Source organism: Microplitis mediator, chromosome 5, assembly GCF_029852145.1.
Source record: "Microplitis mediator isolate UGA2020A chromosome 5, iyMicMedi2.1, whole genome shotgun sequence".
NCBI classification, from domain to species: domain Eukaryota; kingdom Metazoa; phylum Arthropoda; class Insecta; order Hymenoptera; family Braconidae; genus Microplitis; species Microplitis mediator.
Window position 1 is genome coordinate 6,064,401 of NC_079973.1, and position 563,734 is coordinate 6,628,134.

Below are 563,734 nucleotides of genomic sequence, written 5' to 3' on the forward strand. Positions count from 1 at the left end.
TCCACTAGAGTTACAAGAACATCGTTATTATAACGAAACGTTCGTTTTGTGGTAAGGCAGAAGTCTGTTGCCGTAAGTTCTCTTATTTTCTGGTTGCAAAAAGTTTTTTTTTCAGTGTATGTCACAGTACTAATGTCAAGAGGACGTATCAGTTTTTTTTTTATTTTAACCTATCAATAAATGGAATTATACTAGATAAAAAACTATAACTATTCAATAATTTAATATTTTTACTGCGAATATATATATGAAATTACAGTTTAGTGAGTTACTAAAACATTTTATAGATTAAAAACATAAAATTTTAAGTTTAATTATTAATATATGAATCAATTATTTATTGAAATAATTATGTTTCTAATTAACAGTTGTTTCTATTGAATATAAATTTATTCAAGTATGACAACTCCGCACCAGAGTAAATGCGGATTGAAATAAAATCCGTATTCACTCCCGATTTTTTAAATTGTACCATTTCCTAAATTTCCAAAAAGTTCAACTCAAATATTAACCTGTGACAAATTTAGAAGTTTTACAGATCGACTTTTATAGGAACGAATTTTTTTACACAGGAGGTTTCTATAGAATACAAACTTGAAATAATAAATGTTTATAAAAAATAATCAAACTATGAATTGAGTTTGAATTATTATTGTATTTGAAATCTCATTTCCTTAACTTTCCCAGAACTTTATTCAAACATAAGTAACAGTAATGATAGTGGTGATAATAATAATAACGTACGTTAGACTAACCAATCACAAAATCTATCAACATTCTCCGTACATTGCTGAGCATCAAAAACATCTGAACTCTATATCTATATATGTAGATTGCCTCGCATATTGAACTCGGTTTTGTGTTTCTAACTCAACTCATTCTCATTTGCTCGATTGGCCTGGTAGTACGCAAGAGAAACCAATTCACAAGTTCTAACAACGGCGATTGTAAATACACGAATTACAAACTTGACTGAATAAACATAAAACAAGGATCCGTAAAAAAATAAACCTCATGAGGTTAAATTTTAACAAGAAAATTAATTAAACTACACTTGAGTTAATCCAACAAAAAAATTAATTAATTAGGTAATTGAATACAGTCTTGAAAATTTTATGTTCAAGTGTGATTGCATACAAACTGTATAAAAATAAATAACAGAAAAAATAAAATAAAATTTACAACTCAAGCTTGAAATGATTTTCAATTGAATATCACACGGATTTCGACAGCAATCGTAACTTTTATATTTTTTTTTTCACGCGTGCTCGAGTGACGATAACCGTCACAGTCCAATGCGCATTTTTGTTAAATCCTCTCTCTGGTACTCCCATATCGATTTCGAATCACACGAGGCTTGCAACACAAGCCTACTAGTAAAATTTAATTCGTTTCATTTTTTTTTCTTCCATTCATTTACTATTATTATTATTTTTTTTTGTCTTTTTTCTAATTCCAATTCACTGCACGTTAAAGTTTCAAACTCTCTGATAACATTTTCATCCGTCAAGTAATTTTCTACATTTAACTGACTTCTCAACGATCAAAAATTATTCATACTAGTAATTTTAAATAACTTGTTTTAAAATTGTGATAAAAAAGTACCGCAGTAATTAATTATTTAACTGAAAATATTTAAATAGTTAACATACTTTGATAAAAATTGCATTGCAATATTATTCAATTAACTCTCACTATAAATATTTTCGACATACTTTCCTTCGTTATTGCAGCGATGTTAAATTATTATTTATTGAATAATTCAAGAAATGTACATTGTATTAAAGTTATATTAATTATCATAAAATGCAGTAACATAGTTGTGAGTACTCTGTACTATGTGTGAGTCTTTTTTGATTTAAAATAAATACGGAGATTAACTTTATGAATTGTTGTTCTATAAACTGTAATGTGATATGTGTGAATGATTCATGTGTCTGAAAATCGGAACGTTTTTCACGGTACGAAAAAAAAAAATGAAAAGAAAATTAAATAGTCTACTGGATTGAAGTTTCTGAAATGTTTCGCAGGTCAGCCGATAATTGCAGGCCACCTCAAACTATCCTTTAAGTAAACTATAGAGTCAAATTACATAAATTATTTTTATTGTCGTTGCGCAAAAACGTTTCGATATTCAGGTACATAATGTTTCAATAAAACCGACGAAGGTCAAGCTTAGACAAATGCAATTAACGTACTTACTAAATTGCGTCTAAAATTCCTGACATTACCTACATAGTAATTGGAACTTGTACAGTCAAACTTTAATTGATTGGAAATTGTTCGCGTATAACCCAAGATTAATTATAGTTATAATTATTTACTTTTAATTTATAAATATAATTACAAGCAATTACGATTTGAAATAAATATTATAAAAAATCAACTGGCTAAGATCATTTTCAAATCATTTATTTTAATTAATTAAACTCTTTAGAATGTCACAAAATGCACTGATAGAAGGATTTCTTAGCATTTAAGAAGATTTCTTTGTATTTAAGAAATCATTTCTTAAACATCATTTCTTAGCATTTAAAAAATATTTCTTAGTATTTAAGAAATATTTCTTTGTATTTAAGAAATATTTCTTAAATACTAAGAAATATTTTTTAAATACTAAGAAATGATTTCTTTAATACAAAGAAATATTTTTTAAATACTAAGAAATCCTTCTATCAGTGTGTGAGCAATAATTTTTGAATAAATTATAATGTACTGATTTTATTGACAATACACTGTAAAAAATCCGGAGTGAATTCGGATTGAAATTAAATCCGAATTCACTCCGCCACTCGGAGTCCCAGAGTTTTAAAAAAAATCACTCCGCATGCGGAGTGAATTGGGAGTTTTTTTTAGCGGAGTGATTGCGTAGTGACGCGGATTTTATTTCACTCCCAATTCACTTCGGTCCGGAGTTTTAATACTTAAATAAATTTATATTAATTTACATTAAACTACTAAACAATGTGTGTGAGTGTGCGAGTGTGTGTTTGCGTGCATGTGTGTGTTTGGATGTGTGCAGGTGTTTGTGTGCGTGTGTGCGAATGTGTGCTTGTGTGTGTTCGGATGTGTGCCTATATCTGCGTGTGTCCGCGTGTGTGCAAATGTGTGTGTGTGTGTGTGTGCAAATGTGTGCATGTGTGCAAATGTTTGAAACAGGAATAATATAATAATAATAATAATAATAACAATAACGGGAAGGGCCAGTGAATTGAATCGAGACATATCCCTGGGAAGCGATATACGAATACATGTGATACGAATTAATTATTTGCCACAACAGTCGCTTGATTAATGTAGTACAGTGGACTTGGACATTTTCACAGAATCCATTCAAGTATTCAGCTGTTATCGAACCATTGCTCTGTATCCTCTTAACAAACGTACAATTCTATTTATGTACGATTAATCAGCATCAGACAATTATCGATAAGCTCATGGATATTATACATATATTTATATTTATCATACTTTGATAAATACAAATATCCATATATTCATACGGATAAAATCCATAGATGGATTGTAAGATTACTGTTAATAAATTAAAATAATTATTTTCATTTATAATTCATTAATTGGTTTAATTTTATTGTTGTTATAGATTTCCAATGAGAATAAATTGGAAATTTGATATGATTCTGAGATAATTAATTTCGAAGCTTATAAACCTTCAGTTCATCCCTTGATCTTAAATTTCAGTCCTTATTTTTTTAAAAGTTCCATCAAGGTTTGTTCGATTTAATTTCAGTTTAACCTGATAAGATATTTGAAGAAAGATTAAGAGTTCGTAAAAATGAATAGGAAACTTGAAGATAATAAAAAGAAATCTGAAGAATTTATCTGATTTTTTCACCATGTTGTCGACTATTTATTATATTTTTTTCGAGTTTTTTAAATTTATTAATTTCTTTCTCAGTACGTTCGATTTGATTTCCAATAGAATGAAGAATTGATCAAATATTTCAAATACGAGAAAGACTATTAATTTTGTTTGATAAAGTTGATAATAAATATTTAAATAATTATTGCCTTTATCAAGTCAACTAAATAAATGATTCTGTCACAAAATTTTTTTAAGTGAATTTTTTTTTTTTTTGTAAAACGGAATGCTTAAAAAAATGTATTTGAAAATTTTTTTGATCTTATCTTAAACTCTAAATACTTCTATTGTACTTAAATTTAACGAATTTATAATAATTCATCAACATTTATAGTGAGAAAATCCTTTTTTCGAATGAAAACAATAAATTTTTTAATTTGCCCTGATTATTTAACTGTCCCGCTTAACCCCGAGTACTTCATTGCTTTAAAGTTAACAGTAATCACGAAATAAATCAAAACTGCTAGATAAAAGCTAAGTTTATTTTTTCTGAAACTTTGAAGGTACCCCAGATACTTCGTATCGTTCTGAAACTTGGAGTAAACTAAATTTCATAAAAATGACAGAAGTAAAAAATTTTTCTTTTACCAAATTTCTAAAGTATCCTATCATTTTCTGAACTTCCCCACTCGCTGAGTTACTTTTGCTCAATGTATTGTGATACTAAATATCTCATGATAAAATTTCCAACGCAAAACACGAAACTCGAGTGATCAATTTTTAAATAAATAATCTTTTGAAACAGATCTATCGAGTATAATATAAGAAAGTTATAACATAGAACGAACTACTTATTTGTCTTTAAAAAACTACAATTTTTTCATAACCAAAAAAAAAAATTGAAAATTAAAAAGTTTAAGACGATATTGAGCTGCATAAAGCTGGTAATAATCTTCTACAGGAGTCTTAGGTTACAAACATAAACGACCAAACACGTTATTCACAAAAACTATTTACTTCATATATACTAAATGTATACTTCTTATCATGAAACACAGCGTTTATGTCAGACGTTTATAGTATTTTAAAGAAATTATTTTATACACGTACATATCGACTCGTAAAATCTAAAAAGAGTTTATGGCTGTTAAATTGCAAGCAAAACAATAAATAATTTTATTATGTAATTTGAAACATTTTAAACTGAGTAATTTAGATTATTCAAAAAAAATACACATAAAAAAAAACTTTAAAAATCGGTCTTTGAAATTATAACCCGAGACCTGAGTGTTTATAGGGGAGAGTGGGGCAAAATGGGCCCCTTAAGTAAACAGGACTTATATGTAATATTAATTTAAGCCCATTTTACCCCACTCTCCCTCATAAGAATTTCAACATTCCAAACAATAAATTTTATAATACGTTTCATAAGTTGTTAAAGTTCAAATACTTATTTTTCCTGCATAGGCGATGAAGTTTAATATTTATTATATAATTATTTATATTTTAATTTAATATTTAGAATGACATAATTATCATGATATTACTTGTCGTTTCTCAATTTATACACTGTAAGAAGAGCGGTGTTAAAAATGGACTCACATTAACACCACGCGGTGTTAAAATGAAATAACACCGGTGTTGGCAGTGTTAAAATACCAGTGTTAAATCGGTCTAAAAAAAATCTACGTATAGGAATTAGAAAAAAAATGTACTACACATAAAACAATATAAAAATTTAATGAATGTTATCTGGAGGAAATTTCAATTTTTTAATGAAAAATCACGATGTTGGTTGATAAAATAACTCATTTTACCCTGTTACTCTATGTACTTATTTAATAGTAGATTGTATAGCGCGTGTGCAAGGAGCGAGATATCTTGATGAGCGTGATCATGAGCTGATAGCTTATGGAGCAGTCACACGAGTACTCATGTGACTGTAGCATAAACAGAAGCGAATGCAGCAATCACGCTCATCAGGTGTCTCTCTCGTTGCACACATGACATACACTGTACTTTTTATAATCCTCGTTGCAAAAGTTCGATTTGAGAGAAATTATGTAATCAAAAGATTTAAAGTCAGAGATTGCGCGGTTTCTGTGAGATAAGGTGGTGTAAGTGTCTTAACTAGCTCTTGACTCATTATAAAAATGTATTAATTAATTAGTCAAATAACTTCTGGCAATGGTAACAATATCAACGGTGTAAGTATAACCTGAACGTTTGCATTGGTGGATAGTGGCGTCTTTATAATTATTACTACTGCTACTGTCGCTCCACTTGATGGCTTTTAATACAATTACAATAAACTCTCAAATATAATATAGTATTATTACTGTCAAATAGGTACAACGTGAAACGTTGGTAGCGAAAGTATTGACGAAATTATACTAAATTCTGAAATGTGGGAATCAGCCGCTTTGCTACCGTCAGACGACGCTCGAAAATCGAACCTTCGCAGCGGGTATCCCAAAAATAATTTTTCATGTTAAACGTAATTTATTTAAAAATTACATAATTGTACGCCCACCACTTCAATTACCAATAATTTAGTTAATTAATAAGAACACTGATTAACTGTTGTGATCGAATAAGTAAAAATATTCTCCAAGTTAAATATTTTCACCTCCGAAAAATATTTTAACACCGGAAAAGTATTTTGCACCAGCGGTGGTGTATTTTAACACCGCTTTCGGTGTTGAAATTTAACACCGAAAATTTACACACCTACACCGCCTAGACTTACCCTGTTTTTTTTTTTACAGTGTATAGTTCATTTTTTTCCGTATAATGACTTTGTACTCATAAATCAGACGGTTAAATTTTCCTTCTTTAATTTTCAGAATTTTTTATGATTGATTAACTATTTTACGAAGCATAACAACTTATTATAAATGTACTTTTATATACAAGAAAAATAGTTTGCTTGGCGAATAATAAAAGAATAATTAGCCAATTAACAAACGAAAGAGACAGAATTATTTACTACATATTTTACAAAGTCGAGAAATAAAATATATCCCGGGGGAACAACCAAATAAAATAAAATAAAAAACAAGTTTAAAGCATAAGACGAAGAAAAGAAGAGAACATGAGATACCTAGTGTAGTACAGGAACCAAGACACTATTTGCTTTGGCAAATAGGACTCATGAGAATAGTCACAAGTAAAATTCTATTTTCAGAATAAAACAAGTGACAACAAATATCTCATGGGAATTTTTTTACATCGTGTGTACTCAAAATTATTCATTTATATCATTAGACCTATATGTTGTCTTATTGAACGGTTTTATTTTTCATCATAAACTCAAAAAATGAGTCTAATCTTTTATAAACTCAATATTGGACATGAAAAATAAAGTCAGATGAAAAAGTTAGATGTTATTTCAAAATATATAACATTTGAAAATGTAAAAACAGTAGGAAAAATAAATAAAATCTGTTTGCTGAAGCTTCAAGTTATGTTGACCACAGTCACACTGTACATCCGGAAAATCTATATCACAGTACTTGAGATTTTTCAAATTTTTTTTTTATGATTTAAGATATCTTGAAAAATATTATTCAAGATGAAAAATCGTTATTATTAGTATCGAAATAAATTTATTAAAATATTCTTGTTAATTATGGTAAGAATAGAAAAATTTTACGATAAAAAATGTACCTGAAGATCGAAACGTTCCTCGCGCAACGAAAATGAAAAAATGTATGTAATTCTACTGCTTAAGGAGTAAGTAGTTCCGAAGATTGGGGGTGGCCTGCAATTTTCAGCTGACATACCAGCACCAATGCGAAACATTTTAAAAATCTAGATTCAATTTTACCTTTCATTTTGTTTTTTTATTTTCGTTCCGTGAAAAACGTTCTGATCTTCAGGTGTATGACAGAACATTTTTTGAGTTAAATCATGTTTCATTAACAAATTTTAATGATACATATTTTTTATGAGATGATCTCTTTGCTAGACTCTTAGTCACCGTTTAAGTTTTACCTCTGTTACGATTCTAATGTGGTAGTGATCGGCTCACACAGTTGCATTTGGGTGATCTGATTAGAATTTCCTTTGCCAGCCTTCTGTGCAGCTGTCCAAGATAAGAAACAACAAAAAAACAGACCTACCGAACGAGAGTTGCTTCGCGCGAGAAATAAAATTTTATTCCGTATAAAATAAATTTGTATAAAACTTTTAATTCGAGTTATTGAATATTTTCCGGCTCGATCTCGACGTAACACCCTATTACAAGATGGTGATAGTTAGCATTTTTTTTCAGCGTGTACAGTAGTTTCTATAAAAGGTGCGCGAATACTAGACTATTTCAAGCGTACATACACAGAAAAAAAGGAAATCTTGAAACAAGAAATAAAATGTCTTCGAAATTTTTTTCTTAAACCAAGCAAAATTTCTTACTTTATTGAAGTAAAAAAATTATTTGGATCAAGAAATCATTTCCTTCGCGGAAGACATAATTTTCTTAGTCTAAAACATAAATTCTTTAAACCAAGAAAAAAATTTCTTGGTCCCAAAAATTTTTTTTTTGGTTCGAGAAGATTTTTTTTTCAATTCAACAAATTTTTTTTTTGGCTGAAAATTGTTACGTTTTTAAGTCAAGAAAAAATATTTTGAGCTGAAACGAAAAAGTTTTTGAACCATGAAAAATAATGTTTTAAACCAAGAACAAACTTTCTTGGCCCAAGAAAGTTTGTTCTTGGTTTAAAGCATTATTTTCTCGGGCCAAGAAAGTTTGTTTTTAACTCGAGAAATTTGTTTCTTGTCTAAAGACTGTTACCTTATCGAGTCAAGAAGCAATGTCTTGAGCTAAAAAAAAAAGTTTTTGGACTAAGAAAAAAAATTTTTTAAACCAAGAAGAAACTTTCTTGGGCCAAGAATTTTTTCATTTGTCGCAAACAAAAAAAAAATTTTCAGCCAAGAAATTAATTTCTTTACTTAAGCAAATAAATCTATCGAGCTAAAAAAATTTATTTTTTTTTTGTTTCATTTTTTTAATGAACAATTTTTTTTTTTGTTTAAATATTACAAACAATGCTGTGAAGCAAATAAATACTGTATCAGAAAGCATTTATAAGGGATGGGGGCAAGTTTCGCAATAAGCTAAATATTTAAACAAATTGAGAAAAAACAATTATCGCTTAATCGAGGAATCGAACCCAGATCGATTCGGCGTCACGCGAGAGCTTTACCAACTAAGCCATCCCAGCCTTTGCTAGGCTACGTTTACTTTGCCCACATATACTGAACCACACTGGCTTATGGTCAGTCACATTTTTAAATTCTAAACCCAGAATTAATATTACAAATGTTATCGCCAATAATTTAGAAAAATGTTAGTTTTGACATTTTACCAAAATACTGAACGGATTGTATGAATCATTCATAAATGAATTTCGACATAAATATAAAAAAGTTAAAAAAAAAAAAAAAAAATTTAATTACAAAAAAAATTGAGAAATTATTCAATATTATATAATTACATTAATCAATTAATTTATTATAATAATATAATTTGGTTATTTAATTTTTAATTTATTTAAAATAAAAAGGTGAACTCAAAATCCATTTGCTGCGCTAGTGTGAGAAAGAGAGAGAGTGGGGAGTATTCATTCCTTCGGTTGCGAAGGAGGGAGCACCTATGAGTGAGAATCCAAGAGAATACTTTCTTGGCTTGAGACTCTAGTAATCTTCGTTTGAGATTTTTCGTGTGATTGGTCAGAGAAAGTACACTATGCTCAAACCAAGAGTTTAAATTTCTTGAATCAACTCCCTTTATTTTTAGTTCGAGTTCGTACCGTTTATTGTTTCAAAACATCATAGTTCTTTAATTAAGTGTATAACTTTCTCGAACTAAATATTTTTATTTCTTGGTTTAAGTAAGTAACATACTCAGATTAAGAAAAATTATTATTAAACTAAAAACTGCAAGTTTTTAAAACAAGTAATTCTATTATTGGACCAAGTATGAAATATGTATTGGCTTAAGAATTTTTTTTCTTAATTGAAGATTTAAAATTCAAGAAATTATTTCACTTCTTTCAAGAAATTTTCGGTTTTCATTCCACTCGCTGAAAAAGTTCTTGGTCGAAGAAAAATCTTGAGTCAAGATTTTTTTTTTTCTGTGTAGAGTTATTAGAATGTATATCATGTAAAACAAAAGTGAACAAACAATTCATAGAATTGTTAATGAGTATAAAAGCAAACTGCGCATATATCAAACTTCGGATTAGTGGACTAGAAATATTAGTTCGGTTGACATGACATTATTAGACTGAAATTAAATATATAGTCCAGTTCAATTTACATTTAGTAAACTTGTGCGCCTAATATACTACACATTCGGACATGTTCAATATCAATAGCTATAGACGATCGTGACTACTATAATAATACTACTCAGTTCCAGCTAAAAATCGAATATTCGAACAAAAAAATTGATCCCGAGTCCCTGTAAAATTTTTTTTACACGGATTTATATACCGCAAAAACGTTTTAAATTTAACCGCTAAACAGACACTTAAATTTATACTTTCAATGCAGGTGATATGAGAATTTATGAATAATATAAATAAAATTCCCCCACGGAGTAAAGTTTGCTCCGAAGGGATTTAATAAAATAAAAAATCACCCGCTCCGTTTTCATTCTACATTTAATCCATGTTTACTCCGCAAATTTTTTACAGCGCATTATTATAATAAAACAATAAATCATGGTGAAATTTTAATATCGAGTGACGTTCACTTGATCACACATAATCTCAATAACCAGCACTATTTATTGAGCCGAATAACCACAGGATTTTCGGGTTGCATGTATAGCATTTACCGCAAGATATTGTGATCCTGATAAATGAGTTAATTCATGTCCACAGCTTCACTATTATTTTTAATATAAATTAACATACTTTATTTTTATTTTTATGTCAGATTACATTAATCTTTACTTTGGCACTCAATAGAAAATAATCATTAGTCGAAAAATTCAATGGAGGTATCAAAAAGACAATTAAATTACCGTAACTAAAATTGTAAATATTCAATTTCTAGTTTTTTTATCTGTGCCTGTAATTGAACACTTTCCAAGTATTTCAAATAAAAAAGGGTTATTTATAATCATTTAAGAAATTATTCATTTTTTTAAAATCAATCTTTCATATATAAGTAGTTCATTTGTAAGTAGCGGAGACCGAAGTGCAATCGGAGACATTCATTATAGGGATGAATTCAGTACTGAAATAGGAAAATTCATGAAGCCAAGGGCAACACGACCCGGTACAAATTAATATCGCTGACTATACAACCCCCCCCCCTCCCCTTGTCAAGTCGCTAATTATTTGTTGTGGCTTTTGAGCATCGGGTACAAGTTCATTTGATCTATCGAACAATTTCATCAGTTTTGCCAAAATTAAAAAAAAAATTTTTCTTTCGAAACACAACAGACCCCCTTCCAAAAAATAATAACAAAAAATTTATTTTTTTAATAATTAAATCGCTTTTCTCCAAAATATTATTTATTCATTTGTTAAAAATTCTGTTTTATCCTATGACTTGAATTTCAAATTCAGTGAAAATGTCCTATTATCGATTATCAAGAGTTTTTTTTTAATTTTTTGGGAGGTCGATCATGCCCCAAGTATCTTGCATTGCTCTAAAACTTAATAAATATATCAAATATAAAAATATGATGTCAAAAAGAAATTTTTTTTTTATTCATTTTGGAAGGGGTTTGTCTCGTTTGTGTCCTCTATCTAATTTAAAAAGTAATAAATTTTGAAATTATTACAAAAAACTTATTGTGAGAGCTAACTCATATTTGCTGCTTTTTTATTAATAAGTTTTTCAATAATTTGACTGCGGAAGAGAAAATTAAATTATTAAATAAGTGAATTTTAATATACAAATAAATTTGTACAAAGAAGTAATAAAAATGTGATTAGATAAATTAAATTTTTTCAAATAATATAATTACTATTATTGGAATATATTTTACAATTTTTTGTTTTACACGAAGCATAAAAATAAAAATATATAATGTACACTCAAATTTCTGTACGGCTTGATCACTCACTCGTTTCAATAGACTCCGAAATTAGAACTAGGTCAGACTATATCGGTAGTTAGATACAAAGAGAGCGAAAAAGGAAAATATAAAGAAAGAAGAGAGATAGAGTAATATAGTAGTGTGTACAGTACAATGCCAAAGTATCAACCAGAACAGCGTAGAGCTTTTGACATAAAATACAGATGTCTACAATAGATATGATTTCTTTGATGCACCCATTCTATGAATGTGATTCGTTTCTCTTAAAAAACTGTAGAGTGAAACCGCATCAAAATAACTATTCTACTATTGGACAAAAAAACAATACATTAGCTATTCAGAATCATGTAAAAAAAAAAATTCCAATCCAGTATAAATTACTCAAGGTAGCTGTCGGGTGGTTAGCATAGTGTCAGAAAATTCTAAAATTTTGTATACTTATTAAGGGTGTTCAGATATAATTACCATCAAACTTTGAAGTCGATTGACCATCTCTAATTCGAGATATTTATAATCAAAATTGGGGTCATTGACATTGCGAGCAATGAGGAGTATGCGTTTCAAGTCGCGTTCGTGATTCTTATAAAAAAAACTAACAGTCAGAAACTTTTGAAAAACTAACAGAAAATTAATGAATTTGTCCTGAATTAAAAACAAAGTATTTGCCATCTCAGTGTTGAGATATAGCAACGCAAAGTTCAACAATAAATGAAACAATCTACATGTCGGTGAATTGGACAGAAACAATCCGGCAACGCAATACGCGAGTATGGATACTACTATTTGAGCGGTAAATTTAAACAGATGCTCAGTACACTATACAGCAACTGGTAGAGCAAATGCGAAGTTGTCAGATTATAATTTAAGAAAATGTTTAACAGTATTTGTATATACGTATATATGAGTAGTGCGTAGGTAAACTTCTCGCGGGTACAGTATCAGACAAAAACAATGTCTCATTTTAACAACCACCTAACCTACTCTTACTGCGCATATGGTTCATAACTTTTTGACAGTATTGTAGCAGAACAACTACCTTAAAAACTCTCTCATTTTTATTTTGAACTTGTTAATGAAAAATTTAAATTTTTATTGCGGTTACATAGTATGGACAAAGGAAAAAACCTGTGTAAGCTTTGAAAAGTTGAAGTTATTGAAAAAAAAAATAAAAGCTTTATTTATAATTCAAGCTTGAATAAAAAAAACTGAGTTTAAAGTAAAGAGAGCAGGTATTAAAAAAAAAAAAAAAAAATAAAATGGTAATAAAATAACATAACTTTCAACGCATTGGATTCTGGTGGAAATTGGACTGCATCTTTTACGATCGACTCATGAATATCTTAACCTCTTAGGTTGCACCAGCTGCATTGCATCTAGTTGGGAAATGCAACCGATGTCGGCGGACATGTGAATAGATGAGGATCAAGATAATAGTAAAGAATATATAAAAAGATCTCGAGTATGCATCTCCCCCGAGAAATTTACTCGGAATTCTAATATTCGAATACTAATTTCGCTATTCAAAATCACAAGTCGATTTTATCAACTATATTATCTAGATAAATTTATCATTTATAGAATTTAATTTAATTATAATCCCATAAAAAAGTTTTTGAGATTTATATAGATCACGGTTCCGAGGTTTCTTGATTATCAATTTCTGAAATTAAATAACTTATGAAGATCTTTGCATTCAAACGTTGCGGAGTACACCAATAGCTAGAAATTAAACCCGGAGGGCTCGGGATAGCTTCAGAAGCTAAATCATGAGTTCTCGAAAGTACGAAGAAGTCGTAACCCCAAAATTTCATGGCTTCAAATCGTTCGAATAATTAATTTTTGAAATCAAAACTATTTCTGGGAACGCCTGATCATATTCCTGACAGAATACACTGCGGACTACAAAATAAACCCTGAGGGCTCAAAATAGTCCTTGCGGAGCTAAGTTTCAATTTAAGTTCTAAAGGGTAAATAGACGTGATCACTTCAGAATGTCACGATATCGATTCTTTCGAATGATGAATTTACAAAATAAAATAATATTTTGAAAATTTCTGATCATATTTCTTTTAGAATCCACCGAGAACGACAAAATTAATCCTGAGGGCTTGAGATAGTTTTTTTTAGAGCAAAATTATGAGTCCCTAAAGGTACGTAGGTGTCATTACACTAGAATTTAATGGCTTTGTGTCTTTTAGATTATTAATTTCTAGAATAAAATTATTTCTGAAGTACTTCTGCTCATATATTTATTGGATTGTTCAACACGGACATGGTAAAAAAAAATATATAAATTTTTTAATGACCGTAAATACGGCCTCTCATAAAATATTTTCAAAATTTGTTTAATATCGAAAAGTATTTATGCAAACTTAAAAATTGGTATCAATATTTCTTTATGAACCGATTTTACTTCATTATATTCAAAGCACATAATTAGTAAAAATTTCTAGTCTGTTAGTTTTTAATTACAAATAATCTTGTAAAAATATTTAATCGTTTATTATTAAAAAAAAAGTAATTAAATTTTCAATTCATACATTTTTCAATTCGTTTAATATAAATTAAAAAAAAAATTTAATTGATTACACTACTAGAAAATTAATTAAACTTATTCAATCGTAAGCATTACGAGATTAATCCTGAGCTTAATTTCATCAAATTTATTTTTTTTTGCACTCATTTATTTATTTTTAATGCAAAATAAACAAATAGAATAAACTCTCGTCAATTCAGTGAACACACATCCGGCTGAAATACGCGAGTACCCATCAACATGGTAACCAAAAAACCGAACATTTAAATAAGCTCATCGTTGAATAAAAAGCTAAAATGCGAATAAATTTAGTCCACTTATATTTTATTCATGATATTATGAATCATCATAATTATTCAACAAAAATAAACTATTAAATAATATACTTTAACAAATATCTGCACAAATAATAATAATAATAATTATTATTATTATTATTATTATTATTATTCTTATTATTATTATTATTATTATTATAAAAATAATAAATAAAATATAATATTTATGTACAACAAATTAATAAGTGGCGCTGAAATATTTTTTAATTCAATAAAATAATAAATTATATATTTAATGGACATGATACGCGACACACTAAAATTTCCAATAATTACTAACGACACTCGACAAGTCACCCAATCAATTACAAATTGTTTAGAGACTAAAAATCAATGGCCCGTCAATATAGACAGATAAAATGAGCATCCCCTAATAGTGTTCATCCAAATGACTAATTATTCACTTCAACTATATAACCGTTACTCTAAACAGTGTAGTTCAATATTAGTTATATAAACTACACTTGATCGTATTTATTATTAAATTTAATAAAGTTAACCTGTCAATATTGCCGAATTAAAGTGAGCATACAGATAAATAGCAACGCAATAAGTGTTTGCTTCAAACACACCTACACTTCATTGATACTTAAAAGTATTGATGATAATTGTGTATACACGTCTATTTACTGAAAGAGAACCAATAAAAATAAAAATACAAATAAAATTAAAAAAAAAAAAATAGAAATGGGAAAATAAAAAAAATGCTATATATATATATATATATATATATATATATGAGAATAGGATTCTTATCGCGTTGCTTACGCGTCTGCAAAAATAGGTATTTCTCATCAGAGTCAATATATAGTCTACTGAAGCTCAAGTTGGTTCTGTCTGTGAGGATTGATTTAATTACCGTGAGAAAAAGTGGAAACTCTTACGAAGGTGATGGTAGTTGATAGTATACTCATTCACTCTTTCTTTATCTTTATTTTTTTTTTAATTCTTACTATTTTATTATTTTACTCTTTTACTTTTTCGTTGTTATATCCATTACCTTTCGTTTCGTTTCGCTGATCCAAGTGTGCACTTCCGAGAAAACTACCAAGAAATAGAAGTCGTAAAGAAAATCGTTAGCCATTTTCGCAAGTCCGTTAACAATATATATATAGTGTTTTCTTTTATTACCAAAATTATTTTTTTTTCAACACTTACTACATCTAATGCAACAAAAACAAAAAATTATTTTCGCGTGTTAAATAATTTACTCGTTAAATCTCTCCACGTGAACCATTTTTTTGTTTTCAGTTTTCATTTTTTTTGTTTTATGTTTTCTTTGTATAAAAATACCCTCATCACTGTGAAAAAAAAAAAAAAAAACCCAAACAAACAAAATGAGTTTTTTCTTCAAGTTCTACACGAATACTGAAATAAAATAAAAAAGTTTTGTCTTTATCGTAATTAGAGCTTCTCAGGCGGAAAAATGTTCAAAAAGAACAAGAATAAGTATAAAAAAAGAAAAAACGAGGACGATTTAATAAAGGAAATTCTAAAATTACTGACTATTTCTATAGATAGTAAAGAAAATCAATGTGTTAATGTACAGGAAAAAATATCCTAATAAACAATTTAATAAACTTTAATAACTCCTTTCATAAATATGAACCTAAGAATAAAGTACTGAGCAAGTGAACTTCTAAGACGTAATTCTCTATGCAAAAGAGGTTTAAACTGTTCATTTAATTTTTTATTGTTCATTGACTTTAGAAAATAATTATGCTATTTGATGATTCAAAAAGACGATACTTTTTTCAAAAGTTTCTTCCATCTTTTTTGTATCAAAAAATAAGACTGCGAAATAAAACAATCTACTTATTTTTTTATCTGAATATCACATTTATATTTAAATATATACATCAAAGACAGCGAGTTTAATATAAAATGATAAATAGCTCGAGATAATAATTTTAATAGAACAGCAAAGTTAGAAAACAAACAACGATTCGAATCATTAACTATTCTGTTTCAAAGTTAACTTGTTTACGGTGACAATTGATGGATATATATAAATACCCGGGAAAAACGGATTAGATCTGACCAGATATAATTATATCTGGTCAGATCTAATTATATCTGATCAGATCTATTTATATCTGGTTAGATATGGGATTTGAGATATAATCAGATCTAGTTATATCTGATCAGATCTAAACAGATATAACTATATCTGAGTTGAAAAATACATCAGACATGATCAGATCTAGTCATATCTGATCAGATCTAAACAGATATAACTATATCTGAGTTAAAAAATTCATCAGACATGATCAGATCTAGTCATATCTGATCAGATCTAAACAGTTATAACTATATCTGGATTGCAAAATACATTAGTCATGAAAAGGTCTTATCATATCTGGCCAGATCTAAACAGATATAACTATATCTGAATTGCAAAATGCATTAGACATGAAAAGGTCTTATCATATCTGACCAGATCTAAACAGATATAACTATATCTGGATTGCAAAATACATTAGACATGAAAAGGTCTTATCATATCTGGCCAGATATAACTATATCGAAGTTGTCAACAGCATCAGATTCGATCAGATCTGATTAAGTAGTTACCCGGAGAAAATGATTTAGATCTGACCAGATAAAATTATATCTGATCAGATAAAATTATATCTTTGCAAATCATTTATGTCTGATCAGAACTAATAATTACACATGATCAGATCTTATTATATCTGGCCAACCACCGTTCATATCCGGTCAGATCTAATGAGATATAATTAGATCTAGGCTAGATAAACTGTCAGACATGATTATATCTAGTCAGATCGGCGTATATGTCGTAAGATCTGACCAGATATAACTATATCTGAACTAAATACAACAATTAACATAATCAGATCTTGTTATATCTGCTCAGATATAATCATGAAAATTGTTCATATCTGATTATTTACATTCACGCGATCACATACGTGGAGCAGCGCAGTGGATAGCGTCAAAGACTTTGGATCTGAAGGATGCAGGTTCGAGCCCAGCAGTCATCGGGATTTTTTCATCAATCAAATTCATGTATAACTCTTCTAAGTAACGTTTCTAATACGTTAGATTACATTTCGGATCGAATGAAAATTAATTTAATTTTTTTTTGCAATTTAATTTTGTTTTTTTAAGAGGGATCCCGGGAAAAAAGGTTTAGATCTGGCCACATATAATTATATCTGATCAGATCTGTCCAGATCTCGTCAGATAGAGACAATTTAAAGATCTGGCCAGATCTGACAAATCAGATCTGATCAGATATAATTATATATGGTCAGATCTAAATCGTTTTCCCCGGGTATATATAATGAGAAAGATAAAAGGAGAAATGGAAGCGACAGAAATGATTATTGTAAAGGAAATATAATTGGAGAAGAGTGTCAAAGAAACTGAAGAATTATTTATACAAATATACAAACGTATTTCTATATATATGTATAAAAGTTGTGTCATTAGAGAAATTTAATCGAGCTAAATAACTCAGCATGAGAGACAAAGATTAAAATTCACTCAACTGTTATATAAATTTATCCAATTCTATATTCTGACTGATTTAATTATTTGATTAAAAAACTATCAGATTTATTAAAATATCTCCAAAAATTGAACTGAAGATAATAAATTATTAGAGAAATTCAGGTTAATTTTAACAAAATTATTTTTTAGATTTTATTTTATTCATTTTCTTAAGTTTTTTTATTCTTTTTATTCTTTCCGAGTACACTCTCATCATTAGAGACAAATGAAAAAGCGACGGAGGCGAAAGACTAGTAAGAAATAATAGAAAAAAAAATAAACGTCACGAGAATAAAGAGTGGAAAAATAAAAAAATGAAAACAAAAATAAATAAATAAAAAATAAAAAAAATATTGGCTTCACATAGATTGTAGGGCCACGTTCACGACAATTTGCAGTCGCCGCCACTAATTGCACGTCAGCCTCGATGTTTCGCATTTCATTCACACTGACCACGATGAAAAATCCTGAATTTTATTTTTCCTATGCATTTTTTTTTGCTTTTTTTATTAACAACCCTTTCATATCACTCACAGTTGTTGCAATTAATATTTTTAAAAGTCATCAAAATATCACATTACCTCTAAAACAAACTTTTTTCCTCTATTGTTAATATTTTATCAATAAATTACGTACCTGAAGATCAAACATTTTTCGCGTGACGGAAGTAAAAAAAATTTACGTAATTCGACTGCTTAGGAGATAGTTCCGAAGATTGGGGGTGGCCTAAGATTTTCGGCTGACACACCAGCATCTATATGCGAAACATTTTAGAAATCTAGTCATCTAGTAGAAATTTACTTCTCAATTTTTAACTTCCCGCTAAGAAAATCGATGATTTTCGAAAAATTCGGGAAGTTGCAGTTTTCACTCCGGTTTTCGAAAATCGAGTTTTTATCAGACGTCGACGTTTTGAGATCCTAGGAAGCTATCCTGACTATTTTCGGATTGATGTCCGAGTATCTGTATGTATGTAAACTCTGTGTAACTTTTTAACTAATGAACCGATTTGGATGGTTAAGGCGGCAAACAAAAGAGCTTGTTGGTCATCAATTTTCCTGAAAATTTCGGATCATTTGATCAAGTAGACTCGAAAATATTTGCGAATTACGAAAAAAATAATTTTTTTTTTGGTTTTTTCGAAATTTTTCAAAAACGACTCGATAAATCAATTACAAAATCTAATCAGCTCTAGAACTCAATAAAACGCGTCGATTGCCGCCTTAGCCATCTCAATCGGTTAATTCGTTCAAAAGATATCGCGGGAGAAAGAAATGGTAAAAAACGGTTTTCTCGAAAACAATGGCATACAAACGTATTTTCGAGCTTGAAGAGCTCGAAAATGCATCCACAACAATGTTGTCGAGCTCAAGGAGCTCGAGAACAGTGGGAAGTTTTGGGGCTGGCCCGCAGGGTCAACCGATAGACAGATTTTTTTTTTCGTTGCGCGAAAAAAGTTCCAATTTTAAGATCCATAATAAATAAATTTTTTAAAATATTTATTTAATGTTGAACTAAAAGCGTAGCGTCTTATATAGAATAAATAAAAATTTTCGCATAAACGTTTATTAAAAAAACAGATGATACTGTTGACAGACATAAATTTACATAGAAAACCTTTTGAATTTAAATAATTTAATTTAATTTATAATAAAAATATCGCTGTCACAATATCTTTACTCTTTAAATAAAATATTAGATTATTACGGACATGAAAGTAAAGAAAAAAATTACCAGTCTAATGTATGTTCATAAAGCTATGAATAATTGATCGATATATATGTATATATATTGAATAAATAAAGTTTAAAAGAAACGCGGAATTGAAAAGTAAGAAAATATTAGTGAGAGGCGGTACCAACTGTGTTTTCCTTATTTCCCATTCAGTTTGATGGAAAAAATTAAAGCTAACTTGGTGAATAAATAATTCGCGATAGACCCCACCTTTCTGTGATAGTTGTTTTGTCATTCGTATACGCGGTAGGTAAATTGCCTCAGTCTATTGCAACCAACGATTTTACTTTTCTTTTATTTTATTTTTATTTTTATTATCTTTTTCTTCCTCTTTTACCAGACAAATGCCGACCTTTTGGCTTTATTCACACAGGGTAACTACAAGTTCCTACGACTGTGCTTATCATCAATTGATTTACATCTCAAGTTGTTGCTGCAAGACACCGCCTACGTTCTTTCCTCGCTTTACCAACCACTTCTCTACACTTCCGCCCTAGTTTTATTATTTTTTTAAAAACACACCAAAGAGATCAATTCTTTATTCGTATTCTTCTCAACAATCTCTCAATCCAATTATTTAATTATTGCACTGAAAATAAATATTCAATATTCTCTACCTATTTCTCTTTTCATAATTTAATAATTTTACTTTTTACAATTACAGAGGCTTATATTTTTCACTCATAGAGGTTCTGGAGGCTAAAAATGACGGGACCAGGGAATTACTCTCATTTATAGAATTTTCTTGCTAACCCAGTTCCCACTTATTCAGGCTTGACTGTACTTTCAATCAAACTAATGAATATTACATCCAGAAAATGCTGAATTAAATTTTTCAATGAATTTATTCATTCTAGAAATAGAATATTACACACCTTGGTAAAAAAGTAGGACATTCCAACCCGCGTGTGTGATTTCCTACTCAAACCGAAAGCGAGGGTAGCAAACACGCGGGTTGGGACACCCTACCTTCCTCTGGGGGAAAGTTGAAATTTTTGCCTCTATTTGTGGGAAGACTGGCGCATGCGCTACTTTTTATCATTACGTTTCTCATAAAAGGAAATAACGACATTCTTCCCTCTATAGATAAACAGGGCAGAACTTTCGGCACAGGTATAATGAAAAGTTTATTAATTAAATTACTATTCTATTTGCTAAGATAAATTTTCTCTTTGGTCAAAATAGTACTTCTTGTGTCAAAAGTGACACTTTTATCACAAATGAAACAAAAAGTAATTTTTTCAACCCAAGAATTGCTAATTTAAAAAAAAAATCGTTTTTTTTTTATCCCGTGTAAAAATAGTCGTTTCTACAATGTTCAAAAAAAGTTCAGGATGTAGAACTTCTTAATTTGGGACACATTAGAACTTCAAGTTGAACTTTTCTTGAACATTTAAGATTTTAACAGTAAAAAATATCGTCGATTATAATTTCATGTGGACGAGTTTCAAGTCAAGTGGAAACATTTTTGAAACAATACTCAAAACGTACTGTTACTACATTATTCCATCGTTCAAAAACAGCTCAAAAATGATTCTTTTGAAAACTTTATATTCGACGGGAAAAATGTAGCAAATATAGGTTTTCAAAGTCATGTTTTGTAATCATTTTCATTTGGCTCTAAATTCGCTTACATAAAGCTTTAAATCAACGATATTTTTTCTAATTAAAATCTTGAAAGTTTGAAAAAAGTTCAACTTAAAATTCTAATCAGTCTCAGTTTTAGAAACTCTATACGTCGAACTTTTTTGAAATCCTTATGTAACGAATTTTTTTTTTACACGGGGTAGTATAAATACAAATGATTAACATCATGTCTATGACAATAATTGTGTCAGTAATTTTTAATGTACAAACCTTGTGAATTTCATCAATATCTGATTGTAATTATAATCATTTAATTTTCCGCGTGTTAATAAAAATGAGTATTTGTTATTTTAATTAAGTTAATTAGTATATTAATGAATGAACGAATGATTGAATGCATGAATGAATAAACAATTATTTTATAATACGAATTATTTTTTAATTAAAAACTTATTAGCTAATATAAAAAAATGTGTTAAAACATGTCTTTGATAATATTTAACATAGTAATAATATAAAAGAGACCCGAATGAACTGGAATAACGCAAGCTCGGGTTATTTCGCTAATAGATTTTTCAGCAGAATGAAAAGATCATTTCTGATACAGAATAAATGGAGTGGAAATATATACGAAGAAAAATGAGTGGGTGAAAACGAGTGAGAACCCCGTATACGATAATAATGGGCGCGAGAAAAAGAGAAAGAGAAATAAAAAAAAAAAAAGAAATAACACGAGTAATAAACCGGTAAAATATAGTCAGCTTTAACTATTATACTATTCCCATACTTTCTTTCACTCCCTTTTACTTTTTTCGTCCCCCGTCTATCCATTTGTAATCTCAGAATTATATTCGACAATTATTTGACTAAAACTTTAACCAAAGAACTTGACTACAAACGACTGTTTTCAAAGAAAACTTTATTGAAATTACTATTAGATATATTAATATTCTCTTTTATATTTATAATACCCGTTGATTTATTTAAAAAAAAATTTAATATTTAATAAGTTGTAAAAGCCAGAGATCGAATTTAAAATCAAGTTTGATAAAATAAAATTATAAATAATTGATCTACAGACAAACTAACAAATCGTCTTACAATTTTTTTTCTTTAAATTTAATTTCATCAAAGTACGGATGCATTGAAAGTTTATTCGAATATGTAAAGCTTCTTTTATCTTGTTGTTTACTATAGAAGAAACCTGAGACTTTGAACGAAGCGGCATTGACGAGAAAAAAGGAAAAGAAGAAGAAAAAAGGATAAATTTACTTGTAATATATTCATCACATCCGTATCTACTCCAACTTGAACTAGTACAAGGACAACGACAATCCTGATTCATTATACTTTCCTACATGGTTTTCCTTTTCTTTTTTTATTTTCTTATCCTTACTCTTATCCCTATCCTATTGGATGTATCAAACTTACATAAAAAAATACGTATTTTATTTATAAATAAATTATTTAATTCCAATAGAGTGTGTTGAATTCTCACGAAATACACTTACATTAAACTTGGACATCAATTGACAAAACGTAGGGCATGACAAAAGTTTGTTTGTTCAGAAACTATATAGCATTATCCCTTTATACGTAAGTAGAGTAGAACCATACCAGTCCAGCCAGCATTGAAACAGTGTAAAATGGAGATAGAGTTTGGAACAGCGAGTAAAAGGTACGCGTCTTGCTGTCCTTGGACGTTGTTCCACCAATTTACTAACTTAAAGTTTGTTCCTTGAATCTATCAGGCAATTATCGAAGGTCCATTCTAGTCACTTGAATTCGAAAATATCGTCTAAAGTTTTCACAACTAAAACCTACTCAGAGCTTTTAAAGTTATTGATTTACGAAAATTCGCCATTGGAACTCGCATCTACTTTCTGCGATAATAAAATTACGGAGCAAACATTAAGAAAACAAAATAAATTGCAGCAAAAAAACAAAACCGATCTAATAAAATTTTCTTGAGTGCACACGAAAGTTAAAGTTCATATTAAAAGTTAATTGCAATCAATTTCAATATAAAGAAATTGCTATTTAAAAAATTTTAATTGCTATTTAGTTCAAAATCCGAACAAAATTATGTGCATTACTTGTTTTAAAATTATTTATGTCATTGAATTTTAAATACAGAGTAAATGAGGAATATTACATTTTTAAATTACATACACTGTTAAAAATTGTTGGTGTGAAAATGGCCACCGATCACTATATAGTCTAGTCGGTTTAAATTGGCGGTGTGAAATATCAAACGGTGTACTTTTTACACGATATGAGTGTTTTCTCTCACACCGTTCGGTGTTATTACCTCAAATATTGTCCGAAAATATAATGTCATAAAAAGTTATCAAATAAAATATAGGTTGCAGCACTAGTATACCATTATTTGTAGTGATGTAAATTATTTCAAAATAACAATTAAATACCTACACTGTAAAAAATTTTGAGTCCGCAGTGCGCTTATTAAAAGAAGCGATTTAAAAATTCACCTGAAAATCGAAACGTTATTCGTGCAACAAAAATAAAAAAATTTATATAATTTGAATTTTGACTGCTTAAAGTGACTTAAGGGGTAGTTGGGGGTGGCCTACAATTTTTGGCTGATATACTAGCACCTATGTGAAATATTTCAAAAATTAAGATCCAGTAGATTGTTTACTTTTCATTTCATTGTTTTATTTTCGTTCCGCGAAAAACGTTCCGATTTTCAGGTACATATTTAAAACGATTTGCAATGTTAAATGCCCATAAGAAGGGTGATTCAAAAGTATTTAAAGTATTCAAAAGTATTTAAAATTTTTTTTTCTAATCCTTTCACTCTCTAAAAATGAATCAGTGAAATTCACTTCAAAATAGTGAATATTCACTGGGAAACAGCTATAAGTATACTCCTGGTTGAATTAGTGGTGTACTTATAGCTGTAGAAATAGTGACTATCCACTGATTCGCAGTGAATTTCACTAATTTATTTTTATAGGGCAAATCTTTTCTTTTAATAAGGGTGTGGTGTGAATGATTTGGTGTTAAAATTTTCAACACTGCCGGTGTTTAAGTTAAACGACGCACGGTGTTAAATTTTGGACCGTGTAAATTCTAACGTTCACACCCTCAACGGTGTATATGTATAAGTTATATATTTAAAACTCTCGATTACTTCGACACTAGGCATTTAATTTTTGCTTTATATTAATCTACGCCAATAATGATAATCATATACTAGTGCTGCAATCTATATATTATTTGAAAATTTTCAACTACAGATATTATCGGACAATATTTGAGCTAATAACGCCGCATGGTGTGAAAAAAAACACTCATACCGTGTTAAAAAGTACACCACTTGATATTTCACACCAAGAAAATTTCACACCGAGCAAACCGTGTAAAGTTTTCGGGAACCACTTTTACACCAAAAATTTTTTTCAGTGTAGTGTCGAAGTAATCGAGAGTTTTAAATAAATAACTTATAGGGGAGGGTGGGGCAGAGCGGCCCCCTTAAGCCAATTATTATTTTTTGTGGCTTTTAACCATAAGATCACTTTACTTTTGTCCTATTTCGAACAAATTTATGGACATTTTGCCAAAATTCTGAAAAAAAAAATTTTTTTTTTTTGTGGGGCAGAGCGGCCCCCCTCCAAAAAGTGATAAAAAAATTTTTTTTTTCGTTTTTTTTTTTTTAAGTTGTTTTCATCATTAAGAATGTATTTCTTTCTCTTGACAACTATTTTTGGTTTTATATTACTCGAAAAAAATTTTTTAAAGTGTAATAAATCGTTCACTCTCGATTACCTTAATTACTAATTGTTATTTAATAAAAAAAAAATCAATTCTATAGTTTTACTTTATTTCAAAAATTTATCGACTAAAAAAAAAAATTTAATTTTTAAAAATTTTTAGTGACCAAATTTGCCTCTAACATAGAGAAACGGCCGAAAAATATGAAAAAATAATTTTTTCGGAAGTTTCGGCTGGTCCATTTTGCCCCAGGTGTTATGCGTAGGGCTAGAAATGTGGAATTATACTAATTTTTTTTTAATTTGACGATAAAAATATGAAAAAATCACTTTTTCAAAATTTTGGGCTTGTCTATTTTGCCCCAAATGTCATGCGTAGGGGTAAAAATGCGCAAACATATCGGATTTCTAGTAATTAGTCGAAAAAAAAAAAATTTTTTTTTTGATAAAAATTTCAGGGGGGCCGCTCTGCCCCACCCTCCCCTACATTTACACCATTGGTATACTGTGGAAGTTCTAATTCACACGTTCCAATATTTAACACCGTGCATCGTTTAACTTTCACTCGTGTGTGATAAAATATTTAAACGATTCTACAATTATTCGAAATTTTCGAACGATTTGCAGTTTACGAATAATTTAAAAATTTACTAATAACTCGAAAACTTACAAACATAATTCATAAGCACAAATTATTCGCTCTACTCTAATAAATAACATTTATTCATGAAATAATATTTATTAACGAGGGAGTTAAATTTCATTGATTAAAAGTAAAAGTAAAGAGAATAATAATAAAAGGTGTACTTAAAACATTGAGAATCCAAGTGTAGAAGTGAGGACGGTTACCCGGCCATTAGACAGGCGATTTGCATATTCTATCAGGGTTCGAGCGTCTGCAGTTCTGTTATTGGTGTAACTTTACCCTTTAAAGTACCCCCTAATATTACATCCGAGCTATTCATGAAACTTGCTCGATGCTCCTGGACTTGCAAGTGTTATTATCCTAACAGGTAACACTTTTTTTACTTAATATGCATATATACACTACTTATACTCCCATTTACCTAAGACCAAGATCTTGTTCGAGTTTAAACTCATTCCTCTTGACTTACTACCCTCAATACTTGAATCTATTTCCACATCTACTACTTCTATGATAGATTACCTCTATTGATAATCTCATATGGATTTTATCTTTTGATTTATATATCAAGATATGTCACCCATATCTTACCATTAAATCTCATTAAGAACTTATAATCCTTTCGTCGTCTTCCATAGTTTCATTTTAATATATATATCTTTATATATTATGTATCTATACATATAGATACAATTGAATGGTCTTAAATAAAAAGTTTAACGATAAATTAAACGAAATCACGACTCTCGGTTCATTAAATTGTCAATGTAAGTTATTGAAAATAAAAATGTATTAAACGTGACGCGAATAGTTAAATTATATGTCATACACATATATGTGTGTATACATATATATGTATTAAACAAAATGTAGTGAAAATGAAAAAGTGAAAAAAAATTCTTTTATGATTTTGACGTGAGACACGTAACTGCGAGCATTAAATTTTTTTTTAACTACTGCAGGCAATAAAGTTAAATTTTTTTCCATACATATTAAAAATATAATGTTCTATTAAATAAAATAAAAAGAAAAAGTTTACGAACCAGTTGAAGATCTTGAGGTAATGATTGAATCGAGATGTAGGTACTATCGATGAAATTTTATGACGACACAGTTGAATGGTAGAAAAAATGTTGTCATCAATTATCGGTGATTAAAAATATTCAGTTGAACCCTATTGATATGCTGGTCGTAAAAGATTTCTCGACGGTTTCTGCATCTATAATATGTAAAGAGAAATAACAAAAAAAAAAACAAGAGCAATAAAAAAGTTCAATAGTATTTTTTTATGATTATAGCCCATTACTGCAATCCTTAAAGGATTTATATTATGTGATATTGTAAGCTGGGTACTTTCAGAGCCTTTTTTTCCATAATAAGCATTTCAACAATGGTAACTACCATTCCAGTGTAATAAAAAAAATAACTATTTTAATAATGCTAAAATAGCAATTCATATTTAATTAACTAACAATAATAATTAAAGAAAGCAAAGGGACACAAACGAGATATGAAATAGGAGATCATTGAATCGTTCTAGATGTTCGTAAAAAATTCGAATAGTACCAGAATTTCCAATTTCAGTATTTTTTCATGGCACCGGCTTGTTTGCTGCTGGTGAGAGTTTTAACTTACGGTTAGGCCATTAGATCCAGGATATCTGGGTCATTTCACAATTTGTATGAGTATCAAGTGTTAAAAACAAGATCAGAGGTTCATGGTGGACCTACTCAAAAAAGATGAGATTTCCAAAATTTACTGTGATTCAAGTTTTGAATGAATCTATAGATTCTAATGACAAAAAGGCAACAAAAGATCTTTGACTAAATTTAATAGCTACTACTATTGAGTGGACTGTATTCTTAAGATGGGACATGGGGAATTACTGGATAGATCTACGTGTTCTGAAATAATTCAAATAGTAAGTCCAAATTCAGTATTTTCCGATGGCACCCGGAGCTAGGCTCTCTGGGTTATTTCGCAATTTGAATGATTACAAAGTGTCAAAAACGAGGTCAAAAGTTCATGGTGGACCGACTCGTGTAAAAAAGATAGGAAAACCAAAAATTATTCTGGTTTAAGTTTTTAATGAATCGATCCATAGATTTTAGCGACAAAAACTGATCAGTTTCTACCATGGTCTGAAATTGTCTTGTTTCGACTGGCAAAACAGGTATTGAAACTCGAAGTTTCAAAGCAGAAGATATAAAAATAGTAATTAAATTATTAGAGAATAGAGATTCATTAATGATTTTGAATAAAAACATTGGCACCTGATCAGTTTATTTTATCAATAAAATTTGGAGGTGATGGCTGTGAGACTATAGCATCTGACTAATTTTTTTAAAGGCAACCGCTATTTTTCTCAATTGCCTATACATAGCCATCTATTATTTAAAATCTAAACTTTTTTACGATTCTCTGGTAATGGTAAGTTTCATTTTGGAATTTGGTATTCGAGACAATACCCTGATAGTTAGACTTTCTGATCAGCAAGTTGGTGTATGCACATTAGTTGCAACCAACTTGACAACAAGTTGTCGGCAACTTTTAACTTTTGTAACTGTTGACAACAAGTTGTTACCAACTTTCCGATAATTCTACTGCCACAGCAATCTACTACCACAACTTGTCGCCAACTTTCTGAGAAAATTGAAGGCAACTTTTCGTCAATTAATGTAATGCCAACTTTTGCAGAAATTTGGTGATAGGTTGCTATCAACTTATAGAAATGCCAATTTTTGCGGCCAATTTAGCGACAAGTTGCTGCAGTAGATTGTCGCTATTTTGCTACCAACTGGGATATCCGGAAAGCTCGATACCCGTCAACGGTAACATTCGACTATCCAACTATCGACTACAAGGTGGTATTAAAAATTGGGTAATCCACCCTGATAGCCAAGTTGGAAAGAAACTGACGTGAAACTACAGCCACATCTGGACACCACGTTGCCCGCAAAGTTGATACTTCCAAAGTTGTTCGACACTTTCTGAGAAAGTTGGTGGTAAAAGTTAGAAATTCAATAAGTTGACGGTAAATTGCCTCGCATTTTCTCAAGAAACCTGCATTCCAGTTGCGGCTCCATACTGACGTCAAATTTCTCAGAAAGTGGTGGTAACTTGTAGCCAAAAGTTGCAAATGCTAAAGTTGTCGACAGCTTGTCGTCAAGTTGATCGCAAACTAATGAATACCAACTTTTGTACGAGAAACCCTGGTTATCAGGGCATGTCTCGAAAACACAGATCCGATTTCTTGATTACCGACAGTAAATTTAAAAAAATGTATTTTAATACTTAAGCTGACGGCACCGAAATATCAATCAATGTTTGTAAATGTATAATTACAAATATCTATATGTAAATATATATAGTAAAATATTTGTAAATAAATAGATGGGTATGAGGTCATATAAATGTTTTCTGTAAAAACTAACATCATGATTAGGACTTGCCATGTGTGAATGCATGGTTACCAAAAAATTTCCACCAGGGTTTATTTTATTTTGTCATATGAAGCCTTGATTTTATCGAAAGTACAAAAAAAATGACTGATTTTGGGCTAGTTCAATCTTGAAGCATTTTTTAAAAATGTAGAATCGTCAAAATAGGATACAGTAGATGCATCAAGTTAAGAACCCACCACGTAATGCCTGTTCTATCCTATTTCATCCTTCATTATTGACGTATTGTATCTTTCTTTACGAAACCGGATCCATCCTGTACCTTTTGGAAATACTTCTTACATTATCATGCTTTCTTGGTTTAAAATGAATATTTGATGACACTTTTTTGACAATAGTAATGATCGTGCCAACACTTGGAGATCAATAAATTAAGCAATTTGATTCTTTCGAAAATTATAATTTTCTTGTCAACGTTATTGTCAACGGAAGACTAAAAAACGTATTTTGACCTAAATAAAAGTAACAACATCCACTCGAAAATCAGTTAAACTGAAAATTTCATTAGAAAAATATAACTAATCAGAAAGTTATTCGTTTTTATTCTCGAGGAAACTCTTGTCCATAGTCAACATTTGAGATTTTCGTATTAAGAAACCATAAGAACCGAGAAGATAGCAGGCTATTTAAATTTTTGGAAGAATAACAACACATACAGTGAACTGGGTCGGATTTTCATAATGTTGTATCTACCTGTACTAGAAAGTTCTATACAACATAAACCCGCTACTACACTAATGCGAAAAATTAAAGGAACAGAAAAATTTTATAAATTTTCTAGTGATTTTTCGAAGGCTGTAACTTTGTGAGAAATAATCGTATCGAGACTTTGAAAAAAGCATTTTATAGCTTAAAATCTCCAGTTTCGGGGCATTTTTATCAAAATTTTTCAAAATCTCCGGCTATTGCGCAAACGTGAGAAATACCGCGAGAAAAAAAATTTCTAAATTTATTTTTTTTTCCGAAGAGCCCGCGGACCGTGGAAAAATTTTTTTAACTAAACCAATCCATTAGTGGTTTAGCAAATTTATTCAGCTTCAATGTAGCCTTCTTTTTTAACCTCGTAGGACGATTTGTCGCAAAGACAACAGCCTTCAAACAAAAAATGATCGTTTTGGTTTTGATCATCGATATTTCAGGTACCAATGATCACACAGTAAATTTTTAGGTGCCGTTCAAAACTTGAAAAAACTCTCTACAAGGCTTTTTCATCATTGTAAAAAAAAAAAATTTTTTATTTTCAACATCCATTACAAGTACAAAAAATAATTTTTTTTGGTTTTCTAGTAAATAAACCGCTACTCTGTAAATATCGATGAAATGACTAATGTTGCCAGGTAACTTTTTAGCTTATCGTGCTCTCAATAACCCGGTAAATTTTCAGATTGATCAATTGAACCGTTTTTTGGGAATAATCGATCAAAGTTTTGCTAAACAATAAAAGGAACAAGTTTTGTTTTTTTAATTGTGTAATCATAATCAAAATGGAAAAATAATTTTTTTTTTATACTTTTCTTAAATTTTTGCGATAGTTACTCAGCAAATGCAAGGAAAGGACAAAAAAAAAAAATTTCCAAAAAATGTCAAAAAAAAATCAAAGAAAAAAAAAATTGAAACTTGTTTTCTAGTGTTCGAAATTTTTTTTTTTTTTGATAATTTGCTTAACGACTTATGGATTGGTTGAGTTTAAAAAAATTTTCTACGGTCCGTGGACCGTGGGCTCTTCGGAAAAAAAATTAAATTTAGAATTTTTTTTTCTTGGGTGTTTCTAATGTTTGCGCAATAGCCGGAGCTCTTAAAAAATTTTGATAAATATGCACCGAAACTAGAGATTTTAAGCTGTAAAATGCTTTGTTTGAAATCTCGATACGATTATTTTTTTCAAAGTTACAGCCTTCGAGAAATCACTAAAAAATTTATAAAATTTTTCTGTTCCTTTAATTTTTTGCGTGAGGGTATTTTAGCTAATTCATTTTGTCATAATTAAAGTTATGCTATGTTTCTAATTGAAAAGTCAACTTTGAGTTACATTTAATATAAAATTACGAAAGATTTTAACAATCAACAATTAAATCTATACTTACAAAGCTATTGCATGCCTTGAACGCGAAGCGCTGAGGCTATGCTCTATACTCGCCTTAAAATGAAAAACTCGATTTCGTCATATTTTTCAAATTTAACATTCCTTGGATTCTATACTCTCTTGTTGAAAAGCGTTACTATCTCACGAACGTTTCTACTAATACACGGAGAATAATGGGCTTAGGAAATTTACAAACTTTTATTATGCTGTCGACCAAACTTAAAACGGGAAGTCGAGTCGCCAAAAAATTATTATTTTTTGTCTACATTTTTCTCCGCGTAAAATTTCAAAAATAATTCGGATCATAGCTTCATACAGATCAAATCTTCAGTTCGATATAAAAAAAGTGATACCAGAGATAGTATAAGATATAACTGAGTATATCAAGAGAATTTATGTTTCCCAAAAAGAACAAATTTGTAGGCCTCTGCCTGAAAATATAATTTATATAACAGACACTTCAAAATGGTTCTTATCTTATTATGCGTTCCTGGTTCAAATTTCATCACTTTTTTTTCATCATTATTTATAATACAAGAAAAATTATAATTATTAAATATATAATTCTCGTCATTCGAAAATTTTTGTCAAAATACTTTATTTTAGTAGGCTTAGAAAAAATTAGTGATACGAATATTCATTACTGTAAAATCATTGAAGAATCAGATAGATTGAAAATGTCATTAGGATAGTATAATGATCAAAGAGATAGCAAGTTTAACTTTGAAAAATTCAGATCGCAATCTTGAATTCTCAATGTTTGTTTCAAGAAAAAATATAATATAATACAATAAATAATAATAAATATAATTCAAAGCCAAAAATTAATATTATTTGAATAATTCCGGATTTCAAATTATGAGAAAAGTAATTTCTTTTGTATCTTAGGTTAAGAATTGAGGTGCATATATTTTTTCGAGAATTTTATAATTTAATACTCAAAATGTTCGCATCAAAGTAAAACTTATTCCATGGGTTGATAAAGAAAATTTTCTTAAAATTTTTACCTCAAAGAAAAAAAACAAGTCTATAAACGGTTGACCCTGCAGGCCAGCCCCAAAACTTTTCGCTCTTCTCGAGCTCGAGGAGCTTAAGAGGCTATGTCATCTATTTTCTTTCTCACACACATGTGAACGAACGGGATTGTCCTTGTTGCACTTACATTAGCAAATGGAAATTTCAAATCAGCCGTTCTCAGATAGAAACGGCAATTTCCGAACTTGAAACATTTCGTTCGATAAATAATAAGTTTAGGCATCGAATGACATATTTTGTTTAATAATTTGGGTCTTTACCTGTGAAAACGGTTCATTTGAAAATCGACTGGTACACTCTCTTAAAACGAATAATTTCAAGTTATGATGGAACATTAATACGGAATTGAAAAAAAAAGTAATAATATGCAGATGAAAGATCTAAGTTATATTTAATTGAACATTAAAATGGTTTCAAGATAAAATAAATTTAAATTCCGCCAGAAAAGATTTTATTTACGGATTATCCTCTTTACCTTCAAAAGTACTTCTAATGTTAATTTTTTTCCCCAGCTGACCTTTTTCTACAATTTATCAGGCTTAGGCTTAATTACTTCGTCGATGGTCATAATAAGTTATATATCTTTCACTTCCATATTATACGTGTATGTACTAATATCTTTCGGGATAGTTGAGGATCTGTCCTCTGTTTTATTGTTTTCCTCGTATAATAATAGTTTGGAAACTACACTTTCACCGAAATATTACAAAATTAAATATTTGTGTATGCAGCTGTTCGAAAATATTTATCTACTTATCCAACATAATTTTATCTTGTGAGCAGAATAATTTAGTGAGAACTGCAGAATGTTAGTACATTACTCTGGGAAATCCCCATACCATCTTCTTATTTATTATTATTCCCTACTACAAAAAACCCTCGAAAAAGTTTCACAAAAATATCATCTATTCCATATTTATGCTTGACAGGTTGATTTTCTACCATTGAAAAATATAACCATGTAACACCAAGAATTAATTCCAGTTAGGCCGAAATATAATTTCTATGATCTACTTATGTACATCCCTTCATAACTTAAAATTAATTTTGATCTTTTCCTCCAACTTGTCTTTGTAAATTTCTTAAAATCAATCAACAATAAGACGTTTTCCTACACTGTAAAAAATCACCGGGGTATGTCCAAGCGGTGTAGGTGTTAAAATTATCGGTGTTAAATTGACCCCCGAAAGCGGTGTGAAAATAACGCCGCCACCGGTGTAAATATTCTAGACCGGTGTTGAAATATTTTATTTTGTGAATATTTTTACTTACTCGATCACTATACTTGTTAATAAATGATATTTTTTATTAATTTTCATAAAGAACTGACATTTTTTGTGTTTTATAATCTTGAAAGTTAATACTCCAAGCGGATGCAATTTACCCCGCTTTTACACCGGCATTATTCCGCTTTTACACCGGTATTTTTGCTCCGGTTACCCTGCTTTGACACCGGCATTTTTAACACCGGTGTATTACTCCTCCTACACCAGTGTAATTTCATTTTTACACCGGGCGGAGTTAAAACGACTCCATTTTTAACACCGCTCTTTTTACAGTGTAGATACATCTTATAATATCATGTTTTCCTGGCTCAAAAGGTCATCTACAACCATCGCACTCACATGTAGCACTACTGAGAATAATGGTGGAACTCAGCTACAGATAAATCTATAGTGAAATCTATACCAAAAAAAAAATTACCTCTTTGGTTCTCATACTTCCTTATTAAAATGCTCGACTTTTGGCAATACAAGTGGCAAAGGGTTAAATGAGAAGGCTTCAATATTGTCTGAAGAGCAAAAAATCACTCAAACTATAGTACATTTCTTAATATTTATGAACATTTAAACCAAAAATAAATATCTTAGACCTTCTCGTATCAGGTAAAAATAACAGACAAGAAGGTGACAAATATAACTTTGAAAAATACTAGAATAGATGCCCGCATGGATCCTTATAATGAGTGTCTGTGTATAAATGAATTCTATAATCATTGCTAAGCGGCTTTTCCTATTATAGTTAATGACAATATTTCTCTTCCGAAATTCATTTAAGTCATTGTTTTCTATTGATCCTTTGGATAAGAGGCTTGAAAAATACTAGTATACTTAGATAATTCTGGAACAATACAATTGTCATTACGGAAAAAGAAGTAGGGAGTGGACAAAAATGTATACCTAAGTGATCGAAATATTCCAAAACCTCATTACACTTAGACTTCATCAGAACTTATTCGACTGTCGTCTTGTGCAGTGTTCACATCTCGGAGTTTACTAGAAAACCACCTCAATAAGTTTATTTTAAAATTTTCGCTAGCGAATTACAGTGTCGAGTGCTGAAAACTAACAACGATTCTTTTTAATTCGGCAATTTCATTAGTAAATTGTGATATTAATTAAATATAGAAATTGACTTTAAAATTTACAATACTGTAAAAGTTAAAACAATTTTGACAATTTTAGTGTGTAGTGAAAATCAGTGTCAAAAATTGTGATTTAATTTGTTTAAATTTTAGTCAATTTACTGCAATAATTTCATAAATTGGTATCAATACCCATTTACCAAAAACATTCAGAATAAAAATTGTAACGTGGTGATATCTACAAATTCAGTGAAGTTTTAAACAAATTATAAGAAAATTAATAATGTCGGTGGTTTATAAACGAAGTCATTTTATTGCTGCAGTTCATGCCGGTGATACGAAGAAATTAAAAAGTCTTTTGAGATCATCGAAACTCTCTAGCATGCCTAGGCTTTCTATAAGTAAACTAGTGATGCTTGCTCTTCAACGTAAACAACAAAAAGTTGTAGACTTACTTTTACAAAGAAATTTCAAGTTAAGAAACGAAAGGAATTACTCGAATAATACAACTCTACACTACGCAGTGAAATTGGGAGACTTAAAATTGGTGAAACTTTTGATTAAAAGCGGCGTGGACATCAACGTCAGAGGACAGTTCGGCTTGACTCCTTTGCATGTCACAGCAATTCATGGCAACCATAAGCTTATGGAATACTTAATTCAAAACGGTGCGAATATTTCTCTAGAGGGCACAGAGAATATTCTTAAAGGCTATACACCCTTGCACGTTGCCACCGAGTTAAATTTTCCAAAATGTGTACGTCTGCTCATCAAACATGACAGTTCATTAGTAAATCCAAAAAACCAAGATGTCATCCATCCAATACATATTGCAGTAATGTTAAGAAACTTCAAAATAACTAAAATACTACTGCCACACATCAACAACATCAACGTTACTTTCAAAGATAAATTTTTCCCGCGGTTCTATTATAATTCTGACCACTGTGAAAGATTTTACGATAACTACACTTTGCTACTCTGTGCAATAACTTTTACGTCATTTAAAATTACTAATTTATTAGTAAACCACGGCGCAGATCTCCAGATAAAGAGTGCACTGGGCAAAACTGCTCTGATAATGGCCGCAGAAACGAGTAATCCTAAAATAGTTAAGCTATTGTTAACTAAGAGCAAAGTAGTAGTAGATTCTGTCAATGACTTTGACGGATTAGGACGCAATGCTTTGCACTCCATATTCTATAATTATGATAGCATAAGATGTTGGTATTCAAAAAGCGAGTATTATAGCTCGGCAAAGAAATTGGAAATCATCAGAATGCTAATAGAAGCGGGAATCGATATTAATGCTTCGATGCAGGCCCCTTACAACTTTCGAGGAGCTACTGCATTGTCTTTGGCAGTTGTATACGGATTTAAGGATATTGTTCGTTATTTGGTTTATTTAACTGATACTGACTTAAAGCAAATTAACCGCAGCATGTTAGAAAGTGCCCAGATGTTTGACAATTTAATTTCGCTAGAAATACTGCATGACACTTATTATGTTCAAAACTATAAACGGGATTTCCTAACAATTAATTTCGATTTGCTCACTGCCATCGTTAGAATCTATTTAATGGGTATACCGGTTGATCAAGAAACTTGGAATTCGATTATGATAGAACCGGCGCATGATATGGATGTTGGCACAAGTGAGCATGTTCGCGCTATTGAGTTACTCAAAAAACCGATTGAAGAGGTGATTAATAAGATGAAGCAGGAGAAAGTTTTTCATGACAGTAAAATATCTTTTTGGCACATGGTGACCTGTGACATGAAGAGCTTAGTTAATCTTGCACGAGTTCAAGAAGTAAGGGATGTGTTGATGAGAATTGAGAGCTACGGAAAAGAATATTTTTATTTTTATCAAATACTGAAAAGCCGCTTGGCATACGCGGTGAAGAAAAGTAAATTAATCGACCAAAGCTCACATATAATTTGTAATTCATTTGAAAATGTTTTAGGGTACGATAATTGTGAAATGATTGTTAGTTTTTTAAATGATGATGAAATGAATTACCTTGTTAATTAGTTTTAATATTACTTAGACACAGAAAAATTGAGAGCTACGAAGAAGAATATTTTTATTTTAGAAGCTTAGATATAATTTGTAATTTATTTGAAAATGTTTTAGGGTACGATAATTGTAAAATGATTGTTAGTTTTTAAAATAATGATAATGAAATGAATTACCTTGTTAATTAGTTTTAATAATACTTAGACACAGAAAAATATATTCATTTAGAATGAATATATCTTTGTTCGAGGTTAATACATATATATATATATATATATATATATATATATATATATATATATTTGAACCTAATGAGTATTAATTTAAAAAATAAGAAATTAATTTAATTTAAATAAATAACAGAGTGCTATTGTCATTAATTAGTAATGAATAATGTAAATTAAATAAATTTTTAGTTGTAAATAGATATCGATTACAAATAAAAAGGATTTGAATCATTTTAAATTAAATCGAATGAAAAAATAATGTATATATAAGAATAAAGTAAAAAAAAATGTATTTAAGACAACATTAATGTCTTAACGTGATACAAGATATATTACCATAAAAAAAAGACTGCAGTCACTCTGTTGAATATTAGTAAATAAATATTACATAAGTATGTATATAATGTTAAATAAAAAAACTTGGATAACATGTAAATAAATAATAAATAAATATGTATATAATGTTGAATAAAAAAAACTTGAAAATAATTCGTAAAATTTGATGATTTATACGTATAATATATGTTTAAGTTATAATTAATATCAAAAAATAATTTTTTTTTTTGGGTAAGGTAAAAGCTTCTAACCCGCTCACTTTTTCTTGAAGTGAGATTTAATTACTCAATATAAATGATTAAATAAAATGAAAAACCATATTTTTTTTTATAGTTATTTTTTGTAGTTTTAAGTATTAGAATAAAATTTAAGTTTGAAGAATAATGTTGATAATTAATTATTATTAATTTTTTAAACAAGGTCCTTGAGTGTACCCATAGTCGCTCGCTAAAAGTTGTGATGTACCATTACTCGATCAGCACATGGCCCTAGAGCCGCTCAAAGACAATACCAATTAAACTATGATAAGTTTATTGATTTGGAAAATAATTTATAAATTATACTACTTTATTCTTTCACAATATAAAATTTCATGAATTTTAAAACTATATTTAGTAAGATATAGTTATCATAATGCTTAAAAAATTTGACGTAACCTAAATTTAATCTAACGAATCAACGTCAAAGTAAAAAATGCCCGGCTGAGCGCGATTTTGAAAACAGTCACTTAGTTCCAATTTATAATCTATTATCAAATTATTTGATACATTATATTTTAATATATTTAGATTCACAAATAATTATTTATCGATACTAATATTTTTCGTTGTAATTTGCCTTTATAAAAATTACAAAAAACTTATAAACAGTTAAAGTGAGCGACTAATAGTACTGAGCGGGTATAGGGGCTTTTATATTACCTAATTTAAATTTTAACCCAGTTTTGATCAATTACTTTTTTACTTTATTATTAGGAAAACTTTATTTATAAATTGTAGTTATATAACTTTCCGTTTTAGAACTAAAGCAACTTTCCGTCAACTAATGAAATATCAACTTTTGCCACCAATTTTCTCAGAAAGTTGCCGTCAACTTATGGAAATGCCAATTTCCGCGGCCAACATGGTGACAACCCAAGCGGCACAAAAATAAATTGTTGACTGTATGTTAAATTTAAAACGACAATTTGTTATCATGAATTTAAGTTAACCAATTGTTAACTTAAATTCAACAAAAACTCAACAAATTTTTTTTGTGCCGCTTGGGAAGCTGCTACAATAGCCCAGGAAACTACTAGAAGGGAAAGTTGATGTCAACTTATAGTCACCCTGATAGCTAAGTTGGCGGCAACCTGGCGACAATCCACTGCCGCAACCTGTCGTCAAGTTGGTCGCAACTCATGTACACCAACTTTTTGATCAGAAACTCTGGCTATTAGGGCAACAACAGTTACAAAAACTGAAAGTTATCGACAACTTGTTGACAACTGGTCACAACTGATCAGAAACTCTGGCTATCAAGAGCTGGTCACTGAACATTCCAAATAAACAATTCCTACTTTAGCATCCGTAGTATCAGTTCTTTACAACGTCAAAACTCAGATGCCGCTCTATACTCATTCTGACATTCCCTGTACCTTAACATTCTTTTACTTACCCTAACACGCTGCATAACCCTAAAAAAACACGTTCTCAATCACTGTCTCCATCAGTTACACTTGGCACTGCACCAGTGATTAGTGAAAGTAATTAAATAGCACCAGGTGTGTCTCCATCATCACCTTTTACAACTCCAGTGCTAGTCTACATCCTCCAATATGTCAACAAAATCGAAAAAAGACATGGAAGAAGTAACGGATAAAATCTCTGACATGTCAGTCGAGGATCCAGGTAAAAAATTATCTCACAAAGAAAAGAAAAAATTAAAAAAGCAGCAGGAATATGAGAAAAATCTGGAGATGATGACTAAAGTCGGCGGTCAGGGTCACAGTGAACTAGATTCAAATTTCACCGTATCTCAAAGCGAAACACAAAACCGTGGTGCGCAATTATTAGAGCATGCTGTTGATATCAAAGTTGAAAACTTCAGTATTGCTGCTAAGGGTAAGCAATTGTTCACCGATGCTACTCTATTGATAGCACAAGGTAGACGTTATGGTCTCGTCGGTCCTAATGGGTAATTATTAAATTCACTAGCTCTATAATTATTTTATTCATTTATTTAAGGGCATTCTTAGACTGCCCTCCACTTTTTAAAAATTTTCAATGCCTCTACTGTCATAAATATATTCAAATTTTATTAATTAATTAAAAAAAAAAAATTGAAACTTTAATTGAAAAACGGATAACGTAGTAGTAATTTTGCCGAGATATAGAATTTAAAAAAAAATGCTTACAGTTTTTATCAATTAGAATTAAATGAAATTTGTTGAATACATTTTCGCCTAAAAAATTTGAAAATTCGAATTATAAAATTCAAGTGAAGATTCTACTGAAATTTATTTTCCAAATTTCGTATGATGCTGAAATTAGCCGTCTAAAAATTTTGGATTTTTTTAAAACTATAAATTAAAAAAAAAAAATATTTCAAAAAATTGCACTTGTAGTTTTTTTAGTTTTTTAAATTAAATTGTTGAAAAAAAAATTCGAAAATTATCAAGTGTCTGCTAACTTCAGGATCGTAATTTCGTTTAATTCTCAATTGATATCAATTGTAAGTAATTTTTGTTAAATCTTTGCCTCGACATAATTACTACGACATTGTCCTTTTTTCAATTAAGATTTCAATTTTTTTTTAATCAATTGATAAAAATTTTGACACGTTTATGATAATTGATGAGTGTGAATCCAGCAGACATCAGACAAATTTACAATTATATATAAATAGACTTAATAATTAATAAAATTAAATTTTAAAAAATGCGCATTTAAAAATTTTTCAAATTAACAAGTGCATTTTTTATAAATATTATTTTTTTAATTATTTACCCTATTTATTTATAATTTTAAATTTATCTGTTGTCTGCTACATTCACACTCATAATAATTGAAAATTTTTAAAAAGTGGGAGGCACTGTCTGAGAATGGCCTTAACTATTTCTATAAATATATTTTTATTTAAAATATCTAGACATGGAAAGACAACACTACTGCGTCATATAGCAAGTAGAGCATTCAATATACCACCAAATATTGATGTACTTTATTGTGAACAAGAAGTCGTCGCTGATGACACACCAGCTGTTCAAGTTGTACTTAATGCTGATGTTAAATGCAAAGAACTACAAAATGAGTGTCAAAAATTAGAGCTACAAGCTGAATCTAATAGCGACGAAGCCATCCAAGCACGATTACAAGAGGTGATTTATTTATTTATAAATTATTTGAAATAAATTCAATTATTTAAATGCTGATATGTATGAATTGAACAGGTTTATGAAGAACTCAAAGCGATAGGAGCTGATTCAGCAGAACCACGAGCTCGTAGAATCCTTGCAGGTCTTGGGTTCAGTCGTTCAATGCAAGACAGACCGACTAAAAATTTCTCCGGAGGATGGAGAATGCGTGTTTCTTTAGCACGAGCTCTATTTGTTGAGCCTACACTTCTACTACTTGATGAACCTACGAACCATTTAGATCTCAATGCCGTTATTTGGTTGGATAACTATCTACAAGCATGGAAAAAAACTCTGCTGATTGTATCTCACGACCAAAGTTTTCTGGACAACGTTTGCACGGACATAATTCACTTGGATCAGGAAAAATTATTTTATTACAAGGGTAACTACACGTTATTCAAAAAAATGTACGAGACCAAGTGGAAGGAGTCGTTGAAGTTGTACGAGAAGCAGGAGAAACGTATCAAGGATTTGAAAGCTTCAGGACAGAGTAAGAAACAAGCTGAGAAAAAACAGAAAGAAGCTCTGACTAGGAAACAAGAAAAGAATAGAACTAAAATGCAGAAACAGGAAGAAGATACCGGCCCGCAGGAACTTTTACAAAAACCGCGGGAGTATATTGTGAAGTTTAGTTTCCCTGATCCACCCCCACTTCAACCGCCTATTTTGGGTCTTCACAGTAAGTTTCTTATTTTTCTACAGTAAAATATGATCCTGAAATTACCAGACAATTAGATATTTTAAGATTTGTTTTTTTTTTTTCTGCAAGTCAATTACAAAAAAAAAAAAAACTAAAAATATGCACGTATAGAAAATTCAAAAAACTGTAGGTGCAATTTTTTTAAATGTTTTTTTTTTTATAATTTGTCGCTTTTAGAAAAATCCAAAAATCATAAAACGTCGTCTAACTTAAATGATACTGAAGTTAGCGGAGGTCTAATAATTTTTGGATTTTTATAAAAGCGACAAATTATAAAAAAAAAAAAAAATATTTAAAAAAATGCACCTACAATTTTTTTAATTTTCTACATGTGGATATTTCAAGTTTTTTTTTTTTTTAAATCTATTTTTCGAAAAAAAAAAATACGAAAATTATCGGTTGTGTCAACATCAGAATCATAAAAATATGATACTGAATTTAACCGCCATCTAATAATTTTTGGATTTTTTTCAAAACAATGAATTGTAAAAAAAAGTATTTTAAAAAATTGCACCTGCAATTTTTTGAATTTTCTACATGTGCATATTTTTAGTTTTTTTTTTTTTTTTTTATAACTGTCCTGTTGAAAAAAAAAATACAAAAATTCTTGATCGTGTCAATTTCAAGATCAAAAATATTTCTGTTATTTTTATTAATTAATTGATTTATTATTTTTTTTTATTTAGATGTATCGTTTGGTTACGACAAAGATAAACTATTATTCAAAGACGTTGATTTTGGAATAGATTTAAATTCACGTGTTGCTATTGTTGGTCCCAATGGTGTAGGAAAGTCAACATTTTTGAAATTATTACTTGGCGAATTAACGCCACTACAAGGCGATCTTATTCGTAATCATCGACTGGTATGTTATAGATTTATTTCAATATATAAAAAAAAAAAAATAATTGAGTACTTGAATAATAAATAATAATTTTCTGTAGAGAATTGGACGATTCGATCAACATTCAGGAGAGCATTTAACTGCGGAAGAAACACCATCAGAATATTTAATGCGTCTGTTCAATTTGCCTTATGAGAAGGCTAGAAAACAACTGGGAACATTTGGATTGAGCTCTCACGCGCATACGATTAAAATGAAAGATCTTTCGGGTGGACAAAAAGCGCGTGTTGCATTGGCTGAGTTGTGTCTTAACGCTCCGGACGTTGTTATTCTTGATGAACCGACCAACAATCTTGATATTGAATCAATTGATGCCTTGGCACACGCGATAAACGGTTACAAAGGGGGTGTAATTATTGTGTCGCACGACGAACGACTGATCCGTGACACCGAGTGTTGTCTTTATGTTATTGAGAACCAGAATATCTTTGAAGTCGACGGCGACTTTGATGACTACAGAAAAGAATTGCTCGAGAGTTTGGGTGAAATTATTAATAATCCTAGTATAGCAGCCAATGCTGCTGTTGCTCAATGACCCGACGTACATCTTCCGACCTAGTCGTTTTCTAATTATTCCCGTGCATTTTTTTATTCAAGAAAGTAATTACAGCTTTGTTGGATTTTTTATATTTAAAAATTGACTAATCCAATTTTGTACCATTAAATATCCATTTAGAAAAATTTACAGTTTATTATATTTAATTACATTTGTAAAAATGTTTTGTGTCAATAAATTTAATAAAAGATGGCTTAATAAATGATTGTTTATATATTTGAATTTGTTTTTTTAAATACTTTTTAGAAGATGTCAATTATATCCCGGTGTCTTTGTTATTAATCATTGATTTTAATTAATTACTAAACAAATATCGCATAGAATATGATACTGACGTTAAAAAAAAAATATTTTAAAAAATTGCACCTGTAGCTTTTTTGAGTTTCTACATGTGCATTTTTTCAGTTTATTTTTTTCTTATAATTGACTTGTTGACAAAAAATCAAAAAACTGTTAATTGTCTTTTAACTACAGGATCATCTCAGAATAGATTTCTTTGACTCGATAATTATTTTTTCAAGTTAATTTTATATTTTGTATAATTAATGTTCCTTAAAAATTATAAAAAAAAATAATATTCATTTTCACGGCTTTGGATAAGTCAGCAAATGATTCAACTCAAATTGAGCAATAATTGTTTCATGATTGAGTAATTTTTGAGGCAGGTAAATATACTGATAATTATAAGAAACAAACTCTACAATCAATAAATATTTTTTTCTGGGACAAGTATTCAGACATGATCAGATATGAGTTAATAAATGTATGGACATTTTCGTTTTTAATCAGAACAGTATTTCTACAAGATCATATTTGAATTTCTTCTGGGGATTATATAGAAAATTAATTACTTTCAGTAGGGAATACATTTTTGGATGCTGATAGTAAATTCGAAGTTTTGATACTTCAGTCAGGCATCGATATTAAAATCAACAATAAATTTGATTCAAATTTTCATATAATTTCAGTATTCGTTTAATTTTAAAAGATACTAAAAAAAATTTGATTAGCAAAAAAAAAAAACTTACCAGCGTTGACACAAATTTGTCTGCTCGGAAACTTTTGAATTACTTTTAAAAGCTTTATTTAATATAACGGACTGACTTGATTTTTGACTTCTATACTAATTATATTTTGATTCAAAGAGAACAAAATAAATCACAATTAAAATTTAAACTATCAAAGAATGAGTGTGAATGTAGCAGACATGAGACAATTTATAAATTTGAATTAAATAAATAAATTAATTTAAACAATGAAATTTAAAAAATGCGCGTACGGATTTTATGATACTGAAGTTAGCCGACGTTTAATAATTTTTGGATTTTTTTTAAACAATAAATTATTTAAAAAAAAATATTTGAAAAAATTGCACCTATAGTTTATTAAATTTTCTACATGTGCATATTTTTATTTTCATTTTTTTTTTAAATTAAGTCTTTGAAACAAAAATTTGAAAATTTTTAACTGTCTGCTAACTTCAATGATCCTGAAGATAGCAGACATTTAAAAATTTTTGAACTTTTATTTTTCAACAAATCAATTGCAAAAAAATAAACTAAAAATATGCACATGTAGAAAATTTTAAAAACTACAGGTGCAATTTTTTAAAATATTTAATTTAATGGTTTATCGTCTAAAAAAAAATCAAAAAATTATTAGACGTCTGCTAACTTCAGTATCATTAACTTCAGGATCATCGGATTTTGCATTTATCTATAAATACATTTTTAATTTTTACTTTGCTTACATTTTATCCATTTATTCTAAAATTTATAAATTGTCTGATGTCTGCTACATCCATACTCAGAACAAAGAATATGAGTGCGAATGTAGCAGACATAAGACAATTTATAAATTTTAAATAATTAAACAGAAAAAAATGCGCGTACTGATTTTTAAATTATAAAAATACGTATTTTTTAATTTTTATTATACATGCATTATATTTATTTATTCCTAAATGAAAAAAATTACCTCTTGTCAGTTACATTCACTCTAATTCTAAGAATCACTACCATAAAATCAAAATGTCCGCAATTCTATTGTTCTATAATAAATTTTCATATTTATCACATCTAATTTATTATTAATTTATTTTTCATCACCACTACTAATTATATCACAACTGACTAATGGAAAAGAAAAACTAATTAAAATATATAAACTTATTAGAATTTTATCTCGTGATCCCTTTCCGCGGGAAGTGTCGTTAAAAAACTCTTTGTTCCATCAAAATGGCGTCGCATTTGTGTTCTCGTTTAAAATTTAACGTATAAAAAATCAATATCTCGATTACTGGTCAACAATCAACAATCGATACTCTACTGGCAGCCAATAATAAAGATAGTTTGAAAAATTCAAAATGAAAGCCCGCAGCGCCACATTCAAACCAACAATTTGTCGCTACTGTCTTGTTATTTAATTTATTTCAGCTCTCCATCCTCTATCTTTATTACACTGGGGGTTTTCACTTGGTGCAGTTCAATGCTGCCAAAAAGGGCAGACTGGTACACCAGAAACATATTTTATTAATACTAAAATGTGTGTAATTTGTTAAATAATAATTATCAACAGACACTAATTATTTAAAAATTTTTATCTATAAACAGTGATCGTGTTTTTAAATTTAAAAAATATTTGAAATATCCACCAATTAAACAAAGAAAAAAACGTATTATTATAATGTCTAGTACATTAGAAAATAAAATATTAAATTTACAAGAACGTTTGCGAGCTGAAACCGAGTCTAGGGATCGTGATCGACGAGTCAGTAGCGATGTGCCACCAGGTTCAGGAATCCAACCCTCGTCCTCGGCACCAACGTCTTCATCAGTTGTCCGAAGACCACGACAACGTATATATTATCTATATACTTTATTACTATTTTTATTTTCTCATACATATATACATATTACATATTACATTTATATCTATACATATATGTATACATATTATTTATTTTATGTTAATCTATTTATTGATACTATATACAGTAATAGTTGATAAATATTTTGATTAATACTGGGAACAGGTTATGTTGATTATCCTTGTCTTGTTATTTATATGACAACTTATTGCATACATTCTACGCGGAAATTTTTCACGTAATACTTTAATACCTTATTTTATACTTAATCTTTTATTTAAACGTTTTTTTTATTATCGACATTCTGTTGACTTTCTATTTAAATTTCTTACCTTATTTATTCTTCAGGAATTTTATCCCTTTTCTGTAGAATAGGCATAGACTTTTATCTAATTATTTATCCAGTCAGTAAATTTCTACTTAAATATGATCCTGAAATTGACAGACAATTTTTTGATTTTTTTTTTTGATATCAATTACAGAAAAAAACGAAAACTAAAAATATGCACATGTAGAAAATTTAAAAAATTACAGGTGCAATTTTTCAAATATTTTTTTTTGTAATTTATCGTTTTGAAGAAAATTCAAAAAATTGTTAGACGTTGGTTAATTTCACTATCATTTAAATATCAGGCTGAAATTGACAATAAAAAATTTTTGGATTTTTTTTTCAATGTCAATTGCAAAAAAAAAAAAAAAACTAAAAATATACACATGTAGAAAATTAAAAAAATTACAGGTGCAATTTTTTCAAATATTTTTTTTTTTGTAATTTATCGTTTTGAAAAAAATTCAAAAATTATTCGTCGGCTAACTTCACTATCATAATTAAATGAATAAGAATGTAGCAGACGTCAGACGAATTCGAAATTATAAATAGAGTAAATAATTTAAAAAATAATAATTAAAAAAAATGCACTTATTAATTTTTAAATTTTTTAAATGCGCACTTTTTTAGAATTTCATTTTTTAAATTATTTACTCAATTTATTTATAATTTTAAATTTGTCTGATCTGCTACATTCACACTCATTATTAAATATGATCCTGAAATTGACAGATAATAAAAAATTTTTGGATTTTTTGGATTTTCTATTTTCAATATCACTTACAAAAAAAAACTAAAAATATGCACATGTAGGAAATTGAAAAAAACTAGAGGTGCAATTTTTCCAAATATTTTTTTTTACAATTTATCGTTTTGAAAAACAATCAAAAAATTATTAGACCTCGGCTGACTTCAGTATCATATTTAAATTTTATTTTCTTGTATTTATTACATTTATTGGCAATTGATAAAACATATTTTTTAAATCAAAATATAGTTGGAGACATGGGAACACCAACAAGGTCAAGAAAACAATTGGATTTGCCGATACAAATGGTGCCACCAAAGACATGTGACAGCGAAGTTGACTCAAAATTACAGGAGATAATGAAAATGAATGGCATACTTACGATAAATGGACTTAAATATCAAACAGAAATGAAAGATTTGGAGCATTTGGGTGAACTGGGTAATGGTACGTGTGGGCATGTTGTTAAAATGAAACATAAACCCAGTGGTGTTGTTATTGCGGTTAAACAAATGCGGCGATCTGGTAATACTGAGGAAAATAAACGTATTATTATGGATCTTGATGTTGTACTCAAGTCCCACGACTGTCCTTACATTGTACAGTGTCTAGGATGTTTTATTACTGAATCAGATGTATGGATATGTATGGAGTTGATGGCAACTTGTCTTGATAAATTGTTAAAAAAATGTAGACAGCCGATACCAGAAGACTTTTTAGGCAAAGTTACTGTTGCAGTAAGTTTATTATTTTTTATTTAAAAAACAAAATTTATATGTATAAATATATGTAGATACATATAGGGCAGAGGTACCGGTTTTGGGCACTTCAGGGCCAGTTTTGGACACTCGAAAAATTTTAATAAAATAATTTATAAAAGAGACAATGACATAATTTATTTTAAAAATGTGTTCAGAGATACTTTTATCCCACTATTAAAGTGAAAATTTTATTTAATACTTTTTCATTAATTAAAATACAGTATTAAATGTCCGAAAATGGAGCAGTGGCCACAAATAGTACTCTACCCTATATCTTTTTGATCGATTATAATTATTGTTTTTTAATTAACTGGCACACTTACGATCTCTTTCAAATATTTTTATTTGTTTGGTGATATTTTTTGGGTCCATTACTCATATTTTCAGACCATAACTACAATATAATTATAAACATTTAAAAAATTAACTAAAAAATTAAGAATCGTTCTCATAATTTTGATACTTGATACTGTTTTGTACCCACATTTATTAGATAGAGAAAACACTTTTATTGAGTTTTATATTTTGTTATTTTTGTCATTGTAATTAAGAAATTTTGATCATTATTTACATTGTTTTTTGTTTTGATCAAATTTTGTTGTGTTTAAACATATATTTGAAAATTTATGTACCCGAAGATCGGAATGTTTTTCGCGGATCGAAAATAAAAAAACAAAATGAAAAGTAAAAAATCTACTGGATCTAAATTTCTGAAATATTTCGCATAGGTGCTAGTATGTCAGCCGAAAGTCGCAGTCATCTCTAATTACCCCTCAAGTCACCTTTAAGTAGTCAAATTACATAAATTTTTTTCATTTTCTTTGCGCGAAAAACGTTCCGATCTTCAGGTGCATGAAAATTTTGGATTTATTATTGTTATTATTAATTTTTAAAAAATTCAAAAAATTTTCCGTATAAAAAGATGTTTTTAAAAAATACACTTTTTAATTTTTTATTTCATTACAAGTTCAAGAGAAAAAAAATTTTTAAGCTTTTTCACAAACTGTCATTCTAATAATTTCCGCTGTTTTTTATTTTGATTTTTCAGAATTTTTTATAAAAAAAGAAATAAATGATGAAATAAATTTTTTGAAAACATCAACTAAAAAAAAATATAAATAAAAATTTTTCAAAAGTTCACGGGATGTTTAAGTTTTGATTTAATCAAGTCATTAATTAAGTTGTATATTATTTTATTATTTTTTTTTTACTTTTTAAACAGACTGTTAAAGCATTGTCGTACCTGAAAGAATCACATGGAGTTATTCATAGAGATGTTAAACCTAGTAATATTCTACTTGATGAAACGGGTGGTGTTAAATTATGCGATTTTGGTATATCTGGACGTTTAGTTGACAGCAAAGCTAAAACTAGAAGTGCAGGATGTGCTGCATATATGGCGGTAACTATTTTATCATATCATTAATAAATTATAATTATTTTATAAAATTTATGTGACGTCAATTGACGTTTAATGACGTCAATCAAACGTTAAATCAATTAAAAATAGATTATTGATAAGTTAATGATACTGTTTTATTAATTTCCATTAACTTGAACTAATAATCTATAAATAATTAATAAATACTAGTTTAGATTAGATAAGAAAAATATATTAATTTCAATTAAAGAGTTTAGTTGATAAATTATTCATTAGTATAGAGATAACGATATATTTAATTTAATAAATTGATAATACAATTTTTAGCCGGAAAGAATAGACCCACCGGATCCAACAAAACCGGACTATGATATAAGAGCAGATGTTTGGAGTCTGGGTATAACACTAGTGGAATTAGCTACTGGAGTTTTTCCGTATCGAGATTGCAAGACTGATTTTGAGGTAATTTATTTTATATTTATTAGTTATCTATATTGACCTTTTTTTTTATACATATTGCATTCAATAGTATATTGTGTGACAAGAGATGAAACAAGACGATTTCAGACCAGGGTGAAGTTGGCTGTCCGAGCCGTAGGCAATGCCGACATCACCCGCAGTCTGAAATCGTGTTTCATCCTAAATCACACACCATATTTTTCATGATTACCTGCATCGGAATTTGAAGTTCTAGTGTCAGCAGCCAGTAGGAAACAAGTTAATTTCAAGCCGATGATAAGGAGAAATGTTAGAGAATAAGAAATCTGTGATTTACAGTCACTTATTAAGTAGTTAATTAGACAATAATATTGTTTTCACTCATTTTTTAGTAATTTTATTTGGTTAAGGGCATTCTCCGACAGAGCCCCCCACTTTTTAAAATATTCAATGACCTTGAACTGTCATAAAAGTATTAAAATTTTATTTATTAATTTAAAAAAAATTGAAGCATTAATTGAAAATAGAACAACGCAGTTACAATTTCGTCGAAATATAAATTTTTATATTTTTTAAAAAATTACTCACAGTTAAAATCAATAAGGAGTTAAACGAAATTTATTACATAAATTTTAGCCTAAAAGATTTGACATTCCAAATTATAATATTGACATGAAGACTTTACTGATATTTATTTTTCAAATTTTGTTTAACTCCTAATTGATGTCAACTGTAAATAATTTTTTTTTTAATTTATGTCGGCGAAATTGTAACTGCGTTGCCCTTTTTTCAATTAATGCTTAAAATTTTTTTTAATTAAAACTGTCACTTAAAAAATAAAATGAGTAAATTGAAGTGACAAGCAAACAAATGAGTAATAAGGCTGCAAATGAACATAAAAATAACTAACACGGGCAGAAACAATTGTGTTTCTTCCCAAGGGAAGAAATACGCATGTTTCTACCCGGTGTATGAAGGTCTTTGCGAATTAAAAATTCGCTAGTAGTTTGCAGCATCGGCTTGAAATTAGCTTGTATCGACTGGCTGTAGAGATAATGAAACTTTAAGTTTCGATGCTGGTATCTTGAAAAATTTTTAATTCCTGGGTCTTTTGAATAATGATTTGTTGCTGTCAGGGTTGTAAATAATGCATGACTTTTTTTCATGCGTTAGCAATTTCATTGTCTTTTAAATTTAATTTTTTAATGGGAACGATTCACATTGAAGAAAAAATTAACAATGGTTAATGTAATATTTTTCCATTAGTAATTTTTCAACCCTGGTTGCTGTGCGATAATTAGATTAAATTTTATCATCATTTTGAATTAAATATTTAATATTCATTGCTCGTACTTATTTACAGTAAACTTTTCTCGTAAATTTAAATACTTGTAAACTTAGTTTGAGTTTACAAATATTTTAAGTTTTTCAACCATAAATTTGTAATGATAACTTTTTTTTTCGTTTTAATTTAAAAAAATAGCCCTTTTATTTTAATTTACACTGAGCGAAAAAAAATTTTTAACAAGAAGACAAAGTTTTTGAATTGAAAAATTTACTTTATTGATTATCGATAGATCATATTTTTAAATCAAAATTTTTAAATTTTCTTTAGATTCAAAATTATCGTTATCAAAATAAAAATGAACTTTTGATTGATAATAATAATATATTTTTTTTTTTTCAATAAAACATAGAATTAATTTGAAAAATAAATTATGAAGTCAAAAGACTGTTTATTTTTTTGCTTAAGGGACTAAACTAAAATAAATTAATTTTTTGTAAATTTAAAAATCGCAATTTCTTGAAATAATGATTAAATTATAATTAAAAAATTTAATGTAACAGGTTTTGAGTAGGGTGGTACAAGAAGATCCACCAGCTCTTCCTTCAGGCACTCATTTTTCAAAAGAATTTCGTTCTTTTGTCACATGCTGCCTAACTAAAAATTACAAACAACGGCCTAAATATAATAAACTTATAGAACATTCATTTATTAAAAAATACGACAGTCAAGAAAATAACGCTGATCCATCGTTGCCTACGTCCGGATGCCAATGGCTTGGTAGAGTTATGAAACAACTCGAACCTAGGTGAGTTTCCTTGAACAAAAAAATTATGTATTTAATATTTAATTTTTAATCTTCATTAATTTATATATATTTCTCTGAACGATCTAGAATTTTATTTTTTACATCATTGTATAGAATGATCTTTAAATATTTTTATTACGATGTAGATACGAGAATGTTTTTTATAATTATTTATTTATTATTTTTTTTTTTTCGACTTTTTTCTAGTGAGGAATCGAATATAGTTAGAAATTTAAAACGGCATGAGATTCCCGACTAATAAAATAATGTTTGGTTTGGTATTTTATTTTTTACAATAACCAGGTATCCTGATTTATTTTAAATACATCCACGAGTAATTAAATATTTGTCATTTATATATATATTTTTTTGATATTGTTTATTCATACATTGTTTTATATTTTATTTAAATTAATTCTTTATTGCTGTAAAAAAAAAAAATGTTCCGTTATCTTTACGATTAAAAAAAAAAAAAAATTTCATAATTCAGTGTTTAAAATAAGTCATTTTATTTAAATAATTTGATCGTAAAAATTTTTATCTAGAAAATTATTTAAATTTAAATTATATTTAGTATCAAGATTGAATTTTTTTTTCCATCCGTACGTCTCTTGTAGTCTTATTTATTATAATTAATATTTGGTTTTAAAAAATTTATAATTACTCTGATGGTACTGATTGTTAATAAACGTAATATTTAATAATTATTTAAATAAAACGACTTATTTAAATAATATCAGACAAAATTTTTGTATATCACATTGCAAAGATTGCTGTATCAAGAATTTAAAATTAAAAATTATAAAAAGAAACATGAAAACCGGGTGTTAAATAAAATAACATAAATATTAAATATAAAATTGTCTTTTTTTTTTAAGAATAAAATAAAAACCGTTTGAAATCGTTTAAATAAAGTCGTTTAATTCAATTTAAACGTTTGCGTGCGTGTTAAATTGTGTTACAGCGTTGAGCTTGAGGGAGGCAGCGCAGCGTAGCATCTTCGCTTCCTCACCTCCACTCTCACCACATAAATACACTCTCCAACACATTACATCCTTACTGATTAAAAAAATATATGATAATACAGGGTGGCCACAAACCGAGAAACCCGGAAAATATTATGGGAATGTCAGGGAGTATGATCTTGAAGTCAGCAGACAATTAATAATTTTCGGAATTTTTTCAACAATTTACTTGAAAAAAAATTAAAAACTAAAAATATGCACATGTGGAAATTTTTAAAAACTACATGTGCAATTTTTTCAAATACTTTTTTTTTATAATTTACTGTTTAAAAAAAAATCCAAAAATGAGGAAAAGTCGGCTAACTTCAGTATCATTCAGGGAATTTCGAAAAGTAACCGGGAATTTAATTACGACAGTTCAAAATTTTAAAATTTTTTAATAGTACACTAGTCACAAAAATTAAGGGATGTTAAAAAAAATTCAAATTTTCAAGTGATTTTCCACAGATTGTAACTCGAAGTACAATGGTCGTACAACAAAAACGATAAAGACAAATTGTAGCTTTAAGTGACTAGTTTTCAGATCTGATTTTGAAATTTTTTTTTTCGAACGGTTCTGGAGTAATTTTAAAAAAACCATCGAAAAAAAAACTTTTGGTTTTCTTAAAAACAGTCAATGGGCTTCAAAAAATTTTTTCCGATAGTTATGATAGATTTTTGATTACTCCGGAGTTATGCATAATAAAAAAATTTCACGAGCAGATCAGAAAACTAAACACTTGTAGCTACAATTTGCCTTTATTGTTTTTGTTGTACGACCATTTCCCTTCGAGTTACAACCTGTTGAAAGTCACTTAGAAATTTGAAATTTTTTTAATACCCCTTAATTTTTGTGACTAGTGTATTTTGAATTTATTTTAATCAAAATTTCTTATTAAATATTTTAACTTACATATTTTTAACATCGAGTAATCAAAAGTAGGCCATATTAATTTAATTTATTGACTTTTTTTTGGTTTCTCTCATGACTTAATCGTCAGGTTCAATTATTGACAATGAAAATATAATAAAAACTTTGAATATCTTCATGATACAAATAAAATTTCTGAATCAGGGAAAAGTGCGAAAAATTTTACTGGAAAATCGGGAAATATCAGGGAATTTTGAAATCACTTTGTGGCCACCCTGTAATAATAATAAAATTAAACCCAAAAACCACAAAAAAATATCCGCAACCTCTGAACAAATCCACAAAAGAAATATTTAAAAAAAAGTTTAAAATACCAGAAAAAATATGCAATCTGTCCAATTTTCATTTCGAGTTGTTTGGTTTGTGCACGTGCCTGTTACACATCCCACCCTTCAACCCCCACTCATGGTAAGCAATCTTTTTTTATTTATTACAAAGTATTCGTTGTTTATTTATTTACATATTTTTTTTAATGTGTTGTCTTACTGCGTGTTCGTGATGTGATATTTTTTGCTTGTCTATTATTTTTTTTTATCAATCGCTGTCAACTTTCCCTTTATCTTCCTGTCTCTTTCTCTTTCATTATCTTTACTTTTATCAAAACTTAAATTATTTTTGAATTTTACAAAATTTCAAATTAAAATTTTAGTACAGAAATATTCAAAAATAATTTTGCTTTATGTTCTTATACTTGAAGACTATCAAAAATTTCTTGATGATTATATTTATGTACTTTATGCATTTATATTAATATAAATTTCTTTATATGCATGGAATTCATTATTAACATCGTAACTTATCCATTAATTCTAAAGAAAAAAAAGCACAGGATTTCTGCAGGATTTCACACTGGCGTTCACGTGGATTCTTCTTATCTATAATTATTTTATTCGTTCATTGTCAATCATTTTTTTTTCTCAAGTCGAAATTGATTTTTAAAATTAAATATTTATTTGCAACTACAAAATTAAAAATCAATTTGCCGCCTTTTATCATACAGGAAGTTTATTTAAAATTATAAAACAAATTATTTATAATCAATAAACTTTCTTGAAAAATGGTACTAAAGTTAGCCGACGTCTAATAATTTTTGAATTTTTTTAAAAAATGATAAATTATAAAAAAAAAAATATTTGAAAAAATTGCACCTATAGTTTTTTAAATTTTCTACATGTGCATTTTTTTATTTTGTATTTTTTTGTAATTTATTTGTTGGAAAAAAAATCCGAAAATTTTTAATTGTCTACTAACTCAGAATCATCTTGAAAATACGAGTGTAAATGTAGCAGACATACGACAATTTTTAAATTACATATAAAAAAATTAAATAACTAAAATAATAAAATTCCAAAAAAATGCATATACTGAATTTCAAATTGTCTAAACATGCATTTTTTTATTTTTACTTTATAAAGATTTCAATTTATTATTTCATAAGTTTTTAAAATTGTCAGATGTCCGCTAACTTTACTATCATAAATACTTGATATAAAAAATAAATATTAAAATATTTATAATAGAGTAATTTAATTTCAGATTGGGGGAAAATGATACCCAGCAGCGAGTAACAGGACACATTTCTCTTAAGCAAACGGCAAATTTGCGTAACAATCAGTCCGAGAAACAAAATCATTTAAAAAATAATCCAACAACAGGAACAGTAACCAAAGAGCCGCTAAATCCAAATAGTACATTTTCATCATTTTATCATCGGCTAACGAGTGCTGAAAATGGAATATCAACATATGTACCATACAGTCCATACACATGGAGACGTAAAGAAATAACGAGGCCTTTTTCACCACCAACGAATAAAACTAATGAACAAGATTCTGTTACAACAAGTACATTAACAACGACAACAATTGGAGTTACAACGGCAACAAGATCATATTCGCCTTATCGTCAATACATTGAACAAAATCGTAGATCGACAAATGGCTCGAGTGTGTGTAAAGTAGATATTAATTCATTGGACAAGTCTTCTTATCATAATAACAGATTCGAGGAACGTGACAGCAGTACAGATCGATGGCAAAGTGTCTCGCGGTCTCTCAGTCCCTTTGCACGTGACTACTCACCATGGAGACGGGAGAATGTCGATCCCCCGGGTGTCATTCAGCCTATTACTGAACCTAATAAATATTCGCCTTTCGTACAGCAAAGGCTGGGACAATATTCTACACCCACACAAACGCCGCCATCCTCGTTGCAAACTCATCCGCCTTCTTATGAAATTTACGGCAGCCCTATGATAAGTCGTAAAAGGTAATTTATTTATTAATATATGGATATTTATACATAATAGGGTGTACAGAAAAACATCTACTATTTTCTTTGCTGTTGAAAGACTTGTAGTACACTAAAAAAAAAATTTTGAGCTCTGAAAATTTATATTTTAATGGCAGTCATCACATTTTTTAATTTAACATTTTTTTAACATTAAAAGTAATTATCCATTGGACGTTTTTTATACATTTCCGTGTCAAAATAATTTTTTAAGAAATAACGTATAACAATTTTGTAGAAAATTTAATGATACTGAGGTCAGCCGACGTCTAATAATTTTTGGATTTTTTTTAAACGGTAAATTATAAAAAAATAAAAATTTGAAAAAATTGTACCTACAGTTTTTTAAATTTTCTACATGTGGATATTTTAATTTTTAATTTTTTGTAATTTATTTGTTGGAAAAAAAATCCGAAAATTGTTAATTGTCTGTTAACTTCAGGATCATAAAATTTAACGATATAAAAAAAACAGTCGGAGGTTCAAAGCTGTTCCGACATGATAATGAATCAAAACGATTTTCTGTTGAATAAGTGAAGAATTTAAAAATACCATGAATACTAATATAACAAAATATCAATGCAAAATGTTCAGATTTTAAAGAAATTATTTTTTCAACCCGCTTCAAATATTTCAACAGTAAACAAATAAATTAAGGTACACGACCTAGTACCTGATCAGGGAACTAGTACCCCGACCAAGGAACTAGAGCCTGATCAGGGAACTAGTACTCGATCAGAGAACTCGTACCTCAACAAGGAACTAGTACCTCGACCAGAGGACAAGTGCCCGATTAGGGAACTAGCACTCGATCAGGAAACTAGGACCTGATCCGGGAGCTAGTAACTCGATCAGAGAACTAGTACCCGATCAGGGTATTAGTACTCGATCACTCCATGTCTTTGTATACCTATACTTAGTAAAATTTAGTAACTATAGATATACAAATACATGAATGATCGGGTACTAGTTCTCTTCTCTCCGGTACTGGGTCTCTTACCTTAATTGATTTCTTTCTGCACTCTAATATATATTTTCTCGCCTCCGGGCGGAAAGCGTCAACGTTCGTCCCGCTGTGCAAAACGAAGTTGCCGCTTTCCGCTTCCGTCGAGAAGAAAAATAGTATACACTCCTCGGGAAATAGATAAGAAACCCTTAGATCACCTCGGCTTCGTCTCGGCCAACAATTACATGTGATCTGAGACATTTCTTACTTTACTTCCCTAGGTGTGTAATATACTATTTATATTATTGAATAATAAATGAGTGAATAAATAAAACAATCATTTCAGATTTCCTTCAGAACCACCAGTATCAGGTTCACACGGTTCAACAAGCCCTCAGTTATTAATTTCACGATTTGCTCACCAATTAAAGCAAGAACCTCTACCCAAAATAGCTCCAGTTGAGGTGACAAATCCTAAAGAGTCTGCTAAGAAACGTTTCGCTTCTTATGTCAGATTAAGACTAGGTGGTGAACGTGCTCCTTCACCCGAACCACCACCACGATTTAGTCGCGGCGAATCACCTCTCGCTATACGAAGAAATTTAATTGACCAGCCTTCGCCATCATTTTCTCGAAGGTACCAAATAAATTTTTTTAAAATTACTACTGACCTATTTTGTTACTTTGAATAAAAAAAAAATGTTATTTCAGATATATATCACCGTCACCACCTCAGCCACCACCAAGACGACTATCTGAAAGTAATTCAGTACCTGGCAGCCCTCAGCACGTACGTGCACGACTTCATTACACCCCAGAACCACAAAGAAGGCCTCAGCTTCCATAACCCACCGTTATTTTTGCCTCATAATAAATTTAAATCCACACTAGTGCCATACAATTATCTTACACTCAAGACTATTCTGATAAATTGCTTAATTTATTATTGAATATTTATATTTTATTAAATAGTCTCGGGTAAAATAATTTTTCTATGCGGTACAAAATCAAATAAAACACGCGATCCCTAGCTCGTCACATTATTAAATAATAATAATTAATATTTAATTAATTAAAGCACTAAGTGCAAAACGTTTGTGTGATTAGAAAATTTTTACACACGTTTATAATTAATCAGTGACGTTGATTAGTTAATGAGTTTTAATAATTGCAATTTCGTAGTCGCGAGTCACGAAATTTATGTTTGTTCGTGTATATTAATTTATTTATAATAATATGGGATATTCCATATCAAATCAAATGATTTTGTGCCTTTAGGTTTTTTATTTGTCTGAAAATTAATTGAAAAAAAAGGCTTGCAGGCAAAATCCCCACATCACATTCTGACCAGTGTATATTTCGTCCAAATACGTTTCCACGAAGCAACAAAATGCCCAAATCATAAATAGCCAAAGTGATAAAATGTTCAAATCACAAAATGCAAATGTTTCAATACGTTGGAATAAAAACGCGCCCAAGTAACAATTCGACCAATTGAAAAAATGTTAAAGTTAAAAAATCCTGAAATCATACTTCGCAGAATTCACGATTTGTCCAAGTGACAATTCGTCAAAGTTATAAAATGCCCAAAAAAAAGGGAGAGATAACTTCAGTCAATAAATTAGAATTCTATAGTAAAATTAGGATTATCATAACAGTGACCAGATGATAGACAAAAAAAATTAGCGGTAAATTAAAAAAAAAAGAAAATTGTATATCATAATAATGAATAGTACTTTTTGGAATTGAACAAGAAGTAAATTTATCATCTTTTATATTTAATAAAAAATAAATTAATTACAGTAATTTAAGTAAAAATAATTATTAAAAAAACAAAAAAAAATTTTCTTTGAAATTTGAAACGAAGTACTGAAAGTAATTACCAAGTGCAAATAAGACATAAATATAAAATATACATATAATTACAACTTGACTAATTTCTATACATTATTTTTACGTACCTTTAAATTTTCAAGTCATAAATATATCGTTAAATTTTTTTTTTATTGTCCGTGAATCAAACAATTTTTTAAAATATTAATTTTGAAGATAACAATTATTTGAAAAACTTTATTTTGAACTAAAAATTTTTTTATTTTATATATGATTAATTTCCAAATAGTTGAAACTTCACAAATCAAAAAGTAAGTGAGATTGTTACAAAAAAATTTGAACTTTAAACTTCAAATCTATATTAATCACATGAGTAAATTTATAACAATTATTTTAGAAAATCAGAAAAATGGTAAACAGTGAATTTGTCAATAAAGATTTGAAGTTTGACTCTAATTTATAAAATGTGTAGAATACACTTCAAATTTTTTTGTAACAATCTCAATTACTTTTTGATTTGTGAAATTTCAACTATTTGGAAATCAATCATATATAAAATAAAATAATTTTTAGTTCAAAATAAAGTTTTTCAAATAATTGTTATCTTCAAAATTAATATTTTAAAAAATTGTTTGATTCACGGACAATAAAAAAAAAATTTAACGATATATTTATGACTTGAAAATTTAAAGGTACGTAAAAATAATGTATAGAAATTAGTCAAGTTGTAATTATATGTATATTTTATATTTATGTCTTATTTGCACTTGGTAATTACTTTCAGTACTTCGTTTCAAATTTCAAAGAAAATTTTTTTTTTGTTTTTTTAATAATTATTTTTACTTAAATTACTGTAATTAATTTATTTTTTATTAAATATAAAAGATAATAAATTTACTTCTTGTTCAATTCCAAAAAGTACTATTCATTATTATGATATACAATTTTCTTTTTTTTTTAATTTACCGCTAATTTTTTTTGTCTATCATCTGGTCACTGTTATGATAATCCTAATTTTACTATAGAATTCTAATTTATTGACTGAAGTTATCTCTCCCTTTTTTTTGGGCATTTTATAACTTTGACGAATTGTCACTTGGACAAATCGTGAATTCTGCGAAGTATGATTTCAGGATTTTTTAACTTTGACATTTTTTCAATTGGTCGAATTGTTACTTGGGCGCGTTTTTATTCCAACGTATTGAAACATTTGCATTTTGTGACTTGAACATTTTATCACTTTGGCTATGTATGATTTGGGCATTTTGTTGCTTCGTAGAAACGTATTTGGACGAAATATACACTGGTCAGAATGTGATGTGGGGATTTTGCCTGCAAGCCAAAAAAAAGAGCTTCCGAAGTCACCGCAATCCCCGAGGGTGTAAAATCGACGTTTAGGAAATTTTTAGGTGCGGCCTAGCCTTAACCCTATACTGTATCTGTGTAGTGTGATTGTAAATCTGTTACACCAGTGATTTATTACTCTAATTTTTCATAATAGTAATTTATTTTTAAACTTTAAATGACACGATTTAAGATACAGTATTATTGTTTATGATTATTTATTTATATTTTCGGCCGATAAATACCATAAGATGTATATCGAATTCTTTACCGAACTTATACAGTTCCTGTTGTTCGCGTACGGAATGGCCATAATTTCGCAAATACTCGGTTTCTTTGTATCATATTTTCTTGGGATTCTACGTAAGTATTGGAAGGGCAAAGTAAAATATTGTGGTGAGGAGAATCAAAAAAAATTGATTGTGAAGGAAGATGATAAAGACGACAAGGATGATAAACAGAAGCATGTACAATTTGAGAGCACTTTTCAAATTTCATCAGACATAAACGTTCAGAAGGAAAATCTCCAGCAAGCGACTAAGTCCAATGCGGTTGGCGCCATTATTCATAAAAAGCAGGAAGATCAAGGTTGGATGCAAGGACATCATCAGCAAAAATTGTTAGCTCAGTGTAAGCAGCGAGACATGATCATTGCTGAGATTGACAGTATTAAAAGCTTGTTGAAGTCGCGATTGACACAAAAACAAATGAAATTTGATCAACTCCAGGGTAATCACATAACTGTTACTCAGGATCAAACGGCTACGTGTGATTCCAGCTCAAATGAGATTGAAATGCTGAAACAGCAGTTTGGCATGATGCAGGAACAGTTTATGCACTTGGAAAGACGATTGCAGAGCCTATGCGAGTTCGAAGTGCATTCAGTAAGACAATTCAAAGAGTTGCATCGTGCATTCACTAATCTTGACCATCTTTCTAAAAACCCTCATCGCCATGAACAGGAATTGCAGAATGGCGATAAAAAATCAAGTGCCGTTCATCTGGAAATGATACAAATCCAGGAAGAGAACGAACGACTTGAAGACATGCAGCGAACGCAAAAAAATGGCCAGATTGATGATTTGCAGAGCGATTTGATCAAAGCTAAAGTCGAATCTCTACAACGGGATGCAAGTAACCACTCAAGTTTTACTGAACGGCTTCAGGATGACTTGGAGGCTCTGCGATTAAAGAACAACAATGAAGCTATCGGAGCTTGTAGTAGTCTCGATCAGTCTGTGAACGGACCTTCATCGGAGTGCACAAAGCCAGAGTAGGTGAGAACCACCACCCTGTTACCTGGAATGGATGAAACCCTTATCACGAACCTGGAACCCGAAATATGTTCCATAACCAGCATCAAACCGGCTATCGAGTCACAGCAAGATTTAAACTAACTCATTTATCTTCGGATTAAATTCCGATAATCTTCATACGTCAACTTACGCCAGAGATGTTAATTACGATCCACAACAAAAAAGACGCAAGAAAAATAGGAAAATAAATAAAAGCAATACAAAATAAAAAATACGGCTAAACTTTTTATTGATCCAAGTGTTGCGGAAAGTATTACTGGCTCGATTAAATTTTAAAATGACAGTTGGTGCATCTTTGCTTTTGGTAAATGGATTGAGGATTTTTTTCTTTTTCTTTTCCTTCATTTTTGTCTTATGTTTATCCTACAATTAGAGCCTCTAAATTAATTAAACATAGCAGGATCTATAAATGGAAGTATAAATCAATTAATTGAAAAAAAAAAATTTGAATTTATTTTACTGAGTAGAAAATTAAAATAAATTTTAAGACAAATCAAAAACTTAATGGTACAAAATCGAAATTTTTTATGGGATATCTCATATATATATTATATATTTATATATATGTAAACAAAAGAGAGAAATTATATATATTAAAATTTTTCAATGCCTCTTGTATCGCCTATTTGTATTTAAATCAGTAACGATGTGCTCAACTTTTTATATCGCTTGTCAAAAAAAAAAAAAAAAAAAAAAAAAAATTGTAATTCGAATATATATTAATGAAATTTAAATTTAATAAATAAGCGAATAATTAAAGTTTATAAAAAGAGTTTTCGGATTCTGGTAAAAATAATCATTTACCAAATGACGGTATTATTTTATTCATTTTTTTATAAAATTAAAAATTTGAAATCGATTAAATAAAAAAGATTCTGAAGGTAACAGACAATTAAGAATTTTTTGATTTTTTGTTTTCAATAGATCAGTTGCAAAAAAAAAAAACTAAAAATATGCATGTGTAGAAAATTTTAAAAACTACAAGTGTAATTTTTTTAAATGTTTTTTTTTTTTTATGATTTATCTAAAAAAAAAAAATCAAAAAATTATTAGACGTCGGTTAATTTCATTGTCATGAAGTTAACAAACAATTAACAATTTTCGGATTTTTTTCAACAGATTAATTGCAAAGAAAAAAAACTAAAGGTGCAATTTTTTAAAATACTTTTTTTTGTGAATTATCGTTTGAAGAAAAAAATTAAAAAATTATTAGACGTCGGCTAACTTCAGTATCAAATAAAAAGTGTAATTATGCTGTTCTATTTATTTTTTGTTAATTATAAGTATGTACTTTTTTTATAGATTATATTTATTGTAGAAGTTAAAAAAAATTTGTTTAATTTTTTATTCTTTACTTGCTAAATTATAGAACTAATAATATTTTTTTATTTGCAGATCAGTTGATAAGATAAAAAAAATTTCGAAAAAATTTAAATCATTTTTATGACTTGAAATAAATAGAGTAGCAGAATTGCATAATCAAAAAATTAAATATAAAGTGGAAACAAAGTAATTATACCACGGCCTAGATAAAAAAGTATTGAATTAAAATTTAAAAAAAAATCAATCATTTTTTATGCTAAAGAAAATGCACACAATGTACGAGTGTGAATATAGCAGACATCAGACAAATTTAAAATTATAAATAAATAGAGTAAATAATAAAAAAAAAATACTTATAAAAAATGCACTTATGAATTTTTAAATTTTCCAAACGCGCATTTTAAAAAATTTTATTTTTTTAATTATTTAGGGCCAGTTTTTCAAACCAAGTTTATTTTTATCCGGGTTTTAATTAATTTTGCTAGTATATCTACATATTAATAATATATATATATACCAGCAATGATAATTAAAACCCGGATAAAAATAAACTCGGTTTGAAAAACTGGCCCTTACTCTATTTATTAATAATTTTAAATTTTTCTGATGTCTGCTACATTCACACTCATACACAATCTATTGATATTTTTTTTTCTACAAAAATTTTTAAAAAACAGGCGTTTATAATTTTCCACTCGTAAGTTATTTCTATAATGTAAGTTACTATAATTATTGTAATTAAAAATTCACCACTAAATTAAAATTTAAAAAAATACGTATTTAAAAAACGAGCTTGATGTTTTAAACTTCCGGTATTATTCATTAATAAAAAAATATTTATAATCACTCTGATTTAATATTTACAAAAAGTTAATAAATAATTTTAAAAAAAAGGGATTGTGTAACAATACGTAAATTTTTTAACAGAATTACAAAAAAATATTTGAATAATAATAATATATTTTTAATCGTTAAAATAACTTACGATTTAAAATGCACAAGCCTTATGGCATTGGTTATTATTAATGTAATAAATATATAAATTTACAACAGAGATATAAAGTAAAAAATTGTATATTATTTAAATTATAAATGCATTGCAGATGGAGATAAAAATTGTAATTATTAATTTGTAATTCATATTCATTTATTACTATTAAATAGTACTCTATATTATTAATAAATATACACATACATATATATACAGATATATGTAGGTACACATAGACAATTACCTTTGTCATACAAGTAATGTAAATAAACTTATATTTATACGAAATGTTTTTTATTTCCTTTTCCTAAATATTATTTGATACTGGGATTACCTGACGTCTAATTTTTGGATTTTTTTTAAAACGATAAATTAAAAAAAAAATAGTTTTTTTAAAAATTACACCTATAGTTTTTCAAATTTTTTACATGTGCAAATTTTTAGTTTTTTTTTTTTTTTATTTTAATTAAACTGGTGAAAAAAAAATTCGAAAATTCATAATTGTCTGCTAACTTCAGGATCACTTATTTGTCATCCTGAAGTTAACCGACAATTAAAAATTTCCGGATTTTTTTTTCAATAATTCAATTACAGAAAAAAATAAAACTGAAAAATGCACAAATAGAAAATCTAAAAAACTATAAGTGCAATTTTGTTTCATATTTTTTTTTTATAATTTATTGTTTTAAAAAAAATCCAAAAATTATTAAACGTTAGCTAACTTTAGAATCACTTATTTATGATACTGAAATTAGTCGACTTCTAATAATTTTTGGATTTTTTTAAAAACGGCAAATTTAAAAAAATTACACTTATAGTTTTTCAAATTTTCTATATGTGCATTTTTTTATTTTATTTTTTTTTTTAATTAAATTGTTTAAAAAAAAAATCAGAAAATTCTTAATTATCTGCCAACTCCAGGATCATATATAATTTTTATTAATTATAAACGTTCATTTATATAATTGTATATATTCCTATATATATACATATATAACATACATCTTTATATATCTATATTTATATCTTTTGCATACGTGGTATGTCCTCAATAGCTACAATAAAATAATTCACGCATGCCAAGTAATTTATGATCGATTTTTTAAGGATTTTAATTATTTTCTGTTACGATAATTTGAATTTTGAATTTTTAAATTCATTTTTGAATTTATTATTTTTTGAAATCTTATTATTTTAACTTACATTCATTTTTATCTTAATTATTTTTATGCAGATGTATAGTCTGGTTCAAAAGTAAACTTAGATTACGATAAAAGTAAGAAATATATTTATTTATGTTATATAATTATGTCTATTGATAATTAGATAATAATAATTACTATATATTTTAATTAATTTCAAAATTTTTATGTAATTCATTAATAATAAAAAAGAACGAAAACGATTTATTTTAAAAAAAGGGGCAAAAAATCATAATTGTTAATTTTTTTTTATACAAAAAAATTTGTAATTAATTAAATAATACTAATTACAGTAAATAAATAATTAGTTTATACATTTGAATATTAATTTTAATTATTAATCAAAATAAAATAAAAACTTTAAATAAAATAATTAACAAAATAAAAAAATAAAGTTTACAGTTTTTTAAAAATTTGTAATTATTTAAAAATTTATTTTGAAATTTTGTATAAAAATATTAACAAATTATATATATTTAAATATATATGCGCAAAGAAACTCGATTCTCTTGCAGAAATAGAATAAAATAAAATTTTAAGACCCATATGTTTTAAAAGTTAAACGTGTAAACAAATATATCAAAATATATATAAAAAAAAACCATAACCTATGGAAAAAATTTTCGATTGTCCCAATAAGTAAATAATGACAAAAAAAAATAATTGTGAGTAATTGATAATACATAAATATGTACATGTATATAAAAAGTATAAAAAAAATAAATAAAAAAAAAATAATTCGGTTTCGGATCGGCCCGTCCCTGAGAAATCAATATGGCCTCCGGCCGTGGTCGGGGCACGCGAGTTCGTAATATTTTTGTAAAATAATTAACAAAAACATACATTTTATTTAAAAAAAAATAGCCTATTATTTAAAATAAATTTTTTTGCCGCCGACTGGATTTTCAAATAATTTGTCAGGCTGCAGTTAATTTTAAAATTTTAAAAATAGTGGATTTTATTTAACTCACTGCCGAAGAGTGATGACCGGAGCCGATTTATATTTTTTATATTATAAATAAATTAATAAAATATATAAATTATATATTTATGTGATAGATAATGTGTGGGGTATATTAATTTAGCCGATGAAGATGTTGGTTTGCTGATAATAAGTCACAGAAAATAAAAAATGTCCGAAGATAAAAATATCAGTGTCGAGGGTTGTCCGGAAGAAGAGGCTGAGGATGATGATATGGCGACGATATCTGCTGTCGAGGATAAAGTTAGTATTCAAAAAATTTTAGAAGGTATGACAAATGAATTTAATCGCAGTATTCATAATAATTCTGTTGGTAAAAGTGCTGAGGATCAGCAACAAGACGATAGTAATTTTAAAATCGGTGCTGAATATTTAGAGGAAGAGGATACTGATACTAATAATGATAATGATAATGATAATGACAATGACAATGACAATGACAATGACAATGACAACGACAATGATAATGATAAAGAATGTGAATTGATGGAAGTCAATGATATTGATGATGCTGAAGAACAGCAGGTTGATGAAGAACAAGACGAAGAAGAAGAGCAAGAAGAGGAGGAAGAAGAAGAAGTAGAGGAAGAACTGGGACAAGTTGAGAGTCTTGATGACGCGGAAGTTATCGAGTTACCCAAAGCTGAGAGTAAAAAAGACAACATTCCAAGAATTGTTCTGACTTTTCGTACGATTGATGAGACAACGAATGATGGCAGGAAAACTAAAATATCAAGTTGCGCTTCTAATTTGAGCCTAGTACCCGACGAACTGGGAAATTGTGATCAGATCGGAGGTGTTTCGGTTAAAATCGAACACTCGGATGATCATTCAGATGCTGCTGAAAAGTCGGACAATGAGGACAATAATGAGGGAAATGATAAAGAGAAACTGGATTCTGATAATAAAGATCTGGATAATCAGCAGCAGGTTGAAATCGCAGCTACTGAAGTTGAGGAGAATTTGGTTGAAGCTGATGCTGATGTTGATGCTGCTGCTGATGCTGATGCTGAAGTTGAGATACCAACTGAACCTACTGCTGTTGACGCTGTCGCTGATGATGTGGATCCTGGAGTTTCTAATGAACCAGCAGCAGAAGTTAATGATGAAAAGAAAGAAGAAGTGGAACCCAGTGTCGTTAATAACCCAGTACCTTTAACGAGAAAACGAAGAAGAAGAACGAGACTAAGAGCTTTCAGTGATTCGACTGAAGAAACTCCTAGTTTGAAACGTTCTGCTCGTAGACTGTGCAAAGAATCTGGTAAGAGTACGGTACTAGAAAGTGCAATGGCGATAAAAGAAAAGTCAAACTCAACTGAAGAAAATAAAAAGAGAAAATACACAAAACCTGGACGGCCTAGACGAACCAACAACAATAAAGAATTAAAAGAATCTAAAGTTACGAATTCTTACAATGACTATAATAATTATTCTGACAATTCCGTTCATGACAGTTCTAAAGTATCTAGTCCGGGTGATAGTAATGCCAATGATACGTCATTAGCTGAAGAGACACAAAATTCTATTGTTGATTATGAGGGTATGCCAAAATTATCGCCTATGATTAAAGATTCTCCAGCAAAGTCGGATCCTGTAGACGACAGCTCGGCTTCGGATGTTGATAAGCCCTTTCTCAAACCCGCTGCTGGTAGAAAAAAAGACCGCGGGAGACCTAGAAATAATAGTTACGCTGCGAGAAAAATTGTTAAGCATGACTCTTTTGAAGGTAAACTATTTTATTTAAAAAATATTTATGAGTGTGAATGGAGCAGGCATCAGAGAAATTAAAAATTATTCATAAATAGAGTAAAAAATTGATAAAATGAAATTTCAAAAACATGCGCATTTCGAAAATTAAAAAATTAATAAGTGCATTTTTTATAAATATTATGTTTTTTTTATTATTTACTCTATTTATTTATAGTTTTAAATTTGTCTGGTGTCTGCTATACTCACACTCATTATTTAAAATATATTTTTATTATTTTTTTAATTAATTTATTTATCTTTTAGATGGACCATCTGCTGCAGAAGCTGGAAAAAATAATGACTACCCTGAAGGTATTAAATTTTATTTTAATTCTCACACAAAATTTTATACCAGATTTTCATAATCCTGAAGTTAACATGAAACGAAAGTTGGCCGACATCTGATAATTTTTGGATTTTTTTTAAGCAATAAATCTTAAAAAAGAAAGTATTTGGAAAAATTGCACCTATAGTTTTTCAAATTTGCTACATGTGCATTTTTTTAGTTTTTTTTTTTTTTTAATTGTCCGGTAAAAAAAGAGTCCGAAAATTCCCGATTGTCTGTTGAATTTTGGATCATAAGTTAACATGGTACTGAAAATGTCACGATTCTGAAGGTAGCAGACAATTAGTAATTTTCGGATTTTTTTTTCAACAAATCAATTACAAAAAAAACAAAAACTAAAAATATGCACATGTAGAAAATTAAAAAAAATACAGGTGCAATTTTTTAAAATATTTTTTTTTCATGGTCTGTCGTCTAAAAAAAAATCCAAAAATTATTAAACGTCTGCTAACTTTAGTATTATAAAATATCCGACGTCTAATAATTTTTGGATTATTTTTCAGAGCGATAAATTATAAAAAAAAAATATTTAAAAAAATTACACCTACAGTTTTTTGAATTTTCTACATGTGCATATTTTTAGTTTTTTTTCTTTCCAATTGATTCATCGAAAAAAAATCTGAAAATTGTTGATTGTCTGTCAATGTCAAGATCATATATGAACAGACAATTAGCAATTTTTGGATTTTTTTTTTTCAACAAGTCAATTACAAAAAAAAGAAACTAAAAATATACACATGTAGAAAATTAAAAAAACTACAAGTGCAATTTTTTTAAATATTTTTTTTTATAATTTAACGTTTTTAAAAAAATCCAAAAATTATGAGACGTCGGCTAGCTTCAGTATCATAATTTTTTGTATATTTTCTTATAAGTATATTTATTAAATACTAATTAAGTAATAATTAAAACCAGAATATCATGTGCCAACAAAAAGAACCCGTAGGAGTATGGTACCAAGTCCAAGTCCCGCTGAAGGACAAGCATCAAAACCAGAATCATCAGCAGTATTTAGTGAGGTAAAATTTTAAAAAATTAATAATGATACTGATGACAGAGTCTAATACAATAATTAATAATGGTTTTATATCTGTTATATATTTGATAGACTTATGAGCAATCGATGATATGTTTATGTCAAATGCGGTCGCAGTTATACGTCACAATAACAGGATCAGGAACACCATTATTTTGTACAGCGATAGACTCAATAGACAACAGATTAATTGGATGTTGCAATGAAGTAGACGGCAATGACGTAGCGATGAGACGTCCAAGTACACGTGTACCATACATTATTTTATGCCGCGCTCATAAAGAACGTTTATTACGTCACAACTGTTGTCCCTCATGTGGTTTATTTTGTACTCAGGGTAAATTTGTCCAGTGCAATAATGGGCACCAATTTCATCGTGATTGTGAGATTTACGTTAATAAGAAGCCCGTATGCCCTCATTGTGCCAATGAAACTTCTAATTATGACGTTTTGGTAACAATGACTGGATCACGTAAGCCTGTTTTCATTCCAACGCGTAGAAAATTTTCAAAATTACCTTCTGCTAAAATGACATTGCCTGGAAAAGGTGACAATACTAAACTCGCAGAAAGACCACCCAGTCCTCTGGTTAAACCTGAAGATATTAAAATACCTCAAGTTACTATAAATACAAATGAACGTCCAGAACGATTTACAATAATGAGTCTTTACACTTCTGTTAAAAATGGCGATCTAGATAAATTAGTCAATGTTTTAGGTAAATTACCATCAACAATTTTATTAATAATGTATTTTTTATGATACCAGCATCGAAACTTAGTTTCAGTTTTCCACAGCCAGTCGAAAGAAGCGAATTTCAGTCCAATGCCGCGAATAAATATCAGCAAACGCGTAAATTGTCAATGCCATCAGCCAGTGGGCAGAAACAATCTTGAAAAAATGACAACGTAGTAGTAAATTCGCCTGGATATAGAATTTAAAAAAAAATTATTTACAGTTGTTATCAATTAGGAGTTACACAAAATTTGTTGAATAAATTTTCACCGACAAAATTTGAAAATTCGAATTATGAAATTGAAGTGGAGATTTTACTGAATTTTATTCAACAAATTTCGTTTAACTCCCAATTGATATCAATTGGGAGTAATTATTTTTTTAAACTATATCTCGGAAAAATTACTACTACGCTGTCCTTTTTTCAATTAAAGTTTCAATTTTTTTTTTAAATTAATTAATAAAATTTTAATACAGTTATGATAATTGAAAGTCATTGAAAATTTTTAAAAAGTAGAGGACACTGTCTGAGAATGGCCTTAAATTCTGATTCATTCTTTCAGATTATTAATTTTATTTACGTGAATGACAGTTCTGACTGTCATTAAGTTTTTTAAAAATTAGTATGAATCATAAATAGTACAGTCGGACGTCGTTATAAGACTATCATTCTGTCGTTTTTATAAACCAGGTATCGCGATAGTTTGAGAGAGAAACTAATAGTCTTATAACGAGGTCCTACTGTATTTATAGTTTCTGCTTAATTTTAAATTACAAATGATAATTTACGCTTACGCTAATCATTGGTCTTAAAATAATTTGTTTCTGACTGGCTGCTGACACTGAAACTTTAAGTTCCAATGCAGATAATCAAGAAAAATCTAGTGTGTAACTCAGGATGAAACGATTTTAGACTGCGGTTGATGTCAGCCAACTTCACTTTGGTCTGAAATCCTTTTGTTTCATCTCTCGTCACACAATATACTATTATTTAATTAATTAATTAATTAATTATTTTAGCTTGTGGTTATAATGCGAACCACACATTTCGTGAATATTCACATCGTACAGGGCTTCATATAGCTGCTGATCGTGGTAATTTGGGATGTGTTCATGCGCTGGTACAAGCTGGTGCTCAATTAGATGTTATGGATAAAAATCAGTTGACACCTTTGATGCTAGCGGCAATTGGAGGAAAGACTGAAGTTGTACGTTACTTAGTACGTGTTGGTGCTGATGTTACACTGAAAGGCGAAGACGGTATGACTGCATTGCATATGGCTGCTAAATCGGGTCACCTCGAATCCTGTAGAATTATTTTGTCTGAATGTAAAGTACCTAGGACTTTAGTAGGTAAGTTTTATTATCATTTTCTGTTGATAAATTATTATTGTTAATTAAACTAAATTTTATAATTATTATTACTATTATTTTTTATAAAGATTCTGTTGATGATGGCGGTTGGACTAGTCTAATTTGGGCATGTGAATTTTGTCATGTTGATGTGGCCCGATTTTTAATTGAAAAAAAATGTGATCCTTTGATAAGAGACGCTGAGCAAAATATCGCATTGCATTGGAGTGCTTATAGCGGGAGTTCAGATATTACAGAGATGTTGTTGAATGAAGGGTGTGATGTCAATGCTGTAAATGTTCACGGTGACACGCCGCTGCATATTGCAGCTAGACAGGATCAGTATGCTGTCAGCGTATTGTTGTTAGCACGTGGTGCCAAAGTATCGGAAGTAAATGTTGCTGGTGAGACAGCTTTAAATTGTTGTACGACTGACGGCGATACGATGGCGGCTTTGAGATTGAATGCCAAAGTCATTGAATTGTCGGAGAGTATGTGGGAAAAAACAACGAGGATTCTGACAAATGATATCTCACGTGGTAAAGAATCGAATCCTATACAGTGTGTTAATGGATTTGACTCAGAAGACAAGCCAACAGATTTTTTGTATGTCGTTGAAAATTGTTTTACGAGTAATATTAACGTTGATAGGACAATAACTTCGTTACAGTCGTGTCACTGTGAAGATAATTGCAGCTCGGAAAAGTGTCTTTGTGGTAATATTAGTTTAAGATGTTGGTATGATGAAGAGGGTAAATTAATACCGGAATTTAATTACGCTGGTGAGTTTAGAATTATTTTTTTTAATTCATTTTAGAATAAAAATTTATATTTTCCATTGGAGAAATATTTTCATAATTTTTCTATATATTAAAATAATTAAGATAAAAGCTCCTAAACCTGATCAGTATCATTAGTCGCTCAATTTAACTGATTAAGGGGTAAAGGTAACCGATTTTAAATTCAATTTAATTCACGGGCAAACACTGGAAACCTAAAATAGAGAGTCTTTAGCGTTTTTTAAAACCTTAACAGAGGGCTAGAAATTTCGTATTTTCAAAAATTCTAATTTGTCTCCGAAAAAAATTGTTTTAAAATTCTCATTTACTCTACGAGTGCAACAAAGATAGTCCCGTTTATTTTTCTGAGTGTGAGGAAGAAGTTCGGTAGCGTGTCCCCTTAACGCGTTTTTATAATTTTTATAGAAAAAATTCATGTACCTGAAGACCGGAATATTTTCCGCGCAACAAAAAAAAAAAAAAATGGACAGTAAAAAATCTACCGGATGACTAAATTTCCGAAATGTTTCGCTCATAGATGCTGGTATGTCAGCCGAAAATCTTAGGCAACTTTCAACCTCGAGAACTTCCTTTAAGCAGTCGAATTACATAAATTTTTTTCATTTTCGTTGCGCGAAAAACGTCCCATCTTCAGGTCGATAAAAATTTAAAGTAAACAAATTATCATTGATAAATAATTATTTGTGAATCTAAATATATGAGAATATGATGTATCAAAGTACTTTATAATTTATAATAAATATAAATCAAGTGACTATTTTCAAAATTGTGCTCAGCCTGCTAGTTTTTTCTTTAACGTTCGTTCGTTGATTAAATTTAAGCCACGTTAAATTCTTTAATAATTAGCAATAAAACAATAAAGTAATACATTTTATAAATTATTCTCCAAATCAATAAACTTATCGTAGTTCAATTGATATTGTCCGTGAGCAATTATAGGGCCATGTGTTGATCGAGTAATGGTACACCCCAACTTTCACTGATGTTAATCTAAGTTTTAACAAAAAAAAAATTAGTGACTGAAATACTGAGAACGGTTATTTTTAAAATTAATTACTATTATATTTGATCTGAAACGTGATACGATTTATTTGATAGTAATCGTATTGAGTGTTCGAATCTCTGGAAAATGACTATGAATTTTCAGAGGCAAAAAAAAGTATTTTTCAGTATGTAATTGATTAGTTTTATTTTATTTTATTTGTTATTTTTTTTTACAGATCCACCGATGTTATTTGAGTGCAATCAAGCGTGTGCTTGCAATAGAATAACGTGCAATAATCGTGTAGTCCAACATGGATTGACTCAACGATTTCAATTGTTCAGAACAATAGGCAAAGGATGGGGTTTGAGAACTTTACGGCATATATCTAAGGGTAGTTATGTTTGTGAATATGTCGGCGAAATAATATCCGATTCAGAAGCTGATCATCGTGAGGATGATTCTTATCTATTTGATTTAGACAATCGAGTAAGTATTTATTTTAATATCAAGTAACATCCAATACCCGATCAAGATCTGATAGCCAATAAGTTTTGATATATAATATAATAATATATATTACGGTTAATAAAAAAATTATTTCTGAATAAAATCTTTGAATCTTGATAAATATTTCCGAAGAAGCAAAATCACTTATATTTTAAAAATTAATTTTTTCTAGCCAATCTTTTATCTCTCTGACAAAAAATAATCGAGTATTGGTCCTCTTATTTTAAATAATAATTACCCATGTGAAAAAAATTCGTTCCAAAAACATTTCTGACAGTGAACTTTTAAAATTGAGACAAATCTGAACTTTAAGTTAAACGTGTTTGAATTTTTTAAATAATTACAAGTGTGAAAATTTTTAACTAGTGTGGACTTCTTTTGAAGGTTTCTATTTTTTTTTGAAATTTTTTAAGCAAAAATTCAAATTGACAATTTTGTAAGTTCATAAAAAGTTCAGAATTAGTTCCAATTACTCAATTTTTGAACTAATACAAAAAGTGAAAAGAAAAAACTGACCTCAAAAAGTTCTGATAAAAGTCAAAAAATGTTCACAAATATTTTCAAATCATTTTCATTTCTTTTCCTCATACTTTAATAATTCTAGTTGGAGTAAAAAATACTCCTAATTTCTAATCAATTCCTTTTCTCTTCAAACCCAAAAAATTTTCAAATCAAATTATTTTTGTTCGAAAAATTAAAAAACGCGCAGGAAAAACCTACAGCAGTTAAAAATTTCTCACTTTCAAATTTTTCAAAGTTCCAAAAATGTTCAACTTAAATTCCAGAATTGTCTCAACTTTGAACGAATTTTTTTGCACAGGTGAAAAAAATTAAAGCGGGAAAACAAGGGCGTATTTTATGTGTAGTTTTTTTTATTTTATTATCAACATTTTGTCAAAATACGTCTTTGTTTTCCCGCTGTAATTTATTTCAATTACACATCGAGATGCACGTAAAGAATATCAATAATTAAATTATAATTATAAATTAAATAATTAAAAATAAATAATTTTTTTTTAAGGATGGAGAAACTTATTGTATTGATGCTCGACGTTATGGTAATTTAGCACGTTTTATAAATCACTCTTGTGCTCCAAATTTACTTCCTGTACGTGTTTTTGTCGAGCATCAAGATCTACATTTTCCTAGGATTGCATTTTTTGCAAATCGTGATATTGAAGCTGACGAAGAACTTGGGTAAGTTTTTAATTAATTAACAAATTAGTAATTAAATAATTAATTGTGTAATTTTTTTTAAACTTTAATTACTTAGATTCGATTACGGAGAAAAGTTTTGGATAATAAAATATAAGTCATTTACTTGTACATGTGGTGCATTAAATTGTCGATACTCGGAAAAAACGATCCAAGTAACATTAGATAATTACAGAAAAAAAATCCAACAGGAAGAGATACTAGCTGGACAATTAAATTAATTAAATTATGAGTTTTATTTTATTTAAATTATATATTTGATCGTGTCGATCACAACGAATAGTTTTTTTAATTAATTACTGATTATAATTATAATTATTAGAGGAACAAATAATATTTGACGGTAAGTGGGAAAGTTATTGAGTACAAACGACTAAACAATTTACAATTGTTTAATTTTATTATATTTATTAATGATAAAATGCCATTGATGCAGCTCATTATTATTAATTACAATAATGAAAACTTGTTTTTTTAATTTATTAACTGATTTACTTGCCACTTTTTTGCCGTTGAGATAAATTACAAGAATTTGTTTAAATTTTTTAAGGTGAATTACCTAGTACCCGATCAGGGAACTAGTACCCGATCACTCCATGTATTTCTATTTGTATATCCATATTTAGTAAAATTAAGTAAATATAAATATACAAATACATGAGTGATCGGGTACTAGTTCTTTGAATGTGAATGTAGCAGATGTCAAACGAATTTAAAATTATAAAAAAATAGAGTAAATAATTAATAAAATTAAATTTAAAAAAAAAAGGCGCATTTAAAAAATTTTGAAATCAATAAGTGCATTTTTTAAATTATTTACTCTATTAATTTATAATTTTAAATAGGATTCCGAAGTTAGCAGACATTTAAAAATTGCACGACTCATGATGCAAAGCAGAGTGTGTTTTACGATCGAAATTTTTGAATTTTTTTTCTAACAATTTAATTAAGAAAAAAAAAAAAACTAAAAATATGCACATGTAGAAAATTTAAAAAACTATTTATGCAATTTTTCAAATTTACTGTCTAAAAGAAAATCCAAAAATTATTAGACGTCTGCTAACTTCAGTATCATATTTTAAATTTGTCTGAATGAGTGTGAACGTAGCAGACATCAGAAAAATTCAAAATTATCAATAAATAGACTAAATAATTAAAAAAATAAAATTGATAAAAAACGCACTTATTAATTTCAAAATTTTTTAAATGCGCATTTTTCAAAAATTTTATTTTATTAATTATTTATTCTATTAATAATTTTAAATTCCTCTGATGTCTGCTACAGTCACACTCATGTTCCCTGATCGGGTACTGGGCCATTTATCTTAACAAAATTAATTATTATCAATTTTAATGACTAAAATAATGAGTAACGCATTTTAATTTTTTTTATTTATAAAATATTAATGAAGTAGAGAAAAAAATGTATTAATTAAATTAATTCATACATTAATCTAATTGACTGACTGATAAAATAGATAAGAGTCAAATAAGTTTATTTAAAGTTATATTTAATTTCTTTTTTTTTATTTCAAATAATTAAATTTATTATGTTTTATTTTCCTTTAAAATATATAAAAAATATGCAATTTAATTAGAAATATTTTTATTTGTGAAAGATATCGAGACTAATTATTTTTTCTTTTTTAATTAAAAATAATTTGAAAAGTTTTATAAAAATCAAATGACATAGAATAGGCCTCGAAATAAATCAGACTTCTCGTCCTTTGTAATTAAATTTAAAATTAAATTGTTAACAATTCGTTTGCTCATCTAATGCTATTGTTAATTATGTAATAATTGTAATAACAATTAAAATAACAATAATAATTGTCTAGTAAAAAATACTTTGCTATAAATTCACTTTTGTACAAAATAAATAATTAAAAATAAATTTTTTTGTATAATAAATAAAAAAAGTTATTCGTAAATGTTTGTAATTTTTAAGTAATTTTTCTTTATTTATTTATTTTTATTTTTTTTTGTAAATTAGATCAGTTGAAGCGACTAACATAATTACCAAGAATTTCAAGAACTTACAAGTTCTTAGAGTTTGTCAACAATCTTAATGGGGTTTTAGTTGTGAAATGGAATATATATTAAGTTATTTCAAGTACTAAGAGCTTTTGGTACTTGTGCTGGACTTAACTTGACCATAAATCGACTGCATTAATTATTTTGGTTTGGAGGATAGTACAGGTCTTTCAACTTCAATATACTACCAGTTTATTTATTTATTGTCTGTGCAATTAGTAATTAAATTTTTTTAAAGTCCTTTTCTTTTTATGATACTGAAGTTAGCCATGATCTGGAAATTGACAGACAATCAATAATTTTCTGATTTTTTTTCCACAAATCAATTGGACAAAAAAAAAAATCTAAAAAATGCACATTTAGAAAATTCAAAAATCTTTGAGTGCAATTTTTTAAAATATTTTTTTTTATAATTTATCGTTCTGAAAAGTAATCAAAAAATTATTAGACGTCTACTGTTTTCAGTATCATCGTTAGTCGAGGTTTAATAATTTTTGGATTTATTTAAAAACGATAAATTATTAAAAAAATATATATTTAAAAAATTGCACCTGCAGCTTTTTCAATTTTCTACATGCGAATTTTTTTTTTTTTTTTTTTTATGATCGATTTGTTACTAAAAAATTCGAAAATTTTTGTCCGAAAACGAAAAATTATTTTTTTCAAAAATTGTACACACAGTTTTCTTTATTTTCTACAGGTGCATATTTTTACTTATGGTTTTTTCGTAATCAGTTTGTTAGAATAGAAATCCGAAAATTATTAATTGTCTACAAACTTCAGAATCATGATCATTTCCTTTTCATTATTCAAATTTTATTTAAATATTAAGTATCAATGACAAGTAAGTATTTATTTCAATAAAATTATACAGTTTTTAAATGAGTGTGAATGCAGCAGACATAAGACAATTTATAAATTTTAAATGAATAGATAAATAAATTAAAATAATGAAATTTTTAAAAAATGCGCGTATGGATTTTGCATTTATCAAAATATGCATTTTTTAATTTTTACTCTACTTACATTTTGTTCATTTATTCAAAAATTAAAAAAATTTACAATTGTCTGCTACATTCACACTCATAATTTTTAAAGAAATTAATAAATGTAATAAATAAATTTTCAAATTTTCCCGGGCCTTGGTTCAAAAATAAACAGCTGTCTCATTGGTTAAAATTTGAATTTTCAAATTTCGAGTGATTAAGCCAATGAGATTAGTCGTTAAGAATATTTTGACGATCTAAAAGAAAGGAGGCTTGTGATTGGTTCTTGTACGCCAATTAAAAAACAGTGGTCATACTTACGATACAGTGCGACTTTATCCTCGGAACGTAACGGACGCGTCTAGTGCCTCGGATTATATTTTTTAATTTAATCCTTTGTTTAAATTGTTATTAACTAAAATTATATTAAAAATAACTTCATTTAATTGACATCTAATTAATAATTAATAAATTATTATTTAAATCAGACATTAAATCATTTTGTAAATGTTTAAAATAATTAGTAGCGTCATTAGCGTCATAAATGACTGAGTTGTGCTTACAGTTAATATTTAATTAAATGATTTAATATTTTGGTTTAGTGTTTTTTTGTTGATGGTAAATGTGTTCGTGAGTGTGAATGTAACTGACGAGTGTCAATTTTTTAAATTTTAGAATAAACAAATGACATGTAAGTAGAATAAAAATTAATATTTAGAACAATGGAAAATCAGTACGCGTATTTTTATGATCCTGAAGTTCATAGACAATTGAAAGTTTTATGATACTGAATTTGGCCGACGTCTAACAATCTTTGGATTTTTTTAAAAACTATAAACAAAAAAAAAACAATATTTCAAATAATTGCACTTATAGATTTTTTAATTTTCTACATGTGCATTTTTTTAGATTTTTTTTTTTTATAATTAATTAGTAGAAAAAAAAATTCAAAAGTTGTCAATTGTCTGCCAACTTCAGGATCATAACTTTAAGATCATCATTTGTTTCTAATACTGAAATTATCCGACGTTTAATAATTTTTGTATTTTCGAAAAACGATTAATTATAAAAAAAAAAATATTTATAAAAATTGCACCTGTAGTTTTTTAAATTTTCTACATGTACATATTTTTAGTTTTGTTTTTCGTATTTAAATTCATTGAAAAACAAATCCAAAAATTATGATCCTGAAGTATGAGTGTGAACGCAGCAGACATCAGACAAATTTAAAATTCATAATAAGTAGAGTGAATAATTATGATCCTGTTTACAGACAATCAGCAATTGAATTTTTATCTTTAATAAGTCGATCACAAAAACAAAAAATCAAAAATATGCACATGTAGAAAATTTTAAAAACTATAAGCGCAATTTTTTTAAATAATTTTTTTTTTTTATGATTCACCGATTTTAAAAAAATTTAAAAATTGTCAGACGTCGGCTTTTTTTCTTCAACAAATCAATTACAAAAAAAAAAAAAAACTAAAAATATGCACATGCAGAAAATTAAAAAATCTGTAAGTGCAACTTTGTAAAATTATTTTTTTTCTATAATTTGTCATTCTGAAAAAAATAAAAAATTTATTAGACGTCAGCTAACTTCAGTTTCATCGAAAATTTCGAACAGTCGGCTAACTTCATGATCATGTATTTAAAAAATTTTTTTTCATTTAAAATTTCTAAACTGTCTCATGTTTGCTACATTCGCACTCATAAAGTGTTCAAGTGTTTTAAAAATATAATACTAATAATAAATAAAAATAATAACAACAATAATAATGAGGATTAGATTTGATGGAAAAATGGCGGTTAGGTGAATTTTGAATCATGCGTAGTGACAGAGTTCCCGCGAACGAGGATTGGCCGGTAGTGAATTTGTATTATGTTCAAAATTGAATGAGCCGGCAGTTAGTGTAGCGACCGTGGTGAGTTTGCAGTGTTCGTGCGTAGCTGCGTAGAGTACCGTAGTTATTTTTATTTAATCGGGAATATTTATTATAAATCACTAGTTATTTTTATAATATTATTATTAATAATAATAATTATTATAATAATAGTAATAATAATAATTATTAAAAAATAAATAAATAAAATAGTGAGTCTTATGACTGAGTGAATTAATTGGTTTATTATTGTAGGTTTTAATAAAAAATATTTTAATTGGATCGAGTCGCGATGACAGGGCTGTCAAGTTCGGGGAAAATATTTTTTAGTGATTGTGAAAAAAATAAATAGTTTGTTTTTTTATTTAGTTTTTAATTAAGTGGTGATTATTGAAGGGAGATTGTTAAAATGCATATGATGACTAGCTGACGGATACATCAAGTTATAATCAGTAGATTGTTTGGAGTGACGGCGAAGCTTCAGCACGAGGAAGCAGTGGAAGGTAAGTTTTTTTTTATTTATAACAAATCATTTTAAAATAAACTGTTACTCCAAGAATTGTGATCCTGACGTTAACAGACATTTAAAAATTTTTTGACTATTTTTTTTAAACGAATCAATTGCAAAAAAAAAAAACTAAAAAAAGCGCTTATAGAAAAATGAAAAAACTATCAGTGCAATTTTTAAAAATATTTTTTATTTATAATTTATCGTTCTAAAAATCGTGCTAACTTCAGTATCATCAAGATTTTTGTACGATACTGGAATCAGTAGACATCTAATAATTTTTGGATTTTTTTAAGAATGATAAATTATAAAAAAAAAATTATTTAAAAAAATTACACTTACAGTTTTTTTAATTATTTACATGTGCATATTTTTAGTTTTTTTTTTTTTTAAATTATTGTTGGAAAAAAATTCAAAAATTGTTATGTCTGCTAACTTTAGGATCATGATTTTTGTTTTGAAATTATTATTATTTTCTTTTAAAAACTTAGTGACCAAAAAAAAAATAAAAATTGAGAACTGTAAAATTTTATTTTCTTGTAAAAAGATTACTCAGTACCGCTATTTTTATTTTATTTTATCTTGTGAAATTCGTATACTAAAATAGGATTGAAATCTTTCAATTTAAGGAAATCCACTAAATCCAATTTAAAAAATAAAAAAAAAGCCGTGAATAAATCCCAAGTAACAAATAAGATATCAGATAGTATGAAAGATAGTCAAAAAAATTTATATAAATACAAAAAAAGTAGTTTGATAAAAAATATGTTTTTTTTTTATGATTCTGAAATTAATGATATCGAAATTAGCCGATATCTAATCATTTTTTGAATTTTTTCAAAACGATAAATTATAACGAAAAAAATATTTTAAAAAATTGCACTTATAGCTTTTTTTATTTTCCACATGTGCATATTATTAGTTTTTTTTTTGGAATCGATTTTTTGAAAAAAAATCCGGAAACTTTCAATTTTCTGTCAACTTCAAAATCATTGAAAATAGCAGACAATTAACAATATTCGAATTTTTTTTCCAACAATTTAATTTAAAAAAAAAAAAATATGCACATGTAGAAAATTTAAAAAACTATAGGTGCAATTTTTTGAAATACTTTCTTCTTTAAATTGATCATTTTTTAAAAAATTCAAAAATTATTAGACGTCGGCTAACTCTACAGTATCATTTTTTTTCATGCATCAGAAAGATGTAAATTGTGAATATAAAAAAAAATCCCTACCTATTTGCAAACAATTAATAACTTTATGAAAGTTAAATATTTATATTGAATATATTATATTTGCTTTAGGCTTTGATTGAAAATTTATGAAACAGCACACAGAAAACTTTATGTTTGGGTAATTATGACGAGACAACTTTGTAGTTTTCTCGAGATGAGTTTTATTTTTTATTTTCATACTAAAGGAAACCTGTAAAAATATTATTTTCCATCAAATATTATATACCAAAGTCGTAGTATATCAGAGTAGAACTTGCTGGTATACAAAACTCGATACGAAAGCTCGTAGGGTACTTAGTTTTATAATCGAAAAAAATAGTTCTTTGATGTATATATTTATATATTTTTTGTTTATTTTATTATTTATTATGTTCATTTTCAACGCCATTTCACAGTCGATTCAATGTTTTCATTTTTTCTTCTTTTCCAATTTCTTTCCTTCTGTTTTTTACTTATATATTTAAACATAGTCGGCAAAATGTATCATTAAGTTGTCGTTTCTCGATCGTTCCCAATCAGGAGACAAATAACATACAATTTTTTATTATATATTTTGTATTAAACTGAAGCAACGAGACGTTTCCCTGCAGATGATTGGTCTGAAAATTTTTATATCGAAATTTTGGATATCACTAATTTTTGTGACTATGGCAGATGGAATAAAAAAAAAAAGACGCGTAATTCAAAATGATCATAAGTCGCATTTTGATGTTACAAATTTTTTACACCAAAGTGTCAAAAGTAAAAATATTTCCTCAAATAAATAGAAAATAGAAAAATTTTGATGAGCGTTCAAATTTTCTGAAAATTTTTTTTTCAATCGATGTATATATAGTTCGATTACATGATTTGCTATTCGATTGTTTGGTAAATAAATAAACTCCTGGCGCTAGACGACAGTAATTGTAGTGGGTTATCAACCCGTGGTTCGCGACGTAGAAAAAAAAAGCTAGGCGCATGTCTACGACCTCGGAACGTCGAATTAAGATTATATATATATTTTAACAATTTGAATTCAAACTTTCGGTTCTATACTGAGAAAAACAAAATCGTTTCGAATCATTATATATTCATACCACGAGAAATTATGCTATTGAAAATTTTAAATCTAATATATTTTTGGTGCAAAAACCTGAATATTTCATTTAAAATAATTTTCTTATTCGCAGAAACCCAAGTTTATTTCAAGACATTTTGATCTTTGACATGAAATAAATGATGCAATAATTCATATCGATTCATTACTCAAAAATTTTTCTCAGTGTACTTAAAATAGTAACATCCATCTATAAATATTGGAACTAAATTTTTACTTTGCTGTAAGTAGAAATTGCATTTCATTTACATGCTATCGAGTACTATATTTTACAATGCACATGGGAAAAATTTAGATATTTACTACATGTCCTCTCAGTATCAAACTTTTTGGGTAATTTTTACTAAAAATTTCTCTGCGTGCACTGATTCAGATTGTCAACCGTACTATTTTTCGGGATTAGTGAAAGATTTGCACTCTGAATTAGTGAAGATTCTTCACTTATCTTCACTAATTCACTTTTATAGAGTAGTAATTTTTGAAATATTTGATTAATTCTAAATAGGGGAGGGAGAGGCAAAACGGGGTACTCAAGGAAATACCAAGTTTTCGAGGACTCAAATACACTAAATCTTTTTTTTTTTAATGATATTCAAAGTAAATCGAAAAAATTTTCAGTTACCGTTAAAAAAAAAAATTTCATTTTTGCGGGCAAAATGGGGTACCCCCTAAAAAATGTAAAAAAAAAAATTTCTGGATTTTAAACGAATTTGATTAAGTTAAATTTTTTTGTAAGTAATTTGCATGAAGAAGAATTATATTTTACATGATTGCTGGATACAAAAGAAGATTTTTAATAGTTTTTATCATAAAACAAAAGTCATTAATATTTTTCAACTGACAATTGATTTTTAAAAAAGTTTAACAAAAAAAATTCAAAATAACGCTCAATTATATTTACAAAAGTGATTTTGGAATGTTTAAAAACCATTTAAAATATACAATTTTTTTTTTATAAAATTTTGGGGGCACCTCGTTTTGTCTATCCTACTCCCTTTTGCCCCCCATCCCCTATATGAAATTATAATTTAACAACCACTATCAATGTATAAGTATTCCTTATATATAATTAAAATATGAAATTATAATTTCTACTTCTCCTTTAAAAATTACAATTAAAAATAATTAAATACAAAAATAGGAGATTTAGCAAATTTTTACAATAAATGTGCAATTTAAATTTAAACTTTCGATATAATTTTTTCTCGATCGAAAGAATCGTTACAAAGGTTCATATTTTATTTAATAATTCTTTACAACAAATTTATTGCAATATAAAATTACAGAAGTAAATAATTTAATAATAATGTCGTAGACTTTTAGAAAATTTTTTCAATAAATATATAATCAAATTACTGAAGAAAAAATTTTATCTTGATGGAAGAAGTCGTTATAGAAAGCTTCAGCTTTAATTTAATAATTCTTTATTGAAAATTTATTGTTATAAATGCGATCGAGACTTGATAATTCAAGCGATAGAATCACTCGAGTAGAATTTATTTATTGATAAATTTTTTCATATATCTGGTATTATATTAAATATAGATATCATTGTTCAGTACTGATATTAAAAGTATTCTGTACACAAATATTGTTAATATTGATACTCGAATATTTAAATTAATTTATACTTTTTTTTTTTAAATCCATTTATTATTTTGTACTTTGGAATTATTTATTAAAAATTATAAATATAACAAAAGTTGAAGCCGAATAACAAAAGCTTCTGGGGTAAAATAAACTGATAAAATTTTGTTGACAAATTTTTATAAAAAACGTTTTAAAAATAATAACAATAAAAAAAATCTGAAAAACGGTTGACCCAGTGGGCTAACCCCTGAAACTTGTCATTGTTTTTGAGCTCAGAGAGTTTATTATTAGTGAACATTTGAGCTCTGTGAGGTCAGAAAACGATTGGACCGAAAAAACATGCATTTTATTGAAAAAAAGTAATTTTTGTCCAACGATATCTTTGGAAAAAATCGACCGATTTGCGCGTGCTCTGCGGCAATCAAAAGAGTTTGCTGATACTTAGATTTGATCAAAGTTTAAAACAAATCGGTCGAGCAATTTACGAGTTTTGCAACAAAAACTTCAAACAATTTTTTTTTAATTTTCATTTTTCGTATAATTTGTAAACTACTCGACCAATCGACTTCAAAATCTAATCAGTTTTAGATCTCAGTAAGGAATTTCGATTGCCGCAAAGTTCCAATCGTTCAAATCGGTTGATTCGTTTCAAAAACATCGTCGGACCAAAAAAGTTTACACACACACTTATACACACGCACGTCCGGACGTCCACCCGGAAATAGTCAAAATAACTTCCTAGGGCTTCAAAACATCAAGATCTGATGAAAACTCGATTTTCTAAAATCATACCAAAATCAATCACTTCCCTTTTTTTGAATCTTCTGAATTTCTAAACAAATTCAACTTATGATTTCTAAACTTTCTTGAATATCAGTCGTAGATAACGAACGTTTGTAAACGATCTTTTTTTTTTACACGAGTAGCCACTACAAATCTATAAAAACCGCTAAATTGTTGCTTTTACTTTCAATTAATACTTTTTATTATTTTTATTTATATTTTGTACTAAAGCTAACTCGATACGACGTTAGCTTGCATAAAAAATGTTAAATTTAATTAAAACTTGTCGAGATTTAAAAGTTATTAATCTAATTGGACTGCAAAGTTTTGAGTAGGTAAATAAAAATAAAAAAAAAGATGCTGTGCAATTAACTTCGAATTTACTTTAGATTCATGAAATATTATTTTTAAAATCTTGGTTTCGTTAGAATGTTATCTCAATAATTTTATTTTTTAACATTTATTACATTGACCATTGCAGGTATTTTTTTTTATAGTTTTCACTTCAATTAGTTTATGCATTACCGTTTAATTAAATTCGCTTAAATCTCATAAAAATTTAATTTATCTAAGAGTAATTCTATTAGTCGCTTTACGTAATTTTATTGAAGAAATCATAAAAAGGGGTGTAAGTAATAAAATTCGAATGATTAAATTTTTACATTTTTTTTTATGAGCCCATTTTACTTCGTTTTGAAATACTTTACAAAAATCACAGCCTCTTTTTTTTTTAATTAAAATTTATCTACATATACTTTGAATATTATATATTTTTTTTTAACGGAATACCTGTGGCTTTTTAAAATATAAATATTAAAATTTTTTATAAATAATTTCATCAATTTGAATCAAATTACATTTATCTTCACGTTTATACATTTAATTGCGTATAAAAAAAAAATCTTATTAAAAGTAATTTTTCCGCTTGATGATCGTGGAATCAACAGTTTCAGTATTTAGTATTAAAATGTTTATTCGTGATAGAGTTTCAAATTAGAGGAATGTTAAATCAACAAATACACACAGTGCAACCTCATTGACCAGTTAATTTACAAATTATTCCAATAATACTTGATTTAAATTTAAAGTAAATTGTATTTAATTCCATTTACTGAAATTAATATTTTTTTTTTTTTCGTAATTTTTAAATGAATAAATTTAATAATTAAAAGATTGTTTTATTTCCATACTTAATATTCGTTATCATTTGACTAGTAGATTTATCTATATCGTGATACCATTTATGTTTCTTCTCTCTTTCCCTCGCGATTAAAGCCACGCGATCTTTCGAACGTACATATATACGAGGCTTACAGTATGTTACTAACATTCTATCGATCCGGCTAAATTTTCGTTCGTCAGAAAGTCTGTAGCAAGGAAGGATAATATAAGATGTTTTAGTTAATACAAGTTTTAAGTTTAATAAACCTTTTAAGTAAAAAGTAAAGTTATGAGTAGGGGAGGACAGGCAAAGGGGACCACTAAAAAGTAATGAATTTTCGTTGATTGAAAGACACGGGATCTTCTTCTTTTGATATCCGTTTGAAGTAATTAAATCAAATTTCTAGTTACTATGAATGCGGACTCAGTGCCAAAGATGTATTAAGTGGACCCATGATTATTTGATTTTGATTGTTAATTTTTAAAGCTTAGCATTCCTTTCAGCTTATTCTATAAATAATAGGTTTCAATGATAAAAAATCGGCCGTAAAATAAATGGGTTTCAATTTAAAAGCTTAAATTCTCAGAAAAAAATTTTGAAAAAAAATTTTAGGACACTTTAAATTTTACAAAAATTATGAAAAGAGTCATAAATGATGACTATGACCAATTTTGGGAAGTAGTGTATAACATACCAAGGGAGAAAAGTAGGACATTCCATCTCACGCCTAAAATTGCCTACCTGATCCGAAGACGAGGGTGGTAAACATGCGGATTGGGACGTCCTTCCTTCTTCCGTGGTGTTTATACAATTTTTCACCAGATCTGCATTTGAAAGTTTAAATTTTGGCCTCTGTTTATGGGAAAAATGGCGCATGCGCTAATTTTTAGCCTTTGTTTTCTCCTAGGGAAATAGTATATTACATACCTAAGCCAGTAAAATAAGAAAAGTCTCAGATGACATGAAATTTTTGACCGAGGTCGGCAAACATCCGATCTGAGGCTTTCTTTTTTACTGGCCAAGGTGCGTATACTATTTTTCTGCTCGACGGAGCCGGAAAGTTGCAACTTTGTTCAGGGCAGCGGCTCAAAAGTTGCCACTTTCCGGCCGGAGGACAGAAAAATAGTATATTACACACCTAGGGCAATAAAGTAAGAAATGTCTCAGACCACATGTTTGTCAGCTTCGGCCGACAATTACATGTGATTTGAGACTTTTTTTATTTTACTAGCCTAAGTATATAATATACTATTTTTCGAAAATTTTTGTGGTCCATTTTACCCCTCTTACCCCATAGATAATCTCTGTTAATTTCATGTCATAAAATTTTATTTTGGCGACATTGCACAACTTTAATATCATCTTAAATTTTATTATAAATTATAATCACATCGTTCTCTTTTATCATTCATACCGACACTTTTTTTAAATGTCTCATAAAAGCATTTATTTTTGCCAACTTTTATGTACACTTAGACGTCTAGCAGACTGTTATTACGACATTTATTGTTCTTATAAAGTATTAAAGATTATTTATTTATTTCTATTAAAATATTTCTTTAGTTAAATAACGAATACGGTGGTTTGAATATATGAATTATTATTCAAAAACTTATAGGAAATAGATATTTTTATTTTTTTATTTAAGTAAAAAATCCATAGAAATATTTTATCATATTTTTATTCCAAGGATTATCATGATACTTTTAAAGACATCTTATATACAGATGTAAGCTCGTATTTAATAATTTTCTAGGTCAGTTATCATCATCCAAGCTTAGAGATGAAATTTATATTTTACTGACAGGAAGTTAACAAATGATTTTTTAAATCTTATAACGAGAAGCTTTGTTCATTATTATGCATCAAGGAATTCGGGGTATAATGAGACACTATTTTTCAGAAAAAAAAAAATTTACTTCCAGAATGTAAAAGATAACGGGATAAGTTGGTCACCCCAGAATGTGCGGCTACTCCAAAATTTTTTGAATCTTTTATTTTATCCTGAAATTACTTTTTGTTTTAATTTTCTTTAATTAAAAAAAAAATTACCCGAGAAACAAAATATATAATAAAATAAATTTTTTTTACTAAAAAATTTGACTGCATTGTCTGGTGGGCAAATTACCTCACTTTCTCTTAAAAACCCTAAAAAAATATATTGAAAAAAAATGTTTTTTCCTCTTAAATGGTGTCTCATATTGCCCCATGTTGATCAAGATTTTTATCAGAATTATTGAGTGAAACAGATTGATTTAATTTACGTTCGACAATCGAATTTACTATTCAAAATAAATGGAATTAAATATCAGTTGAAAGTCATATGATTGAATTTAAATTCAAATTTAATTTATATGCAATTTTAAAGTGTTTGTACGCGTCACCAAATATTTAACATAAATAACATTAACATTGGGTTGATTAAATTTGATATGTGAATAAGAGAAATTGAGCTCACTCACTCGCGCAATCAATTAACCATATATTATCATCATAGGATATTGTTACTTCGTGATTGTAATGTTATAGATAATATATGTATACATAAACATACTTAATTTCACAAATGATTGACTAAATTAACTTCTATTATTCTATTTCGAGAAAAAGTTGATTCAATTCTAGAAAAATTTTTCGAAATTCGATAAATGTGAGTTCATACTGTAAATGTGAGTTAAATTCAGCTGTAGTAGAAAATTAGAGGATTTTTATATCGAATTCATTATCAAAGTCATATATGTTTCAAAATCTGAATTTGATTATCAAATTCATAATGAAGCAAATTTTTTTTTGCACGGGATGTGAACCACTCGAAAAAAACATTGTAACGAAAAAATTATTTTTATTTTCCGTCAAGTTAATTTTTTCGTTACAACTTTTTTTTTGAGTGGTCCATTTTGCCCTACATATCATATATTGGCTTAAAATATTATAAATATATTGTAGAGATCATATACTTGACGGAAAATAAAAAATATTTTTTTTTTATAATTTTTTGGGGAGGGGGCCTTGGTGCAGAAAAAATTTTTTTTTTCGATTTTTTTGCAAAATTTCGACTGAATCTTCCGAAATAGACGGAAAATAAACGAATTTGATAGTTAAAAGCCACAAAAAGAAAAAATCGGCTTAAAGGGGCCTTCGTGCCCAGGCTCCCCTACCACTAATTCAACATGTATAGTTTACTTATAGCTGGTTCCCAGTAAATATTCACTAATCCGAAGTGAATTTCACTGATTCATTTTTTGAGAGTAATTTAATTAATTAATAAAAACACTGTGTTAACTGCAGTGATCGATTAAGTAAAAATATTCACATAGTAAAATATTTTTAACACCGAAAAATATTACGGTAAAGATTATTTACATTCGTGACGGTGTTATTTTAACACCGAAAATTTTAACGCCTACACTGCCTGGATTTACCCCGGTTTTTTTACAGTGTAAGTTTGAGAGGGAAATTTGAGTAAATTATAAATTTTCGATGACGGCTCGATTGAAAATAAATCGATGGTGACTAAATGCTTTTTTATGATAATAAAGAAAACAAAAAGTTGATGTAGTACTCTCGATATTGACTAGCGAAGAAGTGAAGCGTGTATTATTCAAGCGTGTACATACTTTTGATGTGGTGAAAACTTTTAGTAGTATCAGCTTCGATCAACTGAACAGAACCGTCAAGTAACATCAGTAGTATAGTGCAGATGTTGTGGCAGACGCAACGGGGAATGTAAAGGGTGTCCTACGGGAATTTACTTCATATCCTGTCACGTTAAACACACGTTCGTGTCTCTCTTGTTTCTCTGGTTGTCTATCTCCCTGGTGTCAGTGTATGATCCGCGTGTAAACTCTTGGCTTGTATACTGAGTAAAGTATCTATCGAACATTCTTGGGAATAGTATGTTATGACACTGCTAAATTTATATACCTCATTTCTATTATAATTATCATCATTATTACTATTACACGAGTCATCAGTTTTAAATTTATTTACTCTACACTTCAAATTGAAATTTATAGTATTTAATGTTATTTTAGAGTTTCAGTCGCCCATTTAAGTACTTGCTATTATTTTGAATTAAACAGCAGTTTTGATGAATAATATTTAATTCAATAATTTTTTTAAATTAAATTTGAAAATTTTCGGTAAAAAAAAATTTTGATTTAAAGTTTTCTTGCTCGTATCCTTTAATTGCTGATTCTTGTTAATTCCTTTGGCTCTAATTAGTGAGGAAAAAATTAATATCATATATCGAACGATAGTTTTTGACTTATTAAAGAGTGATGGTCATTTTAGCCGTTTAATGGGGATCGGTGACCTCTAGAGCTGCGGTACAACTGGTGTCTTATTTTGCTTTACTCTCTAGAAATGATTAGTAAAATTCACTGCGAATTAGTGAATATGCACTGGGTAACAGCTATAGATATGCCACTGCTTGAATTAGTAGTAGGGGAGGGAGGGGCAAAAGGGGGTACTTAAGGAAATACCAAGTTTTCGAGGACTCAAATACGCTAAATCTTTTTTTTTTTAATGATATTCAAAGTAAATAAAAGAAATTTTCAGTTACCGTTGAAAATAAAAAATTTTGGATTTTAAACGAATTTGATTAAGTTGAATTTTTTTTTGAGTAATTTACATGAAGAAAAATTATATTTTACATGTTTATTGGATATAAAAGAAGAAAAAACAATTTTTAATAGTTTTTATCATAAAACAAACGTCATTAATATTTTTCAACTGACAATTGATTTTTGAAAAAGTTTACCAAAAAAAATTCAAAGTGACACTTAATTATATTTACAGAAGTGATTATGGAATGTTTAAAAACCATTTAAAATATAAAATTTTTTTTTATAAAATTTTGGGAGTACCCCGTTTTGCCTACCCTACCCCCTTTTGCCCCCCTTCCCCTATAATAGCTGAAGAAGTATAATGAAATTTCAAAATTTGAAAAAAATTTCAATTTTGAAAAAAAAAATTAACTTCGAAAAAAAATTTTTATTTTTTCCAAACTTTGAATTTTTTTTTCAAATTTTAAAATTTCATTATACGGACAGAAAAATTAGTACATAAAACTTGTTCCTTATCCTATTTATTCCACAGGAAAAATCCTGTTGCTGCAACAGGATTTTGTCCTGTTGCTCTCACAGGATTTATCCTGTTACTCCCACAGGACTGCATCTTGTTGCAGCACCTATTTTTTTTTTCCGTATACAGTAAAAATTTAGTTACTGGATAGATATCCTTACAGTACCAAATTTTATGGGTAATTTTTACTCTAAAATTCTCTGTGTGCAGACATAGTTCGTCAGACTATAACGATAAAGTTCAGATTGCATAAGCCCACTTTTCACGACTTGTTGGTACTACATATACTTTTATATATATATATATATATATATATATATATATATATATATATATATACAAACCGTTGCTTGTATAGAAATGTCGTTTCCGAAACGTAAAACGCTAACTTGCAACAAACAACTTTCCTCAGTATACTCTGGTAGTATTTATAGTAACTATGGTATTTTTATCATGTGTGTGTGTGAGTTTCTATATGTATGAAAGGTGACAAAGGGCAACATTATTTTACTGTGATCAAGGCAAAGGTGTTCGAGCAAAGGCTTGTACGGCAGTACACTTCATAAAGACGTTTTAACCACAAAAACATGAATATTTATGCGTATATACATATATATTCTTTGCTCAACATTCTAACTATTTTGTTTTAATGTCTGACAACTTTTAATTTCTTTCACTAGACTGAATTCATTTCTCTAATACTATTTTTTTTTTTGACGTTAATGATTATTTTTTTTTTACTTTATTAATTTTAAAAATCAATTCATAATTAAAAAAAAACAGATAATTATAATGGATATTTATCCATAATTATTAAAAAATTTTATACTCTCAGTAAAATAAAAAATTTCAATGCAATTTAATTCAGTAATGCAATAATAATTGAATTTCGGGGCAAATCCAAATTGGTCGTCGTTAATACTAAATATAATCTATGTCCACGTAATATATATTGAGTGAATAGTGTACCTGAGGTCTATCAAGTTCAATATATCGCCTCTGTTGTACAAGCCTTGAACATTGTCATCAAGTCTTTGATGTGCAGACACTTACGCGCATATGAAATTAGGTGGTATATACTCAAAGGTTAATAGAGAGTAACATTGATAAATAGACATCGAGATTTTAATTAAATGGATATTTATAACTTAATTATTTATCTATTGATTGACAAACATTTATATTTTCATTTAACATTATTCTATAACTCATTAATTTTTTATTTAAAAAAATAATTTTGTTGTTTCGTTATTGTTGATAAATCAAATTTAAGTACATTCAATTTTTTTTAATTATTTTCTTTTCAAGTTTTCATGAAAAAGTTTGTTGGATGTCAATTTTCCATAAATCGCGTTTGAAAATAATTATTAGCTCATTAGTATTTATTTATGATAATTTTAAATTATCATAAATAAACATGGCGGCCATAAACTGAGAAAACCGGGAATATCGGGAATTATCAGGGAATTTAATGCAACCGGGAAATATTGTTCAAATGTCGGAATTTCGAAATTATCCGGGAATTCAATTGCGACAATTCAAAATTAAAAATTTTTCAATAATACACTAGTCACAAAAATTAAGGGATATTAAAAAAATTTCAAATTTTCAAGTGATTTTCCACAGATTGTAACTCAAAGGAAATGTCCGTACAACAAAAACAAAAAAGGCAGACTGTAGATTCAAGTATCTAGTTTTCAGATCTGATGTTGAAATTTTTTAATATGAACGGTTTCGGAGTAATCCAAAGAAAACCGTCGAAAAAAAAATTTTCAAAATTTTTGGTCGTCGAACAAACAGTCTATGGGCTTCAATAAATTTTTTCCGATAGTTATGATAGATTTTTGATTACTCCGGAGTCATGCATAATAAAAAAATTTCACGCGCAGATCAGAAAACTAAACACTTGGAGCTACAATTTGCCTTTAATGTTTTTGTTGTACGACCATTTCCCTTCGAGTTCCAACCTGTTGAAAGTCACTTAAAAATTCGAAATTTTTTTAATACCCCTTAATTTTTGTGACTAGTGTATTTTGAATTTATTTCAATCATAATATTTCTTATTAAATATTTTAACTTACATATTTTTAACATCGAGTAATCAAAAGTAGGCCATATTAATTTATTTTATTGACTTGTTTTTGGTTTCTCGCATGACTTAATCATCAGGTTCAATTATTGACAATGAAAATATAATAAAAACTTTGAATATCTTCATGACACAAATAAAATTTCTGAATCAGGGAAAAGTGCGAAAAATTTTACTGGAAAATCGTGAAATGTCAGGGAATTTTGAAATAATTTCTTTGTGGCCACCCTGATTTATAATTTATAAAATAATTTCTTAAAAGTTATTAAAAAACTTTATCGTTTATCTTTGATAAATTTTTTTTTTTTTTTGCCACATTTTTAAATTACTTGAGAATATCAAAAAGTATTGGACGGCAAATAGTGAAAGCTCGTGTTCAAGTGAAAAGATTCTAAGTAGGTATGATTTATTCAGATACGATTTATTTGACAAACGAATGATATTCCCGTCGTAGTGGGAAAAAGATTGACATCTCTTTTAGTTTACACTGCGTTTACTTTTATTGAAAATATACTTTTCAATATTTGCTATCACTTTTCACGACTTTATTTACTACACAAACAATATCATAAAATATTTAGTTTTTTTTTATCAACTTTAATATTAAACAATTTTTTTTTTTTTATTGATTTTGTTGAATTTTTAGTAACTATTTAAAACTCAAATTAAAAATATTAATGAAAAGCTTGTTGCTTTATTTATTTATGTAAGTGACAAGTTGAGATTAAATGAGACAGGAGAAAATTAAAGTAAAATGGGAAATAAGATTGTTAACTTTCGTTTGCATTATTGCAGTTTTGTAATTGCAAGACAAGAAAGTACAGAATAAAAAAAAACTTAATTATGGTCTTTTTTTTTTCATCAAGTCTTAACAGCAGTCGCGAGATCATATTTTTTTTTAAACGGAAAACTAAAAATAAATTGTTTGATTATTTTTAAAAATTTTGATTTAATCAAAACTTTTTTTTTTTTATAAAAGAATTATTAGTTTGTTTTTGATTTAATAATTCAATAAAAAAATGTTGATATTATTTATTTTGAATATTGATATATATGTACTATATATATTTCAATTTAAATTTTACTTGTGTCAATATTTGAACAATTTTGCATTAATTATTACAAGAGTTAATAAAAATTTTAATTTGATAATTAAAATATATTCATAAAGTAGAGATTGTAATTAATAACGTGGAAGTATGATACAAAATATATATTAAAAAAAATAAAAAAAAAAAGTAAAAGTAACAAGAGCGAGTACGTGAGAAAGTTTGATGTGTAAGAGGGTTAACAGGCTGAGGGAATAAAAAACAACGGCAGGAGTTGCCCCTGAGATTCGACGGCGCTTACCAGGAGAACTAGGGGGTGAACAGGGCATTCGCTATATATAGACAGCCGCCCGGGGCATCGATCGAACCCCTGTGCCTGGGAGAGAGTTCCGGACTCACTATTTTCCCTCTCTTCTTTAGTCATTCACTTCGTCCAGGGGTTCGTACATATTAAGCCCCCGAATCCGAGAAGGCACAATTTTATACGTCCACGTTTCTGACCATCCACGTTGCCTCTGATATCTACTTTTCATACTCATTACAGTCGATGCTTTTTCCTTCCTCTCTTTTTCATTTAATTTCTATTCAAATAATTTTTATTCGAGGTAATAAATTAAATGAGATGTTTATTTTTTATTCCCATCGTCTTCTAGCTTTGATGAATTTAAAATTTGTCGAAGGTCTAATAATCGTAAGGTTGCGAGTTCGATTCCCAGTTAATGCTCCTTTAAAAAAAAATATAAATGAGAATTTTTTTTTTATTCAAATTTTGAATTCCGTTCTTTGGAAAATATTTTCAATTTTCTAAAAATTGAATAAAAAAATTTTACAATTGACTTAGTGTACTTGAACTTTTATTTTCTTCAACAAAAGTCATTTCTACTTAGAGTAAACTTTGAGAAAAAGCTTAAATAAGTGACTTTATAAATACACACGTACAATTTTCTATGATTTGTGGTTATAAATAAATCACAAAACGTACAGACCATTGCATACCTGAAGAAAATACTTAAATCTAGTCTCTGCCCATGGGAATAAATTGTACGGATTACCAAGCACTTCTCCATCGAATCATGCAACCTCAGCTTTTTTATTTTAAGAACTCTCAACTCTGCTAGCAATTTTCTATATGGCTCATCACGCACAATTCAATCCTGTACATTTTATTTATTCAGTTTTTTATTTTTTACAACTACTAAAGGAGACAGTGATCGATGGCAAATAAAATTCAGATATTTTTTTATCGAATTTAATTGAGGATTAAATCATAACAACCATTGGACTTTTTTTTCCCTTTTGGAGCGAGCATTCCCATGAATATTTTTATATTTCTTTGAAACAAAAAATAACCTAAAAATGAATAACTGTTTTATATTCTTTTTTCTTTTATCAGCTTTCATTTTTAGTGAGACACGAAAAAGCTCTTTCTATTTCCTATTATACTCAAAATAAATATATATAATAAGAATTTATAGAGTAATAAAATGTAATATTTAGTATTCGAAGTTTACAATTTTTTTTTTTAAATATTTTCGGTCTTTTTAGTATCAAAAAATAAATCTCAACTTTTGTACACTGTAAAAAATTTGCGAAGTGAACGCAGAGTAAACGCGGAGTGGATGACTTTATATTTATCTAATTCCCTCGGAGTGAATTTCACTCCGGAAGGGAGTTTCGGAAAATATTTATTATAAAAAAAATTACTAATACATAGTGAGCTTAGGTCTTTGATATTTTGACATTTATATATTGAGTACGGAAATAATTACGAGCTCCTATTCCAAATATTCACGCGAAATGATTTTTAAAAATTATAAGCAGCTGATAATAAAACTTTTATAAATATAATTCCACTGAGTCTTAAACTGTCGAATGACACATCAACCATACCACGAGATAACATTTCATATTCTACCGAAATATCAAATATTCCCATAAAAACTATGCCACTACAGGGAAAAAAAAAATTGGCGCTGCAACAGGATTTCGTCCTGTTGCAGCAACAGGATTTTTCGTGGCATCAATAAAATAAGGAACAAGTTTGATGTACCAATTTTTTTTTTTTTAGTAAAGTAAAATTTCAAAATTTGAAAAAACAATTAAGTTCGGAAAAAAATTCCACTTTTGAAATTAAAAAATTTTTTTTTAAATTTGAATTTTTTCTAAACTGAATTTTTTTTCAAATTTTGAAATTTTACTTTACTAAAAAAAAAAAATTGGTACATGAAACTTGTTCCTTAATTTATCGATTCCACAGGAAAAATCCTGTTGCTGCAACAGGATTTTACCCCGTTACTCTCACAGGATTCGTCCCGACGCTGTAACATGACAATCTTGTTGCAGCATCGTTTTTTTTTCCGTGTCTAGCTATTAAATAATTTAATATTTTCACTATGTATTATATATATGAAATTATAATTTAGTGAGTTACTAAAACATTTTATAAATTAAAAACATAATATTTTAAGTTTAATTATTAGTATCTGAATGAATTATTTATTGAAATAATTATGTTTCTAATTAATAGCTGTATCTATTGAATATAAATTTATTTAGATATTAAAACTCCGGACTGGAGTAAATGCGGATTGAAATAAAATCCGCGTCACTCCGCCCATAAAAAAATCCCTATTCACTCCGCATGTGAAGTAATTTTTTTTAAACTCCGGAACTCTGAGTGACGGATCGAATTCAGATTGAAATAAAATCCGTATTCGCTCCCGATTTTTCAGTGTAAAAGTGACACTAATTGATAAAAAAAATTTCAATTTTTTAAAAGCGTGAACAATAGAAGTCGTAAAAATGTCAAAATATCTCTAGATACAACAACTGATACGATGGAACTAAATAAGGCCATTGACCTAACAAAGCTCGTGAAAGAAACTTATTTATATAATATTTTCTTTTGTATATTTTTTTCGTTGTCATCGAAGCTTCACAGAATATGAGCTTTGGACAGCTGATGAAAGACCGTAAGATGTGAAGTGCAAAAGCGTAAGTGATGAAAAATCGAGACGCGCATGTATATGTATATAATAAAGTGTGAAAGCTGTTACGTTTTATACTGAATTATAGAATGTACCTTAAGCTTTTTCAATTTCTCCGAGCATACTATCACAATATATATTTTTATCTCTGCAAATAACTAGTGAAAGTTTCATTTAAAATAGATTGAAAATCGTGACAAAATTTAAAAATGGATATTTGAAATTTAAAAAATAACGAAACAGAATAACAAAGTTATTATTATACTATTTAAAATATGAAAGATAAAAGAAAGCCCGAGGCTATTGTGGTTTTAAGCGTGATTTTGAAAGCTATTGTAGCGAAAAATTTGACGACATTGCTTGGAGCTCTTTCCTTTTTTAAAATTATTTTTTAGTTGCTGTACACTAGATCATTTCATTCTGACATAACAATAAGAGTTCAAGTATGTTGGATATGAACAAGCTTATACATCATCTCTTGTATCAAATATAAACATTCTTTATGTTAGATTCTTTGTTGTTGATCTATTGAAACGCAGCTTTCACAGTAATGTCATGAGTGTTTCATTCGTTTGTCATGCTCTGTACTGCCTCTTGTGTATTTTCTCTTCTCTAACCATTCTATGCGATGAAATTTATACTATTCATTGGATTTTATTTAAAAAATATCGTTCCACTTTCACTTAAACATTATCAGTGTTAACACTATAAATTTATGTATTTAAATACACAGTAAAAAATTGAGAAGTGAAAGCGGATTGAACCCAGAGCCGATGACTGTTCATTTATTTAATACTCTCGGAGTGAAATTCACTTTCTAAGGGAAATTATCTCAATATTAAGACTCTGAATCGAAGTCAATGCGGGTTGAAATAAAATCCAAATCACTCCCTAATTACTACGTATGCGGAGTAATTTTTTTTTAAGCTCCGTAACTCCGAGTGATGAAGTGAATCCGGATTGAAATAATATCTGCGATCATTTCGAATTCACTCGCGATTTTTTACAGTGTATTTATTACATTTAATTTCTATTTAACTAAACAAAATTATTGGTTTAAAAAAAACATATGAATTTCGATATTTATATATGGCCTTTAGTAATGCTATCGTTCAAGGTCATCTGATTTGTTGATTGACAATTAAAAATCATAATAATTATGTAAAATCAATATGAATAAATTTATTTTTAGTCGTAAGATGGACGGTTGAGTATGGGGTCTGTCAAAGGTCACAAGAGTACACAGAGCGTTACTCTTGTGTATCTTCAAAGCGTTCAGCGTTGAGAACGTAGGTTCGAATCCTAATATCAAATAATTAATGCATGATGTGTATTTAAATTTAGAATTCAATTTTCTACACAGTAATTAATACAAAATTAATATTCAAAATTTGTGTTCAAAATTGGAGACAATTTTTATTTTTTATTGATAAATTACTAAGACAAGAGACTCAGTACCCGATCACTCATGTACACGGAAAAAAAAAAAAATAGGTGCTGCAACAGGATGCAGTCCTGTGGGAGCAACAGGATTATCATGTTACAGCAACAGGACACATCCTTTGGGAGCAACAGGACAAAATCCTGTAAGAGCAACAGGATTTTTCCTGTGGAATAAATAGGATAAGGAACAAGTTTTATGTACTAATTTTTTTGTCCGTATAATGAAATTTCCAAATTTGAAAAAAAATTCAAATTTTGGAAAAAATAAAAATTTGTTTTCAAAGTTGATTTTTTTTTTAAATTGAAGGATTTTGTCCTGTTACTCCCACAGGCTGCGTCTTGTTGCAGCGCCTATTTTTTTTTCCGTGTATTTATCTATAGGGGAGGGTGGGGCAGAGCGGCCCCCATGGGGCAGAGCGGCCCCCCTGAAATTTTGACCAAAAAAAAAATTTTTTTTTTTTCGACTAATTACTATAAATCCGATATGTTTGCGCATTTTTACCCCTACGCATGACATTTGGGGCAAAATGGACAAGCCCAAAATTTTGAAAAAGTGATTTTTTCATATTTTTATCGTTAAATTAAAAAAAAATTATCATAATTCCACATTTCTAGCCCTACGCATAACACCTGGGGCAAAATGGACCAGCCGAAACTTCCGAAAAAATTATTTTTTTATATTTTTCGGCCGTTTCTCTATGTAAGAGGCAAATTTGGTCACTAAAAATTTATAAAAGTTACATTTTTTTTTTTAGTTGATAAATTTTTGAAATAAAGTAAAGTTATAGAATTGATTTTTTTTTTATTAAATAACAATTAGTAATTAAGGTAATCGAGAGTGAACGATTTTTTACGCTTTAAAAAATTTTTGTCGAGTAATATAAAACCAAAAATAGTTGTCAAGAGAAAGAAATACATTCTTAATGATGAAAACAATTTAAAAAAAAAAAAAAACGAAAAAAAAAATTTTTTTATCACTTTTTGAAGGGGGGCCGCTCTGCCCCACAAAAAAAAAAAAATTTTTTTCAGAATTTTGGCAAAATGTCCATAAATTTGTTCGAAATAGGACAAAAGTAAAGTGATCATATGGTTGAAAGCCACAAAAAATAATAATTGGCTTAGGGGGGCCGCTCTGCCCCACCCTCCCCTATCTATATTTACTAAATTTTACAAAATATAAATATACAAATACGTGTAGTGATCGAGTACTAGTTCCCTGATCGGATACTAGGTCTTTCACTTTCTATGTTTTTCTTCTGATTTTGACGGAAGTTTTTCGCGGAACGAAAATAAAAAAACGAGACGACAAGTAAAAAATCTATGGATTTACATTTTTGAAATGTTTCGCATAGGTGCTAGTTTGACAGGCTAACCCCACTATCCCTTAAGCAGTCAAATTATAGATCAATTTTTTTTATTTTCGTGGTGCCAAAAAATTTCCGATCGTCAGATACATAAAAAAACTGTGATTATTACAAAGTTAAAAATTGATGAATTAAAAAAAAAATTACCCTCTGTTCGTAGTTATGATGAATGTTATGAATAATAAACTATTGATTTAAAATTCATGAAATGTGTATGAGATGTTGATGTTTTCATAATCAATATTAAAGATAGATTACCATACGTATCAATTTTATATTTTTTTGTTTTTCCATTAATCATTTTTACGTTGAAAGATTGAATATATTTAATATAAATCATATATTATTCAACCTCAACATCAATAAATGTCAAATATATAAAATTTATAGTCTCAAGTTATGTCTTTCTCTGTGATAAAATTACACGTGTAAACGTTGCACTCGCTCTCTCGCGTAGAAACAAGGCATGCAAGTACTCACCGAGTGTCGAGTACAACGCGAGTCCCACCTGTTGCAAAACTCGGGGATAAAACGATTCAACCTTTTCTCCCTCAAGGCTTCTAACTTCATTTTAAAATCTACTATTTTCTTTACAACACTGTATTCATGTTTTCACTGGTTATACGATAAAAGTAAACTTTTTTTTTCTACACTACTATTACACTCTAATTTTTATACATTCATCATTTTCGTTGTGCATTAAAATTTTTATATTACTTAGAAATGATTAATTTATATTATTTTAATTGAGTCAATTTTAAGATTTCGTTTAATGGGATATTACGTATAATTTAAGCGTCAGAGCGCCCTGATTTACATTAAAATTGTTAGACATACCCTCTCTACATAATTGAGGTAAAAAGTTTTTTTTTTATTCTTATTAAGAATAAGGCTTAAATTTCCTTTAAAACTTTTGTAATAAGAAAAAAAAAGACAAAAGAAAATAAAACAGTTTTACTTCGAAATTAGGGGCACATGTAAGATGTAATAACTCTGATGAGAAAGTCACGCAATGTTGATAAACTTTTTACTAACTTTTGTTTTTTTTTTTTTTTTTCGTTAATTTATTTCTTAAATTTGTTTTATTTTTTATAGACAAAAATAGAACGTAAACTTTAAAAAATTAACGGAGTGAATGCAGAGTCGATGACTGTTTGTTTATTGATTCCCTTTGGAGTGAAATTCACTCCTTAAAAGAGTTAATTTGAATGTTCAAACTCTGAATCAGAATGAATGCGGATTCAAGTGAAATCCAGATCACTCCGAAATCACTCCGCTGATAAAACAAACCCTTATTTACTCTGTATGCGGAGAAATTTTTATCAAAACTCCGGAACTTCAAATGACGGCGTAAATTCGGATTGAATTAAAATCCAATCACTCCGAATTCACCCCAATTTTTTACAGTATAGAAATATTCTTAAAGTTTCAAATAAAAATTTATTTTTAAGGGTCTGTTTTTCAACCCGAGATCTAGTTTAATCACAGATTGATTGATCGACGTGGGTATAGAAGGGGCGGAGGCACACCCCTTCTTTATGCAAAACATGCCACCTACAAATTTTCATAAATTAAAAACTATAAGGGGCACAATATAGATTGTAGCAGCTCCAATGTGAAAATTTTTTTCACAGCAGATGGGGCTCAGTACAATCTGACATTGTACCCACTCGAATCTCGTTCTTTCTGTGTAGGCTGCTAGAATTTTTTTATAGAATTTACTGAGGGCCAACTTAGACATGAGGCTTTCGACCGCATTTTCAATTTTTTTATGACTAAGTCCTATTATTATTAAATACTTATTTGACACTAAAAATAAAATAAAATTATTGAAAAATAATTCATCTTTTCAATTTTTAGGAGTAGGGGGGGGGGGGGTTTCCCCTCATGTTTAATTTTTTTTTGTAGCTGGGTTATACTGATACTGCATACTTATTAGGGGTCTAAAAAACGTACCTGTCTTTCTCATATTATATATTTGAAACATACTTTAGTATGTGGATCTTGGGTTCAAAGACTGGCCCTAAAATATCAACATTAAATTTTTTTTTTATACTAGTACTCTTTCATTTTGTTACTCTGGTTGTTTTTATTTTCCGTTGATTGTAACTTAGATGAAGAAGTTAAGAAAAAAGTAGAATAGATGGCAGGTCGTAAAAATCGATTAGAACTGATAGTTTCTTTACAGAAATTTATCTTTTTTTTTCTATTTAGTAGGTTTCACATCAATTTCCACGGCCACGAGAAAATATATCTTGAAAAAAAGTAATGAGATATGTTCAGCTTTTTGTCCTTATTTTTGTACTCAAACAAAACCAAGAGTATTGACTTTTATTTATTTTATTCTTGTACCTCGAAGTAATATCATTCGTTCGAAACTTGGTGCTAATTATAATTAAGTGTACAAATGCTACACAAGTATTTTAAGATACCATCAATTATTGTCAGTATTAGTGCTGTTGGAGTAATTTATTTTTTAATTAATTGTTGTATGAATTATTGAGATGATTGATACTTTTCTGAGCCTTTGTTTCTATTGTTCTTCATCAATGAAAATCATTTTATTAATTAAATATTCAAATGAATTTAAGCGCTGGATATAACAGTCGTTTGAGAATTTGCGCTACTGTTTGATGAAAATAATTTATTTAAAATAGTTAAGTCTGGAATTTTGTTGCATATTTAAAATTTATGATTTACGTAGAATTCACAAGTATTCTCTTCATTTTAAGTTTGAATTTTAATTACTACTGTTCAACATGATTTTTTTTTTTGTTTTTTTGTAAAGTAAAGAAATAATGAAATAAATGCATTTAGGGAAATAATAATTTAGACTTACGGAGATTTAATTTTTATATTATTTAGATCTATACTCTCTAAAAATAAATCAGTGAAATTCACTTCGAATTAGTGAATATGCACTGGAAACCAGCTATAAGTTAAATTAGTGGTATACTTATAGCTGTAGAAATAGTGACTATCCACTGATTCGCAGTGAATTTCACTAATTCATTTTTAGATAGTATATAGATCCGCCATCTACATAGATTACACCTTAAAAAAAACGCAAATTATAAAATTCTAAGAATATAAAATTTCAAAAGAGATCTAAAGAATCTGAGTAGATCTAAATCCAAAATCACTACATTTGCATCTTTTGTAGAAAAAAGACTTTCTAGAAACATGCCAAAATAGTTCGAAAATCGCTACTCTAGAATGTTTATAGAACTAAAAAAGACGTCCAAAAAAAACCTCCAAAAAAGTTCCCAGAATGTTTTTTTATGACTCCAAATTTTCTCAAAAATCTTTTTTTTTATCATCAAAATTACAAAAGTTCCAAAAAACAGTTCCGCTTAAAGTTCTAATTTGTTTCATATTTAGAAGTTCCACATGCTTAACTTTTTTGGAATCTTTTTGGATCGAATTTTTTTTACAGGGGTAATCCGATTGATATCAATGCAGATCTAATTAGATCTTGTTAGATCTCCATTATTCCCGGGCATTGTAGTAAAATATTTTTCATATTTTATTTGCAAGGAATAATTCCAAAGTTGATTTTCATTCAATTTCTAAGAGAAATTTCAATTTTTGTTAAATTAATGAGCAAAATTATATGCGTCTCAAGATCGGAACGTTTTTCGCTGAACGAAAATAAACAACAAAATGAAAAGTAAAAAATCTAGTGTATCTAGATTTTTGAAATGTTTCGCACGTCAGCCGAAAATTTCAGGTCACCCCCAACTACCCCTTAAACAGTCAAATAAATTTTTTTCATTTTCGTTGCGTGAAAAACGTTCTGATCCTCAAGTACATAAAATAATTTCAATTAATCTTTTAATAAGTGCATGAGATGAAAGACCCCACTATTGACACGAATATAAGTAGACATCATAATTTATTTATTATATATGAAATATATAGGAGGAAATAATAGATCAAATTTTCAGTATCTCTTGATACCTCCAATAATTAAATAAATCATTATAGTTATTTATGGTTTATAATAAAGTGTAATAAATCAAAGGCATTAGATATTATTACTCTAATGAACAGATTATTGACCCACGTAACCTTCACATAGTTTTAGTTTGCGTGCAGTTTTCAGAGACGTAATAAAATTTCATTTTTTATTTGTTTACTAAGCTCGTGATACATTTTTTCATATTTTATAAAAGAGGGCTGGGCGAATTAGGGACTGAAGAAATCACGCACTGCTTAGAAATATAAAATGCTCTATTGTATTTTTCACGTTTATTTGAAAAAAATAAGGTCAGTCATGTCAATCAATTTAAAAACTGCTACCTGTATGAAAAAAAATCGGTTTTAAAAGTGTCCCGTATAAGGAAATTTCAAATTTTAGATAATTCGTAGCTCTGAGTTTTACTTTTTGTTTCTAAAAAAAAAAAAAAATAAAAAATAAAGAATAATTATTTAACTTGCCGGGTAAACTATTAACTATTAACAAAGCTTATTTTGAGCACAGTATAAATGAGCAATTAGTAAAGATAATAATTTACGTAACAGACCAAAAGTTTACAAATTCCCGGTCGTAAACATCAATAACTCAGAATTCTCATTGTGAACACAAGTTTGATGTAATTTAAAACCACTGAGAGATAGTTGGTTACTTGTTTTTGCTTCACCAGTAAGCCAAGAGTGCAGACAACAGACTTTCTGCATTGAGTAATTTCCATCTAACTTTTCCTTCAGTTCAACTAACAGTTGAATTAAATTGAGCTTCGTAGGGTTGACTTGAGTCCTTTTATTTTTTTTTTTTATTTTTTTCCTGTAAATTCACTGCAACACTTTTATTTATTTTTAAAGATTTAATTTCCTTCATTAGACAGAATCTCATCAAACTTTTTTTGTCCTTAAATAAAAAAATTTAATCATGTTAATGACTGAATTTATTCCATGTCATTAAATTTTAAATTTTGAATAGATGTTTGATGAGTTGTTTGCCGTAATAGATTTATTTAATTGATATAAATTAATATGTTGATGTTTATTGTAGCGAAATCGTCTATTGAATTTCTACAAGTTATTATTAAAATATTTAAATTCATTATTATCGGGAGCATTAATGAATTATAGTGAAAATGTATGAGGAGGATTATGATCAAGTGATTGATGTCAAGGATGAGTTAATAATTAAGTTAGTAAGTTACTAACTAAGCTCAGCAAATTATATGAAGTTTAATTGCTCATGTTCTCATGAATATAAAATTATTTTGTATACACTGTAAAAAATTTTCGGAGTGAATACGGAGCAGATGACTGTTTATTTATTTAATCTCATCGGAGTAAAATTTACTCCGAAGGGTAGCTTATTTTAATGTTAAAACTCCGAATCAGAGTAAATAAAATCCAGACTACTTCGAAATCACTCCGATAAAAAGACAAATTCCTTATTTACTCCGTAAGCAGAGTGATTTTTTTGTAAGCTTGAAAACTCCGAGTGACGGAATGAATTCGGATTTAAATACAATCTGGGATCACTTCGAATTAACTCCCGACTTTTTATAGTGAACATGTTTCAGATCATTGTTTTTCATTGCAATTGGCTTGACATCTACAAATAATCAATACCATTTCTTCCCTCACAGTCTATTTTACAGAAAAATAAAACATCTATTCTATTGGATTGTCTTTTGACTTCATTTGTACATTGTACCATTTATATCATATTGCTTTGCTACAAATGAAAGAATAATAAAAACAAATAACAGACTTTTTTAATTATATTGGATGCCCATTCAAGGCAATAGTACACAGAAAAAAAGGATTTCTCGGCGCAAAAAATTTTCACTCGCCCAATGAAAATTTTTACTTGGCCCAAGAAATTTTTAGCTTTATGAATTGAAGACAAAAATTTTATTGAAGCGAAAAAAATTTTTTTGAGGCAAAACAAAATTTTTTTGGAGCGAGAAAATATTTTCTAGTCCCAATAAAATTTTGGTTTTCATTTCATAATGCAAAATATTTTTGCGCCAGGAAATATTTTTTTTCTGTGTACAAAAAATTTTATTTATCAAAAATTTTTAATTATAATAATTACACAGAAAAAAAGGATTTCTTAGTGCAAAAAATTTTTACTCGTCCCAAAAAAATTTTTACTTGTCTCAAGAAATTTTTTGCATTACAAATTGAATACAAAAATCTTGTTGAAATAAGAATAAAATTCTTGCCCCGAGAAATTTTTTCAGTCCTAAGAAAATTTTTGACTTCAGTTCATAGAGCAAAATATTCTTTGTGTCAAGAAATCCTTTATTTTCTGTGTACAATTCATAGAAAAAAAGACAAGTTTTTATTCTCGAAAAAGTATACGCTTTTAAAAACCAATTAAAAGTAAAAAAAAAATTATTCTATTAAATATTTTTGTTTCTTTTAAAAAAATAAGAATATATACATACATTTAAATATATCGAGTTGAACCGAATGTTTCCTGCCAAAATGTCTATTATTGGCAATATTTCAAGTTCCCTCGTCTAACTTTTTTTTTTACTTTTATAAATTGTCGGTTTTAACACAACCATCGGGGAGTTTTGATTTAGTATATGAAAAAAAAAAATTTGAATAGAAAATAAAAAAAAAATTTTATTTGTGCTACAGTGGAAACATTTTTGTAGCCAAATCAATAGTGTAAAAAGACAAGGGAAAATAATGTTTGAGGGTGGAATATAATTTAAAAGATTTCTATCTATCCCTCCGGAAAATAAGTTTTAAAAAATTTAGCTTAATAAATATTAATATAAAAAATATAGATTTAAAAATTATAATAAAAATTTTCAACATCTTATTAAATAAAAAAATATTCAAACTTTTTTTACTGAAATCAGAAATAGAAAAAAATAAATTTAATTGCTTGGATTAAAAAAATGTGAATTAAATTATATATCGTTCAGTTTTCAAAGTGAATAATAAATCCCTTGAGATCACTAAATCTAGTATAAAACACGAGTAATCATTGAGTTCTACCACACAGTATTTAACTTCAATCACAAACCGTTTCAACTCAACTTTCAATCCGAGAGTAAACGTTCGTAGGTTAATGACTCGTAGATATCAAAAGAGTCGCGAAACGTGAAGTTGTTTTAAAAAATGAATGAAATAAAAATCAACTATGGATCAAACGAAAAGAAAGCGGGTAAAAATAGTGACGATGCGTAAAATGAAGGGTAAAGGCTTTTAAAGCTCCGCATTATACCTCTGGAGAATAGATTTAAATGTGAGGGAAGAAAAGTTGGTCAATCTTCTATTCAATCATTTGGTTATCTTAAGTGCTAACATTAATCTCAATGCAAGATTATATTTAGTATACATTAAAATTTGTATCCCTCCGTCGACCTATTTTTCAAATGTTATTTTTTTTTTTTTTTTCAAAGGGAGGATTTCGCTTCATATCTAACATCTCTGATGGAAATTTTCCATCTATTAGGATAAAACGTATTTATTTTTACGAGGGTATAGAGGATATAATTTAATGTAATTTATAAATTAACATTTTTATGGCACGTCGTTAAAATATTATTCAGTGATTGAAAATGATGATATGGTATATAATGGATTAGGGGTATGGATTTGTAGTATTGGAGTTACGGGAATCGATAGCCGATAAACTTGTTGCTTCAACACGTTTTCAGTAGCTATATTTATAAAGTAGTAGGTATGAGAGTGTAGATACTTGAGTATATAGATACACGAAGCTGTAGCTTCAATTTACTTGCTCACCCGTTTCCCGTCTTATGCAATCTCTTTACTTTAGTCAGTGAGATTCGAATTGTCGGATTGTTATATTAGATCAATATTCATGCTCGTCTATATATTCGCTCTATTTATTCTGCTACAATAGTTCTGCTTGCAATGAATATTTTAATTTTAATTATTTATTTCAAATACGATTAAGTATCGGACAATATTTATTTTGAATGATTAAACAAATTTTAATATTTATGATAGATTAAAGCAATTAAACGTATTTTGACTGAAATTTATGCTGTTTCACATAATTTTTAAATTTTTTAAATAAATTCATTTTCACAGCTCAAGTGGAAAAGAACTTGGCGCGAAATCGACATGGTCTGGGTTCGATTCCCAGTTCGGACAATTTGTATTTTTCTCATTTTTTATTTATAAACTTTTCATGGGGAAGATTCTTTCCTTATGCTGTTCAGTCCCCTCCTACTGTAAAAAATTAGCGGAGTGAACACAGAGTAAATCCGGAGTCAATGCGGATTGGATGACTAATTATTTATTTAATCCCCTCGGAGTGAAATTCACTCCTAAAGGGAGTTTATTTTAATATCGGAGTGGCTGCAGATTGAAATAAAATCCGGATTAGTCTGAAATCATTCAGCTGAAAAAATAAACTCCCTATTTAGTTCGCATGCAAATTAATTTTTTTTTTAAACTCCGGAATTTCGAGTGAAGTCGGATTGGAACGAAATCTGTGATCACTCCGAATTCACTTCCAATTTTTTACAGTCTATCCAAATTGTCCTTCCTCATAATACGAAGGGTGGAACGCTTCTCATTATATTCCTGTTTAACAGCATTATTTAATTAATTAAATAATTTATTCATTAAAAAATAAATTCATTATTTATTGTCATTTTTTTTCAAATCTTTACCATAAAAAATTTGCGGAGTGAGCGCGGATAAAATCTGTAGTGAATGCGGAGTGAATGATTTCTAACTTATTTAATTGTCTTGAAATTTACTCCGAAGGAAAGTTTAGTATAATTTTAACCTCCAAATCATAGTGAATGAGGATTGAAATAAAATCCACGTCACTCCGAAATCGTGCCACTAAAAGAAAATTCTCAATTCATTACGTAAGTGGAATTTTTTTTTTAACTCTGGAACTCTGAGTGACGAAGTGAATTCGGATTGAAATAAAATCCGAATTAACTCTCGATTTTTTACAGAGTACGGATATTTCAGTGTATCGATTAAAATTAATTTTCGTTATTGTCCATGTATGAAAAATTTGTCTAATTAATAGTGAATAATTACTATAATCACAGTTATAATAGTGATGTCTACTTATCAATTCCATTAGTGCAATAATTACTATATTCGTCACTAATCAGATTACTAACAAAAGCTATTGATTTAATTAATTGACGCTAATAATAATTCATCATTAGTGTGTTAGAATTTTCCCATACGAAAAATTAGCAGCTATATTCTCTTCAAATTTTCTACTCATTTTCTGTTCCCTAAACACTCATCTAAATTTTATTTATGTCAATATTAAATATAATAAATATTTTCAATAGCCAAATTTAGAAAATTCCTTTTTTTATAATTGAATTTTAAAAGGAATGTAAATACAGTAAGAAGAAAAATGATTTATTTATTGCTTATAAATTTAATAGATCGGCCTTTTCTATTGACAATGATTTATATTGTCTTATTAAATATTAGGAATTCCGTATAATACACCTCGAAGTTCAGTGTATCACTGAACTGGAACATAATTTTAATATTGACGTATAGTAATTTATATAATATTGAAATTTTTATTATAGTATGAAAGAATGCTGGGACAATGATAAAATTCCGGTGTCAACATCGGAAGCATTCCAATCACATATTTAAAATACTTTGAATACTCATACAGAATAGATTTCCTCTTTCTCTGATACATTTCATATCAAATGTTATAAATTTTGATTTCAGTTGAATTGAATATCATACTGAACAATTCATGTATTTTTTGTTTTTATTATTATTGTTATAAATTTGAATATGGCTATTAACCTACGTCTTGAAATATTAAGAGAGATAAAGAGATAAAATTTTTCATTGCTTTATTTTACGTAAACTAATAAATCTCGTTGTGTATAAGAGTTTTTGTTCTTGGTACATCATCATCATTGCTCTACACTAATCTTTCACTTATTTTTACAAGCCCGATTAAACTCTGAATTTATAATTCCTCCATTTCTGCCCCTGACAGGCAATTTGCTCTTCCGCATCATAAAAACAGTCGCTAGTAACAATAATTATTAAAATAATGCTGGTATAGATTATCATGAATTTACTTTTTATTTGGTGTAAGTGAACACGGGGTTAAATGAGACTGCATTTTGGAAAAAAAAAATTTTTTTTATGCCGATCTAGTGGAGAATGAGAAAAGTTGATCAATATTTCGATCGTAAAATTTTTACATTATACTGGTCATTTTACCCCAGTCTTGTTTTCTTCTGGCATTACTTGTTAACACACAGTAAAAAGAGCGGTGTTAAAAATGGACTCATTTTAACTCCGCCCGGTGTTAAAATAAAATTACACCGGTGTAGGAGGAGTAATTCACCGGTGTTAAAAATACCGGTGTTAAATCAGGGTAACCGGTGTAAAAGCGGAGTAAAATCGGTGTAAAAGCGGGGTAACCGGTGTAAAAACGGAGTAATATCGGTGTAAAAGTGGGGTAACCGGTGTAAAAGCGGAGTAATACCGGTGTAAAAGCGGGGTAAATTGCGTCCGCTTGGAGTATTGACTTTAAAGATTATAAAACACAAAAAATGTCAGTTCTTTATGAAAATTAATAAAAAATATCATTTATTAACAAGTATAGTGATCGAGTAAGTAAAAAAATATTCACAAAGTAAAATATTTCAACACCGGTAAAGAATATCTACACCGGTGGCGGCGTTATTTTAACACCGGTACAGAATATTTACACCGGTGGCGGCGTTATTTTCATACCGCTTTCGGGGGTAAATTTAACACCGATAATTTTAACACCTACACCGATTGGACTTACCCCGGTGATTTTTTACAGTGCAATAAAAAACGAATAGTCATTAAATGACTGGGAACTTAGACTCTTACAAACTTTTATGTGGAATTTAATTCATGAAAAATTTACAACTTATAACTGCATATTTTTCATGAATTAAATTCCTGAATTAAAAAATTATTCGAGTCCGTAAATAACTCTCAGGTAATTGGTGGACTCAATATTGTAATTATTATTAAATGTTTATTAACAATTATAATAAAGTTCTGAAAAAGACGAAACGTTGTACAATAATTTCATATAGATTTCATTTAAATCCAAATTCACTCCGTCACTCATAGTTTTAAAATTAAAAAAAAAATCATTCTACATATGAAGTAAATAAGGAGTTCGTTTTTCAACGGAGTGATTTCACAGTGATCTGGATTTTATTTAAATCCGCATTCACTCCGATTCGAAGTTTTAATATTAAAATTAACTCCTCGAGTGAATTTTACTCCAAGGGATTAAATAAATAAACAGTAATCCGCTCCGGAATTAATCCGCGTACACTCCGCGAATTTTTTGCAGTGTAGCTAACGCCTTATTCTCTTAAAAATTTTTTTTTAATTATTCGCTGCAATCATCTGATGTTTTTAATATATAAATGAAAAAAACATGTATATAAATAAATTGAAAAGTTAATTACGCATTGTACTCAAGGACAATGAGTATGTACTTTAAATAGATTACCCTCATAAAAAAAAAATCGATCAATTGTCGCCTTGGAATAATAAAACAGTGCGTTAATGAATTAATTTGAATATTATTATTTAATTTATTTGTCGATAAATTTTTAACGTCTAGTAATGAAAATAAATTTAATTTGCTAATTTTTAATTTTATTAAATAAAAAGTTCGCTTACAAATCTTTAAAATACTCTTATCAGATTGAATATATTTTAAATTGTGAGAATTGAAATCAACCAGGGTTATAACATATCAATTTTAATTACTGCGTGACAGTTTTAATATTAACGTTTATAACGAGCGAAAAAATAAAATAAAATAAAGCTTCTCGGAAAAAGTGATAAAAAATGAAATAATAAAATTTGTTTGTACAAAAACAAATTCATTTTTTTGTGGCTTAATTAAAAAAAATTGTCTATACCTGTGTTCAGTTCAATATAGATTGAAATAATTAAAAAATTTTTTTAAAACAATTAAAACTTTTTTTTTTACAGTTAATAAATTATTTTTTTTTAGTTCAGCAGTTGACTTTTCGAAATTATTTGAATCCGTGTTTTACATCGATCCATAAAGTAGGTCGATCAAAAAAAAAAAATAATTATAAATAAAGTCAGTAATAGATGATCCTTAAGTTAGTAGACAATTAACAATTTCCGGATTTTTTTTAACAAATCAATTACAAATAAAAATTATTAGACGTCGGCTGACTTCCCACTGAGAGAACAATTTATTGGAGCCAAATAAATAGATTTATTTGAAACTATTGAGAATTATTTATTTAATTGAAATAAATATTTAATTGAATCAAACCCTTTCGTGAATTTGATTGAACAAAATCATTAATTTCATTTTTTGAGACATGATTTCTTAACTATTAAGAAACCATTTCTTAAATAGTAAGAAATATTTGTTAAATACAAAGAAATGATGTTTAAGAAATGATTTCTTAAAATCTAAGAAATATTTTTCAATGCTAAGAAATTCTTCCATCAGTGTGGATAGTAGTAGTATTTCGGGAATAGTAACATTGGCAATAGTTGTCGCGGACGCCGCAATGTCAGTATGGCCGTCAGGCCCATACTGCGTTACCGTATTCACATTGCTTCTGGCCGATAAACCTAGTCTAACGACATCTATATAGTTTTGGTGGTAATACGATAGTATACATTGATTGACGCGCCAAAAATTATGGTGGGAAAAACAAGTAGCATTGTGCCCTCGGCATTGAAGTATGGGTCTCAGGGCCATGCTGTTTCGCCGTGCCTGCTATGCATACGTGTGAGCAATACAATAGCTACAGTACTAACAGTATAGTAAATAACGCCATACTTCTGGGACTCGTTACAATACTGTCTTTGAATATTTCATATACTATTTTAGTATCTGTCTTGAAACCATACTAGCATGGTGTCGAATGCCGTGCATTTCTTACCGTGTACTATCCCAGACAGTAGTGGATATAGTCTACATAGTAGAGGATACAGTTTAGATAGCATACAGTACAGTCGGAAATTTTTTTTTCTCACCTTCAGGCGGAAAGTGCAACTTTCGTCCCGCTGTGCAAAACGAAGTTGCCGCTTTCCGCCTCCGTCGGGGAGAAAAATAGTATACACTCCTCGGGAAGTAAATAAGAAAGCCTCAGATCATATGTTTGTTGACATTACATGTGATCTGAGGCATTTCTTACTTTACTTCTCTGGGTGTGTAAAATACTATTTTTTTCAGAAAGTACTCAGTACTATCCCAGAGAGTTGCCATTATTATATTGTTTTTTCCGGGTAATTCATATCTTTGTTTAAAAAAAAAGGATTTATTTGTCTCAAATGAATATTGATTCCGTCCAATAAATTGTTCTCTCAGTGTGCAGTATCATAATAATACATAAATATGGAAATTCGAAAAACAAAAAAATAAATATAAACATATTTATTATTTACTGTACTCTGTAATGATGTCCATCAAAAAGTAATCATAGTATGGTATTGATCACAGATGAATCACACGTACGATTGAATGTGACAGTTGTAACGAATGGTATGGTGACGATTTGATAGGAAATCTACCCACCCCGAATTCTCGCATATTTTATTCTTTTTTTACCTTTTTATTGACGGAATTTTTCGTCCATTTCACACGCCCACTATTCACCCACGCGTCCATTGAACAGAAAATAAAACGAACCGTATACTCAAATGTGTTTGAGTTCCGTGTGCTGGAATTCCAGCAAAAATTCACCAATGCAACAGGCCGCTCATAAATTGAATTTTGTTGTTTTATAAATCTAACAAGTCTCAAGCTTCCAAATTTTTTATCTTCATATTTACGTCAATAACTATCAAGTAAATTTATCTAATCAGTAGGTTCATAGTATCTAGACAATCAATATCATTATGATTATTATCATTATTATTTATAATGCTATTGTGATGCATGTAAACATCAGACTTGTGGAATATACACTTGTACAGGATAGATTAGCGTTAGATGAAGATACTATGGCTTAGAGAATTTATATATAAATATATATATACTAAGTAAGAGGAGGATGAGTAAAGCTTTTACACCGTACGTACACATCAAAGTACATGGATCTAAATACATACGCGTATAAGCTCGGCGTCACTATGGTAATAATGCTAGGCAGGCAGGCATTTCCGATCAGAACTCGTTCTCAGCATGGAGTAAATTAATCTAGATAGCTTTACAAAAGCGTTTGTTGATTTAATTTCAAACAGCGATTAACAACAAACTATTTTGTGGTTTAAATTTTTTAAATTGTTTATCTAAATATGACTACACTGTAAAAAGAGCGGTGTTAAAAATGGATTCAATTTGACACCACGCGGTGTTTAAATAAAATAACACAGGTGTAGGCGGTGTAATTTGGCGGTGATAAAATACCGGTGTTGAAAAAAATTCCACGTAGGGTAAGGGACCCAGTACCTGATCAGGAAACTAGCACCTGATCATTTCGTGTATTTGTATATCTGTATTTAGTCAAATTTGGTAGATATAGATATACAGATACACGGAGTGATCGAGTCCTAGTTCCCTGATCAGATACTGGTTCTCTTACCTTATAGAAATTAGAAAAAAAATGTATTACATATAAAAAAAATCGGTCTGTCAGTTGACCCTGCGGGCTAGCCCCAAAACTTCCCGCTGTTTTCGAGCTCGTTGAGCTCGAAAACATTATTGTGATTACATTTTCGAGCTCTTCGAGCTCGCAAATACTTTTGTATGCCATTGTTTCGTAAAAAACCATTTTTTAGCATTTCCTTCTCCCACGATATCTCGCGAACGAATCAACCGATTTTGATGGTTGAGGTGGCAATCGACGCGTTTTATCAAGTTCTGAAGCTGATCAAATTTTGAAATTGATTTATTTAGCCGTTTTTGAGAAATTTCAAAAAAACCAAGGAAAAAATTTTTTTTGAATTCTTTCGTCAACGGTTTCTCTTGAACGAATGAACCGATTTTGATGGTTGAGGTGGCATTCGACGCGGCTTATAGAGTTTTAGAGCTGATTAGATTTTGGAATCGATCCATCGAGCAAATTAAAAGTTATCCAAATAAAACATTTTCGAAAAAATTTTATTTTTGAAATATCTCTGAACGCACCCTACCGATTAAGTTCAAATTTTTACAGTTTCAAGACATTAACAAGCCGCGTCGAATGACACCTCAACGATCAAAATCGGTTCACCCGTTCAAGAGTTATGAATATTTACATACATACGTACGTACGTACGTACACACATACATACACTCGGACATCATCGTGAAATTAGTCAGGATAGCTTCCTAGGACCTCGAAACGTCGACATCTGATGGAAATTCGATTTTCGTAAATCGGACCGAAACCAATAACTTCCCGAATTTTTGACAATTTACAATTTTCTTAGCGGGAAGTTAAAAAATATAAAAATTAGATGAATATTATCTGGAGGAAATTTCAAATTTGCTATGTATTTATTTAAATAATTATTTATGTTACACAATTGTATGTCCCCACCATTTCAATCACCAATAATTAAATTAATTAATAAAATAAATTAAAGTATCAAATTTTTTTTTGAATTTTAAGAATTTCATCAGTGGAATTAAAAATGGTGAATTTGATTTTTATGCTATAAACTGAATAATTTTGAAAAATTATAAATTATTTCCATTAATCATATTTTTGACTGAAGCTAATTTGCAACGATTAACGTCAGCGACAAACATTTGCTTGAAGACAAAGACAAATGCCGGATATTAAAAAAATAGCTTTGAAAAGTGGGGTGAAAAATTTAACGAATTTACCGACATGCTTTTAAGATATCATACTATCCATCAGAAAGTTTTTTTTCTGTAGGTGGTTTGCCAATTTTTAAAAAGTCAATTTCCGGTGAAATTTAATGGCACTTATCAGAGCTCAGATGTTTTCCTTACCTTGAATTAATTAATTTTCTTTAATAACGGAGTGAATTATTATTATTATTTTTTTTTTTGAAGCATAAAAAATTTTGATCTCTTGAAATAAAAAAAAATCAGAGTAATCGTTTATTTTCGGTGTTTATGAAAATAATTATCTCATTTAATTTGACATCATTTCGTTAAAAGCTAAATCGATTTCATACATTTTATAACAACTGACGAGCTCTTGAAGTCATTCAATTCGAAGAGAAAATTTATTCAAAATTCGTTACAAACTCCATTTTATGGCGAGAGTCGAGAAGAGGATTTGCATACGAACACGCCCAATTTTCAACTGGATTTACCATAGACGAAAGTAATATTACAATATCACCACGAAATATATACTATACTATTAAATATATACGTATATATTTATGACCATTATTTTTATACTTATACATAGAGAAATTTGAGCCCCTAGAGCTACACATGTAAAATAACCCGATCGATAATCCATGAAGAAACATTTATTTTCTTGTTATCTTTTCGTCGTTGTGGAAGATTCCCAACAACGTTTACTTTTCTTGTTATCACTATAATCAGTTAAGCCATGGGCTTTACTTAAAGTCTCTTCTTTACCCTACTTTCATTTTATTTTACATACATCAATTTTTTTTCATCCTGGTTTTTTTTACTTGACTTTTTTTCCTCTTACAAATTTGACTTGAATATCAATTACCTCTAAATACAATTTATTTCTAATCATTTCTTACTTTTTTTCTTATTGAAAATAAAGTAGAAAAGAGGGAGGAAGTAAAGCGCACTTTAAGAATAAATTTTATTTTGTAATTTTTCCGCTATTTATAATTTTTTTCCATTGCCGAACGATCATTTGATTCGATAAAACTCAGTTATTATTAGAAAAATGGAAACTGGGGTAGAATGAGCTCCATAGAAAATTCTTTTTTTTAGATTTTTCAGTTCCCACGAGCAAAAATACGAAAAATGATTTCAAAAATTTTTTTTACTCTCACTACACGGTAAGAAATATTTTGCGGATATCACTATGCCAGTATGGTAGTCAACGCCATACTGTATGGTATCGAAGATTTTTATAAGTTATAAAATTGTATGCATAGATGATTCGACCATTGCGGGAATAGTAACATTGGCGATAGTTGTCGTGGACGCCGCAATGTCAGTTTGGCCGTCAGGCCCATACTACGTTGCCGTATTCACAATGCTTCTGGCCGATAAACCTAGTCTAACGACATCTATGTAGTTTTGATAGTAATACGATAGTATACATTGATTGACGCGCCAAAAATTATGGCGGGAAAAACTAGTGGCATTGTGCCCGCGGCATTGTAGTATGGCTCTCAGGGCCATGCTGTTTCGCCGTCGTGCTATGCATACGTGTGAGCAATACAATAGCTTCAGTACTATACAGTATAGTAAATAACGCCATACGTCTGGGACTCGTTCCAATACTGTCTTGGAAAATTTCACATACTATTTTAGTATCTGCCTTGAGACCATACCAGCATGGTGTTGAACGCCATGCATTTCTTAATGTATATATTATATACTTTATATATTTAAAATATGAGTAAGTTGATTATCTACACTGTAAAAAATCGGAAGTAAATCCAGAGTTCTGGAGTTTATAAAAAAATTACGTTTTTAAACGGGCGGAATGATTTCGGAGTGACGCGGATTTTATTTCAATCCGCATTCACTCCGGTCTGGAGTTTTCATATTTAAATAAATTTGTATTTAATAAAAACAGCTGTTCATTAGAAACATAATTATTTCAATAAATAATTCATTCAGATTAATAATTAAGCTTAAAATATTATGGTTTTAGTTTCTAAAATGTTTTAGTAACTCACTAAATTATAATTTCATATATACAATGCATAGTGAAAATATTAAATTATTGAATAGCTATAGTGAGATAGTTTTTATGGGAATATTTGATATTTCGGTACAATATGAAATGTTATCTCGTGGTATGGTTGATGTAAGTCATATGACAGTTTGTGACTAGTGGGATTATATTTGTTCAAATTCAAAAATCATTTCGGAAAATATTAATTATAAAAGAAATTGCTACTCTCTAAACATGAATAAGTGAAATAAAAGAATGTTCACTAATTCAGAGTGCCAATCGAACTACTTTTTGGAATTAGTGGTTCGATTTGCACTTTGAATTAGTGAATATTCACTTATTTTCACTAATTCATGTTTAGAGAGTAGCAATTTCTTTTATAATTAATATTTTCCGAAACTTCCTGTCGGAGTAAAATTTACTCCGAAGGGGAGTGAATAATTAAAAAGTCTTCCACTGCGCGTTCACTCTCCAAATTTTTAACAATACTGAAGATTTTAATCAATTAATAAAAAAATTATTGTCAGTTTCGTTAAATAAAGTTTTTAAAAATTTTGAATGACTCAAATTACACAATTACTGTTTTTCTTTTTCGTGCAGTTTTCGAAAAAAATTCTCAGAGGTTCATTGTACCCCATTGAGATTTATTTTATAAAAATTTATACGGGGTTCAGTTTCTGTTTCAAGTTTCTTTAAATTTTATAAATAAACTTTGTCTGAGTGTAATTGCAGTTAATAAATTAATAAACTAACGTTAAACAGTCGTGTACTGAGTTAAAATGAGCAAAAGTTCAGAAGGTCATTTAATTGCGTTTTAATGTGAGCTTGAAATTGACAAGTGGCCTCGCGTGTTGGCAAAAGGGCGCGATAGGAAGTTTAAGTCTGAAGTTTTTTTTTAAACTTTTTTTCTCACTTTTTCTTTCTAGCTCATTGGTCATTATTAAAGTAGTGCATAAAAAAAATATATATACAATAAAAAATAAAAGTTTAATCGGGCGGTATAAAAAACCAACATTCGTATAAGTAAACCATAAATTATAATAAAACAAACATTAATCATGATATATGTGAGTGACTCTAGTATATAAGTTTCGTAGATAAGATGCACGTGAATTTTATGGACGTTGTTGGTATCGATAAGAGACCAGTGGTCATTTTTTGAGGATGTCAGATCTATATATATATATTTTATTGGTAAAACAACGTCATACATATATAGGAATTTATGAATACAATATGGAGATATTTGACTTGTACGTTATATATAGTAAATCTATGCTATATATACCATATTTCCATGAACGGAACTGACATAATATTGAGCGGGGTGTATGACCTGGTTGGTTAGGGAAGCGAACCAGTCAACCATAACCAGCTTCAGGCGTTGTTAACGTGATGATCTCACCCTTAGTGTTATATATTATAATTATTTGAGCATGGTGATTATTAGATATGGTAACTTGCGTGATATTTCAACGATAACTTCTGAATATTGTGATAAATTTGCATAAAATAGTTAAACTCTATTTATTTTATTTAATGTTATGTATTTATTTATAAGTTTTAATTATTATGATATTTTATATCATTTTGGCACCATACACTGTAAAAATTTGGTGGAGTAATGACTGTTTATTGACTCTTTGATGACTGATGCGGAGATGATGACTGTTTATTTAACCCCTGAAGGGGATCTTATTTTAATACACTGTAAAAAGAGCGGTGTTAAAAATGGGCTCATTTTAACTCCACGCGGTGTTAAAATTAAATAACACCGGTGTAGGAGGCACATGTATTGAAACTCTGTCGGAATGAGTGCAGATTAAAATAAAATCCAGATCACTCCCAATTTTTGACAGTGTAATAGTTATATTTAAATTTATACAAATTTCCCGCCAAAATTATTGTGTCAGTAGATTTAAATTTATGATTTGTAATTTACGAAAATTATAATGATTTTTCAATCATTTAAATTTAAAAGTTATGTTAATTGTTAAACTGAAAAATTTATGAAATATTCAAATCCAATTTTTGAAGAAATCACCCGGGACTGCGAAATTTAATAACAAGCTTAGGAAACATGTTATTCTTTTTTACAATAGGAATTTTTTATAAGAAATATTATCATAATTGATTTGACTAAATTTTCTAACAAAACGCGCGTAAAATTTATTGGAATAAAAATTCAAAATTTTTTTATAAACTATAAGAGAATTATCAGTTTGTATTTATTGCATATTAAGATCGGTTACAAGGTATGAAAAAAAAATAAAATTTAAAAATTTCCTTCAATCCGTTATATTTTATCATAATGATTAATTAACATTATTATCAAATTGTACAACTATGAAGTGCAATCCATGGATTGTAAACTTGGGTTTGCGATATTCAGGATTTTACAAAATCGTAAGCTTTCGAAAATACCTTCCAAATAACGGAATTATTGTTATTGTACATTTTGAAGCCCTCTTGACTGTTTGAATTGCTATGATCAATTTTTCGAAGGTCGGTGAACTCGTATGATTATAACTAATAGCTATGGAACTTAAGCCACGCTTACATTGCAAACATTTGTAGATTAAATCCGGTGTACGAGGAGTGAATTTTTTGAAAATTTCAAAATTCCGAGTCAGAATCCACTTCAGACGTTTTGAAGTATAGTCAGCTCAGGGATTTCTAAAAATACATTCGATATAGCTTAGGATTTTTTTTTAGTGCACCCTCAGAGCTTCTGAATTGCCGGAACCGGCATAACCTGATTTCTAACTATCAGGTGATAAGTCCGCACATAAAGTGCGGTCTGAGAAATTCACATTATTCGAAATTAAATCTTGCCAAGTATTCTGTATAGAACATATATATGTGGAATTTGAAAAATACAAAATAATATATTTATGACATAAAAAAAAATTTTTCTAATAACAAAAAAAAATCATTAATCTAACGCGGGAGATAGTTTTTCAAATTCATCTTATCTTCGAATTTAGTTACTGTTTTTCGCTCGTTTGTTATTAGAACTCTATTTATTTTATATGAACGAAATATATGAAAAAAAAATATTTATATATTAAAGTAAAAATGTATCAATAATGTATGTAATCTACATTCATATCATAATATATTAAATCCATATATATTCCCAATAGCTAACAGTTATATGTTTATAACATATTTTTCTATTATTTATGAAATATATATAAATATATATGGGGTGCAGTAAGTAATTATCTTTAGTCAAGATTTTATAAGGTCAATATAAATATTAAATAATAATTTTAATCGCAAAATATATTGATATTGATAAATATCTTATAAGACAGTCTCTTAAGTTCCTCAGGCTACTCAGTATATAAAAAAAAAATAGAAATTCTGAACTTTCATTTGTCTTTCAACTAAACGTCTGACTATAATTTGCTTGAGCTACTTCATGAAATATTACGTCATGTTATCAGATAAATAAAATTTACCATTTGTGTTTTCTTGTGTCAACATTGGCAATGAGAGTAATGATGATACGCCAGAAGGAAATACGGAAAAAAGTGTATAAAAAAAAAAAAACACACAGGTAAAAATCGATACTTTATACGCGCCACCTTATCGCGATTGTCCTGGTTGATGTATGACTGATCGAACGGTGTGTAGTTCAAGTATTAAATAACGAGTCGTAGCATTGAACCGCGTTTCACTAATAGGCAGCCTTATTTGCACGTAAAATGGGTGTCGAACAACTGGAAAACATTAACTGGAGTGTTAATGTCTGATCCGTACGAATTCTATTTTTTTTTTTTTTATAAGGACTCAAGTACTACAACTATTACCGTGACTTGCGGTGCGAATAATTTTCACTCGTTAAAAATAATTGTAGACTTCCATGTTTTTTTTTTTTTCTATTTTTCTCTTATTATTGACAAATGAAAATATTTATCAGGCTCAAGAATTTTTCATATCGGGGTCCGGGTCACAACCGTTCATTGCTAAAAAAAAAATTTTCTTTCAAACGAAAACTTATTTGTCTATTTATTTATTTACGGACAGAACAGAGTATTTGGGGTAAAATAGTACACCCAATAAATTTAATCTGTTGCTTTGTCGAAATTACAATGCACCTTGTAAATTCTGTTCGATGTATTTCAAAAATTTCTACAGTATCGGCAATTTGTACAATAATTCAATACTGTCCTCATGTTACTATGACTATAGTAATTTTTATATAAATTTTTGATGCAAAAAATACCGTAAAATTCTCTGCGTGTAGGGAAATTATCTGTTTTTTTTCCGTGCGGAATCAATCCGCAAATTTTTTACCGTGTAGAAAGCCACGAGCAATAATTTTATCTTAAGCGGGCTGTCCCGAGTCGAAATTTAAGTCGTAGATTCAACGTTTTGAACGTTCAAATCGTAAATTCAACGTATTGGACGTTGAAATCGTAATTTGAACGTATTGAACGTTGAAATCGTAGTTTGAACGTATTGAACGTTAAAAACGTTAGTTGAACGTATTCAAAGTATTGTGAGCGTAAATCAAACCGATAAGGAGTGTAAATAAGTAACATCAAAACTATTCAGATAACCACATGCTTTCAAATGGAAGTACGATAAAAATTATTTTTATAATTCTGTTAGGAGAATTTCAGTTTTTTGGTTGAAATTCTACTATCTGTTCAATGAAAATACTTAGTCCGAATTTTTTATTTGTGGAATTTTCTGTTGGGATTTTCTATAAGTGATGGAAAAATAATTTATGAACGAATTTCACGATATTTTACCCCTCAGCGGGTTGCGGGGGTGGGTATTAACAATGAAAATTTTAAAATTCAAAGATCTCAAAATATCAAGATTGAATAAGAATTTGACTCTCAAAAATCAATCTCAATTTAATAACTTCCTTAATTCCAATCATCTGTGATTTTATTAGTTGATTGAATAAGCAAGTATCTAAAAATTAACTCAATCAAATCTTTAGGAAAAGCTTTTAGCTAAAGTTAGCCCATAGGTTATTTTTTACGCATTGGTATATGTCATTTTTTCGTAACTTTTAATTTTTACTATGGATCATATATTTTCTTTAAACAGTTGAATCTATATTTTTTACGTTCAATACGTTCAAATTACGATTTCAACGTCCAATACGTTGAATTTACGATTTGAACGTTCAAAACGTTGAATCTACGACTTAAATTTCGACTCGGGATACCTTTAGTCTGTCTTGAAATGAATTTGAAGAAGAAAAGAAAAAAAAATTTTTTAGTTGAAAAATAAAGAATTTTATTTATTGGTCAATTATATTCGTTACAATAATTAAATGAACCGGGGTAAAATAAAGTAATTACGATCCATTTAGTTTGGCATTAAAATTTTTCAACGTTACTGGATATCATCCCACTAGTCTTCAAATCTAGGTGGCGTCCCGACGCCTAGGATAAACGGATTTACTGTCAGAGTCAAGCCCGTTAGAGAACGTCGACGTGCTTGGGTTTAGGGTTCAACAGTGTAATTTAGTTTTATCCTCGTGACTGCGCCACAGATGGTTTAGTTAACTTCGTGCAACGATAACTCTCTCGTTTCGTTGCTTTATTTCTTTTTCATTCTTATTTTTTTCTTGCTACCGACCACTCAATTTATTTTACATTTACACCTCATTCGTGACATCATCTCTGTAATAACCATTTAAGGATGAATTTTCTTTTTAAAATCATGGGATTCATATAATTTATTACTCGTTTGATAGATGAGAATAATTTAAATTTTTTATTAAAAAGTTTTTGATACGAAAATTATTTTTTTTTTATACTTATAGATTTTATGTATGAAATGTAATATATTAGTGTTAAAAAATAGAGTTGACATTTTTATTGATGCACATGAGTCAAAAGTTCACAGTTGAGTTCCGAGTCTGATAGAGGAAAAAATACGTAATTTTATTTCCTCATTTTAACTTTTTGATTCCCTGTAGATTTACTTGAAAACCAATCTAAAATATTTTATTTTAGATAGCTCTAGGATACAAAAGTTAGTTATAGGCAAAAAAAAAAAAAAAATAAATAATATCATTTTGAATATTTAAGTTTACATACAATTAAAAAATCAATATTTCAAATTTGAATGTTTATTAATACAAAAGTATTTTGCTGCACGAATACTGCATAATTTATTTTACTAAAAGGTCATAAACAAAATCGGTATATCTATAGATCAAAAGTAAAATAAAGGCAAAATATCAAATGGTTAGAAATTAAAATCTCAATTTTTCTAAAGATTTCGGGGTGTTGTACTAAAAAGGAATTCAAGAAAAATTTTCGATCTAAAGAGATATAATCATATCAATATAGATCGATAATTTAAAAAAATTATATACCTGAAGATCGTAACGTTTTTCTCGCAACGAAAAAAGAAAATTGGAAAGTCAAAAATTTACTGGATGACGATTTCTGAAACGTTTCGCATATAGATGCTGGTATGTCAGCCGAAAATTTCAGGCCTTCCCAACTACATCTGAAGCTGCTAAACTACATCAAGTTTTTTCATTTTCGTTGCGCGAAAAACGTTCCGATCTTCAGGTACATAAAAATTGGATCTTTGTTGATCCAAACAGATCTTGTTTGATTTCATACGTTTATTATGAATAGGGACAAGATTTTTGCTTTAATTTTTAAATGAATTATTCAAATGTTTAATATTGCCGGGAAAATATTTGTTTTACCATAAAAATTTTCAAACAAAAGTTGTAGGAAATTTAATTTGATAAAATAAATCTCTCGTATGATTTTTTTAAACGACCAATATTTTCACCGTAATTCCAAAATTAAGTTTGATAATGAGTGATTCAAATTTTCGATAATTACAAACATCTTGATTTTGAAATTTCGGCTTTTTTATTGGTGCTATGAAAAAATTATAAGGAACATTTTTTTTATAAAATTAAATTTTGAACAACTTTTATTTGAAAAATTTTTTGATACGACCAATATTTTCACCGTAATTTTGGAATTAAGGTTCATAATACGTGATTAAAGTTATTGATAATCACAAAAATCTTGATTTTGAAATTACCGCTTTTTTATTAGTCCTAAGAAAAAATTATAGAAGACCTTTTTTTTTTTTTTTAAATTTCCTACAACTTTTATTCAAAAAATTTTTTTATACGACCAATATTTTTGCCGTAATATCAAAAATTTCACACTATTAATTATTGATTATTATTTTTAAATTAAAGCAAAAATCCGGGCCCTAATCATGAAGAAAATATTTTGTCATTATTTATTTCGAGACGCTGGTTTTAATGAAATGAATGAAAAGTCGAAGTACTGTAATAAATAAAAAGAGTAATTTTAAAAAACAATTAATTAATTCAGGATGCTAATGCGTTATCGTTATATCGTTTAAGAAAAATTAATAGATTAGATATTTGGCAAGTTTAATTACATTTTTTCTTAAATTTCTAGATCTGTTATCGAGCAAACAAATAAGATAATTAAAGTTTTGGAATAAAACTTTAAGCAAAGGGTTTCGGAAAAACTGTCATATAATTTTATATAATTAATCTCTATGACAAATTTATTACTTCAATAAACATTGTCTTTAAGTTAAAAAGATTTATGAATTACATTTAAAATTAGTCCCAAATAATGTTTGAATTTGTTATTTATAATTAAATTGAGCTGAATATGAATTAATTCAAAAGGTTCTTTGTCATGTTAAATATTGAACTCAGCCGACGATTGAAAACTAAAATACAAGTGTCAATAACAGCGATCGGCTATAAAAATAAATATATATATATATTATATATACAACAGAATATTGACGCACGATATGAAAATAAAACTGCAATCATGAATGTTGTGTTTGTTTAAATAAATGTTTGTTAATTATTTTGAATTTATGAAAAAAAATTTATTTTTGAAAAAAATAACTTGTACTCTCTAAAAACGAATCAGTGAAATTCACTGCAAATCAGTGGACAGTCACTATTTTTCCAGCTATAAGTATACGACTAATTCAACCAGTGGTATACTCTTCAGTGCATATTCACTAATTCGCAGTTAGCTTCACTAATTATGTACAGTCGGACCTCGTTATAAGACTAGTTTAGGACTTAAGGGGAAAAAGTTTTTAGAATTGAGGTTCCCCCACTATTGTGCTTAACAGTGTTTGCGCCCAAGCCTCGCTATAAGACTATCGCGGATTTGCGTTTTATTAATGTATTCGGTTCAACACTACTCTATTATACAGTGATTCTATTTTATGTATAATTATAAATGAACAAAATTTTGTCGTTCATTTCCTTTAATTAATTATCTGAAACCACAATATTTTAAGTATTTTTTATGAAAATAAATTACTTAGGGGAAGGTGGCCCAAAGCGGGAACCCCGCCTAAAGTGAGTAAGCGCTTGTGCGCCGACGCATGAAACGCGAGAGTCAAGGTGTATATGTCGAGGTTACCCGAGTACTTCCGGGTTTCGCTCAGTCCCAAACGGGCATTAATGAAGCGATATGGCGTAATTACACGCAATTAAAAAAAAATTAATAATTTCTTTAAAAAATTAAAGGTATTTATTTTCTGATTATTCAAAAACGAATACACTTATTATATCGTTGATAATTTTCTATTAATTTGAGCCTATTGAAGTTAAAATCGAGAGAAAAATATTAGCGTTTTGTTTTGAATTATTTGAGGTTAGCATCACTTTGATAAAAAACGTGTTCTCGGGCAAAGCGGGTAGGGCAAAAACTGCTAAAGACTAATTAAAATCGTCTATAATTATTTTTTATATGATTATCTGAAATCTTTAATATTTATATAAGACTATACTTTTTTATATAAGACTTTTAATCTGCGAAAGACTGAATAATTAGTCGAATATTATTATTTATATATTTTATATCGAATTTGTTGAATATTAAAGTATTGCTATATTTAATAAGTTAGTCTTTCACGTTGTTGAAGACTGATTAAATGAAACTAAAATTATTATTTAAATATCTAAAATAAGCATATTTCCCTTAATTGTTGTGCCAACGCGCTTTGCCGGAACGGATTACCCGCTTTAGCCCCCCCTTCCCCCTAGGGGAAAGCGGTTTTTGGGAGTGTTTTTTAATTTTAATAATAAATCATAAATTAATACAAATTAATACAATATTGCTTATTGATTTTAAAGTTCGATAAATCCTCTAACAAAAAAAAAAATCATTATTGTTATCATACAAATACTAAATTTTCTCGGCTCTTAACGTTAACATACCCGTTTTAGGCCACCTTCCCCAATCTACAATTTATTATGTACATTTCATCTTGACTTTAGCCGTATTGTTCGTTAGTCTTATAGCAAAGTTTCGACGGAAAATTTTCATTGAGTTGTTGGTGGGGGAAGTGTTTCGAGCGAGTTTTAACAAATGGAGGAGAAGAGTTTTATAACGCGTAGTCTTATAACTAGCTCCTACTGTAATATTTAAATATGACTCATGCGCAGCGTATTTGAAAGAAATAACAAAATAAAAAAAAAGCTGAATTTTAGTAAGGTAGCTTTGATATCGAGACTGCTTGTTACAATTTGTTCTTTCATGTGAATATAAATTGACGACAAATCATTATTGTTCTTCAAAGAGATAATTCTTACTTGTAATTTCGTTACTGTATTAATATTCGATTGTTTATAATTGAATGCCAAAAGCTTTGATTGTAGTATATTCAATAGTCTAATATTGAATACTATAATATATATAGGTAACATTCTCTAACCGTCTTCGGAACAGTACAGATAACCAGTTTACCTAGTTTATTGCAGAATAATTGTCGAATGTTCTTTAAAAAAATTCTTTTGTCCATTGTTATAATAATCGAAAATTGTAAAGATGAATTTACTTGGAAATAATTAAAATTTATATCACAGTTTTGCAATTGCGCGATTAAAAATTTTTAATTTATTTTATAATTAAAAGATTAATTCATTCGTTATAAAGAGACGTCGTTTAAATAAAAATTAACTATGGCTCTAAATGAATATATTTCCGTACTTGAATAAGAAAAAAAAAATATATATATATATATATATATATTTATATAATATTTAGTAGAATAACAATTCTCTGGATTTTTGAAACGTTATCTCTTTAATACAGTATTCGTGAATTTTATTACGTTAAGGTCATTGTAATGCATATGAATACACAAATACCATAAATATAAAATAAACCGAATAATAAAATAGCATAATCGAAAAATTTAATTAAAGTAATTTTTTATTACTTAATAATTCGTCGCATATAATAAAAATTTTTGTATTAAAAATAATTTCGAATATGTTACATTAATAATACTTTATTCAAAAAATAGACATAAACGCATGATTAAGCAGAATAAAAAACTTTAAATTCTTTTTAATTAGTACTAAGGATTCGGAGATTTAATCTATACTCTGCTTTTTAGCGAATAAGTAGTAAAGCAATTATGGAAATCTTCCAACGGTATAAAAAGAAAAATTTAAGTCAGTTTCTATGTCACAATGAAAGCTTGCCAGAGTAAAGCGTTGGTTTTACTTCAGCTCGCATATATTACGCATTTAAGGAGGAAAGTAAAATATTGCAACTCGTGTCATACACACTGAAAAAAAAATTGGTAATAGTTCTTAACGAAGTAACTATTTCCATCCTTACATTTTAATGATTCTCATTCTTTTATGTTAGCTTTTCCCACCGGAGATGGTAAGTCTTCTTATCTTGATGGTAACTATTACTATCGAAGATAGTAATCATTCTAATCCTTGATGATAATCATTACTATTTTAGAATGCAAAATTAACAAATTTTTCAGGCATAAGAAATATTACTATCGAGATAGTAACTATTACTATTGGCAATAGTAATTATTACTATACAAGAAACGAATAGTTAACATAAAAGCAGAATAACGATTATCACATTCAGATGGTAATCATTCCCTATTACAAAATGGTGATAGTTATCATTTTTTTCAGAGTGAATATCTCGATACACGCAGAGAATTTTACGGTAATTTTTGCATCAAAAATTTATATAAAAATTACTATATTCATAGTAACATGAGGACAGTATGGAATTATTGTTCAAATTACCGATACCGTAGAAATTTTTAAAAAATTTTAGAGCGATCATAGAGCACACCGGCGCTTTCGCGCTTGAGGTGTGCAATACATCGAACAGTATTTACAAGGTGCATTGTAATTTTGACAAAGCAACAGATGAAATTTATACCAACTGCATAGTAAAATTTATTAGGTTAAATCAGAATATTTAGTATGCAGTTGGTATAAATTTCATCTGTTGCTTTGTCAAAATTACAATGCACCTTGTAAATTCTGTTCGATGTATCTTTAAAATTTTTACAGTATCGGTAATTTGTACAATAATTCCATACTGTCCTCATGTTACTATGACTAAAGTAATTTTTATGTAAATTTTTGATGCAAAAAATACCGTAAAATTCTCTGCGTATATTAAAATTAAAATTTTTTTCACTAGTCGAATTATATCCGAATAAGTTAGTCTACTATTGTCATATTTTGATTTTTTACGTAGAAAAAACGCTAAAATAATATAATTTCAACAATTGATATAAATTTGGCTTCCACTATATTTAAATGGTGTATTACCGTACGATGGACGGTGTGGCTCAATAAGTTATAGATCAAATTGAACGGAATATAGTACAGTGCCGGATAGCTCAACTGGTAGAGCCTTCGGCGCGATACCGAATTGGTCTGGGTTCGATTCCCAGTTCGGGCTATCTACATTTTTCTCAATTTATCTATAAATTGTCTTATTGAGAAGGTTTGCATGTTTAGGTTTCCACTATATTTAAATGGTCACACACAAATAGATACACCGTAAAAAATCGGCAGCAATTACGGATTTTATTTAAATCCGAATTCACTCTGTCACTCAGAGTTTCGGAGTTTTTAAAAAAAATCACTCCCCATACGGAGTAAATAGGGAGTTTGTCTTTTTAGCGGAGTGATTTTGATTTTAAATAAATCCGCATTCACTCTGATCGAAGTTTTAATATCATAATAAACTCCTCTTTGGAGGGAATTTAACTCCGAGGGGATAATATAAACAAACATCTTCGTTTGAATTGGATTACATGAGTATCAATTAGCCGTTGACAATTTTGAAAAATAATTATTAATTATTATGAGACATAAATATGTATTTATGTATGGTTATATATATGTGTTTAGTTGAAATTTCAATATCCTTATGGAACAGGTCATAACCTTTTCTAATTGTAATTGAAGAGTATGGACAGAGAAATCGATTTCCCTATCTCAGTTTAAATTCTCCCATCTTTATCTTTTTCATTTAACCAGATGTATGTTCCTATCACTTTATCTAGCGTTCTATCCGCTGGCACTTAATTTCACTTGTGAACACGACGATCGGTGAAGTGGCTCTGTCATTCCCATTTTCCACGTCTATCTCTGACTTTCATCCAATCGTCGAGACCTATTCCAGCCTTTTATCCATCGATTGTGTATTTTACGAGCAAGAGCTTGTCTTCTCTCGCCTCAACTCAATACAAACACAGATGCTTTATTTTAGCGCACTTGACCGCGTTGATCAAATATCCACCGCTAAAACCTGATAAAAAATAATTAACTATAAAAAATATGATAATAGTAAAAAAGAAAAAAAGAAAAATAGATAACAGAAAAATATTACTGTTGCGTGTTGATTATTTTAAATGATTAAAAAAGTCTTTGAATAAAAAGCTATATTTTTTTTTTCATCTTTTACAATATTTTATTGCTCAGAGCAATTTCTTTTCTCATATCAATGATACTTATCGATAGTTGTACTGTAATTCACAATAATGTCAAGTAAGGTTTCTTTACGACTTTTCTTTTGTTATCTTTCTTTTTCTCCAATCATAAACTTACTCTTTGATCCTACAGGATTATTTTTTCAAACTTATTTTTATTTATTTCTTTTATTTTATTTACTTTATTATTAGGTTTTTTTTTTTTTTTATTTCTTTACTCAATTGTTGCTTTAACTTTTATGTGGAATTTTTAATCTTCAATTTCTGAAACTAATTTTAAATTTTACTTTTTAATTTGATTCAAATTAATAACGCGTAATTTTGTTCTGTGTCACTTGATTTATATACCTGCATGGAAAAAAAAGAACTGGTGCTGCAACAGGATATGGCTGTATAGCAGCTACAGGACTAAGTTCTGTTATGGCTACAGAACTTACCCTGTAGCTGCAACAGTAAAGCCCCGTAGTATTCACAAAACCACTCCAGTAATTCATATTATTATACTAATTACGAATTCCAAACTATTTCTGTAACTGTAACAGAAATGGACCTGTAGCTGCAACAGGATTATTCTTGTGGCTGCAACAGAATCGATCTTGTAGCTGCAACAAGGTGGGTCCTGTAGCTGCTACAAATCCTGTTGTTCTCACAGGACTGCGTCCAGAATTTGAATCCTGTTTCAAATTTTCAAATTTCATATACTGACAAAAATAATTGGTATATGAAACTTGTTCCTTATCTTATTGATTCCACAGGAAAAATCCTGTGCTGCAACCGAATTTTGTCCTGTTGCTCCTACAGGAATGCGTCCTATTGCAGCATCTATTTTTTCCCCGTGTGTATATAACTAAATTAATTAAATAGACCAGAGTAATAAAAGAGCAGCCCGCGAATTTTGAATTAATGAATAGGATTTTTTTATTTCAAAATTTTAAAAAAATATTGAGAAATAACGATCCTAGAATCTAAATAAGTTTTTATTTAAAAAATTCTATAAAAAATTTTATTTTTTTTTTATTGACCAGCTAAAAACTCCATATATTTGTCTGGTACACGATAAGGCTTGAAAAAAATTTCAACACTAAAATATCATAAAAATTAAACACTAAGTCACAAATAGGAAGAATAAGTTCAAAATCAGCCTTCTGTAAGCAAAAAAACAAAATTAACAAGTGGCGCCCTAAAAACTAATTCAAAAAACGTTCAGAGAAAATTTGAAATTGGTTTTTTCTGAATATTTTATGCGAAAAAAAAAGTTCAAGAGTTAAGTCCTTTCAAAAAGAGACTAACAAAGTTCACAAGAGTCAAAAACTTTCAAAAAAAGTCTCGTCAATCATCTTTACTTTTCTTTTATTTTCAGAAGTGGAAAAAAATTGGTCATTGTTTCACGTTTTGAAGTTCAGTAAAACGAAAAAAACTTTTTGAACTTTTTTTACACGACTAATAAAAAAGCAATTTTTAAATCTTTCTATATACCATAATAAAATTAATTACATTACACAGTAATATGATAAATTAATAAAACGAGTGGTACATATATATTTTTATATAAACAGCGATACGCTATTGTTACAAAGTCTTCATTATTCGGCTCCTGTTCACAGCAGGCATTGTCATGAGATAAATGGACGGCCAGATTAACCCGCGGAGAAGCTTGCTTAGACCCTGTTGTGCTGAAGGGTCACAAAGGGGCTTTTCTGGGCTAGAATATTAATATCTTGTGTTCAATCGATCACACCAACTCAAGTTATTTAATTCTTTTTCGTTGTAAATAACCAACAAGATTGATTTGTTTCCTTTATTAAAAAAATTACTCTTTTCATTAACTTTTATTGTTTTTTGAATCCTTTTTTTGATACCTGACTCAAGTAGTAGAAAATTATTAAAAAATTTTCCGAGTTGAAAACACTCGTCTCATATTCAATTTGCATTTTAAAATACAGGCGAGTACTCAACAGAACAATAAAATCAGTTTTAATTTACAAATAGATTGGCTCAAGGTATTTACGGCACGTCCATAGCTTCCGGTACTATTAACGTACGTGCTGTGAAATCGTTATCTTTTAAGAGCAATGGGAATTTGTGAATCGTCGTTTGTTAAAGAAAAGATAAATAAAATTTATTTGAAAGCAAAAGCAACAGTGTTTGGCTTGTGTACTCATCCTTTATTTTTATTTATCTTTTTTCTTTACTCTGTTCTATTTGTTTCTGTTGTTTTTTCCGATAGTTTAATTTTTCATTTGTTAATTCTAACGAGCAAACAAGTTTATTTTGTTTACCGCAATTTTATTTCAAACTAAAACTTGTTTATTTAATTATATTATTATTTTAACGACACCCCTTCCCTTTATAGGAAAAAACAATAGGCCCAAGATTGGCCGAGGCTTGGCGCAAGACTTATTGACTCTGGGGGAAGCTTGAAATCCAAGCTTGGCCCAAATCTGTCTAAGCATCGAAATGATAACATCGAGCCAAGCTTGAGTAACAGTGTTGTGCCAAGACTGTTGTAAAATAAGCACCTATACTTATTAAAAATAAATTTAAAAAAAAAAATATTAGTAGACATGTGCGTGATGGTAATATATGGAAATAAATTTGTACACGGAGAAATCAAGTACATCGATTAAACTAATTTTTTTTGCATTTGCTGGGTCTCGAACCTGGTCCTTCATGGCTGCTAGGCAAGTGTCTTATCCACTAGGCTGTTATACTATACAAAGAAGATTTAATGCCGTGAGGTTTTTAGGTACAATTTGTTATTTAGACTGGTAAACCAAGGCTTGTTATTTGAGTATTGGCTGAACCTTGCCCAAAGACTGGCAAACCCAGATTTGTCAATTAAATGTCTGTTGAAGCTTGGCCCAAGACTGGCAAGCCAACGCTCGTCAATTGAGTGTTGGCTGAATCTTGTCCCAAGACTGGTGAACCGAGGCTCGTCACTTGAACGTTGGTTGGATCTCGGACCAACCTTTGGAGGCCGAGCCTAGGTAGCCCAGTATTGTGCCAAGACTGACCCCGTTGTCAATATCATTTCCTACAAGGGTTGTAGGAAATGACGACGGGTCCAAGCTTGGCGGAGGCTTGGTCCAACATTTACTAACTCTGGGCCAAAATAGAAATCGAGGCCCGAGTTTATTCATGTATCAGGATGATAACTTCATGCCAGACTTGACAAGTCTTGGCCCAATATTAAGAGCCAGTATTGTACCAAGCCTTTAATTTAGTATTGGCCCAAAATCAAAAGTCAGTATTGTACCAAGAGTACTCTCGTTATAATTTTTTCGTCCACTTTATCAATAATAATTTACTGTTGATGTTTTAAAACCCAAAAATTGAGCTCATAAATTTTAAATTAACTTAAATTTTAAAGAAGAAATTTATCTGTCATCTCACGAACTTGAAAATAAAATTTTTTCATTCGGTTCTAAAATTAAAATAAAAAAATTCGGGTTCTCTGTTTTGCCTGACTCTTTTCGATGAACTTTTAAGTCAATTAAATTTTTCAAATTTAGTCACTGAAATTTGAGACTATGACGTAATTTTTAGCAACTCACGTCATGGGATTTCCAGAAATAATAAAAATAAAATTATTGGATTGTTTTCATTTAAAGTTATGAAATAATAGTTATATTTAACGGATGATACATGTGTTGATATTTTTTATTCATACTCAACATTGGCTACTATTAACTTTTCTTATCTCTTCAAACATGATAACCTATTTATAATTTTATCAGATTAAAATTAAATATGCTAATCGATTTAGTCACGAATTTAAATTCATCCATAAAAATCGTAATCATTTCTTTTATATTAATGTTCATTTTTATTTTATTATCATCATTAACTCAAATTTTATTTATCAAAATTATGAATCTTACTTGTTTAATAAATTTAAAAAATGAAAATACTCAGTATAGTTCATAAATATATAATTCCTCAATAAAAGCTATAATATAATTTCACTCAAACTTTTATCACGTCTTAAAATCTAATTCTCTATATTTAGCATATTATATAAATTATTATAATGACTCACTGTGCGTGAGCATTTAGTTTTTTTGTCCAGTGAGAAATAAAATATAAAATTGTATTTAATACATTCTAAAAATAAACACCGTTATATGCCTAGCATCGGCTTCATACCCTTTTTCATCAAACCCGGGTTAAAAAATAACTTGATTTCGACTTTTTTGATTTAGTTAACTTGATTTTGGCTACACTCACTTTTTTTAACTACAATACAACTTTTTTAACTTAAAAAATTTAAAATTCAAGTCAACTAAGTCAAATTCGACTTAACAATTTTAGTTAACTAAGTCAAGTTAAAGTCAAGTTGACTTGGATTTGACTTAAATTTAAATCAACTAAGTCAAATCCAAGACAATGTGCGTTTAATTTGGTTTAGTTGGCGTAAATCGGTACTAAGTAAGACAACTTATTTAAAAGCAAGTTGAAACTGAATGTGTTTTTCATTTATTAGAATTAGTATATTACACACCTAGGGCAGTAAAGTAAGAAATGTCTCAGATCACATGTAATCTGCACAAACATGTGATCTGAGGCTTTTTTATTTACTGCCCAAGGAGTGTATACTATTTTTCTTCTCGACGGAGGCAGAAAGCGGCAACTTCGTTTTGCACAGTGGGACGAAAGTTGACGCTTTCCGCCCGGAGGTGAGAAAAAGAACTTGAACTTGATTTGCTTTATTTTCAGTTTTTTAAATTACACCAAAATCAAGTCCTTTTTTTAACCCGGGAACACTGATCATTTCTAATTGGCCGGATGCAGTGTTTAATTTTTCTGTAAACACTAATGCATGCATCCCTCCTACCACAAAATTCAACATAAATTGGCGTCGTATATCCCTACTCTAATCCAAGTTATCGAAATGTTGAAGAAAGGTTACCGAAGTGAACCCACCTTTACTCAAAGCTACATCACTGGCAAAAATAAATTGTTTAGACTGAACATGCACTTTAAATTTAACGGTAAACGATTGTAGTATAGATCATCATCATGCATCACCTTAAGCTTATAATTTTATTTTTAAATGACACAAAATGTGAATTAGACTTTTTATTAAGTTATTGTTCATTTTTGCTAATGATTGAATATTTTTAAAAAGTCAGGGTCTGTCTGAGAATGCCCTTAATAGAACAATAAAGTACAGACATGACTGTAACTCCGATTCAATAAAGAAACAGTTAATTCAGTTTTTAATAATTAAATAAATGAACAGTTAAGTCACTTTTTTTCGTAACTGGACAAATAAATTTATCAAAATAAATAAAAAATTGATTTTTATGAAGAGCAATTGTCATAATAATTGTGACTTCCTGACGGCGAATTGAAGGATGTAATCGCGTGTTAATTGTGAGCATTAACTACATAAAATATCGCAGACGACTAGTGACATAGTGATTGGTTTTTCTGGATAGGATGAGTGGTTGCCGGGTTACCGGGTTAGTCATATGGATAAGACTTCCCCGGGGTGCTTAGCAACAGGTTGCTATCCGAAAATTTAAGCTATATGTTCACACCGCTACTCTCTGTACATGCGGTGACTCTGACCTTTCTCTTACACTATTTATTATATATATGTACCCATAAATTCAATATATAATATATATATATATATATATGATAAAGAAAGATAACATAAAGACACATCTATATAAATCGTTATATATTTCACAAGCTCTTCAATGCACTCTATTGAAAAAAAAGTCTATGCTTTTTTTCTTCACTAAAATGTATGAAGCTTTAAAAAGAATTTTTCAATTCTTTGTCGTTTTTATATTTACTTTATTTTTTGTTTTTATATTCTTTCTTGTTCTTCCACGTCAGTCTATAAGATTCTTCATATCAGAAACTTTTAGACTGAGTGTATTAACTTTCAAGATATCTGATATTATTAAATTTTTTATCAACAAATAATATTTTTTTTTAAATAATGAAAGCTTGAAATGAAATTTTTACTTGATGCTTTAGAGGGGTATTGAGATTGCTATTTTTAATTTATTATCATTGATCATAATGGCTGATAATGGTAATAAGTAATGGTGATGATGTTCGATGTTTGATGGCTGATGTATATCCCAACTCGTGTACAATAATTATACCGTGACAATGAGTAATATGCCATCGACGTATTTCATATAACTAAATTAACGTTACGTCGAGTAGTAATAGTTTTGATTAAACATTCTCGCACTGACAATTCGTTAGGCATTATGCAATTATCATAGTCCTTTATGCTCGATATGTCATTCGCTCGAGCATCATAAAATTCTACATATGGAAATTGTTATTATTATTTATGAATATTCAATGTTTTTGCCTTCACTTGAAATTTAATCGGACTCGCTTAAGTATTTTATTATTTTTATACGGTTAAAATTTTAATTAATTTTTCTAACAATACACAGAAAAAACAGATATCTTGAGTCAAGAAAATATTTTTGAAGACAAACGTTTTCGGGAACCAAGTCAAGATTTTCTTGAGCCAAGAGAATTCGTCTTGGTTGGAGAAGATTTCTACTTTATCTGAGAAAATTTAGGTCTCCAAAAAAATTTTCTTGAATCAAGAATATTTACCTTCAGTCGAGAATTTTTTTTTTTTGTGTGTATTATTTAAAAAAATTTTTTTTTTTTTACGAGTTCTAATGATTGAAGAACACAATATTAAACATCTAAAGACACTACTTGCTCGGCGTGAGTGTTAGACATCTTATTGGTATCATAAAGTTATTTAAAAAATTATGTCATCTTTCTGATATCGAAAAGATATCTTTCTGACATTTATGCCAAGCGGGTAGGGTCGTGCAAATTGTGTTCGGATAGAATATAACTATTCGATTCGAATTTGAAAATTTCTATCGGCTTTCAAAAAATACATTTTTATTTAACGGTGAACTTATATGTACCCGAAGATCGAAACGTTTTTCGCGCAACGAAAATCAAAAATATTTATGTAATTTGACTGCTTAAAGTTGACTTAAGGGGTAATTGGTGTTGGCTGCAATTTTTTGGCTGACATACTAGCACTTATGCGAAACATTTCTGAAATCTAGATTCAGTAGATTATTTACTTTTCATTTTGTTTTTTTTATTTTTGCTCCACGAAAGACGTTCCGATCTTCAGGTACATGAGCTTATAAGTTTTTTAAAATGATCAAAAGTAATTATGTCGTAGATTTTTTTTCGAGTTCTATTTATTTCTGACAAAAATTTTAATTATTGGAAAAAATATCACAATTGTAGGTTGTTTGAAAGAAAAGTTTTGAATTACTTGAAAATCTACGAATAATCCAAATACTTAGGGGAAGGGGGTAGGGTAGGCAAAATGGGGTACCCCCAAAAGGTGCCACGACCATTCAACCGCGGACAGTTCAACCGCGACAGTTCAACCGCGACAGTTCAACCGTAGACAATTCAACCTTAGACTCAACACACACAAAACCCATGAAAAAAGGGCACAACACGATAACAAGCTTATGTATCGGCTTATTTTTGAGTAAATAATTTTTTCCGTTACTGTGCAATCATTTATACACTGTATTTGGTAAGGTTGAATTGTCTACGGTTGAACTGTCGCGGTTGAACTGTCCGCGGTTGAACTGTTACAGAATTCCCCAAAATTTGATAAAAAAAAATTTTATATTTTAAATGGTTTTTAAACATTCCAAAATCACTTCTGTAAATAGAATTAAGTGTCATTTTGAATTTTTTCGGTAAACTTTTTCAAAAATCAATTGTCAGTTGAAAAATATTAATGACGTTTGTTTTATGATAAAAACTATTAAAAATTTTTTTCTTCTTTTGTATTCAATAAACATGTAAAATATAATTTTTCTTCATGTAAATTACTTACAAAAAAATTCAACTTAATCAAATTCGTTTAAAATCCAGAAATTTTTTTTTTTATTACCTTTTTTAGAGGGTACCCCACTTTGCCCGCAGAAATGAAAAATTTTTTTTTTCAACGGTAACTGAAAATTTTTTCTATTTACTTTGAATATCATTAAAAAAAAAAGATTTAGCGTATTTGAGTCCTCGAAAACTTGGTATTTCCTTAAGTACCCCCTTTTGCCCCTCCCTCCCCTATAAGTATTCAAAAAATTCGAATTATTTGACTCGATCACCCCGAAAAGATACTTCGGAAAAATTTCAATACTTTTTTATAAATATTGCGTACACAGAAAAAAAGACATTCTTGGTGCAAAAAATTTTTACTCATCCGAAGAAAATTTTTACTTATCCCAAAAATTTTTTGCATTATGAATTGAAAACAAAAATTTTCTTGAGACAAGAAATCTTTCCTCGGGGCAAGAAAAATTTTTTTAAAGTGGAAACAAATTTCTTCTACCAAGAAATTCTTTTTCCTGTGTACCATTTTCATTTATCAAAATAATTAATTTTTAACTGTCATGTAAATTAAAATATTTTGAGTTGTTTTTATTAACAATTATTTTCTGTCAAAATTTAATATGCGTAATAAAAAGTTTAAGCAAAATATTAACGTCAGTGTTTATGTAGTTTATTAATATTAAATACAACGAGATAACATATCTCTGAAATGAAAACACAAATGAAAATAATTTAATAACTAGTTATGAGCTTAATTAAAATGTATCTTCTGTTTTCATTGTCTACTCATTTTTCAAACTTCTGAAAAAACAATCACGCTTTTATTAACGTTCAAACAATAATTACAATAATGTGCCTGTATTTATTTACGTTGTTTGTTTATTTTAAATTAAATTTTAAAAATATTGAAGGTACAACAAAATATTATATTTAGTAACTGTTAATTAAAAAATATTTTCATTTTTAATTAATGAAATTTTTAATCAACTCAAAACTTTAGTTAACTAATTAAAAGTTTTAATAAAAAAAAAACATTTTTATTTAAATCAATGAATTGAAAAAAACTTTACAAATAAACATTGAAAATTTCGGCTTCATTAAAATAACAAATTATTTTATCACAATTAATTTATCAGCATCTATTATATATATAAACTTTTGAACGAATCGGATTTTTGGAACCTACTTGACGAGTTATAATGAACTCGCAAAACTTTTTGAAAAATTGACCATGAAGACAAATACAAAAGTTAGATTTCTATGAAATATAAAATCTATTAAAAAAAAAAAAAATTGGTTGAAATTATATTCAGATGAATTATATATATATTTTTTTATTATAAAGTATTTTTGTCGCAGTAATTTAGCAAATTTAGTTAATGAGTATAAACATAACTTGACTCAAAGGCTCGGCCAAGTATTCTCAATCATATCATAGTGCATAATTTCTAAGTTTCCCTCTGCTATCTATAATATCAAGAGCATAATTACGTACTGTACTATAAGTATACACTAAGAACTTTATTAAAGTTTCAATGACATTTGAAACTTAAATTTTGACATCACACATTTCTCTAATCATACTAATTACTTATTTCAATTTTTTTGTTAAGTAATGTTAAGTTCTCAGAATAGATCAGAAGACTATTATTTTTACCAGCTTGGCATTAAAATGAAAATAACTAGAAAACAATGCGGAATTCGAATAAACTTTATACAAATAATTTGTAGGAAATAAAATTGTCTACAAGAAAGGTGCTATAACATTTTGTGATAAGTCTGATAGTTTTGCTGGAAAAGTAAAAAGATCTGGAAATTTATTATAGATTTGACTTCCAGCTTCAATAACTCTCGAATAGATGGATTTATCAATAAATAATAAGAGACCTTTTTTGTAGAGCGTTAAATTTTCTACGAGAATATTCTATGGACTTATTTATATGAGGTGCGGATGCCGAGCTAGAAAAATAAAAAAATTAAATATTTTTTTTTCATGTTATTTAAATGGGAAATGGAAAATTAGAAATAGGCACCTCTAAATATTAATATTAGTCCGGTCAATTTAGACCAAAAAATGAGAGTGAAGTTACATAAAGTCCCAACAAGCTGAATTTCAGTGAAATTGTTCAAAATATAATTATAAACAATGTCTAGAAGTTCCCCATCATTCCCCTGTAAGGAAAAAATTTTATTCAAGGTCAAAGGTCAAAAAAATGAGTTTTTCGCGATTTTCAGCAAAACGGTAAGTTTTATCATAAAAGTACCTCAGACAAAAATTGTAGATCATAAAATTATCTATAAAAAATGTATCGATACTTTTTTTCTTACGAGCCACCGTTTCTGAGATATAACGATTCAAAAAGTTATAATTTGTCTGAGGTACTTTTATGATAAAATTTACCGTTTTGCTGAAAATCGCGAAAAACTCATTTTTTTGACTTTTGACCTTGAATAAAATTTTTTCCTTACCGGGGAATGATGGGGAACTTCTAGACATTGTTTATAATTATGTTTTGAACAATTTCACAGAAATTCAGCTTGTTGGGACTTTATGTAACTTTGAATGTCTAAATTGACCGGACTATATTAAGAGCTTCGCTTTGAACAGGCTTCTTTTCTCACCTTCCTGCAAGTTTTGCAGCCTGTTTTTTTGTTGAAAAAACAAGTCGCCTCAAAATTGCACACCCTACTAACTACATACTAAAAGTTTTTTGATAAGTATTATACTAAAAGTCTCTAGTGAAGAATAAATTCACATTCGTTCAATACATATTTTAATTATATTTTTTATCTCTTATTTTTGTTGTTTATTTCCATTGAAGAAATTCTATATCCTCAAGTCTATAATTTTTTCTACTCCCTATAGTGTTGTATTAAAAAAAAAAAAAAAAATACATGTATACATCAACTTCTCCGCACCTCATTTGCACTAGCTTATCGAAGTCGGTGTTGTGCATAATGGGACACGGCGAGTGGATGAACATGGATAGAAGAGCTCTGGGATAAGAACGTAGACTAAAAAATATTTCCAGTGGCTTAAGAAGATGCAAAAAAGAGAAAAAGTAAAAAAGTAGACCATTAAAATTTTTAATGAAAAGTAAAAAAAAAAAATAATAATAAAACCGTCAAAAGAAGTTTTAAGTAAAAAATAAAAAATTACAATAATTGATATTTTTTGTTGCTTTGATACGAAAAATAATAACGACTACAGACAAAATAAAAAAAAATTGACTTAAGAAATTAAAGAGTAGGCTAATGGTTACGTTTTAAATTACCATCGTATTTTAATGTTGTTGTAAATTATAATTAGTAAGTGAGTTAGATTTACGAGTGTTGGTTAGCAAGGCGAGAGTTGATAAATTATTCTTATATTTAATACCATTTAAATAAGAATATATGTTTTCTTATTTATTTGCCTATAATATTTCAATTTGTAAATTAAACCGTGGCCTTTATAAATTTTATTTAGCAATAAAAGTTAAATCGTTTATTTTTAATATTGTTATCATTTTAATCAACATAATTATGAAAGCACATGATATTTAATTGTTGGCGTGTCATATTTTCCGTGAATTTATCGTAAAGTTGCGATTATTTTATACGAGTACTTGCTTGGTAAACATTTTAATGCATGCAGAAATAACATTAAAATTATAATTATAAATGAATTAAGGTTATATATTTATAGATATATTTTTATTTTTAAATGAAATAAAAATATTTATCGATTATAGTTATTGACTTGATATGATATGTCTAGGAAGTAATTTATTTGTGACCTGCCTGACCACAAATAGAGATCACTACTGATGCAATTTGACCTATCAAAGCAAGTAAATGAAGGCACTGAAACCCTTCCTTGGGTCAATTACTTCGCTATAAAAAAAATGGTGTAAGTCCATACTATCCCATGTTAAGGTTATCGGTGTTAAATTTAATTCCGAAAATGGTGTTGTATTTTTACCGGTGTAAAAAAAAAGCCGGTTTATTTTTGAAGTATCAGAAGTCGAATTGTATTTCAAATACAAAGAAAAATTTCCAGATGTCGAACAATGGTCTAAATTAGATCAGAGTTAATTCACTTCACATGTAGCACCACTACACCAGTGTGAGTTCATTTTAACACCGCTTTTTGTACAGTGGCTTTATCTTAAAAGATTCAACTCTATCTCTATTATTTCTACAAAAGCTCATTTGATACTTTCTTATTTGTTATTTACTCGGGTTAAAAAAATAACTTGACTATGACTTTTTTTGATTTGCTTTTGACTTGATTAACTTTATCTTGACTACGCTATAACTTTTTTGACTTAGTTCAAAAAAGGATTTCATGACGCAAAGAATGTTTACGCGTCCAAAGAAAATTTTTACTTGACCCGAGAAATTTCCTGCAGTGAAATTGAAAAAAAAATTTTCTTGGTGGAGGAAAAAATTTTTAGTGCCAAGAAATTGTTTGTAGTCCTAAAAAAATTTTTGTCTTCAATTCATAATGCAAAATATTTCTTGCGCCAAGAAATCCTTTTTTTCGGTCTAGAGAAAATTTTTTTATAAAGAAATTTTATGACAATAAAACAAAAGGAAAATAAATTGATGAAGATAAAGTTCTTTTCTATTTTAAATACACAACAAAGCAATTTGCTGTGAAATGTAGGAAAAGATTCGATAGATTTTACTTCGGAAGAGCCACAGGCAAAATACAACGTGGAAAAATAAAAAACTTGAAAATTTGTCACGTCCGGCGTAAAATAAGACAGTTCTGAAGAAAAAAATTTTTCTTTCCAATACTTTTAGTTCTTTGGAACATTATCCATTCAATTCGTCACGAACACCCTTTTAAAAAATTTTAAGTAAGTTGAAATAATGTAAAAATTACATAAGAAAAATAAGTGAATTTGCCACAAATTACCAGAGTTCAATCCTCCTGAATTTATTATTGAAACAATCCTTTACTGGATTAGAAATATCTTTCTTGAGAGAATTTAATTGATCAAATAAATAAGGAAGAAAGACACTCGCGGTAAGAGCTGCCTATCGGGTCTTTAATAGAAATAATGATTTTTAAAGTAAGAAAACTTCATTCATCAAAAATCAATAATACACAATTTTATTGTGTTTGATTTACATTTTGAATATGTAAAATATACTGCTCAAACTGCAAAAAGTTTTTGACTCTATAAAATGTAAAAATTCAAGTATGCATTTTTATAGTTTTGAGATCGATGAGCATGTTTTTACATTTTATAACTGTAATTATTCCTGTTTTCTTTTTTCCGTGTACAGTTGGACCTCGTTATAAGACTCTTCCCTTTAATTTGTTGAAACTCACTCGGAACGCTTCCCCCACCACCAAAATGAAAATTTTCCGCCGAAACCTCGCTATAAGACTAACGAACAATACGACTAAAATCAAGATAAAATGTACATAATATAGATTGTAGGTCAAGTAATTTATTTTCATAAAGAATACTTAAAATTTTGTGGTTTCAGATAATGAATTTTGGGAAAAGAACGACAAAATTCTGTTTATTTATGATTATACACGGAGAAAAATTTATGGTAACAATTACAATATATTATGGGAATGGTTCTCATAATGTATGGTAACCGGTTTTTTTGAAATGTCGATTATAGGAACGGCACCTATATATATTATAGTTATTATTACTATAATATTATAGTAACCGTTACCATAACATTATGGTAATAGTTACTATAATATTATGGTAATCAATACCATATATTATGGTAATGGTTACTATAATATTATGATAATGGTTACCATATATTATGATAATGGTTACTGTAATATTATAGGAACCATTACTATAACATTATCGCAACCATTACCATAATACATGGTAACTGTTACCATAATAGATGGTAACCATTACCATAACATATGGTAACCATTACCATAATATTATAGTAACCATTACCATAATATTATGGTAACCATTACTATAATATTATGGTAACGTTTACCATAGTATAGTGGGAACGATTACCATAATATTATGGTAATCATAACCATAATTCTTTTACATGCGATATGGCAACTGTTACCATAATTATGGGAATTTTTCCCATACTTATGGTAATGATTACTTGGAAGTATGGGCCTATATCCCATACTTCCAAGTAATCATTACCATAACAGTATGGGATGATATTTCATAAACGTACTAGGAACGGTTACCATAAATTTCTCTCCGTGTATATAAAATAGATTCACTGTATAATAGAGTAGATTTAATTAAGTAGATTTAATTAAACCGAATTCGTAAATAAAACGCAAAACAGCGATAGTCTTATTACGAGACTTGCGCGCAAACACTGTTAAGCACAACAGTAGGGGAACCTCAATTCTAAAAACTTTTTCCCCTTAAGCCCCGAACTAGTCTTATAACGAGGTCCGACGGTATATAAAATAAATTTTGAACAAAAACATTCAGAATGTTTTTTCAAAAATATGTTAATGTCAGACTCATTTGGTGAAAAGATTGTATAAAATGTCCTCTTTGTCGTTATCCTTAAAACGTGGCAATACCCCGAATAAATGGACTATTAATTTCCAAATTAGAATTTCTGATTAGTGATTACATTTAGTAGTTTGCAGAACGTACGTTATATTAAAGCTTTTAAAAGATCCTAACAATTCAAACACTAAAAAACTCACGGATAAAAATTATATTATGATAATTTGGTTTTTATTTTTCTTACGGTAAAAAATGAAACGTGTGATTTTTTAAAAAATTATTAACGACCAGACAATTTAAAATAAAAATATTTTCTGGTAAAAAAGATGTTTTGAAAAAGTGAGGAGTGAGCAAAAAAATATAAGGTGTATATTATTAAGGAGTACACGAATAGATCGCGTGACTTCTCGTACTTTCTTGATGATCCAAGATGATAAGGCCAGTCAACCTAACCTAATTAACCAAGTGACCGTTTCACTGAATTTCTTACCCTCAGGTTCATAGGCCGTGCCGATAGTGTCGGTAGTAATGTTCGCTCAACCGTCAAATAATGTCAGAAAGGAAGGAGGAGGTAATGGTGGAGTCGGGGGTGGAGGTCGATCAGAATACGCAGCAGTTCTAGTTTTCCTCTAATATCTCTTCCCTTTACATTATTATATACACTATCATCAGACTGTAACAAATTCACTGATCCCTATCACCTCGTAACTTCCAGTCGATCACACTTAGATTTAACTCTATATTCCTACAGTACTCTAGAAAAAAAAATAAATAAACCGAAGAAAAACAAATTGTCTAAGCAATTTATTTTATTATTATTGCGGAATAGCAAAAAATATTCGAAATAAAATCTATTTTTACAGTCCAATTATTCGTGTTTCTTTGTACACAGAAAAAAAGAATTTTAGGCTCAAAAAATTTTTTCTCGTCCCAGGAAAATCTTTATTTGCCCCAAGAAATTTTTTGAATTGTAAATTGAAAACAAAAATTTTTTTGAAGTTAGAAAAAATTTTTCGAGGTGAGAAAAAAATTCTTGAGCAAAGAAATTTTTTCGAGTTCGAAGAAAATTTTTGTCCTCAATTTATAATGAAAAATATTTCTTGCGTCAAAAAAATCTTTTTTTTTTTGTATACGAAATTATCTCTTATAAATTTGAATCGTTTATTTGAGAAACTCCATAAGTCATGTTTTTTACGAAATTCGGTTTTTTGCATTTTTGGGTTCTTTGGATGTCCCTCCATAGAAATCAACCAAAATATGCATCAAATCAGCGTTTAAAAAAAAATTAACGGGGTGACAGCAATTTCATTTAATTGAGAAATCCCATAAGTCAATGACCCAAATGAACATATGCAGTTTTAGTTTTACAGAAATAATTTTTTTTATTTTTTATTTAAAATTCGCGCTTTTTTGGGAACTTAATTTCAAATGTTCTTTTATTGTTGACTGATATTTGATTCATTAAAATGTTTAAATTAATTATAATTTTTTGTAATTTTTGAGTTTCAAAGTTCAAATACATATTTAACACTTCATTTTATCAGTGTAATAAATGATTTGAGTGGAAACATTTAAAAAAACAATGATTTTATAACTTTTTTTCCGTTCCGTTGAGAAACCCCATAAGTCAATCAACTTTAAATAATTTTTTTAAGTAGTTTCAGATAAAAAGTTAGATTTTTTTTTGTTAAAATCTTTTTCAGAAACGCTAACATTATTGTATTCAATTATTTATTTATTATTTTAATGTCAAGCTTTTCCAAAAAAATAATTTTTGTGTTTCCTGAAAAATTTTGTTTTCTTGACTTATGGGGTTTCTCAAATAAACGATTAATTTACTGTCAAAAATTTTTTAATAAAAATAATGACTTTTTGTAAATTAATTTAAAAATTGAATTTTCAGGATGCTGGGAGGTGTGGGAGGCCGGCATGTGTCTACACGTCGGCGAGGCAGTAGCCCGCTGGTGCGTGCGGGTGCAGGCCTCAATCCACATGGCCCACCTGGGGCCTCAGGGGATAATAATGTTCTATTCCTACCTGATGGAGCACCGAGATACACGCGGAGACGACGAGCAGTTACGACCAGTGACCACAAAAGCTGCGCACTCATACAGACTCGTCTTAAGCTCGGTGATATTATGTGAGTAACAAAAATTTTCATTCAAAATTACTCATCAGTCATTAACGTATTCTATAATATCGGGGTCGAAAAAGCAGAATTTTATTGAGCTTGCAAGCTTTTGTCGGTAATGGAGGTCATACTTATGTTACCATGTGCCGATAACTTACTGTCCAGAGCTTTAATCGGTAAAGTAAATTTTCCAAAGCTCGCAATGGCCGATAACTGCAGCCGGCAATACAGTTCTCATTATTTATTGTCGATAATTTACTAGAGCTTTCGATTACTCTCAGCTGAGAATAGTGACGTAATCGGCAATTATGCGTATACTTGGAGAAAAATAAAAATAATACAATCGATAAAATAAAAATACTGTAGGCAATTAAGTTAAAAAGAAAAAAAGAGGTTAATAGTAAAGAACGTTATGAATAAATTATTAACGGCAACTAGGATAAAAATAATAACAAAGCTTACACTACATATATGGTAACATTTAACATATCGATTGGTCTTCGATTACTCGGCCATTAGCTTTTATTTTTAGACAGACTGTTGTTGCTCGATATCCGAACCGAAGCCTAATTGGAGTCTCTCCTCATTAACGTATCAACTACTACAACTATTCCCTTTGAGAATCGTATCTAGATCCGTGTTTGTCCATACACGTTTAATTCACCTCGGGTTTAATTACCTTCGTAATTTTATTTTATTATTTTCTCATAAGTAATTGCGCAGCTTCCAAGTTTTTTCATATATTCCGCACCTTCATTGCAGCATCAGCTTCGTATTTTCTACTTTACTCCTCTCGTCTTTTATAATTTTTTTTTGTTTTCCATCCCTATCGCTAACAATCTCACTCACCCTCTCTCTGTTCAGTTTCTCAGCTTCCTATATATTTTAGTTTGACCTTTGATCTTCGCCATGGCTTGCGACAAAGACATGGTAGAAAATAAATTTTATTTTTCCTCTCGCAAGCGTTAATATTTTCTACTGTATGTTTTTTACATTACCATATTTTCTTATGAAACAAAATTATTTATTACTTTATTTAGTCATAAATATTTTCGTTCATATTACCTTCACCAATTAAGATTGTATAAATATTTATGTCAAACTGTTTTAGTTACTGAAAATCTACAAATTACAATTTTTATTTTCGTACATCAAATCATCATTTTTTTTTCTGTACTAAAGTCAATTTAAAAAAAAAATTAAATGATCCTGAAGTCAGTAGACAATGAAAAATTTTCGGATTTTCTTTTTTCCCAAAAATCAATCAGAAAAAAAAAACTAAAAATATGCACATATAGAAAATTGAAAAAACTGCAGGTGCATTTTTTTGAAATTTTTTTTTTTTCAAATTTATGGTTGTTAAATAAATCCAAAAATTATTAGAGGTCAGCTAACTTTAGTATCATAAAAAAAAGATATTTTATGCTTTCATAATTAAAAATTACTAATTATTTGAATCCATAAAAATATTGATAGCATCAAAATAATTTTTTATTAATTTAAGTAAATTAAAAAATTTTTAATTAGTACACGGACAGTAAAAACCGTCTGGTAAATAATTATAACCTTTAAACAAGAGAATAAAATAAAATAAAAAATCAAAAAAGATGAAGATAAAGAAAGAGAGGAGACAATTTGTAGATTTTGGCGAGAAACAAGTCGACAGACTCAACTGGAGTCGACTCAGGGGCGCCTGGGTGCCTCTGCCACCGCCGTGAATCAATACCCGCATTGCGCGTGCCACCTCTCTTTCTCTCCAACAATCTCTATCTCTTTTGCTCACCCGACTAGAGTCCGTCAGTATCCCCTCTATTTTAACATTCACCCTTATGCCCCCTTCATTTTCATCCCCTTCGCCCTTTCCCTCCTCAGTCTCTTCAGTTTCCTCTGTCTCCTCCTTTACTGCTTCCATCTCTTGCTCCGCCGTCGCTACTCTACACCAGCGAACCCTCCGGCCCTCCAGAATACACTTGGTGTCTGCCTGCCATCCCTCTTCCGTCCTCGTTCCGTCATGCTCCTACAAGCTACAGACAGCCTGAGAGAAAGTGATACGAGTAAAGGAATCAGGAGTCCACTGGGTATTTTAGCTACAGACTAAACAACCTGCGTTAACTATTTTATTTATCTTATAATCATTTGTCTCGGAAATCTCGATGACTCTACATTACCAATGACAATTACGACAATTACGATCATTAATTTATAATACACTGTAAAAAGAGCGGTGTTAAAAATGGACTCAATTCAACCCCGCGTGGTGTTAAAATGAAATAACATCGGTGAAGGCGGTGTAATTTGGCGGTGTTAAATCGGTGTTAAAACGGTTAGCATTCTTATTTAGATGGTAACCATTTTTATCTGTGATGATAATCAATACTATCTTAGAAGGCAAAATTAAAAAATTTTTCAGACATAAGAAATATTACTATCGAGATGGTAACTACACGGAAACAAAATTATGGGAACGGTTCCCATAATTCTATAAAATTTTTCCCTATACCAACATAGGAATTATGACCTTAAATTATGGGAGCAGTTTCTATAATTATGGGAATGCTACACAGAAAAAAATAAACTTTAAAAATTAGTGTTTGAAATTATAACCCGGAACCCGGGTGTCAATATGGGGAATTTTAACATTCCAAATAATAAATTCTATAATACGTGTCGTCAATTTTCTAAGTATCAGTTACGATTTTTAAAGTTCAAATAGTAATTTTTTTTACATAGACAATAAATTTTCATACTTATCCTGTAATTATTCACGTTTTAATCATAAATGAAAATATTACTATTTAGAATGATAGTTTTTACTGATCACTTTATCATTATATTGCTTGTCGTTCTCAATTTATATAGTTCATTTCTTTCCGTGTACCCATAACATTATAGGAATGTTTCCTATAATTATAGGAATGGTTTCTACACGGAAAAAAATTTACTGTTGCTGCAACAGGAGGCATTCATGTTCAATTTAACAGTGAAAATTTTAACACCTACACCGCCTGGACTTCCCCTTTTCTGTAGTGAAAATTTTTTTAATAAGAGAGTTAATTATTTTGATTGCAATATCTGTCTTACTTGGCGAATTTAATTTCCATAATAATAATTACGGTAATGAGTTACGGTAATAATACCTATTTACTCTATAGCTATTTAACTATTTCATTTTAATTTTAAAATCGTCTAAGTAATTAATATGATGTTGGCAAACAAGGTTATCCACTTTGTTATTTTCATTGTAATTAATGTATAAAATCATAATTAACAATGAACTGGGTCGGCAAAATATACACAGTAGATCATTGATTTTGGTAAAATGGGGCCCTTAATTTGATTGTCATTTTTATTCAAATATATGACTCGGAATATTGACCATGACAGGATCTAAGGTCTTCTGAGCAACTCCGAAGCTTAGAGAGTGACCCAATCTAAGGCTTGGCGATTTTTCCAGTTGTACTCTACTGGAGAAGCCACTTGCCGTACATTGACGTCGTAGCATTAGTAGATTTTTATGATCATGCATGGAATAGAGTGTGGGACGATTTCCCGTGGGCGAAACTGCTATTGTAATACTCAATGACCACCTGCTACCAAATTCATTAATTTATTAAAACTGATTCAAAGAAAACAACATTACCAGTAGTAACTCTTACACTGTAAAAAAAAAAACAAATCTGAGTGATTACGGATTTTATTTGAATCCAAAATAACTCTGTCACTCGGAGATTCGGAGTTTTTACAAAAAATCACTCCACTTACGGAGTAAATATGGAGTTTGTCTTTTCAGCAGAGTGATCTGATGGATTTTATTTCAATTTGCATTCACTCTGATTCGGAGTTTTAGTATTAAAATAAACTCCCCTTTGGAGTAAATTTCACTCTGAAGCGAATAAGTAAATAAGTAGTCATCTGTACCTCATTCACTCCGAATTTAATCGCATTCACTCCGCAAATTTTTTATAGTGTACACAGTTCACCTAAATGACAACTATAATCTTAATTAGATTTTTAATTACTATCCAGAAAATAATAATTTATATCTCGTACATTGCGAAAAATTAGCGGAGTAAACACAATAAATCCGGAGTGAATATGGAGTGAATGCAGTGCAAATGACTGTCTATTTATTCACTCTGGAAGAAGTTCAATTTAATATTGAAATTCTGGTTCAGAGTTAAATTTACTCCTAAAAGAAGTTTATTTTAATATTGATATTCCGAATCGGAGTAGAGTGATTTTTTTTTAAACACCGGGAATCCGAGTGATGGAATGAATTTGGATTTAAATAAAATCCGTGATCACTCCGATTCACTCCCAATATTTCAGTGTAAAAAAATTTTCAAAATATGTTTAAAATCTCAGGAGATCTATCGATATCAAGGGATCTAAAATTTTGAATTATAAGATCCATGTCGATGATCTAGTCAGACTTTGTTAGGTCTCAATTATTTTTTTCCAGGTGTTGGTAGAAAAAAAAATTAAGTCCGCCAGCTTCTTAGTGTCTTTTAGTATTGCTGAAGACAAAATAATAAGACTAGTGTAGATTATTAAATTAACCTTGTTTAACAATTGTAATAATATAGACTAGAATTGTTACGAAATCTTCTCGACCTCCTACGAAGAGACGGATTATTATGTCAACTGACTTATTCCCGTCATTTTATTTTCCATTCATTGATTGGATTGTTTCGTGCTTTATGTACATGATCAATTGGATTTATCAAATCCGGGGTGTATTGAAATGTTCATAAGTATTGAGTTAGATAACGGTATACTATTATAATTTTATTTAATCCTGACACTAAAATATGAATTTTAATTATTACGCCTATCCAGTTATTAGTTGTCTCAAACAGTTACTTTAAAAATTATATTTTTAAATTTATTCGAGTATTAAATTTTATTCTGTACTGAAGAATTTGTGCATTAGAATTTTATCTCTGTAGGAAGTCGAGATCAAATAATAGTCTGGATTATTTTTTCTTTTTTTATGTGAAGAGGCAGCCTCTTTGTCGACACGTGTCGTCTGGCAAAAAATATCACACCCTTCGGTGTAATTTTTAAAAACCCCGATCTCTCATACCCTTTTATAAATTTTTTTTTTAACCTAAAATAACTATAGAGCTTTTGAAATAAGTCCTTTGTGTTAAAGCTTAATAAAAATAAAGGGAAAAAAGTAACAACTAAACATGGACTGAACCGGAAGATCGGCTCGAATCGATTACACGTTGACGCGCACGAGAATTGAGAAGATAAATCGATTATCTTCGCTTCTATCCATTACGTAATTAGATTGCGTCGAGCAGGTACGTCAGTTCGACGCTCTTCTGTCCTTCTCATTATTATGTGCAGCACTCTCAGCATCATTATCATCAGCAACATACATTCTGCATAGTTTAATTGAGAAGGTGTTATATATCAAAAGCTTCAGATTTTATAGACTCAATTTAATTAAGCGACAATTAATTTTTTTACACATTAATTTTAATTATAAATTTAATGAAACCTAAAAAATCATTGGCGGTAAATTTAAATTCTATAAAATAGTGATAACTATATTTATAGTATTCAAATATATATTGAAATCGAAGCTTTGGGTATTATTTTGATTCGTGCTTAAACACGTTCGTTGACTCGCATATTAACTTAAATTGTTACGTCATACTATTGGTACAGTAGACTCTTTGATCGATCAGCTGAATGATCGGATTAAAATATCAATGAGCGAATTATCCCTCTGGATATAGTTATCTCAGCTTCGTAGCTACGGCGATGTAACACAACCACCCAGGTGGTGATGGTGGTAAAGCAACGACGTTATTGTCGACACAATGTCGGGTGTAATCAAAATTTAGAGATGGGAAACTTTGGGCTTACAAGCAGTACATGAATTTGCTACCATCATCATTTTAATCTCTGCGAGGATGTTTATTACTTTAGAGGGAAAAGAAAACACACAAACAGTTGATTTTTTTTAATATAAAATGGTAATAAACTGTTTTTTTGAGGACATTAAATAAATTTACATATATTGCAGGATAATTTTTGCACACCATTGAATTGATGAGGCTTTAATTGCTTTTTTTAACGGACATATTGTCGATTATTATTTATCGATTAATGCACACCGTTCTAAATTTTGTTTTTTGTTTAATGTTAAATTTTAATTCATGCACACCATCTTCTATTTTTTTGTCTATAACTTGAACATTAATGTGAAGTTGTTTTTATTCATATTAATATAAATTTGAATATACTATAGTAAACAGAATATATAATAGTATCGATCTTTTGCACACCATCTCGTGATTGTATTGATAATGAAAAGATCAACGTGAAGTTTTTTCGCTAAATTCATTTGAAAATTTATGGAAACTGTAGATAATTGAATTTATGCACACCATCATATTTTTTTGCTGAGAGTTTACCAATTATAGAACAATTGATTTTACGTAAATTCAAATCGTTATAAATTTAAACAAACTTTTCTGGATAAATTTGTGAATCGAATTAAATTTAGGCACACCATGAAGGTGAGGGGGGAGGGAAACGAAGTCCCCCAAAATTTTACAAAAAACTTTGTTTTTTGAATATTGAAAAATCACTTGTGTAAATATAATTGAACATTATTTTGAATTATTTTGTTAAACTTTTTCAAAAATCGAGTGTCAGCCAAAAAATATGAACGATTTTTCTTTCATGATAAAAACTATCAAAAATTTTTTTTTCTTCGTTGTATCCAATAATTATGTAAAATGTGATTTTTTTTTATGTAAATTACTTTCATCAAATTTATTTGATATCCGGAAATTTTTTATTTTCACCTTTTTTAGGGGGTACCCCACTTTGCCCTCAAAAATGATTTTTTTTTAAACGGCAATTGAAAATTTTTCTATTTACTTTGAAATCATTAAAAAAAAAATATTTTGCGTATTTGAGTCCTCGAAAACTCAATATTTCTTTGAGCACTCCCCCTCCCCCATATATTTTTTTACTTTTGATTTACCATCGACACATCTAGTGAGTATCGAAATTTTCAACTTCTCCTGAAAAAAAATCATAAATAATAATAAACAAAAAATCTAAACATTAATATATATGAGTCGTGTTTTAAAATAATGTCATAAATTCGCGTTATAATTCCAGTTGTCAGAATACCTGTATTTATTAAATATTTAATCATACCAAAACTAAAGCACCTGAGTATCTTATCATACAAAGAACACGATTTCAAAATATTTTTTATTTTATCTGTCACATACCTTTTGGCCATTGCTCAAGACAATACGATAAAAACAATAGCGTTTTGTAGTATACACATCCACATATACATACATCTGCATATATATACACGCACACAATTTCATGATGATTGGTAATGTCTTGACGTTGCGTGGTGTGCGCACTAGAAAAAACTTTTATTCAAACAGTGAATACACGTGAATGTATCTAGGACACAGGTGGTTTAGACTAGTATATCATCGAAATGTCTATATGCATATGAATGTATAAATATATAAAGAAGTATGCATAGATGTATAAACCTAGAGTGTGTATGTTGATAAAGAAACGACGTGAGGTTGTGCAAAGGAAGGAAATAAAGAGTCGAAAAGAGTCAGCGCCCAGCATCCGGTTGAGTTTCAGACAGTCCTGAGGGCAGTTCGATGTCCCACATTCTTCCAACCCCTGGCTAAACTAACCCTCACTATCATTCTTTCCATCTCTTTTATTCTCATTCTCTTCTCTCCTTTTCTTTTCTATTCTTTTATTCTTTTCTTTTTTACCATTCTGATTCCTATCCTCACTCACTCCCCGATTCCATCAGCGAATGAGTCTCATCTCTTTTCCTTTTCTTTTATACTTTTACGTACTTTGCTTTACTTTCTTTATTTCTTTTAATTTTTTTTTTTTTTTTTTTTTCGTTCTGTCTGTCTCTCTCTCTCTCTCTATTTTCTTTTATATCCAGATCATAGCATTTATACTAACAGTGGCGCACCTCATTGCACTTATTGTCTTCTTATGAGCTAGACGACTCACTAAAATCCTAAGGCATAAATTTATGTGTGAAATTTAAGGAAGTAGTTAAATTTCGACGGAAAAGCTTTTTTCTCACGTAAATAAATTTAGTAAAGACAAATGAGTTGAGAAATTAAATTCAGTCTCTGAAAAAAAAAGAAAAAAAAATGCACACCCCGAATTTTTTTTTTTGAGATGCAATATTTTTAAAAATTATCGTTGATTTGGGTAAAACGAATACCTTTATATTTCTATAGACTTCCGCTCTAATTACTTCGTTGATCCACCACAATGACCTTTTTGACAATAGCGTCACAATTAAAGCAAAAGCCCCGGAAAAAAAAAAACAATGAATAATTTTTTTCTCACAGTTGTATTTTGTTTTCGAATTTATTCCTTTGATAAGATTGTTTTAAAATATATTGATGATGGATTTAGGAGCGCAGTAGTTCATCATCAAATGAAGTGCACTCGCGTCTAATTTCCGGTAGAAGTAACACGGGTATCTAGCTCGCTGGTGTATATCAGTCCTCGATGGGTCCACTAGTCTTCCTACTAGATTTCGATCCTCGAATCCGATTATTCGGATGATACTACGACCTAACACACGAACGGAATAGATCCGTTTCGTAATTTCCCACGGAAATAGTATTCCATTTAACGGATATTCTCTTTCGCTTCGTTCCACTTCATATTCTTATTCTTATATAATTAGTTTTTTATTTTTTTTTTTTAAAGGACAACCGAAATAGGGAACTGAGAATACAATAGGGCATCCCAAAATATTTTTATTTAGGGGAAGGGGGGAGTGGAAAACCGGGGTAGGGTAGGCAAAATGGGGTACTTCAAAATTTTATATTTCAAACGAATTTTAAACATTCCAAAATCACTTTTGTAAAAATAATTGAGCTTTATTTTGAATTTCTATTGTTAAACTTTTTCAAAAATCAATTGTCAGTTGAAAAATATTAATGACTTTTGTTTTATAAAAACTATTAAAAATTTGTTTTTCTTCTTTTGTATCCCATAATCATGTAAAATACAATTTTTCTTCATGTAAATTACTTACAAAAAAATTTAACCTAATCAAATTCATTTCAAATCCAGAAATTTTTTTTTTGACCTTTTTTAGGGAGCACCCCATTCTGCCCGCAAAATGAAAATTTTTTTTTTTAACGGTAACTGAAAATTTTTTCTATTGACTTTAAATATCATTAAAAAAAAAAAATTAGTATATTTGAGTCCTCGAAAACTTGGTATTTCCTTAGGTACCCCGTTTTGCCCCTCCCTCCCCTATTTATTTTTTTCAAATTTTCCTTCAATCGGAGGTATCCGGGATTTATTTATTGATTGAAGAAAAAAAAAAAAAAGAAAAAAAAAATTTTTAATTCTGTAAGGTATAAAAATTCAGTGAATTCAGGATTTAAAAATTAAATTTTTATTTTACTTGACTCATAATTTAATACTCCACCAAAAAAAAAAATTGTGTTTTAATAATTTTAATTATTTACTCCCAATTCAATTTTAATTTTAAAATATTAAAGTAATAAAAAATAATGAGCTCTATGCAATAAAATTTTTTTACACAATTATGTGTATTAAAAATAAACTATTAACTAATGTATGCTCTTTTAAAGTCACGCAAACAAAAATGCCCCAAATTACTTTAACAAAATTATTATATAGTATATATAACATCATAACTAGGAAACAGTACAGTAGTGCCTTACAGTAGTCAGACATCCTTCCGGTAAATTTATAACACACTGACGAAATTATACTGTGTCACGATATTTAACATGATGGCTCCATACATCAAGTCTTAATGCGTAAAACGTAGTGCGTATAATCAATAGTCGTTCTCAGTTCTCAACGATCTTAAAAAAAAAAACAATAGTTTGCTTAGCAAGTATTAGTCGTATCACGGACATAAGTAGCGTGTATTATAGTGGATAGACATAATTTTCCCGTCGTTTTACTGTGTGTACTTGTCAGAAACATATGGTGGGGAAAATACAATCTACAGGGGTTGAACTTAAATCTGGGTCACCCTGCGCCTGGATCCAGAACTCGGTCAAGTTTTCTGCACCTGCGGAGTGAACGACTTTATTATTTTTTTACTAACTTCATACATACTTACTTTTTCGTTACTAAATTTTTTATTGTTTATACATACACTGTAAAATAAAACCGGGCTAAGTCCAGGCGGTGTGTGTTAAAATTTTCGGTGTTAAATTCCAACGCAGAAAGCGGTGTTAAAATAACACCGCCTCCGGTGTTAAAAATTTATACCGGTGTTAAAAAAATTTCCCGATGTTAAAATATTTTTCGGTGTTTAAAACATTTTACTTTGTGAATAATTTTACTCACTCAATCACTACAGTTAAACAGTGTTTTTATTAATTAATTAAATTATTGGCGATTGAAATGTCAAGCGTAAAATTGTAAAATTTTTAAATAAATTACGTGTAACATAAAAATAATTATTCAAATAAATACATAGCAAAATTGAAATTTCCTCCAGATAATATTCATTAAATTCTTATATTTTTTTATATGCAATACATTTTTTTTCTAATTTCTATAAGTGGAATTTTTTTTTACACCGATTTAACACCGGTATTTTAACACCACCAAATTACACCGCCAACACCAGTGTTATTTCATTTTAACACCACGTAATGTTAAAATGATTCCATTTTTAACACCGCTCTTTTTACACCAGGAAAAAACGAATCATATATGGTCATGTATGGCCATATATGTATCATATGAAGCCATATATGGCTATATACGGCCATATATAGTTTCCACATGATTTCATAGATGGCTATTTATGGTCATATATGATTAATAATCGTATATGACCATACAAATGGACAGATTTTTGCCATAACGTCTTAACTTATAAGGTTAGTTGAGACGTTATTGCAGAAATCCGTCCAAATAATCAATTATTGATTATATATGGCTATGTATACCCATATATAGTTATATATCAGAGTGCACCATTTGATCCATCTCATTTCGGAAATTATATATGGCCATATATAACTTGACCTACACATATATAGCCGTATATGGGCATATATAATTTTACAGTAATTCTATACATGGCCATATATGACTATATATAACTATATATGAGCATATGTATTTATTGAGTTATTCCATATAAGCTATCTATGATTATATGTGGGCATAATTGTCATATATCAGAGTGCTTCATTTAATTTTTCTCATCTCGGAAATTATATATGGCCATATATGACTTGACCAAAATATATATAGCCGTTTATGGGCATATATAGTTTTACAGTAATTCTATACATAACCGTATATGACTATAGATAATGATATATCAGCATATATATGGTCATATATAAAAGTACTAATCTATTATTTACTCATCTTAGATATTATATATGACCATATATGACGTGGTCAGGGCATACAAAACCATATAGGGCTGTAGTGTATAACAAAAAAAAATTTTTATCAATAGAAAAAAAAAAATACCGATTGATAAGTTATCTAATTTTAATGAAAATGAGTTTTTTTTTATTCGTAAATGATAAATAAAAAGTATCGATATTCTGGATGTTAATTATTTTTAATGGACCAACGAATACGTGGAGCTCGAGTCATTAGCAAGAGTAAAAATTGTTTCTGAGAAAATGTAAATAAAATACTGTAGCATAAAATATAAAACAGGAAATGATGTAAAAAAATGTGGCAGAAAAATAGTGGCGGTAAATAAGTAAAAAAAAAAAAAATAAATAAAATATAAATGCAAAGATAAAAGAGTAAAAGAAAATAGAGTAGAGTTAGGGTGTGAGGAAATGTATAAGAGTAAGAAGAAAAGAAAAATGATCGCATGCGGCAAAGTCTTCGTAGTCGATATTTTCTTCTTGGCGACAAACTTTTCTAAAGTCGCCTAAGGGTTACCGTCTGTGTTGCAAAACTGAACGGTCACAGGGAGAATCAATTTATTTCATCCGCCCAAAGATTTCGAATTGGATGTGAAAAAAAAGTTAAAATACTTAATAAAAGATGAAAAAAACTTTATATATTGAAACAACAACTAGAAATAGAAAATAAACAGAAAATAAAATATAGGAAAGCATGCTTTTAACTTTATTTTCTTAAAACTTAAATTTTAACTGAAATTACTCCCATAAATAAACTTTACAATTTATAAATAAATTATTTTTAAATCTCTCATTTAAAGTAATTACTTTTATACAAATTAATATCAATTATTACACTACTCTACAGGAGTTTAATTCAATTATTTTTAAAAACTCAATTTATTTTTCAATAAAATAATTAATGCTTATAAATGAATTATTTTATTGTGAAAAATTAATTTAATAAATGAATATCATTTAATAGAAAAAAAAAAAAAAAAAATGGATGAATACATTGTCTTGCAATGATTGATTTATTGACATATCTATACATATACGGGTGTCTTTATTGAGAGGTTAATAACAAGCATCAACTCGTACTCTACTTTGTATGTTATGGTATATAACGTTCGTCGGAAAATGTATCTCAATACTCAGGTAATAACATTTCATACTCCAGTTAACGACTGGGTAATAGAGCGACATTTACTACAGCTCTAACGTTCAATTAGTTCTTAAAAATTAACCATAATTACCTCCACTTATTTATTTAAATTTTTTCCTATCGATAAAAATATCATTTTCCGAGGAAATAAATATTTACTGTATTTATATAAAAAAAATTAAGCCGACAAAATTTATGGCTCGGACATTTCCGGTGGTCATTTAATTCAAAAATATTTTTTGACTATTGTAAGGCATTTATTTATGCGGGATTCTGGATGTAAAAAAGTGTGGAAAGCTGAAAATCATGCAGCGAGTTGCATCCGGTGATATCGAAACGTATCATAACGTAACGTAACGCAATCGCAATAGCAATCAGTTATAAGGATGGGTGGAAGCTAAATGTACACACACATGCACATACATGTGTATGTATATGTATATATATATATATATATATATACGAAGTGCGACAGAACGAGAGATAGTTTGAGGGTGAAATGATGAAGAGGGGAATGGTTGTGAGGGTGAAAAGCTTGTCTAGGTGGGGATAGGCCACAAGGGTCACGGAGTGCGCTGACCTACTGTTCCACATTCGCCCGTTCCAGCCTTTTCAAAGTTCACTTTGCATCGGATTCACTACCCAGAAACCCAGAGCCCGAACAAAAATATTAAATCTTTTAAATTCATACACCATATTCAATCATTTTTTAATTTTCATCCATTATTTTATATCTGTAAATATTACGACCATTTTTACTTATATTTAACTGTGAATATTTTTTAAATATTTTTTTTATTTTACTCAATAAAAAATAAATAAAATTTTTTATAAATTTCAATATATTTATTATATTTGTTAAAAAAAAATTTCTAATTTAAAATTGAAATTTAAATTTTCAATACCTCGGAAAAATTTTTCAAATTTCACAAGATCTGAATAAATCAACTAGGATTCGTCTGGGATCTTAGATCTAAAAATTATGTTGAACTTTTTTTCCAGCCCTCGAAATTTCTTTCAAAATCAAAATTTTGTACAATTGCAGTTCAATAATTTTTCTCATTTTTTTTATCTAAACATTGAAAAAATTAGATCTGAGTCGAATGCATAATTTCGATTTTAGAAGATCATAAATTTTTTTCCCTCATGAAATTAAAAAAATTTTTGATTTATTATTTTATTGCTCCAATTACAAACAATTATACGTATGTATATTATTTCATTTTAAAAAGTAACATTTGTCTTTTCACCTTTAATCTTTTACCCCATTCTCTTTTATTTGAATTTTCATTTTACATTTTTTTTCTTCATCTTCAAAAGCTTCAGAGCTTTTTCCTCACTCCAGCTAATTTGAATTTCTAGTTTTCGACGATTGAATTTTCAACTCTTTTTGAGCTGGCATTTTGACCTCTGCCTTTGCCAATATCTGTATCTATATATATCTATATATATAAAATGAAAAAAAAAACAATATTAGGTTTTTATATCAAAGTATTTTTAAAATTAAAAGAAAAAAAAAATAAAATAAAATATCAAAAACAAATAGAATATTGTTTGTAGGTCATAGTACGGTTTAAATTAACACGAACGAAGCGATGACGTGGAATAAGGCATTTAATGGCGGATGGACACGGGATAATGCAGAGAAATTTTTTTTATTCAACTCTCATCAGCAACTATTGGATGGTCTTATTTAGCTTAGGGTTCTTAATATTATTTATCCGTCCCTATGTTTCGCAGCCGGACTTGCATTTCTATAAAAGCGCATGCTTGACTACCCCCGCAATATCGGTTACACACTAACACTAATTTCATCGAGCTTCATGCACTTTGCTTTACATACTACTAACACACTTATCACCCAGCTTACTCATGACATCTAGTGATTTTTATTTACACCACTTATTTTCTCGCAAGCTCAGCTTTAAATGGGCGGGAAATATTTGAAATATTATTTCCCACCCTTGCAATTATTTATTTAAATTTACATCTGGCGGTCAAAATTTTGTGCCTCATCAGATTTTTCCAGCTGTACTTTAATATAATTGGAGTATTAAATCCATTAAAATTTTTTTTAACAATTAAATTTCATACGAAACAAAAAAAATTATTTTATTCACACAAAATTAATGAATTAATTTTTTATTTATAGAAATTCAATGAAATTTGAATTTTTGAATAATTTTTTTTTCCTTGGATAGCTGGGAGATATTAACAGATCTGCAAGTAGATAAAACCCATTTAAGTAAGACACGAGTACGTCGAAAAATATTTTTACGGCCCTGGAATCTGTAGGTTTTGGTGGGTTTAATTCTCAGTAGTGCAAGAGAGAGCTCGCCCGGGGTGCGATGATTTCTTGGTAGCAAGGGAGAGATGCCGAAAAAGTATATATATATTATCGTATAAGCCCAAGTGAGACAGCAGAAGGGTTGTATATACATATATATGTAGTGTGGATGATAGAGGGTAGAGAAGTCGAGGGTTGGTAGATTATGGTGGGGGATTGAACGAGAGTACGTAGTCGAGCGACCGTCCCGCTGTGGCCACGAGCTCGATGCTCGCGTAGGTAGTGAGTGACTTCTTGCGAGCGGACAAACGGCTCTTTACCCCCGGGTAGGAGGTAAAGAAAGTGTGGGTTGGACGTCGAATTGGATAAGGTGTTTGTTATATATTTATTGCTCTGGTGGACACACTACAGGAGAGGATTATTTAAACATTATTCATTTATTTCGTGTAACAGATCGCGGTACTCATACCTTAGGATACCTTGGAATATATACATCTATAATAATAATAATAATAATAGGAATAATTATTATTATTTTTTTAAAATACGTCACGCAGGGCTGGAAAGTAGTACAGTGCTTAGAAAATTTATTAAATTTTAATTTCGATTATATATTTTTAGTTCTATAAATTTGATGACAAATATGGCTGGTGGATTGACATAAGAGTTCGGTCATCAATTTTTTTTATTTTTATTTTTTTATTTAAATGTGGATGCATTATAATTTATTGTGAGTGAATAGTGGCGGTGACAAAGTGGATAAAAATAACGGATAAGGGTGGATTTGTGGTTTTGCCAGTGCCTAAACGGGATCGGATGTTATGCGCCGGTGGTACACTGGTGGTTGAAGTGTTACGAGGTGTGTACGAGAAGCCGGATAAAAAAAAAAAAATATTTGTGCTGGTGGTTAACGAAGTGTTGGTACGAGTGCTGGCTAAAGAGAACGAGAACGAGAACGACGACGAGGACGAAGACGACGACGCAAACGAAAACGATAAATCCGATGCAAGACCAAAATCAAGACCAATATCGGGTTAATTATTGCAATCGCTGCTAGTACTACTACTTATATTAATACTAATACTAATACTACTACTACTACTACTACTACTACTAGTACTACTACTACTACTGCTACTATTATTATTACTACTACTACTACTGCGACTACATAAATTATAAGGATAAGGATAAGGACAAATAAGTCCTTGAGTGGATGAGGTGTTGACACGATTGTGGTATTTGTGTGTTTAATTTTAAGTGCTGTGTGTGTGTGTGTGCAGATTGGTTGGGTGTATTTGTGAGTAGCTGTTCGGGGGTGGGTGTTTCTGTGAGATCATCGCCAGCAGGGCATAGGCTCGAACGCATGTAGGAACATGGCCGCATCTAGCCCCTGCCTCCCTCTAGAGGTGAGTGCCACCTGACTGTCTCAATTTTTATTTTCTCAATGTTATGTTTTTGTTAATTGTTTTATTAGATTTTTTTTATTTTCATTTTTGGAAATTAGTTTATTTTTTTAATGGAGTGACAGCGATTTTTTAGGCGGAAAATTTATTTTTTATAAAATAATTTTCAAAAAAAATACTCTAGGATATGATGCAATCAAATTTGGTTTTTTAGAAAATTTCTGTTTTATTTAGAAACTCCTTTTTTATTGTTTTCAATTTTGTGAGACATAACCTAAAATTTGTTATCGTTTTCGTTCAATAGAATTTATTTAGTAATTGAAATTATTTTCAAAAATTTACAATTCAAAAAAATTTGATCTATTCGAAAAATTTATAATAAAATAAAAAATAAATTTTTTAATGGTCCTGAAGTTAAAATACAATTAGCAATTTTCTGATTTTTTTTTTTCAGCAAATCAATTACAAAAAAAAAAAAAAAAATATCCACATGTACAAAATTGAAAAAACTACAAGTGTAATTTTTTTTAAATATTTTTTTTTTTATAATTTATCGTTTCTAAAAAAGTCAAAAATTATTAGACCTCGGCTAAATATGAGTATAAATGTAGCAGACATCAGACAAAGTTAAAATTATTAATAAACAGAGTAAATAATTGAATGAAAATTTAAAAAAAATGCGCATTTAAAAATTTTCAAAACTAATATGTGCATTTTTTGTATAATTATTTTTTTTTATATTTACTCTATTTATTTATAATTTTAAATTCGCCTGACGTCTGCTACATTCACACTCATGGCTAAATTGAGTATCATAATTTTTCATCATAAATTATTTTGAATACTTTTGAAAAAATATTGAAAAATAATTTTTTATTAAAAACATTTCAAGTAATAAAAATAAATTTTCCAACCTATCAAATCAAACGATCCTGAAGTTAGCAGACAATTAAAAATTGTTGGATTATTTTTTGAACAATTAAATTTGAAGAAAACAAAAAACTAAAAATATGCACATGTAGAAAATTTAAAAGACTACAAGTGAAATTTTATTAAATATTTTTTTTTCATAATTTATCTTTTTTTAAAAAATCCAAAAATTATCAGACGTCGGCTAATTTTGGTATCATTCAAATCAATAATTATTTCAATAACGAAATTTTTGATAAATTATTTTATATTAAATTTATCACTTACCCACGTATTTCTTAAATAAAATAACGTCACAAATAATAAAAAATAAACCGTAATTAAAATAAAAATGATGAAAGTTGTAAGAACATCTTTGCAACAAAGCTACCCGACTTCTGTCATAAGAATTGACTACTGACTTATTTAAAGTTGTCAATTAAATTATACTTATAGGATGACAACTAAAGAAATAAGTCTCAAGTAGTGGGGACAATAAGAAATAATAAATAATATTATTGAAAACATAGAAATAATATTTACTCAAGTCATAACTTTATAACCAGTGTCTTTAAATCTTTAAACAACACATTTCTGTATAAACTGTGTCAGTTAATTCTTATCGCGAATTTAAATATTTAAACTTGAATATATATAAATTTTTTATCATGTCGGAAGTTATGAAAAATAATAGTGCACATAATGGTAAATGCTCAACAGTTAAGTGGAAAGATGTTACAGAGAATGTTGAAAATTCACATCATAAAACTTGTGATAAGAGAATTAATGAAAATAAAAAAAATCCACGTAAAAATGAACAGCGCCGTCCTTCAGTCATGATATCGCTGCTTATCAAAACGTCTGTATTATTATTATTTATATTAATAATCATTTTTTGATTTTACTCTATACACTGTAGAAAATTTTAGGAGTGAACGTGGATTAAATCCGGAGTAAATTTGGAATGAATGCAATGCGGATGACTGTTTATTTATTTATTCACCTCAGAGTGTAATCTACTCCGAAGAGGAGTTTATTTTAATATTTAAACTCCGAATTGGAGTGAATACGGATTGAAATAAAATCCAGACCGATCCGAAATCACTCCGCTGAAAAGATCAACTCTCTATTTACTTCGTATGGGGACTGATTTTTTGTAAAAACTCCGAATCTCCGAGAGACGGATTCCCGATTTTTTACAGTGTATTAGGTTACATAAACTGTAAAAAGAGCAGTATTAAAAATGGACTCAATTTAACACCGCATGATGTGAAAAACCGCACTATTCCTATGAATTATAGGAACCATTCCCATAACATTATAGGAATGGTTTCTATAATAGTATGAGAACTATTCCCATAATATTATAGGAACGGTTCCCATAATGGTAAAGGAATAGTTCCTATACCATTATGGGAATCATTCCCTTAATATTATGGGAATAGTTTCCATACCATTATAGGAACCATTCCATATAATATTATGGGAATGGTTCCCATACTATCATGAAAAAAATAATTTAAAGAAAAGTGTGGTAATCACTTTTACAAGATACAGAAATATTATTAAATATAAAAACAAAAATTCAAACATTGAAAAAAAAATTTGTATTCGGCAAAAACATTAAAATTCTAAACAAAATTTTATTTTTTTTTAACAAATTTAGCGTCGAAAAAGCTTCAGTTGAATTTCTCCATATCATAAGGGAAATTTCTACACTATTTTGCAAAATAAATTTTTATGATATTATGGGAATGGTTCCCATAACATTATGGGAATGGTTACCATAATGGTATAGGAATTGTACCCATACTATTATAGGGATGGTTCCCATAATATATGGGAACCATCCCCATAGTAGTATGGATACAATTCCCATATCATTATGGGAACTATTCCCATAATGCATAGCAAAACTTCCCATAATTTTCTTTCCGTGTAGTGATCGAGTAAGTAAAAATATTCACAAAGTTAAATATTTCCAACACCGAAAATTTAAACACTTATACCGCCTACACTTAGCTCGGTTTTTTTTTACATTGTAAAAATTAATGATTACATCGTAGTATAAATGTTACATTTTTAAAGTAAAAAATTTCATGAGTAGAGTAGATATATGCAACGAAACGACTAAAATCTCAGATAACGAGAGTTACTTTGCACAAGTTGTTCAAACAAAAATGACCTCCTAAATTAAACTTTTCAAGACACTTGCCCTCGTTTATTACTCACATTTTAAAATAATATATAGTATTTTTAAATTTAATTTAAGTACTGAGATATAAAGTTAACGAGATTAGTTTACTTGTTGTCAGAGTTTTTTTTTTTGTTCATTTTTTTTTCTTACTCGGAATGAAAAATGTTGAGGAGGTAAAGAAAAAGTTGAGTCACCAATGATGACATTAATCGGCCGTTACTCTGCTTATGTATACCGGCTCATTTTGTATTGACACGACGCACTCGATAATTCGTCCACGTACTATACATAGTAAATCACCACGTTTATAATTAGGCTTGATTTTTACTAAATATATATTCTTTTTAATTTAATTTATATCATTTATATTTAAATGTGAATCATTTAAATTTAAATGTAAAAAATTCGGAGTGATTAGGAATTTTATTTAAATCCGATTTTACTCCGTCATCCAAAATTTCGGAGATTTAAAAAAAATCCCTCCACACAGGGGTAAATAGGGAGTTTGTTTTTTCAGCGGAGTAATTTCAGAGTGGTCTGAATTTTATTTGAATCCGCGTTTACTCCGATTCGGAGTTTTGATATCAAAATAAACTTCCCTTCGGAATAAATTTCACTCCGGGGGAATTAAATAAATAAACAGTCACCCGCTTTGCATTCACTCCGGATTTAATTCGCGTGTATAAAAACCTGGGGTCAAATGAGACACTATTTCAGAAGAAAAATTTTTTTTTTATTCACAAATGTTTATTTACATTTCAAAAGCAGGTGGGGTAAGTTGATCACTCCAACTAGTAAAAAAAAAAATTAAATCAACGACTTTGTCACTTAATTTATTTTTGTAAATCAGTGAGAGCTTAAAAAATAAGAATCTGGGCTAAAATGAGCCACTAAAAAATTTTTTTCTTTCTCAAAATTTGAGTATTTTTATGACAATTAAAGCGCGATGATAAACTTACCCCTTATCAAACAAAAAAAATTTTATTCCACACATTTTCCCCGGATTTTTTATAATCAGTTTGTGAATTTCGTTGATAATTTAATGAAAAAAAATAATCCTGTGATTTCTATTACAATATTTGTGCAGAATTATTTTATTCATATTCTACATTTGTATAATTTTTTAATTTTCCTCGAAATTTTATTTCAATATGAATATTTAATAAAACATATTCATAACTTTAGAAACATTTGAATAAAAACTCATAAATATTAAAAGAAAAAAAAACACATTTTTGTTTGCAACAAAAGAATTCGATAATTGTGAAAAAATTTTTTATTGGAAAACTTTAATAAATATATTTTTGTTATATTATTAAAAAACATATAAACTGTATCGAGTAATTAAAAAGCTATTGGATAGAATGCGGTTTATTGTTATATCGATAAATATATGGAGTTATTTATTTTTTAAATTACTTTCTCTAACAAAGATTATAATAAATAATAGACAACTCAGTTAATTAAAGCCTCGGCTAAACAATAGACTAAAATACATAATACCAAAAAAAAAAAAAATATCCAAACATAAAACATCAGCTTTACGTGTGTCCATTACCATAAATATTGTGCCTAGTCAGCGTTTAATTTAGCGCGATGTGTTAGTGCATGGTGACCGCGGTGTTGTAACCAACGCAACGATATGACCAACAATTTATATATCTTGAGGATAATTTATTGTTTTAATTTAATTTGCCAACTTATTTGTGATTCCAGGCCGGGTTAATGCTCCAAACAAACCGTTTCTTTCAAAACTTCATTTACTAACTTCATTTATTATTACAGTTTATGTGCACCGACCAAAACTTTTCACATTTTTTTAAATCCATTATTTATTTATAAGCTTGCAATTACTTTTAAAGTATGTCAATAACATTTTGTAATAATTGTGTTTATTTTTAAATTTCCAATTTATTCATAAATTATAAATTTAGAAAATTTTTTTTTATAATTGAAAAAAATCTCCAGCATTTTGATACAAAAAAAAATTAATTTGAAATATAGGAGCGGGGGAAGAAAGGATTCGGGGTAAAATGGGTCTTTCAAAATTTTTTTATAAATTAAAATTTACCAAAAACTAGAAACTTGGTAATTTGGGACGTTATCCTGAAATTGACAGACGATCAACAACTTTCTGATTTTTTTTTCAACAAATCAATTACAAAAAAAAAAAAATAAAAAAATGCACATTTAGAAAATTAAAAAAAGTGCAAGTGCAATTTTTCCAAATATTTTTTTTTTTATAATTTAACCTTTGAAAAATCATTCAAAAATTATTAGACGTCGGCTGACTTCAGTATCATATTTGGGAATTATACTGAAGTTAGCAGACGTCTGACAGTTTTTGAATTTTTTTAAAAACGATTGACTATAAAAAAAAAATATTTTGAAAAATTGCACCTATAGTTTATTAAATTTTCTAGATGTGTATAGTTTTAGTTTTTTTTTTTTTTGTAATTATTTGTTAAAAAAAAAAATCCGAAAATTTGTAACTGTCTGCTAACTTCAGGATCGTTATTTGGGACATCCAAATATTTTGCAAACAATTTTTAAATTTATATAGGGTGGATTTTTTCTTGGCTGGGTCATATATCGATAGCGACTACTTAGTAGAGAACAAAAAAAAAAAAAAAAAAAGTAAAATTAATGAAAAAAATTCAGGCTACTGACATTTTTTTCGCGGAATGTCGATTTCAGTCGTCTCTTTTTTTCTTCCCCTGTTTATTTTGTCGGAAGTATAAAATTTCATCATAAATCGTGAATCGTATAAACATGATTATCTTTATAAATTACGAATTAAAAGACAAAAGTTGGTATGGATGAATAATGTAGCGCCACGTGTGACGAGTTGTCAGTGGGGTTTAAAATGAGGTTGGTAGAACTGCCTGAGTTTTGTATGGAGGTTAGAATGTAGTAGAGTAAGTAAGCCGAAGCATAGCAAAGCAAACGAGGCTAGAGGTAGAAGAAATAGAAGTGGAGGGGATAGAGGCAGAGGAGAGCCAGAGGTATTAGATATATATAATATGAGGGTGTAAGTTGAGGGGATGATAAGAGAAAGAGAAAGAAATAAAAGGGCGGCATGAATGAACGATCGATAGATATATAGGTACTTCCTGTTAGATATGTGGATTTCTTCAACACATTATTCTTTTATCTCGTACTATAATTTTCGCTTCGCATCGTCTTAAGTATTAATGCTCTCGAGAGCTTTTTTTCCAATACTCATATTTCATTATTTAAATATATGTTCTTTATATCATTAATTTATTTATTTTCCTCTGATATATTTTATCTGAAATTTAAATAATTTATCATTTGAAATTTTTTTATTTTTTAATAATTTAGTTGTCAAATTATTTACTTGGATTGTCTGTAAATATAAAACCATTGATTCCTTTCATTTTTTATGAACTGAACTTTACACCAGCTATACTATTAATTAAATAGTTTATTTTTATTTTTATTCTTGTCTACAACAAAATAACAAACATATTTTTTAAATGTCAGATTAAACTTTTAAACTCCAAAGCAATAAAGTTTAATTAAATTTATATTTTTTTCAGTGAATTAAATTTGTCTTAATTTTTTATATTTAATAATTATAATTCATTAAACTTTTAGATTTATAAATATTTTATATTTCAAATGTCAGTTTATATTTTTTTATTTTTTACTAAATTATGTTCACATTATTAATTATATTGTTTTGAATGTTTAATTAAAACGTCAGTAAAAAGTATATGAAGTTATGATTCAGAAAAATAAAGATAAAACTGAATTTTTTTTTCATGTCAGAAAAATTATAAATATTTAAATTTCACCCGCCAGTTTTCATACTTTTTTGTTATCATATCAAATTTTGTTACATCGCAAATTTGATCGTTTTTGATGTTTAATCAAGAAATTATCAAGTACACGGAAAAAAATAAATAGTACTGGTTACTATTCTGTGCAGTAATCGATGAAAAATAGAGGGAAAAATACATTTTAATATGACTGATTCATATTAGAACAGGAGTAAGTCATTGCTTAACACGTACTCTTACTTTTTAAACAGTAACCAGTACTGTGCTACGCCGTACATGAAACATATGACTGGTTACTGTTAAAATAGTCGTCGTTCATAGCTCAAGAGTATACAAAACTCTCAGCACAGCTCTTGTTGCTGTATAGAATGCGAGAGCTTACTATTTAGTGACAGGAATGATTACTTAGATCTCGTACACGCAGAGAATTTTACGGTATTTGTTGCATCAAAATTTATATAAAAATTACTATACACTGATGGAAGTATTTATTTGAGCCAAATAAGCCATTTCTTAATAGTTAATAAATGGCTTATTTGAATAGAAAGAAATGACACATGAAGTTAAGGTTATAACCGTGAATGGAATGAGTGTGATTGTTAGTAAAAATTTATTATAATATTTCATTTTTTTTATATCTTTTGTATAGTAATTTTTATCCTCAATTAACATTATTTGTGTGTATTATTCTCTTTAAAAAAATAAAATTAAACAGTCCTATAAATTATTTGTCATAACCTTACTTAATTAACTTCATGTGTCATTTCTTTCTATTCAAATAAGCCATTTATTTACTATTAAGAAATGGCTTATTTGGCTCAAATAAATCTCATTTAATAAATCATTTATTAACTACTAATAAATATTTATTTGGCTCAAATAAATACTTCTATCCGTGTAGTCATAGTAACATGAGGGCAGTATGGAATTATTGTACAAATTACCGATACTGTAGAAATTTTTAAAATACATCGAACAGAATTTACAAGGTGCATTGTAATTTTGACAAAGCAACAGATTAAATTTATACCAACTGCATAGTAAAATTTATTAGGGTAAATCAGAATATTTAGTATGCAGTTGGTATAAATTTAATCTGTTGCTTTGTCAAAATTACAATGCACCTTGTAAATTCTGTTCGATGTATTTTAAAAATTTCTACAGTATCGGTAATTTGTACAATAATTCCATACTGTCCTCATGTTACTATGACTATAATAATTTTTATATAAATTTTTGCTGCAAAAAATACTGTAAAATTTTCTGCGTGTAGTTCTCATTAACATCAGGACAGTACTCAGTCCTGTTTTAACATAAACGGTTACTAACTTCATATATGTCCTTAGTATCAAGAATAGTAAAAACACATGAAGGTAGTAACCGTTTATGTCAGAACAGGACTGAATACTGTTTTGGAGGTTAATGATATCTTCGCATTCTTATATCTCTTGCATTCTATACAGCAGCAAGAGCTGTGCTGAGAGTTTTGTATACTCTTGAGCTATGAACAACGACTATTTTAACAGTAACCAGTCATATGCTTCATGTGCTGTGTAGTACATCACTGGTTACTGTTTAAAAAGTAATAGTACGTGTTAAGCAATGACTTAATTCTATTCTAATATGAATCAGTCATATTAAAATGTTATTTTCCCTTTACTTTTTTTCATCGATTACTGCGCAGAACAGTAACCAGTACTGTCTATTTTTTTCCGTGTTCACTGTAAAAAATTGGGAGTGAACTCGGAGTGATTACGAATTTTATTTAAATCCGAATTCACTCCGTAACTCGGAGTTTCGGAGTTTAAAAAAAAATTACTTCGCATGTGGAGTAAATATGAAATTGGTTTTTCCAGCTGAGTGATTTTGATTTTATTTCAATCTGCATTCCCTCAGATTCAGAGTTTTAATATTAAAATAAATTCCCCTTCGGAGTAAATTTCACTCCAAGAAGATTCAATAAATAAGCAATCATGTGCTCCGCATTTACTCCCCTAATTTTTTGCAGTGTACTAAATAAGTCTATATTTCGATTTGAAAAAAAAAAATAAATAAAAATGAAGTTTCTGTTTATTTTTTAGTATCACAGAAAAATATAAGCAATAAAACAATAAAAATGTATTTTTATTTCATATAGTTGAAAGATAAAAATAAAATGAGTAAGCATATTTTATTATTGCGCATTTGTGACATACATTTCGGGAACCACTGAGCGTCGTAATGTGTAAAGACTGGAAGCGATACGGCGCCTATTCATGGTCGCAAGTTCATGCAAGATGGGATGGCAAGAAAAAACACTCCCCTACTATTAAATAAATATATATATACATATATATGTAGTTCAGAGAATCCTAACATTAATGCGTACATATATGTACATATATATGTATATGTATAATATATAGCATCGGACATAACGTCGCGTGTGATGAAGACTCTGGGGAAGAGCATGCGTGTGGTTGTATATGTCCTTCGCCAGTTATAAAACATGATTCCTCAGGGGAGAAACATGAGAGAGAGAGAGAGAGAGAGAGAGAGAAAGGAGAGGGATGAAAAGAAATAAAAAAATACAGAATAGAAAAAAAAATTAAATAAAGCATTGTAGAAAAAGATAGAAAATAGACAACTCTGGCACGTCAGTGAGACTGAACAAGATATCGCGTTCTACAGCCGGCTTGAGCCATCTCTTTATATATATTTTCCTTTTCTTTTATTCCTTTATCCTTTATTTTTTTATTTTATTTAACTTTATTCTACCATCCCCTGCAACACGCGTCTGTAACTCGCCTTGGCTACTGTGCTCGGTTTTGTGAAATCTCAAAAAATCGATCTTTCTGGAATCCATATCTGAAATAAAGCCAAGGATTTTATTTTATTTTATGTTTCTCTTTATATATTAACCACGGCTAAGAAATCATACTTATTATATTTATGACTGTGACTTAATTTTATACTTATACAAGGACGTGCTGTTAAAAAATGTAATGGATAAGCAAAAAAAATTTAATGGGCTTTGTATGTTTTATTCGGTAGCATCAAGTGGATCAAATAAATTTTTTAATGCATTAATATTTTATTTGAATTACTTCCCTGGGGAAATTATTGTATTTTGTTATTATTATAAAGTGAAACAGAGCGAGGTATTGAAAATTCAGAAAATAATTATTATATTTTAATTTGCATATTATGCAAAGTGAGGTCAATCAACTTTGATCCTAAAGACATAGATGATTATCAAGTTAGAACTAGGGTTCATTTTATTAAATTAAAATTTCTATTTTTTAATTTAGGGGCCGCTCATACGATACGTTACGCGAAATTTCACCTTTTTAGACCCCTCCCCCTTCGTCACATTTTCTGCGATCCCCCTATCGATATTGCGTCACAAATGATCGCCCCCCCCCCCCCCGTTATGACGGAAATATATACATATAAATATCTATATATTTACAAATATGTAATGAATGACTTTCTATCTCAACCAAGAAATAATTTTTACACAGAAAAAAATTTGGAGACCTAAATTTTCTCAGATAAAGAAAAAATCTTCTCCGACCAAGACGAATTTTTTTTAACCAAGACAAATTCTCTTGGCTCAAGAAAATATTGACTTGGTTTCCGAAAACGTTTGTCTTCAAAAATATTTTCTTGACTCAAGATAACTTTTTTTTCTGTGTAAAAAAACCGAGAGATAAATTTTCAAAATTGTTTGATGAGCTGCGAATGTCACGTTTCTTTAGACCCTCTGACCCCCCATGTCACATCTTGTCATAGTCGCCGACACCCCCTTCTTCCCCATAAGTGCAACGTATTTTATGAAAGTAAATAAAAACACTAGGCTCACAAACGAACACTTGAAAAAAAAATCTAGTGATCTAAAATGAATTTTTCAAAAAATTTATCGCCTAAAAATAGTTTTTAAATTTCAGGATAATTTATATACTTCAAAAATTATTGAAGTGATTTCTTGTAAGCTTTAGAAATTTCGCAATTTAATTAGAACATTAAATAATTTTTTCGTACTAGGAAAGTATCAGATTAAATGAAAACCCTGAAGAAAATTTTTGAATCCTGGATTTACTAAATCTGTTATTTCCCGCTCATATTTAAATAAAAGTAAACAAATTTTCCGTTGCCATAAAATTTGTCTTGTGTATTTTCGAGCAAAATTTATAAGTAATCGTTGAAAATAAAAAATTTTCATAAAAATTATTTCCGGTAACTTAAAAATAATTAAAAAAACCAAAAGAAATTTTTTTTTTAATTTTCAAAATTTATCCCATTATACCCACAGCTCTATTTTACACGGCCTCCCTTTAAATATTTGATATATAAATTCACCCCTTAGATTAATTTGATTATAAGAAAAAAAAAAAAAAATGAAAGAATAATAAAATTTTCTACGCAATTGTGTCGACTTAATGAATATTAGTTTTAATGATTAATTTAGTTAACGTGAAATATGTAGGTCAAGCGTTTCCTGCAGTTGATTAGTCATCAATAATTTAGATATCGACGTATAAATAGACTCGTGCTACTATTACTGATGATTATTACACGAATATATATTATATATTATATAAATACAAAAATAATAAATAAATAAAATTGACAGTTGAATTTCTAAAAAATTAATTTTACTCTGAGTTACTAATGAAGTAGTCCAAAATATTTTAATCAGACGCGAGTAGAAAATATGCGTGGAAAGAAAAACTTTGAGTTTTAGTCTTGCCAAAAGCTTTTAAATATCTAATGGATTGTTTCTTTTTTTTCTCGGAAATTAGGTTAGTCTTTAAGTTGGCTCGAGTCGCGCGGGTTTGAGGGAACGCGGACGAAGGAACGCCTTCGAGATACGTTGTAGCGCGGGTAAAAATACTTTGACGGCTTATCGATCTTTGTCCCTTATATTTTCCCCGTTTCTTCTCGATTTAGTCCGTCCATATTATCTTCATTGATTGTTTTTTAGATAATTATTTACTTAATCAAGTAACTTCATACATATTACAATTTATTATTAAATAAATAAAAATAAAATTACTATTTAATAATTTAATTTTGAAAAAAAAAATTTTATTATTATTTTTTTTTTTTTCTAATGCACTAAGAAAAAAATCACGAGCTAATCACAAAACGGGCTTACGTCAGAATTATCAAAATAATCTACTTCAATTTTTTAGCAGTCCTAATATAAGCAAACTCGGGGCAAAATATCAGAAACTATTTTTGAAAAAAAAACAATTTTTGTTTAAAATGAATGAAAAAAAGTGAAGCGAGTCACTAAAATTTTACACAAAAAAAAATTTTTTGTGTTAATTATTTCTCAAAATTACGAAGGACCAAAACGAACTGAACTGAAGTAGAATAGTTTATTTGATTATTTCCATTCGATTCTTAATAATAATAATTTTAATAGTGATCTGTTCATTAATTTATTTAATTATATAAATGAGCTTTCATTGTCGTAGACTAGTACAAAAATTTTAAATAACAATTAGTAAGCAACAATAAATTTTGCATGGTTCATTTTAATCTGAAGTGCCATTTTTTTTAATTTCAGAAAACAGCTTAAGAACCGTTTTCAGATAATTTTGTCCAAGCTTTTCTCTGAGATAAAAACCCTAAACGCTAAATAAAGACACAGACCCGATGCTTTACTCTATGAACTAGCGAAGTGCACTTCAATTTTTTGACAACTTCCATTTGCTTGGACAAAGTTTCCATTTACTGTACAAGTGCAACAAAGATAGTACCGTTTATCCACTTGAGTCCGAATAGAGAAACAAATGAAAACGCGTCTTAAAAAATTTTGAAAAAAAATTTTTTTCTTCAAAATTTTGTGATGGCCATGCTACTGGTCAAACTGCCCCATCGTTCTCTAGATACACAAAAATTTTAAAGCAAAAAAAATTTTTTTTTCCAAAATAGTGTTTCATTTTGCCTCGGATTTTCTTACCGAATAGAATCATCATATTATGTTAGAGGAAATTAAATTTCCCTTAACGATTTTAAAGTAAAATTTAATAAAACCAATCGAAACGCTAAAATCTTAAGTTTTAAACAAACGATAAGTAATTTTAACCATCGTTCTACTTTAAAACTTAGTGACCTGTAGCAATTGAAGTGGCTGTGAAGTAAAATGCTATAGTTCAAGGATTTATTCTTTGCTAGGTAATAAGTTACTATTTGATGACATTGTCTTAAACTAGGTGTGGTTAGTCCCCGGAGATACGTATATATTTATATATAGCTCATATGAAAGATGTAATTCTCAACCTGTGACTTTTCATGTCATTTTTATCTCGTCCTTCTCTGATATCAGTTTTATGTGGTATATATATGTATGTATGAATATCCTTTTTTTATATATATATTTTTATCCAGTGTGAACATATCTTTCAACTGTGGGAAAAGACCTTTAGCCAGTTTTTTCATCATTAATTGATATACCAACCAGGGCAGTACACTCGGCACGCGGACGCCAATCGATTTTATTTACTATATATTCTTTATTATCTCATGTTTTCATTTATTATTTTATTTTATATTCGCCCTGTTTATTTTCATTCCATTATATCTGTACAATATCTATTTTCATATTTTTACAAAAATAAATTTTCTGTTGTTGAATACGTCATTCAAAATTTTCAAACTGAAAATATATATTGTCTAAGTTTTTTTTTAACTTCCCGCCATGAAAATTAAAAATTTTCAAAAACAGGGAAGTTATTGGTTTCGGGTCGATTTTTGAAAATTAAGTTTGCATCAGATTTCGACGTTTTGAGGTCCTAGGATGCTATTCTGACTATTTCCAGATGTGTGCATGTGTATGTGTGTGTGTGTGCGTTGTATAACTTGTAAATCATGCGACCGATTTATTTCTAAGCTGATTTATACCGAAGATATCGTCGAACAAAAATTATTTTTTTTCAGCAAAATGAATATATTTTTGGTCTAGGTTTTTTAAGATCGAAGAGCTCATATTTAAACATCACATGTTTAACTAACATTCAATCATACACGGAGAGAAATTTATGGTAACAATTACAATATATTATGGGAATGATTCCCATAATGCATGGTAACCGGTTTTTTTGAAATGTCTATTATAAGAACGGCACTCATATCTATTATAGTTATCGTTACTATAATATTATAGTAATCGTTACCATTATATATGATCACCATTACCATAATATATGGCAACCATTACATAAATATACGGTAACCATTACTATAACATTATGGTAACCATTTCCATAACATTATGGTAACCGTTACCATAATATATGGTCACCATTACCGTAGTAATGGCAACCATTACAATAATATACGGTAACCATTACTGTAACATTATGGTAACCATTACCACAATATATGGTAACCATTACCATATACATGGTAATCGTTACCATATACATGGTAATCGTTATCATATACATGGTAATCGTTATCATAATATATGGTAACCATTACCATAATATTATAGTAACGTTTACCATAGTATAATGGGAACGACTACCATAATATTATGATAATCATAACCATAATTCTTTCACATGCGATATGGGAACTGTTACCATAATGATGGGAATTGTTCCCATACTTATGAGAACTTTTCCCAGAAAGTATGGGCCTATATCCCATACTTCCAAGTAATCATTACCATAACGGTATGGGCTGATATTTCATAAACGTACTAGAAACGGTTACCATAAATTGCTCCGTGTAATTGAATAAATCCAATTGTGTTCAATTTGAACTTCATAAAATTAAAAAATTTTTTGAAGATAAAGTTAATTGCATACAAAAAAAAAAAATTCCAATCAGAGAAAATTATTTTTCGAAATTCGAGTTAAAATAAAATATTCTACCCTATTTATATCAAAATATAAACTTAAGCCTCAAAATAATACTCGCTATGTAATTTCATATCACGATCAAGTTCACTTTCCACTCGATCAATAATTAAAAATAAATAACTAATTATAACGATTTGTAAGGTTACATATTTATATATAAATCTTTGCAAATAACTTTCCTTTTTTTTCTCACGATAAAAATTTTTAAATTTTAATAAACAATAAAATAAAAAAAAAAAATGTTTGTAAATTGTAAAGTAAAATAAAATGGTCTTAGGTCAAAAGCTTGAGCTTGTCATCTTGTATGCGGAAGTTGTGTTGTTCGTTATGTAGTATAGTAAACTTGGAGCCTATTGTATGACACAAGGCTTGTCCCGCAGTGCTTAATCTGCATTCCAATAGACAATTGTAAGACCTTTTGTCAAGGTGTTTAACTATAAGTCGTTGATTTTGTTAGTTTGCTATATTGTCATTTTAATCATGTGAAATATCAGTTGCTGTCGACACATATTTTTTATATTACTTATAAACTTTTATTTGTATTAATTGTCACATATACACAGTTAGAAATTTTGTGTATTAGTGTTAAAAAATTATTTGGTTAAATTTTTCGTGTTGATTTTCAACACAAAAATCTGTTAATTCAACACAAATCGTTTGTGTTATTTTTCTTTGACAGATTTTTTATGTTAAATGATTAGAAAATCTGTAATGTAACACATTTTTTGTGTTATTCGAAAATTAACGCAAAATTTGTGTTGTTTAGTTAAACACTCCAGCACGTTTCTTCATTACTATAACCAAGCGAAGAATTTTAGCCGCATCGTCTGCAAGGAAACTTGGATTATAATCGATTTACAATTAAATGTAATCATAGATAACTTTCATATTTCTATGATCAGGTTCAATGATTTTTAATTCTACACGGAAAAAAAGAGTTTCGTTCTCATAACAAAAGACGGGATAACAAAAAATTTTGTTATAATGACAAACATGATTAGCTTACGGTAACAAATCAATTTGTTATAATAACAAATGAAATTTTGTCGTAATTAAGAAGCCTATTTGTTATGAGAACAAACGATATCAATATCATCGTATTTCAAAGCAAGCATTTGTTACTCCAAGTAATCTTAGCTTGTGGGGACAAAAATTTTGTCAGTGCTACAAATTCATTTTGTTATTTTAACAAATCACTTTTTTTACTGCAACACAACAGTTTTGCTGCAGTTACAAACCATTGCTAGGCGCAACAAACGATTTGCTAGCGTTACAAAAACATTGTAGTCATAACGAATGCTTCGTTATCCGTATATTAAGGCAGAAATTTGTTACTGTAAGTTATCTTATCTTGCTGTTACAAAAAATTTTTATCCGTGCTCATTTTACGGAAGAATAATTCATAGTTCCGTATTTTAGAAAAATCACAGAAAATCGAACGAATTGTTTGCTAAATTGGCATCAGTTGTACTAAGGGTAGATCAGTATATTTGAGTTGGTCAGGTTATGTGCTCATATTTATTAGTTAATTTTAACACGAAAAGTCTGTTAAATTTACACAAATTTTCTGTCAAAATAATGCACCTGAAAATTGGAACGTTTTTCGTGGAACGAAAATAAAAATACGAAATGAAAAATAAAAAATCTACTAGATCTAGATTTCGGAAATCTTTCGCATAAGTGCTAGTATGTCAGCCGAAAATTGCAGTCGACCCCAATTACCCCTTAAGTCACCTTTAAGCAGTGAAATTACAAAAAATTTTTCATTTTCGTTGTGCAAAACGTTCGGATCTTCAGGTACATTAAAAATAACAGATTTTATGTGTTCAATTATTTAACATAAAATTTGTGTTAAAGATCAACACAAACGTAATGTGTTGAATTAACACAAAAAATTGTGTAGACCGTTTGCAACACACGATTTGTGTTGAATTTAATACAAATTTACTGACTGTGTATTTTTTATTAATTAAATTAAATCATTATTTCCTATTTTTAATGAAGAGAATTTTATTCATACACAAACGTGACATATTTAAATAATATGAGTACATACGTCACGCAATATTCTTGGCAAAGAAAATGATTCACGGTTCTTAAAATCTTGGAATTGCAGTGTGAATCGTAGAATCAAGGGCTATCATTTCACGCCCACTCATCTCGTTCTCAGAAATAGTATAATATATTTTCTCTGTACTGTATTTACTAGTGCTTCTCAATTACTTTATCATCTTTTTTACACACATTTAATTGCATTATTAAAACACACGTGGATTTTACTTTTTTTTTTTCTGTACAAACAGATTTTATAATTACAAATTCACTAATAATTGAAAAAAAAATTATGTTATTTTTTTCATAAGTCACTAAATTGCAATAAACATCGTACTTTTTTTATTGCACAAAAAAGTGAAGAAAAAATGAGACAATTATTTTTAATTAAATCTTTCATTTATTCAGTTTTTTTTTTTTACAATTTATTAATTTTTATTCTGTTTATGATTTGAATAAAATAATGATAACCAGATATTCATATCAACAATTTAGTCGAATAACATACATTTTGTAATTTACCAATTACACCAATTACTCATGTACGATTTATGAAGAGTTACTCAAAAATTTTTTTATTTAAATGCTTTTAAATTCTTATTTATTGTATGAGACGTTTGTTGGACTTTTTTTTCAACGCTGTTGCTCTTAATTTATATTTTTATTTGAATTTATAAATCGGTCTATAATCTACACTTAATCGAACTTGAAAAAAAATGTTTTTAATTTTGTTCGAGATCCTCATTCTGTTCCAACTTTTTTTTTAATGCCCATGAGAAAGTAAATTAAAAATCTTGAATATTTAAATATATACTTAATTGCTTATAAAAATTATTTCTCAATCACAAAAAAAAATAAATATATTAATTAAAATTGATTATTCGAATACACGTTAACTTTTTTTTTATTACTTGACATAAAATACACGATATCGAAAAAAAAATTAAACAATTCAAGTAGGGGAGAGGGTGCAAAATAGGCTCCCAAAAATTTGTGTTCACTTTAAATCATTCATAAATAAGAAACCCTTGCAGTGTTTGAGATTGTGGTTTACTTTTGACTCGCCTAAATAAAAAAAAATTTTCTGAATTCAAATTTGAAATTAATTTTTTTTCAAAGCTTGAAAATAATCTGAAAGTTGAACCGAGACCATGTCGTCTATCCACCGATTGCCCTTTCAGTTGAGCTATCCGTTATGCCCTTTTTCCTTAAGGTACCCATTTTGCCCGACCCTTGCTCTATTTAAAGGATTGTTTTTTTTTTTTAAGGGTAAGAAAATTTTCCGATATTACATTTCACTTGATCTCTATAATAAAACACAACAATTAATAGTGTAAATAAAATGATAATACTAAACAATAACAATAATTTAGCTTATAATCAAGTGTTCGCAAGGTGCAAGCGAGTGTAATTGAGTGTAATATATCGAGTATGTGGCTTTGTCAATAACCCACATGAGATTTAGTCGAGTTGATACAGTAGTATGTGGCTAAAATACGTCAGACACACTCTGAAATTGGTGCAATGTCGATGACTCATCATTTCTGATTCAATAGCTTTTCAATCGCTTCATATAACTTTATCCTACTTATATATATATGTATATATATGCATCAATTTATCAACGTATTATATTAACGTCATTCTTTAATATAAATACCGCTGTGCCTTTTCGTCTCTCCCTACTTTTTCCTTCTTATCAATTTATATGAAATAAAATAATCTATATATATATATATGTATATATTTACATATACATAAACCGTGAAGCCAAATAAAAGTTAAAGGATGACTTTAAACTTTGCGGTTCATGGAAAGTGTGACGGCGCAAGTCGTGACACTTGGAGTAGCTGTTTCGGTATTCCATGTATCTTTATCTCTATCCCTCTCTTTCACAACATTGTATCCACTATCTCACTTGCTCTTACGTATGAGCTAATACTCGTTCTTTCGCAGCGCGCATCGATCCAGATTCCAAAATTCCAACATTACCATCGAGTACTCTCACGCTCTGCAAGCACCCGTTCGAATGACGTCAGCCGCTCGTGGCCAACACTACATACTTCTATATTTATTTCTCTAACTTATAATAAATGTGCTTTATCTCTTCACCCATGTCACACTCGTCATCTTTCACATTTAAATCTAAAAAGTTACGTTTGCTAAAAAAAATTTTATTCAAAAAAAAATAAAACAACAAAAAAACCTTAGGCTGTTTTTATTGATTGAAATTTATTTCCTTGCGCAAAATTATTTATATTTATATCCAATAATAATAAAAATAATAATGCTGATGACATCAATTAAATTGCAGTAAATATTTTTTATTTTTAAATTATTAAAGCTCATAAATAACTTTTAAAAATCCAATATTTCAATTTTATTTATTATTTCGTTTATTGATAAACTAAAAAAAAAATTCATATAAAATAGTTATGAGTCATTTTATGGAAATAAATATTTACAACGTGTCTTTATCAGTCCGGAATATGCTGACGTAATAGAAGATTTTATTGAACAAATAGATTTAAAACTAGTGAGGTAATATTTCAAAGGTACGTAGGTGGATTATTTAACTCAGCCTCGCCTTCGTCATCTTTTCCTCTGTATTTATTGATACTCTTAGTTTTTTTTATCCTTCTTGTCCTTATTAAATGTTACACTATCAGATCATCGCCCTGAGACAATTCCGTAGGTGGTACCTATTAGTCTTATCAATAAACTATCCCACAAATTGTTTGTCTTTGTAAACTATTAAAAGCTTAAGTCTCGATCTGCATACCACATTATACTTATACATATCTTTAGCCCGCGTATATTGAATCTTTTAATTGGTAAATATTTATCTTGTCATTCTATATAACGATTTTATTAATTTTTGTTTGATGTACAGAAAAAGGGGAGGGGAAGTAGAGCTCTGTAGAAAAATAATAAAAAGAAAAAAATTTTTTTTTTAATTATTTGAGACTTTTCTGAAAACAAAGTCAGAGATTTCTTAAATCACTTCAAATTTTTGTGATAATCAGTCCATAAAATATCGATTATAAAACTTTTTTTACTCCGTAGAATTTTTGAAGTTTAACTAAAAATGTTCAAATTTTTAATTTTTCTACAATTACAAGTCAAACAAATTTTTAGTCGAAATCTATAGATTCCGAAAAAATTTTTTGTCTCAATTTTTATAACTAGTGTTGATTTAAAATGTGAATAAAAAAATTATAAAATAAAGTCATCCTGAGTCGAAATCTAAGCCATACTTTGAACCTAAATAAGCATTGAAAACCTACATTTGAAAAAGCTTGAAATGGACCTACTTAGACTTACAAAGGCTTGAATTTAACCTACTTGGGCTTATGGAGGCGTGAATTAGACCTGCGTAGACATAAATCGTCAAACGAACGTACCAAGATTTACGGGAAGGAAGGACTTGCAAGGAATACTATAACAAAGTAAAATTGTTAAATTCGCGGAATCCTGGAGAATTGATGCTAGTGATCCAGTCATTTCTGCCGTAGGCTAATTATGCCTAAGCGTGGATTGGGTATCACAGGCAGGCTGGGACTAACAGAGGGTCGATTTAAAAAATTCTGAGTTCGTTCGTTTTATGATACCTGTCTTTGTAGGTCTAATTCATGCCTTTGTAAGTCTAAGTTGGTTCATTTCTAGCTTTTACAGTGATTATGTCCTAAAAAGTTTATTGTAGGTTTTCAGTGCTCATTTTAAAGTATGCCTTAGATATCGACTCGGGATATGAAATTGGTTGTTGAGTATAGGGGAAGGGGGGCAAAAGGGGGTAGGGTAGGCAAAACGGGGTACCCCCAAAATTTTATAAAAAAAAGGTTTCTATTTTAAATGGTTTTTAAACATTCCAAAATCACTTCTGTAAATATAATTAAGCGTTACTTTCAATTTTTTTTGATAAACTTTTTCAAAAATCAATTGTCAGTTGAAAAATATTAATGACGTTTGTCTTATGATAAAAACTATTAAAAAATTTTTTTCTTCTTTTGTATCTAATAAACAAGTAAAATATAATTTTTCTTCATGTAAATTACTTACAAAAAAATTCAACTTAATCAAATTCGTTTAAAATCCAGAAATTTTTTTTTTTTACCTTTTTTAGGGGGTACCCCACTTTGCACGCAGAAATGAAAAATTTTTTTTTTCAACGGTAACTGAAAATTTCTTCTATTTACTTTGAATATCATTAAAAAAAAAAAAAGATTTAGCGTATTTGAGTCCTCGAAAACTTGGTATTTCCTTAAGTACCCCCTTTTGCCCCTCCCTCCTCTATAAATTAAATTTTTTAAGATTGAAAATTCTTTAATTTTTCGTACAAAAAATTGTGGCCCAAATTTCTCTATAACGACCATTTTTCTACAGTTTTAAAAAAAAAATTCTTGAGAACCCATTTTACCCCTTTTACATTTTATTTTAACAATCATTTTAAAAAGTTAATTTCACCCCCTCTTCCTCAATTTGTTGCATTATTTTTTAGGAAAAAATTATAAGCTATTTAATATAAAATTATTATTTGTAGTAATTTCTAATTTAATTAACTGAAAAAATTAAATAAAATGAACAATAGCAAAGCGCAATAATGTTACGCATAAATCTGATAAATTGGTATTTTAAATGTTTAGTTACCACAACGGCAGGTAATTGAATAAAAAAAAAATAAAATAAATTAGCAAAATCTTTTAACTCTGATTCAGCTGAGTTTTAAAGCTTTCCGTGATGCTGACGCTGTCGTGACCGGGTAAATTTCTCACGGTAAAATTGATATCGAATTGTCGACAATAGAAAGGAGAACAATGCGCATCTTGGGGCTACACTAGAAGGAGTATGTAGTATACAGAGTACAGAGTACAGAGTTGGTAGTGAAGTAGAATAGGATGGGTCAGACCTAGAGAGATTGAGCGAGAGAAGGGACATTACAAGAGATTGGTTGGTCAGGAGTTTAGAGCTCTTGTACAACATTCAACGTCTCTGGTTAAACTGATAATGATAGCCAATCGATCAATGTTAAACGTAACGCACCAGTTTTAATTAACTGTATTGCTGTGTAATGAAGCTAAGAGTAAAGATAAATTGGGTGTTTTAATTTTAATTTTTTAAATACTTTTTATCGTAAATTAATTACAAAACATTATTTTATTTGCGAGTTATTTTATTATAAACGAAAAAAAATTCGGATAATTAAAAAAATGTTTCAAAAAAAAATAAATTCCCATCGTTAAGGAGGTTCGAGACCGATTTTCAAAATAATACCAAAATTCTGAAATTTTTTTCACTGAAAGAGTTATAAAAAAAAAGATCTGTTAAAATTTCAAATCGATTCACTACACCGTTTTCGAGAAATAAATTTTCAAAATTCGTCCTTATACACGAGCGTAAATGGGAGTCATTTTTCAAAGTGCTATAGTTTTTGGTACAATAATACCATCGCTATAAATTATTCAGTATCAAATAATTAAACATTTCTGAACACATTAATATTTTTTTTAAGTTTAATCATGGGTTTGTTATTAAACTATTAATGAAATAAGAGGCGAATTTTAGTTAATGACGTCACATGTGTTGTGAAGCAAAGAAACGACGGCAACAGTGTAAAATGACACAAGCGCGGGAAATTTGAAAAACTCCGAATCACTTATAAGCCTTAAATTTTTTTTTTAAATATTATTAAAATTTTAGCTACTAATTTATTTTGTTTCACAAACTAAAATTTTTTCTAAATAATTGGCTGGACATAAAAAAAATAACCGTTTTAAAATTCGTCACAAAACAATAAAAATGAAGCGAATAATCGTAACTAGGGAAGGGCTGAGTAAAAAAGAGTACCCGAATTTTTTTTTTGCGAAATGGTCCACAATCGCTATTTATCGATTTTTAAATTATTTTCAAGTAATTTGATGTACAGAATTTAATTTTCAAAATTTTTTTTTTTTAATTACAGTACAGATGATATTCAAAATTTAAATTTATTTGCGATTCACTTCACTTTTTATATTTTATTAAAAATCTCATTTTCATTTTTTTTACACTTTGAGATTTTTTTTTTATTCAATTGGACGAATCATTAATTAAGTTAACTCGGAAACCGTGAGGCTCTTATCAAACGCGTACAGATTTTCAATATAAAATAGAATAATAGAGCTGACCTTCCTGACCTCTTTCGTACACTTGATAGAGTCTATTAAGATGGCCTTGAGAATTAACCGAGTATTCCTGACTATTCAGTCTCTTATTTTCAATCTCAACCTCTTTATTTTATTTTATTTTTTTTTAATTAACCATTTTTACTTTTTATTCTGCAGACATTCGATCTTTTTAAAAATATTTTTTTTTTTTATCAATTCAAATCTTCTTAACCACTTGAGATTTATTTCATTCTATAATTAACTTCTGAAAAATACCCAAGCAATTAAAATTACCAGGACCACAAAAGTATTAGGCATTAAAATAATAAAGAATTTTAATTGTCATAATTGACTATTGTATTTCTTAATCATATTTCAACTGTAAAAAATCGGGAGTGAATTCAGAGTGATCTAGATTTTAATTGAATCTGCATTCACTCCGATTCGGAGTTCTAATATTTAAAAAAACCCTAATTCTGAATGAATTTCACTCGAAGGGGATTAAATAAAATACACAGACATCCGCTTCGCATTCACTCCGGATTTAAAGTGCGTTCACTCCACAAATTTTTTACAGTGTATAAGACATGCTTTTGATAATTAATACTATCATTTTTTTTATCATAATTAACTCTTACCAAATAATTAAAATTTTCCGAATGAAAATTTTTGTTGCACATACATTTAATAAATAATTAATTATAATAATTCGTAAAAAAAGTTTGCTATGCATAATTTGATGAAATACTAATTATCTGAGACGGTGACAAGTCCGAACTTTCTTTTAAATTTCCATGGATTTTCTATGGATTTATGCGCCTAATTAAATTTACAAAAAAAAAATCGCCTTTATTATAATTTTTTAAATTGAAAAATTTTTTACCGCCATTTTATTTTATTTTTTATCAAAATATTCTGAGATGAGACATAAATTTAAAAATCCCAGAAAATATTTGCTACTCTATAGACATAGAAATATTTTAATTAATTTAATTGCGAAAAAACATGATGTAATGATAACATTATATGTATAACTGCGTAAAATGTAGCATTTCCTTCAGTAAATATTGAAATAACTGAGTAAATAATTCTGGTAACAGTAATAAGATGTATAGTCAAGATGTATAACTACAATACACGCAATCCCCGCTAGCATGTAACTTTATATACACACAATATATTATATTATAGAGTAAGTAAGGTAAAAGCCCCTATACCCGCTCAGTACCATTAGTCGCTCACTTTAACTGTTTAAAGCGTTTTTTTATAATTTTTATAAAAAAAATCGGTCTATCGGTTGACCCTGCTGTCCAGCCCCAAAACTTCCCGCTGTTTTCGAACTCTTCGAGCTCGAAAATATTTTTCTATGCCGTTGTTTTCGAAAAAAATCGTTTTTTACCATTTTTTCTCTAACGATATCTCTCGAACGAATAAACCGATTGAGATGGTTGAGGCGGCAATCGACGCGTTTTATTGAATTCTAGAGTTGATTAGATTTAGGAATCGATCGATCGAGCCATTTCTGAAAAATTTTTAAAAAACTGGAAAAAAAATTTTTTTTTTTTGTATTTCTTCTATATCTTAGAGTCCATGTGATCGATCGATTTGAAATTTTCAGAAAAGTTGACGGCCAACAAACTCTTTCGATTGCCACCCCAACCATCTCAATCGGTCAATTCATTAAAAAGATATGAAGAGTTTACATCCATACACACACACACACATATATACATACAGACACTCGGACATCCTTCTGAAAATAGTCAGAATAGCTTCCTAGGACCTCAAAACGTCGACATCTGATGAAAACTCGATTTTCGAAAATCGGGGTGAAACCAATAACTTCCCGAATTTTTGAAAATTAACAATTTTCTTAGCGGGAAATTAAAAATTACAACTAAAAATATTTTTATTGATAAATAATTACTTGTGAATCTAAATATATTAAAATACGATGTATCAAATTATTTTATAATAGATTATAAATTTAAATTAAAAGACTGTTTTCAAAATCGCGCTCAGCCGGGTATTTTTTACTTTAACGTTCATTCGTTAGATTAAATTTTAGGTTACGTCTAATTTTAAGGATTGTTATAACTATATCTTATTAAATACATTTTTAAAATTTATGAAATTTTATATTATGAATAAATAAAGTAGTATAATTTATAAATTATATGTCCAAATCAATAAACTTGTCATAGTTTAATTGATATTGTCTTTGAGCGACTATAGGGCCATGTGTTGATCGAGTAATGGTACATCACAACTTTTAGTGAGCGACTATGGGTAAACTTAAGGACCTTATATAAAAAATTAATAACAATTAATTATCAACATTATTCTTCAAACTAAAATTTTATTCTACTACTCAAAACTTAAAAAAATAACTATAAAAAAAAATATGGTCTTTCATTTTATTTATTAATTTATATTGAGTGATTTAATCTCACTCCAGTTAAAAGTAAGCGGGTATAGGGGCTTTTACCTCACGTAGCTAAGGATAATATACTCGGCAATGTTTATATTTCATCAATATTTATCTTTAAAATAAATGTCTCGCAGCATGCGTATTACTGTAGATACACAAAACAGACAACACTATTCAATTTAAAACTCCTACACGTGTGTCATTGACGTAACATTTTACTAATCTACATCAGCGACTAAAAAGGTCACGCGGGGGCGTATATTCATTTTCTTTAATATTAATTCATTAATTTTATTTAAATCCTCATAAAAATTTGTATCTATTTTTTTTTATACTAAAAAAATTTATAAAAATAATTATTTAAGCAGAAAAAAATTTTTTAAATTTATATCGTAAAATTATATATTGGGTGGATGCAGAAAGACAATGAGAGCTGCGCAAGCTCAATTCGAGTCCCCGACCTGCGGGAAAACACGGTCTCAGTATACACGTGCGCACTTACTGCAAGGTGAGACCGGTGGTCCGGTTTAGCTCTTTACTTTATATATATATTATATATATATATATATATATGTATACATGTTAATAAAAGGTAGTTACAGTGATAGTTATAGTTATAGCTTAACTTGAAGTCAAAGCCGGCACCGGCACCGTCGCTGTCGTACTGTCGCGTACTTCCTCTTGCTTCTCATCCGCTACTTCCTCCCCTTTCCTCTTTCCTCAGTACATTTCATAGTCCTCATACTCGACCGATGCCCGTTCGTTGTCGTCGTAGTTGTCGTGATACTTACTGACGTCATACTGCAAAATGGCGTCGGTCGCGTCGTTATGACGTCATGTGGTAGCCGGGTGAGTGGTTTATTTTATCGATGATACATACGCGTGTGACGGCAAAAGGATCGCTATGAATTGTCTTTACCACGGTAATAAAAAAATATTTTTTTTTAATTTTTAATATCGACAAATTAATTAATTTTGTCAACTTTTTTTTTACAAAATTGTATTTTTTGAAAATTAAAGAAATTTTTTTTTATTTACAATCACGCAATTTATTGTTTTTTAAATTAATTTTTGAATACTTCTATACAATTGAATTAGAAAAAATTTGAATTATTTTTTTTTAAATCAAACTTGTTATTTAATAATTTCAATTAAAAACAATTACAAGGTGTAAATGATCACTGAGTGAAATATTAAATAAAGAAAAAGAAAAATGATGTCGAATAAAATATAAATAAAAATAAAATAAACTGAGAGATAAAACTGATACTTTGGTCTCGAAGGAGTTCGTTACTGCGGCGACCCCCATCTTATTTCATTCAACTGGCTCGTTAAGCCTCACCCAAGAGATTCCGCATGAGATGCGAGAGATATATAAGTCGATAATATCAAGTGGATGTATATTTGAACAAGGGCGAGTCGTTGAATTAATACCTAGCTTTATTTAATCATTTTTTTTACACCACTGTCAAATCCAGATCAACTACGTAAGTCTGGAGCTTTAAATATTTACAATTTATGCAATAAAGTAAACAAGAATACCCGGAATGGAAAGGTATATTTCTTATTTATGAAATTTTATACAAACTTTTTGGGTAGTTACTTCAATCGGATTCAAGGATGAGCCAAATCGATCATTTAAAAATTTTTTGAATGTGGAAAATTTACCTAATTTCGAAAAAAATTTTATTTTATTCATTTGATTTCAAATAGTTGAGATTATCAATTTTTACATGTAAAAAATTTATGGAGTGAACGCGGAGTGAACCTGAAGTGGATTACTTTATATTTCTTCACTCCCTTTCGGAGTGAAATTCACTCCGAATGAGAGTTATCGCGGAGTGGATGATTTTTTGTTTATTTAATTCCCACGGAGTAAATTTCACTTCGAAGGGAAGTTTCAGAAAATATTAATTATAAAAAAAATTACTGATACATAGTGAGCTTAGGTCTTCGATATTTTGACATTTATTTTGAGTACGGACATAACTACGAGCCTCCTTTCCATATACTCATGCGAAATGATTTTTAAAAATTATAAGCAGCTGATAGGGTAGAGGTACCATTTGTGGCCACTGCTCCATTTTTGGACATTTAATCCTTTATTTTAATAAATGAAAAAGTGTAAAACAATTTTCATTTTAATAGTGGGATAGAAGTATTTTTAAACATATTTTAAAAATTGATTATGTTATTGGGTCTTTTACAAATTACTTTATTTTAATTTTTCAAGTGTCCGAAACTGGCCCTAAAGTGGTCAAAAACGGTATCTCTACCCTAATGAAAATTGAACAAATATAATTCCACTGAGTAACAAACTGTCATATGACTTACATCAATCATAGCACGAGATAACATTTCGTATTGCACCAAATATAAAATATTCCCATAAAAACTATGTTACTATAGCTATTCAATAATTTAATATTTACACTATGTATTACATATATATGAAATTATAATTTAGTGAGTTACTAAAACATTTTATAAATTAAACACATAATATTTTAAGTTTAATTATTAATATCTGAATGAATTATTTATTGAAATAATTATGCTGCTAATTAACAGCTTTTTCTATTAAATATAAATTTATTTAAGTATCAAAACTCCGGGCAAAATTTTGACTCAGCTTTTAGGGTCAAATTTAACACCGATAATCTTAATCCTGGTATTTTTATTATAGTATATATTAAATGAGTTAACACATGAGTGCAAGCGATAGATAATTAATAAGTCGGTATGAATAATTTTGAAAAAAGTTGAAAAGCAATTTTCAATAAATTAAATTTTATCTAACATGACCATTTGGCAACTGTTAACTCAGAATGTCTGTTATACTTGTCCACACGACGCCACTGACTAAAAACCTTTTTGGCTTGGACACTACATAAATTGCCATAAATCAACTGCCATTTATAATATCTATAACTCATTCATATATTTTAAACCTTTTTACAAATTTATTTTTATCTATTTTTTTTAATTTAAAAAAAAACTACCCCGATAAAACAATCTATCCTCTCATTAATTATTCATTATTGTTCATCAAAGTTCATTACTAACTTTACAAATTTTATATGTAAGTAATAGTAATTTACATTAATTATTTTTATTTCTATTGTAAATTAAATTTTTTAAAGAAATTACACTGAAAAAAATTTGGAGTGACTACGGAATCTTTTTCAATCTGAATTCGCTCCGTCACTCAGAATTCCGGAGTTTCAAAAAAAAGTTCACTTTGTATTCGGAGTAAAAAAGGAGTTTTGTTCTTAGCGGAGTGATTTCGAATGTGGATTTTATTTCAATCTGCATCAACTTCGATCCGAAATTTTGATGTTAAAATAAACTCTCCTCCGGAGTGAATTTTACTCCGAGGGATTGAATAAATAAAAAATTATCCACTCTGAATTTAAACTGCGTTCACTCTGCAATTTTTTTATTATGCATAAATGTCTAGAGTTAACGCTACAAATTAGATTTCTAAATATAGAATTCATAATTTCTCCTTGTGTGCATAAAAAAAAGTTACACGTGCCGGCAAAATAAATGCAATTATTATTGTTTACTTGACATGAACAATCGATTGGAACTCAACCATGCCCAAGCTCTGGTATTTGTATTTGTCATACATATTATTGTAATCCATTGTGATTACTAGATCACTTAGTTAAATTATTGAGCTTTCAAAAAAATTATTTTTTACATGCTTTCTGATATGAACGTACAGTATTTTATTTTAAATTTTTTGGTTTATTTGAATTTAAAATTTACTTTGATTAAATTTCAAATAGTAATATAAAAAAATAAAAAATCCTTCATCTTATTTTGAGAAAACGGGCAAAGATTCTATATTTTATGAGCCCGAATTCGTAAATTCATGATACAAATAATTAAATATCTTCTTGACCGACAAACTTTTTTTTTTTAAACAAAGAGAAAATGTTTTTCTGAGCGAGTAAGCTTGATAAAAATTTTATTTTTAGTTCTGAAGATCGATTGTTTCAAGAATTTAATCCTCTTTAAAAGTATATTTATTTTGAAATAAAAATTTACGGTCCGGTTTCTTTTATAAGTGAGATAAACACATCATTTATTTTTTTGCAGGTTATAAATTCAAAAAAAATTTAATATCAATATACTTATCTAAGAATTTCAACAAAAATAGATTCAATTAGAGTTATAATTTTTAATCACGTGGACTAATGTAACATAACCTATGACGAGTGTCGACAATACAAGATTACCGAATTTCTCATCTTAATTGTACGCGTCGAATAATATTTTTGACAACAACTGTGTTCAAAGTTCAATTGAGTATAATGAGAATAATGAATTTGAGTAATAGTGGAGGGGGGGGGGGGGGCACAGTGGGCCCCTTAAGAAAAATAATTATAATATAAATAATTTTTTTTACGCGTTTACTTCTATTTAGACCCTTGATACTTATTTTCACTTCATTATGCTGCGTCCATTAAAATTGAAAAATCGAAAATTAGGGGCAAAGTGGGCCCTCCAAAAAATTTCGGATTTGATATTAGAACGACGGAGAAGACAACAATCAAAGGAAAAGGAAAAGGAAAAAGCAAATCAAAACAATCGGTGGATGATACGGCTTGTATATTTTGTGGCAAATTATCCCATGTAGTAAGAAAGTTATTTACAACGGGACCTATCTTGGCACAGTATTGGGCTGCCCAGTCTCGTCCTATCAACTTTGGCCCAAGATCTAGCCAATGTTAATATTCAACTACCAAGTTCTGGTTTGTAAGCCTTATTAAATGTTGGACCAAACCTCCGCCAAGCTTGGGCCCGTCGTCATTTCCTACATGGGATACTCAGAATCTTTAGAGCCATGGATTCAATGTGGCTATACCACATGACAACAACTATAAAACAATTTTATTTTTAATAATATTAAATAGTATATTACACACCTAGGGAAGTAAAGTAAGAAATTATCGGAATACTTTAATTACAGGAATTAGAATTCATAATAAATTCCCACAAATATTGATAAATTTTGTTGATATTTCGTTTATTAAATAAAATAATCAGATAATTGATAGAACGAAATAAAAAAAAACTAGCCTGCAATGAATCAAGCAAATAGGTGATTATATTTAGTAATTTGATGGACAAAACGTCAGCAGAAGAACGATAGGAGTAAAGAGACAATAACTCATTCTGAATTTCATGCTCAGAGAATACGTTGAAATCGAGTGGCCGCTGTACCACGAGTCCTCGTGACTCGATTCCGGTCTGTTGGACCTTGACCGATGCCGACGATGAATTAATTAATTACGCCGGAACAGCTCGACTATTAATTACGCAAACGCGTATTCCAATATATTCCCTATTTCTCGCTTACACCTATATTATGACTTTTATATCCACAACACACCAAATCATCCCTCACCTCCATACATCAAACATACATACCCACATACGTATACCATCCATACATATACTTATATATATATATATATAACATAATTAGATATAATACTATACTCTACTCTCTGATCTTTCTGTTATGATACGTACAACTCTAATGCGAGGCCTTGACTATCTGAACCTGATTCGTCGTTACTAAAAGTTAACTTTCGTAACGTTTTATTAAAACATAAACTCATTTATATCAATTATCATATCATTATCATGTTTATTTGTTTTCAACGTCATTATTTAATTAACGTAGGGGAGGGTGGGGCAGAGCGGCCCCCATGGGGCAGAGCGGCCCCCCTGAAATTTTGACCAAAAAAAAAATTTTTTTTTTTTCGACTAATTACTATAAATCCGATATGTTTGCGCATTTTTACCCCTACGCATCACATTTGGGGTAAAACGGACAAGCCCAAAATTTTGAAAAAGTGATTTTTTCATATTTTTATCGTCAAATTAAAAAAAAATTATTATAATTCCACATTTCTAGCCCTACGCATAACACCTGGGGCAAAATGGACCAGCCGAAACTTCCGAAAAAATTATTTTTCATATTTTTCGGCCGTTTCTTTATGTAAGAGGCAAATTTGGTCACTAAAAATTTATAAAAATTAAATTTTTTTTTTTAGTTGATAAATGTTTGAAATAAAGTAAAATTATAGAATTGATTTTTTTTTTTATTAAATAACAATTAGTAATTAAGGTAATCGAGAGTGAACGATTTTTTACGCTTTAAAAAATTTTTTTCGAGTAATATAAAACCAAAAATAGTTGTCAAGAGTAAGAAATACATTCTTAATGATGAAAACAATTTAAAAAAAAAAAAAACGAAAAAAAAAATTTTTTTTATCACTTTTTGAAGGGGGGCCGCTCTGCCCCACAAAAAAAAAATTTTTTTTTCAGAATTTTGGCAAAATGTCCATAAATTTGTTCGAAATAGGACAAAAGTTAAGTGATCATATGGTTGAAAGCCACAAAAAATAATAATTGGCTTAGGGGGGCCGCTCTGCCCCACCCTCCCCTACATCATAAATCAAATATTACTTATTTTATTTCATCTAACCCACAATATTTCATTTTAAACTTTTTCACTCAAAAATTTGTGAGTTAAAAAAAAAAATTTCTAATTTCGACTTCTTCATATTTTACAAAAAGTTTTGAATGAACACTGATCTTCTTTCTCAATCCCAATGATCGGTCAATTTTAGAGTTGAGTAATCAGTGGCTTCTACTACTGCCCTGAAAATTTATTGAAGTTAAAAAAAATTAAAAGTTTATTCGCTCTACAATGAGTGAGAAATTTTTTTTTTTCAATAATTTCGTAAAATTAATTAGCTCACAAATTATGTAAAAATTAAATTTACAATTTAGTCTCAAAATTTTTAACTCTTAATAAACTGATTCGGTTGCTTGACCAATTTAAATTCATTAATTCGTTAAAAGTCCATTGTAGATTTACGTAGATTCAACTTGTTCCATTTCGTGGATCTACGTAGATACACTTCGTTATACAGCGTTTGATCTATGTAGATCTACATAGATCCAATGATGCATAAAGAAGTGTGTCCACGTGGACTTGGGTAGATCTACTTACATCTACATGATCTACGTAAATCTGTAGAGATCTATGTAATTCTATATACGCGAAGAGAAATTTATGGTAACCGATCCTAGTACGTTTATGAAATATCATCCCATATCGTTATGGTAATGATTACTTGGAATTATGGGATATAGGCCCATACTTTCTGGTAAAAGTTCCCATAAGTATGGGAACAGTTTCCATTATTATGGTAACAGTTCCCATATGGCATGTGAAAAAATTATGGTAATGATTACCATAATATGATCGCGATTCCCATTATACTATGGTAAACGTTACTATAATATTATGGTAATGGTTACTATATGTTATGATAATAGTTACCATATATTATGGTAATGGTTACCATAATGTTACAGTAATGGTTCCTATAGTTTTATGGCAATGGTTACAATACATTATGGTAATGGTTACCATAATATATGGTAATTGTTACCATAATATTATGGTAACGATTACTATAATAATATGGTAACGGTTTCTATGATATATATGGGTGCCGTTCCTATAATCAACATTTCAAAAAAATCGGTTGCAATGCATAATGGGAACCATTCCCATAATATATTGTAATTGTTACCATAAATTTCTCTCCGTGTAGATGTATACAGAAAAAAAGGATTTGTTAGTGCAAAATATTTTTACTCACCCCAAGAAAATTTTTGCATTATAAATTGAACATAAAAATTTTCTTAGGTTTCAATTCGCATATTGCAAAACTTTTCTTGCGCCAAGAAATTCTTTTTTTCTGTGTATATAGACCTTTTTTTCTGCGTGGACCTGGGGAAATCTACTCGGATCTATATAGATATACACAGTAAAAAAGATTTCTTGGCGCAAAAATTTTTTGCTCGTCTCAAGAAAATTTTTGCATTATAAATTGGAAAATAAAAATTTTTTGAGACGAGAAAAAAAATCGTGGGCCAGTCCTAAGAAAATTTTAGTCTTAAGTTCATAGTGCAAAATATTTCTTGCGCTAAGAAATTTTTTTTTCTGTGTACGTATAGATCTCCAAAATAGAACAAAGTAGACTTACGCAGATCTAATCCATTATTTCGTGGGTTAATTTATGTTAATAATTAAAATAAAATGAAAATAATGGTTTCATACATAGCTATAAATTTATTATCATATTTTGAATTACAACTGTCCATATCTAACCAGACATTAAACCACATAACATTTAACAATTTTACATTAAATCCAACATTGTTAAAATGACGTTAATATATCGGATATATTACAAATATTTTATAGCATTATCATTACAATAATAATGTAAATAATAATAATCACAATTATCACGTGTATAACTCGTATGTTGACAGGATGTTAAAGTACTCAGTTTGCACATATGACTAAATATGTACTGAATATGTAGCATCCAAGTATTCTAGGTGTGAATTAAATATTTATGACAATTTAACATATTCTGCTTATTATGTCAAAGCTATATAATTTGATATATTTAATTACTTGGTAAGTTAATGAAGTTCTAAAAACAAAATTATGGAAGAAGTCGCTCAATAGGAATTTTGTTCTAAAAAAAATTAACTTTGTTATGTATTAAATTCTTAGGTCCTGTTACCTAATTAATTATTTTAAAACATAAATTTATGTTGTTAATTTTTATTCGCTATTTTGGCTTTAAGGAGCTTCTTAAAGTCAAAAGGGCGTATGATTTTTTTTTTATTGCCAATCGTTTGGTAGACTTATTTTAAAATTAAAAACTAAACATCAACGAGTTTGAAAGGCTGAAGGGCGCATGACTTGAAATTATATGCCCTGCTGACTTTCAAAATTTTTATTTTAATTCTGGGCTTTAACATAAGTCTTCAAAAAGACACAGTTAAAAATTTTGTGTTAAATTTAGCACAAATCGTGTGTTGCAAACGGTCTACACAAATTTTTGTGTTAATTCAGCACCTTGCGTTTGTGTTGATCTTTCACACAAATTTTATGTTAAATAATTGAATACGTAAAATCTGTTATTTTGACAGAAAATTTGTGTAAATTTAACAGACTCTTCGTGTAAAAATTAACTAATAAATGTAAGCACACAATCTAACCAACTCAAGTATACTGATCTACCCTTAGTACAACTTATGTCAATTTAGCAAACAATTAGTTCAATTTTCTGTGATTTTTCTAAAAAACGGAGCTATGAATTATCCTCCCGTAAAATGAGAATAAACAAATCATTGAACCTGATCATAAAAATATGAAAGTTATCTATGATTATAGATAATTGTAAATCGATTATAATCCAAGTTTCCTTGCAGACAATGCTTCTAAAATTCTTTGCTTGGTTATAGTAATGAAGAAACGAGCAGGAGTGTTTAGCGAAACGACACAAATTTTGTAGGGGTGTGCGATTATCATTCGAATCGAATCGAACCGAATAGTAACATTCGATTCGAAATTCGAATAGTTCAAATAATTGTCTTGTGCTCTTAAATTAATCAATTTCGATGGAAAAGTTGTCTTGTTCGGGTGTATTTGACTCAATTTTAATATTTTTTTCATAGAACTCATTACTCAAATAATCAAAATTTTATTGTTAAAAAAAGTGTCATCCGGTCATATCTGGAATGAAAAGGTAAATTTCGTATGTTGTTTCGAAAATCCTACATAAATCAAATAAAACATGCTACACGGCAAAATTTTCTATGTCAGTCAGTCTGCAAGATCTCTTTGAAATTCGATTTTCGAAAATCGGACCGAAACCAATAACTTCCCAAATTTTAGAAAATTTACAATTTTCTTAGCGAGAAGTTAAAAATGGTGATAATTTCGACGAATACGAATTCTTCTTTAATTTAATAATTAGTTTATTATTTGGTTTGAATTCAGATTATTCCAAAAATTTGAACTATTCGAATGATTCGAACGATTCGAACTATTCGAATATTTCGAATAATTCGTAAATTCGAATATTAGCACACCCCTAAAATTTTGTGTTAATTTTCGAATAATTCAAGAAATGTGTTACATTCTAGATTTTCTAATCATTTAACATAAAAAATCTGGTAAAGTAAAATAACACAAACGGTTTGCGTTAAATTAACAGATTCCTGTGTTGAAAATCAACAGAAAAAATTCAACCAAATAATTTTTTAACACAAATACACAAAATTACTAACTGCGCGAGGAATAAAAACTTCTTTTGGAATTTCTAACGTAATATAATCTAGCTTTATCTTCCTTTGAACTCAAAATAGAATGAAAACCATCCGGTACCAATAAAAATACTATTTTTATACATCATATTTTTCATCATCTTCTTGATCTCATGATTTAGAGTCAGACTCAAAGTAATTTAATATGAATAGAAATATTTACAAAGCAAGTAATTGGTATTAGGACATAAAAACAATAATTATAATGATAATAATTTAAAGATTAATGACAGAACAGTAAAAAAATCTTTCGTTGTTAGTCACGTCGTAATGCAGTATAATAATATACCAACTTTTTTATGTCTTTTGAGACGCTCTGTTAGAAAAAATAAAAAAAAGATCCGTAGACTATAATTATTATTATCCTTTGAAAATCTCATAACGACTGAGCTGGGAGGTAAGAAAAAGAGAGTTAGTCACTGAGAAACTCGAGATAATATGCCCAAGAGACTGAAGTAGTTTAAAAAAAATAATATAAAAATTAAATTATTAAACTTTATTTCTTTTTAATCTGATAAATTTAGTAAAATCACTTGTTCTTATTTATTAAAACGCTAAATTTAATAATGAATTTTTTTTCTTTGTTTCTGTAAAAATAGTATATTTTAAAAAATTCGATCAAGTAGAAAAATCAACCAATTGTCAATCCCGCGATGTAGAGAAAAAAAAAAGTTCGTTCGATCGATTAGTACCCAGTGACCTGGAAACCTTTCCTTATGGGTCATCGAACGTCTCTTACCTTCGTTTAAAATAAATCTAAAAAAATCGCCAAATAAAATTCTTTTGTTATTTCAGTTAATTTTCCGCTTTAGTACGATTTAAGAATGGCCTATTTTATTTAGCGATACAATACCAGATTTTAAATATTTTACTATAGTGAATAAGTATAAATATATGAGGAATATATTTAACATGTTATGTAGCGGGCTTTAGGAATGGTCAATAATATAAAAGGGTTAAATCTTGTCAACGGAAACATTCCCGCGGCAAGTATGAAACCGGTTGCGGATACTGCGGAGAAAACCACAGGATTTCCGACAGACTTGCCACAATCCCCTTTAAATCTTTTTAAATTTTAAACGAGCTAAGACGATGGTAATAAGCGACATTCTGTAGATTTATATTATATTTATGGCTTTATCTTAATCGCTCGAGGGTGGAAACTGTTAATTGAAATTTATGTTCTTTTTTTATCCCGTAATTATATCTTAATAATAATAACCCGACTAGAATTTTTCATAAGGATCTGAAAAGGTTCACTTTATTTTGAATAAGGTCTAGATCGGGATTTCCTGACGAGAAATTGATATCAATGTAACGTTAATGACCCATGAGGTCCTTATCAGGTCCTTACCAGGATTTCCTCATCAAATCTTTATCAAAGTTCTCTTCTTAGTAATTATTTTTGAAAAAATATTAAATTGCGAAGAAAAAAATAAGAAAATTTTAATTAGATCCGGAATGTGATCTATTGTATTAAGAGCATTACTTAGAGGATGTAAACATATTTTTTATTAATGAAAAAATCCCGGTGACTGCTGGGCTCGAACCCGCATTCTTTCAATTCAAAGTTCTTGATGTTATCCACTGCGCTGACTCATATATATGATCGTGTTCAGTGTAAATAGTATATTTATTATGATTAGAAAGAATAGCTGATGAAGTAGTGATGCAATGATTGACGTAATCTTTGCATAAATATTTTATTGGTCTGTTCTTTGTTTAATTTTTAACCGGTAAATAAAATATTGAAAAGGATTGGAAATTTTTACGGTCAAATGGGTTACTAAATTATAACCCCATGATACTTGAGGCAAATCAAGAAAAAATTCCTTTCGGGACTTTAACAATAACATTTGGAATAACGTTTAGCTCGATGAGCAAGCGAGAATGCTTTCCTATTAAGGCAAACCTTACATTAACCTGAGAAGATTCTCATGGATGACAGTATTTACTATTCATTCGTACGCAATCTCGTACGTGGCTCGGCGCAGTAGATAGCAGCAAGGACTTAGGTCGAGAGGACGTAGGTTCGAGCCCAGTAGTCCCAGGATTTTTTCATCAATAAAAAATATAATTAGTCGATCTCAGTAATTTCATCCATTAGATCAATGATTAAGAACTTATTGCAATTTTTTTTTTCGTGATCTAATATTTTTTTCAAAAAATAAATGCTGACTGTTTCATTTCATAAATTTTTCATAAAATTTTATCAGGCCATTTTCAACATAAAGTTTTATAAATCTTCATACGTTTTGGTGAAATTTTATCAGGCCATTTTCAGCATAAAATTTTATAAATTTCATGAAAAAATTTTTCCCGGGTGGTACTTCAGGCAAATCAGGAAACAAATCTAGCCAGGAATAATCCATTATTATTGTTAATTATTACATAATAAATCCATACTCATATTCTAATGAAAGCTATAAAACTTAAATTTTTTGTTTTCTTATAAGAATTAAATTTTTTCGTCTTTTGATTAAAAAAAATTTTCATATTTTAAAATTATTATGATACAAAAATTCTCAAGAAAATTTTGTTTTACTATCGCTCAAAAATTTTTCTTCTTATACTTACTGGAGACCTCATTACAAGTCTCTAAATTGCACCTTAAGATATTATGTTTTGTACAGATGGTAAAAAAAATGTCTAATAGCCCGAGTATATTGACGTTGCATCGCATGGACATAAAATGTATTTTATGTCATACGCAAAAGTATAATGTGGGTATAAAATAAATCAATTGTTAAATAGCAATTTATCATCTGATTAAACTGTACGTCAAACTGTCAAAATTAGCTTCTACCCTCCATTAATTTTAATAAAAAGACGGATTAGTAATTTATATAAAACTTTTTTTGATAAATTTTTCCTGCTTTAATTCTTTTCATATTAAAATGTCTTCAAGTTCATTGAACTTTGGGTCATCAGAAAGTTCTAGTCTCGTAATAATGAATATTTAAAATTCATAAAAAAAAATAAAATAATATTTTAAAAGCAACAATAAATTACTTAAATATTAATTCATATATTTTTTTTTTTTACTAAGAATATTGAATTACTGCTTAATTTAATATTTACGAAAACTTACACGAGTACATAAAAAATTTAGTACAATTAAAAAAATGCATCGTACTCCGTTTAGTAAATACTGGTCGGTAGTTTAATTTCATGAAAATTTATTTACAAAATTAAATGTAATATAAATGCACGTAAGCTGATAGCAGAGAAAAAAAACGCAAAATACACAAAAGCATTGTGTCCATAGCTACTATATTTTAACAATAATAATGGCACAATAATATATGAGTTTCATTGTCGACATATCAAAATCCAGCTTGCAAGCTATAGGTTACATATCAACATTTGTGAAGTAACTCAGACATAAAAGGCAAAGTGTATCAGTAATTTAAGTTTTAAAAGTCGGTTGATAATTTTAAATAAAAGTTTAATTGTATTCACGCGTTTTATACTCTCACTTTATTTTAATTATGCATACTTGTGTATGGGAATTGAAGTTCACTCTGAAAAACCGCCAATAAATATTTTTTAGAGAAATATCCACGTGTATATTCTACTTTAACTGAATATATATATAGATATATATAGGGTGCACGAGCCACGAGCGCAATAACATTGCCAATTACGAGATAACTAGAACAAACCAAGTACTTCACTGCCCACTATATATATACATATATATACTGAAACAATATTCCAGTATCACCAAAATGTCTACATGTCACATAAAAAAAAATGATTATAATAACTTGCTGACAATCATTTGCGTTTATTTATTTCCAAAGAGATTTAATTAAAGATTTTTTTTTTTTACGTCTGTTTTATCCAAATTGTTTTTTCAAATTAATTTCACAGGTCAATTAAAAGCAATTTTCTGATAAGGTTGTTTTCTGATAACTATTTTTTTTTAATTTAATTGTACTAATTAAATGTGGAAACCACGGAGAGACAAAATAGGGTATCTCGAAATTTTGGTAACTTCTTTTTTTTTTCCCTTGATTTTAAATTGTAATTTTTTTTTTATAAAAATTCGAGATTCTTAGTATACATTTGGGCATTTTTCCACTCTTACATTGTATCAACATTCATATTTTTTGATTAGCTTTATAGGTGAATCAGCATAAGTATTATATTTCAATACCGTTCTGAAAAAATTGATTTTTCTGTCACTTTATTTGGAAGAAACTTTTGCTCGAAAATTAGAAAATAGTATATTAACGCATTGAGTGGAAGGTGCTTTCGACAATGAGTGTGATTGGTTCATGAGCCGTTAGGCGAGTATTGCCAACACACGAGTGTCAAAAGCCCTTCCTACTTAATCCGTTACAATAGTTTTTGCATCGAATGGTAAGAAAGAATGTCTTTTATTGGTAAAAAAGGACACTACATTAAATTTAATCTTTCAATTAACCTAAAATATTATAATATTCAATCTTATTAATATAAAATTAATTCCTGTATTATTTCTGATGCAAAAGATTGTTAAATAATAATAGTAACAATTAAACATGATTTAATTGATTTTTATAATAATTTAAAATTATTTTCATTGTTTTCAAAATATTGATACTCAGCAAAAAATAACTAGAGTTTCGAGTCAAAGTTTATGTAGTGAATTGTACATTATAATTAAATACAGTAAGATGATTTTCTATAGTCTGAGACTTTCTGTTGTCCTAAATCGAGACGGCTGTTGATTGGGTTTTCTGGTGGATCGTTTAATGACTAATAAATAATATATCTATATATATGTAAAAAGTGTACGTTTGTCATATTTTTCACGAACAATGTGGACATTCTTTGCGATATTTATTCTTTGTAGTGCCATTTTTAACCAATCAGAGATGTGCTTTCTTACCATGAGTTGCAAAAAAAAAATTGTTGTGACGACTGGAATTTTTTCCTATTCCCGTTCAATTTTATAGTAATAAAGAAAAAGTCTAATGTAGTATTACTTAAAAAAATGAATTTTTCTTCAGCGTTCCGCTTTTGACCGACTGTGCCATAATGCATTAATATTATTAAGATTATTTATGTAATGTCAAAAGTTGTTTTAATATAATCAACTAATGGCAGTTGATATTGCTATTAAGTAAATAACAGTGAACGATTTCAAGTATTAGAGGAAGTATATAAGATTGTTGGCAAGTAATTGGACGCGTGGCACAATCCATCTACATGGGATTGTAAAATTTCCGTGGTCGGAATCACGCAAGAGCATTTTACGCCAGAATGTAATTTGCATTCCCCCGAGGCTATGCGGCGTTATTTCATAATAGAAGGCTATCGAGCAAGATTTTAAATTTTTTCGACCAAAGGACAAATTATCGAGGGCGAATTTTTTTTTTTACTGCATATATGGTATACCATGAAACGAAGTGATTAATTAAGTTAAAAAGTCGAAAAGTAACCCTACGCCGGGACTTTAATCTCTCCTATATATATATATGTATATATCAACTCGTTGTATTTTTTTGAAGTGTCTCGTTCACTCGCATTCGTCCACTTTACTTGCCTTTCTAGCTGCAGAAAACTACCGTAATATATTAATTTGTGGTAGACCGCGTTGTCGAGTTCACGGTACTCTTTAAGGTCTTTTTATTGCTATCACTAATTTAAAGCTTATTATATTTTTTATTTTGTTTACAATTTCTACTCACAAATTGACTCTTTTAATTCTCTTATAATTTTTCAACGCAGACTAAAAGTATGGTAACAATTCCCATCATTATGGTAACAATTTCCATCATTATGGTAACAGTTCCCATATCGCATGTGAAAGAATTATGGTAATGGTAACCATATATTATGGTAATGATTACCACAATATTATCGCAATGGTTACCATATTTTTATGGCAATGGTTACCATAATATTATGGTAATGGTTATTTTAATGTTATGGCAATGGTTACCATAATGTTATGGCAATGGTTACCATAATATTATGGTAATGTTACCATATATTATGGTAATGGTTACCATATATTATGGTAATGGTTACCATATATTATGATAATGGTTACCATATATTATGGTAATGGTTACCATATATTATGATAATGGTTACCATATATTATGGTAATGGTTACCATATATTATGGTAATGGTTACCATAACATTATGGTAACGATTACTATAATATTATAGAAATAATAACTCTAATATATGTGGATACCGTTCCTATAATCAACATTTCAAAAAAATTGGTTACCATGCATAATGGGAACCATTCCTATAATACATTGTAATTGTTACCCTAAATTTCTCTCCGTGTAGTTGTCATGACAAAATGTATTGTTTAATTGGCAATATTAGATTGCTGCAATTACTATCTTCAATTTTGAATAAAAGTCATTTTACCCACGCTATTTGGTCATATTCGCTATACTTGGTATTGCTGTTTCAGCGATTCATATAAATTGCTATTATAGCACTTCATACTGTTAATATAACATCCCAAATGGTAAATATAGTAGTCTGTAATGCCATACACTGTAACGAGCCGGGTCTAAATCCGGAGTGAATGTAGATTTTATTTGGATTCGAATTCACTCCATTACATTAAAAAAAAATTCATTTTGCATGCAGAGTGAATAGGAATTTTTTTGAGCGGAGTGATTTCGGAGTGACGCGGATTTTATTTCAACCTGCATTCACTCTGGTCCGGAGTTTTATTGTAATTATTTATGTACTCAATATAAATATAAAAATATTTAAAAAATGCCATCTGGCAGCCAGAATGGAAGGTAAATTTTTCTAAAAATTTTGAGTTCTCATAAAAGCAGCACAGTTATCAGTCATTTAAACCATATTTAGTAATTCTTTTGATCTTATTCAAATTTTCAAGGGTATCAAATAATTGGAAGAAATTTCCAAAACGTTTAGTTTAGTAAAAGATCTAATCTCACTATCTATTAGTTATTTTTTTCATAATTAATATTTTCTGAAATTCCCCTTTGGAGTGAAATTAACTCCAAGGGAATTAAATTAATAAAAAATCAACTACCGTGCATTTACTCCGCGTTCACTCCGAAATTTTTTTTACAATGTATATAGATAGTTAATTGAACAACATTGTTTGGGTGATATAGCAATCTAAACTTTACGTTAATACAGTACTGCTATATCAGCAATCTACGATATTTTGAACTTTAGATGGTCACTGTAACCTACGGTACTGCTCTCATTGCAATATTTTTTTTCAGTATTTTATAAAAATTTATTATTTCTTTATGAAAACTGAAGGAAGGGTGAAGTACTACAGACTACTTCAGAAGTCAAGTGAAGAAATTGCTTTTTTCATTGTCCAATTTTCATCACTTTACATGTGCTCCAGATTTTGGAGCGATACGAAGTGATTGAAGTTCAACGGGTTCCTGGTAACTTGAGTGAAATTTTTTTTTTTCTCGAGAAGTATATTGTTGGGGTACAATGGGGCCCATAAAAAATTTGATCAATGTTTTTTTTTATAAAACGTATTGAAAACTCACTAGAGATTCGTTTAAGTAAAATGAACTCATGTAAAAAAAGAAATTATAAAACACTAAATGTTTTTTTTAATACTCATGCCGTAAAAACATTTTTCAAAATCGAAATTATTAAAAAAAATTTAATTAGATTCCATTAAAATTTCTTACGATTTACAAAATTTGTTTCCAAAATTTTATTTGCTAATTTTGTTCAGTCTAATGTGTCTAGAAATAAACGAGCAACTATTAATAATTTGTACACAAAAAAATTTTAACATATTCATGAAAACTCGATTAATTTATTTAGAAAAAAATAATCATATTAATTTTTAAAACATTTCATTTAATCAATAATTGAAATAATTTTCCCCCTATTTTTAGAAAAAAAAAAATAATTACTTTAATTTTTGGAACAGTTTTTTGCTCTCCATGTAATAAATCATTCAACGCAACCAGGAAAAAAAAAATTATCGTGAATACTTAAAAGAGGTCACTCAGATCAATGTCCCAGTGGTACAATTTAGTTTTCTGAAAGCCGGAGAAATTAAAATAATTGTCTAGTAACAAACCATATTAAAAGTTAGACAGAAATAATATTTCCATACCTGAAATATTTTACTGGTTTATGAAAAAATTTGTCTGATAAGCCATTAATCATAAAAACAATTAGAAATCCTCGAAAAAAGTAAATTTATAAAAGACAGTTGGATGAAACAAATAATAAAAATGACAAGTCTATTATATTTAATAGCTTATGTACTAGATAGTAATAGTTAAAAGATTTCTCTTACAAATGAATTTATTTAAAAAGTTGACTCATCGCTAGCAGAGAACGAAAAGCACTTAGAATATTAAACGTCGTGCCTGGTCGCGTAATCGTCGCGGCTGTACAACCAATTTATATAACAAAGGACCGTTGCGCTCACGCTAGCGCACTGTGAGTGAAACAAAGGGGTGCTCTATCGGTTAAAAATAACCCAAATTACCGGGTATGAATTACTCGAGGCCACTACCGAGTGTGCGACGAGCGATGAATAATAAAAAAAAAAGAAAATAATGAAAACTAAAAAAAGTGGTAGAGAAAAGTCGAGCTTGGGGATATAGATATAAAAATTCATGGGTAATAAGTTAAATTCAAGTAGGAATGATAGCTATTTAGGAGAGCAAGTCAAGAAATGAATGAGCGGATAATTAATTTTCCGTTGGGTCGTCGACTAAAATATGACCAATAGAGTCCAGTTTTACTTTTACGTATAACTTTAAAATTTAAGCACTCGGAATTTCATACACGAGACACTTGATCGCACCCTGGTGTCTTGTTGTCTTATTTAGAGGGCAAAAGAAAAATAATAAAATAGGTAAAATGAGTGAAATGACTATTTTTTCTCAAAAATTATTTAAAATCGTGATTCTGGTTTTATATAAACTGATCTCTCAATGGCGATTGTTCAGAAAAAAAATCTGAAAACCGCCTGACCCTGCGAGCCAGCCCCAAAACTTCGCGCTGTTTTTGAGCTCAGAGAGCTCGAAAACATTATAACGTGAATTTTTGAGCTCTCCGAACTCAAAAAACTGTTAGATCGACAAAACACACATTTCACTGAAAAAGAACAATTTTTGTCCGACGATATTTTTGGAACGAATCAACCGATTTGAACGTTCGTAATGGCAATCGAAAAAGCTCACTAAGACTTAGAACTGATTACATTCAGAGGCGAATCGGGCAAGTGGTTTATGAGTTATACGCAAAGAACCTAAAAAAAAAAATACTTTAATTTTTATTTTTCGTATAACTTGTAAACTACATGACTGATCGACACCAAAATGTAATCAATATTAAGTCTTGGTGAGCCCTTTCGATTGTCACCAAGAACGTTCAAATCGGTTAATTGGTTTCACAGATATCATCGGACAAAAAAAGTTTACACACACACACACATACGGACGTCCATCTGAAATTAGTCAGAATAGCTTCCTAGAACCTCAAAACGTCAAGATTGAATAGAAATTCGATTTTCGAAAATCGGACCGAAACCAATAACTTCCCTTTTTTTGAAAATTTGCAATTTTCGTAGCGGGAAGTTAAAAAATTCAAGTAGGAGATGAGAGACAAAACCATTTTCATTGAAACGGCAGTTTAAATGTTCAAATATCGTGTTAGTTATGTTCATGAATTAAATATATAAGATTGTCGTTGACAATGAGATTTTAAAATATTTCATTGATTATAATAAATCAAATTTATTATTAATAATTGCATGTAAATCATCATCAATATTAAATTTTATTAAGGAGGGTCTATAGTAATTTTTGTCCGTTTTTCTCTTACCTCTAAATGCAAAATTAAGAATGAAGCTCGATGCATTACTTTATAATATAGCAATCAACGTTTTCATTTTTAAAACATGTTCATTTGTTGAAGAGAAAAACGTGGACAAGGTTTCTATTTACTGCGCAAGTGCAGGAGAATAGTACCGTTTGTTGACTTGAGTGTGATAGAGAAAAGAGTTCAGACCCCTGTTAAAAAAAACAAACAAACCAAATTCTAATAATTTTGCTTAAGGTAACCTATTTTACCCGAAAACGAGAAGATTTCATTTGCATAGAAATTCAAAATTAGTCTAATTTTCTTCACTATATAAGTAAAACATAGGAAATATAGTGTACTCAGGTTAAACAAAGTACATCTTTTCTTAGTGTTTCTATTTTGTTCAATTCTTTCTATGATTATTTGTTATTCTATTTGTGTCCCACTGAACAGTGAACAAACAGTCACTACGAATAAAATAATATTTTATAAAGAGCAAACAATGTCTTTTTCAGAATTTCAATGTATTCAATTCATTAATTTGTTTATTCAACGTATGCCTGATTATCGCATCTTATCATAGATGCAAGCTCGAGATGGCTGTTTACCGATCAGTGGCTAATAATTTGTCAAGAATCAAATGACATCCTGTGTTCCTCTATAGTGTTTGATTGTGGGGGTTCATTACTTTTGATGAAAAAAAAAACTATTTTACTTTCAAAACTAATTTCGTTGTCTTCACAACTAATTATATATTTGTTCTCTATTTTTTTTCCGTATATAATAATTAACTTCTCCCTACAACAAAATCGACGTATTGATAAAGGCTTCAAGTAATCGCCATACACAGATATACTATATCTTGATATCATCTCAGTGTATCTGAGCCGAGTTACTCTTTCACCAGTTCTAGGTCGTCGCACTGAGCCTACCAACAATGTCTTCATGTCCTCGATTTTTTTTTCTCATGTTTTTTTACCCAGTTGAGTTTTTTTATGCCATACCAGTCTCTGTGTGTACGATGGCATTATAGCTATTTTTTTGTTAATGCTTCAGGTTGGCAGCAGCGCAAGAGGCGGCACAAAGGGACCCTGGATACGCGAGTCAGTACAGGAGAAGGCAGAGGTCGGCCGGACTGAGTGGTCTCGGTGACTGGGCTAACTTTGGAGGGGAGGTAAGATTTATTTATATATATATATATATATATATATATATATATATATATATATATATATATATATTTTCTTTCTTTATAATATCATATTACTTATATGTTTACTTTGATTAGCCAATGGTCATATTTGTCAAAAAAAAATTTTTAAATTAAGTTGAAACCTTTTTTTAAAAATTATTAAAAAAATCAAACGACTTGATAATTTTTTGATATAATTATTTTTGTAAATGTTAATCTACAATTTCCAGAGAAAATATTGGGTAAATTGGTGATCCCGAACAGTATGACCATTTCGAAATTTTGACAAAAAAAAATTTTGTTGCAGCAAGGATTTTTCCTGTTGTTCCTACAGGACTGCATCCTGTTTTTATAGGCAGCGCCTATTTTTTTTTCCATGTTGTAAAAAATTGGGAGTTGAGTCGAAGTGATTACGGATTTTAGTTAAATCCGAATTCACTCCGTCACTCGGAGTTACGGAGTTTAAAAAAAATCACTTAGCATACGGAGTAAATAGGGAGATTTTTTTTTAGCGGAGTAATTTCGGAGTGATCTGGATTTTATTTAAGTCCGCATCACTCCGATTTGGAATTTTCATATTAACATAAACATCTTTTAGAAGTGAATTTTACTCAAAAGGGATTGAACAAAGAAACAGACTTCTGCTCCATATTCACTTTGGATTTAACTCGCGTTAACTCTGCAAATTTTTCAGTGTATTTTTGTTAGAACTAATGAAATTATAATTATTGATTACTGATTAATTATAATTTGATTACTAAGTAAAATTTTTATCTATTCAAGAGTATTTAATTATAAATATACTTGATCTATAAATATATAGTCATTGGTGCAATTGGATTTATGGCGCATTAAAAATAGTATGAGTAGCAATATTGATCTGTACACTAATATAATATTAATTAGTATATCTCAAAATAACTGAATAGATGAGTGATGATCTCTTGATAATGAATGAGAATCTTCTATAAAAATAATTTGTATATTCGAATAAAATTCACATATTTATTAGAAGAGTAATTATTATTAACAAATTTAATTCAAAAGTTTCAAATACTGAACGGCTTTTCTATAAATTGAAAAAAAAACAAAGCATTTAATTTAAAACAATATTTTGATAATTAGAATCAGGTAATAAATAACCGAATGCTTTTTTGGGGGTAAAAAATGATAAATTATTTTTTTTTGTACGAATAAAATATATGTTTTATAAATCAATCGAATAGAGTAGTTTGTATCATTTTTATAAGCATTCAAAGCCAATCAAAGTGTCTTCACAAAGTCAAAGTGAATCAATATGTAACGAAATGCATATTCAAATATCCGCTTAACATGTAACTTTATAAGATAGAAATTTTTGTTCCTTTTAGATTTATGTGATTTATAGTATTGATTTAGTTCTATGTTGATAATAATTCAGTCAAAATTTTTGTTTTTTGAATTTATAAATTTATAAATGTGTATTGCTCACACGTATTCCCCCATTGGGTGACACAATTGGGTCCCAAGTAGGTGCACTCAAAAATTTCTAGCCGCGTTTTGTTTCGAAAATAATTATATATATCTAAACACAATTAGCTTGCACCGAATCCAATTTTTCTACATTTAGTCCCTGACAAAAAATACGATTCAAAACGACTAGAAATGTTTCAAAACAAACGAAATTAACTCAATATATGTATTAATATAATGCATATTAATAAAGGAGTACTAAGATTGACTACTTATACTTACGAATTTCATTGACTTATAAATAAACCAATCATCAGATTGGATGTAATTATGCGTTTATATATATATATAAAAATTTGGTTCTCTTTATTGTTTAGGAAAATATCAATTACTTACTAAAAATAACTTGACGAACTCTTCAATCTTAACCACAATTATTTCTGGGGTGAATCAAACCATGCTCTTACTGTGTATAAAGACTCAGAAAAAATTACAACTTGTTTAGTATCATTTAATGACGATAAGTGAATGGATCTACGTAGAGTATTTGAAGATTATTTACTATTTTCAGTCACATAATTTTTTTTGTTTTGAAATTTGTTTATTATTGTGTTATTTATTTCACTCCAGTGTTACTTATACAATACATATGTTACTGAAAATCAAGTTGAACTCTGCTCAAAAGGATAATCCTACATTTTAAAATCGTGCACACATCAGTTTTCGGTATTTTGACCTTTAAAAAGTATAAATTATTTCAATTAAGATTGTTTTTTTACAATTGAAAAAAAATATTGTTATTTTCTAAACAAGTAAATGCAGCAAATATTCAAATAAAATTTTGAACGTGTTACAGCCTCAAATCGCGTGATCGGTTTGGGTTCGAATCTTAGGTATTGTAAAACTATTTACTTGAAAAAAAATTATTTGATAAGATACAAAACTAATTTGAACAACATTAGATAAAAAACAAGAATGTCAAATAACTTTTTTTTTGACACAATCAAATTTTTTTCTTGAAAAAATATATTTTTTTCTCTCAGTGTACAAAAACATTCAATAAGATATTCTTGTAAAAAGAAAAATATACTTCGAATACATCAATCGACCAATGATTACGATTTTAAATTCTACAACTATATAGAATTGATAAATAAACTCTGTTTTTCCAATTCCTTTCAAAGCGTGTTATTCAACATATTTAATTTCTTTGTTTTTGAATGAAATTACAAAAATACTAAAAACTGCTCGTGTAAAAAAAAATCGTTGGAAAAGTGTTGACTAATCTAAACTTCAAAAAGTGAAACAGTGACAAACTTTTTTTAAACTTCTTAAAATCCGAAGAAAAAAAAACGATTGACTTAATACTACAAATTAACGTTTTTGACTCATTAGTATCCTTTTTTTTACGCTCCATTAAAAGTGCTAGGTTTCATAATTTTTTTCAGTGCAAAATACATTTTAAAAAAACTGATTTTGAACTATTTCTGAACGTTTTTTGTTTTAGCATATCTTTATAATAGAATATTTATTAATTTTTCTCTTGAATTTTCAAAAGTTTAAAAAAAATTCGTCATTGTGTGAAGTTTTGAAGTTTAAAGTAGTCAACACTTTTCAATTTTTTTTCAATAATTTTTTTTACACGGGTGGCTTCGTACCTTTTGGAATTGAGCTCAAAAATTTTAACTTCAGAAAAAATATTTTTTCATCAATTACATTTTTTTTTAATTTACTGATAAAAAAGCCGGGTTTTTAAATCGTTCAAATATACATGTACATAATATATAAATATATTGTATTTCATTCTATACAAATTCTCTACTTTTCCCGTCATAAAATAATATTACTTGAATAAATTTGAATTTTTTTGTATACACATAATGGCAATCAATAAAAACTTTATCTATAGATAGTATACTATATAATTTTATTTCATAACATTGTGGTTGTTTTTATTTTTATTTTTTTTTATCCGTTAAATCGGCAATATGAGCTTACATTTTTATAGTCTTTACATATATTTCATATGGAATAATTTATTATGTTTTATTAGTTTATAAAAGGAAAAAAAAGTTTACTAGTTTAAAAGTTAAAAATCTCTGTTATCCAACAAAGCTAAAAAGTTTTCCACGAGCTTTATAGAGAAAGATAGAAAAAAAAACATTATACCTATAGAGTGAGGTTAAAGTCCATCGAATGAGTTAACTGAAAAGCCAATGCGGAAATTTAACATCCGCGAATTTATCTGCAGAAAAAATTGCTAGTTTACATAACTTTGATCAGCGTAACCGCTAAATAAATTATAATTTCCAGTCATAATACATCGCAACCTGTATTTAATTATTTTTAAACGCAACTTCAAAACTTTGTGGGAATTAAAATTTTTATTAGATCAGTTTAAATAAATTTATGTTAAAACATTTGAATATTTAATTAATTCAAAGTTTAGTTGGAATAAAATACGTCAAAAAGTTAATCACAGACAAAAACTTTATAATTTTGAATATATAAATGCATTAATTCTAGACATTTATTATAATTTTAATACAATATCGAAGTTAATATCCTAGCGATTCCTTAAATCTATAGTTCCTTTAATTTCTCACTTTAGTAAAATGCTTTTGAAATGCTCTTGTCTCATAGTGAAAACTTTTACTGAATGCGATCTCGTTCCAAGGTAACTTGAGCCAACTACCAGGTCATTATTGCACTAAATCTATTGTCGCTTTTACCCAAAGTTTGTTGTGTATCATGTAAACTTTACCTTGCAAATATGTATTCTATAATAGAATAATAATAATATTAGTATTAGTAATAATAATAATAGTGTACATTCAAATATAAATTAATAATTATTTAATTACACAACCGCGTTCAAAACTTGTTACTTCAATTTTAATCGCTGTAATTATAAACACGAATACAAAAAAATAAATTTAAGTTTCACTAAAATTTAATAAGTTCATAGGGAAATTTCATTTTATTTAAGACTCAATATAAAAAAATTTGAGATATAATCAGACACCAATTTGAAAAAAAAATTTTTGTGCCAGTTCATTTTATCCGTTTCGTTTTATTGCAGGTTCCCTTAAGTAAAAAAACAAAAAAAAAATTTCTTTACTCAAAATTGAGGTCGTACCAGTAAGGATGACCAAGTTAACCCCTATTTTTTTTAGACATTGTGAATAATTTTCTTTTTTAATGAATTAACAGTCTCTCAATTGAATTTTAAACACAGCCGTTGTAAAATAGTACATTACATAGTAAGTGGGCTGGATGAGTCTTTATACGAGAAGCACAATGTTTTTAACACGAGTCGTAGGTGCACACGCACGACCGCCAGCGAGTGCTTAGTGTGTAACGGACACGAACGATAAGAATGTGGATAGCTAACGTTACGATCCGTTCTACTCCCATTCACGATGCGATCGTTGCACCACTATACGTAACGCTAACCTAACTAAAGTGGTCCCAGTAAAAGAATACACCTCGGAAATTGCCCCCACCACCGAACATTTATGAACTGCGCATGCGCACAGAAAAGTTGGAGAACATTTAACACATAAAACATCCAGAGTGGGAATAAAAACCGACGACTCGAGGTGCATTCTCTTGTTGGGATGACAATAACCTCCAAATGGGTGCATGAGTATTGTGACAATCAGAAAATCGTATCGTGCTGGTCACAAGAATTTTTTTTCTGTGTAGCCCACGTGCTTTATTTGACAAATGCCTGATTTTTGCGAGTTATTGTATCAGCAAAGTAAACCTTAAATCAGCGGAATGTGATTATGGATTCAAATGCGTTTGTTTATGACTTCTGTAATCAAACGCTATTGAAGAACACAGAATGACATTTGCTTTTTGACAAATTATTAACCATCGATCGGTAAACGACCATTTAGGGTTTGCTTTGCAGATATGATAAGTCGCGATAATCAGGCATGCGTTGAATAATAGTATATTGCATAGTTAGGATACTAAGATAGTCTTCATGTGGCGAGGGCAATGTTTTCAACACGAGTCGTAGGGTCACATACACGGGCCGAAGCGGAGTCTGTGGCTGTTTAGCGACACGGTACATCCAGGAAATCACATCAAACCATTGACTTTAAAATTTAGAATTCAGATTTAATTGATTTAAAAGTCTCTCGCATGTTTTAATTAATGACTTAAATTCTTATTAATAAAATAAATACAACAACAACCACGCAGTACAGCACTATACATATGATGAATTAAAGTAACCATATTTAATGTACTAACCGTTCAACATAGATTTTGACAAAAAATTTTAAGTTGCTCAACGAGTTCTTATGCTCTCTAAAAATGAATTAGTGAAATTCACTGCGAATTAGTGAATATGCACTTGGAAGCAGCTATAAGTATACCACTGGTCGAATTAGTGATATACTTATCCTGATAGCACGAGTTGCTCGTGAAAAAGTTGGTATTCATTAGTTGGCGACCAACTTGACGACAACTCTAGTTTTTGCAACTTTTGGCTACAAGTTACCGCCAACGTTCTCAGAAAGTTGTCGCCAAGGAAGAGCCGCAATTCGAACGCAGGTTTCTGAGAAAATTGAGAGCAACTTTCCGTCAACTTATGAATTTCCAACTTTTGGCACCTACTTTCTAAGAAAGTGTCTTTGAACTTTGGAAATACCAACTTTTGCGGCCGATTTGGCGTCTAGTCGCGGCTGTTAGTTTGTCGCCAGTTTTTTGCCAACTTGGCTACCAGGGTATAGCTGCAGAAATCGTGACTATTCACTGATTCGGAGTTAATTTCACTAATTCATTTTTAGAGAGTAATATTTAATAGATGGAGCTCACTTTTCACAACACTGGTGGAAAACGAGGTAATCTACTTTAACTTTACTTAATTTCTTTGCGCCGGTCGATAAACAGGCGTTTAGGGTTCGCACCGCAGATCTCATAATGCGCGCAAATCAGGCCTGCGTTGAATAAAATATTGTTTGATCCGTATGATTAAAATGAAAAATCCGGTATACTTGTGTCAACACTCGTCTTAGGTTATGTTACATTATCAATGAGAACTCGTACCTACATCGATATAATTGAACATGCGTTATAACCCGAGACTTGGGTCGCCAAGACAAGCATACCACAAACCCTCGTTTTATTCCCATGTATCGAAATTAGCTATTATTTAATCGATTCATTACTTTGAATTGTTCTAAGTGATAATAGTAATGACTAATGTGTAATTGTTTGTTCTAGTCACCTGGTCTGGTGGACATGCCGGCAGGCCGGGATCAAGGAGGAGGGGCGGGTGCCGGCGGGGGCACAAAAGGACCCTCGTCGTTGTTTATCCTGTCGGAGGACAACTGTATACGTAAGCACACCCGTTTTATAATCGAGTGGCCGCCCTTCGAGTACGCCGTCCTACTAACCATCATCGCCAACTGCGTGGTGCTCGCCCTCGAGGAACATCTGCCGAAGCACGACAAGACCATCCTAGCCCAGAAGCTCGAATCAACGGAGATATATTTTCTCGGAATTTTCTGTGTCGAGGCAAGTCTTAAGATCCTGGCGCTTGGTTTTGTTTTACATCGTGGGTCTTATCTTCGCAACATCTGGAACATCATGGATTTTTTTGTCGTCGTCACTGGGTGAGTCAATCTCCTTTTTTTTTACTCTTGTCACAATCGGAGAAAAATTATTTAATTTTCATTTATGTATAGACTGAATAATAGATCATTTTAATCCTTATCAGTATTTAATATACAGGAAATTTGTTAAAAATTTTATTTAAAAAAATCACTTTTTTTTCCACAATAACATTTGAAATTTTCCGCGTTACAAATGCTATATAACATAAATATTTATGTCCTTTATATCACTCAGAAAAATGTAAGGGCGTTAAATTTTTTCTTTCTTTCTTTTGTTTTCTAAAAGTACAAAGAATTTACATTAATAAAAAAATCATTTTTCTGCCCTCCGGCCGGAAAGTGGCAACTTTCGGGCCGCTGCCCCAAACGAAGTTGCGACTTTCCGGCTTCGTCGAGCAGAAAAATAGTATACGCACCTTGGCCAGTAAAAAAGAAAGCCTCAGACCACATGTTTGTCAGCCTCGGCTTCGCCTCGGCCAACAATTACATGTGCTCTGAGACTTTTCTTATTTTACTGGCCTAGGTATGTAATATACTATTTTATTGTACGAGAGAAAAATGATATAAATCAGTGATAAATTTTTTTCTGCGCTCTTATAGTTTCCAGAAAAAATTTCATAATTTTAATCAATCGGTTCAAAGTCCGAGCAAAAATGAATTTTTTGCATATGCCCTTATACTTTTTGACCGTTACTTTTTACTACAACATTCTTTTTACGATACCAGCATCGAACCTTGAAGTTTCAGTGACTCTACAGCCAATCGAAACAAACTAATTTCAAACCGTTGTTGCAAACAACTGCTAGCGAATTCGTAATTCAAAAATATCTGCATACAGCGGGCAGAAACATGCGTGTTTCTTCTCTTGGGAAGAAACACGCATGTTTCTGCCTGGTGTCAGTTATATTTAATTTTCATTTGCAGCCTTATTACTCTCATTTTTTTACTTGTCACTTCAGTTCATTCATTTCATTTTTTAAGTGAAAGTTTTAATTAACCAAATAAAATCAATAAAAAATGAGTGAAAACAATATTTTTGTCTAATTAACTATTTAATGAGTGACTGTAAATCACAGATTTCTCATTCTCTAACAATTTTACGCATCATCGGTTTGAAATTAACTTGTTTCTTAATGGCTGCTGACACTGGGACTTGAAGTTCTAATGCAGGTAATCATGAAAAATATGGCGTGTGACTCAGGATGAAACACGATTTCCGACTGCGAGTGTTGTCAGCACTGCCTACGGCTCGGGCAGCTAACTTCACCCTAGTCTGAAATCGTCTTGTTTCATCCCGTGTCACACAATATACTATATAGCATTTGTAACATAATTTATTAATTTTTTAGCTCCATAAATAATTTTTCTCTGTTTCTCTAACAAAAAAAAAAAAAAAATTTTACTCCACACAGTATAAGGAGTATAAGGAAGTGGTAAAAGTAAATAAATTTGTCCATTCCAAAAACCTTGAAACCCTACTAAATATTAAACAGAAAAAATAATTTCCCAACTAAAGGAAAACAAAAAATTGTAAACATACCGTCTATATATTTGAAATTTTTTCTAAAAATTCATGAAATGTTTACAGTTAAAAATGATTCGTTTATCTAAAATAACCTCTTTATCCCTCTTGTCACAAAAAAAGTACTAAAAAATGACGGGACGACTAAAATAAGTAGCAGTAAGATTTCCCGAAACCGTTCAATCAAAACGTCCTACATTATCCAAAGAGGGTTCCTGTCATTCCTTCGTCTCCTCGTTGATTATAAAAAAATGAAAGTAAAAATAAAAACAAATAAATATATCATACGGCTATTACGTGAGGGAATAGAATTTTAGAATGATGCTTGGATTAGGTCGATGACCGTGTTCGCTGAAACAAATGTGGACGTCGACCTGCGTATGCTACGTTCCTTCAGGGTTCTTAGACCACTAAAGCTGGTATCAAAAATTCCAAGTGAGTCGAGCTATAAAATAAACACTAAATTCTTATAAAAACACTTACTTTTGAGCTTAACTCTGTTGATAATAATTACATTACTTAATATAATGATATAATAAAATAAATTAAAGTGTTTAAGTGTGTTAAATAACAAAAATAGGTTCTTAAATAATAAATAGTTATTTATTAATTTAACCGTCACACTGTAAAAAATCGGGAGCGAATCCGGATTTTATTGCAATCCGAATTCACTCCGTTACTCGGAGTTTGAAAAAAAATCGCTCCGCATAAGGAGTGAATAGGGATTTTTTCATGAGCGGAGTGATTTCGGAGTGACGCGGATTTTATTTCAATCCGCATTCACTCCAGTCTGGAGTTTTAATACTTGAATTTATATTTAATAGAAACAGCTGTTGATCAGAAACATAATTATTTCAATAAATAATTCATTCAGATATTAATAATTAAACTTAAAATATTATGGTTTTAGTTTGAAAAATGTTTCAGTAACTCACTAAATTACAATTTCATATATATAATACATAGAGAAAATATTAAATTATTTAATAGCTATAGTGACATAGTTTTTATGGGAGTATTTGATATTTCGGTACAATATGAAATGTTATCTCGTGGTATGGTTGATGGAAGTCATAAAACAGTTTGTTACTCACAGTAGAATTATTTTTGTTTAAGTTTTATTATCAGCTGCTTATAATTTTTAAAAATCATTTCGCGTTAATACACGGTTAGAAATTTTGTGTGTTTGTGTTAAAAAATGATTTAGTTAGATTTTTTGTGTTGATTTTCAACACAGATATTTGTTAATTCAACTCAAACCGTTTGTGTTACTTTACTTTAATAGATTTTTCATGTTGAATGATTAGAAAACCTGGAATGTAACACATTTCTTGTGTTATTCAAAAATTAACGCAAATTTTGTGTTGTTTAGCTGAGCACTCCAAGCAAAGCATTTAAGCAGCATTGTCTGCAAGGAAACTTGAATCATAATCGATTTACAATTAAATATAATCATCGATAACTTTCAAATTTTTATGATCAGGTTCAATGATTTTTTTATTCTCATTTTACGGGAGGATAATTCATAGCTCCGTTTTTTAGAAAAATCACAGAAAATCGAACTAATTGTTTGCTCAATTGGCATCAGTTGTACTAAGGGTAGATCAGTATACTTAAGTTGGTTAGATTATATGCTTATATTTATTAGTTAATTTTAACACGAAAAGTCTGTTAATTTTTGAAAAATTTTCTGTCTAAATAACAGATTTTGTGTTCAATTATTCAACATTAAATTTGTGTGAAAGATCAACACAAACGCAAGGTGCTGAATTAACAGAAAAATTTGTGTATACCGTTTGCAACACACGATTTGTCTTGAATTTAATACAAAATTTGTAACTGTACATATGGAAAGGGAGCTCGTAATAATTTCCGTAATTATAAATGTAAAAATATCAAAGATCTAAGCTCACTATGTATTAGTAATTTTTTTTTAAATTAATATTTTCCAAAACTCCTCTTCGAAGGGAAATTCACTCCGAGGGAATTGAATAAGTAAAAAATCATCCAGTCTGCGTCAACTCCGGATTCACTCCGCGTTTACTCCGCAAATTTTTTACAGTGCAATAGAAGAGCTACTTTATTATTATTTTTATTTAAAATAACTTTTAATATTTGTTGTACAAACTAGTTAAAACTAACAGTCTTATGTATCTTTAGTTTTGTTTGCTTTAGTAATAAATAAATTTTATATAAATTACCAACAGGGTAAACTTTGTTTCATTAACTTTTTTTTTATTTTTTCAGTAATAATGGCACAAGTGTGTCCATTTTTGATTAGTTTAAATGAACATAGTTTAAATTATAAAATTAAAATGAACATAGGAATAATAATAATAAAATTTCTAATAATAGTTAACTAAGCTGCTAATAAATATAAATATATATGTAGATTTTATAATACTATTTTGGTTAAAACATAGACGACTCAGTAGTCGTATAATTATGTGTGTCTATCTTGTAATTTTCTTATTAGTACTGTCAGCTAGTTAGATCACTGCCATTGACTTTTTTTTTTCATATAATGGGATAACGATTTCGGTTGCATAAAATTACCATTTTTTTCTTTCATTGATCCTCAGTTAATTTTATAAAAATTGTCAAATTTTATTTATTTTAAAATCGAAACCGATAATTTGATATCTGGAGGTCACATGCTTCAGTGCACAACTTTCACGGGGTTATAATTCAAATAATTAAACTTTACGCGGGAAATAATTATTTGAAATTGCAATCATTGAAATTTTTTTTGTTTGTTGTGGAAAAATTTTCGTAAGTACGGGGGGTCATTTTCACAAGAATGGGAACGGACGTCATATAAAAATTTTTCACAAGTATAAGGAAATTTTTTTAATTTTCATACACAAGTTTGAAGAAATTTCTGAAAAAAAAACTGTTTGAAATTTTTATTTTATCAATTATCTGAAATATTTATGAAGAAATTGAAAAGGATTTAGAGACAGATACTTATTATACTTATTTTATAGCATAACCTCATTTTGATATATAAATAGAACAAAAAATTCATTTAGAGTAAAAATAAAAATCAATAATACATGAAACAAACCATTAAAAATGGATTAAGTAGAAGCAAAAAGTATAACAAAAATTCTCGAGTTCAAATAGTCAGGGGTGAAAAAAATGTTGGTCATCTTTAGTCGATATTTATAAATTATTGTTTGTCACGCATATATTTCCCACGCAAAAAAATATAGTATGAGCAAAACTTACCATTACTTAAATCATAAGTACTGTCTGAATATTATTTTTATCTTATATTTATTTTATTTTTCGAGCCAATCAATAGTTTATATATTTGAATTTAGCAAAAAAAAATATAATCAATAGTCAACATAATATCCCATAGTAACCATATACACGGAGAGAAAATTACGGTAACAATTACAATGTATTTTAGAAATAGTTCCCATATCGTATGGTAACAGGTTTCTTTTTGGAGTATCGATTATGAAAATGGCACCCATACAAATGATGGTAACCATTCCCTGGCAGTTTATAATCACGGTGGGTTTGTTTCATTTTACCACTGTGATTACGCGGTGTATCCACCGTGGAACCACGGTGGTGAAATGGCACAAAGCCACGGTGGATACACCGCGTAATCACAGTGGAAACACTGTGTATACACGGTGGTAAAATAAAACAAACCCGCCGTGTAACCACGTCGGATCCATGGTGTTTACACTTCCACGGTGTTTCCACCGTGATTCAAATCTGCGAGGGTTCTTATTTATATGAGTTCCATTCCTATACGATATCAGAATAGTTCCTATGAAAGTATGGTAATAATTCCTATGTCATAATCATAATAATTTCCATACTATTATGATAAACGTAATCATATATAACGGTAATATTTCCCATAATGTATGAAAATCATTATTATAATATTATGGTAACGATTACTATCACATCTAGAAATTCTTCATAGTATGGGAACCATTACCATTATATTATGGTAACGGTTATCATACTATCATAATAATCGTTACCATATTATTATGGTAACCATTTCTACCCATATGGGTTCCAGTCCTATATGATATCAGAATAGTTCCTATAAAATTATGTTAATAATTACCATAGTAGTAATCATTACCATACTACTATGGTAAACGTTACCATAATGTATGAAGATCATTATTATATTATAGTGGTAACCATCACCATAATATTTTGGTAATGACTACCATAATATTATTGTAACGGTTACCATTCTATCATAGTAATCGTTAACATATTGTTATGGTAACCATTCCCATATATAAGGGTTCTATTCCTACATAACACAAGAATATTTCCTAATATATAAAATTATGGTGATGATTCCTATGTCATTATTTATTATGTCAATCGTTACTATATTCAACGGTAAGAATTCCCATAATGTATAAGGATCATTTTTATAATATAATGATAACCATCACAGTAATATTTTGGTAATAGTTACTATAATAATATGGTAACAATTACCATACCATTCAGACATTCTTTATAGTATAAGAATTATTTCCACAATACTATAATACTATATGGTAACTTTTACCATAGTAGTATGGCAACGATTACCATAATAGTATGGGAATATTTTACATATATTATGGAAACAGTTACCATGAAGTACAGGGTTTATTCCCATACGCATCTAGAAACCATTTCAATATGAGTATAATATTTATTCCTATATAATTAAGGAAACTATTCCCATAATTATGGTAATCATTATCATAATTAAATTGCCATACGATACAGGAACTTTAACCATGACTACAGAAATTTCCCTAAAGTTCGTAAACTTTTCCTAGAAATTGTGAGTGCATTTTCCATAATTCCAAGTAATTATTACCATAACGTTCTGGATCGATGTATCATCAACGTACTAGAATCAGTTACCATAATTTCCTTTCCGTGTACACTTCAGATAATTCAAATAAGTGTTGAAAAATATTATTGTGCAGCGATTGATTTTCAGCGACACTATTTTTTTTTTTATCTAAATATACTATATCTATTTATATTAAGAAGAAATAATAACTTGACACGAAAGCAGCGCTGACGTATTAGAGCACAAGAAATACGGTGAGACAACACGCAGCTCTACTCGGTATATTGGCCTGTAAGGTGTCTCTACCTATCTTTAGCGAGGACTATCTTTAGCCGGCAATACTGAATAATAGATTCAATCTGGCTATACATTGATAAATACGTGCTCTAGAGCTGCACCAATGTATACTTTGTCGCTCTCTCGCTCCATATGTTCGTATATATATATATATATATATATATATATATATATATATATATATATATATATATATATATATATATATATATATATATATATATATATATATATATATATATATATATATATATAGGTATACATATATAGGTATACATATGCATACATTTGCTACAATGGGTATGTAGGACCTGTTTATATCAAAACCTTTCATCGTCCCTTCAACCTTAGCTCATAATAAAACTATTGTAGTATATAAATTAAAAATTATCTATATCTAATCACCAATTGATTTTTCAATAAACTACATTCTCGATTAATGAGGTCTCCTTCGTTTCCTATAGCATTTTTATTATTCATTGACGTAAACATTATTTTCGACTGTTCAGTTATTTTATAGACTCAACTAAAATAGCCCAGTCTGGCGGGAAAAAAAATATCGTACTATTTTTTTTTTAGCTAAAAATATTATTCAATAAAATAATTTTAACATCATAAGTATTTATTTTCGTTGTGATGGATATGAAATTTTTTTTATAGAAAATTCAATTTAAAACAAAAAATTTGGGGTAAGGAAAGAGACCCAGTACCCGATTAGGGAACTCGTTTCGATCACTCATGTATTTGTATATTTATAATTACTAAATTTGACTAAATATAGATATACCAATACATGGAGTGATCAGGTACTAGTTCCCTAGTCTGATACTAGTTCTCTGATTGGGTACTAGTTCCCTGGTCGATTACTAGGTCCCTGATTAGGTACTAGTTCCCTGGTCGAATACTAGTTCCCTGGTCGGGTGCTAGTTCTCTGATTGGATACTAGTTCTCTGATTGGGTACTAGTTCCCTGGTCGAATACTAGTTCCCTGATTAGGTACTAGTTCCCTGGTTGGGTACTAGTTCTCTGATTGGATACTAGTTCTTTGATTGGATACCACACGGAAAAAAATTAATCGTGAATGCAACATGATGCAGTCTTGGTAAATAAACATGATGAAATCATGTTGCATTCACATGATTTGTCATGTTTCGGCTACATGAAAATCATGTTGCTGCCACATATTGTCATGTAGCCGAAACATGACAAATCATGTTGCTGCCACATGATTATCTCATGTTACCGCAACATGATTATCATGTGAATGCAACATGATTTTTCTCATGTTACCGCAATATGATTATCATGTAGCCGAAACATGACAAATCATGTGAATGCAACATGATTTCATCATGTTTATTTACCAAGACTGCATCATGTTGCATTCACGATTAATTTTTTTCCGTGCAGTTCTCCGGTCAAATACTAGTTCCCTGATTAGGTACTAGTTTTCTGATTGGGTACTAGGTCATTTGTCTTATAATTTTATCATATTTGAATCAAGATTACGATTAAACTAAAAGAGTTATGATAAAATTGTACTGAACATTTTCTGTAGGAAATAAAAATTTTTTTAAAACAGGTATTGAAAATATTTTGCGTAATATCAGTAATTGACATGTTCGATGCAAAATAAATATGACAGCCGTAAACGAAAATAAAGGGTGTGTGAATAATTTCAACTTACGCATTATTCATATAAAATCGAATATTAATATTTGATTCAAAACTAAAGCAAAATAATTCGTTATTTGTAAATTATTGTAAAAAATTTTATAACATATATACACATGTAAGATTTAATACACTGTAAAAAATCGGAAGTGAGTATGAATTTTATTTCAATCCGAATTCACTCGGTCACTTGAAGTTTCGGAGTGATGTGGATTTTATTCAAATCCGCATCTACTCCGATCCGTAGTTTTAATATTTAAATAAATTCTTCACTCTAAGGGAATTAAATAAAAAAAATATCATTCGCTCCGCATTTACTTCTGATTTAATCCACGTTCGTTCCGCTAATTTTTCACAGTGAATTCAAATTTTCAGTAGCTTGGTATTCAAAAATTAGGATCAAATATTAATATTCGATTCGTACACTCCCGATAATTTTTTTTTTTCATACCGATACTTGATACTATTAGTAATAAAAAAAAAAAAAACTAAATTACAAAATGATTAATGGGATTATAGACAAATGATATTTATATATGACAGATATTATTGTATTATTGATGATGAAATAACTTCCTTAATCCTTATCCTCTCACTAAACAAACTAGATTAATTAATAAGTTTAGTATACATAGTAACATATAGTGACGCTAGAGATAATAGATGTAGTTTAAGTAATTAATTAGTAAAATTAGTGTAATAGAGTAGTAGGTAGTAAAGTACGATGGGGTGTGTGTATGTTTGGGGCAGGTTCATCACGGTGTTCTCGCAAGGTGTGAGTATGGAGATGGATCTGCGTACGTTGCGTGCAATACGTGTGTTGCGACCGCTCAAACTAGTCTCCGGCATCCCAAGTGAGTAGTGTTGCCAATTTAAAATAGCCAACTGTCCTAATGTGTAAAGTAGAATCACCTTTTTTGTTATTTACAAAATAAAAGTTACATTTATTTTTAAAATATACAGAATAATAATAACACACATGTACTGTTATGTGCAAAATAGCTTATTTATTTTTACACTCTTTGGTTTATGGTCAATTAAAATAACTATTTTTTTTTCTTTTTTTTTTATTATAAGCTATTTGTTAGCTGATTTATTCCCATGGGTAATTGTTTTTCACAGGTCTCCAAGTGGTGCTCAAGTCTATCATCAAAGCTATGGCACCGTTGCTACAGATTGGTTTGCTGGTACTTTTCGCTATCGTGATATTTGCCATCATCGGGCTCGAGTTTTATTCGGGTACTTTACACAAAACATGCTACAGTATAGAAGATCCTAGTAAGTCTACTTATTATGTCATTTTTAATTTAATTTACCGTCAAATAATTATAATTTCTTGTGACAGACACTTTAAATGTACGACATTTAGCGCCAATAGCCGGCAGCTAAAAATATTAGATAAGATACAGCTGGTAAAAAAGATACCTAATCGTTCTAATAGTGACGTCATCAACGGATTGAAAAATATTTTTTGGTTACATGTGCGATAGCAAACAACCGAAAAATATCGAAGTAACTTAACAAGCCATCTTGTGACAAAATTTATTATCATTTTAATTCATACACTTACCGACTTCTCTCTCATTTTCAACAAATACTCAAAACAATCTTACCAAATAAATTAACGCGGGTTTATAACCTGCCATTTATAGGCACTAAATGTAGTAAATTTCAAATATCTGTCACTAAAACGAATATATTTATTTAGTACAATTGAGTCCAAAACGCTCGTGTGTTGGACTCACCTTCTGCTCGGGCACCAATCTCCACACCTCGTCTTAAACACGATCGCACTTGATTGATAAACTACTATTCTATTTTGTCAATTCGAGATTGAACCTTTTATTAATTTATTTATTCAATGTACACCACAAGCATTTCAATAATAATTTCTAATAGAGCTTCTTTGCTTAATAGTATTTCAAAGCTAGCTTTGTCAGCTGACATAAAAGTTCAGTCAATTCATTATATATTTAATCAATGGACGTTGTTAGATGCAAAACTGATTTTATATTTAGAATAGTTAATAAGGAATTTTTTTTATCAAAGTGGAACTATTACCCGAGTCAAAATTTAAATCGTAGATTGATCATACTAGACGTGGAAAACATAAATTCAACCTTTTAAGACGTAAATAGTCATAAAACGTATTTTAGACGTAGTTGACGTACGAAAACGTAAATAAGACTCGTAATCGAAGACACAACTTTTCAAAACTTGCAATTCAAAAATTAAACTATATTGGAAGCATTTCATTGCTAAAAAAATCTATCTAGCAGCCTATAGGTTTGCGAAGAATGTATTCAGTACTTTTTTAAAAAAAATAAATTAAAATTATTGTAGTTCACTGAAACTCAGTTTTCAAATTTGGTGACAAAAAAGCACTATCTCTCCGCTTCGCGTTTGAGGTGTACAATTTAAAAAATTATTGAAGTATCAAATTTTGATATAATTTATAAACCGTTTTTTTTTCAAATTAATATTCTGACTAAACTACACGGAGAGAAATTTATGGTAACGATTACAATAAATTATGGGAATGGTTCCCATGTCGATTATAGTAACCGTTACCATAATATTATGGTAACCATTACCATAATACTATAGGAACCATTACTGTAACATTATGGTAACCATTACCATAAATATGGTAACCATCACCATGAAAATGGTAACGATTACCATAATATATGGGAACCATTACCATAATATATAGTAACCATTACCATAATACTATAGGAACCATTACTGTAACATTATGGTAACCATTACCATAAATATGGTAACCATCATCATAATATATGGGAACCATTACCATAATATATAGTAACCATTACCATAATACTATAGGAACCATTACTGTAACATTATGGTAACCATCACCATAAATATGGTAACGATTACCATAATATATGGGAACCATTACCATACTATAATAGTAACGATAACTATAATATTATGGGAACCGTTACCATAATGTTATGGTAATCATTACCATAATTATTTCACATGCGATATGGGAACTGTTACCATAATTATGGGAATTATTCCCATACTTATGGGAACTTTTCCCAGAAAGTATGGGCCTATATTCCATAATTCCAAGTAATCATTACCATAACGGTATGGGATGATATTTCATCAACGTACTAGGAACGGTTACCATAAATTTCTCTCAGTGTATCAAGTTAAGGTTAAAAAGCTTTATAAATTAATGCATTTTTAAAAGTATTAGCTATTTGTTTAATTTAAATCTGTATATCGAATCCTATGATCGTCTATTGATAATTTTCATAATTTTTCATTTTATTATGTTTCCTTTCATACATAGAGATCGATCAATCCCTAAACTCAACAGAAACTGAATTTACTTGAACGATAAAAATGTCCACTTTGTAATAGTTATTTTTAAAAATACCATTTTATTACATTGAATAAATTACTGTATAAATCGCAAATACAATTTAGTGTCGATAAAAATTTTTAAGTGACTGTCACTTAGCTAGATAAAAAATTTAAATCAATTTTATGCTTCAAATTAAATTATTTGACCACTTAAAAAAATGAACTTATTTTGTAAATATATTTTAATGAAAATTGGAATATACTCTGATAGAAGGATTTTATTATTACTAAAACACATATAAATTTGAAATTCATTTTATCAATTATTCAATAAAAAAAAATGTTTTGTAAAGTTTATCGATTCAATTTTACACGTAATAAATATTCATTAACAACAAAAAAGTTTTTACTATGATGGATTTCAAAATGTGAGAAAATGACCAAATTTTCATAAACTGTTTTTGAGCTTTTGAAAATACAAGAAAAGAAACGTGTCGACTAACATTTTTTTTGTAACACATACTAGAAATAGTAGATAGTCTGCAGTTAAATAGTATATTGCATAGTTAGGATACTAAGATAGTCTTTATGTGGCGAGGGCAATGTTTTTAGCACGAGTCGTAGGGTTACATACACGGGCCGATGGCCGTATACGTGGCCTGGAGACGTGTGCTGAAATCACTGCGCTTGTCGGATAAAGACTATCTGAGTGTCCTACCATGCACTATATTTTATTCAACAACTGTTTGATTTACGCGATTAATGACAATCTGCGAACCGAATTCTGTGGCTGTTTAGCGACACGGTACACCCACAACATTACAACAAACCATCGGCTTTAAAATTCAGAATTCATATTTAATTGATTTAAAATTTACTCGGATGTTTTAATTATTAACTTAAATATTTATTAACAGAATAAATACAACACAACTATACGGTATAACCTACTCCCCATATGATGAATTGAAGTAACCATATTTAGTGTACTAGCCGTTCAACATGGATTTTGACAAAAAACTTTAAGTCGTTCAACGAGTTCTTACGATGTTTAATAGATGGAGCTCAGTTAAAAATCTTGAGACGCGTGGTGAAACGTCATTTCACCACTCACTTTTCACAACGCCGGTAAAAGTCGAGGACATCTATTTTGATTTTACTCAACTTCTTTGCACCGGTCGATAAACAGCCGTTTAGGATTCGCAACTCAGACGTCATTAAGCGCGCAAATTAGGCCTGCGTTGAATAAAATATTATATGTGACACCGGGTAATAAAGATACTTATAACGTTAGAATTGCGACGTTCAGTCATGAAAAAATAGTTACTTTCGATGTATAGGATTAAAACGAGGGCCTCCGGCCCGTGCATGTGACCCTACGACTTGTACTGAAAACATTGCCCGCACCACATAAAAACTGTCTCAGTATCCTCACTATGCAATATACTATTTTCATTGCATGTACTGTAATATCTGGTAACTAATAAATTAATATCACTTACATTACAATAACAACACACTTAAATTAGAAGTAATAACACTACTATTACAGCGATAAAAGAAAAGCAAAGAAAGATAACTTATTAAGATACGGAATGCTCGCTGTTTAGTTGTCATTAAGTGACTGACTGACTCTAGTCGCGTTTCTATAAACCAAGAGAAGAAGGCATCTATTTTCTAGATATTCAATTATTCAAAAAGATCAGTTTCACATTCGTTACAGTCCTCTAGCTAGCGTGCAAAAATATCGAAGTAACTCATTGAGTTATCTTGTAACACAATTTTTCATCATGTTTTTGTAAGTGGTCTTTATTACCTGCCGTCTATGGGCACTCATTGAGGTACTTCTCAAGTATTTCTTACAAAAACTAATTTATATGTCTAGTACGATTCCGTGTATGACCTCGCACCCGACATGTAAACTATTATTGTGACTCTTATGTGAACTTCTTTTGAGTCAATTTTTGAAGGGCTCTATTCTAAAATGAAACAATAAGATAAAACTGCTTTGATTTTTTTCCGAACGTTTTTAGACTCTTTGGACAAAATGTTTGTTTCGGTATTTTTGCCTATTCATAAAACGTTAAAAAAAAAGTTTTTATTAGATTATCGTTTACTTTTCCTGTATTTTCAGATGTTCAAAATTAGTTTATAGAATATTCCTCATTATTTGAAGTTCAACAAAGTGAACCCTTTTTAAATCATTTTTTATTGTATGGAAAACAAATCCTTCTATTTGTGTGAATAATTTAATGATAATAATAATAATAATAAATAAATTATTTATAGGTAAAATAGTAAAGGAAGGTGATCTAGCAAGTCCTTGTAATACAGATTATAAGCCAGACGCACCTGTGGGTGCACACGTATGTAATCCGGATGTGTCAGTGTGCAGAGAAAATTGGGAGGGACCAAACGAGGGCATCACAAGCTTCGATAACATCGGCTTCGCCATGCTCACCGTCTTCCAGTGTATCACTATGGAGGGCTGGACTGCCATATTGTACTGGGTAACGATAAGAGATATGTTCCTCAGTGTTAATCACTTTTAATCCCCTCATGTGTTATTCTCAACTATACTTATTAATTATAATAATAATTATAATTAATATAAAGATAATAATGAGTTTCGATAAATTGTAACTCATTTTATCTGAATGCTTTTTTCAAAATTTGTTGTGTGATAAGTGTTTTTTTTTTTACTTTTTCTCTAAATGTTTTCTAAATTTTATAAATGTTCACAATATTCTATACTAATCGGCTGCTATTTTATGATTTTTATATAATTAATATATTATATAAAAATTAAAGCTTTACTTGTGGAAATCTGTGTTATTATTAATGTCGTAACCAATTGGCTTAAAATGAATCTATGCTCGAAAAATATCTATCTCACTCACCTAAATTTCATAAATATATTTTTGTCTATAAATGTAATTACCTGTACATTATTAATACGACAAACTCGGATCGAAAAGGATTATTATTATTTTTATTGGTACTTGGGGATACTAACACTGATGTATATATTGACATTGCTCAGTATGACACTGTCAGTTTCAACCCTCATTTTAAAAAAAAAAAATCTATATATATGTATTGATTGGTATTAACTTATTGTGACAACTTGACAGCTGGTCAAATTCAATCAAAGAACATGGATTTTTTTTTACATTAGATTGTATATAAATATCACTTATAAAAATATATACAAAATTTTTTTATATATTTAGTTCTCAAGTATTCATATTTATGTACAGATTTAAATTTCAGTTAAAACTTGTGACTTTTTTACAAAATTAAGATCAATATTCATCAAATTTTTTTGTATTTCGTATGACACTTAAGGAGGTTCGACCGAAACTAGTGAGTCAAAGTAGTGTTTGAATTTTTTCGTTTGCCAAATTCTTCTAATAGTTATAAAAATTCATTATTTTAATTTATAATAACATAACGAATTCATAAATCAATATTTATTACTTATTTAATTAAAGAAAGTAATGAAATTACTTGGTTATTTTTGACTCATATGATTTAATAAAAAGATTGGCAACAGCGCGTTCTAACTTCTTACACATCGATATTCAAATGAAAGCGGGAAAAATTTATTCCTAATCTCGTCTCTCTTATTAATGTATTTCTATCTTTGTTTTTTCTCTCAGCTGCTTCCGCGACGTTGCCAAACCCTCAATAATATGTATCTCTGTCGATGAACGAGATTAAATAATAAAGTTTAACTTGAATTATTTAAATAATTACAACGGTAACACTATATTGTTAAAATCTTATCATATTCTAAAAATATTCAAGTTTATGGCATGTGGTTCTTTATTTCTTAAATTTGGGAGGTTAATAATGAAAAAAATCGAATAAGTCATGACGGAAGCTTGTCCGCCATAAGAGCCTATGTATAAGAACTTTAAAACGTCATTTTTAAATCTTTTTTCTAAAAAACTAGACGGTGGATCATATTCAAATTTTGAGAATACATAGATGAAGTACTTCTTTACGTGTATACTAAGTTTCAAATCTTACACTGTAAAAATAGCGGTGTTAAAAATGGACTCGTTTTAACTCCGCCAGGTGTAAAAATGAAATTACACCGGTGTAGGAGGAGTAATACACCGGTGTTAAAAATACCGGTGTTAAAGCGGGGTAACCGGTGTAAAAGCGGAGTAAAACCGGAGTAAAAGCGGGGTAACAGGTGTAAAAGTGGAGTAATGCTGGTGTTAAAGCGGGGTCAATTGCGTCTGCTTGGAGTATTAACTTTAAAGATTATAAAACACAAAAAATGTCAGTTCTTTATGAAAATTAATAAAAAATATCATTTATTAACAAGTATAGTGATCGAGTAAGTAAAAATATTCACAAAGTAAAATATTTTAACACCGGTAAAGAATATCTACACCGGCGGCCACGTTATTTTAACACCGGTCTAGAATATTTACACCGCTGGTGGCGTTATTTTAACACCGGTACAGAATATTTACACCGGTGGCGGCGTTATTTTCACACCGCTTTCGGGGGTAAATTTAACACCGATAATTTTAACACCTACACCGCTTGGACTTACCCCGGTGATTTTTTACAGTGTAAAGTTGGAAAATCATTTTTACATTAGATTCGGTCGAACCTCCTTAAGGTAGTTGTCCTGCTACAATATTGTCAAAAAGTTATGAGCCTTATGCGCGGTAAGAGTAGATTAGCTGATAGTTAAAATCAGACATTGTTTTTGTCTGATACTGTACCCGCGAAAAGTTTATCTACGCACTACTCATATATACGTATACACAAATACTGTTGAACGTTTTCTTAAATTATAATCTGACAACTTTGCATTTGCTCTACCAGTTACTGTATAGTGTACTGAGTATCTGTTTAAATTTACCGCTCAAATAGTAGTATCCATACTCGCGTACTGCGTTGTCAGATTGTATTTGTCCACGGACATGTAGATGTTTTCATTTATTGTTGAATTTTGCGTTGCTATATCTCAACAATGAGATGGTGAATAATTTTTTATTTTTTAAATTCAGCACAAATTCATTAATTTTCTGTTAGTTTTTCAAAAGTTTCTGACTGTTAGTTTTTTTATTAGAATCACGAACGCGACTGAAACGCATACTCATCATTACTCGCAGTGTTAATGATCCAAACTTTGATGATAAATATCTCGAATTAGAAATGGACAATCGACTTCTAATTTTAATGTAATTGTATCTTAATAGCCTTAATAAGTATACGAAATTTCTAAATTTTCTGACATAATGCTAATCACTCGAGAACTATTTTAGAGAAACTATCATTCGAAATCATAAAAAAATAATTTTTTTTTTTATATACTCGGAAAAAACTCATAGAAGACTTAACTCCGTTAGCAATCTTTCGAGCCCTATTCAAAATATATCGAACCTACTTAAATTTTCGGTCAATAAAATCTTGGCAATTTGTTTAAACCTAATAGATATTCAGCGATAAGTGCACTAAAAATTTTCAAGTATTTATTAAATAAATTTACACTGTAAAAAATTCGCAGAGTGAACGCGGATTTAAATAAAATCCATAATTACTCCGAACTTACTCCCGAGTTCTTACAGTGTAAATACTAATTTTTACTTCAAATTATTATTACCATTGAAAATTATTTTTATTTTTATTTCCTTTGACTTTTTTTCGTTTACCTGAAATTTTTTGCACAAAATCATATTTTTTAGTATCCATGTTCTTTGAAATTCATCTTAATGTTTTTCTATCGCAATTACGATGATCAATTTTTTTTTCGTACCTGCCTACTAATTGTGTTTTTTTTTTTTTTATAAAATTTTCTGTTTAATTTCAACAGGAAACTATTAAAAAAAAAAACTAATTAACATATTTCATAAATTGATGACAGTGCATAATTAAGATTATTCCTTACCCCCAAAAAACTCCTTAACTTCAATATTTAAAAAAAAAAATTCATAACGAACTATAAAGATCCTGTTGAAATTAAAATAAAAAAAATGTTTTTCATTCAAACAATAACTAAATGTACAAATAATAGTGATGCGAGTCTGACCGGTCAGGTCATTTTTTACCGTCACGTCATGGTCACAAGACCGTCAACGAACCGTTCATAAAATGACAGACCGTCACAATTGTGACATCTTACAACCGTCTTTATAACTTTTAAATAAATTAAAATTTTTAAGCCGCCATTTTTTTAAAAATACCACAAGATAAAAATACGGAGGGAAAAATAACTTTTAATCATTCAAAGAAAATTTAAAAAATGATTGCGTTCAATTATCTAACCGGTTATGACTGACAAAATTCTTGACTAAACGTTAATTTGTGACCAAAAATTTAATGACGGCCACAAATCATCTAGATGTTACTGACCAAATTTATGACAAAAAATTTTTTGACCGTCCGAAATGACTGACTCTGACCGAAAAATTTGTGACGGTCCTTTCGCATTTCGAGCCTCGTCATTTCGGACCGTCGGTCACAAAACCGCCTTGTGACCGAAACTCAAAATGACGGTCAATCCGCATCACTAATAAACAAGCTTTCTTCTTCTTACTCATAATTGATGTTTCCACATAAAAATCTGGTGTTTTGTGTTTAAATTTAACAGAATCCAAGTAAACTAAGAAAGTAAACAATAATAAATTTTTACGATTATTTATAAATAATTTTCCAGACGAATGATGCTCTCGGTAGCTATTTCAATTGGATATATTTTATACCATTGATCGTCCTCGGGTCTTTCTTTATGCTGAATCTAGTTCTCGGAGTGTTAAGCGGGTAAGTAACAGACTATTTATTATTTAAATATCTCAAACAGTCAATTTATTCATCATTTTTCGAATCGTCTCTCCGTAGACTCCATCATTGTTTTTTTTTATTCATTTAATTTAATCTCTCGTATCATAAGGATCAAAGAAAAAATATCAAGTGAATCCTCATGGACTTGAAAAAAAAATAAAAAAAAATTTTATAAACAAGGACACCGTACACTTATCACTCTATATCACTTTATTCTTCTTTATTCTTCTTCTTTCTGCTGTCAGAGAGTTTTCTAATGAAAGAACCCGAGTCGAAAGACGAACGGCGTATCGGAAAGCGAGGACAAAGAAACTATTCACAACTGATTTCAATTCATACTTAAAGTGGATCACACAAGCAGGTTTTTTTTTATTATTTATTATTTTATTATTTTATTTATTTATTCTTCATCAAATTTATTTATTTATTTGTTCATTTAGTTAATTAATTACTTATATTTTTTTTTGTTATCAAATCTGCTCATATTGTTGTTTTTATCATTAATTCGCCTCAATACCATGCCACCAAAGTACGCCAGTATTTTGATATTAATTAACCCTATAAAAGCTTCGCCAGAATGATATTGACGTATTGAGTTATTAAATATTATTGTAGTTTATATTATTAAATATTGATTAATATTTATCTAGGTGAAACTCCCCGACAATAATACTCTGCTATATTTTTTTTTATTTTATAGGCATAATAATTTTAATTTAAAATTTTTTATTCACTATTAGTTAAATATTTTTTTTGTCGATTGAATTTTAAATTAATTAATCAGTAATTACGATCGGTGCCGTTCTTAATTACCTCAACCGCGACAGAATAGCCGGAACAAAAGTAAATGATACAAGAACGACTGGGAACATAAATTAAATATTGAGTATCAGTAAAAACTTATCTTACATAAATTATAATTATAAGACATCCCTATCAAGAAAATCTATGTGATATTGCATGGGGACTCATAGAAATCTATGTAGGAAAGTATGGATTTATGGAAGATTCCATAGGAATTAATGTAAGAGTGTATAGATTTATATAAAATCCATGTAAAAAACCCCCATGGATATCTGGATTCCCATATGGGAAATCGACAAAGGACACTATGGTTACCTGGATTTTTATGTACGACCTTCATAGAGGAAACTGGATACCTGGATTCCTATGTAGTAAACCCATATAGAAAGCTGTGGATATCGAGGTTCCCACATAGGAACGACATAGGAACTAGGATACATGGATTTCTTTGGGGGAAATTCTAATAGAAATCTGGGATTTTATATAAGTAACTTCTATAGAATCCGAGGTATCTGGATTTCTATGTCTATCGTCTATTGGTACAAGTATACAAATAAAAGAACAGATTAATATTCTATGGGCAGGATACTCAATCAAAAAAATTTATATGGAAATCCAGCCTAGATTCCTATGTGGGTTCTTACATGGCGTTTTCGGATGGATGGATAATCCAGCATCGATCCCGATATAGATTCTCACATGGGTTCCTATGGGAATTTACACCATACCAAATCCATATGGGAATCTAGAAATTACTTATATAAAAACCTCGATTCCTATATGAATTTCCCACAAAGAGATCCATATATTCAACTTCCTATGTGGGTTTTCTACATGGGAATCCAGGTACCGAGTTTCCTATATATATTTCCCACATGGGAATCTAGATGCACATGGTTTTCTACATGGATTCTTACGGGAATCCGTACACGGAGAAAAATAAATGATTGGAGTTATCATACTAAATTTGTAGCTGCAATCATCTAGGATGATTAAAAAATTTTTCAGTGTAAAGATGGTTAGTGCTACAATTTTTTATAATTGCAGTTACCATTTTTTATAGTTACAGTTACCATCAGGATGATAACAGTAACCATTAAGATGATTACAGCTACTATCAGGATGGTAATATTTACCATCAGGATAATAATGTTTCCTATCAAGGATAGTGATAATTTATCACTGATAAATATTATTAAATGCTATAAAAAAAATTGATCAAAAATTCAATAATTTTCAAGTACTGGTGCAAAATTATAAATTTTTGATTACAAATATGATGACAAACATACTTAAATTTTATTTATAAAATTTTTACAAAAAAATGACAATTATTTATTTTTTACAATTATTTAAATCCATAATTTAGTTATGTACACTTGATTGTCTAAAATATTGAAATAAGTTACTGTACAGTCTTCAATATCAGCATAAAATAAAAATTTCCAAGCGAGAGAGCTTCTGTTAATAACTTTGAATGATTGAGTGTGTTCATCGAAATAACAATCATCCAAGTACTGGGTAATGAATAAAATTTGGCCATTGTTGACATTTAGCATTTTTTTAACTTGGTAAAATGATGGTTCGTCAGACGGTTTCATTATAATTGAATTAATTGTTATTCTATCATTCTGAAAACTTGTCCATTGAATGTCTTGAACAAGGTCGTCTATTTTGTATGGTAAGCGTTCATGACATCCAATGCTGACAAGAACATCATTAATGGTAACATCATTAATTGTCTTAGATGGTAACTTTAATCATCTTTAATGGTAACTACTACAATTTCTGATGGTAACTGTAACCATCTAGATCGTAAATACAACTATTTAAAATGATAACTGTAACTATCTCTAATTAACATACATGATTGTAACAGTTACCATAAATATGATTTATACAATCATCCAGATAGTTGTCACTACCATCGGGTTGATGGTAAAAAATTTTACCATAAATAGATAGTAACTGCAATCATTTAATTTTCTCCGTGTACTTTCCTATATGGGTTCCTATGGGTTCTCATGTAATCCGATATGGATTTTTATTGATAGGGTATTGTTTATTTTTATCAATTTGTTCGTACCAATAACGTGACGTTTTTTGTTGATTTTCATAATTCCTAATCCATACAAGATTTCCATATGGATTTGGTATTATATGGGTTCCCATAGAAGTCCATGTGAGAATCTATATCGGAATCTATGGTGGATTCCTATAGGAAATCATATGTAAATCTATCCGAAAACGCTATGTGGGAATCCATATAATAGGAATCTAGGCTGGATTCCTACTTGAATTTTTTTGATAGGGATATGAATTCATCAAAACCTTATAATTAACGATTCTAATAAATTCTAATAAAAAAAGAGAAAGAGAACAGGCCAATCACAAAAAATAAATTTGCTCTCGAGGCATTGAGGTGTTAGTTTACAAATCTTGGAGGTTTAGTTTTAAAATAGTCAGCCATTTTATCTTAGGCTAACAACTTGCGGCAGTTCATTGACTTTTTACATCAAAATATATACTGATAATATCAATAATTATTATTTTTTTTTGTTTTATTCAAATAGTTGTAACTATTTACAAATGATTTTTTTATTACAGTCCATCGATTTAAAAAACAATTTGAATATATGTTGATTTTGTTAAGTATTCGATTAAAGTGATGGAATAATTATTTATTAACTAATTACTTAAGTTAATCAGGGATTTAAATATTCCTGAAGAGATTAATTTATTTTTTCATTAAATCGGATCATAATAAAAGTAACTTTGCTAAGGCTGAGATTACGAGTTGTAACTTTAGCGAACTTGAATTAATTGAAAATAAATAGGAATTATTTAAAAATAAAAAAAAAATTTTTTTTTTACAATGAAATTTATAGTGAATAAAAAAAAATTAAAGTTAATTATGCTTAAGAAATAAAAGAAAAGTATACCCATTATTTAAATAAAGCTAAAAATCATCTAAAAATTGAATCCCATAAAATTTCCTGTAATTTTGTACGGCTTTGTAGAGAGTTTGCAAAGGAAAGAGAAAAAGTGGAAAATCGTCAGTCATTTCTAAAAATGCGTAGACACCAACAACTAGAGAGAGAACTTAATGGCTACGTCGAGTGGATCTGCAAAGCAGGTAGAAAAATATAATTGCAAGCTCACTTATTACACTGTCAAAAATTGGGAGTAAATTCGAAGTGATTATAGATTTTATTTAAATCCGAATTCACTCGCATAAGGAAGAAATAGGGAGTTTATTATTTCAGTTGATTGATTTCGGAGTGATCTGGATTTTATTTAAATTCGCATTCACTCCGATTCGGAGTTTTAATGTTAAAATAAACTTCTCTTCGGAGTGAATTTCTCTTCGACCCGTACGAAAAAAGTAAATATCCGTGATATATCCGGGCAAAATTGAATATATATCTCATGTATGCTACATATATTCAAAATTGCCCGGATACATACAGATATATATTTTTTTCGTACGGAGAGGGGATTAAATAAATAAACAATCATCCGCTTCGCATTTACTCCACTAATTTTTTACAGTATATTACACTTAAAATAATAAAAGTGCTCACTCACTACTTGCTAGTTACTCACTAATATCTAATTTGTCAACTTTTATTTTTTTTACTTCTCACTTTTTTGTTATTCTCTTCATCTACAATTAATCACTAACACAATTATGATTTACAGAGGAAGTCATACTTGCTGAAGAACGGACTACAGAAGAAGAAAAAATGCATATTATAGAAGGTATTTGTATAACTAATTCATATTTTATTTCTCATTACTGTCTTTGTTAGTTTTCAAATATTAACAGAAGATTCTAGTCTGAGTAAAAACTATTCGATCGCTTGAAAAATTTTGCAGAATTATTATAACGTTATAATGATCGTGAATATGAAATAAAATTTTACTAATAGTCATTTTAATAATTTATATATTAAAATCAAAAAGTGTAATGCTTATTTTCAATGTCATATATTTACTGAGCATAAAGTGACTTGATTAAATTTTTTTTTATTCACGTTAAAAAGGTTCCAATTACAGAAAAATATTTTTTTTTTACACTCGGTCCTGTGATTTTGCGCGGGGATTTAATTACTTTACATTGCGTTTTACAACTTAATGATTTGGTTGTAGAATTTAATAAAAAAAACAAAAAATGTTAGAAAATCCAAAATTGCACACTTCAATCGCTCATTTTATTTTTAATCATTACTTTTTTTTTTTTTTTTTATTATGAATTTTTATTCAACTTTTAAATTATTAACTTAATGTTTTTATTTCTTAATTCCAGTTTAATTTTTTTTTTTTATTAACATTTTTTTCAAATATCCCGCATTTTTGTTGTAGATGTCGCTCTTTTTTTTTTCAACCCTACTGTTTTACGCTAGTGCTGCTGCCAGTAGTTGATGGGGAGAAAAAAAGAAAAAAAAAATTTACTTTTGTAATAATAACAATAGTAAAAATAAAAATGGCCGCTAAATTTTTCGTGAAAAATCAGTTTTATTATTTTAATTAACTACAAGTAAAGTAGGCGGATTTAGATACTGATTTTCAATAGGGTTTTTGTGATCAATAATAGAGAGATAATAAAAAAAGGTTAGGCCGATTAATTGTGTCTATCGAGAGTTATATGGTTTACTAAGTTTCATACAGGATAATTGACAACTCGTGTCACTGGGATTAAAATAATTTATATTTTATAAATGGAATAATTAATTGACTTAACATTGGGTCGAAATTATTCTTTAATAAATTGTCTTTGTGTTGGTATAAAATTTGACCCATTGTAGTGTAATCGAAAAAATCTAGAGATAATTTAATGTAAGTGAATGAATGAAAAAAATTAGAGCGATCATAAAACACCCTCAGCGCTTTCACGCTTGAGGTGTGCAAAAATCGTTGCATAAAAAAGTTTATATTTTTTTGACGATATTCAGGCATTAAATTACATATAATTGTAAAAAAATTCTCTAATTATTTAGTTAAAAATTTTCTCTCTATTGAAAACAAAAATTGCACACCTCGATCGCGAAGTGAAGAGATGAACTGTTTGACGAAATGACTTAATTGCACACCTGAAGCGCGAAAGCACTGAGGGTGCTTTATAATCGCTCTATTTTTTTTACACTATCATTGAAATTATGCAGAGAAGTTTCTTTTCGAAAATCACTACTGTAGACCTTTTTATAATAAATCACTTCTGTTAAAACCGGAATTTTTACATGTAAACAAACACACACTGCAGTCATTTTTATTGGGAATGTTTTCCTTTCTTCTCTTCCTTTTTTTTTATTGACTGTTAATTTACTATATATTTATGATGGCAATTTCTATGGAAAAAACGCGGGTAATTCAAATGTTTTTTTTTTATTTTTGCCATTAGTTATTTAATATCTTTCTCCGCAGGGGAATAAGAACTGCCAGTATCGTTTTGTCAAGAAATAATTCGTGTTAATTAAACAGATAAATTTTTTTATAGCTTAAAAAAAATACGTGGCTCAGTAATCAATAAAAATAAATTGCGTTTGAGGTGTGCACTTGTGGATTTTCCAAATTTCAGTCAGTTGATAAATTTTTTGTCATTTAATTTTAAACTTTTATTTAAAAATAAAAATTCAAACCAATTCTCATTTCCTTTTCCTAAAGTTATATTTGAATACAAAAAAAAACAATATTTATATATTTTATATTCATTATCTGTGTAGCAAGAAGAAGAGCCATAAAAGCACAAAGAAAAAAGTTAAAAAATCTTGGAAAAAGTAAAAGTACAGACACTGAAGAAGAAGATAATGAGGACGATCAAGGCGATGGTGAGTTGTATTTTTCTACGTCTTTTATTTACCAATACCTTTCCTTCATTATCTATTTTTCTGTTTCTACTTTCTTTCTCATAAAAAAAAAAAAAATTCTCTATATCTAATCAAGTAATAAATAAGATAACCGTACGCGTCACCATCATACGAAAAACTTTTTAATTCACTTTTCCATATTTTCTCTGCTCACATCTAAAGACCTAAAAACATTTTTTTTTAATGTACAAAAAATAAAAAATAAAAAATAAAAAATAATACAGATAAGAATACAGCGCAGGATAAAATAACTAACAAGTTTATAAATTTTCAGTTGCATTAAAACTTATTAATTTTTTAAGCAGACGTTTTATTTTTTAAATCGAAAATCGGTAACTGAAAAAATAAATAAAATAAAAATTACGAACCCCTCCACTATTATCAATGAACATTCTAAACACACGCTATCAGATGCTCCTCTTGTTTCAGAGCCTAAGAAAAAACTGAAAGGTAACTACACTATTCATGCCTACGTAAAACAGTAACGGCTAATATTAATTGTCTAAATGTATTATTTATTTGGGTTTGATAAAAATTATTATCATTACGGTCGACTACCCGTCAAAAGCCTGGTCTAGGAGACGTAGGAGAAATTTTTCTAGGAATTTCAGCCTTTCCACTACCGTGCGCTTAGTTTTGATCTCGTCTATTCGTTATAAGCCTGTTTTATTTTATATGATCCTGAAGTTAGCAGACAGTTAATAATTTTCGAATTTTTTTTTCACCAAATGAATTACAAAAAAAAAAAAAACCTGAAATATGCACGTGTAGAAAATTCAAAAAACTATAGGTGAAATTATTTCAAAATTTTTTTTTTATAAGTTATGGTTTAAAAACAAAACCAAAAGCTATTGTATACCGAAAAAGGAGAAGTAAGCAGTTGCAATATAAAGGCATAAGTGTAAAAGGCCAAAAAGGCTATACACTAACAATTAATAATTAATTAAATTATTATATTTTACTACATAATGATTAAATTATTCTCCGCGAAACGTAGATGGTAAATTTTCATCATTAATTTGTCTATTTTTTCCTATTCTTAGTTTATAATTTTGACAATTTTACTGGAGGCTTATAACGGGTTCTCTAGTATACGAAACTCTTTGAGTGGTTAAGTGGGGGAAGCTGTTTGGGCTCAGTAACTCCCGATTGAAGGGCAGAGGCCTATGAAGGGCAGGCTTATGACGGGTAGTTGACTGTATTTGTTGTATAAAAAGTAAGAGTAATACAAAGTAATGCGTATAGTAACTATACAAATACATCTACATACTTTTTTTTAAATTTATTTTAAACATTAAACTGTAATTAACTTGTTATTATTGTGATTATTGCTGCAAATTATGTAAACGTATGAAAATTAATCGCAGCATACAATTGATTGCCATTTACGATACAGCTACGAATATAGAGTTTAACGTGTCGAGTAGTTAGATATCATTTTATTTTATATATACATATATGGTATACATATATATATATATATATATTAATTTATGTGTATAAAATGGTGGTGAGCACATGAATGCTGATTATATACAAATAATATTTAACCTAATACGTAGTGAGACGTGAAATGAAAATATAATGCAATTTAAATTGACATTGTTGCTCGTTTTGCAAAAATTTTTAAATATTTAAATAATGATATTATTATTTTTATATATTTTTATTATTATTATTTATTTACAGGGTAATTAATAATATGCTGTATTATTGATTACTGTTTTATTGAAGCTCATGATTTTTTTACGCTACGAATCATATCAATATATATATATACATATACACGGAGAGGAAGTTATAGTAACCGTTTCTAGAACCTTTATGAAATATACCCATAAAGTTATGGTAGATACTAGAAATTATGGGCTATACGCCCATAACTTCTGGGAAAAGTTTCCATAACTATGAGAACAACTCCCATAATTATGGTAATAGTTCCTATATCGTATGGTAATGATTACTATGCTCATGAGAATAGTTCCCATAATCACATAGGAATAGATTCCATATTTACGTGGTAATGGTTACTAGGTGCGTTTCGGAATAAACCCTAAACATCATGATAAGCGTTCTCATAATATTATGGTAATCGTTCCTATACTTCTATGGCAGTCGTTCCTACAGTTTTATGGTGAACGTTACCATATATTATGGTAATGATTCCCATAATTTATAGGAATCATTACATGATAAAACAATGTAGCTCACCCGAGTCGAAATATTAGACGTAAATTAAACGTTTTTAACGTATATCAAACGTTTTCAACATAAATTTGAGGTTTTTAACGTTTTGAACATTTACTACTATAACATATAGTTACTATAATATTATGGTAATGGTTACTAGGTGCGTATGGGAATAAACCCTATACATCACGATAAGCGTTCTCATAATATTATGGTAATCGTTCCTATACTTCTATGGCAGTCGTTCCTACAGTTTTATGGTGAACGTTACCATATAGTATGGTAATAATTCCCATAATTTATAGAAATCATTACATAGAAAAACAAAATAGCTCGCTCGAGTCGAAACATTAGACGTAAATTAAACGTTTTCAACATAAATTAAAGATTTTTAACGTTTTGAACGTATTGAACATTTACTACTATAATACTATGGTTACTATAACATTATGGTAATGGTCACTATAATATTACGATAATCATTACTATAATATATGATAACGATTACCATGATAGTATGGGAACGATTATTATAATGTCAGAAACTGTTACCATAATTTTATAGGAACTATTCCCATAATATATTGTAATTGTTACCATAAGTTTCGCTCCGTATATATATATTTTTTTTTTCATTAATTAATTTTTTAATTATAGGGTAATGCTTCTACTTGCCTGTTCAAGCATTCATGATTTGTGAATTAAATGCTCATGGCATCAATATTTATTTATTTTTACTTCATTTTTAAATTCAATGCATAAATTTTTTTATTAATCTGAGGTATCGTTGGTTTATAAAATTTTATGATAGAGTAGAATAATTTTCAAATTTTTTCTTGGTGGGATAAATAATAAAATTAAAAAATAAAGTTGCGTACATTTTAATTGGTCCTTTAAATATATTTGAATTTATTTAACTTCTTAGAAAATAGTAATAGTGTTTTTTTTTACTTCATTAATCTAAAAAATTACTTTTTAATAATTATGTTGTTACGGCGCAGTTTTTTTTTTACAATTAAAATTTTTGATGTAATTTAGTTAATTATTACAGAAGAGTAGTGAATTTTTATTGGCACGCAGAAAAAAAGGCTCAAGAAATATTTTGCATTTTGAAATGAAAACAAAAAAATAATTGGAGCAAGAAATTTTTTTTTTGGCTCAAAAAATTCTTTTATGCCTCAGGAAAATTATTTTGTAAAGAAATCCTTTTTTTCTGTGTCGTATTAGTGATAACGTTTATTTATTTATTTAATTATTAGTAATTTCTATTACAAAATATTTCTAAAATTTTAAAATAAGTATTTAAGATAATTACCGGAAATTCTTTTATACAAAAAATCATAATTTTAATAACCGAAGGTTATTTTAAAAAATTAAATATCTGGTTTATTTGAATATTCAAGGGAAAGTGTGTCATGACAGAGTACCTAGTAATTAATCTTTTCACGATTTTTTAATTATTGTATACGATTCGTTTTCATTTATTTGCAAAAATATTCACGATTATTTTTTAAATAAGTTTTTATCGATCGAGTCTATAAGCTTTCAACATATACACTGCAAAAATTTTTGAAAAAATCGCGGATTAAATCCGGAGTGAACTCGGAGTAAATGCGGAGCGGATAATTTCTTATTCATTTAATCCCCTTACAGTAAAATTCCGGGTCAAAGTGGATACAAATTAAAGTAAAATTCAGATCACTTCAAAACCACTCCGCTGAAAAAAAGACTTCCATTTTAGTCCGAACGCGGAGTGATTTTTTTAAAGCTCCGGAACTTCGAATGACCGAGTGAATACGGATTGACATAAAATTCATAATTACTGTCGATTTTTCACAATTTAAGAAAAAATAAATACAGAGCTCAATTAAAATTTTTTTATTTTTTTTTTTACAAAATTTTACAAGTATCCTTTATACCCCATCTACTTTATGACTCAGGAATTTTGAGAGCAGATTGAAAACTTTTCCTGATAAAAAAAAAACTATTTTTTTATAATATTTTCAAGGTACTCATGCTCTACTCTCCCTTAATTTATTTCTAAAAAAAAAAGTTTTTAAACACAATGACCTTAAATATATTATCTTAAATATTGTAATTAATACAATTAATTTTAAAATTATCATTATTACATACTATAGTAATTAAAAAATTCTTATAGTGATTATTTTTAAATAAATTAGTTTTTAATAATTTTCTGACGATACCTCAAATTAATAATCAAATGAATAATAAATATGACAATTTAAAAAATTAACTTTTTTTTTTATTTAATGAAAAATAATAAAAATTGAGGCCACGTGTATTTTAATCATGTACTTAATTTAAATGGTTTAGATACGATGGCAGACATTTATGGGGCAACACTGAAAAATGACTTAGTTATTAATTTAAAAAAATAAATAAAAATAGGCGATGTTTAGCTAGCGAAATTAGTTTAATTATCAGTAGTAAATTAGCGTTGTCAATATTTATTGATTAACTATTAATTAAATACTTAATATAAGTAGCGAGCAAGTTTTTTTTACTAAATAAATAAATAATAACCCGTAAAAAGCTTGATTATTAAATTAAAATCTTAGTCTTAAACGCGTTCAGCATTTTTATTACTATTTTAAATGAATTTGTCTAGAGCAATAGTAGATCCCGCTTTGTAGAATTTATTTATAAAAAATAGTTTAGTCGTGCTTAAGTTAATTAGTAATGTACGTTTTAATAAATAATTAAATTTTTAATCCAAAACTAGAATTTTAAAAAATTTTAAATCTAATGAATTTACCAAATTTTAACCCTCCGTCCGTTACGCGGTCTCGCCACCCCTCGTTTGTCGCGCCGCGGCGTTTCGCCGCCATGTATTTAATATTGCGGTGTTGCCAAGTATCATAACTGTGATTTTTCGAAATTAAAACCACACAAGCTTATACGACTAGACAATTGTCTTTTTTTTAGAATTGTTTTTACTAAAATAAAAATTTTGTATTAAATAAAAATATTAAGGAAAGAGATAAATTAAATGAACTGAAAATTAGTCGCTGGTGGTAACTGGCAACACTGCGCGGAAAATCTGAACAAATTCAACGCCCGTTTACTCGCGTCAGCGGAAAATCGCCGCGTGTCTCAGGTTTTCTAACAAAAACAATTATTTTTTTAATATTTAAAATGCCAGAAAAATATTTATCATCCATTTGTTCGATACTGAAAATTAATCAGTTAGACATTTTGTGTATTTGTGATAAAAAATTATTTGGTTAAAATTTTCGTGTTGATTTTTAACACAGAAATCTGTTAATTCAACACAAACCGTTTGTGTTACTTTACTTTAATAGATTTTTTATGTTAAATGATTAGGAAATCTGTAATGTAATACATTTCTTGTGTTATTCGAAAATTAACGCAAATTTTGTGTTGTTTAGCTGAGCACTCCCGCGCGTTTCTTCATTTCTATAACCAAGCAAAGAATTTTAGCAGCATTGTCTGCAAGGAAACTTGGATTATAATTGATTTACAATTAAATATAATCATCGATAACTTTCAAACTTTTATGATCAGGTTCAATGATTTTTTTATTCTCATTTTACGGGAGGATAATTCATAGCTCCGTTTTTTAGAAAAATCACAGAAAATCGAACTAATTGTTTGCTCAATTGACATAAGTTGTACTAAGGGTAGATCAGTATATTTGAGTTGGTTAGATTATGTGCTTATATTTATTAGTTAATTTTAACACAAAGAGTCTGTTAAATTCACACAAATTTTCTGTCAAAATAACAGATTTTGTGTTCAATTATTTAACATAAAATTTGAGTTAAAGATCAACACATACGCAATGTGTTGAATTAACACAAAAATTTGTGTAGGCCGTTTGTAACACACGATTTGTGTTGAATTTAACACAAAATTTCTAACTGTCTATAGTAGAAGAATTCATAAAATTTTAAAAGATTAGGAAATTTATTTCCTTTTTAAATAATCTTTTAATAAAAATTTCGGCACTGCGCTCATAGCGCGACGGACGAAGGGTTAATTTAATGTTGATTAAATATAGCTAAACAATTAACAATTAATACTTTTTTTATATAGTTAGTATATCTTATTTCTTATAATATATAATTCCATAAAGTCTGCCCGCAAAAGCTCTTTGGCGGCTTTACGGGGCGTCAGTTTCAGCAGTTACACTTGCCTAGCTTTATTATATCTAAGCCAAGTGGCATAATTACGCCAAGTAAAGCCAGTAAAGTCTTGACTAAACCTATATTTACTATTTCATCCATTTATTACTATCAACATTGCTACGAAATTTGAAAAAAAGAAGTCATTTATAAAATAAAAAACGCAAATTGTATTGGCGGCAAAAGTTTTGCGAGCTAAAAAAATTTGATTTATTTAAAAATCTAGCAACGTGGCACGTTCGATGAGATGAGCGACTAAATATCAAGTGTATGCTTTTGTAGGGTTCTCGAGAGCTTCGTATCTCAGGTCGAGGGTCAAGAACCAGGGCGCTTGCCTTCAATTCTGGCGAGCTGAGAAGAGATTTAGGTTTTGGATACGGCACACTGTCAAAACGCAGTCATTCTACTGGTTTGTCATTGTCCTTGTGTTTTTCAACACGGTCTGCGTTGCTGTTGAGCACTACGATCAACCACAGTGGCTTAGTGATTTTCTTTGTAAGTTTTTTTCATTTATTTACCAAAAAAATTATTTTTGACATCAAAGGTTTTTGGATTCAATTTGTAATGCCCCGTGTAAAAAAAATTCGTGCAGAAAAGATTCCAAAAAAGTTCGACATTTGGAACTTGTAAATTTGAGACGGATTAGAACTTCAAGTGGTGGAACTTTTTTTGAACTTGAGTAATTTTTACAGTAAAAAAAAAGAAGTTTAATTAGTACTTTATACAGCCGAATTTTGGATCAAAGAAAGACGTTTTTAAAACTCATTTCTCATAACGAATTTTTACTACATTGAATAAAAAATATTTATTAATTCATTTTTTAAAAATTTGTTATCAAAGCCAAGTAAATAAAAAATTTCTTTAAGTGGATTCGAACCCATGACTTTTTATTAATCAGGCGATTGTGCTGTTCAAGTTACTACGCTTTTATTTCTTGATAATAAATGTTTAAAATTTAAAAAAATATAGATCTACAGGATTTGAATCTTATATTCTTATATGATATAAGCTATACTAATTGTTTAGATCAAAGCTATAAAAGGGAAAATTATCAAACTGCTCAGAAAAAAGATAATTTAAATGTGAAAAATCTTATTTTCTAGAAGTTTAAATCTAGTTAAATTTACACAGGTTTGTGTAAATCTTAGATTAAAATAAAAATTGACATTTTTACAGTTCGATAATTTTATTTTAGTCGAATAATTTACTCTGTAAAAACGGATTAGTGAAACAGTAGTCACTTACTGCCATTGGAAAGTATATCACTATTTAAACTAGTGACGTACTTTTCACTATTAGTAAACGATGGATAGTCACTATTTTCACTATTTCAAATTTAAGTGAGTAGATCTATAAAGATTTAAGTTACTTTCTCCCGAGTGTAAAAAACTCCAAAATCCTTTAAAAAAATTGAATCGATTTTAGATCTAAAACGATCTACATGAACTTAAGAAGATATAATTATCTAGAGTAGAGGTACCGTATTTTGGCCATTTGAAAAAATAAAATGTAATTATTTGTAAAAGACGCAATAAAATAATTGCTTTTTACAATATGGTTAAAGACTTTTATCCCACTATTAAAACGGCAAATTTATTGTACACTTTTTCATTAATTGAAATTAAGTATCAAATGTCAAAAAATAAAGCAGTGTCCGCAAACGGTATCTCTACCCTATAAATAATGTTTTCAGTAACCGTCAATTGACCCACTTATTAAGACTTAAAAAGTAAATGAACTGATGAATTTTTGTAGATTACACCGAATTCGTATTTCTCGGACTCTTCATGTGTGAAATGTTCATAAAGATGTACGCCCTGGGACCACGCATATACTTCGAATCAAGTTTCAATAGATTTGACTGCGTGGTAATATGTGGGTCGATATTTGAAGTGATATGGTCGGCGGTTAAATCCGGCTCATTTGGTCTCTCCGTCCTGCGTGCCCTGCGACTCCTTAGGATATTCAAAGTGACAAAATACTGGGCGAGTCTGAGGAATCTCGTAATATCGCTGCTCAACTCGATGCGCAGCATCATTTCCCTTCTATTCCTTCTCTTCCTCTTCATTCTCATATTCGCCTTACTCGGCATGCAACTATTTGGCGGTCAATTTAACTTTGAGACAGGCACACCGCCGACAAACTTCAATACTTTTCCTATCGCGTTGCTAACTGTCTTCCAAGTGAGTACTCACTTACATTTGTCGTTAACTAAATGAAATAATTGTTAACTTATTTATTCGTAATTATTAACTGCGTTATCTAAGATCCTGACCGGTGAGGACTGGAACGAGGTAATGTATCAAGGCATTGAATCTCAAGGCGGACATAAAAAAGGAGGGATGGTTTACTCGTTGTATTTCATCGTCCTTGTACTCTTCGGTAACTACACTCTGCTTAACGTATTCTTGGCTATCGCTGTCGATAATTTGGCGAACGCACAAGAGCTAACAGCAGCCGAAGAGGGTCAAGAGGAAGAGGACAAGGAGAAGCAGATGCAAGAACTCGAAAAGGAAATGGAAGCTCTGCAAATGCCTGACGGTACTGGGCCAAAAGTTGAAATATCACCCAATAGTTCGTCGCAAAATTTGTAAGTATATTTCTTTAATAATAACAGTGGTAATAAATGTAATAAAATAAAATACAATTTATCACCCGAGGGTAAATCAAATACCGTAATATATTTTTCGATTTATTTCAATTAGTTTTTTTTTATTTTTACCAATAAAAATTTATTACTTAAGTTTTTATATTTTTTATTTATATATGTATATGTACTGTATTAACTGTGTAATTTTTTTATGATATAAAATACATCATTGAAGAGGTGGTAAGGGAGAAAAACAGGCGTCCGAAGAGAAAAAACAGGAGGACGACGAAGACACGGGACCAAAACCAATGCTGCCATATTCCTCCATGTTTATATTATCTCCGACAAACCCGTAAATATATATCACTATATTTATTATTAAAATTTAATCCTTCGTATACGCGAGATTACGAGAGTTTAGGTTTTTAAAGATTTAAATCTTCTTAAAGATTTTAAATTTTTAAAAAGACCGCTGCCTTTTAATAATTAAAAAAATCGATGAAATTTTTTTTTTGGGGGCAAGATGGGATACCACGAATTTTTTTTTTTTAATTCTACTTTTATTTTACTCAAGTCTATAAGCTCAAAAAAAAAAATAACAAAATTCTCTATAAAACATTTTTTTTTATCACCAAATTTTTGAGGTGCCCGAGGTACCTCATAGTGCCTGGGAAATTTCCGTCATTTAAAAAGTAGCGGTTCCTTTAAATTATAGTACAGAATACAATAAATATTTATTTATAAATGTATACATTGTAAAAAATTTGCGGAGTGAACGCGGATTAAATTCGGAGTGAATGCGACACGGAACTGTGTGTTCATTTAATCCTATTGGAATAAAATTCATTTCGAAGAGGAGTTTATATTAATATTGAAACTCCAGTTCGCAGTGCAATTAACTCCTTAAGGAAGTTTATTTTGATATTAAGATTTCAAATCAGAGTGAATCCGGATTTAAATAAAATCTACGTCACTCCGGAATCACTCCGCTGGACAAACAAACTCTATTTACTCCGTATTCGGACTGATTTTTTCTAAAACTCTGGAACTCCGAGTGACGGAGTGAATCCGGACTTAAATAAAATCCGTACCCGGGTCAAAAATAAAACTTGATTTACCAAGCCGAAATTTGGAGCCGTTTTTCACAAAACAAACTCGACTTTTTTTTAAGAAGATATGAAATACATTGAGTTTTCGTCTTGGTTTAGACTTATTCGACTTGAATAAAAGACAAATAAGTCAAAACTAAGGAGAAACGTAAAAAACACATTTTCCTAGAAATACTGTTTGCTTTTGACTTGGTCGAACAAATCTAAAGTAAGGCGAATAATTATCTTGCTCGAAGTGAAGACGAATAAGATCAAACTATAATGAAAGAAAATTATGGGAAGTTTTGCTATGCATTATGGGAATGGTTCCCATAATGGTATGGGAATAGTACCTATACTACTATAAGGATGATTCCCATATTGGTAAAGGAACTATTCCTATAATATTATGGGAACTATTCCCATAATGTTATGGGAACCATCCCTATAATATCATAAAATTTTTTTTTGCACATTAGTGTAGAAATTTCCCAAAATTTGAATTTTCTTGAATGTTTTGTGCTGACAAAAAATTCTTGTTAAAAATTTTAATGTTTTTTTGCCAAATACGATTTTTTTTTTCAATGTTTGAATTTTTGTTTTTATGTTTAATAATATTTCTGTGTATTGTAGAAGTGATTACCACACTTCTTTAAAATAATTTTTTCATGATAATATGGGAACCATTCCCATAATATTATAGGTACCATTCCCATAATATTATGGGAATAGTTCCCATACTATTATAGGAACCATTCCCATAATATTATGGGAATGGTTCCTATAATTTATGGGAATGGTTCCTATAAATTATAGGAACCAATCCCATAAATTATAGGAATGATTCCCATAATATTATAGAAAGTATTCCTATAAATTATAGGAATGATTCCCATAATATTATAGAAAGTATTCCTATAAATTATAGGAACCATTCCTATAATTATAGGAATCATTCCTATAGTGTTATGGGCATCATTCCCATAATTATAGGAACTATTCCTATAATTATGGGAAACATTCCTATAATTATAGGAATCGCTCCCATAATTTATGGTCGTAATTCCTATGATGGTATAGGAAAAAATTTCACAAAATTATGGGAACCGCTGCCATATTTTTCTTTCCATGTATAATGAAAAAAAGCTCTAAAAATAAAAAAAAATTGAAATCAACTCGAAAAAGTCGAGATCTTATTGGAAAATCGTCGGCAAATCGATAACTTGAAAAGAAAATAAGGTGAAGCGAGCCTGAATCAAGTTTTATTTTTGACCCGAGTAATCACTCCCAATTCTCTCCCGTTTTTTTACGTAATAATTAATGCATTATTTTTGTTTTGTTTTAGTGTAAGGAGAGGTGCCCATTGGGTCGTTAATCTTCGGTACTTCGATTTTTTCATAATGACTGTAATATGTTTGTCAAGTATAGCACTTGCAACAGAGGATCCAGTTGAGGAAGACTCGTTAAGAAATGTTGTGTTGGATCACTTCGATTATGCTTTCACGGGCGTCTTTACGATAGAGATGATACTCAAGGTCATTGATCTGGGTATCATACTCCATCCCGGCTCGTATTTACGCGAGTTCTGGAATGTGATGGACGCAGTGGTTGTAATATGTGCCGTTGTATCAATGGGTTTTAATAAAGCGGGTCACTCAGCGGGTCAAAATTTATCAACAATTAAATCATTACGTGTTTTACGTGTGTTAAGACCATTAAAAACAATAAAACGTGTGCCGAAACTAAAAGCAGTGTTTGATTGTGTCGTTAACAGTTTAAAAAACGTCATTAACATTCTCATCGTGTATATATTGTTTCAATTCATCTTTGCTGTAATAGCGGTACAATTGTTCAATGGTAAATTTTTCTACTGTAACGACGAGAGCAAACGTACCAAAGAAGAATGCCAGTCAGTATTTTAAAATAACTTTCTCTAACTCTGTTGCAAATTATTTTTGTTTTGTCTGCTGTTAATTACAAAAAATTTTATTTCACTTTTATTTATAGGGGTTCGTATTTTGTTTTCGAGGAAGACTCATCACTGCCGCAATCGAGAAACCGAACATGGCAGCCACAAAGTTTTCATTACGACAATGTAATGGCCGCTATGTTGACCCTATTTGCTGTGCAAACTGGTGAAGGTTGGCCGCAAATTCTTCAACATTCTATGGCTGCAACTCACGAGGACGAGGGTCCGATTCACAATTTTCGTATCGAAATGTCCATATTTTACATTGTATACTTCATTGTATTTCCATTCTTCTTCGTTAACATATTCGTCGCTTTGATTATTATTACATTTCAAGAGCAGGGTGAGGCTGAGTTACAAGATGGTGAAATTGATAAAAATCAGGTAATTTACTTTTTCTTTTATTTTTATCTCTTGCTGACCTAATCATCCTTTAAAATTTTTTTTTCAATACAGTCGACTACCCGCCATAAGCCTGCCCTTCATAAGCCTCTTCCAGTATGACGTTTAAAATCATATAAAATAAAACAGGCTTATAACGGGTAGTCGAGAACAAAACTAAACGCATGGTAATGGGAGAACTGAAATTACAAGAAAAATTTCCCCTACATCCCCTAGACCAGGTTATTTACTCCAACTTGTATTAAGGGGGTTCGATACCTATTATCTCTTTAGGAAATCTCGTGGATTTTCTATTGTATTTTTGTAAGGTTACAACTTCCATACACCAAAATTTCATTCATAAAATTTGTTATAAATTGACTTACTTTTAGGAATTAATACAACACATTTTCATTATAATTGCATTGAATCATAAAACAAATTTTTTTTTAATGAAATAAGTGATTAAAAAATAAACGCGGAAGTACGGCAACAACGCGCTAGTGTTTAGTAATTTTTTTGTGTACTATTGTTGGTCACAAGGTTTATTACTAGCTGGAGCTCAGGCCCGACACCAATGATTATTAGTAATTCAAATTTTCCGCGGTTGTATCATTTTACGCTGTTGCCGTCGTTTCATAGCTTCACGACACATGTGACGTCAATAACTAAAATTCGCCTCTTATTTCATTAATAATTTAATAACAAACCCATGATTAAACTTAAAAAAATATTCATGTGTTCAGAAGTGTTTAATTATTTGATACTGAATAATTTATAGCAATGGTATTATTGTATCAAAAACTATAGCACTTTGAAAAATGACTCCCATTTATGCCTGTGTATAAGAACAAATTTTGAAAACTCATTTCTCGAAAACGGTGTAGTGAATCGATTTGAAATTTTGACAGTAATCCTCTTTTTATAACTTTTTTGATGAAAAAAATTTCAGAATTTTTGTGTTATTTCGAAAATTGGTATCGTACCTCCTTAACCTCAACTACAGCTGCTATTGAAGCAACTACAATTATTTTCTGTAATAAAATATATTTTTTTTTATCGGTCAAAATGAAACAGCTTAAGGTACTTCACTCGCAAACCGAATTTTCATAAGAATTTCATGTGATTGAAATATGATATCAAGGTAGATGTCCTGCATGTATTTTTAAAAAATCGGAATTTTTGATCGTTTGTGAGGCGAGATATTGATAATCAAACTGCACACAATTAACATGTAGAAGCTCGAACTAACCTAAAAAAAAGTCATATTTTTACGTATATTTCAAATTATTTAGCTTAGGAATTTTTCCAAAAACTAACAGATTGTAGGAAAAAAAATTTCGAATTGGTGAAAAAGTTGTAAATATTCAAAGAAATCTGTCTCACAATTTCAAATGAGAAAAAGCGAGTAAGCGATATCAAGTAAAAGAGGAAGCTATAGCGAGTGAAAGAGTGAGCAATAGCACACAATATAGGTCGCGAGTGAACTACCTTAAAAAAAAAATAGAAATTTTCTTTTTCTCATATTTTTAATGATAAAATTTCATCAGTAATTTTTAGGTCTGCTTGAGATATTTAAAAAATTTTAAAAACAATATATTTAAATTAATATAAATTATAAATTTACAGAAATCGTGTATAGATTTTACAATAGGGGCGAGACCTCTCGAAAGATATATGCCGAATAAACGTAATAGTGTAAAGTACAAAATATGGAAAATCGTCGTGTCAACGCCATTCGAATATTTCATCATGATACTCATCGTTTTAAATACACTCCTACTTATGATGAAGGTAAGCCTCGCTTTATTAATTATCAACAAAAATATATAAAATTAATTCATTCATTTTGATCCATCTAGCCTCAATAATACTCCAGTATTATAATTATTTATTATTAATTAATAATAATAAATTAATATCAAAGAACTAAAGTAATAAATTGAAATCTAAATAATTTTTATTTCTTACAACAAGAAAATAAAATTATTTACATAATTAATATTAATAAATATTTATCTCTAGGCTCAAAACAATGGAAGTAGAAAGAGAAAAAATATTTTATGCAATACAACAATCAGCTAATTAATGATTAATAATTATAAATTATTGCAATAAATAAATAATTTCTCTTTCTCTTTCAATTCCATCCTCCCAACTCGACTTACAAAACAATCCGGGCCCGTTTTATTCTCAGTAATTATTCAAATAATTCAATTCGAGCAATTTTTACCTCCCATATAATTAATTTTAACCAGGATTCGAACCAAAATTCAATTAAACAAAAAATAATTTATATTTTTTTTTTTTTTACCAGAGATTCGTTGTATTTGTTTTAATATATTTGATCAATCCATTTGTACTGCCGTACATATATATTTTATATATGTATATATTTGTTGAGCAGATCAACGATAATAAACCATATCACCTCTCATCTTTTCTTTTTCAATCCCGTTCATCACAAAAAATAAATAAATAAATTTAAAAAAATCATAAATAAATAGTTTATACTCCGGCGTATTCGAGTATCGTTTTTTTTTTATTTAATTACCACTGATAAATATGAAATAATTGTTTGATTTGATTTAATTTAAATTCAAATTAAATCACTTGATCCATATTTCACGTAATGCTATTAAATATTAATATAAATATTTAAACACTTGGACAGATCGTGAAATTGTGCGAACGATGCGAAGCTTCTCGCTGATTCATATATTTATTTACTTAGATATTGATATAAATATAAATTTATTTTATTTTATTTTACTTTTGATTTGTGTTCTTTTTTAATAAAACCGAATCGTAGATAAAAATTTAGTTCGCGGGCTTTTATTTTGAATAATAAATAAAATTTATTGTTTAATTAATATAATTATTTATATTATTACAACAATCTCTGGCGTTTCTCCTTCACTGATAGATACTTTTCTATATCCAAATGCATGGCTAGCATCGTGCCCTCATTTCAGTCTCTATCTAAAACCGGCACACATTTTATGCAGAAAAAAAATAATTATTATGAATGATATAATAAAATCTCACAATTAAAATAATGAGTAATTTAACAAACCACTTTACATTTTTTATATGCACCGAATAACAGTTTTTTTTATTTATTCACTCAGCACTTTTTTTATATCGCGTTTGAATAATTTGTCTGAACGGTAATAAAACTTTTATTTATTTTTAATGCACTACCGTTTTTATCAGACAAATTATTTTATTTCGAATGAAAATAGAGAAAAAATGATTATATTTAATTGAATATGATTATATCTGCTTATTTATTGTCATATGTAATCATATTTGATTGTTTTAATAAATTGGTATCGTATATATTTAAATATTCTTAGTAACTGATAAAATATACATGTGAGAACAAATTTTTTTTTATTATATGATATCATATAGAATCATGTGTCGTCATATATGATTATGCAGAATCATATTTATTCAAAAATATGAATAATGATATTTAAAAAAATAGTTATTTTAAAATACGATATATATATGGTTATTTATAATGATCATATATCGTCATATATGGCTGAAAAATAATAGGTAACTTTATATGATGGTATTTGTTTGTAAAAAATTTGAGAAATTATATGATAAAATTATTCACATACATACAATATCATATATGATTAAATATAATATGTCGTCATATAGAGTCATATGTCGTCATATATGATTATCTATCGTCATATAGAATCATATGTCGTCATATATGATTATATATCGTCATATAGAATCATATATCTTCATAGATGATTGTATGTCGTCATATAAAATTATATATCGTCATATATGATTATGTGTGGTCATATAGAATCATATGTCGTCATATATGATTGTATGCCGTCATATAGAATTATATATCGTCATATATGATTATGTGTGGTCATATAGAATCATATGTCGTCATATATGATTGTATGCCGTCATATAGAATTATATATCGTCATATATGATTACATGTTGTCATATAGAATCATATGTCGTCATATATGATTTATGCCGTCTTATAAAATCATATGCCGTCACGTATGATTGTATGTCGTCATATAAAATTATATATCGTCATATATGATTTATGCCGTCTTATAAAATCATATGCCGTCACGTATGATTGTATGTCGTCATATAGAATTATATATCGTCATATATGATTATATGTTGTCATATAGAATCATATGTCGTCATATATGATTTATGCCGTCTTATAAAATCATATGCTGTCACGTATGATTGTATGTCGTCATATAGAATTATATATCGTCATATATGATTATATATTGTCACATAGAATCATATATCGTCATATATGATTATGAGTGGTCATATAGAATCATATGTCGCCATATGCGATTGTATGCCGTCATATAAAATCACACGTCGTCATATATGATTATACAGTATCATGTTTATGAAAAAATATAAATAATGATATTAAAAAAAAAATGTTTATTTTAAAATAAGATATATATGATCACATATAATAATCATTTATCATCATATATATGACTAAAAAATAATAGGTTACTTTATATGATATTTCTTTATAAAAAATTGAAAAAATCGTATTATAAAATTATTCACATTAAATACAATATCATATATAGTCATATATAGTTATATGCAGCTATATATAACCATATATAATCATGTATACTTGAAACGTATTTGTATTTTTACTTTTTTTAAATATGATCATTGATCATATAAAGTTACAAATGTAGTATTCGATCATATATGACAGTATCTGATAATATGTGATGACAAAATCATTTTTTCTCAGCAATTTTTGTTTTTAATGATATTTGAATTTTGTTACTAATTTTAAAAATATCGCACAAATCACTTGTTGGGTCATGTTGTTATCGTCGGTTTATTTGCCTGACAATGAAAATTGTTATGTGAAAGCGCACATGCACACGCACTAACCTTTTATTGTTATCTATTATATTATTAATTATTATTATTATCATCATAATATTAATAAACAATATTTATAATATACATATACAATAAGCACAATTTCTATCACGCATCATCACCCACTGATTGAATTTCGTGCAAGAACAATCACCAATCACCTTGGTACGTTTCGAATTATTACACCCGCTTTGCCTCGCTCGCTTCTATCATTAAATAAACGAATAAATAAATATAATAAATCACGAAATTATATATAAATCAAATAAATTAAATATACCCCTCAACTAACTATTATTATTATTATCATTAAATACTCGGAATGCCACGCACTTGAGAATGTTTTTAATATTAATTATATAATTATAATTATTAAATATTATTTTTAATAATTACATAGTTATAGTGAAATGATAATACGTCGCAAGGTTTATTAGCTTGTTCACGCACGAATTTCACAAAACACTTATTAATTTATAATTATTATTATAAAACACAAAAGCTGCGTGTCGCATGCTGGCTGCTGCAGATAACGAATTTATATATTATATTATCATATTAATTACAGTACATGTACGAATTACACTTTTCTTATTCTTATCAATATTAATATTATTATTATTATCAATAAAAAAATAATAATAATATTAATATTTTTCTAAACTCACAATTATATTAATTGAATGTTTTACGAATCCTATTTTTTGCACGGGGCGTTCGCACGGCCATAACGAATACAAATTTATTTTAAAAATTTATAAAAACAAAATTAATTCAAAAAAAATAATAATGACAATAAAAAAAAAAATTAACACTAATTGTTAAGTCCTTGTAAAAAAGAAAAGATGAAAAAGAAATTTCCTGAATCCATTCCTTAAGTCCAATTTTTAAATCGGATTTAATCCTGAAATTGATAAATTATTTTTTATAAATTTATTAATAATTAATAGTGTCTTATACATCATGTGAAAGAAGTATTATACTCGATGTCACTAGATGTATACAATAGTTTATGTAATGAATGCACGAAGAAAAACGCCGTTTAATGTCTAAAGTCAGTGTCATGCAGTCAGAGTTAAAAAAAATAATTAACTGTATTATTATCGAAAGCGATTTATACCCCGATGAAAAAGTTTATATAACTGTAGGCAGTTATATATGAATTAATATACAATTGGCTAGAGATGATGCATAATTATATAAAAATTTTATATAATTCTATACAATTATATACAATCGTATATAAATCTATATAAAATTGCAAAAAAGAATAACAAAATTTTATACAAATGTATATATTTGTATACAATTATATAGAATTATATATAATTATATATAATACGAATACAGTATGTAATTATATACAATTAGATAGAATTGTATATATTTATATATAATCTATACGAAAACATTATGTGATTATATACAAATGTATATATTTGTATACAATTTGTATACGATTGTATATGTTTGTATACAGTTAGATATAATTATCTACGATTGTATACAATACGATCGGGCCATTTTTTTTATCCAATTTATATATAATTTTATACAATTATATAAAATCTTTTTTCATCGGGACGTCATGAAATAATTTGCTTTGTTTAGTACTATTCCCTTAAAAAAACTTAACTCAATAGAAAAAAAGTAATATTCGGTGTCATATATGTCGTATCAATTAATAGAGATGTTTAAAATTATAAAACTCAGCTGACGTTGCCATTATTTATCCCTAGCGGATCTGAATTACGGTTAATTACCGTATTTTACTCTAAATTTGCCGGAATTTACGGTGATTTGCGGCAAGTTACGGAAAAATGTGGTGATTTAAAGTAGAATGCCGCAATTTACTGTAATTTTTTACTGTAATACAGTGAAATACTCCATTTTACGGTAAAATTCCATAACTTCGCAGTATGTCCACATGTTTACGGTGAAATACTGAAATGTTACCGCAAGTTTGCGGTAAAATATCACAATTTACCGCATAATACAGCAAAACACTATATTTGACCGTAAAATACCGCAATTTATTTAAATGCGCATGTGCAATTTAAAGACTTTGGTCATGTTAATAAGGCAGCTAAATTCTAAGTGACGTCATAAGAGAAACAAGCGATAGGTTAGTTATTGGCTTGAATTAATAAGTAAAGATATACTTCGCTCATTTCACTCTATTTCAGTGATTTAATATATAAATAAGTGATTGAATATATGTTAAACCACTCTTTTGACCAATCAGAAAGGATTGTATTTTAAGACAAAATTTTATGAGACTGACTTAGCCAATTAGCGGCGTATTCTTCGGCATGAGCTACATAAAAATTATTTAATTAAATATATTAATTGAAACAAAAAAAAAGTAAATACCTTTGATTAGAAATATGATTAATAATTTTTCAACTATAATATATTATATAACGAGATCTATAGCTGTCAAATGATATAGCACTCACTATCCTAAGATAATAGTGCAAGTATCACAGTTATAGTTACAATAACACGGACACTTGTATCACACATTAACACTTATTTAGTTTTAGTAATTAAACAGTAGTAGCAGTTAAAAAATTTCTTTTAAACTGCAACTGCGTGAAAAGTTTCAATTCCTGTACTATTCAACAGAAAGGAAGTCGCGCTTTCTTCTTATGAAGATACGAATTATATGAATATGCGCAGACGCTATATTTCCTTCGAACAATGAGAGAAATTTGAACTCTACACGCAGGTGTTGTGCATACCAATTTCCACACCGCGAAGGAAAGTAGGGCTTATTAACTCATGTATTTGCCACCCTACGGTAGTAAAAAAAAAACGTGGGTTGTAATTTCCTACTTTTCTTTCTACACTGAGGAAAAAATTAAATTTTTGTAAATTTTAAATTAAGTCATCACTTTATATAAGAAGTGACTTTGGTCGAAGAAATTTTTTTTTTCTTATTGCATAGAATGCTCGTTTATGTTGAGTCTTTTTTTTTAATGAAGAAATTTCTTGATAAATTAAATAAATTAATTTTTTATTTAAAAATTAATTTTTTTTTGGTTAAAAAACGAAAATGTACCGAGTCAAAAAAATTATTTTTTTTTATAGTCAATTTTTGTTTCTCAGTGTAGGTGTGAAATTATTAACTTTTTTTTAAGCTTTGAATTAAAGAAAATTTTTTTTTCAGTAAAATATTCACTAATTTTTGATAAAATAAATTTATTAAATTTTTTAACTGAAACTACTCTACTACATAATATTATTTAAATTAATAATATTAATTTAAGCGCAATTTATTATTTTATTAATAAAAAAAAATTAATTAATAAACAATATTATTATCGGAAATTCATTATTATTATTATTAATTATAATAATAATAGTAGTAATAATAATTATTATCATTATTATTATTATTATTATTATTTTAATTATTATAATTACATATACGTACACACAGCCGCACGTTATTAATAAACACAAGAACAAATGTTGATAAGCAACATTAATTAAATTAATGTCGTAATTTGAATTTATTTAGAGGAAAAAAAAAAAAAATAAAACAGTAATTTTAATGAAAAAAAAAAATCGCGAAAAACACGTAGGCTTGTATGTCCGTATGTATGTTTGCTGTCTGTCGGCCGTGTGTTTGTCAATGTGTGCATTGCAGTACCACAAGCAAGGCGACGTGTACAAAGCCGTACTAAAGTACATGAACATCTGCTTCACCGGGATGTTCACCATCGAGTGCACTCTGAAGATCGCCGCTTTCGGCGTCAAGGTTAGCTCCCTTCCCCCCAAAAAAAAGTAAACAAAAATAAATAAAATATATTTTGAAAAAAGGAACAAATCCTTTTTTGAAAGAGCTTTTGCTAGCTCAGGCTCGTAGAATTAACGTTGTCGTTGGGTTTTTACTGCACACCTCGAACGCGAAGCGAAGGTAGTGCTCTACTGTCACCAAATTTTTTTTTTTAATTCAAATTTCTTATGGGAAAAAAGTTTTACTTGCATTAAAAAATGATATAATTTTTAAAACCCAATGACAATTTTTTTTCTAAAGACTGGTAAGTCTCGCTTACTTAGAAAATTCCTAGAGCGTTGATTTAAAAAATCGCTGGCTATAATTATTTTTTTTTATTAAAAAATTTAAATAAATGAGAATTTATCGAGTGACAGTTACAATTGTTTTTCTTTTTTTTTTAAATTAATTAGTTCAGTAAAAAAAAAAAAAGCAATTGAATTTGTCTAATCTCAGTATGCTAGAGCTAAATTAATATATAATATTTAAAGTTAATCTATGACTGTACTGATGCAATCAAGTGTATTATACATGAATAATAAATTTAAAAAATTGTAAAGCTTTTAATGATACTGAAGTTAGAAGACGTCTTATGTTTATTGGATTTTTTTAAAAGCGACAAATTATAAAAAAAAAAATTGCACATATAGTTTTTCAAATTTTCTACATGTGCATATTTTTAGTTTTATTTTTGTGGAAAAAAAAAGTCCAAAAATTGCTAATTGTCTGTTAACTTCAGATCATAGCTTTTATTGCATATTTAAAATTTTAGATTCCCTTAAATTTAGATATAAAAATGAAAATCATTGGAGTTAACTTAAAAAATAAAGTAAAAAAAAAAATTTAACTATGCTCTAAGGAGCCATAAATTCCAAACTATCGTTTTTACTGCATTTTTTCTTAACTTAAGTTGCAAAGAATTTACTATTAAAAAAAAGTTACCGCTTACTGTATTATAAATCTGCAATAAAAGTGTTGAGGAACATGGGGTAAAATGAGACCATTAAAAAAAAAAGTTATTTAGGGTCTGGGGGAAGATGGCGCAAATTCAGTTACTTCAAAATTTTTAAATGTTGATAGTTTAAATTATTTTTTCAAATGAGGGTAATTTAGGAAACCAAAAATCTAAGGTAAAATGAACCATTAAAAATAAAAATTTACATTACATCCGATGATTGAGGACCATTTTAATAATTGAATTAACTAATTAATCAAATAAAATTATTTTGATAATTATCAAAATTAAAGAATAAATTTTTTTTTTTTATAGTTCATTTTACCTCAGTCTGTTTTGGTTCGGTTTCTTACAACTCATGACAGTATTTCAAGTAACAAAGACTCAAAAATAAAAATTTTTAAGTAGCTGCACTTGCCCATACTTAATTTATCCCCTCACGGAAAAAAGAACAGAGGAAAAATTACAGTTTTTAGTGCAAAAACAAGACCCTCATATAAAGAACTCCAAGTTTTATAGTTTGCACTGTAATAATTAAAACTACTTCTTGTGACAAAGTAATTACAATTATAGATACCAAATCTTACAGTTTCTAATATATTTTTAGCTGAATGAAACGCTATTAAGGACTGGAAAAAGTCTTCTATGAAATTGTAATAATTGCTAAATAATTGAGACGTCTCAAAAATAATGCAATTTTTAGTTTCGAAGTATAGGGACTTTGCTGACATTTAAAACTGTCATTTTTCTACACAGAAAAAAAAGTCATCTTGAGTCAAGAAAATATTTTCGGGAACCAAGTCAAGATTTTCTTGAGTTAAGAGAATTTGTCTTGGTCAGAAGAGATTTATGTTTTTTCCGAAAAAATTAAGGTTTTCAAAAAAATTTTTGAATCAAGAATATTTATTTTCAGTCGAGAATTTTTTTTCTGTGCACTATTTTTTCCGTGCTTTCCTGTCACCCTTCAAAATGGTGTCTTATAATAACCTCATTTACTATTTTTATGGTTTATCACTTTACCCTGTTTCCTTATAAATTAAAAAAAAAAAGTACACTTGATTGTAAAATAAACAAAACAAATCATAAATTAAATCTCACAACAAAGCAGTCAACAAACTCAACACCACCGTCGACTGAACACAAAAATAAAACAATTATTTTATTAAAATCTCAGGCTCAATATACTCAAGCTACTCCTCTTTACATACAACTCAATAAATTCAATAGGCAAAAATAAAAAATAAAATATTTAAAAATAAATAAATAAATCACAAACTCACGCCCCTGCATGTTTTGGCTGCATTTAATGAGCACGCGTTACACTGCATGTCTTTGATCCTCGCATGGCAAAGCGCATAAGTATACATTAGACTGTTTCATATTAAGCGACTATTTTTTTTTTTTTTGAAGAACTTTGAAAAATCGAAAGGGTATGTTAAAATATGTTGACAGTTAAGATATGAGCTCTTAATATTGATATTTAGAGGTGGCTGTTTATAATTTTCGGTTTTTTAATTAGTAACATGGTAAAAAATACATAACTTCCGAAAAAATCAAGATACAGAAAATTTGTCCCCAAACATTTTGTAGCAAATTTACCGATCTACAAAAAAGGTCTTCCATGATTTTTGCATAAATTCAACCATTCACAAGATAACCGACGTCAAAGTTTGATGCAATTCGAAGAACTTGTTTTTGCTCGTTCTGAATTTTATGCCATGTCGACTAATGAGAATTCAGGAATTCTTAATACAGTTTTTTGTAGGAAATTGAATGCTCTACAAAAAAAGTCTCTTATCATTTTTTGATAAATCCATCTGTTCGAAAGTTATTGGAGCATGAAGTCAAGTTAGAGTAAATTTTGAGATCTCTTTACTTTTCCGGCGAAACTATCGGACTTATTATAAAATGTTATAAGATATTTTTTGTAGACAATTTTATTTTCTAGAAATTATCAATGATAAAGTTTTTTGAAATTCTGCATTGTTTTCTAGTTATATCCATTTTATTGCAAAGCACCGAAAAAAAAATAATTCTTATCGATTTTAAGAGCTTGGCATTAAAATGGAAATAACTAGAAAACAATGCAGAATTTCAAAAAACTTTATCAATGATAATTTCTAGAAAATAAAATTGTCTACAAAAAACATCTTATGACATTTTATAATAAGTCCGATAGTTTCGCCGGAAAAGTAAAGAGATCTCAAAATTTACTCTAACTTGACTTCATGCTCCAATAACTTTCGAACAGATGGATTTATTAAAAAATGATAAGAGACTTTTTTTGTAGAGCATTCAATTTCCTACAAAAAACTGTATTAAGAATTCCTGAATTCTCATTAGTCGACATGGCATAAAATTCAGAACGAGCAAAAACAAGTTCTTCGAATTGCATCAAACTTTGACGTCGGTTATCTTGTGAATAGTTGAATTTATGCAAAAATCATGGAAGACCTTTTTTGTAGATCGGTAAATTTGCTACAAAATGTTTGAGGACAAATTTTCTGTATCTTGATTTTTTCGGAAGTTATGTATTTTTTACCATGTTACTAAATGAAAAACCGAAAATTATAAACGGCCACCTCTAAATATCAATATTAAGAGCTCATATCTTGACTGTCAACATATTTTAACATACCCTTTCGATTTTTCAAAGTTCTTCAAAAAAAAAAAAATAGTCGCTTAATTTGAAACCGTCTAGTATACATATATATTATATTTATTTATACAACAATATATATTTACTAACACGATCATTTTGACTTGCGTATGGACTGAATTAACCACAATAATAATTGTCAGTTGTGAAAGATGTTAATTGTTAAATCCTTTCACTTGATGTGTTCGCATGATATATATATCACTTGTCATAAATATAATTACATAAGCAATAATACGTTTTAAGAATAAACGTTGCATCTGTATGTCGGTACCCTGACACAAACCAAATAAATAAATATTTAATTTATTTATTAATATTAACATTAATTATAATTGCTAAGTAAAATTATAAATTATTTCATTATTATTTATAATTATAAATCTTTTTTTTTATATTGATCAAATTCTTTTCTACTAGGGATTGAATTTAAATATTTGCTAGTCATTAGACGCGACTCCTATTAATTTCCTCTAATCATTAAATCGCCTCGATAACTAAATAGTCTTTGGTAATAGAGAGTAAACCCTCAGTAGAATATTTATCATATGTAAAAAAAGGTGTAGTTGAATTTACCACAATTGGGGATATATATACTACACTGACTAGTAATATATAGAATCACTACATATTTAGTAATGACTACTAGCCTATTGTGGTACACAAACTGTAGTAACATCTACTACTATCGTTGGTTAAAACAACTCCTTGGTAAATTACAGCTGTGGTTTTTACTACTCCACATCATAGTTTCTAATTTTTAATCCTTAATTTATTTATTGAATATATATTAATTGATATTTATTATTTTTCGTACCCAAGTAGCACACTTTCCTTTATGGCATCTATAAGATATCAGTTTTTAGGCAATTTTTTGACATATCGATAAGGCACCAAACGATAATTGATGAAACGATCAGAAATTTATGTCACCGAAAAAATATCTACTTAAAAGACTTGACACGTGACGACAAAAAGTAAATTACAAATAGTGGTAAAATAAGTCATCTAAACGACTTTTTAATTGACATACGACAGGAAAAACAACAAAAATTTTCTTTGTCTCTGGAACCAACATTTGCATATTTTATTTATACCAAAAAAGGTGACTTTGAGACAAAAAAAAATTTGTCTTATCCTTTTAAAATACATCTTAAAGTTGTCTGTGTGTTACTTGGGTAGTATTTAAAAAATTTTTAAATTTATATCATATTGTTCGCACAGTGTTATTAAATATATTTTCATGATACCAGCATCGAAACTTAAAGTTTCAGTGTCTCTACAGCCAATCGAAACAAGCTAATTTCAAACCAATGCTGCACACAACTACTAGCGAATTCGTAATTCATAAATACCTTTTATACAGTGGGCAGAAACATGCGTATTTGTTCTCTTGGGAAGAAACACAATTGTTTCTGCCCGGTGTTAGTTACATTTAATGTTCATTTGCAGCCTTCTTACTCTCATTTGTTTGCTTGTTACTTCAGTTCACTCATTTCATTTTTTAAATAACAGTTTTAATTAACCAAATAAAGTTACTAATAAATGAGTGAAAATAATATTTTCGTCTAATTTACTATTTAATTAGTGACTGTAAATCACAGATTTGTCATTCTCTAACTGTTCTCCGAATCATCGGCTGGAAATTAACTTGTTTCTTACTGGCTGCTGACACTGGAACTTGAAGTTCCGATGCAGGTAATCATGAAAAATATGGTGTGTGACTCAGGATGAAACACGATTTCAGATTGTGGGTGATGTCAGCATTGCCTACGGCTCGGACAGCCAACTTCACCCTAGTCTGAAATCGTCTTGTTTCATCCCTTGTCACACAATACACTATAAAATGGATTTGTAAATAATTAATTTGAAATGTCACAGGCACAAAATTTTTTTCTATACGTCATGATATTTATTTTTCATTTTGAGTTTTGATGACAAATTAATTCTTGTATTACTAACATAGTTTCATTGAATATTTAATTTTTGTTGATATAAAATACAAGCGCCTAATTTTAAAGGTTGTAATTCACACATTTAAGGAGGTTCGACCGAATCTAATGTAAAAAGGATTTTCCAACTTTAAGATTTGAAACTTAGTATACATGTAAAGAAGTACTTTATCTATGTATTCTCAAAATTAGGATATGATCCACCGTCTAGTTTTTTAGAAAAAAATATTTAAAAATGACGTTTTTAAAGTTCTTATACAGAGACTCTTATGGCGGACAAGCTTCCGTCATGACATTCAATTTTTTTCATTATTAACCTCCCAAGTTTACGAAATAAAAAACCACATGCCATAAACTTGAATATTTTTAGAATATGATAAGATTTTAACAATATAGTGTTACCGTTGTAATTATTTAAATAATTCAAGTTAAACTTTATTATTTAATCTCGTTCATCGACAGAGATACATATTATTGAGGGTTTGGCAACGTCGTGGAAGCAGCTGAGAGAAAAAACAAAGATAGAAATACATTAATAAGAGAGACGAGATTAGAAATAAATTTTTTATCATTCATGCAATATAAGTGCTATCTTGGCGCACGCTCTTTTGTTCGCCAAATAGCTGTTTGCCCATTCAACTGTTTCCACGACATTTGTGTGCGTTAAACGATTATCTGCGTGCGACAAGTAAATTTGAGTGCGACAAGTAAACTTGTCGCACTCAAATTTACTTCTTGTCGCATGCAGATTATCGTTTAACCCACAAAAATGTCGCGGCAACAGTTGAATCAGCAAAAAGCTACTTGGAGAATAAAACAGCGAGCACTAAGATAGTACTTATATTGCATTAATGATAAAAAAAACTGTGTTCAATTCGTGCGGTGTTGTCGATTACCCACTCGAGCGAATGAGCGCACTCACTTCGTTCGTGCGCTCAACTTCGCTCTCGTGGGCAATCGACAACTTACCGCACTAGTTGTACAATATACTATTTCCCGCTTTAATTTGAATATCGATGTGTAAGAAGTTAGAACGCGCTGTTGCAAAATCTTTTTATTAAATCATATGAGTCAAAAATAACCAAGTAATTTCATTACTTTCTTTAATTAATTAAATAAGTAATAAATATTAATTTATCAATTCGTTATGTTATTATAAATTAAAATAATGAATTTTTATATCTATTAGGAGAATTTAGCAAACGGAAAAATTCAAACACTACTTTGACTCACTAGTTTCGGTCGAACCTCTTTAAAGATGTAGTAATTACAACTACAATTGTGGAACTGGTATAACCACACAGTGGGGTAAAAAAGTTGAAGGTGTCGCTGTTGTTTTCATTTGTCAGCCATTTTACTCCACATTAGAGTATATTGTACAAATTATGTGATATTGTGTACTCCAAAAATATTAATACCAACAAATTGTTATAAAATTGTGTGGGTAACGAAACCACAGGATGAGTTTTCCATACATACATTTAGTAGTTACTGAGCCTGCAAATTTTTACCCGTCGAATAGTAAATAGAACTACTACAGTAGAGATTAATCTTATACAGTGTAATTAATGCTACTCCATTTGTCGATACGATCACCACAAAGTGTAGTTTAATTATTACTAGTTAGTGTGGTAAATTTAACTCCAGCATTTTTTTACGTAATATTAAAAATAAAATAATGGGATGAGAAAAGCGTACGGGCTCGGAGAAGAACTCAAGGACCAGTATATATAATTTAAATAAAAATTAATTATTAAAGACAACTAACAATTAACGACTAATAAATAAATAAAAAAAAAATAAGCACAAAAAAACTCAAGCCTTACAGTGATTATTTGGATATGCTACGGCATTGTTGGATATATTTTATAGTATCACGAGGCGCCTCCGGTTCTCTTGGACAGCTTGACCATTGTGAACATAGTCGTCACTCTTCTTTTCTTCATTGAGTGCATCCTTAAAATCATCGCCTTTGGATGCAAGGTACAACAAACAATAAAGACTAATCACTAACTCACTCTACACTTAAAAAAAAAAAAACTAAGTATCAACAATTATAAATAAAAAAATCTAAACAAATATCGTCATCAATGGATCTAAGTGCAGAAGATGCAACCAAGAAGGACACGTTCTACAAAGTTGTCTTATTAAAAAAAAAAAAAATTTTGTATATAAACGGGAACTCGGGACTCCAGTCATTTGTGTCTTTCTCACTTTCTCTGTAGATCTGTCTAAATAAATTTAGTACTTGCAATTAATATAAATAATAATATTATTATTATTATTGTATACGAACCCGAAATATAATAACATATATTTCTTTCTACTAGTTGCTTGCTATCACTGGCATGCTCCTGTAGATTTTTTATATTAGAGAGATCCTATTATACTTATTAACAATTTATTAAAATTCATTTATATATATGTATATGTATATATATATATATATATATATATATAGATATATATAGACTGACGAAGAAATAAAAAAAATTAGGGAAACACAAACATTTAATTAGGATACACGATGAAATATTTTATTATGTACATAATAAAAAAATTTAGTAACCACACCGACACACATGATGCACACATATTAATAAAAAAAGCACACGCACAAGTCAACACGATCAATACTCGTGTCAATAAGTCTATTTAATAATAATTATTATTTTACTTATTAATTATTGTTTTAATTGCTGTTTATAAATTTGCGCAATTAGAGCTATAGTGCATTTACTTGTGCTTTTTTTTAAGTCTAATTGTAAATGCACTTGGTCGTTTTATTTTATTTGATGTTATAAAAATTTTTTATAATTACTAATAGACTAAATCTTTTACTCAAGTGCATTTACGATTGTTAATATTAATACTGCGATGAAATTTTTATTAATATGCATTTTGTTTTGAACGAACAGAATTTCTTCAAAGATCCATGGAATACATTCGACTTAATTACGGTCATTGGAAGTATCGTGGACGCTCTTGTTGTAGAATTCGGGGTATGTAAAAAAATTATTGTATCATAATGATATTAAGTAATTAATGCGTCGCAATTAGAATTCTGCTATAAGCGATCCTGCTAAAATAAAACTACACACTCAAATTATGATACTGAAGTGAGCAGACAATTCAAAATTTTTTGAATTTTTTTTCAACAAATAAATTGCACAAAAATGCACATGTAGAAAATTAGAAAAACTATAAGTGCAATTTTTTTAAATATTTTTTTTTCATAATTTATCATTTTGAAAAAATTTCAAAAATTATTAGACGTCGGCTAACTTCAGTATTATATTAAATTACACCACAGCGTTCCTAACACAGAAAAACTATCCACACTCTCAATTACTCCTAATCCAAAAATATACTACATAAAGTCATTACCAAAAACAAACAACACAAGTAAAAAACTCCATCAATAGTTCGGGTGTCCAGTTTCAAAACTGCGTATAAAAAATTTTTTACACTACACTAAACATCAAAGTATTTTTAACAAGACAATATTTATTGATGATCATTGATCAATGATCATCAATGATATATATATTTTTGTTTCAAGAATTTGTCGATATTATTCAAAATTTTTTTTAGTTAAAATTAATCGTATTTTTATTGAAAATTTTTGGTCCCTTTATTTATTTTAATTAAAAAAAATAAGTATCAACTTTCTTCTAATAAGAAAATATTTTCTTTTATAAAAATATCTTTCATTAATTGTCTTTTATCGAAGAATAGATTTCTTACGGAAATCGAACTATTGTAATGGGTCTTATGATGCAACTGTTGGAAAATTTGGCTATATTATGTCTTCTTTCATTGAAGTAGTGTTGAAATATAATATAATATTGGAACGAAAGCATATATGCACAGAAATAAAAGATTTCTTTACGCAAGGAATATTGTGTATTATGAATTGAAGACAAAAATTTTCTTATGACTACCCTCTAAGCATGAATAAGTGAAATAAGTGAATATTCACTAATTCTGAGTGCCAACCGAACCACTTTTGGAAATAAGTGGTTCGGTTTGCACTTGTAATTAGTGAATATTCACTTATTTTCACTAATTCATGTTTAGAGAGTAGAAAAAATTTCTTGGCCCAAGATTTTTTTTGCGCCTCTAAAAATTTTTTCTTGCTCCAAGAAAATTTTTGTTTTCAATTTATAGTGCAAAAAGTTTTTTGGGGAGGGTAAAAATTTTTTGCGCCAAAAAATCATTTTTTTTCTGTGCGTATGTATGTATATGGTGGCACAACAAAACCGGCTAATTTTTTTTTCACTCTCATATTTTCTATTTTTAAAATTCTCAATAACCTCTGAAAATTGTTGAATCTCACCGATTTTTTAAATGGATTTTTAAAATTCGTAAAACAGAAAAAATTGTAAAAAAAAAAAAATAGAAGTCGGTTTTTCGTTGTCACTCTAACGTATAAATATATATATAACGTAAAATTTTCCCTGATAAAGTGAAATTCCTGCTGCAAAGTATTTTTAAGTAAAAATGCTACCGTGAGATGGATGATGGGCTCAATGGATATAAATAAATTTAATGAAATTCGGCATAGGCTCGTACACTATCCTGGGTTCGATTCCCAGTTCAGACTATCCGATTATTTTTCTGTATTTATTTATAAACTATTCATTGAGAAGTAGTTTTTTTGTCCCTGCCATATCCTCTTCTATTCTAATTTTCCTTACAGAGTGTGAAATGCTTTACGTAAAATTTCCGCTGATAATGAGCAATTCCTGCTACAAAGCACTTTTATGTATGTATATGTCTATATCCCTATGTATATAAATATATATACTTAGGATATAACGCGCCAGCCAGGTATATTGTACACACAATTAACCAATCTATTAAAATTTCGTACACTTATTTTTTTGAAGCAATACATATTCAAGTCCGACAATCCGTCTGATCCAGAGGTAAGTTTACACACAGTTGGCATTCAAATTTTTCTGTCATTTCAGAACAACTAAATTGTTATTAAATTATTTCAAAATAACTAAAATAAAAAAGCGATAGCTTCATTATGGTAAATGCATTCCAAAGCTCATGCGATCGTCTTTAATTTTCATAATTAACGTCAACGATTATTTTTGCCAACTTTATTATGGATATGAAAATTTGAAAAAATACAAAAAAAAAAATTTACCGCCGCAGCTTTATAGTTATCTTCTAATGACTCATAAAAACTTCGTGATAACTTGATATGTTAACTATATTCATTTCTGAGCTAAGTATAGCTGACCAACGAATATCAATTACGAGGCCAGCCCACAATGGCACAAACCAAAAAAAAAAAAAAAAAAAAAAAGGGCTGAATGCTTTGATCTAAACAAAAAAAAAATGAATTTATATTTTAAATTTACAGTCGAACTCCATTAACTCGAACAGTTCGTCTAGGGAGAAGCGGAAATCTGTTTGAATTTCCGAGTTAACGGATGTCCCTTCTCCCTTAACAATTAAACTACACGCATGCGCTTTTACATCACATGTATTATGAATATACAAATACAAATATACGCGGTCATACAAATGTATAGCATCGGGTAGGAAACAGCACAGCTCGTAGTGGGGGTCAAGATTGAGGGCAAGTTCCTAGATAATGGAGTTCGACTGTACTTCAAAATTACATTAAAATTAAAACTCATTCATGACTAATCGAAAATGCATGATTAAGTGTAATAAATGAGCTTTAAATTACATTTGCATTTAATAATTAGCCAATGAAAATGTGGAAAATGAATCATAGACATATATGATCCATATATGCTTCATTTATAGAAGATATCTGATTCATCAAGTTAACGAAATGTCGCTTATAATATGTAGTTTTTTTTAAACTACTTCCTCCCATGATCTTACGCTGATATTTAGTCTGTTGACTTTTTCAAAAATCCTGAAATTGGTTGACGCTGCGAGCCAGCCCAGAAATTTCCGCTATCTTTGAGCTCAAATTCTAGTTCAAAAATAGCTTACTATATTTTTTTAAAATTCTACTTTTGGAATATCTGGTAAGCCATTAAAAAAATTTTAATATTCGACGAAATTTTGAGCTTGAAAAATTTCATTCAAACTTTTTTCGTACGATATTTCTCAAAGTAATTAACCGATTCATATCTAATTTGCAATAATCGAAATAAATTGGATTTTTGAGACTTAGATCTGATTAAACTTTGACAAAATCAGTTCAGTAGTTTACGAGTTGGGTGAAAAAAAATGGATTCTTAGAATTACTTAAAAACTATCTGACCGATTAACTTCAATTCAAAATCTAATCATTTCTAAGACTCTGAAGATATCGTATGAAAAAAATTAGTTTACACACACAAACACATACACAGAACACTTACGGACACACACACGGACGTCCATCTAAAAATGGTCAGAACGATTCTATGAACTTTGAAATTTCAACATCTGGTGGAAACTCGAGTTCTAATAATCGGACTGAAACCAATAACTTCCTTTTTTTGAAAATTCAAAATTATCATGGCAGGAAGTTGAAATTTAGAATTGGATGTTACGGGATTTTAAACAAATCTGGAAAATTGTTACTATTACTAACTTGATACAGTTCAATTTTAAATATTCCAAAATTACACTCACAAAAATTAAATTGACATCGTGTTTAATTATTTTATATTTATAATTATGGGCTCGCTTATCGCAGTTAAAATTTATATTAAATGTTTTTAAATTTTTCATGGAATTTTCTGTAACTTCGTTCTTGCATCGAGTTAATTAATAATTATTAAATTAGGAATTTTAAAAATATTGTTACTAAAATAAAACAAAATATAAAAATTAACATTGATGATTAATATTTAATTTAATAGTTATATTAATGATAATAAGATGCACGTACGAAGTTTTGTTGTCATACTAGGAAGAAATAATTATTTTGCTTTTTTAAAAAGTGTAATTTTCTTTGTCTCCTACAGGAAAATTTCATCAACGTCGGGTGTCTTAGGCTCTTTCGTGCTGCTAGACTGATTAAATTACTCAGACAAGGATATACAATACGAATTTTACTTTGGACATTCGTACAATCCTTCAAGGTATTTTATTTGTTCATTTACAATTTAATGATTTCCTTTTATTGATGAATTATAATTGTTATTAATACTATTATAAATTAACTTTCAGGCATTGCCTTACGTATGTCTACTTATAGCGATGCTTTTCTTCATTTATGCAATTATCGGAATGCAGGTAATGTTTATAATAAATATTGTTAAAATAATTAATACCCATAATATTCAAAAAATAGTATCTTATACATCTTGGAGAATTGGTATTCTACTCGATGTCACTAGATGTGTACAATAAGTTATGCAATGAGTGTATGAAGAAATACGCCATTAAATGTCTAAAGTCAGCGTCATGCAGTCGGAGTTACAAAATAGTACATTACATAGCGAGTGGGCTAGGTGAATCATTTATTGGCAAGGTGTGGGGTATAGGGTAGGGACAACCGAATCTACTACAGCGCCCGCAGTGGACGAAACACGCGTTAAATCGCACTTATGTTGTGAATTGTTATATGAAAGCAGTGTTAAAAAATGAGAACAAATAGTTGTTAAAAATTTTTAACACAAAGTTTTTTAAATTCTAGAGTTTCAAAATTAAAAATTACAAATAATTGAAATCATTTTGATTTCTTTACTATTAAGTAAATGCATTAGCAAATTAATGTTTTCAAATTTAAAATAATTATAATTATTTGAACTCTTTCGTTATCATGACTATTATTGTTGTTGTTGTTATTATTATTATCAGAAGCTAACCTTATGCAGTGCGAAAGAATATTTATTTAATATTTATTTAAATTTTTTATACTTACTTTTTTAATACAATCCTATTTATTTTTTTCCACCTTTCAAGTGTGGTATTGCACATATATTTCACGATTTTTATAAATTTTAATTATTTGTTTATATCAATTTGCCGTATTATCTCTGCGCTTTTAGAGGATGATTTAATACGGTCGACAGGTGTCGTTTCCGTCGCGCACCTTGCCAATACGGGAAGCATAATGTTTTTAACACGAGTCGTAGGCGCACACGCACGAGCGCCATAAACGAGTTACATAAAACGAATTTTATATTTCAATCAAAAATAATTTGGGGAAATGTAAAAATTTACTGGATTTAATTGTTTAATTTTATTCTAAAACGGCATTTTTAAATTACTGATATAAGAATATTAAAAAATCAAATTATTATAGAACTATTTGAAATTAAAATAAAATTATTAAAATATAGAAGAGGGTTAAGAAAAATTAAATTGAGACTTTTAAGAAAATAATACAAATTATAAATTGCTATAAACAACATTTTTTTTCTTTTTCTAATTGTCAGGCAAAATTTGGTAGCTCCAAAAAATAAAAATGCAAATTTTTTGAAACATTTTCAACAAAATTAAACAATCAGAGTTCGCGATATAATATTATAATAATATTTAAATTAGTTAATCGACAGATTTATAATTATTAAATTGAATTATTTATTGAGAAATTTAAAAAACTATTGTCAGGTATTTGGAAATATATCAAATGATCCAGAGACAGCGATAGAAAGTCACAATAATTTTCAATCATTCACCAGTAGTCTCATGTTACTTTTTCGGTGAGTCGAGCAAGCGATATTCGTAATAATTATTTAATATCATCAGCCAGTAAGCTGCTCGACGCTCAGATAATATCAATAAATAACATTTAATTATTATAATAACCAATAATTATAACTAGAACGCTAGAGCTAGAATCAGTAATTAATTATCGAAAATCCTGGTATTTAATTATCCATTTACCTCCTATTTAATCTGTCAAAGTAATAGCTATTATTTGTTTTTTGTTTTGTTTTGCTTGTATTAGGTTTTTGGAAATATTGCGTTGGATCCCGATACCTCGATATATGAACACAATAACTTTCAAAGTTTTATACAAAGTCTAATGTTACTATTTCGGTAAGTTTCGTAATTTAAACCTGCTTTTAATTTGTATTACAGTAAATGTATCTTAGTTACTTATACATTTACATTTTCTAATAGTATATTGTGTGACAAGGGATGAAACAAGACGACTTCAGACTGCAGGTGTTGGCTGACATCACCCGCAGTCTGAACTCGTGTTTCATCTTGAGTTGCACACTAGATTTTCCACGACTACCCGCATCGGAACTCAAAGTTTCAGTGTCAGCAGCCAATCAGAAACAAGTTATTTAAAACCAATGGTGTGATCGACTATTAGCAGAAACTATAAATACTATTTATCATTTACACTCATTTTTATAAAACTTAATCACAAAACAATGGTCTAAAATTGCTATTAAACAAATGACAAGTATCAGAGCTGAAATCATGCGTGAAACTGACTTTCAGTGAGCAGAGACATTATTTGTTTCTTCCCAAGGGACAAAACAAGTTTGTTTCTGCCCGCTGACTGAAGGCATTCACATTTTACGCATTCGCTAATATTCATTCGCGGTATTGGTTTGAAATAATCTTCTTTCGATTGGCTGTAGAGACACTAAAAGTTCAAGTTTCGATGCTGGTATCATGAAATAGTGCATTGTGTGACAAGGGATGAAACAAGACGATTTCAGACTAGGGAAAAGTTGGCTGCTTTAGCCGTAGATGAACGCTGGCATCACCCGCAGTCTGAAATCGTGTTTCATCTTGAGTTGCACACAATATTTTTCATGATTACCTGCATTGGAACTCGAAGTTTCAGTGTCAGCAGACAGTCACAAACAAGTTAATTTAAGACCAATGGTGCGATCGACTACTAGCGTAAGCGTAAATTGTCATTTGCAATTTATGATTAAGCAGAAACTATAAATGTATGAGCTGAAATCAAGAGCGAAACTGACTTTCAGTGAGCATTGGGCCGAAATTCTCTTGTTCCGAGTGGTTGTACAGACACTTAAACTTGAAGTTCCGATGCTGGTATCATGAAAAATTATTTAATAACTGTATTAATGTGTTAATAGGTGTGCGACGGGTGAATCGTGGCCAAGTATTATGTTATCATGTATAAAAGAACGTAAATGTGATCCAAGAGCTAAACCATCGCCCGAAGGATGCGGTTCAAATTTAGCTTACGCTTATTTTGTATCTTTTATATTTTTCTGTTCATTTCTGATGCTTAATCTCTTTGTCGCTGTTATTATGGACAACTTCGACTACCTCACTCGCGACTCATCGATTCTCGGTGCCCATCATCTCGACGAGTTTGTGAGAATATGGGCTGAATATGATCCAAATGCAACCGGTAGGATCCATTTCACTGAAATGTATGATATGTTAAAAAATATGGATCCACCACTTGGATTTGGTAATAAATGTCCAAATAGACTTGCCTATAAAAAACTCATCAGGATGAATATGCCTGTTGATGATGAATGTAAAGTCGCCTTTACAACGACACTCTTTGCCTTGATTAGAGAAAATCTCAGTATCAAAATGAGAGTCGGTGAGTTATTTACTTACTTTTTATTTATTGATTTGAAACATTACATTTTAATTACATTTACATTGCAGCTGAAGAGATGGACCAAGCAGATGAAGAATTAAAAGATACTATTAGAGCTATTTGGCCATTGCAAGCTAAAAAGATATTGGACCTTTTGATACCTAGGAAAGAAGGTAAATAATATTACATTTATTTATCATATAAATTACTTATTTATTTTCTCTGTACCAGTTTCTGATTCTTTTGACTTTTTATCATTTTTTAAATGATGTTTATTTATAAATCATACTGGAAATGCTAATAATGTTTCTGCTTTTATCAATAGGAATTATAAATTACACTTTACATATAATTTATTCGTTATCAAAAAGCTTGTTTATTTATTTATAATTTTGAATTTTAAAATAGGGATAAAGCAGTGAATATTTATTTCTATAACAATAATAGCACAGTTATAATAAAATATAAATGTCACGAATAAATTACAAAACAAGGAGAGGGCAAATTGAGCCTAAAATAGTTGATAAAATTAAATTTAAAATCAAAATCACCCGTTAAGAATTTTTTTGAAAACGACAGAGTAAATTAGACACAATTGGAGTCATTTCAGCCGTATAATTTTTCATGATAAAGTTAAAATATTTTTTTAGAAAAACCTGGTATAGACTTCGCAAAAAAAATTTTTGAATTTTTGTGTTTTGGAATTTTCGTTTTTCCTTAATTTTTTTAATTAATAAGAATTTAAAATAGAAAAAAATCAGACTTCTGCACGGAAGAAATTAGAGAGTACTGGTAACTATTCTGCGCAGTAATCGATGAACAGTAGAGGAAAAAATATATTTTAACATGACTGATTCGTATTAGAACAGGAGTGAGTAATAGCTTAACACGTTCTATTACTTTTTAAGCAGTAACCAGTACTGTACTACGTAGAACATGAAACATATGACTGGTTACTGTCAAAATAGCCGCCATTAACATCCAGAACAGTACTCAGTTCTGTTCTGACATGAACGGTTACTAAATTCGTATCTATCTTTACTATTCTCGACAGTAGAAGTCTATGATTCAAATCTATCATGCATAGATTATTAACATTTCATTAAAATCACTATTATTTATTTTTAACTTTTTTCTATAACAAATTATTAGTTCAATTATCAGTTTGTAAAACGCATTAAAGCACACTAACAGAAAACTATTCAACTATAGAAAGGTTAGAATGGGCCTATGCTGCCAAGAATAGTAGAGACACATGAATTTAGTAACCGTTCATGTCAGAACAGGACTGAGTACTGTTCTGGATATTAATGGCGACTATTTTGACAGTAACCAGTCATATGTTTCATGTACTGTGTAGCACAGCACTGGTTACTGTTTAAAAAGTAATAGTACGTGTTAAGCTATGACTCACTCCTGTTCTAGTATGAATCAGTTATGTTAAAATGTATTTTTTGTCATATCAACCGCAAAAGTTGGATTTTTGAGCAACATGCAGAGGGCGCAAACTCTACGATTTCTGGCAATCTATAGTTTAGTTAACTTACCTCGAACTTGTATCGAAATCCAACTTCCGCCGTTGATCTGACAAAAAATTTAGTTCGATACTTTATGCTCAAAGGTAGGGACCCTGAAATGAAGACACGCGTTTGAGGTTATGGATAAATTCTCATCAAGACTTTGTACTATATCCGGTTTCGATAAGAATGCGCCTATAGCCTCAAACTCGTGACGTCACTTCAAGCTGTCAGAATCCCTACCATTGCGCATATGTATCGAAAATAACTATTTCTCTATATTGTTCACTGATTACTGTGCAGAACAGTAACCGGTACTATCTAGTTTTTTCCGTATGGCAATTTTTTTCTCACGCGATTCATTCTAAAATTCAAAACTCTTATTGACTAAAAAAAAAAAAAAATAAGACAGAAACTGGACTATTTACTAAAATAAAAAATTTCTACTTCTATATGTATAAACTAATTCTTTATATTTATAATTTTATCTTTTCTTCTGCATGACATTCAAAAATAATAACTGATCTTGGTAATTTAATTTTTATTATTTAATTTAGTCATTTAGAATTATAATTATTTATTTTTCCTCTTTCTACTACATCGTTAAACTGTTACAATAATTATATCGCGTTACTAATTCCAAAAAGACATATTTTTATCCGCCTTTTTGGCTTTAGGAAACTCTCTAAAGTCAAAAGGCCTTATAATTTTTTTTTTCATTGCCAATCGTTTTGTAGACTTATTTTATAGCTAAAATTTTTTTTTTTCAATTTTCAGCTTTAAAATAAGTCTACGTTATGATTAGCAATTAAAAAAAAAAGTTATACGCTCTTTTGGTTTTAAACTTAGCGACTCAAGCAAAATAAAAGTATCAAAATATATGTCCGTCTAGATTTAGTGACGCGATATGTATTTATATATAAATTTTTTTTTTTTTGTTTAAAAAATTTTCCAAACCTTTTTTTTAAACTAATACAATTTCTTCTTCCTCAATAACAATAAAAAAATAATAAATAATTATAATAGTATAATTAATTATATTCTATAAAAATCAATGATAATAACAACTTATTTTTTTTATAGAATTATCGAAAGGTAAACTAACTGTTGGTAAAATCTATGCTGGCCTGTTGATCCTCGAGAACTGGAAGACAACGAGGTTTGGTCAAATAGAACCAGCAGGCGGCCAGGTGAGTAATAAAAACAACCACTTAATTAACTAATTATCGTAACTATAAACAAATTAATTACCTAATGTATAAAAAAAAAAAAACGTGACAATAATTAACCGTAACTGTTAAAATGTGTGAGTGTATTTTTTTTTATTCGTGTAACTCCATTTTATTTCTTGCCTTTACTTCAATTTAAAAAAAAAACAATAAAGAAATAAAGTGGAATAATCTCATGTCATTAAATATAAATAGTAAATATATATGATGACTAGTGAGATCGTGTGATTGTCGTTAGCTTATTCGTGGTAGAAATTGATCGTTAATATTCTTATTGATAAAAAGAATAATTTAAAATTGCAACCCAAGTCTCTCCAGTAGCTTGTTAGTACCCATTATAAAAAGTATTCACTTCACTTTGAATATTTATTATCAACAAGATTAATTATATTTTATTTTTGTTGAATTATTCATCGTGAATTGAAGCCTCTGTTTTATATCCTTATCCTCAATATTATATATTTATGTGCTAAGTAGTGCCTTAAATAATTCGATTATAGGTCAGTATTCGATTTAACAAATGATTTAAATTTAACTATTTTAATTAGCGTTAGTTTATTCATTTTTTTTTATTAATTATAAGAGTTAGTTTTAGAAAAGGGAAAAATATAATTTTAATTATTTAATTATTAATATTTAAATTACTTAAATATTTTTTTTGTGGAAAAATTTTTACTCACGATGATTTATAAACACAATAAGTATTTTCTTTATTAAAAAGAATTTTGATCACGAGTGAAAATTTTATCACACGAATTATTTATTTAAAATATTTATGCAAATGATATGAGAAATTAAACAGCTACAATTAATAAATAATTATAATACAGCACAACCTGATTATAAGTTACTGTCAGGGGCCATAGGAGAAAAATTTTTTGAAAATGGATGTTTCCTACTGTTTTTTACTGGGCGATCAGTCGGTTTTCTTCATATGTGTACGTTGTATTTGTGTTTGTGCCCGCAATCTTTTTATTAGATATTTTCGATACTCATGTGCAAAGGTAGGGGTTCTGACAGGCTAGGAGTGACGTCACGAGTCTGATATTGTAGCGCTGTGCTCGCTCGTATAACAACGTCCTCGGTCTGTTGAGAATGTATAACAATTTCAAACGACCCGATGAAAAAAGATTTTATACAATTGTATAAAATTATATACAAAAAATGGCCCGATCCAATTGTATACAACTGTATAAAAAGTGTATACAATTCTATACAAAATGTATACAATTCTATACAAAATGTATACAATTCTATACAAAATGTATACAAATCTATATAATTATATACAATTCTATATAATTGCAATATATAGAATTGTATATAATTATATAAAATTGTATACAATTTGTATAGAATTGTATAGAATTTTTATACAAATTGTATACAATTGGATCGGGCCATTTTTTCCATCCAATTTATATATAGTCTATATATAATTGTATAAAATCTTTTTTCATCGGAGAGTTAGGATACTCCTACTTTTTCGGGATTCCTACTTTTAAACATAACGTACCGAAAAAAAATTTTTTGTAATATCAACGGCGGAAGTTAGATTTGAAAGAAAAAATATCTTAAACTTTTAATTATTAAAAATTGAATTTAACAAAATAATAATCGGGGTGTTCATATGAATCGACTGCTAATATTTATCCGATTTTCGTGCCACCTAGCGAGCGATTGTAAAAGTAAAAGAAATTCTCATTAACTGTAGCATTTGTAAATGAACGTGTGGGAATGTAGAGACACATATAGAGTGAGAAGCTACTTATCCACACGTGTGCAAGGAAAAGTGACTAAACTATACAGTCGACTCTGTCTAAAGGTTCTCTGCCGAAAGGTTCTCGCTGTCTATAGGTTCCAGGATACATTGCTTAAAGGTTCCCCAATATATTCCCCCACCCACTTTCTCGAGTGACGAATCACAATTCAGTTTTCGAGCGCTAACTTTAAATGCACGTTTTTTTGAGGTTATGTTTACTGCGCAATGTGTTCGTTTTAGCGTGCGCCTCGGCGCTCGAGGGGAATTTATTTTAGGGGAAGTGCTGATGGTGGGGAGGGAAACTTTTAGGCAATGGTCCTGTCCCGACGTGGAACCTTTAGACAGACTCGACTGTAGTTGGTCGGGAATCACATACTTTACCCAGACAAGGTATAGCTCGAAAATCTAACTTTAGCGGTTAGTATTACAAAAAAGTTATTTTATTTATTTATTTCTTAACTTCGTTAGTGGAACTGGAGTGGAGGTACAATTTCGAGACAAGCAAAAAAGATAGAGGAGAAGTAACTCATAGCCGAGTAATTTATGATCAGGTTGTACTGTATTAAAAATTTTATGAATGATGATTAAGTAGATTAGGTAATTTTAAGTCAGACAAATTTTATTTATCTAGAATTTTAGTGTTTTATAATTAATTAATTAATTATTTAGATAATAAATTAATTATATTATTAAAAATAATAGAGATTGTTCAATATTTTGTGACTTATGGGAATTTTAATTGGATTCTGTTAAGTTAAAATAATTATAAATATAAGTCGAGGATTAGCCAGACATTTTATAGGCTCTAGTATTTAAGTAGAATAATGATAATGATGATAATTAAAATAATTAGATAAATAAAACATACTAATCTATTGAAAATAACAGAGAAAGCCATCACACATCTTTAAATCATCTCCCCACTGTATAGTTTTTTCTTTATTCTTTCAGACTGATAACGATAACGATAGTGCCGGGCAAACCACTCCAGCCCAGGCGGTAGTAAATCTTATTTCTCTTTTCACAAACTTATATTTTTTCTTTATTTTTTATTTTTTTATTATTTTAATCTTTTATTTTTAGAAATCCCTAGTTTAGTTTCTCACTATTCAAACAAACGTAGAATTTTTCTTATAGTTTTTTTTTATGGAAACAGAGTCAGATTACCTTTAACTTGTAAGAAAGTGGCTCTATCTCGCATCCACTTTCACCATGTACACTTTGAATTTGTAGAAAATTGACACACTCACGTCGATTTTCAATTTGGGCACCTTGAATTTGTGGAAAAATGGAACCCTCACTTCCACTTCCAACTTGTGCACTTTTAACTGGTGGAAAAGAGGCAAATGTGCACAAGTTAAAAGCGGAAGTGAGGGTTCCACTTTTCCACAAGTTTGAAATGAACGTCAGTGTGCCACTTTTCCACAAATTCGAAGTTCACATGTTGAAAGTGAACGCGAGATAGATCCACTTTCTTACAAATTGAAAGTGATCTAACCTGGCTCCCATATTTTTACTGCACACCTCAATAATTTTTTTCAAACACATTAAATCATGTCTACAATTTATGTAGAAGTATACAAAATATTTTACTAAAAAAGTAGTCAAGTCAATATATTATTTTACGTATAAGAGAGCTAAAAACTTGAACTGAAATTTTTTATATTCGATACTGCTATTCTAATATGTCGTATTTGGGAAATTTTTCAGGAGACGATAAAAACGTTTCACGGTCGCAAAAGAAAAATTATTTGTATCATGTTTACATTGGTATAACCTACAAATTTATTTTCATGTTTTTCATAAAATACAGGCATTTAAATGCAATAAATAAATAATTTTGAATTATATGCTAATAAGAAAAGTAAAAAATTATGCATAGTTACCTTCCTACTCACATCGTTAATTGCTTCGTTAAAATTAACTTAAAATCAAAAATATGAAGCGTGACTGAACCTATACGAATGTGGGATACGACATAAAGTGGTCCCAGTAAGAGAATGCACCTCGGAAATTGCCCCCACCACCGAACATTTATGAATTGCGCATGCGCACAGAAAAGTGGGAGAACAGTTAACACATAAAACACCCAGAGTGGGAGTAAAAACCGACGACACCCGAGGTGCATTCTCTTGTTGGGATGACAATATAAGAATATTTATTTAAAAATAATAAATAAACAATTTGATCTCTACAATTTTTACATAAGCTGCGCATTATTAGAATTATTCCATTTTTCAAAAAAAGTGAAAATGTCAAATTTCGTGGGATACGACGTATTAGAATGGCAGTATCGATATATACTGTCCGTCAACGAAATGTCAAAAGTTTCGTTTCAATCTGAGCTGAAACTCTGGTTTTCTGGAAATCGGATTCATTCGAAGTTTTTAATAAGGACACACTCAACATAAAATCACAGTAAATATTGTAAATTTTGGCGAAATTATCTGTAAATCGTAGTAAAGAACTTTTCAAATACGATATTTTAGATCTCCTACCGTTTTTCCGTCAGGTTAAAGTACGTAAATGTCTATAATCAGCCGTACGGTTAACGTTTTATGGTAAATCTCCCGGGTCTTACGGTATATTATCAATTAAATTTCGTTGAACACTACTGTAAAATTTCCGGAAACTGTATCCGCGAGGAAATTTTTGTTTACTAACCACAAATTGCACACCAAATTTTTTTGAACCGACTGAGGTGTGCATTTTTTAAGTCTTATCGTCAATTTCTCAACTTGAATTGACTCTTTAGAGGATGTGAGGTGTGCACTCTTAAATATTGTTTAATATTTTTTTATTATTTCCAATTAATTCACACAACCACACAATACTTCTCCTTAGAAAATATTACAGCACTTTACTCTATTAGATCACTCACATTAGACTTAAAAAAAATACGTCAGTACGTATTTTTTATTAGAAAATTAGATAAATTAATAAATGAAGTATTTATTAATTACTAGTAACCTTTATTAATATATATTTAGATATATATATATATAAAAAATAATTGAGTAGGAATATCTGAGCTTATTAATCTTAATTTTTTATATTAATTTATTTTTCCAATAGTGTCTTCCTTGTAATAAAATTCCATTTTTAATTTACAATTTTATGAAATTTACAAAAATTAAATTAATAATTATATTAATATCATAAATATGAAATCCTTCAACAAAGGAAATTATGTTGCGTAAATTAAAAAAATATAAAGAATACTATTAATTAAAAATAAAATTGTAAAGTTAAAATTTAAACATCTGGTATCGATGGAACGTGAGTACAAAGTGCGTAAAGTAAACACTTTTCGCAACAAGTACGTTCGTTCTTCCTTTGCGACCAACGTAAATATAGTGGTGTAAGTAAAAGTAAGAGTAAAAAAAAAATAACAACTAACAAAAAGCAGCATCAACCTTTATGACAAGACATTAGTCAAAGTCTCAGTAGCTTTATATTAACCGAGTAATTTATTTAAAAATAGTTTACCAATAGTCTGCCTTTTGCCTCATTAACAAAACCCTTACTTAATCTAATTATCTCTACTAGCTTTCACTCTATTATTAATTATTAATTACTTATATTTTTATTTTTTTATTTTAAATCCTTTTCAAAAAATTTAGATAGTGAACCGTCTAGAAGGTTTTAGATTTAATTTAGATTATTTTTATTGTAAATATTTATTAAAATTTTTTTTTTTTAGTATATCGAAAAATATTTTGATATTTTATTGAAAAATCAAAAATATTTTTCGTGTTGTAAATTTTATTAGATTTTAAACCCTTGTAGTATTACTGTAAATAAAAAATCAACTTGACTGAAGCATTTTTATCATTATAATAATAAATCTTCATTCTTATTATAGTGACACATCTGTAAAAATTCAGATTGCATACTTTAGATATAGATTTTAGATAACGCTTATTAATAATCTACCCAACAGCCTAAAATTTAAACAAACTACAGAAAACCCAACACGAAGTTTTTAATCACAACACAATCACGTCAGTAATTAGGACCAATTTTCAAAACTCACACGAATGTACACGAAAAGATTTGAATAAATATATATATATATACATCGATTTATTATTAAATCAAATTATATATATATTGATAAATCACAGTACTCTGATATTTAATCACAAATCACATATTTTATCTATCGGCATGTTTGTAATTATAACAATAGATTAATAATTAGTTATAATTGTCTTATATGTTGGGAAGGTATTAATTTGAAAAACAATTTTTTTTATTAATTGTATCAATTGTTTGTAAAGGTTAAAAAAATATGTCCTTTTGATAAGGATTGAAAAATAATTCATTTATGTAGACAACTCATAATTATGAAGTTAATGTCAATAAGAAACTCAATACATTTTTAGATGATCCAGAAGTTAACAGACGATTAACAATTTTTAGATTTTTTTTTTTCAAAAAATCAAATACAAAAAAAAACTAAAAATATGCATATGTAAAAAATTTAATAAATTATAGGTGCAATTTTGTAAAATATTTTTTTTTTTATTATTTATCGTTTCAAAAATAATCCACAAATTAGTGAACGTCGGCTAACTTTAATGACAATAAAGTTAGCAGACATTTAAGAACATTTTGATTTTTTTGAACAAAAAAATAAATATTAAAAAAAAACATTTTGAAAAATTGCATGTATAGTTTATTAAATTTTCTACATGTGCATTTTTTTATAAACGTATATTTTCAATTATTTATCTATTCAAAAAAATTTATTTAAATTTCAAATGTCTGCTAACTTTACTGTCATTAACTTTAGTATCATCATTTTTAGGGCCAGTTTTTCAAACTGAGTTTTAATTATTGTTGCTGGTGTATCTATATATCATTAATGGTTAATAATGGTTAGTAATTCCAAAAGGACACATTTTTATACGCCCTTTGGGTTTTGGAAAACTCTCTAAAACCAAAAGGACATATAATTTTTTTTCTAATGCTAATTATATTGTAGACTTATTCTAAAGCTGAAAATTAGAAGAAAAATTTGAAAGCCAAAAGGGTGAATAAGTTACAATTTATGGCCCTTTGACTTTCAAAAATTTTTTTGAATTTTTAGCTATAAAGTAAGTCTACAAAACAATTAGCAATGAAAATAAAATTATACGCCCTTTTGGCTTTAGAAAGTTTTCCAAAGTCAAAAGTGCGTATAAAAATATATCCTTCTGGAGTTAGTAACGCAATATAGGGTAGAGGTACAATTTTTGGCCACTTTAGGGCCAGTTTTGGACACTTTAAAAATTAAAATAAAATAATTTGTAAAAGACGCAATCACGAAATTAATTTTTAAAAAATGTTTACAGATACTTTTACTCCACTATTAAAAAGGTAATTTTATTTTGTACTTTTTCATAAATTTAAATTAAGTATCAATTGTCCAAAAGTGGAACAGTGGCATCTACCTTACTAGTAATATTAATTTAAAGCCAGATAAAAATGAACCCGGTTTACAAAACTGGTCCTTAATATTTTTCTTCAATAGATACAATTTTTTAAAAAATTTATATAAATAAAAAACAATGAATACCTTCCCTTAGATGTGTATGTAACTAAATAGGGCTAGTTTTATTTAAAAAATAAAGAATGAACGCCGGCTGTTTGTGACCGTTAGTATCGGCTTGTTTATATTAATTATAATCGTATGTTACTGTACGTGCTAAGCTAAATTTAAATTTTTAATCAAAGGGTAATACATAAGTAAATAACAAACTTATTGTCAATTATCAATACACAACTATTTTTTTTTAATTTTATCAGTAAATTTTTTTTTTTCCTATTAATAATTGACAAATTGTTATAACGCATGTTAAATAATTGCATCCGTGCAACTGTTTATATTATTACATGTATACTCATTAATATATAAATATTTATATACATACATATATATAAATATATATATACATATTTATAACATTAAATACGTATCACAATAACGTCCACGAGTCAATGTCACTTAAAATAATTACAAACTTATTACTTATTTCTATCAAATTTAAAATAATTCAACAAAACATATACAGGCTTTATAATTACATTTATTAATAAGTTATGAGATAATTTATTATGAAGTCTGTTTTAATTATTTTATCAAGCACTTTATACTTCATAATATTATTTATTTGAATATATACTTTTTTTATCGGATTTACAAGTTTAATATTTATTTTTATTACCCTATCAAAAAAAAATTCATGTGGGATTGCATGGTAACCCATAGGAATCTATACAGAAAAATTGGGATTTATGTAAGAATCCATAGGAATTATTATAGGAGTGTATGGATTTATATAATAATCCATGTAAGAAACCAAGTGTTAACTCTCATATAGGAAACTGTGGGTATCTCTGCCCTGTTATGACAAAACGACGTATCTCGAGATACGCTGTTTTGTCGTAACAAAGCGAAATAGGTTTATTTAGTGTCACTTAATAATAGGGTATCATCAAAATTTTACTAATTTAATTAATCACGCCAATAATATTGATCAAATGTGCGTATAAAAAAAATGAAAAAAAAACGTATCTTTTTTGCATTGGAAATTTAATTCTTCGAGTTAGAGCGTTTTGTCATAACAATTTCATCTATTTATCAAAATAAGCATTAGTTTCTTACGATACAAAAAACGTATCTCGAGTTACAGCGTTTTGTCATGACAGAAATTAATTTTTCTGTTAAATTGTACTCAAATTCTGTTAAAACTTTAAATGCTATTTTCTCGAAACTATAATTTTTGAGATACGTCGTTTTGTCATGACAGGGCAGATCTGGATTCCCATGTAGGAACTTCATATGGGAAACTGGGCTTCTATACAAGTAATTTCTATAAATTCCGGGGTATCTGGATCCCCATATGGGAAATTAATGTAGGAAACTGAGCACCTGGATTCGCATGTAGTAAACCCATATAGGAAGCTGTGGGTATCTAGGCTCCCACATAGGAACTAGGATATATAGATTTCTTTATGGGAAATTCATATAGGAATGAGTTTCCATATAAATAATTTCTATAGACTCTGGGGTATCTGGATTTTTATGTCTATCGCCTATTGATACGCGTATATAAATACCCCATGAAAAATCCATATGGAAATTCAGCCTAGATTCCCATGTGGGTTCCCACATGGCATTTTCGAATCGATTTCCATATGGTTTACCATAAGAGTCCGGCATAAATTCATATATTCGTATCAATAGACCATAGACATAAAAATCCCATATGAATTTCCCACAAAGAAACTCATATATTCAAGTTCCTATACATATGGGAATCTAGGTACCCAGTTTCCTATATGGATCTTTCATATGGAAATTCAGACACCCATGGCTTCCTATACATAGATTCTTATATAAATCCATACACTTCTATATTAATTCCTATAAATTTTTACGTAAATCCATACTTTCCTATATAGATTCCTATGGTTTCCTATGCAATACCAAATGGATTTTTTTGATAGGGTAAGAAGAACAGATTAATATTCCTATAGGAAACCATATGGGAGTCCATCCAAAAACGCCATGTGGGTCCATAGGAATCTAGGCTGGATTCCCAAATGGATTTTTTGTAGGGTATTTAAATTTCCATAATTAATTCATTTAATAAATTTGTAAATCCAATGATAAATTATTTTTAAAAATTTTTTATAAATTATAATACTTTGCACTAATTATAATTATCACGACACAAGCATGAGTTTTTTTCTTATAAAAAAAAGTCACGAATTTATAACTTCTATTTTTATCACAATTTTTACTATTTTTCATTAAATTTTTAAATAATTAATAAACAATTTTTTTTTCTTAAATTAAAAAAAGTCATAGTGCATTAAAAGTTAAGGAAGGTCTGCGTCGGAAAAGGTAAAAAGCCTGTATGTGCCTCATATATTCATTGTGGACTTGGCAGTGATGCGTTGACTAAAAAAAAAAAAATAATAATTGATAAAAAAAAATAAATAAATAAATAAAAGTATACCGAGTCTGACACGGATTTCACAAATTACTAAACAGCATTCAACTTTCTTCAACTGCCTGATGGACATGGCCGGGGTGAATCATACTGGTGGTAATAACCACCATGGAAGCCGATTAAACAGTCTAGAGCCGCCAATACAAAATGGCAAGTCACAGGATCACAAGGAATCATTACACGACGATGATGTTGATGATGTTGATGATGGTGATGAGGAAGGAGTTTATGGGGCTCTTCTAGGTCCAGCCCAGAAACGACGACAACGTAGCATCAGGTCTGTTCAATTTCATTTACTGTAACCCTCAACGGTCAAAAAATTTTTAACTCCAAGTCTACACGGAGAAAAGCGGGCTTACAAATTTTTATTACGGGAAACTGGAAGTTGAGTCGCTAAAAAATTATTATGCTACACTAAAAAAAATATTGAACACTTATAATTTATTGATAAATTGTTATAAATATCATTTGTCTAAATTATGAATTATAGTAGAAAATAAAAAATTTCTAGCGGCTCACAATAATAATTATAGTGCAGCGTAATAATTTCTTGACGACTCAACTTCCTGTTTCAAAATTGGACGACAGCATAAAAAAAATTCGTACATTTTTAGTCTCCATTTTTCTGCGAGTATGTAAATAATTCTTCAATTTTTAAAATTCGAATATCTGAATAACTATCCATTTTTTTGAAAAAGTACAAGATACTTTTTTTGTAGAAAATTTCAATTGCTACAAAAAAGGTTTCTTGCAATTTTTGCAATAACTCAATAATTACAGAGATATTTACAAAAAACTAGGTAGACTTTTTTTTTAAATTCCAACAGAAAATTTTTTTCTCGATTCACTAAAATAAATATTTTTTTTTTAAATTAAAATTTTTTTAATTGACTTTATGTCAAAGTAAATTTATTTCCTAAGAATTTGCCCCAAAATTTAGTTCAAAATTTTACAAATTATTAAAATTGTCTATTTTTATATAAAAAGTCTTTTTTTTTTATTTAGTCCCAACTCGAAAATTAAATTTGTTGAAAATTTTGATAGCTGGCTGAAGACAATGGAGTCCTATATACAACTATGACTTATAATTCGTACCGGAAGTGTGACCGTTGAGGGTTAAACAAAAAAAAAATTGTTTATTTAAATGAATAATAAAAACTGAGGGATAATTACGATATAAGTATTATAATTATGTTACAGAAATAAAAAGGTGAACTGGAAGATGTCTCATCAGTACGATAAACTAGGGAGCAGCGGAGAGAGTAGCCAGGGAGTGGGTGGGTCTGGGGTTGTAGTTAACGGCGAGGAACGCGGCCCCGAGCTAGAGCCATTGCTGGCAGAGTCCTCCCAGGGCCATCATCACCACCACCACCACCACCACCACTTTCACCACCGCAACCACTATGACCGCCATCACCACCATCATGATCATCATGATAACTACCGATATAACTACGATACCGACAATGATTATAAATACTATCATCACAATTATTATCATCATCATGACAACTACCATCACCACCGACAACCCTCGTACTATCAACACCAGAACACCTACGCACCTCGCTCCTCAATCCGTTACCTCAAGGTGTCGGCTCGGTCCATTTAAATTCAACAAAAATTTTATTTTGTTTTGTTCATTTTTTCTTTTAAGGCCACTTACTTCTTTTTTTTTTTAATATAAAATTAGTCAGTTTAGTTTCTTATTTTTTTATTAAATTTTTTTTTTATTTTATTAATTAAGAGAACAGTTACTTTTTAAACGGTTTTTTTTTGAGCTAAAAATCTTTACGATATTGGAAGTAATTTTTTTATTTCGGATATTTTTTAATTCAAAAATAATTTCACGGAAAAAAAAATTTGAATTTAAAAATTTTAGACCGCTAAGATTTTTATTATCGATTTTAAAAAATTGTTTAACAAAAATCAGAAAAATTTTCATCTTTACTTGAAACTAATTTAAAAATTTTCAAATAATTTTTCGAAATTTTTTACTTAGAAAATCTCATTGTATTTATTTTTATATTCTTTCTTTATTTAAAGAATCAAAATCAAATTTTAATTCTGATTTTTTTTAATTTTCAAATACTAGACAAAATTTTAATTTATAAATTAATGAATTTTAAAAAACCAAATTTGTAATTTAAAACGTAAAGGTTCTTTTAATTAATTTATTTATTACATACAAAAAAAGTCAATTCTCAAATAATTTCTTTTTATCAATGGCCATTTTGATTAATAATTAACTTCTTTTTACTACAATATTTAGAAACAAGAAGCAGAAAGTCTCAATGTCATTTTTTATTTCTGATCACTCTTTTATACAATTTATCCTCTTAGAATTCAATTACTCTGTTACAAATTTTTTTTTTATTATTGTTTACATAGTGTAGATTAGACCGATTCAAAAAAATCAACTATTTTTTCTTTTTCAAGGACATTTTCAAGAGTTACAGCGGGGTAAAAAAAGGCCTGTTAAAATTAGAGCTCAATATCAGCATCAAGAACTTCCTGATTGCAATTTTCCGTTTCCCATTTAAATAACATGGGAAATTTTTTTTGAATTTTACAACTCATTAACGAATAAGTATACCGAAGAAATCAATACATATTTTTGTAGAGAATTGAATGCTCTACAAAAAAAGTCTCTCATTATTTTTTGATAAATTCAATAATTCAGAAGTTATTTGAGATCGAAAATTTGTAGAATTTTTACTATTCTTCCACTTTTCTAATGAAACTATCAGACTTTTTGAAAAATGTCACAGGAGCTTTTTTGTAGACCGTTTCATTTCCAACAAATTACCTATCATAAGTTTTTCAAAATACTTGAATACTCTTCAGTTATTTGTATTGGAATTAAAATCAGCCGTAATACAACTTCTGAAACTGATTGATTTTGAATGCGAATAACTAAAGAGCATTCAGGAATTTTGAAAAGCTTGTATGAGATAATTTGTTGGAAATAAAACGGTCTACAAAAAAGGTTCTGTGACATTTTCCGATAAGTCTGATAGTTTCACCAGAAAAGTGGAAAAACAGTAAAAATTCTACAAATTTTTGATCTCGAATAACTTCTGAAATATTGAATTTATCAGAAAATGATAAGAGACTTTTTTTGTACAGCATTCAATTCTCAACAAAAATGTGTATCGATCTTCTCGGTATACTTCTTCGTTGATGAGATATAAAATTCCAAAATAAAAAAAAAATTTTCCCATGTTATTTAAATGGGAAACGGAAAATTGCAATCAGGAAATTCTTAATGTTGATATCAAGAGCTCTAATTTTAACAGGCCTATTTTACCCCTTTGAAACTTTTGAAAATGTCCTTGAAAAATAAAAAATAATCGATTTTTTAAAATCAGTCTAGTGTAGATAGATAACTGTCTTTAGGTCAGGAATTTTTTACACTCGATAGACTAGAAAAAAAAATCCCGTAGATAAATCGTTACACAATAAAAGTTTTCCCAAAACACTTAACGCAGATCTAGAAAAATGTTTTAAAAAAAAGGGGATTAGTTATAACAATTAGTTACCTAACGTGTTAGTAAAGTCTCACCCGTCCCTAGCTGCTTTCATCCTCGTGATTTATTTATAATAAAAATAATTGTTTTAAAAATAATAATAATTGAGTTAAAGAACGTGGACATAATTCACGTTCTAAAGTTTTAAAATTATAATAATTTAATAATTGTTGTGGTAAGTAATTATAGATATTAATTTAGGTAATCGATAGTCATAAATCATTGAATTAGTTTTTTTATTAATTTATTATTTATAACAATAAATAATATAATTTTAATAAAAAGCATAATTTTTTTTTTTTTTATAAAATTAACACTAAATGCATGTGCATGGTTATTAAGTACGACGCATGTTTAATAATTAAACTGCAATAGCATTTAAATAATTTTTTTATTCATCATTTCTTACTTAAACTTTTTTCTTTTTTTTTTTTCTTAAATTCATACTCATTTAAATTATTGAGCTCTCTACTTCGCTAATTTAAAATAACGCTGTCTCCTTACGTCTTCTGAATAAGAATTTTTATAAAAATTCTCTATTTATTAGACGTGATTTTAAAAAAAAGTTGGAGGCAAAAGGCGTCCATTAATTAATAATATAAATGAAAAACTAATTTTTTGTAAGCAAAGGAACCAACGATACCTATGATTTTAATAAATAACAAATAATACTCCTTTACATAGTTTTATTTATAATAATTATTTATATTTATTTTATTAAATTGTATATTTTTATTTGAAGGATCTACAGGATGTAGTTAGTGATTCACGTGTGGGAAGCCTTGAAAGTTTAACGCATACTGGCGATCGTCTTCATTCGCAACCACTTCATCCACGACTTCATTCACGATCACCGAGTTTAAGGTAATTTATTTAATTATATTCATTTATAAGTGTCGTATCTGAAAATTTGACTCTTCAACGATCGCAACTGATGAAACCATGGAAATTTAGATTAGTGATAAATACTACCCGTGAAAAAAAATTGTTGAAAAAAGGTTGAAAAAGCGTTGACTATTCTAAACTTCAAAACGTGACACAATGACAAACTTTTTTTTATGTTTTTTAAACTTCTGAAAATTCAAGGAAGAAATCAATGACTGATTTAACACTCTTGAGGTAATTGTCCTGCTACAATATTGTCAAAAAGTTATGAGCCATATGCGCGGTAAGAGTAGGTTAGATGGTAGTTAAAATCAGACATTGTTTTTGTCTGATACTGCACGGAAAAAAATTTTTTGTGACCATAAGATTATAAGATAACTTACGGTAACAAAATTCTGCCTTAATATACGAATAACGAAGCATTCGTTGGGATTAGAATGTTTTTGTAATGCTAGCGAATTCTTAGTTGGGCCAATCAATGGTTTGTAACGGTAACAAAACTGTTGTGTTCCAATAAAAAAAACTGATTTGTTGAAGTTACAGAATGAATTTGTAGCAATAACAAAAATTTTTGTAATCATAAGCTAAGATTACGTACGGTAGTAAATGCCGGCTTTAAAATACGACGATATTCTTATAATAAACATCATGTGTTCTCATAACAAATCGACTTCTTAATTACGACACAAATTCATTTGTTACTATAACAAATGAATTTGTGGATGAATATCAGGACGAAATCCGTTTTTTCCGTGTGTACCCGCGAAAAGTTTACCTACGCACTACTCATATATATGTATACACAAATACTGTTAAACATTTTCTTAAATTATAATCTGACAACTTCGCATTTGCTCTACCAGTTGCTGCATAGTGTACTGAGTATCTGTTTAAATTAATGCTCAAAGAGTAGTATCCATACTCGCGTATTGCGTTGTCAGATTGTATTTGTAGATTCACCGACATGTAGATTTTTTCATTTATTGTTGAACTTTGCGTTGCTATATTTCAACAGTGAGATGGTGAATACTTTTTTTTTTAAATTCAGGACAAATTCATTAATTTTCTGTTAGTTTTTTAAAAGTTTATGACTGTTAGTTTTTTTATTAGAATTTCGAACGCGACTTGAAACGCATACTCTTCATTGCTTGCAGTGTTAATTATCCGAACTTTGATTATAAATATCTCGAATTAGAGATGATCAATCGACTTCAAATTTTAATGTAATTGTATCTTAGTACCCTTAATAAGTATACAAAATTTCGAAATTTTCTGACATTATGCTCATCACCCGACAACTACCTCAATTCTATTAAAATATACAAAAAAAAAAAAATATATTTAAAAACAGCTTTTTCTAGCCATATTTTGCACTAAAAAAATTTTTTGGTCTGAAATTGGTTTGTTCGTCTGGCAAAATAGGCATTGAAACTCGCAGTTTCAGCGCAGGTTATATGAGAAATAGTATATTACACAACAGAGAAGAAAAGTAGGATATCCCAACTCATGTGTAATTAGCAAACTATGTATACTATTCTTTACCAGATCTACACCTGAAAGTTTAAATTTTTGCCCTGTTTAGAGGGAAAAAAGCCGTTCTTTCCTTTTATAAGAAAACAAATGATAAAAATTAGCGCATCCGCGATTTTTCCCGCATTCAGAGGCAAAAATTTAAACTTTCAGGTGTAGATCTGGTAAAAAGTAGTATACACACAACAGCGGAAGGTAGGACGTCCCAATTTGCGGGTTTGCCAATTACACACGACTTGGAATGTCCTACTTTTCTCTTTAGGTTGTGTAATATACTATTTTTTACAATAATTTCCTGGAATTTGTGAATTTATGAATTAATAACCAATCAATTAAATAAATAAAATTATAGGAGACATTCGCCGTTACATAGATCACCATCACCATCGAGAAGACCAAGGTACGATCACCATCATTCGCAATTTCATGACGTTGGTTTTAGCGATACAGTGACCAATGTCGTGGAAATTCAACGGCATATTCATCATCCACACTCACAGTACAATCATCGGCATAAAAGAGGTACGAATTATTTATTTTATATTAAAGGTTTATTAACTTGATGATTTTATCGTTTATCAGCTGAGAATTATTCGTTTATTAAAAAATATTTACCAGACTAATAATTAAAAAAAAAATCATTTCAATTTTTGAATACCAATCAAAAACTATTAATATCAATTTTAAGTAAATTAATTTATGAAATTTAATTATCATAAATTTATAGAATCAAGTCTTTGACATATTGACTTTTAAAAATTATAATTTTTGCATGAATTTCAAAACTATTAACTTGCAAGTATTCATGACGTTATTTAAAAAATCCTCTCAAAGGATCAAAACCTCTTTTTTATCCCATGAATCTTTCGAACTGTTTGTGTGTGTTGACTGTTTCATTGTATGTTTTATGAAAATTTTCTACGATAATTTTTTATGAACTAAATAAAAAAATTTTCAAATACAATTACGTATGTAAATGTTCTTTTTTTTTAATAATTCAAAGCTGACGATAAAAAATCATCTAATATATTAATGAATGTTGCTATAAATGATTTCTCCGCAAGAGGCAGAGCTCTATGTGACTTGATGTAATATGTTTTTTTCTCATTCTTTTGGGTTATGCGCTCTACACAGACTATTACGACCACTACGACTATTATGACGATGGTAAATTTTCACAAAAAAAAAATCAAAAAAAAGAAAACTTAAATAATAATTAAAATATACTTTATCTACTATCCTCCACCTTTTTCTTCTTTAATTGTTTGAGCTTTTGCAATTTGTTTTGTTTTTCATTTATTGTTATTATGATTTTAAATTTGAAAAATTATTATAATTGCGTTTAATTTAATAGTATCTCATACATCATGTGGAATCGGTATAATACTCGATGTCACTAGATGTATATATACAATAGTTTATGTAATGAATGCACGAAGAAAAACGCCGTTAAATGTCTAAAGTCAGCACCATACTGTCGAAGTCATAAAAATAATTTTTCTTTTTTATTATTAAAAAAGATTTATACTTCATGAAATTAACCCTAATCCGGTGTCGCTGTTTTCAGCACCCGTAAACGTTGAACATGGATCATTAACGTCCGCCGCTTCTTTAACTGTTATTCTGTAAGAAAAAATCTGAATAAATTCGTAGGTCTTTTTGATAAACATTTTCATCAAAATTCGGAGGCATGTTGGCTGTTAATAGGAAAATATTTGGACAACGACCCAGGTTCAACCGATTAGGGTTAAATACTTTTCACTTAAAAGAACAAGTCAATAAAGAAAAGTCATCTTTGCAGCGTCTTCAGAAAAACACTCTGGAGATTGATAAATATCTAACCAGGTGGTTAGTAAATGGGCAGTCACGTGGTTTAATTAAAACTGAAGGAACGAAAGATTACCAAATACTGAATTTACCTTCTCGGCAGAGTTCATGAACGCACTATGGTAGTCGACTCGTTTCTCTGGTTTAACCAGATATTATTTATGAACGCAAAAGTTGCATCTTTCTCTTCCAGAGTGAATTTCTGAACACGCCCTTGGTGTTTTGTCCCATCAATTAATGGAGATATGTAAGGTTACAAAATTCAGCTGACGTTGCCTTGATCTGCACATGCGTGTGCTGATTAATCAAATGCGCATGTGCAGTCTAGAGATTTTGGTCATGTTAATAATGCAGCTAAATTCAAAGTGACGTCAGAAGAGAGAAAAGCGATAGGTTAGTTATTGGCTTGAATTATTGAGTAGGGATATATTCCGCCCATTTCAATAAATTCAGTGTCTTAATATAAAAATGAGTGTTTTCATATATATATTAAACCACTCGTTTGACCAATCAGAAAGGACTGTATTTTAATATAAAAATTTATGAGGCTGACTTTAGACATTTAGCGGCGTATTCTTCGGCATGAGTTACATAAAATTTATTATAATAAGGGTTTTTTAAAAGTATTATTGTTATTATTATTATTATTATTATTATTATTATTATTATTATTTTATTTTTTTTTATTTTAAAAATTATTATAATTGTGTTCAATTTAAATTTATTATAATTATCGTTTATTTTAAGTATTATTATTATTATTAGTTATCGAATCCTATTACAGCACGAAGTACAACACCTTTTTGTTTACACAAACAAAATAACAATATACACTTCACATTAGGTCTACAAACACAACACTTTAGTTTAGTGTCAGACACAGTGCAATTTTTTTTTTAAATAATATTTTTTAAAATATTTATTTTATATTTTACTATAATATTAGTTTTATTTATAAAAATTTATTATAATACACTTCAAAAAAAATTGCACGTGACAGAAGCATGTGCTTAAAAAAAAACACGTTCATCTCACTTACACAATTTTTTTCCGAAATTAGCGTATCATGCTGATATCTAAGTATGCGATATCATTTTTATTCAGCTTGCTGCACATATTGAAGAAGATGATGATTGATCATTCAAACAAATATTTAATTATTTATTTATTTTTAATCAATCAATCATTAGATTACTATACATTCCGCTAATTTTTTATCTCAAAAGTTGATCTACCAAAATTTTCAAATTTTTATTTAATGCTTGAAATATTTTATTTTCAGTAGTTTTATTATTAATTTCGATATTTTTTTCAACATAAGCTTTTATGGGATAGTAAAAAGTGCTGAAATTTACGGCCTATACATTGGAAAATACTTTTTTTTCTCCGTGAAAAACCGGAGATTTTCCAACGCTTTGAAAAATTTCATAAACTCCAAAATTAATAATTAATTTCCAACCTGCATTGAATCCATAAATTTTCCAGTACAATAAAAAAAATTCACCATCTTCTTCAGTAAAAAAATAAAAAATCCTCGCATGTATTCCTTGTGGTTAAAAAATTTGCTTGAACCATAAGCTCCCAATTCCAGACGACTCATAAAAAACCTAAAAATTACCTCCATAGGTCCATGGAGTGCGTCAACGAGTCCCGCGCGGTCGCCAAGTCCCGTGCATCGAATGGATCATGGGCGCCATCACTACGGAACAACGAGCTTAGAGCAACGTTCTCGTAGCCCGAGTCCAGCCTCACGACGTCAACCAATTCACCCTCATCACCACCATCATCATCCTCATCAGCACAGCTACCCAGTGCTAGTGACTCGTCGCGGGCAGGGACGTCGTTTACCTCCAACGCCCAACAAACCATCAACATTACAATTAAAACCATCCAATATTAATTTTCCAAAATTAAACGCATCGCCAACTCACGGTCCACACTTAATGGGACATCATCCATCGGCACAATCCTCAATCCATCATATGGGGCATTCGGTACCAGGTAATATACCACCATCAGGTCCACCTCAATGTCCATTAAGTTTCGAGCAGGCAGTAGCGATGGGTCGTGGTGGTCGTTTACTACCTAGTCCCGTACCAAACGGTTTCAAACCACAGCAATCACAAACTGCTGGTGGTTTGTCATCAAGTAAACAAAGGATACCACGATCTCGACATTCAGATAGCGATGAAGATGATTGGTGCTAGCCAACGTGGGACCCTGGACGGTGGTCCGGTGATGTTGATACTTCATCAAGAGGTCTTTCTGCTTGTGCATGACGTATTACAACAACCATTCCATCAATTTATATATCTATAGGACATATTATTATTATTGCAATAAATAATTGTCTTATTTATATTTACGACGACCAGAAGGGGTCATTTAAATAAATTCATTGGCATACGAGCCTTTCATCTAGGACACTATTAATTACTTAATTATGTATATATACATATACGTATATATATATCCCTAATAAATTTATCTATTTATGTATATAATACGTTTAAAATAAGTATATGCGTATTTATACGACGTTTAATAATTAAATCGACTCGATCATCTATTTGTTAATTTATAATATTATTTTAAAATAAATTATATGCCAACTTGTGATGCATCCAAAGTTCTGCTGGTCAAGTAATTCCGGTCGGATTTAAAACTATATAAATAATGAGCCGCTTTTTATACGATTATTCATGCTCTCGATCAACTGACCAGCAGAACTCGTTTCTACTTCACGAAAGAAGTTTATGGTTTTAATTATAATTAAATAAATTAATTGGTTAATTAATTTACTATTGGATGCGTAATATGATGGCATTTTATAAACTAAGTTGGGTAAGTGTGAGCCGGATTCTCACTACAAGATAATTATTTAATTACGATAATCGTGTCAGTGATTCGTCTCCGATTATCGTGATTTAAATAAGAATCGAGATGAAAATATAAATATTATAAATATTATACATAAATATAAATAGAAAGACAAGAAAAAAATAATAATGAAGCAAATCGATCAAGTGCTTATTATATTAATATATAATAATAATAAAAGACTTTTAATTAAATTTCTCATAATAGATTGTCACACTGCCCGGGTCACCGGGGTCAGCTATCAAATAAAATAGAGCTTGAAAATAATCTGAGGACTGACAACTGAAAGCGATCTCGGTGAACGGTTTAAATAAAAACAAAAAAAGTTACGCAAGATTAAGAATAAATAAAAAATAAAATACTAATTATATGATAAATAAATTATTTAAAAAAATCCAAAAGTGCGATCGTGTAGGCGAGTTTAATAAAATATAAATATATGTTTAAATCCTCGCCTCTATTAACGCGTAAATCATTGCGTCGTTTAGATATCACTCTCGTGTTTTCACTACACTTTAAATAAATTTAATTAAATCCTAACTAGATTCTCTAGTAATTTAATTATTATTGTGTAATAAATTATGAGTAAATACTTATGGTAGTTAATGAAATAATTTATTTAAATAATAATAATAATATAATAAATAAAAGTGAAAAAGGATTTAAATATAAATTTAATTGTGAAAAAGATGACTGAGAACAATTGAGACTCTGATTAAGCGAAATTGATTTTTTAAGATTTAAATATGTAAACAGGGTTTGAATTTTTCCGACTTAAGGAGGTTTGATGACTATTATTTAGATAATAAATGCATCGAATTTTTTATTGTAGCTAATGCCAAATTTTTCTAGTCTTTTTTTTATTCAGGGTTGAGGTTCACGGGATTCGCTTCGTAATTGGTTACAAATAATTAATAAATAATAAAACAAGACATTAATATAAATAATTAAATATTTAAATTCAATAAAAACAAATTATTAAACTTAATTACTATTTGTTGTAACAATTTATTAGTAAACTTTTTAATTAATTAAATATAAAATTTTATTAAAGTCTGCTGTTAAGGTTAAAGTAATTTGGGGATATGCGCATGCGCGGGTAATATTCACGGTAGTAGTGCGCATGCGCATTTAGATATTAAAAGAGTGGGGACAGGGATTCGCGCAGTTGTTGATCAGCCGTCGACTCGAATAGATGGATTAAATATTTCGTTTTATTTAAATAGAATGAAATAAAATTGATTGAGTCTATGGAAGAGTTAAAATTTATTAAAATTTTACTTTTAATTATTAATATTAATTAAAATATATGTTATATAAAAAAACGTTAAGTATTACTGTCCTTGATATTATTGTTAAATTTATTTAATGTCTATGCTTAAATATTTGATTCATTCGTGGGTTAATATTTCTATTAATTATTCGTGTGCTTACAATTTGAATAATATATGATTACATAAATCCACGAATGGAATAAATAACTATTTGTTCAAAATTATAAATCGTGTGTTAATTACTGTTGTTTATTTTATAATAATAATATTGATATTAATAATGATAATTATGTAATTTGATCAAAATTTTTAAATATTTGATATACTGCCATCCGTAAATTGCGTATAAATCATCCATAATTGTAAATTTATCTGGCAAAAATTATAAAAAGAAAAAAAGTAAAACAAAAAAAATAAATTTAAATTAAAAAAAAAAGTAATCAGCATAAATTTATTTGATTATTTTTTTGTTTTAATAATTTTATTTAAAAATTGTTCCATATATTTATTTATTATAAATTAATTTGAATCACGTGATTTTCTTCCCTATGAACTTTTTTTTTTTTTTTAATAAGAATATAAATAATTTGAATAAAGTAAATTTCAAAAGTAGAATGACGGGCGTTTAAATGTGTAAAATTTATAATTAACGATGTTTTTCTGTGATAAATTAATACCCAAATTGTAGGATGCATTGACGCGTAAAAAATATTCCTCCTTCCAAATGAGTTAATAAATAAAATTAAATAAAAGAAAAAAAAAAATTAATAAATCTTAATTTTGAATCAGACCAAATTTATAAAATAAATAATGAATTGAATAAATAATAAATCGTAAATTTATTTAAATAAATAAATTGAGAATATAAACAATTGTCTATGCTACAAAGACAAACAAAAGACTACTGTAGATAATTGTACGATTGTTTACATTAAATACATAAATAAATACCGTGAATGACAGAGCTTGTATGTATGTATAAATTTATAATTACAATAATAATAATAATAATAATAATAATAATAATAATAATAATAATAATAATAATAATAATAATAATAATAATAGCAAAAATTATTAACAGTCACAAATGAACGAGAAGAAATATGCGCGATTTAAATAAATAGATGAATTAAAAATAATAATAATAATAAAAACAATAAGAAATAAAACGAAATTCTAGATATTTCTATACAATTGAAAATGTTTGAATTAGAATTGATATGCCGTTTCTTATACAATTAATAAAATCATTACGTTTGCGATAATTACGTGTTTTAGTAAAACAAAATAAAATTTATAAAAAAGAAAGTCATCGGTTAGAATACGCCGCTTTAAATATATAATAAATAATAATAATAAATAAAACGAATTATTATTAAAGCGAATATATAAGACAATTAATTAATAAACAATAGATATATAAACATATGTAAATAAATATTTCTCCCATAAATAATTTGCTATATTCGATCGTCTTCATGTAACTTAACATTAACTAAAAAAAAAAATTAAAAAAAAAAAAAAAAAAATTACAGTCATTACATTGGAGTCAAATTTAAAATTGTAAATTATCTGCCAGTTTTCTTATAATTATTAATTCATTAATTGATATTGAACTAAAACGATTTATTAATTGTTGAATATAATAAAACAATAATAGAATTTATTATTAAGAAAAAAAAGGGAATAAATAAAATTTTTGCGAGATATTATTTCGGATAATTATAATTCGACATAAGAAATAGTTATTATTATTATTTTTTTTATTAATTACTAAATTAGATAATTAAGCAAATTAATAAAATATCATCAAGTCGACAAAGAAAAATCTATTACGTAATTTTTTGCTTGGCAGTATTAAATATTTGGAAGAAAAAGAACAAAATTGATATTATTTATCTTTTATCGTTAGTTAGATCGTCTACTAAATTATTTTTAAATTTTTGGTAATTTTATTTTTTATAAAAATTTTTCATTTAAGGCAGTATTCTACTTTGAAGGCAAGAAAAAAAAACTATTTTTTATGAATTTTTAATAAGATTATGAATAAAGATATACATGTAGGGTTTGTTAGGCTCAATAAATACACTATTGAAATACATTTAAAAATATTTTATTATATATTTCATATATACTTTTAACATACAGAAACATCATTCGAATACAACGCCTCGATTAGTAGGTAGGTCTGTGCTTGCTATGAAAATTTCAAAAAACGACATTCTGAAACAGAAAATTTTTGAATTTTTAGATCCAATATATCACTAGAAACCGACTGAACTAGAATTTTTAATGCACATGCAAAAATAACAAAATGGCGCCAAAAGAAAAAAAGTCGCTTTATTACTTTTTTTCCGCCATTGTGTGATTTTTGCATGTACTTGAAAAATCCTAATTGAGCCGATTGCTAGTGATATATTGAATTTAAAAATTCATAAATTTTCTGTTTCAGATTGTCCATTTTTGAAATTTTAACACCAAGCGCAGACCCAAACGGAGAAAAATGTTAGCTCGAAACCTACCAATTTTTATTATGTTGTCGACCAAACTTGAAACAGGAAGTGAAGCATCTAAAGAATTATTATGCTGTATCACAATGTTTACTGTGCGCGAAAAACTTATTGATAAGCTTTAATAACAACTACTTTCATACATTATAATAATTGTGATACGGCATTATAATTTTTTATAAGAGTATAATAACTTTTTGGAGCCTTCACTTCCTGTTTCAAGTTTTATTTGGATGACAGCATAATAAAAATTGTTAGGTTTCGAACCAACATTTTTCTTCGTGTACCTACTAATCGAGGCGTTGTATTCGAATGATGTTTTTGTATGTTAAAAGTGTATGAAATATATAATAAAATTTTTTTAAATGTATTTCAATAGTGTATTTATTAAGCCTAACAAACCCTATATGCACAGTATAGGAAAAAAATCGGGGTAAGTCCAACTGGAGTAGGTGTTAAAATTTTCGGTGTTAAATTTCAATACCGAAAGCGGTGTTCACGGAAAAAAGAGCAGTTGAAAAATTACAGTTTCGTACAGTAGTTAAGCGCTCCGAGTCTGAAACTGTAAAAATTACATTTTTTATCAGTAAATTTTACAGAAATAACAAATATTACAGTTTCAAACTCGACATTGTCGATTTAAACTGTAAAATTTGCTGCTTAAAATTGTATTAATTTTATTACTATAACAAATTTCTAAAATTACAGTTTAAGCTTTAATGTTTAAAGATTTTTGCCCCGAAAGCCTTTTTTACTGTAGAAACTGTAATTTTTCAATTGCTCTTTTTTCCGTGTAAAATAACACTGCCACGGTGTAAATATTCTTTACCGGTGTTAAAATATTTTTTGGTGTTGAAAATATTTAACTTTGTGAATATTTTTACTTACTTGATCACGAAAGTTAACACAGTATTTTTATTAATTAATTAAATTATTGGTGATTGAAATGGTGGCCGTAAAATTGAGTAATTTTTAAATAAATCACGTATGACATGAATAATTATTTAAATAAGTACAAAGCAAAATTGAAATTTCCTCCAGATAATATTCATTAAAATTTTACATTTTTTTAAAAGTAATACATTTTTTTTTTCAAATTTCTATACGTGGAATTTTTTTTACACCGATTTAACACCGCTATTTTTACAGTGTATATCTTTATTCATAATCTTATTAAAAATTCATAAAAAAATAGCTTTTTTTTCGAGCGTTCAAATTAGAATACTGCCTTAAATCAATGATTATTTTAAAAATTTAAATTCGACCTTTATTTCCGCAATTAAATAATCAGCGTAATTATTTTATCAATTATACTCATTATAATTTTTTCATAAATAAGTTAACCACAGCCACAGAGAAAAGCTAAAAAACATTTAAAAACTTCGGAGTTAAGATTTGACCCAACATAAAAAAAAGTAATTCAATACGTAAAACATTAAATAAAGTTAATAAATAAAACTATTAAGTGGGGGATCGTTAGTGCTGTAATATAATTATCAATAAAAATAAATTCGCGCCTGAACTTTAATTGAATCCGGGTGAAAACTAAAAGTATTAAATGCAGCTAGTTAATTTTTTCAAATTGTTGATATAAACTATTTGACTATTATAAATAAATAAATAAAAAATAATAAAAGAAAAAAAAATAATAAATAAATTTAATTAATATTAATTAATGCAGAACAAATAAATTAGTTAATAATTTTAAATAAATAATTAATTAATAAGTTTAAATAAAGGAGTGAATATAAATAAATTAAACTGCTAATGCCCATTGATTAGTGAGAGATTTATTCATTTAATAATCAATTTAATAAATTATAATTAAATAAAACATATGTTTCATTACTTGCATTTAATAAAAATATATATATATATATATATGTATATATATATATACATATATATATAATCACACGTAAATAATTCGATAATTAAGGATTTTTCTACTTATCTATATAAATACTAAATAAAATAATTAAAAAAAAAATATATATCTGTACACGCCGTATAAATACACATACATTAACACATTATTATTATTAATAAGTATATATATTAATAATCATTATAATAATAAGTATAAATATATACATATGGTATAAATGATAATGAGAGTGGATTAAAAAATCTTGATTATAAAAAAAAGAAAGATATTAATTAAATTGAAAAAGAAAATAAATAAATAAATAATTAAAATAATGATAAATAAAATTACCCTGTCGATAATAATCACAATTCGTCACTAGACTTGGACGATCAGGCTCGGTAGAATTTCATACTTTTGCAAATAATCGACACTTCGATCTCTTAATAACCGAATAAAATAAAAAAATAAAATATATATATATAAATATAAATAAATATATATAATAAATTAATGAACGCGTTACGTTTAATTATTAAATCGTATGTATTTATTATTTATTTTACGTTTTATCCCTTTTTCACGAGGATTTAATAAATAAATTTTGATTAATATTGTTAGAGTTTGCATCTTGCGATATAAATATATATATATATAAATATAAATATATACATGTTGTTTGTGCGCCTGGCAATCAATGCTTAGTCGCTTGGTATAAATGACGGTAATTATTCTACTTTTTTTAAAAATTTATTTTTTAAATTTAAAGTATATTATTTTTTTACACAAATTTTTTTTTTTTTCGATAAAATAATTTATTTATTGGATTTGGATATCGTTTAAATGAATAAATAGAAGAATTTATATGATTACTTATATTTATTTTTCGTTTCAAAGTTAAAAATTAATGAGTGTGAATGTAGCAGACCTCAGACAAATTTGAAATTATAAATAAATAGAGTAAATAATTAAAAAAATAATATTTATAAAAAATGCACTTCTTATTTTCAAAATTTTTTAAATGCGCATTTTTTGTAAATTTAATTTCATTAATTATTTACTCTATTTATTTATAATTTTAAATTTCTCTGATGTCTGCTACATTCACACTCATGAAAAATTATTAAAAAAAAAATGAATTTGGTCTGAATAATTGAATGGAATGTAAAATAAAGAAATAAGCGACGAGCATGATTGTAATAATTAATGAATGAGATATAAATTACGGTGTATGATAAATAAACTAAAAAGAAATATTAAAAAAAAAAAAAATAAAATGAATGGAGAAGTAAAATTACGAATAAAAAAAAGTGTGGGTGTAAAAATTGATTTTAAAAAGACGCAAACATGCATTATTTAAAAAAAAAACAAACCTATGTATTTACGCAGTATCGGAGTACCTACCTACTTTGTATATGTATATATATCATATATTTATATCGATAGTTGATATAAATATATGAATATTATGCATACATAAAATGGCTAGTTCGATTTGCAAACTTAGTGTGTATCGTCGCTTGGAAAAAATGCCCAGTCATTACTCGCCAGAATTTTCAAACAAAACAAACTTTAAATAATAAAATACAACCTATTTCAAGTTAATTCTTTTTTTCTAACGAAAATATATAAATATATATTATTGAATAATATAGTTAATGATGTACTGTTTTGTCATTAAAATTGAATGATATTTAATTTTTACTTTATAAGACTATAAATATATATTATTGTTTCAATTATTTTAAGTAGAATAAATATATAAAAATTTATGTTTTTTGATTGCAATTATATATACTGTTCAACGGGTTATCGTGTCTGTTAATTTTATTTCAGGATCATAAGATACATCGATACACTAAATAAAATATAAAAATCGTCTAATGTCTATATATATAATAAATAAAATACTTTGTTATTATTAATTGAATTTTTTTAATAAAATAATAATATCAATTTTATATATTGTATTTATTAATTATCATTATTATTGTTTTAAATAATGCTTTTTTTTTTATTTTTTATTATTAAATATTATTTCCAACACTAAAATATATTAGTTATTGCAGCAGAATAAAGTTTATCAATACATATCACATGGAACAATTGTCACGCTTCTAGGTCACAGTTACGTGTAAGAAGAAATAGCAATGAGTCAAACTAAAAGCTAAATCATGTAACACTATTGATCATATTCTGTTATATACAACTGAAAAATGGAATAAACACATAAATTGAAGCTTACGAAATTTTTTTGAATCAAATTAGACGCAATAAGTCAAAATTTTAGACAGGGAAAAGTGATAAGAGGCAAAATGAGACACCTTACTTTTGTTACTAGAAACTTAAAATAGGCAATACTGCCAGGATTGATTAACTTGCCCTATCCTTATCTGCAAATCACGTCTAAGCATTAAAAAAAAAAAAAAAAACATTTTTTTTTCATTTTGATTAATGGTGCCCGATGAAAAAAGATTTTATACAATTGTATAAAATTATATACAAAAAATGGCCCGATCCAATTGTATACAACTGTATAAAAATTGTATACAATTCTATACAAAATATATACAAGTCTATATAATTATATACAATTTTATACAAATTGTATAAAATCTTTTTTCATCGGGATGTCTCATTGTTTCGTTTTGCCTTATCTTCATAAATTTTTGTAACTCTACTCGGATAAATTTACTTATTCTAAGATCAAGAAATCAAAGTTTCTTTATTTCTCTTTTACTAGATTCCGAAATCTCTGGCGGAATAAAAATTTAAAATCTTTTTTGTAGTCCGAAAACTCTATCGTGATGGTCGTAAAATTTTTTTTATGTATTGTTGGATTTGTTGATTGTGAATATACAATATACACTTTTTCTACGAACCGAAATCGATTGAAGTAATTGTGGAGCTTTACGATCACGGTTATGCACAAGAAGAAATAGAGATGGCTCGAACTAAAAGCATAAATATGTAACACTATTGATCGTATAATATCTTACATACATTTATTTATTTTTAAATATTATTCTATTGACAGATTTTACGCCACAGAAATAAAATTAATTTAATAATAAAACTACTCATTAATTGATATTAAAGCTATCGAAAAGTTAGTTAATGTAATAAAGAAAAAGAAGAAGAAGTGATTAAACTCTGAATAACCCAATTAACCATCGATGTTATCACTTTGATATTTGAAAATATTTTTAATTCAGTCCTGAATATTTTTTACCATAACCTGAATAAAATTTATTTGTCTGTTATTGTAAATATGGGTTTCGCACGATAGGTTTTTATCTAAATCAATATTGTGTGCTGCGATTATAAAGCTTCTAGTTTACAAACATAAATAAGTAAGTGATTGCCACACATTAACTAAAAAATATATCGAACTTAAAACATGATTATTATTATATAAATATTAGGAATTTGATATAAAGAGAGTAGTGCATAATTCAAAGCTATTTTTGAACAAAATACGATTTTTTCTTCCTCACCACATTCTATATCTTCTATAAATTCCTAAATTCAAGTTAGAGATCAAATCTCTAGATTTTTCGACTAATTTCGAATACAATAAAATTAATGTTTGTCAATCTCTTTCACATAATAATCAGTTTAACTAAAATATTTTCATCATTTTCCCGTAATGAAAATAATGGGACCGATAGATCGAGCAAACATATTTAGAATTAATATTTTATTTTGCTATACAATAGATGCATCGCTTTCAAAACCGTCTTCTTCATAAATCAATAGCATTGATGTTATGAAGAAATGGTAGTGGTGGGAACTAAATGTTAAAATAAACATCAGAATTGGTCGAAAAATACATTTATTTACCACCATTTAAATAATTATTAGCCAATGGTTGTGTTCCACGGCTGATCTGAGTGACGATTCTCTTCATGATGACAAGAACGCATGCGCGTATATTGTACTTCAAACGTGTGTGAAAATAGTACGCGCATGCGTCTTCGCTTTGGGAAGAAATATACAATTTTGAAGGGACCGTGCAATATTACTATTGGCGATGAAATAAGTCAGATCATATTGTTCGGTTGAAGTAAATAGATGTTTGTCATACAGAATTCAAACTTTTTTTTTTTTTTATAATGACATTATCAAGTTGAAATAATAGTTTGATCAGGTCAGACTCTTGAAATTGTTAGTTGATGACTAGAAAATCTGTATAATAAAAATCATTATTTATAACGTCAGCCATGTGGATGATAAAGATAATTTTTTGTTTATTTCTTGTGAGTGTGTCATGCAATAACATCAAATTTCCAGACATTTCGGCCATACAAAATGACCTCATTGTTTACAAACACGTGGTAAGGAATGATAATTACACTGTAAAAAATCACCGGGGTAAGTCCAAGCGGTGTAGGTGTTAAAATTAGCGGTGTTAAATTTACCCCCAAAAGCGGTGTGAATATAACGCCGCCGCCGGTGTAAATATTCTGTACCGGTGTTAAAAAAAATTCTCCGGTGTTAAAATAACGCCGCCGCCGTTGTAAATATTTTAGACCGGTGTTAAAATAAAGCCGCCGCCGGTGTACATATTCATTACCGGTGCTAAAATATTTCACTTTGTGAATATTTTTACTTAGTCGATCACTATACTTGTTAATAAATGATATTTTTTATTAATTTTCATAAATAACTGACATTTTTTGTGATTTATAATCTTTAAAGTTGATACTTCAAGCGGACGCAGTTTGCTCCGCTTTTACACCGGTTACCCCGCTTTTACACCAATATTACTCCGCTGTTACACCGATTACTCCTTCTACACCGGTGCAATTTCATTTTTACACCGGGCGGTGTTAAAACGAGTCCATTTTTAACACCGCTCTTTTGACAGTGTACTTATATAATTAATTGATTTTGATTTATGTCTTCATCAATGAATATCATTATTACTACCAATTTCACACCTCAAGAGCAAAAGCTTCGAGTCTGTAAGGCAAAACGATATATATTTGCGCGAAACAGCCATATGTTTTTCGGTTTCTTCAATCACCGATTCTGTTGGGTTGGAAATTTCACAGAACATAAGTCTCTTTAAAATCACTGCTAATATCTGTAATTAATACGGTTCACTCCGATTGATACGTTTCTATCAAATTTCACTGAAGAGTAACATTTATTTCGGATTTCTATTAGTTTTAGTTGTATTCAATTAAAGATTTTAATCAGGGATTCTATTTCGAATATTGTTAATATAAAAGTATATATATGGCAAACGGTAAATGACCAACTCTACTGATATTTTTGTTCTCTATTCCTGCCGAGTGCAGCAGCATCAGGATCACAATACATAGACAAATTTTGACATGAACAAAAAAAACTAGCTTATATTTAAACAAATTAAAAAAAATAAAATAATAAATGTATAGATTCGAGGAGATAATATTTAACTTAATTAAAAATTTTATAATTTTTACATCTGAATCAATATTTATTTACTCTTTCTTATCAAGCATCGAGGTTTTATGATATTATATGGAGTAGAGGTATTCAGTAGAAAAAAATAATGTATGTGTCTGGAAACAAATATTCTGAATCATACGTCACCCCATACGGAAAAAATATATATCCGGATATATCCGGGCAAATCTGGAATATGTTACATATATGCAACATATTCCAGATTTGCCCGGATATATCCGGATATATATTTTTTTCAGGTGGGACGTGCGAATTGAATGAAAAATTTTCAAAGTCAGAAATAAATATTCTCTTATAATTTTCATAATAAAATCAGCATTTAAGATCTGTACTGCTTGTTCACGGAAAAAAATAATCGGTTTTCAATTACTATTTTTTTTACTTTTGACAGAGTCAACTACTCAATTTGTGTTTTACGAATGTTACAAATCCGGTTGTCATGAGTGAAAATATATTTGATGCATTTCGTGTAACTGCACCCGAATTACTGAAGAGACCTATTATGATTATCCATAGTAATTTTGAAGCCAAAGATGTTCAACTATATTTGTCTTCTTATCCAACGTACGTGTTGTCTGTACGCACCATTAAAGAATTGAAGGAACTACTTAAGAAATTAATGTGGTCACCTTTCTGGAACATCGCTTCGACATTCATCTTAGTGTTGAAGTCAGAAAAATGTTATATATCGGCCTTTCATTTACTCACGATGTTATGGGATTTTAATTTATTATCCTCGTTTGTGGTATGTCACGAGGTTGGCAATGGAACATCACTGTATACTTTTAACCCATTCACGAAACGAGCACCAGATCCGTGGATTAGTTTGAAGTTAATTGACAGGCAGATTCCGCAGTTTACTGTTTACAAACGACCATTTATTAATGGTAAATAAAAAGCCTCCAATTTTGTACTACGATTATTTCTAACTGCACTTGGAAATTTTTGTTTTCTTTTTTTAGATCTCACAACCTGTGACAATCTCAACTTTGATAAGACCAAGTTCTTGGACCGTTATCCTATTAAATTGGCTGCATCCCACAAATATCATGATTTCATAGAGCGAGGGGTATTTACTCGCATGAACATAACTCTGATTAAAACTATACTTCGACAGACAGAAAATTCAGACCCAGTTTTCGATTCATTAACTTCCGGTCAAAACGATATCAGTCAGGCCCAATATGATGTTAACGACCTGGCAAATGAATACGTAGACGTCATTCCAGTGACTGGTGAGATGAGTTTTGTTATCGTAACACAAAAAAGAACTTATATGTCACTAGTTCGTGAAATTGTTAGTGTTTTTGATCTTTATTCTGGTATCGCAGTTATCGTTATTCTATTGATTATTACCATAATGATAATACTGACTAATGGCTATCAGATTCGCTTGGCGTTACTAGATGTTCTTAAGTCGTTATTGAGTATGGGGATGGATTCACCTCTCGATCGATTCGCGATGAAAATTCTTTTTTTTACCGCATTTTTATTTGTCTTTACATTTGGTCCAGCTCTCCAAGGGCAACTATCCGCGATCTTAACACGACCACCATCTTATAACGTAGAAACACTAAAAGATCTTTACGATCATAAATACCATTTACATTATGATGAAGGTTTACACCGAAAAATAATAGAAGAAGAATTGTGGACAACCGTTGAGGATATGAGATTTCTACATCCTAGTTTAGAAGTATTTCCGTATAAGTGTCTGAAATTAGCCACCCAAGATGATACAGTTGCGTGTATTTATCCCGACAATATGACAATTAAATCCGCGTTGCATAAAAAGAATTTGTACATATCAAAAACATTTTTGTTTAAATCAATTTCTGTCTATGTGACCCGTAGGCACTGGCCCCTAAAAAATAGAATTTATAAAAGATTATTACACGCGATCGAATCTGGTTTCCTGCAAAAAATTTATAGAACTATGATTAAGAATCCACTGAAAAAAAAGAAAAAAGTTGATAGAATTAAAAAAATTTTAAAGTATGACGAAGTAGACGCGATTGATCTCGAATATTTTTATGTATTTTTTGCATTTATTCAGCTTTTAGCAATTCTTATATTTGGCATTGAATATTTGATTGCACAATATCGACGCCGAAGACAATGATTCAATTGCCCCCTTCGAGAGTTTTTATCTTAAAATTTTTATTTTTGTACTTCAATATCAACAATTGATTCACTTTTAGAATTTTTATGCAAATAAATTATACATCTTATTGCAATCTTTTTTTTTCAACATGGATGACAATAATATATATTTTCACCAGTGGGTATATATGTAACTTGCACGATATTTTCATTAACAAATCGATAAATTATTATAATACTTTTTGATGATCATTCCGTAATAATTTAGTTCAATGGACATAATTTTGCAATAGTTCCTAAATAATAAATTATTAATGAGAGAAATTAACATGAAAAATGTGTATACATTAGAAAAGTATATAGGGCAAGTTCATGATTAAATCTATCGGTACTATTTTACATTGAGTTGAAGAAAATAGTTTATTTTTAGATTACAAACAAGTGACATTTTTTCAGTCTCTTATTAGTAAATATAATTAATATTAATTTTAATAATTTACTAATACTTCTAAATAAAATTTAAATTCTCATTGTGTCATTAATTTAAATTGCATGTTATAGAATACAGCGATACAATTTAGTGTTAATAATTGAATCCATAATACGACTATAGTCAATATTTATTCCAACAATATCACTAGAATTATTCTGATCAGTTTTATAAACAAATTTGGATTGTGACTTTGTCAATGTCATGCTTACATGCAAAAAATGGTATTTTCTATATGAAACGACATTATATTATTTTAAGTAATTATCGAGCTTCTAGGCCACAGTCATGTGTCGCATGCAAGAAGAAGTATCGATGCATTAGACTAATAAAATGTACGTGTAGAACTATTGATCGTTACTTGTTTCATTTCGCAAACTGATGTGAAATATTTTATTTAAATTCGAATCTAGCTATTGACTATTTTTGATCAAATTTAGTTAATCATGAATTTTTTATCCAACACTGCTAATAAGTATTACTTTGTTTGACTGTAAAATAAGCTAAACAATTCAAATCCAGAATCATGAAAATTATAAGATGGATAAATTAATGGCCTAGTTGACTCCTGGCTTGAAGTAAATTTCTTTCAGTGTATCAAAAAATAATTAAAAGTAAAGAAAAACGAAGAAAAGCCAGATGAAGTACGTGAGTTGATTAAAAAATGTGCAATGACGCATTTATTTACCACCGAGTCAGTACTTATAAGCCAATAGCTTCATTCCACGGCTATTCAAAGTGATAATCCTCTCCATGATGGAAAAAACGCATGCGTAGATCGCTTTGTTAATCTACGCAGAAACAACGCACACATGCGCCCTCACTTGATGAAGAAATTTGTAACTTAGAAGAGACCAACAAGATAACTTTTGGTATTTAAATGAGTCAGTTCGAATTGTAATATCATTTAAAGTAGACGTTTGATTCATAAGAATGCAACTTAATCATTTCGGTTAATATTATTTTTATAAAATATCCATAATAATAAAATTGTTCGTTTAGATTAATTAGTTTAGCTAATCTAATTTATCATTACATTACCTAATCGATTTGACGTGGAGAATAACAAGTAAGCTAATAGTCATGTGGATAAAGAATATTCTTTTGCTTTTATTTTTTGTGAGCGTTTCGTGCAATAAAATTCTGTATAAAAATATATCTGCCATGCAAAATGATCTAGATGTCTTCAAACATACGGTAATAAAGTTTCTTGTATTGTCAAATAAATCTAATTTTTTTCATTTGATGTAAATATTGATTTTTTTTGCATTTATCAGAGCCAATTACTCGATTTGTGTTTTACTAATGTAACGAATCCAATTGTTATGAGTGAAAATGTAGTTGATGCGTTTCGTGTAACTGCACCTGAATTACTGAAGAGACCTATTATGATTATCCATAATAATTTTGAAGCCAAAGATGTTCAACTATATTTGTCTTCTTATCCAACGTACGTCTTGTCTGTACCAGCGACTAAAGAATTGGGGGAACTCCTTACGAAATTAATGTGGTCACCTTCCTGGAACATCGCGTCAACGTTCTTCTTAGTGTTGAAGTTGGAAAAATGTAATAAATCGGCGTTTTTGTTACTCCAACAACTCTGGTACTTTAATTTACTATCCTCGTTTGTGGTATGTCACGAGGTTGGCTATGGAACATCACTGTATACTTTTAACCCATTCACGAAACGAGCACCAGATCCGTGGATTGAAGTGAAGTTAATTGACAGGCAGAGTCCGCAGTTTACTGTTTACAAACGACCATTTATTAATGGTAAATAAAAAGCATCCAATTTTTTACTACAATTATTTCTAACTGTACTTGGAAATTTTTGTTTTCTTTTTTTAGATCTCACAACCTGTGACAATCTCAACTTTGATAAGACCAAGTTCTTGGACCGTTATCCTATTAAATTGGCTGCATTCCACAAATATCATGATTTTATAGAGCGGGATGTATTTACTCGCATGAACATAACTCTGATCAAAACTATATTTCGACAGACAGAAAATTCTGATCCAATTATGGATTCATTAACTTATGGTCAACAAGATATCAGTCAGGCCCAATATGCTGTTGACGACCTGGTAAATGAATACGTAGACGTCATTCCAGTGACTGGTGAGATGAGTTTTGTCATCGTAACACAAAAAAGAACTTATATGTCACTAGTTCGTGAAATTGTTAGTATTTTTGATCTTTATTCAGGTATCGCAGTTATCGTTATTCTATTGATTATTACCATTATGATAATATTGACTAATGGCTATCAGATTCGCTTAGCGTTCCTAGATGTTCTTAAGTTGTTATTGAGTATGGGGATGGATTCACCTCTCGATCGATTCGCGATGAAAATTCTTTTTTTTACCGCATTTTTATTTGTCTTTACATTTGGTCCAGCTCTCCAAGGGCAACTATCCGCGATCTTAACACGACCACCATCTTATAACGTAGAAACACTAAAAGATCTTTACGATCATACGTACCATTTACATTATTATGAAGGTTTACACCGAGAAATAATAGAAAAAGAATTGTGGACAACCGTTGAGGACATGAGATTTCTACATCCTAGTTTAGAAGCATTTCCGTATAAGTGTCTAAAATTAGCCACCCAAGATAATACAGTTGCGTGTATTTATCCCGACAATTTGACAATTAAACGCGCGTTGCATAAAAAGAATTTGTACATATCAAAAACCTTTTTGTTTAAATCAAATTCTGTCTATGTGACCCGTAGAGATTGGCCCCTAAAAAATCGAATTCATAAGAGATTATTACACGCGATCGAATCTGGTTTAGGGCAAAAAATTGATAGAAGTATGATTAAGAATCCACTGAAAAAAAAGAAAAAATTTGATAGAATTAAAAAAATATTAAAGTATGATGAAGTAGACGCAATAGATCTTGAATATTTCTATATATTTTTTGCATTTATTCAGCTTTTAGCAGTTCTTATATTTGGCATTGAATTTGTGGTTGCACAATTTCAGCGTCGGAGATATTAAATGATAAATTTGTTGTATAAACAAAGTCATTCATAATTCATGGCTGTTATTATGTGAAATAACATATAATTTCTCATATTATTTTTGCAAGCTTTTAGATTTTTTAAATTTGGAATTGTTCACTTTTATCTCATTTTTTTTTTTTTTTAATATTAAAGTAAGTCATGAAACATTATATCATACCGTTATGGTAATGATTACTGGGAATTCTGGGATATAGGCCCATACTTTCTGGGAAAAGTTCCCATAAGTATGGGACCAATTCCCATAACTATGGTAACAGTTCCCATATCGCATGTGAAAGAATTATGGTAACGGTTACCATAATATTATGGCAACGATTACTATAATATTATAGTAATAATGCCTACAATATATATGGGTGCCGTTCCTATAATCGACATTACAAAAAAGCCGGTTACCATGCATAATGGGAACCATTCCCATAATATATTGTAATTGTTACCATAATTTCTCTCCGTGTACTATACATTTTAAGCTTAAAATTTACTTACTATCTTTATTATTAGTCGCAATAAACACTGACAATCGTAACTCTAGTTAAGTCTTCTATATATATATAAATATATTAGGGTGATTAAAAAAAAAAAATTTAATTTTTAACTTCCCGCTAAGAAAATTGTAAAATTTCTAAAATTCGGGAAGTTATTGTTTTCACCCGGATTTTCGAAAATCGAATTATCATCAGATGTCAACGTTTTGAGGTCCTAGGAAGCTATTCTGACGATTTTTAGGATGAAGTCCGATTATCTGTGTGTGTGTGTGTGTGTGTGTGTGTGTGTGTGTGTGTGTGGATGTAAACTCTCCATATCTTTTTAATGAATCAACCGAATAAGATGATTCTTGCGGCATTCAAAAGAGTTTGTTGGCCGTCAACTTTCCTGAAAATTTTAGATCGATCGACAAAAAAGACTCTAAGATATTGAAGAAATACAAAAAAAAAAAATTTTTTTTTTTAGTTTTTTTTAAATTTTCCACAAACGGCTCGATCTATCGATTTCGAAATCTAATCAGCTCTGGAACACAATAATTTTTAATGAGACAATAAAAAAAAATCAAAAAGAGCATAAAAACTATAATCTTCTAATTGATGGATATTTGCAATTTAAATTTTCATGCAAGATCGGAAAAAAAATCGGTCTGTCAGTTGACCCTGCGGGCCAGCCCCAAAACTTCCCGCTGTTTTCGAGCTCGTTGAGCTCGAATACATTGTTGTGGATACATTTTCGAGCTCTTCGAGCTCGCAAATACTTTTGTATGCCATTGTTTTGTAAAAAACCATTTTTTAGCATTTCTTTCTCCCACGATATCTCGCGAACGAATTAACCGATTTTGATGGTTGAGGTGGCATTCGACGCGGCTTATAAAGCTCTAGAGCCCAGTCCATTTTGGAATTAATCCATCGAGCACATTAAAAGTTATCCAAAAAAAACATTTTTTAAAAAACTTTATTTTTGAAATATCTCTGAACGAGCCCTACCGATCAAGCTCAATTTTCTCTCGGCTTCAAGATATTGACAATCCGCGTCGAATGACACCTTAAAGTTCAAAATCGGTTCATCCGTTCAAAAGATACAGGTATTTACATACGTACGTACGTACATACATACATACATACACTCGGACATCATCGTGAAATTAGTCAGGATAGCTTCCTAGGACCTCGAAACGTCGACATCTGATGGAAATTCGATTTTCGTAAATCGGACCGAAACCAATAACTTCCCGAATTTTTGAAAATTTACAATTTTCTTAGCGGGAAGTTAAAAATTAGTCGGTTTTTTTGCGCCACCCTAATATATATGTATGTATAAATAATTGCTTACTTTTAAAGGAAGACAAAATTATCACGTTATCTATACATAGTTCCAAAAAATGTAACTAGAAGACCAATGATCTTGAAAAAGCATACATTGATGTGAATCCAATTTAAAGTTTTTAATATAACATTTTTTCTGAAAGAAAATATTATCCCTATGAAAAATAAATATTCAACGGATTAGTAACGCTATTTATTCGTTTTTATTATTGAATGTCTTATGAAAAAAAGAATATATAGATTTTTAACAGTTGATCTTTAAAAGTATATGTAAGATCGCAATTAATAATGACATTAAGTAGTAAACATTAATTTAAATGTAATTTGTCTTATGAAATTTCAGGTATTTCAGGTAGCAGCATAATATAAATTAATTATAAATAATCTAATTCTTGCACTCATTTTACCGATTGTTATTATAATAATTAATATTATTTTTTGATAATTATTGCAATTCTGTAAGAAATGTTTATTGTTCCAATAGAGTTATTGACAATGAAGAGTGTGAAGTCTTGCATAAGTATTTTTGGATTTATTTTTGTTATATTAATGAGGTGTTGTCTGCATATATGCTTGTTAAACTTTTCGTTCAAAATGTCGCCTTTTCCTGTAACCGATAAATTATGTAAGATACATTCAAATATGATGTTAAATTAATTTAATGTACAACTTGTCATCATTTCATGTTATAGAGTTATCATATTAATGTACTCAGAAATAGTTTAATGTGATCAATAAAAAATTGCACTAATTAATTATATGAAAATGCTCGTAACAATCACAGTTCAACAGTTCGTTAGTACAGTTATTAATGATTACATTTATTATATCCATTGAAATAATTTTAGGATTGAGCTCTGATTGTTGTTAAGATGAAATATTATTTAATCTCTATGCCCTGCTTAAAAAATCTGATAGATTCTTATAGCTTTATGTATAAGACCCTATACTTAACTATAGCACTTCTCTAGAACTCATTCATTCTTATAAAATCTCTATGGGAATTTATGAGAATTTATTTGATTCCATGAGATTTTCTAACCCGGGAAATCATTACAATTCTGTCAATGAGTTTTAGAGATATTATCAATAATTAATCTTCATAAAATAATTATCTATTTACTTTTTTCAATATTTTTTATTGTTTACTGTTATCGATTATTGAAGGAACATTTTTTTGAGCTCGAAACCAAAAGAAATTTGTGATGGAAGTCTGCAAGGTAAGTTGATTTCGAAATTTTTTTTTGTTTTTACTTATTTCTTGGTCCAGTCAAGCAACAGTTATGTTATTATTCAGAAATTTTTATAACCCTTTACTTTTTATTTATCTCCTATTAATGTCTTTTAATTTTTTTTTCTGGATTTTAAAAATTTTTTGATAAAAAACTTCAAATTTGAAAATAACAGATTTATTTTTAGCTATCCCGGGTCAAAAATAAAACTTGATTCAGGCTCGCTTCGCCTTATTCTCTTTTGAAGTTATCGATTTTCCGACGATTTTTTGATAAGATCTCGACTTTTTCGACTTAAATTTAATTTTTTTTAACTTTTTGAACTTTTTTCATCTTAGTTTCAACTTATTCGTCTTTACTTCGAGCACGATAGTCATTCATCTTACTTTTGACTTGCTAAACCAAGTCGAAAAAAAGTCATTTATTCGCCTTAATTTCGCCTTAATATTTAAAAATTATTTCACCTTAGTTCTGACTTTTTCGACTTAGAATTTAAGTCGAATAAGTCAGTTGCGACTTGATTTAGACTTTTTCGCCTTACATTTTAAGTCGAATAAGTCTAAAACAAGTCAATTTCGACTTGATCTTGACTTTTTCGTCTTAAAATTTAAGTCGAATAAGTCTAAACCAAGTTAATTTCGACTTGATTTCAACTTTTTCGTCTTAAATCGTGACTAAGTAAGCCAGTTAAGTCTAAACCAAGGCGAATACTTAATATATTTCATACCTCCGTAAAAAAAGTCGAGTTTGTCTTGTGAAAAACGGCTCCACATTTCGACTTGGTAATCCAAGTCTAAATCAAGTTTTATTTTTGACCCGGGATGAAACTCTCTATTTGTTCACTCGATTATTATGATGACCGTTTCTCGTATTTTTATGGGAGTTTTGTTGGTTACGATGTTTCTGTGTAATTTCATCCATTTCAATATCATAAGAGACATCGATACACTAAATAAAATATGAAAACCGTCTAATGACTATACATATAATAAATAAAAATACTTTGTTATTACTAATTTAATTTTTTAAATAAAATAATCGGTGACACGCTTAAATATCCGCGGACAAAATATCCGCGACAAAATATCCGCAAAAAAATATCCGCAGACAAAATACCCACACGACAAAATAACCACACGACAAAATATCCGCGGAAATAATATCCACAGACAAAATATCCGTAAAAATATTTAATTGATGAAAATTCAATAGATCAAATATATGTCGATAAAATGAATTACCCTTAATTAAAAATCACAAGTTGCGACATCTAGTATATTTAAACGAAATTATATTTAAGTTTTCGAGCAACATATGTTTCGTGTAATCTATGCATTCCATGATTGCAAAAAAATTATTGTTCTTATTACGAATGTTTTTTATCACGTATTATTTAATCTCGTAATGCCACTGAAATTCATCGTGTCGCAAAAAGGAGGAAAACAGTTATTGCTCAATGATTATATATATACACGCAAAAGTATGTATTTTATTACACACACAAAAAATTTGTGAAAAAAGGGCGTTATCTTTTACACTATTTTATGTATGAGTATATTTTTCAAATTGCAAACATACAAAATTCGTGAAAAAACAGCGCTATGTTTCACACCTTTAATATCGTCATTTTGAGGATATTCTGTCCGTAGATATTTTTTCCGCGGATATTTTGTCGTGTGGTTATTTTGTCGTGTGGTTATTTTGTCGCGGATATTTTGTCCGCGGATATGTTGTTACGCAACCAAAATAATCATATCAGTTTTATATATTATATTTATTAATTATGATTATTATTGTCTCTCCGAATGCTTTTTAAACTTCCCGCTAAAAAAATCGACGATTTTCGAAAAATTCGGAAGTTATTGGTTTCACCCCGATTTGCGAAAATCGAAATTTCATCAGATATCGACGTTTTGAGGTCCTAAGAAGCTATTCTGACTATTTTCAGAATGATGTCCGAGTGTCTATATGTATGTATGTATGTATGTGTGTGTGTGTGTGTGTGTGTGTGTGTGTGTGTGTGTGTGTGTGTGTGTGTGTGTGTATGTGTATGTGTGTGTGTGTGTGTGTGTGTGTGTGTGTGTGTGTGTGTGTGTGTGTGTGTGTGTGTGTGTGTGTGTGTGAGTATGTGTGTGACCGGCTTATAACTTTTTAACTCATGAACCGATTTGGATGGTTAAGGCGGTAATCGAAAGAGCTTGTTGGCTTATAACTTTTTAACTTATGAACCGATTTGGATGGTTAAGGCGGTAATCGAAAGAGCTTGTTGGCCATCAACTTTTCTGAAAATTTCAGATCATTTGATCAAGTAGACTCGAAAATATTGGCAAATTACGAAAAAAAAATTTTTTTTATTTTTAGTTTTTTATTGATTTCTCAGATACGACTCGAACCATCGACTTCAAAATCTAATCAGCTCTAGAACTTGACAAAACGCATCGATTACCGCCTTAGCGATCTCAATCGGAGTATTCGTTCGAGAGTTATCGCGGGAGAAAGAAATGGTAAAAAACGGTTTTTTGCAAATACCTTCGAAACAACTGAACCAAACAATTTCAAAATTTTATCAGCTCTAGAACTCAATAAAATACGCCGATTGCCGCCTCAACCATCAAAATCGGTTAATTCCTTCCTGAGATATCGTGGGAGAAAGAAATGCTACAATCGGTTTTTTTCGAAAACAATGGCACACAAAAGTATTTTCGAGCTCGAAGAGCTCGAAAATGTATCCACAACAATGTATTCGAGCTCCTCGAGCTCAAAACAGCGGGAAGTTTTGGGGCTGAACCGCAGGGTCAACCGATAGACAGATTTTTTTTTCAATTTCCATCATTAAAAATTAGTTTAAACGCTGAAAAATATATTAGTTATTGCAGTAAAATAAAAGTTATGAATGGTTATAGGCCATAATATCACATGCGGAAAAAATATATATCCGGATATATCCGGGCAAATCTGGAATATGTTACATATATGCAACATATACGTAACATATTCCAGATTTGCCCGGATATATATTTTTTTCGTATGGGATCCAATGTAAAATTATCAATAAGTCATTAATTTTCTCCATAGATAGATAATTTTTTTCAATAGATATTATTGCATTGGATATTTTATGATGGATATTCTGACCGGTCACCTTATGAATAAATATTACATTGAAAAATTGTCGCGCTTCTAGGTCACAGTTACGTGCAAGAAGAAATAGCAATGAGTCAAACTAAAAGCTGAACCATGTAACACTATTGATCATATTCTATTATATACACCTGAAAAAAAAAAAATAAATCGGTCTATCGGTTGATCCTGCGGGCCAGACCCAATACTTCCCGGCAAACGACGCGTTTTATTGAGTTCTGAAGATGATCAGATTTTGGAATTGATTTATTCGACAACGGTTTCTCTTGAACGAATAAACCGATTTTGATGGTTAGAGTGGAATTCGATGCGGCTTAGAAAGTTTTAGAGCTGAGTAGATTTTGGAATCAACCCATCGAGCACAATACAAATTATCAAAAAAAACATTTTTGAAAAAATTTTATTTTTGGAATATCTCCGAACGCAAGCTACCGATCAATTTGAATTTTCCACAGCTTTGAGATATTGACAAGCCACGTCGAATGCCATCGGCTCATCTATTCAAAAGCTTCAGGTATTTACATACATACGTACAAACATACATACATACATACTTACATACACTGAAAAAAATAATCGCTAGCTGCTAGCGATTTTTTTCTTTAGCAGCTAGCAATTTTTAATCGTTAGCTGCAAGCGATTATTTCGCTAGCGGCTAGCGATTTTTTCTTTAGCAGCTAGCGATTTTTTCTTTAGCAGCTAGCGATTAAAAATCGCTTGCTGGAAGCGATTATTTCGCTAGCTGGAAGCGATTTTTTCTTTAGCAGCTAGCGATTAAAAATCGCTTGCTGGAAGCGATTTTTTCGTTAGCAGGTAGCGATTAAAAATCGCTTGCTGGAAGCGATTTTTTCTTTGGCAGGGAGCGATTAAAAATACTGTTTTTATCATTGAAATAAATATATAAATATACATATTCAAATATATTTATACATATTTATAAATATGTATTTATATTTATATATATTTATATATATATACGTGTATATATATATGTGTGTATATATATATATATATATGTGTATATATATATATATATATATATATATATGAATATATATTTATATATATGTATAAATATATATGAATATGTATATTTATAAATTTATTTCAATGATAAAAACAGTATTTTTAATCGCTCCCTGCCAAAGAAAAAATCGCTTCCGGCAAGCGATTTTTAATCGCTATCTGTTAAAGAAAAAATCGCTACCTGCTAGCGAATAAATCGCTTCCAGCAAGCGATTTTTAATCGCTAGCTGCCAAAGAAAAAATCGCTTCCAGCTAGCGAAATAATCGCTTCCAGCAAGCGATTTTTAATCGCTAGCTGCTAAAGAAAAAATCGCTTCCAGCTAGCGAAATAATCGCTTCCAGCGAGCGATTTTTAATCGCTTGCTGCTAAAGAAAAAATCGCTAGCAGCTAGCGAAATAATCGCTTGCAGCTAACGATTAAAAATCGCTAGCTGCTAAAGAAAAAATCGCTAGCCGCTAGCGAAATAATCGCTTGCAGCTAACGATTAAAAATCGCTAGCTGCTAAAGAAAAAAATCGCTAGCAGCTAGCGATTATTTTTTTCAGTGTACATACACTCGGACATCATCTTGAAATTATTCAGGATAGCTTCCTAGAACCTCAAAACGTTAAAATCTGATAGAAATTCGGCTTTTGCAAATCGGACCGAAACCAACAACTTCCCGAATTTTTGAAAATTTTCAATTTTCATAGCGGAAAGTTGAAAAGTAAGTTATTATATAGGAGCTAAAGGGGAAAGTGATATGAGAGAAATTGAGACGACCTGACTTATGTTAATAGAGACTTGAAATGTGCCATACTTCCAGAACTGCTAAACTTACCTTATCCTTATCTACAAATCGCATGTAAGCATTTGTTAAAAAACAATTTTTTTTTTTTCATTCTGTTTGATGGTGTCTCATTGTTTCCTTTTGCCCTATCTTCATAAACACATTGACCTTTATGAATATCTGTAAATCTACTCGGATATATTTACTTATTTGAGATCACAAAGTCGAAGTTTTTTTATTTCTCTTTACTAAATTCTGAAATTTCTGACGATATGAAAATTTGAAATCTTTTCCATAATCCGAAAACTCGATCATGATGGTAGCATACATTTTTTTATGTATCGTTAAGTTTGTTAATTGTGAATATACAGTATACATTTTTTCAGCTAACCAAAATCGATTGAAGTAATTGTGGAGCTTCACGATCACGCTCATGCACAAGAAGAAATAGAGATGGCTCGAACTAAAAGCATATATATGTAACGCTATTGATCGTATAATATCCTCCGTACATTTATTTATTATAAAATATTCTTCCATTGACAGATTTAACGCTACGAAAATAAAATTTATCTAATAATAAAACTACTCATTAATTGATATCGAAGCTAGCGAAAGAGTTAGATCATGTAATAAAGAAAAAGAAGAAGTGGTTAGACTCTGAATGACAAATTTACCATCGATGCTGTCACTTTGATGTTTGGAAATATTTTTTATTATCGCTTAATGATGAAAATTACATATATTATACAGAAAACCAATTTTGATTTAGTTAGAACATAATACAGTCCTGAATATTTTCTACCATAACCTGAATAAAATCCATTTGTCTGTTATTATAAATATGGATTTCGCACGATAGGTTTTGATACAAATCAATATTGTGTGGTGCGATTATAAAGCTTTTAGTTCACAAACATAAACAAGTAAGTGCTTGCGATACATTAACTGAAAAATGTATTGAACTTAAATATATACCGAAAGATTCAACTACAAACGAAATATATTTTATAGATCATAAATTATCATAAAAATATTTTTCATGTATATTAAATTTACCGCTTATTAAAACATAACTAATATTCTATCAATATTATGAATTTGATATAAGGGGAATAGGGCAGAATTTATAACTATTATTTAACATTAAAGTTAAAGATCAAATCTCCAGATCCTGTCTACTAATCTGTAGTCAATAAAATCAACATTGTCAATCTCTTTTAAATAATAATCACACAGTAAAAAATATTGTGTAAAATCAACACAGTTTGTGTGTTAAAAACGGTTGACACAAAATTTGTGTTGAAATTTCGACACAAACTTTGTGTAACCGCTTTTTAACACAAAGATTATGTTGAAATATCGCCACAAGAGGGCGCAAAGAATTCCACAGTAATACCAAAAATGTATTAATAAAGAGTGTATAACACATTTTTAATGTTACAAAATAAAGTGACACAAACTTTGTGTTAGTTTAACACACTACAATTTTTAACACAAACCGTTTTCGACACAAATACACAATATTTTTTACTGTGCAGGTTGAGTAAACAATTATCATCATTTTTCATTAATAGAAATAATTAAACCGTTAGACTGATAAAAATGTAGACGGTCTGCGACTACTGATTTATATTTTAAACATTTTTAATCTGACAAAATATTTATAGTTAATATCTTATTTTGCTATACAATAAATTCATAACTTGTAAAACTGTCTTCATCACAAATCAATACAATCGATGTTTAAAAAAACGGTAATGGTGGGAACTAAATACTAAAATATACATCACAATTGGTCGAAAAATACATTTATTTACCACCATTCAAATAATTATTAGCCAATGGTTATGTTCCACGTCTGATCCGAGTGACGATTCTCTTCATGATGACAAGAACGCATGCGCGTATATTGTCCTACTAACTTGTGCAGAAACAGTTTGCGCATGCGTTTACACTTTGGGAAGAAACATACAATTTTGAAGGGACCGTGCAATATTACTATTGGTGCTGAAATAAGTCAGATCATATTGTTCGGTTGAAGTAAATAGATGTTTCTCATACAGAATTCAAATTTTTTTTTTTTTTTTTTTTGATAATGACAATATCAAGTTAGAATAATAGTTTAATCAGGTCAGGCACTTGGAATAAGTTAGCTGATAACTAAAAAATCGTTATAATATAAATTATTATTTAGAACGTCCGTCATGTGGATAAACAAGATCATTTTAAGTATATTTTTTGTGAGTGTGTCATGCAACAAAATTGAATATACAAACATATCTGCCATACAAAATCAACTTATCGTTTTCAAACACATGGTAAGTAATCAAAATTATTATGAGAATTAATTCATTTTTGTTTATGTCTCCATCGACGAATATTACTATTACTATTAATTTCATACCTTACGAGCGACAGTTTTGAATGTGCAATGCAAGACAAATCAGCCATATTTTCTCGGTTTACTTAATCAATAATTCTGTTGGGCTGAAAATTTCACAGAATATGAGTCTGTTTTTTTTAAATTACTGCTAATATTTCTAATTAAGAATTACGATTGAATCCGGTTGACAATAATGTTTTTGAGCTCCTCGAGCTCAAAAACAGTAGAAAGTTTCAGGGCTGGCCCGCAGGGTCAACCGTTTTTCAGAATTTTTATCGAGCATCAAGCTTTTAATACTATTTTAAATAGATGTATTTATGTAAAAAAAAAGTTATGTTCCTGTAAACAAATTTTCGGAATAATACGTCACGTGTTAAATGAATTAATAATTTTTATAGTCAGAAATAAAACTTCTCTTATGTTTTCCATTATAAAATCGGCATGTAAGATCTGTTCTGCTTGTTTTCAATACTATGTTCTTTTTACTCTTGACAGAGTCAACTACTCGATTTGTGTTTCACTAACGTAACGAATCCGATTGTTATGAGTGAAAATGTATTCAATACATTTCGTCTAACTGCACCCAAATCATTGAAGAGACCTATTATGATTATCAGTACTAATTTTGAGAACAAAGATATTCAACTACATTTGCATTCGCATCCAACATATGTGCTGACGGCACAATCAAATATGGAATTTGGAAAACTCCTTATCAAATTAAGAAGCTCACGTTTTTGGAACGTTGCTTCGACATTCTTCTTAGTTTTGGAGTTAGAACAATGTGATGAATCAGCATTTACTTTACTTTTTATACTATGGAAAGTTAACTCATTATCCTCGTTTGTGGTATGCCATGAGATTGGCCGTGGAACTTCACTGTACATTTTTAACCCATTCACGAAACGAGCACCAGATCCATGGATTGAAGTTGAATTAATTTACGAGCCAAATCCACAATTTACAGCTTACAGGCGACCCTTTTCTAATGGTAAATGAAATTCATTCAAGTTTTTACTATAATTATGTTTAATGGTACTAGGAAATTTTTTGTTTTCTTTTTTTAGATCTCACAACCTGTTACAATCTCGACTTCGATAAGACCAAGTTTTTGGATCGTTATCCTATTAAAGTGGCTGCATTCACCAAACAACGTGATTTCATAGAGAAGGATGTGTTTCCTCGCTTGAACGTAACTGTGTTGAAAAATATATTTCAACAGGCGAACGATGCAGATCTGGCGCATAATTCATTAATTAACGATGAAACCGATATCAGTCAGGCCCAATATGATGTTAACGACGCGGTAGATGAAGATATCGATGTAATTCCAGTGACTATGGATATGCGTTTTATCATCGTAACACAAAAAAAAACTTATAGGTCACTAGTTCGTGACATTGTTGGTGTTTTTGATCTTTATTCAGGTATCGCAGTTATCGTTATTCTATTGATTATTACCATTATGATAATATTGACTAATGGCTATCAGATTCGCTTGGCGTTACTAGATGTTCTTAAGTTGTTATTAAGTATGGGGATGGATGCACCTCTCGATCGATTTGCGATGAAAATTCTTTTTTTCACAGCATTTATTTTCATTTTCACATTTGATCCAGCTCTCCAAGGGCAACTATCCGCAATTTTAACACGACCACCATCTTATAACGTAGAAACACTAAAAGATCTTTACGATCATAAGTACCATTTACATTATTATCAAAGTTTACACCGAGAAATGATAGGAGAAGAATTGTGGACAACCGTTGAGGATATGAGGTTTCTACATCCTAGTTTAGAAGCATTTCCGTATAAGTGTCTGAAATTAGCCACCCAAGATGATACAGTTGCGTGTATTTATCCCGAAAATATGACAATTAGAGATGCGTTAGAGAAACAGAATTTGTACATATCAAAAACCTTTTTGTTTCAATCAAATTCTGTATATTTGACCCGTAGGGATTGGCCCCTAAAAGATCAAATTCATAAAAATTTATTAAACGCGATCGAATCTGGTTTCCACCAAAAATTTGATAGAAGTATGATAAAGAATCCACTCAAAAAAAAGAGGAAAGTTGATCGAATTAAAAAAATTTTAAAGTATGATGAAGTTGACGCGATTGATCTTGAATATTTTTATGTATTTTTTGCATTCATTCAGCTTTTAGCAATTCTTATATTTGGCATTGAATATTTGATTGCACAATATCGACGCCGGAGACAATGATTCAATTGCCCCCTTCGAAAATTTTTATCTTAAAATTTTTATTTTTTGTACTTTAATGACAATAATTGATTCACTTTTGAAATTTTTATGCAAATAGAGTAAACTTTTTTTTTCAACATGGACGATAATAATATATATTTTTACCAGTGGGTATATATGTAACTTGCACGATATGTTCATTAACAAATCGATAAATTATTATAATACTTTTTGATGATTGTTTCGTAATTATTTTGTTCAATAGACATAATTATGCAATTGTTTCTAAATAATAAATCATTAATGAGAGAAATTAGCTTGAAAAATGTGTATACATTAGAGAAGTATATGGGGCAAGTTCATGATTAAATCTATCGGTACTATTTTACATTGAGTTGAAGAAAATAGTTTGTTTTTAGAATACAAACAAGCGACATTTTTTCAGTCTCTTATTAGTAAAAATAATTAATATGAATTTTAATGATTTACTAATACTTCTAAATAAAATTTGAATTCTCATTGTGTCATTAATTTTAATTGCAAGTTATAGAATACAGCGATACAGTTTATTGTAAATAATTAAATTTATAATACGACTAGCCAATATTGATTCAAACAATATCACTTGAATTATTTTGATGAATTTTTTAAACAAATTTGGATTGTGACTTTGTCTTCCAATTTCAACAAATTTAGTGATTGCTACAAATATTATTCAATAACGAGAGAAACAGAGTTATTCTGCACATAAATCAATATCGTTAGAATTACACTCGGAGTTTCAATGTCATGCTTACATGCAAAAAATGGCATTTTCTATATGAATCGACATTATATTATTTTAAGTAATTATCAAGCTTCTAGGCCACAGTCATATGTCGCATGCAAGAAGAAGTACCGATGCATTAGACTAATACAATGTACGTGTAGAACTATTGATCGTTATTTGTTTCATTTTGCAAACTGATGTGAAACATTTTATTTAAATTCGAATCTAACTATTGCTTTTTTCGTAAATTTATTTAATTATGGATCTTTATTCAATATTGTAAATTGGTCGCGTTAATAATTCCAGAAGAACTTAAATTTGTATACGCTCATTACCTAGTATTAGGAAACTCTCTAAAGTTAAAAGAGCGTGTAATTTTATTTTTATCGTCAATCCTTCCATTGACGTTTTTAATAGCTAAAAATTGAGAAAACTAAATTTTGAAAACCAATATGACATTTAGCATAAATTATACGCCTTTTTGGCTTTCAAACTTTATTTTTCCTATCATCAGTTTCAGGAAAAGTCTACAATATGATTAGCAGTAAAAAATAAAATCATGCACCTTTTGGTTTTCAATTTAGTGACTGAAGCCATAAGAGCGTATAAAAATCTAAGTACTTTTGGAACTTGTGACGCAAAGCATTAATTTAATCAACTATACAATAAGCAAAATAATTCAAATCCAGAATCATCAAAACGTAGAATAGATAAATTAATGGCCTATTTGGCACCTAGATTTAAATCAACGTCTTTTAGTATATCAAAAGATGATTGAAAGTTAAGAAAAAAGAAGATAATCTAGATGGAACACGCGAATCGATTGAAAAATGTGCAATGACGCATTTATTTACCACCAAGTCAGTACTTATTAGCCAATAGCTTCATTCCACCGCTCTTCAAAGTGATAATCCTCTTCATAATGGAAAGAACGCATGCGTAGATCACTTTGTTAATCTACGTGGAAACAACACACACATGAGTCCTCACTTGATGAAGAACTTAGTAACTCAAAAGAGACCGAACAATATAACTTTTAGTGTTCAAATGAGTCAGTTCTAATTGTACTATCACTTTAAGTAGACGTTTGTTCTATAGGAATTTGATTTATTTATTTTCGTTAATATTATGATTATAAAATATCAATAATGATAAAATTCTTTGCTCAGAATAATCAGTTTAAATAATTTAGTTTATCATTACAAAATCGATTTGCCGTGGAGAATAACAATTAATCTGAAAGTCATGTGGATAAAGAATATTATTTTGTCTTTTTTTTTTGTGAGCGTTTCGTGCAATAAAATTCTGTATAGAGATATATCTGCTTTGCAAAATGATCTAGTTGTCTTCAAACATACGGTAATAAAGTTTATGCGTTATTAATTAAATTTTTTTTTTCATTTGATGTAAATATTGATTTTTGCATTTGACAGAGTCAACTACTCGATTTGTGTTTCTCTAATGTAACGAATCCAATTGTTATGAGTGAAAATGTAGTTGATGCGTTTCGTGTAACTGCACCTGAATTACTGAAGAGACCTATCATGATTATCAATAATAATTTTGAGGCAAAAGATGTTCAGCTCTATTTGCCTTCGCATCCAACGTACGTGTTGTCTGTACGGACGATTGCAGAATTGGAGGAACTCCTTAATAAATTAAGGCGCTCACCTTCCTGGAACATCGCGTCAACGTTCTTCTTAGTGTTGAAGACGAAAAAATGTAATATATCGGCGTTTTTGTTACTCTCAAAACTCTGGTCCTTTAATTTATTATCCTCGTTTGTGGTATGTCACGAGGTTGGCCATGGAACCTCACTCTATACTTTTAACCCATTTACGAAACGAGCACCAGATCGGTGGATTAAAGTAAAGTTAATTGACATGCAGATTCCGCGGTTTACTGTTTACAAACGACCATTCGTTAATGGTAAATAAAATGCATTCGCTTTTTTATTATAATTATGTCTAATTGTACTTAAAAAATTTCTTTTCTTCTTTTCAGATCTCACAATTTTTGACAATCTCAATTTCGATAAGACCAAGTTTTTGGATCTTTATCCTATTAAAGTGGCTGCATCCAACAAATATCGTGATTTCATAGAGCAAGATGTATTTCCTCACTTGAACGTAAGTGTGATCAAAACTATGTTTCGACAAACAGAAAATTCAGACCCAGTTTTTGATTCGTTAATTTACGGTAAAAAAGATATCAGTCATAGTCAATATGATGTTAACGACCTGCCAAATGAATACGTAGACGCAATTCCAGTGACTTACGACTTGAGTCTTGTCATCGTAACCCAAAAAAGAACTTTCATATCTCGTGTTCGTGAAATCGTTAGTATTTTTGATCTTCATTCTGGTATCGCAATTATTATTATTCTATTAATTATTACCATTATGATAATATTGACTAATGGCTATCAGATTCGCTTGGCGTTCCTAGATGTCCTTAGGTTGTTATTGAGTATGGGGATGGATTCACCTCTCGATCGATTCGCGATGAAAATTCTTTTTTTTACCGCATTCTTATTTGTCTTCACATTTGGTCCAGCTCTTCAAGGGCAACTATCCGCGATCTTAACAAGACCACCATCTTATAACGTAGAAACACTAAAAGATCTATACGATCATAAATACCACTTGCATTATGATTTAAGTTTACACCGACAGATAATAAATGAAGAATTATGGACAACAGTTGAAGATATGAGCTTTCTACATCCTGGTTTCGAAGTATTACCCGATGATTGTCTTAAATTAGCCACTCAAGATAATACGGTCGCGTGTATTTATCTTGAACATTTGACAATTAAACGCGCGTTGAATGAAAAGAACTTGTACATATCAAAAACATTCTCATTTAAAACAAATTTCGTTTATGTGACCCGTAGGGATTGGCCCCTAAAAGATCGAATTCATAAAAATTTATTGAATGCGATCGAATCTGGTTTCCGGCAAAAAACTTTTAGAAGTTTGATTAAAAATCCACTGAAAAAAAAGAAAAAAGTTGATAGAATTAAAAAAATTTTAAAGTATGATGAAGTAGACGCGATAGATCTCGAATATTTCTATATATTTTTTGCATTTATTCAGCTTTTAGCAGTTCTTATATTTGGCATTGAATTTTTGGTTGCACAATTTCGGCGTCGGAGACGTTAAATAATAACTTTGTTATTTAGATAGTGAGTTTTTTTCTATGATTGATAGCTGCTATATAATAACGTATAATTCTTCCTATTAATTTGAGTAAGATTAAAAAATTTTCGAATAATTCGAAACTTCGAATAATCCGGAAATTCGAATTATTCGATTCAAATTACGAATCAAATGATTATATTGCATTCGATAGGAATTCGATTCACACACCTCTATATGTATATATGTCATTATTTGCTTTTAAGTGGAGACAATATTATTATCTTATCCACCAATGATTCCAAAAAATCTAACTAGAAGATGAATGATCTTAAAATAACGTCAATTGATGTGAATCCACTTTGAAGTTTTAAATATAACATTTTTCCTGTTATAAAATATTATTCCTATTTAAAATAAATACTTAATGCATTAGTGACACTATTTATTCATTTTTACTATTGACTGACTTATAAAAAAAAGACCATGTAGACTTTTCACCGTTGATCTCTAAAAGTATTTTATAGATTGCGATTAATATGTTAAATTATAAACATCAATTCAAATATAATTCGTTTCATGAAGTTACAGATAATGGCATAATATGAATCTATTGACGTTTATTACCGAAAAATATAAATAATTGTTTTTTTTAATAATTATCGCAATTATGTAAGAAATTTTTAGCGTTCCTGTGGAGTTATTGATAATGAAGAGTGATGCGATATGTATAAGTTTCTTCGAATTTATTGTTGTCCTAATAAGATTTTCGTATATTTATATGATTGTTAAACTGTTTGTTTACCATAGTGACTTTTTGTGTAACAGATAAATTACTTCAAATACAATAAAATATGATGTTAATTAATTTAATGTACATTTTTTCGTCATTTAATGATGTAGAGTTATTGTATTAATGTACTCAGAAATAGTTTAACGTGATAACTAATAAAATACACTAATTAATGATACGAAAATGCTGACAACAATTATAGTTCAATAGTTTATTAATGCAAATATTAATTATAAAATTATCATTTCCGTCGAAACACTTGTGGGATTGAGCTTTGATTGTTGTTAAAATAAAATCTTATTCAATCTCCTTAATCTCTTTGATTGTCAAGATTTTTCAAATTCTGTCAATAAGGTTTAGAGATATCATTAACAAACAATCTTTAGAAAATTATTTTTTGTTAACGTCCTATATATTTTTTATTATCTACTGTTATGGATTATTACAAAAACATTATTGAGCTCGTAACCAAAGGAAGTTGGTGATGGAGGTCTGCAAAGTAAGTAGACTTTGATATTTTTTTTTTTTTTACGTATCTCTTGGTAAAATCAATCAACTGTTTTATTGTTATCCAGTGATCTTGATAACCCTTTTTTCATTTTAAGCTCCTATTAATGTCTTACATTTGTTTTTCTAAATTTTGAAAATGTTGCCTAAAAATCCCCTCCCCACCATCAGCACTTCCCCTACAATATATTCCCCTCGAGCGCCGAGGCGCACGCTAAAACGAACACATTGCGCAGTAAACATAACCTCAAAAAAACGTGCATTTAAAGTTAGCGCTCGAAAACTGAATTGTGATTCGTCACTCGAGAAAGCGGGTGGGGGAATATCCAGGAACCTTTAAGCAATGTATCCTGGAACCTATAGACAGCGAGAACCTTTAGGCAGAGAACCTTTAGACAGAGTCGACTGTAATGGAATTGATAGCTGACGTCAGGTTTTCCGTTAGCGATTGTAAAATTATCATACCTTTAGACTTAGTTAGGATTCACTGCAATACACATCAATTTTGACAGCTCCTGCTGCCTAACTCGAAATCCTCTATAACTCAAAAACTCTATAACTCGAATTTTTTTGCCTCTCCCTTGGAGTTCGAGTTATAGAGGTTCTACTGTACCTTTTTCTGAGGACAAATACTTTTGAAGTAGTATATATACATATATATTAATTACAAAATAAATAGTCATAACAGCATTGAGTTTTTCATGTTTTTTAAAATTTTTTTATTGTTTTTTTTTTTATCATTACAATATTTTATGGTATACTGTCGTATCTCTTAACCATAACATCGTTATCACTAACGCCATTCACACATATGATTAATAATAATTGAAAGAATACAAGAAAAAATATAAGAAAACTTGTTAAAAATTACAATAATTCAATAATTTACTTATTAATTCTCTAAAACATTACGATGACGTTAGTGATAAGTTACATCATGGTTTCGTTCTTACAAATTATTAATTAATATATAAAGAAAACAATCAAACATAAAAAAAAAATTTTCAATTACAATGACAATGATTTTAAAAAAATAGGACGGCGACGAAAACATATAAATGAATAATTATAAAATTTAGGGGTTGATTACAAGTGGAAAATATCATTATCACCATTATAATTATTATTATTATTAATATTTATACAGCAAATTTATAATAATAAGTATTAAGACTTTTAATTCTTTGTTTTATTTATTAATTCCATTTTATTCGTATTTTCTCTGTTTTATTTTTAATTATTAAATGTTGTGTAGTGCTTCAGAGACATTCTGAAAATGTTATTTTCTTAATTAGTTATATTTTTTATTTAATTATTATACATTAACATCAACGTTCTTTTATTACTCGTATACTAGCTGTGCCGAATGCACTTGTACTGGTCGCAACGAGTAAGATAATTGCCCAAAAATAGCTTTAAATTAAGTAATATCATCTTCTTTCATTAACAAAAAAAAATAACAGTTAATTAATAACCTCAACTATTAATTAGGGGCATGCGAATCAAATTCGAATCGAACAATTTGAATTTCCGACTTATTCAAAAAATTTTAGAATGATTCGAAAATATTTGAATAATTTGAATCTTTTCGTAGTATTCGAAACCTATCGAATTATTCGTCAATTTTAGAATCATCCGGAAGTTGTTGAATTATTTGTAACTTTTCAAATTAATCGATTCGAATAGATTGTTCGGAGATTCGTGTCTGTCTATTTACTGCTGACAAAAATTAGAATTATTCGAAAAAATATTACAATTTTTGTCGTTCAAAAGAAAATTTCGAAATCATTCGTAAATTTTAAAATGATTCGAGAATTTATGAATAATTTGGAGTTTCAAATCATTCAAAAAATTACGAATAATTAAAAAATTTATGAATTATTCGGAAATTTTTAGATTTGAATTATTCGATTCGATACGAATAATTTGTAAGTTCGAACTATTCGCACACCCCTACTATTAATTAATTAATTAATAAGAATAAAAAAAAAAAAATTAACAACTACTTTGAGTCAATTTCTCTCGATTACGACATTCATAAATGTTAACAATAAATTTTAAATTGTTAACTTACATTAGTGTGCTCGTTTTATTTATTTTTCTTTTTTTTACAATAAAAAAAGGAATTATCCTTTTTATTTATTTTATTCTGTAAACGCTAGTTATTAATCGTTTGTTCATTTATTTATTTCTTTATGTTGCTGTTGTTGTCTCCTTTGTTAATTTAATTTATAAATTTTATTAAATAGCACATTCTATATATCACTCAAGACAGTTTATCTAGTCGACGTATTTATTTTTTATAAACAAATAATAAAATGTGTTCGTCATTTTTAGACTTATTGTAGAAAATTTCATCACGATTTATGATAATGGCATTGATGATTTATTTATAATATAATTTATACTTATTTATTTATTTATATATAGTTGGGTATCACGCAAAATCGGCAATTTATGTACCTTGAGGTTTTTAATTGGAAGAAAAATTGATTATATTTTCTTACCCAGTGAAATAAAGTTTTGGAAATTTTTTCAAAATTTTCTATTGAAAAAAAAATATAACAAATTATTAGTTCATATGATGAAATTTATATTCAAATTTTGATATTACCCGCATTCTAATATATAAATTTTTTGAAAATTAAACATGACATCCATTTCAAAAAATTGGAGTACAAAATAAAAAAAATTAATAAGAAAATCGTATTTTTTTTAGAATGGAAAAATTTGACATGAAAAAAAAATGTTCTAATTAGAATATTAGTATATTTTTTGTCATGACCATCGAAAAAATAATTCAGTCTCGAGAGTGTCATTAAAAAATATTTTTAAAAACCATCAAAAATTTTATTCACCGGATAAAACAAAATAATTATTTTTCAAACATCAAGAACCTAAAGGTACAAAATGGTTCGATTTAATACACTGTAAAAAATCGGGAGTGAATTCGGAGTGATTACGGATTTTATTTAAATCCGAACTCACTCCTCCGCTCAGAGATTCGGAGTTTTTACAAAAAATCACTTCGCATACAGAGTTTGTTCTTTCATCGGAGTGATTTAGATTTAAACATTAAAATAAACTCCGCTTCGAAGTAAATTTTACTCCTAGGGGATTAAATAAATAAGCAGTCATCCGCTCCGCCTTTACTCCAGATTAAATGCGCGTTCACTCTCTAAATTTTTTACAATGTATGTAATGCCCTATATACATATATAAATATAAAAAAAAAAAATTGATAGGAGTGATAAAAAGCAAGTGATCTTAGCTGGTATAATTTAAACCTACAGACTATTTTATATTTTAATTTTTTTTTTTTAATCAATTATTTCATTATTTTTCTATATATATTTATATATTTATAATATATATATAGCTACATTATATAATATTTTCATGTTGAAAAATCGTATACATCAGTGTTGTGTCGAAGGACCATTGCTTCGTTTCCCTCTTTTAAATTATTTATTTATTTTAAATTTTATATTTTTTATTCGTATGTCATTTTATTAAAATGTTTTTTGAGGGATAATTGAAAAAGGCGATAGAGTACAAGGAGAATTTATTTAGTTTTTAATAAAAAATATTTCCGATATTTGTAAAATTTAATTGGTTATTATTGAGATAAATTAAAAGTACTGACCAACGCTCCTTGCATTTAATGAGAGATAAATAATAATTTATTATTATTATTATTCTTATGGATTTAATATCGATCTTAGTTCGTATTTGTTCATTTATCAATTGAACTTGTGGATCACAGTTAGGGTGACCGAATTGTTTAAAAAAAAAAAAAAAAAATATTTAGTTTTTTTAATTAAAATTTTTATTTAGTAAGTTGAGATTTTCTTTGTTTATTGTTATTGTTTTGCTTTTAATTAGTATGCTGCAAGTATCTTCTAAGGATTTCAAGGCGACAGCTCCTGAAAGCAGATTATTGGCCATAGAGCCCCATTTTTTTTTTACTTGCTCAAGAAAAATTGTTATTTATTTTTAATACAACTTAATTTAAATACAAATTACACTGAATTATTTCACGTCACAAATTTCAAAGGGACATATTTTTTTACGCCCTTTTGACTTTAGTCACTGAGTTTAAAACCAAGAGCGTATAGTTTTTTTTTTAATTGGTAATCATATTGTAGACTTATTTAAAAGCTGAAGATTTGAAAGCAACAAGAGCGTATAATTTTAGCTAGTCGGTGTAAAAAAAAATTCGGTCCAAAAGTGTTCATGAAAGTGAACTTTCAAAATTGAGACAATTCTGAACTTTGAGTTGAACATTTTTTGGAACTTTGGAAAAATTAGAAAGTGAGAAATTTAAAACTAGTGTAGGCTTTTCCTGCGCGCTTTTTTTGTTTTTTGAGCAAAAATAATTTGATTTGACAGTTTTTTGGATTTGAAAAACATTAAAAGAAAAAAAATTAATTAGGAATTACGAAAATTTATGACTCTTACCAGAATTATTCAGGTATGAGGCAAAAAACATAAAAAATGATTTGAAAATAGTTATGAACACTTTTTGATTTTTATTAAAACTTTTTGGGAAAGTCAGTTTTTTTTCACTTTTTGACTTGTTCAAAAATAGTCTAAAAAATAAGTGATTGGAACTAATTCTGAAGTTTTTATGAATTTATTATAAACTCATAAAATTGTCAATTTGAATTTTTTGTTAAAAAAATTTCAAAAAAAAATTAGAAACCCACAAGAAAAGTCTACATTAGTTGAAAATTTTTTACACTTGTAATTATTTTAAAGTTCCAAAAATGTTCAAAGTTCAGAATTGTTTCAATTTTGAAAGTTCACTGTCAGAAACGTTCTTGGAATAAATTTTTTTTACACAGAATATGCCCTTTTGGCTTTCAAATTTTTTTTTTTTTCAATTTTTAGTCATAAAATAAGTCTACAAAACGATTGGCAATAAAAAAAAATTATACGTCTTTTTGACATTAGAGTTTCCTAAAGCCAAAAGGGCGTCTAAAAATATGTCTTTTTGGAATTAGTAACGTAATTAATTTAATTACAGTATTAAAATTTTTTATAAAATAATTACTGTATAGAAATTTATGACAAAACTATTTTCTCATTACTGGATAATCAGTCATCAGTTTATGGAAAATATGTCAATATTTGAAAATGATAATTTTTATTATTGATATTTTATAATTTTTCAAATTTCAAATTACAAATAATTATAAATGTAATTAATTACCAGATAATAATTCAGTGTAATTTGTAAGGTAATTTTTTTTTAATTTATAAAAAACTATTACAAAAAAAAAAAATTCAAATAAGAAATTATTTATTGAGAACGCAAATGAAATTTTAAAAAATACCCTTTACAAATTTAAATATTCAAATGTTGCTCTTTTGATAATTATTATTATTAAATTTATTATTATTATTCTGTTACAACAAAATGTTTAATATGTATGTACATATAAAATACATATATACATATATGTGGAATTTATATAAAAAGTAACAAACATGACACCTACTGATAATAGTGTGATTGATGCAAAATAATATGAAAATGATTTTTAAGTCGCAAATAATTAAATAATTGGTGTTGATAATTAAAGAATAATAATGAATAAATAATAATAATAATAGATCAAAAGCCGCCACGTGCTACAAATGCCTGCTTACATTTTAATATAAGGAACATGCATATACAATTTTTCAACTTAATGTTAATAATAAAGAAAATAAAAATTGAATAGTAACTTAAATTTAATTTGAAATTTTATGATACTGAAGTTAGCCGGCGTTCAATAATTTTTAAATTTCTCTAAAAAAATGATAAATTAATAAAAAAAAAAATATTTGAAAAATTGCACTTAGAGATTTTTTAATTTTCTACATGCGCATATTTTTAGTTTTTTTTTTTTTTAATTAATTTGTTGAAAAAAAAAGAATCCGAAAATTTGTAATTGTCTGGTAACTTCAGGATCATAAATATTTTCATTGATTCTAAGACATATATTAAGTTATTAAATTCAAATTAAGTTGATATTATAACTTATATATTAAACTCGATACGTGAGATATTGTTAATAATAATAATAATAATAAGCATTTCAACTAACTAAACACACCAATTAATGATTGTAAGAAAAAAAGAATAATAATAATATTTAAAAATAATTAATTATAATGTAAATTAAAAATATAATAATAATAATTAAATTGTTTAGCGAATGTGATTATGAGAAAAGTAAATGAACGCATGACATGAGGACGGAAAAGTAATATATAAATATATGTAATATATATATTACAGTGTGAAAATTTTTTTTTCTCCAATAAATTTTTGATGTTTTAAAAAGTTTTTTTGAAGTATGAACATTTTTGACAAGACTCAATATTTTTGACAGAAAAGCTGTCAAAATTATGATATTTTATGGCACATTTCTATCGAAAATTATTTAAAGTATACAAGTAGAGCTCACATTAATTTTTATACGGAAATATTGATATTAATATTGAGTGGATTTGAATAAAAAATTACATGTTTTGAATTTTTTCATGATCTGATAATTTCTGAATACAGTTTTTATTTTTAAATCTTGTTCATTACCTGCAAATATCAATAATTATTTCATTATTTAAATAGTTTGCAAGCAAAAGATTTGTAAAATAAAAAAAAATACGAGTGCGAATGTAGCAGACACCAGACAAATTTGAAATTATTAATAAATAGAATAATTTATAATATAAAATTTTAAAAAAATGCGCATTTAAAAAATTTTGATATTAATAAGAGCATTTTTTATAAATATTATTTTTTAAATTATTTACTCTATTTATTTACAATTTTAAATTTGTCTGATCTCTGTTACATTTACACTCGTGAAAAAACACGTAATTTTTAAAATTTTGTAAAATTCAAATCTACTCATGTTTTAAAAAGTTTAAAAAACAATATATATAATTTTTACTGAAGAAAAAAAAATTTCACTGAAGAAATATCACCACCCACATATATGTTTATATGTTGATATTTAAAATATTGCTTATAACTATTTTTATCGTATACAAATTGTTTTTTTTTTTTTTTTTTCGTTTTTTTAAATTATAATATTAAAATTATGATATTTTTTTTTTTCGTTGTCAATAAAAATAACGATTGAAAGAAAGAAAAACTAAATGATAAAATAATTTTATAATGAGCAACATTTTAAAGGTGAATTTTGTATGAAGTAATTTGACGTTAACAATGATAATGAGAATAATATTAAATCGATATTATTTTCTGTAGCAAGTGTATGTACGATTAAGTGCATTTTTATATTTTATATATTTAAATTTACACTATGATCATTTATTTTTAGTTTTTGATCTCGTACACAAGCGTTCTCACGTACTTTCTCACATTCTTTCTATTTTATTTTTTTTTGTTATTGTAATTATTACAATTTTTATTATTATAATAACTTATGATTGTTTTTATTCATGTGTGTGTATGTTTTAAGATTTGTTTGTTGTGTTTTTTTTTCCTTTTTTTCTATTATACAGTAAATTAGATTGGAAAATTCATCGCGTTATTTCAGCACATACACCTAAACCCGTGGTCGTTTTTCATTGTCTCGAGAATCAGAATCCGAATCCGCTGAATCGTGGAGCGGCGGAAACTCCGGCATGGCTTCACGGTGCATCCATCCAGGCCCCGCAGCCAATCCCTTGCCCTGCGTGTCATCATTGTATTTTTTTTTTTTTTTTTTTTTTTTCAATTGTCAATTTTATTTATTTTTTATTTTCAATTTAGCCCATTATTAAATCCCAACAACAGAACAAATTAAAAATAATTCAAATAATAATAATGATAACAGTAACAAAAGTTTTCACAATAAATTAAATGTTTATCACAATTATCCCAGTTAAATTTAAAAACAAACAGAAAACAATTAAACAGAAAATTATTTAAATAGATAAACAGATTTAATTTAGACCGTCGCGTGATGTGAATTAAATGGAAACGAGAAAAACTTTTTTTTGCATGCAATCATGCTAAGAGAGAATTTATTTATAAAAATGATCAGATAGATGTTTGTATGTGCAGTCATAACAATTTATAGTGAAAAAAGTATCATGTGAAAATAATTTTCACTCTTATAAATATTTTGAAAATTTTCTGTCAATATATGATCATATATGACAATATATGATAATTTATGATGTGTGTGATTTTCACTAAAAATGTCAAAACGAGTATATATTTATTATTTATTTAAAAACAAGTTTTATATGATGTTATTTGAAATTGACATGACATATATGATCATATATGACTATATACGATCATATATGACGTATGTGATTTTAACTACACATGTAAAAGTGAGTATATATTCATAAGCAAGTTTTACATGATAAGATATTCAAAATTGACATGTCATATATGATCATATATGATTCCATTCATTTACGAATGATGATTTTAAGATAATATAAGATTGTATGTTGTAGTGCCTATTTAAAAATTTCTTATATGATCATATAAAAAATTATATCTGATCATATGTGATCTCATCCTTGTGCATGATTATAAATATCATAAATAATCATTCATATATGAAAACAAAATTAGTAAGTTATAAATCATATATGTTCATATACAAAAATTTATATCTGATCATATATGATTCCATTCATTTATTAATAATGATTTTAAAATATTAGAAGATTGTATGTTGTAGTGTCTATTTAAAAAATTCTTATACGATCATATAAAAAATTATATCTGATCATACGTAATTTCTTTTTTGTGTATGATTATACATATCATAGATAATTATTCATATATGAAAACAAAAGACATTATAATTATATATGTTCATATATAAAAATTTATATCTGATCATGTATGATTCCATTCATTTATTAACAATGATTTTAAAATATTAGAAGATTGTATGTTGTAGTGTCTATTTAAAAAATTCTTATACGACCATATAAAATATGATATATGATCATATGTGATTTCACTGATTTCATACTTGTGTATGATTATAAATATCATAAATAATTGTTTATATGTGAAAACAAAATTAGTGAATTATAAATCATATATGTTCATATAAAACAATTTGCTGATCATATATAAAATTTTTGTGCCGATTCATATGTAATCATATATAATAATTTACATACGATAATGCCACTTTTATAATATGACATAATATGACATAAGTCATATGATCACATATATTTATTTATAATTAATCGTATATTTAAACGTGCATGTAATGTGACCACTTTGTAATATCATATACAACAGAAAACCGATATCTGATCATTTTTTATCATATAAAGTTAAAATTTTCCCTTGTATTATTTTTTTTATCAATAATGAAATGTAATAATGACAATATGTACACATTAAACGTTATCCTAGCGATTGCTAGCGATCGGCATGAATTTAGCATTGAAAAAAAAAAAAAATAACAATGATAATGTTCGTAAGCCAAGAGCGATAGTTTCAGCATGCGTCGACTATGCCAGTTTAAAAAAATACTTTCCCACTTATATCTTTCATCTATAAATATGTATATAAAAATTTTCTTTTTTTTTTTATATATATTTTACACAAATTTTTTTTTCCTTTTTATATTTATATTTATACTAAATTTTTAATAGAACCTCTCACACTCAATATTTAATTGCATATGCGCCAGAAAATTACACTATTTAATTGTCAGACGAGTTAAAAGTTTATCAACAGCCTAAAGCTCTACGCATCGAGTAATCTTATAAATTAAATAATTAAATTTTATTCATTTATTTATTATCCTAATTTTAATTGAATTTTCTTTCTATAGTTTTATTATCTACATTTAATAACTAAATCTACATAATTCTTATTGCACTCTTAAAATAAAATTTTTAATATCATTAAGTAATAAAATAATAATAATAATAATAATAATAATAATAATAATAATAATAATAATAATAATAATAATAATAATAGTAGTAGTAATAATAAACTATAGGAATTAAAGCCTGAATAAAAATAAATTTTTCAACCACGTATTGCACTAGACTTTAATTTTAAACCGTATAAAATTTTTTTACAAGAAGTTTAATTCATACAACCCGATTTAAAATTTACGTAATGACTGTTGGTTAAATGAAGATAATTAAATTAATTTATTTTTAATATATATAAATTTATATATTTATATATAACTTGACATATATTCTGGCTATTCTCGAGTAGATTGCTTGTTGCAACGGAGACAGAGATATGAAAGACGTGTGTCCACGATCTGGTTCTTCTGTCCGATGAATTACAACAGATTACACCTCAGTAAGTCACTGTAAAAGAACACGATACCGATTTTACACTTAAAAAAAATTTTACTTTTACTTAATCAACACCGTAATTATAATTATTATTTCTTTTGGTTACGTCAAGTGCTACGAGGTTTTAAAAGGCAACGGGTTTGTTTTAATGTTCAATATGAATACTATTTAATATTAAAATGAATTGTTTTTGTGAAGAAAAGGTTAAACCGTGATGTGTATATATTAAATTGTGCGAACTGTGCTTGTGACAATATAATGTCTTTGTTAATACTTATTTTAATAAAGCAAAATTTAGTTGAATTTTAAATTAATAGCCTGGACATTTTTTAGGAATAAGGAAGAGTTGTCTCAGTTATAAAATATAATTTATGAAATTTATAAGGCCAAATATACTTTGTACACTTAATATAAGTATTATGAAAAATAAATTTGTAGTTGAAATATATTTTTTTTAATTCAGGCATCTAAAGTTCAATATTCGAGCGTTGGGTGGCGCGATTTACGCCGAGTTAACTAACCCTGATTAGAAAATACGATTTGTGATGATGAAAAACTTAATTGTCTCTAATCATCAAAAGATTATTCATTATTTTACAATTTAAAACGATTTATGACGATTAAAATTTATAATCATAATGAATCGTTTTAAATCGTAGAATAATATTACAATTTCTGGTCCCACATGAAGATTAAAAACGATGAATAATTTCAATTGTTTTCAATACTCTTTAATCATGACTTGGACGGATTTTTGCAATAACGTCTTAACTTTTAAGGTTAGTTAAGACGTTATTTCAAAAATCCGTCCAATTGACGATTCACACATGAAAAAAAAATTGTAGTTGTTACAACAGCAGCTGTAGTTAAGGTTACTATAGTTAAGTCTGCAAAAAACTGAGCTTTTCTCCCACCATTTTTCTACAGTTAAGTCTAATGCGCATGCGCATTAGTGCAAAGTCATGGACTTCATTATAGCCAAGTAGTGGGAGAAAAGCTCACTCTTTTGCAGACTTGACTATACAAGTTGAAGTAAAGAAATGCCAACTCCAACTTAGACTAACCTCAACCATATGTGTAGTAAAACCATTACTATTTATGTAGTATCCTTTACTGTATATGGAGTACTCGCTACTACACATGTTTTACTACACTATTGTGGTTAAAAGAACCACAATTTTTTTTTAAACGATTAAAACATTTTTAATCATGATTAATCGTATTTTCTAATCAGGGGAACTATATAATTTACTTTTACGCACTACGTAAAAGTGAATTTTCTATCCCGGGTCAAAAATAAAACTTGATTCAGACTCACTTCACCTTATTTTCTTTTGAAGTTATCGATTTGCCGACGATTTTCCGATAAGATTTCGACTTTTTCAACTAAAATTAAATTTTTGTCAACTTTTAGAGCTTTTTTCAATTTAGTTTCTACTTATCCATAGTTTTTAATCTTAGTTGAAACTTATTAGTCTTCACTTCGAGCACGACAGTTATTCGGCTTACTTTAGATTTATTCAATCAAGTCAAAAGCAAGCAGTATTTTTTAGTGTAAAATATGTTTTTCGCATTCCACTGTAGTTTTGACTTTTTCGTTTTATAATTTAAGTTGAATCCCTAGTTAAAAATAAAACTTGATTTAGACTTGGTCGTCTTACTTAGTCACGATTCAAGGCGACCAAGTCTAAATCAAGTTTTATTTTTGACCCGGGATGAGTCTAAACCAAGTCAACTTGGATTTAATTTCGACTTTTTCGTCTCTAATTGTGATTAAGTAAGCTAGTGAAGTCTAAACAAAGCTCAAACTCAATGTATTTCATAATCTCGTAAAAAAAGTCGAGTTTGTCTTGTAAAAAACGGCTCTTAATTTCGAATTAATAAACTAACTCTAAATCAAGTTTTATTTTTGACCCGGGTATTCAAAGTATTCAAATTATGAAAAAAAGTTATTTACTTTCACTACGTTGGTTATATATGATTTCAAATTGCACGTAATTTAAAAATTTAAATTTTATTCAGACTTTATTAGTCGTATTTTTTGTTAAACTCTATTACAAAATAATTTTTTTTTTTTTCCAAAGGATAAATTTCTCGTATATTGAGCGTTAGATGCCGTTAAAAAAAAAAAATGTTCGATTCAAACATACGCATGTTTTAAAAAATCGCGACGATTTGCTACTGAATATATCGATTTCCAAACTCTCTTAATTTTCTCCATTACAATTAATAAAAAAAAAAATTAAATATTCAATCGGGTTGAGTTGGGGGTTAAGTGATTAATGTTTTCCTCTCCGTTGCAACAAACACAGTTCATTGTTTATTGTTAGAGGCAAATTAACACGATTTAAATTATTATTCTTATTATTATTATTATTTTAATATTAAAAAAATACAAAGCGGTTTGTTACTCGAAATATGTTAGAAGTTAGTCAACTAAATAATAAAAAACTTTTTTTATAAAAAATAATTGACACTCATGCAATCATATTTAATCTCAATATCCGTTTGTTCAACTTTCCTTACGTTAAAACCCGGGGTAAAAAAAAAAATTTCAACTCGTAATAAAAATCGTTAAAATAAATAAATAAGAAATAAAAATCTTATTAAGACAGTCGTATATTGTTATATAAAACAACTTGAGAATACTCGTGGCTTCGATAGCGTAGTATAAAAGCTCAAAACGTATATACCTGGTCTAAAAAGTGAGTTTGCAAGTTCAATGCATACTAAGCAACCCAGTGGGTTGTTGTTACGTTGCCTGGCAGTGGTACACAGCGAATAGGGTAGTATATAATAGGTAGTATACAGTAGCAAGTAGCTAGTACAGTAACTTTCTCTACAATTTTTACCCCAACCCCCAATTCCATTCTCTCCCCGACTCTCATCCTCACCCTCACCCTCATTCTCATCCTCATATTTTTTCTCTTTCTCTCCTACTACATTTCCCTCCTCTCTTTACTCTGCAGTCTTGCTAAGCCCATCTTTATGACGCTACCAACAATACACCCCGTGTTGATATTATTCACCAATACACAGGCACACGCACGTTATCATCATCAACAATACACTCTATACTATTTCGCTTTTCATATACACCAACATGACTCACGTACGAATATCCTACCTTTGTCACGTTGTACTTCTATATCTACCTATCTACCTATCCACTTATTCACACACACACACACGCTCATGTATATTTATATAAATATATAAACAAAGATAGAAAATAGACAAATACAACATACGACTTTAATCCCCAAAGTAATACTACTCAAAGATACACTACAAATGCAGTAACTGTATATGTACATACTCGTGCAGGAAGGATAAAAAGGATGCACATGCGTCTATTGAAATAGTGTCACATAAAAAATTAAACTTTTAATATTAAATATTTATCCTTTGACTTTCAATGTTTTTATTTATTCGTTTTTTATCTAGGATTTTAAATAGTTTTTGGTAATTTTGTAGTTCTGTTCAATTACTCACGATAAAATTTTTTTTTTTTTATTTTCTCATTTATGCATTTGTAAATTATTAAGAAAATTATAAAACTTTACTACAGTATTCACTGTAATGATAAATTTTGTGAGTGTGAATGTAGCAGACATCAGACAAATTTAAAATTATAAATAAATAGAGTAAATAATTAAAAAATTAATATTTTATTTTGAAAATTATTCACTCTATTCATTAATAATTTTAAATTTGTCTGATGTCTGGTACATCCACACTAATGAAATTTTTTTAAATGGAGTCTAAATATTTTGTTATAAAATTCACTTTTTTATTGATACGAAAATTTTTTAAATAATTTTTATAAGAATACTGTCAAAAATATATACGATTGTAAATAATTATAATAAAAAATAATTTTAATCAAATAATTAATACATTTATTTGAATATCGCAGCAAAAACTCTTATTATTGACAACTGCAATTATTTATATTTAAAATCAATACTGATTTATTTTATTGATCTCAATTTGAACTAAACTCAAACTCACTAGATACTGAATATAAATAAATTTTATTATTTCAGTGCATTAATAATTTTTAAAATCAATAAAATGAATATTTTTTTTTACAATTTATATACTCATCGATTTCCATTATGTAATTTTTTGATGACGTGCATGATAAATAAAATAATTTATGGAAAAATTCGGTAAATGAGAACATGAAACTTAAAATTAAAAAAAATCCCAAAATTTCGTTTACGATAAAAAAAATAAATAACGTCACAGAACTACATTATTATTATTTGCTTTTATTGTTTAATTTATTGACGTCACATTAGTTCATTTATATTTATAAATTCTTATTAATTACCATATATAAATTTAGGGCGGTCGTTAAAAGTTTAATATCCTCAGACGTCCGATAAAAAGCTTCTTTTTAGTGAAAATATACATGGGGAATTTGGTTTTTTCTTTTTAAGTAAAAAAAACACGTGCCTCAGGACGATCAAAGTTCATTTTTTGATACTATCGCGAATTTTTTAAAATATCTCATGAAATATGCAGATTAAAGGAAAAAATCATAAAAACAATTTTGTAGGAAATTAAATTCTTGACAAAAAAGGTCTAGTTCATTTTCTTCATAAAATGAGTATTTACGAAAATATTTTAAGAAAACTTGTTTAGATCTTATCAATTGAGGGTTTTAAAGGATTACGACTGTTAAAAATAACGTTTTTTCTTAAATATAGACAACTTCGTAACTTGCAACATATCAATCGTTAATGCTTGTTATAATTTCTATAAGAAAAACGTTATTTTCAACATTTGTAATCCTTTAAATCCTCAATTGATAAGATCTAAAAAAGTATTTTTAAAATATCTTCGTAAATACACATTTTATAAAAAAAATGAATCCAACCTTTTTTGTCAGGAATTTAATTTCCTACAAAATTGTTCCTATGATTTTTTCCTTTAATCTGCATATTTCATGAGATATTTAAAAAAAAACCGCGATAGTATCGAAAACTGATCTTCGATCGTCCTGAGGCACGTGTTCTTTTTACTGAAAAAGAAAAACCAAATTCCCCGCGTATTTTTTCACTTAAAAGAAGTTTTTTACGGGCCGTCTGAGAAAATTAAATTTTTAACGATCACCCTAATACATATAGATATAAATATATGTAGATTTTGTTTATGTATAATTTATAAAATTATAAATTATAAAAATGACATAATGTTACCTGATGCATTGGATCATAGCCCATTGAACCGTCATTGTAGGGTTGGGAACCATAGTCACTTCCGTTTATTCCCATTCCGTATCCTGCCATGTCCTGAGGGCCACCCGGTGGCGCCGGAGACATCATCGGCGTGGATGTACCCTGGCTGGCGCCGCCCATACTGTACGGCGACGCTCCTGCAAAAGCTGCTGTAGAAACAATCGCGGTGCTTACAAACGATCGAGGGGTAGCTAACTCTAGTATTTTTTTTTATTTACAATCTACAAGGATTTTATCACTAGTAATTAATAACTGATAACATACAAATCTCCCTTTTTATTTTTTTCTACTCAATATTAAATGTAATAATTTGTTTTATAGTAAAGAGAAGGGAATTTTTAAATATTAATACGGTCATATAATTTAATATGTGGATGGTAATTTTATTTTTGTTGATTTATTGACAGTTGGAATAACAAGAGCCCGGCGGCGGCAACGGGTACACAGAGTATGGAACAGCCAAACGCTAAATAAAAAGAGAAGGCACACAATGAGCGGTAACTCACTTGCCAAATGATTTACAGTAATGAGAGTCGCTGCTGTGACACGATTTCTGCTGGTGCTATCGATTCTATCCAGTGTTGCTAGGCTGGACTACCTTTCACATAATATCCGACAAAAGATACCAGATAAAAATATAAAACAACTAAAATATATATTATTTATACCCGGGAATAAATAATTCAGATCTCACGAAATTTCGCGATCTTGAAGTTAACAGACAGTGAACAATTTCCGGATTTTTTTTTCTACAAATCAATTATAAAAAAAAAAATAAATAAATATATGCGCATGTAGAAAATTAAAAAAGCTATAGGTGCAATTTTTTAAATATTTTTTTTTTGTAATTTATCGTTTTAAAAAAAAATCAAAAAATATTAGACGTCGGCTAACTTCAGTATCGTGAAATTTCATTAAATTAACTTGAATATCGAGGAGGGGAGGGGGGCTAAACGGGGTAGTTAAGTTTTCGGGAACTCAAATATGTTGTATCTTTTTTTTTTTAATGATATTTAAAGTAAATAGAAAAAATTTTCATTATTTGCGGGCAAAATGGGGTTCCCCCTAAAAAATGGTGGAAAAAAATGATATATTATATCACATAATTATTGGATACAAAGGAAGAAAAAAAAATTTTTAATAGTTTTTACTATAAAACAAAAGTCATTAACATTTTTCTACTGACACTTGATTTTTGAAAAAGTTTAACAAAAAAAATTTAAAATAATGCTCAATTAAATTTACAAAAATCATTTTTGAATGTTTAAAAAAGATTTAAAAACAAAAAAAAAATTTTATAAAAGTTTTGGGGTACCCCGTTTTGCCCCTTTCCCTTTCCCTAATTTTTTTATAATTTTCAATCTCTATTGACATCAGATTTATTTAAATTTCCTTGGAACTAAAATAAAAAAAAAATTTCTTTCCAAAGGTCCCGAAATTTCTTTGAAAAAATCGCAATTTTGAATTCTGACGGTAACAATTTTTTTTCTAAATTTGATCCACGTCGGTCTTCACGGATCTATTAGATCTAAATAAAAAAACTAGATCTGCGCGGATCTAGATTATTTTTTCGCGTTTACTTTATTTACGAGCGCGAGATTCAAATAAAAAGAGAGATTTGTTGTGTAAATAAAAAAAAAAAAAAATTATCTAAGTTTGGAAAAAAAAAAAATTCCTACCCCTTAAATCTTTAGAATTATAATTTACAAATCAAACTTACCAGCAGCTTTTTTAGCGGCGTATAAATTTGCTTCTTCTTGTGCTTTGCCGATATTTTTCTTGTAACGTATTCTCTTGTTGCCGAACCAATTAGATACCTTAGTAATTAATTTAATCATTAATAATCAATTCCAATAACTCATAAGTTAATAATAATTTTTAATTGCATAAATTTTTATACCTGACTGACAGTGATACCGCACTTTCTCGCTAATTCTTCTTTAGCTTCTTCACTCGGATACGGGTTGCTTAGGTGCGAGTAAAAATATTCATTTAGTATTTCAGATGCTTGTTTACTAAAGTTCCGTCTTTTACGTCTAGAAAAATAATTTAGTGGTTAATTAGTATATGGTTTTATTTAATTAATAATTAAATGTATAAATTAACTGTAAAATTCCAACGAAGAATACTTTTGCACTTCAAACGCGAAGCGCTTTAAGAAATAAAATTTTAACTGAGAAAAAAAGTTATATATATTTAATCGAACCTGGCATCAAGGAATCGACTTCTTAGAATCATAACAGCTTCACAGGTGGATTGTTTGAGCTGCATCTGGATACTTGAGAACTTTTTATGAATAATTTGAACCATTCTTTCAATTTCCTTGGGTGTAATTGGCCTTGTACGGCTCTGTTCTCTCAGCAAATTCATAACGTGCGTAGTGAATTCGTTACATGCCTGAAAATAGAAAAAAATATATATAATTAACCCTTTCGTGGGTAAGTCGGGTGTAATACGCAGCGGGCATATATTAGTAGAATTTTAAAAAATTCTTGGCCCATTTAGAAGACTTACTCCAAACCACGCAACCTGACGAAAGGGTTAATATTGGTCATTAATCGATATCTAACAAATTTATAACTCTAAAAACTAATTTGTAATAATAAAATACATATTATCTAATTATTTATTTATTTATTCATAAATTTTTATTCAAATTTAATTGAATATTTTTCTAATTTGATGATTTTATGATCGTCAATAGTTGATTGATTTAAAGGATTGAAGTATAAAAATCGTTTCGTATGGATAGGATTTAAAAAAATATAAAAGATAAGAGTATTCGAAGACAAAAATGTTGGAAAATCCAAGAGTGTACACCTCAATCGCTCATTTTATTTTTAATCATTAATTTTATTCTATAATATTAATTTATTTATTTTTTTTTTTTATGAATTTTTATTCAACTTATAAATTATCAATTTGATTTTTTCATTTCTTATTTTCAGTTTAATATTTTTTTATTAATGTTTTTTTTAAATATCCCCGCCTTTTTGTCTTAGATGTCGCTCTTTTTTTCCAAACCTATACTGTTACGCTAGTGCTGCTGTCAGTAGTTGATGGAGAGAAAAAATGAAAAAAATAATAACAACAGTAAAAATAAAAATGGCAGCTAAATTTTTCGTGAATAATCAGTTTTACGTTTTTAATTAATTACAATTAAACTACAAGAATTTAGATAGTGATTTTCTATAGGGTTCTTGTGATAAAAAATACAAAGATAATAAAAAAAAAGTTAGGCCGATTATTTGTCTCTATCGAGAGTTATCGTGTTTACGAAGTTTCATACGTAACAATTGACAGCACCGGTTTCTTGAGTTAAAATAATTTATTTTAAACTAATTAACTAACGAATCGACTTAATATTAGGATCAAATTATTCCTTAATAAATTCTCTATATGCTAGTATACAATTCGACTGATTTTGGTGTAATTAAAAGAGTGTAGAAATATTTTTGTGTGAGTAAAATAGTCGAAAAAAAAAAACGTTCGTAAAGTATCCTATGCGCTTCGCGCTTGAGGTGTGCAAAAGAATTCGGAAAATCCAAAAGTGCACACCTCAGACGCTCATGTTATATTTTCAGTAATCAATTTATTTTTATCAATTACTGCGCTACGTCTTCTTCTTTATTTTCCGAAAAAAAAAAGTTCACATAAAATAATCAATTAAATAAAACAAACTAACCCAATTACATTAAATTAATTTTTTTTTGGAATGTTCTGCTGATGTCTTCCCTAGTTTTTGATTCAGTTCAAATATTATTTTTGGCTACAATCAAGTCACTGTTGATGTCAACATTCGACGGAAAAGAGATCAAGCAAAAGCGTACAATCGAAATGTCGAAAAACGCTACATATATTTGTCGAGAAAAATGGCGGGTTGGTTATTAATTGAAACCATTAGTTCTAAGCTGTTATTTTATAATAAATGAACGTGACGGTTGACGGCTGTGATATTAAAAGGGTTCCATAGAATTAAAGTCCGAAGCTAATAAAAAAAAATCAAAATAACTCATTAAGTCTTTCAACAGATATCGCGAGTGATGACCTACAGACCAACTGACGTCCAAGATAAAATTTTTCAAAAGTTATTACTATGTCAGAATTGTTCATTGGAATGCCTTCTTGCCATTAGTGTACTTTTATTTACCATATAAGTGCAACATTAAGTTGGTGAAAATCATTTAAGCTGAGCGGATCCCGGTTTTTTTTTTTTACGACAATAGTAGAGCACTACCTCTCCGCTTCGCGTTCGAGACGTGCGAAAAAAAAATATAAAATATTATTAATTTTTTTTTATATTTGATTTTTCAGTTTTCGGTGTTGAGAGAACAGACTTAGCTTTGGTATCAGTATTCGAAGCAGTCGTCGGGTAGCTTTTCCTAAGGGAAGTCGTGCAACGAAGAGCAAGTAAGGACGAGATGGGAAAGCGGATGGTTTGCAATTTCGGAATGGATTCCACCCTGACGGCGTTACTTCGCATATACACTCGTCTCTTCGACTCTTCGTATTCGTACGTACATTCGTTTAGTTTTATCCCCAGACTCTCTGTTGAGACTACTGTAGACTTTTCTTTACTCTATTCCTATACTTGTATTACCTACTACCCTTGCGATTCTCAATAAGAGCATGAGAGTCAGCCAGCCAGCGAAGGACGAGGGTGGATCAGAATCGCTCCCGTCTGCTATACCCGGGAATTTCCGTGGGATGAGAGCTGAGAAAATGAGAGTAAGAGGCTGGATTGGATGGAAAACCCACGAAAGCTCATTTTCTTTTTTTTTTTTTTTCTTCTTACATTTCTTCTTCATTTTCATCTTCTTCAACTTCTTATTCTCTTTCTTCTTAACTCAGCTTAAGATTTCGTACTTCTATTATTTTATGCTTAAGCTTTTTTTGTTTTAATTTTTTACTTTAATCTAGAAGTTTATCTGATTATGAGCCAAGTCGACGGTAAATTTAGATTTTTTTGATAAAATTTTACGTATTCATAATTTTAAAAATAAATTGACGTTGCCTAATGACTCGACATTACTAAATATTAATTTATTATCATGGAATATATTTATAAACTTACAGGCATTGATATTTATAATACTTTCTGTCATTAAATTAAAAATGGCGCGAAATAAAAATAAATTTTAAAAACTGAATGATTTTTTTTATAAATATTTTAAGGCATAAAATAATTATGCAGCCAAGAAAATTAAATAATAAATTTAATTACTCAAAAATTCCTTTTTTTTTACTCTAACGATTGAAAAAGTAAATAATTAGAAGTATGATCTTAAGAAAGCTTGTATAATCTCAACAAGATAATAAGGTAATAAAGAAATTACTTTACATTTTAGCCGAAAAATTGTTAATAAATTTTGAAAAATGCCTGTAACGAGTTAACATCAGGTTTTTATCACACTGACCTCGGCTTAGACATAAATTAATGAAATTTATTTACACTGTATGCTATGGTAATATAAGAAGAGAAATATCATGTGAAAATTCAAGTCAGAATTACAAGCTTTTTGATAATAACCACAAGAAACTGGATACCCGTAACGGGATTACATACCTGAGAGTAAACTTGATTACTGTAAAATAATCTGGATTATTTTAGTTTCAAATTATATATACATATATATATATACATACAACACTGTTTCAAGTTAGAGTCTCTATGTAATGATCATCACGCGATATCTCAAAATTCCTCTTAGCTTTCTATTTTTGTCTGTCACGCCATTTCACATTGCCACGCAGCCATTCACCCCTCACAAACTTCAATTACATTTATGCATGTATATATTTTATATATTAGACTGATTCAAAAAAATTGATTTTTTTTTCTCAAAACCTTCTAATAGGGGTGTGCGAATATCATTCGAATCGAATCGAATAGTAACATTCGATTCGAAATTCGAACCGAATTTTCGACTAATTCGAATAGTTCAAATAATTGTCTTGTGCTCTTAAATTAATCGATTTCGATGTAAAGGTTGTCTTGTTCGAGTGTATTTGACTCAATTTTAATATTTTTTTCATAGAACTCATTACTCAAATAATCAAAATTTTATTGTTAAAAAAAGTGTCATCCGGTCATATCTGGAATGAAAAGGTAAATTTCGTATGTTGATTCGAAAATTCTACATAAATTAAACAAAACATGCTACACGGCAAAATTTTTTTAAATTTTCCAAGTCAGACAGTCTGCAAGATCTCTTTGAAATTCGATTTTCGAAAATCGGACCGAAACCAATATCTTCCAAAATTTTAGAAAATTTACAATTTTCTTAGCGAGAAGTTAAAAATGTTGATAATTACGACGAATACGAATTCTTCGTTAATTTAATAATTAGTTTATTACTTGGTTTGAATTCAGATTATTCGAAAAATTTAAACTATTCGAATGATTCGAATAATTCGATTCGATTCGAGACGAATAATTCGTAAATTCGAATATTCGCACACCCCTACCTTTTATTAAATAGTTTCAGAGAGGTGAAATAAGACGCCTGTTAAAAGATGAACTCTTAATATTCATATTTAGAGGTCGCTCATCGCAATTTTCTATTTCCCATTCGAATAATATGAAAAAAAAAAAAAATAAGTTTGGAATTTTGTACCTCGGCAATGTCTCATTGTACAAATAAGTTCAGGGTGGATTGTTGTAGGAAATTGAACACTCTACAAAAAAAGTCTCTTATCATTTTTTGATAAATTCATCTGTTCAAAAGTTATTGGAGCTCGAAGTCAAATTTATAGTAAATTTCGAGAGCTTTTTACTTTTCCTTACAAATTATCTCTGACAAAGTTTTTATCAAATTCCGCATTGTTTTCTAGTTATCTGCATTTTGATTAAACTTTTGAAATCGATTAGAACACTGTTTTTTTTTTTTTTTAATTCATATGAAAAAAGAAAATATTTTTCAGTTTGTGGATTGAAAATTCTCAAGTTGTATTATAAAAGTATCAGTTAGAAGGATAGCAGTAGCTACTAGTGAGGTATTTGATCGAATGAATTTCCATTACGCAAATCTGGGAATAGATTCGTGAACGAAAATAACGTAATGTAAATCTAGCAACTGAATCTTCAAGATATACTCTAAATGTAAATGAATTCATGAATAAATGTGTCTGTAGTGAGAAAAGACTAGCGTTGAAAATAAAAAAAATAAACAATTTTTTATATAAATATTTAATGTACCTGAAGATTGGAACGTTTTCCGCGCAACGAAAATTAAAAAAATTCATGTAATTCGACTACTTTTCATTTTGTTTTTTTTATATTTGTTCCCCGAAAAAGGTTCCAATCTTCAGGTACATGATATTTATGCTAATTAAAAAACATTTATAAATTGGTACTTCATTTTTTTTCTTAATGAAAATCAACTATTTGAAAATTTACTTTATCTATCTTTGGATCGTTAATTCTTTCAACATAAATTAATTTAAATTTTTATTTATTTAATTATTTCGAAGCTATACTTTATGTTACATACACATTTATAAATTTTGTGTTAAAAAATGATTTTGTTAAATTTTTTGTGTTGATTTTCAAGAGAGAAATTTGTTAATTCAACACAAACCGTCTGTGTTATATTACTTTAACAGATTTTTTATGTTAAATCATCAGAAAATCTAGAATGTGACACATTTCTTGTGTGGTTAAAAAATTAACTCAAAATTTGTGTTGTTTAGCTCAACACTCCCGCGCATTTCTTTATTACGATAACCAAGCAAAGAATTTTAGCAGCATTGTCTGCAAGGAAACTTGGATCATAATTGATTTATAATTAAATATAATCATAGATAACTTGAATATTTTTATGATCAGGTTCAATGATTTTTTTATTCTCATTTTACGCGAGGATAATTTTTAGCTCCGTTTTTTAGAAAAATCACAGAAAATCGAACTAATTGTTTGCTAAATTGACATAAATTGTACTAAGGGTAGATCAGTATACTTGAGTTGGTTAGATCATGTGCTTATATTTATTAGTTAATTTCAACATGAAAAGTCTGTTAAATTTACCTAAATTTTCTGTCAAAATAACAGATTTTGTGTTCAATTATTTAACATGAAATTTGTGTTAAAGATCAACACAAACGCAATGTGTCGAATTAACACAAAAATTTATTTAGACCATTTGCAACACACGGTTTGTGTTGAATTTAACACAAAATTTCTAACTGTGTATCTACTTGAAATTGGAAAAATGAAAAATTCAGTTTTAAAATAAAGTACTTTATATTGTATACAAGGCAAATTGATGAGATTAACACGTCATAGCTTTTATCGGACAAGAACAATAAGATATTTAACATTTACTGGGCCTATACTAAACTTATTCTCTTTCTATCCTTAAGCTTTTCTCGAAGGGGAAACTTAAATGTCCCAATAACTTTTACTCAGACTCATCACGTCAGGATATATTTGTCTTTAATATATATTTATATATTTATATCTGTCCTTATTCTTATTCGTCTAGTGTAGAGGCACGAGGGAGTCGATAGTGACCCGATTTTCAAAATATTATTACGTACATAAATAATAAATCCAACTCTACTTTGCCGAACTTATAAATATGAGTTTTGACAATAATTAGATTAACAATAAAAATATCTGACAAACAATTGAACTAGTAAACAAAATATTCAAATAATTTAGTTTACATAACTGATGAGCATGACTCATTACTAATGAGCAACAAATTGTATTGTTCCAGTGAAAAATAAATTTTTTTAATGATTTTAATGATCTGACTCAGCAATAAATAGGCAGACACGTTGACGTTTAAAAAAAAGTACGTATATATATAACAAATAAAAAAATATATTTGTTCGAACACCCGGTACGTGACTACTACTATCTGCAGTGCAGCTCTCCTACAATTCTGAAACGTCACGCGATTACTACTCGGTACAAAGAGGTACCCTACCGCTATTGTCGAAAAATCTCAGAGCAATTAAATATTAATTTTAAGTATTTAAGTTAAGTCATTTATAATGAACGTAAATTTCAACTTTATCTTGTTGTTTAAATCTTATTGTTTATAAAAAGTTTTGTATGTGTAAAAAAAAAATTATTACAAAAGCACACGAAAAAAAAAAAAAATTTTTTTGCTCTAAGAAAATTTATTTTTGCTCCAAGAAATTTTATGTTTTCAATCCACAGTACGAAAAATTTCTTGAGCCAAGTATCAATTTCTAACACCAAAAAATCTTTTTTTTTCTGTGCATTTGACAGTAAAATTTAAAGCTAAATTTAAAAATTTAGATCAATTGTAAATTTAAGTGATGATTTTTTGAACTTTTTTTGAAAATATAAGAATTCAAAAGTATGAAAAAATAATAGTAAGAATAAGGTAAAAATTCAACTACTGGCTAGACGTCTAAGTACCAAAACTTTTTTGAAAATTGTCTTAAATTTTGAAGTTGAACATGTGAATGTTTTTAAAAATCTTTTTACAGGGGCAATTTTTTTTCAAGGAGTAGGATATATATTTTTTTAATGATACTTTATTTAGAATAAAGTGGATTAGTTTGTTGGAATAAGAAGCAAATAGTGGACTTGTCACGTAAGAAATCGTAAACCACGACAATGGAAGTGAGAGCTTGAGGGCACGCGATCGTCGGCATATCTTTTGGCTATTACTGTATATATGTATGTATATTATATGTACAGATAAAATGGTATGATACTTGTTCTCTAGTACAATAGACTGAAACAAAGATCTGGAGAGTCAGTCATTGATCGTCTGCACGCGAGATTTTACTTAAGCAAGCGCACGTTGGTTCATTAGCACGCAAATCGGTGTCGTACTTTACATCTATCTCTCTTCCACTTGCTCTTACTCTTACATTAGCCCTGCTCTCGTACTCTCATTACTTTTCGCCTTGCTTTACTTGTCGCATGAATATAATCTCAACCTATGAAATTGCATTTCTTATCGTTGATTAACTTTAATCTAGGCATATATTTTCTTATGACGCGTCTTACTTTTTTTTATTAGAAGGAAATTAAATTTTTTTTTTTATAAAAATTGTGTAGTGGTTTTACTATAAATTACTAATTTATGGAAAACATTAAATGTATGACAATATTGAAAAAAAAGTAATCTTGATACTTTCTGTTATCTAACATAATTTTCGCGGTTTTTCGTGGAATTTTAAACTATTGAAAATCATTAATTTTTTTATTTTTTTTTTTTTTTTCAAAAAAAAAAAACAATACAAAAAATTGTAATTAGTCATTTTGAATTAACGATTGGCATGAGATTAATTTCAAATGAAATTTATGATAAAAATTTTTTTAATTTATTTTAAGATAAAAATTTCAGAGTCGTTTCAAAAAATTTTTTAACCCAGCAAAAATTAACAGTTCGTTAATTGAGATGAAAATTAATTTTTTTTTCCAAATAATTACTATTTATCTGATGACCAAATTTTTCTTTTATTTTCATAATAAATTTGGATTTTTGTCAAAATGAATTAATTATTAATGTGCAGAAAAATAAAATAAATTCAGAAATAAAAATTGGTGACAGTAAACTTCTACCTCTCTGATTCGCGTTCGAGGTGTGCAATAAAAACTGATCGTGAGTTCTCATTTGATTGGACCATAGGAAAATGTTTCGACGAGTTTTCAAACATTCCTCTTTGACAAAAGCTTTCGAATGGAAATAATGAGCGACGATTTATCTATCAAACTGCAATCTAGGAATCTCAGCTGCATTTTTGTGAAAATTACTTTTTATTAAAAAAAAAAAAAAAAAAACGTGGACCAAGTTTCCATTCATTGTGTAAATACAACACAAAGTATCATTTCGCGTTTCTAAACTCTTTAAAGCCAAAAGGACTTACAATTTTTTTTTCATTGCAATGATCTTGTAGACTTATTTTGTAGCTAAAATTTTTTTTCAAATTTTCAGCTCCAAAATAAGTCTATACAATGATTTTCAATAAAAAAAAAATTTCGCGCCCTTTTGGTTTTAAACTTAGAGACTAAAGCTAAAAGGGCGTGTAAAAATATAAGTCCTTTCAGAATTAGTGACGCAATTTGTTCACATGACAGCAAAATAAAAAAAAATAATTGACTGTTTTCAAATGTATTAACTAAAAAACTTTGATTATTTGTAAAATCATTAATGAATAAATAAATAAATAAATAAATAATGATTATTAATAAGAAAAGTGAACAAACCTGTTCATATTTTTCAAGCTCTTGGTGGTAAATTTGTCTGATTTGTGCAAGCTTAGCACGATAATCAGAATGTTCAATAGCGTTATCCGGTTGTCCTGGTGGTCCAGCGGCTGCGGCTGCTGACGCAGATGCTGCAGCACCAGCACCACCGCCTTTTTCGGGTCCAGCAACGCCCTCAGCTATCAGCATGTTGTCTAACCTCATCAACTGTGGATCTGGAGGCTCTTCTTCTTGGGTATTTCTCAGTGATAGAACTGAAACAATTAACAAAACATTTATTTTATTAACCATTTTACAAATTTTAAGCTTAATTATTTCTACGCTGATTATCTCAGTGCATTTTAATTTATATTTAAGTAAAAATGTACATTTTTTTTTAATTCAATTCAATTGTACTCATAAATGGATTGAATAGAAATAAAAGACAAAGTCAAGCACTAGACAGTAGTCTAGTCATAAAAATGAAATAAAAAAAAAAATAAAATACAACCAGTAGGTAGAATAGTATCAGTGAACATTGATAGTTGTTTTATTTTTACTCAGACGTTTACCGAATCATAAAAGAATCAATTTCCACTATCCAATACAAACTTTTTTTTTCCACACTTAATTTTTTTTTCTGCTTTAAATTTTTTAACCCATGGTCTTTTAATTACACATTTATTTAGGGAAGAGACAAACAAAATCAGATACTGTGGGTATTAGGAACCAAAAAGTTTTTTTTATTCAAAGATATTTTTGAAACTTTTTTTTTTCCTGCACAGTTAGAAATTTTGTGTTAAATTCAAAACAAATCTTGTGTTGCAAATGGTCTACATAAATTTTTGTGTTAATTCAACACGTTGCGTTTGTGTTGATCTTTAACACAAATTTCATGTTAAATAATTGAACACAAAATCTGTTATTTTGACAGAAAATTTGTGTAAATTTAACAGATTTTTCGTGTTAAAATTAACTAGTAAATATAATCACACAATCAAACCAACTCAAGTATACTGATCTACCCTTAGTACAACTTATGTCAATTTAGCAAACAATTAGTTCGATTTTCTGTGATTTTTCTAAAAAACGAAGCTATGAATTATCCTCCCGTAAAATGAGAATTAAAAAAGTCATTGAACCTGATCATGAAAATATTCAAGTTATCTATGATTATATTTAATTATAAATCAATTCTAATCCAAGTTTCCTTGCAGACAATGCTGCTAAAATTCTTTGCTTGGTTATCGTAATGAAGAAATGCGCGGGAGTGTTGAGCTAAACAACGCAAATTTTGTGTTAATTTTTTATTTTCTAATCATTTAACATAAAAAATCTGTTAAAGTAAAATAACACAGACGGTTTGTGTTGAATTAACAGATTTCTGTGTTGAAAATCAACACAAAAAATTTAACCAAATAATTTTTTAATACAAATACACAAAATTTCAAATCGTGTATTGCTAAATTTTACTACTAAAAAAAAATTTGGTATTGAAATTCATACTCTAATCATTACATGTTGAATTTTATTAAAAATATTTTTAAAAAAATTAATAGCCATTGAAAATTATTCGTTTTCTGTAAATATAAGCGAAGAGTAATCAATTGAGCACATTCAGGATAAAAAATATTGAAATTTTTTTGCGTCCATATTTTACCTGGCTTTCATACTATACGTCAATAATATTAATTAAAATAGTTTTTTACCGAGTAAAAATAATTGAAAAAATATTAGACATGAAAATAAAAAAATAATAAATAATAAAAGAAATAGCAGACAAAGTCAATTGAAAAGAAGTCGGAGTATCTTATCGACATCCTGTCAAAATGTCGATTTTATCAAACAGTTCTATTATCTTTCTATACTAGTATATTATATATTGTAACAATAAGGTCCTTGAAAAGTTTTATTGTGTTTTATTTATTTTACTGCAGTGTTTACTTTTAGTTTTATCTATCATTTATATTTTTTTGAATTTATGGAGTTTAAATTATTTTCATTAACGTAAACTCTATAAGAGAAGTGTTAAAATCGTTTAGTAAAAAGGAATAAAAAAAGGTTAAAAAGTTTTAGAAAACTCGTAAAACCGTGAAATGAATGCGTAGTACTAATGCATTTATACGATGTGCAACAATTAAAGGTGAGAAAAAAAAAGGGTTCAAGTTCTAAATGACACTACACTCTTGGGAGAATTGAGAGACGAGGGTTACTTTTTTCTCCACGTCAAGTGGGAATTAAAATACGCTACTAAGACAAAGAATATATTTTATTTTAATTGCTAAAAAATTGTATCAATCATTTTGTTTTTCTATTCATTAATTAAAGTAATTTGTGATGAAGGTAAATTTAAAACTTTCTTTTGATTAATTATTTATTCAAATTTATTTATCTAGCGGCCATTAAAAATTTATTTTAAAAAGTAGTATAAGAATATACACATACATTTTTATTTGATACCCGAAATGTAATTTTGTAAAAAAAAAAAATTGTTTTAAAAAAGGGAGGGGTTCAAATTTGGAGAAATTGAAGACTTTATAAAAAACTATGATCCCGAGGGCACTAAATTTTTTCTCCAATCATATGGGAGTGAAAAAATAAATGAGAAAAATTTCTAATTAGATTTAAAAAAAAAATTTTGTATTTTCGGCTAAAGTGGGGTAGCTTAAAAAAAAAGTTTCTTATAATTGTAACAAAATTCAACGAGTAAGATGTCATTTACAGGAATATTTAACTATCGCATGATGTGCGATACAATATTTTAAAGTAAAAATGTAAAACAAAAAAAAAAAAAACTGGAAAAATCATTCTGGATATTTTTATATAAACTGAAAATATTTCTCAAAGATGTAAATTACGCTTTGATTTCGTTTTTGATAATAAATTTTTGTAACGAAAATTTTAGAGATTTTCATGTTGGTTGACTGCCTCAAAAACTTAAATAAATCAAGAACAATATTTTTGTATAAAAATTCAGAATCTCTTGAGCTTCAAAAAATTGATTCAATTTTTATGCGTAATTTATAATCGTTCATTCAAATTCGACTTTTATTGAAAATGAAGTCGACAACGATCTTGTCTGTTTAAATACGGAGACACTAATCAAGTATTTGTGAATATTAAAATTAATCGAATCCATACTAAAGAAATAATTTTGAAAAATTATTAAATATAATGATAACAATAGTAATGAATAATGACAAAAATAAACAATAAAAAAAACCAAATTGTTAATAAAATAGAGTCTGGTGTTTAGCTCCCAATAATCTGACTATTATGTCGTAAAGGGGAGATTGTTAAGGGGTACAAGGAATAGAGATCTGTGAAAGGGATGATGATGATGGTAGTAGTATGACTTTGCTCTTACTCTCATCTGGTACTTCATGTGCTTTTCCGTATGTGCTGTTGGCTTCCAACAGTATAAGAAGAAGAAGACAAAGAATAAGGGGAGCAGCTCCTTACAAGCGCGTAAACTCAGTTTTACTAGCAGTTAACATTTTACGACTCAAGCGGCGGCCTGCCAGGGTGCTTGCGACTACCGTATTTTCTTACTCACTCACAAAATTCACATTCTTATTGTACGTGTCACACGACATACTTTACTGTACTGTAATATGCTATATGTGTATATATTACTGTTTTCTTGTTTGTCTTTGTCACTTCCATAGACTTCAATACAAGTTCAAGTACTTAAACTTTTCTTTTATTACTATACGCTGACATTTAACGGGTAAATTGTTAAATTTATAGTCTGCCATTCTGTTGGACCGTATAGAAAAAAATTAACCAGATAATTTTAAAAAACTTTTAATTAATAAATAGTTAATGTCAATTTTTTATTTTAATTTATAAATAATTAAATAATTTTTCTAAATAAATTTAAAATTAATTTCTTAAAATGAACCAGGGAAATTCACTGACTCAGCCAGTGACTAAAAAGTTCACTGATTCATTTCAAGAGAGTAGTTTTTGAATTGGCTAATTTTTCACAGTTACTTTGTTCGAGTGTATGTAAAATTTTGAATATACAATAAATTGATTTAATTTTTTGCACACTTCAAGCGCGAACCGCTAGGGCTGCTTTATGAACAGATTTTTTTTCGACTATTTTACTCACGCAAAAATATTTCCACCCTCTTTTAATTACACCAAAATCAGTCGAATTGTATACTAGCATATAGAGAATTTATTAAGGAACAATTTGAACCTAATATTAAGTCGATTCGTTAGTTAATTAATTTAAAATAAATTATTGTAACTCAAGAAACCGGTGCTGTCAATTGTTACGCATGAAACTTCGTAAACACGATAACTCTCGATAGACACAATTAATCGGCCTAACTTTTTTTTCATTATCTTTGTATTTTTTATCACAAGAACCCTATAGAAAATCACTATCTAAATTCTTGTAGTTTAATTGTAATTAATTAAAAACGTAAAACTGATTATTCACGAAAAATAAGCTGCCATTTTTATTTTTACTGTTGTTATTATTTTTTTCATTTTTTCTCTCCATCAACTACTGGCAGCAGCACTAGCGTAACAGTATAGGTTTGAAAAAAAAAGAGCGACATCTAAGAAAAAAAGGCGGGACATTTAAAAAAAATGTTAATAAAAAAAATATTAAACTGAAAATAAGAAATGAAAAAATCAAATTGATAATTTATAAGTTGAATAAAAATTCATAATAAAAAAAAAATAAATTAATATTAGAAATAAAAGTAGTGATTGAAAATAAAATGAGTGATTGAGGTGTGCACTTTTGGACTTTCCAGCATATTTTTTTTTTTTAATTATGGAAAATGATCTTCTTAAAAATAATTATTTGCGCATTTGAAATTTGTCTCAGTTAATAAATTTAGTAGACAGTAGATTATTTAAAAATTTTTTTTTGTAACTAAAGTTGAGCTTTAAGTATATAAGAGGGTTTACTTTGAGAGTAAAAAGTTTGTGTAGGTTTGTATATGTGTATATAGTTTTTAGAACTAAAGGTTGGTGGTGAAATATGCTTGACTCGTTTTAAACTCCAATGGGGGCTTTACTCGTTGGCCAGTTGATAATTTAGAGCCATGACTTCGGTAGGGTATTGATCTAAACGAGAACCGTGAGAGCAATTAAGATAAAGAACAAAAGGGTTATCGATTTTTGGTTTTTGTTTCTAAAGAGTAAGTTACTAAATAAAAATATAAATCTACATATTTATTTGCGTATAAAATTCAAAATTAAAAATCCAGTCCTCACTTGACTACATTTTTGAATTGAGTGATTCATAAAAAAAAAAAAAAATAAAAGGGGTTAGAGTTGGGTGAATTTTTTTTTTTTTACATTTTTCTGAGGTTAAGTTGACTGAGGGGGTAATAGGGGGTGGCTGCAATTTTTGGCTGAAATACTAGCACTTATACGAAACATTTCCGAAATCTAGGTGTACATGTAGGTCCGGAAGTAGGGGGTGACCTGCAATTTCCGGCTGATATACCAGCATCTATACGCGAAACATTTCAGAAATCTAGTCATCCAATAGAGTTTTTACTTTCCAATTTTTTTTCGTTGCGCGAAAAACGATCCGATCTTCAAGTACGTAAATTACGAATAGTTTTTTTTACTATTAATTTAATTATTGGAATTTATTGAAATAATGTATTGAAAAATGGCCGTAATAAATAAACAAAAAGCATCTATTTGAAATAGGATTATGTGATAAAATAAATATGAAATATATTTAAAAAAAAAAAACAAATTTAAATCACGAAGCTCACTAGACCATCAATCGTAAAGTTAATCTAAAGAGTCACTATTCCCAATGGAGCACTTTCGACAATTGGAAATGCTATCAAACATATAAATATTCCGTGTACATTTAGTAAAAATAAAGTAAATTTATTATCAATATTTAAATTTAAAAAATTTAATTTATTTAAACAATAAATCTACTGATTAAAAATGTTTTGTTATTTTGTAATTGGATGTTCAATAATTTTAATAGAATAAATAAATCCTTATTAATTATTAATGAATGATAAAAAAAATTGGTGTAATTAAATAAGCTAATTAGTAAGCGTAATGCATGGATTCGTAGTTAAAATAATTGATTTAATTAGTAATATACATCATACTCATTATTAATAACCTCATAACGATCATGGCTAAAAGTATAATCTATGTAGAGGGTGTGAGTACCATATATGGGCATATATATATATGTATACACAGATATATAGTGTGTGTAATACGGTTAGAAATACGAGAAATTTTACGGGCGGAAAATCAGCGAATAATTGTTACGGCGCGTTTTGATCGCATAAAACACCTCGTAAATGTCATAGGGATTCGGGTCTCATAGAGAAGAGGGTGGTAGAGTTAGTGGTGGTGGCACGGATGTGAACCACCCCTACAATACCGAGTTTGTGTGTGGGGACAGCATTACGTCGCATTATCGAGACATTTGCCTCAAGCTTTAGTGTCTTTAGTGTTTGGTATTGGGTTCTTTTTTTTCATGAATCTCTGGGATTAATATCATCCCTTACCGAGATTTGAAACGAAAAATATTTTTTTTCCCTGGTATTCAAATTTACAATTGTATTTGACTTAACTTTTGCTATTGTAATTTATGATATATTTTTATTATGATGCCGGTAAAAAATTAAAAATCGATCGATTTAAACAATAATTAAGTAAATTTTGATATTTAGTTCGGTATAAGTAGAGATAAAATTTGAACGAAAAATTTCATAACAACAAATAGCCATTTTGTAATTTTTTGGAAGTACCCGTATCGTGACTCAAATTTTTTTTTTTTTTTTTATACAATTGTTGAAAAATGATCATACGTTTGTGTAAAATAAATAAAAATCTATAAAATACTGTTATTGAAATCTACAAAAACTAATAACGCGTTCAAGAACCCCGTCGTGTCTACTTTCACGTATGTACAAAGTAAATTATAATTATAATGATCATTTGTTAGCAAATATGATTTTTAGTGAACATTTTTTTTCATACATCGTCATAAAATTGGTTACTATATAATATTTTAAACTTCCCGATATGAAAATTGAAAATTTCAAAAAAAAAAAGGGGAAGTTATTGGTTTCGGTTCTAATTTCGAAAATTGAGTTTTCATCAGATCTTGACGTTTCGAGGTCCTAGGAAGCTATTCTGACTATTTCCGGATGGACATCCGGCCATGTGTGTGTATACTTTTTTGTGCGACGACATCTTCAGAAAAATCGACCGATTTGCACAAAAATAACTTTTTTCAGCGAAATTTATGTTTTTTCGGTCCAATCGTTTTTGCCCTCGCACAGTTCAAAAGTTAACCAATAATAACGTTTCCGAGCTCTCTGAGTTCGAAAACAGCGAGAAGTTTTGGGATTCGTTTACGGGTCAACCGTTTTTCAGATGTTTTTCAAGCTTGCGTATGTGGATAAGATTTAAATACTGCGTTTTTTTTTCTACACAAAAATAAATTTTAAATATCCATATTTTGGATAATAACTCATTGAAATTGAGCTCTTTCTTCAATAAAATTGCCTTCATTAAAAGGGATACAGGCATTCGATGTTTTAATTACTAATAAGGGGTTCAATCATCAAATGAAAAAAATTTTGACGTTTTATAGAATAATTGCTTTAAAATTATCATTTACTGTACGAGTGTAACAGAGAAATTTCCATTCATTTTTATGTTTGAAGAAGAGAATAGGTGACGTTTCTTCTTAATAATAATTTAAATTTAATAAATAATTTTTTTATCTTTTCATTATTGAGACATTTTTATATTTCATTTGAATAAACAATATTTTGGCTTTAATTTCTGAATAAATTAAATAACGAATAAAATAAAACAGAATTTTAATGAAACTTACACGTTAGAATGACAAGAATGTTAGCAAAATGGTTGAAGCGTGTGTTGTGCGAAGAAGCTTACACACGTGCATGTACTAGAAATAGAATGTAAGCTCTTGTATTCATACTTGACTTTAACACATATATATGTATATATACGCAGTAAATAGTCATTTCTTATATACCTCATACTCGTCTAAGTTGAGTCTGCTAGAGAATTAAGTCTCATTTTCACGATTGCAATTATCAGTCTTATGTTTACTTTTTTTTTCTCTATTAACTTAAAAATACAAACTCATTATGTAAATAATTCAACTATTTTTATCTCTGGCGTATAATGTAAGTTAATGTTTTTTTGCCAATTAAAAAATGTAAAGCTCCAAGCACACAGTGTGTGTTTGTGTGTGTGTGTGTTTTTTAAGGACGGATAAAAAACAAGTCGCGATAAAAAGATATGAAGAAGTTGAAATAATAAAAAAGGAAAGAAGAATAGAAGGATGATGACGGAAGTTAAGGTAGCTTTCAAGGGTGAATGGGTGAGAGTGGAAATAGGGATGGGGGGTATTAATAAAACGTTCTGCACGAGGACGAGGGAAAAATAAATTCTTATTGCCTGGCGAGTCCGGTATTTCCGCAATATACGGCGCAGGTGTACCAAATGTTATATCCTCCCGTTCTTATACTCTTCTCTCCACTAATATTTTCTATCTCTTTCCACTCTCTCTCTTCCTTTACTCCCTTACGTCGGTCCATAAGGGGGCGCATGAGAAGCTTTACAACGCAAACCCTCCAAGCTTTCAGGGACGTATGAATTCATGTTGAATGGCTTTACAAAAAAGATAAATAAACAAGAAATGTTTTCATTTTATTTTTTCAAATCCGACTATTTTTTGTAAATAATTTCAACATTTTTTAAAGCTAACAGAATTTTCTATCATAAAAAGTAAATTTCAAATTTAAAAATTTTTATGTCATGTAAATAGAAAATCAGTAAACACACGGAAAAAAAATTGTAGTTCTTCTAACCACAATATTGTAGTAAAACATTTGTAGTTGCGACTCCGATATGTAGTAAAGAACACTACATAAATAGTACTGATTTTACTGCACGTGTTGTTGCGGTTATTCCAAGTTGGAGTTGGCATTTCTTTACTCCAACTTGTAGTAACCTCAACTACAGCTGCTGTTGTAGCAACTAAAATTTTTTTTCCATGCATGAAATTTAAAAAATAAAATTTTCTGTTGCATGGGAATTTTATAAAAAAAAAAATAATTAATAATTTATGAATTTTTTTTTTTTTTTAATGAAATGATTGTTTAATTAAATTTTTCATTGATGTTAAAAATACTAAATATATGTTTATACAATAGACAAACATCAGAGAATAGTCGGCGCGATGCCCTTTACCTTCGTCCGCGTCGATTCGATACGTCTGGCAGAAAATGTTTTCTCCGCGCGCGCGTCTCCCTTTTGTGAGGAGGGTAAAAGAGTAAGGGGATTTGTTATACTATATATATATGTATACATAGATATATGTGTGTATGGGAAGATATAGAAGAGTATGCGCGAACGTGGTTACAGTCAGAGCCCAGTGAGGGGTTAAAAGGTAGAGAGAATGAGATAGTATTTGTAGACAAAGGGGATGAAGAGTAAGGGTTGTGGGCGCCAACGTGGCGTATTGATCGAGTGGCTTTCGAGACTACTACACTATATGTATTATATCCGTATATTTTAGTCTCACCCGTTATAATATCTCTGAACCCACCAAAAACTACCCCTCAACAAAAACCCTCTTTTACTCTTTTCTCTCTCTCTATAGAGCTGCCGATTCTGTTTACTTTTTCCTGCCACAAATTTTTGTTGACACTTTGTAGAAAACATTAATTATTTATGTGTGTTTATACATTATAGTTTTCCACAAAATAAATAAAAATTATGAGCTCACTTAATTTAAAAGAAGGAAAAAAAAACTTTTCATTGCTCAGCATTTTAAATTTAAGTATTTCAAGTTCCAAGTGAACGAATTTTTCGGAATTTACATTGGATTGTCTTTTTTTACGAGTATCCAATAAAAATAATAAAATTGCAGACTCCAGAGTCTAGACTAGTGTAGAGAGGAGTTAAATTCAGAGGCTAACGAAAAAAACGAGTTTACCATATCGCTTTAGTAGTTTACAAATATATAGGTATATATATATTTACATACTGTGGGATGTGGTTTTAGTATGGTGGATTTTTATAGTCTATCGGGGTCGTAAGATCACGAAATACGTGTTAGAAAAAATGAACAAGTATATTGGAGTTGTATTATCACTAAAACGAGACAAGCATAAGTTTTTTTTTTTTTTAGCAACTAGTGTTATTTTAAATTTTATGGATATTTTACTTTACATATCTATATATACAGAAAAATAATACGATGGGATATATGTGATTCATTAATTTTTCCTGGTTTTAATTACCGTCCATTAATTAATTACAATTGTATCGAAAAAATTCACGACGAATTTTCAATATTTTTAATAAACAAAAAAAAAATTTTTTTGGCCAAGACGGAGTACAATGAGAAAATTGTATTTTATTCCTAAATTTTTTATGTGTCCCCGTTTTTTTTTAATTCATAATAACTTAAGAATAAGAGAAATTTAAAGAATAATTTTTTAATTTTTTTTAATAAAATTTTCTGAGCGCCCCATTGTACCCCGAGTGCTTTGTATTGCTGGGAAATTTAGAGTACCCGATAATGTCAGATCCTTCCGTGTATATATATTATATATATAGTTTCTTTTTTGTTATATATGTAATATGTGGTTATATATATAAAAATGTAGAGATAAAATGTATATGAAAGATAGAAAAGAAAAATAAAGTAAAAGAGCTTCATTTCATTTTTTCGGTGCGGGACACTCTAGGGAGCCGTAAATGCACCTTGTCCTGCAGGTTTTCATTCTCCTATATAATAACCAAGTCTACTCTTATGTACTATCTCTCCTAGAGAAAAAAAAAATAGATAAACTGAAATTTTTTTTAAACCCGATGAGAAGCCTCCGTCTCGATACTTTTTTGAAATATCATTCCATAAAATTTTCTTTTTGTAATCAAAATTTGTTTCACTCTGCCTTAGATTTGAATTTTTCCGTCTTCATAAATTATAAATTATAACTTTGATAAATAAATTTATTATATATCAATAATAATATATAGCTTTTATATATTTGAATAAAAAAATTAAAGGAGTCTAGTCGAAATTTCGTAAGTTTGGCAACTTTACAAACGACGTTACTGTAAAAAGTTTACTATACATTTTATTTTCAAAACTATTTAAATCTTAAAGGATTTCCGAGCTCGTTTTCTTTCTTCTACTCCCGTTTTGATCTCAATACTAAGCAACAAAGACTAAGTGTTAAAAAAAAAATTTAACGGGACAAAAAGAATTGCATATATGCTTATAAAGAAGCTCCGGTTTTTCATTCTTTGTAAAAAGTAGAGCTTTATCGAAAATGCGGATGACTATATGGTATAACTGAGAAAAATTCAGCTCTCTCTCAAAGTTTCTTTTACTTTATTTGTCTTGGTTTTTTTTTTTTTTTATTCCCGTTCTCGAACTTGATTCAACCCCCAACGGTGTCGACATCGACGTCAGCTGAGTTCTATCTCCCGTCGCCTCTACTTCTAAGATCCTTTCTCATCTCATTTTCTACACTCATCTCTATATACTCTATGTTAAATCAGGAAATAAATCCTTACGACTAGATTCATTACATTTAATTATAATTAAACATTTGAAATAACTTTTTTTTCATCAACAAAAATCATTTTTATCCTCACAAATATTTACAGTAATTGATAGTTTGAAAAAACTAAAAATGCACACCATCATTTTCTCCTTATCGACCGCCATTTTGCGTGTAGCAGATCCATAATTTATTAGTGCCCCTCAAAAAATTTTTCAAAATGAATGAAATCATTATGGGAAATTTTGGTAGAAAAATAAATTTATTTTTTTAAGCCCCGAGAAAATTATGATTCTAAAGTTAACAGAAAAATGACAATTTTCGGATTTTTTCTACAACAAATCGATTTCAAAAAAATAAAAACTAAAAATATGCACCTGTAGAAATATTTAAAAACTACAGGTGCAATTTTTTCATAATTTATCGTTTAAAAAAAAAATCAAAAAATTATTAGACCTCGGTTAACTTCAGTATCATAGAAAATCTTAATTTAAAGCAAATTAGACAGCCATAATGTGCTTTTGTATAAATTTTATTGAAAATTCTTTAGAATCGTATTTTAGTTTCCATTAAAAAATTTTTTTAAACGTAGGAAAATTTGGTTTTCTTAAAAAATGCACACCCTCTAAAAATAAACAAAAGTTTTTCTTGTATCATTTTATGGCAGTATGAATTGTAAATACGATTCAAACCGAAAGTATCAATGGAATTATAAAACACAATCGTAAAATTTTATGTCTGAGGTGTGCAATTATTATAATTTTTGAGTGATCTCGGTACTAACATCAAGTATGTTTGACACGATAAAAAAATAAAAAATATTTTTGACAGAAAACGAAATACAAGATATATTGAGAGCATGCATAATACATAAGTGGTAGGAACGCACGGTGAGAATTTCAAATCCAGAACCGCATGGAAACGAGTTTCTTCCGTGGAGAATATATAAAGAAAATAGACGTAAAAAGGAATAAAAATGTGATAAAAAAAAGTAAAAAGGGAAAAAAAAAATTACAAGGCAGGAAAGAAAACTAAGAGGCATTATAACATTGAGCAAGGATTCTTTCTCCCTTGTGATACTCTTTTGCTCTTCACACCAACGCGATATCCCCTACGTCTCACACCTTTCTGCTCCCTTTTAGTTGTCTTTCTTTCCACTATACACAAGTAAAGTCTCTGGAGCTCCAAGTAATTGGAGTGCCTCCAAAAGTTCTTCACAAGAATCCTTTTTACCTTGTTTCAAGGGGCAGTTAAATATTTTACAAGTATCCCAAATGGTTTAACTCTTATTACTCTTTAAATTAAATCATCCTGATATTTTTTATTACACGATTGTTAAATTAATTTTTTTTAACTAAATTTTATTTTATACGCAGCTAATCAACTATTAATTACCATGTATATAAACATAGAAATCTAAATAATAAATATTATAAAGTGTTTAAATTCTTTTGCACACCTCAAGCGCGAAGCATTATTGCCTATTTTGCAATAATTTTTTATCTGCGAGGTTTTATGTCCAAGAAATTGTAATAAAAGGAGAGATAAAATTTCATGTTGTATAAAAAATATTCTAAACAGTAATAAAAATGAAATTGAAAAATTTTTTTATTATTTTTCATAAAAACACATGTACTAAATTTTTTTTATCAATCAATTAATTAAAATATTTTTAACGAAAAAAATCTACGAAAAATTGAATTTTGAAGTGATAAAAAAAAATTTTCAACAGCTTCGCGCTTGGGGTGTGCAAAAATTTTTCAAGTGTCAAACACGAAATGAACTAAAATAATTACTTTTTTTTTTAAATATAAATAATTTTGAGTTTTCGTATAATGAAATAGGTATCGCCAGGACATGAATGTCCGAAAATACTTGAATATAATATTCCAAGTGCAGAGTCCACGAGCCAGCTAGACACACACGGGACCTGTTGCTGTCGAGTTTACGGTGTTTTTACGAGCAACGTTACAGCCACCCCTGAGTACGGGGGTTCAACACTCTCTCTGCGTCTCTTTCTTTCTCTCACATTTTTACGTCCTATTTCTCCTTTCTCGCGATATCTTTGGCCCATTCGCTGACTATCTTTACCCTGGACCATTACTCTTAAACTCCAATTTTGTTTTATGTTTTACAACTACCCATGACACTAGAGTAATCACTTAAATAATCATCTCAAATATTGCATTTTAATTACTACAGGCAGAAAATTTAATGGTAAAAATTAATTAAAAATTTTAGCTAATTATGGACAAATTAAATATTTTGAGGAATTATACTTCTTGTTTAAAAAATTTTGTATTAAATTATACTTTTTACTACTTATATTCATTTTTACCCCCGACTGCGCGTAATAAAAAGCGAGAGAAAGGGTAGAGGTACCGATTTTGGCCACTTGAGGGCCAGTTTTAGACACGAAGTATTTAAACAAAATAATTTGTAAAAAACGCAATAGCATAATTAATTTTGTATCAAATGTCCAAAAATGGAACAGTGGCCACAAATTGTACTTCTATCCTATATGCATTTGGCTAAAGAGTTCTAGTAACTTTTTTTGTTATATTTAACTTTTCTCGTAATTTAATTGACCCAAAAAAATGAATGACTGTAATTTTTTAGGGATAATTATATTCTTGTAAATATAGTTGGTTGAAAAATTAATTAATCAGAAATCCAGAGTTGAAACGAAAGACCATTATATTTTTGCGCACCTCGAACGCGAAGCGAAGAGGTTGTGCTTTATAATGGACTTTTTTCACATTTTATCATAGGGGTATAATATAGGTGGCGCAAAACAAATAATCACGCGGATTTTTTCAAATATTGATGAATATCATCATGATTTAAAACTTAATCCAATTACGATCTAATGTCAATAATTACCCGCGCAAAATTATTAATGCATACATGATACATACAAAATTAAATTAGTAGATAAAAAAAATATGCATTAATTAATAACATATAAGAGTGTAAAAAATCTGAAATGAAGAAAAAGACGAATTAGGAAAAATAAATCATTTAAAAATTCCCGCTTCTTGTGAATATTTGAAAAGTAAAAGGAATTTTGGTTTTACAATAATTTAAGATGGACACGTAAAATATATCCAAGTCGGGGGGCATGATGAAATCAGATTTTGACGTTATTAAAATTTTGTGATAAATATACTAATAACTTACCCCGACTTGAATATATTTTACGTATTCATATATATTAAATTATTATTGAGCAAAAATTAATTTTTACTTTTAAAATGTTCACGACAGTCGTGGATTTTTGAATGATTTATTTTTTCAATTGGTTTTTTTTATTTATAATCTGTTTGTTTTATATAATTTTCTGTAAATTATCAGAGCGCATTAACCAAATATTTAGTATACCTATATATGTATGAATTTTTATTTATATATATTTATTAAATTTGGTACTTGGAATATAAAAAATGTAGTTATAGAGTTAAAAACAGCAAAGTTAATAATAGAAATAAAATATAAAATGTATATTTCAGTAGTTTGCTCTCTTGGTGGTCTCAAAATCAAGAGAACGAGTTTTCTCAAGTTATAAAGTTTATAAGATCGTACACTGAGAACTCCAAGATCGTGCCAAACTTTTGTCTCGCGCAATTAGAACTTGTGCATATTATTCATAACTCCCTACTGCTCTATAGTGTTCCGCCTTCATTTTATTATTATTATTATTATTACTTCTTATTCTTTTCTTTCATCATAATATTACTTTTGCTTGTTCTTTTTGTTTCTTTAAACTTTTTACTTAACTTTTTTTTTCTTTTTCTGCTACAATTTCTTATTTTTTTTATAACTTATAAATTTTCTTGTATCTAAATAATTTCTCATATTTTTCACTCTACTGATTAAATTTAAACTTTTTTTATTTAACAGTGAAATTTAATATTTTTAAAAATAATTAACGTTATTAATTAAAATTTTGATAATTCAATATTATAAAATTTTAAATGAGTGGGTGGATCAAAATGACATGAGAAATATTCATTTAGAGTTGACTCTAGAGGGATGCATACTATTCACCTGTCAGTTAAGTTGATTTCCCACCGCCCTCTTGTCATTTCTATTCTCAATCCCCCCAGGTCAATAACTCATCTCTCTAAATGACAATCTCATTAACGTTAAAGCCAAAAAAAGACTCAAAAAATTATCGAATTAGACATAACAAAGAAAAATATGTATATTTAATTCATATTTTAAATTCAAGTGACCAGTGATGAAAAATATATATTTAGTTTATTTATTATACTGAAGTATGTACCCTTTAAGAATCTAATGACGCGCAAAACGAGCTTCTCAACGCCCTATGCAATCTCCATAGAATTACCATACGTTTAAAAGATCAGACAGGTTGTATATATATATATATTTATACATATGAGATGAAATTATACTACATAACACCATTCAATTATAAGCTCTTGACTTTGTAATCTAATCATTGATCTTCATTTTTAGTAGCTATGAATTATTGAAGATTTTATTGACTTTAATCAATGGGTAAAAATTACTATTTGAAATATTTTATTATATGCCATTAAAGTTACGTATATATATGAAGGAGGTCTTGGTAAAACGCAATACCCATTTATTTATTTATTTTTAGCTTGTAAAAAACCTAATCCTTGGTCAGAGACTAGTACCCGATCACTTCATGTAGTTGTATATCTACTTTTAAATATAAATATACAAATACACTGAAAAAGAAAAATATATTTCCCGAATAAATCCATTTATAAGTGACTTTATTCAAAATATTTATTAATGACAAATAAATATATTTGGTACAACTAAATATGACAGTTGATTCAAATAGTTTTATAATTTGACTGAAATATATCATTTATTTGTGGTAAGTAAATGATATATTTGTGGTATGGATATTAAATTTGTGAAGAATTACGAAAAATTTGGCGATACTTAATATATATTTGAAGCACATGGAGTAATTGTTTAGATGTGTGGCTCCACCTATTTGTGGACATAATTTTTTGCACATGGCCCAACTAACATTTCTTGGCAGCAATTGGATCATTTCTTTACCACAAATAAATCACTTATTTCACGCAATTAAATTGCTTGAATATATTATATATTTCTCATAATTGAATACTTAATTGGCCATATTCAAATATACGATATCTTCGACTCAAATAAGAATGATAGAGTACTAGTTCCTGATCAACTATTAGGTATTTTGCCTTATTTTTGAGAAATTTAAGATGCCTGGAGCTTATCTTTATAAATTTTTTTGCTCTAAAATAGTTTTACATATGTTGTATATATTGTTCTTCTTTAATATGTCAATCACTATAGTTGTTAAATTTTATTAAAATTACGAGGACAGTTTTTTTTTTTGTCATACAGACAATACTCCATTTTGCCCGAAAATAGGTAAAAATTTATGGAAATTCAAAATTAGTCTTTTCTTCGAATGTGAGCATAAAGGAAAAGTTAGAGCATATTTAAAATAAAGAAAATGATTTTTCTTTCGATTTCATTTCTACCAGACTTCACCCCACAAGAGTATAGAAAAATAATTTAATTTTTAGAATTCAATTTTATGCTTCATAAATATATTTTTTCTTTAAGACTAATTAATACTCATTAATATTATTCAAGTAATTATTTTAAAACGATATTTTTAAAATGCTATAATTCTATTAAAATGAAATTTGAATGATGATATATCTTTCTGTTTATGAAAATAATTTCGTTGCACTGGCCACCTTGTGGTAATTTTCCGAATCAATAATCAAAAAAATGATCAAGATTTGAAGTGCATAAATTTAAGTCTATAAAATTATCCATGTTATGTATATCTATAATTACAATGTGAATGAATGTAGATTTTAAGAATCAATTGGACTCATTTTTCATATAATATAATATTTCCCATAATAATTAAGTCATTGAAACTTAAACGTTTGTCAAGTAAAGCCGGTTGGACGTAAAAGGCGCGCGTATTTTGAAACACCATTAAAGATAATTCTCTGAAAATTTCAGCAATTAAACGAGTCCATAAAAAGCATTACCAATAAATTAAAGTATAAATTTTTGAAATCGCACCTTTATGTTCCAAAAAAACATAACTAAGAAAAATAAAAAAATGACAATGTAGAATAGAAAACTCAATACATAACAGCCGGTTATGAACATGGTCTCGGAGTTTATGAGCTTATTTTACTGTATTTTTATGATATAACACACTCATATACACACATACAAAAACGACCGCATTTCCAGCACCTCTCAAAAGTTTACGGGCTCGTGAGATTTTATCGCGACATAATGTATGGTTTGTTAAATCGTTTTCTATAAACACGCATCTGTCTACATCACACTTGTCTTCTTTTTTATCTCAAAAAAAAAAAGAAGTAAAATACAAATAAATAATAGCAATCATTGAACCAAAAATTTACATTCAAATATTATCTTGATCAATACTTATTATTTTTATATTCATCGATGACTAATTAATTTGAATGAAACATTCTTAAGTAACATTGGGCAATTTGAACAATGAAATTTTTTGAATAACAAACTACATATGTATAAATACAATGTAGACTTTTATAAAGATTGAATGATGTTGATTAACATGATGATAAGCTAAGATACTTTTGATAAGTATATATATATATATATATATATATATATATATACATGTGAAACAATCCAATTCTCATGTGTGATAAATTTATATATGTATATATATGAATTGTACGACATGTATGAAAGTCAAAAGCGAATAAGAGAAACTAGACGTAAAGGAAATCCTGAGAGACTCGATGGCCGTAACAACGACATCCGGTTGTGGACAACGTACAATAATTAAGGGACATAAGTACGACAATGTTAACGGGACTCAAGTGTATATAACATGATCGCGTGTCTATCTTAACATAAGGACTACATATTACATACATATATATAACAACAGTCAGTTTCTCTATCATATCAATCGTCAGTTGAAAAGCTCTTGACACTGAATGACGTGATAACGAGATCTGTAAATATTTTATTCAGATTTTAATTAAATGAGAGAAAAATTCCAGCTATTTGAAATATAAATCAAGGAATAATTGCCCTGTTAAATAAAAACTCATTTTGGAAATATATATTAGCTGAATTTGAATTAATTTTCATATTCATAGTATCGACTATCTAAAGATACGTCACAAAAAAAAATACAGCTAATAAAAATTGAGAATATTTAAAAAAAAAAGTATATCCTTCCCCCCACCCTCCTACTAATTGAACCAATTGAATACGATAAAAAATAAAACACAAGAAATAGTAAAAAAAATAAAAATCACACAGTTAGAAATTTTGTGTTAAATCCAACACAAATCGTGTGTTGCAAATGGTCTACATAAATTTTTGTGTTAATTCAACACATTGCGTGTGTGCTGATCTTCAACACAAATTTTATGTTAAATAATTGAATACATAAATTCTATTATTTGATGTAGCTGAAGATCGGAATGTTTTTCATGCAACGAAAATGAAAAAATTCATGTAATTCTACTACTCAAGGGGTAGTCTGGTGGTCCGAGTGGCCCAAGATTTTTGGCTAACTTACCAACATCTATATGCGAACATTTCAAAAATTAAGTTATCCAGTAGATTTTCTACTTTCCAATTTTTGTTTTTTTTCGTTGCGCAAAAAACGTTCCGATCCTCAGGTACATGTTATTTGGACAGAAAAATTGTGTAAATTTAACAGACTTTTTATGTTAAAATTAACTAATAAATATAAGCACATGACCTATCCAACTCAAGTATACTGATCTACCTTTAGTACAACTTATGTTACTTTAGCAAACAATTAGTTCGATTTTCTGTGATTTTTCTAAAAAACGGAGCTTTGAATTATCCTCCCGTAAAATGAGAATAAAAAAATCATTGAACCTGATCATAAAAATATGAAAGTTATCTATGATTACATTTAATTGTAAATCAATTACAATCCAAGTTTCCTTGCTGACAATGCTGCTGAAATGCTTTGCTTGGTTATAGTAATGAAGAAACACGCGGCAGTATTTAGCTAAACAGCACAAATTTTGTGTTATCTTTCGAACAACAAAAGAAATGTGTTACCTTCCAAATTTTCTAATCATTTAACATAAAAAATCTGTTAAAGTAAAATAACACAGACGGTTTGTGTTGAATTAACAAATATCTGTGTTGAAAATCAACACAAAAAATTTAACCAAATAATTTTTTAACACAAATACACAAAATTTCTAACTTTGCAGAGTAAATTGTTTTTTAGACAGCGGAGCATTGATTTGCAATTTTTTTTTTGTCTGTAGATCAAAAAGCTACGGAGTCTAGGATACCGTGGAATCGATGCTTTCTCAGATAAAATTTTCTCAATTTTTTTTCTCTTTTTTCCTTTTATTTATCTTCCGACTCAGATCGTCGCATTGGACACACTGGCTTTATCGTCCGGCAAACGTTTCGCTTGTCCATGAATCCACAACGCGATTCACGGTGAATATCTCTTTGAAATATCTTACAATCTCTTCAAACGACCTTTTATCCCTACGACTACCAATAACTTTTGAATTCACAGACATTATTTACAACATTTATAAACACACTACCCAACAAATTACTTTAATTATCACAAATGTTTTTATTAATCCTTTTTAAAACTTTCTTTACTATTAATTTAATCCTCCGTTAAAGAATTTAAATACATATCTCTTCGACATAAATAAAATTATATTAATAAATGAGATATGGATAATAATAAATACCAAAGGGAATGGATTTTAAAGGTCAATGAATGTAGTGAACTTTGAAAGGTGCGAGCCCAACGTAGTGTGACGAATTAAAAAGGCCATTTTGTCGCGTCGGTTCAACGTAAGTCAAGAATGTGGTCCTTCGAGCCATCAAAAAACTTGACTACAACTACAATCTTTACCATCTTTTTTTTTACATCTCCCTCACATCTTTTTATTTCTATAAATATATCTATATATACATATACATATATATATTCTTATACATTTGACGGTATTTAACATGCAGAGTAAGAGCGCAGGAGCTGCCAACCAGTCAAGGTGAACCAGCCGTCTCTTTGGTTTCCAATCCTTGTATACTTTACTACAATCTTCATCTTTCTTACTTACTCCCTCATCTTATATATATATATATATATATATATATATATATATATATATATATATATATATATATATATATACACAATCTCTTTTACTTTGATTTTGGATCTTTTACTTCTGCCGCCAACGACTACAACCACAAACATAAAATGAGCTAACTAACTAACCCTCAACTATATATATATGCACTTCAACTCTTATATATTTTAAGGTTAATTTACCAACACAATCTCAAATACAATTTCAAATCGATAATAACTTGTGCAACTTACGACTTTAACTTAACCCAACTCCATTGTATTTATTTTTATTTTTGTTTAATAATATTTTAACTTTTTGTTTGTCTCAAGATAAATTTAATTTAAAATTAAAAGAAAAGAAGTTGAAAGAATTTCAATAAAATTGTAGATCGGTTAAGAAAATAAAAGTCTAACTGACAAGATGGCTGATTTGAATGGGAAGTAAAATGAATTTAGATTAGAAACTAAGGGCTGGAATCTAGATGAGACTAGATGAAAAAATAATAAAATAAATAAATAAAAGTTTACGAATAAAAGTACAGTTGTAATGTACAATAAGAAAGAGAAGATATAGTATAAAGTATAAGTAGACGCCTTGGAGACTCAGTGAGAATAGTCGTCGCGCTTCGTAGACCGGAACTCCAGCTGACTTTATTATTTTTATTATTATTTTTGTTACTCATGCACTCTTAGTCTGTATTTATTCTCAGTTCGTGGTCGCTTGGGATTAGAAGAAAAAAGTTAACTGAAGACGCGTTCTATTGAGAATAGATACGGAAAGCAAGTTTTTCAATGAAAAATATACGGAAAAATGGGAACCAATTCCGGCTTTGAATTTTATTATGCATGGATATATGTATATATATATAAATATGTAGAGAAACATACAGATGTATTCCGGCAAAACCACGACGCCAGGATTCCGGTAAGTTTTGTATGAAAGTTGGGACGGGAAATACTAGAAGGAGGGCAACATATGGAAACTCAACACGAAAACAGGAAGACTGAAATGCAGCTTAAACTTTTCTTTGTTAATATAGTTTTTATTTTCAGTATTGAAAATAATAAAAAAAGAAAAACTATTGAATAATTTAAATTTTTAACACCGACTGGTCAGCTGCAGTTTTTTTACCCTCTTCCAATATCAAGTTTTAAATTATTCATTATTTAAATTTTTTGCGGAAATTGAACACATAGAAAACTTTTATGTGATCGTTACTTTTAGAAAATAATACAAACTTTAAATGTTTGGCACGTTTAATTATAAACGTTTTTATTTTTAAAAAAATAATATATAAATTAGAAAATTATCCACACAAAAAAAAACTTTTCCTTTGGCGGAACGGAAAATTGTAAATAACGAATCCTCATTAAAATCACGTGCGGCACAACGAAGCCCTTAAAAAAAATCTTATAACCAAAGTTTTTTTCTGATGTTAAAACAGATGTTGACGGATTGGTCTAATAGTTTTTATGTTCCTTTAAAAAATTGTTTGTATTAAAATTTTTAAAAACTGTTGAGTTTTATTTGAAAGCTAATTAAATACACGGATAATTAAAAAATATAAATTTTCAATTGTTACGCAGTTAGAAATTAACTATTTGGTTAAATTTGTTGTGTTGATTTGCACCATAGCAATCGATTGGTTCAACACAAACCATTTGTGTTAATTTGTTTCAACATATTTTCATGTTAAATGATTAGAAAATCTGGAATGTAAGACATTTATTGTGTTATTCGAAAATTAACACTACATTTGTGTTATTTAGCTAAACACTCCCACGGGTTTCTTCATTTCTATAACTAAGCAAAGCATTGTAACAGCATTGTCTGCAAGGAAACTTGGATTACAATTGATTTACAATTAAATATAATCGTAGATAACTTTCATAATTTTAAGATCAGGTTCAATGATTTTTTTATTTTCATTTTCCGGAAGGATACCCGTGTAAAAAAAATTCGTTCTAAAAAGATTCCAAAAAAGTTCCGCATGTGGAACTTCTAAACATGAGACAGATTAGAACTTCGAATGGAACTTTTTTGGAATATTAGTAATTTTGATAGTAAAAAAAAAAGTTTTGAGGACCAAATTTAGAGTCAAAAAAGGACGTTTTTGGAATTTCATATGGACTTTCCAAATAAGCTCCAGAATCACCACTTTTGACTTTTTTATGGACAAAAAAACGCGTTCCAAAAACTTTCCAAAATCACTACTTTTGCATCTTTTGAAGACTAAAGACATTCTAGAAACATTCCAAAATAGTTCAAAAATCACTACTTTTGAATTTTTTATAGAACAAAAAAAACATCCATGATAACTTCCAAAAAAGTTCCAAGAACGTTCTTTTTTGACTCTAAATTTGCTCATAAAAACTTTTTTTTTACTATCAAAATTACTAACGTTCCAAAAAAGTTCCATTCGAAGTTCTAATCTGTCTCACTTTTAGAAGTTCCACGTGCGGAACTTTTTTGGAATCTTTTTGGAACGAATTTTTTTTTACACGGGTAATTCATAGCTCCGTTTTTTAGAAAAATCTCAGAAAATCGAACTAATTGTTTGCTAAATTGACATAAGTTGTACTAAGGGTAGATCAGTATACTTGAGTTGGTTAGATTGTGTGCTTATATTTATTAGTCAATTTTAAAACGAAAAGTCTGTTAAATTTACCCAAATTTTCTGTCAAAATAACAGATTTTGTGTTCAATCATTTGACATGAAATTTGTGTTAAAGATCAACACAAACGCAATGTGTTGAATTAACACAAAAATTTATGTAGACCATTTGCAACACACGATTTGTGTTGAATTTAACACAAAATTTCTAACTGTGTATTATTTTCCAAATTACAAATGTAATTTTGGTAAGAGTTAAATAAATTGATTACTATAAACTTTAATTTAATTGATAATGTAGAGCAAATTTTAAGTTAAATGGGATGAAATGTAGTACTGGGCACGTGCCAAAGCAGATTAGAGAACTTCTAAATCGACTCTTACTCATGCACTTAACATTACTACGCAAATATTGTCTTCAAATACTCGTCTCAAGTTAACTCTCAAGATTTTTCATAAGTAAACGTTTGTACGTGACGGATACATTCGTTATTTTTCTTCCTATCCTACTTCTTTTCTTATTTTTATTATAAAATAAATCATAAAATATTCGTCAACTCTAGAAATTTAAATTTCAAAAATATATTTGCTCTGCAATAAAATAATAAAATTTGTACTATGACTCAAAATAACTGCAAGGATTATTCAAGTTAACTGACAAAAGGAGTGTAGTAAAAGATAATATTAAGTCAGTCAAGGTTAACTGTGTATGACAAAAAGTAATGACTCCCAAAATTCAAATGTAAGAAAAGGGATGAAAGATATTTTTAAAATCATATGGACAAGAAAATTTAAGAAAATATACTTTTAACCATCGGAAAATAAGACAGGTATAAAATATTTAAGCCTCCCCGAAAACCTAAATTTTTACGACCTTCACTTTTAAATTATTTTCACTCCACGAAATTTTATTTCGTGTAGGCATAAAAAGCTTAAAATTTTTTTTTCTCAGAAAGGAAAATTCTGTTTTTAGAATACTGGAAGCCATTTTCTATGCTGATAATAAAGACGTGCTGGGTCAAAGCCTGTGAGTCACATGAAAATTTTTAACTTACAATGTTCAGTTTTAATTATTGTTTTTTTTTTAAATAGACATAATAATTTTACTGTCTAGATTTTTCCTGACACTTGTCTACACAGAAATAAAGGATTTCTTGGCGCAAAAAAAAATTTTGCATTATGAATTAAAGAAAAAATTTTTCTTAGAAGCAGAAAAAACTTTTTTTGTCTTAAGAAAATTTTTATTTTTAATTTATAATGCAAAAAATTTCTGGGGACTGAATATTTTTTGTGTCAAGAAATCCTGTTGTTCTGTGTAATTTTTAAATTTTCAAGTTCAAAACGTGAAATAGAAATTTGAATTTTCAACCTTTGGCACCGAAAATTGAAAATTTAAAAAAAAGTTAATGATTTTACTTCGATTTATCTAGAACGCACAATTACACAAATTAAAATTTAATCATTTATAATTAAATAATGAAATAAAAGTTAATTGAGATATTTTGTGAATAAAAATAGTTAAAAAAAAAAAGAGATTGGTAAATGGATGAGGTGAGAAAAGATCTGTCGAAAAGGGTATTTGATCTATATATTATACCGCGCATCATGAGTCAAGAGCTGATTATATTAAATGGATGGTAAAATAGTCTGCTTAACATAGCGTTTATCTGCTCTTCTTGGTTTTAGTACTTTTTCACTGCCTCGTCAGCCATTGCCCGTAAACTTTCTTTCTCTGTACCGCCGACTATCCAATACAAATACAAGTCAAATCTTTTTTCCTACAATCTCTTATGTCTCCCATACATCCAGCAGCACATTCAAATCCTTAAATAAATATATACATATATATTCTTTTATATGTATCTTTTTCTTTCCTTCTTTCTATCTTTCCTTCCTTACATTTTTTACTCGTCTCTTTGACGCTGTCACTTTTAGATTCTTTACGTCGATACCCATCTCACTTCAACCCCCACATAATTTTTTTTTATTTCATTTTTTTTTTTTTGTTCTGCTTCTATTTTATTCCCCTCATTATCCTGCTTTTACACACTATATACTCAGCCCTCTGTCTCACTTAAATTCTATACAGGGTGTCCATAAAATTAAACACGAATCATTAAATTTAGTCAAGTATAGTAATCAAATTTTAATTTTTAATCATCATTTTTTTTTGTTTAAAAATTCAAAAAAGTTTGGAAAATCCAATAGCGCACGACCAAATGCTCATTTAATTATGAAATAATACTAAAAAAAAAATATTTAAAAAACAGCTGAAATAGGACGATTATGCGCAGGCGCTTCTAGTGGGATAAATGTACACAATATATAGATAGATATAGTCTTTTGGTTTTTTTATTCTTATTAATTGCAATTAAACGACACTAAATTACCGGGTCATTCGCGATAGGTGACCTACAATTCTTTCAAATAATTAAAAAAAGAAAATTTGACTCAATTAATGGATGTTTTCGCAGGCTACAGTGTACGGGTTTCTAAATCTAATTTTTAAAAAGTATGTAATTAATCTCCATTAAAATATCTTCACACTAGTATGCAAAATATCTTAATTCCGCGAACTAACAAGGGTATAATAATTGAAATAGTTGCCGAAGTAAGGCGAAAAAAATTTGTCGATCGTAAAACACTGATGCTTCGCATCGTGAGTCTTGCAATTATATGGAAAGAAAATTTGACTTGAATCAATTTTTCAAGTTCAAATTTTGTTTATTTATTAAATTAAAATTACTAATTATTTAAGATGAATATTATAAAAAAAAAAAAAAAAAAAAAAAAAAAAAAAAAAAAAAAGTAAATATCAAAATTTAAAATGATAAAAAAAAATTTAAGAAATCTTGTAAAAAAAAAAAATCTGAGTTTATACATATGTAGTAAGACATAAAATCAAATATATATGAGAACATTTATAAATATAAATATATATTTTTATCCGCTTTATTTTATATTTATATTTATATTTTATTTTATTTTTCCGAGTGAACGCGAGTCGAATCAAAACCCGTTCGAGAGTCTCTACTCGTTCTCGTTCGAATCCCGGGTGTGTGGTGTGGCAGGGGCTCTTTTACCAGCACTACACACAACGCAGCAGCAATAGCTATAGCAACGAGCAACGCGGTCGTTCCCCCTTGGATTGGAAGAAATATATATACATACTCATATATGCGTGAACGCACAGCAGGACGCCATACCATACCACGCCATGCCGTACCATCCCATGGAGATTGTGGGGGTGAAGAAACTGAGACAGAATATGCATCCCAAACCCAGCCCAACAAACTGAGCCACACACAATACATCTATATATATATATATATATAAACATATACAGTAACACAATGAAAAGAGAAAGAAAATTCAAGAAACCACTAGAGTTGTTGTTAAGCGACAAGTAAAAGATAGAAACGAGTAGAAAGAAAGAATGGAATGTTTAAAGCCAGTTCAGGGCTTTTTAATACCTTATTCTATGCTACTTCAATTCACTAATCTCTGATGATGCTGCTGATGGTAATGCGCGTTTTCATCCCCTGACAAAATATCCTACGGACAAAATATCCCCCGACAAAATGTCTTTCGATATAATTTCCACAATTTTTCGGAAAATCGAGCCCTCAAAATATATAGGTTTTCATCTACCTTTACTTTATTTTACTACTTATTCATTCCCACAATTTTCCTGAAAAACAACAAATCTAAATAGGTAGTTGTTTTTTATTTATAAATTTAGACAATTTTCCTGAAAAACAAGCACCCAAATTAGGTGTGAATAGAACAAATTTAAATTTTGGCGGTGGAATCATTCATACATATTGTATAGTATTCTTTTTCAGTAATTCTCAGTTATTAACTCGTATTATATTGTTATTTCAATATTTGATATATGTCGCAATGTTATGTACCTGAAGATCGGAACGTTTTTCGTGGAACGAAAATAAGAAAAAAGAAATAAAAAGTACAAAATCTAATGGACCTAGATTTCGGAAATGTTTCGCACGTCATCCGAAAATGACAGGCCGCCCCAAATACCCCTTATTTCACCTTCGGACACAAATTTCATGAATTATTTTCATTTTCGTTGCGTGAAAAACGTTCCGATCTGCATGTACATGCAATGTTAAATATTTGGCTAACAATTCAATTTATTTGTATAATTCTATAATTATGATATTATTTTTTATAACTGAGCTGTTGGATTAGAGTGATAGAAAAGTTATGTAAATTTTTTTACACTAAAATAAATATAAAATTTTACTTTTTATAACATTGATATTTTTAAATTTGCGTTTATTTTAGTGCTTATGACGCTCGGGGTTATTTTGTCAAGGAATCTTTTGCTGATAGGATATTTTGTCGGGGGATATTTTGTCCGTAGGATATTTTGTTCGTGGGATATTTTGTCGGGGGATGAAAACGTGCGGAACCGATGCTGATGCTAATGCTCTTATTTCTACATCTACTGTCCCTACTATTCTCCCTTTAGAAAATTCCCTTTCTTATAGATCTAAGGGTGCTGAGAGATAGTATTCTACAATTTCTTTATATATATGTATACTTCTACGTCTATCCTTTTTATTATTATTATTCTATCTTTTTCTTTTCATTTTAACCCCTAGAATTTCAAGACAACAGTTTAAAACTAGCCAAGGGGAAAATAATTGTACTTTCGTGGTCTCTTGATCTCGGCGTCAAGTAATCCAAACACAGCATAAAAATTATGTTTATTACTTTTAAATGCTACTAAAATTACACCCTCCATATACACGATACTATACAACCGAGTTAACATATTTTATTTTTAAAATAAATTTTTTAACGACGTTAAATTTAAAAAATTACACACAATAATAAATTATCGGCGGCAAAAAATATTTTGTTATTTAAGATAAGAAAATCCATTAATTATGTATACTGTCTAGTATTTAATAGATTGATGATTAATAAATCATTAAAAGTTTATTTTTTTTTTGTTATTTATATGCTTAGTGATTATGAAAGTTACTAGTGTTGTGGATATAAGATAAGAAATAATCGATTTTAAATTTTTTTATGTCAAGTTGTTTGACAGTAAACACTTGATCACACGTGGTGATATGTCGTTAGAATGATAATAAATTATTGGAGGAGGGGGTAATGTATTGATAAAAGTTTTCAGATAAAATAAATAAATAAACTCACCTGTTTTTTCTTTTATCTCGCAGAGGACCGAAAATAATGCTGGCTTCATTCTGTGGCAGTTCAATGTATGTTTTCTGAAAAACAACACACTTCATTTATTTTCAAATAAAGTGAAAATAAATAAACTTTATTTATTTATTGTAATTTGATATTTTTATTTTTCTAAAAATAATAATATGTATTAATTTATATTTACTAAATACTATTTAGTGTATCCGTAATAAAACACTTTTAAAAATATTTTGTTATTCTGAGTTTAAAGTCAAATATTTAATTAATTGTTATAAATTTTATCAAAAATTACTGAAAATTGTAATTTTAATTTGAGTTCTAATTTAAACCGATTTAAAAAAAAATTATATGCTGGGTAACAATTTAAAACTTATGATCAAAAAATTCTTATGAACTTTAAAAACAAAAGTGAAAAATTTCAAAACTGATCAAAGATGTCTAAATTTTTCATGGAAATTATTTTTGATTGAGATTTCAATTTTAAAAAATGCAATCTGGCGGTTAAAGTAGAAAGTAGTTTCCAAAAAAAAAAACATTTTTAAAATTTTGAACCCATAAAATTGATAAAAATTAAATCAAATAAATTGAACTAAAGCTTATTTTAACTTTACCACAATTCTGTGAAATCAGTAAAAAATTAATTTTGATGAAATCTACTAAATTTTCAAAAAATGGTGAATGTGTCTATGAGTATGAATGTAGCAGATATTAGACAAATTTAAAATAATAAATATATAGAGTAAATAATGAATAAAATAAAATTTTGAAATTAATTAGTGCATTTTTTATAAATATCATTTTTTAAAATTATTTATAACTTTAAATTCGTCTGATGTCTGCTACATTCACACTCATATGTGTTTCTTCATTACAGAATTTACTAATTAAAATAAAAAATATGCAATTACAAATAAAAATAAATAAAGATATACTCGGGTTATAAATATCAAGTTGATACCAAAATTAAAAGGTTTCTTTTCTGTATAATATGATTCTCAAAAGAAAAAGAAGTTGTCTTAAGTCAAGAAAATATTTTGGAAAACAAACGTTTCCGGAAACCGAGTCAAGATTTTCTTAAACCAAAAGAATTTGTCTCAGTCATAGAGAGACTTCTATTTTGTTCGAGAAAATTGAGGTTTTCAAAAAAAATTTCTTGAGTCAAGAATATTTACCTTCAGTCGAGAATTTTTTTTGGTGTAACTATACATATATTCTTAAACAATATAAAAAATTACAGAACCAAGTGTTATAAATATATAATTAGCTAAATAAGTCTAATTGTGAAATTAGATTTTGATTCCTTAATTGCATTATTCCGTAGTAATTCTATATCTCTAATAGTATTCCAATAACGATAAGCATCGTTTAACGAGATAATTATACTATACACTACTCGACAAATACATATACTCATTTTTTAATTTTATTTTGTATATACATTTTTTATTTTATTATCTGCAACAGAGACACTAATGGAATTAATCCATCTGTGATTTTTCTGCTTTCGTTTAAAATTGTTACTGTTCTTTTTTTTTTTTTCAATGGATTATTTCATTAAGACTTAATGAGAATTCAACATTACACACATGTTTGTAATTTATGTTCATAAATAAATAATAGGATTTGCTAATTAATGTGTGAGTAATTAAACAACTCATTACAAATTAAAAAAAAAAATAATAAATAACAGAATTTGAATTTCTATCCTGATAGTAAATAAAATTTTGAGTATTCTCATTACAAGTGATAAATAATTACTTAATAACAATAATTCCTTATCTTTTGCATGTAGATATTTATTATCAAATCACTAGAATTTTACGGCAACATTTTTTTTCAAATCATCAAATATTCTATGAATTTTTAATCATTTTAATTAATATTTATTATTTAATCAAGTAATTACCGTAATTCAAGTAAAAGAAAACAGTTAATAAAATTTGATGGCTAATTTATTTTTAAAATAAATTGCTAATAATTAAATCTAAAATTTTAGTAAAAGATTAATAGTGTTGCAATTATTTTACATAAATTAAATAACTGTTTGAGATAATAAAAATAATTATGTATAATTTTTTAATCATTTATATTCCGTACTATACTCAAAATTTCAAGCTTTCTAAGCAGAAAAAAAATTGAACTAAAAAAATTTTAATTATGATTATAATTAAACTAAACAATACTTAATATGTAAATGATATTTCATTTTAAAATCGAGTAATTAGTTTTATGCAGACTGATTGTTATGATTTTTTTTTTTTTAAGTCATTGAGAAGTTCAATTTAATGAAAATAATTAAAATTTTTTTATAGACTGACATAAAAATATAAGTCATAAATTTAAAGAATTAAATTTTTCGCTGTCCAGATTTTACTCATATCAATTGTGTATTTATTTTTGTAATGATAGTAAATAATAATTGAATTTAAAATTTAATAAATAAAAATTTTTTTATTTTTTTCCTGAAGTTAGTAAACAATTAGCAATTTGTTGATTTTTTTTTTAAATCAATTAAAGAAAAAAAAATGCGCATGTAGAAAATTAAAAAATCTACAGGTGCATTTTGTTGAAATATTTTTTTTTATAATTTATCATTTTTTTGAAAATTCAAAAATTATTAGATGCCGGCTTTAATATCATAAATATTTACTTTTAATTAATTTATAAATTGAATATATAATTAATTTTTTGATATTTAAATTGGAGTAAAAAATTCTCTAGATTGTGCTTGGGTGCTTAGTTTTATTGTAAACAATTTTAAAACTTTACTAAATAATAATTTAATTCAAAATTCAAGATCAACTCAACAGAAAAAAAATTATTCATGATTTTCTGTAAATTAAATTTTGGAGTAAATAAAAAAACTACAAAATTTATTAAATAATAATTTTATTCCATTGTTCTATTGTGAAATTTGAATTTAAAGCATAACTGTAATAATTTTAAGAATCTGAAATTTTGATACTTAACAGTCATAAATTATATATGATTTAATCTGTTGATTTAAAAAAAAAATTCGACCGGTCTGAGTGAAGATAAATTCCGCCGATGCTGCTAACAAGTTTAGTTTTTTTGTGTAAATAATATCCCATTAAAAATTTTAAATTTTAAACTCTTGTTTTATTTATACTTCCCGTTGCTTCAATAATTCATAATAAATAAAGTAATTTTAAAAACAACTGTTGACAATTACCACCAATTAAACCAAGTACCCACAACAACTAAAAATTTAATCGTTTAATTAAAGTAAACTTTCCAGTTACCAGTTCACTAAAAAACTCGACCTCCAAAATCGTCATTTTGTTTTATATTTTTATGCCGCCATAAATTTTTACTGTAAATTCTATAGTACATAAATAAACGTAATTTTGATGCTCATAATTATTTATATAAAAAAACACGATACTGGAAGTAATAAACAAAAAAAAATTTTTTTTTTTTTAAACAGCAAAGTAAAATGCGAGGAAAAGTTTTATAAAAAAATTCATATCAAGAACTTTTGAAAAATTTTTGAATTTTAAAATATTTATAAAAGCATTTTTTGTATTTACAAGTAACGCATTTGTAAAAACACTTGAATAATTACAGTGCTGTTACTTTCAGTATCTTAAAATCATATAAAAAAAAAATAAATAAACAAAGAAAGAATCAATAGTCAGTTCCCTCGACTTTTCAATAATACCGAAATTAACCGACGTTTAATAATTTTTGGATTTTTTTAAAAACGATAAATTACAAAAAAAGAAATATTTTTAAAAAATGCACCTGTAGTTTTTAAAATTTTCTGCATGTGCATACTTGTAATTTCTTTTTTTTTCAATGAAATTGTCTCGACTTTTTAATGATACTGAAACTAGCCGACGTTTAATAATTTTTGGATTTTTAAAAAACGATAAATTACAAAAAAAAAATATTTAAAAAAATTGCACCTGTAGTTTTTAAAATTTTCTACACGTGCATATTTTTAGTTTTTTTACTCTATTAAATTGAATTGGAAAAAATTCAAAAAATTGTGAATTGTCAGCTAACGTCAGGATCATGAAATTACGAGCGTGAATGAAGCAGTCATCAGACAAATTTAAAATTACAAATAAATACAGTAAGTAATTTAAAAAATAATATTTATAAAAAATGCACTTATTCATTTTTTAATTTTTTAAATGCGCATTTTTTTTTAATTTAATTTTATTTTTTATTTACTCCATTTATTCATAATTTTAAATTTGTCTGATGACTGCTACATTCACACCCATGAATTTCCATAAAAATCCACCGAATTAAGAATAAATCCATCTAGTTATTAGGGCCAGTTTTTCAAACCAAGTTTATTTTTATCCCAGTTTTAATTAATATTGCTAGTATATATATGTATTAATAATATATAGATATACCAGCAATGATAATTAAAATCCGGATAAAAATAAACTCGGTTTGAAAAACTGGCCCTTAAGGAAGCAAATTAAATAATTTCAGATATTAAATTATTTTCTAAATAAAACATCAGAGGGCTGGATACTAATACCAGACAAACATATGATCCTGAAGTTAGCTGACATTTAAAAATTCTTGAATTTTCGTTTTTCAACAAATCAATAGCAAAAAAATAAAATAAAAATATGCACATGTAGAAAATTTTAAAAACTACAGGTGCAATTTTTTAAAATATTTTTTTTTTTTTATTGTTTATTGTCTAAAAAAAATCCAAAAATTATTAGACGTCTGCTAACTTCAGTATCATACAAACATCAGATACTTAATCCTAATAATCAATAAAAAAAAAATTACCTAGCCTGTGCTTCATCCAAACTTTGGTCCGTGATATTCATAATCTGTTGTAAAATTTCACCAATATCTTGTTTTCGAGCCTCGACCGTTTGATCGGGCCCCTGGCCCCCGGAGTTATCAACCGGACCCATGCTGCCGTAGCCACCACTGTTTGGTGCACCCTGACCGTTTCCACCCATCAATCCAACACTAGATCCTCCGTGCTGTAACATTACCACAGAACGCACTGCTCTTCAATTACAGAAACTCCAATAACTAAAACCCGTACTCCAACTCCAATTCAAATTCAAACTCAAACTTTAGTAACTAAATCTCCAATTATCTTATCAATCAACAAACCATAAAAACAATCAGTCAATTCAATAACAAACCTCAGCCCTCAACACACAACACAGACCACAAATTTGAGGTTATAACCTCAGTAAAAAAAAAAAACTTTATCACTTGTTCACCCAATCCCAATTTTATTTTCTTTAATCAATGAATCAATTTACTAATTAATTATTTATTTATTTATTATTATCAATTATTATTATTATTTTTTATCGTATACACGCGCGTAAAATAAAATGGTGTATCGTCTAGTTTTGACGGATTGTCGAGTTTTACGTATACGCGTTTTCAAGGTCGCTTCTTTACGACGTGTTCCCCTTCCAGTTACACTAATATATTTATATGTATATATATATTTTTTTTTTTTTAATTATTTTACACTAGTAAAATGAATAATTTTTAAAAATATTTAAGGGAAGAAAGTTAACATAAAATATAACCTACTGAAAAATTCGACCGCACAAGGCAACGCTCCGGTTGTTTCTGTATCACAAAGTCTGCTCTGGGTTCGGTCTCCACTCTAGGTTTGTAAAAAGTCGGAGTTGGTTAACTCCGCTCTTTACTATACTTAACTCTTTAATCTTCTTTGTTTCTCATTCGTTATTTTTTTTGAATGTATGTAAAAACGTAACAAAAAAAAAAATATTTATTTTACAGAGGATCTGTACTGCACGCGTGTGCGTGCATCACTGATTAACCAAAAACTAAACGTAACACGTCTGGGTTATGAGTCGGGTTCTGAGTTCTGAGTCTGTGTTGAATTTTAAGCTGGAGACTGAGCAGACATGGAGATGGAGATGGAGATGGAGGTTGGGAATTAATGTGTGGGAGTGAGAGCACGTGGAGTGCGCGCGACTCGGCGGCCATCGTTCGAATGACCAATCAGAAACGCTCGTTAGTCATCCCCACTTTTGTCACTGGTTTTGGTGCCTCGTGTTTGTGATGCTGATGATACAAAACTTTCCTTTGTATCCAACTACCGCCAATACTCACTGAGATATTTTACTTTTTTTATATGAATGAAATTATGTTTGAATTTTTAAACTGAGGTTTTTAAAACAAATTGGATTTGATTTTTAAATTTTCATACTTTGACCAATAATTTATTTTTTTGTTTGTAATAAAATAATTTTTGAAAACTCCCGGTATTTTTTATTTTATTGTTTCAAATTTGTTTTTCTAAATTAATAATTATTTGAGTTTTTTTTTTTTTGTTAGGAATTTTAAATTTTTTATAATTTTTGTTAAGAGAAATTAGAAGTGTATTTTTATAAATTAGTAATTACTTTGACTTGCTTACTAACGCGCATGCGTCGCGGCCATTGGAAAATATTCTAGCGGGAAATTTTAAATATTTTGTTTAGTCGACTATTAAAAAGTTTAATATTAGTCGTACGAATGTCTATAATTTTTTAAATAAATTCAATATTTAAATGAGTCATTGATAGTTTTATGAATACTTAGTAAGTATTTAATTAATTAATGAATTTATCAAAATTAAAAAAAAGTTTGCTAGTCTGGTGGCTCCACCTTTTAGATGAAATAAAAAATAAATGAAAGTCTACTTTATCAATGCGGAATTTTTAAAATGTAAATGAAATAAAATATCAAAAATCCATATTTCGATAATAAAAATATCAGTATGCAAATTTTTTTTAAGTTCATTATTTTAATGAATTTATTTGTTCATTTAAAATTTATGAACTGTCTTATATCTGCTATATTTTAACTCATTAAATTATAAATCGATAATAATCGATTTTACCACATGTAAATTTTCATGATCCTGCAGTAGGTATGACCCAGAAGTCAACAGACAATCGAAAATTTATGGATGTTTTTTTTAACAAATGAATTACAAAAAAAAAAATACTAAAAATATGCACATGTAGAAAATTGAAAAAACTATAGGTGCATTTATTTGAAATTTTTTTTTTTTTTATAATTTATCGTTTTGATAAAAATCCAAAAATTATCAGACCTTGGCTAACTTCAGTATCATGAAGTCAGCAGACAATTAACAACTTTCGAATTTTTTTTTAACAATTTAATTTAAAAAAATAAAATTAAAAAATATGCACATGTAGAAAATTTAAAAAATTATAGGTGCAAATTTTTAAATATTTTTTCTTTCTAATTTATCATTTTTAGAAGAATCCAAAAATTATTAGACGTTGGCTAATTTCAGGATCATAAATTTTAATTCATGATTTATTTTTGTGTTTGCATACAAATTAATTATCAAAATTCATAAGTTCCCATTAAAAATTGCGGTTTTCTAATTTAATAATTCGTTAAATTTCATGGGTGTGAATGTACCTGACAATTATATCAATTTTTCAAATTTTAGAATAAATAAATTAACTTTAAGTAGAATAAAAATTTAAAATTGGGTATTTAGATAAATAAAAAAATTAGTTCGCGCGTCTTTTTTAATATCATTATTTTAAAAAATTTATTTATTTATTTATTTGAAATCCATAAAATCTCTCATGTCTGCTACATTCTCACTCATTTAATTCCGATCAAATTTTTATGATCAGAATTTATCAAATTATTTAAACAGAAAAATACCAAATTCAAATTTTAATTTACATTCTCCCGAATTAAAAAATCAAATTAAATTAAAAAATAATCATAAAAGTAATTAATGACACTTCAAATTCCTAATAATTAATCTACTCACTTTTTTTACTTCAGTCATCAATTTGCTAAAATAATTTTTAATTCAGATCTTTTTAAAATTGTACTGCAGCTCCACCTATAAAAAAAAGTTAATACAAATTATTTGTAATCAATATAAATATATTACTAAATAATCCAACTACTCCATAGTTAATTAATAATAAAATTAAATAATAATTAAAAAATAAAACATTTACTAAATAATTTATTATTCTATAATTTTTTGAATTTAACCAGCTTCCAAAATGGCACCACCTGCCAACAGCAGTAAGTTCACGAGTCTCCTCACACTCTAAATTTTTTAGCAATAAAATAAATTTAAATTCTATATAAATTATTTTAAAAAATTTATAACTAAGTTTTAAAAAGTAGAAAATTAAAAACACTGAAAAGTTTTATTTAAAATGCAGGTGAATTGGGCAAATTGGCGGCAGCCTAACGGCAACACTTGTAATTACAATTACAACTTTCCGTCACAGTCACTTCATTCTCATTGTAACTGTATCGCTGTAGGTTATCCCAATCTCACTTCCACGTGGCTCGCACAATTATTCAAAGTCCAACAAAACATCATAGCAAATTATCAGGTTCATTTCAATCACGGCCTAATTGGCTCATCATCGTCATCATCACCATCACCATCGCAGCAAAATAATCCAAGAACCCGAGTTAATTCACCATTAATTAACCAGACAAACTTTAAAAACACCAGCAACGAACCTGAGCCGGTCATCATCCAAGAAATTCCAAGTAAGATAACTAGTGATAAAAATAATCAGACCGAGACAATGGATCCTAAAAAATTCGTAGTCGAGACGCGATTTAATGCATTTGCTGTTAATTTTAAAAACGTTAATGGAATCAGCGAAGATCAAGTGCGTGAAATATTTTCTGTTTACGGTAAAATAAAACGAATTGCGCAAACAGGTGACAATTATGGTCTTTGTTTTGTTAATTATGAAAATGAAGATGATGCTGTTCAATCTGTCCTCGGTGTTAAAAATCATCCTGATATTAGATTACGGGAAGCCAGATTTACAACAGATCGTTCTAAAAAACAAACTGATAATTCATCATTCAGTAATTTTAATGGAAACAACGGCAATTCAAATACCAGTAACGGATTCAACACCAACACTTACAATAATTATTCAAATGAAAGTGCAAGTAAATCAATTGAACCGATTGTTGATGAAAAATTATCTAAATCAGATGAATGGCCAACAGAAACTAAAATTGAACAGGAATCAGTTGTCCTGTCACGTGACAACGATCCAAGCAAAAATGAACAAAGAAACATTCCGATGTCATATGATACTCAACCTTTACCAGCCGCAACGGAATCAAGTGAAACTTCAAATAATTTGGAAAAAGTAACCGAAGAAGACCAGCGTTCAAATGCTTCAGCTAAATCTCAAGTACAAATCCCTGAATTGGTGGCGAAAATATCAAAATTATCAAAAGGTAGCAGCAGTTCCTTGGAGAATGAGTCCACGTTCCCCAAGATGCCGATTGAGAAAATGGCACAGGAGATTTTGGTGGCCAACATTGAAGAGGGGGTCAACATTCATGCTATTTTGCAATTATTGGAAAAGTATCAACCGTTTGCAGCAACTGATATTCAAAAATATGTACCAAGTAATTTGCGTTACTGTTATGTTTATTTCACTTCACAGCAACGGGCTCAAGCTGTTGAATCCGAGTTCAATAACTGCGTTCTTATGGACAAAAAATTACTGGTTGTCAGAGCTAACAACTTGGTAAATGTTTATGCTTAGTATTATTAATATATTTTCATATCTAATTAATAAAGTAATAAGTTATTATAATTATTAAGAGATATATATTTTTAATATTTGATATGAAGAACAAATTTATATTTTTTTGAATTGGAATGATACTGAGATTACAAGTATGAGAAAAAATGTTTTTTTAAAAGTAATTAGTGGCTGATATGATTAAAAAATGGGCAGTGTTACAGTTTATCTTTGGGCTTAAAGCCAAAAATGTATAACGTTATATATTATTTAGTAGAATTTATACACAAAAAAAGATTTTCGTGGCGCAAGAAAAATTTTTCATTATGAAATGAAAACAAAAATTTTCTTAGGACTAAAAAAAAATTTTTTCTCAGCTCAAGAAAATTTTTCCTCGTCTCAAAAAAATTTCAGTTTTCAATTGATAAAGAAAAAAAATTCTGAGCGCAAGTAAAAATTTTCTTGAGGCGAGTAAAAATTTTTTGCGTCAAGAAATTCTTTTTTTTTTGTGTATTGAGTAAAACTATTCATGATTATTATAAAATAATTTTTTTTTTGAACAGTAATACGATGAATTCATCTTATAAAAGTGTCACGACTAAAATGATAATTAATACAAAATTAAAGCTTGTTTAAATATTTGAAATAATTAAAACAATCGATCAAAATTATTAATTGATATGTTGATTAAAAAAACTTATACTTGATCCAAAAATTAAATTAATTAGATTTATATTCATGGTATAAATATAACCATATATATTATTTGATATATTTGTTTATTTAAAGTAAGATTATGATTCAAGTATTTTAGTTCATAACTCATTATTATTATTTAAATAAGATTACTTTTTTTTACTCACGTGACAAAATTAAATGTGCAATTTAAATATTTAAATTTAAAGCTCATCACGTTTATTTATGCAAATTAAATCGTTGAAAGAAAATGATTGATAAGTAATTACTAATTGACAGTAATTTCATTGCGTAATTGAAAAAATTAATAATAAAAAAAACGAAATGATTAAAATTCAGATTAAAAAAAAATAAGTTTTCATAATTTTTGCTTAAATTATAATTTTTTTTTTTAAATAATTGAAACTTTAAAAATTCCTTTACTTTATTACGAACAATTATCTGTCAAATTTTTTTTTTTTTTTTTTCAAAAATCAATAACTCAAAATTGAAAATTTGTTAAAAATAGATCAGACTTTTTTTTTTAATGTAATAAATAAATTTCTTACTCTTAATCAAAATAATTACAATTATTTATTTTTTAGTCCTCAATTTTATCAACAATTTTATACTTTTTTTTTTTTCTTTTATAAACCAAAAATTTTTAATTTGAATGAACGTTGACAAAAAAAAGATTTATTTTTTAAATTTCACTGAAATTCAAATAAAAAAAAAATTATTAGTGAAGGCAAAAAAAAAATACGAAAGTAATTAATAAAATTTTATTTGTTAAAAAAAAACGTACAATAAACTTTCATTAAAATGCAATACAATCTCTTTTTTTCTTTTTTTTTTTTAAATTATTATTTATCATTCACTTGCATTTGTACCGCAGTATTCAATTTTTAACAAAAAAAAATTCTACGTACAATAATTAATAAAAAAAACTATTTTCTTTAATGACTGATCTCGTCTGTTACATAAAAACAAACAGTGAAATATCTTAACAGATTAAAAACATGTCTAAGAAATTTAATATCAAAATATACTATTGAGTTGCTGTATTATGATTCATAGAAATTTATATTAAAACGTTTATTTAATTTTTTTAATGGTAAAAAATTTTAAAAACAGTCCAGACGATCAAGTCATATGTTATTTTACTAAACTTAATTAATTATAGACTACATATATTGAGTATAATGTTAGTACAATATAAATATATTAAATTTTATAAAAATAAATGAGATGAAACAGAATTGACAATTACAATATAAAAACTTTTTAATTTATGATATTTTGTTTTTTATTTTTTAATATTATTATCATTTTTTTTATCTATATTAATTATAAGTTATTATTTATTATAATTAATTTCAAAGACGAATTCCGGGGTTTCGAGATGCTACGAAGTTGAGAAGTTCATCGCTGTCTTCACAAACAAATGGTTTGAGATGATGACAGGCAACGTCATGCCACTTGACACCGTCGTTGTAGAAGTTGTTTAGAATGGCTAGACATGACTCGTCGTTACCCTGATTTTTATAGACATGACATATTATTTATTTTTATATATGTAGAGTATGATAAACTTTTTTGTTTATTTAAATTGAAGGAAATTATGTAAGTGGGGCTTGGGTTAATTTAATTGTTTTTTAATTTTTCATCAGTTTAAAAAAAAAGTTATGCACAAATTAAATTCTTTAGGGATATGCAAATAGTGTTAGTCTTGAATTAAATCCCGACTAGATAAGAGACCGAGTACCCGATCAGGGAACTAGTACCCGAACGCTCATGTATTTGTATATCTATATTTACTAAATTATACTAAATATAGATATAAAAATTGATGGAGTGACAAAGTACTAGTTTCCTGATCGGGTACTAGGTCTCTTAGCTTACACCTGGAAAAAGTTTGATGTAACTTGGGTAAAAAAAAAATTAGTTTCGAAAAGATTCATGATAATGAATTTCTAAATTTAAAACACTTTTAATCTTTAAGTTGATCATTTTTAGATTTTAAAAAAAATCCAAGGAAAAACATTTTCAACCTGACCTCGTTTTTGAATAGTTCTGATAAGAGTCAAAAATATTAATACACAATGGGTTATCTTTTTATTTTTAGAATTTTTTATACCAACACAATTCTTAAATCGAATTATTTCTGCTCAAAAAATTTTTTTTAAGTTCCAAAAATTATCAACGTAAAGTTCAGAATTGATTCAAATTTAGAAATTATTATGAATCTTTTTGAAATAGGGTAGAAGTACAATTTGTAGCCACTGCTTCATTTTTGGACGTTTGAAACTTTATTTTAATTAATGCAAAAGTACTAAAAAAAATTGCATCCTAATAGTGAGGTAAAAGTATCTTGGAACACATTTTAAAAAATTAATTGTGTCTGCGTATTTTACAAATTGTTTTATTAAAATTTTTGAGGTGTCCAAAATTGACCCCAAAATGGTACCTCTACCCTATTATTGGAACGAATTTTTTTTTATTGAAAAGATGTTTTAGTCATTCATTCAAAAAAAAAAGGAAGCATCCCAGATGCTTTAATTACGGCATTACTATTCATGTTTTCGGAAAATTCGAATTTGAATATTTGATTTGTATTTTTTTTTATTTAATTTTTCACTTACATGCACTAAATTGTAAAGTAATCATTATTCATTAGTAATTAGGAATTTTTGAACTATAAAATTTATGAATGCTTTGAAAACTTACAAATTATTCTCACATCTTAGAAATTTTTGAATAAGATGAAAATATTTGAAGTAAAAGAAATTAAGCCTCGGTTCGCATAATTAGAAGTTTTAAAATCTTAGTCAATTTTTTTAATGTAATTTTTTTTTTTATCAGATAAACATTAATAAAATTTTTTAAATATTTGGTAATGGTCTAAAAATGGTACTGTTTTAGACCGCATAAAAATTCATACAGATAAAAGATGAAGTAAGAAAAGTAAACTAAATATTTTTGAATAAATAATTAATATTTGTGAATAATAAATTACCTGAGCGGCTTCACGATTATCTGGTTGAGCTTGACCATATCCACCAGTATTACTCCAGTCACCGGTATTACGCTGAGTTGTTGGTCCAATCTTAGCTCCAGATCCTGACCAGAACCATCCGTTAATGTTCTGAGGTTGGAGATCTGGTCTGTCACAACCATTGAAATTACATTTACGTCCTGATGTCCAGATGTATCTTATGTTGCCTGCTAAGAGAATTGATGTTCATTAAATAACTTGAAAAATTCATTCTAACATATGAACCCAAGTTTTTAAATCAACCGTTAATTTATATGAATACCTACAAGAGTATCTTAATATTTATAATTAAATAAAATACCAGTCATTCTTTTTAACGAAATCATTTTTCGGCCTCGCAATTATCTTGGTCAAATTTTTCTCGGTTGATTAAATCGGAACCGGTTAACATTTTTTAGCCCATATTAAGGCAGTTAAAAAATCGATCTGTACTTTCTGTCCTGATCATTACAAAATTTGAAATGGAATCAAAATTAATTTTTTAAAGTCCGGTGTTCTATTTTTTATAGAAATTTTTTTTTTAATTCTAAAATTCAAAATGAAATTTTTTTTCTTGAATTACGTACTGAGTACCAAATTGAAGCCAATCAATAAATTATTAATGATTTTACTGTTCAAAATAAAAACTATATCCCTTTTAAAAACTAAAGGCTCAAAAAATTCTGGAGGTATTTTCAAATTTAAAAAAAAATATGAAGTATTTTTTACTTTCAAATAAATTATTTTAAAAATCATAAGTGCGTCAGTTGATAAAAAAATTTCTCAGTGAAATAAAAAAAAAAAAAACGACAAGAATCAAAATTTTTTTTAATGAACGAAAGGGCGAGAGAGCAAACTCAGTCCACTAAATTTGTTTTTTAATTTGTACAGGAGGTTTTTTCTGATGTCTATTTTACCCCCACCCCTGCTATTGATAACACAATTATTTTAAATAAAAAAGTTAATTCACAAAAAAATAATTAGTGCGGACTCAAAATTGTATCAACTTACATTTAACTTTTTTTTTTATTAATTACTTTTACTGTAATTGTATAAACTTTATTGACCTTAATGAAGATTTAATGGATTAATAAAAAAAAAATAAATGAATTTTTCATACAATTGCAGTGAAAGTAATTGTGGCAATAATTAAAATTTAAATACAATTAATTTTAGTATTCAAAATTCGAACATAATAATAAACTATAAATTTTAAAAATAACAATAACAGCTTAAAATTTCTAAACGACTCATTTATAAAAAATTTAAAAAAGTAATGATAAAATCTTAAGAAAAAAAAGTAATTATTAAGTGCTAATGAAAAATAATTATTTAATTACACTCGACACAATAAAATTGCCAAGAGAAAATAAAATAATCTAAGTAGTTCATAAATAAAAATTTTTTATGCACATAAAAATAATAGTAATTTCAATTTTTATCATAAATGTCTAATTTACAGACAAAAGAAAAAGAAATTGTCACTTCACGGATATTAATTTCATTCCACAATTAACAGTAATATTTTTTTTTTATAATTAATGTAATTTTCTCTCGACTTTTATAATAATTTTATTTGATTTTATTAACTGTCACTTGAAAGTGAAAGTTGACAGTTGACAGTAAGAAATTAATAACAATAATAATAAAATTAATAAATCACCTCGTGCAATTCTTTGCTTAATAAATTCATTTTCTTGCGGTGTTTCTAATGATACTGCATCCATACAATGACGACGGCAAATATTACGTGAATCCAACCAATCAACTTCTAAACTTCTTGTTGGTTGATGTTCCCAACTGAAGAAGTATGAATGAGCTACACCTCTTGCATCTCTGTATGATGCATGACGTACTCCTGTAATTATTATTTATATTTACATATACATTAAATATTTATAAAATATAAAATAAATTATAGACAAAGGAAAGCAACAAACTATGACTTTCGCGGGACAATTGTTATTAATTTGAATTTTAAATTGGATAAAAATATTTGAAGAAAGTTGTTGAGGTTTAATGTAATCTAAGATTAAGATGAGTTATAAAAATTATAAATTATTAAGACTTTTAATTTCTACAGACGATAGACATGATAAATATATAAGTGATAGGTATTTCATTTTCACTACTATACTACTTATATTAATATCGCGCGATTAGCGCTTACTCTGATCGGTGAGGTATTTAACCTCGTGGTTATTTTGATTAAATATATACTGAGGGTACTTAATATCATAGAAAGTTTTGTGAAAATAAACCTCATCTTCATGAAATAAAATTATTTAAATAGATGGAGGTGAAAAATAATTATTGGATAGAGAGCTATACGATGATTAATTACCAAATGAATAACTTTAAATGGTTAATTTGTTATTAATGACTTTGGTGTAGATAGACGTTTGTTATTTATTATTTATTGTTGTTTTTGTTGTTATTATTATTGATATTATATAATCTTACGATTCGCACAGCTTCTTGGATCAGGTAACGCAAGTCTTCTTTGCGCTGTTACAGCAACGATGCTGATTAATAGTAAAAATAATGCTGATTTCATTATTTTATCTGTAACAAACACAAAAATTATTTTTTTTGTGAATATTCAAATGGTTTAAAATTAAATATAAAGTAAAAGTCTGAATTATTGACACTTTTTCTTTCGTGTAAACAAAATTCGTTAAAGAAAGATTCCAAAAAAGTTCGACTTGTGGAGTTTGAAACTTGAGACAGATTAGAACTTGAAGTGGAACTTTTTTTGAACTTTGGTAATTTTGGCGGTAAAAAAAAAAAGTTTATCTAGGATTTTATATGAGCAAATTTTGAGTAAAAAAAGAACGTTTTTAAAACATATTTTTACTACATTTTACCCTCGTTCCGAAAAAGTTACCATGAGAAACCAATAGTCCCATAAGAATAAAAAAAACGTTCATAAAAAGTTCCAAATTAGACGTTTTTGAACTTTTTTGAATCGGAGGTAAAATGTAGCAAAAATACATCTTCAAAAATGAGTTTTAAAAATGTTTTTTTTACACAAAATTTGCCGATAAAAATCCTAGATGTTTTCTTAATACTATCAAAATTTGAAAAGTTCAAAAAAAATTCCAATCAAAGTTCTAATCTGTTTCAAGTTTTGAAGTTCCACATGTCGAACGTTTTTGGAACGATTTTTTTTACAAGGGCTGCCAAGTGATGAACTTCAAAAATTACTATAAGCTTGAGTTTCTATACCGAAAAAAAAAATAAAAGAAGAACAGTGTCGATAATTAGATCTGTTAGTTTATGAAGAATTGAAAAGAACAACGTAATTAATTTAGTTCTTATTAATTGTATTCTTTTGAAATTAAAAAAAAAAAGCTATAAAAATAATATAAATAAATTGTCTTTTGTAAGCGAAGATAAAATAAAAATATTAACGAATTTAATTATGATAAAGTACATGAAGAAATTAAAAATAAATTAACTTAATTAAGTCAATTAATTATTTTAATTATATTTATTGATGTTAATATTTTGAAATAATTAACTAAAATTTTTATCATAAACTAAAGTGACAGTTATGTCGAAAGTTCAACATTTTTTAATTGTATGACATAAATTATTTAGCAAATTATTTTATTGAATCGATTAAATAAAATAATTGACTCGTGATTTTTATCTCTGTTGCAAAATTAGTGAAAAGACGTAATAAAATCTTTTAAATATGCATAGTAATTTGATTCATATTTTATCCCACTATAGCGAGTTTTTTATTTTATTTTGTATGATCCAGAAAATTTTGAAATTTCATGGGATAATTTGATGAAATTATTTTCCGCTCACAACTCAAATTATATGGAACAATTACTTCTATATATATTTTAGTCAAAAAAATACTAGTTCGGTCACAAAATTTATTCAAATAAATTTTTCGCGGGAATTTTTTCTTAAAAAATATCTACAAATTCGATATATAAAAAAAAAATTTCATTTCATATGGAGTTATGAAAACACTTGTATGAATAATTTTCGAATATATATATATATATATATATATATATATATATTACTTATAAAATGGTTAACATAAATTCAAAAATTAATTAATTCACTGAAAAAATCTTTATTTATTGCATGCAGATTTGTAAAAAAATAAATTGATGATGACACCTAAAATATTTCAACTATTAGTATATTTTATAAAACAAGAATGAACCCAAACAAGTTAAAAATAGTCGATGAATAACATATATATCTCGTGAAATAAATTCTTGCAAAAGTCATCTCGTTTCGCGCCACAAAATAAAAATTAAAAAAAAAATTCTTTCTCAACCAAAATTTAATGATCATTAATTTTTTTTTACTTTCAGTATACTCCAATTTATTTAACTGTCTTTGAATCCATACAAGGATAAATAAATTTAAAAGAAAATACATGGAGTTTTTGATACTCATCAGAATATCATTAAATCACGATTACGAAGTTTGCCTTGATTCTGTTCACGAACATTCAATTTTTACTGGGTCATTTAAACCCAGCTATCAATCTCAATACATATATTAATCCCTTTGCAAATAAATTAAATATATAACACAGAATACATATCAAATATATATACATATATATTTATAGAAGCGCATCAAAGAAGATTCGAAAGTCTCGGTCACTAAAATGACCTTGGATAAATGATTGAATGGTAAATAAAATAGTATCGAGAGCTCATCATCGAAACCTATTTTTAAAAAATTATAATTTTAAATTATTCTCTCTGAATAATAACGAAAAAAAAATAAAAAAAAAAAATACGCTGCATTCATGAAATAAATTATTTAAATAAAAAAATAATTAACGACTGCAGACATAAAAATAGTGCGGTAAAATATGTTAATTAATGAGCAGCATAACTCATGGTCCAAGTGAAAGTGACACTAATATTTGACGAGAACATAATTTCTAAATGGATCTTCACATAATAAAATATTAAATAAATCATAAAAATTAAGCAATATGACAAAGGATAGATGAATAGATCTTTTTTTTTGTTTTAAATATAATAACATAATAAAATATATATGTAACATATTACAAAATCTCTATAACGATTTATTAATACACTAGTTGAGTAATTTTTTAAAAAACAAGACAATGTAATGTAATATAATGTATGAACAAGCTAATAAATATAAGTTTGTACGCATTACGGTATTGTGTATGACGTATATACATTAATATATATATATATATATATTAATGTATATATATGCATCCTAACGGACCATCAGCTATACGATCGTCTTCAGATTGCAGTTATTCTGTATAAAACAATGCCGTTTTCAAACTCAATAATAAACATAATAATACTTGGCCATTTTACCCCGCGGCCCAATTTACGTCCCATTATTCGGATACCGATCGTCTGGTTTTAATATATATTATTTTATATTAAATATTATTCAATATATTATGAGATAGTAAAAGTCATATTTTTTAAGTTTTCGCGGTTTTTTTTTAAATCAAGTAAAAATTTAAGTTTTAAAAATAAATCGTTTAGTAGAGCGAAACAAATTACTGGTATTATAATATTTTATTATGCATTATATATTTATATTTAATAGGCTCATTACTTAAGTACTTTAATAATAATAATTTTATTGGTAATTTAAAAAAAAAATTGAAAGTTATTTTAAATATTTAGAACATTAAAGTTTTTATTTATTTTTAAGTAAATATTTAACGGTTTTTATTGTGTGTAATTGAACATTTTGTTCGATCTGGTTGTCGTTTATTTTTAATGAAAGTTAAATATTTGACTGATTGTTATAAATTTTTTCAAAGCGCGGGAATTTTAATTTTTATGGAATAAAATTTTTTTTAATTTCTTTGAATTTTCTTAAAATTGAAAATTTAATAGTCGGAATGTTAAGAATTTTTGAATTTTTTTTTTAACAATTTAATTTAAAAACTAAAAATATGCACATGTAAAAAATCAAAAAAACTATAAGTGCAATTTTTTGAAATATATATATATATTTTTTTTAATTTACCGTTTTTAAAAAAATAATAAAATTATTAGACGTCGACTAATTTTAGTATCAGTTTAAAAAAATTTATGACAGCTTTAAATTATGTCCCTTTTAGAAACTAGAAGATGAAAAATTTCGAAATAACATGTCTATATTTTTTATTAAAATTATCGAATGAAGCAGTTTGATTTTTTTTTAACAAATCATTAATCAGGATAAAATATGAAATAATTTACTAAGTCATTAATATTTCCCATGGCATTTAAAAGTAATTAATAGTAATAGTTATGGTGTAATTTATTGTGACAAATATGAGTTATTATTTTTAATAGTATGGAATATTTTAGAACTTCAATATAAAAATAAAAAAAATGTAAAAGTGAATCCAGATATTCAAGTTTTTATATTTTTTATAAGATATATTAGCGTATTATGGAATCACGCTAAATTCCGATGGAAAATTTCGTAACTTGCATTTTATACTGGATCGCGCAACCTGTGACGATCGATATCTCTTGAAGAACACGACGAAGAATCGATAAGGGTAAACGTCGAGAGTAAAAGGCTTGATTATTCTCAAGTTACTTATATTTAAAAATAAAAAAATATAAAAAAAAATTAAACACTCTTAATATATAAACTTTCCAGTGGAAAGTATGTAATCAGCTGAACACTTTAAATTGCTCAACACAAAAATTGAAGGAAAATAAATAATTAAGGGAAAAATTAATGTAATAAAAAATAATTTTTATTACGAGTAATTTGTACAATTATTATTATTTTTTTTTTTTCCATTCTTTAGATCTGAGACTATGGGAATGAATGGATGTTGTATTTTATTTTTTTTCCTAATATAGCAGGCATCTTACAAAGTATTAAATCACCGAGAATAATTCGTAATAACCCATTTCTGGCGTTAATTTTTTTTTTGCTGGAATGATATAACTTGAGATTCAAAAACTTATTAACATTTCCAAGGATTCTTAGAAAATTCTATGAGTAATTCAATAATTTTTTATCCGCCGATGCATGACACGGTTTTTTTAAAATTACATACATTTTAGTCGAAATTAAAAAAATTTTTTTTTTTTCAATTTCCACTAAAAAAAATTTTAAATTTAAAACTAAAAAATTATAATTTTGAATTACAATAATAATGTTTATGTCATATATATTATTAAATTATATATTGATACGAATTATAATTATAATGTTCAGTTAAACATTGAAAAATTTTTGTTTATGTATTTTTAAAAAATTAGAAAGTCACTGATTTATTTGACAATTATTTAAACAGTAAAATAATTCATAAATACTTATGTGTAATTACATTTTCTGTCAACAAATTAATGAAGTAAAAAATGAAAATTGACATTTTTATAACATAAACTTATATTTTTATAGTTTTCACTTTCTAATTTATTTTAAATTCATAGTCGATTATTTATTTGGCTCATAAATTTCAACAAAAGTGCAAATAAATTTTTTTTTTTATACCTTTAACAATTTAAATTTATTGACTTGAATTTTCATAAACAATGAGAATAAAAAACATTGATTCTTTAGAATTATTTATTATCATTACTTTTTTTTTTTAAATAGTGCAGCAATTTTTAATCATAGTTTATAATTATTTAATTAATATTCAGTACCCACTGAGAAATGTAATTTTTTTAATTTATATTATATTCAAATACTTTCTTTTTATAACATCAAAATTTCTATAAATTAACTACTCGATTTAACAACTGTACCAACAAAAAAATATAACAAATTAATTTAAGTAAATTATTAATGGATATTCAAATTAAGATAATTAATCAACGCCATACTCTCTAATTTTTTCAAATTAATTTTTTTTTTTTTTTATAAACTCTCATATAACTTTTTTAATCATGTGAGTGAATTTTCAATCTAAATTCTGATTGAATCACTTACAGTTTGATTTTCAATGTCATATAAAAAAAAGTGAAAGATTAATTTGTAGAGAATTAGATGGCCTATAAAAAAAGTTGAAGAGAATAAATTGATAAATTGAAAATTTTTCAATTTCAGGCGTTTTAATATAAAAAAATTTGAATTTCAATGTAAAAAAATAAAAAATATACTTTGTTGCAACATATGTATGGTCTATAAAAAAAAAGATTATTTGGAACGTAAAAAAAAAAAAATAATAATAATAATAATAATAATAATAGTAATAATAATAACAATAATAATATGAAGTAATTTTTTACGATAATAATTTCATGTCAAATTTTATAAAATTATTTGCAGTTTTTTTTTATTCAAATTGAAATTTCTACCATGAATAAAATTTTTTTTTTTTTTTCAAATCTACCAAAAATTTAACACAGTGAATTTAAAAATAATGCAATAATAATTAATAGTATTCAAGATTTCACAGATGATGAGTATTTTAAAATTAATCACCATTAGTCAATATTTAAATGTCAGTATTATTATTATTTCCATATAAAAAGAATTTTTCGAAAAACATTCCAAAAAAGTTGATAACAGTAAACTTTCAAATTTGAACTTTGAGTTGATCATTTTTTGAACTATGAAGAAAACTCAATAAGAACAAAAATATCTGATCTTGTTCTTGACTAGTTTTGCTAAGAGTCAAAAACCGTTCATAGTTAGTTTACAAGTCTTTTATCTGTTTAGAGTGAAGAGAGTCCTTCTTTTTTTTATGAGAAAACAAATGATTAAAATTGTCGCATGAGCCATTCTTCCCACAAAAAGAGGTAAAAATTTAAACTTTCAGATGGAGGTATGGTGAAAAATAGTATGCACACCACGGAGGAAGATAAGATATCCCAATCCACGTTTTTGCCACCCTCGTTTTTGATTCAGATAGGCAATTACACGGTTCCATGCGTTTTGAGCACCTGACAAAATATCCCCGACAAAATATCTCTGGACAAAATATCCCCAGTTTTGTGTCAGTTTTTTTGGCTTTTTTCACTATTTTTGCTTTTTTTTCATTGGGATATTATGTCCGGAGATATTTTGTCGGGGATATTTTGTCAGGTGCTCAAAACGCCTGATACCCAATTACACACGCGGATTGAAATGTTCTACTTTCCTCCTTAGGTGTGTAATTTACTATGACTTCTTAATTTTTTTAAAATTCAAAAAATGATCAACTCAAAATTCAAAACTGTCTCAAATTTGAAAGTTAATCTCATAAATCTTTTTGATACAATTTTTCTTTACACCAGTTATTAGTATTATTATTAAAAGTCCGTTCCTATTAATTTAATAAACGTTAACTCTTTTACGTCACGAGATTAGAGCGCGTATATATTTAATTAAAGTCATTTGATGAGTTAAATTAAATCTTTATTATAAATCACTCATTCACCATTCCTTGACTCGTTTATTTCTATACAGACAATTAATTGATTAATGGAAAAAATATAAAATTAAATTCTGCTAACAAGTAACAAGTCACGAGACAACACGTGTGACTTAATAATATCTCGATTGATGCAATCGAATGATCACGAGGCTTTTAGCTTTAACATATTTTATATACATATATATATAAAATATTTCTCTAATGTATATAATCGCTTACACCTTCCTATTCCATCTTATATTACACTTTAATAAACACGGTTTAGATCTAACTAATGGGTAATGAGTAATGAGTAATAGTAATGTAGCAGCCTTTGGAGAAAGTATAACTTTAACGATTTGATGATGGTTGTGCGTTTTTGTTGTTATATAGCTATATTTATTGTTGCATAATCTATGTGTGTCTACATATATTTATCATTCATTGCTAATGGTTTATAATCATTGAAAAAATTTCGTTATATATTCAATTATTTTTATTCACATTTTTAAAAATAATTATTAATAATTTCATTTATTATTATTGGAACTGGTTTTAAGTATATGTATAAGTAATCGATTTTATTACTTTGTTGTCAGACATGTTTGATAATTTTTTATTGTTTATTAAATTATTGAGTAGTAAGTTGTAATTTTTTAAAAATAATTCAAGCATTTTATGCAATCATGCATTTTTTAAGTATTTTGCAATGAGACATTTTTAATAGTTTTTTAAAATGTGTGTAAGTATTTATTACTCTGTGTCATCATGCAGAAAATTTCTTTTTTTCAAGGCTTTGTTCAAAATAATTTTGTTTTTAAAAAATAAGTAATTAAGAAAATTTGGAAAAGTTGATGATAATTTTCTTCATTAATTTCAATGAAATTTTTTTGGAATTTTCTCTTTACACTGCAAAAAATTTGCGGGGTTGACGCGGATTAAATCCGGAGTAAATAGGGAACAGAAGACTATTTATTTATTTAATCCTCTCGGAGGGAAATTCACTTCTGAAAGAAGTTTATTTCAATATCAGAACTCCGAATCGGAGTGAATGCAGATTAAAATAAAATCTAGATCACTCCGAAATCACTTCGAAAAAAAAACTCCCTATTCACTCCATTTGCGGAGTGATTTTTTTCTAAACTTTGGAACGAGTGGCGGAGTAAAGTCGAATTTAAATAAAATCCGTAATTACTCCGAATTTACTCCCAATTTTCGACTGTGCTTTCGTAGCGATTTAATAGTAATCCCTGATTAAACAACTGAATTAGATCGAATTGAACAGAATTAAATTTTTAATTCTATTTTATTCAGATAAATTCTGTTAATTCGGTACCTAACTTAAAAATGAATTCTGTCTAATTCGGCAGAAAAACCAGAATTTGTTCAAATTAAAACGAATTTGAATAATTCTATTCGGTTTAATTCTGATTAATTCGAAAATAATTCTCCAATTTCTGGTTCTGAATCCGAACTAAACTTAATAAAAACAGATTCAAAATTTTTAAATCGGTTTTATTCTGTTTAATTCAAATTCAAATTTTCAATTCAGTCGAATTCTGTTTTGCAGAATTCGACAGAATATAACAGAATTAAAATTTTAAATTCGGTCGAATTCAATTGTTTAATCAGGGATAGTTTCTATTAAAAAAATAAAAATGATTTTTTGTTACAAAGAAAATAAAAGTAATTATTCAAAAATAATTAAAAAAATTTTTGTACTCTTGCATGCGTTTATAGTAATTGATATATTAAATTTATATTCAATTACAAAAGTTTAAAAAAGTCATCTAATTATTTTCAGAAAATTACTTATCAAATTTGTAATTTAAAAATTTCATTTTGGTATAAATAAAAATTTAACATGTAAAATTATAAAATATTTTCAATAATCAAAACTTCGAAAATTCCTCATAAAAAAAAAAATATAAATTATTAGTCTTCTTAATAAAGTAAATGAAACTAACAAAGTAAGTTTTGCCAAATAATTATTATTATTAAATACTCATTTTTGTCACACTGACATACCTCGACGTAATAACATATTAGAAAGTTTCGTAAATATATTTTATAAATGGACGACATAACAGTACACAGGGTATTATAAATCAGGACTTCAATTTCCAATTGCTATGTCCACTCTTTGTATTATATATTTGTTAAAGACATTACAGAGAACGCCCAGAGGTTTTGGAATTTTTCCAACTTGCTTTTAAATTCCTGTATGTCCATATAACTTTTTTTTTTTTTTTTTTTACTTAAACTCTTAGACTTTCAATTACTATCCGCATTTATTTATTGGAATTACATTTTTGAATAAATATTTTTATAAAAACTTTTCACAAAAAATTTTTATTAAAAAAAAAATGTACGATAATTATTAAAGCCCAAGGCAATATAATAAAAAAAAAACTCAAACATTGAACCGTTACATGCAAAATAATTATTTACTGAACCGAAAATAAAATAAAGTAAAAATTGAATTAAGTTTAAATAAAATCTTAATTCAAAATAAATAATTCATTATTTAATGACAATATTAAATCATAATTATAATAGTAATGATGATGACTAATAATCCAATACGCGAATAAGTAAAATATAAGGAATGATTGCGTTTAAAGTAATAAAATAAAAATAGAGGAAACCGAAGTATAATATAAGGAGACGGATGCAAGAATCGTGTCAGTTGGATTTCTTATGGTGTAAATTAACAGAACGTGCGTATTGCGTATGCCCTATTGACAATACCATTTTAGAATAAAGTTTAATGAAAAAAGTGGACAAAATAAAAAATTACCAACACGAAGCTGAGGAATAAGAAGAAGAAGAAAAAGAATAATGAGTAAAAAGACGTGTGTTGAACACACGGTGTCACGGTAACCGTTAACTGGCCGGCTTTGCCACTGTTTCATGGAGATGCACGAGATCAGACGTTATGGTTTCGTTTCAGCTCTTTGGATATATATATATTTTTTTTCTTAAGTCTCATTATTTCTTTCATTACTTCTCGGTAATCGAAACTGGGGCTAATTTTAATTCATTATTCTTGCTTTCAACTTTTTTTTTTTTTTACTTAATTTTTTTTTTGTTTAAAAAAAATTAAAGATTTAAGAAAGTTGAGCAAAAGATAATTTATTTATTTAAAGTAAAAAAAAAATAGTTTTTTTTTTTTTTTAGTTAAAAAATATTGTTTTAAAATAAATTATTTATTTCTATAAAAATAATTATTATTATGATATATATAGAAAATAAAATATATATTAATTTTTTGTTATGTTTAATATTACGTATTTTTCATAAAAATTAAAAAATTGATCATTTCCTTTTTTAATTGAAGAAATGAATAATTATTTACGTGATATATAAAGATAAATAATTATATACATATTTCAAAGATTATGAAATTTTTAGACTCAATGCCCTTGTAATAAGAGTAATTATGTAAGTTTTAATCCTAGGTTACTGACCATGCTTATAAACAGACGTGACGATTAATAAAATGATTTTTTTTCGCAAAACTAAAAAAAAAATTTATTTCCATAATAAAATAATTAATTTTATCAATAAAACAAAATAAATTTTTTTAATAATTTTAATTTCAGTAAATCGTAAAATCACAGATATAAAAAATGTTGAATAATAATTTATTTTGACAACTAATTAAAAATAAATTTAATTAGTAATTTATTTAAAAAACGAATTTAAAAATAAAATGATTAACAGATGAAAAAAATTTTGCTAAGTAATTAGTTTATAAAATTAATAAATAATTAAGTAATTAAATAATATTACTTACAGTATTAATTAACAAAAAAAACTAACAAACTTGGGTTACAGTAAAGACAAAAAAAATTACGTGAATTAATAAAACAGCGGAAACGTGGATATGAAGAGCGGGATAACCACCTTACGATTGGGAATCACGATGAAGGAATGAACTGTCGAGCGATGGTGATGAGCCAGTATATAGTCGGCCCACATTCCCGGGTGCTACGAGTAACCTAAATAGCTCCCACCAACATTGAACCAATCGTTGTTTAACATTAAAAAGCTAAACCTCTTCTTCATGGACAGAAGGACAGGTATATACAGTAAACAGTAAACAGTAGGGTACATGTACTACCTATGGTATAAAGACACCAATAAACCAACTTTAGTCCATGAAATCTCCCCATGGTTAATTACTTCACTTGGCCTCAACCTGTACCTTACACATCAAACTGTAAGAAGAATAATAATGATAATAAAATAAAATGAAGTAACATCAATCTAATAAAGGCCCTAAGGCTCAATTTAAAACTATTAAATTATTTTTTATACACAACTCATATTTAACATTCTTTGATTTAATATCAAAGTTTACGGTCATAGATTTTGCTTAAATCATCACTCAATTTTTTTACTCAAGTCTTTTTTTTATAAATTTTTTTTTCTGCTATTATATTTTTAAATTCTTGCATTGCTTCCTTTACCTCAATTTAACTCCATTCATTATTTTTTATTTATTTTTTTATGTATATATTGTATATATTTTTTTCCTCGTAAATTTTGCAATAGTCTCTTGTCAAGAAGACTTGTTTTTAATTTCTCATACCTACTTTCATATCAGATAAGTCTTTAAAATTTATGAAATATTTTTTTAAATTTTATTTTAATTTTTTATTTTAATTATTTTAAATAAAAATTTTATTGTCAGATGAATATAATGATTTTTTAATTGAAAATTTATATTAATAAGTCGTAGATGAAAGTAAAGAAAGTTTGGAAAAATAAAAATAATGAAAACAAGTTTTCTATAGATATAGAAAAATATTTATATAAATTTATAAGATATTTAAATACATAAGTGAAAATAATCGTGATTAATTTACGATTAGTTAATGATAAATTTTCATTGATAAATTTTTAGTTGATTGCTTAATTGAGTTATAGTGATAGTTAATAGTAAATCGTAGTCATTGATGTTGTAATATAACTGTTATTAGTTATTGGTAACGAAAATTAATCTGTGATAATTATAGTTGAGTTGTTTAGTTTGTTGCGGAATCAAATAGTGGTTTTGAATAATAAAAAGTAATTAGAAATATTTTTTATTATGCTCATCAGACTATCAATTTTATATCCGGGTTGTGATTTCTTTTTATTTTCGATTTTGAATTATAATTTGAAATTTATCAGTATTTAGTATTTTGAAAATTCGGGGTAAGGTGGACAAATACCATTCGAAGCATAGCTGTCAAAGTAGAATTTTTAATAATAATAAAATATTTATTTCACGCCTTAATTGCGACGCATTTGGGTGGACTTTACTGTCGAATAGCTGGGGTTTCGCAAAACGCTTGCATAAAGTCAATTCAATAACTCAAAGGATTAGTTGATTGTGTACTTGTTGATGATTTTTTGAAACTCTAAAGTCTGATTAATGTGATGGTCAATTTTTTGATTAAATGTGGGAATGGGAGTAGGGCAGGCAAAACGGGGCACCCCCAAAATTTTATAAAAAAAATTATTTGAAATAAAAGATATATATATATATATATATATATATATAGGAGAGGAAAGTCACCGGTGCTAGGCAACAGCAGCGGGAGTAGTTCGACGCTCGCCACGAGATCGCGCCTCCTCGCTTATAGTGTCCCTGGTAAGAGATATATTTCAGAACTGTTATATTCCGAAATCAAAAACAATTCTGATGCCAAATGATTAAACTAGGTTTTTATACAAATTTTTCCTAGAAACTTAAAAATCCATCCAAATGTAAAAACTTTACAGTCTAAAAGACCAATCAAACTTAAAATTGAAACGAGTTAAATCCACATAGGATAGGAATCATCAAATGAAACATTGTAAAAATACAACCATATGTATTAAAAATCACCTCTCAATAAAAAATAATTTAAAACCTTAAAAAAAAAGAAATTCTGATGCCGGTACTCCTCTATTTTTTGACAGGGTAACTACACGGAGAGAAATTAATTATTGTATCTACTATACAAAAATTGTAATTTTAACTATCTAAAATGGTAATAACATTTTTCAGTGGTTATAATGATCAATATTACAATTGAAAATGGTAACAGTTACAATTGATGATGGTAACGGTTACTATCAAAATGCTAATTGGTATTATTAAAAATTATAATTGTTACAATAGAAGATGGTAACTGTTACCATTCAAAGTTGTTAAAATTCTTAACCAAGAATGTGTGTGTGCTCGCGTGAGTGTGTGCATGAGTGCGCTCGCGCGTGTGTGTGCATGTGTACGTGCGTGGGTATATGTGTGCGCGTGTGTGTACATGTGGTCGCGTGGGTGTGTGCGCACCCGTGTGCATGTGTGTGTGTGCATTAGGGTGATCCAAAAAATAACAAATTTTTTTTTTTTTCTTCCAAACAGGTTCAAAAGTTTCATTTAGATAAAAAAAGACGCCTGTGAAAATTAGAGCTCTTAATGTTAACATTAAGAGGTTCCTCATCGCACTTTTCTATTTTCCATAAGAATAACATGGGAAAAATTTTTTTTACGTCTTCTGATTTTTATAAGTAGCTAACGATGCGTCATAGGAATAATTGGCAGTCATATTTTTGTAGGGAATTGAATGCTCTACAAAAAAAGATTCCTATCATTTTTTGAGGAATCTATTTGTTTAAAAGTTATTTGAGGTTGAAGACGAATTCATATTAAATTTTGAGATTTTCTACTTTTCCGGCGAAACTATCAGACTTATTACAAAATACCATTGGACCTTTTTTGTAGACAATTTTATTCCCTAAAAGTTATTTCGAATAAAGTTTTTTCGAATTCCGTATTGTTTTCTAGTTATTTTTATTTTAATGTGATGCTCATAAAAAAATAGTCTTCTGATCGATTTTAAGAGCTTGACATTAAAATAAAAATAACTAGAAAGCAATGCGGAATTCGAAAAAACTTTATTAGAAATAACTTTTAGGGAATAAAATTGTCTACAAAAAAGGTCTGATGATATTTTGTAATAAGTCTGATAGTTTCACCGGAAAAGTAGAAAATCTCAAAATTTAATATGAATTCGACTTCAACCTCAAATAACTTTTGAACAAATAGATTCCTCAAAAAATGATAAGAATCTTTCTTTGTAGAGCATTCAATTCCCTACAAAAATATGCCTGCCATTTATTCCTATGACGCATCGTTAGCTACTTATAAAAATCAGAAGACGTAAAAAAAATTTTTCCCATGTTATTCTTATGGGAAATATAAAAGTGCGATGAGGAACCTCTTAATGTTAATATTAAGAGCTCTAATTTTCACAGGCGTCTTTTTTTATCTAAATGAAACTTTTGAACCTGTTTGGAAGAAAAAAAAAAAAGTTTGTTATTTTTTGGATCACCCTAGTGTGCATGTTCACGGGCGAGTGTGCGCATTTGTGTGTGCAGGTGTGCGGGTAGGTGTGCACATGGGTGCGGATAGTTGTGCGCATGTGTGCAGGTGTGCGGGTAAGTGTGCGCAATGTGTGTGTGCATGTGCACCTGCGTAGATATATGTATGCATGTGTGTGTGTGTGCATGCGTGCGTGTGTGTGAAGTTATACACTTCCCCAGTGAATCAAATTACACATAGACAAGCGTCAGACTAGAACGTTTATATTTTAATTTTTTATTAGCTCAGATGGTCATCATTATTTTGGCTGATAGTAACCATTGCCATCAGGTTATTAAGATCTACGATTTTTATAATAGTAGTAATTATTTAAGATGATAACAGTTATAATTTCTGGTTATCATAAATAATTGTAAACTTTACCATATAAATGGTAGACACTACCATTCGGATTGTTCATTTAATAATTTAAATGATATTATCAATCATATAATTCAGTTTAAAAATTGTACTATAACTTGATGGTAACTTTTACCATAAAATTTTCTCCGTGTAGTTTGAAAATTGACGAATTATTCGATTTTAATTTTGAATCGAAATTTTTTTAACGATTCGGGAAATCAAAATGTTCGTGCAACAAGTAATTCTTATCTTAAAATTTTATTTCAAAACTCAACATATTTTTATGCTTAAATCGAACAACTTTCACTCATTTCAAGAAGTTTATTTTTTAATATGAGAGATATTTTTTTGAAGAAAGACGTATTAGTTTTTTATAGAAATATTGCATTTTTTTGTTTGAAGACAATAAAAAGTCTCGGTATAAGTACGCCCCCATGGAAATAGTATTGAATTTTTTTTTGGTAAACTTTTTCAAAAATCAATTGTCAGTTGAAAAATATTAATGACGTTTGTTTTATTATAAAAATTGTTAAAAAATTTTTTTCTTCTTTTGTATCCAATAAACATGTAAAATATAATTTTTCTTCATGTAAATTACTTACAAAAAAATCGGTCTATCAGTTGACCCTGCGGCCCAGCCCTAAAACTTCCCGCTGTTTTCGAGCTCCTTGAGCTCGAAAACTTTGTCGTCAATACATTTTTGAGCTCTTCGAAAATACTTTTGTATGCCGTTCTTTTCGAAAAAAATAGTTTTTTACCATTTTTTCTCCAACAATATCTCTCAAACGAATCAACCGATTGAGACGATTGAGGTGGCAATCGACGCGTTTTATCAAGTTCTAAAGCTCATCGAATTTTGAATTCGATTTATCGAGTCGTTTTTGAGATATTTCAAAAAAAATAAAAAATAATTTTTTTTTTAATTCTTTCGACAACGGTTACTCTTGAACGAATGAACCGATTTTTATGGTTGAGGTGGCATTCGACGCGGCTTATAAAGCTCTAGAGCCCAGTCCATTTTGGAATGAATCCATCGAGCACATTAAAAGTTATCCGAAAAAAACACTTTTGAAAAAATTTTATTTTTGGAATATCTCTGAACGAGCCCTACCGATCAAGCTCAATTTTCTTACAGCTTCAAGATATTGACAAGTCGCGTCGAATGACACCTTAAAGTTCAAAATCGGTGCATCCGTTCAAAAGATACAGGTATTTACATACGTACGTACGTACATACATACATACACACACTCGGACATCATCGTGAAATTAATCTGATGAAAATTCGATTTTCGTAAATCGGACCGAAACCAATAACTTCCCGAATTTTTGAAAATTTACAATTTTCTTAGCGAGAAGTTAAAAATTCAACTTGATCAAATTCGTTTAAAATCCAGAAATTTTTTTTTTTTAACTTTTTTAGGGGATACCCCACTTTGCCCGCAGAAATGAAAAATTTTTTTTTTCAACGCGAACTGAAAACTTCTTCTATTTACTTTGAATATCATTAAAAAAAAAAAGATTTAGCGTATTTGAGTCCTCGAAAACTTGGTATTTCCTTAAGTACCCCCTTTTATATCTTAATTATATTATTTTATATTCCTTATATATTATTTTTGTATTCTTTATATTTTTTATATATATTCCAAAATATATTCTTTTTATATTCTGAATATATACTATTTCCATGGGGGTAATAGTGAATGTTTAACATGAATTTAAATCATCGATGTTGTTATTTTGAAAACCTTCATTGTTACTATCCTCAAATAATTTTTTAACGAAAAGACGTTTATAAAAATCGACCGGAAGAGCTGACCTCTTCTGTGCCCTTTTTGCAACGTCTCCAACAGGTCGTTTCTTGTATATAACCCGCGAATCTGCGGCTTTCAACGCTCCTTTTAATGCCTCTTTATGTTCTCCACTGCTGATCGCGGGATACATTGTTTTCAAAACACCTGAAATTATTTTTCTTTCGAGACAATACAGATATTATTTTTTCGATTAAATCCGATTGCCAAATTGAAATCCAATCGGATTTAATCGGAAAAAATATCAATCATTTTCCGATCAAATCTGATTGAAATTTTTCTATCCAATTGAATCGGGTTTAATCGGAAAATAATAAATTTATTTTTGCTTATTCTCTGATTTAATCCGATAGAAGTATTTCAATCGGATTTACAGAAAAACAATTTTTTTTTCAATCATTTTCCAATCAAAACTGATTGGATATCAATGGGAAATTTCTAATGAAGCCCGATTAAAAATTTCCAATCGGAATCAATCAGAGTGTTTATAATTTATCCCTAATAGTCAAGCTGGCAGCAAGTTAGCAACAACCTACTGCAGCAACTTGTTACCAAACTGACGGCAAAAATCAGCATTTCCGTAAGTTGACAGCTACTGGTTGCCAACTTTCTGAGAAAGTTGATGGAAAAAGTTGGCACTCCATTAGTTGACGAAAAGTTACCTTCAATTTTCTTAGAAAGTTGTCAGCAGGTTGCGACAGTAGATTGTCGCCAACTTTCTAAAAAAGTTGACAATAACTTGTAGTTAACAGTTGCCCTAGTAGTCAAGTTGGCAGCAAGCTGGTGACAATTTTCTGGAGAAGGTTGTCGCCAAGTAGTCTGCAAAAATTGGCATCATCATAAGTTGACGGCAACTTTCTGAGAAAGTTGTTGACAAAAGTGGCATGCCATTAGTTGACGAAAAGTTGCCTTCAATTTTCTTAGAAAGTTGTCAGCAGGTTGCGGAAGCAGATAGTCGCCAAATCTCTGGGAAAGTTGGTAACAAGTTGTAGTCAAGTGTTACAAAAGCTGAAAGTTGTCGTCAATTTGATCGCAACTAATTGACATCAAATTTCTGACCACAAAATCTTGCTATTAGGGTAAAACCATACTTGTGGACTATTAATAATAAAGGAAGCAATTTTTACCACATTAGGTAATAAAATTACCTGATGGTTCTGTAATTTTTTCCGCAAATTTAATAAAGCCAAAATTAATTCAAATATTTTTTTTAAATCTACAGAATTTCTTATTATTAAATATTCGTATAAAAAAATGGAAAAATTAAAAAAAAATTCAAATTATCTACATAAGATAAACATAAAAATCAATAAAAAAAAGCGCGTGAAAGAATATTCTAGAATTGTACACATGTGTTTGCCATTTCCATGATTCCATGTGTATTATAACCTATCAAAATTTCATACATAATATTCAGATTCTGAGAAATAAATTAGTTCCCATTTGCATTTCAAATAAAAATTGTGGGCAACGAGACAACTGTCATTGGCTACTTGTAACAATAAATTCTGCCAGTACATTCTAATTGTTCTTTATGAAATTATCAAATAAAATTTATTTATTTATATTTATAATAACTATTATTATTATTTCAAACACTTGAATAATGGATAATGATGAAATATATAAATTGCTCACAAGATTTATCAATAATTTAATTTCTCTAAATGGTTCGTATTTTATTTTTTTAACCTCTATAAATTTACCGCGAATTTATGAATAACTTTTTTTTTGTTTTTATATATCGATACAAAAACTAACATATATATACATATATTTATATAAATTTTTATTTTCAGATCAAAATAGTTCAAGTAAAAATTCTCAAGATTTAGCAATTAATGGGCAACTTGTAGAAATTAATTCATCATCATCTTCCACATTAGTGGTCATTAATTTTCTCGAACAAATTTGTAAATTATTGAAAGAAAATATCATTAGCCCGCATGATTTATGCTTCGGTAAGTGAAGTCTATAATTAACAAGTAAATAAGTAATAAAAAACAACAATAATTTTGTTTGTTTTAGCTTTCAATGAACATTATTGTAAATTAAAACTTGTTGATGACCCATGTCAATTAATAGCAATAGGTAAATTAACAAAACAATTCCAAGTATTACATAAATTATTAAATGAACGATTACCTATATGTGATATCATAAAGAACCCCAGGTAATTTTATTTTCTATTAGTTTACTTATACATTAATCTTAGTGGTGACTTAACAGAATAAGAAATTTTTCATAAGTATATGATCATACTGAGTAAAAAAATTAATTAAATTTCATTTACTGGATAAGGCAAAAGCCCCATAAACCCGATCAGTACTCTCTGCTGCTACATATACTCCGTTAGTTTACAAATCGGGTTCTTTCTGTTGTAAAAAGTAGAATAAAAATTTGCAGAACTTGTGTTGGATTTTTTTGAGCCTAGTAACTAATGTTTCAGTATGGGTGCACAGATGACCGAGTTATGCTCCAAGATTGGTCTCAGTTTTTATAGAAAAAAATTTCAAATAAAAAAATTATCATTGATAAATAATTATTTGTGAATCTAAATATATGACTATTTTCAAAATTGCGCTCAGCCTGCCGATTTTAACTTTAACACAGGGTACACTCAATGACTTTATTTAAAAAATTAATAATAATTAATTATCAATATCATTCTTAAAATTAAAAATCATATTTTAATATTTAAAACTTTAAAAAAAAAATATGATTTTTCATTTCATTTACCAAATTTTCTTAAGTAGTTTAATTTCACTCCCATGAAAAGTGAGCGGGTAATGGGTCTTTTGCCTCAAGTGTAGCTGAGAAAAATCATTATTTTATTAATTACAATTTTGATTTCTTGTTTTTGAAATAAAAATTTTTTTTTTTTAAAACTAGTTTTAAGTCACTACTAAAATTACTTACCCTCTCAGATTTGAATCACGGTGGAAACACCGTGGAAGTGTAAACACCGTGGATCCACCGTGGTTACACGGTGGGTTTGTTCCATTTCACCACCGTCGTACCACAGTGGAAACACCGTGTATACACAGTGGTAAAGCCCCCGTGGAATCACAGTGGATACACCGCGTAATCACAGTGGTAAAATGGAACAAACCTACCATGTTTCCACCGTGATTCAAATCTGCGAGGGTACCAACACAGTAAAAAACGAATCGTCAAAGTGTAAAAAAAAGCGTATGTTAAAATTCTGTGTGTTGAATTTTCAACACTTTTGTGTGTCAATTTAACACACAGTATTTATCTTGTTTAAACTGTCGCAATCGATTGATTTTTTAACACATAAAAATGTTATTTTATTCGAAAGTAACACTTTTTATATGTTACTGTCAAATCAACACACAAAATATGTTAAAAATAATCTCGACCATCACAAAAGAATTCTTGGAAAATTTTTACTTTTAACATATACGTGTGTAACTTTTTTTAAACACTTACAACATGTTAAAATAACACATAAATAAGTGTAAAACGTTCGTTTTACACACGATATGTGTTGATTTTGACGGATCCTTTTTTACTGTGAATAAATGAAAATAGTTGAAGTAAAATAAAACGTAATTATAAAATCAGTATTTCAGTGAGTCAGCCAAGGTATCATAGCGATTTTGTTGAGTTAAAATTTATAGCGTCCGGTGGTTTCGGTACGGTATATAAAGTACGTCATAAGTTAGACGATCACGAGTATGCCGTAAAAAAAGTATGTGTGACTCTAGATAAAGTTCACAAAATAATAAAAATATTAGATGAAGTGAAGACTCTAGCTAAATTGAATCATACAAATGTCATATCATACAAAAATGCGTGGATTGAAGAGGGTTATTCCACAATAAATGTACCAAATATAACCGAATCTCCAGTGTCATCCGATTTTAGTAAGAACAATAATAGTGATAATGATAATGATAGATTACTTTCATCCTCATCGTTACCTGGATCTTTGAATATCTCCTCTAGGAAATTAAAAATAAGAAGTTTTAATGAACCTGGGTGTTCAAATGATGTTTATATTAATGTTAATAGTAATTGTAATAGTAATAATGACAGCGATCATCATGATCGACTACTCAATTCATCTGTGATTTTTGAAGAAATTATTAATAGTAATAATAATAATGTTAGCAATTGTAATTCATCAGACACAATTGATTCATTGGTCAGTTTTAGAAATGACAATGATAATGATAATAATGAATGTGATGATGATGGTAATCTTGATAATTACAGTAGTAATAGTTACAGTACTGGCAGTGATATTGAAGAAATAGATGAAGAAGAAAATAATCTGGGTGTCGAAGAAATTTGTAATCGTCAAGTTTGTAAATATAAATCGGTAAGTTTTTTAACTAAGTTTTATGTAGTCATGTAATTTTATATATTTTAAATTTAAAAATTGATAAGCATTAGGGTGACTCAAAAAACCGACTATTTTTTTTCGAGTCTCTTATGAAAATTTGGTGGCTTACAATGTTTTAAGAAGCCTCTCCAAAAATCAGCTTGGTAAAAAATTTTCAAGAGGTCGCTCACGAATTCTGAAAACATAAAAAATGATTGAAATTCGGATTCTTTGTTTCTAAATTGTGTTTCTCGTGGCATCAATAGTTTTTATTTGTAAAATCATGACTCAATTATTGTTACTTGACTGAAATGTAACTTCTGCGTAACCAAAAATATGCAGGACAGTCTTGAACAATAAAATTGGGTAAGTTTTGAATAAGCAAAAAAACCTAAAGATTGAATTAAAAAATATAAACGTATTTATATAACTTATTATTTCTATTTCTCGGGTCATATTTTTATTCATTATGATACAAATTGATGGTGAAAAAATCGATAAGATTTATTATTAATATTCAAGGTAATGATTTCATTATTATAAACTATAACTGCCACGAGAGAAAAGAAATTTAGTACAAAAAATCCGAATTTCGATCATTTTATATATTTTCAAAATTCATGAGCGACCTCTTGAAAATTTTTTATCGAGCTGATTTTTGGAGAGGCTTCTTAAAACATCGTTAACCAACAAATTTTCATTTGCCAAGAGACTCGAAAAAAACAGTCGGTTTTTTTGGGTCACCCTAATAAGTATGTAGAAGTAGGAAAAAAATCAATTTTTTATCTATCAGAGACCAGATGTTGTAACTTTGTACATACAAATGGCATTATGTGAACAATCATTAAGAAAGTGGTTGGATAGTAGAAAAAACCAAATAAGTCCAGTGTCGACAATAACCGGAATATTTATGCAAATTTTGAAGGGTCTAGAATACATACATTCGCATGGTATTATTCATCATGACATCAAAGTAATTTATAAAGTTATTTAAATATATCAAGATTTTTAAATATTAATTATTTAAAAATTTCTTATATTTGTTTACACAGCCGTGTAATATATTTATTTCGACTTCAAAACTACCTCATATACAAATCGGTGATTTTGGATTGGCGTGTCTTGTTAAAAGAGAAAATGGACATACTGTCCCATTCGGGACTGAAATGTATGCAGCGCCTGAACAACTTAATGGTAGTTGTGATCCAAAGGTATTTTTTTTTATTTTGTGGAATGACATACAATAAATGAGCTTGCTGAATGACTGTTATTTTTAACTTTCCGCTATGAAAATTGAAGATTAAAAAAAAATCCGTCTATAGGTTCACCCTGCGGGCCAGGCCCAAAACTTCTCGCTGTTTTCGAGCCCCTTGAGCTCGAAAACATTGTTGTGTATACATTTTCGAGCTTATCGAGTATGTTATTGTAACTTGTATGCTATTGTTTTTGAAAAAAAAAACGTTTTTTAGCATTTCTTTTTCCCACGATATCTCGCGAATGAATTAACCGATTGAGATGGCTCAGGCGGCAATCGACGCGTTTTATCAAGTTCTACAGTTGATTAGATTTTGGAGTCGATCGTTCAATTCGTTTCTGAGAAATCAATAAAAAACTAAAACAAAAAATTTTTCTTTTTTTGTAATTCGCCAATAGTTTCGAGTCTACTCGATCAAATGATCTGAAATTTTCAGAAAAGTCGATGGCCAACAAGCTCTTTCGATTGCTACTTTAACCATCCAAATCAGTTCATTAGTTAAAAAGTTACAAAGAGTTTACATACATTCACACACACATCCATACAGACACTCGGATGTCGTTCTGAAAATACTCAGAATAGCTGCCTAGGACCTCAAAAATCGAGTTTTCATCAGATCTCGATGTTTGAGGTCCTAGAAACTTATTCTGACTATTTCCGGATGGACGTCCGTGTGTGTGTGTGTGTGTGTGTGTGTGTGTGTGTGTGTCTTTTTTTTGTCCTTCGATATCTTTAGAGCGAATCAACCAATTTGATTTTACTTTGCGGTAATCGAAAGGGCTTACAAAGATTTAGAACTTAATAGATTTTTGAGTCAATCGGCCAAGTAGTTGACAATTTATACGGAGAAAAACATTTTTGATAAGTTTTTATGCATAACTCGTAAATCGCTCTACCGATTTATTTCAATATTTAATCAAACCTAAGCTATCTCGCTGAAAAAAAAGTACTTTTTTTGAGCAAAGTGTATATTTTTTCGGTCCAACCGTATAAAATTTCACCAATAATAACGTTTTCGAGCTCTCCCAGCTTGAAAACAGCAGGAAGTTTTGGGGTCGGCTCTCAGGGTCAACTGTTTTGCAGATTTTTTAAAATTAGTTAATTCGAAGAGTTCTCTCGAATCAGCCATTCAGCCAACTCGAAATAGGATAGAAGTAGCATTTGTGGCCACTGCTCTATTTTTGGACATTTAATACTTTATTTTGATCAATGAAAAAGTATAAAAAAAAACTTGCATTGTAATAGTGTGATAAAAGTATCTTTGAACACATTTTAAAAAATTAATTATATATGCGTATTTTACAAATTATTTTATTTAAATTTTTCAAGTATCCAAAACTGCCTCTAAAATGACCAAAAATGATACTTCTATCCTACAATTTTTATAAAAATTAGTTAATATTGTTATTGACTGCTCATCAATGATGTGTTTGTTTCTAGAGTGATTTATATAGCCTTGGAATTATTCTGATGGAACTATTATATCCCACGAGAACATTTATGGAACTTGATAATACATTGAAATTATTAAAACTTGGAAAAATTCCTGATACTTTAGAAAAACGATACCAAAAATACGTAAGATATTTCAAGTATTTATTTATAGATTTATTAATGGTATTTTACAGTTGACTTTTTTTTTGTTTGCATAATTTTAAGCCATTTGGTATATTTACATTGAAAAAATAGATTAAGTCTAGGACTTTATTAGAATTAAAAAAAAACATTTGAAATTTTACATTCGGGATTCAAAACACGGCCATGTATAAATTTTAATATCTATTTTAAAAATTTCGAACAATGAGCATAAGCAAAAATTCATGTATAGAAATTTTGGTGAAAATCACTGAGGTTTTAAGTTGACAAATTTTTTTTTAGTTATTTCTTTTTTATATATTTTTACACTGATGGAAGGATTTCTTAGTATTTAAAAATATTTCTTAGTATTTAAGAAATCATTCCTTTGTATTTAACAAATATTTCTTATGACATAATTTCTTAACTATTAAAAAATTATTTCTTAAATCGTAAGAAATATTTGTTAAATACTAAGAAATATTTGGTAAATACAAAGAAATCCATCTATCAGTGTAGTAAGTCTTTTTTTTCTGTCACCAATTTTTTATTTCAATGCTAAAAAAATACAAAAAAGTTGGCAGTACGGGTTAAGGTAGATCTAAAATTTACTAAATAAAAAAAAATTTAATAAAAATTTGTCAGTATCATGACCTCAATAATTTGGCATGAAGTTCCCTATATACTCTCTTAAATTTGAAATAGTAAAAATAGTGACTATTCACTGTTTACTAGTGAAAAGTATGTTACTAATTCGAATAGTGGTATACTTTTCACTGGCAAAACGTGACTATTCACTGCCAAATGGTTATTGTCCGGTGATTTCCACTAAGTCGTTTTTAGAGAGAAGGAGAAACCGGGTATGGTTGTCACACTGACATAACAGACAATTTATCGAACGAAATACAGACAATGATCGGTGTCGAAGAATCGGCATCGAAAGGGAGGTGATGCCTATGCGATTCTTCGAAGCTGATCGATGAACCGATGGCCAGATATGACTGCTGTGACAACCAACCCGCGAGATAAACATATCCGGTCTCCCCTATTTATATGTGTTAAAGAATTATCAAGTACACGAAAAAAACAAGATGATACTGGCTACTATCCCGGATTATATTTAGTTACATCTGAGGTAAGAAATAATTTCAGATAGTAACCACTTACATCTGGATTATTTTTAGTTCTATCTCAGATTTAACTCAGTTACATCTGAAATGTAAGGTAAAAGCGAGTACCCGATGACGCATGTATTTGTATATATATGTTTAGTAAAATATAGTGAATATTTTTTTTTTATTTTTTTTTTTTGTTCTTTATTTGCCCTTTCGGGTTACAAACCGGACCTCCGTCCCGTAAATACATATAATTACACATATACTATTACATAAAATACCACATAACAAATTTAACACTTAAAACTACCGCCTTACATTTTATTTCTTAACCTACTTTATTCCATTCCAATCCTTTACAATTCCTTACAGTCCTTACATTTCCTTTTCCACACATCCTTCCACTTCCATGGTCAAAAGAGAAAAAGAAACTTTTCAAAAGAAAAAACTCTTTTGCCTCCAGCATTCCTCCTCTCCCTCTCACTCACTCCCTGACCTCCGTTTCCGCTGCTCCTTTTCTACATACCCTCCCCCCTCTCCACTCTCAATTTCTCTAACTCTATTAACCAATTTTCCCCTTGTCCTTCCTCTCCTAACACCTCATTCCACATCTCCTGCCATCCTTTTTCCCCCGTGAAAAAATATTCTGATCAGACTATATCAGGCCTGATATGGAAATTGGCCATATCAGACTATATATGCTTTGATATAAGTATATCAGACTATATATCAGACCAAATTTATTTAAAAAAAATATGTAAAAAATAAATATCAATAAATTTTTATTGTGTATAAAAAAATCTATCGTGTTCAACTTTCATGACACATCTTTTCGAATACAATTTGAGGTAACTTGATATTTTTAACCTCTATAAAGGCTTATCAAATTATATCAAGTCTGATCAGGATTTTTATTCACAGGTATATCAATTTATATATATATATCAGACTATATAAAGTCATATCAAGTTATATCAAGCCTGATCAGGGATTTTTTTTTTAAGTATATCAAAGTATATATAACTTTATAAGGTTATATCAGGCCATATCAGGACCTATTAGAAATAAATATAACATTATATATGAGCTTATCAAGTTATATCAAGTCTGATATAGACATATCAAATTGATAAGGCTTGATCTGGCCTGATATGGCCAATTTTCATATCAGGCCAGATCAGGACCTATCAAAAATCAAATATGGACATATCAGATCATATCAGGCCAGATATGAATATATCAAAAATTTTGATATGGCCTTATCAGCTCATATCAAGCCTGATCAGAATATTTTTTCACGGGCCACCCCAAAACCTGAACAGACCTCCCATACATGTTCCCACGTTTCCTCCTCTAGACCACAAACCCTACATATCTTTTTCTCCTTCTTCTCCCAGTACATTCCCCCATTCATCCCATCCCCTAGCCTATACTTCGCTAATCTTCTCCACCTCTCCAAAAAAATATAGTGAATATAGACATATAAATTCATGGAGTGATCGAGTACTAGTTCCCTGATCGGATACTAGGTCTTTTACCTTAACTCAGTCAAATCTGAGATAGAACTGAGCATAATCCAGATGTATGTGGTTACCATCTAAGTTTGCAATCAGTATAATCTTAACGCTGTACGGAGAAAAATGGCTCGAAACCTACCAATTTTTATTATGCAGTCGATCAAATTTGAAACATCCAAAAAGTTATTATGCTTTTATAAAAATTATTATGCTGTATCACAATACTAATGCGTGAGAAACTTATCGATAAGCTTTAATAACAGTTACTTTCATACATTATAATAATTGTGATAAGACAATAATTTTTTGGATGCTTCACTTCCTGTTTCAAGTTGGGTCGACAGCATAATAAAAATTAGTAGGTTTTGAGCCATTTTTCTTCGTGTATATAATCTGAGATAGAACTGATTGCAATCTAGATTATACTGGGTACCATCTGAAATTTTTTTTTTACCTCAGATGTAACTGAGTATAATCTGAGATAGTAACCAGTATCATCTTGTTCAATCCGTGTAGTTACTAATAAATATTTTTTATAATTAGGGTGAAATTATAATCCAACTTCTTGAACCTGATCCAAAAGACCGACCATCGTCATCAGAGTTATTGCAAGAATTGAAAGACAATAAAGATTTTATAATAGACAGGTTAGAAGAAGAGATAATTGAAAAAGATGAATCCATACGTGAGTTAAAAATACTAAATCAGATATTGCTGAGCCAGTTATTGAAAGTTAAAATTAATAATAATCCTAAATTAAAAAGACAAAATGATAAAATAAAAGTCAGATATTTTGATAAAAAATAATAATTTATCGCCAGTAATTTTATCAGCGATTTATCAATTAATTATGTAATGAGTTTGTGATTATTTATTTGTATAGTGATAGCTACAATAGTGATGTATAGTTTTAAATTATTAATAGTGAATGCCAGTAAACTGCCATTCAAATCAAGTATTAATGTTGAAGATAAATCTATATATATTTTTTTTGTGATACTGTAAGTTTGAATTGTAAGTAACGATGACTGAATAGTTTAATATTAAATCATTGTAATTTTTTTTAAATAAATCGATTTTCATAAAAAAACAAAAAAAAAAGGAATTTACTTGAAACTCTTTATTAAGAAGTTATAAAATATAAATAATTCATAATTTAATTTAGTCATGTATTTATTTATTCGTAATGAAAGTCTATTAAAATACGTTGTAAAATTTTTTTTAATTCATCACCAGCTTCAATTCGTGACTTTATTTTATGAGGTAGCGCACATTCATCAATCATGGCTTTTAAATTTTTATAATTATGTAAAATATCTACAGGTATCGAGTGCAAAAATCCATCATCTTTTGATTTATCTGATAAAATTTGCTAAAAAAATAAATAATTAATAATTATTTATTGAAAAAATCATGGATGCTTATTATTGATTAAGGGGGATGCTGGTCTGAGATACAAAAAAAGAGCATATTTTTGTGTTTTTCGTGTTTTTTTTTTCTCAGTAAGGTAAAAGCCCCTCTACCCACTCACACAGTAAAAAAGGATTCGTTAAAATCAACATATATCGTGAGTAAATCGAACGGTTGACACTTATTTATATGTTATCTTAACATATCGTAAGTGTTAAAAAAATTACACGCGTACATGTTAGCAGTATTAAATTTCCCAAGAATTCTTTCGTGATGGTTGAAATTATTTTTAAGATATTTTGTGTGTTGATTTGACAGTAACATATAAAAGTGTAACTTTCGTATAAAATAATATTTCTGTGTGTTAAAAAGTCAATCGATTCCGTCAGTTCAAACAAGATAAATACTGTGTGTTAAATTGACACACAAAAGTGTTAAAAATTCAACACTCAGAATTTTAACACACGCTCTTTTTACACTTTGACGTTTCGTTTTTTACTGTGCAGTACCATTAGTCTCTGACTTTAACTGTTTAATGCTTCTTTTATAATTATTAGCAAAAAAATTTCAACCAAAAAAATAATTATTGATAAATAATTATTTGTGAATCTAAATATATTAAAATATGACGTATCAAATTATTTTATGATAGATTATAAATTTAAATTAAGTGACTGTTTTCAAAATCGCGCTCAGCCGGGCATTTTTTACTTTAACGTTCATTCGTTAGATTAAATTTAAGTTACGTCAAATTTTTTAAGAATTGTTATAACTATATCTTATTAAATATATTTTTAAAATTCATGAAATTTAATATTATGAAAGAACAAAGTAATATAATTTATAAATCATTTTCCAAATCAATAAACTTATCATAGTTTAATTTATATTGACTTTGAGCGACTATAGGGCCATGTGTCGATCGAGAAATGGTATATCACAACTTTTAGTGAGCGACTATGGGTACACTCAAGGACCATATTTAAAAAATTAATAATTATTAATTATCAACATTATTCTTCAATCTAAAATTTTATTCTAATACTTAAAACTACAAAAAATAACTATAAAAAAAAATGGTTTTTCATTTTATTTAATCTTTTATAATGAGTTATTTAATCTCACTGCAATAAAAAGTGAGCGAGTATAGGGGCTTTTACTTTACCTTCTTTACTAAAATTCTTAAAATTTGTGACAAATTCGTCTAAAAAAGACAATGGATTGATTTTATAAAATCTCATATATTAAGATCTTAAGAGAGTGTACCAGGTGATTTTCAAATGAACCATTTTCACAGGTAAAGACCCAAATTATTAAACAAAATATGTCATTCGATGCGTAAACTTATTATTTATCGAATGAAATGTTTCTCGTTCGGAAATTGCAGTTTATATCTGAGAACGGCTCAGTTGAAATTTCCATTTGCTAATGTAAGTGCAACAAGGACAGTTCCGTTCGTTCACATGTGTGTGAGAAAGAGAATAGATGGCACATCCTCTTAATAAAAATTGAATACAGACAGATAATAACTTTGAATTATAAATGAAAAATTTTAATTAATAAACTTAAAAATGATCGACTTATCGAATTAATTAAGTAACTGTAGTAATTACGAACCTGACAAATGGAGTAATAATTGTGATCACTTATCCGGTGACTACAAATATCCGTTGGTGAAAATGAAAAACAATTATTACAGTCAATATTATCGCTAGTATGTAAATTATTCCATTCTTTTGGTTGATCTTGAATGAAAAAAAAAACTATTTTATGAAATTTTGAATTTTTAAAATATATATTATATGAATTTGAAATAAGTTATTGATTTTTGTACCTTCAATGGAAATATTTTTATGTAAAACAATAATATTCTCTAGGTCAATAAATACAGGCCTATCGTTTTCGTCAATGACAATATTATCAGGTGATAAATCCGTAAAATAGAATGAGTATTCTGGATTGCGGAATGTAAACATATTGACAGATTCGAGTAATCCTATTGCAATTTTCGCTCGACGTAACCATGATTCATGATAATATAGTGTTAGAGGAAGACCCGCGTATTTTTCTACGACTACTCGTCCACAAGCTCCGTAATATTTAGCAACTGGCCATCCTTCGTCAGCTCGCAGAATCTGCTCTTGCAATAAATTATCATTTATTTTTTTAATTTTTTTTTTTGTACAATTTGACACTTGATAATTTTTTTAATATAAATTATATAGTAAATTATTGGAAAAAAATATTTTAAATTATGCCCGGAAAGATTTAAAAAAAAATTCTCCAAATGAAATTTTTTGTTACTATTAATCAATTTTTTGTTAATTAAAAAATAAGTAAACTGTCAGGTGTTTTTTTTTTATCATGGTACTATTTCGTTCATAGTAAAAATAGAACTTCCATTTTTCATATGAATAATTTTTAATAAAAACATAGGGTAAAAATAGGGCTTGTGGCCACAGCTCTATTTTTGGACATTTGATACTTTATTTTAATCAATGAAAAAGTATAAAAGAAAATTTCCATTTTAATAATGGAGTAAAAGTATCTTTAAAAATATATAAAAAATTAATTCTGTTTTTGCGTCTTTTACAAATTGATTTATTTGAATTTTCTAAGTGTCCAAAATTGGCCTTCTAGTGACCAAAAACGGTACCTCTACCCTACATTTGGTTCGATTTCATTGATAGATAATTTTATGTTAATTAATCTTTGTAATTTTATAGTAAAAATCAAAACAGTTGTAATTTTTAGTTAAAAAAAAAAATTGTTACAAAAATTTAAAACGAAATTTAATGATACTGAAAGTATACGTGGGTAAAAAAAATATCCATATGCAATTCACATCTAATTATATATAACTGATATAATAATATGTAATTATATATTAGGGTGGGTTGAAAAAAAACTTTTTTTTTGTTTTTCTTAGCATGGGGGTAGAATTTGTACCGTATAAAAAAGAAAATTTTTCAAGAAAAAAAAAATTTTTTACTCAACATTTTGAGGTGGCCCACTCGTTTTTAAAATAAATAATTGATTAAACGGGGTAGTTCCAATGAAAACATTTTTTTTTTGTCCAAAATCGTGGAAAACATCTCATTATTGGCGAATGTGATTTTTTTTTACTTCACTTTCATTTTAATTCAAAAGAAAATGCTTTTCATTTTTGGATTTTTTACTTAAATTACAAAAATAATAGGAAAAAAATTTTTTCAACTTCTGACTTTCAATTAGCTTTCAAGGGGACACTCTACAGATTCTAGAACACCATGAAATTTTTTTCGTTGGGACTACCCCGTTTGATCGATTTTTTATTTTAAAAACGAGTGGGCCACCTCAAAATGTTGAGTAAAAAAATTTTTTTTTTCTTGAAAAATTTTTTTTTTTTATAAGGTACAAATTCTACCTCCATGCTATGAAAAACAAAAAAAAAAAGTTTTTTTTCAACCCACCCTATTATATATGTTTTTTACCCAGCCTGGGATACAGCAGACATTAAAAAAATTTATTTCTTTTAAATAAATAAACAAATAAAATACTTATATAAAAAATTCTTGAATATTTCATATCAAAAACTTAAAAAAACATTTTTGTGCTAAAAATTGTATTTTGCTTACAAGTAACGTTTATATAAATTAGAAAATTGTCTGATGTTTGCTACTTTCAGTATCATACAATTGATCACAGAAAATTTTAAAGTTACCTTAAGAATAATTGGTTCAGGATTAATTTTAATTAAAGTCCATAAATAAATATAATCATTGTTAGAAAAAGTATAATTTTGTGATAAATTTAATAAATTTTCTAAATGATTCGTATTTGGACATAAAACTAATTTAGCGTTTGCATTACTTATATTTAAAGATACTTCGGATTTTATTAATGATAAATAATCAATTTTATTTACATCACAATCTATATCATTATGATTTTTATTTACGTTCACACACAAATGCGATAAATTTTCATTTTCACAAATCATGTCGTCAAATAATTTAAGTTCTTGATCATGGGCTAATTTCTTAAAAACAATTTTAGTTTTACCGATACTGCCATAAAATACATTTTTGGCGGCAAACAAATGGGATAAAATGGTGTAAAAATTTAAAAAATCAATTTTAAAACTATTACTAAATATTTTTGCGCACGCACAAGTTCCGTAACACGCGGGACATTTTGATAATTCAGTTAATTCTATCAGATCGGGTGATAGTAAATTAATTATTTGATTAGTAATAATACTCGATATTACAATAACGACAATAAATAAAATATATTTATATCGTGATAACTTATTTAAAATAAATAAACACATTTCAGTGTTAAAAATAACTTGAAAAGTATAAACTACAAAGGTTATATTTTTTAGACTCCAATTAACGTGACGTTTACTGTGAAATCACGTGACGATTCTTGTGAAGCGCGAAATTTACTGGAATATAAACACGAATATTTATATGTAATATACATATTAGTCCTTCGGCTGAAGAGGAGAATCCGTATACATTTTATTGGTCAAGGAATTTCTCAACGGTTTTTTACGTATTTTGAGCCGGACATCACGAAAATCTAGTCCATTTTGTTCAAAAGTGATGCAAACAACTGTTAATAACAATTTAATTGTTCAAATCGATATAACTCCCGAACCGCTGATTTGATGGGGAAGTTAATTTGAAAAAAAATATTCAGACTGAAAAAATTCAGACAAAAAAGATGTCATAGATTTTTTTCATATCTCAAATATTTTTTTCATATCTCAAATAAGTAACCGTGTCACATAAAATATCTAACTTATAAATACAAAATTGTTTAATAAAAAAAACATTATGATTGGACGGTATTTATTAGTACACTTGGTCAACATTTATAAATACTTTTATATATTTTATCGAAAACTAATGATAATTAATCGTACTTAGAAATTGTACTATAACTCGATGATAACTTTCACCATAAAATTCTCATCGTGTATAATCGACATGAAAAATTAATCCCACAGATTTCTATAAAATCCCATGCCCTTTTCCATTGATTCTAACTGATATCCATAGATTCGTTGATTTTCAGCCGATGTTAATTTTTTCTAACAATTTTCTAGAAATCAAATCAAACATTAATAATAATTAAAAACTCTGAACAAATTATATTAAAAACTTCTTTTATTCACACCAATAATTAAATACATATGGAGAGAAATGTCATGTTGTTATTGCTATGCTCGGCGAAACGTAATGTAATTATTACTTTACGGTATAGAATTTAATCCACGATAATGGAAATAACGTAAATTTTAATGTATTGTATAGTAAATTCTAATATGTTTATAGTAATAAGTCCTATGCTGTCTAGTACTTGTTTTCAAGTATTTTTTACTTTTATTTTCAGTAAATTCAGTATTACTTTACTGAAGTTAAGTTTATGCAGCATAGTAATGGGTACATTGCGGCAACACACGTATTATACTCTTATAGCGTACGAATTACTTTACTGTTAAAACGACATCGAACAAAAAAATGCGTTACTGTGCACAGCAATGTAATCATTGTTAGGCTCGTACACTAATATCAACTATACTTTTTAAATCGCATAGGAATATTTACTTGAAATTTCTCTCCGTACAACTGTATAATTGACATTGTCAGGTATTTTACAAAAATACAAAAAAATTGACGGCTTTTACTAATATTTAATGAGGTAATTGAACTTATGAGCAAGTTTTTGAATTTATTAAAGAAAATTCTTCTTCATCAACATTCCAATTTTTCTTGTTCTTCAATCGTTTCGTTTTTTAAAACCCCGTAATCTTCAACTTTTTGTGGAATTTTAGTTTCAGGTTTCTTATGTTTTATATCTATATTGTATACTCCTGATCGGAGAATAAAGTTTACTAAAATCCAGACGTATGAAATTTTTAGTAAAAGAGCGAACCAGTTTTCCGAAGGTATGAGAGACGAAATTTTTGGCAGCTCACAAGATTTTTTCATTATTCTTAAGAAAATCTTTAACTGCTCGGAATTGGGACCATCATAAATCAAATTGCAGTTGAGAATGTGACTGTATCGAGACAACGCTATAGATGTGCCATGAATGATAATAATCAAATTCAATCCCCAGAAAGATCGAAAATCAAATCCAGAGAAGATACGCAAAATCATGATATTAGCTGTAAATAAAATAATTATTTATTCATTTTGGAAAATAAATTACACTGTAAAAAAATTCACGGAGTAAATGCGGGGTGGATGGTTTTTTATTTATTCAATCCCCTCGAAGTGAATTTCACTTTGAAGGAGAGTTTTGAAAAATATTAATTGTAAAAAAACTCCGCAGACTGAAACCGTAGTAAAATTCACGGAGAAAAATACTAATACATAGTGAAGTTTGTTCTTTTGTATTCAGACAGTTATATTGGATACGGAAATAATACCAAGCTCCCTTTCCATATATTCACGGGAAATTAATTTTAAAAATTATAACCAGCTAATAATTAAAACTTTCACGTTTCTAAAAATAAAAGTTAAGTAAATAGATTTTCCATTTTCCATCATTAATATATTATAGTTTTCATTGAGTCACAAACTGTGCATGATTTGCATCAACCAAAATCACAAACAAACATTTTACATTACATGCGGATGCTATGCAAATTACGGTGAAATACCGTAATTTACCGTAAAATACCGCAAATTGCGGCAAAATAGGCAACTTAGGTAAATTCTGTAATTACGGTAACTCTACTGAACACCGTAAATTACGGCATTTTACGGTAAATGGCGGTAATTACCGTAATTCGGATCCACTAGGGAAGTGTTGAAACTCCCGAGCGGAGTGATTACGGATTTAAATAAAATCTGCGTCACAGAAATCATTCCGTTAAAAAAAATATCCCTATTCACTCCTTATGCGGAGTGATTTTTTTTTAATTTCCAAAACTCCAAGTAACGAAGTGAATTCGGATTGAAACGAAATTTGTATTTACTCCCGAGTTTGTACAGTGTAATTAATTAATTAATTAATATACTTACGTTTCATACTTATGATGATAGATAAAATTACTTGAAATGACACGATCAAAAATGGAAAAAGTAAACATTTAGAAATCGTTACTGATTGAAAATCAATGTCAGAGGGAATCAAAGTTACATTATGAGAACTGAATGCAGGTCCAAACATTGTGAAGAGTTGTGTAGTGTTGCCATAATTAATTGCCAATATTGTCAATGAACTTGCAAAGAAAACGATTATTTTCCATAGTGATACCCATGCAAAAATTGAATCTATCACGGGTTTTAATTTTTTTCGGGCATTTTCAACAGGTGGAATATTACCTTAAAAATAAAAAATAAAACATTAACTTTCCAGGATTTGAGCGAAATTCTAAGACTAAAAAATTTCAAGAAATCTCGAAGTGATAAAAAATGATCCAGATTTTTATAAATATTCTAGGACATTTAATAATTCTAAGACTGTAGAAAATTTCAGAAAATCATGGAAACTTGAAAATTTTCAAACTAACTGAAAAAGTCCCAGAATATTTTTGAAGCTGACTAGAAAATTCTAAAAATAATTTCGAACTGTCTTCATTGTTGTAGAAAGTTTTAAAAAACTTACCAGTAAAACTGAGTACATTCTTTGGAAAATCTTGCCAAAGTCCGCCATGGATTAAAACCAATGCCAAGATAACAATCCAGCGACCGCTATTATTACGATTTTTTCCAAGCTCAGTGAATATCGCGGAAGTAATGAAAATCCCCAAAAACACAATGTCGGCCACGATCAGCAAACTCTTGAGTTTAATATTTTTAATTTTATAAATCGTCCATAACGAAGTGCGCAATATAAATTCGATCAAGCACCAATATGCGATCAAATCAATATAACTTCCAGATATTTTTGGCAATACTTCAAAGATTATCAACGAAATTCCAATAGTATGGAAGGTTTCTGGAATAATTACTGACAAAAATTGTCTCAACGAAGGCTTATTTTTAGCTTTTCTGGAGCATATAAATGAATTTATCAATTCGGAAAGGGTGTATGCGATAATTATACACCATATCCACATTATTCTTTCCTCTTCAGGCTGCAGGACACTATATTCCCTGTTTTCAAATTCTCCACCGACACACCTCTGTACATTTTTAGGCTCTAGCTCAGAAGTTATCGACAAAAGTGTTCCTTTGGTCGCGATACCGCCGAGAGTGAGTACCGTGAATGATGCCAATGAAAAAGCAAACACGAGTGGGATAAGAATAATTAGTTGGACCAGAATCATCGTGTAATATAAGAAATTTCCTGTCACGCTACTCAGTAAGGGGTTATTTCGAAATATTTTAATTGAATTAATGGTGTCGAATATTTTCTCCCTATAAATGAATAAAATCATGTTACTATTTATTTCATTACCAATTTGTTTAAATGCTCACCGATAGATCTGATTCATCACCAATGGAGATATAGCTTTAGATTTATCCGAACTGAATTTAGAAGCCGTCATTTTTATTTATTTTTTGTTCTGAAAAAAATTAATGTTTTTTTTTTTATTAGGCTTTATAGTCCACTGCTTAAAGCAACCGTCTAATGAAAAATGATTTTTATAATTTTTATTTTAGGAAATTTTATGCTCTACAATTTTTAATTATTAATATTTTTAAATGTTTCCAATATTTCTTGAGTTAGTCAATTAAATAAAAACTAAAAGTTAAGATCTATAATCGATTCTTTGAAGTTTTCATCGCATTTCGTACATTCAGTTTTTACGATTACTGTTTGAATGCATCGTCTAATGGAAGAAAGCTTAGATAGATTGTTTTGGGAATTTTATGCTCTAAAAATTTCAATTCTTAATAATTCTTCGTATTTTCGATATTTTGTTAGTTAATTACAAAAAAACAAGTCTCCTACACTGTAAAAAATCACCGGGGTAAGTCCAAGCGGTGTAGGTGTTAAAATCAGCGGTGTTAAATTTCAACACCGAAAGCGGTGTGAAAATAACGCCGCCACCGGTGTAAATATTCTGTACCGGTATTAAAAAAAATCTCCGGTGTTAAAATAACGCCGCTGCCGGTGTAAATATTCTAGACCGGTGTTAAAATAACGCCGCCGCCGGTGTAGATATTCTTTACCGGTGTTAAAATATTTTACTTTGTAAATATTTTTACTTACTCGATCACTATACTGGTAAATAAATGATATTTTTTATTAATTTTCATAAAGAACTGACATTTTTTGTGTTTTATAATCTTTAAAATTAATACTCCAAGCAGACGCAGTTTACCCTGCTTTTACACCGGTATTACTCCGTTTTTACACCGGTTACCCCGCTTTTACACCGATATTAATCCGTTTTTACACCGGTTATTCCGCTTTTACACCGGTATTTTTAACACCGGTGAATTACTCCTCCTACACGGGTGTAATTTTATTTTAACACCGGGCGGAGTTAAAATGAGTCCATTTTTAACACCGCTCTTTTTACAGTGTATACCTCTCTAATGATATTTGACCTCCTTTATTGAGAAATTTTTTTTTATCTGGTAAATAAAAATTACCTTAACAGGGGTTACCAGATATTTTCGGCTGAGTTTTTTTCGGGAACAAAATCTCTAAGTACAAAATACAGACCGCACATTGACGCACTACTGTCTAATCTAGCGCAGTGCGCTTACATTATTTGACAATATTCATTTGTTTAAGAGAAAAACTCGGCCAAAGTTTTCATTTACTGCACAAGTGCAACAAAGATAGTACCGTTCGTGGACTTGAGTGTACTAGAGAGAGAAGTACGAACCCCTGTTAAATTGAAAAGGAAAAATCTACTTTATCTACCCCATTTTTTGAATGAAACTTCAAAATATTGATTTTTGTACTGATATAAATCGCGCAAGCTCAGAAAAAATTTGATTCCCATGCATGCTCACACGGATTCTTTACATCGTAATTTGATTGCCAAAAAGTCCAATTTTCAGTTCATAACTATTTTGAAACATTACTACATTTTTGAAAAATAATTATAGGAAAATCCGTTTGAAAATTTGATCAAAAAATTATTTTCGTTTAAATATCAAAATACTGAATAATTCTTATGACATACCTGTAGTTATTTAACTTGATAAATTTATTTATTAAAACTTTGTGTATGCAATATTTGATATAAATTTTCTTGAAGAAAATCTTGAGGAAATATTACTGGGTATCCTGGGTATTAACACTACGTACTACTACATTAACACTGAGCTGATAAACATGACGAATTGTGAACCCTGCAGATGACGTCAATGACGTCAGAAAAAAACTATACCAAAAAGTACCCCGCTAAAGCCGGAAAGAAACAACTCTGCTGTATTTTGTTTGCGCTCTAACGCGCGCATGCAGCTGTCTTGTATATTTATTTTCATGAATGTCAATGGGACTGGTTAGTCGAATAAAGTCCTTAGCTATACTTTCCCTAAATAAAAAAGGTACGAAATGAATGAAGCCTCTTTTCCGATTACTTGATTGGTTGAAAGCAAAAAAACATATATAAACAACACGAAAATATACATTAAAATAAATATATGAAAAACGATACACGCGCGCTTGCGTGCGAAACATGTACGCTAGTTACTATAAAATACTGAACAAGGCTACTTACTAAGGACCCTAAGGACTTTATTTTGCCGAACAGGCCCATTTGGGGTACATACTTTGTGTAGTTACGCATGCGCGAAAAAAATTTCCTAAGAATACATTGGGCATTTAGTGCTTGCAGAAGCTGGAAATATTGCTGATGTTGATTAAAAAATTTATATTACGATGTCGATTTTCGGCTACAGAACATACACGGAGAGAAATTTATGGTAACGTTTACAATGTATTATGGGAATGGTTTCCATAATACATGGTAACCGGTTTTTTTTCAAAGGTTGGTTATAGGAACGGCACTCATATATATTATAGTTATCATTACTATAATATTATAGTAATCGTTGCCATAATATATAGTAATGATAACCATATATTATGGCAACCATTACTATATCATTATAGTAACGTTAACCATAGTATAATGGGGACGATTACCATAATATTATGGTAATCATTACCATAATCCTATCACATGCGATATAGGAACTGTTCCCATAATAATGGAAATTGTTCCCAATACTTACGGGAACTTTGAATAAACTAATAACTTTGGTAGGACAGGCTAAAATCAAAATTTTGATTAATATATTTATAGAGGAGGGTGGGGCAGAGCGGCCCCCCTAAGCAAATTATTATTTTTTGTGGCTTTCAACCATATGATCACTTTACTTTTGTCCTATTTCGAACAAATTTATGGACATTTTGCCAAAATTCTGAAAAATTTTTTTTTTTTTGTGGGGCAGAGCGGCCCCCCTTCAAAAAGTGATAAAAAAAATTTTTTTTTTTCGTTTTTTTTTTTTTTTAAATTGTTTTCATAATTAAGAATGTATTTCTTACTCTTGACAACTATTTTTGGTTTTATATTACTCGAAAAAAATTTTTTAAAGCGTAAAAAATCGTTCACTCTCGATTACCTTAATTACTAATTGTTATTTAATGAAAAAAAAATAAATTCTATAATTTTACTTTATTTCAAAAATTTATCAACTAAAAAAAAAAAAATAATTTTTATAAATTTTTAGTGACCAAATTTGCCTCTTATATAAAGAAACGGCCGAAAAATATGAAAAAATAATTTTTTCGGAAGTTTCGGCTGGTCCATTTTGCCCCAGGTGTTATGCGTAGGGCTAGAAATGTGGAATTATAATGATTTTTTTTTAATTTGACGATAAAAATACGAAAACATCACTTTTTCAAAATTTTGGGCTTGTCCATTTTGCCCCAAATGTCATGCGTAGGGGTAAAAATGCGCAAACATATCGGATTTATAGTAATTAGTCGAAAAAAAAAAAATTTTTTTTTTGGTCAAAATTTCAGGGGGGCCGCTCTGCCCCACCCTCCCCTATATCTATAAATGTAGGTTGCGGCAGTAGATTGTCACCAAGTTTCTGAGCAACTTGTAGCCAATTTGTAGTCAACAGTTACACAAGCTGAAAGTTGTCGACAACTTATCGTCAAGATGGTCGCAATTCATGCACACCAACTTTCTGATCAGAAACTCTGGCTATCAAGGTAAATTATCGTTGTGAATGTTGAAAAAAGAGCATTTTCTATAATCTGTAATATCTCCGAAACTTCTCTGATAGCCACCTAATCCACAAGTTAACTTCAAGCTACTGCCGTATTCTGAAGCTGATATAAAGGAAAGTGTTGGAGAGCAAGCTGTAGTTATTTTTAAGTTAACAGTAAATTGTCTGTAACTTGAATTCAATTTGACTACAAGTGTTACTGTCAGACAATGACATTAAGTTGATTGAAAGTTTCACTTCAAATTGACGGCAAGTTTTTTTGTCAAATTACATTTAGATGACGGCAGTAGATATGCATCAACTTGCACGCAATTATTATCCAACCGAGGCTTACCAGAAACTTGTCATTAAGTTAGCCGAAAATGTTTCACTGCAGAATTTGCTGAGCAATTATTTTTAAAGTGTGGCTATCAGGGGTCGAAAACCTGCACTTCCGTTTGACGTTAACTTGCAGTCAGAGTGGCTATCAGCCCCGACAGCTAGACTTTTTGATCAGAAAGTTGGCGTACATTAGTTGCTACCAACTTGACGATAAGTTATCGATAACTTTCTGCTTTTGTAACTATTGACTGCAAGTTGTTACCAACTTTCCCAAAAAGTTGGTGATAATCTACCACCGCAAATTGTCGCCAACTTTCTGAGAAAATTGAAGGCAACTTCCCATCAACTAATGTAATGTCGGATTTCGTCATCAACTGTTTCAAAAAGTTGGCGTCAAGTTGCCATTAACTTTTAAAAATGACAATTTTTGTAGCCAACTTGGCAACAAACTGCTGCAAAAAGTTGTCACCAGCTTGCTGCCAACTTGGCTATTAAGGAGGATTAATCATGAATTTATGTTGTGGACGAAATGGAGAGCCCGATTTACTACTGTTGGTAATTTGCCATTTTTTATAACGAACCCTGATATCTGCGAACGTTCAACAAGTTTCCGTTCTTTAATTTGATGTCAAATTGTGCTACTAACTTAACTTCCGATTTTCCAACATTTAACAATAATATTTTTTGCAGCCAGACTTTCTGGTCAGAAAGTTGATGTTTATTTATTACAATCAACTTATCGGCAACAAGTCTTGGTAATTATTGACTACAAGTTGTTACCAACTTTACCAGAAAGTTAGTTACAATCTACTGCCACAAGGCGAAGGCAGAGTTTTCTGTACCTTTTCGTCAATTTCTTGATAAGTTGACCGAGAATTTGGTCATTAAGTTGCTGGAAAAAAAATAAAAGAACATAAGTGACTTTAAAATGGACATCAAGTTGGCGTCTTGAATTTACTTCAAATTGTTTTCGCCATCTTGACGTCAAGTTACGGCAGTAAATTAACGTTAACTTATCATCTATTTGGCTATCAGGCTTAATAGCACATGAATTTCTTAGGGTAGACGACTAAGAAGAAGAAAAAACTATTTAAAAACTTAATTTTAATACACAAGAACACAAAATTTTCAACTGTGTGAGGAAATCGCTGCGATATTACGTTTTATTCGCATCCTTGGCGGATCCGAATTACGGTAAATTACCGTAATTTACAGTATTCAGTAGAATTGCGGCAAAATACAGTATTTTACAGTAAATTGCGGTACTTAACAGTAAATTACGGTAATTTACCGTAAATTCGTCATAATTAAGAGGTAATTTTACGATAAATGTGCGGTATTTAACCTAAAAGTTCGATAAAATTGTGGTATTTCATCGTAAACGTACGTATTTACTGCAAATTTTAGTATTTTACCGTAAAGTGAAGTATTGTTGTACCACTTTACGGTAAAAATACCGCAAATTACGAGAAATTACCGTATTTTGCCGTTGTTTCCAGTAAATTGCTGTAGGTTGCAGAAAAATTGTCGTAGAAATGCGATATTTTACAGAAAAACACGAGAATTTACGGTAAATACCGTAATTTTTTTTAATTCGAATCTGCTAGGGATTACCATAAATTGAGGAAAAAAACTAAAGCAACTTAAGTTGTAAAAACTTTTTATATCGATTAGTAAGGCATTAATCCACACAAATCGCTGAATCGGTTAAGAAAAGTAATGATTAATTTTTCTCGAATTATAATTAAAATAAAAAGCGGGGATTCCCTCATAGCGCTATGGACAGAAGGTTGATAAAACAACATAATTTTATTATTATCCTGCCAGTGGTTAAAATGAGGAAATTATTCTTTAAGTGAGATTCGTATTAAATTAAAATAGTCATGTTCATTAATAATCATGATTTATTAATTATTGTAGTGATATAGATTTATAATAATGATCCGTAATATTACTAACTACGGTGATATATTTATAACTAATAATGACGTTTATACACGGATTATACAATATTTACAGTAACATAATCATAAGCAACACTTTTCATTCACAATTTATTACTTTTAATCACGTTCATTTTTATTCACAAGTCAAATCAGACACGAGCGATCATCACATCTTTATTATTATTATTTTTATATTTAAATGTTTAGATAAAAACTTATCGTGCGTCATATATTTAATAGTCCAAAAAAACGAACCAAAAAAAAAAAATTGAATTAAAAATAATTAACGCACTTATCTAAAACTTTATATCGCAATATTTAAAATTCGTTACTTTTTAAGTTATTTTAATTATTCTATTTTAATTAAATATATATTTACATTCCTATTGTATATATTATCATCATACGTTTAATAATAATAACTATAATTATTATTGTAAATATTAATTGTCATCAAGTAATTGATGCAGAACGACAAAGTTACAAAGACTTTTGTTGTGTGTATGCTTTATATTTTTTATGATTTATATAACATCTGTTATTTTTTTAATTATTTATTTTTTGATCGCCTTCTTAAATTGCTAACGCTTTGGATCTTTTTTTATTAAACTATACAAAGAAATTTTAATTAAAATAATAAATTAATTAAACGATAAAAATAGTATATTACATACCTAGGCCAGTAAAATAAGAAAAGTCTCAGAGCACATGTAATTGTTGGCCGAGGCGAAGCCGAGGCTGACAAACATGTGGTCTGAGGCTTTCTTTTTTACTGGCCAAGGTGCGTATACTATTTTTCTGCTCGACGAAGCCGGAAAGTTGCAACTTCGTTTAGGGCAGCGGCCCGAAAGTTGCCACTTTCCGGCCGGAGGGCAGAAAAAACTTTTCTATTAAATATTAATATTCATTGATTGAATCAATTTTTTAAGTTTAAAGTGAAACCTCCTAGTTAACTGACAATTAACAATTTTCGGATTTCTTTCTACAAATCAAATTCAAAAAAAAAAAAACTCAAAATATGCACATGTCGAAAATTAATAAAACTACACCGAAAAAAATAAATAGTAAATGCAACATGATGCAGTCTTGGTAAATAAACATGAGAAAATTATGTTGCATCCACATGATTTGTCATGTTTCGGCTACATGATAATCATGTTGGGGTAGCATGAGAAAATCATGTGGCAGCAACATGATTTTCATGTAGCCTTAATAGCATAAAATTAAGCTGCAACAACTAAATATTTATGCTTCAGAAAAATTATTTATTATCAAGCAACAATCAAGCAAAAAATCGATTTTTTGAAAATCCTTACTACCCCTAACCCCTTAAGCAAAAATATCATTTACAAATGATTTAATTTGATAATTTACTCTAATTTTCATCTGCAATATTATAAAAAGAAAAAATCTAGTTGCTTGATAATAAATAATTTTTCTGAAGCATAAATATTTAGTTGTTGCAGCTTTATTTTATGCTATTAAGGCTACATGAAAATCATGTTGCTGCCACATAATTTTTCTCATGCTACCGCAACATGATTGTCATATAGCCGAAACATGATAAATCATGTTGCTGCCACATGATTTTCTTATGTTACCGCAACATGATTATTATGTAGCCGAAACATGACAAATCATGTTGCTGCCACATGATTTTTCTCATGCTACCGCAACATGATTGTCATGTAGCCGAAACATGACAAATCATGTTGCTGCCACATGATTTTCTCATGCTACCGCAACATGATTGTTATGTAGCCGAAACATGACAAATCATGTGGACGCAACATGATTTCATCATGTTTATTAACCAAGACTCCATCATGTTGCATTTACTATTTATTTTTTTCCGTGTATGGGTGCAATTTTTTTTTTTTTATGATTTATCGTTTTGAAAAAAAATTCAAAAATTATCAGACGTCGGCTAACTTCAGTATCATGAAAATTTGATCGATTGCCATTTTAGTAAATTTTTAAAATTGTTTTACTATTTAATTTTTTTTGTTATTTCGAGTCTACAAAAAACGAAGAATAAAATTTATGTCATTACGACAATTTAATTAATTAATTTTTTTTTTTTTGCGGACACATTTTAGATTCTAATTATTGAGAGCTGATTTTAATATAATTAATGACCAATGTATAAATATATCTCAATAATTATTTATTCAATTCATTATTATTATTTTTTAAAATATAAAAGTGTAGATATGATTCCACGTCGCCAATCGACGCGATTTCCTGTTTATTATTACAACTTTTTTTTTTTCTTTCTTCAACTTATTTTCAAAATCTTTTGTTTAAATGACATTGTATGTAATATGCAAATAAAATTTATAATTATTGACGCAATAGCTGACGAAATACGGAAGAATAATTTATAATTTATTATATTGAAGTAATAAACAATCAGGGATATAATTATTTATTTTCTTTTTTTTATTTTTTTAAAAATATTATTACCTTAAAAAATAATTATTTTTGATTGTATGTCTCATTATTATTATTTGTTTTTTTTTTTATGAATTGCGCAACTTCCTTGTGCATTAAAATAAAAACAAAATTTTTAAATTTAGTCATTAAAAAAAAATGCAATTTATTTTGTAACGATTAACATTCAGTTATTAAAATTTATAAATTTTAAATTTTAATAAAAATGCACAATAAATAAATAATAAAATATAAATATATATTGAACATATATAAGAAAAATTCTTTCAATTGCCTCGGGAAATTAATTCTTTAAAATCACACAAAGGAAAGAAAAAAAAACGAAAAAAAATTAATTTGTTTATTTTTTTGTTTAATTTTTTTTTTTTCGTTAATATTTAACAAAGATAAAATCATAATAATAATTTTGTCTGTACATTGATGCAATTATTGATTGCACTGCGCTACAGTTTGATGGATACGTACACCCAGCATATATATATTTATATCAATTAATATTACATATGTATATAATAATTAATTAATAATAATAATAATAAATTTATAATAATGATAATACTATGGTACAGAAATATAAGTACATTGGTTTAGAGATTGCAGGCTGCTCCTCTTATATCACAGCGAGGGGCATCGCCGGGCCGGCCTCAACTTACAAGAACTTGCCTGTCTTTTCAAATCATATATATATAGGGTAGAGTTACCGCTTTTGACCAGTTTAGGGTCAGTTTTTGACACCAAAAATTAAAATAAAACAATACGCAATGACACTGTGAAAAATCGGGAGTAAATTCGGAGTAATTACGGATTTTTTTCATCTATTTAGATGAATTTAGTTCAGATTGAATTTAATTCAACCCGAATTCACTCCGTCACTCGGAGTTTCGGAGTTAAAAAAAAATCACTCCGCATACGCAGTCATTAGGGAGTTTGTCTTTTCAGTGGAGTAATTTTATTCAAATCATTTACTCCGATTCGGAGTTTTAATATTAAAATAAACTCCCCTTTGGAGCAAATTTCACTCCAAGGGGATTAAATAAATTAATAGTGACCCGCTCCAAATTTACTCCGGATTTAATCCGCGTTCACTCCGCAAATTTTTTACAGTACATGATTAATTTTTTGAATGGATACGAAAATACTTTTATCACACTTCCGTGTAAAAAAAATTCGTTTCAAAAAGATTCCAAAAAAGTTTGACCTGTGGAACTTCTCAACTTGAGACAGATTAGAACTTTTGTAAATTTCATTGTAAAAAACAAGTTTATTTAGGACTTTATATGAGCGAATTTCGAAAAAGTTCAAAAATCTCTGATTTGAAAATTTTTATTAACGTTTTTTATTCTTATGGGGTAATTGGTTTCTATAATGGAAACTTTTTTGGAGCGAAGGTAAAATGCAGTAAAAATATGAGTGTGAATGTAACAGACATCAGACAAATTTAAAATTATTAATAAATTTAAAAAAAAAATGCGCATTCAAAAAATTTTGAAATTAATAAGTGCATTTTTTATAAATATTGTTTTTTAAATTATTTCCTCTACTTATTTACAATTTTAAATTTGTCTGATGTCTGCTACATTCACACTCATGTAAAAATACTTTTTGAGAAATATTTTTTAAAAACGAAATTTTTACTCAAAATTCGCTCACAAAAAATTCTAAACAACCTTTTTTTTTTCCTATCAAAATTACAAAAGTTTCACTCGAGGCTCTAATCTGTTTCAAGTTTAGAACTTTCACATGTCGAACTTTTTTGGAATTTTTTAGAAACAATTTTTTTGTCCGGGCTATTGAAATATAATTTTTTTTATGCTTTTTCATTACCTAAAATAAAATATTAAATGTCTGAAAATGCTCCAGTGGCCACCCATGGTACTTTTACCCCACATATATATTTACATACACACATATGTTTATATATACATATACATATTTAAATGCTTCTCATCATTCGACACATTCACAACTTTGTCCATTTAATAATTTTAATAATATTTTATAAAGTATACAAGTCACTTCACACTATCACTCAGTCATCGCATTCAATATGTATATGTACCTATAAATATATACATATATATGTTTTATGTTTATATATATATTTATAATAACATTTTGAGTAAATGTTATAAATTAATCTTAATTTTTTTTTTATCAACCTAAGACAATATATTTGACCCATCAATGACGCAAACGGACGGTCATATGCGTAAAGTGCAATCGTATCTACAGCACCACGTGTCTTGTGGCTCAAAACTTTTTTAAATTTTTAATAATAATAATAATAAGTATATATAATAAATAAAATAATAGCCTGAGCTCAGTCTAGGTGCTGTAGCTTTATAATTTCATCTTGTACGTACAATAAATACGTACGAGCAATTTCTTAATATAATTTTAATTAAAATTTCATTTTCGGAATCAATAATCATTACAGCTTTTTTTTTTTATTTTTTGTTTTAATATTTAAATAAATAATTAAAAGAAAAAGCTTGACGATTTATCTCACAATATTTAGACTAGTGTTGTAGGAAGGACACGAGTCCTTAAAAATTTTTTTAAATTCATAACGCACGCACACACGCACACACACGCACACGGTACATACAATACTTTGAGTGTATGAGGAAAATGCAGTTTAAAAGTTTAAGATATTTTAGTTTTTTTTTTTCTTCTTCAGGAATTGATTTGGGAAAAATAATTATCTTTTCTTTTTGTTTTATGAGGAAATGCAAATCGACAAACGTAAAAAGGAAATAATAATTATGATGAATAATTAATGAAAATAAGTGAATAAATTTCACGCGGCTAATCCTTCGCCTCTTGGTGCTGAAGCTGGTGGCAATCGTGCTGTAGGTGGAGTTGAATTATTTTCAGATCTCGATGACGGACCCTCACGTTCGTAATGATGCTGAAGAGTTTCACCACTCCAGGCTGGTACACTAGCGGAATTTTGATTACCGGTATTGGAAGACGGTGTACCTGGTGAGTGTGATGGCGATGGTGTTTGAAAGAGCATTGATCCGGATGGTATTATTGGTTTCCCATCACTCATTGGTCCATTACTTGGTGCCATCGGCGGTTTTTCCATTGGGAATCCCCCAGGAGCCCCGCCGTAAACTGTTCCAAAGAGACCTGCGTATTTACTCGCATTTACGGGATGCGTACCAGGCAAACCATTGTTACTTTGGATCACTGATATCTCGTTCAACTGAAAGTAAATATTGTTTATAATAAAATTAATTATTTTGTTGAAAATACAGACGTGTCTTGATTTATACGTGCGACTTACAGTCACTGCGTGACTACGCGAGTATTACTGATAAGTTTATTGATATAATTTGAATTTAACTGTTTATTAAAATCTCTACTCTAAAATTTACTCCAGAATTTTTTGTTTATTTTTGGTATTATTGAACTTTAAGAAGAGAAATCTCATTATTAACTTGCAAACTTATTGATTTCGATGATTGTGATCATGGGATTCTTGTCAAAAAAATTACACAGAAGAATTTTTTTCAGTCTTATTATTTAAATATTTTATTTTTATTTTTAATAATTTATTCTACTTTTTTTATTTTATCGTTTATATAACGAATTTAATTTTTAAATTTTTTAATTTCTGCTACTATGACGTACTTTGTATTCACGTAATAAGAAATGAATTTATTTATATATTTCAAAGCTATTTTATAAATAAAATATATGTTTGAGAAATTTATACTCTATATTAGTAATAATTTTTGTATTCACTGTTAAAAGTTTTCCTTAATATTTGAAGGAAATAAATAAATGAATTTAGTTATTAACCAGTTCATATCTGTCAAAAATATAATTATAAATTCTTATTCATGTATTTCATTTTATTTCATTTAAAAAAAATTTTTCTGTCATGTATAATTACACAGAAAAAAAGATTTCTTGATACAAAAATTTTTATTCGCTTCAAGAAAATTTTTTTCATTATGAATTGAAAACAAAAAATTTCTTGGGATGAGAAAAAATTTTCTTGAGGCAAGAAATGATTTTTTAGTGTACGAAAAAAATTCTTGCGCCAAGAAATTAATTTTCTGCGTAGTTTTTAAGTACAAGAAATTTCGTAGCGAGATTTAATAAACTCACAAATCATCGAAAACTAATTAAGCTTTAAAAAAAAAAAAATTATGAAGGTAAAAGACCCAGTACCCAACCAGGGAACTAGTACCCGATCACTCATGTATTTGTATATCTGTATTTACTAAATTTTATTAAATTTAAATATACAAATGCGTAGAGTGATCGGGTACCAGTTTCCTGATCGGGTACCAGGTCTTTTATCTTACTGTATTTTAAAAATTTTTTTAATTAAAATTCAATTCAATATTTTAAGAAATCACTTAGAATATATTTGTACCCGAGTCAAAACACTAGTTCTAGTTTAGTCCTCAAAAGTCTCAATTCCTTTGATACTTTATTCGCCGCCCAGAAGTAAGTCTACTTTAGTACTCAAAATTTTTAATGAGAAGTATGAGGTCTAAATGCGAATAACTTATCGATTTAAAATTATAACTAAGACCTCAAAATCCTCAACGAATGAAAAGTTATACTTCGGACTTTGAAAAATTTTAAAGAGAAAAGGGAGGGGAGAGAATACGTCGAATGAGACTTTTGAGGTTCAAATGCGTATAAAATTACTCCTGTGAGTTTTGAGAATTTTGAGGCTCTAATCCAGATTATGTTATTCCAGTTTAGTCCTCAAAGTGGTAAAATTGGTCGTAACTACTACTTTGAGGACTAAACTAGGATAACTTTCTGTACTGTTGTCAATCTTAAATTTCTAAATTAATCTTCAAAAATCTCATTGAGAACTTTGAGACTTAAATCCGAATTTGTTTTTTGACTCGGGTAAGCAGTCGCATTGTATTTTACTTAAAAATTATACTTTAATGTTCATAAAATTTAGTAAATTTAATTAAATTTCCATGACAATTATCTTTGAAAATCTAAAAAAATTTTGAACAGTGTAAACATTTTAAAAAAATATTTAACAACATACTTTTTGTTGAACACCATTAAGGAAGGGCGCGGGTAGATATGGATAAAAGAGATCCGGTCGTCGCTGAAGAAACTCCGAGTCCTTGGGTGTGATGGGAAGTGGCGGTAGATCCAGTGACATTCTGCGACCTCGACGTGAAGCTCCGTTCGTCCACATATGTGTCCCCATGTGCACCTAATTAAGGTAACAAAATAATTCACAGTAAAATTATATACATTAATTTTGATATATATTTTCTTTGTTGCTATATCAGATTCAAGTTAAATATAATACACAGAAAATTAGTACCAAGTAAAACGCGGGCGTTAGTGCACAAGCAACAGTGGTCACTCTGATGATTAGTTATATTAGAACACTGACTGAGCAATTAATCATTATATAGAAAAATAAAACTACACTAACTAACAATGTATATAGATAATATATAGATAAATATAAATATATTTCATATATATATACATTTAAAATAATAATAAAAAATGTATTAGTGTGTGTGTGTACCTTAAGATTGCCTTTGGTGGTGAAGGCCTTCTGGCAGACGGTGCATCGAAAGGGCTTGTCACCGGTATGCGTTCTCATATGGATTTGTAGCGCCGAGGATGACGAGAAATTCTTATTGCAAACCTGGCACAAGTGCTTGCTGGACATGCCTGTAAATACACCCACACACTCACACATGTGTTTGTTTTTTTTGTCCACCTTTTTTTTTTTACATTTTTTTTTTCTACAGTTTACTCTAGCAAATATAATACAGATTATATTTATTTTATTGTCCAGCAGAGAAAATTTATCCGTTACCATTTTTTTTAAATTTGTCAAGCGTCGATAGCAAGATTTAAATGGATTTATTATGTGGAAAGCTGATTTATTTTTTACTTAAAAATATATTGAGAAAATTTTTCATTCTTTTATTTGGAAAAAAATATATATACATATTAGAGTGGGCAAAAAAAAATAAGTTTTTTTTTCTTTCGTTACCGTGAAAGTGTCATTCAAGATGATGAAAAAAAATTCTGACAAAGTTTGAGCTCCCTGATTAAGAAAGATGATTTGAAATGATTAAAAACAATTTGAATTGACTGATATATACACTTAGCATGGATTAAATCATTTTTCTTGATAAGAGCTTTTAATATTAATATTAAGGTGTCTTGTGATTTTTGATTTCCCTTTGAAGTCTTATCATTTTTCGATAAATCGATCTATTCAAAAGTTGTTAGAGTTCGAAGTCAAATTTATAGTAAATTTTGGGTTCCATGCGTTTTGATCCCCGGTCAAAATATCCCCGACAAAATATTTTGTCCGGGGATCAAAACGCCTGATACCAAATTTTGAGATCTTTTTACTTTTCCAGCGAATCTACCAGACTTATCACGAAATATCACAGAATCTTTTTTGTAGACAATTTTATTCCCTACAAATTATTACCAATAAAGTTTTTTAAAATTCCGCGTTGTTTTCTAGTTATTTCCATTTTAATGTCCAGCTCTCAAAAAAGTAGTCTTTTGATCGATTTTAAGACTTGACATTAAAATCAAAACAACTATAAAACAATGCGGAATTCAAAAAAACTTCATAGGAAATAATTTGTAGGGAATAAAATGGTCTACAAAAAAGTTTCTATAATATTTTGTGATAAGTATGGTAGTTTCGCTGGAAAAGTAAAAAGATCTCGAAATTAACTATAAATTTGACTTCGAGCTCTGATAACTTTTGAACAGATGAATTTATCAAAAAATGATTTTTTGTAGAGCAATTAATTCTCTACGAAACTACATCCTGAGCTTAACTGTACAATAAGCCATTGCCGAGGTATAAAATTCCAAACTTAAAATTTTTCCATGTTATTTAAATGGGAAATCCAAAATCACAAGACACCTCTTATTATTAAGAGCTTAAACTTTACCAAATTTCTGTTTATCTTGAAAGATATTTTCACAGTAACTAAAAAAAAAAAATTAGTCTTTTTTTTGACCCACCCATATATATAAATGTATATAAAAAATTAAAAGTTGAGAATCTGAGTTATTCATTAATGAAAAACTTTCTTATATATTAATATATATTACATCTATATAATATATATAATGATTGTAAATAAAAAAAAATAGTAAGAGAGTAAATAATAGCAATGAAAGCTGCGAGGTAAAGCGTGAGCGGTCTATTGTCTTAAAAAAAAAATATATATATAAATAAATAAATAATGACCACTTTCTATGATAGTGAATAAATAAATTTATAGTCCCTCAACAAAAAAAAATAATAATAAAGAAAGAAAGCATGCTGTTGAATAAACAAAATAATTAACAAAACTTACTAGGTCTCTTTGGCGCAGGAAGATCACCTTCGGGAGGCGACCGTTTTATGGGAGGCATCGCGGACTCAACTGAAGACGGAGGCATCGGTGGAGGGATCGGTGGCGGTGGTGGTGGTGGTGGTGGCGGTGGAGGAAGACTCGAGTCGTCATTTATCAGCGAACTTTGTGAATTTTCTTGATCAAGCTGTAGCTGGGATTGCTGCTGCTGTTGCTGAGATGGAAGCTGCGATCCAGGTGGTTTCGCATCACTGAACAAATGCGCCGGCATGTCTCTTATTTTGTGAGTGAGCATATGCTGCTTCATGTTACCCTATCAATTAAAAAGAAAAATCTTTATTAGAAAAGGGATTTATTTTAAAATTAATTATAACAATGCGTGTTTATTTAGTAAATAAATAATTAAAAGCTTAATGAGGTGTAATACGCGCGTGCATCCGGTCATTTATGATAGCTAATATTAATATTAATATATATATAAATATATGTAATTTATAATTTGATGAAGCAGAGAGACCCGTGTCAATGGTGACTCTTACCAGGAAGACGTGGTCCGAGGTAAGAAGTCCGAGGGCGGGTGGCATCAACGGGGGCAAGTGGACTGATGCAGTAGGAGCACAGGTAGAAGTTAAAGCCCACCGGCCTCCGTTTCCTGATGACCGCCCCCGGGTTTTCTTCTCCTCGGTCCTGCGTCGCCTGTTGCGTTTTGGTTTAACTGATGCGGGTGTTGTTGCCCCGCGTGATAAAACATCTTGAGTATCCAAGCAGTTACACGTTCTTATCACCGTGTCGTCATTCTGAAATTATTTTCAGTTTGTACACATACTTAATATACATCTTTTGTTACTGTAATCCCTCTATTTAAATTACTTATGACCGGACGCATTTATTTTTTATTTATTGAATAGCTCATGTTTTTTTTTTAATTTTTTAATTAAAAGTGTTGGTGCTTTGTCAGCAAAATAATGTTTGTTTGTCTCTTTTTCTGCACGTGAATTGTAGAAGAGAATAGAATAGAATAAAAAAAATCAATCGCGTTATAGGGATTACATGTATCAAAGTGTACTCACCTTTGTCGAGAAGCCACGGTCGCAAATGGTGCATTTGAACGGCCGCTCCTTCGTGTGACTCCGATAGTGTATCTCCAGTGCGGAGTTACACGCAAACGTTTTGTAGCAGATATTACACGTTGTGTTGCCACGTACTGCAACAGAGCGTGTCAAAGTTCAGTTAACATTGTAAGCCCATACGCTCAACAATTTATTTTACTTTATTTACTTATTTATTTTTTGTCTATTTTTTATTTTTATTTTTATCAAAATGCTCTACTCTATACTTAATTATTCAATAATTTTTTTTTCTTAATAATCAAAATTTTTTTTTCATTTCCAATTGCCAATTTTTTTTTTTTGAAATTTTAAATAGTGAGCTTTATATATGTATAAATATAATTAATTGCAGTACAATAAAAAAAAAATATGGGAGAGGGATTTTAGCTTTAATTGATAGATTTTGTATTTCTGTTTATCAAATGATTTATTTTTTATCAGTACAGTTCTATGCACTCGCGAATAAAAAATTATTTTTAAAATTGATAATAAAATAATAATTTTAAAAAAATGATTATATATATATATTTATATATTTTTTTTTTAATATTAACATAATAATAACTACAATAATAATTACTAATAATAATAGTACAATATTAAATATACATAATGACGTAGTAAAAAAATATAACACATGAAAAAATAACCGCGAAAAAAATTATTATACATATATAATTGTTCTTTTTTTTTACTGAAGTGCATATAATAATATTAATTATATTTATAATAAAAATAATACCATTCATATATATTTGTATATATATACAAATGGTTAATATATGACATAAAAATAATTAGACGAAACAATTATGAGTTTGGGATAATACAAGAGAGATTACAAAGAGGGGAGTGCTAGGTCCAGCTACACCACGCTAGGAAAAAAATAAAAAATTAGGAAATATATATATATATAGGGAAGGGGGGGGGGCAAAATGGGGTACGTAAGGAAATATTTTCGAGGACTCAATCACGTTAAATCTTTTTTTTTTTAATGATATTCAAAGTAAATAGAAAAAATTTTCAGTTACCGTTGAAAAAAAAAGTTTTAATTTTCGCGGGCAAAATGGGGTACTCCAAAAAAAGGTGAGAAACGAAAATTTTATGGATATTAGGGAAGTCTACGGTTTCCGTGACGCCGTCAAATGACCGCGAATTCTTGTAGAACTCGATGCAATAAGACTTTTTTTCAAAAAGCTATAACTTCTTCAGAAATGGACTAATTCAAAAATTTTTTATTCGAAATTTTCGTCTTCAAATGTATTTTCAAAAATTGAAGATTTTAAAATATATTAAATTTTTCACTTTTTAAAAAAAAACGCATTTTTTTCGAAATTTATTTTTCTCGAAAACTAAGCGAGATATCAAAAAATTTTGATCTTCAAAAAAGTCTTTCGTCGAGTTCTACAAAAATTCGCGGTCATTTAGCGGCGCCACGAAACCGTAGAATCCCGAATTATTGGACACAAAGAAAAAAAAAATATAATAGTTTTTATCATAAAACAAAAGTCATTAGCATTTTTCAACTGACACTCGATTTTTGAAAAAGTTTATCAAAAAAAAAATTTTTAATTTCGAATTTTTAAAAAACATTAAAAAAAAATTTTTTTTTATAAAATTTTTGGGGTACTCCGTTTTGCCCCACTCCCTCCGTCGCCTATATATATATGTATATATGTATTAAACAAAAAAAAAATATTTAAAAAAGTTATAGCAGTGGATTGAGTAGTTAAGGAAAGAGACATTGGCTAATGGATGTTGGGTTGACCGCAGACGGGAACAAACTTTTTTTGGGAGTTGATTTAGCAATCGAGGTAGTACGTTGAACTCGCGTAAAAAAAGGAATACAAAATAATAAATAAAATAAAATACATTAAACAATAGCTAACAGAAAAAAAAAAGTCTACATAAAACGGAGTAAGCGAGTGGACGCGCGTGATAACGAACATAATAAAAGTTATATAGAAGGAGAAAATACTAATTGCGAACTTTAGTCATTGTATTTTAGATTTAACTTTTATTATTTTTTAATATTAAATTTATTAAATATATTGTTTATATGGAGAGGAAGGTGTAGCGGGAACTGCGGCTCGCCCTGGTGCTAGCAGCGCCTACCTGCTGGCCCTCCAACAGCGAGGCCGAGCGGATTGTAGGTCGAGGATGCAGCAAGTACAGCGGATGTTGTTAACGATGCAAGTGCTCCTCCACCAGTAGTACTACTATTACCAGGTGGACTAACAGCATTCATTGTTGTCGCAAGGTTGTTAATAGTTACGCCAGTCGTTGTTTGGATGCTATTGCTATTGCTGTTGCTATTGGTGTTGATAATATTAATGTTACTACTGCTGCTGTTATTGTTGGCGGTGGTGATGACGTTGGTACCGGTGGTGTTGCTGACGTTGTTGATACCAACCGAAGACGAAGGTGACGATGTTACTGCCTGCAATAGGCCTGCAAACATTCCGAAAGGATGCGGATGATGCTGCAACGTTGGTGGTGGTGGTGGTAGTGATAGTGGTGTTGGTAATGGTGGTGGTGGTGTTGATGTGGAAACCACGGAACCGGGTGTGGAAGAGGCGCGAGGAGTTAAATCAAGTGGTCCACCGGCTATTGAACTCGGAGGACTGGTACTTTTTTCACTGGAATTGTAACGATCTAATGGTGATGTCGAACCACCTGATGGTGTTGCTAATCCACCAGTAGCTACTGTTGTTATTGTACGTACTTGATTTTCCAATGCCGCTAGTGAGGTAGAAAAACACGGTGGCATTATCATCGACGGTAATTCTTTAGTCTCATCTCTCTCATTTTCATTGTCATCATCAATGTCAGTGGTCGAAGGACGACGATTTATTCGTTGCCGTAAATCTTCCAGCCTCTCGTCGTCATCATGTCGGTCTTCATCATCATCATCCTGGTCTTCCATGTCCTCAGAGTGTTCATCTAAGTACGGGGGTCGTGGATGCTGGAACGGATTGTGAAATTGTAAATTTTTCGGATGGTAGATATTCATGTCCTTGATGTCCATGTCGTTGTCTTGCAAATGTCGCTCGAGAGCTGGATGTCGTGTGGGCGGAAATCCCAGGGTAAATCCACCACCACCTGGATGATGAAGTCCTGGGAAACCTTGGGGTAGAAACGATGCAAGTGGATGTGGCGGATAACCAGCCGGGAAATCATTGACTTCCGCGGCTTGAATTTGCTCGGGACTTAGGTCTGTTGGTTCCCCTGTATGCAGCCGTATGTGCTGCTGCAGTACAAGTGCATTTGTAAATTTCTTATGACACACAGGACACTGATGTAATACTCGTAGCGGTGGCTTAGCACGATGTACACCCATGTGCGTTTTCAAATTACCCTTTGTTGTAAAAGCGCGTCCACAAATTTTGCATTTAAACGGACGTTCACCCGTGTGCGTTCTGTAGTGCATTTGCAGTGCACTTTTGCATGACAATACACGATGACAAATCACACATTGGTTTGGATCCGTAAGTTTGTGTTCAATGTTGTCAACTAGTTGTTGTAACTTGGACGTTTCAGATGTTTTTGTTATTTCGATAAGACTCTCCCATGAATTATCGTTGCTGCCAGGTCGCGGTAATAAATTTGAATAAATTGCTGGGTCTTTAGATGGATCGATAATCATTGACTCATGGGCAGAAGTATTTGTACCTTGGGTTAGCGAACTTGATGTTGGAATAAATGGCGGCAAGTGTTGATGATGACCAGGCGGTGCGGTAGGAAATAGTAAGCCGGCAAATGATGTTTGTAAGCTACCACTGCTGGCAGTACTACTTGCTGGAGACGCACCAGGATGATGATAACCCATAGTTTGCTGATGAAACATATGACCACCTCTGCCTGATAAATTTTCCGGTTGTTCTTCCATCTCTTCATCACCGTCCATATCACCATCTTGCTCTAGTCTCCCACTCATTTTGCTGTCCATACTGCAGTCTTCATAAGACTGTAAATGCGACATATGGACGTTTTGATTGGACATCATCAGTGGTGATGACCGATCAAGATAACTGCGTCTAGGTGATGGCGGATCGAATTCATCGGTTTCATCTTCTTGAGGTTCTTCATCTACTGGTTCTTCAGGTTCACGTTTTGGCATTATCGTCGTCGGTGTCATAGTCATTGTCGTCTGGGTCATCGTCGCCGTCGTCAAATCATCAGGACCTTGATTTGTGTTATCATCGATCCTGTTTATTTGCGGAGATGGTGATAATTGTTCACGTTTCATTTCTTCTTGTTGTCTGTCAATAAGACATGGATGAGCAAGATGGGAGTTTTGTGAATAAATAGAATTTGTTGGTGGTGTTGTTGCTGTTGTTGGTATTATTGACGCGTTATTTGTGTTGACAGGCGACCTGGGTGAATGCATTAACATAGACGGTGATGTAGACGTTGAAGCCGCTGTCGAAGTGGTCATTGTAGTAGTAGCGATTAAGATTGAGACTGTCGGTGGTTGTGATGGTGGTAGTGATGGTAATAATGGTGGTAGTGATAGTGGTGGTAATGGTGGTGGTGGTGGTGGTGGTGGCGGTACATTACTATTATTATTATTATTTATATTGTTACTATTATTATTATTACTATTATTATTATCAATATTATTATTACTATTACTATTATTATTACTATTATTATTATTATTATTATTATTATTAATGTTATTATTATTATTAGCAGTAGTAGTAGTAGTACTATCAGTAGTAGTAGATTTGCTAAGGTTCTCCGGGAGATCCTGATCGTCGCGTTGACTAACGATTGGTCCTCGGTGGTAAAGGGTTGGTGGCATGCCAGCAGCGGCTGCGGCTGCTGCTGCGGCGGCCGGTAGGGCAAGACTCAGGGGTAAAGGAGGCTGTGGGTGGTGTGGGGGTGGGAGAAAACCGTGAGTCGAGGCTGGGTGAAACGAGGCGTGATGAGGTGAGGGTACCGAGCCAGCGGTAGGCGGTGCCGCTGAGGGTAGTGGAGGTGACGGAAGGGGTCTTTGACCGGAGGCCGCGAGCTGCTGGAGCAGAGGAGGATGGTACTTGTCGAGGTGTTCAGGCACGGGATTTGGATTCATCTTAACGTGCGGAAACTTTGCCGTGTGCCTCTGGAAGTGGACCTTGAGGTTTCCCTTGGTGGTGAATCGGCTTCCGCAGACGTTGCACTTAAAGGGACGCTCACCTGTGTGGGACCTTATGTGGATCTGAAGGGCTGAATCGCTGCCGAAGACTTTCCCGCAATATCGACATCGATGCTTGAAGAATGGTTCGCCTCTACCGCCGCCGGATTTTGAATCGTATGGTGATAAACGTGAGCCACTTTTCCCGCTGCGAAATGCCAATTCGTCCGCTAAATTATTTGCCAATAGACCTTGACTTGCGTTGTCTAGCACTTCTTGCGCACGTTTTTGGAGCATCTCCAGTGTATTTGGCTCGTTTAGCGGCATCGGATCATTGTTGGTGATGATGGACGAAGCGAGTGACGAACTTATAGAACAAAGTGCTGGCATTTGATGCTGTGATAACACCGGCGTCTGTACGCACGTCATAGTATTACTGGATGTCGTACAGGTATTTACACTAGTCGATGCTGATATTGAGTTAACAATACTAGGTACTGTGGGAATCGTTAAACTTATCGGCGATGTACTTGTCGACGAACCAGACGGTCGTTCTGGATGGGATACGACCGGTACATTGAGCGGCGATGACGGCGGATGATGACTTGCAGGTCGTGACGATGGCGGTGAATTTAAACTCGACGATATCGATGATTTCTGATGATGTAAAGACGGAGACGGTGGCGTTGATAATTCTTTTGTATCAGTAACTGTTTCACTTTGCACTAAACCTACAGCACTTGGTTGACCCGGCGCACCGGTCGTGTGTGTTATTGATAATTGTTGCTGTAGCTGACTTATCAATTGTAATTGAAACACTTGCTGATGCTGTAGTGTATAAAGTGTACTTTGTAATAATGCTAAGTCTTGTAATGCTGCTTCACTATCTGCACCACCGGCAAGTGCCGTTGCTGCAAATTGTGCCACTGCGACTTTGGTATTTTGTAGTGCTTCAAGGGTAACGTGGCTTGTACCCGCGGGCACTGAAAATAACCCGCTTGACGTTCCACTTTCAATAAAACTATTATTATTTTCAGCATCCTGACGATTACGTATTTGCTTACGTGAACCCTCTTCATCTTCATCCTGATCATCTTGTTCATCGACCACTTCCTCATCGTCCTCCTCCATTGGCAATTCATCCGGCTCACGTTCATCTTCGTCCTCTAAATTTGATCTATTCGAAGTCAAATCAACGGCTGACTCATTGACAGCTACTCCACCACTGCTGTCTTCACCCTCTGATCCCGTCTCATTGTCATCTTCTGTAACAATTTTTTAAAAAATTCACCGTTAATTATTTTCATTTAACAAAACAATTAAAAGAAACACTAAACTTGTTAAAAAAAAAAATTTTTTTTTCCCAATAGATTTATATAAAAATAGTGATAATGATAAATTTACATATTTAATAAGTAAATAATCACAGTAATAATAAAATCCCATTTAAATATAAAAATTACAATCGCGTACCAGAGTAACGTGGTGACGTTAATCGCGATTGATTAATTCCATTACTATCTTGTTGCCAATTTTTCGAATCCCGTCGCTTGATATTCCGATTCTCGAGTCCTCTCGTAATACTCCATCTCATAAGTTGCATATCGCTATTAAATAAAATAAATCCGCCGCGTCTACTTTTCCGTATTCATTTAAAAAAAAAAATACAAAAAAAAAATAAAAATAAAAAAAAAATAAATAAATAAAATCTCACGCACTATTTGTAATATCCGTCGGCTCGCAACTTATTTTAAACACACGTCCGTTACTTGACATTTGGAGTAATAAAAATTATCCTACTTTCAATAAATAATTTAATTGACAATTAAATCGGTCACTTATAACAGTATCTACTATAATGTATATTTATATATGTATATATATTTAATCACCAATATATAATGATGGATTGTCAACATATGTGATGATATTTGACAGTATTCCGTGTATCATGTGTGTAGTGTAAGCCGACGGTCTCGTACAATGATACATCCGAGACTGACGAGAACAAACTGAATGCTGTGGAAAGAACCGACTCAAATGTTAGTCAGTGTTGGGGTATATCCTACAATCGGTTATACTCCTCACCACTCGTGAAACTCCCCCACCATTCGGCAATTTAACCCCCACTTAACTTACCCGCGACTACTCCGCGACTCCTACGCGCGTCGGTGGTATAGTACAGTACCAGACACTAGTACCACTACCTCAATACTACTACTACTACTACTACTTCCACTACTACTAAGGCAACTACTACACTACTACATCTGCAAGTAGTAAAACTACATGGTTGGTACACCTTGGATTATGACAGTATGGGCGTTGCAATTCATAAATCAGAGGGAGAAAGGCGGAGCTTAAACTAACCATTCACCGTCGAGTTTATTAATTATTATACGTATTTCAGCACCCCCCTTGTGTTGTTCCACCTACGCTATACTTTACGAATTTACCCTGATATTCCCTCCCCCGGCATCACCAAACTCCTTTTCACGGTCTCAAGCAACTTTTATACAACCGTAACATCGCGACCATTCTTTTGCACATGCCAACATACTGTATCTCCTTTTTTTATTATTTTTTTTTTTTTTTACTTAATTTAATTTTTTTTCCTTATGATCGTTTCATCATTAGATCTTGCCGAGATTGAAATCTTTATTTTATTATTACGGAGGATGTACGGCTATTGAGGATTTTTTAATGTTTCAGGAATTTTAATATATATGATATTGTTTTTTTGTTTTTGGTAGAGTATTAGATATAGATGGATCTAAGTCGAACATATTATATGGGATGATAAAAAAATTTATACCTGGGAATATTTAACAGGTGATTCATTTTATTTATTGTGGTGTCGAAAATTTTCTTATTCTTTTATAGTCTGGGAAATTTTTTTTTTTTCTTGACAAAACATCAAAATTTTTTTTAATTAATTACTTTTTTTAGTTGATAAAAAAATGATTAAATTTCATTCGCTCATAAATTATTTATATTTTTCACTCTATTAAAATCACAAAATGCTGCCATTAATTATCCAATTATAAGATAATTTTATTTTTTTATACTCGTTATTTTAATGAAATATTTTAATTATCGTAGAGAAAAGGGAGGGGGAAAAATGAGTTTTTTTTCACTGGTTCCATTTTTTTTTCTCCAAATAAATATTTGGTATTAATGTGACGCAGCTTTCAAAAATATCTGAATGCGGGGCAAAGTGGTCTTTTCAAGAAAATTAAAATTTTTTCTCAAAATTAAATTTATTTTTCTCTCGTGATAAAAATAATTTTGATATGGAATTTTTAATTGAAAAATAATTTTAAAAAATACATTTTTCTGATCTCGAATCTGTTATTCGACTCAATTTTATCGATACAAAAATTTATTTTCAACTCTAAGTCATAAAAATTTATGATACTGAATTTAGCCGACTTGTAATAATTTTTGAATTTTTTTAAAAACGATAAATTACAAAAAAAAAAATATTTAAAATTTTTGAGTTTTTTTTATTTTCTACATGTGCATATTTTTAGTTTTTTTTTTTTTTTTTTTTTTAATTTCAGGATAGAAAATTTGTTCAGCAGATTTCAGATTAAAAAATTTTTCAAAGTAATTTTTTTGGCCCAAATTACTCCATGCCCCAACTTTCCCGTGTACAATTAAAAAAAAAGTCTTGCGGCCCATTTTGCCCCTCCTGCCCTAATTGTAACAATTTAACATTCAATTTTAAATTATACTACAAAAGTAATATCATTAATTTAAATTACTTTTCAAAAAAAAAAAATTACTATTGACCTGTACTTTTTTCACTCCATAAATTAAAATTTATATTTTATAATAATAATGAAAGATGTCTTTGTCAAATAAGGGATAACTTTCACTGACTCAAGTATAATGTGGCGCGTGGCTACTTGTGTACGCCAGTATACCTGAATTATGATTTATGATCTAGGATAATTTACCATAGTGACATTTATCTAAAGTCAAGGCTTTCCTCACACTAAATATAATAACTCAAGCAAAAGATAATGTATTTTCATTTTTACATTACGTAACTTTCGAGTAGCATCGTAAAGGTCCTATACTACTTATTGTTATTATTATTATTGAAAGACCGTACGTCCTTGTCACTGGCTGGTGGTATGAAGAAGAGTGAGAACTAAATAAGAAAACGGAAGCTATTGTTAAAAATGATTTATATTTTGTGTCAAAAGTTGTAAATCATAATTTTCAAGTAATAAAGTGAACGGTTATTGAAAAAAAAAAAGTTTCACGGTACGAATATTTGAAAATTTAAAAAATAAAGAAAAAAAGTATTATGAATAATCTATTTCTCTTTACTCAGATGGAGATCCAGTCTATATAGTCTATAGTCAATAGTTAAGCGGTCTTTAACATTAACTCGTCGCTTAACTTGAATTCCAGAAAGGACACTGAGAAATACTGGTTGACTTACGGCCGACAAACGTACATAGTGACAATAGTGAAAATGGGTCGGAAGTAATAATTTATACCCAGCACAGACTGCTATGGCGTTTGGTGTCGCGTCTGTCTGCTGCCGAAATAACTATACCAGTCCTGGCTCCATTCTCTCCGTGTGTCTCAAGCTAGGATTCATATTTTGAGGACTGGATTCTAATACTAAACTGAGAGAAAAAAATAACTTTTAGAAATATTTTCTCATTGGAAATTTTCAATTTAATATATTTTTAGTGAAAAAATTTGATGACTTCATTCAAAATCATTTTCTTCATCGGAGAAATCTGAGCTCAGCTCGAGATATGCTGATTTTTTTTTTTGGAGTATAGTACAGTCGGATCTCGTTATAAGACTACGCGTTATAAGACTTCCCACCAACGACTCAATGAAAATTTTTCGCTGAAACCTCGCTATAAGACTAACCAACAGTACAACTAAAATTGAGATAAAATGTACAGCTATATAGATTATAAATTTAGTAATTCATTTTCTTACAGAATATTTACAATTTCGTAGTTTCGCGTAATTAATTACGGGAGAAGAGCGACAAAATTTTGCTTATTTATAAATATACATAAAATAGATTAATTTTATAATAGAGCAGAGTTGAACCGAATCCTATAATAAAATTTAGATGAAATATATGTGAAGCCAAACTATTCGTAACGTGATTGGTCGAAAGCGAAAAAATATATGCAAACGACACAAAAATATACATTAAAATAAAATATGAAAAATGACACGCGCGCGCTTGCGCGCGAAAGATGTACGCTATTACATGAATAAAACGCAAAACGGTGATAGTCTTATAGCGAGACTTGGGCGCAAATACTGTTAAGCATAAGAGTGGGGGAACCTCAGTTCACTAAGAATTTTTCCCTTTAGCCCCGAACTAGTCTTATAACGAGGTCCGACTGTAAAGAAATTTATTGATTGACTATTTGAGAAGATATTTCTTTTACAAAAGTTAATTTTTTTCTAGAGTATAGACTATACCTCTTTAAATATATATGTATATGAATATATATAAGCGGAGGTAAACGTGTAGTAGTAGTAGGACCTCATACTCATCAAGATTTAATTCTGGTGTCGAAAAAATTTTGGTTAATCAAAAAAATTTTAAAAGCCTACGCACCGTACCAGTAATGTATCACTTTTTATGTCTTGTATTTTTGAGTGTATAAGTACTGAATAGAGTGAAGTTTAACTAAAGAATGCTGCTGCCAACTTGAATGGATACTTTTTGCTTTAATTTCTCATCTTTAAATACTATACAAGGTCATTTCAAGTATACTTCTTAAAAAAAAAAAAATACCGTTAAATTTTGAATTTTTCGGTAAATTTATTTTGTTAGAAAAAAAATATATGTATATGCATATACATATTATGATTAATGATAAATAGTTATGTGATTTTTATGGCTATTCATAGATACAATATAATTTATATTCATAACTTATGACAAATAATTAATGATAATTATTTTATTATTTTAATTAAATTTATTTTTTAATTCTTTCAAACGCAATTTCATTAGTTTAATACAGATAACTAAGTATATATGTGTATATATTATTAAATAAAATAATGTCAGGTAATATTTCAATGAACTTTTAGCTTTTGTATTAGTAGTCTTTAAATTATATTAAAATTTATAAATTAACATTGCAAATAAAAATAATAAATATTTTATATACTTTTAATATACGATATCTATTTAAACAATAAAGTTTAGTGTTTACATATTTAAAATTTCTAATTAATTATATTCTTAAATTATGTATTTTTAAAACTATGCGACTTCCACTGACCCTGTAGGCCAATCCCGAAATTTAATTCTGTATTTTTAAGTTGAGCCAGACCTGAATGATAATTAAATTTTTTTATTAATATAAAATTCATTATAGAGTTGATTTTTATTTTTGCCAAAGATAAACAAGAATAGTATATTGTACAACTAGTGCGGTAAGTTGTCGATTGCCCACGAGAGCGAAGTTGAGCGCACGAACGAAGTGAGTGCGCTCATTCGCTCGAGTGGGTAATCGACAACACCGCACGAATTGAACACAGTTTTTTTTATCATTAATGCAATATAAGTACTATCTTAGTGCTCGCTGTTTTATTCTCCAAGTAGCTTTTTGCTGATTCAACTGTTGCCGCGACATTTTTGTGGGTTAAACGATAATCTGCATGCGACAAGAAGTAAATTTGAGTGCGACAAGTTTACTTGTCGCACTCAAATTTACTTGTCGCACGCAGATAATCGTTTAACGCACACAAATGTCGCGGAAACAGTTGAATGGGCAAACAGCTATTTGGCGAACAAAAGAGCGTGCGCCAAGATAGCACTTATATTGCATTAATGATAAAAAAATTTTTATCAACGTTTCATTGGTTATTATATTTTACAATAAAAATTAATATATTTTAGTAATAGAAAACTTGTTTTGTACAATAGATTAAAATTATCATTTTTATTTTGCGATTTTATTTCCTGTTCAAAAGCATTGCAGTCTCTTTTAAAATACATACAAGTGTTTCAATTATTCTTTCAAAAGTATGAAAAAATGATGGATATTTTTAACGTCAAATAAAGAGTAGAAAATTTGGACAGTTTGCAATCATCGGAGTGATTACAGATTTTATTTCAATCCGCGTTGCTTCGATTCGGAGTTTAAATATTGAAAAAAACTCTTCTTTGGGGTGAATTTTAGTAAAATAAAAAAAAATAATCTATTGAATTTTTGTTTTTAACTTTCTATAAATATACATATTATAGTTGACGTAATTTATCAGTCTAAAATTAATTATTTCAGATTTCAAATGTAATACTCTATCACATAAATAAATCTAGATTTAAATTGTCTAACAATGTCAACTACTGAGACATTCTATTCATTAATAAATCAACTAAATTTAACATCATTTTGTCAGATATCCTTTTATAACTTAAAATATATAATAATATATTTCTACTCATCAACATTTATCTCGAAACTGTCAATTTTTTTTTACAATACATGTTCAAAATAAACGCCGTTAAATATACCACATATTGACCTCATAAACTTTTCATTCAACACTGGCCGGATGCAGTAATTTTTCTTAAATCACTAATGCATCCCTTCTACTCCGAAATTTGACAAAAATATTCTTGATTTACCCCTACTCTATAATCCAAGTTATCGAAATTTTCCAGGTGGGTTACTAGGGTGAGTTCACCTTTACTCAAAGCTACATTATAGCAAAAAGAAAACCTGAAAAACGATTGACCCTAAAACTTCCCGCTGTTTTTAAACTCAGAGAGCTTGAAAATATTATTATACGTAAACTTTTGAGCTCTTCGAGGTCAAAAAACGATTGGACCGGAAAAACATATTCGCCGAAAAAAAAGTAATTTTTTTCCGACGATATCTTTGGAATAAATCGACCGATTTCCACGTGCTTTGCGGCAATCGAAAAAGCGAGAATTAGGTTTGATCAAACCTAGAAACAAATCGGTCGAGTGATTGACGATTTATGCAACAAAAACGTTTAAAAATCTGTTTTTAAATTTTGATTTTTCGTATAACTTGTAAACTACTTGATCAATCGACTCCAAAATCGAATCAGTTGTAAGTCTTCGTGAGCCCTTTCGATTGCCACAAAGCAAGTTCAAATCGGTCGATATGTTTCAAAGATATCGTACTATAAAAATTAGTTTACACACATTCATACATATATACACAAACACACACACACACGGACGTCCACCCGGAAATAGTCAGAATAGCTTCCTAGAATCTCAAAAGGTCGAGATCTAATGAAAACAATTTTCAAAAATCGGACCGAAACCAATAACACTTCCCTTCTTTTGAAAATTCTCAATTTCCATAGCGGGAAGTTTAAAAAAAATTTCTAATTTCACACACACTTTAATTTAACGGCAAACAACTCTAGTATAGATCATCATCATGCGTCACCTGAAGTTAATAACCTTATTTGTAAAAGACAAAATATATCGACTTTTTATCAGTCTAATGTTCTTGTTTGCTAATTAATAAAACAATAAATTATAGATCATTTTAATTTCGATATAATGAAGAAATATTTAATTGAATAAATAAATTGAACAAAATAAATAAGCATTGATAATTATAAAGACAAATTATCAAAATAATTGCGACTGCATAACGCCGGGTCTAGGAATTTAACTGCGTTTTATTTTGATTTCATTCATTATATAAAACATCGTAGACAACTAGTAGCATCGAGTGTAATACTCAAAGGAACTAGTTACCTAAGATACTATTATCGCATAAATTAATAAATATAATAATCTAAATGCACCGATAATAACCATAACCATTACGATAATTAAACTGCGCGTTAAAAAGACTAACACAGATCGTTTAGCGTAAATATTGAAGATAAAAATAAAAAATGTATATCTGAACATAACCAAAGCGTGTATTAGTTAGGTAATAAGTATCACAAAAAAATGTGAATAAATAAAAATATAAAATGTAAAATCAGCGGAGTTACTTGTACGTTATCTTATCGTAACCAGTGACGTTGGAACATCGACCGCAGCATCGAAATACTTATTTATTCGGAAATGAATAAATAAGTTCGATCGATGTTTTCAAGATCTTATATGTATATGTATATATATTATATAGTATACCAAAGAATCAGGGGGATGTTAGTGATTTTAACCAACAAGCTTGTTGGTAGACAGCGATCAAAAAACCAACCAAACAAAATAAAAATAACTATAAGTATAAGAGCATCTGAAAGTACACAGTCAAGTATATAAGTATAAGTCGAAGAATATAAGAAGTGAAAGAACAAGAATAAGACTAAGAAGAGACTGCATCAGAATAACCGAGTGAAAGAAAACTTTGGCCATGTCATACGTAGCATTCTTATCTTTTACCGTGCGAAATCATGATCGTTTCGCCTGCTTTGAAACTTGGTCAGAGATACCCTTAACACGAAATACCTCCACGGTAACAGGGTAAAAGGCTTTTAATGTTTGTTGTACTATATATTTATTTATTTATTTATGTATGTATTTATTATTTTAGAAGATTGTCGATGCACAGAAAAAAGATACGTGAAAAATTACAGTTTTAATTGTAAAAACAATATTTTCGAATTCGAAAGTATTCAAATCGCAGCTTATACTGTAATTCTCACAATATTTATTGATAATTACACTATTATGAGCTGCAATTTTTAAAAAGGATTTCTTGATGCAAGAAATTTTTACTTGTCTCAAACAAATTTTCACTTGCTTCAATAAATTTTTCGTATTTCGAATTGAAAACAAAAAATTTTTTGAACCAAGAAATTTTTCTCGTACGATTTTTTCTCCCTGATTAAAAGAAAACGATTCAAAACGATTAGAAATGATTCAAAAAAATTTTAAACGATTCAATTTTAATACTATATATAGATATACATTTAATACTATATATAGATATACATGCATCATTGAGTGAATCGTTTTGTTAAATCTTTAATCAAGGGTCCTAAAAAAATTTTTGTTTTCAATTTATAATACAAAAAATTTCTTTGCGCCTAGAAATTTTTTTTTTCTGTGTATTTTTTCAAATATTATTTTTTCCGTGTGATCTTGTTTTTCGATACTTTTTTAAATTAACCCAACATAATATCAAGAGAAAAAATAACTTTCATAAAAATAAATTAAATTCTTAATTCAAGAAATTCATTTTCCTGAAAATTTTAAATACACAGATAAAAAAAAATCTCAGCGTAAGGTTTTTACATCAAGATGTTTACTCTTACGCATAAGAATTTTTACTCACCCCAAGAAAATTTTATTTAAAAAAAATGGTTTTTCTTTTATTTATTGTATTGTATTTTATATTCTCATCCTACATCATCACAATCGTTTCTCATCTAATTAATATTTTTTTAAGTAGTTAACTAGCTTAAACATTTTTATAGAAGCAATAATCGTAATATGGAGCCAGAATTAACCGCGAGATGATAAAGAAGAAGGTTGTACATATATATACATATATATGTATATAATAACAATAAAAAAATAACGATAGTATATAAGGCCTCAAGGCATATAGACACGTGATTGCATATATATATATATATATATAGTATAATATAACATGTGCGTGCAGCCGCCGAGTAAAGTATTATAACCCATATATATATACAGCCGATTCTTTTTCTTTCTATATATCCATACCACGGCAAATTATTATTTAAATGGCTTCAGCAGTGCCCTCACAAACATTATCTTCTTCCGGAGGTTGTAAAATTAACCCCGAGGAGCTCAAATGACGACAATCATCAACGTCAATGTATAACTGATGTATTATTCATCAGAACTTATATAAATTTTTTTTTTTAAATTTATAAAATATTATTTCAAAAATAAAAATTTTAATTATTTGGGCGGCGTTTATTATGTGACATGTAAAGAATATAATGCAATGAGTGAGGGAGTTACATTGACGGTGAATGCACAACTATTATGTGTTTTCACAAAGGAAATAATGAAAGCGAGCAAAGTAGTAGGCAGGTATATATATATATATATAGATGCGGGGGACGATATTCTTGTAAAAGAATATAATGTGAATAATAACAGGAGGATTGTGGATTTTTATAACTGTGTCACACAACGGGGAGACCCGTGCTCTAATAGTTATAGTGGACAAAGGTCACTCACTGAAAATCTGATTTACTGTAGAAATATATAACATAAAATATATTTATTATATTTTACTGTATGTATAGTAACAAGTAGAGTGAAAATTTTGATGGTCAAGTCACATCAGCTGGCATCATCGACAAAATGTGGACATCTGCGTTCTTAACATAACCAACTGACCAACAGCCGCCCACGCTTTTCCCTTCATTATTAAATAAGAAATAAAATTTAGACACAATAACTATTCGTCAAAGTTCACGATAATAAATTATGTTTATATGTACGATTATTGTGTGTGTGAGAGTGTGTGTGTGGATATGAATAGCATAAAATGGGTCCTAATCGTTGGATTGTGTTATAAATATAATTTCTACTGGATGACAATTACTATAGATCTGAAGTGAGCTAAAGTTTTAAATGACGCGAAAAGAGAGTCGACGGTCAAGAGGGTAAAGACAAATACTATCAGCAATAGGTTTTTGACCGGGTGCATTTTGGCTTCATTGAGATATATATCAGTATATATATGATAAATATGTTGGGTCATGTTTAAGTGTATTGAAGTGTGTATATGAGAGTGCGAGGGTGGAAAAAATGAGTTAATAGTAGTATGTGTGTGACATATATGGATATGGCTGTAAGTTGTGGGGAGACTGGCTGGTGGCAAAAGAGAGAAAGAAAAAAGTATAGGTGGCGCGTGCCCGACACCCTACTTTACTTTCAGCCAGATCCCAACACCCATAAATAAATAGGGTTTCCGTCTTCGGTTCCAATGTGGAGAAAAATACATGAGTAATACGGAGTTAAAGGAAAAATACTTTTGAAAGTTATTAGTCTTTTGAAGCGTGCTATCTGTAAATATATATCCAGTACAACTGGAATCGTTGAAAAAATATATATTTAATCTAATGGTTTTGTTGATTTTTTTTAATTTCGTAGTATTTATATTTATGACTAGGGTTCATAAAAGGGAGACTGGGGCAAAAAGACACTATTTTTAAAAAAAGGATTTTTTTTTTGAGATTCTTAGCTGAATTATTTTATTGGGAACTGAAAAAAATTTAATTTGAGGTAAAATGAGATGATTCTGAAGTTGGCCGACTTCTCATAATTTTTGAATTTTTTAATAAACGATAAATTATAAAAAAAATATTTTTAAAAATTGCACTTACAGGTTTTTAAATTTTCTACATGTGTAGATTTTTTTTTTTTTTTTTTTTGTAATTGATTTGTTGAAAAAAAAACCCAAAAATAAAACGAGCGAATATTGACAAAAAAAATGTCGTTTGTTTGAATTTCTAAACTTGATCTACAGAAAAAAAAATAGTCTCGTATTGCACCGGTCGCCCCAATGTATATATAAATATATAAAGAAATAATATATATAATAATTATAAAGTCATTGGTCGTGATGTTTATTTTAAAAAATTTGAATATATCCAGACATTAGCGGGCATTTTTACACTTTTCTCGAGAAAAAAAAAATATATGTAAATATGAGTAGGGAGTGGAGATGAAAAAGACATACGACCCATAATGTGTTCATGGTAAGAATGTTCTTAAAGTATAAGTATATATAAGAGCATAAGGGGACGACTATCTATAGAAACGACGTTTATCCCTCATTACGGAAAAGATACGTGTGTGCGATTTAATCGGGAGTTATATACTTAACTCGCCGTGGCGCGGCCCGGTTACTTTTATTATATATCTATTTACTTATTTTTATTTTTTGACTTTAAATGGATAAAAGAAATAACATGTGTGATAATCGCAGTCCCCTGTGGAATATTACCGGCTTTACGATTTATATGTGATATTTGATAAATAGTACGTTTATGTTAATTTTAACAACACTGGCGACACAAAGTACATATAAGTTTGTATGGGCAATGAGTTTTGCGTAAACGCTGATCATCACAGAGAGTACAGTAGATATATACGTATATATGTAGAGTATTTCCACCTGCAGCGAGAGTAGTATAAGCCGTGTAAAAAGGTGTCACGCGATAATCCTTCCAGCGAGTAATTAAATGCCGAAGGTAAGTCCACGAGTTGATTTTCCAGATAAATTCACAGCTACTACTTGTGTGTGATACCAATCCATATGTACATTTATTCATACTATGTACAAATATATATGTTTAGCGTGTGTTTGGCACGTGCTTATATTGAATCACAGTTTTTTTATCTTAGTCGCCTATTTTTTTATGCTAAAATTATGTCTATCTTTGTTTGTACTTTTTTGGTATATATATTTTTTTAATTAATTTTGAAATAAATTAAATCTTTCAGTGCTTGTACTTTTATGATTAATTGCAATATAAGGAATTAATGTCACTGATGAAAAAAAAATACTTTTTTGAGAGCATGTTATTTTAAATAATTTTTTAAAGAGGATATGCCATCTACTCTCTTTCTTACACACATGTGAACAAACGAAACGGTCTTTGTTGCACTTACATTAGCAAATGGCAATTTCAGATGAGCTGTTTTCAGAGATAAACTGATATTTCTGATCAAGAAGCATTTCATTCGATATATAATAACTTTACACATCGAATGAAATATTTTATTTAATGATCTGGGTCTTTATGTATGAAAACGGTTTATTTGAAAATCACCAAATTCACTCTCTTAATTAATTATAAAGAAGAAAATGCAAGATGGCTTCCGTATTTTTTAATGGCCCGCTCTAAAGAATGCTAAATTTTTTTTTGTCATTTTCATGTTTATTAGTGACTATATGGTTCAGTACAAATTCACTAACTGGGGCAAGTTAGACCTATTAAGAATTTTTTAAATTCAATTATTCATTTATTTTTATCTGAACACTCATTAAAAATTTTATTTAGCAAATATTGGTACTTATAGTCTACTATTTCATGATTCAAATCACAGGTAAAATATAAATTACATTTTGTAGAAATACAAATAGTATAAAAGAAAATCAAAAATTCGAAAATGAAAAAAAATAGTTGAGACAATTTTCACTTTTGGTTTCGGAGTAAGTCCGACTTACCCCAAGATTATATTGCTCTAATAAAGCCTTTGGAGTCAACAGAAAACACAAATTCAAAAAAATTAATTTTTTTTTAAGGATGCCCCCATTTTTAAATTATCGAAACCTAATAAGATATTTTTACTTATTGTGAAAATAAAAATTTTTTTTTTTCATCAGTTTAATATTAAATGATTATATATTTTCCCGCAAGTTTATTTATTTATTTTGTTATTAGTTTGAAGAAAAATATTTATTAGTGTGAGATCACTATGTGATTGTAATTAATGTAGATAAATGAGTTCGGTGAAAGGAATATAAGAAGAGCTACAGCGAAACTCGTTAGAACGGTGTACCTTGAAATTATTAGACGGCACAGCGGAATAACTCGCATTGTGCGCCGGCAAAGTAACAAGCACGAAAATATTTCATTCGCATCGTTAAAGAATCGTTGGAAATTCTAATTACCAATATAATAAAAATAATTACAAGACTTAATAATATATACCATGTACACACGACATACATATGAGTATATATTATTTAATTTTTAAATTTCATTTAATAATAATACTTATTGTATATATAAATATATATACATATTAGACTGATTCCAAAAAATCGATTATTTTTCATTTTTCAAGGACTTTCAAAAGTTTCAGAAGGGTAAAAATTGCCTGTTAAAATTGGAGCTCTTAATATCAAAGTTAAGAACTTCCTGATTACAATTTTCCATTTCCCATTCAAATAACATGAGGAAAAAAATTTTTGAATTTTTGAATTTTATAACTCATCAATGAATAAGAATACCGAAAAGATAAATACATATTTTTGTATAGAATTTAATGCTCTACGAAAAAAGTTTCTTATCTTTTTTTGATGAAACTATCAGACTTATTACAAAATGTCATAGGACCTTTTTTGTAGACCGTTTCATTTCCAACAAATTATTCTTTACAAACTTTTCAAAATTCCTGAATGCTCTGAAGTTATTTGCATTAGAATCAAAGTCAGTCATAATACGACTTTTGAAGCTGATTGATTTTTGTATTCATATATATATTTTGAACTAATAGTGTATATAGAACATTTGATATATATTTATAAAACTAAACAATGTTTGTTATTAATCTTATGAATACTTAGTATCATATATATTTAAGTTAATTTATATTTTTATCTCAGAGTATACCCGCATAAATATTTAAAAAATGACAAATAGACAAAAAAAATGGCATGTGGTTATTTCGTTGCCATATGCGTATACAAAAATATAAAAATAAAATATATGTTCTAAAGAATACGAACGAAATTTTAAAAAAAGTATCTGTATATATATATATATATATAGATATAAATTTAGCGTCACGGACATTCACCAGAAGCATTTTGACGCCAGACGACGAATTGTTATCCCAAGTACGCGAATGCGAGAAAATATTCTGGTTGCTCCTTTTAATGGAGCTCAGAAAAAAAAAAAGGGAAAAAGAATTAAAAATAAAGAATATAAAAACTGCAAAACGTTTTATTTACTTATTCACCCGTTGACGACGACGGAAGGACGTCCGCGTTACGAATAAATATTTAAATGTCTTTTACCAAAATGACTAAAGATCTCTCGTGATAAAATAAAAAAAAATTTTGATGTAAGATATATCCAAAGTGCTGTATGTCATACTTCTATAAACTATCGTAATGGTTATATACATTTGAATTGAAGAAGGTCAGGATTTGCAACACACGTGTGAAGCAGCTTTTAACTCCAATCTTCTCTCCCTAACACTGTTTTGACAATTTACAACTTTGTTCTTTGTTTTTATTTTTAAACGCTTTTTTGGCCATAAAAAAATTAACTTTTTTTTTTTTTTTTTTTTTTTTTTTTTAAAGAATATAATTGCCTGTATATTTACTAAAAAAATTAGGGGAGGGTGGGGCAGAGCGGCCCCCCTAAGCCAATAATTATTTTTTGTGGCTTTCAACCATAAGATCACTTTACTTTTGTCCTATTTCGAACAAATTTATGGACATTTTGCCAAAATTCTGAAAAAAATTTTTTTTTTTTTGTGGGGCAGAGCGGCCCCCCTTCAAAAAGTGATAAAAAAATTTTTTTTTCGTTTTTTTTTTTTTTAAATTGTTTTCATCATTAAGAATGTATTTCTTTCTCTTGACAACTATTTTTGGTTTTATATTACTCGAAAAAAATTTTTTAAAGCGTAAAAAATCGTTCACTCTCGATTACCTTAATTACTAATTGTTATTTAATAAAAAAAAACATCAATTTTATAATTTTACTTTATTTCAAAAATTTATCAACTAAAAAAAAAAATTTAATTTTTATAAATTTTTAGTGACCAAATTTGCCTCTTACATAGAGAAACGGCCGAAAAATATGAAAAAATAATTTTTTCGGAAGTTTCGGCTGGTCCATTTTGCCCCAGGTGTTATGCGTAGGGCTAGAAATGTGTAATTATAATAATTTTTTTTTAATTTGACGATAAAAATATGAAAAAATCACTTTTTCAAAATTTTGGGCTTGTCCATTTTGCCCCAAATGTCATGCGTAGGGGTAAAAATGCGCAAACATATCGGATTTATAGTAATTAGTCGAAAAAAAAAAAATTTTTTTTTTGGTCAAAATTTCAGGGGGGCCGCTCTGCCCCATGGGGGCCGCTCTGCCCCACCCTCCCCTATATCAAAATTAATAAATTTTTAAATAATTATCACTCGAATTATAAGAAAGATCGGGGTAAAATGAGACAGAATTTTTGAGGCACCGAATTTTTTGTTTTTTACATTTTTATCCGAACTACATGATTGAAAACTAAGAAAAACTGATTCTGAGGTAAAATGGTTCACTGATAAAATTTTGTTGATTGATTAGTTTAATTATCAACACGGGTTCTAATTGTTGGATGAAAAATTTAAGCAAACAAATTTTCTTTCTTTTACAATAGTGGCCCATTTTACCTTAGATTCAGATTTTACAAATTCTCAGTTAAATAGTTCTGATAACAAACACATGAAAAACAATTTTTACTGAAAATTTTAAAGTAAAATTTCTTCTGAAAATCGTAACCGAATTTTTTAACGAGAAAAAATTTTTGTATCCCAAAATTCTTTTTCAAAAAGGTTTTTGTTTTCTTATAAATTTTTCCGAAAATTTTAGTATTGAAAATTATTTCTCAAATTAAAATCCATTATTTTGACAGATAATTTGCTTATCATATAAATTAAAACTGAACGTCAAAATAGAATACAGTAATCACAGATAAATTCGATATCGTCATCATGAAGATCGACACCCGTATCATGGGCCCACTCATGACAACTTTTTGGCACTGAGTCTACGAGTCAGCGGACTCAATTTATTGTTTTCCACAAAAAAAGATCTAGCGCATTTGAGTTTACAAAAATCCATTATTTCCTTAGCGGTCTCGTTTTGTCCGCCTCTATTTACACAATGCTATTTTTCAAAGTGATAAATAAATAAAAATAGTCAATAATTTATACCACCATAGCTTTTAATTTAATAACTCGTTATAATATAAAATTACCCAGGCAATTAAATTACAAAACATTTATAATAATAAATTAATTGGATTTATTACAAGACTATAATAGTCAGTGTAACTTTATATTGTACTGCAGTTAAGCCATAATATCTCAGTATACGTGAAATAAATGATTTTTTGACTGACACAAAAGTATCAGCTCATTCCGTGTATGGTTTCCAATGAAAGTTATGACCAATACGGTAGATAAGGTTTTGATCTCTCGTGGGAGCATACGAGTATTGAGCATATAGGTATCAACCATACGCTGTACAGAGCGATCTACTGGTGTGTGCTCACTCTATTCTATGTTCAGATCTCGCGAGGCATTATGTTATATGGGTATAAATAACCGAACAGGAGCAATAATACGTAATAATATATCAGTCGGGATTTTAGTACTGCAGCAAGGACGTTTGGACCCAACGGTCGTAATTCATCGCAACTCACTTCTTTCTCGCGCCCCCGTCTTTTTCATCTTTACTTGTATATACTATTATATTTTTTCTTCTGGTATCCAGAATCCCTATGTCTCATATATATGACTGAGTGCTATGCCCGATGTCCGAACAAAGAAAAATTATCTCACTGTTGACATTATTCATAATAAAGAATATTTTTATAAAAATATTTCCGGTTATATATTTTGTCATTTATCTTTATTTTTAATATTTATTACTAGGAATTCTATTAACGAAAATTAAATTTAAAAAAAAAAGTTTGAAAGAATTTTTCTTTTTAATATATTATCGTAATATATATAAGAATAAAATTGAAACCAATTTTCGTAATCGTAAAAACGGCAACCCCTAGTTATATGTATATATATATATATATATATGTATATTTATCAAGAGGAAGAGGGTAGAAGAGAGAATTGAGTCTAGTCGCAAGTCAAAAGTCAAGTTTGGGATACTTGCCAGAACGAGAAAAAGCTAATAAATGAGAAAGAAAGAGAGATTTTGATCGTAATAATTTTCCAGGCCATTAGAGAGTTGTGTCTGGGTGGCATACGATGTCTTTTATGCATAAATGACTTTTGACAAATCACGAAATTCTAATAAATGACTACTAATAAATATTGATTATATATTATATATTTTTTTACTTGTGGGCTCTGTTAAAAATTTAGATTTAAATTTTTAAAAAATTACTTAAGTTTAAATCAGTCAGAATTTAAAAGTATGTAAATATGATAATAAATTAACTCAATTTTATATTTTTTTTTTTACATTACTTTGAATTTTCTAGTTATGTTTCAATTTTCTTGATATATTTTTAATAGCAATGCTTTGAAACCGGATTAAAAAAAAAAAACTATTGGAAAAAAAGGAAATTTCAGGTTTTCTGAATTTTTTATACCAAAAAAAAAATTATACACAGAAAAAAAGGATTTTTTGGCGCGAAAAATTTTTACTCTCCCCGAAAAAAGTTTTCCTTAAGTTCTAAGAAATTTTTTGCATTATGAATTTCTAGTCCAAAAAAAATTTTTGTTTTCGATTCGTAAAATTTTTTTTGCGCCAAGAAATTCCTTTTTCTGTGTAAAATTTGACTGCTTCAAAACCGAAGTCTAATGAAATTTACATAAAAGTCCAAAAATTTTCACTCAATCAGGATTAAATTTTCTAAGGGTTCAAGAATAACGCAAAAATTTGATCTCACTATGAAAACTTTTTGTTTTAATTTTTCATATTACAAGAAATTTTTTAAGGTGAATAAAAATTTCTTGCGCCAAGAAAACTACAGTGAATGTGAAAAATTGATATCCATATAAAATTAATAAATTCCATTAAATTTCAATGATAATTATCTGAAAAAAAATTACAATGTATATCTAATATATATTTATGGAATTACGGATATTAATAATAATAAACTAAACGATAATATAAAAAAAAAACCGGTTTCGTTTTTCACTTAAACGTTTCTGTTTGATTTTAGTTAAGCGTTAAGAAAAGTATTAAGTGCAGAGATATTGCCGCAGAATATATTGAAGAATATTTACAGTCAACGAGCGTGCCGAGCTGAGGCACCCGAGGCATTAATATTATATAATATCAATGAGGGCTTTGAAAAATCGAGTGTTACCGAAGGGTGCAATAGCAAATAGATATCCACCACGCGGTGATTCCAAGACTCTCGCGTTTCTCCGCAAACAGCCCGCAGTTCTTTTTCATTTTTTTTTATTTTATGTCCTATATATATATATTTATACCTATCACTACTGTCTACTGATATTCTTTTCCCTATTGAGTATAAAAAAACCCAATATAGATATACTTTTATCACTTTTCATCCCTTGACACGCGCTTCGTCCCCGCTACTGCCGCCGTAAAATCCCATGAGATCAAATTCCATATATACCGCGACATGTACTAAAGTATATAGAGACCACCAGTGACTCTTTTATTCGTCATTTTGTCCAAAAAAATCGATCGTTGGCTGTAAAATTTAGATATTTATTTTATTATGTATTTTTCAAATTTCGCGGGAAAATTTTTAAATTTAAATTTAAAAAAGCGGGAAAAAAAAGTTAACATATTTTGAAACAGTAAAGAGGAGCAGACGGTAACGAGACTTATGTGCAGACTAAAGCAAAATCTACGATTCTATTTTGGAGACGCATTTCAGACGACGAATAGCCTCAAGCACAATAGTGACGCGTTCGATGTCACTGAGTACGATATGTATGGTAAAGTTTATCGTGTATGTGTAAATATATGTATAATAGAGACAGTATAAAATAAGATAGTGATATGGAGATGTGTTAAGAGAAAAGAGGTAAAGAGTAAGAAGCTCTTGTGGTGACTTAACGTGAAAGAAAGCTCGAAAGTTTCAAGACTTGTGCTGCTGGCGTAGCAGGAAAGGGAAGAGATGCTTCAATAAATCAGTAAGCTGCGGCGTTTCAACCGCGTATATACATCATGCTGATGCTTCTGCTACTTTACTAGTGCTACTACTATATGCCGCTGCTGCCCGGCCGGCTCTGACTAGTTTTTTTTATTATTTTTTATTCATCGTGTCTCGTGTCTCCTAAAGCATTTACACTAAAATAGACTCGACACGTCATCCAAATCGTCCGATAATTTTTTAAAACATATTTATTAATATTTTACTGAATTAACGGGAAAATTATTTTACGAGACAATTTATAGGTCATTCCTACTAAAATATATACATTATTTTATTTATTTATTTTTTTTTTGTTTATGGATTTTTTTTTTTTTTTTTTTTTCAAATCTGTCTGCGTTGAAAGTCTCATATATTTATTGATTTATTGTTATAATTTAAGAGATAAATTTTAAAAACAAACTCCATCTAAAATTAAGTTTTTGAAGATGACTTTTTATTTTTAAAAAGATAATTATTATGAATGACTGATTAATTATAATGAAGAGTAAAAACAAAAAAAAAAATAAATTATTAAAATAATCAATAAAATTTTTTTAATGCAGATTAAAATTAACGAAATTAAATATTCAATTTAATAATAAATATACATAACTATTCACTTAAATTACAATTAATATATTTATCAGTGATTATTATGATTAAATAATCTTTAATTACCGTCATAAATTATTTATGAACAATAAATTGCCCGTATTTATATTAATAATTATTTCATATCTCAAAACGAATGTTCAAAATAATAAATATTAAGTATATGAATTAACATTTTATATATATATATATATATATATATATATATATATATATATATATATATATATATATATATATATATATATATATATATATATATATGTTACATGTCTCAAGTAATTGAATTATTTATAAAACTAGTATGTTATGACATATTTTATAACAAATTAGATATGTTAAAACAACACTAAAATTCATATCAACCATTTCGATTTTTAAAAAATATATGATCATATATGATAATATTATTCTTTAGTATCATTAAATTAATTTTAATTTTTCATATTTTTTAGAATATTTATATTAATATTAATCGACTTAATATATAATTTATAATAGTTGCTATAAATATATAAATACATATATATCTATATATATGTATATGTATATGTATATATAACCCAGTTCACTTCGATAAGCAGAGACAGTAAATGATCTATAATTACATATAATTAAGACTTTATAATCAATTTCTATTAGCAAAATTTATTGCAACCACTTTTATGAAAATATTTTTAGCAATCACTTAAATACATACATTCTGCAAAGTAATATATACATATATTTTATATAAACATATATTAATAGTTATCGCGTAGCTTTAATTACACGGTTGTCATTTAAAACTCAATATAGAGTTGACATACAACCGCACGCAGATGCAATACTCTCACATTACATTTTATTTTGAAAATGACAGTGTCCCGCATTAGTATCTACACTAGTGCACTATATAAACTATTATACATAGGGTGTCTGCGGTTATAGTCGCATGACACGGCGAGAGGTAATACATCATCATGAGCCCGTCGAGACACTCGGAGATTCAGCACCAGACAACTAAGAGATATTATATAGAGAGAAATGGTGTTCAACTATGTTCTTAAGGCTGCTGTATTCTGATATGCTGGTTCTGAAAGCACATCACTAGCTTCAAAATGCCGTGGACGATATCGTCGACGAGCCGTAGCTAATTGCCGGGTGGTTACAAAAAGCTCATTCCTTTTAGCAAACTTATATGCGACGTGTATTTTATTCTCGAACTCTATATATATATTTTTTTTTTTTTAACATGGACTATTAATTGTTTTATATATTTTACTATTATACACATGCTTTCATCTACAAGTCGTTATCTTTTAAGTATGAAGTATGATAGATTAAATATTTATTAACCCTCTAGTGTTAGAAATTTTTGGTAATTTTGCGTTATGGCTGAAAATAATTGTAATTCCACAATCTGTTTTATGACAAATGTGGATTTAAATTACAATATGCACTGTAAAAAATTCGCGGAGTGAATGCGGATTAAATCCGGAGTGAATGCGGAGTGAATGAATTTTTAATTATTCACTCCCCTCGGAGTGAATTTCACTCCGGAGCGGAGTTTTGAAAATATTATTAATAAAATATAACTCCACTCAATAAAATCGAAGTAAAAATTCGCGTATTACATTATTGATCAGCTGATATGCACACACATACGCACATACATATTTAGGCACACACGCGCACTCGCATACACACGCACGCACACATTTGCACACAAGCACACAATCGAACACACACACGCACACATTTGCACACACGCACACAAACACCTGCACACACCCAAACGCACACTCGCACACACACACACACACACACACACACACACACACACACATTGTTTAGCAGTTTAATATAAATTAGTATAAATTTATTTAAGTATTAAAACTCCGGACCAGAGTGAATTGGGAGTGAAATAAAATCCGCGTCACTCCGAGATCACTCCGCTAAAAAAAAAACTCCCAATTCACTCCGCATGCGTAGTGTAATTAAAATTAAGTAAGTAATTAAAATTAATATCGCGATTTGTTGATATATTTATAATTATGTAATCTTGTCACTCGACATGTCATTTTGTGGTTTTAAGAAAAAAAAACTTATAGATGAATAATTATATTTATTTTATTTTGTTGTTATTGGCCACATTTTCGGCCACTTAAGGGCCAGTTTTGGAGACTTAAATAATTTTAATAAATTAGTTTGCAAAAGACGCAATGACAATTAATTCTTAATGGAAATTTTATTTTATACTTCTTCAGTGATTAAAATAAAGTACTATATATCCGAAAATGGAGCAGTGGCCACGAATGGTACTTCTACACTAGACTTGCACATATTTTTATTAAATAAATAAACTTGTTAAAAAATTTGAATAATTGCAGTTATAAAATTAAAATTACCAAATAAATATATTTTAAAACATTTTATTTACTAGGATTAAGTTCGGAAATTCGCTAAGTGGTTCTATAAAAGTAAGATACTAAATTTTAAAAACGAGTATTACAGTACACTAACGTTACGAGACTTTATATATATTTGAAGATAACTTTTTATGTGTTTATTAGTTTTTAATCGGTAATGACTTGACAAAAACCAGCATCTTATAAAAATTTTATAAACTAGTCGTTTTATATAAATTTAAATAAATATCATTATCAGAATTACCCATCAATATTAGACATTGTTCTTCACGAATACCCTAGTCGAAAAATAGAACCTCATTAGAACTTATATGATGCAGTAACGAAAATAAGCGCAGCATAGAGGTTCACGGAAAAAAATGATTGACAATAATTGTAGTTCAACTTGTAATTATTTATGTTATGTTCAATAACTAATGTCGTTTCAATCAGTAAAATTATGATTATAATATTTAAACTGCTATAATTAACAGTTAATCGTTGAAATATACTGCTTGACTATTTAAAATTACTACTCAAACCTTAAAAAGCTACAAGACACTTGTCAAAAAATGCATCTGTTATTAATGTCTTACATTCTACTCCATAATATTTACTGAGATTCGGTCTAGGCGCACTGTTGATGAGAATCTGAGTATTATTTACTAATATTTTCTTTCCGTGTTTGAATGAGGTTCTAGAATATTTTTATTTGCAGCCTAAATTTGATGTTGGAATTGAGGTTCAATTTCTCGACCCAGGGAAATTTTTCACGTTTGAAATGCAATAATGTCATAGTAAAGCCAGACCAGAATGACCACCTGACGGACATTGAAATAAACACATGCAGAAATTACTATGGCCATAGTAATTTTTGTATTTGTATTTAATTCAATTTCCAGTAGATGGCCATCCTGGTCCGACTTCACTATGACACCATAGCATTTGAAATGTGAAAAATTTCTCTGTGATGCACAAATAATACTCCTTTTATTTAGTGTAATAAAGTTGAATAGATTTTGGTATCTCTCATTTTTTAATAAAATTATTATTTAAATTTTTAGCAGTGTCCTTATTTTATTTGATTATATTATATTATAAAACTAATTTATTATCACTGTCACAGTAGCAATTTCTATTACTGCAGATTTAAGATATCAAGTTTAAATAATTGTCTGCGATAAGCGTAAACGTGTATTAAACCGGTCTTTTAAGATTCTTGATAAAACTAAACAATTCACCGTTTTTTTTTAAAATATATTTATATATTTTTTTATTTAAATACTTTTTAATTATACTTTATAATTGTTGGCAAATATTATCAATTCATTTTTTTCATAGATAATAATATACATTTTTTTTTTTTTTTTTACTAAACTGAATTTAGTTTAAATTGCGGCATAAAATATTTTTAAAAAACAATTAAATATTGCAACTTATTTTTAATTGGATAAAATTTTTTAGTCTCGTTGAAATATTTTTATACATAAAGATCATAATTATTTCAACTTGAGTATTATATTTTTAACTCAGAAATTTATAAAAAATATTTTTATTTTATAAATTATTTTTAGAAAGTCAAATAAATTTACTTTTTTAATATTTAAATTCTATTTATATTTTATATTTTATTATATTTCTGTGATGTAAACAAATAAATATACAAACTTTATTTAATTTAATTTTTAAATATTTAATCCACGAAATTTATATTTAAAAAATTTTTTTTTTTTTTTTTTCATTTATTTAAAAATTTTAATACAAAGGTATAATTATATACTTTTCAACAAATATCTAACAATTTAAAAGGAATGTATGCACATGTTTCTTGGAATTTGATATCCCGCGGCCTGACAAAAAGACAAAAAATGTCTCTCAGTTCTGAGTTGCTCGTACGGATGACGACAATTTTACTATACTGTCCTACTTTGTCCCAATACAAGTTCCAGCACTACATATATATATACATATACATATATATTGCCCTTGCGATTGTTTGTTAAAAAGTAATCCCGAACCGCACGCAATAAGGACACGTCTCAAACTTTTAAGTAAAGTACGGACACAAAATAATAATAATAAAAGATATAAACCAAAAAACCTAGACTAAAACTAGAGACTGGACCCAACTAAAAGCAGATCTACAATCCCCATATGGTTTCGCCATACCCGCGACCGCTTCACAAAATAATATTCTCCCTCTGTATTATATGTCATCATGTTTGACACCGCTCTTTACTTATAAATATATATATGTATATATACTACCATATACCAGCACATATATCTACTTACTACCTTATTATATACAGCTCTACTCAACGAAAAAAAAATAATAATAAAAAAAAAACATCAACTTAACATTGACATCAGGACAAATTTTCCGCAACGAAAATTTTGAATAGAAAAACATCATAGAGTTCTCTACATCATCACTACTTCATACATGTAGGTCTATATATATATATATATATATATATATATATATATATTACCCCGGGGGTACAAACGTATTACATTTTAAAATGACAAAAAAGAAAGCGGCTAATAATGGACAGACTATGGGATAATATCAAGTATACGATAGATGATGGGCAACCCCCAATACATTTATATATATGTGCATGTATATATAGAATTAAACTTAGAAGCTGTACGGTTTCATTTGCTGTCTCTTTTCCTCCGAATACTTTTTTTTATTTTTTATTCAAAGTGCAGTCTTCCGAAAACCCATGTGTAAACACAAACTCCCTTTACTTCTTAACCTCATATATCCTCCCTTCCATTGATATTATTATATATATTACGATACGACAGAGTCATATATATATAATATATAGGAACCCCGAAATGTACTGGATTTGAGTTTGAATCAAACATCAGCCACGACATCCTGTCAATTCTGCGTTATTCCAGGACTCATGATTTTTTATATTTTTTATATTAACCTCCCCTCTGCGGCATTCCTACATCTCAAACAATACAACCCCAACGGGTATTATTAGTATACAAAAAAAGAGAGAGAGAAAGAAGGAATATAATAATATATAAATGAAATAAAGAAAAAAAAATGTCACGGGATATTAATAACATGTCTTATTTTTGTTAAGAGACGTTCAAGAGGGTAAGATATTCAAGTAATTTGAGAAGATGTAACAAGGCCAGCAATAATACATACACTGATGAAAAAGGTAGTGGTTAAAGGTTTGCGTAGGGCTTTGAGCTGTCCGGCTATTGGGCAGACAAATGAACGGGCCAAGTGGTTTAGGTGGAGTCGCCCAGTTTATTATATAGGATTATAATAATACCGACAACTAGATATATACCTATGTACATATGTAAAGGGATCTTTAGTACTTACACATGTATGTGCGTATATATAAATAAGTATGTATATGTGGATGTACATTGGTACCTTTGGTGTGAAATAAAAGGGCCGAATACGACAGATAGATTGTTATTGGTCGAGATATCAACCCCTTTACTTTGAGGATACGCCTCAACCGGTATGTTAAAACCAACTGCAGTCGGCGCTGGTGAAAACCCTCGAGGGTTGATAAATGAGGGTGGATTTATATATTACTTTGCATATTTTTAAAATTGACGTTTTTTTAAACGTATTGAAAAATTCTGGCTATTAATTTTGTTGCAGATATTCGCAAAAACTTTTGTAGTCTGCCAAAATTTACTAAAATATACACGCAGGGAAATTTTTAGGAAAAATTACCTAAGAAGTTTGATACTGTTAGGACATGTGGTAAATATCTAAATTTTTCCCAAGCACATTGTAAAGTATACTACTCAATAGCATGCAAATGAAGTGCAATTTCTACTAACAATATAGTCAAAATTTAGTTACTGACTAGATGTTCTCACAGTATCAAACTTTAAGGGTAATTTTTACTCAAAAATTATCTGTGTGTAATTGGCAATGGCCCACTGCAAAATTTAGAAAGAATAAATTTTTAAATTTTGTTGAGAGTCCGTTTATAATTTAGGGTTTATCAAAAAGGGTTGACAGTAAAACAGAATAAATGGGGTAAAATGAGACACCTGAACATTTTATTAATATATTCGTTTAAACAAAAACGAATTAAAGAAATGAATAATTTTTAGAAGTGGACCGTTGTGCCTCATTTTTAGACAGATTTCATGGAAATCTATCGATTGCATTTGTCCTCATGCTGGATTTTTCAAAGAATTTTATCATAATCCATCATAATTAATCGAGTTGGTTCCAAAAATACTATGGGTTCGAAAATTGGTCTTATCGCCAGCATAGCACCGAAAATTCTTCTCGGATTTTAATGAAATTTTCTACACTTATTCTATCAGCGATTACCCTGACTAAGTTCTAAGATAGTAGGCTGATTCGGTCAATTAATTCACAAGTAGCTGTTCAAAATTTTCACAGTTTTTTACTGGGTGTATTTTAAAGCTGGTGAGTATTATAAGCTTCAAATGTTACCTTAAACTCAACATTTTGACTATTCTTTATAATATAAAAGCTTCGAAAATTCAACAAAAAAAAAAAAACATCTTTTATGGTTTTAACTTCTAATAAATTAATCATTACATATTATATGTATGCTGTCACTTATAGAATATAGTTCAAAAATAATAGTATTATAACTTTATTGACAAAAGCGTCGTTTGTTTCATATGAGGTTTCATAAGCATGTGCATATAGTTGGCTTTATACGTCGATAGTAATTTTTATGGCCAGTCTATAACTTGGGTTTTTATTTTGTAATTAATTTTACTGTTTTTATAAGGGCTCGAAATTTTTAAAACTTCTTTGGAGAAATCTCTACTTTCCATTCCGGCAACCAGATGTCATTTTTTTTATTTAATTGATAATTGATATTTATAAAAATAAGCGCTAAATATTCAAAGTAAAATAAATATTTGAATACCTTGAGCTAAAAAATAAAAATAAATTTTAAATCAAGTGCATTAATTAACGACTATCTAATTCAAAAAATGCAAAAATATATTTTTATCTTACATTTATTTTGTTTACATATATGTTAATTACAATAACTGTATTTATTATAAAACGATTTAATCAAACAGCTCTTTAAATTTATAATCCAGCCAATTAAATCGCTGCAGTAAAAAATTTACAGTATTTTATTGCTTGTAAATTTTATTTAAAAATTCTAATAAGAAAAAAAAGGAAATGTATATAAAAAAAAAATCTTAATCATAAATAATAATTTCATTTGTTATCCCATAACTTCCAGTTAAAGTTTAATAAAATTGTGTATTCACTGGACGTGAAAGATAAGGATGAAAGGTGTCCGGAAATGAAGCATAGATTACATTGGACGAACGACACAACAGTACAGTAAGAGTAGCATAAAGCTTTAGCATAAAGGTCGTTTTCTACTTATCTACAAACTTTGTTTTTAAAAGCACCATGTATAACATATATCGCACTGGTTGTTCACTACAATATACGCTTGTAAAAAATAAGATAAGTAGATTTTTTTTTAAATTATTTTAAAAATTTTAATTGTCATGACATCATTAATATACTCAGATGTTTACACCGTAAAAAATCGGGAGTGAATTTGGACACAGAAAAAAAAAAGATTTCTTGGCGCAAGAAAAATTTTTCATTACGAAATGAAAACAAAAATTTTCTTAGGAAATTTTTTCTCGGCTCAAAAAAATTTTCATTATCAATTTATAATGCAAAAAATTTCTTGGGGTAAGTAAAATTTTTTGTGCCAAGAAATTCCGGTAATGGTCTAGTTTCTAAAATTTTTTTTTTTGGAAATTTTTTTTTTCATCATCAATCCGCCGAGAAGTAGAACAATTTGAAAAAAAAAAAAAACGATGAAAAAATTCTTGATACAAGTATTTTTATGGTCAAAAATAGGTGGAACCCCACTTCTAGACCATTACAGAAATTCCTTTTTTTCCGTAGAGTGATTACAGATTTCGTTTAAATCCAAATTTACTTCATCATTCGGAGATCCAGAGTTTCAGAAAAAAGTTACTCTGCATTCGGAGTAAATAGGGAGGAATTTTTCCGGCGGAGAGATTTCGGAGTGATCTGGATTTTATTTAAATCCGCATTTACTCCGAACTGGACTTTTAGTATTAAAATAAACTCTCCTTCGGAGTGAATTTTACTCCAAGGGCATTAAATGAATAAAAAGTCATTTGCTCCGCATTCACTTCGGATTTAATCCGCGTTCACTCCGCAAATTTTTACAGTAAGTAGAGTAACAACCACCTGGTGAGCGTTTTTTATACACGTATAGTTTAACATAACACGTACATATATATCTACACATACATACATAAATATATATGTACATAGAATAGTACATTATATTAAACTCTGGCATATCACGGTTCAACGCGGCAGAGTGAAAGACCTGATGAAGATGAGAAAGAAAAAAAAGCAACACACAAAACAGAGATAGCAGCTCATGCGTTCATGTACGCGTGGATAAAAAAAATCGAGATGCTAATCTCCCATCGCATCTAAGGGGGAGGCAAAGAGGGGAAATATGTGCTAATGCGATCCCGTTTAGCCAAGTCACCCGGAAAACGGGACACCCGCCCTGGTTTTTACTTTCTTTATTCATTCTTTTATCCTTCTTCTTCCCTAGCTACGGTTTTTATTTATTTTTTATTATTATTATTATTATACTTTTTTTTTTATACTCCCTATCAAATCTTTTGTCTTTGTCTGATGCGTGCACGGATGGATTTATATATATTTATATACGACTGGTACCGCGGGAGAAATCATAACAGTGGTATGAAACAAGACAAGGTGATGAGATGACAAGGCCAAATGATCAAGAGGAGGAGCGATTTCTGATGCATGTACAATATGTATGTGCACCCAAGTTCCCGTCCCCTATTTGTTCATCATCAAGCCTCGAGGCGTGTTCTCTATAGCGGTTATGTATCGTCATGTATTTTGCTGCGGCTATAACAATTGTTCGGTTATATACATATGTATATGTATATTTATACATATATGTACATGTATGTTCTCATTGTCATTTTACGTATGTGATTGTCATTATTTTGCGATTTTCATTGCTACAATGATTGCTGTTCAACCATGCAGAAATTTGTTTGGCCATATTGAGTTTATTACCATTCAATTTTTTTTTTTTTTTTTTTTTATTCTGTATTTTTTATTTTTTTATTCAATTGACGGATTTTATTGACTAGTGAAGATTACTGACCATATGTGCTAGTGTATGTTTATTCAAATTTTTTCGATAAGAAAATTTAATATTCCCCTGGATCATAAAAAAATTTTTTATATAAAAAATATGTCGAGGATTAGTCGTCAACTTTCAGGCTAATAACTGCTTTATTTAATTGAATACAATTTTTAAGGATTTATATTTTTGGAAATAAAAAAAATGATTTATTGATATACAAATCTAGTGATTTTATTTTTAGTTAAAAATGATGTTTATTTATTTTAAAATTTCGGGGATTATTAAGGTGATGATAAATAATTTTTTTTTGAAAATATTTTATATCCCCTTTTAAGATAATTCACTAGACCTTTGATTTTGACATTTTTAGTGCCGTCTTATTTAAAGTCAAGTGTTATTAAAAGATGTCAAAAAATGACAAGATACTTAATAATTTAAAAATATTATTTATTTTTTTAAAGTACGCACAAGATTATCTCTTAAGCTCATTTTTATTTTCTTGGGAAGATAAATCATAACGCGAAGGAAAAAAAAAGATGTAAAATAAGTAATACAAGTTTAGAAATTTGAATTATACTTTCTTTTAACTTTTAATTCTAATAAAAAATTTACTTCTAGTACTACAGAAGCTCGCAAAAATTTTTTGAAAATATTTTTTAGTATTCTTTGAGAAAAATTACTCGGTCTAGTTCATTTACTATACAGCCACGAAAAAAAAGATTTCTTGGTGCAAAAAAATTTTAATCGCCGTAAGAAATTTTTTGCATTATAAATTGGAAATAATAATTTTTTTGAGACAAAGGAAAAATTTATTGAGCTAAGAAATTTTATTAAAAAATAATTTTTATTTTCAATTCATGATGCAAAAAATTTCCTGCGCCAAGAAATTTTTTTTTGGTGTATTATAGATTTACTTCATTCAAACATACACTTGAAACTCAAAATTATTTTTCTTTAGTATATTGTTTGAATAATCACTTTTTTCTATGATATATACAGCTATGAAAAAAATCTGTCTTCATCGCAATAAATACAACAACAAAAGTTTGCACTTTTTACTTCTATGTGGAATTTAATTAATTTTTTTTATTAGAGTTTTTAGGTACTTTTTACGCTGGGGTCAAAATGTCACTGTATGGCACAATCGTTAATTTCCAGACGTGTGTCATTTAAAGATTAATATGACTACAATTTAATATTTACAATGATCTTCGCATCACTACAGGACTAATTTAGGATTAAATTAATCTTTCATATGATGATCCTGAAGTTAGCTGACGTCCAATAATTTTTAGATTTTTATAGAAACGATAAATTATAAAAAATAAATATTTGAAAAAATTGCACCTACAGCTTTTTTAATTTTCTACATGTGCATATTTTTAGTTTTTTTTTTTTTTTTTTATAATTGATCCGGAGTGAATGCGGATTTAAATAAAAAATTCAGATCACTCCGAAATCACTCAGCTGAGAAAACAAATTCCCTATTTGCTCCGTATGCAGGGAGATTTTTTTTCAAACTCTGGAACTCTGAATGACGGAGTAAATTCGGATTGAATTAAAATCCGTAATCACTCCGAATTCACTCCCAATTTTTCACCTAAGTAATCAAAATCTGTTCCAAGTATCATAACTTTGGCCTACACTATGAAAAGCGAAATTGAGGATGCAAACGAGCATAGAGAAGAATCGGAAAAAATAATAAAATATGAGGTAAAATAAAAATGTAACAAAAGTAAAATAACTGTAGGATAGAGGACGAATGGAAGAAGATGAGGTATAAAGAGACGAGAAAACGAGAGATAGTAGGCGTCGGATGGGCTGGCAATAAGCCCAGGGGGTCCGTTTAGCTTCAGCTCGAGCTGGTTATTAAGCAAATACGCCCCCAAGCCTTTCTACCGCATCGTCACCGGCACGCCCGTCGTGGTGGCAGCGGCTGATAACCCTTTCGCGCCAAATAATATCAACCCTTTAAACGACGGCTTTTGATGTGTCGTCGCTTGGACGCACATTTTAGGCACATCTACTCACACTCGGCCAATTTAAACACATAACTCCCTTTACTCCCTTGCACTCTCAAACTCCTAACCGTCATTTCGTCTCATTTTCCTCACTATATATCACCGTCTAGCAGTTAGAATGTCTCTTATTCTCTACTATTTTATACTCTACAAGTAGACACATTTAATTCGTCCTTACTCGTTGCCAGTATTCGTCAATATATATTTATATTTCCCATCTACGCCAATAACCTGGGGGTTAATCCGGCTTTTCGCATCACCCACACGTCATAATCATCGCTTTCATCCCTTTTATATTAAAACACTTTGCCTATACGATTTTATCATCAGTAATCTCTAGTATATACATCAGGCTTTTATCTTTACACTTTAAATATTATCTATATATATACGAATAAATAGAATTAAATAATTTTCAATTTATTTATTACAAGAAAATTATTTCAATATTCAATTTTAAATTACCATTAAAATTTTTATGGGTTCTTAGAGGGGGGGGGGGGTAAAGATTTTATTAGTTTATTAACAATATAGCGATACCGTATTATGAGGATCGACGAAAAAGTAGGTCTCTTTTAATTTATATGATAGATCACGAAAATTTTAAAAAGCGGAAAAGATGGCCGCTCAAAAAAATAAAAAAAAGAGTAATTATTTTGGATTTGTGTACTTTGTTGAGGCAAAACGGTTTATTAGTCTACTGGGGTAAGTTGGACTTACTCCGAAAATGAAAAAAAAAATTTTTACGATTTTCTTTCATATTTGTATTACTACAAAATATCACTTATACTGGGCTGGTAAATTGAATCATTGGATAGGCTATAAGTACTTATATTTGTTGCTAAATAAAATTTTTGAGAACAAAAACAAAATTATAAAATAAGTCAAAATTTGGATTGAAAAATTTTCTGTTATTTTTTGAGTTGCTTCAAATAGTCCCGGTTATTTATAAGGCAGGAAATAATTATTTTGCTTCTGACAAACAGAAGAACTAAAAATCAAATTTCAAAATTTTTGTCATGGGTCCAACTTGTCCCAGTCGGTGAATTTTCACTGATGGACTATTAAGTCCCAAATGAAGACAAATATTTCAAATAAAATTTTTTTTTAAGGATTTTCTCAAGGGAGACATTCACAGAATAGGGGGTTGTCTTGCCCCCTCCCTCAAATGTATTTTTTAACTTACATATTGTCTATTTTCATGTTAAAAAAAAAAAAGAAAGTCAAAAAAATGTTTTTTAGCAGAGTACGTGTTAAGAATTATTTCTCAAGGTTTTTTACGGTCGTTCTATAATTTAAAAAAAAAGTCACCTTTTGTCCTTGGAAAACCCCATCGTAAATTGTCTCGTTTTCGAAGAATTTTAAAAAACATCGGTTGAAATTTAACGCGTGTAAACTAATAACAAAAAGCATTTTACATTCATGCCAAAACATGTGTTTTAAAATTGCTAGACAAAAAAAAATCGTACAACTTTTTTTTTTATTTACGCAAGTTTTGAGTTCCTTGAAAAATTTCTTAAAATACAATAAATTAAAAATTTTTAAATTTATAGCTCACTTTTTTACAGACTTATTATTTATTTTACAAATGAACATATCCGTTATATCTAAATTAAATAAAAAAATAAAAAAGATAAAATATTGACGATTAATCTCATAAGACGAGGGGATTTAAGTTTAGATTAAAAGAGCATAAAAACTGTAGACATAATTTTAAATAAAAATAAATAGACTAAATCAATAAAAAACAACACCTAAATTTAATTGTCTGTAATTATAATTGAAATAAAAGGTATTTAATTAAATTATAAAAAAAAAAAATTTCATTTATATAAATTCGCGTAAATTATCCCAGACTTTACAGATAACAAAATCGTTGCATATATCCCGGACATTGAAAATATTTTTCATTTGGCTAAGTGCCAATTGGGTTCACGTGTGCCCTTCACCCGTGCCACAGTCAACGCTATTTAATTCCCAATTGCTCTTCTTTATATATTCTCATTCAAAACAAACCAACAGCAAAAAAAAAAATATATAAAACCAATATTTTTTTAAGCATTTTTATATTTCCCCAAAAAATACATTCAATGACATTTTATGTATAATAAATCTCTAAAAAAAAAACACTTTATATATATATATATATACATATACTGTAAAAAAAAACCGGGGTAAGTTCCGGTGGTGTAGGTGTTAAATTTCAACACCGCGTGGAGTTAAATTGAGTTCATTTTTAACACTGGTCTTTTTACAGGTACAGAAAAATTTTGTGAATTTTTTTTTTATTCATAAAATATATAAACTCGGGTGTTGGCTAGACACTTGACACTTAAACGAGAGTAAAAGCACGAGTTCAGTAAAGAGCGTACGCGTAATTCCCGAGGCGTCGGATCGGTAACTTCCGACGACGCACTTGACTTTTGCTGGGTTATCGACCGTGAAACGAGACACCTGCTTTCAGACTCCGCCTCTATACCTAGAGAAGACTAAGAGAAGACAACAGCAACAACAACAACAACAACAAACTAACCAACCAACAACACATTATACCAACAATCAAATTACTTGTATGTAACAGATAGAAAATTACTAGACAGATAAGTTTCCAAGACGCACCTTAAATTTGTCTTCAGGATAAATAAAAGAGTACACTGAGTTGTTTATAACGAGCAATCGAGCATTGAAATAAATACAAAAACTTAAAACTAGTTACTGTAGTAAATAACAAAGTACTCAGACGTATCAAAGTTACAAAGTTACAAATAAATATACATTATATTATATCCACTGTAAATAGAGCGATGTTAATAATGGACTCAATTTAACATCCCGTGGTGTTAAAATGAAATAACTCCGGTGTAGGCGGAGTAATTTGGTGGTGTTAAAATACCGGTATAAAAACGGTGTAAAAAAATTTTACGTATAGAAATTAGAAAAAAAAATGTATTACGTATAAAAAAATATAAAAATTTAATGAATATTTTCTGGTGGAAAGTTCAATTTTGCTATGTACTTATTTAAACAATTATTTATGTTGTATGTAATTTATTTAAAAATTACACAATTTTAATTAATTAATAAAAACACTGTGTTAACTTTCGTGATCGAGTAAGTAAAAATATTCACAAAGTTAAATATTTTAAACACCGAAAAATATTTTAATACCGGGAAATTTTTTTAACACCGATAACGAATATTGACAACGGCGGCGGTATAATTTTAACACTATCGGTGTTAAAATTTAACATCGAAAAGTTTAAAACCTACACCGCCTGGACTTACCCCGATTTTTTTTACTGTGTGTCAACAAAATAATGCAAATAACTAAAGAGCATTGAAGAATTTCGAAAAATTTTTCAGAGATAATTTGTTGGAAATAAAATGATCTACAAAAAAGGTGCTATGATATTTTGTAATCAGTCTGATAGTTTCTCCAGAAAAGTCGAAAAATAGTAAAAATTCAGAAAATTCCACTTTGACCTCGAATAACTTCTGAAATATTAAATTTATCAAAAATTGATAAGAAACTTTATTTGTAAAGCGATTAATTCTCTACAAAAATATGCATTGACCTCCTCAATAGACTGAGTCGTTGATGAGTTACAAAATTTAAAATTCAAAAAATTTTTTTCTCTTTTTATTTAAATGGGAAGTGGAAAATTGCAATCAGGAAGTACTTAATTTTGATACTGAGTTCTAATTTTAACAGGCGATTTTTTTGTACCCTGCCTTAACTTATGAAAGTATGTCTTTGAAAGATAAAAAATAGTCGATTTTTTTGAATCAGTCTAATATATATATACAATAATAATATGTAATTTCGTTAAACTTTTTGTTCATTGGTATTCAACGAGTTAAATAACATTAATAAATAATAGTGTCAATTGCCTTTATATATACATATATATTTATGTAATAAATATACATTTTAGTTGCATCAGAGAGTTTGGCCTTTTTGACACGCACTTGAATTACAAATAAATACTCTATTCACATATATTCTATTGTATTTATTTATTTATTTATGGATTTATAAAATAATATATTACGTGATAAGTATTTATGATTATCGGCGTTTTTAATGTTTAATAAAAAAAATATATTTTTATAAATAATAATAAAAAAAGGATTAAGTGAAAGGCGCGACGAATACAATGACGAAAGGAGAGAAGAGAATTCTTTTAAATCTATATATATATATATATATATATATATATATATGCATATATAAAAGTTAACATTGCAAGTCTCGCACGTCTTTGTCGTTCGATCCTCTCACGATATTCATCACCGATCAAACAAGAGCGAAAGAATTGCGGTGCTACTTCTGCTGTGTAGTGACAGCCATATATAAATATATATGTATATATACATAAGAGACGAGTGCAGAATCATTTTGCGGAGAATGACAGCGACGATAGATTTTTTGCTAACAGATCTCGAAGAAGTCGAGTTTAAGCTAACCGCTAATTGGGCATACTGAGTTTATCTCAGTGTATGTACAGTTGCTTTATATACATTTTATATTTTATATACATGTATTTATATATATGTTATATGTTTATATATAATGATCGAGAAAGCGGCCTGCACGCACACAAATCGAGTAATTTGTTGTCAATTTCGAGATGATCTGTTCTCGAGAGCAATATTGATGGCCCGCGAGTTTTTAAACTTATCGCGCCTCTATACTTTGCAAAAATTACTATTGTAATAAATAAACTAATGATACATTTTTTTATATTTTAAAAGTCATTCTTGCACAGTAAAAAATCGGGAGTGAATTTGGAGTGATCTGGATTTTTTTTAAATCCGCATTCACTCCGATTCGGAGTTTTAATTTTAAAATAAATTTCCCTTCGGAGTAAATTTTACTCCAAGGGGATTAAAAAATTACACAGCCATTCACACCGGATTTAATTCGCGTTGACCCCGAAATTTTTTTCCAGTGTAAAAAAATTATAAAATAGAAAAAAGGAAATTTTTTGTACTCAATTTTCGGAGCAAAAAATTACAATTATTTGTATGAGAAAAAAAAAAATTAGAAATATTTGTACCCATGTGTCCTGCAGTTTGTATGAGTAAATTTCAGTGGCTTTGAATGAATCTCGGTTAAAAATATAGTGCGTATATATATATATATAGAGCATACAAAATGAAAAGTTAAAACAAAAGACCACCCCAAGTGATTCGTGAACGATCCATCGAGTCGTCGAGTAATATAACCGTGCATTTCGTCATTCCTCAAGACTTGTCGGGCCTTCCGTCATTATGTCACGCGAGTTCCCGGCGTTTCTTCGGGCTTCCCGACACCGCCGCCTTGCTCTTCAGATCGACAAAACACACACAGCACCGACGATGAGCCGCGCACGCGGATTCCTTCGCAGAAGAGCCAAGGTCGCCAATTATCGCTACACGGTCAAAGCCGCGAACGCGGTCTAATACACCAATTCTCTATGACGGGTCATATTCCTCCATTTTATTTTATTTTCATATTTCATCCTCTCTCTCTTTCTCTCTCATTTGTACCCTTCTCCTATCGTTTATTTGTTTTTTGCTCCTTTTGTATTTCTCTGGAGCAAACCACCGAGCTCCCACGGTTCGGTAAACGCCTTGTTCCCAGGGGACGAACTTCCTCGCTTCTCTCTTTGATACGTATTCAATTTTTATATTATATTCCACCTGGATAAACCAACAATTAGTTTCCTATATCTTATATAATAACAATAATAATTTCCATTATAAAATCAAGTTAATTAATAATTAAAAGTTAATTTATACAGGAATTTTAATTGTTTTTTAAATGGTATTTTATTTATACAATACTATGATGATTATTGTTATTATTTAGAATGAGCTGGGCGTCGAAGTATAGAAGTAAAACTGAAATAACGAGCATACGCGGAGATACGAGCTGTCTTAGCCCGTCCCAAGTGATCAGGAACTGACACGTTGACAGACGCGCACCAAAGATGTCCTGTTAGTAGCCAACTACTACAATATATATGTATATAATATATACTTATATGTATATAAAACCACAAGTATACTGATTCTTAGTATTTACATTTATCCGACTTACATATTTGATGGATTTTTAAGTAAAGAGCTCGGCAGACTGGAGACATTTATTATTTTATTTTTAATTTTTGTTTTTGTCCTCTTTGCACTGTCATGCGGTAGATCGAGCCAATGAACGACAGCACCCACGCAGTACAAACCATTGAAATTATTACCGCTCAAAAAAAAAAATAAAAAAAAAGCTGTAAGTCAAGAGTGCAAGCTTTTTTTTCAAAATTCCGATTCGATGGAGGCTCGATGCTTTGTAAATGTTTTTATTCTTGTTCTCTTTTATAAATATTTTTATTTTATTTTAACGTATTTTTTTTCGTCTCTTTCCTTGTCATCGCCGCCGCTTTCTTTAATCCCCTCCAGTCTTTTAGTTTAGTCTTTGGGCATTTACTTAGTGTGTATGTGGTCTTTACTTCAAGGTGATAGTGCAGAGGATATATATATATATATACCTATATCATATTATCTTTTGTTCGTTTAAATCTCATCGTAAACGATTTTATAACCGATCTCCGCCTCTATCGATACCGCAGTATACTCCCACAATAATTGCGACAATCCACCTTCAATTTAATTCATACTCGAGATAATTTTATAGTAAAAGTTATCATCTATTCTAGTAAAATTTTTAAACTGAATTCGATAGTAGTGAATATCATTTAAACTATCAGATAAAAAATATGAATTAATTCAATACAATTGTAGTATCTATCTATACGGCGAAATCTACAATTATTGATGATAATCAGAAATTATAACTTTTATTCTTCATTGATTATAACTGTTATCAACGTCGTAATTCTTAATAATCTGGTAATAGTTGAATTGTTTATTTGAGAAACCCCATAAGTCATGTTTTTTATGAAACAGGGTTTTTTGCATTTTTGGGTTCCTTGGGTGTTCCTCCATAGAAATCAATCAAAATATGCATCAAATCAGCGTTTAAAAAAAAATTAACGGGGTGACAGCAATTTCATTTAATTGAGAAATCCCATAAGTCAATGACTCAAATAAACATATGCAGTTTTAGTTTTACAGAAATATTATTTTTTTTTTTTTTATTTAAAATTCACGCTATTTTGGGAAATTAATTTCAAATATTGTTTTATTGTTGACTGTTATATGACTAATTAAAATGTTTGAATTAATTATAATTTTTTGTAATTTCTGAGTTTCAGAGTTCAAATAAATATTTAATACTTCATTTTATCAGTGTAATAATGATTTGAATGGAAATATTTAAAAAAACAATGATTTTATAACTTTTTTTTCCGTTTGGTTGAGAAACCCTATAAGTCAATCAACTTTAAATAATTTCCTTAATTAGTTTCAGTTAAAAAATTAAATTTTTCTTGTTGGAATCTTTTCCAGAGACGCTAACATTATTGTATTCAATTATTTATTTATTATTTTAATGTCAAGTTTTTCCAAAAAAATGTTTTTTGTGTTTCCTGAAAAATTTTGTTTTTTTGACTTATGGGGTTTCTCAAATAAACGATTCAGTTATCATCAGCCCAAATAATAATTACTGTCAAAACTATTAATAAAGAATTTAAATATCGGCGTTACAGTCTGGACTTATCTACATGTAATTTTCTCTTTGTTTAACTGTATATGTGATGAATTTCACTTGATACTTGAATGATTGCTATTTTGGTGATCATACCCAATCATTAAAAGTTATCAATAATAGCTCCAATATTTGGAAAGTTCTATTATATTTGGATTTGAACGATTTTATTCGAACGCGCAGATAGTGCTCTACACAGAAAAAACAGATATCTTGAGTCAAGAAAAGATTTTTGAAGACAAACGTTTTCGGGAACCAAGTCAAGATTTTCTTGAGCCAAGAGAATTCGTCTTGGTTGGAGAAGATTTCTACTTTATCTGAGAAAATTTAGGTCTCCAAAAAAATTTTCTTGAATCAAGAATATTTACCTTCAGTCGAGAATTTTTTTTTTTGTGTGTACTGTCGTCAAATGTCAAAGCAGGGTTATTTAAAGGACAAAATGTACATGGCTATAATATTGATATAAATAAAGGATTTCAATTTATACACACAAAAAAAAAATTCTCGACTGAAGGTAAATATTCTTGATTCAAGAAAATTTTTTTGGAGACCTAAATTTTCTCAGATAAAGTAGAAATCTTCTCCAACCAAGACGAATTCTCTTGGCTCAAGAAAATCTTGACTTGGTTCCCGAAAACGTTTGTCTTCAAAAATATTTTCTTGACTCAAGATATCTGTTTTTTCTGTGTATAATATACTGTTTTTTTTTTTTCAGCATTTTTAAAACCTTGAATAGTAACGGTTACTATTTTTGATGGTAATCATCACTATCATTAATTATTGCTGTTATCATTCACTGAGAAAAAAATTTACGAACATTTGATAAAATGATTGATTAACATTTGATAAATTATATGTATTAAATACTCGACTATATTCGTTAAATATTAGTCTACAAATATTAAATATTGATCTTTTACATCGACTGAATATATGATCCTGAAGTTAGCAGACAATTAGTAATTTTTGAATTTTTTTTTTCAACAAGTCAATTACAAAAAACAAAAACTAAAAATATGCATATGTATAAAAATTAAAAAACTACAGGTGCAAATTTTTGAAATATTTTTTTTCTTATAATTCATTGTATAAAAAAAAAATCAAAAAATTTTTAGACGTCGGCTAACTTCAGTATCATCTGAATATTACCAAATTATGATCCTGAAGTTGGCAGACAATTAAAATTTTTCGTATTTTTTTTCATTTCAACAAATTAATTATAAAAAAAAAAACTAAAAATATGCACCTGTAGAAAATTAAAAAATCTTTAGGTGCAATTTAAAAAAAATTTTTTTTCTACAATTTATCGTTTTTAAAAAAATCTAAAAATTTTTGGACGTCGGCTAACTTCAGTATCATACCAAATTCATAGTAACATTCGATAGGCCGCTGATCAATAATTGATATACAAGTTTCTTAATATCTGATAAACTTGTATTAATTATTAATATGTGAGATTTGTATACACCCTGTTTAAAAAATCTCATAGAATCCATTAGATTCTCATAAATTCCTATAGAAATTTGATAAGAATTAATGAGTTCTATGAGAAGTGCTATAGTTAAGTATAGGGCCTTATACATACAGCTATAACTATCTATCGGATTTTTTAAGCAGAGCAGTATTCAGATGTCGTGTCCTCTAACATAACATACTGCTTAATAGACGTGTTACAGTTAAATTGTTTTCATGCTTGTTTGAATAATAATTAAAGGTAAAAAGTAAAGTGCTATGGAAGAATTATTATATAAAAAAGGCTTACGAAAATTATTTTAAATTTTGATATTTGTGTTCATATTTATTGATATTTGATAAACTGCTTATCACTGTTGACTTAATAAGCTGTTAAATAATTTTCGGAAATGGTCTACTTGAAAACAATTCAAGTAAGCCGCTTACTAAATATTTTAATATTTGATTATTTGTTCTCTGTGTTTTCAAAGGTAAAACTGATTACTTTACCACTGAAAAATTTTACCACCATTTTAAAAATATTAAATTAAAAATTTCCATGCCTGTACATGTACTTTAAATTTGTGATATTTTTACAAATTATATTTTTTACCGTCACAATAAAAATTTTTGCGAGCGGTTGTTAATTGAAAAAATTAATATTACTGTTAAAGACTAATTAAATTTTATTTTGGAGCCACTTAAAATATTAATCAGAGAGCAATGTATACTAATAAAATAATGAATAAAGAAAAAAAAATAAATAAGAAATAAGAAATTCAGTATCTAGTAGGGATAAAAATAATAAATTATAAATTTATGAGAATTATTTTGTTGAAATTTCTTTAATTGTTGATTATACAAATACAACAAGCATTAGATAACCAAATTCACAGAATTCACAGAGTTTCATTGATAAAATCGCGCATAAATTTGATAAATATTTAAATATCTAACAACATAGAAGAGCCGTGTGCACGCTTTCGAAAAAATAAAAAAATAAAAAACGCTAAATGTCCTAATAAATAGTTTAACAAATTCAAATAACTATACTTGTTAATTGCATATATTAAATATATATATACATATTTATTTCTATAACTCAAAATCCATTAACGTGTTAATTTATTTTTTATTAATTATATATTTTAAAAAATATAAAAACTCAAATCAAATATTCAAATTTAATATCTGTAGTATTTTTTATTATAAGTATGAATTTATTCACTTTCTTATCAAAAAATTTATAAAATATGTATAAATTAATATTTATCTCCACGTATTAATGTTAATTTCTTTTATCGTTATTTATTAAAATTAAAGTAGTTTTTTTTTTTTGTAATAAATTTTTTTAATTATTTCATTAAAGAAGTATTAATTTAAAACTTGTTATTTAATATTTTTTTTAATTTCAAAATTGCATGCAAGAATTTAGTTCTCATCAACTGTAACGTCTGTTAATTGCTTTCTATAAATATATAAAAAATATTTTTCTACTGTCGTTTTCATAAATTATACAGAAAAAAAAAGAATTTCTCGATACAAGAAAATTTTTGTATTATAAATTAAAAGCAAAAATTTTCATGGGACGAGAAAAAATTTCTTCTCAATCAAAGAAAATTTATTCTCGCTCCAAGAAATTTTTATTTTTAATTCTTAATACGGAAAATTTCTTGATTCTATTCGTGATTCAGAATTTATTTGAAATTTAAGCGCAAAATAGAGCTTCCGGGGTAAAATGAGTCACCTAAAAAATCTTAAGAACCAAAATTGATTTTTATAAAATAAAATTTTTATTTTTTTATAATTTTTAGAGCTGAGTTGTGCCTCCGAAAAAAAAAAATTAATATAAAATAATTTAATTTCTTAGAAAAATAGAAGAAAAAAATTCGTATCCGCTGCTCAAAGCTCATAAAAATTAATTATTCGTACCGATATTAATAAGCCGCCGCATCCCGGGATTTTTTATCCGTAATTAAATTAATAGAAAAAAATTGCATTTCTTATATTTCATATAAATAATTGTAACTAATTAAATTTAAAATAAAAATTTCTAATAGCAAAAAATAGTAACAAATTCAAATGAACGATATAAAATGAATGTTAATACGGTTAAAAAATAAAATAAAACATTGATGGTATATATTATTATGATTATTTGAGAATTAGATATCATATATAATTGTTTTAGCATTCAAAAAACGTTTTTAGCTTGAGAGCTGTTGGTTAAAGCTTATGTTTGCCTGTCACGAATACAATCGTGACAGTCAAGCCACCTTCTCACCCACCCGCAATGCGTGCTTCTTCATGTACACATGTTCTATTGTGTTCATTAATCGTGTCAACGAGCCAACCCATCCATAAGTATTATAAACTATACTCCGTATCACTTTTTTTACTTCAACGGAGGCGTGAAAAAAATAAACCACTCACAATATCAGCTAAAGTAAATAATAATGAGTAAAAAAAAAATTTTTGCTTAATAGTTGATAAGATCGTGAGACAATGATTTAAAACATTCGCCCTTTACACTTAAAAAAATCAGGAGTGAGTTCGATACGAACTCACTCAGAGTTCCACAGTTTTAGAAAAAATTACTCCGAATACAGAGTAAATACGAAGTTTGTTTCTCCAGCAGTGATTTCGGAGTGATCTAGATTTTTTTTTTTAATTTGCCTTCATTCCGGTTCCGTATTTTGATATTAAAATAAATTTTCTTTCGGAGTAAATTTTATTCCGTGGATTAAATATATAAAAAGTCATCTGCTCCGCATTCACTCTGAATATGGAGTAAATACGGAATTTTTTCTCCAACGAAATGATTTCAGAGTGATCTGGATTTTTTTTTTAATTTGCATTCGTTCCGGTTCCGTATTTTGAATTTAAAAAATAAATTTCCTTTCGGAGTAAATTTTATTCCGTGGATTAAATAAATAAAAAGTCATCTGCTTCGCATTCACTCTGAATATGGAGTAAATACGGAATTTTTTCTCCAGCGAAATGATTTCGGAGTAATCTGGATGTTTTTTCAAATTTGCATTTATTCCGGTTCCGTATTTTGATATTAAAATAAATTTCCTTTCGGAGTAAATTTTATTCCGTGGATTAAATAAATAAAAAGTCATCTGCTCCGCATTCATTCTGAATATGGAGTAAATACGGAATTTTTTCTCCAGCGAAATGATTTCGGAGTGATCGGGATTTCATTTAAACCGACATTCACTTCGATTCAGTATTTTAATATTAAAATAAACTTCTTTTAGGAGTAAATTTCACTACAAACCGATGTTTCAATACTAAAATAAATTCCCCGGAGCAAATTTTACTCCAAGAGTATTAAATAAATACGCAGTCATCCACTCCGGATTTAATCCGCGTTCACTCCGAAAATTTTTTACAGTAAGGACATTTATCACTCATAAATACTTTTTAAATATAATTCCATATCTATACAATTCATAAATAGTAAAAACATAAAAAAAGAATCATTCATAAATTATAATTATAAAATGTATACAAAACTCACTCTCTAGTTTTTAATAGGCCGCATTTATATGAATATTCTAATAATTTCATATTAATTTTATTCATATTTTTTTATTTTATGAATCACTATAAATTTATATTAAAAAAAAAAATATATAAAATAATCATTTGTCTTTATTTTATTTTCGCTTGTAATTTAAATTTCAAATTATTTTATTATTAAATTCTCTAATACCTTTTTTTATTTTTTTTAAGCTAATTAATATAATTAACCAGAGAAAAATATTTATCTTAAAGAAATCGCCGCTTTGACAAATATCCTGAACTGATTAAAAGATCGATAAAAAATTTCTACCGTAACTTTTTTTTTTATTTTATTCTTATGTTTGTTTCGCACAAATATTTAAGATATAAGAGTTTATTAAAAAATAACTGAGAAAAATAAAAAAATTAATATACAAGATATATATAAATGTGTATAGTATACATACATATATATATAACTTTAATAGCTATTGAGTATATGAAAGAGGACACCTGCGGCCACTTATATAGTCATATCGCGATATTACGAGGTTATAATTCATTGAGTTGATATTAGAAATTCGCAAAAAAATCCATTAAAATAAATAAAAACGTGAAGTTTAGAGAAAAAAAAAAAATAAAATAAAATAAAAAAGTAAAAATATTCGATGAGTCAACAACCGCGCGTTCGACGACAGCTCAATTTCTAACATTTACATTAAAATAATTTCTCATAAAATATATGACGAAAAAAAAAATCTATATATTTACTGAGATATCTCCATATCAAATACATTTACAATTAAAAATAATAAATAATGATAACATATATTTATACTTATATCCGAGGATTAATAAGCAAAAAAAAAATACTTAAAAAATATTTAAAAACGTGAATATGCATACGCGATTAACGAAAGGAAGTAGTCATTCAAATTAATCGAAATATTTTTTTGAAATCTCTTTCATCGGATCGCTACTTAAATTATTTAAATTTTTACGATAAAAAATCCTGACAAATTATTGCACTGTACAAAATTGGGAGTAAATTCGGAGTGATCCAAAAGTTAACAGACAATCAACAATTTTTTGGTTTTTTTTCACCGAATGAATTACAAAAAAAAAAAAAAAATAAAAATATGCACATGTAGAAAATTGAAAAAACTGTCGGTGGAATTTTTAAGAATATTTTTTTCCTGATAATTAATCGTTTGTAAAAAAATCCAAAAATTTTCAGACGCCGCCTGACTTTAGTGTCATAAATAAATGATACTGAAGTTAGCAAACGTTTAATAATTTTTGGATTTTCTTTTAGACGGTCAGTTTGAAAAAAAAAAATTTGAAAAAATTGCGCCTTTGGTTTTTTAAATTTTCTGCATGTGCATATTTTTATTTTTTATTTTTTTGTAATCGATTTGTTGAAAAAAAAATCCAAAAATTTTGAATTGTCTGCTAACTTCAGGATCATCATAAATAAACGTCTTTTAGGAGTAAATTTCACTCCAAACCGCATTTTCAATATTAAATTAAACTTTTTGGAGTGAATTTCACTCCAAGAAGATTAAATAAATAAGCAATCATCTGCTCCGAATTCACCCATGATCCTGAAGTGAGCAGACACATAAAAATTTACGGATTTTTTCCTAATAATTTAAGTTAAAAGAAAAAAAAACTAAAAATTTGCTCAAGTAGAAGAAAATTAAAAAAACTACAGGTGCAATTTTTCGAAATACTTTTTTTTTAATTCATCATTATTAAAAAAATTCAAAAATTATTACACATTGACTGATTTCAGTATCATATTCATGAACCTGAAGTTGACGTCTAATAATTTTTGTATTTTTTTAAAATACAAAAATTATAAAAAAAAAATATTTGAAAAAATTGCACCTATAGCTTTTTAAATTTTCTACATGTGCATATTTTTAGTTTTCGTTTTTTCGTAATTGATTTGTTAAAACAAAATCCGAAAATTGTTAATTGTCTGCTAACTTTAGCATCATATTCACTCCGCTAATTTTTTACAGTGCGCTCAAAAAAAAATTTTTTTTACTTAGCAAACAAGGGAGTCATTAAATTTCCAAAAGTAAAAATAAACATTATGACTTACGAAGTGTAGTCGGTTGATCCTGAAGACTCGACAAGGGATTACTTCTAAGAGGTCCATGTACCAGATCCTCTTCAAGGTTGGCACGGCTAGGTCGTGCCTGTTTTCTTCTCGACATCCCTCCGTGTCTATTAACAACCACAATACGCTACGTTAATCTCCCTGACGTAAGTCTACTCCGTTTCATCCGACGGTTTATGTGTTTTACCGTTCGACCAAAATCCTCAAAATAAAGGATTTTATCCAAAATAATAATAAATAAAATAAAATAAAATAAATATAAAAAAAGACCAAGTCAAATCTTAAAATCCCGTGTACACTACAAGTATAACCAAAATATATAAATCATTATATTTATATATATATCTATATATATGTACACGTATACACTTTAAGTCTCCATCTATCCTCAGTAAAACTTAAATAATTTTCAAATTAATTATTAAATATATCACAAGCGTTTTACTCGAGTACGTACAAAACACTTAAACCACACAACATATATATGTATATATATTATACACTCGGGAATAATACACCCACGTAAAATCCACTTGGTTATATCCGTTTCAATTTACTTTTAATCACTTACATTAAAATAAATGTCACACTGTAATCCATATCACAAATAAGTCCTTCCATAAAAACGATAAACTCAAAAAAACTAAATAAATAAAATGAAAATAATAAATTTTATAAAAAAAAAAAAACTGTACACTTATAAACAACCAGCACTCGATGAAATAATGATCAGCATGAGATTATTCGACGCACGTGCCTATTCGTATATATAATATATATCGTATATATAATCATTCGAAATCCTCGATCGACTGGACACTGAATCGAGTGTGAGAGCCAGAGAAATGCGTCAGTAGTAAAAGAACACCCGTGTCTTACTCAAAATGGGTTTATCTACTTTTCTTTCTCTTCTTCTTCTTCTTACGAAGCTTTCGTTTGCGTATTCTGTTAACTCCGTTACAAACAACAAAATCAACTACTTCTGTCTTACCGAACCATAATTTTCCACTGAATTTATCACCATGCAACTCATTATCCCCTTGTTCATATTTATCCCAGATATATTTCTTATGCTTGTCATTAAAATAATAACAATCATAATAATTATTATTATTATAATAATCATGATAATTATCCTCCTCACTAGATGTCGGATGAATTAACGTCTTAAACGTTTTAAGCCGACACCAATGAGCACCAGGTACTCTCAACATGCGTGGCGCGGAGCATTACATATATCCGTGTACCGGCGCATGTACAACGCGCCGATCACACACGCGTGTACACGACATGCGTGTCGGTTTAGATTCACGATTAAACAGAGTCTGTCTTGTTACAATAAACAACCATCAACCACCCCCGGCATACAATTGTTATTATTCGTATACATGTAGATACACGTTATTAAACAACCCTCATGTATATTTACACACGTGTATATCTATATACATTATATGCACTCCATATACACACGTACATACTGTATGTATACATATACATATACATATATGCCTATATGTATATAACTATATATATGTATATATGTTTATATTTATATATAATGTTTTTTATGTGACGTTTGTGTATATTAAATCGCGAATATCCGCGGGGGCTCGGATACTTCGAGTCGTATCGGCCGGACGACGGACGGACCAGCTCTGGGGGCCCGACGTCGCGACGCCCCTCTCCGCCGTCCAATTTTATCTACTGTGGAAGGGCGAACACCCTGCGCGCGTTTTTCCCACCACCTTTTAAAATCACCACTGCTTCCACCACTACTGTCAATAACGCCACCTCCAATAGCTCGGCTATATTTCAAATATATATAGAAGTGTATATCTATATGTATGGATACGTCCATATATATATGATATGACACTTTAACACCCTCACGCAATCTACCCTACCACCAGAACGATATAAAACCCCACTGCTGTCATATACAAAGTCCACCCTTAGAAATATCTCTCACTCTGTCATATTTTTATTTGACTAATTTTTTATTAAATGGCGTAATTAATTTTTTGAATTTTTCTTTGAGAAAATGAAAATCCGCGACTGAAGGGATGCAATATTTCATGAAAATTTGTGAGAAAAAGCTCGCGATGTAACTACTGGTACTGAATACAACTAAAATTCTCTTTATCTTTCTACTCAGACTGTCTCCCACTTTAACAACATATTATTTTCCCCTCTTGCGCTTTCTCACTTGTAACTATCATTCTCTCTTCTCTTGTCAACTCTGTCTTTATCTTATTCCCTCTCCGCTCACGTTCGCGTACCGTCGCGATATATATTTCACCCCCACTATACCAGTACCAAAACGAAGGCGGGGCTTAGGTTATACTCCACCCCCTTATGCATTATTATCGCTAAACCACTTGGGGGCTCTATGATTTTATATGCACGCCGTATTGCATGAGCTTTTAAAACTATATCATTTTTATTGTATGCGCAAATATATCAAATTGTACGATTCTTTTTTTTATAATTTAAAAATAAAATTTACATACAAACAATCACTCATACAATAAATAATAATTTTTTTATCTATATATGTGATGTAGAAAATATAAAAAAAAATATTTTATATATCTATATATACATAGATTTTTTTTTATTGAAAAATGAGGATTTCGGCGCCGGCGCCGGCCGGAACTTTTCGCACCTGTGAAGATCTCCCACTTTTACACACTCGCCGACCAGCATCTCTTACACACACATGTATATATGTATATATTGTAACATATATAGAATGAAAACCGTAAACACACTAATACTTTTAGCTTTGATGGGTCTCTGGGACTAGTGACTACTGAATACTCTTATTTTCTCTTCTCTTCTCTTCTTCTATAGTAGTATTGCCGCACGGGGCCATTCATGAAGTCTAGAAGTGTGACGTAGTAAGACAGTAGGGACACGAGGGCATGTAGTTACAGGTAGACTTAATCTGACCTCAAGGGGTCTAGTCAGTAGTCTACTGACTAGACGACTCCGTCTATATACGTAACGTACAAACAATTTAGACTACGATTTATTTTATCGTTTCAAATGACCAGTCATTTATATAATTTTTTTATGATCTTGAAGTTAGCAGATAATCAACAATTTTTGAATTTTTTTATCAACAGTTTAATTAAAAAAAAAATTTTTTTTAAATATGCACATGTAAAAAATTTAAAAAACTACTAGTGCAATTTTTTTGAATATTTTTTTTTTTTAATTTAACGTTTTTAAAAAAATCCAAAAATTAGTAGACGTCGGCTGATTTCAGTATCATTTTTTTATGATCTTGAAGTTAGCAGACAATTAACAATTTTTGAATTTTTTTATTAACAATTACGTAGGAAAAAAAAAACTAAGAATATGCACATGTTGAAAATTGAAAAAACTAAAGGTGCAATTTTTCGAAATATTTTTTTTTATTAAATTTAACGTTTTTAAAAATTCCAAACGTTAATAGACGTCGGCTAATTTCAGTATCATAATTTTTTTATGGTACAAAATTTAATTGAGCCTTAAAAATAAAAAAAAAAAATTATTTGTTACATTGATAATTTTCTGTGTATAGAAATTTTTTTTTAATGATAACAAAAAAATGTTGAGTGGAAAAGTTTGTCTGTAAAAAAATAACTGGGTTAAAAAATGTCTATTTTAATAATAAAATTCAATTATAAGCGTAGATGTGATATGGAATAAACTATAATAATTTGATATCTGAGTGTAAGGGTAGAAAAAAAGTATATGTATGATGTATGACATATTCATGAATGTATAGTGGAATATATTGAATATATATTCCCGAGTTAAACTCTGAAACTCAGAAGTAGAGTTTGTCAAGCAGATGGCGAATAAGCGATAGCGCTGCTCTCCCTTACGAATGTAAGAAAAACACGAAATAGTTTAGCCTCGCTCAAGGCGAGACCAGACCTGTTTTCTATCACCTTTCTTTGGATCCTCTTCGTCCACTATGACAACGATGACAACGACACAGGGTATAGGAGAAAAGCCTCGCGACAATAAAATCCATTTGGACATATCATCGATTTATATCATTCCTTTCGATATATATATATATCTATATATATATATATATATATATACATTGCTTTTTTTTTTTTTTTTTGAAAATCAGAAGCATCGCGTCACGGTTGTCGTTAAATTATAATCGAATAGTAGTATGGGAACTGAGAATTTGGACAAGACGATAAACGGGTTATAATGTTTTGTGGAATAATTCGGCAATTTGGATGGAATTGATGTTTGGACGACAGGTGTCGTTGTTATTCTTTTGAGTAAAAAGTTTAAACCCTTTTATTTTATTTATATTTTTTTAAATGTGTATCTTTTTTACAATATAAACATCAAAAAAAGTATTTCTTGGCGCAAGAAATTTTTTGCATTATGAATTAAAGACAAAAATTTTATTAGGACTACACAGAAAAAAAAAAAATTTTCAACTGAAAGTAAATATTCTTGATTCAAGAAATTTTATTTGATAACCTCAATTTTCTCGGATACACGGAAAAAAAAATAGGCGCTGCAACAGGATTTTGTCCTGCTGCAGCACCTATTTTTTTTTCCGTGTAAAGTAGAAATTTTTTCTGACCAAGAAAAATTTTCTTGGCTCAAGAAAATCTTGACTTGATTCCCGAAAACGTTTGTCTTCCAATATATTTTTTTGACTCAAGATTTTTTTTCTGTGTAAAAAAAATTTCTTGGCGCAAGATTTTTTTTTCGTTTCAAAAAATTTTAGTTTTTAATTTATGATGCAAAAAATTTCTTAGGACAAAAAATCCTTTTTTTCTGTATATATATCTATATATTTTACTTTTTTTTTGTAGGTTGTTTTGTCATGATGCGCATTACGCGCAGTCGCGTAATTTCTTTGCACTACAGTAGCTCTCTCATCGCATTGCATGTAATGTAATGTATTTTATCTAGAGTTGAAAGTCATCTACAGTCAGTCGGTCTGCATTTTATTACGTCGCGGACGATCGAAGCGATTACAAGTGAAGTAAAGCGCGCGGCAAATAAAATAACGCGACAAAGAGAGCAAGAGAGAAAGACAAAGAGAGGATAGTATTTTATATATACATATATATAAATAAAGTGAATAAGTATAAAGAGCAGCGAGGGAGTTAGGAATAAACTGTCGAAGTAGTTTAAAAAGATCAGCTAAACAGAATAAAAGAGAGAGACACAAAAAGAAAAAAGAAAATTTAAAAAATGAGAGTAAGTGAGGGAGAGAAAGAGAGAGGGTTTGTTGGATGAGAAAAGAGTTGCCGATATAGCCGACGAGAGTTGGAAGAGCGACAAGAGAATCGGGAATGTCCGAGTGACGTTGCTTTATGAGTCGCGGCAGTCGCGAGCCGTATTTGTTGACTCGTCTTTGTAGGCTTTTGATCTCGTCAGAATGCGAGATATTCTCTCTTCCTCTCTTACTCTCTTTTACTCTTCAGCTTTAGTAGCATTCGTATATACATATATATCTCACAGTGTCGCTGTCTCGCTCTTTTTCTCTGTGGCTCTTGGATCCGCCACCTCGTTCTGTCCACTTGATTCGCTCCTACATAGCTTTACACCTGTATTTGTAAAACTGATTTTTATACGATTCAAAGGCAGATACAAAGTAGTTGATTGTTGGCAAATATATTCCGTATACATATATGCATATTGAATTTAAATTTTTTTACTTATAACATATACATACGCGTTTTTATACTAATAAATATTATATTCAATTATTCATATAAAAAATATCGCTATTGTTTATATATATATTATTTTATTTTATTTTTATTGTAATAAAATACTTCATGTTATTTTTATTTTTAATATCAGATTAAATTTTTAATGTGTGACGCGTGAATTTTTGTTTTTAAATTTATGAAAAAAAAAATGTTTGTTTTTTAATGAAACTGAAGTTGGCCGACGTCTGATAATTTTTAAATTCTTTTTTAAACGATAAATTATAAAAAAAAAAATATTTTAAAAAATTGCACCTGTAGTTTTTTAAATGTTCTACATGTGCATATTTTTAGTTTTATTTTTTTTTGTAATTCTCCAGTGAAAAAAAAAAACAGAAAGTTTTCGATTGTCTGCCAACTTCTGGGTCAGGTTTTTTAACGTAAACTTCAATTTTTAATTTTAAAATAATTTATGTCAAAAAATTAATTAAAATGGGGGGTAGACTAAGTCACTCTAGATTTGGCGGAAAAAAAATTTTTTCTTGTGAAGTTTTCATAGGTTTAATGCAAATGAGGTTAATTGGGACATCTCATGAATTTAAATAAATAAAATTATCTGTCACACAGAAAAAAAATTTTTGTTTGCCTCAAGAAAATTTTTTTTTATCCCAGGAAATTTTGTTGCATCATGAATTGAAAACAAAAATTATTTTGGGATGAGACAAAATTTCGTGGCCAAGAAATTTTTTCTAAACATATACGAAAATTTTTGTTTTTAATTCATGATGCAAAATAATTCTTGCTCCAAAAAATTGTGTTTTTTCTGTGTCTGAAACAAAGGGTTCTCATTTATTTTGAAGAGTAATGTGATAAAATTGAAGTGAGTAAGAAAACTAAAACCATTAAAAATAAATTGAAAACGAATAAATTTTTAAGGCTGGGCCGACATACTTCTGAATAAAAAAATTTTCATCAAAATTATTGTTAATGAATATGAAATTTCTTCATACTAACTGAAAATAATTAATCTGCTTGAAACCCTTAAAAAAATAATTACTTCTCTAATTAATTAAATCATGGAAATAGATTTTCAGCGATTGATTCATTTTTGGTACTCTTAAAAATATCTAATATTGGCTTATTGCATAAATTTTATAACACTAAATCAATACATTGAAGTCATACAACATATTCCAAAGATCAATGACCCGTCTAATTCGATTCTTACATTTTTTATTTAATACATATCAATTATTACAAGCATTAAAAAATTTGCGGGGCAAACGCGGAGTGGACGAATTTTTATTTCTTCTCTCTCTTTCAGAGTGAAATTTACTCCGAAAGGGATTAGATTAGATTATATTGGTTGTTTATTGTTCATTTGGTTAAACAAAAAATTTACATTAGAAAACAAAACAAGAGCTTTGCAATAGTAATAATAAGAAAACCATTTTTTACATTATAGCATGTTCAAAAAATTGTACTACAAATTAAGGACTTATCCTAAGTGAATTTATACATATAATAAATAAATAAATGTGTTGCAATTTCAAAATTTGTAATAAGATTTACCTGAGTGATTAAGAACACAAGGTAGTTATCGCGGAGCAGATGATTTATTTATTTATTAAATTCTTTCGGAGTGAATATCCATCCGAACGGGAGTTTTGGAACATATTAATAAAAAAAAATTACTAGTACATAGAGAGGTTAGGTTTTCTATATTTTGACATGTATATTGAGTATGGAAATAATTACGGATTTCCTCTCCATATATTCAAATGAAATAATTTTTAGAACTTACATGTAGCTAATTCTGAAAACTTTTACGCTCATGAAGTTAAATATAAACTTTTTGTTTTCCACCGACGATTTTCTGACAAGATCTCGACTTTTTCGACTTAAATTAAATTTTTGTCAACTTTTAGAGCTTTTTTAATTTTAGTTTGAATTTATACGCAATTTTTTATCTTTGTTTGAACTTATTCGTCTTGTCTTCGAGCATGACAGTAGTGATTCGCCTCACTTTTGACTTGCTGAACAAAAAGTCAGAAGCAAGCAGTATTTTTCACGATTCACCTTAGTTTTGACTTCTTCGCCTTGTAATTTAAGTCGAATAGGTCTAAACTAAGTCAATTTCGACTCGATTTTGACTTCTTCATCTCAAAATTCAAGTTTAATAAGTTTACACCAAGTCAATGTTGACTTGATCTAGATTTTTTCGTCTTGAATCGTGACTAGGTAAGCCAGTTAAGTGTAAACAAAGGCGAAAACTTAATGAATTTCATGTCTCCGTAAAATAAGTCGAGTTTGTCTTGTGAAAAACGGCTCCGAATTTCGAGTTGGTGAACCAAGTCTAAATCAAGTTTTATTTTTAACCCGGGATTATTATGACTTAGACCAACCATACTACGAAATATTTTATATTGTATCGAAAAATCAAATATTCCCATAAAATCTATGTCACTATAACTTCAAATAGTTTAATGTTTTCACTATGTTTATTATATATATGAAATTATAATTTAGCGAGTTACTAAAACATTCTATAAATTAAAAACATAATATTTTATGTTTAATAATCAATACCTGAATCATTTATTTATTTAAATAATTATACTTTTCATTCACAGTTAGTTTTATTAAAAATAAATTTATCTAAATATTAAAACTCCAAGTGACGGAGTACATTCGGATTGAACTTAAATCCGTATTCACACGGAAAATAGAGCAGTTGAAAAATTACAGTTTCGTATAGTACACGGAGAAAAATGTCAAGTAAAAATGCCTATGGCAGCATAGTAATAATTACATTACTCTATAGTTTGTGTAAGCAGTCATATAAGAGCGGCGTGATACAAACTATAGAGTAATGTAATTATTACTATGCTGCATAAGAATATTTACTTGAAATTTCTCTCCGTGTAGTAAAGCGCTCCGAGTCTGAAACTGTAAAAATTACATTTTTTATCCAGAAATAACAAATATTACAGTTTCAAACTCGATATATTGTCTATTTCAACTGTAAAATTTGCTGCGAAAGCCTTTTTTACTGTAGAAACTGTAATTTTTCAACTGCTCTTTTTTCCGTGCACTCCCAATTTTTATAGTGTAATAATTCTATGAACAGTAAAAATTACATTTTTTAATTATTGCTTTAGTATCCAACATACATTATAACAACAACAACAATAATAATAATTTATTTTCATCTGTTTAATTTATTTCTCTTTTGTTTTTTCAATTGTCTCAACTTTTAACGTTGTATTTATGGAGAATTGTGGGACAAGAATATATATGCTAATCTCTCAAAGGATCTTTGAACAGTGGGACAGATCTCGATTGGCTAATGAGAATTCATGCTCGTTCTCTTTGGCTCTCATATATATATATACATATTCACTTAACTATATATACATAAAATACTTACAATTAAATCACCCTAACGAAACCCGAACCCTCCTCCGCCAAAAAAAATATATATACATATATATAATATATAAATATAAAAGAACAATAAGTACATATTTATCAAGCTCGGAATTTTTTCTTAAATATTGACAATATAATTCTTGAAAATGTATACATACATATACATATATATTTTCTCTTCGTAACTATATACATATTACGATAAGAAATCGTAAGTTGGATTGCTGACAAGTGCTGTTTGTAGTTGTTACTTTTATATATATATATATATATAACAATAATAAGTAACAATAAATATATATACAAGAAACAACGTTGGTAAACGCACAAGAGTATCAAGTAAAGTAGACAGCTTGGTTGTGCTGGCCAGAAGCAGCAGCAGGAGTAGTATAGTAGGCCCGGGGCAGTTCCTCGGGTCGCCCGATCGTGGATCTCGGTCGCATAAATTTGTTTTAATTGCCAGCGACGTTACATTTTGCTTTAATTATGCCGCATTATCTGGGAGGTAAATTAGGTAGGTCCAGCTCTCGAACCGTCTCCTCATTCCCTTTTCCACCCTCCTTAAAATCCCCCCTTCTCTTCCTTCCCCTCATCGTTGTCCTCTAGCGTCTCTCTCTCCGCTCCTTTCCTCAGCCCAATCCTTCTTTCCCTTCCTCCTCATCACTAAAGTTCTGCTTATTTTTTTTTACCCTTTTTTTACCTCGGACGATGAAAAAAAGGACGAGGTAAATAAATCAATAAATAAAGGAATAAGATCTTTTAACTTATTTTACTTTTATTTATTCATTTTTTATTTTCTCTCTTTTTTAAACAGAATTTGAGATTTTTATATTGGATGCACATGGACCTTTACTTTCTTCTTTTCCTTCTCCTTCTTATTATTCTTATTCTTATTCTTTAGCTGCGTTCATACGTTTAAAAATCGAAAGAGCGTGTGACAATTTACTCGAGCAATCTCCAAACTGTATGCAAGAAGAAGATTGTTTCCCATTATATATATATACATATACATATTTTTTTTTTTAAATTTATTTTATAATTTTTTCTCTCTGTCTTAAGTCGCGAATTTCGTGTCCTCTTAACTCTTTCTTTCTTCGTGGTCATTCGTCGAGGACCGGGACTATAACACAACCCACCAACCCGAGAGTCAAAAGTCTATGTAGTCAATGCATGGGTTTTATTTCCCCCCGTTGATATGTTGGGTTCACCCTCACTCACTTACTCACTCACTCACTCACTTATAAACATCAGTTCACGAATAAGCAACCGCCTCCACTACTATGACTATTGTGTGTATGCTACACTCTGCCATGCATTTCACCCTTTCTTCTCTCGTTCTTATACCTTATGGCCACGTTATTTATGCCGGGTCCGGCTAATAAACATATGAACGCCCGTGCCTTCCCACACAACGTCACTGCTCTGTGTGGATGTGTACACTAATACATACCTGAGTTGGATTACTATTGTATACATATATGTTATATGTATATATAAATGGTTAAATGGATGAAAGAGTAGAGTAAAGGAGAAGAGAGGGATGGATAATAAATGTGTGTGTATGTGTGTGTGTGTGTGTGTGTGTGTGTGTGTGTGTGTGTGTGTGTGTGTGTACATTACATCCGCTGCATGCCATACCACCGACTGCATTGTCTCGTCTTATTAACAGCCGACCAGACGATATATCTCGCCTCCTTTTCCTTCCTTCCTTTCTTATTTTATTTTACTTTATTCCCTTTATATGTATATATGTATGTATGTATATCTGTATCTGTACGTATGAATATATATTTATATTTATTTATTTTTTGTTTTGTTGCACTCGGAGTGCGTTTTTGTCGTGATTTTATTAAGTGGATCGTATGTCAACAAATTATTGTTGTTTTGATTTTAACGTGTGCGACAGGTTGATGGTTTACTTTTTTTCGTTTTATCAAGAGGCTCTGAAAATTATTGTCAAATAATAAAATCAATTTATGAAGATGTATGCTAGAGGAATAATAAGCATGAGGATTTATTTATAAGACATTTATTTAAGTTATAATTTTGTGGCCCTGAAGTAGAAATGATTAGTGACAACAATAGCGAGAGCAATTAACACAGATGATGGAAATAGAGAAAATCGGCGAAAAATGCCAATGGATGCTTTTGCTAAAAATCGGAAGAACGGAGTTAATCCGAAATCAATCTGTCATTTGGAGTTCCGGAGTTTAAAAAAAAAAATTGCTCCGGGTGAATGGAATTAGTAAAATGTTTTTGTAAGTGTAATAATTTTGGAGTCAATGTAGATTTTATTTCCTCGCAAAAAAAAGAGGGAAAATTGCGCGGCTGCCCAATTTTGAAACACAGTAACTGATAAAAATAAAATTTTTGAAATATGAATTGAATCATGTCCACACGACCCCTCTAAATCTAAAAATCCTAAAAAGTCGATTTTGAAAAATTTTTCCTTTGTTGTGTTTTGCAATTGAGCAGCCGTGCAGTTTCACGTTACATTGAGAAAAATTGTATGTGAATTTAAATAAATCATTGATTTTATCAAAAATTTTTTTGAATGAAGAAAATATTTGATGGGTCAAATGATTGTTGATTTAATTCCATTAAATTTATTAGAGAAGAAATGAATTCAAATACATATCTACAGAATTATAATACAAAAGAAAATTCACAAGAGGTTTTACATAGCGATTCATAAGTCTCAATACGTCACGTAATTTATTCTGACCTATCAGTATCAGAATGAAACGAAAAGAACCGAATATTTCTGAACAGACCCGAATTTAAAAAATTTTTGATAAAACTATTTTGCTGCGTAGAACAAAGTTTCAAAAAAGTTGGAATTTTTAAATTCAAATTGGTAAATTTTAGATTGCATCAAGTTTTTGAAGTTGTTTTTTACTATAGATATTAAAATAAAGTAATAGATCTTTTGATAAGTCAGAAATATTACTATGTGGTATAGTAAAAATATAAATATTTTAAAGTATGTTTCATAAAATTTCATAAAAATTTACTGAAACAATTAGTATACTTTCTAAAAGTAAATTAGCGAAATTCACTAGCAAATAGTGAATATTCACTAATTTTTACTAATTCAGTTCTAGAGAGTCATTCTCAAGAATATCGAGCTGTCCCACCATTACCTAAAATTTTTGGGTAACTATTACTACTCTCTAAAACTGAATTAGTGAATATCCACTATAATTCAGAGTGATAGTCGTACGCAGTAAAAAAACATTAATCAAAATCAATACATATCGTGTGTAAAGCGAACTTTAACACGTATTTATGTTATTTTAACATCTTGTGACTGTTAAAAAAAACTTACACACGTATAGATAGATACATAGATAAATAATTTTTATTTGATCCTAGAGCCGTAGCTCCCTAAGGACCATTAAATTAAAAGTTACATTATTTATACATATACGCACATCATTCTTTCAAAATTACAATAAGTCTATTTATTAGTTAATTATAGTTAATCACTTAATTAATCATTAGTTGATAATCAATAACTACTTATATTAATTATAGTCATCAAATATTAAGTATATGTTAAAAGTAAAAATTTTTCAAGAATTCTTTTGTGATGGCCGACATTATTTTTAACATATTTTGTGTTTTGCTTGAACAGTAACATATAAAAAGTGTCATTTCGAATAAAATAACATTTTTGTGTGTTAAAAAATCAATCGATTGCGATGGTTCAAACAAGATAAATGCTGTGTGTTAAATTGACACACAAAAGTGTTAAAAATTCAACACTCAGAATTTTAACACACGCTTTTTTTCGCACTTTGATGATTAGGTTTTTACTGTGTACTTCTTACTACAAAAAGTGGTAACGACTATAACTCGAAATTAGTGAATATTCACTATTTGTTAGTGAATTCCGCTAATTCACTGTTAGAGAGTATAAAATTATCTGTATGATACTAGAAGAATTCAAAAATTCGAAAAAATATGGAAATAATTGATTTCAGTCCAGTTTTCAAAATTTGAATTTTCAACAAATATCGATATTCCAACGTCTTATGAAGCTATTCTGATTATTTTTAGCATGTCTACGAGTAAGTATATGGAAAAGTGTGTATACATTCTTTCAAAAAAGGTCAAATTTCGTATTTACAATATTCAAATTAAAAGTTAATTCTTTCAAAGCAAAACTTTTTTGAGTAAAGATAATACACTGTAAAAAGAGCGGTGTTAACAATGGACTCGTTTTAACTCCGCCCGGTGTAAAAATGAAATGACACCGGTGTAGGAGGAGTAATACACCGGTGTTAAAAATACCGGTGTTAAATCGGGGTAACCGGTGTAAAAGCGGAGTAAAACTGGTGTAAAAGCGGGGTAACCGGTGTAAAAGCGGAGTAATACCGGTGTAAAAGCGGGGTAAATTGCGTCTGCTTGGAGTATTAACTTTGAAGATTATAAAACACAAAAAATGTCAATTCTTTATGAAAATTAATGAAAAATATCATTTTTTAACACGTATAGTGATCGAGTAAGTAAAAATATTCACAAAGTAAAATATTTTAACACCGGTAAAAAATATCTACACCGGCGGCGGCGTTATTTTAACACCGGTTTAGAATATTTACACCGGTGGCGGCGTTATTTTAACATCGGTACAGAATATTTACACCGGTGGCGGCGTTATTTTCACACCGGTTTCGGGGGTAAATTTAACACCGATAATTTTAACACCTACACCGCTTGGACTTACCCCGGTGATTTTTTACAGTGTAAATATTGTTTTTGTATTAATATTATTCTAGTGCTGTAATGCACCATTATAATAATATTAATAATATATTCTCTAAAGATGTATAGGAATATATGTGATTTTAAGTGGGCGTGAAGGTAGTTATAAAATGAAAAATTGAAAAATAATGATCATGGAGCTCAAGCAATATACGATAATAAAGTATGTAACATCTTGGTAGCATAGGATTGTGTATCTCTAGGCGGATTAAGTATATCAAGTAAAGTATACGAGAAAAAGAGAGAGATAGTTATAAATTTATATATATATATATCAGATGGGTGGAGGTTTGTTGGCTACTCAGAGCTCCTTTCCTCTTACCTCAACTGAGCTGAACTCAAGTCGTGTTATTCTCTTTACCTCTTCTCTCCTCTGTTGCTCAGTGTCCGCACACGGCTCTCGAGCGAGTGATTTGTGAAGACGCTCCCGCGCTCGTAATCACGTGGGATCTCCTTGCTGTCGCTTCGCGGAGACAAGGAGAGAAAGATTTTAGAGAGAAGCGTGATACGGCATCCAACAGGAGAAACCGCGAGGGATTCTTATTGTTATTATAGGGAGTGATGGGCGTCCGCGATCATGGCATGTTTATGCGTTCAGATTCTAAGTGGCCTTGAATGCATTGCTGCCACATCCCGAATCGAGGGCCTTCGGTCTTCGTCCAAGAACTCGCTCTTTTCTCGTCTCTTCCATCAGTCCCATTCGCTTATATATGTACCCTGTTTATCTCTCTTCTCTCTTATCCTTTTATTTGCTTGACATCTTTCTTTTTTTATTTATTCAACTCTTTATATATCTATAGTTTATTCCTTTTTTATATTTTTTCACAAGACGAGCCGTTCTGGATGCCAGTCGATCCACTGGGGTAGGCTCTTTGTCACCAAGTCAAGTGTCGGGGGTGGTTTTTCAGTTCTCACGCCGGAATCAAACTACTTAACTACCAACACGCTATAACGAGATGTCGATTATCGTTATCGCGTGCTTTTAAAAAGTGTCTGGTATCTCATGAGCAAAACAAATAAATTATTAAAACAAAAACCTATTGAAATATATACTCTTATAAATTACTACTTTTTGCACTCATTCGTTCATCTGTATATAAATAGGGGCGGGGAAGGGGGCGAAACGGGGTACTTATGGAAATACCAAGTTTTTGGGGATTCAAATACGTTGAATCCATTGTTTTTATAATGATATTTAAAATAATCAGAAAAAGTTTTAAGCTGCAGTTGAAAAAAAAAGTGTTTTTATAAAATTTCGTAGGTACCCCGTTTTGCCCCCTACCTTTCGTGAAAGCTTAAATTTTATAAGTGGAATTGAAAATAAAAAGACAGTTTTAAATATAGAGAAGATCGGGGCAAAATGGGACACTATATTTTTGATGTACGAAAAAAGTTTCTGTTCTGAAAAAAGTTTGGTTGCAGGTCATATAGAAGGATGGGGTAAGTTGATCAGCCCGGATAGTGCATATAATTTAAAATTTTTAGTAAAGTTTTTTGTTCCAAGTGTTCATTATCTGAATTCATTTATTGAAAACTGGAAAAATTTAACTCTGAGGTAAAATGGACCACTGTTAAAACTTTTATTATTATGTAATTTAATTGTCATAATGAGCTTTAATTCTTATAAAGCAAACATTTTTAAATTTTTACAATCGTGGCTCATTTTACCTCACTTATATTTTTACAGTTTTCAATATAATAATTTAGATAAAAAAACACTTGAGAAAAAAAAAATCTTTTCAACAGAATTTTTGAAGTAGCACGTTGCCCGTGTTGATCAAATTGCCCCATTTTTTTTCTACAAAATGTAACTTGAAATTTCCTCAACACAAAGAACATTTTTTGATTTTCGAAATATCGTCTCATTCTGACCCGACTTCTGATATATTTATTTACACAAAAAAAAAGGACATTTTTTAGCTCAAGAATAATTTTTGCAATCCAGAGATAAGTCAAAGTTTTAGTTATTTTCCAGAAAAAATTGTCTTCGTTCGAGAAAATTTTTTTCCTTGATCGAAGAGTATTTTGGCTTAATTCCGTCTAAATTGCAAAAATTATTTTTGGGCCAAAGTATCCTTTTTTTCTGTCTATATACATATACATATATATATGATTAATAAAGTAAATTTATAAAATTTAATTATACATTACTTTTATAGTCTTAAAAAAACATTATTGACACTATATAAAATAAAAAAAATATTTTTTTTGTCATACAATTTGAAAGATAATATTATAATAAGTTTATAAATTTATGAATAATAAAAAAGTATGCAAAAAAAAAGTTAACCAAAAACCCGCTTGTTTCACTGAATATATAATGAAGATTCCTCTCATCTCGGAAGTTATAAAATTAACGTACCGTGATAAAAAGAATAAAAAAAAACAACCAATAAAGTCATAATTCTTTTAATCACATAAAATAAATCTACACCTTTTGTAAAAAGTATAATTAATTAATTTATTATTTTGACATCAACAATATTAATAAATAATTAAGGATTTTTAAGTTATACGAAATAATAAATTAAAAATAATGAATTAAATTTAAAATGAAAAGTGTGTTTATGACAGATTCATTTTCGGATGCTACATTATATATAAACAAGTTACTTTAGTATCAGGATTCAAGCGTATATCTATATACTTTATATAATAATAACAACAATAATATTAAACCCAGTGAGTATGAAATGAAGCGACGATTCAGGGCGTGGCAGAAACCCGCGGGGAGCCCCCGTTGGGAATAAATTATCAGCGAGCGAGATAGGCGGGACTCGCAGTTATTATTTCCTAATAGACGAACAAACAAACTGTTCACACCTTGTCTCAAATAATCTCATGATTAAATCAACTTAACTCTGCTAATGTTTTATTTTTATTTTTATTTGTTTGGCTTTCATATATACATATATATATTTCATATATACACTGTAAAAAGACCGGTGTTAAAAATGGACTCAATTTAACACCGAGCGGTGTTAAGATGAAATAACACCGGTGCAGGCGGTGTTAAAATATCGGTGTTAAATCAGTGTAAAAAAAATTCCACGTCTAAAAATTAGAAAAAAAAATGTATTGCATATAAAAAAGTATAAAAATTTAGTGAATATTTTCCCGAAGAAATTTCAATTTTGTTATGCACTTATTTAAATCATTATTTATGTTATACGTAATTTATTTGTAAATTACACAATTTTACGCCCACTATTTCAACCAAAAATAATTGCAGTAATTAATAAAAACACTGTGTTAACTGTATAGTGATCGAGTAAGTAAAAATATCCACAAAGTAAAATATTTTCAACACTGAAAAATATTTCAACACCGGTAAAGCATATTTACATTGGCGAAAATGTTATTTTAACACCGCTTTCGGAGGAATTTAACACCGAAAATTTTAACACCTACACCGCCTGGACTTACCCCGATTATTTGTATTCTGTAAAAACACGGTGTTAAAAATAAATTCAATTTAACACCGAACGGTTATGTAATGAAATAACACCGATGGAGGCGGTGTTAAAATACTGCTGTTAAATCGGTGTAAAAAAAGTTCCACGTATAGAAATTAGAAAAAAAATGTATTACATAAAAAAAATATAAAAATTTAGTGAATATTTTCTGGAAGAAATTTTAATTTTGCTACGAACTTATTTAAGTAATTTTTTATATTATACATAATTGATTTAAAAATTACACAATTTTACACCCACCATTTCAATCACCAATAATCGAATTAATTAATAAAAACACTGTGTTAAATGTAGTGATCGAGTAAGTAAAAATATTCACAAAGTAAAATATTTTTAACACCAAAAAATATTTTATCACCGGAACATTTTTTCAACACCAATAAAGAATATTTACACCGACGGTGGTATTATTAAAACACCGCTTTTGGTGTTGAAATTTAACACCGAACATTTTAACACCTACACCGCCTGGACTTACTCCGATTTTTTTGACAGAGTATGTAGATATATTTTTTTATCAATTTTTAATAAAACTGAAAAAATTCCATAACCATCTGATTCTTAGCATTTTTTTTAACACTTATGCTTAAATTATTTATAATATTTTATTTTTATTAAATAAAAATTCATTGGCGTAGGATCGATTTATCGCGTAACCAACATTGGCATTTGTATATCGAATAGATAGGCGGAATTAATTAGTGATATCAGCGCTATCTCCTGTGTCATTAGCAAGAGCCGCACGCCGTCTGCTACCGCGCAATTCCCCTTTTAATGTGTGCTTTAACATATACATATATATACATAATATAAAACATGTATTGAAAACGAGTATTTGAAAACAATACAGTGTTGAAATAAATAGCATATTTATTTATTTTGATTTATTTATATTGTACTGCAAATAAAATAAAATAAAATGAAAATAATTCCTATATAATCAATTATAATTAATCAATTATAATTAACGTATACAGTGTATTCATTAAATACATAATTAAAAAAACAACCCCTGACTGTTGTATCGTTCGTTAAAAGTTATGCAGAGCTCAAGCTATGCTAGTGTAGTGTAGTGTAGTGTAGTGTAGTGTAGCGATGGAGCGATCGTGTCCAGCAGCGCCCTGGTTGCTTGCTCGATCCCGGTGGTCCCACGCCGTGTGTGCTTTCGATCGATAATCGCGCGCGTACGCCAATCTCCAATCGACTACTACCATTTTACCTTTTTTTTTTTTTTATTTATTTATTTTTTCCATTGATAAATTTTTTTATTCATATGTTGGGAAAAAAATTCACTGAGGAATTATTTTTTTTTTTTTTTTTGTAATTATAAATTTTTTTAAATTTGAATTATTAACTCAAGTTAATGAGCACTCATTGATAGGGACTAGTACTTATTGGCACTTTAACATAATATATAGTTTGTGATACTCGGGAGAATTTTAAATATTTTTGTTATTTTAAAATGTAAATTAATTTTTTTATTCTAATTTTATATAAATTTATTTATACACTGAGAAAAAATTTCTCTTCGGACAATTAAATCATTTGGTAAAGTTAAGAAAATATTTATTTAATGGAAAACTAAACTATTTTATAGTGCCAACAAATCCAATTATTAAAGCAAAATATCATTATATTAACTCTAATAAATATTACTTAGACACAAAAAAAATATGTTCATTTAGAATAAATATATATATTTGTTTGAGGTTAATAAATATATATTCGAACCTAATGATTATTGATTTAAAAGTTGTCGTGTTAAGCAGCAGCAGCGGGAGTAGTTCGGTGCTCGCCACTAGATCGCGCCGACCACTTGTAGTGTCCCTGGTAAGAAACTTATTTCAGAGTTATTATATTCCCAACTTGAAGCAGTTTAGGACGCGTTATCCTATTTTTGTTATAGGACAAAAAAACTTACGAGTTAAGGAAATAAACTATTTCTCTAAACATGCATTTAATTAATTGTGAAATAATTATCCTGTCTTCTTAAAATAATTCTTAATTATTATTACTAACTCATTTTCTAAAGATCACTCATATATTTCATTATGATTACTTTATAAGCTCTACAGGCAATCAATTTTATTTTGTACTTGCTACTAAATGCGTATTTATCTTACTCGCCCCAGGAAAATTTTCACATGCCGTAATAAATTTTTTGCAATTGAATTGGAAAACAAAATTTTTTGGGTTAAAAAATATTTGATATATTTGTGTATACTGCTAAACAGCTACAATGATGGTTGCGATAGCGGCGCCTCCATAAAAATAGGAATCCATTACTGTAATATCTGTTAAAAAAAGTAATAATGAAAATTGTAACAGTAATCGAACTTATAAATTACCGTACACTCTGGTTATAAGTATAATGTTTCTGTCCATACTCTTACATACAAAAATTTTATCATTGAGTTCTGACCCATATTATGACATGTGGCACAATACTTATGGAGCTATTTTCTATACATTATATAGATTGCCCTCAATGGTCGTCGCTTAAGTTCAAGTATACTCTAAATTTATTCAATATAACTACAAAAATAATTAAAGTTATGATCAAATTTCTTCAATAACTTTGTTATTGCAGCCGCATTCAAGGCATGAGAGAATCCTATTAATTCTTTGCTTGCTGACTGGGATTCTGAACTACTTAATTCATCTGGATAGATTCAATGAAAATCGAATTTCAAAGGGCATAAGTTATTTCATGTTGATAGTTTATTTCATATCCGGACTGCTCATTGTAAATTTGGTGGTAAAATATATGGTAATCTATCGAAATTAACAAAAATCAAGTTCTAACAGTACAATTATAAAACGAAACATTTTTTATGATAAGTTATATTATATTTCCATGTAAAAGTACTTGAATAATAAAGTTTTATGAAACATTAGTATGTTTTGATCATTAATACTAAAGAAATATTATAGTTTCGGTGTTCTTTTAAAATTAATCAGTGAATATTCACTGCACGGATTATTTATTTTAATATACTAAAAATTATTCAAATTATATACTTCGATTGGCACTTTAAAAGTTTTAGAAAAGTTGCGGGAGCTAGTGCATGCATACCCCGGCTATTTTTTACAGTGTAATATTTACTATCAGGATGATACATTGTAAAAAATTCGCGTAGTGAATGCGGATTAAATCCGGAGTGAATGAATTTTTAATTATTCACTCCCCTCGGAAATTCACTCTGGAGAGGGGTTTTTAAAATATTATACTAATAAACCAGCATTTTTGGAATCAAGTAAATTTTATTGGAACTCTGAGAGAATTGAAAATTTTGATTACTAAAAAATTATTTGCTCTAGATAATTATTAATTCAATGGGAATATTTATACTTTGAGAAGAGAGGGAGGGGAGAAAAATGAATTTTACTCACACCGAAAAAATTAATTGTAAAAAAAGTTGCAGAAAAGTTTAACAAATTCGAACCAATTCCGAACTTTGACATAAGTTTTTTTGAAAAACTCAAAAAAATTCAAAATAAAAATAATAATCTCAGATCAGTACTTTTCAGTCACGTTCTTTTGAATTTTGTAAGCACAAATAGTTTAATTTGTTTTTTTACTTTTATCAGTCTACTGTTTAAGAACAAGGACAAGAAATTGAAAATCTTCTTACAAAAATGATCAACTCAAAAAACAGAATTGTCAAAAATTTGTAAGTTCTGTTATAAACTGCTTGGGGCATTTTTGAATTAATTTTTTTTTACACATCTGGAAAATCAAATACAAGTCAAAAATTATAAGCGAATAATGTACTTTTCAAACTATTGATGTATGTTGGAAGTGTTAATAATTGGCCCAGACCATCAAAAACTGGTATATAGAGTACAAAATCCGGAATCTCAATGATTGAAGCATTAAAGCAATTCTACTTCTTATAAACCTTAATATCAATATAAAAAAGTTATTATACATCCCAATGGACCACGAATCGAGGTGAATTATAAATATTCAGTTAAAAGTAATTTATAAAACCATAAGTAATATATCAAGCCGACTTACATAGTTTTTTAGTTTTAATAAATTGATACATTTATTTAATTAATTCCTTAAAAATTTGAAATAACATAAGAGCAGTAGTTTTCTATGTAAAAAATTCCGATTAAAAATAATGACTATGCTGAACTCAAAAATATGAAACAAAGATTGTAACTTTTCGAGAACTATTTCTAAATTTTTGAAAATGCAAGAAGAGAAACAATTTTCGCTAAAATTTTTTGGATTTTTTATGTGAATTTTATTAGACTCTAACCTTATGCATTTTTCTGTATATATAACGTTCAGCAAAGCTTCGTTTTTACTTTTCCCTGGTCGTTTTTTAAATCTGGGTTTAAAGCGTTTTTTAAAAAAAAATTTTTTACGTCAAAATTTGTGCAGAAAGTCGTTAATTGTTTCCTTTCATGTATTTTCCGAAGTTCAAAAATAAGTAATGGAAAGTTTGTTCTTTTCTCACAACCACAAATTTAGTATTAACACTTTTTGAATTCTTATTTTACAAATTTTGTTTAAATTTGATAAATCTATGAATAATGAAATTTGGATACTGGCAAAAATCACTTTTGAAATAACATTTTTTAGCTAAGACAGAAAAATCTAATAACTTTCCAAATTCCTTTGGTTTTTATGTATAATTTCTTTTTTTATCTGTAAGTATTAGTATGTAGCAATCGATATTAGTCATTATTCCATGTAACAGATTATAGACATTTAATAGTATACTATATTATTTTATTAATAATTCATTCAATCTTTGATAAATAAAACCAGTATCAATTTCTCGCTTTTCGATTTAATTACTTCTTATGCATTTAAGAGCATTAACTCATATATTACATTACTGATATTTATTTAACAATTATAAATTAGAAAGCTTTCTTCTCTATAGAATGGAATATCGATACTATAGAAACTTAGATTATTTACGGGATTGTACGAGAGATAATATTTTGTAGTTAACTAACGCAATAGATTTAGTAGAAATAATAGTATTGTGTCAACTCAAATTCAAATAGATATAAAACAGCGTAAAATCAAAATGTTCGAGTAGAAGAACCGATTCACTGTAAATCTTTTTTTTTTCCCCTGTTGTACTTCGTGGTATGATTAGGGGTAAACATTCATTTACTTACATAAATGAAAAAGATTTCTTGCGTCAAGAAATTTTTTCCCGTCCTATACCAAGGTCAAAAAATTTGATCTGAATTTTGTCTAACCAGATTCTATTTGGACTAATTCGTCTGTCTTTGATCTTTTATAAAAATTTTAAGATGTTTTTGATGTCGAAATGATCAAAAACAGACTAATAAAAATAATCAACAATAAAAGTCTGATTTTAGTCTGGATAAAAATAAAAGGAGGCTATATATTATAATACAAAAATCTGATTTTGATCTAGAGGGGACCAAAACCAGACTAAAAATTATTGAAAACAAGTCTGAAAACAGTCTAAATAAGAAACAGTACAGGCAAAACTCCATTCAATTTTACATGTTAATCAAATACAAATAAAAAGTAACATTGAAATAATTTGAAATTTTTATTTATTTTTAACAGATCAAATTTTTCATTTCGGGTCAGAAAATTTCTTTCCGATTCATAATGCAAAAAAAATTCTTGTGTCAATAAACAATTATAATAATTGTAATAATAATAATAAATAATATTTTTATATATGTGCCTTTTTAATAAGCATATATATCGACGTTCTAATTAGCAAATTGTCTAACTCCATATTTTTTAGTAGGTGATTCTGTGCAGTTTTTAGATACTAATAGTCAGAAAAAATACTATTTGAATAACCTGGACAAAAATATTATACATATCTGCCCTGTTATGACAAAACGACGTATCTCGAGATACGCTGTTTTGTCGTAACAAAGCTAAATAGGTTTATTTAGTGTCATTCAATAATAGGGTATACGATACAAAAAACGTATCTCGAGTTACAGCGTTTTGTCATGACAGAAATTAATTTTTCTGTTAAATTGTACCCAAATTCTGTTAAAACTTTAAATGCTATTTTCTCGAAACTATAATTTTTGAGATACGTCGTTTTGTCATGACAGGGCAGAAATACTAAATATAGAATCGATTTTTAGATGAAAAAAAATTTTTTTAATTACTTTTTTTTCGCACAAATGGAAGATTTTCTGAAATGGAGTTAGACAATTTGCTAATTAGAACGTCGATATGAACAAATATCAATTCAATCTATAGGTCAAGAAAAAATTAAAACGTAAAGTATAATTTGTTGATGTTTTATTTTTTTTCAAGATCAATCCTCATAAATTTCGTAATCTTGCTAATTAAAAGCCAAAGATTAATTTTTTTTCTCACGCAGAATATTACGTATTAATTATAAAAATTCAAATTCTTTTCAACAAATAGTTCATGTAAGTATGAGTTATAAAAATTTGATCAGCAAAAAAAAAAAGTTATATCAATGACAGATGTAGTAAACAAATATATACTATTAAAAACCAATTTTTCTATATTTATATCCGCTTTTGAATAATTCAAAGGTAGTCTACTTAAAGAATTTAAATCTATTAAAATATTTAAGAATTATTTTATTCAAATATTTCCTGATGACAATAATTAACATGAGAAATGTAACGACACTATTATAAATTGTAGTAAAAAATCACCGGATACACGATGACAAGACAAAAGTGTCTGAAATATGTAAATTTAAAACTTTTTAATATGAGGTATACATTTTTATCATAAAAAAAACTAAATTTATATCTAGAAGGTTGAAATTATATATATATTTTTTTTATACCTGAACATATTATATTTTACAATATACACATTTAAAATTCTAAAACTTAAAAACTTCCTCCCTTCTTAGCTCGCTGTATGTTGAGCTCTCATATCGTTGGACCTCAATTTAGATTCTAACGAGGACGATATATTTCAGATGATCGCGTCCCACGTTTTTTTTTTTTTTCTTAAAGATTACCATCAATATATAGCCATATTATTCCTTAAAAAGCTTTCATGTATATGTTATATTTTATAACTAATAATAATTCTCACCTGGACCCTTTCCGTCATATTACACCCGAATATAAAAATATAAAAAATAATAAATTTTATCTTTTACTACTTTTTTGAATTATACTTCCTGTTCAATCCTCCCCCCTCCCCCCTTCTCCTGGTCTTCTTCGCCGACACCCTCATATTTTTTCTTCAACCCCCTGCACTACAATCTTGCGGACAATAAAAGAATAAAAAATAATAATAAAGAAAAAAATAAGTAAAAATATCACTGGGCGTGCGTGACGATAAAAATACATAATAATTTTTTTAACGTTCTATAAGGTACCATCGTAAAGTTTGAGATAACTAAAAGCATCGTTGGACGTGAGTCTGGACGTCTTTCCAAGAATGTATAATTGATAGAGTGGTAAACTGACGAGGGCGAATGGTTACACGAGAGTTAAAATAATAATAATAAAATGAATAAAGAATAAAAGGAGTCAAGACTCCATATAGCTTGATTTTATATATATGTGTAATATAAATCCATATATACATATTATATATATATATATATATATATATATATATGGATATGGAGGTATAGTTATAAGAGGGTTGTCTTAATACGATCATAAACGTGAATCGGCAAATAATAAAGTGATAATAAAAGTAAAAGTAACGGTCGATCGTCGCCACAGGGAGTTTATTGCAATCACGTGATACAAATTCTTTAAAAATAATTATTGAGTTATCGCTTTATGTCGATTAATTTTTTTAAATTTGTGTTCAATAGTAGCGCAGTATTGAAAATTTAAATAATAATTTAATGACAAAAGGTAAAAAGTATCTATTAGTTTTGAGTCATAAAAATATGACTCCATTGTGTCAAAAAAAAATTATTATTGTAGTTTAAAATTACAACACACGTGATTAAATTATCATGTGTCAGTGTAGCTGGTTAATTTTCAATTTCATCAGTTGTAGTAAAAAATCATAATGGGGTATGTTAATTAAAGATGCAGTAATAGATTATTGTGAGCGAACATAAACTTTATTACAGTAAATAAGGATTATTATTTGTAGAGAAATGTCTACCACTAGACATTGATGCTCTCTAAAAATGAATTAGTGAAATTCACTGCGAATTAATTAATATGCACTGAAAACCAGCTATAAATAGACCACTGATGGAATTAGTGGTATAGTTATAGCTGGAAAAATAGTGACTCTAAAATCAAGTTGACTGCCCAATTTCAAAACACAGTGAGGAACAAATTTTTTAAAATCGATTTTTTAGCTTTTTTAGTTCCAGTGGAGTCTTGTAGACACGATTCAATGCATGTTTCAAAAATTTTATTTTTGTCAGTTACTGTGTTTTGAAATTGGGCAGCTGAAGTGTGTAGTCAAAATTTAAACACTTGCTACATACTCTCTAAAAATGAATTAGTGAAATTCTCGCGAATCAGTGGATAGTCACTATTTCTACAGCTACAAGTATGCCACTAATTCAACCAGTGGTATATTTAATTACTTATAGCTGGTTCACAGTGAATATTCACTAATTGGAAGTGAATTTCACTGATTCATTTTTAGAGAGTAACATTGAAACGTCGTAAGCAATCTATAGATATTTAACACACCGTGAAATGTGTGAAGTGACTACAAAAAAAAAAGTTTTACTTATGGCCTTATACCTAGAACACATTTAATGTGTGTTAAAATAATACACCTGTAACACACTTCATTTTAGAGTATATCCACTGATTCGCAGTTAATTTCATTAATTCATTTTTAGAGAGTGGGTAGTTCTGATATTTATTTTAATTTAAATAAAACGACTAGTTTATATAATTCTTATAAGATTTTAGTTTTTATCAAGTAATTACAGATTGAAAACTGATGAAGACATAAAAAATTATTTTCCAATACACATCCAAATTCTTGTAACGTTGGTTTACTGCATTACTCGGTTTTTAAATTTAGTATCTGATTTTTATAGAATCACTTAGCGAATTTCCGAACTTAATCTTGGTTAATAAAATGTTATCGAATATATTTAGTTTCTAATTTTGATTTCATAATTACGCATACTTTGATTTTTTAAATAACTTTATTTATTTAATCAAAAGTATATGCAACAGATAAACAAATTAACAATTATAGTAAAGACAACAAAATAAATTAAAGATAATTATTTATTTGTGGCTTCTTGTACTTTAAGCTACTAACAAAATTGCAATTGACAAGTCAGATTATACAATTAAATATAACAATAAATCGCTAAATTACCCAGGTAAAAAAATTTCAAACCAAAATAATAAGAAAATTTTTTCCCGGCTGAAAAAAGGCCTAAGGAGTGAACATAAGCCTGAAAACTAGCTCAGCCGAAAATAGCCGATAATTATCCCAGAAAAAAACCGAAAATAGGTCTACTCAAACTTTCGGCCGATTTCCGGCCTGTTTATTAAGAAAAATAAAATTTCGGCGTGTTTTCGGTAAACTTTTGATCTCTTCCAATAAAATTATACGGCTTCATCGTGATTTCGGCCAAATTTAGGTCTCTTTGAATAAACTTTTATGATTTCGGTCAAATTTGGCCTTTTTTCGACCAAATATTTTTATCCGGATAATTTTAATTTCTCTTTAGTATTAAAATTTTCCAACTCGTATTGTAATTTAAATCCACATTTGTTTTGAATTTGATTTTAAAATACTTGTCATAAATTTATGATCATTTTTTGTCCCAATATTTTCTAAAATAACAAAAAATTTCCGACAGTGATAAGAAGTTAACGAAATATTTATTAAATTAAAATAATCGTGGGAAACTATTAATGCAACAGTAGACACGTTTAACAGTTGGGGGTCGTTGGCTTAAGTCAGAAGCCAAAAATTCACAACATCCGGCGCTAACTCATCTCCGAGATTCCTCTTTACGTATTTTTAATTTTAACTGGCTCTGAAAGACAGAATGAGCAACTAAGAGAGAAACGTTTATGGGACCTAGCGTATAATTTTTATCATCGGTGCCGATCTCAGTGGGACTACGGTTTGGGCCAAATATTGTATAGCAGTAGAGTCTGTTTGATACTTATAGAAGGAAGGAGGGACTGATAGAGATTAGTGAGAGTGAGAGTAAGTAAGGAAGAGAGTGAGAGAGAGGAAGGAAAGGAAAAAGAAAGTGAAAGGTTGGAAGCTGGTCTCTGTATCTTTTGCCGCTTAAAAAAGAGGTGGTGAGCTGCTCTGAGGTCTCCTTTATAGATTTGTAGAAAGTTGTAAATCAAACGTTAATGGGGTACCATGTCCAAGCATAAAGAGCTTGAAACAACGACGCATATAATGATAAAGATAGGAGGGACACAAATAATAATAAAGAATGACATTGGGATACTACTTTCAGGTATATATATATACACATATATATCCGTATATATTTACTGATGAATTTCCTTTAATTTATCGGTTTTATGGATTCATCAACCTCATACTAAAATGCTAGTTTTTTATTTTTTTTTGTAATATACGGCCTTGAAATTTCAAGAATATGTCAATGATTATTTAATTTATTCAATAAAACAAAATATTACAATGATAGCAACGTAAATGATTTTTTTTTATTGTTTAAAATTGAAAAAAATATAATAGCCTGGAATTTTAATGCATTTGTCAGATTTTTATTGTTATTTATTATTTCTTCTCATTTTTTGACAGAAAATTATACTTAGAATAATTCAATGATCTCAATCTCATTTTGATTTTTAAAGATTTAAAAAAAAAACGGGGTGAATTAAAAAAGAAAATTTACTGTGTAAATTTAACAATAAAAATGTAGTTTATTGTGTTTAATAAAAAAAAATTCTTTTTAATATTACTATAAATATTACAATGCATTTATTTTTTAGTAATTTAATAATGCGATAAAATATAAAAGCAGGTATAAATTTTAATGTACATAAAACGAAAGATTTTTTATCAGTTTAAAACTATTAAATTTTAGTTAATTAAATTAATCTACAATTTATTTTTTTTTTAATTAACAAAAATTTTTTTCGCAAGACTGGGGCATGACGGTCTGCTCTAAGCGAGTTATTAATTCCGGTGGCTTTTGAGAACAGAATTCAAATTGTTTTTGTCAATTTCGAACAAATTAAATATTATTCGCCAATAATTATCACGACAAGCGTTTTTCTTTCTGGGGTAGGACGGCCTACCCCTAAAAATTAAAAACAAATTGTTCAGATCTTCTACTGTCTCATTTTACCCCAGATACTTTGCTTTGCTTTATATCCGTAATAAACTTTCAATTGCCAAAGAACTTCTTCCATGGAAAAAATATATATTCTAAGATATATATGAGGATGCATGCAAATATATACCCAAAAATATATGCAGATATATATGAGGTGTATATGTGACATAAAAATTGTTTGTCCAGTTTTATATATATATGAGTTTATATTCAAATATATATACAAAGATATATCTGCAAATATACCCTTGAATGTACATGCACTATATGTATATGGATATGGATATATCTTTATATCTGGATATATATTTTTTCCACGATAGTGTTTATAATAAATGTTGGTATAAAGCAACGACACCAATACATCTACATATATACATCTATATATACACACTAATATAAGTGTAGGCGTAGAAGAGTAGCTGGAAAGGGTCCAGTTTATAACCTCAGGTACTCTCTGTACTTTTGGGTCTACTAGTAACAATAGTCAACTTCAGTGTCAATCCAGTTCTCGTGACGATCACATTACTTAAAATATACATTCATTTATTCAAGTTCATATACACAGAAAAAACAGATATCTTGAGTCAAGAAAATATTTTTGAAAACAAACGTTTTCGGGAACCAAGTCAAGATTTTCTTGAGCCAAGAGAATTCGTCTTGGTTGGAGAAGATTTCTACTTTATCTGAGAAAATTTAGGTCTCCAAAAAAATTTTCTTGAATCAAGAATATTTACCTTCAGTCGAGAATTTTTTTTTTGTGTGTAGTTATTGTTATTGTATTTTGTATTGTTTCAATAGTTATTCATTGTTAAATAAAGTTAAATAAAGTGTTACAAATATTATCCTATTTTCGATCCCAAATATTATATTCTCTATACCTTCCAACCACCATTCTTCCAGTAATAAATTATTTTTTTTCTACAAAAATTCGGGGCTGGGTCATCATACCCCGATCTCTTTTATAAATATGCCATAAAAATTATTTTACTTACAAGTATTCAAGTAACAATAAATGCAAAATTTTCCACTCAATTATGTGTAAAGAGCGATTTATATAACGTTCATTTAGAGCCAAAGATAGAAAATGTTGATGAAAACTCATAAACGTGATAATAAATTAAAAACTCATTAGATTACTAAATAAGCACATATCTAAAATAATATATAAAAATATTTGGATGCCCGAGCTATTAAAGTTTCTCCCCAAGTATTCTGTTTCATACTCTCTAAAACTAAATAAGTGAAAATTTCACTAATTGAAATAGTGATCTTAAAATTCACTACAAAATTAGTGATTTTGAATTAGATTCACTAATTCATTAGTGATTCCCCGGATTCTACAATGATTACTAGTGGTGCCTCGCTTAAGGACTTTTTATTCTGTCATAGAATTATCAAATTCAGGGCAAAATTAATTACGATAATTTTTAAATACAACTGAACAGTAGTAATTCAAGTAAGTTAATTAAATAAAACCTAATTTAGTTGCTAAATAATACATCTTGTTATTTTTTAATAGCTTTATATTTTTACTCCAACTTTTTTTACCGAACCTTAATCAAAACCATCATTGACAATAGAATCAGGTTATGAGTATAATTATGATATAAATATTTACCATACGAAAATAATTTTAATTGTTAATTTAGTCGATCAAGTTGCTAAAAAAATTTTATAATCAATTACAAATAATAATAATAATAATAATAATAATATTTTGATACAATATTATTAGCAACGATAATATATTTCCAAATAAATCCTCGTCAACAAGTGAATTAGTACATTTTTGACTAATTCAATCAGTGAAATTTTCACTAATTCTATATGTTGTTTTTTTCACTAATTCAAAAAGTGAATAGTCACTAATTCATAGTCGTATACTTTGGACAATTTAGATTAGTGAATATTCACAAGTAATTAGTGGTTTTTCACTAATTTAGTTTTAGAGAGTATAATTACAATAATAACTATGATAATGATTATAATTTATAATAGTTATCCATAATAAGAAGTAAACTAAAAAATTATTTCTCCAAAGGAGTGAGAACTTGCGTTATGTCCACATTGGTAAAACTCGTTGTACTGTGGCACGTTCTCGCCCCAACAAAGCCATATATAATCTTTATGCCGATGAACCATCATCACATTATAAGGAAAATAACAACAATAAATACGCAAAAACAATACTAAATATCCACATATAAGAAAGCAGAAGATCATGTATTGTAGAAAAAGTATACGTTTGCTTATGTCAAATGCCAAAAGTATACCGCATACTCAGTATTATCTTGTGTCGCTCTCTTCTCATTCCTCATCTCTGCTTATTGAGATTGTTTCATTTGTATGGTTGACTCTGCGATTATTTTTACGAAGTAAAACAACTACAACAGCAACCAGAACAACGACAACAACGTTAAGTTACAGCTGCCGTTTAGGGAATCTTGACCAATGGCATGATCATTTATAGTTTCTTCCTGAGTTAACTTAACTTCTGTTCTGTTAACTTTAAGTTAACAGATATTTAGTGTATGTGTGCTGAGCACGTGCGTGACTCGCGACTACTTACGATACATTTTATTCCGTAAATGCGTCTATTTAATTTAATAGTATAAACTTATACTTAAAGTTGATATATCTGGACAGAGTGCTGGTACTTGTAATCAAAGGAATTAGATACCAGGGTGGTCTACACATATGTATATATTATTGGTATGAGATATAACTATATAACGCATGTTATGTATGTATGTATTGATATGTATACATAAGAACTAAAAACAGAGAATACCAGGTCTTACTGAGGTCTCTGTAGTCTCCAGGTGGCAACTGTTTGCTGTTGCATTGCACATGGGACGTCCCGTTTCCGTACATAGATCTCTTAACTTGGAGAACCTGATGCTGACTAGTCTTCAATGTATCCCAGCTTGGTATCACTCCTTATAATACTATCATCAACTATTTAATGACAAAAACTGCTAATCATTTTTATTCAACTTTTAACATATAGACTTCAGTGACTTCAGGTATGGCTTGTTCTTTACTTCGACATCTTTGGACATTATATAAATTTTATTCTTATATGTATACATGTCTTAGTTTTAATCGATTATATCCAATAATAGTACTCGTGTAAATATATTTTTAATCGGACTAATGTTATTTTGATGGTAGAAAAAATTTTAATTATCCAATGCTATAACCTATTTAACATTTCTACATTTCTTTTTTTAACGCTAATTAAATTTTCATGTTTAGATATATTGCGGTACTAGTGCCAAAAAGGAGTGTACTTATTTTTTGCTTATTGACAGATTAGTTTATACTAGACCCAAAAGTGTTAAATAAAAATCGAGTGAATGGTTAAAATATGGTAAGAAAATATAGAATAGGGCGAAAATGGTCATCTCGAATTTTTTTAATGGAAAATATTAACTTTTAGTATTATGAAGTAATTGAAACTTTTTTTAATTAGTAAGTTTTTATGGCTTTGAGGCAAAACGGTCAGTTAAAAATTCTTGGTTACATAAAGATAATTTATTGGTATTTTTGAGCGACAAATTGATGAAAAAATTACGATGCAGAGTTATATGAGTACAGTATGGAGTTACGTTAAAAATTAGCGATTAGAAATTTTTTTGATAATCAATGATTTATTAAAAATGAGTAAAATTGAAGGATGCAGTCATTTAAAAAGGAAGAAAATTTTTTGTCTCGTTTTTTAGAGGGGGTCCATCGAATCCTGGAATTTTTTTGTTTAAGTTATAGTAATTTTCTGATGAATTTATTGAAGATAAATCGAAACTACTTGGACCCGCTGCTCAAAAGCCGAAAAATAATTAGCGGCTTATAGAGTGACCGTCATGCCCTGGTATCCCTTATTCCTACTTGAGTTTTCTATTTAACTTCTTAATACTTGAATAAATGAAAACGCCGAATGATTGCGAAGAAATTCCAATTAGATAAATTTTTTATAAAATTATCACGTATTATTACAAAGCTCCTGAGGAATTTGAAATTTAAAATTTAAATTGATATATTTTCTTAATTTTTTGTTATTTCAATTCTAATCATATTTTATTTTATTCTATTTCATTTTTAATTTTTGAATAATTTTCACCGTAAAATTTTCTTGGTGTGAAAATTACGCAGTGGTCATTTGAGAAAAAATAAAAAAAAAGGCAGTTAAGACTTTTATTACAAAAAAAAATGTTGGCTGGCCATTTTACCCCATCTTCTACTAATTACACAAAATATAAAAAAATAATTTTTTTCATTAAAAATTTTGTCTAATCGCAAAATTAAAAGTCAAATAAAATGTCATCAAATTTTGATTTAGAATTTTTTTTTTTAATTTATTAATTATTATAAAAATCCAATAAATTTCTCATAAATCATGATTTTAAAATAAAATGGCACCATCTGTTAGGATAAAAAAAAAAAATATTATTGAAAATTCGTTTTCAAAAAATGACAGATTCATCCAAGCGATGTTGAGGTCCCCAACGTCGTCAACATTCCCAGGATACTTGTACTCCCCATAATTTCTTCTATTCCACAAGATTATTTGCCAAAGCATATACTTATAAGGTATATAGATTATATATTTGTATTAAAGTTAGCAAAGAGGGACAGCTGTTACGATTATCCGTTGCGACAACTACGACAGAATATTATGAAGCATGAGCATGTCATTATACATGGGTATATATATGTATATACAGGGAGGGTAAGTTGTGACAGGCTCTCAGGCATGAATTTTCGTGCAACAAGTTGCCTACTTAGCGATCTACAAAGCTATCCAACCGTACCAATATCTTCTTTTCTTATCCGACCTTTTTACACTCACCCTCTTTCTCTAACACACACACAAATTCACACACAAACACATACTTACATACATACGCACTTTTCTTTAAATCACCGCGAGAGTTTTTCATGTGACAAAAAAAAATGTTTTTCTATTTAAAAAAGTATAAGTTTATATTTATACACACAGTCACATACAGAAGAAAAAAAATGAGACCACCACTTTTAAACCACTTACTTACGGTTCATAAGAGTGTTCAAAATATTGTCGCGTGTATTTCATCTTCACATTTCTCCGATGATGGGGATAAAGATGACGATGATGATCCTTAATCCAACAATGTCCTAACAAGCTATTTTAAAAATTTCTTGACAAACCAAATAATATATTTAGATACTCGAATACTCTACCCTCTATATTACTATTATTAGTTCAAAATTTTCTTTTGTTAAAAATATGGTTCAACAAAAATATAAATTATGTCCTTTTATCCGAACTAGTACACATAATATTATTTTTATTTTCACAGGACATGGAGGTCTTTCAAAAATATTGGGAAGAGGGGGGTAAGATAGTTTTCTATTCAATGATGGCCTCCATCCAAAAAGTTCTAAAAAAATTTTGTTTTGTCATTTCCATGTTTATTAGGGACTAAATGGTCCATTGGTGCAAATTCACTGACCGGAGCAAATTGGACCTTTGACAAAAATTTTTTTAGATTTAATTTCTTGTATTTTCTTGTTTGTCAGAAGCAAAATAATTATTTTGTCTCTTATAAATAACTGGGACCATTTGGACCAACTCAAAAAATTAAAAAATATATTTAATTTAAATTTATACTTGTTTATTATTATGCTCAATTAAAATATCATTTAGCAACAAATATGAGTGCTTAGTCTACTATTCAATGATTCAACTCACCGGAAGAATATGAGTGATATTTTGGAAAAATGAAAATAATATGCAACAAAATCGTAAATTGAAAAATAAGAAAAAAAATTTTTAATAATTTTTGTTTTTATTTTCAATGTAAACCCAACTTACCCTAGAAGACTGTATTGCTTTAATGAACTATTTGGTCCCAAAAATCCAAAAATTCCAAAACATTGATTTTTATTTTTTTTTTTTATTCAAAAAAGTCCCCCGTGCAAAAGAAATCTGTTCCAAAAATATTCCAAAAAAGTCCGACATGTGGAACTTTTAGACTTGAGACAGATTTTAACTTCAAGTGGAACTTTTGTAATTTTGATAATGAAAAAAAAGAAATCGGTGTCTAATATTTATTTACATGTACAAGTTTTCTCTGCTAACTGTTCTTATTTAATTAATAAAATAAACGAGTTTTGCTAATTATGTTGAGTGAGCTGAAGGATGGATTATAATAAGTTTTATATTGTTACGCTTATGAATTGAGGTAGATTTATATTGCTTAATTGTATGAACTTGTTATATTGACTGTTTTGGTTAGTTATACCCGGGAAAAACGGATTAGATCTGACCAGATATAATTATATCTGGTCAGATCTAATTATATCTGATCAGATCTATTTATATCTGGTTAGATATGGGATTTGAGATATAATCAGATCTAGTCATATCTGATCAGATCTAAACAGATATAACTATATCTGGGTTGAAAAATTCATCAGACATGAACAGATCTAGTCATATCTGATCAGATCTACACAGATATAACTATATCTGAGTTGAAAAATAGCTCAGACATGATCAGATCTAGTCATATCTGATCAGATCTAAACAGATATAACTATATCTGAGTTAAAAAATTCATCAGACATGATCAGATCTAGTCATATCTGATCAGATCTAAACAGTTATAACTATATCTGGATTGCAAAATACATTAGTCATGAAAAGGTCTTATCATATCTGGCCAGATCTAAACAGATATAACTATATCTGGATTGCAAAATACATTAGACATGAAAAGGTCTTATCATATCTGGCCAGATATAACTATATCGAAGTTGTCAACAGCATCAGATTCGATCAGATCCGATTAAGTAGTTACCCGGGGAAAATGATTTTGATCTGACCAGATAAAATTATATCTGATCAGATAAAATTATATCTTTGCAGATCATTTATATCTGATCAGAACTAATAATTACACATGATCAGATCTTATTATATCTGGCCAACCACCGTTTATATCCGGTCAGATCTAATGAGATATAATTAGATCTAGGCTAGATAAACTGTCAGACATGATTATATCTAGTCAGATCGGCGTATATGTCGTAAGATCTGACCAGATATAACTATATCTGAACTAAATACAACAATTAACATAATCAGATCTTGTTATATCTGCTCAGATATAATCATGAAAATTGTTCATATCTGATTATTTACATTCACGCGATCACATACGTGGAGCAGCGCAGTGGATAGCGTCAAAGACTTTGGATCTGAAGGATGCAGGTTCGAGCCCAGCAGTCATCGGGATTTTTTCATCAATCAAATTCATGTATAACTCTTCTAAGTAACGTTTCTAATACGTTAGATTACATTTCGGATCGAATGAAAACTATATTATTTTTTTTTGCAATTTAATTTTGTTTTTTTAATAGGGATCCCGGGAAAAAAGGTTTAGATCTGGCCACATATAATTATATCTGATCAGATCTGTCCAGATCTCGTCAGATAGAGACAATTTAAAGATCTGGCCAGATCTGACAAATCAGATCTGATCAGATATAATTATATATGGTCAGATCTAAATCGTTTTCCCCGGGTATAAGTGTGAATATTTTATGTATGTTTTATACGTCTGAAGAAGGCCAAATAAAATGGCTGAAACGTCACGGAATCAATAATCTGCGTTTATCAATTTTGTCCAATTTCCTGTTAATATTAATATTTATAAAAAAAAAAAACAGTTTACCTAGCGCTTGACATAAGCGAATTTTGAAAAAAGAACGTTTTTAAAACATATTTTTCAAAATGTATTTTTACTACATTATATCCTCGTTTCGAAAAAGTTCAAAAACCTTTAATTTGAAACGTTTTTTAATTCTTATAGGGCTATTGGCTTCTAATGAGAACTTTTTCGGAACGAGGGTAAAATGGAGTAAAAATACATTTAAGAAATATTTTTTAAAAATTATCTTTTTTTACTCAAAAGTCGCTCATATAAAGTCTCAGGTAAACTTTTTTTCAATTATCAAAATTACAAAAGTTCAAAAAAAGTTCCACTCAAAGTTCTAATCTATTTCAAGTTCAGAAGTTTCACATGTCGAACTTTTTTGGAATCTTTTTGGAACGGATTTTTTCACACGGGAAATTATGTTCCTATTTTACAAATTTTTGAAACATATCAAATAAATTATCAAAAATTCTATTTTTTAGTTAATCATAATAAAATTCGCTGGTTAATCCTTCTTACCCCCTCTTTCTTCTTGGATGTTACAACAAATTCACACACTCATTTGGCAAAGAAGGGCTGCTATGAGCGGCAGCGTATAGAAGAATTAAACGAAGAGGGAAAAAATAAAATGAATAAATAAAAAGTAAAACAAAATTTAGCCAAGTATTATTTTCTCAAGCCACCCCCAATCGCGGTATACATGTATGCCATTTTGAAGCCAATAAATCACAATTAATTAGCCGAGCGTAATGATGTGGCATGTCGGCTCCAATTGGTACGAGCTACAATGTCGTGTGTGTTGGTGGGCCGTATTCACTATAAACCTCTACACACAAATGTATTTCGTCCAACCGCAGTCGTCCTTTTTCCTTTTTTTAACCGCAATCCATTTTTTTATTACCTTTTTTTTCCGTCCATTACTCGCACTTCATAAACTCAAGTTACTAAATAAACAATTAAAATTAACTCAAGTACAAGATGAAAAGCCAGCAAGTATATAATAAATAAACAAAAAATAAAAAATAGATCCGTCTTTTCCTTGAATCGATAATTATCACCGCGCATATATATATATACATATATACTTATATATATGTAGGTAGCTAGATTGAAATTAATTGACGAGAATGGCCGCGGAGGATCGATGCAGCGATCGGTGAGTCATCGAGGCTTGCGTCGGCGGTGCAAAGCAGTCGTGCTAACTGGCAGTAGCAGTAGAAGCAGAAGCAGAACCACCATCAGCATACATAGTTCCAGGAATTGGATGTAAATCGATTCGATCCACGGCTATATCCCTTTTCCCACCGAAAATAATGGTCCAACTATACATACATACATTTATATATATATATATATATTGAAGGACTATATGTATTGCTATTGGACGTACGGCAGAACGGACGATACGACGGGTCTCTGTACTCTCTGGCAAGCCGCGTAAACCGTGTAGAGTATCAAACGATTGAGAGTGAACATGAGTAAGAGAGTAAGAGATAACCATATGTATATAAATATACATGTATAAAGTAGTGAAGAGAATGGGAGTAAAGTGAGTGAGTGAGTTACAAGCAAGAGTAAGAGCGAGAATACTCGTGTACATAGCAGAGCAACACGAAGGTGTTAATACAGAGCTCGATCTCCAGCATGGGACCATACAGATGAGACTACTCTATATACCAACAGAGTAGTTCCTCTACCCAGTTTCATGCAATATGCGCATGTTTAACTGACCAAAGCTCTGTTATATTACTGTACATATATATATATATACATATATATGAACAGTACGATAGAGATCCTCGATTCTCGTTCCTCTGGTACCAGCAAGGGACTTGTGATGTTGGTATTCTCTGGATACCCTAGGCCCGGAAGGGATTCCACTTCTATACTACTATCATCTCTTCTTCTCTTTAGTTATTCAGACAGTCCTAGCAGTCCATAGTCTTGTCCTATAGTCTGTAGGCTACTGCTGTTATGTAGAGAAGATTCAACCTACAAAATCTACTTGTCTCTCGCTTTATTTATACACTCACGTCTCATCCTGTACACTTTGCTACACTACACAAGACCTCAAGCTTACGTCTCGCTTATATTACAGATAGGAAACACTACTGTATACATACATTTGTATCATGTACATACATATATATTTATATACATATGTAGTGTAAACCAGTGATGCTGGTCAACCGGCACTCGACACTTCTACTTCCCATTATATACAACTATATAAAGATATCCCGAAACTACGTATGCAAATATTAGACTTACTGAAGTTAACAAATTTAACGTGTTTACTTTGGTAAATCAACTTACTTGTCAATTTAAATTACACAATAAAATTTTTATTCACTATTTGCTAAAAGATAATAAAAATGTAACAATTTCTGTGCTGTGATAAAATACATTTTTGTATTGATGAGTGGGAGTTTGAAATAAATGGTGAGTTTATATGATATAGACAATGGAGATCGAGTGTAGAGTGCATTTGAAATTTGTAGACTTTGAAACTAGTGTAGAGAATGGACAGTTTAGTAGTTGTGGGAGAATGGTAACATGATGACCTGGGATGAGACGGGTCAACATTGTTTACTGACGTACTGTACACTGGATTGAGTTGACTGTATTCTCGATGTAAACTATCCCATTTGTATCGATTGTAATTATATTTTAAAACGCTCATTTTCTTTGGTTGAGACTCAAACGTCAATTTCATACACAGTACATTTATATGATCTACTTATTAAACCATAGGTATAGCCAAACTTGGGTAATTTTACCTTGGCCCAAGTCTGGGTTGCCATTGGACGGCCAAGGCAGGGGTACCCAGTCTTGGCCCAAGCCTGGGTTGTCATTGAATGGCCAAGACTAGGTTACCCAGCCCTGGTTCAAGTCTGGCTCCCCATTGGATGGCCAAGGCTAGGTTACCTAATCTTGGCCCAAGCCTGGCTTGCCATTGAATGGCCAAGGCTAGATTACCCAGTCTTGGCCCAAGCCTGGGTTATCATTGTAACGGCCAAGGCTAGATTACCCAGTCTTGGCCCAAGCCCGGGTAATCATTGTAACGGCCAAGACTGAGTACCCAATCTTGAGCCAAGCATGGGCCAATATAGATGTGCCAAAGCTAGGTTCCCCAGTGCTGGGCCAAGTAGAGCCCTGTCGTTCAACTCTGGCGGCTCCTGCATGGGTTATTGAGAAGGTTATTTGCATGTTTGCATGTTTATCAATTTTTTAGTATTTTTAGCATCAGTGGAGTGGGGTCTTGTGGATATGATTCTACACATACTTCAAAAATTTTATTTTTGTCAGTTACTGTGTTTTGAAATTGGGCAGCCGATATTATTAAACATTTCCAATAAAATTATAAAAATTTTTTTTCATATCGCATTATAAAATTAACAAACATTTGTATCAGTCTGCATCATCATCATTATCATCAAAACATACGTGTGTGTATATTTATATGTATAGTGTGCATACTATAGTACACTATCGCGTCATCGTAGCTTCATAATTCCAAGAAGGTAATTTTCCGGCACCTGAATTCACGACCTAGGGTAAAGTATTTTTCGACTCAATAACAGCTATTCTATTATTGTATCTCGTATTGTGTTGTCTTGAGGGATTTTATAAACTGCCACATGGCGTGTGACCAAAATCCCGAAAGGACGACTAAAAGGAGCTCGGACTAAAGTGTTGCACTCTTTTTTTCGGCATTCCTGTATATTCTCATTTATATTATTTTTTGTTTATTTTCCTCCTTATTCTTTTTATTCTTCATTCCCCTCGGTCTTATTCTTTCTTTATAATCCTTATATTCTATATCATCAACTTTTAGATTTTTTATTTTATTAAACCGCGCGGCGATCTTGAACACAGCCAACAACTTAGCGATGCGAATTCAAGTTTCAGAAACGACGAAGACGCGTCGACATTTCCATAATATTCAAATGTATAAAATACGTGAATCTCTCATGTGGTCACATGTGCAGATAAAAGCTAAGAGACGAACAAGAATAACATAACGAGAAGACGACGGAGGAAGAAGAAAAACTTTAAGACGAATAAGAAATTAAAGAGAGAGGCAGAGTAAAGTAAGAGAGGAAGCGTTTAGAAGAGTGTGGAGAACCGCGCGCGGTCTTGGCCGCTCATGGTGTTGCTCGTTGACATATTTATCGACGGCCCCGGCACCTGCGAGACCGGCACCGGCACACGGACCCGTATAGCGCGCGCGGCATTCTTATACTCTTATACTACTTTGCCGATTCTCTCCATCGTTGTCCCCACATCACAATGCCATGGACACCAATGCGCTTCCTCTTTCAATTTTCGTCTCACGGCCTCATGACATATTGGAACTTCCTCCACACTCTCTACACTCTACTCGGTTTACTTTGTTGCTGCTCATTCCCTTTATCTACTCCATCCTTATCCTTATCCTCAAATATATATATATATATATATATATATATATATATAGATATATATACTGAGAGAAAAAATGGCCTTTAAATATTGCATTTTCTTTTTACAAAAAATTATGCTATTGAAAATTTTCGATCTGATACACTGTAAAAATTGGGAGTAAATTCGGCGCCATTACGGATTTTATTTAAATTCAAATTTACTCCGTCACTTGGAGTTTTAAAAAAAATTATTTCGCTTATGGAGTAATGATCCTGACAATAGTAGACAATTAACAATTTTTAAATTTTTTTTTCGAACAAATCAGTTCCAAAAAAATAAAAAAATTCAAAATATGCACAGGTAGAAAATTAAATAAACTGTAGTTCCAATTTTTGAAATTTTTTTATTATTTGTTGTTTTTAAAAAAATCCAAACATTGTTAGACGTCGGCTAACTTCAGTGTCATAGTAAATAAGGAGTTTGGTTTTTCAGCAGTGATCTGGATGGTATTTAAATCCGCATTTACTCCGATTCAGAGTTTTAATATTAAAATCTTCCCTTTGGAGGAAATTTCACTCCGAGAAGATTAAATAAATAAACAGTCATCTGCTTAAAATTCACTCCGCATTCACTTCGAATTTTTTTACAGTGTGTTTTTACACTCAACTGTATGTAGTGAAAAAAGAGGGGTACGGACATTTGCCTAAAGAGTTCTAATAACTTTTTTTGTTACATACCACTTTTCTCATAATCTAAGTGACCTAAAAAATTGGTTGACCAATCAAAATAATCAGAATTCAGTGCTGATGATAACAAGCTATCATTTTTTATTTATAAAATTATATGCTCAAAAATACAGTCGATTAAAAAATTGGTCAAAAATCCAGCGCTAAAAAAATATTTCAAATTTAGATAGATCTCATCATAAATAAAAACTTAACCTACTAACGATTCATTATCAATAATTATCCGCTCGATAATATTAATGTATATACAATATATATAAAATAAAATTATTAAATCAAAAAATAATATTTTTCAAATATTCATGACAGTCGGAGGTTTTTCTCAATTCGTATATTTTTTTTATGGTGTAAAAATTTGAAACTTTTATACAATGTAATTTTTTTAATTGAAGAAATTTGAGTTTAGTTCAAAAAATGTCGATCATTTTTTTTCGAATCAGTGTAAACAAATTTTGATTTTCTTGTGTAAAAAAAATTAATCTACAAGTTCGATATGAAATAAAAAAAAACGCAATAATTTGTACTGACTCATCACTTAAGAAAATACTGTTTTAACAATAGTTATTTTTTTTTCTTCTTACGTATACATATATATTTATATAATATATTTAATACTTGTTATTTATTTATTCGTATTCGTATTCGTATTTTATATCTATGCATATCTTTAAACGCTCTAGAAATTCCTAAATCTATTCGATAAATATATTTTGAATAAAAGTTTTATTTAATGTTGCTGTTGTTATTTTAAAATCTTTTTATTTTGTTTACAGATGCACCGGTCAGCCGCACTTTCACCGTTCCGCTTGCCACTGAACTCTCGGCGTATCTGCTGTGTCCCGCACCGGAACCCCATGGGCAAGTATATATAATATATTTTTTTGTTTATTTATTTTGCCACCAGATGGACAATGGCTTATCGGAAATTCGCAAGCGATATTTTGCATCGGCGGTGTATATCGTTCGCGGGGATCTCTCTTGATTTCACTTTGATCAATATCTTGCCTCGATTTCAACGACGGATCTTTATAAATTGCTCCTTTCGCCCTATCCTACGTATAAACTATATATTGAATAATAAATATATATACATAATATATGTATATATATGTAGAAAAAGCGTGAATATATGCAAACACGTGAGAACATTTGTTTTTTTATTTTATCGTTTATATTTATTTATTTATATACATATATACAAATACATATATATGAATAAATCTTGTGGTATCGAAGAATGAGTTGCCGCGTGCGATTATTTGGTGGACTCTTTATAAGCTCGTTCCCAAGCTATTGTACGGATGCGCACGCGGCAAAATGAAACCAACAGAGAATTTGGAGTGCGACGTAGAGTTGAGATTTGCAGGAGCCAGAAGTTTAACCAGCAGCAGCATCGGCATCAGCAGCATCAACAGTAACAGAGAGAGTCTGGTTCTTCTCTTTACTTGTTGTGACTCTACCACAGCCGGTTATAACCACGATGATATATATCTCGGGTGCTAAACGGCCCATTGTTCACAGTAGCCTCTGACGAATTTGTATATGTTTATAACGACGGACCGCCGACGCCCGTTTAGTTTTGCGGCTTTTGTGTTATATGTTATATGTTATATGTTGTGTGTATTATATATCCGATGAGAGTACCATCGATAAAGAGACCAAGTAAGAAATAACTTGGGTGCTATTGGTTTATACACGAGCCAACAATCGTCCTTTCCCGTTGTCACTCGACTTGGCTACTCGCCAACGTGTCTACGACTTCTGTTACTCTTTCTCTTTTTTTTATCTCTTTACACCTAACCCTGTGTTGAATACACTCTGTACTAGTGTACCGTACCCATGCTACATACTCAGATTTACTCTCGGTACTGTACGCCTTTGAGCAAATCCTGCGATCCAATTTACTTTTTTTTCTTCACTAAACTTTAGGTCTCTTCTTTATTCTTTGCCCCTTGGGAGAATGCGTATATTCCATTTGAATTCTTCAACTCTATTCGTTTCAATGCCGCCACATAGTGAAAATGAACCGTTGACGGGGAATACGCATGTACATGATCGTAAATAAAATAATCGTATCTTGTCTCTAAGCATTTCGGGACTGAGCTGAGGAATCTTTCAGTCTTTTTAACTTCTGCGCTGCTTCCAATCCAACTTTAAATACTTTAATCGTTTCACACATATATAAGTGCATATAGACATATATATTATTCTCATCTTCGTCCACATTCATATGTATGCATGCATATATATATGCATTGGTCCAGGTATTATATTGAATGCTTTAAATGTATATGGATTGTGGTATGGTGTCAGTTGGGAAAAATATTTCGATAGTGAGAAGGAGAGAGATGAAGCGAGAAGAGGCATGCAGTTGAGAATTGTCAAGATCTTTTCGAGCTGTGGATCTTCCAGCAGCAATACAAATCCAAACAGAAGTTGCAGTATAAGTAGATAGAAAGAGTTTTAAAGAAGAAGAAGAATAAGAATAAGAATAAGAATAATAATAAGAAAAATAAGCTAAATGAAAAGAGATGAAGAAGAAGAAAAAGTAAAAGAGTGAGACCAAGTGCATGGACACTGTTGAGAAATAAAACCAAGGGAATGTCGGGTGTCGAACCCGGCGCGGATTTACGGGGCGCTTTGTAATACCGCCTTCCTCAATTCAGCAATATACCTAACCTCACCCTTTTTATTTTGTATACATTATTATTATTATTTTTACTCCGTTAACATTAACATTCTCTCTCACTCTTTTTTTTTCTTTCTCTCTTTATACTTGAGCCACTGCCACTTATTAACGTATATCTATATTAATGATATATCTACACATTGCTATTTTTTCTATTTTCGCATAGGCATACTTACACAGAAAAAAAAAGTCAGCAAAAATGACTATAGTCATATATGCGGAAAGTAACCCGAAACAACTAATGGAATCCGATCTTTTATTTTTGACAAAAGCAAAAAATTACGATTCCATAAGTAAAACATATTATCGTAAATTAAAAATTACTAAACGTTTGTATTTTTTACTACGTGTTTGTATGCTTTAATTATGGAATAATAATTTTTTACTTACGCCAAAAGTAAAAGCTATTGGGTCTATCAATGGTTTCGGGTTACTGTCCACACAGTAATTATAACTAAATATTGAGATCCGTTTTTCTCCATAGTTTTCCAATGTTAACTTAAAAAAAATTTCACTATGTTCAAATAAGAATTATTCTAAAATTGACATTTTTAAAATAGAGGTCTTTACTATGCTAACATCAGAATGATTCCTACGCTTACATTGTAAAAATACTTATGTCAACATGGGGATCGTCGCTAAGTCAACGTAGGAATAATTCCCATGCTAACATTGGAGAACCGTCTAAGCCATTATAGGTATTTTCACCATGTCCAAGTAGGAACTATATTCCTATGGACATAAATTAATATTATTATTACGTTCACATAGTCTCTTAAATTTGAAATAGTGACTATTAACAGACTATCACTACCCGGAAAAAAAATGTTCAGACATGAACAGGCATGCGTCATCAGCCCTGATCAGACATGAAAAATGACTGGGCATGAACAGGTCTGATAAGGTCTGTTTATGTCTGATCAGGCCTGAACGTATTTCACGTTTCAGACATGAACAGGCATGATCATATATGACTTCAGTCATGAACAGGCATGATCAGATATGAGCAGGCCTGAACGTATTTAACACTTCAGACATGAACAGGCATGAACAGATATGAACAGACATGATCATGACTAATTTCAAGCCTGATCATACATGAACAGACATTATCATGTCTAATTTCAAGCCTGATCATATATGAACAGGCATGATCATGTCTGAACATTTTTTCCCGGGTAGCAAATAGTGAATATTCAGTAATTTTCACTAATTCAGTTGTAGATCTACTTTGTTCTCGAGAACACTGTTTACTAGTGAAAAGTATGTCACTATTTCAAATAGTGGTATACTTTTTATTGGCAATAAGATATTATTCACTGCCAAATAGTGATTTTCACTAATTCGTTTTTAGAGAGTAGGAATAATTCCTATGCTACTATTGGAATTTTTCCAATGAGAACATTGCTTCAGATTGAGAGAATACGGATTGTTCCGATGTCACCATATGAATTATTGCTATTTTATCATTGAAATATTTTAATCTTAGTATAGGAAGTATTTATATGCTAATATAGTATTCTTTTCTATGTTATTATAGGAATTCCCTTAATGCAAATAGAGTCATAATAGCCATTTTTTTCATCTACATTTTTCTTGATTCTTCTTTTCTCTATATATTGTATACTGTTCTATTCTATACCGTCTGAGTTTTGCTGATACTCAAGGCAAAGTAAACTAACATCCGTTTGTCCATCTTTCTCTCAAGCCTGACGTTCATTAACCCTCAATTATTGTCGTTATAAATTCATCCAAGGTAAATCAATAATTTTATTTTTTTCAACTCATGTCACTGGTTTTTTTTTATTTTTTTCATGTAATTTAAGTAACCTTTTAAGAAGTAAACCTGTTTCTAACTGTCGTTACTGAATATTATATATTTATATTTATTAATGAATTTATATTAAATTATATTTATGATAAACACTTTTATTTTATTTTATAATTAAAGGTGTGTTAAAATATTTAAGTTCTTTATTTTATTTATGTGCCGATTATTTTTATTATATATTTATTTTAAAGTGAATAAAAAATTTTTTCTTAATTTAAATTTATTGTTATTTTTTTTTTTTAATTTATGAGTATTGAGTATGCAATTATTTTTTAAATTAATTCTATAAAATATATTTAAGTACTGGTGTCATAAAAAAATATATACGTATATATGTATATGTATATGACTATGCAATATAAATAAATAAATGTATCTGATTTCCGTAAAATTACTACCGCGGAATTCAAAAGTGCAATAACATGGTGAGTAATTGGATCGGTACCAAATGGAATTTTTGTTACTGTCCCTATGGTCTCTCAAGTTAAATTGGTAGTGTGGAATCCGCACACTGGTAATCGCAATCACTCTCTCGCGATTATTGCTAATTACGTTTAAATTCTTTAAGATATATATATATATATTTTTTTTTTTCTTTTCATATATATTCTTAATTTTATTTTTATTTTTATTATTCATTTTTATTTTTTTATAAGAAGTTTCATATAAGGAACTCAAATAAGAGATAAATATAAATCTTAGAAATAAATCAGTGTCAATACATTACGTTTCCTTGTTTTTATTTCTTGGCGGTTGTTAATTAAATTAATTAGAAATTAAAAACTATTATTTGTAACTACTGTTTAATGCACAACAAAAATTCGATTGGTTAATGATTACCGCTAAAAGAAACGTATTTCAAAGAAAATATTTACTATACATATATAGGGCAAGGACGGGTAAAACGGGACCGTCTGAGCAAAACGGGACTTTATGGGCAAAACGGAACACTCCAATTTGGTAAGAAATTTTCTGCACACCTCAAGCGCGAAAGCTCTGAGTGTGCTTTATGTTTTTTTTTTTTTTTTCAATATTTTTTTTATTGCCTACACAAAAAAATATATATGTGACATATATGCATCAGTGTATTGGCTATATGGGTCATGTATGTGGTTTATATATTTTTTTTGTGTGGGTGTCATTTACGATTTATGTCATCATTTTTGTATTTCAGTAGACTTATTGTATTGTTGGTCACAAAAAATATATATGGCGACTTTTTTGCTAAAGAGTGGAAATACCGTTTTTGGCCATTTTCGGGCCCGTTTTGGACACTTGAAAAATTTGAATTAATTAATAGTCATTGCATCCATTATAATATGATATATACATATTAATTACAATTAATAGGAAAGTGAACATATAAGATGTATATCATAACAGCAATTATTGATGTAGCGACGTTTCGGCCATATATTGGGCCTTCATCAGGCATCTAAAAATATTTACAAAGCACATGTTATCTAACATTTGTACAACTACAGTAGAACTTCGTTATAAGACTATTAATTTCTCTCTCAAACTATCGCGATACCTGGTTTATAAAAAAGACAGAAAATGGTTTTATAACGAAGTCCGGCTGTATAATTAATGTCCATTTTTCTACACTGGGAGAACAATTTATTTGAGCCAAATAAATAGATTTATTTGACTGTACAAAATCATTTATTTCATTCAAATATATATATATTTGTTTATAGTTAACAAATTTTGGTTGAAAAAAACTTCCAAATAAAGATTTGTTAACTATAAACAAATCACTATTTCATCCAAATGAACCATATCTTTGTCTCAAATTGGGTCCATTCAGATTTGAGATTTATTTGCCTGAAACAAATCTTATTTGGCTCAAATAAATTGTTCTCTCAGTGTACTAATTTTAATTGATATTTGAATTAATTTCTCAATTGTGTAAGAAAATATTTCTATCACACTGTTACAATGAAAATTTTTTTTTATACTTTTTTATCAATTAAAATAAATTATTAAATGTCCAAAAATGGAGCAGTGGCCACAAATGGTACCTCTACCCTATTTAAATTTTTTATAAGTTAAATATCTTAAATAATTTCGTTTTTTCGGCATCTGTATTCACTAACACTCTTTCAAATTTTTTTTTTCATTTCGATTTCATCAACAATTTTTCTCGTTATTTTTTTTAAATAAAAAAAAATTCTTTCACTTCTTTTTTTGGGAGCGGTCCGTTTTGTCCGCCAGGGAAAGAAATTTTTTTTCTATGCCAACTGAAAATTCGGTTTGATAACGAAACGTAAGTCAAAAAAAAAAGATTTACCGTAAGAAATGCGCAACAATCGATTATTTCCTTTGCAGTCCCATTTCGCCCTTCCTCTACATATTAAATTGTGATTAAAATATAGACTAAGCTCATAATATCCTGAGCATAAGTGTGCATATGATATTAAATAAACGAACGAATCTGATGTTGAGTGGGTTGTGCCGGCGGCATCAGCAGTCTCGAGAGCCCTCATTAGTCCTGGGCTGGTCAGCCTCAATTATATAATAATAAGCTGATAATAATTGCATCACCGGTGCATCTGTCGAGAGGACGGGATAAATTAAGGAGCAACTTCCCACTTAGATCACCCTCATACGTTAGATTATTTACTATATAATATACCACTGTCTCGATATTTATTCTATCTATACATTAAATGTACACAATTAATATAATAAAATAACAATAATAATCCATAATTGCATGACTAATATATATACAAATCCCCTAGATAAATTTATTTTCCCACATCAATTAATTCCTTAAAATTCGTGACTTTATTACATGGAAATAATAATTATTATTTATATAAAAAAAAGAAATAAAATAAATAAATAAAAAAAATAGTCTGACAAGATAAAAGCTCGCGTGTTTAGTCACCTATATATGCCACTGTACGGGATACGGTGTGTTCTATCGGTGCTTGAGATCTTGCAATTAGCTTTATCGTTTGCGAGTTACGATTGCGAGATACATATAACGATATATATATATATATATATAAGACAAGTATGAGCACTGACTTATGCAATCACCAAGTGTCCCGTTTAAATCATACCATCAATAGCGTGTGTATATACAATTTTATACAAACTGCTACTACTTGAATAGTTGTTTATATATTAGTGCATATAACGAATCCATGAATCCTTAAACGGCAAATGTTATATCTTATATCACTATAAACTATAGCGAGAATATATCCACGGCAACTGTGAGCAACATCGATGAGTTTTAGATAATGACGATGATATGTACTATTACTATTAGATATTTACGTTTAAATGCGACGAATCCATTATTAATAGGAGAGACGCATTGATTTATTATACTCTGACAGCAAGTCATGTTTTTGTACCACATATATCGTTATTTAATCTCTCTCGATATCAATTGTAGTCGAATAATAATCGCGGTTATTAAAATTAATTATTATTTATTTTTTTATATAATATGCGCACGCCTTTTTATGAGTTGTTTTTTTATTGCGATTAATTATTATTAAAGAAGATAAGAGGGGGAAAGACGGGCCCCTGAAGAGTTTTATTAGTTGATTATTATATTCTGTAAAACTTTGCGAAGCGGATGACTGCTTATTTATTTGATCCCCTCAGAGTGAAATTTACTCCGAAGGGGAGTTTATTTTAATATTAAAACTCCGAAACTCAGTGACGAAGTGAATTTGGATCGAAATAAAATCTGTAATCACTCCGAATTTACTCTCGATTTTTTACAATACAGACTCATAACTGTAAAACTATTTTTTTATTAAATATATGAACTTAAAAACCCATTTTATTTCGAATCCATTCCAAAAATAGATTGTCAATACTGAATTTTGAATGTCTTAAAAATTTTGATTTTTTTTTTTTGTCAAGTAATGGATAAAATTAGACGAAAAACTACTACAAATATGAATATTATTTAATTATAAAACAATTAATCTCGAAATTTTGCTAAAATTAAAAATTTAAATAACTTTAAGTTCATATATTTTATAAAATAATTGTTTTACAGCTATGAGTCATTAAACCTTTTTTATAGAAAACTAAATTTCCTACAAAAAA

At 28.7% G+C, this 563,734-nt stretch overlaps 14 protein-coding genes and 1 long non-coding RNA gene across 33 annotated transcripts; 9 read left to right on the plus strand and 6 right to left on the minus strand.

The window, feature by feature from the left end:
* Window positions 1-27,160: 27,160 nt before the first annotated feature.
* On the minus strand, window positions 27,161-45,171 carry LOC130668214 (uncharacterized). The gene is made up of 3 exons (XR_008989971.1): window positions 45,079-45,171; window positions 44,089-44,183; window positions 27,161-27,195 (listed from the first exon to the last, which is right to left on the minus strand). It is a non-coding gene; the product is annotated as an uncharacterized LOC130668214 (long non-coding RNA).
* Window positions 39,144-43,282, plus strand: LOC130668213 (ATP-binding cassette sub-family F member 1). The gene is made up of 5 exons (XM_057470382.1): window positions 39,144-39,678; window positions 40,633-40,861; window positions 40,934-41,579; window positions 42,287-42,465; window positions 42,545-43,282. The coding sequence occupies exons 1-5, from the start codon at window positions 39,320-39,322 to the stop codon at window positions 43,037-43,039; spliced, it is 1,908 nt and encodes a 635-aa protein (XP_057326365.1). The 5' UTR covers window positions 39,144-39,319; the 3' UTR covers window positions 43,040-43,282.
* A 339-nt stretch (window positions 45,172-45,510) lies between the features above and the next one.
* LOC130668045 (dual specificity mitogen-activated protein kinase kinase hemipterous-like) lies at window positions 45,511-58,537 on the plus strand. Its single transcript, XM_057470035.1, has 8 exons — window positions 45,511-45,917; window positions 47,255-47,742; window positions 48,989-49,168; window positions 49,475-49,609; window positions 51,434-51,678; window positions 55,150-55,881; window positions 57,195-57,485; window positions 57,560-58,537. The coding sequence occupies exons 1-8, from the start codon at window positions 45,746-45,748 to the stop codon at window positions 57,693-57,695; spliced, it is 2,379 nt and encodes a 792-aa protein (XP_057326018.1). The 5' UTR covers window positions 45,511-45,745; the 3' UTR covers window positions 57,696-58,537.
* Window positions 58,538-65,410: 6,873 nt separating this feature from the next.
* On the plus strand, window positions 65,411-76,314 carry LOC130667770 (histone-lysine N-methyltransferase EHMT2). Of its 2 annotated transcripts, XM_057469606.1 has the most exons (10): window positions 65,411-65,522; window positions 65,917-67,565; window positions 67,853-67,900; window positions 68,850-68,953; window positions 69,043-69,688; window positions 70,726-71,058; window positions 71,148-71,840; window positions 73,079-73,329; window positions 74,372-74,547; window positions 74,624-76,314. In XM_057469606.1, exons 2-10 carry the CDS (start codon window positions 65,990-65,992, stop codon window positions 74,784-74,786), a joined length of 3,990 nt encoding a protein of 1,329 aa, XP_057325589.1. In that variant the 5' UTR covers window positions 65,411-65,522; window positions 65,917-65,989; the 3' UTR covers window positions 74,787-76,314. The 2 variants fall into 2 exon arrangements, with proteins under 2 accessions (XP_057325589.1, XP_057325588.1); XM_057469605.1 differs by lacking the exon at window positions 65,411-65,522 and having other exon boundaries at window positions 65,580-67,565.
* A 3,218-nt stretch (window positions 76,315-79,532) lies between these two features.
* Window positions 79,533-305,327, plus strand: LOC130667394 (voltage-dependent calcium channel type A subunit alpha-1). 2 transcript variants are annotated; one of them, XM_057468927.1, is made up of 35 exons: window positions 79,533-79,971; window positions 146,679-146,915; window positions 209,674-209,791; window positions 216,503-216,894; window positions 225,984-226,087; window positions 226,356-226,511; window positions 230,868-231,088; window positions 235,264-235,367; window positions 239,213-239,328; window positions 239,895-239,954; window positions 241,916-242,020; window positions 242,489-242,509; window positions 248,701-248,913; window positions 250,174-250,601; window positions 250,686-251,008; window positions 251,244-251,360; window positions 253,442-254,005; window positions 254,104-254,449; window positions 256,076-256,240; window positions 270,613-270,723; window positions 271,659-271,742; window positions 273,633-273,671; window positions 275,694-275,810; window positions 275,899-275,964; window positions 277,628-277,719; window positions 278,745-279,226; window positions 279,295-279,399; window positions 281,827-281,933; window positions 284,686-284,733; window positions 291,782-292,017; window positions 292,941-293,331; window positions 296,013-296,134; window positions 298,038-298,207; window positions 298,820-298,852; window positions 301,139-305,327. In XM_057468927.1, the coding sequence occupies exons 2-35, from the start codon at window positions 146,680-146,682 to the stop codon at window positions 301,717-301,719; spliced, it is 6,573 nt and encodes a 2,190-aa protein (XP_057324910.1). In that variant the 5' UTR covers window positions 79,533-79,971; window position 146,679; the 3' UTR covers window positions 301,720-305,327. The 2 variants fall into 2 exon arrangements, with proteins under 2 accessions (XP_057324910.1, XP_057324911.1); XM_057468928.1 differs by lacking the exons at window positions 79,533-79,971; window positions 146,679-146,915 and adding an exon at window positions 162,007-163,196 and having other exon boundaries at window positions 275,670-275,810; window positions 301,139-305,326.
* Window positions 305,328-312,325: 6,998 nt separating this feature from the next.
* Window positions 312,326-315,848, plus strand: LOC130668248 (uncharacterized). The gene is made up of 3 exons (XM_057470436.1): window positions 312,326-312,383; window positions 313,895-314,390; window positions 314,466-315,848. Exons 2-3 carry the CDS (start codon window positions 313,943-313,945, stop codon window positions 315,623-315,625), a joined length of 1,608 nt encoding a protein of 535 aa, XP_057326419.1. The 5' UTR covers window positions 312,326-312,383; window positions 313,895-313,942; the 3' UTR covers window positions 315,626-315,848.
* Window positions 315,849-316,182: 334 nt separating this feature from the next.
* Window positions 316,183-321,685, plus strand: LOC130667784 (uncharacterized). The gene is made up of 3 exons (XM_057469620.1): window positions 316,183-317,293; window positions 317,374-317,869; window positions 317,945-321,685. The coding sequence occupies exons 1-3, from the start codon at window positions 317,180-317,182 to the stop codon at window positions 319,102-319,104; spliced, it is 1,770 nt and encodes a 589-aa protein (XP_057325603.1). The 5' UTR covers window positions 316,183-317,179; the 3' UTR covers window positions 319,105-321,685.
* Window positions 321,686-323,516: 1,831 nt separating this feature from the next.
* Window positions 323,517-336,429, plus strand: LOC130669098 (uncharacterized). Of its 4 annotated transcripts, none has more exons than XM_057471800.1 (8): window positions 323,517-323,656; window positions 327,499-328,038; window positions 329,310-329,433; window positions 329,994-330,489; window positions 330,566-333,832; window positions 333,907-334,402; window positions 334,478-334,602; window positions 335,136-336,429. In XM_057471800.1, exons 3-5 carry the CDS (start codon window positions 329,320-329,322, stop codon window positions 331,723-331,725), a joined length of 1,770 nt encoding a protein of 589 aa, XP_057327783.1. In that variant the 5' UTR covers window positions 323,517-323,656; window positions 327,499-328,038; window positions 329,310-329,319; the 3' UTR covers window positions 331,726-333,832; window positions 333,907-334,402; window positions 334,478-334,602; window positions 335,136-336,429. The 4 variants fall into 4 exon arrangements, with proteins under 4 accessions (XP_057327783.1, XP_057327780.1, XP_057327779.1 ...); XM_057471797.1 differs by having other exon boundaries at window positions 327,499-327,591; window positions 327,659-328,038; window positions 334,478-336,429; XM_057471796.1 differs by having other exon boundaries at window positions 334,478-336,429.
* A 2,672-nt stretch (window positions 336,430-339,101) lies between these two features.
* LOC130669100 (homeobox protein extradenticle) lies at window positions 339,102-400,049 on the minus strand. 8 transcript variants are annotated; one of them, XM_057471808.1, is made up of 10 exons: window positions 397,792-398,124; window positions 397,015-397,240; window positions 392,218-392,291; window positions 363,674-363,927; window positions 354,991-355,005; window positions 354,683-354,873; window positions 354,377-354,512; window positions 354,197-354,293; window positions 352,438-352,625; window positions 339,102-340,839 (listed from the first exon to the last, which is right to left on the minus strand). In XM_057471808.1, coding segments are annotated over exons 1-10 (1,197 nt in total). In that variant the 5' UTR covers window positions 397,793-398,124; the 3' UTR covers window positions 339,102-340,824. The 8 variants fall into 8 exon arrangements, with proteins under 8 accessions (XP_057327791.1, XP_057327786.1, XP_057327785.1 ...); XM_057471803.1 differs by lacking the exons at window positions 339,102-340,839; window positions 397,792-398,124 and adding exons at window positions 344,407-344,607; window positions 400,034-400,049; XM_057471802.1 differs by lacking the exon at window positions 339,102-340,839 and adding an exon at window positions 344,407-344,607.
* Window positions 400,050-400,356: 307 nt separating this feature from the next.
* Window positions 400,357-401,888, plus strand: LOC130669099 (probable serine/threonine-protein kinase DDB_G0283337). Its single transcript, XM_057471801.1, has one exon. The coding sequence runs from the start codon at window positions 400,437-400,439 to the stop codon at window positions 401,808-401,810; it is 1,374 nt and encodes a 457-aa protein (XP_057327784.1). The 5' UTR covers window positions 400,357-400,436; the 3' UTR covers window positions 401,811-401,888.
* A 1,501-nt stretch (window positions 401,889-403,389) lies between these two features.
* Window positions 403,390-418,801, minus strand: LOC130669101 (uncharacterized). 2 transcript variants are annotated; one of them, XM_057471811.1, is made up of 5 exons: window positions 418,644-418,801; window positions 407,962-408,063; window positions 407,162-407,356; window positions 405,481-405,689; window positions 403,390-403,999 (listed from the first exon to the last, which is right to left on the minus strand). In XM_057471811.1, exons 2-5 carry the CDS (start codon window positions 408,053-408,055, stop codon window positions 403,841-403,843), a joined length of 657 nt encoding a protein of 218 aa, XP_057327794.1. In that variant the 5' UTR covers window positions 408,056-408,063; window positions 418,644-418,801; the 3' UTR covers window positions 403,390-403,840. The 2 variants fall into 2 exon arrangements, with proteins under 2 accessions (XP_057327794.1, XP_057327795.1); XM_057471812.1 differs by having other exon boundaries at window positions 403,400-403,999; window positions 405,481-405,686.
* A 7,008-nt stretch (window positions 418,802-425,809) lies between these two features.
* LOC130668251 (probable serine/threonine-protein kinase DDB_G0268642) lies at window positions 425,810-435,260 on the plus strand. The gene is made up of 8 exons (XM_057470441.1): window positions 425,810-426,084; window positions 426,214-426,375; window positions 426,443-426,587; window positions 428,003-428,762; window positions 429,559-429,738; window positions 429,818-429,976; window positions 431,461-431,598; window positions 434,771-435,260. The coding sequence occupies exons 1-8, from the start codon at window positions 426,021-426,023 to the stop codon at window positions 435,032-435,034; spliced, it is 1,872 nt and encodes a 623-aa protein (XP_057326424.1). The 5' UTR covers window positions 425,810-426,020; the 3' UTR covers window positions 435,035-435,260.
* Window positions 435,261-435,287: 27 nt separating this feature from the next.
* Window positions 435,288-439,996, minus strand: LOC130668252 (divergent protein kinase domain 2A). Of its 2 annotated transcripts, none has more exons than XM_057470444.1 (4): window positions 439,545-439,996; window positions 437,472-437,772; window positions 437,255-437,382; window positions 435,288-435,599 (listed from the first exon to the last, which is right to left on the minus strand). In XM_057470444.1, exons 1-4 carry the CDS (start codon window positions 439,950-439,952, stop codon window positions 435,405-435,407), a joined length of 1,032 nt encoding a protein of 343 aa, XP_057326427.1. In that variant the 5' UTR covers window positions 439,953-439,996; the 3' UTR covers window positions 435,288-435,404. The 2 variants fall into 2 exon arrangements, with proteins under 2 accessions (XP_057326427.1, XP_057326426.1); XM_057470443.1 differs by having other exon boundaries at window positions 439,341-439,996.
* Window positions 439,997-440,828: 832 nt separating this feature from the next.
* On the minus strand, window positions 440,829-446,078 carry LOC130667958 (uncharacterized). Its single transcript, XM_057469904.1, has 5 exons — window positions 445,731-446,078; window positions 444,064-444,152; window positions 443,249-444,003; window positions 442,663-442,965; window positions 440,829-441,800 (listed from the first exon to the last, which is right to left on the minus strand). The coding sequence occupies exons 2-5, from the start codon at window positions 444,132-444,134 to the stop codon at window positions 441,385-441,387; spliced, it is 1,545 nt and encodes a 514-aa protein (XP_057325887.1). The 5' UTR covers window positions 444,135-444,152; window positions 445,731-446,078; the 3' UTR covers window positions 440,829-441,384.
* A 3,949-nt stretch (window positions 446,079-450,027) lies between these two features.
* On the minus strand, window positions 450,028-515,307 carry LOC130667707 (homeotic protein spalt-major-like). 5 transcript variants are annotated; one of them, XM_057469499.1, is made up of 8 exons: window positions 513,638-515,307; window positions 463,087-467,355; window positions 460,933-461,066; window positions 460,402-460,659; window positions 459,866-460,175; window positions 458,050-458,198; window positions 457,549-457,722; window positions 450,028-455,724 (listed from the first exon to the last, which is right to left on the minus strand). In XM_057469499.1, the coding sequence occupies exons 1-8, from the start codon at window positions 513,750-513,752 to the stop codon at window positions 455,314-455,316; spliced, it is 5,820 nt and encodes a 1,939-aa protein (XP_057325482.1). In that variant the 5' UTR covers window positions 513,753-515,307; the 3' UTR covers window positions 450,028-455,313. The 5 variants fall into 5 exon arrangements, with proteins under 5 accessions (XP_057325482.1, XP_057325483.1, XP_057325481.1 ...); XM_057469500.1 differs by lacking the exon at window positions 513,638-515,307 and adding an exon at window positions 467,983-468,116; XM_057469498.1 differs by lacking the exon at window positions 513,638-515,307 and adding an exon at window positions 467,564-467,970.
* Between the last annotated feature and the right edge of the window lie 48,427 nt (window positions 515,308-563,734).

Bases quoted from the DNA above. Each gene is read 5' to 3' on its own strand.
- LOC130667770 (XM_057469606.1), top strand. From the start codon at position 65,990: ATGTCCGAAGATAAAAATATCAGTGTCGAGGGTTGTCCGGAAGAAGAG. The intron at 69,689-70,725 runs GTAAATTACCAT...TAATTATTTTAG, and splicing joins TAAATTAGTCAATGTTTTAG to CTTGTGGTTATAATGCGAAC. The intron at 74,548-74,623 runs GTAAGTTTTTAA...TTAATTACTTAG, and splicing joins GAAGCTGACGAAGAACTTGG to ATTCGATTACGGAGAAAAGT.
- LOC130668045 (XM_057470035.1), top strand. From the start codon at position 45,746: ATGTCTAGTACATTAGAAAATAAAATATTAAATTTACAAGAACGTTTG. The intron at 49,610-51,433 runs GTAATTTATTTT...TTAATGTAACAG, and splicing joins ATTGCAAGACTGATTTTGAG to GTTTTGAGTAGGGTGGTACA. The intron at 57,486-57,559 runs GTACCAAATAAA...ATGTTATTTCAG, and splicing joins TCGCCATCATTTTCTCGAAG to ATATATATCACCGTCACCAC.
- LOC130667707 (XM_057469498.1), bottom strand. From the start codon at position 467,693: ATGCAACTTATGAGATGGAGTATTACGAGAGGACTCGAGAATCGGAAT. The intron at 460,660-460,932 runs GTGAGTACACTT...AAATAATTTCAG, and splicing joins ACCGTGGCTTCTCGACAAAG to AATGACGACACGGTGATAAG. The intron at 457,723-458,049 runs GTACACACACAC...TACCTTAATTAG, and splicing joins CCACCAAAGGCAATCTTAAG to GTGCACATGGGGACACATAT.
- LOC130668252 (XM_057470443.1), bottom strand. From the start codon at position 439,952: ATGTGTTTATTTATTTTAAATAAGTTATCACGATATAAATATATTTTA. The intron at 437,383-437,471 runs GTACAAAAATCA...TTTTCATTCAAG, and splicing joins TAAAAATATTTCCATTGAAG to ATCAACCAAAAGAATGGAAT. The intron at 435,600-437,254 runs GTTCGTAATTAC...TTATTTTTTTAG, and splicing joins ATTATTACTCCATTTGTCAG to CAAATTTTATCAGATAAATC.
- LOC130669100 (XM_057471803.1), bottom strand. The intron at 352,626-354,196 runs GTAAGTTTGATT...TTGTTTCTACAG, and splicing joins CGCCGCTAAAAAAGCTGCTG to CAGCTTTTGCAGGAGCGTCG. The intron at 344,608-352,437 runs GTAACATTATGT...GATGACACGCAG, and splicing joins GCTATGATCCAATGCATCAG to GGCAAGGGATTGGCTGCGGG.
- LOC130667784 (XM_057469620.1), top strand. From the start codon at position 317,180: ATGTGGATAAAGAATATTCTTTTGCTTTTATTTTTTGTGAGCGTTTCG. The intron at 317,294-317,373 runs GTAATAAAGTTT...TGCATTTATCAG, and splicing joins TAGATGTCTTCAAACATACG to AGCCAATTACTCGATTTGTG. The intron at 317,870-317,944 runs GTAAATAAAAAG...TTCTTTTTTTAG, and splicing joins CAAACGACCATTTATTAATG to ATCTCACAACCTGTGACAAT.
- LOC130669099 (XM_057471801.1), top strand. From the start codon at position 400,437: ATGCAGGTGAATTGGGCAAATTGGCGGCAGCCTAACGGCAACACTTGT.
- LOC130668213 (XM_057470382.1), top strand. From the start codon at position 39,320: ATGTCAACAAAATCGAAAAAAGACATGGAAGAAGTAACGGATAAAATC. The intron at 39,679-40,632 runs GTAATTATTAAA...TAAAATATCTAG, and splicing joins GGTCTCGTCGGTCCTAATGG to ACATGGAAAGACAACACTAC. The intron at 42,466-42,544 runs GTATGTTATAGA...AATTTTCTGTAG, and splicing joins TTATTCGTAATCATCGACTG to AGAATTGGACGATTCGATCA.
- LOC130669101 (XM_057471811.1), bottom strand. From the start codon at position 408,055: ATGAAATCAGCATTATTTTTACTATTAATCAGCATCGTTGCTGTAACA. The intron at 405,690-407,161 runs GTGATTTATTAA...CAATTCTCTTAG, and splicing joins TAAGCAAAGAATTGCACGAG to CAGGCAACATAAGATACATC. The intron at 404,000-405,480 runs GTAATTTATTAT...TATAAAAATCAG, and splicing joins ATAATCGTGAAGCCGCTCAG to GGTAACGACGAGTCATGTCT.
- LOC130668251 (XM_057470441.1), top strand. From the start codon at position 426,021: ATGGATAATGATGAAATATATAAATTGCTCACAAGATTTATCAATAAT. The intron at 429,977-431,460 runs GTATTTTTTTTT...GTTTGTTTCTAG, and splicing joins ATGGTAGTTGTGATCCAAAG to AGTGATTTATATAGCCTTGG. The intron at 431,599-434,770 runs GTAAGATATTTC...TTTTATAATTAG, and splicing joins AAAAACGATACCAAAAATAC to GGTGAAATTATAATCCAACT.
- LOC130667958 (XM_057469904.1), bottom strand. From the start codon at position 444,134: ATGACGGCTTCTAAATTCAGTTCGGATAAATCTAAAGCTATATCTCCA. The intron at 444,004-444,063 runs GTGAGCATTTAA...ATTCATTTATAG, and splicing joins GTGATGAATCAGATCTATCG to GGAGAAAATATTCGACACCA. The intron at 442,966-443,248 runs GTAAGTTTTTTA...TTTATTTTTAAG, and splicing joins GAATGTACTCAGTTTTACTG to GTAATATTCCACCTGTTGAA.
- LOC130669098 (XM_057471796.1), top strand. From the start codon at position 329,320: ATGTGGATAAACAAGATCATTTTAAGTATATTTTTTGTGAGTGTGTCA. The intron at 329,434-329,993 runs GTAAGTAATCAA...TACTCTTGACAG, and splicing joins TTATCGTTTTCAAACACATG to AGTCAACTACTCGATTTGTG. The intron at 330,490-330,565 runs GTAAATGAAATT...TTCTTTTTTTAG, and splicing joins CAGGCGACCCTTTTCTAATG to ATCTCACAACCTGTTACAAT.
- LOC130667394 (XM_057468927.1), top strand. From the start codon at position 146,680: ATGCTGGGAGGTGTGGGAGGCCGGCATGTGTCTACACGTCGGCGAGGC. The intron at 235,368-239,212 runs GTAAGTAACAGA...ACGGCTTTGTAG, and splicing joins GTTCTCGGAGTGTTAAGCGG to AGAGTTTGCAAAGGAAAGAG. The intron at 298,853-301,138 runs GTAAATTTTCAC...TTACCTCCATAG, and splicing joins CTACGACTATTATGACGATG to GTCCATGGAGTGCGTCAACG.
- LOC130668248 (XM_057470436.1), top strand. From the start codon at position 313,943: ATGAGTGAAAATATATTTGATGCATTTCGTGTAACTGCACCCGAATTA. The intron at 314,391-314,465 runs GTAAATAAAAAG...TTCTTTTTTTAG, and splicing joins CAAACGACCATTTATTAATG to ATCTCACAACCTGTGACAAT.